This window comes from Bufo gargarizans, chromosome 6, assembly GCF_014858855.1.
Source record: "Bufo gargarizans isolate SCDJY-AF-19 chromosome 6, ASM1485885v1, whole genome shotgun sequence".
NCBI classification, from domain to species: Eukaryota; Metazoa; Chordata; class Amphibia; order Anura; family Bufonidae; genus Bufo; species Bufo gargarizans.
In genome coordinates, this window is record NC_058085.1 from 128586468 (window position 1) to 129163183 (window position 576716).

Here is a 576716-nt window from a genome sequence, read left to right on the forward strand (position 1 = left end):
CAACACCTCCCGGAAGAAGGTAGAGAGGCCCTGGGGAGAGAACTGGGTGGGCGAATCCCACCAAGCAGTTCAGGGGCCTGGGCAGGAGTTCCTCACTCCTCCCGCCGGCAGAGAAGGTAGAATCTGCCGGTTTGAGCGAGAGGACCGCTATGAGAACGAATCTGGATTTTTTATCCGACCAGCAGTTCCAGGGGCTGGGCAGGCTGGCGCTCCACACCTCGGTCACAGGGGTGGCGTGACACGCGAGGGGGGCCCCCTTTCCAACATCTCCCGGAAGAAGGTAGAGAGGCCCTGGGGAGAGAACTGGGTGGGTGAATCCCACCAAGCAGTTCAGGGGCCTGGGCAGGAGTTCCTCACTCCTCCCGCCGGCAGAGAAGGTAGAATCTGCCTGTTTTAGCGAGAGGACAGCTATGAGAACGGATTTGGATTTTTTATCCGACCAGCAGTTCCAGGGGCTGGGCAGGCCGGCGCACCACACCTCAGTCACAGGGATAGCGTGACACGCGAGGGGGCCCTCCTTTCCAACACCTCCCGGAAGAAGGTAGAGAGGCCCTGGGGAGAGAACTGGGTGGGTGAATCCCACCAAGCAGTTCAGGGGCCTGGGCAGGAGTTCCTCACTCCTCCCGCCGGCAGAGAAGGTAGAATCTGTCGGTTTGAGCGAGAGGACCGCTATGAGAACGAATCTGGATTTTTTATCCGACCAGCAGTTCCAGGGGCTGGGCAGGCTGGCGCGCCACACCTCGGTCACAGGGGTGGCGTGACACGCGAGGGGGCCCCCCTTTCCAACACCTCCCGGAAGAAGGTAGAGAGGCCCTGGGGAGAGAACTGGGTGGGTGAATCCCACCAAGCAGTTCAGGGGCCTGGGCAGGAGTTCCTCACTCCTCCCGCCGGCAGAGAAGGTAGAATCTGCCGGTTTGAGCGAGAGGACCGCTATGAGAACGAATCTGGATTTTTTATCCGACCAGCAGTTCCAGGGGCTGGGCAGGCTGGCGCGCCACACCTCGGTCACAGGGGTGGCGTGACACGCGAGGGGGGCCCCCTTTCCAACACCTCCTGGAAGAAGGTAGAGAGGCCCTGGGGAGAGAACTGGGTGGGTGAATCCCACCAAGCAGTTCAGGGGCCTGGGCAGGAGTTCCTCACTCCTCCCGCCGGCAGAGAAGGTAGAATCTGCCTGTTTTAGCGAGAGGACAGCTATGAGAACGGATTTGGATTTTTTATCCGACCAGCAGTTCCAGGGGCTGGGCAGGCCGGCGCACCACACCTCAGTCACAGGGGTAGCGTGACACGCGAGGGGGCCCTCCTTTCCAACACCTCCCGGAAGAAGGTAGAGAGGCCCTGGGGAGAGAACTGGGTGGGTGAATCCCACCAAGCAGTTCAGGGGCCTGGGCAGGAGTTCCTCACTCCTCCCGCCGGCAGAGAAGGTAGAATCTGCCGGTTTGAGCGAGAGGACCGCTATGAGAACGAATCTGGATTTTTTATCCGACCAGCAGTTCCAGGGGCTGGGCAGGCTGGCGCGCCACACCTCGGTCACAGGGGTGGCGTGACACGCGAGGGGGGCCCCCTTTCCAACATCTCCCGGAAGAAGGTAGAGAGGCCCTGGGGAGAGAACTGGGTGGGTGAATCCCACCAAGCAGTTCAGGGGCCTGGGCAGGAGTTCCTCACTCCTCCCGCCGGCAGAGAAGGTAGAATCTGCCTGTTTTAGCGAGAGGACAGCTATGAGAACGGATTTGGATTTTTTATCCGACCAGCAGTTCCAGGGGCTGGGCAGGCCGGCGCACCACACCTCAGTCACAGGGGTAGCGTGACACGCGAGGGGGCCCTCCTTTCCAACACCTCCCGGAAGAAGGTAGAGAGGCCCTGGGGAGAGAACTGGGTGGGTGAATCCCACCAAGCAGTTCAGGGGCCTGGGCAGGAGTTCCTCACTCCTCCCGCCGGCAGAGAAGGTAGAATCTGCCGGTTTGAGCGAGAGGACCGCTATGAGAACGAATCTGGATTTTTTATCCGACCAGCAGTTCCAGGGGCTGGGCAGGCTGGCGCGCCACACCTCGGTCACAGGGGTGGTGTGACACGCGAGGGGGCCCCCCTTTCCAACACCTCCCGGAAGAAGGGAGAGAGGCCTTGGGGGGTGAGCCTGGTGGGCGCATCCCACCAGCAGTTCACGGGCCTGGGCAGGATTCCCCCAGAGCAGTACTCTTACAGGCAGGAGCAGCCCTACAGCGCTTAATCCGTAATCCCACACACGGTGCTGTATGGGAGTATGGATTCTAAAGCTGGATAGACACCTAAACTACATGTGCCTATTTCACAAGGAAATAGTACACAATAAATAAATAATAAGGTATATTATAAAACTTCATTATAGGGCAGCTAGATTAGTTTTTAATAAATTTGTTTAATATTTCAAAGTTTAGGGACAATTTAATTATATAAAATGTTTTTAGATTATTTAATCCAGGTTTAGAAAATGCACTGAAATGATATTAAAGTATGTAAAAGGAAAGTAAGAGATAAGAGAGAAAAAAATCTAGGACCTAAGAATGTCAAGCATCAATTTTCAGGCCAACTGGAGAAATTTTTGATTTGCATAGAATTGATTCAGGCTCAAATGCAGCTGAATTGAACCCAAATAGAATTTTAAGCAATTTTCTCATCTTTAGTGTTGAGTTCTCCAGCAGCACCACCTACGGCGAGAGGAAAAAAAATGAAATTCCCACTAAAATAAATAAGCTATCTGTACAATACATGGACATGTAGGGACCTTTAGAATAAGAGATGTTCTTTGTAGCTACTCTGGCTAATAGAACAGTGTATTTTTCGATTTGATTGAATTTATTCAGACCCAAATTGAATTGCCAGACCAAATCAACGAATCAATTCTGAATTGAGTTTTAAGAAATCCATTTGTTGTTAGTGGTTACCTTGCAAGTCAATGTTTGACTTGTTAAACCGCGTTGAAATATGACTTGAGATATCAACCAAACCAGGATCACAGATTTGTAGAATAGAGATCTGGAGTTGTTGTTCCTCGTCAGTTAGGTTCTGGATGACCAGGTAAAATGCCTCTTCTTATGAAGATCAAGTTTTCTTCCTACTGAAGGAGAGCTATTTAGCACATTCTGTCTCGCAACAACCTGTGATCATCCTTATCACATGACATGATAGGGACTGCACTCTCTGGATGTAATATTAGTGTTTCTATTCAATGACCTTAAGCAGAAAACTTAAAAATTGCAAACAATTGATACACATAGTATATGAGTAATTGAAAAACTCCTGTATGTAACATTCATAAGCAAAATGTATTACTAAGATCTAATAAAAAAATAATAAAAATGTGTCTTACAGAGCCAATCCGAAGGTGACGTCTGATAATTGGAAGCATAAGATCTTTCTGGCTATTACATTCCTAACCATCATGTTCATAAGTGTCTTAACACATCACCATTTCACACAGGTACAGTGTCTCATGCCAGTCTACAGACATTATTAAGAAGAACATGGACCCAACCAAGATTATTTATGTGACTCTAGAGATTTCTACTTAGCAAATTGCATTAATTTACAATCTTGAATTTCTAAATATTTAAACTGTTTCAAAATATTAATAATCTTGAAGCATCAGGACACGCAGCCTATATAATGACCGCTAAAGTGTGCCCTAAATGCTAAAGGAGTATACCCCCATAACTATAGAAAATATCCCAATTAATAGCGCTAGTAGGGTATGTCCCCATTAATAGCACTAATAGAGTACTTCCTCATAAATAGTGCTAGTAGAGTATGTCTCCATTAATAGTGCTAGTAAAGTATCTTCCCATTTATAGCACTAGTACAAGAAAAATGGCAGTGTGTCTTATGGTGCGACGGCTGCCATTTTTACACTGATACACCGCCGACCGCAAGCTGCACAGCACGGGTGGCGTGTGTATCAGCGAGGATGGAGGAGGGGCTGGGGGCCGGCCTTTAGTTTTGTAATGGCAGCGGGACCCTGTACAGTCACTGTATTCTATTGCACCGGGCCCCGCTCACTGTACTAATGCTATCTACTGTAACTGCAGGCAGGCAATGGTTAACTATAGATATGTTCGATCCAGCACTGAGCAGCCTGTACTTACGATCATAGCAGGCAGGAGGCAGGAGGCAGGGTGGGCGGGCGGGAACTGGCAGCGTAACTTCCTACGTCACATGCCTGCTCCGGACACTTTATGAATGAAGCAGGCGGCGCAGGCACGTGACGTAGGAAGTTACGCTGCCAGCGCCCGCCCTGCCACCTGCCTCCAGCCTGCTATGATCGCAAGTACAGGCTGCTCAGTGCTGGATCGACCATATCTATAGTTTACCATTGCCTGCCTGCAGTTACAGTAGATAGCATTAGTACAGTGAGTGGGGCCCGGTGCAATTGAATACAATGACTGCACTGGGCCCCCGCTGCCATTTAAAAACTAGTGTAGCTGCCAGCCCCCACCCCCTCTATTGAGGGTCATTCACAGTGGCTGACACGGTTATGGGGGGGAAATGTGGATGTCAAATAGCATAAGATGCTATTTATCTGTCATCCACAGATCCCCCCGCCATAGCAGTGTCATGCCATCGACTGACACTCCCATAACAGTGCCATCGACGGACACCCCCATAACAGTGCCATCGACGGACACCCCCATAACAGTGCCATCCATGGACACCCCCATAACAGTGCCATCCACGGACACCACCATAATAGTGTCATTCACAGGTGCATAATTTCCCATGACCAGTTCTCTAGCATGATCTTAAACTCATGCAACTGCTCGGGCGTCATTGAGTCCATCAAACTGATTATGCTTAGCCCATAATGGTAGTTTGGACTGTGTTGAATCGCCGATTCCGCCCTCTCCCAGCGGCGTATCAAATCAAATCTAAACTCCTTCTGATGTTCAGCAAAACCTTCTAGAGCGTCGGAAACGACCTCTACAAGGTTCGCATAATCAGCTCGATTTGGCCTACCGGATCTCTGCCCGCTCACCAGGGCTCTCAAATTTGGGCGAAAAGCGAAGAGCCTCTGTTGAGCGGAGGGATCCGGTAGGGGACCCGGATTATCCTGAGCCGATACATGAGGGCTGGCGCTGGTGATCTGATCCGGTTCAGCCTCAGGAGGTTGTTCAGGTTCCCGAGTGCTGCTGGCACTTTTGTGGGAAAAAAATAAGGAAAGTTATGAATTGTTCTTTAAATAAAACATCCATGTTCTATGCTATGTCTACAGTATATCATAGGGGGCTGGCCAAAACAGGGGAGCCAAACGCTCCGCTGTCTCAGACAGCCCCTTACACTCAGACGGAGAGAACAGTTGTCCCTCTGACTGTAGGGGGCTGGCCAAAACAGGGGAGCCAAACACTGCGCTGTCTCAGACAGCCCCTTTACAATTTTTTTTCAACAGTTGTTAAAAATATTTACCTTCTTGGTGCCATAGCCTTTCGTAGGAACCCTAGGGCCGCCGTATAGATGTATGTGGTCCCTGAGGTTCCTCCGGAGCCACTCGGGGCCTGAACCTCCTTGTTAAAATCCCTCCTGAAGCGGTCCCGGATAGATCGCCAACGCGTTGTAATCAGTTTGACTATAGAAAAAAAACATAAAAAATAAAATCAGCATGATGAAAGGAAAAGAACAATATTAATGTATTAAAATACATATTATTTTACTTACCATATTTCTCCTGAGCCGCCGCATTTAGATCCCCCCAGGTCTCAAAAATTTTGGCACATATGTCCCTCCAGAGTCACTGGGTCCGATGATGATCAGCGTGATGGTGATGGTCCCATAATGATGGACGCGTCTCCACCATTTGGATGAGGAGCAGGTTATCTATGGTAGGAACCCCGAACTCCTCATCTTCTCGGGTGGAGCCTCTGTAACCCTGAAAAAAAGGAAATACAAAATTAAATGTAAATCCTAATACAAAATGCTAATTAAAACTACTTAATTCAAGACTTACACGTCTACGACCACCATGCTCATTCCAGCGGACTCTGGGGGCGACTGGGGGATCCTCGTTGGCGGCTCTAGGTGCAGATTGCTGAAACAAAAAATGTTTTACAGAATGTATTTAAATAATAAAATTTATTTTATATATTTATATATATATATATATATATATATATATATATACACACACTTACTTCTTGACAGCCCTGGTCTGGGCTGGGACCACCTCCTCCGGACGCTGGAGATTCCAGCACTGGAGCCCCGGCAGGTGAGCCGGCCACATCAGGAGAGCTCTCCGCTGATGAAGATGACAAAATCTATAATAAGAGCACATACTGATTAATGCAACAAATCAAATAGTACAAACTCCAAGTGTTGATTTTATACTTACCGGCCACTGAATACGCCTGCGCCTTCTGGGTGGGTTTTTCCAGTCTATTGTTGTCTTCTTTGATGACATCTGTACGCAACAGAATACCAGAAAAATGCAGATAACATTACTTTTTAAAATATAGATTGGTGCTTGCCTGTCACCGCCAGACATCTGAGAAGCTCTGACAGATGTTCTTCAGAACCTCCTGCTTGAGGTTCTTTTGTTTTGCTTTTGTTTTGTCATCTCGTTTCCCTCTCTCAGCTGTCATCTAGTTGCACTGATTGCATCCCTTTAAGTCCCCTCCCATACTGCATTACTTTGCGGTTTATACAACTTTCTGGAGTGTGTACATGCTGGATGCTACAACTGATGCTTCTACAGATAAGTCTGTTGATTTATTTCTGTTTTCCTGTTTGCTTTATCCTAGGTGACCCTGACTCCCTCCGTATTAAGTGTAGGGAGTCGGTGGTCGTGTCCCATCACTATTATAGGGTGTTCAGGTGTCATACAGTCGAGGCACGAGGGCATGCAATTTTCTATCATAGAGATCTTTGCATGGGCTGAGAAGACAGGGAGAGTTTCAGGGCTTAAATAGGGGTCACCTTTTTGTTCCTTAGTTTCGGATCAAGCCAGTCGGATCCTTATTTGTAACTTCTTGTTTTCTGTTACACCATCTGTGACATTATAAACCGCCAAAACCGTCTCAAGCATGGATCCGGTTTCACTTTTGACTGAACACATGCAGGGTCTTTCATTGGAGGTAGCAGATCTCCGTAAAACTGTATCTCAGTTTCAGGTGACCGGCTCAGCTTGCGTTCATGGAGTTTGTTCTGAGCCTAAGATCTCGCTCCCGGATACGTTCTCCGGGGGTAGTGAGAATTTTGTTTGTTTTAGAGAGGCTTGCAAACTCCATTTTCGCCTACTTCCCCATTCCTCTGGTGATGAGGAGCAGAGGGTGGGGATCATCATCTCGCTGCTCAGGGATAACGCTCAGTCTTGGGCCTTTTTGCTGCCGGTGGGGGCACGGCCCCTCCGTTCAGTGGATGATTTTTTTTTAGCCCTGGGTCAGATATATGATGATCCGGATTCGTATTGCTTTGGCTGAGTCTAAACTACGTCTTTTATGCCAGGGTAAACAGTCCGCAGAGAAATACTGTTCAGAGTTTCTGAGATGGGCAGCTGATACTGGTTGCAATGATGCTGCATTCCGAAGTCAATTTTGCCATGGTCTTTCAGAGGGATTGAAATATGCATTTGCCTTTCATGAGAGACCTACCTCCTTGGACTCTGCCATGTCTCGGGCCTTTCGTATTGACAGGCGTCTTAGAGAGAGAGGAAAGATCACTCCTTCCTGTCATACTCAGTCCAAGGACAGTGTGGCAGTCTCATTCAGTGCGCAGGGGTCTCAGTCTCTCTCAATCCCCTCTGAGCAGGAGCCCATGCAGCTGGGTTTGCTTGCCTCTTGCCTCTGAAAATAGAAGATTCAGCTCTCAGAGGAGGGTTTGTTTCTGTTGTGGAGGTATAAATCATTTGGCAAATGTTTGTCCCTCTAGGAGATTCAGGCAGTTTTTTGAGAGTAATAAAGAAACAAAAAGAAAAAAATCCTTTTAAAAACGTTCCATCTGTTACTATTGGCAAGGTTGATGCGGAAATTGAAGGTTTTCAGTTTGCTTGTAGTTCCCGTTTTTTCTAGAGAGCAAGAACATTTTTTGTGAGATTTTTGTAGATAGTGGAGCAGCTGTCAATCTCATTGATAATCAATTTGCTATAACACATGGTTTCCAGGTATGCACTTTGGGAAAGGATATACTGTTTTTGCTATTGATTCCGCTCCACTTTCTCAGAAATCGTTAAAGGGCATAGTTCACAATATCCGTTTGATTGTGAGTGATACTCATGTTGAGGATGTGTCATGTTTCGTCCTAAGCGGGATTCCTACTCCTCTAGTGTTGGGGCTACACTGGCTCACTAAACATAACCCCACCATTGATTGGCAAGTGAGGCAAATAAATGGTTGGAGTGACTTTTGCAGAGAGAATTGCCTCACGACATCTGTTTCTGAGGTTTCTACTAAGACTGTACCATCTTTTCTCTCTGAATTTTCGGATGTGTTATCTGAGAGTGGTGTTCGGGAGTTGCCCCCTCACAGGGAGTACGATTGCCCTAATCATCTCACCCCAGGCGCCAAGCTGCCTAAATCTCGTTTATACAATCTCTCCCAACCTGAAAGGGTCGCTATGTGTGCTTATAACTCTGAGAGCCTGAGAAAGGGACACATACGACCCTCGAAGTCACCTGTTGCCGCTGTTTTTGTCTTTGTTAAGAAAAAATATGGTTCTTTAAGACCATGTCTGGATTTCAGGGAGCTGAACAGTATCACAATTCGTGACCCTTATCCGCTTCCTCTGATCCCGGACCTGTTTAACCAGGTTGTTGGGGCTAAAGTTTTTCCAAGTTGGATGTAAGAGGGGCATACAACCTGGTCAGGGTCAGAGAAGGAGACAAATGGAAGACGGCCTTCAATACCCCTGAGGGCCATTTTGAGAATTTGGTTATGCCTTTTGGTTTGATGAATGCTCCAGCCGTCTTTCAGCATTTTATGAAGAGCATTTTTTTATCATTTAATGGGGAAATTTGTAGTAGTGTATCTAGATGACATTTTGATTTTTTCTCCTGATTTCAAAACTCATAAGGATTTATAAGGACCATCTACGTCAGGTCTTGCTCATCCTGCGGGAGAATAAATTGTACGCTAAACTGGAAAAATGTGTGTTTGCGGTTCCAGAAATTCAATGGGGTTTCTTCTCTCCGCTTCTGGTTTTCGCATGGACCCAGAGAAGGTCCGCGCTGTGCTTGAGTGGGAGCTTTCTGAGAATCAGAAGGCGCTGATGCGTTTTTGGGATTTTGCCAATTATTACAGGAAGTTTATTTTGAATTATTCCTCTGTTGTTAAACCACTGATATGACTAGAAAGGGGGTAGATTTTTCCTACAGGTCGGTAGAGGCGCGTAAGGCCTTTTCTAGTATCAAGGAGAGTTTTGCTTCCGCTCCCATCTTGGTACAACCTGATATCTCTCTGCCCTTCATAGTTGAGGTGGACGCTTCTGAGGTGGGTGAGGGTGCTGTCTTGTCCCAGGGTCCCTCTCCTGCCAAATGGCGACCGTATGCCTTTTTCTCGAAGAAACTCTCCTCCGCAGAGAGATATTACGATGTAGGAGATAGGGAGTTGTTGGCCATCAAGTTAGCTTTTGAGGAATGGCGCCATTGGCTAGAGGGAGCCAGACACCCTATTACCGTGTTTACCGACCATAAGAATCTGGCCTACTTGGAGTTAGAGACAGGCCAGATGGTCTTTGTTCTTTTCAAGGTTTAATTTTGTTGTCACGTTCCGCCCTGGGGTTAAGAATGTGAAGGCGGATGCCCTGTCACGTTGTTTTCCGGGAGGTGGGAATTTTGAAGACCCGGGTCCCATTTTGGCTGACGGTGTGGTGGTCTCTGCTCTTTATCCTGAATTGGAGGCAGAGGTTCAGGTAGCCCAGTCAGAGGCTCCTGATCTTTGTCCTCCTGGGAGGTTGTTTGTGCCTCTCGCTTTAAGACACAAGATTTTTTATTTTTTTTATTAAATCTCTTTTTATTGAAAGATATGTCAAAATACAAAGAATATATGACAATGTATTGAAGACAATATGATAGTCAACATATCCATTTTTCAAACAACATTAATGTATGTTAAGAAATAATGAAAATCCCATAAGTGGGAGGGGGGGGGGGTAGGAGGAAACCGGGTGGGGGGGGGAGGGGGAACCAGGGAACTCATACATGTTGTCAATGTAAAGTACAATTGTGAAGCACATGTATAAGGTTTCCGCACATCAGCTGAGATTATTGCCCATAAATACAGATGAATAAGCAATGAACATTTCATACACCACCCAAGATGATAACAGGCAAAAAATGTAAAAATCCCACACATACATATAAGTAGAATATCCCCAATAATTCACAAATTCTCTCTCTACACTCTGCACATAATAAGGGAATTAAACCACAGTGCATGGTGACATCAGTTTTAGTGTTGTTTAAATTATGTTTATGGTTCAATCATATTTATTGAAGCAAAAATGAAAAGGAGTTACAAAGTCACGCAAGTGAGGAAAAGGGCACTATGGCCTGAGCCCAATTATGAAGGAAACATGACTATCATAAATATGCCAATAAGTGTGACGAATCCGAACAAATAAGACCACGACAAGGGCTGAAAAACAGGGGGTAAGGAGATACAGGGGAGGGGGGGGGGGCGAGGGTATGTGAAGAAAAGAAACCTGAACTTCACCAGATACAACAACCAGATTCTAGCCAAGTGTGAAATCGAGGAGAGCTTCTGAATTGCAGCCAAGGGTCCCATGTTTGCGAGTATGGACGCACCTGATTGTGGGCCTCAGCTCTCAGCTCCTCCATCCGGACCAGAGTGTCCATAGCGTGGACCCAGGTAGATCTCCTCAGGCTATCTGCTGATTTCCACTGACGCGGTATGATCTGCCTTACAGCCTGCACAAACAGCCTAAGGGCACCTTTCTTAACAAGTTTAATTCTACCAGAGTAGATAGAGAGTAGAGCTATCTGAGGAGATGGTGCTATAGAGGTCCGGTACAAAGCATTATGCAGAGCAAAAACATCCTGCCACAGAGGGGCAACCCCAGGACAGTCCCACCAGATGTGGAGCATGGAGCCCACTGCATCGTGGCATCGCCAACATGTATTGGGAACAGAAGGATAAAACTGATGTAGCTTGACCGGAGTCCTATACCACCGTGTAAGGATTTTATAGTTTAACTCTTGTAGGCGGCAAGAAACCGTCAACTTATGAGTGAACAAAAGGGAGCGATTCCATTGTTCAGCGGAGATGGTAACCGCTAATTCACCCTCCCAACCAGACACAAACCCCACATCCTTCAACTGTTCGGCTAATGTGCCATCCCCTATCTCCCCGGCACCGATCAGACCGTATATCAGAGATATGCCATGACAGGGTCCTGATGCCGCTGTGCAGAGTTTTTCGAAGTTAGTCAGAGGGGCGGATAGTTGCGAACCGGGAGCCAAGGAGCTTACAAAATTGCGGAGTTGAAGGTATCTGAACCAACGACCCGGGGAGTCAGAAGAGATATGCGATAGGTCACTGAAGGGTAGAAGGGTTGAGTCCCTGAATATGTCCTTAATTAAGATCTGTGAAGGGGAGGAAATCTGAAAAGCCGGCAAGGACCTAATATAAGAAGGTAGGCCAGGATGTATGGCAATAACCGTGAGAGGGCCTGGTATTGTGGCTAGTGCGGTTTTAGAAGCAAATTTACCCCAGGAATACACCAATGTCTGAAGCAATGGTGATTGCAGGGTCTGCGTAACAGTGCCATTTGCGCCGTTAGGGAGCCAAAATATCCCAGGTAAAAGGTGAGGAGCCAGGGTATGCTCAATGTCAACCCACAACTTTGAAGCCCGGTTGTGGATTAGATCTAGTATGCAATTTGCTATGGACGCCCTGTAATAGGACTGAAAATTGGGAAGGCCTGCCCCCCCCAGTTGTTTTGTCCTAGAGAGAATTTTATAACTAATCCTAGCTCTGGGGCCGTTCCAAATAAAACGAGACGCTATGGATCGCAGTTGAGCAAAAAATCTGTTAGGAATATTGCACGGGACCGTTTGGAACAGATAAAGTAGTTTGGGTAAGGTGTCCATCTTTAGGGCGTTTATCTTACCGAACCAGGATATATGGAGAGGCGACCACTTCTGGAGGTCCGACTCAATAGACCTAAGAAGTGGTGTATAATTAAGTTTAAAAAGGTGACTAGGGTTGGAAGGAAGAGCAATACCTAAATGTCGGATTGAGTCTTTAGCAATCTTAAACGAAAACGAGTCTCGAATGTGAACCACTTCCCGTTGCTTGAGCGATATGTTCAGGATTTCAGATTTTTGGATATTTACTTTGAAGTTGCTTAACTTCCCAAATATCTCAAATTCCCGAAGGACCGAAGGGAGTCCAATCCTCGGGGAGGAGAGATAAAGGAGCAGATCGTCCGCAAAAAGGGAAAGTTTATGTTCTACTGAGCCAACAGTTACTCCTTTTATAGACGGATTATTCCTTAGAGCATTAGCAAGGGACTCCATGGTTAGGATATAAAGGAAAGGGGAGAGAGGACACCCCTGGCGCGTTCCGTTTTTTATGGCAAAGGGCTTCGACAAGAGGCCATTGACACGGACCTGAGCTGAGGGAGAAGAATATAAGGCCATGATGCGGTTGAGCATTTTGGGGCCAAGACCTATATGTTCTAAAGTCAAAGCCAGGAATCTCCAGTCGACCCTATCAAAGGCCTTCTCTGCGTCCACTGAAAGTAGACACAGAGGAGAACCAACAGACCTGGCTCTGGCTATAATGGCAATAGATTTCAGAGTACTATCTCTTGCCTCTCGGCCGGGGACAAAGCCCACCTGTTCTTGGTGGATACATTTTGGAATGTGGGGGTTTAATCGCAAGGCTATCAACTTAGCGTAAATTTTTAGATCCACATTTAAGAGGGAAATTGGTCTGTAGTTAGTACAATGGGAAAGATCCTTGCCGGGTTTAGGTACTACCGCTATGTGCGCCTGTAGGGATTGAGGCGGGAACGGAAAATCCGATGTGATGGAATTAAAAGCCTGGAGTAGGACAGGGGATAATTCTTCAATGAGAAGCTTGTAGAACCTGGCTGTCAGACCATCTGGGCCCGGGCTTTTCCCATTCATGAGATTGTTCACAACACATATGAGTTCCGACTTAGAGAAGTCTTCCTCTAAATCTGGTAGGGCCTCGGTAGGGAGACGCGTAGGGCCAAATTGATGAATATAGTCACGGGTATCTGACACCAACTGATCAGAAGCAGGGTCCCTCCCTGTGTTAAGGTGGTAGAGGGCGCCATAGTATGCTTGAAATTCAGATGAGATATCAGAGGGAGAATGTACAAGGCCTTTACTGGAGGAATTGATCGAGGGCACATGGGTCTGCGGGAGACGAGGATGGAGTGCCCTAGCTAGCCATTTCCCACTCTTATCTCCATACTCAAAAAAACCATATTTAATTTTATCCCGGAGACACAGGGTTTTCTGGTCTAGAATTTGAAGTATCTGATGGCGGAGAAGAGATATCAGCTTTCAATTGGTCTGATGGGGAGAGCTTATTCAGTGCTTCTTTATCGTCAAGAGTCAAGAGGAGGGTGGAGAGCCTTGCAGAACGTTCCTTCTTAAGCCTAGTGCCATGAGATATGAAAAGCCCCCTTAGGACACATTTTAGGGCTTCCCATTTAATCGGAGGTGGGGACGTGTCAGATTGATGGTTATTGATAAATTCCGCGACGGTGGTGCGAACGTCCGTCATGCACACCAGGTCATTTAGGAGATTGTCATTTAGCCTCCATGTGAAGGGGCGTGGGAGTGGTGGAAGGGTTCGGAGGCGGCCATAAACAGGAGAGTGGTCAGACCAAAGAAACCCGTCCATCGAGCAATGGGGATCCAGATCTAACAGATTGTGGGAAACAAAGAGATGATCTAATCTAGCATAGCTGTTGTGGGCCAGGGAATGAAAGCTAAAGTCCTTGACTCCTGGATGCAATACCCTCCAAAGATCAACTAGGCGAAGGGAGGAGAGGTCTTTTTTGAATCGGTGCTGAGATGCCGGGGAGATAGAGGACTTACCAGTCGAAGAGTCTACAGCGGGATCCATCACCATGTTGAAGTCGCCACCCAGTATGATGGAAGAGCCGTCCGCAAAGCGGGCCAGATTCCTCAGGATCTTGGAAGCGAAAGGTATCTGCCCCTGGTTGGGAAAATAGACATTAGCGATTGTGAAAATGCTTTGGCCCTCTGATAGCTTAAGAAAGATATAGCGCCCCCTAGTGTCAGTCTCTGAAGATAGGACAGTGGGGTGAAAGGCTTTATGAAAGGCTATAGACACACCACCAGCTTTCTTGTCCGGATGGGGGCTGTGGAACCAAGTGGTGTAGTACCCACGGTCACACTTAGGAACTGAGGATGCTTTGAAATGGGTTTCCTGAAACATGGCCAGCATTACACGTTTCTTGTGAAGGCGATATAGAATCTGACTACGCTTTTCAGGTTTGTTAAAGCCTCTAACATTGTAAGTGCAAAAAGACAGTGAGGCCATCTCGTGTGAGAGGTGAAACCTTTATGTGTATAAGGGATAGGGTGGAAACAAGAAGGGTAAGAACAAGAGGAAATAGGAGAGACACGGGACAAGACAAACAAACAGTTAACAAATAAACACAAGTAAACTCCGAAAGGAGAGAGCCAGAAGAGCCGGCTCAGTAGCAAACTAAAGTGTGACAACAATCACTACCGACACTAAGTGCCGTTATCCCTATGGGGGAAGTGGAGAAGTCGAGGACAAAAGCGGCAGCCTTACTGACCCCCGACCCAGAAACAGACTGAGGACAGTAGAACACACATAGCATGTAACACTTGAACAAATAAGAAAACAGTTGCTGAACGCGTATAAAAGGAGAAGATCCCGGGTAGGCTAAACAGGTTTAGGCCGTCGGTCTCGGTTGGCGTCTAGCGGATCTCTGGGGTTTCGGCGCCGTTGTCTGCCATTCTTCACGATTCACTGTGGGAGGAACCAGCAGGGGTTTGGGCCAGTCCTGGAAGATCCACATTGGGCAGATCAAACGTGCTCAGGAACTTGGGGAGATCGTCCAGTGATCTGAAGGTCGCTGACTTCCCATCCTTCCTAGCAGTGAGTTGGAAAGGAAAGCCCCATCTATACATAATGGCGTTGTCCCGTAGCATGGACAGGAGGGGTTTCAGAGCCTTCCTAAGTTGTAGAGTGCGCCTGGCGAGGTCTGGGAGGATCTGGATAGGGTTAGAGTCCATTTCAGCGCCAACTGCTTCACGAGCTGCTTTAAGGATAGATTCTTTTTCCCTATAAAAATGGATACGGCATATGACGTCCCTAGGACGGTTCGGATCCAACGACTTGGGACCAAGCGCCCGATGAATGCGATCAATTTCAATTATGTTGGAAGGATCCGTATGCAGGAGCACTGAGAAATGGGTCTGAGCCCAAGCGGCCAGGTCGACGACGGTTTCAGGTAGCCCTCTGATGCGGAGGTTATTCCGCCTGTTCCGATTTTCTATATCATCAATATGGGCTAAAATGTCCTGTAACTGCACAGCGTGAGCATTTATGATCTGGAAGTGACAGTCCAGGGAGGTGAGGATTTGTTCCTGCTTGTTTTCAATGTCCTCCACTCTCTGCCCTACATGTTTAATGTCCTGATGCAAGACTGCCATGTCCTGCTTATGAGAGGCCTCCATTCTGCTTAACAGGGCCCCCACCTCAGCAGCTGTAGGGAGAGATTTAAGGTGCTGCTTCCAGTCCCAGTCATCTAACTGGACTGACCGATGGAGAGATCTGCCAGAACATGCTGACAGAGCCGGGGAGCCACGCAGCTGCTGGTCTGGGGACTCATCAGGGCTTCTGGATAGGGGGGAGGAAGCCGCCATAGATGTTGGACTCACCGCTGCTGCATAAGAGACAGGGTGTCCTCCGGTGAAGCTGTCTCCCTGGACATGTGCGCTGGAGGCTGCCGGCGGTGCGTCGGACCCTTGAGCTGTCTCCGCCATCTTGGACACTGTTCCCGCGCCTGAGGGTACCGCCTTAGCTGCTGGGCTCACCGCTGCTGCGTAGGTGATAGGGAGTCCTCCGCTGAGTGTGTCCCCCTGAACATGCACGCTGGAGATTGCCGATTTCCCTCTGGTCACCGGCGGTGAAGCGCTGGGATCTTGCCTTGCTTCTGCCATCGCGGACGTTGCGGTTCCCGCGCTTGAGGCTCCCGGCTGGCTGGACGGACCGAAGAAGCGCGATATATCGCCCGGTTCACGTACCACAGGTGCTGGGGTGGAAGAGGGACCTCTCCTGCAGACCATGACGAGTTCAGCGTTCAGTTTATCGCTATGGTGGGGTTTATTAGGTCGGTGGTGGTCAGGAGCGCAGACCGTGTGCTGCTCACTCCGCCATCGGCAAGCTCCGCCTCTATCAGTTTTAGTGTTGAAACTTTGCTATAATGTTAGGATTAGTGAGACCATTGTCAGATGTCAATTAATTATTCTGGGAATCCCGAAACAGCTTCCACGGATGCCATAATTTATAAAACTTGGCATGTGATCTGGAAGCCCAGCTAGCTAATTCTTCCATCAGGTAAATTTGGTCAATCTTTTCATACCAACTTTTTAGTGTCGGGGGGGGGGAGGTGCTAAGCCAATTAACTGGTATCAGCAACCTAGCCGCTTGGACCAAAATGGTAGGTAAATCAGAAATCGCAGGCTTCCATGTTTTAGACGGTAACCACAGAAGAACTGAGTGTGGCAAGAATTCAATTGTGGTGCCGCAAATTACATTTACTTTTTGCTCGATCTGCTCCCAATACAATCGAATCAAGGGGCACGACCACATAATATGTCCTAATGTACCTATCCTGGACTTACACCTCCAGCAAGCATTATTTTCCATGAGGCCCATTCTAAAAAGCTTATGGGGGTCATTGTACCACCTGGTCAGTGTTTTAAAAGAATGTTCTTGCACCTTGATGCATCTGGAGAAACCATGCGATCTCAAGAAGATTAGATCAATTTCCTGAGGAGAAAAAGTTCGGTCAAGATCACTTTCCCAGGCTCTTATGAAGGCCGGAGTACTGCTGTTTTTATTCGGTATTAAACGCTTATATAGAAGCGAGACACTGTGTCTGGGGAGATCAACATGAGAAGAAAGCTGTTCAAACCAGGATGGAGCAAATGTGTTTACAAATTTGGTTAACAGAGTCTTACATACATTATTAAATTCTACGTTTGCCAAAAAATCTCCTCCTTTGATGTACTTAGTACTCATGGAATGAATACCATCTTTTTGTTTTACAACTGGTAGGAGGTCGGATAACGCCACTGAGTTAAAACTATCCCAGAATTGCGGGATGTCAGAGACTTCAGGTCTAATCAGATAAGGAATAAATTTCGCAGGTAATCGAACAGGGGGATCAGAGAGAAGATGGAATTCGGACTGAAGGTTTCGCATAGTCAAATATACACCTTTAGATAAGCCAATGGGAGTATTACTAGGAGTAGTGATTCCCCATAATCCTGCTTGTTGTTTACCGGACATAAGGTCCAGTTCTATGTCCACCCCTAATGTTTGGTAATTGGGGACACATAATTGTAACCAACGTTTAAGCTGGATCGCTTTATAATAATATTGTATATCCGGCAAACCCATTCCTCCATTTATACGGGTTCTGATTAATTTATCATGGGCTATCCTAGGTTTCTTATTCTTCCATAGGAATGAATCTAATACTTGCCTGACTTTTTTAAAATACGAGTTGGGGATATGAATAGGAACCATCTGGAGAAGGTACACCAATTTTGGGACAATATACGTTTGGAGGAGGTTTTTGCGTCCAATCCATGAAACCCAAGGCAATGTTAATGACTGGAGCTGAGTTTGAATCTTTTTCAGCAGGGGTAAATAATTTAGTCTGAATAAATCGGAGGGGTCTTTCGTGAGCTCAATCCCTAAGTAAGTGAGGGAGTGATCTGTCCATTTGAAGGGGAAGGACGTTCTAAGATATTGAACTGTTTGGGGAGACAATGCTATGCCCATCGCCACCGATTTTGAGTAATTAATTTTAAAATTAGATAGGGTGCCAAAAGTGGAGAAGAGGCCTAATATGTGGGGGAGTGCCTGTTTGGGATTTGTTACTAGTAACATCAAGTCATCAGCAAAAGCTGCACATTTATGTACGGTATTATTTAGGGACAGGCCTTGGATATTTGGGTTGTCTCTAAATGCTTGGAGTAGCGTCTCCATCACCATTATGAACAAGGTAGGTGATAAGGGGCAGCCCTGCCTAGTGCCATTGGTAATGGAAAAGGACTTAGACAGGGTACCGTTAACTCTGACTTTAGCACTTGGGTTCTGATATAGAGACATTATAGCTTTTATCAGTAAGTCAGGAATCCCGAATCTGTGCAGAGTACGCTGAGTATAAAGCCAACTGACCCGGTCAAATGCCTTCTCTGCGTTGGTGCTTAATAAAACTAATGGCTTAGAGTTTTTCCTGGCCCAGAAAATGGCATTTATAAGTCTACAAGATTGGGAATTACCTTCTCTACCCTTGACGAAACCCGCTTGCTCAACATTGATAATACAGGGTATTATGGAACTAAGCCTAGATGCAAGAATTTTGGCCCAGATTTTGACATCAATGTTGAGCAAAGATATGGGTCTATAATTGCCACAATCCCTAGTATCTTTGCCGTCTTTCGGGATAATTGTGATTATGGCTTCTAATGCTTGCTTCGGGAGGGTTCCACCTGCAGATAATGCTTGGCACCAAATAACCAGTTGTGGGGATACTATGTTCAAAAATTTCTTATAATATCCTATGGGTAGGCCATCTGGTCCTGGGGCCTTGCCTAATGGCATACTTTTAATAATGTTTCGCACTTCCAATTCCGTAATCGGTTGTAGCAATGAGGAACTGTCTACCTGACTTATTTTGGGGAGATGTAAAGAATCTAAAAAGCTATCTATCTGCTTCGCTCTCACTGAATCAGATGCAGTATCTTGTGTTGTTCCACTCTTCCCACTATCCAGATTATACAAGGCTCCATAGAAAGAGCAAAACTCCTCCGCTATAGCTTCCGTTGATAAAACCAATTTACCATTCTTGGCCTTAATCGAAGATACAAACTGGGCATCCTTTCTTTGTTTAACCTGATGTGACATAAACTTGTTTCCCTTATCCCCATGAATGTATTGTTTAAATTTTGTATATTGATAGGCCTTCGCACATTTAATATTGAGTAGCTCCTTCAATTGTCTCCTCAAAAATGCAAGCTCCTCTAGTGCAGCAGCCCTCTTAGATTTTTTCTGAATAGATTCAATCAAAGAGATTTGGTGAATAAGGGAATCAAGCCTCTTCTGTCTCTCCTTTTTAATTCTGGCACCCAATGCTATCAGTTCTCCTCGAATAAAGGCTTTATGGGCCTCCCAGATTATTGGTTGGGATGAGTCCTGAATTTTATTTTCTTTAAAGTAGTAGGAAAGTTTGAGAGTGATGTCCTCAATATGTTTATCAGAGTCTAGTAGCGTTTCATTTAAGCGCCAAACCCATTCCCTAGCCGGGAGATTAGAGAAATTTATGGAGGAAGTAACTGGGGCATGATCGGAAATGGTGATGGGGCCTATGGATGATTTTTTCAGCATGGTTAAGTGAGAATTGGACAAGAAAATATAATCAAGTCTTTGGTAAGACTGATGAACTGCCGAGTAGAAGGAATAATCTTTCACTGAGGAATTAAGCGTCCTCCATGTATCTGACAGATGCAATTCCTTTAGCAGCTTGTGGATTCCTCCCAGTGTTTTCTGAGATTTGGTGGAGGTACCTAGTGACGAGTCTAATTGGGGATTTAGGGACACATTCAGATCACCGCCAATGATTACAATCCCCTCGGCGAAATCCTTTAATTTATATAGGGTTTTCTTAAGCCAGCCGTATTGCCTAACATTAGGGGCATAAAGACATGCAAGGGTCACTACCAAGTAACCAATCTTCCCTCTGATAAATAGGAATCTGCCTTCAGGGTCCTGCTGAGCAACCGTTAAAACAAAAGGGACATTCTTACTAATTGCAATGCTAACTCCCCTAGAGGCAGACCCATATGTGCTGTGGAACCACTGTGAATATTTCAGCTTGGATAGACTGGGTATCCTGTTAGTTTTAAAATGGGTCTCCTGGAGAAAACATATGTCACTCCTATTTCTCCTCAGGAGAGTGAGAATTTGAGAACGTTTCTGTGGTGTATTGCAGCCTCTAACGTTAAATGTTGTTATGTTTATATCGGTCATAGCAAGTATAGAGGATAAAGTTGACAAGCTAGTTGAGCAGATGTGCAGAGAGATAAGACCACTATCAAAACAGATACGCCGGGTCTATTCTGGTTGGTAGGGTTGTGAATTATAATGGATGCGCAAATTGCAAATAAGCTGAGTGCGATTATTAGGGGACTTAAAAAACTAAGTGCCAATGAGGGGGGTGAACTGGGTGTATAAGAAAATGGGCAAAGGGACAGGTAACTGGTGAGGTAGTGCCACTGATATGGACCGCAATGGGACATATAGGGACCGAGATGTATCCTAACCCGAATCATCATAACCCACATTACTTTTAACATGAAAATTACCACATTTTAGCTTAGAAATACTTAAATTAATAATGCTAACAATCGATTTAGCTAAAGGAATACACACTTGTAGAGAGGCCTATCAAGCCAATTCTAATATAACAGCCTAAGAGAAGATCCGATAAGTCGCAAGCATAAAACAGGCTCATCTTAACCTAGGAACAAAACTGCGATAACCTGTGGCTCAGTTGAAAGATATCGTCTTCCGCCGGCTGAGCTGCGACATGACCTCCAAAGTCCTAATACACAGAATCTCTGAATGCAGCAGAGCTTGAGTACGTGCAGAGTCAGGTAATATCTCTTCTCTCTAGCAGTTTTCTGCTATTGGGTGACTTTGGTTTGGACGGGGTGGACCAGGCTTCTTGAATCAATAGTTGTGGAAGCTTGGGGACCGAGATGTCTACCGCAAGCCAACTGTCCATCCTAATGGGAGGAATATCCAGAATCTCCCAGGCCTGAGGTAAGTCCTGTGGAGTGCGTATGACGCAACGGCGACCATTCCTGGCGAAAGTGACTCCGAACGGGTATAGCCATTTATAAAGAAGCTTGTTGCTCCTCAAGTAATCAGTCAAGGGTTTTAGAATCCTGCGTTTCGCCAGGGTTGATGAAGCGATGTCCTGAAACAGCAGGACGGGTGAATCCCCAATTTTGAGGTCTGAGCTCTTGCGGGCAGCTTGTAAAATGGCCGCTGTGTCCCTGTAGCTTAAAAGACCACAGATCACATCTCTGGGGATTTCTCCTTCTTTAGGTATGGGACGCAGGGAGCGATGTATTCTTTCAATGGTCACCTTTGCGGCTCTGTTATCTCCCAGCAGCTCAGCGAACAGAGATTTGGCAGCAGCATCCAGAGTGTCTGGGGTGACAGATTCATCTAGCCCCTTTATCCTTATGTTTTTGCGTCGGCTCCTATTCTCTTGGTCCTCGATCATGAGGAAAGCAGAATTGAGAGAGGAGACTTGCGCTTCCATTGCCGTTATCATTCCAGCGCTATGTGACACTACTTGATCCTGTCGGGTCTCTAGCTGTTCAACCCGATTCCCCAGGGCGCGCATATCGTGTCTCAAGTCCCGAACCTCCTGCAGCAGAGGTGCCAAAGCCTGGGATAGTGTGTCCTTGAAAAAGGCTTTGGTAAGCGTGTCGCTATCTTTTTGCGCTGTCTCTTCCTCCGGTGTGTCTATATAATCAGCATCCCCGTCATCTTGTTCAGACTCCCGCACCGCTTCCTTCTCCATGCGGCGAGCCGCCATCTTAGCTGCACGAGCCGGGGATAATGCCGTCTTCTTATTAAAGAATCTGTCCATATCTCCTTGACTTTTCTTGGATCTCGGGGTGTCAGGAGCATCCCTTGATTTATCTCTGCCGATTTTGCCCATGTCAGATCAATTTGCAGTGTGCAAAAGCTATGTAATGCGGGTTTGATGGGAGAGAGCTCCTGCTCAAGCCTCCGTCTTGTTCAGTGGTTAGGCTCCGCCCCCCCAGACACAAGATTTTTAAGGAGCACCACGATACTGTCCTTGCTGGGCACCCAGGGGCAAGAGCCACAGTGGATCTCATTGCTCAGAGATTCTGGTGGCCGGCGCTTCGTAAGTCGGTTGAGGGTTTTGTGGCAGCCTGCGAGACCTGGGCTCGTGCTAAAGTCCCTCATTCACGGCCATCAGGGCCTCTCCTTCCGTTACCCATTCCTTCCCGTCCTTGGACACATCTGTCCATGGACTTCATTACGGACCTGCCTCGTTCCTCGGGGAAGACTGTGATTCTGGTGGTGGTGGACCGTTTTAGCAAAATGGTGCATTTCATTCCTTTTCCTAGCTTGCCCAATGCTAAGACGCTGGTGCAGGCATTTATTGATCACATTGTCAAATTGGATGGTATTCCTTCAGACATAGTCTCTGATAGGGGCACACAGTTTGTTTCCAGATTCTGGAAGGCTTTCTGTTCTCGCTTGGGGGTTCGGTTGTCATTCTCTTCTGCTTTCCACCCGCAGTCGAATGGTCAGACAGAGCACGTCAATCAGAATCTGGAGACATATCTGCGCTGTTTTGTGGCGGAGAATCAGGAGGATTGGTGTTCTTTTTTGTCCCTTGCTGAGTTTGCTTTAAATAACCGTCGTCAGGAGTCCTCTGATAAGTCACCATTTTTTGTTGCATATGGGTTTCATCCGCAGTTTGGGACATTCTCTGGAGAGGGGTCTTCTGGTTTACCTGATAAGGACAGATTCTCCTCGTCTTTGTCATCTATTTGGCAAAAGATTCAGGATTATCTAAAGAGCATGAGTGAGAGATATAAGCGTGTGGCGGATAAGAGACGTGTGCCTGGCCCGGACCTGAATGTTGGTGATCTGGTGTGGTTGTCTACTAAGAATATCAAATTGAAGGTTCCCTCCTGGAAGTTGGTTCCTAAGTTTATTGGGCCTTACAAAATCTTGTCCGTCATCAATCCTGTTGCCTACCGTCTTGATCTTCCTCAGACTTGGAAGATCCATAATGTTTTTCATAAGTCCTTATTAAAACCTTATGTCCAACCCATTGTACCCTCGTCTTTGCCTCCTCCTCCGATTGTGGTTGATGGTAATCTTGAATTTCAGGTCTCTAGGATTGTGGATTCTCGTGTTGTCCGCGGTTCTCTCCAGTACCTCGTTCATTGGGAGGGTTATGGTCCTGAAGAGAGGATGTGGGTCCCAGTGACGGACATTAAGGCCACTCGTCTCATCAGGGCTTTCCATAGGTCCCATCCTGAGAAGGTGGGCTCTGAGTGTCCGGAGTCCACTCGTAGAAGGAGGGGTACTGTCACCACCAGACATCTGAGAAGCTCTGACAGACGTCCTTCAGAACCTTCCTTTTGTTTTGCTTTCATTTTCTCATCTCGTTAGCCTCTCTCAGCTGTCATGTAGTAGCACTGATTGCATCCCTTTAAATCCCTTCCCATACTGCATCACTACTTCCTGGAGTGTGTGCATGCTGATGCTACTACTGAGTCTTCTACAGATAAGTTTTGTTCATTCATTTGTGTTTTCCTATTTGCTGGATCCCAGGTGACCCTGACTCCCTCTGTATCAAGTGTAGGGAGCCGGTGGTCGTGTCCCCTCACTATTTTAGGGTGTTCAGGTGTTATACAGTCGAGGTACGAGGATATGCGATCATCTACCATTGAGATTTTCGCATAGGCTGAGCAGTTAGGGAAAGAGCCAGGTCTGTTGCAGGGCTCTCCCTTTTGTTCCGCAGGGCCAGCAGCCCCCCCAGTGCCAGAAGCCCCCCATAAAGACAGCCCCCACCACCAGTGCCAGCAGCCCCCACTGTTCCAGACACACACACCCCTTCCCAAGTGCCAGCAGCCCCCCCCCCAGAAATAGAGAGATAGATAGATAGATAGAAAAAAATGAAAGACAAACAGACAAAACTTCATATACTTACCAGTCTTCATCAAGTCGATATTCCAAAATGGCCGACGGTGAGGGGAGGGACAGAAAGTTACTGGGCATGCGCAGAGACGTGAACGTTTTCTAACGGATCCGTGTCAAAGCGGAGCCAGGACAAACGGATCCGTCCCCATTGACTTCAATTTTGAGTCCGGATGGATCCGTTTGGCTCCACATCGTCAGGTGGACACCAAAACGCTGCAGGTGGACACCGCAAGCAGCGTTTTGGTTTCCGCCTCAAAAGCGGAACGGAGACCAAGCGCAGCCAAACTGATGCATTCTGAACAGATCCTTATCCGTTTAGAATCCATTGGGGCTGAACTGATCCGTTTGAAACCATTTGTGAGATCCCTTAAACGGATCTCCCAAACGGAATTCCAAACGCAAGTGTGACAGTAGCCTAAGGACCGACGTGATGCTCATTCAGGGTCAGAAGCCTGGTAGCTGCATGGCCTGTTGGCTGTGTAAAGCCTAATCTCCCTTGTTATGCTGAGAGCATAGATGAGGAAAACCCACTGTTTAGTTAGCACCCAGACAGGCAAGGACTTGTGTTTTGTGTATGTTCTGTTTATGTTCTTGAATTGAAAATAAATGGTATTAGACTTGCGACTCCTGTGAAATCTGCAGTCACTAACCCCACTTAACACACAGACTGCGACACGAAGCAGCAGGACACACACTCGAACTCCATTCAAATCAGCGCACAGGTCCACTGTTCTCGTGATCGCTGGTTGGCCCAGCGATTAGAACCAAACTGATCAAATGTTTATCCTCTATACTGTGTGCACAACCCTGTTATTTACTGGAGCTATGCTTTAGACTTTGATGACATTTGTTCTCTATTGTGGCAAATAAAAGTGGAAGTGACCCTGGAAGTGGAGATGACAAACCCTTACATATGTGCAATTCTGCCGAAGTACCAGTATCACAGTGATTATCATGGTTAATTTCTAAAGTTCTCGGGTTTTAGGCTGTTTTGCAACCTATTTGCTTAGGTGAAGGCCACCGGCAAGAGGAAAAGACCTAGTAATCTGAGTGTTATAGGAAATTCAAGGTTGCCATACTCTTAAAATTTGTCATCGCTGCATTCGGGTAATTCCTGAATTTAGCCTTGAGCTTGTTCTACCCTGAAGATTGCAGTGTGCTGGAAGCTGGTATAGGATTTGACATTGGGAGCCTGGGTGGACTGGAGGTTGGGAGTGGCTTGCCCAATGGAGCGAGTGGCAGTGGGGTTGAAGCACGGAGGAGTGCTCTGTAGAGGGTTACCTGATGCATGGGAATGAACCTCCGGAGAGCAGTGGCCTGGCTGCATCACTAAGCAAGGCTTGGTTTTCATGGTATTATATGACATACTACAACAGAAAACCCATAAATAATAATCATTAACACTGGAGATGTGGAGGTCAAAAACGGCCATGGCCTACTTTATTATCTGTAAAATGTTTAAACATACCAAAACATAACCAGAAGTCCAGTCATTGACTTAGGCTTAGCTATCAATAAATACGTAAATCTATCCAAACCTAGGATGAAGTTTACCCATAACTGAAGCTAGACCGTGCACCGAAATAACAACTTAATAACCAAGAGGGCAGGTACAAATCCAACACCTTCACAGGCTGAATGGATCAAAAAAGGCGCAACCAGCCAGCGGAGCCGTCCTAAATTATCCCTGTAGTTTGTCACATGTTAATCCTGTCATGTCATGGTTAAATGCCTATAAAGCCATACATGGGGCTCAGCTTTACAGATAGGCAATGAAAATATCATAGACCATAATAGTCTTCTATTATGGTCTATGGGGCAAGTGATCAGAAGATTGCAGATTATAGCCACTTAAGGGGGCTATTAGCTAGGCTACTTTCACACTAGAGGCACGGACCTCCGGCAGGCTGTTCCGTCGGGTGAACAGCCTGTCGGATCCGTCCTGCCGCTAGTGAATGTGTGCCCCCGGACTACTGCTTCGGCCCCATTGACTATAATGGGGGAGGGGCGAAGATCCGGCGGAGGCACGGCAGCGCACGGCAAGAGGCTGCCGGAATAAATGTCGGACATGTCGCAGTTTTATTCCTGCAGCCTCTCGCCATGCCCTGCCGTGCCTCCGGAGTGGTAGTCCGGGGGCACACGTTCACTAGCGGCAGGACGGATCCAACAGGCTGCCGGAGGTCCGTGCTGCTAGTGTGAAAGTAGCCTTGCTGACAAAAAATACATCAAAATTGAGAAAATTCTGATAAACGCCCTTTCCCAATTTTACATATAAAATATATAAACAATAAAAAAATAAACATAACAGCTATTGTGACGTCCATAACTGTCTGAACTGTTAAAATATTAAAATATTTTTCCTGCACAATGAAAGCTGTAATGAAAAAAAAACATGCAATTCTCAATTTTTTGTCACCTAGTCCTTGTGCCTACAAACAAAATTTATAATAGTTGTACATACCCCAAATGGTACCAATAAAAACTGTTTAACACACAAGCCCTCATACAAATCTGTAGACCAAAATATAAAAAAATAAAATAAAAATATTATACAAATTTGGTATTGCCGTAATCGTATTGACAATCAGAATAAGAATGTGATGTCACTTTTAGCACAGAGGGAACGTCACAGTATTAAAACCCCAAAAAACTTTGTTTGTTTTTTTCAATTGTACCCCACAAATATATTTTTTCCCATTTTCCAGTGCAATACTGTACATGGTAAATTAAACGGTGCCATTTGTTAATGCATCCCATGAGGATCCCTCCTAATTGTCCGTAATCCCACATGGGAGTAGTTGTTGAGCTAATGGAGCACCCATTTGTGAACGACTAGGGAGGGTGGTTTGCAGTGTTCTGTGTAGGATAATGCTGAAGCAGTATAGACGCACTGTGCCATTTTTATTACTAGAGTTGGCTGTGGGGGGAGTATGCTGTGGCGATAATATCAGTCTGGAGGGAGCCAGGGAGGGATGAGCGGTGCCGAGCTCAAACCCAAGAGTCCAGTCAGGGCTGTAATATTAGCCAGTTCTGCAGGGACTAGAGGGAAGCTACAGTGAGGGCCTGAGGTACAGCCTAGTGGGTTTAGTTGTGAGGTGCTCCAAACTTAACCTGGTTGTCCCTAAAAGTGGGTACTGTGAGTTGGCTTCTTGAGAGCAGGGTAAAAGGAACAGGGCTTGAGAGAATGGGACCTGTAACGCAGAGGAAAGGCTGGGCTGCAAGAAGTATCCACCTGATATTTGGTGGAAGGTGACTAGATAGTGGAGGCCTGTATGAAGTAACACTGTCCATCGGTGTGGCTCCTGTAGAGTGAACAGGAACTATGTTAGATTTTGTTTAATTCTGCAACATTTAAGCAATAGCACCACCCTGTGTCGGATTGAAATGTATATGATTCTGTGCCTTATTGAGTATTGAAAGTACTAAATGAAACTTGGCACCTTGAAAAATGCTGTGCAATATCAATATATATATATATATATATATATATATATATATATATATTAGAAAAGAGAAGTGGCGCACTGGACTGGTGCTGACACAGGAGGTGCTCTCAGTAAAAAGGATATCACCCTTCCTTTAAATAGAAAATCAATAATAAAAAGATACTGGGCACTCTCTAACTGTTGGAACCTAATAGTTTAATAAAATAAATCATATACAATTCAATACATTAAGCATAAAAATACATATACTAACAATAAAAATAATAATAAAAATAGGTTCCTCCACCTATTGGTACCAATAAAAATCTATATAGTTAAAATAGAATGAATGGCCTCTAGGTATTCGGGGTATAGATCATTCCTTGAAATATGTGTCCTTAGGGAGAATGACTTTATATAGTTCCGCAAGAACAAGTTATTGCAATCAGAAATTGGTGCAGTGATTGTATAAAGCGGCGTCCCGCTGTTACTCACTGTTGAACTACTGCGTTAAGCTCCCCTGTTGTGGAAGTCCTTTGGATCAGGGATTTCTCCGGCAGTCCGCGGTTCCCCTGCTGTTTCTCTAGCGTCGCTCCGTAGGTGAAAGAGCCGGCGCTTAGATGTTTTCACAGCCTCCTTTTCTCGCGCTACACTCGTAGTGCTGGTGAGCGTGTTTAGAATATTAAAATCCGCTCCCAGAGAGTGCGCGTCAAGACTGTGGATGCAGCAGCAGAGGTTCCGATAGTAGCAGTATAATAGTCCTAGGCGTTCAAATGTAACGGGGGTCCTGGCACCAAACGCGTTTCGGGGTCTATTGGTCACTGACCACTGAGGAAGGGGTAACAATAGACCCTGAAACGCGTTTGGTGCCAGGACCCCCGTTACATTTGAACGCCTAGGACTATTATACTGCTACTATCGGAACCTCTGCTGCTGCATCCACAGTCTTGACGCGCACTCTCTGGGAGCGGATTTTAATATTCTAAACACGCTCACCAGCACTACGAGTGTAGCGCGAGAAAAGGAGGCTGTGAAAACATCTAAGCGCCGGCTCTTTCACCTACGGAGCGACGCTAGAGAAACAGCAGGGGAACCGCGGACTGCCGGAGAAATCCCTGATCCAAAGGACTTCCACAACAGGGGAGCTTAACGCAGTAGTTCAACAGTGAGTAACAGCGGGACGCCGCTTTATACAATCACTGCACCAATTTCTGATTGCAATAACTTGTTCTTGCGGAACTATATAAAGTCATTCTTCCTAAGGACACATATTTCAAGGAATGATCTATACCCCGAATACCTAGAGGCCATTCATTCTATTTTAACTATATAGATTTTTATTGGTACCAATAGGTGGAGGAACCTATTTTTATTATTATTTTTATTGTTAGTATATGTATTTTTATGCTTAATGTATTGAATTGTATATGATGTATTTTATTAAACTATTAGGTTCCAACAGTTAGAGAGTGCCCAGTATCTTTTTATTATATATACAGGTCATTCTCAAAAAATTAGCATATTGTGATAAAGTTCATTACTTTCTGTGATGTACTGATAAACATTAGACTTTCATATATTTTAGATTCATTACACACCAACTGAAGTAGTTCAAGCCTTTTATTGTTTTAATATTGATGATTTTGGCATACAGCTCATGAAAACCCAAAATTCCAATCTAAAAAAATTAGCATATCATGAAAAGGTTCTCTAAACGAGTTATTAACCTAATCATCTGAATCAACTAATTAACTCTAAACACCTGCAAAAGATTCCTGAGGCTTTTGAAAACTCCCAGCTTGGTTCATTACTCAAAACCGCAATCATGGGTAAGACTGCCGACCTGACTGCTGTCCAGAAGGCCATCATTGACACCCTCAAGCAAGAGGGTAAGACACAGAAAGACATTTCTGAACGAATAGGCTGTTCCCAGAGTGCTGTATCAAGGCACCTCAGTGTGAAGTCTGTGGGAAGAAAAAAGTGTGGCAGAAAACGCTGCACAACGAGAAGAGGTGACCGGACCCTGAGGAAGATTGTGGAGAAGGACCGATTCCAGACCTTGGGGGACCTGCGGAAGCAGTGGACTGAGTCTGGAGTAGAAACATCCAGAGCCACCGTGTACAGGCGTGTGCAGGAAATGGGCTACAGGTGCCGCATTCCCCAGGTCAAGCCACTTTTGAACCAGAAACAGCGTCAAAAGCGCCTGACCTGGGCTACAGAGAAGCAGCACTGGACTGTTGCATGTCATTCGGAAATCAAGGTGCCAGAGTCTGGAGGAAGACTGGGGAGAGGGAAATGCCAAAATGCCTGAAGTCCAGTGTCAAGTACCCACAGTCAGTGATGGTCTGGGGTGCCATGTCAGCTGCTGGTGTTGGTCCACTGTGTTTTATCAAGGGAAGGGTCAATGCAGCTAGCTATCAGGAGATTTTGGAGCACTTCATGCTTCCATCAGCTGAAAAGCTTTATGGAGATGAAGATTTCATTTTTCAGCACGACCTGGCACCTGCTCACAGTGCCAAAACCACTGGTAAATGGTTTACTGACCATGGTATTACTGTGCTCAATTGGCCTGCCAACTCTCCTGACCTGAACCCCATAGAGAATCTGTGGGATATTGGGAAGAGAAAGTTGAGAGACGCAAGACCCAACACTCTGGATGAGCTTAAGGCCGCTATCGAAGCATCCTGGGCCTCCATAACACCTCAGCAGTGCCACAGGCTGATTGCCTCCATGCCACGCCGCATTGAAGCAGTCATTTCTGCAAAAGGATTCCCGACCAAGTATTGAGTGCAGAACTGAACATAATTATTTGAAGGGTGACTTTTTTTGTATTAAAAACACTTTTCTTTTATTGTTCGGGTGAAATATGCTAATTTTTTTAGATAGGAAATTTGGGTTTTCATGAGCTGTATGCCAAAATCATCAATATTAAAACAATAAAAGGCTTGAACTACTTCAGTTGGTGTGTAATGAATCTAAAATATATGAAAGTCTAATGTTTATCAGTACATTACAGAAAATAATGAACTTTATCACAATATGCTAATTTTTTTAGAAGGACCTGTATATATATATATATATTTATATCTTGTAATGTATTCATTTAAATCCCTGTTCACCCTGGGTGAGGAGTCCAGTGGGTAGTCCTATTTAGTGACAGCCTGAAATAAACGTAGAAGTCCAGTGAGTGTTTCTTCTCAGTGTCTGACAGCTATCTACGTCCACTGGACTCCTAATCATAGGAAGAGCAGTGATGTAAATGACCAAAGTAAAATTTTGATTAGGGTTATTTAGTTTAGAAAAAAGATGGCTGAGGGCGTTACCTAATATATAATGGGGTGACCTGATAACTCCTGTATGTATATATAAATCAAAGGTGAATACAGAGATCTCTCCCGTCATCTATTTATCTCCAGGACTGTGACGATGGGAAATCGTCTGCATCAGGAGGAAAAAAGGTTTCTACATCAACATAGAAGAGGATTCTTTACGGTAAGAGCAGTGAGACTATGGAACTCTCTGCCTGAGGAGGTGGTGATGGTGAGTACAATAAAGAAAATTTATAAAAAAATCAAATATACAATAGTATAGGTGTCCGTATAAGTGAATTTTAACCTGGAAATGGACCCTTTTAAAATATTGCTTTTATTAATTTTACTTTAAAAAGCATAAATGTATACACCCTCTGATAACCAGGTATCCAAAATAATAATAGGACAAGATGTTGCCCAGCTACCACTGTGAATTGGTGAAAAAAGAATAGATAATCAACAAGATAGTTCAGGTATGTATAAATTCCTGGGGCATTGGTGACATTTATTGGAGGTTGGGAGTTGGGTAGAGAGTGGGGCACATTACTAAGGGTATTAGGGATGGTTCTCTCCCTGTACCCGCCCTAAGATAATCCTCTGCCCAGGGATGAGCCCTGATGGTGGGATCACGCTGTCCCCGTACCTACCCTGTCTAGCCCTGTACAACCTTGTACAGTGGGAATGTATTATACAGATGATGTCAGTTTTTTACCCCGACGCGTTTCCCCACTTTTGGTTAATCAGGGGGTCGGTTAGAAGATAATAGTAGTAATAGATAACATCATGCAGGATGAAAAAAACTGATAATAATGGATATATTTACTGTGTCCTGATCGATACCATGATGGGGCAGGCCATGTAGGAGGAACTGAAGATTCACATTTATTCTCCTGAAGAAAAAGGAGATGTTACCTAGGAAAAAGATATCAAACAAGAGCCCACTGTTGATGTTTTGGCTATATGGTTAACTTGCTCATTAAAGTTTCCAATTGTTAGTGACTTACATGTTAGGTGTCCCCCTGCGGTCTGGACTGCCGCCTGCCGTGTCTGGTGGGGCAGTGAGGCATCCCTGTATTTGTGCCGTTTTTAAATAGTGGATAAAGAGGCGCCTTTCTCTGCAGGGAGCCGCGTGTCCGGTCGATGGAACGCACGCTCCGCTACTTCCGGTTCCCTGGAACGCATGCGTCGCTTCCGGTCTGCTGAACCGCAGACATCATTTCCGGAATAGCGATGCTTCAGCGCTCCAGGTCCTCCCCAGATGATACAGTTGAGGGTACGGTGCATTGGATTTTGCCACCAGATTATCCCCATATGGTTGTTCTAATTGGACACTCCTATACATCTTACAGGGGCAGGGAAGGGGGGGGGGTTGTTTTAGGGATAAAGTTTATCTGGCATATTTGATTTGAACATATTAGATGTGCCATATGAAGCAGCCAGATGGGGTCACTTTCAATATGTGACCCAAATGGCATCACCTCATTGTGTGCATCATCCCCATATCTCCACCGATGAAATAGACCCCTCTAAGCTAAAAAACAGCAAGAAAAAAACAGGACAAAGTCATTTCTGGGCTATAGCTGTTCTGATCAGTGGATAGGTATATACAATCAACGTAATCACCTGATCAGACAAAATAACGATTATTGAAATGAATAAAAGATAATTTAGCTGGGTGTGGCATGATATAGCTCAGACCCTTCTGATATATTATATTGAGTACATTATGTACACATGACCAGTTTGAAACCGTTTTTTATTTATTCAGGAAAAATAGAGGTATGGGGAAAAGAGATTCCCAGTCTATCGTAATATCCTTTTCCGAGTTATGAGGTATGAAAAAAACTGTACAAAAAACAAGTAAAGGTCAGTCGTTCATTAAGGCCAACAGGGGATTGTGAGCGGCATCTATAGATCCACTCTGCTTCTTTGTGCAGAATCTTGTTATCCCAGTCCCCTTTTCTCGGGGACATGGGTACAAGTTCCAATGCCGAGAAGCTGAGTGAATGATATTCGTGTACATGACTTGCCACTGGTGTGATTCTGTTGTTTTTAATGTCAATTACATGCTCGCCCACCCTTTTTCTTAATTCCCTAAAGGTCTTTCCAATATAGTCCTTGGGACAGGGGCAGTGACATATATAGATTACCCCTTTGCTTTTGCAATTAATAAAGTCCCGGATGGTGAACACCTTTTGGGTGGCTGAGCATGTAATCGACTTGCCTGTAGAGATATATGGGCAGATTTTACAAGTCCCGCATTTAAAAATGCCAATGGGACGGCGATCAAGCCACGTTCCCGGTTGAGATGGGGGCATGTAGTGGCTGTGTACCAATCTATCTCTAAGGCTCTGACCCCTTCGATAGGTTACGCTTGGGTGAGATGAGATGTTCTTTGCGACACTTGTGTCCATCTGTAAGATTGGCCAATATTTATTGGAAACGGCCCTTATCTCAGTGTTGGCCATGTCAAATGTAGAGATAAGACGTGTCTCTTCCCCGCTATCATCCCCACGTGTTTTGGGGATAAGTAGAGTTTCTCTATCTGTTGCTAGGGCCTGCTGAAATGCATCTCTTAGTGTACTCTTTGGGTACCCCCTGTCGGTCATTCTTTTGTAAAGTTTCCTAGATTCGCAGTGAAAGTCGTTTAAACCCGAACAATTCCTGCAAATCCTCAGATATTGTCCCCTTGGGATACCTCTTTTTTGTGGAGTGGGGTGGTGGCTTCCCCAATGTAGTATGGAGTTTGTTGCCGTCGATTTTCTGAAAATTGTGCTGACCAGTTTTTCGCCTTGTTTGTGTATTGTCACATCCAGGAAGTTAATACATTCTTCCTGTATCTCAGACGTAAATTTGAGGCCTATGTCATTGATGTTTAAGACATTTATAAAATCAGCGAATTCTCTCCTACTCCCATTCCAAAGCACAAAAATGTCATCAATATACCTCGTCCAGAAGGCCACCTTCTCACTCCACCAAGTGTGGTGGCCTGGAAAGACGATATTGTCTTCCCACCAGCCCAGGAAGAGATTGGCATATGTGGGGGCACAGGGGCATCCCATGGCCGTCCCCCTGAGCTGGTGGTAAAACCGCCCGCTGAACAGAAAAAAGTTGTGCCTTAGAATGAAATTGAGTAGGGTTAAGATGAAATGATTGTGTTCCTGGAAATGATTCCCTCTTGTGCCAAGATAGTAAGTAACCGCCAGAAGGCCCTTATCATGCGGGATGCTGCTATACAGGGACTCAACGTCAATGCTGGCTAGTAGACAAGAAGGTCCCCAGGGACTCATTTTTTTTCAGAAAATCCATGGTGTCCCTTGTATATGATGCAAGGGACACCACAAAATCTTTCAGTACCTGATCAAGATAAAGACCACAGTTTTGTGTGATGGAATTTACGCCGGATACTATCGATCGACCCTTTAAGGGGGTCATCCCCTTATGGACTTTGGGGAGTCCATAAAAGGTTGCAATCTGCGGACAACTTGATAGTAAAAAGTGGTATTCTGATTTTCCAATGACCCTATGCTCCAATCCTGTATCTAGGATTTGCTGGAGTTCTGTTAGATAAGTATCCGTCGGGTCACTGGGTAACATTCGATAACCACTTTTGTCCCTCAGGAGATCCATACACATTTTTTTATACATATCATGATTCATGATTACCAAGTTTCCCCCTTTATCAGAGGGCTTGATGACAATGGAATTGTCTTTTTCCAGTGTCCTCAAGGCCTCAAATTCACCTCTAGTCAGATTTCTGCCATGTGAATGGGGCATTTTTATTTTTTCCAGTTCTTTAGTGACCAGATGTTGGAAAATGTCGATATGTTCATAGTTAAGTGGTGGAGGCATTTTCCTACTTTTAGGGAGAAGTTTAGTGAAGGGACCTTCTCCAGGTTTTTTCGAACCCTCCTCCCATAAATCCATTAGGATTGCAAGATCTGCCAGGTCGCAGTCCTGTATCCCTAGTCTATCATGAGATTGTTGGTTTGAGATGTCAAAGTATTTCCTCCACCTGAGTTTTCTACAGAATAGATCGAGGTCTTTTATCCAAGTGAAGATCCTAAACTCAGTCGTAGGGACAAATGAAAGTCCCTTTTTCAATACTGAGATCTCTGCGTGTTTAAATCCTGCGCAGACAAATTGATGATCTGTAGGTCTTCACTGTTTTGAACCGTACTGTCTATTTGGTTCTTTCCCATAGTTGATAGGGTGGTAGACCCTGTCCTAAAAAAGGAACCGCTGTAGATGTTGTGGAAACAGCAGGGGGGTGAGATGTGTGGATGCAGTCGCCAAACCAGATGCCCCATAAGAGGATGATGCTACTGAGGGCATGGTAGTCTCCCGATAGCCTCCGCCTCTTGGGTTGTTTGTTTCCCTTCCCCATCTTCTCCATTTATTCATTGCTTCTTATTTTGGGATGCAGGGCCCTTTTTATTACCACCCTTGTCTCCTTTCCCAGTGGACTCGTTCTCTGAGAATTCAATATCAGAGGAGGAGACCTCAGAAGCAGAGGGATAGTTTGACTTTTTTACCACTTGGTAAGCCCTATTTTCCCAGAAGTCACTTAGATCTTTCACAAACTGTCTGTGCTTACGTTCCTTGATGAGATTTTGGAACCGTTCCACAGAGGTTTGAAGTGAAGATTCTCTTCTTTTAAAGTCCGGATCTGTTTCAAACTTAAAGGGATTCTGTCACCAGTTTTTGACCCCCACATTCAAAAATATGGTTATGTGCATGGAGCCCTTGTGATTCCTAATGTGGTCTTATAAGCTAAATCTGTAGGCTCATTTACTGTAAAAAACGTTTTATCTAACCTGTCATTCATCAGATTAAGGTGCCCAGGAGGACGCTCATGTCTCCAAGATGCCGCCCGCCGCCGCCGTTCGTGCCCAGCTCCTCCTTTGCTTTCATCAGCGATGTGCCCAGCTCCTCCTTTGCAGTCCTGCTCCAATGGTCTTCAATCTGCCCAAGGGGCGGCGTTTCACCTCTCTTGCGCCCAGCCAGCCTCCCCAACTGCCGCTTTGAAGCGCCGCCCAGCTCATGAATATTCAGTTTGCTGGGCGGCTTCTGCGGTCCCCGCTCTGAAGCGCTGCACTGAACAGTGCCCGGCGCATGCGCCGGATCTTGTGAAGTCCGGTACAGTAAGCGCTGCCCAGCTCATCAATATTCACTTCGCTGGGCGGCGCTTACTGTCCCCGACTTCACAAGATCCGGCGCATGCGCAGGGCACTGTTCAGCACAGCGCTTCAGAGCGGGGACCGCAGAAGCCGCCCAGCAAACTGAATATTCATGAGCTGGGCGGCGCTTCAAAGCAGCAGTTGGGGGAGGCTGGCTGGGCGCAAGAGAGGTGAAACGCCGCCCCTTGGGCAGATTGAAGACCGTTGGAGCAGGACTGCAAAGGAGGAGCTGGGCACATCGCTGATGAAAGCAAAGGAGGAGCTGGGCAAATCGATGATGAAAGCAAAGGAGGAGCTGGGCACGAACGGCGGCGGCGGTGGCGGGCGGCATCTTGGAGACATGAGCATCTGGGGGTCAAAAACTGGTGACAGAATCCCTTTAAGGACAGATCTGCCCCTGTAAGATGTATAGTAGTGTCCAATTAGAACAACCATATGGGGATAATCTGGTGCCAAAATCCGATGCACCGTACCCTCAACTGTATCATCTGGGGAGGACCTGGAGCGCTGAAGCATCGCTATTCCGGAAAAAATGTCTGCGGTTCAGCAGACCGGAAGCGACGCATGCGTTCCATGGAACCGGAAGTAGCGGAGCGTGCGTTCCATCGACCGGACACGCGGCTCCCTGCAGAGAAAGGCGCCTCTTTATCCACCATTTAAAAACGGCACAAGTACAGGGATGCCTCACTGCTAGGGATGAGCGAACCCGAACTATGTTCGGGTTCGTACCGAATTTTGGGGTGTCCGTGACACGGACCCGAACCCGGACATTTTCGTAAAAGTCCGGGTTCGGGTTCGGTGTTTGTCGCTTTCTTGGCGCTTTTTGAAAGGCTGCAAAGCAGCCAATCAACAAGCGTCATACTACTTGCCCCAAGAGGCCGTCACAGCCATGCCTACTATTGGCATGGCTGTGATTGGCCAGAGCACTATGTGACCCAGCCTCTATTTAAGCTGGAGTCACATAGCGCCGCCCGTCACTCTGCTCTGATTAGCGTAGGGAGAGGTTGCAGCTGCGACAGTAGGGCGAGATTAGGCTGATTAACTCCTCCAAAAGACTCCATCCAGTGATCGATCTGCAGCTGTGGATGATTGAACTGCTGCTATTGAATTTCTCACTGTTTTTAGGCTGCCCAGAGCGTTTTTCAGTCACTTTTTTCTGGGGTGATCGGCGGCCATTTTGTGTCTTGTGTTGCGCCAGCACAAGCTGCCACCAAGTGCATTTAACCCTCAATGGTGTGGTTGTTTTTTGGCTAAAGACTACATCAGGGTCAAGCTGTCACACCAAGTGCATTTAACCAGCAATAGTCTGTTTATTTTTTGGCCATATACTACATCAGGGGCAAGCTGCGCCTGTCACCAAGTGCATTTAACCCTCAATAGTGTGGTTGTTTTTTGGCTAAATCCTACATCAGGGTGAAGCTGTCACACCAAGTGCATTTACCAGCAATAGTCTGTTTATCTTTTGGCCATATACTACATCAGGGGCAAGCTGTCACCAAGTGAATTTAACCCTCAATGGTGTGGTTGTTTTTTGGCTAAATCCTACATCAGGGTGAAGCTGTCACACCAAGTGCATTTAACCAGCAATAGTCTGTTTATTTTTTGGCCATATACTACATCAGGGGCAAGCTGCGCCTGTCACCAAGTGCATTTAACCCTCAGTAGTGTGGTTGGTCAAGCTGTCACACCAAGTGCATTTAACCAGCAATAGTCTGTTTATTTTTTGGCCATATACTACATCAGGGGCAAGCTGCGCCTGTCACCAAGTGCATTTAACCCTCAGTAGTGTGGTTGGTCAAGCTGTCACACCAAGTGCATTTAACCATCAATAGTGTGGTTATTTTTTGGCCATATCCCAGTCTAATTCTGTCAGTAAACGTATACCTGTCACCCAGCGCCTAAATACTAGGCTTCAAGTTTATATCCAGCTAAATCTGTCGTTACTGGTGTGGCTGGTCAAGTTATTTAGTGTCCGTCAAAGCACAGTTTTTGTTCTGGGTTAAAATACAATTCCCAATTTAGCAATTTCCTAATTTAGTGGTTTCTGCTGTATCAGAGCTATTTTAAATCTATCCCTAAAAGGGTATATAATATTCAAGGTGCACATAGGGTCATTCTGAATAACTTCACACACACGCTACTGTGCATTTCCAAGTCTAATTCTGTCAGTAAACCTATACCTGTCACCCAGCGCCTAAATACTAGGCCTTAAATTTATATCCAGCTAAATCTGTCGTTACTGCTGTACTGTTGTGGCTGGGCAAGTTATTTAGTGTCCGTCAAAGCACATTTTTTATTCTGGGTTGAAATACAATTCCCAATTTAGCAATTTCCTAATTTAGTGGTTTCTGCTGTATCAGGCATACTTTAAATTTATCCCTAAAAGGGTATATCAGATTCAAGGTGCACATAGGGTCATTCTGAATAACTTCACACACACGCTACTGTGCATTTCCAAGTCTAATTCTGTCAGTAAACCTATATCTGTCACCCAGCGCCTAAATACTAGGCCTCAAATTTATATCCAGCTAAATCTGTCATTACTGGTGTGGCTGGTCAAGTTATTTAGTGTCCGTCAAAGCACAGTTTTTGTTCTGGGTTTAAATACAATTCCCAATTTAGCAATTTACTAATTTTGTGGTTTCTGCTGTATCAGGCCTACTTTAAATTTATCCCTAAAAGGGTATATCAGATTCAAGGTGCACATAGGGTCATTCTGAATAACTTCACATACACGCTACTGTGCATTTCCAAGTCTAATTCTGTCAGTAAACCTATACCTGTCACCCAGCGCCTAATAATAGGCCTCAAATTTATAGTCAGCTAAATCTGTGGATACTGCTGTGCCTGTATTAGTGTAATACGGTACCTAAATAGATAGCCAGATAGTGTTAGTTGTCTTTAAAAAAAGGCCTGAATTTGAATTCAATACATTGGGTCAAATAATATTTTTGTTGTTGTGGTGAACGATAACAATGAGGAAAACATCTAGTAAAGGACGCGGACATGGTCGTGGTGATAGTGGACCCTCTGGTGCTGGGAGAGGACGTGGCCGTTCTGCCACAGCCACACGTCCTAGTGTACCAACAACCTCAGGACCCAGTAGCCGCCATAATTAACAGCGATATTCGGTGGGGCCCAATGCCGTTCTAAGGATGGTAAGGCCTGAGAAGGTACAGGCATTAGTCAATTGGGTGGCCGACAGTGGATCCAGCACGTTCACATTATCTCCCACCCAGTCTTCTGCAGAAAGCGCACAGATGGCGCCTGAAAACCAACCCCATCAGTCTGTCACATCACCCCCATGCATACCAGGGAAACTGTCTGAGCCTCAAGTTATGCAGCAGTCTCTTATGCTGTTTGAAGACTCCGCTGGCAGGGTTTCCCAAGGGCATCCACACAGCCCTTCCCCAGCGGTGGAAGACATAGAATGCACTGACGCACAACCACTTATGTTTCCTGATGATGAGGACATGGGAATACCACCTCAGCATGTCTCTGATGATGACGAAACACAGGTGCCAACTGCTGCGTCTTTCTGCAGTGTGAAGACTGAACAGGAGGTCAGGGATCAAGACTGGGTGGAAGACGATGCAGGGGACGATGAGGTCCTAGACCCCACATGGAATGAAGGTCGTGCCACTGACTTTCACAGTTCGGAGGAAGAGGCAGTGGTGAGACCGAGCCAACAGCGTAGCAAAAGAGGGAGCAGTGAGCAAAAGCAGAACACCCGCCGCCAAGAGACTCCGCCTGCTATTGACCGCCGCCATCTGGGACCGAGCACCCCAAAGGCAGCTTCAAGGAGTTCCCTGGCATGGCACTTCTTCAAACAATGTGCTGACGACAAGACCCGAGTGGTTTGCACGCTATGCCATCAGAGCCTGAAGCGAGGCATTAACGTTCTGAACCTTAGCACAACCTGCATGACCAGGCACCTGCATGCAAAGCATGAACTGCAGTGGAGTAAACACCTTAAAACCAAAGAAGTCACTCAGGCTCCCCCTGCTACCTCTTCTGCTGCTGCCGCCTCGGCCTCTTCTGCTGCTGCCGCCTCGGCCTCTTCTGCTGCTGCCGCCTCGGCCTCTTCCTCCGCCTCTCGAGGAACGTAGGCACCTGCCGCCCAGCAAACAGGGGATGTACCACCAACACCACCACCACCTCCGTCACCAAGCATCTCAACCATGTCACACGGCAGCGTTCAGCTCTCCATCTCACAAACATTTGAGAGAAAGCGTAAATTCCCACCTAGCCACCCTCGATCCCTGGCCCTGAATGCCAGCATTTCTAAACTACTGGCCTATGAAATGCTGTCATTTAGGCTGGTGGACACAGACAGCTTCAAACAGCTCATGTCGCTTGCTGTCCCACAGTATGCTGTTCCTAGCCGGCACTACTTCTCCAAGAGAGCCGTGCCTTCCCTGCAAAACCAAGTATCCGATAATATCAAGTGTGCACTGCGCAACGCCATCTGTAGCAAGGTCCACCTAACCACAGATACGTGGACCAGTAAGCACGGCCAGGGACGCTATATCTCCCTAACTGCACACTGGGTAAATGTAGTGGCAGCTGGGCCCCAGGCGGAGAGCTGTTTGGCGCACGTCCTTCCGCCGCCAAGGATCGCAGGGCAACATTCTTTGCCTCCTGTTGCCACCTCCTCCTTCTCGGCTTCCTCCTCCTCTTCTTCCACCTGCTCATCCAGTCAGCCACACACCTTCACCACCAACTTCAGCACAGCCCGGGGTAAACGTCAGCAGGCCATTCTGAAACCCATATGTTTGGGGGACAAGCCCCACACCGCACAGGAGTTGTGGCGTGGTATAGAACAACAGACCGACGAGTGTTTGCTGCCGGTGAGCCTCAAGCCCGGCCTGGTGGTGTGCGATAATGGGCAAAATCTCGTTGCAGCTCTGGGACTAGCCGGTTTGACGCACATCCCTTGCCTGGCGCATGTGCTGAATTTGGTGGTGCAGAAGTTCATTCACAACTACCCCGACATGTCAGAGCTGCTGCATAAAGTGCGGGCCGTCTGTTCGCGCTTCCGGCGTTCACATCCTGCCGCTGCTCGCCTGTCTGCGCTACAGCGTAACTTCGGCCTTCCCGCTCACCGCCTCATATGCGACGTGCCCACCAGGTGGAACTCCACCTTGCACATGCTGGACAGACTGTGCGAGCAGCAGCAGGCCATAGTGGAGTTTCAGCTGCAGCACGCACGGGTCAGTCGCACTGCGGAACAGCACCACTTCACCACCAATGACTGGGCCTCCATGCGAGACCTGTGTGCCCTGTTGCGCTGTTTCGAGTACTCCACCAACATGGCCAGTGGCGATGACGCCGTTATCAGCGTTACAATACCACTTCTATGTCTCCTTGAGAAAACACTTAGGGCGATGATGGAAGAGGAGGTGACCCAGGAGGAGGAGGAGGAGGAGGAGGAAGAGGGGTCATTTTTAGCACTTTCAGGCCAGTCTCTTCGAAGTGACTCAGAGGGAGGTTTTTTGCAACAGCAGAGGCCAGGTACAAATGTGGCCAGCCAGGGCCCACTATTGGAGGACGAGGAGGACGAGGATGAGGAGGAGGTGGAGGAGGATGAGGATGAAGCATGGTCACAGCGGGGTGGCACCCAACGCAGCTCAGGCCCATCACTGGTGCGTGGCTGGGGGGAAAGGCAGGACGATGACGATACGCCTCCCACAGAGGACAGCTTGTCCTTACCCCTGGGCAGCCTGGCACACATGAGCGACTACATGCTGCAGTGCCTGCGCAACGACAGCAGAGTTGCCCACATTTTAACGTGTGCGGACTACTGGGTTGCCACCCTGCTGGATCCACAGTACAAAGACAATGTGCCCACCTTACTTCCTGCACTGGAGCGTGATAGGAAGATGCGCGAGTACAAGCGCACGTTGGTAGACGCGCTACTGAGAGCATTCCCAAATGTCACAGGGGAACAAGTGGAAGCCCAAGGCCAAGGCAGAGGAGGAGTAAGAGGTCGCCAAGGCAGCTGTGTCACGGCCAGCTCCTCTGAGGGCAGGGTTAGCATGGCAGAGATGTGGAAAAGTTTTGTCAACACGCCACAGCTAACTGCACCACCACCTGATACGCAACGTGTTAGCAGGAGGCAACATTTCACTAACATGGTGGAACAGTACGTGTGCACACCCCTCCTTGTACTGACTGATGGTTCGGCCCCATTCAACTTCTGGGTCTCTAAATTGTCCACGTGGCCAGAGCTAGCCTTTCATGCCTTGGAGGTGCTGGCCTGCCCGGCGGCCAGTGTTTTGTCTGAACGTGTATTCAGCACGGCAGGGGGCGTCATTACAGACAAACGCAGCCGCCTGTCTACAGCCAATGTGGACAAGCTGACGTTCATAAAAATGAACCAGGCATGGATCCCACAGGACCTGTGCATCCCTTGTGCAGATTAGACATTAACTACCTCCCCTTAACCATATATTATTGTACTCCAGAGCACTTTCTCATTCAATCCTATTTTTATTTTCATTTTACCATCATATTGCGAGGCTACCCAAAGTTGAATGAACCTCTCCTCTGTCTGGGTGCCGGGGCCTAAATATATGCCAATGGACTGTTCCAATGTTGGGTGACGTGAAGCCTGATTCTCTGCTATGACATGCAGACTGATTCTCTGCTGACATGAAGCCAGATTCTCTGTTACGGGACCTCTCTCCTCTGCCTGGGTGCTGGGCCTAAATATATGACAATGGACTGTTGCAGTGGTGGCTGACGTGAAGCCTCATTCTCTGCTATGACATGCAGACTAATTCTCTTCTGACATGAAGACAGATTCTCTGTTACGGGACCTCTCTCCTCTGCCTGTGTGCTGGGCCTAAATATATGACAATGGACTGTTGCAGTGGTGGCTGACGTAAAGCCTGATTCTCTGCTATGACATGCAGACTGATTCTCTGCTGACATGAAGCCAGATCCTCTGTTACGGGACCTCTCTCCTCTGCCTGGGTGCTGGGCCTAAATATCTGACAATGGACTGTTGCAGTGGTGGCTGACATGAAGCCTGATTCTCTGCTATGACATGCAGACTGATTCTCTGCTGACATGAAGCCAGATCCTCTGTTACGGGACCTCTCTCCTCTGCCTGGGCCTAAATATATGCCAATGGACTGTTGCAGTGGTGGCTGACGTGAAGCCTGATTCTCTGCTATGACATGCAGACTGATTCTCTGCTGACATGAAGACAGATTCTCTGTTACGGGACCTTTCTCCTCTGCCTGGGTGCCGGGGCCTAAATATCTGAGAATGGACTGTTCCAGTGGTGGGTGACGTGAAGCCAGATTCTGTGCTATGGGACCTCTCTCCAATTGATATTGGTTAATTTTTATTAATTTTATTTTTATTTTAATTAATTTCCCTATCCACATTTGTTTGCATGGGATTTACCTACATTTTGCTGCCTTTTGCAGCCCTCTAGCCCTTTCCTGGTCTGTTTTACAGCCTTCTTAGTGCCGAAAAGTTCGGATCCCCATTGACTTCAATGGGGTTCGGGTTCGGGACGAAGTTCGGATCTGGTTCGAATCCCGAACCCGAACATTTCCGCGAAGTTCGGCCGACCTTCTCGAACCCGAACATCCAGGTGTCCGCTCAACTCTACTCACTGCCCCACCAGACACGGCAGGCGGCAGTCCAGACCACAGGGGGACACCTAACATGTAAGTCACCAACAATTGAAAACTTTAATAAGCAAGTTAACCATATAGCCAAAACATCAACAGTGGGCTCTTGTATGATATCTTTTTCCTAGGTGACATCTCCTTTTTCTTCAGGAGAATAAATGTGAATCTTCAGTTCCTCCTACATGGCCTGCCCTATCATGGTATCGATCAGGACACAGTAAATATATCCATTATTATCTGTTTTTTTCATCCTGCATGATTTTATCTATTACTACTATTATCTTCTAACCGACCCCCTGATGAACCAAAAGTGGGGAAACGCGTCGGGGTAAAAAACTGACTTCATCTGTATAATAAATTCCCACTGTACAGGGTTGTACAGGGCTAGACAGTGTAGGCTCGGGGACCGGGTGATCCCACCATCAGGGCTCATCCCTGGGCAGAGGATTATCTTAGGGCGGGTACAGGGAGAGAACCATCCCTAATACCCTTAGTAATGTGCCCCACTCTCTACCCAACTCCCAACCTCCAATAAATGTCACCAATGCCCCAGGAATTTATACATACCTGAACTATCTTGTTGATTATCTATTCTTTTTTCACCAATTCACGGTGGTAGCTGGGCAACATCTTGTCCTATTATTATTTTGGATACCCGGATATCAGAGGGTGTATACATTTATGAGTACAATAAAGGAATTCAAGAGGAGCCTGGATGTATTTCTGGAGTGTAATAATATTACAGGTTATAGCTATTAGATTTCTGGAGAACGGTTGTTGATCCAGGGAGTTATTCTGATTGCTTGCCAGAAACAAATGTTTTCCCTGAAAACTGACTTTTACCCATCAGGGTTTCTTACTCTGGATCAACATTGTAGGATAATAGGGTAAGCTGGATGGATGGATGTCTTCTGCCTTACAAACTATAATAATATGCTTATGTCACAAATTATATTGAATCTTTTCACACACAACTATATATCAATCTGCTCAGCATCTCCTGCTCTATAACAGCCTGTGCAAAGTCTACTGTTCCTCTTAAAATAACTACAACCCTTAAAGAGGTATTCCATCGTTCGGATGAGAGACTTGAAATTAGGCTGAAGGGACATTGCATACAGAGCAACAGTTCAGCACCAACTAATAAGGCTGGATTCACATAAGCATAATAACTACATTTTATTTCTCCCGTGTGTTATGACCCGATTGTGATGTTAATTCTTAGGGGTCTATGATGCTGAGACGTCAGGTTAGTTAAACCCACAATCGGCTGTAACACATGAAAGTAATACAGTTAGAAAATAAGGGGGTCATTTAGGATTCTGAACTAAGCCTAAATTAGGCGTATTTCAGGTGCAGATTGCAGCGCAACAGCTAATTGTGCCGCAATAGGAGACTTTGCCCCGCTCAACGCAGGTCTAAATAAGTGGGCATGGCATTGGCAGGAAAGGGGACGGGCCGGCAGAAAATGGTCTAAATGTTAGACAGCTCGGAAGCTGTCTTACATTTACAACTGGCGCTGGATGCGCCAAAGTTATGGGGAGACCAACGCCTCTTCATAACTACGGTGGATCCACCACCAGTTTAGGGATTTATTAAAACTGGCGTCTAAAATGCTGGTCTTAATAAATGTGCCCCTATGTCCTTATTATGCTTGAGTGAATCCAGCCTAATACTACATACTAGTTAGAACAGTTATAACAATCACTTCTTTTTATCACAGTGTTGATCTCTATGTTCTCCTTCTCAGTGCAGCAAGAGTGGTCTTGTCTGCAGCTACATCCCATATGGGTAGCAGACTACAGTTACCATCATCCACTGCTGACATACCGTATATATTCTTATGGCACCTCAAGTGACAGTCTCTCCCGCTCTCTACATTTCATACTGTGCTCCCTTGCAGCTGAGCCTCTCACATTAGTTCCCAGTTACACCCTCCTATATCTCCTAGTGCTGGAACTGAGAATGCTTGACCAGTAAGCTGAAGAGGAACCCTGGGCATAAAAGTATAACCATCCCAGTGGTTGTGCCAGTGGAAGTTTTTATTTTTTGTCACTAAGCGAAATGTTATATTTTATTTTTTCTTACTAAGTCTCATATTCCACTAACTTGTAACAAAAATAAAAACTTTCATGAACTCACTATGCCCATCACGAAATACCTTGGGGTGTCTTCTTTCCAAAATGGGGTCACTTGTGGGGTAGTTACACTGCCTTGGCATTTTAGGGGCTCTAATGCGTGAGAAGTAGTTTGAAATCCAAATATGTAAAAAATTTACTGTGAAATCCTAAAGGTGCTCTTTAGAGTGCCCCTTTTGTGCCCCTTTGCCCACCTAGGCTGCAAAAAAGGGTCACACATGTGGTATCGCCGTACTCAGAAGAAGCAGGGCAACGTGTTTTGGGGTGTATTGTTACATATACCCATGCTGGGTGAGAGAAATATCTCTCTGAAAGTCAACTTTTCCCATTTTTTGTTATACAAAGTTGTCATTTTAGAGAGATATATTTCTCTCACCCAGCATGGGTATATGTAAAAAGACACCCCCAAAACACATTGCCCAACTTCTTCTGAGTATGGCGATAACACATGTGTGACACTTTTTTGCAGCCTAGGTGCGCAAAGGGCACAAATTCCTATTAGGAGGGCATTTTTAGACATTTGGATTCCAGACTTCTTCTCACGCTTTAGGGCCCCTAAAATGCCAGGGCAGTATAAATACCCCACATGTGACCCCATTTTGGAAATAAGACACCCCAAGGTATTTTGTGATGGGCATAGTGAGTTCAAGAAAGTTTTTATTTTTTGTCACAAGTTAGTGGAATATGAGACTTTGTAAGAAAAAAAAAAACATAATTTTCCGCTAACTTGTGACAAAAAATAAAAACTTCTATGAACTCACTATGCCCATCAGCGAATACCTTATGGTGTCTTCTTTCCAAAATTGGGTCATTTGTGGGGTGTTTGTACTGCCCTGGCATTTGAGGGTCTCCGCAATCATTACATGTATGGCCAGCATTAGGAGTTTCTGCTATTCTCCTTATATTGAGCATACGGGTAATGATTTTTTTTTTTTTTTCGTTCAGCCTCTGGGCTGAAAGAAAAAATGAACGACACAGATGTCTTCATTCGCATCGATCAATGTGGATTAAAAAAAAATCGCTGCCCAAAAAAAAAAAAGGAGAGGGAAAGGCGTCTGTCAGGACATAGGAGCTCCGCCCAACATCCATACCCACTCAGCTCGTATGCCCTGGCAAACCCAATTTCTCCATTCACATCAATCAATGTGGATGAATAAATCATTGCCTTTTTTTTTTTTTTATATACAAAGTGTTTGCCAAAGCATATGAACACCGCCCCTCAGCTCATAAGCCTCGGCAAACATATCTTTTTTACTGCAGAGGAGAAATCTCGTCTTGCAGCGCCGCATACACCGACTTTTGTGTAATCTGACAGCAGCACAATGCTTTTGTCAGAATGCACATCAGTGCTGCAGCTGGTTCAGCTGGTCCACCTAGAAGGTAAAAAAAAAAAAAAAGAAAAAAACTGGCCGCAACACAATAAATTTATTAACATGAACTTTATTATAACATTTGAACAGAACATTAACTTTTATGAACTTTTGGAACAGAACATTAACTTTTTTGCTTACCGGTGATTTATATTTTTTTTTTTGCTTTTTTTTACCTTTATAGGACAAACCTCTCCTTCTCCATGGGACAATGTGCAAAGCGCAAAGCGCTCAGAGATGTGGCGAAGTACATTATACACTTTGTCCCAGGTGAAAGGAGAGGTTTGCAGTAGCTGTGAGTGAAATGGCCCTAAGAGCCCTGTGTGCCTGTCCTGTGTGACGCAATCCCTATGCTAAGTGTACCTGTGTGTGGTACTTCCAGAAACACTCCCCTAAGCATAGGGCAGGGTGGTCAGGGCAGTCAGGACACAAATAGCGGGTGTCACGCCTTATTCCACTCCTGCTACAGACACAGCATTTTTTTCGGGGTGGCGGTTAGTTTGAGGTACCAGCAACGACATTGGGGAAATGTCGCTCGTGTAGACGGCTCACTACACTGGTGGTTGGGGCCACGGAACATCCTGGATACAGGAGGTTCTCGACGATCTCTTACTGAAATTTGAGGAAGGAAGCCTTGCTGTAGAGAACAATACTATTATACAGAGCCAATTGAATTAAATATACAGACACCTTCTTATACCAGCGTCTGGTTCTGCGGGAAAGTAAATAAGGAGCCAACATCTGGTCATTGAAGTCCACCCCTCCCATGAGCAAATTATAGTCGTGGACCAAGAGGGGCTTTTCAAGGACTCCGGTTGCTCGTTCAATTTGGATTGTCGTGTCTGCGTGAATGGAGGAGAGCATGTAAACGTCATGCTTGTCTCTCCATTTCACCACAAGCAGTTCTTCATTACACAAGGCAGCCCTCTCCCCCTTGCAAGACGGGTGGTAACGAGCCGTTGGGGGAAGCCGCGGCGACTAGGTTGCGCGGTGCCACAGCAGCCAATCTGTTCTAAAAACAAATGCCTGAAGAGGGGCACACTTGTGTAAAAATTGTCCACATAAAGATGGTACCCCTTGCCAAATAAGGGTGACACCAAGTCCCAGACTGTCTTCCCACTGCTCCCCAGGTAGTCAGGGCAACCGACCTGCTCCAGGGTCTGATCTTTACCCTCAGACTCGAAATTTGTGCGTATAGCCTGTGGCCCTTTCACAGAGCTTATACAATTTGACCCCATACCGGGTGCGCTTGCTTGGGATGTATTGTTTGAATCCAAGGCGCCCGGTAAAATGTATAAGGGACTCGGTAAGATGTTTTGCTCAGGGGTATACAAATCTGCAAATTTGGTGTTAAAGTGGTCTATGAGGGGCCAAATTTTGTGGAGCCGGTCAAAAGCTGGGTGGCCTCTGGGACGAGAGGTGCTGTTGTCACTAAAGTGCAGGAAACGCAGGATGGTCTCAAATCGTGTCCTGGACAAGGCAGCAGAGAACATGGGCATGTGATGAATTGGGTTCGTGGACCAATATGACTGCAATTCATGCTTTTTTGTTAGGCCCATGTTGAGGAGAAGGCCCAGGAAAGTTTTAATTTCGGAAACTTGGACGGGTTTCCACCGGAAAGACTGGGCATAAAAGCTTCCCGGGTTGGCGGCTATAAATTGAGTGGCATACCGATTTGTGCCACGACTAAGTCCAACAGCTCCGCAGTCAAGAACAGCTAAAAAAAAAACTGTGCCGATCCGATCTGAGCTGTCTCAACCCGAACTCCAGAGCGGTGAAAGGGGGAACTACTGGTGCAGCTGAAGTTGGGGGCTGCCAATCAGGGTTTGCCAGCACCTCAGGGACTCTAGGGGCCTGTCTGTGCGGTGGCTGCGACGGGGGAACTAATGCACGTGCCACTGTACCAGCTTCAACTGCCCTTCTGGTGCTCGCCACTTCACCATGTTGTACGGCAGTGCTGGTTCTAGGTCCAGGATGGGCTGAGCTGCTGGTTTATGCCTCACCACGTAATCCGACAGCGCCAACCCCACTCTGCTGCCCTTGAAGCGGATCCTGCACAACCTGTGGTCTAGCAACACAGGGGCGGGTACGCCTGGTGGTATCAGGGACCTCAACCTCCTCGTCCGAACTTTGGGTCAGACTGCCACTGCTTTCTACAGGTTCGTATTCTGACCCGCTGGATTCTTCAGATGAGGGTTCCCATTCCTCATCCGACTGGGTCAGAAGCCTGTAGGCCTCTTCAGAAGAATACCCCTTACTTGCCATTTGGTCAACTAAATTTAGGGGGTATTCCCTGAGACTACCCAAGAAAAAAAGCAAGCCTGTCTTACAAATGGGAGGCTAGAGAAGCAACGGAAGCCCCTGCGATTGATAAAAAATATCAAAACTGATTTTTTTTTATTGCCGCAGCGCTTGTAACGTGATTGTGCAGTGCTAAAAAAAAATTTTTATTTTTTTCACTGCGGCGGGGCGGGCGTGGGTGAACGCACGTGTGGGCGACCGATCAGGCCTGATCGGGCAAACACTGCGTTTTGGGTGGAGGGCGAACTAAGGTGACACTAATACTATTATAGATCTGACTGTCATCAGTTCTGATCACTTACAGATACTATAAAAGTGCCAATGCTGATTAGCGATACGCTAATCAGCGAATCAGCGACTGCGGTGCGGTGGGCTGGGCGCTAATCGACGCTAACTACCTAACAAAGGGGCCTAATCTATCCTAAAGCCTAACAGTCAATACTAGTGAAAAAAAAAAGTGACAGCTTACACTGATCACTTTTTTCCCTTTCACTAGTGATTGACAGGGGTGATCAAGGAGTTAATTGGGGTGATGGGGGGTGATCTGGGGCTAAGTGTAGTGTTTGATGTGTACTCACTGTGATGTGTGCTCCTCTGCTGGGACCAACCGACGAAAAAGACCAGCAGAGGAGCACAGAAGCCATTTAACACCTTATATTTATAAATATAAGGTGTTATATGGCTTCTGATTCGATTTTTTAAAAGTCACCAACCTGCCAGCGCTGATCATTGGCTGGCAGGCTGGTGACGAAATACTCCTTTAACGATTCCCTGCCTGCACTGCGCATGTGCAGGCCGGCTCTGCCCGAAATCTCGCGTCTCGCGAGAGAACGCATCGGCGCGTCCAGGAGGAATAACAGGGCGGTCCTGTAGTGGTTAAAGAGCATTTATTAGCAGATTTGTACCTATGAAACTGGCTGACCTGTTGCATGTGTGCTTAGCAGCTGAAGGCATCTGTGTTGGTCTTATGTTCATATGTGTAAGCATTACTGAGAAAAATTACGTTTTAATATATGCAAATGAGCCTCTAGGTGCAATGGGGAGTTGCTGTTACACCTACAGGTTCTACTCTCTCTGTAAATGCCATGCTCTGTGCACTTTGTAAACGTGATCACGCCTGGCCCTGTGACTCAAAGTGCAGTGTGGCAGTTACAGAGGAAGTGGAGCCTTTAGGTGCAACAGCAACTTCCCCGTTGCTCCTAGAGGCTCATTTGCATATATTAAAACTTCATTTTTCTCAGCAATGCAGGCACATATGAACATGGGACAAGCACAGATGCCTTCACCTACCAAGTGCACATGCAACGGGTCAGTCAGTTTCATAGGTACAAATCTGTTGACAGATGCCCTTTAAATATGTTAAGAACAAATATATGACAAGAACATGTATATCTGGTTCCTGACTACAGTCACCGGTGGATGGGCGTTATTTGTATTGAAGGCCACTGTCATATCCCATGCATCAACTGTAGCAACCGGAAGATCTTTAAAGACTTCCTTTATAATCAGGTATTGGATGTAGCCGTGAAAGTCACTGTATCTCTCCGCATCCGGGATTTCTCGGGTGTTCTCGGCTTTGATGATGACCTTTGTATCTGGACTCCTTAAGAAGAGTTGTTCCACAGCTCTATGCAAATTGAAAACTCTCCTGATGAAGAGCTGAATTGGCAATGGCCGGAAGTGTTGACCAAGTGAGAGGACAAGCACATGGTGTGGACCTCCTTCTAAGTGATCAATTTCATCACTCATGTAAAAGTTATCTTTAACAACATACGGACTTGCTGTAATAAAAGGGTGACTATGCTTCGTAAAGGACAGCAGTGTATTCCTTTTATAATTTGCTGCAAAATGCTTTAAAGACTTTCCAGCACGGTAGAGATCAAAGTTCTTAAATTCTGTCAGAGAAGAAAAAGTTGATATTATTGATAATAAATTATAATACATCATGCAATGCCAGTCTGCTGCATCAAAAGACAAGCAGATATTTTCAAGTATAAGGAGCGAGATCTTAGGCTCAGAACAAACTCCATGAACGCAAGCTGAACCATTCACTTGAAGCTGAGAAAAAGTCTTACGGAGATCAGCTACCTCCAATGAAAGACCCTGGAAGCGTTCAGCCAAAAGTGAAACCGGATCCATGCTTGAGACGGTTTTGGGCTAAAAAGGGCTAAAAAGAATTCATCCACTGAACGGAGAGGCCGTGCCCCCTCCGGCAGCGAAAAGGCCCAGGACTGAGCGTTACCTCTGAGCAGCGATATAATGATCCCCACCCTCCGTTCCTCATCACCAGAGGAATGGGGAAGAAGGCGAAAATGGAGTTTGCAAGCCTCTCTAAAACGCACAAAATTCTCACTACCCCCGGAGAACGTATCCGGGAGCGAGATCTTAGGCTCAGAACAAACTCCATGAACGCAAGCTGAACCGTTCACTTGAAGCTGAGAAAAAGTCTTACGGAGATCAGCTACCTCCAATGAAAGACCCTGGAAGCGTTCAGCCAAAAGTGAAACCGGATCCATGCTTGAGACGGTTTTGGCGGCTTATAATGTCACGGACGGTGTACAGGAAACAAGGCAAAGCAACATGCATAAATGACTCGCTGTATCCAAAAGCTAAGGAACAAAAGGGAGACCCCTGCACAAGACCTGGCACTTTCCCTGGCTGCTCAGCCTATGCAAAGATCCGAATGGTGGAGGTTTGCATAGCCACGTACCTTGACTATATAACCCCTGAGCACCCTACAATAGTGAGGGGACACGACCACCGGCTCCCTACACAAGACACGGAGGGAGTCAGGGTCACCTGGGATCCAGCAAACAGAAAATAACAGATAAATGTTCAACACTTAACTTTGTAGCAGAGAGGAGAACAAGATCAGCATGCACGCACACTCCAGGAAGAAGTATAAGCCGCCCAGAAAAGCATTCTGGGGAGGAATTTAAAGGGAAGCAATTAGTCCAACACATGACAGCTGAGAGAGACTAACGAGATGAGGAACTGAATACCACAACAAAGAAAGTCAAGGAGGAGGTTCTGAAAGGCCTCTGTCAGAGCTTCTCAGCTCTCTGGTTGTGACAGTACCCCTCCCTCTACGAGTGGACTCCGGACACTCAGAACCCACCTTCTCAGGATGGGACCTATGGAAAGCCCTGATGAGACGAGAGGCCTTAATGTCCATCACTGGGACCCACATCCTCTCCTCAGGACCATACCCCTCCCAATGAACAAGGTACTGAAGAGAACCGCGGACAAGACGAGAATCCACAATCCTAGAGACCTGAAATTCAAGATTCCCATCAACCATAATCGGAGGAGGAGGCAAAGGCGAGGGTACAATGGGTTGAACTTAAGGTTTCAATAAGGACTTATGAAAAACATTATGGATCTTCCAAGTCTGAGGAAGATCAAGACGGTATGCAACAGGATTGATGACAGACAGGATTTTGTAAGGCCCAATAAACCTAGGACCCAACTTCCAGGAGGGAACCTTCAATTTGATATTCTTGGTGGACAACCACACCAGATCACCAACATTCAGGTCCGGACCAAGCACACGTCTCTTATCTGCCACACGCTTATATCTCTCACTCATGCTCTTTAGATTATCCTGAATCTTTTGCCAAATAGATGACAAAGACGAGGAGAATCTGTCCTCATCAGGTAAACCAGAAGACCCCTCTCCCGAGAAAGTCCCAAACTGCGGATGAAACCCATATGCACCAAAAAATGGTGACTTATCAGAGGACTCCTGACGATGGTTATTTAAAGCAAACTCAGCAAGGGACAAAAAAGAACACCAATCCTCTTGATTCTCCGCCACAAAACAGCGCAGATATGTCTCCAGATTCTGATTGACGCGCTCCGTCTGGCCATTCGACTGCGGGTGGAAAGCAGAAGAGAATGACAACCGAACCCCCAAGCGAGAACAGAAAGCCTTCCAGAATCTGGAAACAAACTGCGTGCCCCTATCAGAGACTATGTCTGAAGGAATACCGTGCAATTTGACAATGTGATCAATAAATGCCTGCGCCAGCGTCTTAGCATTGGGCAAACCAGTAAAAGGGATGAAATGCACCATTTTGCTAAAACGGTCCACCACCACCAGAATCACAGTCTTCCCCGAGGAACGAGGCAGGTCCGTTATGAAGTCCATGGACAGATGTGTCCAAGGACGGGAAGGAATGGGTAAGGGAAGGAGAGGACCTGATGGCCGTGAATGAGGGACTTTGGCACGAGCGCAAGTCTCGCAGGCTGCCACAAAACCCTCAATCGACTTACGAAGCGCAGGCCACCAGAATCTCCGAGCGATGAGATCCAGTGTGGCTCTTACCCCCGGGTGCCCAGCAAGGACCGTATTGTGGTGTTCTTTAAAAATCTTGTGTCTTAAAGCGAGAGGCACAAACAACCTCCCAGGAGGACAAAGATCAGGAGCCTCTGACTGGGCTGCCTGCACCTCTGCCTCCAATTCAGGAAAAAGAGCCGAGACCACCACACCTTCAGCCAAAATGGGACCCGGGTCTTCAAAATTCCCGCCTCCCGGAAAACAACGTGACAGGGCATCTGCCTTCACATTCTTAACTCCAGGGCGGAACGTGAAAACAAAATTAAACCTAGAAAAGAACAAAGACCATCTGGCCTGTCTCGGGTTCAGACGCTTGGCTGACTCCAAGTAGGCCAGATTTTTATGGTCAGTAAATACGGTAATAGGGTGTCTGGCTCCCTCTAGCCAATGGCGCCATTCCTCAAAAGCCAACTTGATAGCCAACAATTCCCTATCTCCCACATCGTAATTTCTCTCTGCGGAGGAGAGTTTTCTTGAGAAAAAGGCACACGGTCGCCAATTGGCAGGAGAGGAACCCTGAGACAAGACCGCCCCCACACCCACCTCAGAAGCATCAACCTCAACTATGAAGGGTAAAGAAACATCAGGTTGCACCAAGATGGGAGCGGAAGCAAAACTCTCCTTGATATCAGAAAAAGCCTTACGCGCCTCTACTGACCAAGAAGAAAAATCTACCCCCTTTCTGGTCATATCAGTGAGTGGTTTAACAATAGAGGAATAATTCAAAATGAACTTCCTGCAATAATTGGCAAAGCCCAAAAAACGCATCAGCGCCTTCTGATTCTCAGGAAGCTCCCACTCAAGCACAGAGCGGACCTTCTCGGGGTCCATGCGAAAACCAGAAGCGGAGAGAAGAAACCCCAGAAATTGAATTTCTGGAACCGCAAACACACATTTTTCCAGTTTCGCATATAATTTATTCTCCCGCAGGATGAGCAAGACCTGACGTAAATGTTCCTTATGAGTTTTGAAATCGGGAGAAAAAATCAAAATGTCATCCAAATACACCAATACAAATTTTCTCATCAAATGATAAAAAATGCTGTTCACGAAATGCTGAAAAACGGCTGGGGCATTCATCAAACCAAAAGGCATAACCAAATTTTCAAAATGGCCCTCAGGGGTATTGAAGGCCGTCTTCCATTCGTCTCCTTCTCTGACCCTGACCAGGTTGTATGCCCCTCTTAGATCTAATTTGGAAAAGACTTTAGCCCCAACAACCTGGTTAAACAGGTCTGGGATCAGAGGAAGCGGATAAGGGTCACGAATTGTGATACTGTTCAGCTCCCTGAAATCCAGACAAGGTCTTAAAGAACCACCTTTTTTCTTAACAAAGAAAAAACCAGCGGCAACAGGTGACTTCGAGGGTCGTATGTGTCCTTTTCTCAGACTCTCAGAGATATAAGCACGCATAGCGATCCTCTCAGGTTGGGAAAGATTGTATAAACGAGATTTAGGCAGCTTGGCGTCTGGGATGAGATTAATAGGGCAATCGTACTCCCTGCGCGGGGGCAAATCCTGAACTCCACTCTCAGAGAAGACATCCAAAAATTCTGAGAGAAAAGATGGTACAGTCTTAGTAGCAACCTCAGAAACAGATGTCATGAGGCAATTCTCTCTGCAAAAGTCACTCCAACCATTTATTTGCCTCGCTTGCCAATCAATGGTGGGGTTATGCTTAGTGAGCCAGAGCAGCCCCAACACCAGAGGGGTAGGCAAACCGCTAAGGACGAAACATGACACATCCTCAACATGAGCATCACTCACAATTAAACGGATATTGTGAACTATGCCCTTTAATGATTTCTGAGAAAGTGGAGCGGAATCGATAGCAAAAACAGGAATATCCTTTCCCAAAGTGCGCACCTGGAAACCATGAGTTATCGCAAATTGATTATCAATGAGATTGACCACTGCTCCACTATCCACAAAAATCTCACAAAAAATGTTCTTTCTCTCTAGCGCCACCCTAGCCGGCAGGACAAAACGGGAACTACAAGCAAACGGAAAACCTTCAATTTCCGCCTCAACCCTGCCAATAGTAACAGACGGAACATTTTTAAAAGATTTTTTCCTGTTTGTTTCTTTATTACTCCCAGAAAACTGCCTGAATCTCCTAGAGGGACAAATATTTGCCAAATTATTTATACCTCCACAACAAAAACAAACCCTCCCATGCGAGCTGAATCTTCTATTGTCAGAAGCAATCAACCCCAGCTGCATGGGCTCCTGCTCAGAAGGGGCTGACAGCGACTGAGACCCCTGCGCACAGAATGGGACCGCTGCACTGTCCTGGGACTGAGTATGACAGGAAGGGGACATCTCTCCTCTCTCTCTAAGACGCCTGTCAATACGAATGGCCTGAGACATAGCAGAGTCCAAAGAAATAGGCCTCTCATGAAAGGCAAATGCATCTTTCAATCCCTCTGAAAGACCATGGCAAAATTGACTTCGGAGTGCAGCATCATTCCAACCAGTATCAACTGCCCATCTCCGAAATTCTGAGCAGTATATTTCTGCGGATTGTTTACCCTGGCATAATAGACGTAGTCTAGACTCAGCCAGAGCAATACGATCCGGATCATCATATATCTGACCCAGGGCTAAAAAGAATTCATCCACTGAACGGAGAGGCCGTGCCCCCTCCGGCAGCGAAAAGGCCCAGGACTGAGCGTTACCTCTGAGCAGCGATATAATGATCCCCACCCTCCGTTCCTCATCACCAGAGGAATGGGGAAGAAGGCAAAAATGGAGTTTGCAAGCCTCTCTAAAACGCACAAAATTCTCACTACCCCCGGAGAACGTATCCGGGAGCGAGATCTTAGGCTCAGAACAAACTCCATGAACGCAAGCTGAACCGTTCACTTGAAGCTGAGAAAAAGTCTTACGGAGATCAGCTACCTCCAATGAAAGACCCTGGAAGCGTTCAGCCAAAACTGAAACCGGATCCATGCTTGAGACGGTTTTGGCGGCTTATAATGTCACGGACGGTGTACAGGAAACAAGGCAAAGCAACATGCATAAATGACTCGCTGTATCCAAAAGCTAAGGAACAAAAGGGAGACCCCTGCACAAGACCTGACACTTTCCCTGGCTGCTCAGCCTATGCAAAGATCCGAATGGTGGAGGTTTGCATAGCCACGTACCTTGACTATATAACCCCTGAGCACCCTACAATAGTGAGGGGACACGACCACCGGCTCCCTACACAAGACACGGAGGGAGTCAGGGTCACCTGGGATCCAGCAAACAGAAAATAACAGATAAATGTTCAACACTTAACTTTGTAGCAGAGAGGAGAACAAGATTAGCATGCACACACACTCCAGGAAGAAGTATAAGCCGCCCAGAAAAGCATTCTGGGGAGGAATTTAAAGGGAAGCAATTAGTCCAACACATGACAGCTGAGAGAGACTAACGAGATGAGGAACTGAATACCACAACAAAGAAAGTCAAGGAGGAGGTTCTGAAAGGCCTCTGTCAGAGCTTCTCAGCTGTCTGGTTGTGACAGCGAGATATTTCAAGCCTTTAATTGTTATAATTTAGATGATTATGGCTTACAGCTTATGAAACCACAAAGTCACAATTTTGAGGTACCCTTTGCTCAGGGGGTATGGATTAATTAGCTGACTAGAGTGTGACACTTTGAGCCCAGAATATTGAACCTTTTCACAGAATTCTAATTTTAAGCTGCATTAATGCTTTTCCTTTTAATTTGCATTAGTGAAATAAATGCAATAAATATTCTAATTTTTCGAGTTTCACCTGTAAATCAAAAAGCTAGAGAGAGTTCAAAGAAGGGCAAACAAATTAATATGAGGCATGGGACATCTCAGTTAAGAAGATGGGTTGTCAAAATTAAAATATTCTACCCTAGAGAAGTAAAAGGCTGAGGGGTGATATATTTTGTATAAATATGTCAATAGTCCCTGTAATCATTATAATTTGTCTGTAAAGATTCTCATATGTCCAGGTCATGGTACATTAGTATAAAGAGTCAGAGCAACTGGACTCTTATTTTTTTTCCTGAAGACATTTTGCTAGTCATCCAAATGTCTTTCTCAATTAGAATGGCTTGTACAAGAAATTTCCGGCATTAAATTTGCTTAAAGGGGTATTCCCATCACAATGATCACTGTTAAATCTGTTAATGATTTCACAGTGATCATTTTTGTAAATACATTTAATTACCCAATTCCCACCCTTTTTGAGAAAATAAGACCCCTCTTACCTGATCGTTTTCTTTCGTCTCCCCTGGTTATGGCCACCTCTCCTGTCGAATCCCGCCGGGCTGCGCTTGCGCAGAAGACTGAAGATTTTCTCCCGGCCGGGCAATGTCCTGAACGAGCACCATGGCATGCGCCATGATGACTTCTTCTTGGCCAGTATAGTACAGAGCTGCAAACGCGCACGCCGGCTCTGTACTATACAGGCCAGGAATAAGTCACCATGGCGCATGCGCGTTCAGGACATTGCGCGGCCCGGCCGGGAGAAAATCTTCAGTCCTCTGGGCAAGAGAGGCCCGGCCGGGTGAAGAATCTAGGAAATGAACGTTGCGATCAACAAGGGTAAGTATAAAAAGTGAAGATGGGAATACCCCTTTAAGTCATGGAAGTAAGATGTTGATGGCATTTGCATGACTGAAGATTTTAAGTGTGATTAAAGGTGTTCTCCAGGAATTAAGAAAATTTCAATACTTAAATATTACTTTATTATAAATATATTCCCAAATACCTTTCATTACTTAGGCCCCTTTCACACAAATCAGTTCTGTGTTGCATGAAAAATGCAGCATGTTCTATATTCTGAGTTTTTCACGCAGCCCTGGCCCCATAAAAGTGAATGGGGATTTATTGAAAAATGGAAGCAAGTGCGGATGCGATGCGTTTTTCACTGATGGTTGCTAAGAGTTGTTGTTTGTAAACATTCCGTTTTTTTAACACGCGCGTGAAAAAAGCATCAAAATGCATTGCACTTGTGCGGAAAAAACGGAACAACTGAACGCAATTGCAGACAAAACTGACTGAACTTCCTTGCAAAATGGTGCGAGTTTCACTGAACGCACCCTGAACACATCTGAACCTAATCACGCTTGTGTGAAAGAGGCCTTAGAATGGCTTGTTTTGTCTGGGGAGCAAACATTAGGAGAAATAAAATGGCCACCGTCCTATTAGCACACACAAAACCTGTCCTAATCACACAGCAGGACAAGTTACTTCACAACACTGAGCTAAAGAACTGCCTCATCCTCCTCTCTGCTCTGCTTGTCAGGGATTATGCTCCTCAATACAGATGAGCTGAATCTCTGTAGGAATGGAGTTTATGAGGAGACATGAAGTACAGAGAGGAGGTGAGAATGTGGCTGATGAGCAGCAGCACTTGTATGCAGTTTCCATTACCATGGTCTGTCCTGTCCATCATCCTCTCTGTACTTGATGTCTCCTCATGAACTCCATTCCTACAGAGATTCAGCTGTATTGAGGACCATAATACCTGACAGGAGGAGGATGAGGCAGTTCTTTATCTAAGTGAGGCAAATTGTCCTCCTGTGTGATTAGTACAGGTTTTGTGTGCACTAATAGGAAGGCGGCCATTTTATTTTTCCTAATGATTGCTCCATAGACAAAATGAGCCATTATAACTAATGAAAGGTATTTGGATATATATTTATAATGAAGTAATATACAAGTATTTTCATTTTTTTTATTTCCAGAGAACCCCTTTAAATTGCCTTGAAAGAGGTGTTAGAACAGTATTGTAAGTGGCAGACAATATAAACCTTTTTACAGGAAACCTACTAATACAGACCAATATCTGTTTTTTTATTCCCACCCTCCTCTGGATCACATACTGGTGGTTATCAGAACCCTACACCAGTGAGCTGAATAAATCTGAATCAGCATAGAGTTTAAGAAAAAGGAATTCAAACACCTTGAAGGGGCCCTTAAAACTTTTGGGTAACCAGACTGGGCTTTTGGTAAAACTGAGAAAAGAATTAAAAAGAATGTCAAGAAAGTGAAGGTGCAAAGCAGGACAGATGGAAGAACTTGGTGGTGGAGGGCGTGTATATCTCGCCCAGATACCTCAGCTGGGTGAGATAAATGAAATTCAGAAAGCTGCACTTGGTTCAGCAAAGCATAGTTTGTTGGAACTCTTTTGTTTAAAGCCCAGAGAACCCATTTAAGTACAAAGGCCACTTATGTGATGACAGTGAGGTTTGCATTTTAGACACAGAGAAAGACTGGTTCAAATGAGGTGTGAAAAAGCTTTTTATGTTAAATTGGAGAAAACAAACTTAAACAGAGGTAAAACGGTGCAATATCTATTGTCTGCCACATACAATGCTGTTTTCACACCTCTCCCAAGACAGTTTAATCACACCTCATCATGCAAATGCAATCAACATCTTACCTCCATGATGGAAGCACAAGTCGCCAGTATTTAATGGTAGAAATTTCTCGTACAAGCCATTCTAATTGAGAAGGCCATTTGGATGACTGGCAAAACATCTTTAGTAAAATAAAAAAAATACAGGTTAATTTGCTCTGACTTATTACTGCTGAATGGAGGGTCACTGCTTGCAGTGAAAGGAAAAGCAATTTGGTCATTTAGTTAGAAAAAATTACTTTAGTATCCAAACCGTGCAGTTATGGAACATGTTCTCATGGGAATTAGTAATGGCTGAAATTGTGAATAGTTTTAAGAAGGGGCGAGATATCTTCTTTGTAAGGCTGCTTTAACATCTGCGTTTTCCTTTCCGGTTTTCAGATCTGGCAAAGGATCTTAAAACTGTAGGAAAACGATTCAATTTCAATAATATATCAGTTCAGAACGGACCCGGTTGTATAATATTGAAAATGAAGATGCCGGATCCAGCACTGAAACCATTGTAAGTCAATGGGCGCCGGATCAATTTTTTTCCTATCCGAAAAAACTGATCCAGCACCATTTACTTACATTGTTTTTGATGCCTGATCCGGCATGTTCAGTTTCCCATGCTGCACACAAAAACGCTGCTTGCAGCAGTTTTGTGTCCAGCATGGGAACGCAACAAACCAGAACTGAATGTATTCTGGTGCACTCCATTCCAGTTTGTTCAGTTTTGTCCCCCTGGACAATGAATGGGGACAAAACGGAAGAGTTTTCCTCCGGTTTTGAGATTCTCTGCCGGATCTCAAAACCAGAAAGTAAAATGCAGATGTGAAAGCAGCCTAAAACAGAGTCTCAAGGGTCACTGGTATTAATATCGCATATTGATCCAGGAAGCCTTCCAATTACCAGCAGAGATCAAGAAGGAATACATACAGTACATAGATGGAATGTAAAAGTATGAATTACATGCAGATTTTGCCTTGCAAATCTCTTTGTTTTGTTTGAGCGGGAATTCAGCCCCCCCCCCCCCCTTTACAAAGAAAACCGTATCCTTTACAGTAACTGCTGCTATTTAGCACTTCAGAAAATAACCAGTTAGAGCACTAAGCTTTTTTCAGAAGTGAATGGAGAGAGCCTCACATGTGCAGCCTTCTCTACATTTCTGTGGAGAGACCTTTGGAGCATGTGACTTCATTTGGATACAGTCTTTAAATGTGTTGTCCAAAATCATTTAAAATATCAGACAAGCCCCCCAACAGCCTTAAAGAGGACCTTTCATTGGTCCAAACATTGTGAACTAAGTGTCATGATCTGTACAGCGGCACGCAGGGATCTCACTGCTCTTACTATTATCCCTGGGCGTCGCTCCGTTCTTCTGCTATGTCTTCCGGTATGTTCGGTCACTTGGTTATAGTAGGAGGAGACTTAGGGGACTTGGTTATACTGGGCGGAGACTGCTCTTGTTCTCCTGGGCGTCTCCTTCTCCCAGGCTGCAGCGCTGGCCAATCGCAGCGCAGAGCTCACAGCCTGGGAGGTTTTTTTCTCCCAGGCTGTGAGCTCTGCGCTGCGATTGGCCAGCGCTACAGCCTGGGAGAAGGAGACGCCCAGGAGAACAAGGGCAGTCTCCTCCTACTATAACCAAGTGACCGAACATACCGGAGGGCATAGCAGAAGAACGGAGCGGCGCCCAGGGATAATAGTAAGAGCAGTGAGATCCCTGGGCGCCGCTGTAGAGATCATGACACTTAAGTTCACAATGTTTGGACCGATGAAAGGTCCCCTTTAACCAGCTCCGGACCACCGTACGCAGGATTGCGTCCTGCCGGCGGTCCTGCTCTTCTGGGTGGACGCATATACGCGTCGTCCCGCGAGAGCCGAGATTTCCTGTGAACGCACACAGGCGCGCGCGCTCACAGGAACGGAAGGTAAGAGAGTGGATCTCCAGCCTGCCAGCGGCGATCGCTCGCTGGCAGACTGGAGATGTTTTTTTTTTAACCCCTAACAGGTATATTAGACGCTGTTTTGATAACAGCGTCTAATATACCTGCTACCTGGTCCTCTGGTGGTCCCTTTTGTTTGGATCGACCACCAGAGGACACAGGTAGCTCAGTAAAGTAACACAAAACACTACACTACACCCCCCGCTGTCACTTATTATGAACCACTGATCACCCCATACAGACTCCCTGATCACCCCCTGTCATTGATCACCCCCCTGTCATTGATCACCCCCCTGTCAGGCTCCGTTCAGACATCCGTATGTTTTTTACGGATCCACTGATACATGGATCGGATCCGCAAAACGCATACGGACGTCTGAATGGAGCCTTACAGGTGGGTGATCAATGACAAGGGGGTGATCACCCATATAGACTTCCCGATCACCCCACTGTCATTGATCACCCCCCTGTCATTGATCACCCCCCTGTAAGGCTCCATTCAGACGTCCGTATGATTTTTACGGATCCACGGATACATGGATCGGATCCGCAAAACGCATACGGACGTCTGAATGGAGCCTTACAGGGGGGTGATCAATGACAAGGGGGTGATCACCCATATAGACTTCCCGATCACCCCCCTGTCATTAATCACCCCCCTGTCATTGATCACCCCCCTGTAAGGCTCCATTCAGACGTCCGTATGATTTTTACGGATCCACGAATACATGGATCGGATTCGCAAAACACATACGGACGTCTGAATGGAGCCTTACAGGGGGGTGATCAATGCCAAGGGGGTGATCACCTCATATACACTCCCTGATCACCCCCCTGACATTGATCACCCCCCTGTCATTGATCACCCCCCTGTCATTGATCACCCACCTGTAAGGCTCCATTCAGACGTCCGTATGTGTTTTGCGGATCAGATCCGTGTAACCGTAAAAATCATATGGACGTCTGAATAAAGCCTTTCAGAGGGGTGATCAATGACAGAGTGGTGATCAATGACAGGGGGTGATCAGGGAGTGTATATGAGGTGATCACCCCATATACACTCCCTGATCACCCCCCTGTCATTGATCATCCCCTGTAAGGCTCCATTCAGACATTTTTTTGGCCCAAGTTAGCGGAAATATTTTTTTTGTTTGTTTTTTCTTACAAAGTCTCATATTCCACTAACTTGTGTCCAAAAAATAAAATCTCACATGAACTCACCATACCCCTCACGGAATCCAAATGCGTAAAATTTTTTAGACATTTATATTCCAGGCTTCTTCTCACGCTTTAGGGCCCTAAAATGCCAGGGCAGTGTAAATACCCCACATGTGACCCCATTTCGGAAAGAAGACACCCCAAGGTATTCGCTGAGGGGCATATTGAGTCCATGAAAGATTGAAATTTTTGTCCCAAGTTAGCGGAAAGTGAGACTTTGTGAGAAAAAAATAAAATAATAATAATTTCCGCTAACTTATGCAACAAAAAAAAAATTTCTATGAACTCGCCATGCCCCTCATTGAATACCTTGGGGTGTCTTCTTTCCAAAGTGGGGTCAAATGTGGGGTATTTATACTGCCCTGGCTTTTTAGGGGCCCAAATGTGTGAGAAGTACTTTGCAATCAAAATGTGTAAAAAATGGCCTGCAAAATCCGAAAGGTGCTCTTTGGAATATGTGCCCCTTTGCCCACCTTGGCTGCAAAAAAGTGTCACACATCTGGTATCGCCGTACTCAGGAGAAGTTAGGGAATGTGTTTTGGGGTGTCATTTTACATATACCCATGCTGGGTGAGAAAAATATCTTGGTCAATGCCAACTTTGTATAAAAAAATGGGAAAGTTGTCTTTTGCCAAGATATTTCTCTCACCCAGCATGGTTATATGTAAAATGACACCCCAAAACACATTCCCCAACTTCTCCTGAGTACGACGATACCAGATGTGTGACACTTTTTTGCAGCCTAGGTGGGCAAAGAAACCCACATTCCAAAGTGCACCTTTCGGATTTCACCGGTCATTTTTTACAGATTTTGATTGCAAAGTACTTCTCACACATATGGGCCCCTAAATTGCCAGGGCAGTATAACTACGCCACAAGTGACCCCATTTTGGAAAGAAGACACCCCAAGGTATTCCGTGAGGGGCATGGCAAGTTCCTAGAATTTTTTATTTTTTGTCGCAAGTTAGTGGAATATGAGACTTTGTAAGAAAAAAATAAAAATAAATAAAATCATCATTTTCCGCTAACTTGTGACAAAAAATTAAAAATTCTAGGAACTCGCCATGCCCCTCACGGAATACCTTGGGGTGTCTTCTTTACAAAATGGGGTCACTTGTGGGGTAGTTATACTGCCCTGGCAATTTAGGGGCCCAAATGTGTGAGAAGTACTTTGCAATCAAAATGTGTAAAAAATGGCCTGCAAAATCCGAAAGGTGCTCTTTGGAATATGTGCCCCTTTGCCCACCTTGGCTGCAAAAAAGTGTCACACATCTGGTATCGCCGTACTCAGGAGAAGTTAGGGAATGTGTTTTGGGGTGTCATTTTACATATACCCATGCTGGGTGAGAAAAATATCTTGGTCAATGCCAACTTTGTATAAAAAAATGGGAAAGTTGTCTTTTGCCAAGATATTTCTCTCACCCAGCATGGTTATATGTAAAATGACACCCCAAAACACATTCCCCAACTTCTCCTGAGTACTGCGATACCAGATGTGTGACACTTTTTTGCAGCCTAGGTGGGCAAAGGGGCACACATTCCAAAGTGCACCTTTCGGATTTCGCAGGACATTTTTTACAGATTTCGATTGCAAACTACTTCTCACACATATGGGCCCCTAAATTGCCAGGGCAGTATAACTACGCCACAAGTCACCCCGTTTTGGAAAAAAGACACCCCAAGGTATTCCGTGAGGGGCATGGCGAGTTCCTAGAATTTTTAATTTTTTGTCGCAAGTTAGTGGAATATGAGACTTTGTAAGAAAAAAAAAAATATATAAAAAATCATCATTTTCCGCTAACTTGTGACAAAAAATAAAAAGTTCTATGAACTCACTATGCCCATCAGCGAATACCTTAGGGTGTCTACTTTCCGAAATGGGGTCATTTGTGGGGTTTTTCTACTGTTTGGGCATTGTAGAACCTCAGGAAACATGACAGGTGCTCAGAAAGTCAGAGCTGTTTCAAAAAGCTGAAATTCACATTTTGTACCATAGTTTGTAAACGCTATAACTTTTACCCAAACCATTTTTTTTTTGCCCAAACATTTTTTTTTTATCAAAGACATGTAGAACAATAAATTTGGCGAAAAATTTATATATGGATATCGTTACATTTTGATTAATAACAAAAAAAGTAAAAATGTCAGCAGCAATAAAATACCACCAAATGAAAGCTCTATTAGTGAGAAGAAAAGGAGGTAAAATTCATTTGGGTGGTAAGTTGCATGACCGAGCGATAAACGGTGAAAGTAGTGTAGTGCAGAAGTGTAAAAAGTGGCCTGGTCAAGAAGGGGGTTTCAGCTAGCGGGGTTGAAGTGGTTAAATAAAAAATATGAGACAAGCCCACCCAGTTCTCATGCCGCTGTTAGTTCACAAATTGCAGTAGTGATGATCCGATATACAGCATGTAACCTCTGCAGCCAATCACTGTCCTCAGCAGCCTAAGCAGAGGACAGTGGTTATCTGCAGTGTTCATGTGCCGTATATAGGCAGAGAACACCGCTGGAGAAAGGAGTGAGTATAGCATGATTTTTCATTTTAGGCTATTGAAGGGATTATCTGAGATTTTATATATCTCAGACAATCCATTTAGAGAAAAAATAAAAAGATAATCCACATCAACTGGGAAATGAATAGAACACTTACATGGTGCCCTCCTTTTAATATTTTAGTTGCAGATCCTCATATTTTCTGGCTCCCTATCCTCCCAAGCCTCCCTCCCTTCTCCACTGACATTATGGCACTTTGTTTCCAAAACGCACACAGATGCAGTCTGATCTGCTGATCATTAAGAACTTAGCCTGCAGCGTCTGTGTAGAAGATATCCCTGAGGCAGTAGTCAAAAATAAAAATGTAGCGAGAAGGCGCCTGCATGAGATATGGAAACACACTGCCCTGATGACATCAGGGGAAAGAGGAGGAAGGCTTAGGAGGTTAGGGGAGAAGCAAACATTTTCTGGCTTGGTTACTTTGTATTTGATTTGCGTACGAATACCATTTCATTTTCTGGGGTTTTACCATGTATTGCTGGCCATTGCAGGTATTTTTATCCTTTATAATACAAAACTCATAAAATAGGTACGCTCACCAGATATACCTCATCTGGGGCTCTCTACCAGAAAAAGCACCAAATCAATCACAAAAATATATAAAATGGCTGGCTCATGGCAAATAATTACATTTATTACTAAAAATACATAATTATTTTAAATAAAAATAATAATAATAAAAAAATCTCATTAACATGTATGACTTCAGTATACATAAAATAAAAAACATGATTAAGTCCAAACATAAAAACAATTGATCGGTCTTGGTCCCTTTTAATGTTCTTAACATGCGGAGCTCACACATGTGTTATTACAAATGACGACTTAACTAACTGCAGCTTATAATCTCCTTCGTAAGTATATAGTCTCCATCCAATTAAGGCTACTTTCACACTCGCGTTTGGTGCGGATCCGTCATGGATCTGCACAAACGCATCCGTTCAGATAATACAACCACATGCATCCGTTCAAAACCGATCCGTTTGTATTATCTTTAACATGGCCAAAACGGATCCGTCTTGAACGCCACTGAAAGTCAATAGGGGATGGATCCGTTTTCTATTGTGCCATATTGTGTCAGTGAAAACGGATTCGTCCCCATTGACTTATATTGTGTGTCAAGATGGATCCTTTTGGCTCAGTTTCATCAGATGGACGCCAAAACGCTGCAAGCAGCGTTTTGGTGTCCGCCTCCAAGGCGGAACGGAGCCAAACTGAGCTGAACTGATGCATTCTGAGCAGATCCTTATCCATTCAGAATGCATTAAAGTCAAAACTGATACGTTTTGGACCGCTTGTGAAATCCCTGAACGGATCTCACAAACGGAAACCAAAACACCAGTGTGAAAGTAGCCTTATAAAGTTCATAAATAGTATCAAAGTTATGAGTTCATATTTCGTAGCATTCCATCATATTAGATTTTACACTTATGCACATTGTATGCTCTTTATTGAGGCCAACAGTAAATTCTAACCACTGCGTTACTGCAGCGGTACCGCAATGTTAACAAACAATGTTCGGGTTCGGGATCTGAACTCAACCCGAACTTCGCCCCAAACCCAAACACCATTGAAGTCAATGGGGACCCAAACTTTTCGGCACTAAAAAGGCTGTAAAATAGCCCAGGAAAGGACTAGAGGGCTGCAAAAGGCAGCATAATGTAGGTAAATCCCCTGCAAACAAATGTGGATAGGAAAATTGGAGAGAGGTCCCATAGCAGAGAATCAGGCTTCATGTCACCCACCACTGGAACAGGCCTCTGTGAGATATTTAGGCCCCGACACCCAGACAGAGGAGAGAGGTCCCATAGCAGAGAATCAGGCTGCATGTCATAGCAGAGAATCAGGCTTCATGTCACCCACCACTGGACCAGGCCACTGTGAGATATTTAGGCCCCGACACCCAGACAGAGGAGAGAGGTCCCATAGCAGAGAATCAGGCTTCATGTCACCCACCACTGGAACAGGCCATTGTCAGATATTTTTAGGCCCCGGCACCCAGACAAAGGAGAGAGGTCCCATAGCAGAGACTCAGGCTTCATGTCATAGCAGAGACTCAGGCTTCATGTCATAGCAGAGAATCAGGCTTCATGTCACCCACCACTGGAACAGGCCACTGTCAGATATTTTTAGGCCCCGGCACCTACACAGAGGAGAGAGGTCCAATAGCAGAGATTCAGGCTTCATGTCATAGCAGAGAATCAGGCTTCATGTCATAGCAGAGAATCAGGCTTCATGTCACCCACCACTGGAACAGGCCACTGTGAGATATTTAGACCCCGGCACCCAGACAGAGGAGAGAGGTCCCATAGCAGAGAATCAGGCTTCATGTCACCCACCACTGAAACAGGCTATTGTCAGATATTTTTAGGCCCCGGCACCCAGACAAAGGAGAGAGGTCCCATAGCAGAGAATCAGGCTTCATGTCCCCCACCACTGGATCAGGCCACTGTAAGATACAAACCGGATTCCCAAAAAGTTGGGACACTAAACAAATTGTGAATAAAAACTGAATGCAATGATGTGGAGATGGCAAATGTCAATATTGTATTTGTAATAGAACGTAGATGACAGATCAAACGTTTAATCCGAGTAAATGTATCATTTTAAAGGAAAAATACGTTGATTCAAAATTTCACTGTGTCAACAAATCCCCAAAAAGTTGGGACAAGTAGCAATAAGAGGCTGGAAAAAGTAAATTTGAGCATAACGAAGAGCTGGAAGACCAATTAACACTAATTAGGTCAATTGGCAACATGATTGGGTATAAAAAGAGCTTCTTAGAGTGGCAGTGTCTCTCAGAAGCCAAGATGGGTAGAGGATCACCAATTCCCACAATGTTGCGCAGAAAGAAAGTGGAGTAATATCAGAAAGGTGTTACCCAGCAAAAAATTGCAAATACTTTGCATCTATCATCATCAACTGTGCATAACATCATCCGAAGATTCAGAGAATCTGGAACAATCTCTGTGCGTAAGGGTCAAGGCCGTAAAACCATACTGGATGTCTGTGATCTCCGGGCCCTTAAACGACACTGCACCACAAACAGGAATGCTACTGTAAAGGAAATCACAGAATGGGCTCAGGAATACTTCCAGAAACCATTGTCAGTGAACACAATCCACCGTGCCATCCGCCGTTGCCAGCTGAAACTCTACAGTGCAAAGAAGAAGCCATTTCTAAGCAAGATCCACAAGCTCAGGCGTTTTCACTGGGCCAGGAATCATTTAAAATGGAGTGTGGCAAAATGGAAGACTGTTCTGTGGTCAGACGAGTCACGATTCGAAGTTCTTTTTGGAAATCTGGGACGCCATGTCATCCGGACCAAAGAGGACAAGGACAACCAAAGTTGTTATCAATGCTCAGTTCAGAAGCCTGCATCTCTGATGGTATGGGGTTGCATGAGTGCGTGTGGTGTGGCATGGGCAGCTTGCATGTCTGGAAAGGCACCATCAATGCAGAAAAATATATTCAGGTTCTAGAACAACATATGCTCCCATCCAGACGTCATCTCTTTCAGGGAAGACCCTGCATTTTTCAGCAAGATAATGCCAGACCACATTCTGCATCAATCACAACATCATGGCTGCGTAGGAGAAGGATCCGGGTACTGAAATGGCCAGTCTGCAGTCCAGATCTTTCACCTATAGAGAACATTTGGCGCATCATAAAGAGGAAGGTGCAACAAAGAAGGCCCAAGACGATTGAACAGTTAGAGGCCTGTATTAGACAAGAATGGGAGAGCATTCCAATTTCTAAACTTGAGAAACTGGTCTCCTCGGTCCGCAGACGTCTGTTGAGTGTTGTAAGAAGAAGGGGAGATGCCACACAGTGGTGAAAATGGCCTTGTCCCAACTTTTTGGGGATTTGTTGACACCATGAAATTCTGATTCAACATATTTTTCCCTTAAAATGGTACATTTTCTCAGTTTAAACTTTTGTTCCGTGATTTATGTTCTATTCTGAATAAAATATTAAAAGTTGGCACCTCCACATCATTGCATTCAGTTTTTATTCACGATTTGTATAGTGTCCCAACTTTTTTGGAATCCGGTTTGTATTTAGGCCCCGGCACCCAGACAGAGGAGAGAGGTCCCATAGCAGAGAATCAGGCTTCATGTCATAGCAGAGAATCAGGCTTCATGTCACCCACCACTGGAACAGGCCACTGTCAGATATTCTTTGGCCCCGACACCCAGACAGAGGAGAGAGGTCCCATAGCAGAGAATCAGGCTTCATTTCACCCACGACTGGAACAGACCATTGGCAGATATTTTTAGGCCCCGGCACACAGACAGAGGAGAGAGATCCTATAGCAGAGAATCAGGTTTCATGTCATAGCAGAGAATCAGGTTTCATGTCATAGCAGAGAATCAAGCTTCATGTCACCCACCACTGGAACAGGCCACTGTGAGATATTTAGGCCCCGGCACCCAGACAGAGGAGAGAGGTCCCATAGCAGAGAATCAGGCTTCATGTCATAGCAGAGAATCAGGCTTCATGTCACCCAACACTGGAACAGGCCACTGTCAGATATTTTTAGGCCCCGGCACCCACACAGAGGAGAGAGGTCCAATAGCAGAGATTCAGGCTTCATGTCATAGCAGAGAATCAGGCTTCATGTTATAGCAGAGAATCAGGCTTCATGTCACCCACCACTGGAACAGGCCACTGTCAGATATTTAGGCCCCGGCACCCAGACAGAGGAGAGCGGTCCCATAGCAGAGAATCAGGCTTCATGTCACCCACCACTGAAACAGGCTATTGTCAGATATTTTTAGGCCCCGGCACCCAGACAAAGGAGAGAGGTCCCATAGCAGAGAATCAGGCTTCATGTCCCCCACCACTGGATCAGGCCACTGTGAGATACAAACCGGATTCCCAAAAAGTTGGGACACTAAACAAATTGTGAATAAAAACTGAATGCAATGATGTGGAGATGGCAAATGTCAATATTGTATTTGTAATAGAACGTAGATGACAGATCAAACGTTTAATCCGAGTAAATGTATCATTTTAAAGGAAAAATACGTTGATTCAAAATTTCACGGTGTCAACAAATCCCCAAAAAGTTGGGACAAGTAGCAATAAGAGGCTGGAAAAAGTAAATTTGAGCATAACGAAGAGCTGGAAGACCAATTAACACTAATTAGGTCAATTGGCAACATGATTGGGTATAAAAAGAGCTTCTTAGAGTGGCAGTGTCTCTCAGAAGCCAAGATGGGTAGAGGATCACCAATTCCCACAATGTTGCGCAGAAAGAAAGTGGAGTAATATCAGAAAGGTGTTACCCAGCAAAAAATTGCAAATACTTTGCATCTATCATCATCAACTGTGCATAACATCATCCGAAGATTCAGAGAATCTGGAACAATCTCTGTGCGTAAGGGTCAAGGCCGTAAAACCATACTGGATGTCCTGTGATCTCCGGGCCCTTAAACGACACTGCACCACAAACAGGAATGCTACTGTAAAGGAAATCACAGAATGGGCTCAGGAATACTTCCAGAAACCATTGTCAGTGAACACAATCCACCGTGCCATCCGCCGTTGCCAGCTGAAACTCTACAGTGCAAAGAAGAAGCAATTTCTAAGCAAGATCCACAAGCTCAGGCGTTTTCACTGGGCCAGGAATCATTTAAAATGGAGTGTGGCAAAATGGAAGACTGTTCTGTGGTCAGACGAGTCACGATTCGAAGTTCTTTTTGGAAATCTAGGACGCTATGTCATGTCATCCGGACCAAAGAGGACAAGGACAACCAAAGTTGTTATCAACGCTCAGTTCAGAAGCCTGCATCTCTGATGGTATGGGGTTGCATGAGTGCGTGTGGTGTGGCATGGGCAGCTTGCATGTCTGGAAAGGCACCATCAATGCAGAAAAATATATTCAGGTTCTAGAACAACATATGCTCCCATCCAGACGTCATCTCTTTCAGGGAAGACCCTGCATTTTTCAACAAGATAATGCCAGACCACATTCTGCATCAATCACAACATCATGGCTGCGTAGGAGAAGGATCCGGGTACTGAAATGGCCAGTCTGCAGTCCAGATCTTTCACCTATAGAGAACATTTGGCGCATCATAAAGAGGAAGGTGCAACAAAGAAGGCCCAAGACGATTGAACAGTTAGAGGCCTGTATTAGACAAGAATGGGAGAGCATTCCAATTTCTAAACTTGAGAAACTGGTCTCCTCGGTCCGCAGACGTCTGTTGAGTGTTGTAAGAAGAGATGCCACATAGTGGTGAAAATGGCCTTGTCCCAACTTTTTGGGGATTTGTTGACACCATGAAATTCTGATTCAACATATTTTTCCCTTAAAATGGTACATTTTCTCAGTTTAAACTTTTGTTCCGTGATTTATGTTCTATTCTGAATAAAATATTAAAAGTTGGCACCTCCACATCATTGCATTCAGTTTTTATTCACGATTTGTATAGTGTCCCAACTTTTTTGGAATCCGGTTTGTATTTAGGCCCCGGCACCCAGACAGAGGAGAGAGGTCCCATAGCAGAGAATCAGGCTTCATGTCATAGCAGAGAATCAGGCTTCATGTCACCCACCACTGGAACAGGCCACTGTCAGATATTCTTTGGCCCCGACACCCAGACAGAGGAGAGAGGTCCCATAGCAGAGAATCAGGCTTCATTTCACCCACGACTGGAACAGACCATTGGCAGATATTTTTAGGCCCTGGCACACAGACAGAGGAGAGAGATCCCATAGCAGAGAATCAGGTTTCATGTCATAGCAGAGAATCAGGTTTCATGTCATAGCAGAGAATCAAGCTTCATGTCACCCACCACTGGAACAGGCCACTGTGAGATATTTAGGCCCCGGCACCCAGACAGAGGAGAGAGGTCCCATAGCAGAGAATCAGGCTTCATGTCATAGCAGAGAATAAGGCTTCATGTCACCCAACACTGGAACAGGCCACTGTCAGATATTTTTAGGCCCCGGCACCCAGACAGAGGAGAGAGATCCCATAGCAGAGAATCAGGCTACATGTCATAGCAGAGAATCAGGCTTCATGGCATAGCAGAGAATCAGGCTTCACGTCACCCAACACTGGAACAGGCCATTGTCAGATATTTAGGCCCCGGCACCCAGACAGAGGAGAGAGGTCCCATAGCAGAGAATCAGGCTTCATGTCATAGCAGAGAATCAGGTTTCACGTCACCCACCACTGGAACAGGCCATTGTCAGATATTTAGGCCCTGGCACCCAGACAGAGGAGAGAGATCCCATAGCAGAGAATCAGGCTTCATGTCATAGCAGAGAATCGGGCTTCATGTCATAGCAGAGAATCAGGCTTCACGTCAGCCACCACTAGAACAGGCCATTGTCAGATATTTAGGCCCCGGCACCCAGACAGAGGAGAGAGGTCCTATTGCAGAGAATCAGGCTTCATGTCATAGCAGAGAATCAGGTTTCACGTCACCCACCACTGGGACAGGCCACTGTCAGATATTTTTAGCCCCCGGCACACAGACAGAGGAGAGAGGTCCCATAGCAGAGAATCAGGCTTCATGTCATAGCAGAGAATCAGGCTTCATGTCATAGCAGAGAATCAGGCTTCACGTCACCCACCACTGGAACAGGCCATTGTCAGATATTTAGGCCCCAACACCCAGACAGAGGAGAGAGGTCCCATAGCAGAGAATCAGGCTTCATGTCATAGCAGAGAATCAGGCTTCATGTCACCCAACACTGGAACAGGCCACTGTCAGATATTTTTAGGCCCCGGCACCCAGACAGAGGAGAGGTTCATTCAACTTTGGGTTGCCCCGCAATATAATAGTAAAATGAAAATAAAAAATGGATTGTATGAGGAAGTGCCCTGGAGTACAATAATATATGGTTAAGGGAAGGTAGTTATAAATGTCTAATCTGCACAAGGGATGGACAGGTCCTGTGGGATCCATGCTTGGTTCATTTTTATGAACGTCAGCTTGTCCACATTGGCTGTAGACAGGCGGCTGCGTTTGTCAGTAATGACGCCCCCTGCCGTGCTGAATATACGTTCAGACAAAACGCTGGCCGCCGGGGAGGCCAGCACCTCCAAGGCATAAAAGGCTAGCTCTTGCCACGTGGACAATTTGGAGACCCAGAAGTTGAATGGGGCCGAACCATCAGTCAGTACGTGGAGGGGTGTGCACTAGGGCTGCACGATAAATCGAAAAAATAATCGAATCGCGATAATCGCCAAATGCGATATGGCGATTTGGCCGACCCGAAAATGCCGCGATTATATATAAAAGGGGCCCCGCGATTATATATAAAAGGGGCCCCGCGCACATAACTGCCTTTTGCATGTAAAGTGTTTTACTAGTGTGTGTGTGGGTGAAACAATCTCTCTCCTAACAGGTCCAGCGTCTGTACTCACTATGAATGCAATGCTCTGCAGTGAGCGGCAGCGAGGTGGCCGGCCGGCGCGTGACTGACGTCACTTAGTAACACTCCTCACACTTCAGGAAGCAGGAGCGTTACTAAGTGACGTCAGTCACGCGCCGGCCGGCCACCTCGCTGCCGCTCGCTGCAGAGCATTGCATTCATAGTGAGTACAGAGGCCGGACCTCTTAGGAGAGAGATTGTTTCACCCACACACACACTAGTAAAACACTTTACACGCAAAAGGCAGTTATGTGCCCAGTTTAGGACACATTAGGAGGACCAGCATAAGATGCTATATGTCTTAAGCTGGCCCCCCTCATGGCCCTATGGGTCCTCCACTCATCCCCTATAACAGTGCCATCCACAGGTCCCCCTCAACAGCGCCCTCCACAGGTCCCCCATAACAGCGTCCTCCACAGGTCCCCCATAACAGCGCCCTCCACAGATCCCCCATAACAGCGTCCTCCACACATCCCCTATAACAGTGCCATCCACAGGTCCCCCATAAGTGTCCTCCACAGGTCCCCCATAACAGCGTCCTCCACAGATCCCCCATAACAGCGTCCTCCACAGATCCCCCATAACAGCGTCCTCCACAGGTCCCCCATAACAGCGTCCTCCACAGGTCCACCATATAACAGCGCCCTCCACAGATCCCCCATATAACAGCGTCCTCCACAGATCCCCCATATAACAGCGTCCTCCACAGATCCCCCACAACACAGCGTCCTCCACAGATCCCCCACAACACAGCGTCCTCCACAGATCCTCCACAACACAGCGTCCACCACAGATCCCCCACAACACAGCGTCCTCCACAGATCCCCCATATAACAGCACCCTCCACAGATCCCCCATATAACAACACCCTCCACAGATCCCCCACAACACAGCGTCCTCCACAGATCCCCCATATAACAGCACCCTCCACAGATCCCCCATATAACAGCACCCTCCACAGATCCCCCACAACACAGCGTCATCCACAGATCCCCCACAACACAGCGTCCTCCACAGATCCCCATAACTATATCATACCCAGCCGCGTCAGCGGCTCATATGGGAAATTCCAAGCAAATAGACCTCTAGCACAATTCCTTTAAAATATTGCATCGCATATCGTTATCGCAATTTTTAGGGCCCTAATCGCAATCGCACAAAATTCCCATATCGTGCAGCCCTAGTGTGCACATGTACTGTTCCACCATGTTAGTGAAATGTTGCCTCCTGCTAACACGTTCCGTATCAGGTGGTGGTGCAGTTAGCTGTGGAGTGGTGACAAAACTTTTCCACATCTCTGCCATGCTAACCCTGCCCTCAGAGGAGCTGGCCGTGACACAGCTGCGTTGGCGACCTCTTGTTCCTCCTCTGCCTTCGCCTTGGGCTTCCACTTGTTCCCCTGTGACATTTGGGAATGCTCTCAGTAGCGCGTCTACCAACGTGCGCTTGTACTCGCCATCTTTCTATCACGCTCCAGTGCAGGAAGTAAGGTGGGCACATTATCTTTGTACCGGGGATCCAGCAGGGTGGCAACCCAGTAGTCCGCACACGTTAAAATGTGGGCAACTCTGCTGTCGTTGCGCAGGCACTGCAGAATGTAGTCGCTCATGTGTGCCAGGCTGCCCAGAGGTAAGGACAAGCTGTCCTCTGTGGGAGGCGTATCGTCATCGTCCTGCGTTTCCCCCCAGCCACGCACCAGTGATGGGCCCGAGCTGCGTTGGGTGCCACCCCGCTGTGAACATGCTTCATCCTCATCCTCCTCCACCTCCTCCTCATCCTCGTCCTCCTCGTCCTCCAGTAGTGGGCCCTGGCTGGCCACATTTGTACCTGGCCTCTGCTGTTGCAAAAAACCTCCCTCTGAGTCACTTCTAAGAGACTGGCCTGAAAGTGCTAAAAATGACCCCTCTTCCTCCTCCTCCTCCTTCTCCTCCTCCTGGGCCACCTCCTCTTCCATCATCGCCCTAAGTGTTTTCTCAAGGAGACATAGAAGTGGTATTGTAACGCTGATAACGGCGTCATCGCAACTGGCCATGTTGGTGGAGTACTTGTCACGGACGGTGTACAGGAAACAAGACAAAGCAACATGCATATATGACTCACTGGATCCAAAGCTAAGGAACCAAAAGGGAGACCCCTGCACAAGACCTGAGACTTTCCCTGGCTGCTCAGCCTATGCAAAGATCCCAGAGGTGGATGGTTGCATATCCACGTACCTCGACTATATAACCCCTGAACACCCTACAATAGTGAGGGGACACGACTACCGGCTCCCTACACCAGACACGGAGGGAGTCAGGGTCACCTGGGATCCAGCAAACAGAAAATAACAGATAAATGTTCAGCACTTAACTTTGTAGCAGACTGGAAAACAGGATCAGCATGCACACACACTCCAGGAAGTAGTATAAGCCACCCAGTAATGCATTATGGGGAGGAATTTAAAGGGAAGCAATCAGTCCAACTACATGACAGCTGAGAGAGGCTAACGAGATGAGGAACTGAACATCACAACAAAGAAAACTCAAGGAGGAGGTTCTGAAAGGCTTCTGTCAGAGCTTCTCAGCTGTCTGGTTGTGACAGTACCCCTTCCTCTACGAGTGGACTCCGGACACTCAAAGCCCACCTTCTCAGGATGGGACCTATGGAAAGCCCTGATGAGACGAGAGGCCTTAATGTCTGTCACTGGGACCCACATCCTTTCCTCAGGACCATAACCCTCCCAATGAACAAGGTACTGAAGAGAACCGCGGACAAGACGAGAATCCACAATCCTAGAGACCTGAAATTCAAGATTCCCATCAACCTTAATCGGAGGAGGAGGCAAAGGCGAGGGTACAATGGGTTAAACATAAGGTTTCAATAAGGACTTATGAAAAACATTATGGATCTTCCAAGTCTGAGGAAGATCAAGACTGTCGGCAACAGGATTGATGACAGACAGGATTTTGTAAGGCCCAATAAACCTAGGACCCAACTTCCAGGAGGGAACCTTCAATTTGATATTCTTGGTAGGCAACCACACCAGATCACCAACATTCAGGTCCGGACCAAGCACATGTCTCTTATTTGCCACACGCTTATATCTCTCACTCATGCTCTTTAGATTATCCTGAATCTTTTGCCAAATAGATGACAAAGACGAGGAGAATCTGTCCTCATCAAGTAAACCAGAAGACCCCTCTCCCGAGAAAGTCCCAAACTGCGGATGAATCCCATATGCACCAAAAAATGGTAACTTATCAGAGGACTCCTGACTACGGTTATTTAAAGCAAACTCAGCAAGGGACAAAAAAGAACACCAATACTCTTGATTCTCCGCCACAAAACAGCGCAGATATGTCTCCAGATTCTGATTGACGCGCTCTGTCTGTCCATTCGACTGTGGGTGGAAAGCAGAAGAGAATGACAACCAAACCCCCAAGCGAGAACAGAAAGCCTTCCAGAATCTGGAAACAAACTGCATGCCCCTATCAGAGACTATGTCTGAAGGAATACCGTGCAATTTGACAATGTGATCAATAAATGCCTGCGCCAGCGTCTTAGCATTGGGCAAACCAGGAAAAGGGATGAAATGCACCATTTTGCTAAAACGGTCCACCACCACCAGAATCACAGTCTTCCCCGAGGAACGAGGCAGGTCCGTTATAAAGTCCATGGACAGATGTGTCCAAGGACGGGAAGGAATGGGTAAGGGAAGGAGAGGACCTGATGGCCGTGAATTAGGGACTTTGGCACGAGCGCAAATCTCGCAGGCTGCCACAAAACCCTCAACCGACTTACGAAGCGCAGGCCACCAGAATCTCAGAGCGATGAGATCCAGTGTGGCTCTTGCCCCCGGGTGCCCAGCAAGGACCGTATCGTGGTGTTCCTTAAAAATCTTGTGTCTTAAAGCGAGAGGCACAAACAACCTCCCAGGAGGACAAAGATCAGGAGCCTCTGACTGGGCTGCCTGCACCTCTGCCTCCAATTCAGAAAAAAAGAGCAGAGACCACCACACCTTCAGCCAAAATGGGACCCGGGTCTTTAAAATTCCCGCCTCCCGGAAAACAACGTGACAGGGCATCTGCCTTCACATTCTTAACACCAGGGCGGAACGTGACAACAAAATTAAACCTAGAAAAGAACAAAGACCATCTGGCCTGTCTCGGGTTCAGACGCTTGGCTGACTCCAAGTAGACCAGATTTTTTGGTCAGTAAATACGGTAATAGGGTGTCTGGCTCCCTCTAGCCAATGGCGCCATTCCTCAAAAGCCAACTTGATGGCCAACAATTCCCTATCTCCCACATTGTAATTTCTCCCTGCGGAGGAGAGTTTTTTCGAGAAAAGGGCACACGGTTGCCATTTGGCAGGAGAGGAACCCTGAGACAAGACCGCCCCCACACCCACCTCAGAAGCATCAACCTCAACTATGAAGGGTAAAGAAATATCAGGTTGCACCAAGATGGGAGCGGAAGCAAAACTCTCCTTGATATTAGAAAAAGTCTTACGCGCCTCTACTGACCAAGAAGAAAAATCTACCCCCTTTCTGGTCATATCAGTGAGTGGTTTAACAATAGAGGAATAATTCAAAATAAACTTCCTGTAATAATTGGCAAAGCCCAAAAAACGCATCAGCGCCTTCTGATTCTCAGGAAGCTCCCACTCAAGCACAGCGCGGACCTTCTCGGGGTCCATGCGAAAACCAGAAGCGGAGAGAAGAAACCCCAGAAATTGAATTTCTGGAACCGCAAACACACATTTTTCCAGTTTCGCATATAATTTATTCTCCCGCAGGATGAGCAAGACCTGACGTAAATGTTCCTTATGAGTTTTGAAATCAGGAGAAAAAATCAAAATATCATCCAAATACACTAATACAAATTTTCCCATCAAATGATAAAAAATGCTGTTCACGAAATGCTGAAAAACGGCTGGGGCATTCATCAAACCAAAAGGCATAACCAAATTCTCAAAATGGCCCTCAGGGGTATTGAAGGCCGTCTTCTATTCGTCTCCTTCTCTGACCCTGACCAGGTTGTATGCCCCTCTTAGATCTAATTTGGAAAAGACTTTAGCCCCAACAACCTGGTTAAACAGGTCCGGGATCAGAGGAAGCGGATAAGGGTCACGAATTGTGATACTGTTCAGCTCCCTGAAATCCAGACAAGGTCTTAAAGAACCATCTTTTTTCTTAACAAAGAAAAAACCAGCGGCAACAGGTGACTTCGAGGGTCGTATGTGTCCTTTTCTCAGACTCTCAGAGATATAAGCACGCATAGCGATCCTCTCAGGTTGGGAAAGATTGTATAAACGAGATTTAGGCAGTTTGGCGCCTGGGATGAGATTAATAGGGCAATCGTACTCCCTGTGCGGGGGCAAATCCTGAACTCCACTCTCAGAGAAGACATCCGAAAATTCTGAGAGAAAAGATGGTACAGTCTTAGTAGCAACCTCAGAAACAGATGTCGTGAGGCAATTCTCTCTGCAAAAGTCACTCCAACCATTTATTTGCCTCGCTTGCCAATCAATGGTGGGGTTATGTTTAGTGAGCCAGGGTAGCCCCAAAACTAGAGGAGTAGGCAAACCGCTAAGGATGAAACATGACACATCCTCAACATGAGCATCACTCACAATTAAACCGATATTGTGAACTATGCCCTTTAATGATTTCTGAGAAAGTGGAGCGGAATCGATAGCAAAAACAGGAATATCCTTTCCCAAAGTGCGCACCTGGAAACCATGAGTTATTGCAAATTGATTATCAATGAGATTGACAGCTGCTCCAATATCCACAAAAATCTCACAAAAAATGTTCTTGCTCTCTAGCGCCACCCTAGCCGGCAGGACAAAACAGGAACTACAAGCAAACGGAAAACCTTCAATTTCTGCCTCAACCCTGCCAATTGTAACAGACGGAACATTTTTAAAAGATTTTTTCCTGTTTGTTTCTTTATTACTCCCAGAAAACTGCCTGAATCTCCTAGAGGGACAAACATTTGCCAAATGATTTATACCTCCACAACAAAAACAAACCCCCCCATGCGAGCTGAATCTTCTATTGTCAGAAGCAATCAACCCCAGCTGCATGGGCTCCTGCTCAGCAGGGGCTGACAGCGACCGAGACCCCTGCGCACAGAATGAGACCGCTGCACTGTCCTGGGACTGAGTATGACAGGAAGGGGACATCTCTCCTCTCTCTCTAAGACGCCTGTCAATACGAACGGCCTGAGACATAGCAGAGTCCAAAGAAATAGGCCTCTCATGAAAGGCAAATGCATCTTTCAATCCCTCTGAAAGACCATGGCAAAATTGACTTCGGAGTGCAGCATCATTCCAACCAGTATCAGCTGCCCATCTCCGAAATTCTGAGCAGTATATTTCTGCGTATTGTTTACCCTGGCATAATAGACGTAGTCTAGACTCAGTCAGAGCAATACGATCCGGATCATCATATATCTGACCCAGGGCTAAAAAGAATTCATCCACTGAACGGAGAGGCCGTGCCCCCTCCGGCAGCGAAAAGGCCCAAGACTGAGCGTTACCCCTGAGCAGCGATATAATGATCCCCACCCTCCGTTCCTCATCACCAGAGGAATGGGGAAGAAGGCGAAAATGGAGTTTGCAAGCCTCTCTAAAACGCACAAAATTCTCACTACCCCCGGAGAACGTATCCGGGAGCGAGATCTTAGGCTCAGAACAAACTCCATGAACGCAAGCTGAACCGGTCACTTGAAGCTGAGAAAAAGTCTTACGGAGATCAGCTACCTCCAATGAAAGACCCTGGAAGCGTTCAGCCAAAAGTGAAACCGGATCCATGCTTGAGACGGTTTTGGCGGCTTATAATGTCACGGACGGTGTACAGGAAACAAGACAAAGCAACATGCAAATATGACTCACTGGATCCAAAGCTAAGGAACCAAAAGGGAGACCCCTGCACAAGACCTGAGACTTTCCCTGGCTGCTCAGCCTATGCAAAGATCCCAGAGGTGGATGGTTGCATATCCACGTACCTCGACTATATAACCCCTGAACACCCTACAATAGTGAGGGGACACGACTACCGGCTCCCTACACCAGACACGGAGGGAGTCAGGGTCACCTGGGATCCAGCAAACAGAAAATAACAGATAAATGTTCAGCACTTAACTTTGTAGCAGACTTGAAAACAGGATCAGCATGCACACACACTCCAGGAAGTAGTATAAGCCGCCCAAGTCCAACTACATGACAGCTGAGAGAGGCTAACGAGATGAGGAACTGAACATCACAACAAAGAAAACTCAAGGACGAGGTTCTGAAAGGCTTCTGTCAGAGCTTCTCAGCTGTCTGGTTGTGACAGTACTCGAAACAGCGAAACAGGGCACACAGGTCTCGCATGGAGGCCCAGTCATTGGTGGTGAAGTGGTGCTGTTCTGCAGTGCGACTGACCCGTGCGTGCTGCAGCTGAAACTCCACTATGGCCTGCTGCTGCTCGCACAGTCTGTCCAGCACGTGCAAGGTGGAGTTCCACCTGGTGAGCACGTCGCATATGAGGCGGTGAGCGGGAAGGCCGAAGTTACGCTGTAGCGCAGACAGACGAGCAGCGGCAGGATGTGAACACCGGAAGCGCGCACAGACGGCCCGCACTTTATGCAGCAGCTCTGACATGTCGGGGTAGTTGTGAATGAACTTCTGCACCACCAAATTCAGCACATGCGCCAGGCAAGGGATGTGCGTCAAACCGGCTAGTCCCAGAGTTGCAACGAGATTTCGCCCATTATCGCACACCACCAGGCCGGGCTTGAGGCTCACCGCGCAGCAACCACTCGTCGGTCTGTTGTTCTATACCCCGCCACAACTCCTGTGCGGTGTGGGACCTGTCCCCCAAACATATGAGTTTCAGAATGGCCTGCTGACGTTTACCCCGGGCTGTGCTGAAGTTTGTGGTGAAGGGGGGGGGGGGGGCGGAGCTAGCGCCTGAACTGAATGGAAGCATCCGGTTAGAGCTCCTGCTTTAAACCTGCTGAGGGAACGGCTATCTTTAACACAGGTCACAGCTCAAAATGGTCAAATATGGTAGCCAGAAGCAGTGTGACCAAGCTGCACAAGCTAAATCTTCGTCTGCGGTCTCGGACATGACGAAGTATCTGAAAAAGCAGCAGGCAGCCGGCCCGGCCAAAGAATCCAAGATGGCCGCGGCTCCTGGCGGCGCTCCACGAGGCCGCACTTCAAGCCTCTCTGAAGGTGAGGAAGACGCGGAGGAAGGGGGTGAGTCCCGCAACCTCCCGGTTTCACGTCGCTTCATTAAGCAAGCTTTAGAGGAAGCAATGCACCCGGTGATCTCGAAACTACAGGAGGTGGCTCAGGACATTCAACAGATAGGCCACAGAGTGGATGCGCTAGAAACTGCGCACGCAGCGACGCTTGACCACAACGCTGCAGTCACTAAATCGTTATCTGCCTGTCAGTTTCACTTTAATCAGTTATATTCCTCCCTGGAAGACCAGGAGAATAGAGGAAGGCGTAATAACCTCCGGTTTAGAGGGATCCCTGAGACGATCTCCACCTCAGACATTCCAAGCGCCATTACAAAAATAGTCACTTCCTTGCTGGGAGAATTTGATCCAGCCATGCTGATAATCGAACGGGCACACAGAGCTTTACGCCCTCGTCCTAAGGACTCTGATCCCCCCCAGGGACGTGATATGTCGTTTCCTGAACTACCAGGATAAGGAAGCAATATTGAAAGCTGCCAGAATTGCACCATCGATTCTCCTGGAGGAGTCACAGATACAGATATACCAGGACTTATCACAATCTACCCTGCAAAAAAGGCGATTTTTGAGGCCCCTTACGTCATTGCTTAAGGAAAAGAAGATCCTCTACAGATGGTCTTTTCCGTTTGGGCTGTCCTTCCTAGCTGATGGAAAAAGGATCATGATATCATCCTTCTCAGACTTATCGGAAGCTTATATAGCTTTGGACTCTCCTCCTTTGAATATTCCAGATTGGGACAAAGTTCAAGATGTTTCAGCTCTACCAGCTTTACCAGTCCCCCAGCCTTGGGAGACTACTGCAACACCGAAGAAAATGAGGTCCAAGAAGTCCAGAGATGTCTCAACGCCAAAAAAGACCCACTTCTCACAGGATAGCTCCTGAACTCTTGATGTCATTTGTCTTTGACTTTTCTTTTTCTATTCTCCTATTGTCCTGTCAGTCCCTCTCTATTTGTAGTCCGCTATACTGTCCTCAATTACTGTTATTTTAATCCAGCTTTAATGTCACCTTCCTTTTACAGATTTGATCTATACTTTTGTCTCTTATGATTTTATGCTTTATATTTTAGGCCGGTTCCCTCCCTGATGCAGGTTACTTGTGAACTTGTTTCACTCTCCCCCTACCCCACTTGATAGTTGCTGTACGTGCGACTTCACATGTTGTTGTTATACCACTTAGTGTGGTCCCCAGTTTCTGTTTATATGTTAATATGGTATAACTTAGGGCCTATAGATTCTATTATGCTCATTAAGCATAGCTATGCTCCGTATGTTATTATGGTCAAGAAATGTCTGAACTAGTAATTGTCTCTTATAATGTGAAAGGGTTAAGATCCCCCTCTAAACGCAGTCAAATCTTTTCTCTCCTCTGGAAGGAAAAAAGTGCAGTGATTTTCCTACAAGAAACTCATTTTAAGCAGGATAACTTTCCGAACCTATCATTCACTAAATACCCTACTTGGTATCATTGTGGCGCAGATGGGGCGGCATCTAGAGGGGTCAGCATTGGTTTCAGGCGTAACACCCCATTCACCTATCTGAGTCATATTCAAGACCCAGAGGGTCGTTACATTATATTAAAAGGAAAAATCGGTCAAACCTTGTACACTTTTGTTAATGCCTACGCCCCTAATGCTGACCAAACTAGATGGATTGCCAACCTTCTATCTTTAGTTGAGGAACATAGGGAAGGTATATTAATATTAGCGGGAGATTTGAATATGCCTCTTAATCCCCTTTTGGATACGTCTTCAAAAAAATCAGCTCTCCCCTCTAAGGCAATCAAAGCTACTCTGGCTAGAATGTTCAAACTTGGTTTGGTTGATGTGTGGAGATGTCTTAACCCTAATAATATTGACTACTCTTTTTTTTCTGCAGCCAACAACTCATATAGCAGAATTGATTATGTATTAATCTCCAAAGAACATTTGCAACTTTGCTCTTCGGCGAAAATAGGGTCCATGACGCTATCAGACCATTCACCAGTCTTCTGCTCCATCCGCCCTTCACAAGGTATGGGTAAGAAATCTGGTTGGAGGTTCAACGAGTCCATCTTGGAAAATGCCAAACATAAGAATAAAATACTATCTCTCCTAAAAGAATACTTCCAAATTAATCATACTTCTGACACTTACCTGAATACCTTATGGGATGCCCATAAAGCCTATATAAGGGGACAATTGATAAGCCTATGCTCTTATCTGAAGAAAGAGGCCGACAAAAAAATAGACTCCCTTCTTTCCAGGATTAATAACTTAGAGAAGACTCATAAAATTTATTTATTGCAACTTCACTTATCTGAACTTATTTTACTCAAAACAGAGCTTAAAAACTTACTAAATGAGCGCTCTGCGAAGTATTTTTTAAGCTCTCAGCAAAAAATTTTTGCTCATGGCGATAAAGCAACAAAGTTTCAGATGCAACGGATTAAACGTAGAAAACTGAATGGCTTTATACATAAAATTACCTCTCCAACAGGTTCAGTGTTGCTCAAAACAGAAGAAATAGCAGAACAGTTTAAGCTGTATTATGAGTCCCCGTATAATCTCCCCCCCCCCATCTTCCTGATCCTGGACTGGATAAAGAACAAAATATCTCTTCCTTTCTTAGCTCGCTTCATCTCCCTATTCTTACAGGTGACCAGCATGACCAGCTGGCTGCTCCGTTTACTATAGCGGACATCCAAGAAGCACTTAATTCATCCCCAGCCGGAAAATGCCCCGGACCAGACGGTTTACCTCTGTCCTATTATAAAGCTTATTCCGAAGTCCTGTTTCCCCACCTACTTCCAATATGCAATAATGCTCTGCATAACTCCCCTGTGTCATCCGATATGTCTAGAGCTACGATAACAATTATTCCCAAACCAGGTAAAGATCATTCCATCTGCTCAAATTACCGTCCTATATCTTTGCTTAACACTGACCTTAAACTACTGGCTAAAATGTTGGCTACTAGACTGCAAAAACTACTCCCCTCCCTGATCCATCCGGACCAGGTCGGATTTGTTAAGGGAAGAGAGGGTAAGGACAATGTTATGAAAGTTCTAAATGCATTGTACTTCTCCTCTTTTAAAAAAATACCCATAGTTCTCTTAGGTACCGATGCCGAGAAGGCGTTTGACAGAATAGACTGGCTATATATTAGTCTTACACTAGCCAAATTTAATATCCCTGTTCAATTCTCAAATGCAATCAGGGCTATGTATCACTCCTCCTCGGCATCGGTATTAGTCAATGATGCCCTGTCTTCCTGCTTCAGTATAAGGAATGGCACAAGACAGGGCTGTCCCCTGTCCCCGCTCATTTTCGTATTGGTTATGGAGACGCTTTTACAATCCCTGAGACAGCAAACGGATATTATAGGACTTAAAGTGGGAAGTCAGGAAATCAAATTGGCTGCATTTGCTGATGACCTCTTGATCTGCACAACCAATCCGAAAAAATCTCTTCCTGCTATCTTATCGTTGTTGGATTTATTTGGGTCACTCTCTAATTTCAAGGTAAACCCTGCTAAATCTCAGCTCATTCATAGTGGGTTCCCTCCCTCAACAATTAGAATTCTTAAGCTCCAATCTCCCTTTAACTGGTCCACACAAATGTTGACGTACCTGGGAGTGAACATATCCCCTAATACTAAAGACTTATACAAACTAAACTTTATCCCTCTTTTAAAGTCGGTTATTGACCAGATGGACTCGTTGGACCTCCCTTTCCTGTCTTGGTTTGGCAGAAAGAATATGGTATCGACATTGAGTCTACCCAAATTGACATATGTCATGCAGGTTCTGCCTATCAAAATACCGAAATCCTTCTTTAATAGATTTAACAAAGCAGTACGTCATTTTATTTGGAAGGGGCGCAGACCGAGAATTGCATTGGACACTCTCACCAAACCAAAGGAGCTAGGTGGGATCAATCTCCCAGATCCTGAAACATACATGAAAGCCATACATCTAGCCAGAGTAGTAGATTGGATTAGAGCTCCCCCCCATAAATTTTGGGTCCTGATGGAAAATAGCTTTCTCCTCTCCACTCCCAGAGCTGTTCTGCTTGCTGGGAAATCCTTTCCCCTATCTACTCAAATCCAAAATCTAAAGGTTCTCCTCTAAAGGTATAATGCTTACTACTCCTTCCTCACTTCTGACTTTGGGAGATGTCATCGATTTAGCACCCTTAGATTTAAAAGAGACTTGTAGCCCCGTGATTAGGCAGTCTAACTTACTCATATCAGATATCCTAAAAGAGCACGGTACTTCCCCCCCCCCTCCTCTCCTTCTTACCAGCTTGAAAGAATCTATGTCTCTTTCATTTGTACACAAATATATACTATCTGAAATGGCTTCGGCGGAGAGCCTTCCTAAGGTGACACCTCTGTTCCCATGGTTTGAAGGGCTAATTGGATCTAAACAAGCGCCTAATAGATTAATTTCATTCATATACAAAAGGATCAAGTCACCGGTGACTGACATTAAACCAGCCATAGTGAGAGTTTGGGAAAAAGATCTCAACCGATCCCTAACCCCCACTGAAATCAAGATTATGTTTTCTGTTCCACATAAAATTTTAAGGTGCGTGCGAGTTCAGGAAAATGGGTACAAGATTATGATGCGGTGGTACAAAACTCCAGAAAATATTGCGCAATACTCTTCCAACGTTTCCGACTCCTGTTGGAGATGCAAAACCTCCAAGGGCACTTTTTACCACATTTGGTGGGAATGCCCAACTATTCAAACATGGTGGCATTCCATAATAATTAAATGTAATAAGATTTGTGGCACTTCTTTGGTATGTTCTCCTGAACTGACTCTCCTTGGCCTGGGGCTGGATGGGATCCACAAAAAGGTCAGGTCCTTATTACTTATGCTATTAGCTGCATCTAGAATTTTAGTTGCTGCCGCCTGGCTTTCTACAGAAGCCCCAGATGAGGCTAAATGGACACAAAAGGTGGACCAACTGTATAGATTAGAGGAACTCTCTCATTGGGAAACCCGCACTAGAAGCACCTTCCTGGACATGTGGGCTCCTTGGAAGACGTTTAGGGGCCTTCCTTGATACTTACCTACTTATTTTTTCTAACTTCCTTTTCTCATTACTACCATTTCACCCTTTCTCTATTGTATAGGGCAAATAATTGACTTAGTACCGTACCCTGTTGCTGCACCATGTGAGCTATAACTTATATTTATATCTTACCTGATTTATACCATTTGTTTTGTTGATGTTTTTTCCACTTCCCTTTCCCCTTTTATGTTAATCTATGGCACTGCTTTCTGATTTGCTGTGTTATGATGTGCTGGTATGACTTAATACCGTATATTTATATTTTTGTACTTTCATATTGGCGCTACCTTCCCGCCATTGTCATCTGTCTTTTATTATTATTTGAAAAACAATAAAAATTGTTAATAAAAAAAAAAAAAGAAGTTTGTGGTGAAGGTGTGTGGCTGACTGGATGAGCAGGTGGAAGAAGAGGAGGAGGAAGCCGAGTAGGAGGAGGAGGCTACAGGAGGCAAAGAATGTTGCCCTGCGATCCTTGGCGGCGGAAGGACGTGTGCCAAACAGCTCTCCGCCTGGGGCCCAGCCGCCACTACATTTACCCAGTGTGCAGTTAGGGAGATATAGCGTCCCTGGCCGTGCTTACTGGTCCAAGTATCTGTGGTTAGGTGGACCTTGCCACAGATGGCATTGCGCAGTGCACACTTGATTGTATCGATACTTGGTTGTGCACTGTGGGACAGCAAGCGACATGAGCTGATTGAAGCTGTCTGTGTCCACCAGCCTGAATGACAGCATTTCATAGGCTAGTAGTTTAGAAATGCTGGCATTCAGGGCCAGGGATCGAGGGTGGCTAGGTGGGAATTTACGCTTTCTCTCAAATGTTTGTGAGATGGAGAGCTGAACGCTGCCGTGTGACATGGTTGAGATGCTTGGTGACAGAGGTGGTGGTGTTGGTGGTACATCCTCTGTTTGCTGGGCGGCAGGTGCCAACGTTCCTCCAGAGGCGGAGGAAGAGGCCGAGGCGGCAGCAGCAGAATAGGTAGCAGGGGGAGTCTGAGTGAGTTCCTTGTTTTTAAGGTGTTTACTCCACTGCAGTTCATGCTTTGCATGCAGGTGCCTGGTCATGCAGGTTGTGCTAAGGTTCAGAACGTTAATGCCTCGCTTCAGGCTCTGATGGCACAGCATGCAAACCACTCGGGTCTTGTCATCAGCACATTGTTTGAAGAACTGCCACGCCAGGGAACTCCTTGAAGCTGCCTTTGGGGTGCTCGGTCCCAGATGGCGTCGGTCAGTAGCAGGCGGAGTCTCTTGGTGGCGGGTGTTCTGCTTTTGCCCACTGCTCCCTCTTTTGCTACGCTGTTGGCTCGGTCTCACCACTGCCTCTTCCTCCGAACTCTGAAAGTCAGTGGCAGGACCTTCATTCCATGTGGGGTCTAGGACCTCATCGTCCCCTGCATCGTCTTCCACCCAGTCTTCCTCCCTGACCTCCTGTTCAGTCTGCACACTGCAGAAAGACGCAGCAGTTGGCACCTGTGTTTCATCATCAGAGACATGCTGAGGTGGTATTCCCATGTCCTCATCATCAGGAAACATAAGTGGTTGTGCGTCAGTGCATTCTATGTCTTCCACCGCTGGGGAAGGGCTAGGTGGATGCCCTTGGGATTCCCTGCCAGCAGAGTCTTCAAACAGCATAAGAGACTGCTGCATAACTTGAGGCTCAGACAGTTTCCCTGATATGCATGGGGGTGATGTGACAGACTGATGGGCTTGGTTTTCAGGCGCCATCTGTGAGCTTTCTGCAGAAGACTGGGTGGGAGATAATGTGAACGTGCTGGATCCACTGTCGGCCACCCAATTGACTAATGCCTTTACCTGCTCAGGCCTTACCATCCTTAGAACGGCATTGGGCCCCACCAAATATCGCTTTAAATTCTGGCGTCTACTGGGACCTGAGGTAGTTGGTACACTAGGACGTGTGGCTGTGGCAGAACGGCCATGTCCTCTCCCAGAACTAGAGGGTCCACTAACACCACCACGACCATGTCCGCGTCCCTTACTAGATGTTTTCCTCATTGTTACCGTGCACAACAATAAGAAAAAAATTATTTGGCCCAATGTATTGAATTCAAATTCAGGCCTTTTTTTACAGGTACCTAACACTATCTGGCTATCTATTTAGGTACCGTATTACACTAATACAGGCACAGCAGTAACCACAGATTTAGCTGACTATAAATTTGAGGCCTAGTATTTAGGCCCTGGATGACAGGTATACGTTTACGGACAGAATTAGACTTGGAAATGCACGGTAGCGTGTGAAGTTATTGAGGATGACCCTATCAGCACCTTCAATGTAATATACCCTTTTATGGATAGATTTAAACTTGGCCTGCTACAGCAGAAACCACTGATTTAGGGAATTGCTAAGTTGGGAATTGTATTTCAACCCAGAACAAAAACTGTGCTTTGACGGACACTAAATAACTTGACCAGCCACAGCAATAACCACAGATATATCCTTTGCCAGACAGCAGACAGTATTACAATTGGCTAGCCACAGCTGAAACACCAGATTTAAGGTACTGCTATTTTGGCAATTGTATTTCACCCCTCAATAAAATAGCAAGCACAGCCAAGCCCCTGATGTAGGATATAGCAAAAAACAAACAAACACACTATTGATGGTTAAATGGACTTGGTGGCAGCTTGTGATGGCGCACCACAAGACACAAAATGGCCGCCGATCACCACAGACAAAAGTGACAGAAAAAACGCTCTGGGCAGCCAAAAAACTGTGAGCATTTAAATAGCAGAGGTTGAATGATTCACAGCTGTAGATCGATCACTTCATTAAGTGTTTTGGAAGAGTAAATCCCTGCCTAATCTCGCCCTAACAGCAGCAGCTGCATCCTATCCCTACACTGATCAGAGCAGAGTGACGTGCGGCGCTACGTGACTCCAGCTTAAATAGAGGCTGGGTCACATGCTGCACTGGCCAATCACAGCCATGCCAATAGTAGGCATGGCTGTGATGGCCTCTTGGGGCAAGTAGTATGATGCTTGTTGATTGGCTGCTTTGCAGCCTTTCAAAAAGCGCCAAGAAAGCGTCGAACACCGAACCCGAACCCGGACTTTTACGAAAATGTTCGGCTTCGGGGTCCGTGTCACGAACACCCCAAAATTCGGTACGAACCCGAACTATACAGTTCGGGTTCGCTCATCCCTAATCAGAAGTAGTTAGTTAAGCCGTCATTTGTAATACTACATGTGTTAAGAACATTAAAAGGGATCAAGACTGATCAATTGTTTTTATGTTCATCGTGTTTTTCATTTTATCTATGCTGAAGTCATACATGTTAATGAGATTTTTTATTATTAATTTTTTTTATTTAATAGAATTTGATAATCATGTATTAATATAATGAGATAAACATGTATTTTTAGTAATAAATGAAATTATTTACCGTGAGCCAGCCATTTTCGATTCTAAAGAATTGACTCACTCATAGCTGACTTCATTGGCTTCTATGGGAGAGTTTACTAGACATGCTCTGTGATCTGTGCAGAAGTCATGAGGAAGAACATAAAGCCTATGGTGATACAGTCCTGATCAAAAGTTTAAGACCACTTGAAAAATTGCAAAAAATCATATTTAGCATGGCTGGATCTTAACAAGGTTCCAAGTAGAGCTTCAACATGCAACAAGAAGAAATGGGAGTGAGACAAAACATTTTTTGAGCATTCAATTTAATGAAAACAACAAATAAACTGAAACAGGGTGTTTTTCAGCTGATCGAAAGTTTAGGACCACACCTCCAAAAAAAAAACTAACCCCCCCCCAAAACAGAAATCCAACTTCCAAACATGAACTCAATAATGAGTAGCTCCGCCGTTATTGTTTATCACTTCCAAACTTCGTTTTGGCATGCTTGATGCATGCGTTTCCATGAGGTGAGTGGGAACATTTCTCCAAGTGGTGAAGACGGCCTCACGAAGGCCATCTACTGTCTGGAACTGTTGTCCATTTTTGTAAACTTCCCTTGCATCCATCCCTAAAGGTTCTCAATTGGATTTAGATCAGGGGAACACACGGGATGGGCCAAAAGAGTGATGTTATTCTCCTGGAAGAAGTCCCTTGTCCTGCTGGCATTGTGTACTGTAGCGTTGTCCTGTTGAAAAACTCAGTTGTTACCACACAGACGAGGGCCCTCAGTCATGAGGATGGAATGCTTTCTGCAACATCTGGACATAGCCAGTGGCCGTTTGACGCCCCTGCACTTCCTGAAGCTCCTTTGTTCCACTGAAGGAAAAAGCACCCCATGGCGCCCCCTCCACTGTGGCACGTAGAAATAGGTGTTGTCTCACTCCCATTTCTTCTTGTTGCATGTTGAAGCTCTACCTGGAACCTTGTTAAGATCCAGCCATGCTAAATATGATTTTATGAAATTTTTTCAAGTGGTCTTAAACTTTTGATCAGGACTGTATCACCTCATTGTGAATATATATATATATATATATATATATATATATATATATATTAATTGTCTGCTTGTCAGTGAAGGAGACCACTATTTACATGCAACAATCTTCTACACAGTATGGGGTAGGGAGTGATCATTAATACCATCGCTCGTCCCCATACAGAATCATTGTTTTCTGGCAGCAGACTGTGATTAGACAGCATGATCTGCTGCCAGCAAATTTTAAGTGCTCATGATGTGTGAAAGCAGCCCTGGTCAAAGTGGATTTATAATATATAATCAAAATACCTTTTAGTGTGTTTACCAAATATTCAAACCATTGTCGCACTGTTGAGTCTCCCAAAAAATAGATTAGCTTATTCTGTAAACAAGCATAAATCTTATCTTCGGTGCTAAAGTCAGGGATATTACAGAAGGCAGGTTGCCACTTATTTTGGAATGCAAACCCACTGGGAAATGGAGATTTCATCCCAATTTTACAGGTGCTTAAGTTAGATGGAGCTGGAGCTGTGGAGATGAAGAAGGTGGTGACAGGTTACATAAGTGCTTTACATTCTTCTCTATTCATCAACATATATATTACTACACAGTTAAACACTATATTTCATCATTAGATACAATGGCTTGGGAAATCAATGGTGATTAGGTGAAGGGCCCAAGTATAGCTTTCGCATTGGGGCCAAAGACCTCCAAACTACTCCTTTACCAACCAATTTATTAGGGGTGTGGAGTTGGTTCTAGTAGAAGTGTACTGACTCCAACACTAGCTTCACAATAAAATAGTACATAGTAATGATGAACAGTTAGATTTTACCATGATTTTACAGTAAATTTGTTATATCTAATTATTATACATGAACCATTTATGAAGGAGTTGAAGTTGGAGCCAGAGTTGGAGTGTGGAGAAATAGAGATGTCAGTCTGTGGTTTGGCTTATCAATTCCCCAGCACTACAGTTTATGGTTATTTCTTGATACAGGTGTTAAAGGGACTCTCTATTTTCATATAATCCCTACTTGTTAGAAAGCGCCCAAGACACTAAGGTAATCACAAAGTATTCTCCTGCTCGGATGACCAGCTGTAATCTGTGGGGAAACCTGGCAGGAAATGTTCAATTTACTCGTAGTCAAAGTGTTACCCGGAAAATGCAGAACCAGAATCCAGAATCCTGAACACAGGACACCCCCCCCCCCCCCTCCTCCATTAGCTAAAAATTTTCTATGAGGGTATATGACAATGTTCAGTTATGTTGCTTCTTAAATCCTTCCTGACATGCTCCATACATGCTCATTTTGCATAGCCCCCTGTTCATTAATTACTGCAAAACACCTGTTGTGTCAAAATATTCACTCCACCCCTTACTAAATAATTTGAGGGGTGGGCTTTCCAAAATGGGGTCACTTATAGGAGGTTTCTACTGTACAGGTAGCTCAGGCGCCCAAAAACCATTCCAGCAAAATCTGCTCTCCAAAAGTCAAATGGCAATTCTTCCCTTTTGAGACATAACATGTGGCTATACAGAAGGTTACACCCACATTTATGGCATTTCCGTACCCATTAGAACTCATCTATCAGTTCAAGTAGTGTGATGTGAGTCTCAGATAGCACCAGCTGAGCACAACACATTGGGCAATGAAATGCCATATCTGTTCTCTGTCTGCTGCACATTCATTTCTGCAAAATACCAGTGGCTTCAAAATGCTCACTCCACACCTCAATACCTTGATGGGTGTAGTTTCCAAAATGGAGTCACTTCTCCAGGGTTCCATAAAATTTTTCACCCCAGAGCCTCTACAGTTGTCAGCATAAGATGTGTAAATCACCACATAGGTCTCCAATACACATGGTGCTCTTTTAGTCCTGAGCCTTGTTATATAAGGGCAAAAGATTAGTGTGACGAACTGCGACCACCGCGGCCACAATACGTCACGGCGCCCCTAGTGGTCAATCCGCAAACAGGCCTCTCAGCCACTTTCAGCACACCGACAGTCTAACTTGAGTCCATACAGTTGATAGGCTGAAAGCGCAGGGATTGGACCGCCGATTGACCGCAAGTAAGCGTGTGAGCGACCGGACCGGAACCACACACAGGGTAGTTTAACTGCCACCACCTTGCAATTTATGGGAGCAAGTAACCCACTATCTGGATAACAGAACCGAGTAGCTTTCTCTTCGGAGAGGCTAGGGTAAGTTTTTGCATTGATTGAAAACAGGCATATGGCTAGAGAAATGAGTTGGAGGTCATTTATTATATATATATATATATATATATATATATATACAATACAAATTATCAAGATGTACAGTAATTATTAAAACAATAATCAAGGAAAGTATAGTCCAATGAACAAAAAGGGAGAAAAGAAAGAAAATACTTATTTTCCGCAGAAGAGATGTCTGTTGGTGAAATAGTCCGTTGCAGGGTAAAGTCCAAGAAACCTTTGTCCAGTGTAATAATCCGAATATGCCTACAGCCCACAGGTTCTCTGGCTGAGGCCCTCTTCAGGTGTTGTTAAAAGTGGAGAACTCCTTTAGCAGATTCTAGGTCTTTGTTATAAAGGGTCCCAGAATCAAGGCGGGGATATGAGAGTCCGCCTGCTGGGGACGGCTGTATTTCTGAGATGAATGCCAGTTCTGAAATATGGTATGTGCCATATCTCGGGATGTCTCCGCTGTACATAAGTAATGAGCACAGATTCACATTCCCCACAAAATATGGAGTCCCGGGATACCAAATATAACTATTATACCTGGTTCTATGATGGGGTAACACCATAACTTTACCTGGGCACCTCCTAGAGTTATGTTTGTCATATGTACATGTCCAGTGAGTGACATGATGATGTAATTTTTACGTCCGTAAGATGCATGGTCTCTCTTAAAAAGGTAAAAATCATATCTCAGATTCATGTGTCAATCTGGGAACCTTGGTGCCGGCCTGTCTGCATCAAGCTAGCTTACAAGCCCCTTATGGCAGCGACACCAAATGGCTCCCCCCAGTGTAGTCTTCACACCTAGCTGTGATATCTCTGCAGAAAGGGAAGCTCTTTTGTCAACCTAAGGAAGCCAGCTGTAATTGCGTTATCTGCTGGGCATCTATTTACTGGCTTAAACAAAAGGACTATTTTGTTCTCTGGGTACACAGGAGGAGATGCTCTGAGTAATCAAATTGTAGGTTCTGGGGCCTAGGGAAATAAATACTGTTTAATAGACCTACTGATCAATAAGGGAGAGTAATATTGATAATATTGGGAGGACAGTTCAATATTCTCGCGGATCATCCGTGACAATTAGGGCTACATGTAGGGTGCAATTTTCACTTTGCACCATCTGCTGTGAATTTTTTTTTGTGCAAAATACATGTGGGGTAAAAATACTTCATATACTCCGTGGGAAATTCTGTGAGGTGTGTGGCTTCTAAAATAGTGTCATTCTTTTGAGAACGGAACCCCGAAAGTGGTGGAGGGCACAATGCGCATGCGTAGCCACACTCCACACTCCAGCCACCACTGTGCAGGGCTCTGTTCCTGATGTAGGTGCAGGTCCCAGTGGAGTCATATCCTAGCCTGAGATGAGACAACCTCTTTAACCTCAGGGCCTACTGTATAAATCACTAGGCCTCAAATGCACATGGTGATCATTCCCTCTGAACTCTGCAGTGTGCCCAAACAACAGTTTATGACCACATAAATGCGTAACAAATGCGTAACAAATTGTGGTGTCCTTTTACTCCTTGGGAAAATGAAAATCTGGGGTTAAATCAACATTGAAAAAAATGTAAACCAAGTGTTTCAAAATTCTTTGAAAAGCATCTGTGTACTCACTACATGCCTCAAGTAAATTCCTTGATGGGCGTAGTTTCCACATGAAGCAACTTTTTTAGAATATCTCAGGGGCATCATTTTATCAGAAAAAAAGGAAATGTGTTATTTTCACAGCCAAGTGTTCCTAAATTCTATGAAACGCCAGTACACCCCTGGATAAATTCCTTCAGGGGTGCAGTTTCCAAAATGGGGTCACTAATTGGGGATTTCCACTGTAGGGGTACCCCAGAGTCTCTTCAAACATGACATGGTACCCAAAAACTATTCCAGTAAAATCTTCCCTCCAAAAGCCATATGGTCATATGGCAAGGAGGCAGTCCTATCAGTGATTGACAGCTATCTCTGTATGCACAGTCGTAGAGGGTAGGCTGTCAATCACTGATAGGACCACCTTCTTGACTTCAAAGCCCAGAATGAGAAGGAATTCAAGTGAATAACTTACAAGTGATGCTGAATCTTTTTCCACAAAACTATAAAAAATCGATATGCTCAGCTCTTCACACTCTATAACATGCTGCTTGCACAATACAATGCATTTTCAGGATAACAAGTTGACTTTAAGCAGCCGCAGCTCTCTGCTCTGGATAATAGAGGGTGACGTCAAGCAAGGTCTCCAACTTCATGATGTTCATAAACCCTCTCATGCAGTAGATACAATGCCACCTTCTGTTACCAAAATATAGACTCATTGCAAAGAGGGTTTCTTGCTTTGGAGGACTCCAATAAAGCATTACGTGGTCGCGCACTCATTGTAGTGGGTTCCTTTTTATTCTATAAGTCCCCTGTGGTGGTCAACTAAGTGGAAATGTGCATATGATGATGATGATATCAACCAATGAGCATGGGTTATAGATGCATTATATGGCAACAATAAAAAAGGTCTAGTTGATTAAAAAATATAAATTTGAAAAAAAATTACCTGTACATGTGGATACCTCAATGTAATCAAAATCTCCTGGAATATTAATGGCAAAATTTCCCCTAAAAAGAAGACATAAGAAAATATATTAAGCTGTATGGAAAAATGATATTTTTATGGTTGTATTTAGCAGTTTATAAAGAACTGACATGTGTGGTATAGATAGACAGACCCCTATTTCTAGTCGGCAAAGAGAAACCCATTTTCACACAGGTATATTTTTACTATTTTGAATAATTAGAATATTAGGGTAGGTCATCAAAGTTTGATTGGTCGATTTCCAACCGATACTGAAAAGGCTGTGCCAGATAAAGGCTTACATTCCTATATGGACAGTATAGTCTTTATACATGGTGGCATTTGTAATATGCTACATTATCTCTAGATGGCAGTGTTTAACAAGTGAACAGGAAAATGTATCCTCAATGCCCTAAAGACACAAAAGTTTTTGGTCCATGCCCCTATTGTTTGATTCTTCTATGGCCACAATAAGTGAACAGATTTAAAGGGTTTCTCTCACCAGAATTAACCCTATTCAACTAGCTGACATTAGCGATGTGCTATTTTTTTTTGTCCAAAACAAGGAGCAAAATAGGTCTACAATAAAGTTTGGCACATAGGAAGAGGGGCAAAAATACATTTTCTTTTAAAAAGAGTGACAAGAGAGAAAAAATAGGAGACCTCAGAGTGCAGTGTCAGAATCAATTCAGATCAGAATTCATTTGGTCAACCGGTTCATCTGAATCTAACCCAAATCAAATTTTGAGCAATTTACTCATCTCTAATAGTCTGCATTGTGTTTAACCACCTCCGGACCGCCTAACGCACATGTGCGTTCCGGAGGTGGCAGGCTGGCGCACAGTCACGCATATATGCGTCATCTCGCGAGACGCGAGATTTCCTGTGAACGCGCGCACACAGGCGCGCGCGCTCACAGGATCGGAAGGTAAGCGAGTGGATCTCCAGCATGCCAGCGGCGATCGTTCGCTGGCAGGCTGGAGATCCGAATTTTTTAACCCCTAACAGGTATATTAGACGCTGTTTTCATAACAGCGTCTAATATACCTCCTACCTGGTCCTCTGGTGGTCCCTTTTGTTAGGATCGACCACCAGAGGACTCAGGTAGGACAGTACAGTCGCACCAAACACCACACTACACTACACTACACCCCCCCCCCGTCACTTATTAACCCCTTATAAACCCCTGATCACCCATGATCACCCCATATTAAACTCCCTGATCACCCCCCTGTCATTGATCACCGCCCTGTCATTGATCACCCCCCTGTCAGGCTCCGTTCAGACGTCCGTATGATTTTTACGGATCCACGGATACATGGATCGGATCCGCAAAAAGCATACGGACGTCTGAATGGAGCCTTACAGGGGGGTTATCAATGACAGGCGGGTGATCACCCATATACACTCCCTGATCACCCCCTGTCATTGATCACCCCCTGTCATTGATCACTCCCCTGTAAGGCTCCATTCAGACGTCCGCATGATTTTTACGGATCCATGGATACATGGATCGGATCCGCAAAACACATGCGGACGTCTGAATGGAGCCTTACAGGGGGTGATCAATGACAGGCGGGTGATCACCCATATACACTCCCTGATCACCCCCTGTCATTGATAACCCCCCTGTAAGGCTCCATTCAGACGTCCGCATGCGTTTTGTGGATCCGATCCATGTATCCATGGATCCGTAAAAAATCATGCGGATGTCTGAATGGAGCCTTACAGGGGGGGTGATCAGTGACAGGGGGGTGATCACCCTGATTACCCTGATCACCCCCTGTCATTGATAACCCCCCTGTAAGGCTCCATTCAGACGTCCGCATGCGTTCTGTGGATCCGATACATGTATCCATGGATCCGTAAAAAATCATGCGGATGTCTGAATGGAGCCTTACAGGGGGGGTGATCAGTGACAGGGGGGTGATCACCCTGATTACCCTGATCACCCCCTGTCATTGATAACCCCCCTGTAAGGCTCCATTCAGACGTCCGCATGCGTTCTGTGGATCCGATACATGTATCCATGGATCCGTAAAAAATCATGCGGATGTCTGAATGGAGCCTTACAGGGGGGGTGATCAGTGACAGGGGGGTGATCACCCTGATTACCCTGATCACCCCCTGTCATTGATAACCCCCCTGTAAGGCTCCATTCAGACGTCCGCATGCGTTCTGTGGATCCGATACATGTATCCATGGATCCGTAAAAAATCATGCGGATGTCTGAATGGAGCCTTACAGGGGGGGTGATCAGTGACAGGGGGGTGATCACCCTGATTACCCTGATCACCCCCTGTCATTGATAACCCCCCTGTAAGGCTCCATTCAGACGTCCGCATGCGTTCTGTGGATCCGATACATGTATCCATGGATCCGTAAAAAATCATGCGGATGTCTGAATGGAGCCTTACAGGGGGGGTGATCAGTGACAGGGGGGTGATCACCCTGATTACCCTGATCACCCCCTGTCATTGATAACCCCCCTGTAAGGCTCCATTCAGACGTCCGCATGCGTTTTGTGGATCCGATCCATGTATCCATGGATCCGTAAAAAATCATGCGGATGTCTGAATGGAGCCTTACAGGGGGGGGTGATCAATGACAGGGGGGTGATCAGGGAGTCTATATGGGTGATCACCCCCCTGTCATTGATCACCCCCCTGTCATTGATCACCCCCCCCCCCCCCCCCTGGTAAGGCTCCATTCAGACATTTTTTTTGGCACAAGTTAGCGGAAATTTTTTGTTTGTTTTTGTTTTTGTTTTTTCTTACTAAGTCTCATATTCCACTAACTTGTGTCAAAAAATAAAATCTCACATGGACTCACCATACCCCTCACGGAATCCAAATGCGTAAACATTTTTAGACATTTATATTCCAGACTTCTTCTCACGCTTTAGGGCCCCTAAAAAGCCAGGCCAGTATAAATACCCCACATGTGACCCCATTTCGGAAAGAAGACACCCCAAGGTATTCCGTGAGGGGCATATTGAGTCCATGAAAGATTGAAATTTTTGTCCTAAGTTAGCGGAAAGTGAGACTTTGTGAGAAAAAAACAAAAAAAAAAATCAATATCCGCTAACTTATGCAAAAAAAAAAAAAATTCTAGGAACTCGCCATGCCCCTCATTGAATACCTTGGGGTGTCTTCTTTCCAAAGTGGGGTCACATGTGGGGTATTTATACTGCCCTGGCTTTTTAGGGGCCCTAAAGCGTGAGAAGAAGTCTGGGATCCAAATGTCTAAAAATGCCCTCCTAAAAGGAATTTGGGCCCCTTTGCGCATCTAGGCTGCAAAAAAGTGTCACACATCTGGTATCGCCGTACTCAGGAGAAGTTGGGGAATGTGTTTTGGGGTGTCATTTTACATATACCCATGTTGGGGAGAAAAATATCTTGGTCAAATGCCAACTTTGTATAAAAAAATGGGAAAAGTTGTCTTTTGCCAAGATATTTCTCTCATCCAGCATGGGTATATGTAAAATGACACCCCAAAACACATTGCCCAACTTCTCCTGAGTACGGCGATACCACATGTGTGACACTTTTTTGCAGCCAAGGTGGGCAAAGGGGCACATATTCCAAAGTGCACCTTTCGGATTTCGCAGGCCATTTTTTACACATTTTGATTGCAAAGTTCTTCTCACACATTTGGGCCCCTAAATTGCCAGGGCAGTATAACTACGCCACAAGTGACCCCATTTTGGAAAGAAGACACTCCAAGGTATTCCGTGAGGGGCACGGCGAGTTCCTAGAATTTTTTATTTTTTGTCACAAGTTAGCGGAAAATGATGATTTTTCTTTTTTTTTCTTTTTTCCTTACAAAGTCTCATATTCCACTAACTTGCGACAAAAAATAAAAAATTCTAGGAACTCGCCGTGCCCCTCACGGAATACCTTGGGGTGTCTTCTTTCCAAAATGGGGTCACTTGTGGCGTAGTTATACTGCCCTGGCAATTTAGGGGCCCAAATGTGTAAGAAGTACCTTGCAATCAAAATCTGTAAAAAATGGCCGGTGAAATCCAAAAGGTGCACTTTGGAATATGTGCCCCTTTGCCCACCTTGGCTGCAAAAAAGTGTCACACATCTGGTATCGCCGTACTCAGGAGAAGTTGGGGAATGTGTTTTGGGGTGCCATTTTACATATAACCATGCTGGGTGAGAGAAATATCTTGGCAAAAGACAACTTTTCCTATTTTTTTATACAAAGTTGGCATCTGACCAAGATATTTTTCTCACCCAGCATGGGTATATGTAAAATGACACCCCAAAACACATTCCCCAACTTCTCCTGAGTACGGCGATACCAGATGTGTGACACTTTTTTGCAGTCTAGATGCGCAAAGGGGCCCAAATTCCTTTTAGGAGGGCATTTTTAGACATTTGGATCCCAGACTTCTTCTCACACTTTCGGGCCCCTAAAAAGCCAGGGCAGTATAAATACCCCACATGTGACCCCACTTTGGAAAGAAGACACCCCAAGGTATTCAATGAGGGGCCTGGCGAGTTCCTAGAAATTTTTTATTTTTTGCATAAGTTAGCGGAAATTGATTTTTTTGGTTTTTTTCTCACAAAGACTCACTTTCCGCTAACTTAGGACAAAAATTTCAATCTTTCATGGACTCAATATGCCCCTCACGGAATACCTTGGGGTGTCTTCTTTCCGAAATGGGGTCACATGTGGGGTATTTATACTGCCCTGGCTTTTTAGGGGCCCTAAAGCGTGAGAAGAAGTCTGGAATATAAATGTCTAAAAATGTTTACGCATTTGGATTCCGTGAGGGGTATGGTGAGTTCATGGGAGATTTTATTTTTTGACACAAGTTAGTATAATATGAGACTTAGTAAGAAAAAACAAAAACAAAAACAAACAAAAAATTTCCGCTAACTTGTGCCAAAAAAAATGTCTGAATGGAGCCTTACAGGGGGGGGGTGATCAATGACAGGGGGGGTGATCAATGACAGGGGGGTGATCAATGACAGGGGGGGTGATCAATGACAGGGGGGTGATCAATGACAGGGGGGTGATCAATGACAGGGGGGTAATCACCCATATAAACTCCCGGATCACCCCCCTGTCATTGATCACGCCCCTGGTAAGGCTCCATTCAGACGTCCGTATAATTTTTACGGATCCATGGATCGGATCCGCAAAACACATGCGGACGTCTGAATGGAGCCTTACAGGGGGGTTATCAATGACAGGGGGTGATCAGGGTGATCAGGGTGATCACCCCCCTGTCACTGATCACCCCCCCTGTAAGGCTCCATTCAGACATCCGCATGATTTTTTACGGATCCATGGATACATGGATCGGATCCACAAAAGACATGCGGACGTCTGAAAGGAGCCTTAGGCTGGTTTCACACGGGCGTTGCGGAAAAATGTGCGGGTGCGTTGCGGAAACACCCGCGATTTTTCCGCGCGAGTGCAAAACATTGTAATGCGTTTTGCACTCGCGTGAGAAAAATCGCGCATGTTTGGTACCCAAACCCGAACTTCTTCACAGAAGTTCGGGCTTGGGATTGATGTTCTGAAGATTGTATTATTTTCCCTTATAACATGGTTATAAGGGAAAATAATAGCATTCTGAATACAGAATGCTTAGTATAATAGTGCTGGAAGGGTTAAAAATAATAAAAAAGTTAACTCACCTTATCCCCATGATCGTGTAGATCCCGGTCTGTTCTTTAGCTGTGGACTGAATGACCTTTGGTGATGTCAGATCACATGCTCCAATCACATGGTCCATCACCATGGTGATGGAGCATGTGATCTGACATCACCACAGGTCCTTTAGCCACAGCTAAAGAACAGACCGACCGGGAACTAGGCGATCATGGGGATAAGGTGAGTTAACTTTTTTTTTTTTTTTTTTAACCCTCCCAGCACTATTATACTAAGCATTCTGTAGTCAGAATGCTATTATTTTCCCTTATAACCATGTTATAAGGGAAAATAATACAGTGAATAGACTGTCACCTAGAACCCATGTGTGGAAATCGCACCGCATCCGCACTTGCTTGCGGATGCTTGCGATTTTCACGCAGCCCCATTCATTTCTATGGGGCCTGCGTTACGTGAAAAACGCTGAATATAGAACATGCTGCGATTTTCACGCAACGCATAAGTGATGCGTGAAAATCACCGCTCATGTGAACAGCCCCATAGAAATGAATGGGTCAGGATTCAGTGCGGGTGCAATGCGTTCAACTCACGCATCGCACCCGCGTGGAAATCTCGCCCGTGTGAAAGGGGCCTTACAGGGGGGTTATCAATGACAGGGGGTGATCAGGGTGATCACCCCCCTGTCACTGATCACCCCCCCTGTAAGGCTCCATTCAGACATCCGCATGATTTTTTACGGATCCATGGATACATGGATCGGATCCACAAAAGACATGCGGACGTCTGAATGGAGCCTTACAGGGGGGTTATCAATGAGAGGGGGTGATCACCCCCCTGTCACTGATCACCCCCCCTGTAAGGCTCCATTCAGACATCCGCATGATTTTTTACGGATCCATGGATACATGGATCGGATCCACAAAAGACATGCGGACGTCTGAATGGAGCCTTACAGGGGGGCTATCAATGACAGGGGGTGATCAGGGTGATCAGGGTGATCACCCCCCTGTCACTGATCACCCCCCCTGTAAGGCTCCATTCAGACATCCGCATGATTTTTTACGGATCCATGGATACATGGATCGGATCCACAAAACACATGCGGACGTCTGAATGGAGCCTTACAGGGGGGTTATCAATGACAGGGGGTGATCAGGGTGATCACCCCCCTGTCACTGATCACCCCCCCTGTAAGGCTCCATTCAGACATCCGCATGATTTTTTACGGATCCATGGATACATGGATCGGATCCACAAAACACATGCGGACGTCTGAATGGAGCCTTACAGGGGGGTTATCAATGACAGGGGGTGATCAGGGTGATCACCTCCCTGTCACTGATCACCCCCCCTGTAAGGCTCCATTCAGACATCCGCATGATTTTTAACGGATCCATGGATACATGGATCGGATCCACAAAACACATGCGGACGTCTGAATGGAGCCTTACAGGGGGGTGATCAGGGAGTGTATATGGGTGATCACCCGCCTGTCATTGATCACCCCCTGTAAGGCTCCATTCAGACGTCCGCATGTGTTTTGCGGATCCGATCCATGTATCCATGGATCCGTAAAAATCATGCGGACGTCTGAATGGAGCCTTACAGGGGGGTGATCAATGACAGGGGGGTGATCAATGACAGGGGGTGATCAGGGAGTGTATATGGGTGATCACCCGCCTGTCATTGATCACCCCCCTGTAAGGCTCCATTTAGACGTCCGTATGCGTTTTGCGGATCCGATCCATGTATCCGTGGATCCGTAAAAATCATACGGACGTCTGAACGGAGCCTGACAGGGGGGTGATCAATGACAGGGCGGTGATCAATGACAGGGGGGTGATCAGGGAGTTTATATGGGGTGATCATGGGTGATCAGGGGTTTATAAGGGGTTAATAAGTGACGGGGGGGGGTGTAGTGTAGTGTAGTGTAGTGTGGTGTTTGGTGCGACTGTACTGACCTACCTGAGTCCTCTGGTGGTCGATCCTAACAAAAGGGACCACCAGAGGACCAGGTAGGAGGTATATTAGACGCTGTTATGAAAACAGCGTCTAATATACCTGTTAGGGGTTAAAAAATTCGGATCTCCCCCCTGCCAGCGAACGATCGCCGCTGGCATGCTGGAGATCCACTCGCTTACCTTCCGTTCCTGTGAGCGCGCGCGCCTGTGTGCGCGCGTTCACAGGAAATCTCGCGTCTCGCGAGATGACGCATATATGCGTGACTGTGCGCCAGCCTGCCACCTCCGGAACGCACATGTGCGTTAGGCGGTCCGGAGGTGGTTAAGTAATGTTATCTGCTCTTCTGTAAGTTGAGTATTACTCAAATTTACTATACTCGATACGGTTTCTGTTTCTCGTGTCTGTTTCGTCTTAGAGTGTCTCCCTCTTATGATCTTCCTGAAGCGCTCCAAATTATTAATTTCAAGGTGCATTATCCAGCATTTGGAATATCGACAACGTCCGAATTAATCAATCTCGATTACAGGTGATTCGAATCCCCGCTTGGGACTTTGTTTTGAGTGCGGTATATGTTTTTTATGTTTTCTGCAATTCTAGGCTTTTATGATATGTTTTAATCTGTATGTGATATTGATACTTTTTATGTCTTATGCTCATTACTATAAAATTCAATGTGGATACTAATTTATCGTGTGCCTGATATTGAGTGACCCCCTATCCAAGTTTTACTCCAATTTTCACTTACCAGCATTTGGGAGTGCTGTGGGGTTGTGCACCTTTCCAAAGGTGGAACAGTGAGAGAGCCACCATATTTTTTCAATAGTGTGGATATAGCAGCAGCAGGAGGACACCACAGAGTGGAAAGGTGACATAGTGTGGATATGTCAGCAGCAGCAGCAGTAGCAGGAAGATACCACAGATTGGCAAGGTGACATAGTGTGGAGATGGCAGTAGCAGCAGCAACATCAGGAGACCACAGAGTGGCAAGGTGACATAGTGTGGAGATGGCAGTAGCAGCAGCAGGACCAGGAGACCACAGATGGCAAGGTGACATAGTGTGGATATGGCAGCAGCATCAGGATGCTACAGAGTGGCAAGGTGACTTTCACGGCCTCGGTGTTGTGCATGTGAGACGTTTGCCATGCATGCCGGTTGGCAGGGGCAACGCGTTGTTGTCAGCTTGTATGTGCTTTGCTCCCCTTCCCCTGGTTATTCCCCTGTCTGGTGCTTGAGGGGTTAAATTCCTGGCTGGGTGTGGCCACTAGGGTTTTATCTCCTGTGGCGTCCTGGCTGAAGTCTATGGTACTTCAGCTGTTGTTGGTGCTGGAGCTCTGCTCCAGTCCAGGGTGTTCTATTTGCCCAGGCCTTTAGGGCCACCTAGTGGGACATCGATATCTCCAGAGATGTCTGCCTTTAGTATCTTCGATGTTTCCCTACCTTACCTGTGTTGTTGTTTGGTGTGGGCTTATGTTCAGGGTGTGGTGTCTCGTCTTGTTGTTGTTACATGTCTGGTCAGTTGGTGTTTTATGTCCGGCATGTATGCAAGGCGTTACCCTGGGTGTTGTACCTCCGGAAGGGGGTTTCAAGGTTCCCCGGAGGTGGAACCTCAAGTCAAGTCAGTGAGCAGTTGCTGGAGTGCTGGTTCCTATGTGTGTAAGTATGCACTGAGTCTGGTATGGTGTTCGGATGTCAGCACTTTTGCATGGGTTCCAGTTGACCTTGGTGTGGTCTTCTGTTGTGCCGTCCAGCAGCTGCGGCAGGTAAGTTGCCATGCATTCTGGGGTTCTTGGTTCAGTGGTGATCCCCACCACTGGATACTTACCTGCCGTTCCACTTGGCTTTTCTTTCTTTCCTATATTTGCTGCTAGGTCGGTGGAGACTGCTTCAGTGCTTCAGTGTTGTGGAAGAACAGGTCGTCTCTCCCCTGCTCCTATGTGAGGGATTATTAGGGCGACTCAGGGTCCTAGGTTTCCTGGGTATGAGCCGTCCTACCATGCAGGTCTGCTCATACTTTGAGGAGTTAGTGCGTGGATTAGGGACTCTTTAAAAGGTGACCTGCTCCCTTATCCCAGTCGCTGACCTAGTCGCTATCTTATTTACCCCACATTGTACGTGGGGGGTTTCCCCCACTCCCCATCGTGACAGTCACTGTCACAATCAGTGTAGAGAAAAACACCACACTAAACACAGGAGAGAAGGGGAATAGAAACTGGGCGTGGAAATTAGGGAAGGAACAGGTCACCTCCTAAATAACCCTAATCTGAGCCCTAACTACCTATCAATATGAATAGACCTTGAAGGTAGGAATATTTATATGCTGTATACCTAGGCCCTTAAATCCCTATAAGGCCATGGAATAAGGTTAGGACCAGAGACAACTTATTCCTCCCCAGATGGACAAATGGAAGTCTCTGTCTCTGGCCCAGATACAAACAACAGGGAATATAACAAACACAATACAATAAGAAAAGACAAGACTTAGCTGATAGTAGAAAACTGGCAACTCCAGAAACACCACAGAGTACAACTGACCAGCTAGTTAGAAGGCAGGAAGAAAATCTATAAACCGCACCTCCAAGAGTGAGAAGCGGCTACTTATGCAAAAGGTAAATTACTTTAAAGAGGATAATCCTAATACATAACATTTATTAAATATGCCATTAAAATCCTAAGTCAAAAGTGCAGAGACAAACATTGGGATATAAACATAACACCACTGATCAGTTGGCCAATGGTTATCCCAAAACATAGATACAACAATATTTATAGTGCACGGCGGCACTTGAGTATCCAGCGTGTCCTACCGGTACCCAGAGACGGTCGTCAGATGCCACACCAAACGATGGATTGATAGTAGTTCATCCTATATGGATATCTGGATGAATATCAGGGTAAACTGACAGCTGGCAGTCAAACAGATGTGTGCAGGGTCCCTAAAAGGTCCCTATAACTGTCTAGCAAGTCTGCCCTATTACTAAAGATATAGTAGCAGCCTGACCACAGGGCACTCGTCCTAATAAGGACGACCCTGTCCGGAACCTGTCCCTAAATCTAAATGCTATATGTCCCTAGAAATGCATGGGCATGATCCCTACACACATGTTTCACTGCCAGGACATGGGGCAGTTCATCAGGGGAGATGAGAATCAAGCAGGTCGATCCCTAAATAAAGTAATCGGATCTGCAGACCAGAAATGACACGGTCAGTCAACTGGTCTTGAGGTACACCAAGTTAGTCGGGTCCTCTGTGGGCTACCTCATAGATGAGAGGTGAAGGAAAAATGCAGTATACAGGTAAATATCGCTGCAAATGGGACGCCAACTAACCTGGTGTTCCCTCATTCTTTAAATACAAGCCTGGTTCCCGCTGCTGCCATCCAAGCAATCAACGGCCAATGAACGCACCTGCCCGCCTGCACATAAGCGCAGCGCATGCGCACATCACAGTGTCAGAATGAGGCCTGGAGCGCAGAGAAGATGCCTGGTAAATATCGCACCTCTGCGCATGCACGATCTCGCTATAGATATCGCGAGATCGCGGAGGCTATTCGAAAATAGCCAAAATGACCTGAGGCAACGATGATATCAATTGCTTCACAATATTCGATGGTGTAGAAACGATCGGACATTCAAAAATACACCCGAATATTTTGAACCACAATCGGTTCCGATTAAAGATATTCGAGACTATTCATCCAATGTTGGATAAAATTGGCTCATGTGCAGTAGCATACATATGGAGACAGGTCAGTATGAGTGACAATAAATAATGAATTTATGTCTATGGAAAGACAGAAAAAGTGCATACCCTCTTTCAAAGTCGCTTTTAAAGAACTTAACCGACTTTATAAAGAGCACCTGTCAAGCTGGTGGGAGGTGCAAAGCCTTTATAATTACATTAAGCAAGGCATTGTACCTCAGGGACTTCTGATTTCTGTTACCCCTGTACAGAAACAACGAAGCCCGGGGTTTAATACCCGTTGAGAACAACTGGCCACAAAAAGCTCACTCCAACTGATGACATTACTGTTGGAAGAGGAAAGAATCAATTTAACTGGTCTGACTGAAAAACTTAAAACCCAAGTTGAAGTGACCAAAACTTTTTCTAGCGATCCTGAATTTCTCAAGGAGAAGCAACTCCAGGTTACTGTTGAGAAATATCAGTATTACTTACGTGAACGAAAACATAGGCAGTTCAATAAAGACTTAGCCGAGTTTAAAGAAAACAAAGCCTATTTGGTCTTAAGAGAAGTACCCCCTAAAGAAATTACCTCAGAGATCTCCACCACTGAAACTGAGTTCTCAGACAGTGATAGAGAGTCTGGGGGTGTCTCTAATCGAAATGAACAGAAGAACTATAATAGAAGAGGGAAGGGCAGGGGGAGAGGAAGAGGCTCCACCGGTGTAAATAAAGTTGTTTTTTTAGATCAGGGCGTGAATTACCCTCTGAGGAACAGTCAGAACACCCGGGATCAATCGGACCCGAAGTAATAAACCTCTCCAGCCGCACTCTCTCGAGCAGCGAAATGGCGGTATTATCTAAAGGACTATCTTTTGTCCCCACCCGTCATTACGATATGTTCACTTGGGTTAAGGATCTACATATGTTCATACGAAAGCTTAGGTGGCATAAGCATTTTAAGATCATTGATAAAAAGAAGTGTCAGTCTCTGGGTATACCAACTGATCTCCTAGCGGATGTCGAATTGTTGCATAGCCTCTCGGCGGACGCGCAGACATCACAAGGTTCTGGTCCATTCACACCCCTGCGCAATAAAAGTAACAAAATGCCGCCAGCAGGAGACATTTCATGTATAGATGTCTTCTTACAACTGGTTAGTGCCGACCTGATGGCTATGCAACACTTCCCGCAATATAATAATTGTTCATCTGAGGAACATCGTGCAATTAAGTCCTTGAAAGAGGACAAGGATATAGTTATTAAGCCATCCGACAAAGGTGGAAACACAGTGATCATGAATCGACAAGATTATCAGTCAATGTGTGAACATATCCTTAAGGATAGGAACAGCTATCAGATATTGATGTCCAATCCGACAGCACCATACTTAGTTGAGCTAAGGGAGATCCTTTTGGCAGGTACAGCAGCGAATCTTATTTCGCAAGATGAATTAGACTTTATGTACCCCAGACACCCAGTTACGGCCACGTTTTATAGTCTCCCCAAGGTCCACAAGGGCCTCAGACCACTTAAGGGGAGACCAATCGTGGCTGGTATTGGGAGTATTGGACAAAATATAGGGGTGCACATAGATCGTATCTTGATGCCATTTGTTGTTGCACTCCCTTCGTATACCCGCGATACGATGGATCTTCTAAAGCGGGTAGAAGGGATCTGCATAGAGGACAACTCACTGCTTGCCAGTGTTGATGTGGAGGCTCTTTACTCCTCCATACCACACGAGGCTGGACTGAAGGCAGTCAGCTATTATCTCAGCATGCGGGGTCAACAGTACATGGCACATAACGCTTTTGTCATACAGCTGCTTAGATTTCTGCTCACACACAACTTCTTTGTGTTTTTGACGGTCGCCTCTACCACCAGCTCAGGGGTACGGCCATGGGTTGTTCCTGTGCGCCGTCATATGCCAACCTGCTCCTGGGCTGGTGGGAGGCCACCGTCGTCTTTAGTGAGGGCGAGTCGATGACCGGGCCCATAACATTATGGGCCCGGTACAGCGACGATATCCTCATAATCTGGAATGCTACTGCTTTGGAATTTAAACAGTTTGTGCACTCTCTCAACGGCAATGGTATTGGTCTTCATTTTACCTATGAAGTCAACAATAGTTCCCTCCCCTTCCTTGATGTGTGCATTTCCCAAGAAATCTAGAGGGGAGCTCTCTACCACTATTTTTCGCAAGACAACGGCCACAAATTCAGTCTTGCATTGGCAGAGTAGCCACCCATTGCTGTTGAGGAAAGGCATACCCTATGGGCAGTACCTGCGTTTACGCAGTAACTGCTCTGACCAACAAGAATTCCTACACCAAGCAACCGACCTCCGACAGAGATTCAGGGCCAGAGGGTATCCTGACAAGGTCTTGAGAGGGGCCTTCCAGAAAGCGGCCAACACCCCTAGAGAAACACTACTTACTCCAAAGAATAAACTAGAGGGTGATAGGAAGGTACGGTTCATCACTACTTTCGATGGCGCTGCCAAGGAATCCAGAGAGATTCTGGCACGACACTGGCCTATTCTCCTTATGGACCCAGATGTCCGTGAGGTTCTGCATGAACACCCACAGGTGACGTTCAGAAGAGGCCAAAGTCTTAAGGACTTATTGGTACATAGTCACCTTGCTCCACCGGCTACACCAAATACCTGGCTGAGTCGTCGTCCTGTCGGATGTTTCAGATGCAGTGGCTGCGTGGCCTGTAATAGTATTAACCCTAGTAAGACTTTTTACAGCACGAACTTAAAGCGCAGCTTCAGCATCAGAGACTTTATTTCATGCAGGACCGTGGGGGTGATATACAAAATAACATGTGTCTGCCAAAAAGAATATATAGGCAAAACTAAGCAGGAGCTACGCAGGCGCATAGGAGAACATCTCCTGGACATAGAAAAGCGACGTGACACCGCTGTCGCCCGTCATGTTTGCGAACTGCATCAAGGGAACCCCAAAGATATCAAAGTCATAGGCATTGAGGCTCTAAGCCCCCCAAAACGAGGGGGAGATTGGGATAAGATCTTACTACAGCGTGAGTCACGGTGGATATTCCTTCTACAGACAGTCACACCAAAAGGACTAAATGAACAGCTAAATTATAGCTGTTTTCTGTAGATAAATGTCTGTTCACTGTGACCGTCACCACTAGACATTGGTACCAATAGGTCTGTAATATCCCTTTAAGTAAATAGCAAGCTGTTTTGGCCCCTCCCTCTCTGATATCTATCTGACATCGGTTTATGGTATCATTTATTTGATCCATTTTATTGGTCGGTAATAACATCATTTAGACCTTTCCATAGACATAAATTCATTATTTATTGTCACTCATACTGACCTGTCTCCATATGTATGCTACTGCACATGAGCCAATTTTATCCAACATTGGATGAATAGTCTCGAATATCTTTAATCGGAACCGATTGTGGTTCAAAATATTCGGGTGTATTTTCGAATGTCCGATCGTTTCTACACCATCGAATATTGTGAAGCAATTGATATTATCGTTGCCTCAGGTCATTTTGGCTATTTTCGAATAGCCTCCGCGATCTTGCGATATCTATAGCGAGATCGCACATGCGCAGAGGTGCGATATTTATCAGGTATCTTCTCTGAGCTCCAGGCCTCGTTCTGACACTGTGATGTGTGCATGCGCTGCGCTTATGTGCGGGCGGGCAGGTGCGTTCATTAGCCGTTGATTGCTTGGATGGCAGCAGCGGGAACCAGGCTTGTATTTAAAGGATGAGGGAACACCAGGTTAGTTGGCGTCCCATCTGCAGCGATATTTACCTGTATACTGCATTTTTCCTTCACCTCTCATATATGAGGTAGCCCACAGAGGACCCGACTAACTTGGTGTACCTTAAGACCAGTTGACTGACCGTGTCATTTCTGGTCTGCAGATCCGATTACTTTATTTAGGGATCGACCTGCTTGATTCTCATCTCCCCTAATGAACTGCCCCATGTCCTGGCAGTGAAACATGTGTGTAGGGATCATGCCCATGCATTTCTAGGGACATATAGCATTTAGATTTAGGGACAGGTTCCGGACAGGGTCGTCCTTATTAGGACGAGTGCCCTGTGGTCAGGCTGCTACTATATCTTTAGTAATAGGGCAGACTTGCTAGACAGTTATAGGGACCTTTTAGGGACCCTGCACACATCTGTTTGACTGCCAGCTGTCAGTTTACCCTGATATTCATCCAGATATCCATATAGGATGAACTACTATAAATCCATTGTTTGGTGTGGCACCTGACGACCGTCTCTGGGTACCGGTAGGACACGCTGGTTACTCAAGTGCCGCCGTGCACTATAAATATTGTATCTATGTTTTGGGATAACCATTGGCCAACTGATCAGTGGTGTTATGTTTATATCCCAATGTTTGTCTCTGCACATTTGACTTAGGATTTTAATGGCATATTTAATAAATGTTATGTATTAGGATTATCCTCTTTGAATAATGTATTTACCCCAGGTAATCCAGAGTGCAGATATTTCTCAGATCTGACCTCTCACTTCTCCCTCTTGAATTATATTGAAAAGGTAAATTACCAACAAGCAACACCTGAAGCAAGGGGTGTGGCATTCTCCAAAACATAGACACAATAGGATCCACAGGGAACTTTTCAATTTAACCCACGAGTTGCCAGTCTCTCCAATCTCATGGTACCTGCCACGGGAATGTCCGTGACAGTGACATAGTGTGGATATGGCAGCAGCAGGAGGATACCACAGAGTGGCAAGGTGACATTGTGTGGAGATGGCAGTACCAGCATCAGGAGACCACAGAGTGGAAAGGTGACATAGTGTGGATATGGCGGCAGCAGCAGGATGACACCACAGAGTGGCAAGGTGACATAGTGTGGAGATTGCAGCAGCAGCAGGAGGATACCACAGAGTGGCAAGGTGACATAGTGTGGATATGGCAGCAAGAGGATACCACAGAGTGGCAGCGTGACCTAGTGTGGAGATAGCAGTAGCAGCAGCAGCATCAGGAGACCACAGATTGGAAAGGTGACATAGTGTGAATATGGCGGCAGCAGCAGGATGACTACAACAAAGTGGCAAGGTGACATAGTGTGGAGATGGCAGCAGCAGCAAGCGGATACCACAGAGTGGCAAGGTGACAAAGTGGGGATATGGCAGCAGCAGCAGGAGGATACAACATAGTGGCAAGGTGACATAGTGTTGAGATGGCACTAGCAGCAGCAGCATCAGGAGACCACAGAGTGTCAAGGTGACATAGTGTGGAGATGGCAGCAGCAGCATCAGGAGACCAGAGTGGCAAGGTGACATAGTGTGGGGATGGCAGTAGCAGCAGCAGCATCAGGAGACCACAGAGTGGTAAGGTGACAGTGTGGAGATGGTAGTTGCTGCAGCAATAGCTGGAGAATACCACAGAGTGGCAAGGTGACATAGTTTGGAGATGGCAGTAGCATCAGCAGACCACAGAGTGGGAAGGTGACATAGTGTGGAGATGGCAGCAGCAGAAGGAGAATACCACAGAGTGGTAAGGTAAAATAGTGTGGAGCTGGCAGCAGCAGCTGCATCAGGAGACCACAAAGTGAACCATTAACAAGTGGGGCGGTGGGTGGCAATACCAGTACCCGCTGACGAAGGTGGGTGAAAGAAGGAGCACTTGGCATAAGATGTGTGGCATCAGGCGGGTTGCAGCATCAGAGTAGTGGCTGAGGCAGGTAGTCAGAAGAAACCGCATTCTGGAAACTACACCCCTCAAGGAATATTTCAAGGTGTGTAGTGAGCACTTGGGCCCATCAGACACTTCACAGAATTAGGAAACGCTTGGCTGTGAAAATGAAAAATTAAATTTTTTTCCAGGAAAAGTTGCTTTACACCCACATTTTTCACTTTCACAAGGGGAAACAGGACAAAATGCAGTTCACATTTTATTCCCCATTTCACCAGAATACGCCAAAACCTCATAGGTGCTTAAAAAATGATGTATGGGCGCAAAGCAGGCTTCATAGTGGAAGGAGCACCATATGGCATTAGGAGAGAGGATTTATCTGGAATGGTAATTGGGAGCTGTGTTGTATGTGAAGACAGTGGAAACCCCCAAAAAGTGACCCATTTCCGATAACTACACCCCTCAAGGAATATGTCAAGATGTGTAGAGAGCACTTTGACCCATCAGGCGTTTCACTGAATCAGGAAACACTTGGCTGTAAGAATGAAAAATAAAAAAAAAATCCTGAAAAAGTTGCTTTACACCCAAATTTTTCACTTTCACAAGGGGTAACAGGACAAAATGTAGCCCTAATTTTGTTCCCCATTTCCCCGAAATACGAAAACACCCCATATGTGCTCAAAAAATGATGTATGGGCGCATGGCAGGGCTCTAGAGTCAAACAACTACATATGGATTTTGCTCACCTGAATTGACAGACATAGATTTTAGGTGCAATGTCGCATTAAATAAATTCCTGAAGTCACTAAAATTGAAAAACCACAAGTGACCCCATTTAAGAAAGAGCCCCCCGTACAAACATTGTAAGTGGTGTAAATGGTACTTTTCAGCAAACAGGTGTCTCACAAAAGATAAAAAAACTTGTTAAAGCATATCAAAGCACACATTTGTAAAAATTACTAGCAGACCCCAATTTTCACTTTTACAAGGGGTAAAGGAGAAAATGCACCCCAGTATATGTTCCCCATTTCTCCCGCTTTTTGCAAACACCCCATATGTGCTTATAGCCTGCTTTATAGGTGCACAGCAGGGCTCTAGAGGCAAACTGCAAAATATGGTTTTTGCAGGCCTGAATAAACAGACATGGATTTTAGGTGCAATGTCACATTAAATAAATTCCTGAGGTCACCAGAATTGTAAAACCCCAACAAGTGACCCAATTTAAGAAAGAGCACCCCGTACAAACATTGTAAGTGGTGTAAAGGGTACTTTTCAGCAAACAGGTGTCTCACAAAAGACAGAAATACTTGTTAAAGCATATCAAAGCACACATTTGTAAAAATTACTAGCAGACCCCAATTTTCAATTTCACAAGGGGTTAAAGGAGAGAATACACCCCAGTATATGTTCCCTATTTTCTCCACTTTTTGCAAACACCCCATATGTGCTTTTAGCCTGCTATATGGGCGTACAGCAGGCAAACTGCAAAATATGAATTTTGCTGACAGGTCTGAATTGGCAGCCATGGATTTTAGGTGACATGTGGCAAAAAATAAATTACTGATGTCCCCAGAAATGAAAAACCCTATTTTGAAAAGAACACCCACCGTACGAATATTTTAAGTGGTGATAAGGGTACCGTACTTTTCAGCAATCAGGTGTCTCATAGAAGAAAGAAATAGGGTACTTGTGAAAGCATTTAAAAGCACATATCTGTAAAAATTACTAGCAAACCCCAATTTTTCACTTTCACAAGGGCTTAAAGGAAAAAATGAACACCAGTATATGTCCCCCATTTTCTCTCCTATTTGCAAACACCCCCTATGTGCTTGGAGCCTGCTGTATTGGTGCACAGCAGGGCTCTAGAGGAAAACTGCAAAATATGTTTTATACAGGCCTGAATAAACAGACATAGATTTTAGCTGCCATGTTGCATTAAATAAATTCCTGAGGTCCCCATAATTGAAATGTAGTGCCCCACTAGGTAAAGGTGGGCACTACACAAGGGTTGATGTGTTTATTGCATTTACTGTCATGTGTTGCATTTCCCTGTATTATCTGGGTGTCAGGCCTGTCAGGGTGCAGTTTAGCCTCCCAGACGCTAGAGGGAGCTGGAGAGCCCTAGTTATATATAGGACGGCCCAGACTGGGGAGAATTAGTGAATGCCGGGGGACTAGAAGTGCAACCTAGTCAGCCTGAAGCTCCTGAGGCTAAGCTTAGCTCAGTTGAGACACCCCAGTAGTAGGAGAGCACCTCCTGGGAGAAACCTGCAGCCACCTTTCCACTCCAGCAGAGAAGCCAGCTAGGAAACAAAGGTACTGTAATCTAAAGCAAGTGCCAATACTGGAGGAAGGATTATATATACCAAGGATTCAAGCCAGCAATTAGGCATCCGGGCCTTGGGATCCAGTCAGCTAGAATAGCTGAGGGGATAGAGCAGCATTGTACTGCAAAGCATTAACTGTTTACCCTCCAAGTATCTTGCAAGATTGAAACCTGCTGTGCTATCAAGTAAACCTGCTGTGCATATGTACTATAAAGGACTGCATTATACATCACTGCAACTGCTTGTATAAAGTTGGACTGCTTTCTAAAGTAAAGCAACGTTTGGTTTACCAACTGTGTACTCTATTAATCCTCCTGCAAACCGGTGTGCCACCGTTACAGGCACTGGCGTCACGATTCTTAAAGGGACCTTACCTCAGGCACTCAAAACACCTGCAACATCCAGGGCACCTCACACACCATCAGGCCTGGTCTCTATTTACCAAGTGTGCCCCAGAGGAACTTGTGTCTACCTCTCCTTCACTGTCGCATGCCTGTCCAGGGTTCTCCTCAGAAAAGTGAGTAACCCTCGATTGCCCATAACCGTGACCTCACTATCGCTATACCCTGCAGGTCTGGCGTGCTGCATAAATTGGCATCACGAACAGGATACGATCATTCCTGTGCCATTGCGGATACAAAAACTGTGTGCCGTTATTTGCCATTAAAGTTACAAGCCCTAATTGCTTTATTGAAAATTGCTGGGCCAAAGTGAACTGTAATAATTTGCGGTGTGAAGATTATATTGTCTGGACTGTTTGCCGTTTGCGTAAGCCACCACTTGCTGTCAGTGAATAGACAGTGATTTGTCCAAAAATGGCCGCTTAACCTGTCTGGATTACAAGTGCGCCTCGTGGGACCCGTTTGGCGCGAAAAAAAGGACTTTGGCGCGAAAAAGAACAAGGAGGAAGAACGCCGCCCTGTCTGAAAGAAAAGGTGCCGCCTACCTGAGTCCCGGAGCTGCGAGAGGCCACGCTTACCTGCTGACGCTGTACGCAGGACGCTCAACGCACGTAGCCACGCATCTCGCGAGATCTGTAGCGAGCATCACCGGAGTAAGTACCAACTTTAATCTTTTGCCGGCCCTTCTGATTACCTTACCGGAACATTCCCGACCCCTGCTAGGGCACCGGAGAGGGTCCCTATTAGTGACCAAAGACTTTACCTAAAAAAAAAAATTACATTGCCGCTCCGGTCCGCTACATTTAAAGGGCCATACCCGCCTATTAACGCCATGTCCGCACCTGAAGAAATCGGGCAGGTGGCCCCAGTCGTGCCTTCTGAAGTACCCACAGCTGACCCTAGGGCCCCTGCCGCCGCGGCACCGCCAAGCCTGATGCCGCTAACCATGCCGTATTATTTTGGGGCCCCCTGGTTCCCACGTTATTCAGGGGAAGCCCATAAGTTAAAGGACTTTAGTGACCAGATACTGGCCTTGTTCCGGCTTTATCCCATATCTGCCGAACAACAAATGGAGATCCTCCTAGCTCAGTTAGAAGGGGCCGCCCGCAGGGAAGTCATGTCATGGCCCCGTTCTGAGAAGAGTAGCCTGGAACAGATTTTTGATCGCTTGGGCACCACATTTGAGGCCAGAACGGTGTCAGAAGTTAAAATGCGTTTCTTCAGCAGAAAGCAGCAGCCTGGAGAGTCGCTCCGCGATTTTGCCCTGTCCTTACAAGAGACACTAAGAGCTGTGGTCCAAGTGGATCCCAAAGAGGCTGAGGACCAGGACAGGACTCTTAGAGAGCAGTTCATTGCGGGCATAAGTACTGAGCATTTAAAGGGCCAGCTGCGGATGTTGTCAGCTCAGCACCCCCACTGCACATTTTTGGATTTTAAGGAATTGGCCATCAGTATACTAGGCCAGAACCCTGCCGCAGGGCCAACAGCCTTCCTTGAACCTCAGGCTTGTCAGCCAAAGACTGTTAATATGGGGCCTGCAGGAGTCAGTCAGGCTACCCAGGCTCCAGTCACAGATGTAGTGGCAGCACTAATTGAGCAAGTGAACCAACTTACTCTAAGCTTAGAGAAAGTGTGCAAGAAAATAGAGGAGTGGGAGAGACCATTGTTACTGGAAGATGAAGGCCCTTTTCCTCCAAGACTCCCACTTGCATATAGGGATGTATATCCAAAGGAACCTGATGGGCGACCGAGTTACCAGTCCAGAAGTAGAAAGCAGCCTGTCTGCCACCATTGTAAGAAATATGGACATACTGAATCAATGTGCTGGCAGTTAAACGGGCAACCCCTGAGGCAGAGGACCGCCCCTCGGGAGGTAGAACAATAGGTCCAAAGGATCCAAGCTGGATGCCTAAGTATGTAGGATCCCGTCCAAAAATTAAAATATGTATCAACGGGATACCCTTTGAAGCCCTGTTGGACACTGGGTCACAGGTCACCACCATTCAACGGCCTGCCTTTGACAAGTTCTGGGATCCAAGTCTCCTCACCCAGCCACCAGAGTCCTGGCTAGATATCTTCGCCAGCAACGGTAAGCCAGTGAAAGTCCATGGGTATTGGGAACCCACCCTTCAGGTGGGAGAATCCACACTGCCACAGCAAGGCGTGATTGTGGTACAAGCAGGAGATAAAGGAGGACACCCTGTGATCTTAGGGACTAACGTTCTTAAAAATTGTAGCTCCGAAGTGCTTGACACATTGAATCAAACTATATCTTCAGCCTCACCTGCTTCCAGAAGAGTTATTCGAAAGACTATCAGTGTGCTGTGGAGAAATTTGTACTGTCTGGATCCGGGATAACCGGCCGGTAATTCTGCCTCCAAATTCCCAGATCATCCTGTGGTGCCGTGCTGTGTTAGGGATTCAAGGCCAGGACTATCAAGCCCTAGTGGAACCTATTCCCATTGAGAATCATCCCTTCATACGGACGGCCAAGAGCCTGGTGATCGTGTCTCAAGGTAAAGTGCCTGTCCGTTTAATTAACTTTGGTGATCACCCCGTTACTGTCCTTAAACACTGCTTTTTCAGGTGTCTTTCCAAGATGTGATCCGTCTGCCTGCCACGGAGGCGTTCCAGACCACACAGAGCAGCAGCCTCCCTACAACATCCTGGTGGGAAGAACTACATGTGGGGAACGAATCCACCCCGAAAGAGAAAATAGAGGGAGTCCTGAATCTGGTGAAGGAGCACCACCAAGCTTTCAGCAAGCACTCCACGGACTACGGAGAGGTCAGTGTAATCAAACACACCATACCCACTGGCTCTCATCCTCCTATTAAGGAGAGATACAGACCCATACCACCTACTACTTATCAGTCTGTGAAAGAGATGATACAAGAGATGAAAGACTCTAATATAATTCGGGACAGTCATAGTCCCTGGGCTGCGCTCCTAGTTCTTGTCCGGAAAGAAGATGGCAGCATAAGGTTCTGCGTGGATTACAGAAAAATTAATCAAATCACCCACAAAGATGCATATTTATTGCCACGCATTGAGGATTCCTTGACTGCCTTGGGGTCATCAGCCTATTTCTCCACCTTGGACTTAACCAGTGGGTACTGGCAAGTACCCATGGCCCCAGAAGATCTAGAAAAGACTGCTTTCACTACACCTATGGGCCTGTTTGAATTCAATTATATGCCGTTTGGACTGTGTAACGCTCTAGGAACGTTCTAGAGGCTGATGGAACGTCGTTTAGGCCATAGGAATTTTGAGACTGTTCTATTATACCTGGATGACGTCATTATATACTCCAAGACGTACGAGGACCATTTAAAACACCTGGGTGAAGTGTTTCAAGTTCTTACTAAATATGGCCTCAAAATCAAGCCATCCAAGTGCCACCTGCTGAAACCAGCGGTCAAATACCTCGGGCACGTTGTCAGTGTCGGAGGAGTACAGCCTGATCCTGATAAACTTGCTGCTGTCCACAACTGGCCTACTCCTAAGACCGTGAAAGAGGTGAGAAGCTTTCGCAGTTTTGCAGGGTATTACAGGCGTTTCATCCTGCATTTCGCACAAATTGCGGATCCCATCCAGGAACTCCTGAGGGGGCATCCAAAGAAGAGCCCAAAAACTCCTATTCCTGTTGAATGGAACGAAGAACGGGAAATTGCCTTTGAACTCCTAAAGAAGAAGTTGACTGAACCCCCTGTCCTGGGTTACCCAGATTATCAGAAGCCGTTCCACCTCTACACAGATGCCAGTAAAAGAGGCCTGGGGGCCGTGTTGGCTCAAGTGCAAGATAACAAAGAGAGGGTAATTGCCTACGCCAGCAGATCTCTGAAGGGAGCTGAGAAGAACGACCAGAACTACAGTTCCTTCAAGCTGGAGTTTCTTGCCTTAGTGTGGGCTGTGACCGAAAAGTTTAAAGACTATCTCGCTGCCACACCATTTGTTGCCTTCACGGACAATAACCCCCTGGGGCATCTGAATACAGCCAAATTAGGGGCACTGGAGCAAAGATTGGCCTCCCGCCTTACCAACTATGACTTCACTGTGAAATACCGGGCAGGCCACTCCAATGATAACGCTGATGCTCTGTCGCGGCTTCCCACTACAGAAGCCCCAGATGAATCAAAAGATGCCTGGGAAGAAGTGGAAATGCCAGCGTTCTACAATAAATTCGCTCAGCAGGATAATATCTGCACTGAAGACCTCCCTGCTGCTGATCCCCCCTCATCAGACATTCCGGAGTCCAGAGGTGACTAAGAAAGGTGGATTAAGCTCCAGTCCGAAAGTAGAGTCCTCGGTGAACTGCTCGACTTCCTTCCCAGTGGGAAAATTCCTGAGAGAATCCACAGGAAGATTGCAGACCCAGAACTAGCGAGACTGTGGAGACATCGCCACCAACTATTCCTTCAAAGAGGCCTGTTGCTCAGAAGGAGCCTGGATCCAGTGTCCTGTGATAGAATATATCAAATCCTCATACCACGTCGAGATGCCAGACTGGTGCTGGATATGTATCACAACCTGTCCGGACACTTCGGCGTGCAGAAGACTGAGGCCACTCTTCGCAGAAGATTCTATTGGATTGGGATGAGAGAAGATATTGAGAAATGGTGCCGAGAATGCGCTGCCTGTGCTGTGGGGCGAACTGAACGCCATGACCAGAGGGCGCCTCTCCATCCTATTGTAAGTAAAACTCCTTTAGAACTTGTTGCTATTGATCATGTGAAGTTGGAGCCGAGTCGCTCGGGGTATACTTATGCCATGACTATTATTAATCACTTCACTAAGTTTGTCGTAAAAGTGCCTGTGAAAGACCTGACAGCTAAGATTACAGCAGAGGCGTTCTGGAAGCATTTCCTTCTGCCTTACGGCTGCCCAGAAAGAATCCTCACCGACCAAGGGTCTGCGTTTGAGTCACAGCTGCTGTTTCAAGAGATGTGCCTGCTGCATAATTGCCAGAAAGTCCGGACCACCGCCTATCATCCGCAAGGTAACAGACTCTGTGAAAAGATGATTAAAACTCTCATTGAAATGCTGAGAGCAGTACCCCCTGAGACAAGGGGTGATTGGCCTACTCTGTTGCCACAACTCATGTACACCTATAACAACACCATTCATTGTTCCACCAGTTACACCCCGTTCTATTTGATGTTTGGCCGACAAGGGAGGTTGCCTGCGGATCACTCCCTGGGTGTGCAAGTGCCGGATGTGATTAACCCACTGCCAAGGACTGATTGGGTAGTGGAGCACCAAAGACGTCTCCTCAATGCTAAGGAGATCGTTCAGGAACACATGGAGAATGCTCGGGAACGACAACAGAAAGACTATGACCAGGCTGCCCATGCGGAACCCCTAGCTCTAGGAGACAAGGTATGGTTGAAAAACAACCACCGAACCAGCAAGTTGGACAGTAAATGGGAAAGCATTCCCTATATTATTTCTGCTATCCCTAATGCTGAAGCACATATTTACACAGTCTCTAGAGAAGGTAAAGGTTCTCAAATTGTTCATAGGAATCATTTAAAGCCTTGCATAGAAGGAGAACCGGCAGCAGAGGATATGGAGCCGGAGTCTCCTGAACTGGAATTGCCAGCTCCACCTATGGACCCTATGCAGGCTGTGGAGAACTTACTCTATGACAAAGAACCGCTCCATTGGTTTCTCACACCCTGGTTGAACTTGATGGTCCCAGCTCCAGTTCCTGTTAGCCCTCAGCCTCAGGACACCTTGCCCCAGAGAGCTCCTGAAGTAGCTCCAGAGGCGGTGTGCTCCTCTGACCTTCCTGAGTCCAGGCAGGAAGAACCCCTGCGAGTAAGGAGGTCCACCCGTTCTACCAGGGGGCACCCACCTGTGTGGTTTGGAGACTACATTATTGGCCCAGGTAGCCCCTCATGAGAAACCTCTGTTTAACTCTTTGCAAGCCTGGGTACGGACTCATGTTATCCTTTGAGCCTCCAAGGACTTATGTTTGTTTGCATTTTCTATGGACTACTACTGTTTTATTATGGACAATTTGCACTTTTATTTTTATAATGGACTATCCTGGTATTATTGATACGCTGCACCAGGTCAGCGCCCCTGTTCCCTTATATTATCCTGAGAGAAGAGAACGACGCCCCTTTTCACCACACCTTTCAGTGACACTGTCTGTCATATTTATATTGCTAAATGTGGTGATTGTTGTGCATGCCTGTTCTCTTTTTGTCTTTCAGGCTGCGTTTTCCAGTTGGGCGGACCCCTTTATGTTGCGCCGAGGACGGGCAACGTCATAGTGTGAGGGTATGTAGTGTCCCACTAGGTAAAGGTGGGCACTACACAAGGGTTGATGTGTTTATTGCATTTACTGTCATGTGTATGCATTTCCCTGTATTATCTGGGTGTCAGGCCTGTCAGGGTGCAGTTTAGCCTCCCAGACGCTAGAGGGAGCTAGAGAGCCCTAGTTATATATAGGACGGCCCAGACAGGGGAGAATTAGTGAACGCCGGGGGACTAGAAGTGCAACCTAGTCAGCCTGAAGCTCCTGAGACTAAGCTAGCTCAGTTGAGACACCCCAGTAGTAGGAGAGCACCTCCTGGGAGAAACCTTCAGCCACCTTTCCACTCCAGCAGAGAAGCCAGCTAGGAAACAAAGGTACTGTAATCTAAAGCAAGTGCCAATACTGGAGGAAGGATTATTTATACCAAGGATTCAAGCCAGTAATTAGGCATCCGGGCCTTGGGATCCAGCCAGCTAGAATAGCTGTGGGGATAGAGCAGCATTGTACTGCAAAGCATTAACTGTATACCCTCCAAGTATCTTGCAAGATTGAAACCTGCGGGGCTATCAAGTAAACCTGCTGTGCATATGTACTATAAAGGACTGCATTATACATCACTGCAACTGCTTGTATAAAGTTGGACTGTTTTCTAAAGTAAAGCAACGTTTGGTTTACCAACTGTGTACTCTATTAATCCTTACAGGCACTGGCGTCACGATTCTTAAAGGGACCTTACCTCAGGCACTCAAAACACCTGCAACATCCAGGGCACCTCACACACCATCAGGCCTGGTCTCTATTTACCAAGTGTGCCCCAGAGGAACTTGTGTCTACCTCTCGATCACTGTTGCATGCCTGCCTAGGGTTCTCCTCAGAAAAGTGAGTAACCCTCGATTGCCCATAACCGTGACCTCACTATCGCTATACCCTGCAGGTCTGGCGTGCTGCATAAACACCCCAAGAAGTCACCCTATTTCGGAAAGAGCACCCCCGTACAAACATTTTAAGTGGTGGAAAGAGTATTTTTCAGCAAACAGTTGTCTCACAGAAGATAGAAATACTTGTTAGCATTTCAAAGCACACATTTGTAAAAATGTAAAATTACTAGCAAACCACAATTTTTTTTACTTTTACAAGGGGTTAAAGGAAAAAATGTACCCCAGTATATGTTCCCCATTTTCTCAGTTTTTTTTAAACACCCTATATGTGCTTGTAGCCTGCTGTATAGGTGCGCAGCAGGGCTCTAGAGGCAAACTGCAAAATATGTTTTTTGCAGGCCTTAACCGCCTCCGGACCGCCTAACGCAGATGTGCGGTCCGGAGGCGGCAGCCCTGCGCTCAACGAAGCATATACGCGTCATCTCGCGAGGGCCGGGATTTCCTGTGAACGCGCGCACACAGGCGCGCGCGCTCACAGGAACGGAAGGTAACCGAGTGGATCTCCAGCCTGCCAGCGGCGATCGTTCGCTGGCAGGCTGGAGATCTGATTTTTTTAACCCCTAACAGGTATATTAGACGCTGTTTTGATAACAGCGTCTAATATACCTGCTACCTGGTCCTCTGGTGGTCCCTTTTGTTAGGATCGACCACCAGAGGACTCAGGTAGCTCAGTACAGTCGCACCAAACACCACACTACACTACACCCCCCCCCGTCACTTATTAACCCCTTATAAACCCCTGATCACCCATGATCACCCCATATAAACTCCCTGATCACCCTTCTGTCATTGATCACCCCCCTGTCATTGATCACCCCCCTGTCAGGCTCCGTTCAGACGTCCGTATGATTTTTACGGATCCACGGATACATAAATCGGATCCGCAAAACGCATACGGACGTCTGAATGGAGCCTTACAGGGGGGTGATCAATGACAAGTGGGTGATCACGCATATAGACTTCCTGATCACTTCCCTGTCATTGGTCACCCCTCTGTCATTGATCACCCCCCTGTAAGGCTCCATTCAGACATCCGCATGATTTTTACGGATCCACTGATACATGGATCGGATCCGCAAAACACATGCGGACCTCTGAATGGAGCCTTACAGGGGGGTGATCAATGACAAGGGGGTGATCACGCATATAGACTTCCTGATCACTTCCCTGTCATTGATCACCTCTCTGTCATTGATCACCCCCCTGTAAGGCTCCATTCAGACATCCGCATGATTTTTACGGATCCACTGATACATGGATCGGATCCGCAAAACGCATACGGACGTCTGAATGGAGCCTTACAGGGGGGTGATCAATGACAAGTGGGTGATCACGCATATAGACTTCCTGATCACTTCCCTGTCATTGATCACCCCTCTGTCATTGATCACCCCCCTGTAAGGCTCCATTCAGACGTCCGTATGATTTTTACGGATCCACGGATACATGGATCGGATCCGCAAAACGCATACGGACGTCTGAATGGAGCCTTACAGGGGGTGATCAATGACAAGTGGGTGATCACGCATATAGACTTCCTGATCACTTCCCTGTCATTGATCACCCCTCTGTCATTGATCACCCCCCTGTAAGGCTCCATTCAGACATCCGCATGATTTTTACGGATCCACTGATACATGGATCGGATCCGCAAAACACATACGGACGTCTGAATGGAGCCTTACAGGGGGGTGATCAATGACAGGCGGGTGATCACCCATATAGATTCCCTGATCACCCCCTGCATTGATCACCCCTCTGTCATTGATCACCCCCCTGTAAGGCTCCATTCAGACGTCCGCATGTGTTTTGCGGATCCGATCCATGTATCCGTGGATCCGTAAAAAATCATACGGCCGTCTGAATGGAGCCTTACAGGGGGGTGATCAGGGAGTCTATATGGGTGATCACCCCTCTGTCATTGATCACCCCCCCTGTAAGGCTCCATTCAGACGTCCGCATGTGTTTTGCGGATCCGATCCATGTATCCGTAAAAATCATACGGACGTCTGAATGGAGACTTACAGGGGGGGTGATCAGTGACAGGGGGGGTGATCACCCTGATCACCCCCTGCCATTGATAACCCCCCTGTAAGGCTCCATTCAGACGTCCGCATGTGTTTTGCGGATCCGATCCATGTATCCATGGATCCGTAAAAATCATACGGACGTCTGAATGGAGCCTTACCAGGGGTGTGATCAGTGACAGGGGGGTGATCAGGGAGTCTATATGGGTGATCACCCCCCTGTCATTGATCACCCCCCTGTCATTGATCACTCCCCCTGTAAGGCTCCATTCAGACATTTTTTTGGCCCAAGTTAGCGGTAATTTTTTGTTTGTTTTTGTTTTTGTTTTTTCTTACAAAGTCTCATATTCCACCAACTTATGTCAAAAAATAAAATCTCACATGAACTCACCATACCCCTCACGGAATCCAAATGCGTAAACATTTTTAGACATTTATATTCCAGACTTCTTCTCACGCTTTAGGGCCCCTAAAAAGCCAGGGCAGTATAAATACCCCACATGTGACCCCATTTTGGAAAGAAGACACCCCAAGGTATTCCGTGAGGGACATATTGAGTCAATGAAAGATTGAAATTTTTGTCCTAAGTTAGCGGAAAGTGAGACTTTGTGAGAAAAAAACAAAAAAAATAAATTTCCGCTAACTTATGCAAAAAAAAAATTTCTATGAACTCGCCAGGCCCCTCATTGAATACCTTGGGGTGTCTTCTTTCCAAAGTGGGGTCACATGTGGGGTATTTATACTGCCCTGGCTTTTTAGGGGCCCGAAAGTGTGAGAAGAAGTCTGAGATCCAAATGTCTAAAAATGCCCTCCTAAAAGGAATTTGGGCACCTTTGCGCATCTAGGCTGCAAAAAAGTGTCACACATCTGGTATCGCCGTATTCAGGAGAAGTTGGGCAATGTGTTTTTGGGTGTCATTTTACATATACCCATGCTGGGTGAGAAATATATCTTGGTCAAATGCCAACTTTGTATAAAAAAATGGGAAAAGTTATCTTTTGCCAAGATATTTCTCTCACCCAGCATGGGTATATGTAAAATTACACCCCAAAACACATTCCCCAACTTCTCCTGAGTACGGCGATACCAGATGTGTGACACTTTTTTGCAGCCAAGGTGGGCAAAGGGGCACATATTCCAAAGAGCACCTTTCGGATTTCACAGGCTATTTTTTACAGATTTTGATTGCAAAGTACTTCTTACACATTTGGGCCCCTAAATTGCCAGAGCAGTATAACTACGCCACAAGTGACCCCATTTTGGAAAGAAGACACTCCAAGGTATTCCATGAGGGGCATGGCGAGTTCCTAGAATTTTTTATTTTTTGTCACAAGTTAGCGGAAAATGATGATTTTTCTTTTTTTTTCTTTTTTCATTACAAAGTCTCATATTCCACTAACTTGCGACAAAAAATAAAAGATTCTAGGAACTCGCCGTGCCCCTCACGGAATACCTTGGGGTGTCTTCTTTCCAAAATGGGGTCACTTGTGGCAATTTAGGGGCCCAAATGTGTAAGAAGTACCTTGCAATCAAAATGTGTAAAAAATGGCCTGCGAAATCCGAAAGGTGCACTTTGGAATATGTGCCCCTTTGCCCACCTTGGCTGCAAAAAAGTGTCACACATCTGGTATCGCCGTACTCAGGAGAAGTTGGGGAATGTGTTTTGGGGTGTCATTTTACATATACCCATGCTGGGTGAGAAAAATATCTTGGTCAAATGCCAACTTTGTATAAAAAAATGGGCAAAGTTGTCTTTTGCCAAGATATTTCTCTCACCCAGCATGGGTATATGTAAAATGACACCCCAAAACACATTCCCCAACTTCTCCTGAGTACGGCGATACCAGATGTGTGACACTTTTTTGCTGCCAAGGTGGGCAAAGGGGCACATATTCCAAAGTGCACCTTTCGGATTTCACCGGTCATGTTTTACACATTTTGATTGCAAAGTTCTTCTCACACATTAGGGCCCCTAAATTGCCAGGGCAGTATAACTACGCCACAAGTGACCCCATTTTGGAAAGAAGACACCCCAAGGTATTCTGTGAGGGGCACGGCGAGTTCCTAGAATTTTTTATTTTTTGTCGCAAGTTAGTGGAATATGGAACTTTGTAAGAAAAAAAAAAAAAGAAAAAATCATCATCATTTTCCGCTAACTTGTGACAAAAAATAAAAAGTTCTATGAACTCACTATGCCCATCAGCGAATACCTTAGGGTGTCTACTTTCCGAAATGGGGTCATTTGTGGGGTTTTTCTACTGTTTGGGCATTGTAGATCCTCAGGAATCATGACAGGTGCTCAGAAAATCAGAGCCGTTTCAAAAAGCGGAAATTCACATTTTTGTACCATAGTGTGTAAACGCTATAACTTTTACCCAAACCATTTTTTTTTTTGCCCAAATTTTTTTTTTTATCAAAGACATGTAGAACAATAAATTTGGCAAAAAATTTATACATGGATGTCGTTTTTTTTGCAAAATTTTACAGCTGAAAGTGAAAAATGACATTTTTTTGCAAAAAAATCGTTACATTTTGATTAATAACAAAAAAAAGTAAAAATGTCAGCAGCAATAAAATACCACCAAATGAAAGCTCTATTAGTGAGAAGAAAAGTAGGTAAAATTCATTTGGGTGGTAAGTTGCATGACCGAGCGATAAACGGTGAAAGGAGTGTAGTGCCGAAGTGTAAAAAGTGCTCTGGTCATGAAGGGGGTTTCAGCTAGCGGGGCTGAAGTGGTTAATAAAAAGACATGGTTTTTAGGTGCTATATCGCATTAAATAAATTGCTGAGGTCCCCAGAAAAAAACCTCCCAAGAAGTGACTAAATTTAAAAAAGAGCACCCTCGTACAAACATTTTATGTGATGGAAAGGGTACTTTTCAGCAAACAAGTGTCTCACAGAAGACAGAAATACTTGTAAAAGCATTTCAAAGCACACATTTGTAAAAATTTTAAATTACTAGCAGACCGCAGGCTGTGTTGGAGCCCAGGCTGCCCTGCCTTTTTTCATGTTTACTCCTCCCCAACCTCTGCCTATGCCTGCCCTCCTATTCCCTTGCATCTTCCCTAGATCCGTTTCCAAATGGTGTCTGTTCGCCGGTGCATGCGCACTAGTTGAAGCGATGCAGTGCCCACAATAGGCATCACACTGCGCATGCCCCGGCAAGGCAGTGCACAGGCACGGGATCTCGGCCAGTCCTAGTGATAAACCGTTACATTCATGTATAGGTGTGCTACGGGATAATGTAAGTGCTGTATATGTTCATATTGTGGTGACAGACTTCCTTTAAATAATTTCTTGAGGTCACCAGAAATGAAAAACCCCAAGAAGTGACCCCATTTCGGAAAGAGCACCCCCGTACGAACATTTCAGTGGAGGAAAGGGTACTTTTCAGCAAACAGGTGTCTCACAGAAGACTACAAGCACACATGGGTAGAGATGTCGTGAACATAAAATTTTCCGTTCGCGAACGGCGAACACGAATTTCTACAAATGTTCGCGAACGTGCGAACCGGGCGAACCGCCATTGACTTCTATGGGCAGGCGAATTTTAAAACCCACAGGGATTCTTTCTGGCCACAATAGTGATGGAAAAGTTGTTTCAAGGGGACTAACACCTGGACTGTGGCATGCCGGAGGGGGATCCATGGCAAAACTCTCATGGAAAATTACATAGTTGACGCAGAGTTGGATTTTAATCCTTAAAGGGCATAAATCACCTAACAATCCAATTTTCTTTTGAACAACGTGGTTTAAAACATCCAGTGTGTGTATACGATCAGGTAGTGTAAGGGTTACGCCCGCTTCACAGACATTGACAGACCAAACTCCCCTTTTAATGCACCGCAAACAGTCCATTTACCCAACCACAAACTTCCCATTTGCACAAGGTTGGATACCAAGCTAGCTATGTCCCATTGATGTCATTGAAGGTTTCTTCCTCCAAGGTGATTTGAATTGATTTTTCGAACGGGGAGATGGTTAAAAAAACGCTGGCTCCCTCCCCTTTGTTTGAATCCACGGTCACTGCGTCTGTGCCATGCAATTTACTATCCCACCTGATATGAGTGTTATTTTCTATAGTTCTCTCTTCTCATCAGTTTAATCCCTGTTACGTCCCCAATCTGGGGTCTATTTATTAAATGGATTTTTCGAATGGGGAGATGGTTAAAAAAACGCTGGCTCCCTCCCCTTTGTTTGAATCCACGCCACGGTCATTGCGTCTGCGCCATGCAATTTACTGTCCCACCCGATATGAGTGCTATTTCCTGTAGTTCTCTCTTCTCATCAGTTTAATCCCTGTTACGTCCCCAATCTAGGGTCCATTTATTAAATAGATTTTTCGAACAGGGAGATGGTTAAAAAATTGCTGGCTCCCTCCCCTTTGTTTGAATCCACGCCACGGTCACTGCGTCTGCGCCGTGCAATTTACTGTCACACCCAATATGAGTGCTATTTTCTGTAGTACTATTCTCATCAGTTTAATCCCTGTTACGTGACGTCCCCAATCTGGGGTCCATTTATTAAATTGATTTTTCGAACGGGGAGATGGTTAAAAAAACGCTGTCTACCTCCCCTTTGTTTGAATCCACGCCACGGTCACTGCGTCTGCGCCGTGCAATTTACTGTCACACCCGATATGAGTGCTATTTTCTGTAGTACTATTCTCATCAGTTTAATCCCTGTTACGTGACATCCCCAATCTGGGGTCCATTTATTAAATGGATTTTTCGAAAGGGGAGATGGTTAAAAAAACGCTGGCTCCCTCTTCTTTGTTTGAATCCATACCACGGTCACTGCGTCTGCGCCGTGCAATTTACTGTCACACCCGATATGAGTGCTATTTTCTGTAGTACTATTCTCATCAGTTAAATCCCTGTTACGTCCCATATCAGGGATTGCCTTTTGTGAAAAAAAATTTAGGCCGGGTACCTTCGACTGCCTTCACAGTGACAGACCAAACTCTAATACACCAAACTGAATTGATTTTAGGAACCGGGAGATGGAAAAAGCAGCTTGGTCGGTCCTCTTACTCCCAAGTTGGGGCACTGCGCGTGCACGGAGCAATGTGCTGCAACACCCTATATGAGTGGTGTCTTAACTAGTACTATTCCTATCAGTTTAATCTCTGTTACGTCCCCTATCTGGGGATGTGTGGCAAATTGATTAACCATTGTCGAATTAACAAACCATTACGACATCCTGGAATAATTTAGTTCTGAGCTTTGTACTTGATTTGTATTGGAATTGATGGGGATTTTTTAAATTGTCTGCATTATTTCTAATAAACTACTAAGAGACTTTATTATGATTTTTTTATTTTATGTATTAAAAACCCACCCATACAACTTAAAAAAATAAATACAAAAATTTTAGGTTTTTTTATGAAAAAACATCCAGCCGTCCCGATCGCTTTTGGTCTGATCATAATGAAGCAACGGCCTTATCATCTGGGGTGTGGCAACATTGCCAACACACTCATAGAGGTGATGTTCGCTTCATTGTGATACGCAAGCCCCTTCACCAGAACAAGGTAACGATCACGAAATGGGAATTGACACTTGTATGTGCTTTTTTTTTTTGTTTTGTTTTTGCAGACACAGTGCAGCACCAGAGGCCAGAAAAATTAAGCATGTACACATGCCTGAAAAAAAATGTAATTGTTGCAGCCGCTGTTGTAGCAGCGGCCGGAAAAATTGATGTTTTCAAGGCAGAAAGGTGACTAAAACATTGCGGCTTGAACCCTAGTTTGCGGAGAATTCACGAAAGTCATCCGGTATGCAGACATTAAATGCAGCAGCGTGGGGACCATTTTGAGGCCAAGTCATGCATCAGGCCTTTTGTTAGTTAAACGTATTCCCTACTGTCAGTCCCTTCGGGATCAATGCCTCATTCATCTTAATGAAGGTGAGGTAATCAACACTTTTTTGACCGAGGCGACTTCTTTTGTCAGTGATAATGCCTCCTGCTGCACTGAAGGTCCTTTCTGACAGGACACTTGAAGCGGGGCAGACCAGAAGTTCTATCGCAAACTGGGATAGTTCAGGCCACAAGTCAAGCCTGCACACCCAGTAGTCAAGGGGTTCATCACTCCTCAGAGTGTCGATATCTGCAGTTAAGGCGAGGTAGTCTGCCACCTGTCGGTCGAGTCATTCTCTAAGGCTGGATCCCGAAGGGCTGTGGTGATGTGTAGGACTGAAAAAGCTCTGCATGTCCTCCATCAACAACACATCTGTAAAGCGTCCTGTCCTTACCGCCGTGGTCATGGTAGGAGGAGGATTACTTTCACCTCTTCCCCAGTTAGATTCCCGTTGTGCTGTGACATCCCCCTTATAATCTGTGTAAAGCATATTTTTTTGTTTGGTTTTGAACTGCTGCATCCTTTCTGACTTCCGGTAATTTGGTAACATTTCCGCCACTTTCTGCTTATACCGGGGGTCTAGTAGCGTGGCCACCCAGTACAGGTCGTTCTCCTTCATCCTTTTTATACGAGGGTCCCTCAACAGACATGACAGCATGAAAGACCCCATTTGCACAAGGTTGGATGCCGAGCTACTCATTTTCCGTTCCTCCTCCTCACTGATGTCATTGACGGTCTGTTCTTCCCCCCAGCCACGTACAACACCACGGGTCCCAGATAGGTGACAACAACGAGCACCCTGGAATGCCTGCTGTGGTTGGTTTTCCTCATCCTCAAAGCCACATTCCTCCTCTGACTCCTCTTCCTTATACTCCTCTTGCAGCATTGCCGCAAGTCCGGCAAGCGATGATGACAAGGCTGTTTCTGGTGGTGATGGTGACCACAACTCTTCCTCTTGCTCTTCACGCTCATCTATAGTCTGATCCAGCACTCTTCGCAGGGCACGCTCCAGGAAGAAAACAAATGGGATGAGGTCGCTGATGGTGCCTTCAGTGCGACTGACTAGGTTTGTCACCTCCTCAAAAGGACGCATGAGCCTACAGGCATTGCACATGAGCATCCAGTAACATGGCAAAAAAAATTCCCAGCTCTGCAGAGGCTGTCCTAGCACCCCGGTCATACAAATACTCGTTGATGGCTTTTTCTTGTTGGAGCAGGCGGTCGAACATTAGAAGTGTGTTGAATTCCAACGTGTCGGGCTGTCGCAAATCAAGTGCCTCACTGGTATGTTGTTTCGGCGCTGAGTGTCTGAAAAGTGCGCCATGGCCGTGTAGGAATGCCTGAAATCGCCACACACCTTCCTGGCCTGCTTGAGGACGTCCTGTAAGCCTGGGTACTTAGAAACAAAGCGTTGTGCGATGAGATTCAACACATGTGCCATGCACGGCACATGTGACAACTTGCCCAAATTCAATGCCGCCAACAAATTGCTTTCATTGTCACAAACCACTTTCCCGATCTCCAGTTGGTGCGGGGTCAGCCACTGATCCACTTGTGCATTCAGGGCGGACAGGAGTGCTGGTCCGGTGTGGCTCTCTGCTTTCAGGCAAGTCAACCCTAAGACAGAGTGCAACAATTGGGAGACGGCGTGATGACGTGAATACGTCGCGTCTCGTCCTCCCCCTCCACCGGTCTCCCCCTCCCAGGCTCTCGCGTCTATCCGAATAGCCGATGCCGAACAGCTGATGGCTAGTGCTGCGACTCGGCGCTATCTTCTATCTCCGTTGGAGGCTCTTACCCCGTGCTCTCTGGGTCTGGCTGCCTGGTGCGTTGCTCTGGATCGCTTGTTGGCCGGTGTGCGGTGCGACGTGCGGTGGGATTCTCTGCTCCTTACCCTGCTACTTGCTCTGTATTTCGGTCGGACCACCTAGCTCTGCTCAGGAGGCGGGCTTCGGCTGATTGATCGTCTGGACCGTGTGCTGCTGGGTCGTCTCTCTGCCTGCCGCTTGCTTGCTGCGGACTGTCTGTCGCTTCGGTCCTCACTGTCCTGCTGCCCTCTACCTTGGACTGCTGCCAACTCTCTCGTCTGTCCTCGACATTTGGATGTCAGCTGTGGAGTGCCCCACGAGCAGGACTTCCTCTCTGGATACGTGAGAAAAAAAAAAAAAAAAAATATACATATATATATATTGCCTATTTTTGACTCTCCTAAGTTTTTTCTGAGCTGTTCCATTCCCGATGTGCAGGCTTTTCTTTTTCTTTTTTTTGAAAGGAAAAGGGTAAAAGGCTATAAAGAAAAGGAATAAGGAAAGAGGGAGAGAGAGGGAAAAAGGGGAAAAAAAGAAAAGAAAAAGAGAAGAGGGGAAGGGAAAAGAAGGGGGGAGGGGGAAAAAAAAAAAAAAAAAAAAGGGAAAGGAGAGGAAAAGAGGACAAGGATAAAGGGGGAAGAAAGGAGAGGAAAAAAAAAAAAAAAAAAAAAAAAAAAAAAGGAGAATACATTCTCTTCTTATCAGAGAATGGCTCCAAAGCGACGTTCAGTCGATGCCTCTGTAATCAAGGTGGGCTCTAAAACTCCAGAAAATAGGATTGATAAATTCCTGAAATCACCTCTCCCATCTGAAAAGAATTCAGTAAAAACGAATCCCTCCGCTAATTTGAGAAAATTTGCTAAAATTCCCCAAAGAGTTGATCAGTCTGAGGACGGATTAGAGGATGCAGATCAGGAGACGGGGGAGGAAGGCCTCCTTTTACAAACACAAACTGAATACGATCCATCTCTCTTGGACAAAATCCTTGGCGCTGTGGAAAACAACGGCAGCTTAGTACAAGGGATGTCCGTTCAATTGGGGTCAATGCAGATCGATATATCCTTAATAAGAGATGACCTAGCAAAGATCCGTGACCGAGTCTTGCATATGGAAAAAACAGTTGCCTCTCTGCAAACTGACATGGACATGCTAAAATCTAAAACTACGCTTCTCGCCGCAGAAAATCAAGCACTCCAAAATAAGTTAGAGGACCTTGAAAATAGGTCAAGGCGAAATAATGTCCGAATAATTGGCTTCCCAGAAGGAGTGGAGGGTCGACTCTTAGAGGAACAACTTAAAGACGTGGTTTTGCATAGCCTAGGTAGCGATAACTTCTCATCGGGATTTCAAATCGAAAGAGCTCATCGAATCCCAGGAGGGAAACCCATTCCAGGGAGGCCCCCGCGCGCAATCATAATGAAACTATTATTGTCCTCAGACAGAGATATGATACTGAGAAGAGCAAGAGAGCTGACACCCATTGAATACCAGGGCACAAGGCTGCTCTTCTTCCCTGATTTTGCTCGGCAAACTCAGGAAAAAAGAAGAAATTTTACAGAGATAAAGAAACGCCTAGCATCCAAGGAGATTAAATATTCTCTACAGTACCCAGCGAAACTGAGAGTGATCCACAATGGGACTCCCCTTTTCTTTGAGACACCGCAACAAGTGCTAGAGTGGATAGATCAAAAGGGCATCTGACATTGTGTACTTTCATTACTGGAGAGTTGGGAGGGGGGTGGGCTAGAATGGGGGAGAACGGCCGAAGGTTAGAGGTTCGCTGAATAGACCGGGCGAATCAACGGAGAGGGGGGGGGGAGGGAAGGGGGGGATGATTACCCACTTTGCAGGCGGGGGTTTTTTTTTTTTTTTTTTCTCTTCTTCTGTAATTGATGTCTATTAGAATGGTATCTTGGAATGTTAGAGGGCTGGGGGAAAAGGTAAAAAGACAGGCCATTATGGATGCAGTAAAAAGATATCTCCCAGCAATTATCTGCATAGTAGAAACCCATTTAACTAAAGAAACCGTCTCTCGTTTGACAACGGGATGGTATTCTCAATCTTACCATTCTACTTTTAGCAGTTCTGCTAGGGGGGTTTCAGTTCTTATCCATAATTCCATAGATTTTACCCTTATAAAATCCCATGTAGATGATCAGGGCAGATTCGTCTTCCTTCATGGCGAGCTATCTGGATGCAGCTATATCCTCGCTTTTTTTTATATACCCCCGCCATTTTCAATGTATCCACTGATCCAGTTGATGCTCTTCTCTGAAGGGAGACCAGAGTCTCGGCTGATCTTGATGGGAGACTTTAATGCGGTTATGGACCCCAATAGAGATAGATTTTCATCAGACACAGAAAGGCGGAGGAATTCTTGTAACTCCCCGCTGCCTCAGTTTTGCTTGGAAGTAGGGCTGGTTGATATATGGGAACATCTTGGCGGAGGAAAGAGAGTGTATTCCTGTGTCAGCAGGGGCGGTAGAGCAATGTCTAGGATCGATTTAGCACTCACTAATGAGTGTAACTTGAGTAACATCCGCAGGGTGCGATACGGAGTAAGAACAATCTCAGACCATTCGCCCGTTTTGATTGAGGTTTGCACTGGGGAGAACAAGGATATTAGGGGGCTGGGATTTAAGCTGAATCCATACTGGCTCACTATTATGGAAAGTCATCAAGCTATTAAACTGCTGATTTCTTCCTTTTGGGAGGTGAATCTGCCCTCTGCAAATATCAATATGGTATGGGATGCCTTGAAAGCATACCTGAGGGGGACTTTTATAAGTGAGATTGCTGCATTAAAGAGAACATTTAAAAGAAAGGAGGAGGAATTGGCTAAGACTGCGGCATCTACAGCTGAGCGATTCACCAGGCAACCCACGGAGCAAAACAGGGAAGAGATGCAGAAGGCTAGCTGCCTCCTGGAGAATTGTGTAATAGAGAAGGCAAACCACAGGGTATTTTTTAAGGGGTTAAATTACTTCTCCGAGTCTGGACGACCGGGCAAGCTTCTAGCCAGAATAATCTCACAACAAGATAAGAAAAATCTATCTATTACCCTGATTCGGAATACAGAGGGGGAAATTATAACAGATTCAGAAGGAATCAGGAATAGCTTTCTGTATTACTTTGCTCAGATATATAAATCCTCCCCTGGCTTGACATCTGAACTGGCGATGCGGTTCTTGGAGAAAATTCCACTCCGCACCTTAAATGAAGCTCAAATAAAATATCTGGAAGAGGAATTGTCTCTCTCAGAGCTGCAGGAGGCCCTGGGGTCTATTTCGGGGAACTCATCGCCAGGCTTGGATGGCCTGCCATACGAGGTTTATCGTAAGTATAGTGACGTGATTCTTCCTCAATTGCTCGAGGTTTTTTCCCAAGCAACACAGGGAGGGGGACTACCAAACTCCATGATGGAGGCTCTCATTGCTTTAATCTTAAAAAAGGATAAGGACCCGGCAGAACTGAGCTCTTATAGACCAATCTCCTTATTAAACACGGATGCTAAGATACTATCCAAAGCTCTGGCTAGAAGGCTGTCGCGGGTCATATTCACCATTATCCATCCAGATCAAAATGGCTTTATGCCAAAAAGGGGTACTCAGCACAACTTGCATAGATTATTTATGAATATTCAGTCCCCGGGAGGTGGTGCCCGCTCCATCCTGTCGTTGGACGCTACCAAAGCCTTCGACAGGGTGGAGTGGACTTTTCTCTGGGAGGTAATGAAGAAAATGCGTTTTGGACCAAAATTCATGGCAATGATTCAGCTGTTATACAATTCCCCGTTTGCCAGGATTAGGATTAATGGGACAGTGACAGAGAGTTTCATCCTGGAAAGAGGTACCCGCCAAGGCTGTCCCCTCTCTCCCCTGCTATTTAATATTTACATCGAACCTTTAGCAACTAGTATAAGGCAGGACTCAAAGGTGGCCGGTTTCGGCATAAATGGGGAGTATGATCGTGTTTCACTTTATGCAGATGACATCCTGGTTTTTATGCATCAAACAGACATTACTCTCCCTCGTATAATGGAGCTGGTTGGTCTCTTCTCTGATCCATCCGGCTTGGAGATCAACTGGGATAAGACCGTCCTCCTTCCTATAGACGAGCTGCGTGGCGAACGGGATAATCAGCTGACGATCTCTGAGTCAATAAAATACCTGGGGATAACAGTTTCTGCCAAACCGCATGAATATCTACAATTAAATCTGATTCCGCTGTTAATGAAGGTGAGGGCTAAAATTAAGGTATGGCAAAAAATCTTGCTCTCTAGAGCGGATAGAATTTCATTAATAAAAATGGTAGTGCTGCCCCAGGTTCTTTATATTCTGCGCAACTCGCCTGTATGGATTGCAGATAAGTACTTCAGACTGATAGACCGAATGCTCAATGATTTAATATGGGGGAGGAAGCGGGTGAGACTAAAGGTACTCTACTTCTCTATGCCCTATGAGCGGGGAGGTCTCAACCTCCCCTATTTTAGGGGTTACTTTATGGCCTCCCAATTATGTCTTTTTAAGGACTGGGAAAATAGCCCTCTCTGCAGTAGAGTGGTGAAAGACTCAGGATTCTCGGATTTCTTCACTGTATTGGAGTCTGATTATCTAGTAAACATACTGAGTGGGTATACACTGTTCTGCAGAATGGCTATGAGGACTTGGTTGGCCATAAGGAGATGGTGTGGAGTTAAGGCTTCACTTATTTGTACCCCATTGTGGCACAACTCTAAGCTCCTTAATTTAAATGACTTAAATTGTTGCCAGTATTGGAGGAACAAAAATGTTCAGTATCTACACCAAGTGGTCAGTGAGGGACAAATATTGCCCCTCATGGAACTAAAACAAAGGGCAAATTTAGGTGAGGTGGTTTGGTTTCCATATTTCCAACTGAGGTCAGCACTATCTTGCATACCGGATAGCCAATTTTTTATTGATACCCCTTTATTTCTACACGATTTAATTTGTAAGAAAACTGTCACGAGAATTAAAATATCACATTGCTATAAACACTTAATGAATAATTTTTGTTCGGATGTTCTTTCTCCAGGACAGAGAGCCTGGTCTTTCTTACTTTCAGAGGTGGGTTCTCCAAGTTGGGAGAACATGGGGGATAGTTTAAAGTTGGTTTCACACAATTTCAATCACATTGTTGTACAATTTAATATTTTGCACAAAATTTATGTGACACCCACATGGTTATATAAAAGAGGCCTTAGGGCCTCTTCTGATTGCCCACGCTGTGGCGATCCCGGGGCAGACCATTTACATCTGTTCTGGGACTGCCCCATGGTGAGCAGATACTGGAGCCTGGTCCAAAACAATCTGGCTCACAAACTCAACATTTCTATCCCTTTGTCACCAAGGATATGGGTCCTGGGAGATTTATCGGAGCTTAATTGTCAGCCTATAAAACGCCAAATGCTGATCAAGGTTATGTTTTTAGCTAGGCTCCTGATCACTAGATTATGGTTTTCCCCTTCTGCACCAGAGTACAACAAATGGTTGGGCCTGGTCAAGAAAGTGAAAACTTATGAAAAGATTCTGCACAAACAAAGAGGATCTTACTTGAAATGGGAAAAACTCTGGAAAGATTGGAATAGGGTTAATTAATTAGAACCTTTTTCCCCCTTAGGCTCTCCATGAAGAAATCTTTTTTTTTTTTTTTTTTTCCTGCAAAGTGGGGTCGGGTGGGGGATTGGCGAAGGGAAATTAATGTCATTTAATATAATTGACGGGTTTATGAATTTTATAATATCGCAAAGTAATATTGATATAAAGTTTTGTACTATAACAATAAAGTATAATAAAAAAAAAAAAAAAAAAAAAATGCATTATGGAGGTATTCTCCACCTACAAGCAACGGCTCTCATGGATTTCACGTGGAGGCACAACATGATGAGTCGATAGTTCAAGGTCTCATTGGATTTATCCCATCTGTCCCTTGAGACCATTATCTATCATTTAAAGGATAGGGGATAAGCCTCTGATTGGCTGGAACCCATATGGATGAATCAGCAGGTCAAACGCCAATGATTTCATGTGTCAAGAGGGAACAGGAATGGGAGATCCAGGAGATGCTGGACAGAGCCTTCTGAATTATGTGTAAGTGGATTTGCTTAGAGGTTTTATTTGTGACGCAAAACATTAAAACATTAATAAAATGTCAAGGAAGTTCAATAACCCAAATGACAACATCCATTATCAAAGACCCCTGCTGTTGCCTAGTGCTGATGATATTACAGAGAAAACAGGATCATGCCGAGGAGAGATTGAGCTTCGGTGAATACTCAAAGACTTTGCATTAATGAGACACGTGGAGAAAAAAGAAATGTCATTAAAAACAAAAATAAAAAAAAAAAACAAACCCTAAGACAGAGTGACACTGTCGTATCCGGGATGTGGAATAGCCCCTGGGAAGATGGGGGGATTCAGTTGATGTGCAGCCAGACGCTGCAGCAGAAGAGGACTCAGCCGAGGAGGTTATGGAGGAGGATGGATTAGGAGAAGTAGAGGAGGTGACAGTAGGCCTTCCTGCAAGTCGTGGCGGTGTCACCAACTCCGCTGCAGAGCCACGCATTCCATGCTTGGCAGCCGTCAGCAGGTTGACCCAATGCACAGTGTAGGTGATATACCTGCCCTGACCGTGCTTTGCAGACCAGGTATCAGTGGTCAGATGGACCCTTGCCCCAACACTGTATGCCAGAGATGACATGACTTCCTTTTTAATCACTGAGTAGAGGTATGGGATTGCCATATTAGAAAAAAAAAATTGTCCGGGTACCTTCCACTGTGGTGTCCCAATAGCGACAAATTTTTTGAAGGCCTCAGACTCCACCAGCTGGTATGGTAAAAGCTGGCGGGCTAAGAGTTCCGTCAAGCCAGCTGTCAGACGCCAGGCAAGGGGGTGACTCTGTGACATTGGCTTCTTACGCTCAAACAGTTTCTTTTGGCACAGGTTGCAAATGGCATCGCTGTTGTCAGAGGCAGACACACAAAAAAAATGCCACACTGCTGAGCTTTGCAATGACTGCATTCTGGTGGTGGCAACAGCATGCATTGATTGGCATGCTGTCTGGCTGACCCCGGGTGCCGATACATGCTGTCTGACTGTGCCACTAGCTCCTTGCGACGACCTCCCCCTGCTTCAAACTCGTCTCCTCCTTCTCTCTGTCTCCCCTTCTTCTCTTCGAGCAGGCACCCACGTGGCATCCACGGACACATCGTCATCATCAACCACTTCACTTGTATCTGACACCTCAGCAAAGGAAGCAGCAGCGGGTACAACATCATCATCATCACACTGTACGTCCATGTGTGTAATGCTGCCTGACTGAGACATATCCCTGTTATCTACATCCCCTGGCAATAATGGTCGCCCATCACTAATTTCATCCAAATGATGTGTAAATAACTCCTCTGAGGGATCAAGTGAAGCGGCTGTGGTGGCTGTGGTGGTAGTGGTGGTGGCGGGCGGGAGAGTGGTAACTTGAGAGCAGGTGACCAAAGCTGGGTTGGAGGAGGATGGCGCGTCAAGGTTCTTAGCGGAAGCTGTTAAAAATTGGGTGTCTTGTGTAAGCCAGTCAACTATTTTCTCCGAATTTTTTGGGTTTAGGGTTCGTGGCCTCTGAACACTGGGCATTATTCCAGGGCCAGTGGAAATCACAGCACCACGAACACGACGGCCCCTGCGGCGTGGCCTGCCTCTGCCTGTCATTTTTTATTAGATAAGTGTTACTATGCGTGCAAGGTACTGTGTCACCCTATATAAGTGGTGGGCAGTGGGCACAGTACAGTCTGTGTGGGCCTGACACACACGGGCTTGCAAATGTGATTATATCACAGAAAAATTTTAAATAATTTTTTTTTCCTGCAAGGTATTTGAGTGAATGACACCCTGTAACGGTATGAGTGCAGGCCTAGCCACTAGCCAGTGGGCACAATACAGTATGTGTTGGCCTGACACACACGGGCTTGCAAATGTGATTAGATCACAGAACATTTTTCAATATAATTTTTTTTTCCTGCAAGGTATTTGAGTGAATGACACCCTGTAACGGTATGAGTGCAGGCCTAGCCACTAGCCAGTGGGCACAATACAGTATGTGTTGGTCTGAATCACACGGGCTTGCAAATGTGATTATGTCACAGAACATTTTTCAATATAATTATTTTTTCCTGCAAGGTATTTGAGTGAATGACATAAAGCTCTAATTATAGATAAAGCGGGTAGTCGTAGAATTATTCAATCGAAATCACTGAGGTACGACTACCTAAAATTTTACCTTTATTATGGTCAATTAAAATTCCCTGGAAGAGGAACAGCTAGTGCAACAAAACACAAAAACAGTACAACAAACACACGAGCGAGCAGGATCAGACAAGCGGATCAATATGAGAGGGAGAAAGGGGAGGAACGCATCAGGGCAATCGTGCCATGACTATTTCTGTCCCTACAATATCCCTTTATAACTCCTCCTCAGCCCGGAGATGTGTCTTGATGGTAGGCACACTCCGTCCACGTACCTATGCTGTCTATCCTTATGGTGCCCTTTATATACTATCCCATATGGATATCTGGGTAATAGTATATATAGAAAAAGATATTGGTTATATAATCACGTGTCCCGACGCGTTTCCCCCCCTCCTCTCATTGAAGGGGTTCATCAGGGGACAAAAAACCAATGTCAATCTAACACATAAAGTGTTCAAAAGATATCAATGAAGATGAATCATAAGACTGGAGGCCACAAACAGAAACAAAAACCAAATCACTGACTATAACAAAAGTCCGCACGCAGTTATGTGAAGATCAACAGACTTCAAACCAGTAAAGAATATACTTAGCTGGTCCACTGGGAAGGTGTCCAAGTCAGCGGTTCTAGGTGAACATGTTGTCAGGGCCTCCAGGGGGCAAGATGTGATGTAGCTCCCTATTTGTTAAAGGGGCCTAGAGTGAATGACACCCTGTAACGGTATGAGTGCAGGCCTAGCCACTAGCCAGTGGGCACAATACAGTATGTGTGTGCCTGACACACACGGGCTTGCAAATGTGATTAGATCACCGAAAATTTTTCAATATAATTTTTTTTTCCGGCAAGGTATTTGAGTGAATGACACCCTGTAACGGTATGAGTGCAGGCCTAGCCACTAGCCAGTGGGCACAATACAGTATGTGTTGGCCTGACACACACGGGCTTGCAAATGTGAATAGATCACAGAACATTTTTCAATATAATTTTTTTTTCCTGCAAGGTATTTGAGTGAATGACACCCTGTAACGGTATGAGTGCAGGCCTAGCCACTAGCCAGTGGGCACAATACAGTATGTGTTGGCCTGAATCACACGGGCTTGCAAATGTGATTATGTCACAGAAAAATATTAAATATATTTTTTTTTTATCTGTGAGGTATTTTCTGTCACACCCTGTATGAATGGTGTGCACTGTGCACACAGTGCTTTCTATGACTGAGCCTGCGGCCTCTCACACACGGTCAGCCAGGCAACTGCAATATATCTCTATATACAGTACAGACCAAAAGTTTGGACACACCTTCTCATTCAAAGAGTTTTCTTTATTTTCATGACTATGAAAATTGTAGATTCACACTGAAGGCATCAAAACTATGAATTAACACATGTGGAATTATATACATAACAAACAAGTGTGAAACAACTGAAAATATGTCATATTCTAGGTTCTTCAAAGTAGCCACCTTTTGCTTTGATTACTGCTTTGCACACTCTTAGCATTCTCTTGATGAGCTTCAAGAGGTAGTCACCTGAAATGGTCTTCACTTCACAGGTGTGCCCTGTCAGGTTTAATAAGTGGGATTTTTCACCTTTTAAATGGGGTTGGGACCATCAGTTGCGTTGTGGAGAAGTCAGGTGGATACACAGCTGATAGTCCTACTGAATAGACTGTTAGAATTTGTATTATGGCAAGAAAAAAGCAGCTAAGTAAAGAAAAACGAGTGGCCATCATTACTTTAAGAAAGCCGAAAAATTGGGAAAACTTTGAAAGTAAGGGCTATTTGATCATGAAGGAGTGTGATCGGGTGCTGCGCCAGATGACCTGGCCTCCACAGTCACCGGACCTGAACCCAATCGAGAGGGTTTGGGGTTAGCTGGACCACAGAGTGAAGGCAAAAGGGCCAACCAGTGCTAAGCATCTCTGGGAACTCATTCAAGACTGTTGGAAGACCATTTCAGGTGACTACCTCTTGAAGCTCATCAAGAGAATGCCAAGAGTGTGCAAAGCAGTAATCTAAGCAAAAGGTGGCTACTTTGAAAAACCTAGAATATGACATATTTTCAGTTGTTTCACACTTGTTTGTTATGTATATAATTCCAGATGTGTTAATTCATAGTTTTGATGCCTTCATAGTCATGAAAATAAAGAAAACTCTTTAAATGAGAAGGTGTGTCCAAACTTTTGGTCTGTACTGTATATATATAATAAAAAAAAAGCACACTGGTGTACCAGACCTGAAAAGGTTTTTTTGGGGTGCTGTCAGGAATCTGTCCTTACAGCAGATGAGTCTGTAGACACAAAACACTGCCCTAGCTAACGCTTTCCCTATTGAATCAGCAGCAGCTACTCTCTCCCTCCTATTACTGTGAATGTAGTTTCCGAATGAATCTAAAATGGATGCTGTCCTGGAGGTGGGAGGGTCTGTGTGGGAGGGTCTGCTGCTGATTGGCTGGAATGTGTCTGCTGACTGTGAGGTCAAAGGGTCAAAGTTTACTCAATGATGATGTATAAGGGGCGGACTGAACATTGCATATGTTCGCCCGCAGCGGCGAACGCGAACAAGCTATGTTCGCTGGGAACTATTCGCCGGCGAATAGTTCGGGACATCACTACACATGGGGTGTTTGCAAAAAGGGGTGAAAATGGGGAACACATATTCGGGTGCATTTTCTCCTTTAACCCCTTGTGAAAGTGAAAAATTGTACGGTACTGTAACACTATGTTGAGCCCCCTCCAAAAAATGATGCCATTTCTCAAAGGCCCATTTAATAGCAAGTAGTTACCAATATCATAATTTCTCTCAGTAGAAGTGAACTAATGAGAAAAGAACGTACAAGGTCTCAAGTTAGTGAGAGTTGATGAATTCTGGGAGAGTACTGCCCCTACCCTATCCTTGGTGGCATCAACTTCAACCACAAAAGGTCTTTCTTGGTCTGGTTGGACTAATACTGGGGCATTAACAAAACACCTCTTGAGTGTTTCAAAAGCCCTTATGGCCTCTGGTGACCAATTCACTAGATCCGCCCCCTTCTTGGGTAGGTCAGTGAGAGGCTTAGCAATAATCGAACATTTTTTCAAATAAACTTCCAATAATAATTTGAAAAACCAAGAAAGCGTTGTAATGCTTTAAGAGAGAAGGGTCTCACCCATTCCAAAATAGCCTGCACCTTCCCCGGATCCATCTTAAAGGATTGGGGTGTGAGGATATATCCCAAAAATGAAATTTCCTGCACTCCAAATATACATTTCTTCCCTTTAGTGAATAATCGGTTCTCTTGATGAACCTCCAGTACCTGTCTAGTGTGAATAACGTGAGAATCCTATTCAGATAAATTAATCAGAATATCATCCAAATAAACAATCACAAATTTTCTAATAAATTGCCTAAAAATTTTATTTTGGAAAATCGCTGGAGCATTACTTAAACCAAACGTCATAACCAAATATTCATAATTACCATCAGGAGTATTAAAGGTTGTTTTCCACTCATCTCCCTCCTTAATTCGAATCTGATTATTGGCCCTTCCTTAGATCAAATTTAGTGAACCAGTGAGCTATAAAAAGTTTATTAAACAGGTCTGAAATCAAAGACAAAGAGTACTGGTTCTTAACCGTAATCTTATTTAATTCTCTATAATCGATACATGGTCTCAGTCCACCGTCTTTTTTCCCAACAAAGAACCCCCCCCCTTTCAGGAGACACAGAGGGTCTAATATGTCCTTTGTGTAAGCTCTCCTTCAAATAGTCCCTCATAGACTCCCGTTCTGGACAATTTTAAATACGACCCCTAGAGTACTTAGATTCCGGAAAAAGATTGATGGCACAATCATATGGTCTATGAGAGGGAAGGAAATTAACATCGGACATGGCAAAAACATCAGCAAAGTCATCGATCTACGTGGGAAGAGTTTTCGAGTCCGCAATCATTCCAGCCTAATTAATAGGTAAACAGCAGGGGCGGGGTGCCGGCGGCGCTGCAGAGAGAGAGCGCATCGCTGTCTACCTGTTACAGGAACCATTATTTTGGAAAAAAATGCAGAATTCAGGGGCGAGGAACTTAGTATAGACCAGCACAGTGGGTCAGTGGTTAGCGCTGTGGTCCTGAGTTTGAATCCGACCACCGACATCATCTGCATGTTGGTTGCATGCTCTCCATGTGTTTGCGTGGGTTTCCTCCCACACTCCAAAACAATAGGCAATTTGGCTTCCTGAGAAATTGACCCTAGTGTGTGTTGTGAGTTGGGATTGAGCCCCTATATGACTGCCACTGACTTCCCAGGGAGTTGCCCCACCCACATAACTATCCCTGAGTTCTTGTGAGAAAAGTGCATTACAAATGTTTGTCATTATATATATTACTAGTTAATGACCCGGCATTGCTCGGGTATTTATATATTGCAATTTTATATTAAATAACAGTGACTTTCACAGTTATCACCCCTTTAACGGTGACTGCCCGTTTAACAGTGACTTTCAAAGTGGCCACCTGTTTAACGGTGACTGATGTTTAACAGTGACCTACCCTTTAACAATGATTTTCACAGTGACCGCATCTTAAACAGTGACCCACCCTTTAACAGTGAATTTCACATTGACCTCCCCTTTAACAGTGACTTTCACAGTGATCGCCCCTTTAACAGTGACTTTCACAGTGGCCGCCCCTTTAACGGTGACTTTCACAGTGGCCGCCCCTTTAACGGTGACTGTCACATTGGCCACCCCTTTAACAGTGACTGCGCCTTTAAAAGTGACTTTCACAGTGGCCGCTCCTTTAACGGTGACCACCCCTTTAACAGTGACTTTCACAATGGCCACCAATTTAATGGTTACCGATCCCTTTAACAGTGACTTTCACAATGGCCGCTTCTTTAAAAGTGACCGCCCCATTAACAGGGACATTCACAGTGACCGCCCCTGTTACAGTGACAGCCCGTTTAACAGTGACTTTCACAGTGGCCAGCCATTAACAGTGAAAGCACCTTTAACAGTGACTTTCATAGTGGCCGTCCCTTTAATGGTGACCGCCCCTTCAACAGTGACTTTTGCAGTGACCGCCCCTTTAACAGTGACTTTCACAGTAACTGCCCCTTTAACAGTGACTTTCACAGTGACCGCCTCTGTTACAGTGACCGCTCGTTTAACAGTGACTTTCACAGTGGCCGGCCATTAACAGTGAAAGCCCCTTTAACAGTGACTTTCACAGTGGCCGCCCCTTTAACAATGACTGTCCCTTTAACAGTGACTTTCACAGTAACTGCCCCTTTAACAGTGACTTTCACAGTGACCGCCCCTTTAACAGTGACTTTCACAGTGACCGCCCCTTTAACAGTGACTTTCACAGTGTCCTCCCTTTTAACAGTGACTTTCACAGTGTCCTCCCTTTTAACAGTGACTTTCACAGTGACTGCCCCTTTAACAAAGACTTTCACAGTGACCACCGCTTTAACAGTGACCGCCCGTTTAACAGTGACCTCCTCTTTAAAGGGGTATTATCATCTTAATGATCACTGTTAAATCTGTTAATGATTTAAGTGATCATTTTTCTAAATATATTTCATTAACAAATCCCCACCCCTTAGAAAAAAATTAACCTATACTTAACTGACTGTTGTCTTTCGTCTCCCCTGGTTACGGCCACCGCTCTTCTCAGGAATCGCGGTGGCCGCGCGTGCGCAGACGACTTCTTTTCTTCTCCCGGCCGGCCGCGAGCTGTACTGAACCCGCACGCCGAGTCCGCGCATGCGCCCTGGTGACTTCTTCCTGGCAAGTATACTATACTGGCCAGGAAGAAGTCACCAGGGCGCATGCGCGGACTCAGCATGCGCGTTCAGTACAGCGCGCGGCCCGGCCGGGAGAAGACATCAATCAAGATGGAGCCCGCCCCCTGCCGAGTGTCGAAACCAGGAAGTGGACGGCGCGCTGGGAGCAGGTAAGTATAAAACTGTGTGTTGAGAAATCCCCTTTAACAGTGACTTTCACAGTGACCGCCCCCTTAACAATGACCGCCCCTTTAGCAGTGACTTTCGGTAACCACTCCTTTAAAAGTGACTTTTACAGTAACCGCCTCGTTAACAATGACTTTCAAACTGACCGCCCCTTTAACAGTTACTTTTATAGTGACTGCCCCTTTAACAGTTACTTTCACAGTGACCGCCTCTTTAACAGTGACCGCCCCTTTAGCAGTGACTTTCAGTAAACACCCCTTGAAAAGTCACTTTTACAGTAACTGCCCCGTTAACAATGACTTTCAAAGTGACTACCCCTTTAACAGTTACTTTCACAGTGACTACCCCTTTAACAGTGACTTTCACAGAGACCGCCCGTTTAAACAGTGACTTTCACAGTGAACGCCCATTTAACAGTGACTGCCCGTTTAACAGCGACCTCCCCTTTAACAGTGACTTTCACAGTGACCGCATCTTAAACAGTGACTTTCGCAGTGACCACCCTTTAACAGTGACCGCCCTTCTAACAGTGACTTTCACAGTGACCACCCGTTTAACAGTGACTTTCACAGTGACCCCCCCTTAACAGTTACTTTCAAAGTGACCGCATCTTTAACAGTGACTAGCCCTTTAAAAGTGACTTTCACAGTGACTGCCCCGTTAACAATGACTTTCAAAGTGACCGCCCCTTTAACAGCGACTTTCAAAGTGACCGCCCCTTTAACAGTGACCGCCCCTTTAACATTGACTTTCACAGTGGCAACCCCTTTAACAGTGACCGCCCCATTGAGAGAAACTTTTACAGTGACCAACCTATACATAGTGACCGCCCCTTTAACAGTGACCACCCATTTAACAGTGGCCTCCACTTTAACAGTGACTTTCACAGTGACCTCCCCTTTAATAGAGATCGCCATTTTAACAGTAAATTTCACAGAGACCGCCCCTTTAACAGTGACTTTCACAGGGCCGCCCCTTTAACAACGATGGTTCCTTTAACAGTGACTTTCGAAGTCACTGCCCCTTTTACAGTAACTTTTAAAGTGACCACCCCTTTAACAGTGACTGCTCCTTTAACAGTGACTTTCACAGTGACCACCACTTTAACAGTGACCGCCCCTTTAACAGTGACCGCATCTTTAACAGTGACTGTCACAGTGACCACCCCTTTAAAAGTGACTTTCACAGTGACAGCCCCTTTAACAGTGACTTTCACAGTGACCGCCCCTTTAACAGTGACTTTCACAATGACCGCCCCATTAACAGTGGCCGCCACTTTAACAGTGACTTTCAACAGTGGCCGCCTGTCACGGCTGAGGATGGGGAGAACCCTCAGCAGTGCGATGCCCGAAGATGGTAGGTCGCTACTTGGCCAGGACCACAGAATTAGGGAGCAGGTCACCTCCTAGAGCTTCCCTAATCTGACCCTGACTCCTAGCTACATGAGCCGACCTTGAAGGTAGGAGGGCTCATTCTCGGGAACCTCGGATCCCTACTCACCCTCCGCAGATCCCTGAGCTAGGAGCTGGGTAGACAGCCTGTTCCTCCTGGACGCGGAGAAACAGGAGTCTAAAGTGGCCAAGCTGCAAGGGGATAGGAACATGAACATCCTATGGATATGGCAGGAGGATGAAAAGAACTTCCACACCTACCTGCCACAGACACACTGACTGGATCCCGTGCAATACAAACTAGTGTCCACACCCAAACATAAATGGACACAGCACACACACAAACACACAGGAACCCAGATCCATAGGTGCATAAAATATGAAAAGGAAAACAACCTCAACTAAACATCACAAACATTTATGACCACAAGGGTGGCCCTCACTGGCAGATGGTATAAAGTAGGAGGACGACTCCAGCAGACCATGGCTCAAGTACCCCTCTGACTACTGCTCTCAGCATAGGCTATATAGGCCCAAGTAGCCACACCCACACAGACACACCCAGTGCACACACACTAGGAAGGAAGTTAACCCTTCCAACACCAGGGAAGGGAAGACAGCAACTTATAGGGGAATACACACACAATAAACCCTGTGCACACCAGACAAGGAAAGTGCACACATATAAACACATGTTGCCAAGTGCAACCACATGCAGATTGCAGCAAGCTGCCTAGCAACAGCTCAGGCTACTATACTGCCAAGTACAAACATGTTGCCAGTGGCAACCACATGTGAGGCAACAATCCAGCCGCCCTCACAATGTGATTGACAAAAACCAAACCACAGGCAACTGCATGCGGATCAGGAGTCACGACCATGACCATGGTCGTGACACCGCCTCTTTAACAGTGTCCGCCCCTTTAAGAGTTACTTTCACAGTGACCGCCCCTTTAACAATGACTGTCCCTTTAACAGTGACTTTCGCAGTGACCACCAGAACGTCCATTCAGAAACTGCAGCTGCACGTAAATCGTGCAGCTGCTGACCGGTTTGCCCGTCAGTGACAGCAGGGCAACCCAGAGAGAAGGCAGGGACAGTGCCCAGGTGTCCCTGCCTTCTGAATCACTGCATACACAGTGCTCACCTCTGCTGTGTATGCAGAGCAGGAAGCGCTATGCGCTTCCTGTTCTAGCCCGGCGGTCATGTGATTGCCGGGACTGGAGAGTGCAGGAGCTGTGTGAGGTCTTTCAGAGACCTCGATCAGCCTTGCACTGAGGCTGTACAGCGCTGTATTGCGCTGTACAGCCTCTCTGGGGAGGGGGGGGGTGTATTTCTCCGGTAACTCGTGCTACTATGTCAGCCCTAGTTACAGGAGAAATCAACAGTGAAAAAAGTGAAGTAAATGTCCCCCAGAGGTCTTGTATGACCTTATGAGGGGCGAAAAGTGTAAAATAAAAAATATAAAAATAAAGTGTTTATAAAAAATAAAAGGTTTCACATGTAAAAAAAAATTATCCAAGTAAGGATTAAAAAAAAGTTAAAAATAGAAAAAATAAAATAGACATATTTGGTATTGCCGAGTCAGTGACGGTCGGCTCTATAAATATATCACATGATCGACCCAGTCCAATAAACACCATAAAAAATAAATAACTGTCAAAAAAAGCCATTTTTGTCACCATAGAGTAGAGCGAACACCTGGATGTTCGGGTTCGAGAAGTTCGGCCGAACTTCCCGGAAATGTTCGGGTTCGGGATCCGAACCCGATCCGAACTTCGTCCCGAACCCGAACCCCATTGAAGTCAATGGGGACCCGAACTTTTCGGTACTAAAAAGGCTGTAAAACAGCCCAGGAAAGGGCTAGAGGGCTGCAAAAGGCAGCAACATGTAGGTAAATCCCCTGCAAACAAATGTGGATAGGGAAATGAATTAAAATAAAAATTAAATAAATAAAAATTAACCAAAATCAATTGGAGAGAGGTCCCATAGCAGAGAATCTGGCTTCACGTCACCCACCACTGGAACAGTCCATTCTCAGATATTTAGGCCCCGGCACCCAGGCAGAGGAGAGAGGTCCCGTAACAGAGAATCTGTCTTCATGTCAGCAGAGAATCAGTCTGCATGTCATAGCAGAGAATCAGGCTTCACGTCAGCCAACAATGCAACAGTCCATTGTCAGATATTTAGGCCCAGCACCCAGGCAGAGGAGAGAGGTCCCGTAACAGACAATCTGGCTTCATGTCAGCAGAGAATCAGTCTTCATATCATAGCAGAGAATCAGGCTTCACGTCAGCCACCAATGCAACAGTCCATTGTCAGATATTTAGGCCCAGCACCCAGGCAGAGGAGAGAGGTCCCGTAACAGACAATCTGGCTTCATGTCAGCAGAGAATCAGTCTTCATATCATAGCAGAGAATCAGGCTTCACGTCACCCACCAATGCAACAGTCCATTGTCAGATATTTAGGCCCAGCACCCAGGCAGAGGAGAGAGGTCCCGTAACAGACAATCTGGCTTCATGTTAGCAGAGAATCAGTCTTCATATCATAGCAGAGAATCAGGCTTCACGTCACCCACCAATGCAACAGTCCATTGTCAGATATTTAGGCCCAGCACCCAGGCAGAGGAGACAGGTCCCGTAACAGACAATCAGGCTTCACGTCAGCCACCAGTGCAACAGTCCATTGGCATATATTTAGGCCCAGCACCCAGGCAGAGGAGAGAGGTCCCGTAACAGACAATCTGGCTTCATGTCAGCAGAGAATCAGTCATTATATCATAGCATAGAATCAGGCTTCACGTCACCCACCACTGTAAGAGTCCATTTTCATAAATTTAGGCCCAGCACCCAGGCAGAGGAGAGAGGTCCCGTAACAGACAATCTGGCTTCATGTCAGCAGAGAATCAGTGTGCATGTCATAGCAGAGAATCAGGCTTCACGTCAGCCACCACTGCAACAGTCCATTGTCATAAATTTAGGCCCAGCACCCAGGCAGAGGAGAGAGGTCCCGTAACAGACAATCTGGCTTCATGTCAGCAGAGAATCAGTCTTCATATCATAGCAGAGAATCAGGCTTCACGTCACCCACCACTGTAAGAGTCCATTTTCATAAATTTAGGCCCAGCACCCAGGCAGAGGAGAGAGGTCCCGTAACAGACAATCTGGCTTCATGTCAGCAGAGAATCAGTCTTCATGTCATAGCAGAGAATCAGGCTTCACGTCAGCCACCACTGCAACAGTCCATTGTCATAAATTTAGGCCCAGCACACAGGCAAAGGAGAGAGGTCCCGTAACAGACAATCTGGGTTCATGTCAGCAGAGAATCAGTCTTCATATCATAGCAGAGAATCAGGCTTCATGTCACCCACCACTGTAAGAGTCCATTTTCATAAATTTAGGCCCAGCACCCAGGCAGAGGAGAGAGGTCCCGTAACAGACAATCTGGCTTCATGTCAGCAGAGAATCAGTCTTCATGACATAGCAGAGAATCAGGCTTCAAGTCACCCACCACTGTAAGAGTCCATTTTCATAAATTTAGGCCCAGCACCCAGGCAGAGGAGAGAGGTCCCGTAACAGACAATCTGGCTTCATGTCAGCAGAGAATCAGTCTTCATATCATAGCAGAGAATCAGGCCTCACGTCACCCACCACTGTAAGAGTCCATTTTCATAAATTTAGGCCCAGCACCCAGGCAGAGGAGAGAGGTCCCGTAACAGACAATCTGGCTTCATGTCAGCAGAGAATCAGTCTTCATATCATAGCAGAGAATCAGGCTTCACGTCAGCCACCAATGCAACAGTCCATTGTCAGATATTTAGGCCCAGCACCCAGGCAGAGGAGAGAGGTCCCGTAACAGACAATCTGGCTTCATGTCAGCAGAGAATTAGTCTGCATGTCATAGCAGAGAATCAGGCTTCACGTCACCCAACATTGGAACAGTCCATTGGCATATATTTAGGCCCCGGCACCCAGACAGAGGAGAGGTTCATTCAAATTTGGGTAGCCTCGCAATATAATGGTAAAATGAAAATAAAAATAGGATTGAATGAGGAAGTGCCCTGGAGTACAATAATATATGGTTAAGGGGAGGTAGTTAATGTCTAATCTGGACAAGGGACGGACAGTTCCTGTGGGATCCATGCCTGGTTCATTTTTATGAACGTCAGCTTGTCCACATTGGCTGTAGACAGGCGGCTGCGTTTGTCTGTAATGACACCCCCTGCCGTGCTGAATACACGTTCAGACAAAACGCTGGCCGCCGGGCAGGCCAGCACCTCCAAGGCATAAAAGGCTAGCTCTGGCCACGTGGACAATTTAGAGACCCAGTAGTTGAATGGGGCCGAACCATCAGTCAGTACGTGGAGGGGTGTGCACACGTACTGTTCCACCATGTTAGTGAAATGTTGCCTCCTGCTGACACGTTGCGTATCAGGTGGTGGTGCAGTTAGCTGTGGCGTGTTGACAAAACTTTTCCACATCTCTGCCATGCTAACCCTGCCCTCAGAGGAGCTGGCCGTGACACAGCTGCCTTGGCGACCTCTTGCTCCTCCTCTGCCTTGGCCTTGGGCTTCCACTTGTTCCCCTGTGACATTTGGGAATTCTCTCAGTAGCGCGTCTACCAACGTGCGCTTGTACTCGCGCATCTTCCTATCACGCTCCAGTGCAGGAAGTAAGGTGGGCACATTGTCTTTGTAGCGTGGATCCAGCAGGGTGGCAACCCAGTAGTCCGCACACATTAAAATGTGGGCAACTCTGCTGTCGTTGCGCAGGCACTGCAGCATGTAGTCGCTCATGTGTGCCAGGCTGCCCAGGGGTAAGGAAAAGCTGTCCTCTGTGGGAGGCGTATCGTCATCGTCCTGCCTTTCCCCCCAGCCACGCACCAGTGATGGACCCGAGCTGCGTTGGGTGCCACCCCGCTGTGACCATGCTTCATCCTCATCCTCCTCCACCTCCTCCTCATCCTCGTCCTCCTCGTCCTCCAGTAGTGGGCCCTGGCTGGCCACATTTGTACCTGGCCTCTGCTGTTGCCAAAAACCTCCCTCTGAGTCACTTCGAAGAGACTGGCCTGAAAGTGCTAAAAATGACCCCTCTTACTCCTCCTCCTCCTCCTCCTCCTCCTCCTGGGCCACCTCCTCTTCCATCATCGCCCTAAGTGTTTTCTCAAGGAGACATAGAAGTGGTATTGTAACGCTGATAACGGCGTCATCGCCACTGGCCATGTTGGTGGAGTACTCGAAACAGCGCAACAGGGCACACAGGTCTCGCATGGAGGCCCAGTCATTGGTGGTGAAGTGGTGCTGTTCTGTAGTGCGACTGACCCGTGCGTGCTGCAGCTGAAACTCCACTATGGCCTGCTGCTGCTCGCACAGTCTGTCCAGCATGTGCAAGGTGGAGTTCCACCTGGTGGGCACGTCGCATATGAGGCGGTGAGCGGGAAGGCCGAAGTTACGCTGTAGCGCAGACAGGCGTGCAGCAGCAGGATGTGAACGCCGAAAGCGCGAACAGACAGCCCGCACTTTATGCAGCAGCTCTGACATGTCGGGGTAGTTGTGAATGAACCTCTGCACCACCAAATTCAGCACATGCGCCAAGCAAGGGATGTGCGTCAAACTGGCTAGTCCCAGAGCTGCAACGAGATTTCGCCCATTATCACACACCACCAGGCCGGGCTTGAGGCTCACCGGCAGCAACCACTCGTCGGTCTGTTGTTCTATACCCCGCCACAACTCCTGTGCGGTGTGGGGCCTGTCCCCCAAACATATGAGTTTCAGAATGGCCTGCTGACGTTTACCCCGGGCTGTGCTGAAGTTGGTGGTGAAGGTGTGTGGCTGACTAGATGAGCAGGTGGAAGAAGAGGAGGAGGAAGTCGAGTAGGAGGAGGTGGCAACAGGAGGCAAAGAATGTTGCCCTGTGATCCTTGGCGGCGGAAGGACGTGCGTCAAACAGCTCTCCGCCTGGGGCCCAGCTGCCACTACATTTACCCAGTGTGCAGTTAGGGAGATATAGCGTCCCTGGCCGTGCTTACTGGTCCACGTATCTGTGGTTAGGTGGACCTTGCCACAGATGGCGTTGCGCAGTGCACACTTGATTTTATCGGATACTTGGTTGTGCAGGGAAGGCACGGCTCTCTTGGAGAAGTAGTGCCGGCTGGGAACAACATACTGTGGGACAGCAAGCGACATGAGCTGTTTGAAGCTGTCTGTGTCCACCAGCCTAAATGACAGCATTTCATAGGCCAGTAGTTTAGAAAACTGGCATTCAGGGCCAGGGATCGAGGGTGGCTAGGTGGGAATTTACGCTTTCTCTCAAATGTTTGTGAGATGGAGAGCTGAACGCTGCCGTGTGACATGGTTGAGATGCTTGGTGACGGAGGTGGTGGTGGTGTTAGTAGTACATCCCCTGTTTGCTGGGCGGCAGGTGCCAACGTTCCTCCAGAGGCGGAGGAAGAGGCCGAGGCGGCAGCAGCAGAAGAGGCCGAGGCGGCAGCAGCAGAAGAGGCCGAGGCTGCAGCAGCAGAAGAGGTAGCAGGGGGAGCCTGAGTGACTTCCTTGGTTTTAAGGTGTTTACTCCACTGCAGTTCATGCTTTGCATGCAGGTGCCTGGTCATGCAGGTTGTGCTAAGGTTCAGAACGTTAATGCCTCGCTTCAGGCTCTGATGGCACAGCGTGCAAACCACTCGGGTCTTGTCGTCAGCACATTGTTTGAAGAAGTGCCATGCCAGGGAACTCCTTGAAGCTGCCTTTGGGGTGCTCGGTCCAAGATGGCGGCGGTCAGTAGCAGGCGGAGTCTCTTGGCGGCGGGTGTTCTGCTTTTGCCCACTGCTCCCTCTTTTGCTACGCTGTTGGCTCGGTCTCACCACTGCCTCTTCCTCCGAACTGTGAAAGTCAGTGGCACGACCTTCATTCCATGTGGGGTCTAGGACCTCATCGTCCCCTGCATCGTCTTCCACCTAGTCTTGATCCCTGACCTCCTGTTCAGTCTGCACACTGCAGAAAGACGCAGCAGTTGGCACCTGTGTTTCGTCATCATCAGAGACATGCTGAGGTGGTATTCCCATGTCCTCATCATCAGGAAACATAAGTGGTTGTGCGTCAGTGCATTCTATGTCTTTCACCGCTGTGGAAGGGCTAGGTGGATGCCCTTGGGAAACCCTGCCAGCGGAGTCTTCAAACAGCATAAGAGACTGCTGCATAACTTGTAAGAAATGAAACCTGTAAAAAATGAACAGACTATTGCTGGTTAAATGCACTTGGTTTGACAGCTTGACCAACCACACTACTGAGGGTTAAATGCACTTTGGTGACGGGCGCAGCTTGCCCCTGATGCAGTATATGGCCAAAAAATGAACAGACTATTGCTGGTTAAATGCACTTGGTGTGACAGCTTGACCAACCACACTACTGAGGGTTAAATGCACTTGGTGACGGTCGCAGCTTGCCCCTGATGTAGTATATGGCCAAAAAATGAACAGACTATTGCTGGTTAAATGCACTTGGTGTGACAGCTTGACCAACCACACTACTGAGGGTTAAATGCACTTGGTGACGGGCGCAGCTTGCCCCTGATGTAGTATATGGCCAAAAAATTAACAGACTATTGCTGGTTAAATGCACTTGGTTTGACAGCTTGACCAACCACACTACTGAGGGTTAAATGCACTTGGTGACGGGCGCACCTTGCCCCTGATGTAGTATATGGCCAAAAAATAAACAGACTATTGCTGGTTAAATGCACTTTGTGTGACAGCTTGACCAACCACACTACTGAGGGTTAAATGCACTTGGTGACAGGCGCAGCTTGCCCCTGATGTAGTATATGGCCAAAAAATAAACAGACTATTGCTGGTTAAATGCACTTTGTGTGACAGCTTCACACTGATGTAGGCTTTAGCCAAAAAACAACCACACCATTGAGGGTTAAATGCACTTGGTCGCAGCTTGTGCTGGCGCACCACAAGACACAAAATGGCCGCCGATCACCCCAGAAAAAAGTGACTGACAAACGGTCTGGGCAGCCTAAAAACAGTGAGCAATTGAGTATCAGCAGCTCAATGACCCACAGCTGCAGATCGATCAATAATCAAGTCCTTTGGAGGAGTTAATCTGCCTAATCTCGCCCTACTGTCGCAGCTGCAACCTCTCTCTACGCTAATCAGAGCAGAGTGACGGGCGGCGCTATGTGACTCCAGCTTAAATAGAGGCTGGGTCACATGGTGCTCTGGCCAATCACAGCCATGCCAATAGTAGGCATGGCTGTGACGGCCTTTTGGGGCAAGTAGTATGACGCTTGTTGATTGGCTGCTTTGCAGCCTTTCAAAAAGCGCCAAGAAAGCGTCACAAAAGCGCCAAGAAAGCGACGAACACCGAACCCGAACCCGAACCCGGCCTTTTTTTACGAAAATGTCCGGGTTCGGGTCCGTGTCTTGGACACCCCAAAATTCGGTACGAACCCGAACTATACAGTTCGAGTTCGCTCATCCCTACACCTTACATCACAAAAAGTGCAACACCAAGTGATCAAAAAGGCGTATGTCCCACAAAATGGTACCAATAAAACCGTCACCTCATCCCGCAAATAATGAGCCCCTACATAAGAAAATCTCTCAAAAAATAAAAAGAACTATAGCTCTCAAAACATGGAGACACTAAAACATAATTTTTTTGGTTTAAAAAAATGCTATTATTGTGTTAAAGTGAAATAAATATAAAAAGTATACATATTAGGTATAGCTACATCCGTAACAACCAGCTCTATAAAAATATTACATGACCTAACCCCTCGGATGAACACCGTAAAAAAAATAACAAAAATAAACTGTGTCAAAACAAGCAATTTTTGTCACCTTACATAACAAAAAGTGCAACACCAGTGATCAAAAAGGCGTATGTCCCACAAAATGGTACCAATAAAACCATCACCTCATCCCGCAAAAAATGAGCCCCTACATAAGAAAATCTCTCAAAAAATAAAAATAAAATATAGCTCTCAGAACATGGACACATTAAAACATAATCTTTTGGGTTTTAAACATGCTATTATTGTGTTAAAGTGAAATAAATAAGAAAAAGTATACATATTAGGTATTGCCACATCCGTAACGATCTGCTCTATAAAAATGTCACTTGACCGAACCCATCAGATGAACGCTGTAAAAATAAATAAAAACTGTGCTAAAACAACCAGTTTTTTGGTCACCTTGCCCCATAAAGTGTTATAATGAATGATCAAAAAAATCATATATACCCCAAAATATTACCAATAAAACTGGCATCTTATTCCCTAGTTTCCAAAATGGGGTCACTTCTTGGGAGTTTCTACTATAAGGGTGCATCAGGGGACTTCAAATGGGACATTGCATCTAAAAACCATGTGGAGTTTCTTTTCTTCTGCGCCCTGCTGTGTGCCCATACAGCGGTTTATGACCACATGTGGGGTGTTTCTGTAAACCGCAGAATCTGGGTAATAAATATTAAGTTTTGTTTGGATGTTAATCATTGATGTGTTAAAGAAATATTTGGATTAAAATGGAAAATCTGCCAAAAAAGTTAAATTTTTAAATTTGATCTCCATTTTCCTTATATTCTTGTGGAACGCCTAAAGGGTTAACAAAGTTTGTAAAATCGGTTTTAAGTAACTAGAGGGGTGTAGTTTCTACAATGGGGTAATTTATGGGGGTATCTGCTATGTAGGCTCACAAAGTGACTTCAGACCTGAACTGGTCCTTAAAAAGTGGGTTTTGGCAATTTCCTTAAAAATGTGAAGAATTGCTTCTAAACTTCTAAGCCTTCTAACGTCCTAAAAAAAAAAAATTACATTTCCAAAATGATGCCAACATAAAGAAGACATATGGGGAATGTTAATTAATAAATATTTTATGAGGTATCACTTTCTGTTTTAAAGGCAGAGAAATAGAAATTTAGAAAATTGAGAATTTTTCTCATTTTTGGTTAAATTTGGGATTTTTTCATAAATAAAGGTGAAATATATTGACTTGAGTACCGGGACAACATGCCGTACCGGTGCGTCATGTGTCTGGAAGAGGTTAACAGTGACTTACCACCCCTTTAACAGTGACTTTCACAGTGACCACCCCTTTAACAGTTACTTTCACAGTGACTGCCCCTTTAACAGTGACTTTCACAGTGACTGCCCCTTTAACAGTGACTTTCACAGTGACCGCCCCTTTAACAGTGACTTTCACAGTGACCGCCCCTTTAACAGTGAATTTTGCAGTGACTGCCCCTTTGACAGTGACTTTTACAGTGACCGCCCCTTTAACAGTGACCGCCCTTTTAACAATGACTTTCACAGTGACCACCCGTTTAACAGTGACTTTCACAGTGACCACCCCTTTAAAAGTGACCGCCCTTTTAACAGTGAACTCCACGGTGCCCGCCCCTTTAACAATGAACCCCACAGCGCCCGTCTGTTTAATAGTGGCCCCTTCCCCCCATGCATGTAGCAGTGTAGTTGTGCCATCATACGTCATATAACTGAATATTTCAGGACCTGCGAACTGCTAAAACCTATGATCAGTTGTTATGGCAACCTGGAGTAGGACCTGCAAGCTTCTATTGGCTGATAAGGGACATGTGACCATGTGTATGTCAGTTAGGATTTAAGTGAACGGCTGGCAGGCTTGTATTGGATAATGCAGGTCATTTTTGGGGAATATCGGGAACGGTACGTCCTAGAGAGCTGAGACCCCCTTAAACGGAACCTGTTACCAGTTTTATGGTGTCCTAACTACGGGCAACATAAATAAGTGACTGATTCGCTTAGCAAAATGCTGGCTCACTTTCTTTAATTGACCCAGTCAATCTGCCAACATCTTGTATTGAAAAGCTCCAGCTGATAATGATGAGTCATGAATATTCATGAGCTCCTGACTCTCCCCGCCCACCTGCTGCTGAATGACAGTGTTTCCATATGAATCAGCAGCAGGTGGGCAGGGGAGTGGCTATAGCTCTGAATTAAATATACGCTGGACTCAAAGACATCACGCCGGACTCGAATCAGCTCATTAGCATGCGGCATGCGGCATCTTTGTGTGTATTTTATGAGGTAACCATCTGTCACACCAGTAAGTGAATACATCTAAGGTACTTTTTAGTAGTTAATGATTGTATATAATTAGTTAGATTATAATCAAATATCCACATGACAGGTTCCCTTTAACTGCAGACTGTCAGCTTTAATTTGAGGGTATTTACATCCAAATCAGGTAAACGGTGTAGGAATTACAACAGTTTGCATATGTGCCCCCCACTTGTTAAGGGACCAAAAGTAATCGGACAATTGGCTTCTCAGCTGTTCCATGGCCAGGTGTGTGTTATTCCCTCATTATCCCAATTACAATGAGCAGATAAAAGGTCAAGAGTTCATTTCGAGTGTGCTATTAGCATTTGGAATCTGTTGCTGACAACTCTCAAGATGAGATCCAAAGAGCTTTCACTATCAGTGAAGCAAGCCATCATTAGGCTGAAAAAACAAAATAAACCCATCAGAGAGATAGCAAAAACATTAGGCGCGGCCAAAATAACTGTTTGGAACATTCTTAAAAAGAAGGAACTCATCGCTGAGCTCAGCAACACCGAAAGACCACGACAAACAACTGTGGTGTATGACCGAAGATTTTTTTTTACCTGATGAAGAAAACACCCTTCACAACAGTTGGCCAGATCAAGAACACTCTCCAGGAGGTAGGTGTATGTGTGTTAAAGTCAACAATCAAGAGAAGACTCCATCAGAGTGAATACAGAGGGTTCACCACAAGATGTAAACCATTGGTGAGCCTCAAAAACAGGAAGGCCAGATTAGAGTTTGCCAAACAACATCTAAAAAAGCCTTAACAGTTCTGGAACAACATCCTATGGACAGATGAGACCAAGATAAACTTGTACCAGAGTGATGTGAAGAGAAAAGTATGGAGAAGGAAAGGAACTGCTTATGATCCTAAGCATACCACCTCATCAGTGAAGCATGGTGGTGGTAGTGTCATGGCGTGGGCATGTATGGCTACCAATGGAATTGGTTCTCTTTTATTTATTGATGATGTGACTGCTGACAAAAGCAGCAGGATGAATTCGGAAGTGTTTCGGGCAATATTATCTGCTCATATTCAGCCAAATGTTTCAGAACCCATTGGACGGCGCTTTACAGTGCAGATGGACAATGACCCAAAGCATACTGCAAAAGCAACCAAAGAGTTTTTTAAGGGAAAGAAGTGGAATGTTATGCAATGGCCAAGTCAATCACCTGACCTGAATCCGATTGAGCATGCATTTCACTTGCTGAAGACAAAACTGAAGGGAAAATGCCCCAAGAACAATCAGGAACTGAAGACAGTTGCAGTAGAGGCCTGGCAGAGCATCACCAGGGATGAAACCCAGCGTCTGGTGATGTCTATGCGTTCCAGACTTCAGGCTGTAATTTACTGCAAAGGATTTGCAACCAAGTATTAAAAAGTGAAAGTTTTATTTATGATGAATATTCTGTCCCATTACTTTTGGTCCCCTAACAAGTGGGAGGCACATATGCAAACTGTTGTAATTCCTACACCGTCCACCTGATTTGGATGTAAATACCCTCAAAAAAAGCTGTCTGCAGTTAAAGCACATCTTGTTTGTTTCGTTTTATCAAATCCATTGTGGTGGTGTATAGAGCCAAAAATGTTAGAATTGTGTCGATGTTCCAATATTTATGTATATTATTGACATTATATATATATATATATATATATATATATATTTTTTTTTTTTAAAGAAACCTTTTACCTGTCAAACAATTGCTTCTCCATGTTTCTAAGGAAGCTAATGTCGCTGTTGGAAGACTGGAGAAAACTAAAAGAACCACAGTGGAAATTGTCCTGTTTGTAGCAATAAAATGACTCAGAGTCTTTTATGGATCCATATTCACATACTTCTTTTGCCGAGTCTAGCTTGAACCCACATTTACTTTTAACGGACTGGCTTCTGTTCACAAATGTTCCTAAGAAGTTTATAAAGTCATAGTTGTTGTCCCTGGCTCTCCATAAAGCTGAAACCGCCTCACTAGAATGGTAAAGTATCAAAGAAATATAGACTTTTCCTTCCCAAAATAAATTAAAGTGGATGTGATATGTTCCATTGTTAAAGTCTTCAACCACTCCTGACGCTCCGGCATTCATTTTGGAGTTAAATATTCTAGGCTTTATGAAGTCACCTCCATACGTCTTCCTATTACCCAAGTAATCAAACATATCAATTTGGATAATTAACTTGTCTCCAGTGCAGTACTTCTTTCTTGGGTTTATAATAGTGGCCTTGCTCATCTTAGCACTTGATGCAAAATCTGTATGGTTCAGGGTAACCGTATGGATCATTTGAGATACCTTGTTGAGGATAAGAAGCTCATCTTCGAATAGGGTAATAGTTTTAATGGACTTTACATCTGGTTTTGCGGTCGATTCAGATAAGCGATCTTTTGCAGGTGATACCTAAAAATGGAAAATTACAGTATAATACCGTTTTCTTTTTGTCTCCGCCTCATAAGTGCATACATATTATAGCCACTAGTAAAATAATAGGCCTATAGATAGTTGCAAAATAAAACATGCATGCATCAGTGATCACTAGTGATGAGCGGCAGGGGTCATATTCGAATTCGCGATATTTTGCGAATATTTCGTAGAATATTCGTTGAATTTTCGCGAATTTGAATATTGTAGTGTACCTCCCCCTACAGTCAGATGAGACAGAGACAGGTCCAACAACTCACTCCAATTAGCTCTTGGAGATGTCATTAGTCTAGGGGTTCACATACTTTTTCCACCTGCACTGTGAATGTTTACATGGTGTGTTTAATAAAAACATGGTAACATTTAATTATTTGTGTGTTTTTAGTTTAAGCAGACTGTGATTGTCTATTGTGACTTAGATTAAGATCAGATCACATTTTATGACCAATTTGTGCAGAAATCTATATAAATCCAAAGGGTTCACATACTTTTTCTTGCAACTGTATATCACTAAATTCTAAATATTTGCAAATTCTCAAAGTGACGATATTAGCGATAAAAATTTGCAATTTGAATATTCGTGATCAACACTAGTGACCACGCACCACCAAATAGTGAAGATATAGGCAAATGTAGGATGTACACAATTGCTAAGAGGGTGAGTTAGAGAAACAGGGATGTAGTTTAAGAGGGAGACAGATGCTGGGTCTCTTCCCCTTTATCTCCCTATATTCTAACTCAAATTAGAACCCTCACTGTATGTCCCTGGGTGTCCCTTAATTGCGGTGGAGATGATAGCCCAGCTTCATCAGAAAGCAACACACACCAGGGTACATACATGGGGTACTTAATCTAACTCGTCCCGATGCGTTTTCAAAGGCACTCAGCCAGATCATCAGGGGACATATATAACCACAAGTAGTAATGAATAGTCAGGCAGTTCTGAAATACAAGTCGCTTCCTGGTTCAATGGAGCGAACAAGCCAAAAAGATAACGATATTACATTGCATTAAGCAGATACTTAGCCCTCCATGCATTGATGTCCATGGCCCAGCTACACTCCTCTCCTGCGTGTGGCAGTGACAGAGTTGAATACCCGTGCTGGCGTTCTTTAAAGGGAATCAGTCACCAGGATTTTGTGTATAGAGCTGAGCACATGGGCTGCTAGATGGCTGCTAGCACATCCGCAATACCCAGTCCCCATAGCTCTGTGTGCTTTTATTCTGTATAAAAACTGATTTGATACATATGCAAATTAACCTGAGATGAGTCAGAGCTTGAAAATATGACTCTTCTCTGGTCACACAAGTAAGATAAGACTCTTTTATGTTAATTTGCATATGTATCAAATCGTTTTTTTGCACAATAAAGGCACACAGAGCTATGGGGATTGGGTATTGGGGATGTGCTAGCAGCCATCTAGCAACCCATGTCCTCAGCTCTATACCCAAAATCCCGGTGACAGGTTCCCTTTAAACCAGCGTGGGTTTAGGTGAATCCGCCCACCAGATCACATGACTCGTCATGCGGGTGGTGATGTCAATAGTCACATGTTCCCCGCATCACGGAGGAAGACCACGTGTTAGGAACCTCAGCGGGAGGTGTGTCTGCGCTGATTGTACCTCCCCCTACAGTCAGATGAGACAGAGACAGGTCTGACAGCGCAAGGGGGCAGAACTATGGGGAGGTGGGAGATATAGAGATGGGCCTACTCGAATCTCCCTACATCTGCCTTACTTGATAGCATTAGTAAACAAATGGTGCGTCACGTCTATGTTGTCAGAGAATGCACAACCAGGGTATTAAAACGGCAGGTTATATAGGCAATAAACCAGTAAAGAAAATGATATACAGTGAGGCTCGTTCCAACAGACAAAGTTAGATGTTCAAGTTTACAGTTATAAACCCTCCCCCCAATAAGGAGGCAAGGTGCACCTACATCCTAGTTATTTATTTATAGAGGACTGTAGGAATTTTGTCCTCATGTGTCCTACAAAGGTGTGATACCTGTTGTGCAGGAAAATTGCCTAAGATGTCCTAGGAGATGTTATTACTATCTCAAATATCCTAGGGGGATAGTATTACTGCTACTTGGGAGGACTTGAATTAACACAACCTTGTTTCCTCAATGTAGCAACCAAATGAAAGCTGCTCATTGAGGCCCCTTGGCTGTACAGTTCTTAACTCATATATCCACCATGCCTCCCTTTGCAGTATTTTCCTGTCCCAGTCCCCTCCTCTCTTGAGGGAGGGGGGGTCAATTCAATGGCCATAAATGTAATTCCCGTGAAATTACCATTATGGCTCAATTCTATGTGTTTGGCTAGGGGAGTATCCCTGCTATGTCTCATATCACCGAGATGTTCCCCAACTCGTCTCCGAAGTTCCCGGGTGGTTTTACCCACGTATTTAAGGCCACATTGACAGGTTGCCTTATAAATAACTCCCTTTGAACGACAGTTAAAAAAGCACCTAATGGTATAAGTCTTGCCCGTTACATTGCTCATAAATTCACGGCCCCTGGTGATAAAGGGACATGCAATGCAGCCACTGCAGTGAAAACAACCCATCAACGGTTTAAGCCATGATCCTGTTCTATCATTGATTTAGCTGAAGTGGCTGTGGACTGAGCGGTCTCGTAAACTACGGCCTCTACGGTAGGTGCTTTCTTAACTTTTTCTGGATCTGCGCTATGCTCACAAGTTTTCTGAAAGTGGCGTGAAAGTGGGCATATTTTCTTATGTAAATCAATCTCTATACAAATTTACTATTGAGACAATTTTAAAAAGTCGCAAAAAATGGTGCAATTTCACTCCAGTGAGGACCATGATGTCATGTTATATACAGTATATGTCCTGCGCTTATAGGCATCGAGCAGAAGACTCTTTACTTTTTTTTAATCTTTTAACCTTTAAAAATGTTGAATGTTAAATGTAAAAATGTTCATCAAAATAAATGAATTTGTTTTCATTATTTTACTAGAATTTTTACATTTTACATTTTATTAATGTATATTTAGTTAAATATATTGTAAAGTATAACATGTAGTTGTTTTTTTAGTTTTTTTTAAAGCAAGTTTTTTAGTTTCATAATAATAAAATATATTCCCAAATATTATTTTGGGTTTTGCACAGTTTAAAAAAAAAATATTGTTTTCTATAAATGTTGAAAGTCAGATGGGTATCGCAGACCACATAAAAAGTGAATGGGTCCTTTATTTGCATGCAGTGGTCCCACGAACAGACGACTAGTGATGGCCGAATATCGGCCGGGATGATTTGCAAACGCAAGTTCGCGATCAAATGTTCGCGAACCGTGCGTTCGTGGCGGGCCCCATTCACTTTAATAGCGGACGAACCTGAAAAATCTTCAGGTCATATTTGCAGCCAGCAAACACTTACTAGAAGTACACAAATAGTCCCACAACATGGACAGTGACATACCAGAGGAGGATCATTGGCAAAAATTCCCATAAAAAATATGTATTTTAACCACTTAAGGACCACAGGTTTATACCCCCCTAGTGACCAGGCCCTTTTTTACAAATCGGCACTCCACAACTTTAGCGGTTTATTGCTCGGTCATGCAACTTACCACCCAAATGAATTTTACCTCCTTTTCTTCTCACTAATAGAGCTTTCATTTGGTGGTATTTCATTGCCGCTGACATTTTTACTTTTTTTGTTATTAATCGAAATTTAACGATTTTTTTGCAAAAAAATGACATTTTTCACTTTCAGCTGTAAAATTTTGCAAAAAAAACGACATCCATATATACATTTTTTGCCAAATTTATTGTTCTACATGTCTTTGATAAAAAAAAAATGTTTGGGCAAAAAAAAAAATGGTTTGGGTAAAAGTTATAGCATTTGCAAACTATGGTACAAAAATGTGAATTTCCGCTTTTTGAAACAGCTCTGACTTTCTGAGCACCTGTCATAATTCCTGAGGTTCTACAATGCCCAAACAGTAGAAAACCCCCACAAATGACCCCATTTCGGAAAGTAGACACCCTAAGGTATTCGCTGATGGGCATAGTGAGTTCATAGAACTTTTTATTTTTTGTCACAAGTTAGCGGAAAATGATGATGATTTTATTTTTTTTATTTTTTCTTACAAAGTCTCATATTCCACTAACTTGCGACAAAAAATAAAAAATTCTAAAAACTTGCCATGCCCCTCACGGAATACCTTGGGGTGTCTTCTTTCCAAAATGGGGTCACTTGTGGGGTAGTTATACTGCCCTGGCAATTTAGTGGCCCAAATGTGTGAGAAGTACCTTGCAATCAAAATGTGTAAGAAATGACCGGTGAAATCCAAAAGGTGCACTTTGGAATATGTGCCCCTTTGCCCACCTTGGCAGCAAAAAAGTGTGACACATCTGGTATCGCCGTACTCAGGAGAAGTTGGGGAATGTGTTTTGGGGTGTCATTTTACATATACCCATGCTGGGTGACAAAAATATCTTGGTCAAATGCCAACTTTGTATAAAAAAATGGGAAAAGTTGTCTTTTGCCAAGATATTTCTCTCACCCAGCATGGGTATATGTAAAATGACACCCCAAAACACATTCCCCAACTTCTCCTGAGTACGGCGATACCACATGTGTGACACTTTTTTGCTGCCAAGGTGGGCAAAGGGGCACATATTCCAAAGTGCACCTTTCAGATTTTGCAGGCCATTTTTTACACATTTTGATTGCAAGGTACTTCTCACACATTTGGGCCCCTAAATTGCCAGGGCAGTATAACTACACCACAAGTGACCCCATTTTGGAAAGAAGACACCCCAAGGTATTCCGTGAGGGGCATGGCGAGTTCCTAGAATTTTTTATTTTTTGTCACAAGTTAGCGGAAAATGATGATTTTTTATTTTTTATCTTTTTTCCTTACAAAGTCTCATATTCCACTAACTTGCGACAAAAAATAAAAAATTCTAGGAACTCGCCATGCCCCTCACGGAATACCTTGGGGTGTCTTCTTTCCAAAATGGGGTCACTTGTGGCGTAGTTATACTGCCCTGGCAATTTAGGGGCCCAAATGTGTGAGAAGTACTTTGCAATCAAAATGTGTAAAAAATGGCCGGTGAAATCCGAAAGGTGCACTTTGGAATATGTGCCCCTTTGCCCACCTTGGCATCAAAAAAGTGTCACACATCTGGTATCGCCGTACTCAGGAGAAGTTGGGGAATGTGTTTTGGGGTATCATTTTACATATACCCGTGCTGGGTGAGAGAAATATCTTGGCAAAAGACAACTTTTCCCATTTTTTTATACAAAGTTGGCATTTGACCAAGATATTTTTGTCACCCAGCATGGGTATATGTAAAATGACACCCCAAAACACATTCCCCAACTTCTCCTGAGTACGGCGATACCAGATGTGTCACACTTTTTTGCTGCCAAGGTGGGCAAAGGGGCACATATTCCAAAGTGCACCTTTCGGATTTTGCAGGGCATTTTTTACACATTTTGATTGCAAAGTTCTTCTCACATATTTGGGCCCCTAAATTGCCAGGGCAGTATAACTACGCCACAAGTGACCCCATTTTGGAAAGAAGACACCCCAAGGTATTCCGTGAGGGGCATGGCGAGTTCCTAGAATTTTTTATTTTTTGTCGCAAGTTAGTGGAATATGAGACTTTGTAAGGAAAAAAGAAAAAAAAAGAAAAATCATCATTTTCCGCTAACTTGTGACAAAAAAAAAAAAATTCTAGGAACTCGCCGTGCCCCTCACGGAATACCTTGGGGTGTCTTCTTTCCAAAATGGGGTCACTTGTGGCGTAGTTATACTGCCCTGGCAATTTAGGGGCCCAAATGTGTAAGAAGTACCTTGCAATCAAAATGTGTAAAAAAATGGCCGGTGAAATCCGAAAGGTGCACTTTGGAATATGCGCCCCTTTGCCCACCTTGGCATCAAAAAAGTGTGACACATCTGGTATCGCCGTACTCAGGAGAAGTTGGGGAATGTGTTTTGGGGTGTCATTTTACATATACCCATGCTGGGTGAGAGAAATATCTTGGCAAAAGACAACTTTTCCCATTTGTTTTATACAAAGTTGGCATTTGACCAAGATATTTATCTCACCCAGCATGGGTATATGTGAAATGACACCCCAAAACACATTCCCCAACTTCTTCTGAGTACGGCGATACCACATGTGTGACACTTTTTTGCAGCCTAGATGCGCAAAGCGGCCCAAATTCCTTTTAGGAGGGCATTTTTAGACATTTGGATCCCAGACTTCTTCTGGCTCTTTAGGGCCCCTAAAAAGCCAGGGCAGTATAAATACCCCACATGTGACCCCACTTTGGAAAGAAGACACCCCAAGGTATTCAATGAGGGGCCTGGCGAGTTCATAGAAATTTTTTTTTGGCCATAATTTAGCAAAAAAAAAATTTTTGGGGTTTTTTTCTCACAAAGTGTCACTTTCCGCTAACTTAGGACAAAAATTTAAATCTTTCATAGACTCAATATGCCCCTCAGCAAATACCTTGGGGTGTCTTCTTTCCAAAATGGGGTGAGTTGTGGGGTGTTTGTACTGCCCTTGCATTTGAGGGTCTCCGCAATCATTACATGTATAGCCAGCATTAGGAGTTTCTGCTATTCTCCTTATATTGAGCATACAGGTAATGAGATTTTTTTTTCCGTTCAGCCTCTGGGCTGAAAGAAAAAAATGAACGGCACAGATTTCTTCATTCGCATCGATCAATGTGGATGAAAAAATCTCTGCCCAAAAAAAAAAAGGAGGGGAAAGGCGTCTGCCAGGACATAGGAGCTCCGCCCTACATCCATACCCACTTAGCTCGTATGCCCTGGCAAACCAGATTTCTCCATTCGCATCAATCGATGTGGATGAATAAATCATTGCCGGGATTATTATTTTTTTACATACAAAGTGTTTGCCAAAGCATAGGAACGCCGCCTCCTCCTCAGCTCGTATGCCTCGGCAAACGTATCTGTTACTGCAGAGTAGAAATCTCGTCTTGCAGCGCCGCATACACCGACTTGCGTGTAATCTGACAGCAGCGCAATGCTTCTGTCAGAATGCACATCAGTGCTGCAGCTGCTTGATCGCTTGGTCCACCTGGAAGGTAAAAAAACAAAAAAACAAAAAAGAAAAAACCAGGCCGCAACGCAATAATTTTATTAACATTAACTTTAGAGAACATTAACTTTTCTAAACTTTTGAAACAGAACAATAACTTTTTTGCTTACCGGTGATTTTTTCTTTTCTTTTTTTTTTCTTTTTTTACCTTTATTGGACAAACCTCTCCTTCCCCATGGGACAATGTGCAAAGCGCAAATCGCCCAAACATGTGGCGAAGTGCATTATGCACTTTGTCCCAGGTGAAAGGAGAGGTTTGTGGCAGCTCTGTGTGAAAGGGCCCTAAGACCCCTGTGTGCCTGTCCTGTGTACGCAATCCCTATGCTAATAGTGTACCTGAGTGTGGAACTTGCGGAAACACTCCCCTATGCATAGGGCAGGCTGGTCAGGACAGTCAGGACAAAAAAAGGTGGTGTCACGCCTTATTCCACCCCTGCTACAGACACGACATCTTTTTCTTGTGGAACGTTGAGTTGGGGTACCAGGATAGACAGACGGGAAGTGTCTGCCATGTAGCCGGCTCACTACATCAGGGCCTTGGGGCACGGACCCTCCTGGATACAGGATTTCCGAAATGATCTCTTCCTGGAATTTTAGGAAGGATCCTGTTCTCCCAGCCTTACTGTAGAGAACAAAACTATTGTACATCGCCAATTGGATCAAATAAACAGACACCTTCTTATACCAGCGTCTGGTGCGTCGGGACACTAAATAGGGAGCCAACATCTGGTCATTGAAGTCCACCCCTCCCATCTGAAGGTTATAGTCGTGGACAGAGAGGGGTTTCACAATGACTCCAGTTGCCCGTTCAATTTGGACAGTCGTGTCTGCGTGAATGGTGGACAGAAGGTAAACGTCCCTCTTGTCCCTCCACTTCACCGCGAGCAGTTCTTGGTCACACAAGGCAGCCCTCTCCCCCCGTGCAAGTCGGGTACTAACGAGCCGTTGGGGGAAGCCCCGGCGACTAGGTCGCGCGGTACCACAGCATTGAATTCCGACTATATGTAAGTCCCGAAAGAGGGCCACGCTTGAGTAAAAATTGTCCACGTATAAGTGGTACCCCTTGTGGAATAAGGGTGACACCAAGTCCCAGACAATCTTGCCACTGCTCCCCAGGTAGTCAGGACATCCGACCGGCTCCAGTTTTGAGTCTTTTCCCTCATAGACCCTAAAACGATATGTATAGCCTGTGGCCCTTTCACAGAGCTTATACAGTTTGACCCCATACCGGGCGCGCTTGCTGGGGATGTACTGTTTTATGCCAAGGCGCCCGGTAAAATGTACTAGGGACTCGTCTATGCAGATGTTTTGATTAGGGGTATACGCATCTGCAAATCTGGATGACAAATGGTCTATGAGGGGCCGAATTTTGTGGAGCCGGTCATAAGCAGGGTGGCCTCTTGGATGACAGGTGCTATTGTCCGCAAAATGCATAAAGCACATGATGACCTCAAAACGTGCCCTAGACATTGCAGCAGAGAACATGGGCATGTAATGTATTGGGTCTTTAGACCAATATGACCGCAATACATTTTTTTTTGTTAGACCCATGCTGAGGATAAGGCCCAAAAAAATTTTAAACTCGGAAACAGTGACTGGTTTCCACCGGAAAGGCTGGGCATAGTAGCTTTCCGGATTGGCGGTAATAAACTGTGTGGCGTAGCGGTTGGTTTCAGCCACAACTAGGTCATAGAGATCCGCGGTGAAGAACAGCTCAAAAAACTGAAGGGCCGATCCTAAATGAGCCGTCTCCACGCGAACTCCAGACTGGGCGGTGAAAGGGGGCAATACGGGTGCGGCGGAATCAGGGGATTGCCAATTAGGATTTGCCAGCACCTCTGGGAGACTAAGGGTTCTACGGGCCTGTGAACGCGGTGGCTGCGACGGGGGAGTTATTGCACGTGCCACCGTACCAGCTGGAACTGCCCTTCTGGTGCTCGCCACTTCACCAGGGACTACGGCAGTGCTGGTAGAAGGTCCAGGCTGTGCTGCGCTGCTGGTGTATGCCGCACCATAAACAAGATCAGCGCTAGCACCACTCTGCTGCAAATGAGGATCATCATGCAGGGTAGGCAGAACTCTTACATGGGATCGGGTACGTCTGGCCGTAGCAGGGACCTCTACCTCGTCATCCTCACTAGCCGTTAGAGTGCCACTGCTGTCTACAGGTTCATATTCTGAACCACTGGATTCAGCGGATAAGGCGTCCCCATCGCTTTCATCCATCACGGTCAGAATCCTGTAGGCCTCTTCAGCGGAATACCCCTTGTTTGACATTTTGGGTTCACTAAATTTAGGGGGTATTCCTCTGAGACTACCCAGGAAAAAGAGCAAACCTGCTTAGTAAAAAGGAGTGCTTGCGAAGTAAAGCTGCGATCGCTAATAAAGATCCAAAAAGCTCAAAAGTGATCTTTTATAGCGGCGCAGCGATTTTACGGTTTTTGCAGTGATCAGAAAAAAAAAATTCTGTCACTGCGGTGGGGCGGACTGAACGCAAGTGTGCGCACAAGATCAGGCCTGATCGGGCGAACACTGCGTTTTTTGTAGAACCTAAGGTGACCCTAATGTACTTATATAGATCTGATTGCGATCAGTATTGATCACTTACAGATACTATATAGTACTAGTGCTGATTAGCGACAGCGATGACGCTAATCAGCGACTAATCGGTGACTGCGGTGCGGTGCGGAGGGCGCTAACTACCTAACAAGTAGCTAACTACCTGGCGGTGATAAGGGACCCTAACAGGGGGGTGATCAATGACAGGGGGGTGGATAAGGGGGTGATCAGGGTGTCTAATATGGGTGATCAGGAGCTAAATAAGGGGTTAAATAAATGACAGGGAAATATCTAATGTGTAGTGTGGTGTTTGGTGCTACTTACTGAGCTGCCTGTATCCTCTGGTGGTCGATCCAAGCAAAAGGGACCACCAGAGGACCAGGCAGGAGTTATATCAGACGCTATTTTCAAAATAGCGTCTGACATAACCATTTCATTGGCCGATTCAAAAATCCACAGCCTGCCAGCCAATGATCGCGGCCGGCAGGCTGCAGATGAACTTGTGAACTGCGGAATCCTGTGAACGCACGCTCCTGTGAGCGCGCGTTCACAGGAAATCTCGGCTCACGCGAGATGACGCCAATCGGCGTTAGTGTGACCTGGCAGCGCCGCAGCATTGACGCCTTTCGGCGTTAGTGTGACGGGAGAAGGTTAATCAAGGGAAACTAAAAATGTGCCCTGCTGGAGCCTAGGCATTTTTTATTTCCTATTGGTTTGATGTATGCAAATGTGCAGCACTTGTTTTTGTATCCTGCAGAGTCCATTAAAAAAATGCATACGTAACATAATTTCTTTTTTCTACCATGGAACTGTAGGGTGAACGAACACCACTGTACGGCATCAGTCTGAGGCATCTGTTAATGCATACATTTTTGTTATGCATTAAATGGATGGCAAAAATAGTATGTGAACCGAGCCCTAGTGTCAGAATATGCACCAGTACACAGCAGAGCAGCGTGGCGAAGAGGGGAGTCTGCCATGTACAGACAGAGAGCTACCTCAACCTGGTGGTCAGGGATGAGGACTGTGCTTCCCAATGATAATTTTCTACTTGTAAATACAGGGCACAGTATAATACACTAGAATATATATATATAATATAGAGATATTAGCCCTACTCCCGAATAATAATACAATTAGGTGGTCATTTATTATATAGAAATACATCTATGTTAGGCGTATTTCTGATACAAATTGTGACACAAAGGTCCTTAGCACCGCAATCTGCATATTTTTCCCGCTCATGCCAGGTCAAAAAAAAGGATGGCGTGGGCAGGGAAAGGGATACAGTTATGGCCATCCAGTTATTGGATACCACCTCCATACATTGACCGGATAACACCTCTGTACAGTGACCGGATAACACCGCCATACTGTGACCGGATAAAAGGGTATAAGAGGGCACTGTACAGGTAATGACAAAGGACACTGCACAGGGTGTGGTAAGAGGGCACAATGCAGAGTATAAGGGGGCACAGTATGAGGTGAGGGGCACAGTACAGGGTGGCGGCACAGTCACATGACCCTGTGACATTAGAAGGTCCTTATGGTGAATGCAATTCATACGCCATAATGAGAGGCAGAGGAGTGAGACAGGGGTGTGATTAGGTGGCTAGAGATAAAAAAATTAACTGTCGGCTAGTACAGGCCCCAAAAATTTGGCAATAGGCATTCACCTGACAGCAAAGAACTTTGGATTCTGTGGCTGGAGGTACATTAGGCGGTCACAGGACAAAAATGTAACTGTCAGCCAGTTCAGGCCCCAAAAATTAGGCAATAGGCATTCATCTGACAGAAAAGAACTTTGGATTCTGTGGCTGGAGGTACATTAGGCGGTCACAGGATAAAAATGTAACTGTCGGCCAGCACAGGACCCAAAAATTAGGCAATAGGCATTCATCTGACAGCAAAGATCTCTGGATTCTGTGGCTGGAGATACATTAGGTGGTCACAGGATAAAAATTTAACTGTCGGCCAATACAGGCCCTGAAAATTAGGCTATAAGCATTCACCTGACAGCGAAGAACTTTGGATTCTGTGGCTGGAGGTACTTTAGGCGGTCACAGGATAAATATGTAACTGTCGGCCAGTGCAGACGCCAAAAATTAGGCAATAGGCATTCACCTGACAGCACAGAACTTTGGATTCTGTGGCTGGAGGTACATTAGGCAGTCACAGGATAAATATGTAGCCGTCGGCCAGTACAGGCCCCAAAAATTAGGTATTCACCTGACATAAAAGTCAAGGACCATTCTTTGTTCTGGTTGGTGGCGGATATGTGTGGGCTGGCATGAGGAAATTTAATTACACGTGGTCATCACATGTGTTGAATTCCTACGAGATCCATGCCTCATTCATTTTTTTAAATTTGAGGTAGTCTACAGTGTCGTGAGCTCGGCGAGTGCGCTTATCAGTCACGATCCCCCCTGCTGTGCTGAACGTCCTTTCGGACAGGACACTCGACGAGGGGCAAGCCAAGAGTTCCATGGCAAATTGTGCCAGCTTTGGCCACAGGTTGAGCCTGCACACCCAGTAGTCAAGGGGTTCCTCGCTTCTCAGAGCATCCACATCGGTCGTTAACCCGATGTAGTCGGACACCTGTCGGTCTAGGCGTTCCCTGAGGCTGGATCCGGAGGGCAGCTCTCGATGAGTTGACTGCAAGAATGACCAACACATCTTCAAACTGCCTTTTTGCAGCTGTTTTGCTGTGGGTGGAAATTCCTCTGCCAGTGCCCGCAACAGCAGCATCTTTCGCAGCAAGGCCTGGAAATACTGCATTCTACCAACCCTCTTTGATGCTGGTAACATGTTCGCCATTTTGTGTTGTACCGAAGGTCTAAGTACGTTGCCACCCAGTGCAGGTCCTTGTCCTTTATGCTTTTTATACTGGGGTCCCTCTACAAACACTGGAGCATGAAGGCCCCCATCATTTGCACTAAATTGGAAGCTGTGAAGTGCCTTGGCTTCTGCTCATCGCCCCAGGAGAATGTCGTCCTCGTTCTCCTCCCCCCAGCCACGGACAACACCAGGGATCCCCGAAAAGTTTAAAGCCTGCTCTTCTTGCTCCTCCTCCTTTCCCCAGCCACCATCCTCCTCCTCCTCCTTTTTCAGACTCCTGCTAACTTTTCTCAGATGTGGGAATTCATTCAGCATTGCTACTTCCTCATCTTCCACCTCCTGCTCCTCGATGGCTTGATCAATGACACGACACAATGCACACTCCAGAAAGAAGGCATAAGGTAAGATGTCACTGATGGCCCCCTGGCTGTGACTGACCAGTTTGTTGATCTCATCAAATGGCCACAGATGTCTGCATGCGTTGCGCATGAGCAGCCACTGCGCGGTGAAAAGAAACCAAGCTCCCCAGAATCTGTCCTGCCGCAGAGTTCGTACAGGTAGTCGTTAACTGCAAGTTTTTGCTGGAGCAGCCTATCAAGCATAAGCAAGGTGGAGTTCCAGCGCGTCGGGCAGTCACAAATCAGACGTCTGATGGGCAAGTGGTGTCGCCGCTGAACGTCAGCAAGGCGAGCCATGGCCGTGTAAGATCTTAAATGGCCAGATATTTTCCTGGCCTGCCGCAAGATGTCCTGGACCCCTGGGTATTTGGCAACGAATTGCTGCACGTCTAAGTTCAGGACATGCACAGCACATGTGTCCTTTTGCCCTGTTTCAGAGCACTCAGCAGATTGGCACCATTGTCGCACACCGCTTTACCAACTGTGAAATTGAGCGGGGGTTAGCCACTTATCGGCCTGTGACCACAGAGCTGAAAGCAGGGCAGGACCGGTGTGGCTCTTGGCTTCCAGGCACAGCAGCTGCAGCACAGCATGGCAACGTCTCACCTGGCATGTAAAATAGGTTCTGGGGAGCTTGGGGGGTGCAGCGGAAGAAGCGGTAGCAGTGGAAAAAGTGGATTCAGCAGAGGAGGAGACGGAGGACGGCCTGCATGCAATCTGTGGCGGTAACACCAAATCCACACGAGTCACCATGGGTTACATGCTTGATGGCCATCAGAAGGTTCACCCAGTGGGCAGAAAAAGCCATGTACCTTACCTGCCCGTGTTTGCTAGACCACGTTTCTGTGGTCAGATGTATCTTGGCACCGACACTATGTGCCAGAGATATATTAACTTGTCGCTGAATGCAGCCATATAGTTCAAGGATGCCCTTCTGGCCCTTGCGGTGTGCCAATGGCCACAAATTTTCTAAAGGCCTCCGAGTCCACCAATTTACATGGCAGTAGTTGGCAGGCTTGCAGTTTCGACAAGCAAGAGGTCAGCAGTTGGGCAAGAGGATTATCTGGTATCATAATTTTTTTACACTCGAACATTTGGGCCATGGAAGCCTGCCTTGTGCCAGATGAACGTGACGACGGAACGGTGGAAGGTGGAGTGGAGGACAAATGGGAGGAGAGAGGAAAAGAAGAAGGAAAAGAGGCAGGACATGGAGCGCCGTTAGTGTGGCTTTGTGGGTTCTGACGGCGTTGCTCCAACTGGGCTCGGTGATGGGATGCCAGGTGCCTTCTTAAGGCGGTCGTCCCTAGGTAAGTGTTGGGCTTACCGCGACTTATGCGTTGACAGCACAGGCTGAAGATGACAACACTATTGTCAGTAGCTGACACGTTAAAAAAAGCCCACACTGAGGAGCCATGTGGCGGTGTCCTGGGAGCACAAAATGTAACCGTGCATGGTGGATGGCTCGCTCCAGATACATTTGCAGTATACATTTTTGCCTCCTGTGCACTGCAAGTTCTGCCTGTTTCTCCTCCTCCCTCTCTGCTGCTCCGTCTCTCCCTCTCAACTCCCCTCCTCTTCCTCACTTGTGGGCACTCACTTGACGTCCATCGACACGTCATCATCGTCGCCTTCACCACCACTGACATTAGAGATCTCGGAGTAGGCAGCAACAGCAGGGACCAACCTCCTTGGGCTGATCTGGGTACTGTCGTCAGACCACTGGGTGGCAGCCGTTACTCACTTCCTCATCCAATGCCAAGAATGGCTGCGCATCGGTAAGGTCTGGGAATGGATGGGAAAATAATTCCTCTGACTCAAGTGGAGGGGCTATGGTGGTGGTGGTGTCCTTGGGGGTGCACACAGCAGAGAGTGAGGAGGGTGCAGATACAGAGGATGAGGAGGGTGCAGAAGCAGATGGCTGAGTGAGCCACTCAACCAACTCTGGTATGCCTCTTCCTCTGCCTGTCATTTTAAAAATGACCCTATGCCAAACTCGCTAGATAAGAGCAGTATTTGTGTAAGCTGATATATGGCAGGCCTCAATCAGTTGTTAGTTGAAGCTGGTATATCACCCTCAAGCAGTAATTTTGGGTGTGGAGAACTTCTATCACTATTTTGTGTAAGCTGATATATGGCAGGCCTCAATCAGTTGTTAGTTGAAGCTGGTATATCACCCTCAAGCAGTAATATTGCGGACACAGCCCGTAGGTATATGGAAAACCTCTGTCACTATTTTGTGGAAGCTGATATATGGCAGGCCTCAATCAGTTGTTAATTGAAGCAGGTATATCAAAACCTGCAATCCGTATTTTGTGGACGCAGGTATATGGAAACCTCTATCACTATTTTGTGGAAGCTGATATTTGGCAGGCCTCAATCAGTTGTTAGATGTAGCAGTTATATCAAAACCCGCAATCTGTATTTTGTGGACGCAGGTAAATGAAAAACCTCTATCACTATTTTGTGGAAGCTGATATATGGCAGGCCTCAATCAGTTGTTAGTTGAAGCTGGTATATCACCCTCAAGCAGTAATTTTGTGTATGCAGGTATATGGAGAACCTCTATCACTATTTTGTGGAAGCTGATATATGGAAGGCCTCAATCAGTTGTTAATTGAAGCAGGTATATCAAAACCTGAAATCCGTATTTTGTGGACGCAGGTATATGGAAAACCTCTGTCACTATTTTGTGGAAGCTGATATTTGGCAGGCCTCAATCAGTTGTTAGATGTAGCAGTAATATCAAAACCCCCAATCTGTATTTTGTGGACGCAGGTATATGAAAAACCTCTATCACTATTTTGTGTAAGCTGATATATGGCAGGCCTCAATCAGTTGTTAGTTGAAGCTGGTATATCACCCTCAAGCAGTAATTTTGTGGATGCAGGTATATGAAAAACCTCTATCACTATTTTGTGGAAGCTGATATTTGGCAGGCCTCAATCAGTTGTTAGATGTAGCAGGTATATCAAAACCCGCAATCTGTATTTTGTGGACGCAGGTATATGGAAAACCTCTATCACTATTTTGTGGAAGCTGATATATGGCAGGCCTCAATCAGTTGTTAGTTGAAGCTGGTATATCACCCTCAAGCAGTAATTTTGTGGACTCAGGCATATGGAAAACCTCTATCACTATTCAGAGCCGTCTTTAATATTGATTGGAACCTGGGCAAGAATTTACTTGGGCCCCCTGGATCCCGCCTTCCCACACCCTAGCATGCAATCACGCTGTCCACCACAACACACACACACACACACACACAAAAAAATAATAATCCACACACCTAGTAGAGTAGTAAACTTTAATAACGATTAGTTACCACTAGAGGTATTCCTTGGCAGCAATGTAAATACTGCCTTTTTTTCTGAAAAGGCAGTGTTTACATTAAAAAGCTTGCAGAGACATGCTATAGACACCAGAACTACTATGTTTAGCTGTTGTGGTTCTGGTGACTATAGTGTCCCTAAATATAGAGAGAAAAAAAAGAATCACCATAAAAGTATCACAAAAGTATCAAATAAAATGGCTGTATCATTATTCTAAAAGTTAAAAAAGCACAACTTCTGACACAAATATTTTGCAGATTATTATTATTTTCTACAATGTCCAGATATTACTGTACTACTAACCCCTACATCCACCACCACATACCTCTTACATGCAGTGACGTCTCTTTGATGTAGATGTTCTCTTTTCTCATCTTCTCCTTTCAGACCTTCAGACCAGACCACCATTTTTCAGCCATTTCTCGTCTCTGTAGTTTGACAAACAAAATCTTAGTTTACTACTTTTTCATCATCCTCCCATCTTCTGGACAAATCTGCTCTGCTAGAGCACACGGTAGTAATAGTGCTTCTACAGTGCCCCCAACATGTGCCCACTGTGCCCCAGAAGTAATAATGCTCCCATTGTGCCCATACTAGTAATCATGTTCCCCATAGACCCCCAGTAGTAATAAAGCCCATCATAATGCCCCCGGTAGTAATAATTCTCCTTATAATGTGCCAGTGCAAAAAATACCCCCTTTTAATGCCCCCACAGTGCCCCCATAATGTGCCAGCATAAAATACCCCTATATAGTACCCCCAGTAAATTCCCCATACTGCTCCTCTCCCCCCTTCTTCCTAGTGCCCCAATACTGTACCAGTATAAAATGCCCCATATAGTGCCCCAGTAGATGCCCTCAGTGTCCCCCATAATTTGCAAGTATAAAATACCCCTTCTTAGTGCCCCTATAGATGAGCCCATAGTACTCCTCTCTCCCCTTTCCCATAGCACCCACTATAATGTGCCCCAGTATAAAATACCCCTTTACAGATTTCCCTATAAAAAATGCCCCTTCTTTGTGGCCTCAGTAGAAGCCTCCAAAGTGTTCCTCTCACCCTTCCCCCATATAAAATACCCCTTCTTTGTGGCCTCAGTAGATGCCCCCATAGTGCCCCAATAATGTGCCAGTAAGAAGTGCCCCCATAGATGCCCCCACAGTGCCACTCAATAATGTGCCACCAATAATGTGCCAGTGATAAGTGTCCCCATAGATACCCCCACAGTGCCCCCCAATAATGTGCCAGTAAGATGTGCCCCCATATATGCCCCCCAATTATGTGCCAGTAACAAGTGCCCCCATAGATGCCCCCCAATCATGTGCCAGTAGTAGTGCTATATAAAAAAATAAAAAAATAAACACTTATACTTACCTCCATCAGGCTGGCAGTGATGCGATGCAGGCCTCTTCCGGCCTGTGTCCCGCGCTGTACAGCTCAGGCGGCACAATGACGTCATCGCGCACCTGCAACGGCCTCTGATAGTGTCTAGTGCCTTCAGTCTATCAGAGCAACAGGGAAGGGAGATGCTTCTCCCTTACAGGCCAGGGCTCCATAGGAAATACTATGCAGCAGCCTCCTGTCATTCACAAAGACAGAGGCTGCTGCACACATGCTCCGGCTCCTCCGATTGCCACATGGGGGAGCCGGAGCATCACCGGAAGCACAAGCTTCTGGTGTATCGCGCGCTCAGATGCAGTGGTCAGGATTGGCCACGGCATCTGAGGAGTTAAATGTCTGTGATCGGCATTATTGCTGGTTGCGGACATGAGCCGCAGGTGTCTGCTAGAAGAAGCAGACGGCCACCCGTGGCTATCTTTAAAGACCCGGCCTTCGCCGTACTATTATGGCACTGGTCAGGAAAGGGTTAAAGATATCACCCATTCAGGAGTCGAGGAAGCACAGTAGACACTGAATGCCTGCTGTTTCACACAGCAGATACCCGGGTGAACATGTAATTAATTGGAGTCTCTAAGAAAAATTATATTATGATCACATGTTCATGTTCACGTTCCCTAGGAGAACTTTTAAAATGTGTAAAAAAAAATATATTTTTTTTTAAGTATAAAAAAATATTTTAATATAAAAATTTTAATCATCTCCCCTTTTCCCATAATATTAATAAACAATAAAAATAGACATGATGGGCATCTCTGCACCCCAGAAAGGCCATAATATTAACCCCTTAAAGGATAACTGTCAAATTTAGACCCTAATTTCAATTTTCACATATGTAGTTACTAATAACATGATATTCCAGAATCAGTTACTATTAGACTGACTTACCCCATATTTAATAAGATTCAGCCCTTAGCAACCAGTCTGCATAAAACTGCAATTTCACTATTTAGTTAAGATGGCCGCCACTGTCCTCACCCTGAGGCTAATCCTGCCTGCCCTCACTAGCCAGTAACAATAGCCCCCCAAAAGTGTCAGTAACCAGAGCTCTCCCCCCTAAAGGGTTAATCTCCTGCAGCACAAAGGGGTCCTCTTACCACATATAGCTTTCATTTATACACTGAGCAGACGGAAGATTTCCCTTCTCCCTGGTCTGCGCTGCTCCAACTCTGCATTCTCCAGCTCTGCTGAGTGAGGGAGCGTCTGCCAAGTGCAGGGACAGGGAGAAGTGCACACAGCCCAGGCACTGTTATCAGCTGCTGTGGAGGACCTGGCTTTAATCATTTACTTACAGTCCCTGGCTGTCAGCAATCTGACCTTGCACGCAGCATGCTTCTGCGACCTCTGTCCTTCAACATAGATGGACCATGCCTAGCAACCCTATTTTAAGCACAGGTAAAAGTAGGCAGTACAGGGAACAAAAATGTGGAATTAAGGGGTAATTTAATACACAGTGAAAAGTTGAAATAGGGCCTGTGAAAAAGTTGAAATGAGATATTAATCACCACAATCCAATATAAAAAAATAAAATAAAAATACGACAGTTATACTTTAAGTAGCGGGCCCATTTTTGGTTTTGCATTTAATTTTTTTCCTCCCCACGTTCCAATAGCCATAACTTAATTTTCCATTCATATAGCAATATAAGGGCTTTTTTTTTTACGGGATAAGTTATATTTCTTAAGGGCACTATTTTTTTTTACCATTGTTTTTGGTTTTTATAGGTCCCATATGTATGACTTTTTGATCACTGCTATAAAAAAAAAAAATTGGGGGGGGGGAGAGGTGACTAAAAAATGGCGTGTAGATAAAAAAAAATTTTTCCTTATGGCGTTCACCACACAGGAATTTGGCAATATCTGATGTTAATTTTTTTATAGTTAATATATTCTTATATGTAAAATTGGGAAAGTGGAGGTGATTTAAACTTTTTACTTTTATAGTAATAACTTTTAACCCCCTTAGGGAGCGCAAATCCAGGATCAAAAGATCCCTTGTCCGATTCACCCTTTGTGCACAGCTTAGGCTACTTTCACACTAGCGTTCGGGGCTCTGCTTGCGAGTTCCGTTTAAAGGCTCTCACAAGCGGCCCTGAACGCATCCGTACTGCCCCAATGCATTCTGAGTGGATGCGGATCCGCTCCGAATGCCTGTCTGGCACCGTTTGGCCTCCGCTCCGCTCAGCAGGCGGACACCCGAACGCTGCTTGCAGCGTTCGGGTGTCCGCCAGGCCGTGCGGAGGCAAACGGATCCGTCCAGACTTACAATGTAAGGCCTCATGCACACGACCGTTGTGTGCACCCGTGGCCGTTGTTCCGTTTTCCGTGATTTTCTTTCAATGGGTCGGTTGAAAACTCGGAAAATGCACCGTTTGTCATCTGCCTCCGTGATCTGTGTATCCTGTATCAGGTGCGGCACCTGAGGGGTTAATTGTGCAGATCACAGCCCCCTGTAAGAGATCGGGTGCTGCCAGGCAGCAGGGGGCAGTCATGTACACACTTCTTAGTATATTCTAACTTGAAGCGTCCCCATCACCATGGGAACGCCTCTGTGTTAGAATATACTGTCGGATATGAGTTTTCACGATGTAACTCAAATCCGATGGTATATTTTAACATAGAGGTGTTCCCATGGTGATGGGGACGCTTCAAGTTAAAATATAGTATCGGATTTGAGAAAACTCCCATCCGATGGTATAATAGGGACTCCTGACTTTACATTGAAAGTCAATGTGGGACGGATCCGTTTGCAATTGCACCATATTGTGTCAACGTCAAACGGATCCGTCCCTATTGACTTGCATTGTAAGTCAGGATGGATCCGTTTGGCTCCGCACGGCCAGGCGGACACCAAAACGACTTTTTCCTTCATGTCCGTGGATCCTCCAAAAATCAAGGAAAACCCACGGAAGGAAAAACAGACATGGATCACGGAACTACGGAACCCGTTTTTGCGGACCGCAAAAAAAAACGGTCGTGTGCATGAGGCCTAAGTCAATGGGGACGGATCCGTTTGAAGTTGACACAATATGGCTCAATTTCAAACGGATCCGTCCCCCATTGACTTTTAATGTAAAGTCTGGACGGATCCGTCTGAGCTACTTTCACACTTAGAATTTTTTCTGAAATATAATGCAGAATGATCCGTTCTGAACGGATCTGTCTGTGCAGACACCAGACATATCCGCTCCGAACGCAAGTGTAATAGTAGCCTAAGCAGGGAGCTTCAAAAGTATCAAAAGTATCCACGCCTAACTCCACAGATGTTGCGATCGGTGATGATCGTGGCATCTGATAGGTCAAGGGTCGGCAACCTTTCGCACTCCAGCTGTTGTGAAACTACAGTTCCCAGCATTGTCCATTAATTTCTATGAGAGTTCTGAGAAGAGCAGAGCAAGTATGCATGCTGGGAGTTGTAGGTTTCACAACACCTGGAGTGCTAAAGGTTGCCTATCCCTGTGGTAGGTTAAATGACGGGGTTTGGCGTAATTGCTATTCATAGTTATTGCAGCCGGGTACCTGCTGTATGATACAGCCAACACCAGCCATGTACGGAGCGCGCTCACTGCAGCAGCCCCCTCCATACATACCCTAAACCACTGTGACATACCGGTATTTCATGGTGGTTGAAGGGGTTAAAATATTTGTAATAAAATATATGTTCCATGAATAAAGGAAAAAAATCAAAATGGCCAAGTTGCCATTTTATGGTCACTTCACCTCCCCAAACAATTTAATAAAAAGTGATCAAAAAGTCATACATAGCCCAAAATTGTATGATGAGTACGGATTGCCCCGAAACATAGCTCCATAGATATAAAAGTAAAAAAGTTATGGAGTTCAGAATATGGTGATGGAAAAAATGGAAGGAAAAAAGTTTTTTTTTTTTTTTAAAGTATCAAAACTAGAGTTGAGCGAACACCTGGATGTTCGGGTTCGAGAAGTTCGGCCGAACATCCCGGAAATGTTTGGGTTCGGGATCCGAACCCGATCCGAACTTCGTCCCGAACCCGAACCCCATTGAAGTCAATGGGGACCCGAACTTTTCGGCACTAAAAAGGCTGTAAAACAGCCCAGGAAAGAGCTAGACGGCTGCAAAAGGCAGCAACATGTAGGTAAATCCCCTGCAAACAAATGTGGATAGGGAAATGAATTAAAATAAAAATTAAATAAATAAAAATTAACCAAAATCAATTGGAGAGAGGTCCCATAGCAGAGAATCTGGCTTCACGTCACCCACCACTGTAAGAGTCCATTTTCATAAATTTAGGCCCAGCACCCAGGCAGAGGAGAGAGGTCCCGTAACAGAGAATCTGGCTTCATGTCAGCAGAGAATTAGTCTGCATGTCATAGCAGAGAATGAGGCTTCACGTCAGCCACCACTGCAACAGTCCATTGGCATATATTTAGGCCCAGCACCCAGGCAGAGGAGGGAGGTCCCGTAACAGAGAATCTGTCTTCATGTCACCAGAGAATCAGTCTGCATGTCATAGCAGAGAATGAGGCTTCACATCAGCCACCACTGCAACAGTCCATTGGCATATATTTAGGCCCAGCACCCAGGCAGAGGAGGGAGGTCCCGTAACAGAGAATCTGTCTTCATGTCAGCAGAGAATCAGTCTGCATGTCATAGCAGAGAATGAGGCTTCACGTCAGCCACCACTGCAACAGTCCATTGGCATATATTTAGGCCCAGCACCCAGGCAGAGGAGGGAGGTCCCGTAACAGAGAATCTGTCTTCATGTCAGCAGAGAATTAGTCTGCATGTCATAGCAGAGAATGAGGCTTCACGTCAGCCACCACTGCAACAGTCCATTGGCATATATTTAGGCCCAGCACCCAGGCAGAGGAGGGAGGTCCCGTAACAGAGAATCTGGCTTCATGTCAGCAGAGAATCAGTCTGCATGTCATAGCAGAGAATGAGGCTTCACGTCAGCCACCACTGCAACAGTCCATTGGCATATATTTAGGCCCAGCACCCAGGCAGAGGAGGGAGGTCCCGTAACAGAGAATCTGGCTTCATGTCAGCAGAGAATCAGTCTGCATGTCATAGCAGAGAATGAGGCTTCACGTCAGCCACCACTGCAACAGTCCATTGGCATATATTTAGGCCCAGCACACACACAGGCAGAGGAGAGAGGTCCCGTAACAGAGAATCTGTCTTCATGTCAGCAGAGAATTAGTCTGCATGTCATAGCAGAGAATGAGGCTTCACGTCAGCCACCACTGCAACAGTCCATTGGCATATATTTAGGCCCAGCACCCAGGCAGAGGAGGGAGGTCCCGTAACAGAGAATCTGGCTTCATGTCAGCAGAGAATCAGTCTGCATGTCATAGCAGAGAATGAGGCTTCACGTCAGCCACCACTGCAACAGTCCATTGGCATATATTTAGGCCCAGCACCCAGGCAGAGGAGGGAGGTCCCGTAACAGAGAATCTGGCTTCATGTCAGCAGAGAATCAGTCTGCATGTCATAGCAGAGAATGAGGCTTCACGTCAGCCACCACTGCAACAGTCCATTGGCATATATTTAGGCCCAGCACACAGGCAGAGGAGAGAGGTCCCGTAACAGAGAATCTGTCTTCATGTCAGCAGAGAATTAGTCTGCATGTCATAGCAGAGAATGAGGCTTCACGTCAGCCACCACTGCAACAGTCCATTGGCATATATTTAGGCCCAGCACACACACAGGCAGAGGAGAGAGGTCCCGTAACAGAGAATCTGTCTTCATGTCAGCAGAGAATTAGTCTGCATGTCATAGCAGAGAATGAGGCTTCACGTCAGCCACCACTGCAACAGTCCATTGGCATATATTTAGGCCCAGCACACACACAGGCAGAGGAGAGAGGTCCCGTAACAGAGAATCTGGCTTCATGTCAGCAGAGAATCAGTCTGCATGTCATAGCAGAGAATGAGGCTTCACGTCAGCCAGCACTGCAACAGTCCATTGGCATATATTTAGGCCCAGCACACACACAGGCAGAGGAGAGAGGTCCCGTAACAGAGAATCTGTCTTCATGTCAGCAGAGAATTAGTCTGCATGTCATAGCAGAGAATGAGGCTTCACGTCAGCCACCACTGCAACAGTCCATTGGCATATATTTAGGCCCAGCACCCAGGCAGAGGAGGGAGGTCCCGTAACAGAGAATCTGGCTTCATGTCAGCAGAGAATCAGTCTGCATGTCATAGCAGAGAATGAGGCTTCACGTCAGCCACCACTGCAACAGTCCATTGGCATATATTTAGGCCCAGCACACACACAGGCAGAGGAGAGAGGTCCCGTAACAGAGAATCTGTCTTCATGTCAGCAGAGAATTAGTCTGCATGTCATAGCAGAGAATGAGGCTTCACGTCAGCCACCACTGCAACAGTCCATTGGCATATATTTAGGCCCAGCACACACACAGGCAGAGGAGAGAGGTCCCGTAACAGAGAATCTGGCTTCATGTCAGCAGAGAATCAGTCTGCATGTCATAGCAGAGAATGAGGCTTCACGTCAGCCACCACTGCAACAGTCCATTGGCATATATTTAGGCCCAGCACACACACAGGCAGAGGAGAGATGTCCCGTAACAGAGAATCTGTCTTCATGTCAGCAGAGAATTAGTCTGCATGTCATAGCAGAGAATGAGGCTTCACGTCAGCCACAACTGCAACAGTCCATTGGCATATATTTAGGCCCAGCACACACACAGGCAGAGGAGAGAGGTCCCGTAACAGAGAATCTGGCTTCATGTCAGCAGAGAATCAGTCTGCATGTCATAGCAGAGAATGAGGCTTCACGTCAGCCACCACTGCAACAGTCCATTGGCATATATTTAGGCCCAGCACCCAGGCAGAGGAGGGAGGTCCCGTAACAGAGAATCTGGCTTCATGTCAGCAGAGAATCAGTCTGCATGTCATAGCAGAGAATGAGGCTTCACGTCAGCCACCACTGCAACAGTCCATTGGCATATATTTAGGCCCAGCACCCAGGCAGAGGAGGGAGGTCCCGTAACAGAGAATCTGGCTTCATGTCAGCAGAGAATCAGTCTGCATGTCATAGCAGAGAATGAGGCTTCACGTCAGCCACCACTGCAACAGTCCATTGGCATATATTTAGGCCCAGCACACACACAGGCAGAGGAGAGAGGTCCCGTAACAGAGAATCTGTCTTCATGTCAGCAGAGAATTAGTCTGCATGTCATAGCAGAGAATGAGGCTTCACGTCAGCCACCACTGCAACAGTCCATTGGCATATATTTAGGCCCAGCACACAGGCAGAGGAGAGAGGTCCCGTAACAGACAATCTGGCTTCATGTCAGCAGAGAATTAGTCTGCATGTCATAGCAGAGAATGAGGCTTCACGTCAGCCACCACTGCAACAGTCCATTGGCATATATTTAGGCCCAGCACACACACAGGCAGAGGAGAGAGGTCCCGTAACAGAGAATCTGGCTTCATGTCAGCAGAGAATCAGTCTGCATGTCATAGCAGAGAATGAGGCTTCACGTCAGCCACCACTGCAACAGTCCATTGGCATATATTTAGGCCCAGCACCCAGGCAGAGGAGGGAGGTCTCGTAACAGAGAATCTGGCTTCATGTCAGCAGAGAATCAGTCTGCATGTCATAGCAGAGAATGAGGCTTCATGTCAGCCACCACTGCAACAGTCCATTGGCATATATTTAGGCCCAGCACACAGGCAGAGGAGAGAGGTCCCGTAACAGACAATCTGGCTTCATGTCAGCAGAGAATTAGTCTGCATGTCATAGCAGAGAATGAGGCTTCACGTCAGCCACCACTGCAACAGTCCATTGGCATATATTTAGGCCCAGCACACAGGCAGAGGAGAGAGGTCCCGTAACAGACAATCTGGCTTCATGTCAGCAGAGAATCATTCTGCATGTCATAGCAGAGAATCAGGCTTCACGTCACCCAACATTGGAACAGTCCATTGGCATATATTTAGGCCCCGGCACCCAGACACAGGAGAGGTTCATTCAACTTTGGGTAGCCTCGCAATATAATGGTAAAATGAAAATAAAAATAGGATTGAATGAGGAAGTGCCCTGGAGTCCAATAATATATGGTTAAGGGGAGGTAGTTAATGTCTAATCTGGACAAGGGACGGACAGGTCCTGTGGGATCCATGCCTGGTTCATTTTTATGAACGTCAGCTTGTCCACATTGGCTGTAGACAGGCGGCTACGTTTGTCTGTAATGACGCCCCCTGCCGTGCTGAATACACGTTCAGACAAAACGCTGGCCGCCGGGCAGGCCAGCACCTCCAAGGCATAAAAGGCTAGCTCTGGCCACGTGGACAATTTAGAGTCCCAGAAGTTGAATGGGGCCGAACCATCAGTCAGTACGTGGAGGGGTGTGCACACGTACTGTTCCACCATGTTAGTGAAATGTTGCCTCCTGCTAACACGTTGCGTATCAGGTGGTGGTGCAGTTAGCTGTGGCGTGTTGACAAAAGTTTTCCACATCTCTGCCATGCTAACCCTGCCCTCAAAGGAGCTGGCATTGACACAGCTGCCTTGGCGACCTCTTGCTCCTCCTCTGCCTTGGCCTTGGGCTTTTACTTGTTCCCCTGTGACATTTGGGAATGCTCTCAGTAGCGCGTCTACCAACGTGCGCTTGTACTCGCGCATCTTCCTATCACGCTCCAGTGCAGGAAGTAAGGTGGGCACATTGTCTTTGTAGCGTGGATCCAGCAGGGTGGCAACCCAGTAGTCCGCACAGGTTAAAATGTGGGCAACTCTGCTGTCGTTGCGCAGGCACTGCAGCATGTAGTCGCTCATGTGTGCCAGGCTGCCCAGGGGTAAGGACAAGCTGTCCTCTGTGGGAGGCGTATCGTCATCGTCCTGCCTTTCCCCCCAGCCACGCACCAGTGATGGACCCGAGCTGCGTTGGGTGCCACCCCGCTGTGACCATGCTTCATCCTCATCCTCCTCCACCTCCTCCTCATCCTCGTCCTCCTCGTCCTCCAGTAGTGGGCCCTGTCTGGCCACATTTGTACCTGGCCTCTGCTGTTGCCAAAAACCTCCCTCTGAGTCACTTCGAAGAGACTGGCCTGAAAGTGCTAAAAATGACCCCTCTTCCTCCTCCTCCTCCTCCTCCTCCTCCTCCTGGGCCACCTCCTCTTGCATCATCGCCCTAAGTGTTTTCTCAAGGAGACATAGAAGTGGTATTGTAACGCTGATAACGGCGTCATCACCACTGGCCATGTTGGTGGAGTACTCGAAACAGCGCAACAGGGCACACAGGTCTCGCATGGAGGCCCAGTCATTGGTGGTGAAGTGGTGCTGTTCTGTAGTGCGACTGACCCGTGCGTGCTGCAGCTGAAACTCCACTATGGCCTGCTGCTGCTCGCACAGTCTGTCCAGCATGTGCAAGGTGGAGTTCCACCTGGTGGGCACGTCGCATATGAGGCGGTGAGCGGGAAGGCCGAAGTTACGCTGTAGCGCAGACAGGCGAGCAGCAGCAGGATGTGAACGCCGGAAGCGCGAACAGACGGCCCGCACTTTATGCAGCAGCTCTGACATGTCGGGGTAGTTGTGAATGAACTTCTGCACCACCAAATTCAGCACATGCGCCAAGCAAGGGATGTGCGTCAAATTGGCTAGTCCCAGAGCTGCAACGAGATTTCGCCCATTATCGCACACCACCAGGCCGGGCTTGAGGCTCACCGGCAGCAACCACTCGTCGGTCTGTTGTTCTATACCCCGCCACAACTCCTGTGCGGTGTGGGGCCTGTCCCCCAAACATATGAGTTTCAGAATGGCCTGCTGACGTTTACCCCGGGCTGTGCTGAAGTTGGTGGTGAAGGTGTGTGGCTGACTGGATGAGCAGGTGGAAGAAGAGGAGGAGGAAGCCGAGAAGGAGGAGGTGGCAACAGGAGGCAAAGAATGTTGCCCTGCGATCCTTGGCGGCGGAAGGACGTGCGCCAAACAGCTCTCCGCCTGGGGCCCAGCTGCCACTACATTTACCCAGTGTGCAGTTAGGGAGATATAGCGTCCCTGGCCGTGCTTACTGGTCCACGTATCTGTGGTTAGGTGGACCTTGCCACAGATGGCGTTGCGCAGTGCACACTTGATTTTATCGGATACTTGGTTGTGCAGGGAAGGCACGGCTCTCTTGGAGAAGTAGTGGCGGCTGGGAACAACATACTGTGGGACAGCAAGCGACATGAGCTGTTTGAAGCTGTCTGTGTCCACCAGCCTAAATGACAGCATTTCATAGGCCAGTAGTTTAGAAATGCTGGCATTCAGGGCCAGGGATCGAGGGTGGCTAGGTGGGAATTTACGCTTTCTCTCAAATGTTTGTGAGATGGAGAGCTGAACGCTGCCGTGTGACATGGTTGAGACGCTTGGTGACGGAGGTGGTGGTGGTGGTGTTGGTGGTACATCCCCTGTTTGCTGGGCGGCAGGTGCCAACGTTCCTCCAGAGGCGGAGGAAGAGGCCGAGGCGGCAGCAGCAGAAGAGGCCGAGGCGGCAGCAGCAGAAGAGGTAGCAGGGGGAACCTGAGTGACTTCCTTGGTTTTAAGGTGTTTACTCCACTGCAGTTCATGCTTTGCATGCAGGTGCCTGGTCATGCAGGTTGTGCTCAGGTTCAGAACGTTAATGCCTCGCTTAAGGCTCTGATGGCACAGCGTGCAAACCATTCGGGTCTTGTCGTCAGCACATTGTTTGAAGAAGTGCCATGCCAGGGAACTCCTTGAAGCTGCCTTTGGGGTGCTCGGTCCCAGATGGCGGCGGGCAGTAGCAGGCGGAGTCTCTTGGCGGCGGGTGTTCTGCTTTTGCCCACTGCTCCCTCTTTTGCTACGCTGTTGGCTCGGTCTCACCACTGCCTCTTCCTCCGAACTGTGAAAGTCAGTGGCACGACCTTCATTCCATGTGGGGTCTAGGACCTCATCATCCCCTGCATCGTCTTCCACCCAGTCTTGATCCCTGACCTCCTGTTCAGTCTGCACACTGCAGAAAGACGCAGCAGTTGGCACCTGTGTTTCGTCATCATCAGAGACATGCTGAGGTGGTATTCCCATGTCCTCATCATCAGGAAACATAAGTGGTTGTGCGTCAGTGCATTCTATATCTTTCACCGCTGGGGAAGGGCTAGGTGGATGCCCTTGGGAAACCCTGCCAGCGGAGTCTTCAAACAGCATAAGAGACTGCTGCATAACTTGAGGCTGAGACAGTTTCCCTGGTATGCATGGGGGTGATGTGACAGACTGATGGGGTTGGTTTTCAGGCGCCATCTGTGCGCTTTCTGCAGAAGACTGGGTGGGAGATAATGTGAACGTGCTGGATCCACTGTCGGCCACCCAATTGACTAATGCCTGTACCTGCTCAGGCCTTACCATCCTTAGAACGGCATTGGGCCCCACCATATATCGCTGTAAATTCTGGCGGCTACTGGGACCTGAGGTAGTTGGTACACTAGGACGTGTGGATGTGGCAGAACGGCCACGTCCTCTCCCAGCACCAGAGGGTCCACTAACACCACCACGACCATGTCCACGTCCGCGTCCCTTACTAGATGTTTTTCTCATTGTTATGGTTCACCACAACAACAAAAATATTATTTGGCCCAATGTATTGTATTCAAATTCAGCGGGATATAAATTTGAGGCCTAGTATTTAGGCGCTGGGTGACCGGTATGGATTTACTAACAGAATTAGACTTGGAAATGCACAGTAGCGTGTGTGTGAAGTTATTCTGAATGACCCTATGTGCACCTTGAATATTATATACCCTTTTAGGGATAGATTTCAAATAGCTCTGATATAGCAGAAACCACTAAATTATGAAATTGCTAAATTGGGAATTGTATTTCAACCCAGAACAAAAAATGTGCTTTGACGGACACTAAATAACTTTCCCAGCCACAACAGGACAGCGGTAACGAGAGATTTAGCGGGATATAAATTTGAGGCCTAGTATTTAGGCGCTGGGTGACCGGTATGGATTTAGTGACAGAATTAGACTTGGAAATGCACAGTAGCGTGTGTGTGAAGTTATTCTGAATGACCCTATGTGCACCTTGAATATTATATACCCTTTTAGGGATAGATTTCAAATAGCTCTGATATAGCAGGAACCACTGAATTATGAAATTGCTAAATTGGGTATTGTACTTCAACCCAGAACAAAAAATGTGCTTTGACGGACACTAAATAACTTTCCCAGCCACAACAGTACAGCGGTAACTAGAGATTTAGCGGGATATAAATTTGAGGCCTAGTATTTAGGCGCTGGGTGACCGGTATGGATTTAGCGACAGAATTAGACTTGGAAATGCACAGTAGCGTGTGTGTGAAGTTATTCTGAATGACCCTATGTGCACCTTGAATATTATATACCCTTTTAGGGATAGATTTCAAATAGCTCTGATATAGCAGGAACCACTAAATTATGAAATTGCTAAATTGGGAATTGTACTTCAACCCAGAACAAAAAATGTGCTTTGACGGACACTAAATAACTTTCCCAGCCACAACAGGACAGCGGTAACAAGAGATTTAGCGGGATATAAATTTGAGGCCTAGTATTTAGGCGCTGGGTGACCGGTATGGATTTAGCGACAGAATTAGACTTGGAAATGCACAGTAGCGTGTGTGTGAAGTTATTCTGAATGACCCTATGTGCACCTTGAATATTATATACCCTTTTAGGGATAGATTTCAAATAGCTCTGATATAGCAGGAACCACTAAATTATGAAATTGCTAAATTGGGAATTGTACTTCAACCCAGAACAAAAAATGTGCTTTGACGGACACTAAATAACTTTCCCAGCCACAACAGGACAGCGGTAACGAGAGATTTAGCGGGATATAAATTTGAGGCCTAGTATTTAGGCGCTGGGTGACCGGTATGGATTTAGTGACAGAATTAGACTTGGAAATGCACAGTAGCGTGTGTGTGAAGTTATTCTGAATGACCCTATGTGCACCTTGAATATTATATACCCTTTTAGGGATAGATTTCAAATAGCTCTGATATAGCAGGAACCACTAAATTATGAAATTGCTAAATTGGGAATTGTACTTCAACCCAGAACAAAAAATGTGCTTTGACGGACACTAAATAACTTTCCCAGCCACAACAGGACAGCGGTAACGAGAGATTTAGCGGGATATAAATTTGAGGCCTAGTATTTAGGCGCTGGGTGACCGGTATGGATTTAGTGACAGAATTTGACTTGGAAATGCACAGTAGCGTGTGTGTGAAGTTATTCTGAATGACCCTATGTGCACCTTGAATATTATATACCCTTTTAGGGATAGATTTCAAATAGCTCTGATATAGCAGGAACCACTAAATTATGAAATTGCTAAATTGGGAATTGTACTTCAACCCAGAACAAAAAATGTGCTTTGACGGACACTAAATAACTTTCCCAGCCACAACAGGACAGCGGTAACGAGAGATTTAGCGGGATATAAATTTGAGACCTAGTATTTAGGCGCTGGGTGACCGGTATGGATTTAGTGACAGAATTTGACTTGGAAATGCACAGTAGCGTGTGTGTGAAGTTATTCTGAATGACCCTATGTGCACCTTGAATATTATATACCCTTTTAGGGATAGATTTCAAATAGCTCTGATATAGTAGAAACCACTAAATTATGAAATTGCTAAATTGGGAATTGTATTTCAACCCAGAACAAAAAATGTGCTTTGACGGACACTAAATAACTTTCCCAGCCACAACAGGACAGCGGTAATGAGAGATTTAGCGGGATATAAATTTGAGGCCTAGTATTTAGGCGCTGGGTGACCGGTATGGATTTAGTGACAGAATTAGACTTGGAAATGCACAGTAGCGTGTGTGTGAAGTTATTCTGAATGACCCTATGTGCACCTTGAATATTATATACCCTTTTAGGGATAGATTTCAAATAGCTCTGATATAGCAGGAACCACTAAATTATGAAATTGCTAAATTGGGAATTGTACTTCAACCCAGAACAAAAAATGTGCTTTGACGGACACTAAATAACTTTCCCAGCCACAACAGGACAGCGGTAACGAGAGATTTAGCGGGATATAAATTTGAGGCCTAGTATTTAGGCGCTGGGTGACCGGTATGGATTTAGTGACAGAATTAGACTTGGAAATGCATAGTAGCGTGTGTGTGAAGTTATTCTGAATGACCCTATGTGCACCTTGAATATTATATACCCTTTTAGGGATAGATTTCAAATAGCTCTGATATAGCAGAAACCACTAAATTATGAAATTGCTAAATTGGGAATTGTATTTCAACCCAGAACAAAAAATGTGCTTTGACGGACACTAAAAAACTTTCCCAGCCACAACAGGACAGCGGTAACGAGAGATTTAGCGGGATATAAATTTGAGGCCTAGTATTTAGGCGCTGGGTGACCGGTATGGATTTAGCGACAGAATTAGACTTGGAAATGCACAGTAGCGTGTGTGTGAAGTTATTCTGAATGACCCTATGTGCACCTTGAATATTATATACCCTTTTAGGGATAGATTTCAAATATCTCTGATATAGCAGGAACCACTAAATTATGAAATTGCTAAATTGGGAATTGTACTTATACCCAGAACAAAAAATGTGCTTTGACGGACACTAAATAACTTTCCCAGCCACAACAGGACAGCGGTAACGAGAGATTTAGCGGGATATAAATTTGAGGCCTAGTATTTAGGCGCTGGGTGACCGGTATGGATTTAGTGACAGAATTAGACTGGGATATGGCCAAAAAATAACCACACTATTGCTGGTTAAATGCACTTGGTGATGGGCGCAGCTTGCCCCTGATGTAGTATATGGCCAAAAAATGAACAGACTATTGCTGGTTAAATGCACTTGGTGTCACAGCTTGACGAACCACACTACTGAGGGTTAAATGCACTTGGTGACGGGCGCAGCTTGCCCCTGATGTAGTATATGGCCAAAAAATGAACAGACTATTGCTGGTTAAATGCACTTGGTGACGGGCGCAGCTTGCCCCTGATTTAGTATATGGCCAAAAAATGAACAGACTATTGCTGGTTAAATGCACTTGGTGTGATAGCTTGACCAACCACACTACTGAGGGTTAAATGCACTTGGTGACGGGCGCAGCTTGCCCCTGATGTAGTATATGGCCAAAAAATGAACAGACTATTGCTGGTTAAATGCACTTGGTGACGGGCGCAGCTTGCCCCTGATTTAGTATATGGCCAAAAAATGAACAGACTATTGCTGGTTAAATGCACTTGGTGTGATAGCTTGACCAACCACACTACTGAGGGTTAAATGCACTTGGTGACGGGCGCAGCTTGCCCCTGATGTAGTATATGGCCAAAAAATGAACAGACTATTGCTGGTTAAATGCACTTGGTGTCACAGCTTGACGAACCACACTACTGAGGGTTAAATGCACTTGGTGACGGGCGCAGCTTGCCCCTGATGTAGTATATGGCCAAAAAATAAACAGACTATTGCTGGTTAAATGCACTTGGTGTGACAGCTTCACCCTGATGTAGGCTTTAGCCAAAAAACAACCACACCATTGAGGGTTAAATGCACTTGGTGACAGGCGCAGCTTGCCCCTGATTTAGTATATGGCCAAAAAATGAACAGACTATTGCTGGTTAAATGCACTTGGTGTGACAGCTTCACCCTGATGTAGGCTTTAGCCAAAAAACAACAACACCATTGAGGGTTAAATGCACTTGGTCGCAGCTTGGATGCACTTGGTCGCAGCACCGCACAAAGACACAAAATGGCCGCCGATCACCCCAGAAAAAAGTGACTGACAAACGGTCTGGGCAGCCTAAAAACAGTGAGTGAGCATTTGAATTTCAGCAGCTCAATGATGCACAGCTGCAGATCGATCGATTAATCAAGTGAAGTCCTTTGGAGGAGTTAATCTGCCTAATCTCGCCCTACTGTCGCATCCGCAACCTCTCCCTACGCTAATCAGAGCAGAGTGATGGGCGGCGCTATTTGACTCCAGCTTAAATAGAGGCTGGGTCACATGGTGCTCTGGCCAATCACAGCCATGCCAATAGTAGGCATGGCTGTGACGGCCTCTTGGGGCAAGTAGTATGACGCTTGTTGATTGGCTGCTTTGCAGCCTTTCAAAAAGTGCCAAGAAAGCGTCACAAAAGCGCCAAGAAAGCGACGAACACCGAACCCGAACCCGGACTTTTACGAAAATGTCCGGGTTCGGGTCCGTGTCACGGACACCCCAAAATTCGGTACGAACCCGAACTATACAGTTCGAGTTCGCTCATCCCTAATCAAAACACAAGAAAAACTATACAAATGTGGTATCTCTGAAATCGTACTGACCCAAACAGTGAAGGGCACAGGTCAGGTTTACTGCACAGGGAATGCAATAAAAACAAAACCCATAAAACTGGCAGAATTGAGTTTTATTCTACCCAATTTGGATTTTTTTTCCAGCTTCCCACTGCATCATATGTAAAATAAGATGGTGCCATTAGAAACTACAACTTATACTGCTAAAAACAAACCCTCATATGCCTATGTACATAGAAAAATAAAAAAAAGTAATGGCTCTGGGAAAAATGAAAAGCAAAAGTGGAAAATGGAAAATAGCCATGCCCTCAAAGGGTTAAAGACTGAAAAGCTGAAAAGCTAGGGGTACATATGTGTTCACCCCTTTGCTATGAAACCCATAAATAAGGTTAAGTCCAGCCAATCAACTTTAGAAGTCATTAGAGATGGAAGTATCTGGGCATAGGATCACCATAAACTGGACACTCCTCACACTTTATAGAAGAGTGGTCGGAAAAAAAAGTAATTGCTTAAAAAAAAAGATAAGAAAACACATTTGGACTTCACCAAACCACATGTGGTTGTGCAGTGCCCCAGTACATGGGGTATCTGTAAATTGTTTGTAATGTTATTTACCCCAGTACGGCCTGGTATGATTGGCTTGGACAGGGTTAATCACTTTGTTCCACAACCCCTCAGGAGGGGCAGGAGGTGAATAATCTGACTAGAGAGAAAGTGTAGACTAATGTGTGAGGAAGATGGAAGCAAATCTTTATGCTCCTTCTCCTTAGGCCTCTGGATGCATCGGCTACAGCAAAAAAGAGAGAAAGAAACAAGAACTCAGAATCTGCATGGCCAAGCATAGGAGTCAGCAAGGTTACCTGTGACTACAGCTGCCTCTGAGGGATTACAGTTAAGACACCCGTCACACTTAGTAACGTCCTGCCCAGACATGATTCTAAAACCTGTATCCCGCAGTGAACACTACAGCCATATTTGGCCGATTACAGTTACCATCCAGAGATTCTAGAGAGAGAGAGAGAGAGAGAGACACTTTATCAAGATAGAATATCAAAAGGAAATTTGGAAGGCACTGTAGATATTATATGAGTTCTCATCATACTCAAGTGTCCATATCATGCATAGAATACATAGGCTTTATTATATCTGGGATTGCAATTTTGATAATTCATCATCTTCTGTATTAATCACCATTCCAGACATATTCAGACACATTTACACATAGATCATAGGCTTGTCTAATCAAGCCTGCTGGCCAGCGAATACTAATGAAGCGCTTCCATTTTGGAAGCGCTCATTAGTAACGGAGGACCAGGAAGCGGTGAACGCTATATACTTACTGCTTCCTGGTCCTCGGCTGTGCAGGGCTGCGCACAGCGTGAGGCGCTTTGAGACACCACGCTGTGCGCGCCAGTTCACAGCACAGCCGACAGCAGGAGGAAGAGGATTGCAGGCGGTGAGGAGCATCGTCGTCCCGGAGCAGAGAAGTAAGTGTTTTTTTATTTTATCAATAACGAGGCTTCTGGAGGCATAATGGGGGCTAATGAGGCATAAGGGATGATAATGGGGGCCAATGAGGCATAAGGGATGATAATGGGGGTTAATGAGGCACAAAGCCTGATGATGGGGGCTAATGAGGCATAAGGGCTGATGATGGGGCAAATGAGGCATAATGGGGGCTAATGAGGCATAATGGGGGCTAATGAGAGGCATAATGGGGCTAATGAGGCATAAGGGCTGATAATGGGGTCTAATGGCATAAAGGCTATACATATATATATATATATATATATATATATTACGCAAAAACACAAATGCAATCGCACTCTGCAACCAGCACTCTGCCCTGCCTCTATGCTGGATGTTGAATAAGGCATTGGTGTACATTTTGGACAAAGCATAATAAGCCACTTACCACGTCAAGGTCGCCTTCATGAGTGGTCCCTAACACTAATTCCTACCTGTTATGGGCCATGACAGCCACACAAAGTCCAGGGAGTGTAGGTACAGCATGCACGCCAAGCACACTCTGCTTTTAACCCCGTCCAGTGCCATTACAGCTTTCATCGGATCCAGGGATGCAAGTACCAACATGCATGCTGAGCCCACTATATACTTCTCCTGGAGCCAAATGGCTACTGGTAGGTGCTATATAAACAGACTCAGTTTTATACTGACTTTAAAACCAGCCTCCAGGGCAGACTAACTGGTCAGGGGTGCATGGCTGCTTAGAGATCGCCACGCCTCCAATATATACTTCCAATATATGTACCTACACTCCCTGGACTTTGTGTGGCTGTCATGGCCCATAACAGGTAGGAATTAGTGTTAGGGACCACTCATGAAGGCGACCTTGACGTGGTGAGTGGCTTATTACGCTTTGGCCAAAATGTTCACCAATGCCTTATTCAACATCCAGCATAGAGGCAGAGCAGAGTGCTGGTTGCAGAGTGCAATTGCATTTGTGTTTTTGCGTTTGTATCTGTATTTCGCCATAGCAATCTGCACCTGCTAGGGGTTGTGCGGGCTGAATCCCCCATATTTTTTCTTTGTAGTATATATTGGAGGCGTGGCGATCTCCAAGCAGTCATGCACCCCTGACCAGTTAGTATGCCCTGGAGGCTGGTTTTAAAGTCAGTATAAAACTGAGTCTGTTTATATAGCACCTACCAGTAGCCATTTGGCTCCAGGAGAAGTATATAGTGGGCTCAGCATGCATGTTGGTACTTGCATCCCTGGATCCGATGAAAGCTGTAATGGCACTGGAAGGGGTTAAAAGCAGAGTGTGCTTGGCGTGCATGCTGTACCTACACTCCCTGGACTTTGTGTGGCTGTCATGGCCCATAACAGGTAGGAATTAGTGTTAGGGACCACTCATTAAGGTGACCTTGACGTGGTGAGTGGCTTATTACGCTTTGGCCAAAATTCACACCAATATATATATATATACCTTCATACACGCACGTGCAGTGTGTGTGTTTGTGCTTTAGGGTGCACACCCTAATTCAATAGGCTGTGCACACCTATGTATTTTTTATTTCTAATTCAAAAGTCTGGGGCAACACTTATAATGGAATATATAATTAGAACTGCCATACTAGTAGTGTTAAACTGGGGTAAAGACTAATTTTGCTTCCTTTGTATTTAATCTATACAGGTGAAATTCAAAAAATTTGAATATTGTGCAAAGTTCATTTATTTCAGTAATGCAACTTGAAAGGTGAAACTAATATATAAGATAGACTCATTACATGCAAAGCGAGATATTTTAAGCCTTTTTTTATATATAATTTGGATGATTATGGCTTACAGCTTATGAAACCCCAAAGTCACAATTTTGAGGTCCCCTTTGCTCAGGGGTATGGATTAATTAGCTGACTAGAGTGTGACACTTTGAGCCTAGAATATTGACCCTTTTCACAAAATTCAAATTTTAAGCTGCACTAATGCAATTCCTTTTCATTTGCATTAGGGTCCATTCACACGTCCGTTGTTTCTTTCCTGATCTGTTCCGTTTTTTGCGGAACAGATCTGGACCAGTTCTGTACCCATTCATTTTTAATGGGTCCTGAAAAAAAATCTGACAATGAGCTGTCCGATTTTTTTCAGGACCTATTGAAAATGAATGGGTACAGAACTGGTCCAGATCTGTTCCGCAAAAAACGGAACAGATCAGGAAAGAAACAACGGACGTGTGACTGGACCCTTACTGAAATAAATTGACTTTTGCACAATATTCTAATTTTTCGAGTTTCACCTGTCAAGTGTCTTGTTGGTGTCCAATGGCACCCAGGACCCGAAGAAGCGTCTGCCAGCCTCTCTAGTTGCATGTCTGGAAATTTGCTGTAAAGTAATAAATATGTGACTCTGATTTAAAGCCTGGTTAGAGTACTTTCACACTTGTGGCAGAGGATTCCGGCAGGCAGTTCCGTCACCGGATCCGTCAAAACGTATATGCAAACTGATGGCATTTGTCAGGCGGATCAAGATCCTGATCCATCTGACAAATGCATTGAAATGCCGGATCCGTCTCTCCGGTGTCATCTGAAAAAACGGATCTGGCATTCATTTTGTTTCACATTTTTTTCAGTCTGAGCATGCGCAGACCGCAAAAACTGATCCATTTTGCTGGAACACTTGGGGCTGTATCCGGCATTAAAGCATTTCAATGGGAAAAAATGCCGGATCCGGCATTCGGGCAAGTGTTCCGGAATTTTGGACGGAGATAAAACCGCAGCATGCTGTGGTATTATGTCTGTCCTGAAATGGCAAAAAGACTGAACTGAAGACATCCTGATGCATCCTGATTGCTCTCCATTCAGAATGCATTAGGATAAAACTGATTAGTTATTTTCCGGTATTAAGTTCAATGCCGGAAAAGAATAACGCTAGTTTGAAAGTACCCTAACATTATACTTTACTAGAAGTATTAATTAAGACATACTCTTGATGAGGATGTCACTATTGATGGGGACATGCCCTGGATGGGGATGTCACTATTGACGGGGACATACTCTTGATGGGGATGTCACTATTGACGGGGACATACTCTTGATGGGGATGTCACTATTGACGGTGACATACTCTTGATGGGGATGTCACTATTGATGGGGACATACTCTACTGGTGCTATTAATGGGGGCATACTCTACTGCCGCTATTAATGGGGGCATACTCTAATAGTGCCAGTAGAGTATGCCCCCTTTAATAGTGCCAGTAGAGTATGCCCCCTTTAATAGTGCCAGTAAAGGGGGCATACTCTACTGGCACTATTAAAGGGGGCATACTCTACTGGCACTATTAAAGGGGGCATACTCTACTGGTGCTATTAAAGGGGGCATACTCTACTGGTGCTATTAATGGGGACATACTCTATTGGCGCTATTAATGGGCACATACTCTACTGGCGCTATTAATGGGGACATACTCTACTGGCGCTATTAATGGGGACATACTCTACTGGCGCTATTAATGGGGACATACTCTACTGGCGCTATTAATGGGGGCATACTCTACTGGCGCTATTAATAGGGACATACTCTACTGGCGCTATTAATGGGGACATACTCTACTGGCGCTTTTAATGGGGACACACTCCACTAGTGCTATTAATGGGGATATACTCACTAGTGCTATTATTAAGGACACACTCTACCAGCAGTATTAATGGAGACATACTCTACCAGCAGTATTAATGGGGACATACTCTACCAGCAGTATTAATTAGGACATACACTACTAGTGCCATAACTAAGGACATACTCTGCTAGTACTATTAATGGGCATACACTTTACTAGTTCTATTAATCTGGATATACTTTACTAATTCTATTAATGGGGACATACTTCAATAATGCTATTAATGGGGACATACTCTCCTCACACTATTAATAAGGACATACTCTACTAGCACTTTTCATGAAGAAATACTCCACTATGGCTATTATTAAGTTTACACTCTACTAGCGCTATTAATGGGGACATACTCTACCAGGACTATTAATGGGAATGTGCTTTACTAGTTCTATTATTAAGGACATACTCTAATAGTGCTATTAATGGGGACATACTCTACTATCGCTTTTAATGGGGATGCATTCTACTAGTGCTATAAATGGGGATGTACTCTTCTAGTGCTAATAAGGACATATTCTACTATCTATATTTATGAGGAAATACTGTACTAGAGCTATTGATGGGGACATACTCAACTAGTACTATGAATGGTGACATACTCCACTAATGCTATTAATGGAAACATACTCTACTAGACTATTAATGGGGATGCACTCTACTAGAAATATGAATGGGTCATGCGGTACTAGTGCTATTTATTGGGTCCTTCTCTACTAGTGCTAATAATGGGGACATACTCTACTAGTGCTAATAATGGGGACATACTCTACTAGTGCTAATAATGGGGACATACTCTACTAGTGCTAGGAATGGCATCATACTCTACTAGTATTATTAATAGGGACATACTCTACTAGACTATTAATGGGGACATAATCTACTAGCACTATTATTGAAGACATATTTTACCAGCAATATAATTGAGAGCATACTCTATTAGCACTGTTAATGTGGGTGTACTCTTCTAGCATTATTAACCAAGATATACCTCAGGGGTCAGCATTGGGCCCTATTCACTTCAATATATTTATTAATGATCTCGTAGAAGGCATGCACAGGAAAATATAAATTTTGCTAAAGACACTAAGGCTTCTTTCACACTTGCGTTTACATTTTCCGGTATTGAGATCTGGCAGAAGATCGCAATACTGGAGAAAAACTTCTTCCAATTTGTCCCAATTTCTTGTCAATGGGGACAAAACGGGACTGAACAGAACAGAATGCTCCAAAATGCTTTCCGTTCCATTTGGCTGTGTTCCCATACCGGAGAGGTTTTCTTTCCGTCATGGGATCGCAAGCAAAATGGATCCAGCATGACCCTGAATGCAAGTCAATGGGGATCTGTTTTCTTTGACACAAAAATAATAATAAAAATAGAGAAATAGGACCACTGAGGAAGGGGCAAGTGTAGGCTCCGAAACGCGTTAGGTGCAATTCAAGTATACCAAATATTATAACAATAGAATGAAACAAAATATGTTTGAACAGTTTTTAGCGGAGCGCTCGGGAAGTTCCAATAGAGCTAGCTACAGTGAAAGAGACTGCAGCGTGAGAGACCGCAACTATCCGACCAAACACGTGGGACGTTGTAAAACCACGGGGATCGGCTAACCCAAGTTAACCCAGTGTGGGTGAGTGGAACAACCCAGTATAGTACAGGGAACTCCACCATATCCATGTGGGACGCTGAACCTGAGTAAGCTGATAAGCACATCTACGGCTGACTACACACGGATCGGGGCTCAGGTAAGTCTGTTCTTCCTTCCACATGGGACGCCACAATTGGAGACAGACAAACAGTCAGTAAATTATTCTTATCTTATTTAAGATGAAAGAATAGAGGGTGTGCTCCGGATCAAGATGAAGCGCAACAAGTGGGACAGTCAAAACTATCTCCATTTCCATCTGTCTAGATATTAACGGTATATGAAATAGCGGTGCTCGCTGTTAAAGGGACCACTATAATTCCCTCTCTGCAGGACTATAAAAATATTTTTTTCTTGCAAACAATTTTTCTTGCAGGATTATATGTTTCTAAATTACTTCCATTTCCACATGTTTGGACATTGATGATACATGAGAAAGTGGTTATTGCTGTTATAAGGACTACTGTAATTTCTCTTCTTGTAGGATTATACGTTATATGCTGCTAGAAGGACCACTGAAATTTCCCTTTTGCAGGACTATATGATTTATGATGAAGTAATAGATTTTTCATAAAAACTATCAGCTATTGGGAAAAGGTATTAAATAAGAAGGCTGCAATACATGAATTTTTAGACATATCAATATCTACAAGGAATACAGTGGAGACCTTTACGATATTCCTGCAAATTGCACTTTTTATCTTTTACACTTTTTATCCTGTACATCCAGTTTTTTATCCAGTTTTATTTTATTATCTCATTTCATATGTATTTTGTCATTATAATAAATTGATATCCGCAATTCCATAGATTGTGTGCCTGTCCCCTATTTATCATATACAAAGATACACAACCGGACCGTTCATAATGGATGCAGATGGTTGTATTATCAGTAACGGAAGCGTTATTGCTGATATCTGCCGAATCAGGCAAAAACACAAGTGTAAAAGTAGCCTAAACTGTGTAAAGTAATTAACACAGAAGAGGACAGTACACTGGTACAGAGGGGTTTGGATAGATTGGAGGCTTTGGCAGAGAAGCAGCAGATGAGGTTTAACACTGACAAATGTAAAGTTTTGCACATGGGAAGGAATAATGCAAGTCACACGTACATACTAAATAGTAAAAAACTGGGTAACACTGACATGGAAAAGGACTTAGGAATTTTAGTGAACAGCAAATTAAGCTGTAGAAACCAGTGTCAGGCAGCGGCTGCCAAGGCCAATAATTGTCACAACCAGAGAGCTGAGAAGCTCTGACAGAAGCCTTTCAGAACCTCCTCCTTGAGTTTCTTTGTTGTGATGTTCAGTTCCTCATCTCGTTACCCTCTCTCAGCTGTCATGTAGTTGGACTGATTGCATCCCTTTAAATTCCGCCCCATAATGCATTACTGGGCAGCTTATACTACTTCCTGGAGTGTGTGTGCATGCTGATCTTGTTTTCCAGTCTGCTACATAGTTAAGTGCTGAACATTTATCTGTTATTTTCTGTTTGCTGGATCCCAGGTGACCCTGACTCCCTCCGTGTCTGGTGTAGGGAGCCGGTGGTCGTGTCCCCTCACTATTGTAGGGTGTTCAGGGGTTATATAGTCGAGGTACGTGGATATGCAACCATCCACCTCTGGGATCTTTGCATAGGCTGAGCAGCCAGGGAAAGTCTCAGGTCTTGTGCAGGGGTCTCCCTTTGGTTCCTTAGCTTTGGATCCAGTGAGTCATAAATGCATGTTGCTTTGTCTTGTTTCCTGTACACCGTCCGTGACATTATAAGCCGCCAAAACCGTCTCAAGCATGGATCCGGTTTCACTTTTGGCTGAACGCTTCCAGGGTCTTTCATTGGAGGTAGCTGATCTCCGTAAGACTTTTTCTCAGCTTCAAGTGACCGGTTCAGCTGGCGTTCATGGAGTTTGTTCTGAGCCAAAGATCTCACTCCCGGATACGTTCTCCGGGGGTAGTGAGAATTTTGTGCGTTTTAGAGAGGCTTGCAAACTCCATTTTCGCCTTCTTCCCCATTCCTCTGGTGATGAGGAACGGAGGGTGGGGATCATTATATCGCTGCTCAGGGGTAACGCTCAGTCTTGGGCCTTTTCGCTGCCGGAGGGGGCACGGCCTCTCCGTTCAGTGGATGAATTCTTTTTAGCCCTGGGTCAGAAATATGATGATCCGGATCGTATTGCTCTGGCTGAGTCTAGACTACGTCTATTATGCCAGGGTAAACAATCCACAGAAATATACTGATCAGAATTTCGGAGATGGGCAGCTGATACTGATTGGAATGATGCTGCACTCCGAAGTCAATTTTGCCATGGTCTTTCAGAGGGATTGAAAGATGCATTTGCCTTTCCTGAGAGGCCTATTTCTTTGGACTCTGCTATGTCTCAGGCCGTTCGTATTGACAGGCGTCTTAGAGAGAGAGGAGAGATCTCTCCTTCCTGTCATACTCAGTCCCAGGAAAGTGCAGCAGTCTCATTCTGTGCGCAGGGGTCTCGGTCACTGTCAGCTCCTTCTGAGCAGGAGCCCATGCAGCTGGGGTTGATTGCTTCTGACAATAGAAGATTCAGCTCGCATGGGAGGGTTTGTTTTTGTTGTGGAGGTATAAATCATTTGGCAAATGTTTGTCCTTCTAGGAGATTCAGGCAGTTTTCTGGGAGTAATAAAGAAACAAAATGGAAAAAATCTTTTAAAAATGTTCCGTCTGTTACTATTGGCAGGGTTGAGGCGGAGATTGAAGGTTTTCCGTTTGCTTGTAGTTCCCGTTTTGTCCTGCCGGCTAGGGTGGCGCTAGAGAGCAAGATCATTTTTTGTGAGATTTTTGTGGATAGTGGAGCAGCTGTCAATCTCATTGATAATCAATTTGCAATAACTCATGGTTTCCAGGTGCGCACTTTGGGAAAAGATATTCCTGTTTTTGCTATTGATTCCGCTCCACTTTCTCAGAAATCATTAAAGGGCATAGTTCACAATATCCGTTTAATTGTGAGTGATGCTCATGTTGAGGATGTGTCATGTTTCGTCCTTAGCGGTTTGCCTACTCCTCTAGTGTTTCGGCTACCCTGGCTCACTAAACATAACCCCACCATTGATTGGCAAGCGAGGCAAATAAATGGTTGGAGTGACTTTTGCAGAGAGAATTGCCTCACGACATCTGTTTCTGAGGTTGCTACCAAGACTGTACCATCTTTTCTCTCTGAATTTTCGGATGTCTTCTCTGAGAGTGGAGTTCAGGATTTGCCCCCGCACAGGGAGTACGATTGCCCTATTAATCTCATCCGAGGCGCCAAACTGCCTAAATCTCATTTATACAATCTTTCCCAACCTGAGAGGATCGCTATACGTGCTTATATCTCTGAGTGTCTGAGAAAAGTACACATACGACCCTCGAAGTCACCTGTTGCCGCTGGTTTTTTCTTTGTTAAGAAAAAAGATGGTTCTTTAAGACCTTGTCTGGATTTCAGGGAGCTGAACAATATCACTATTCGTGACCCTTATCCGCTTCCTCTGATACCGGACCTGTTTAACCAGGTTGTTGGGGCTAAAGTCTTTTCCAAATTAGATCTAAGAGGGGCATACAACCTGGTCAGAGAAGGAGACGAATGGAAGACGGCCTTCAATACCCCTGAGGGCCATTTTGAGAATTTGGTTATGCCTTTTGGTTTGATGAATGCCCCAGGCGTTTTTCAGCATTTCGTGAACAGCATTTTTTTATCATTTGATGGGAAAATTTGTATTAGTGTATTTGGATGACATTTTGATTTTTTCTCCTGATTTCAAAACTCATAAGGAACATTTACGTCAGGTCTTGCTCATCCTGCGGGAGAATAAATTATATGGAAAAATGTGTGTTTGCGGTTCCAGAAATTCAATTTCTGGGGTTTCTTCTCTCCGCTTCTGGTTTTCGCATGGACCCCGAGAAGGTCCGCGCTGTGCTTGAGTGGGAGCTTCCTGAGAATCAGAAGGCGCTGATGCGTTTTTTGGGCTTTGCCAATTATTACAGGAAGTTTATTTTGAATTATTCCTCTATTGTTAAACCACTCACTGATATGAAAAGAAAGTGGGTAGATTTTTCTTCTTGGTCAGTAGAGGCGCGTAAGGCTTTTTCTAATATCAAGGAGAGTTTTGCTTCCGCTCCCATCTTGGTGCAACCTGATATTTCTTTACCCTTCATAGTTGAGGTTGATGCTTCTGAGGTGGGTGTGGGGGCGGTCTTGTCTCAGGGTTCCTCTCCTGCCAAATGGCGACCGTGTGCCTTTTTATCGAAAAAAACTCTCCTCCGCAGAGAGAAATTACGATGTGGGAGATAGGGAATTGTTGGCCATCAAGTTGGCTTTTGAGGAATGGCGCCATTGGCTAGAGGTAGCCAGACACCCTATTACCGTATTTACTGACCATAAAAATCTGGCCTACTTGGAGTCAGCCAAGCGTCTGAACCCGAGACAGGCCAGATGGTCTTTGTTCTTTTCTAGGTTTAATTTTGTTGTCACGTTCCGCCCTGGAGTTAAGAATGTGAAGGCAGATGCCCTGTCACGTTGTTTTACGGGAGGCGGGAATTTTGAAGACCCGGGTCCCATTTTGGCTGAAGGTGTGGTGGTCTCTGCTCTTTTTTCTGAATTGGAGGCAGAGGTGCAGGCAGCCCAGTCAGAGGCTCCTGATCTTTGTCCTCCTGGGAGGTTGTTTGTGCCTATCGCTTTAAGACACAAGATTTTTAAGGAACACCACGATACGGTCCTTGCTGGGCACCCGGGGGCAAGAGCCACAGTGGATCTCATCGCTCGGAGATTCTGGTGGCCTGCGCTTCGTAAGTCGGTTGAGGGTTTTGTGGCAGCCTGCGAGACTTGCGCTCGTGCCAAAGTCCCTCATTCACGGCCATCAGGTCCTCTCCTTCCCTTACCCATTCCTTCCCGTCCTTGGACACATCTGTCCATGAACTTCATAACGGACCTGCCTCGTTCCTCAGGGAAGACTGTGATTCTGGTGGTGGTGGACCGTTTTAGCAAAATGGTGCATTTCATCCCTTTTCCTGGTTTGCCCAATGCTAAGACGCTGGCGCAGGCATTTATTGATCACATTGTCAAATTGCACGGTATTCCTTCAGACATAGTCTCTGATAGGGGCACGCAGTTTGTTTCCAGATTCTGGAAGGCTTTCTGTTCTCGCTTGGGGGTTCGGTTGTCATTCTCTTCTGCTTTCCACCCGCAGTCGAATGGCCAGACAGAGCGCATCAATCAGAATCTGGAGACATATCTGCGCTGTTTTGTGGCGGAGAATCAAGAGGATTGGTGTTCTTTTTTGTCCCTTGCTGAGTTTGCTTTAAATAACCGTCGTCAGGAGTCCTCTGATAGGTCACCATTTTTTGGTGCATATGAGTTTCATCCGCAGTTTGGGACTTTCTCGGGAGAGGGGTCTTCTGGTTTACCTGATGAGGACAGATTCTCCTCATCTTTGTTATCTATTTGGCAAAAGATTCAGGATAATCTAAAGAGCATGAGTGAGAGATATAAGCGTGTGGCAGATAAGAGACGTGTGCTTGGTCCGCACCTGAATGTTGGTGATCTGGTGTGGTTGTCTACCAAGAATATCAAATTGAAGGTTCCCTCCTGGAAGTTGGGTCCTAGGTTTATTGGGCCTTACAAAATCCTGTCTGTCATCAATCCTGTTGCCTACCGTCTTGATCTTCCTCAGACTTGGAAGATTCATAATGTTTTTCATAAGTCCTTATTGAAACCTTATGTTCAACCCATTGTACCCTCGCCTTTGCCTCCTCCTCCGATTATGGTTGATGGGAATCTTGAATTTCAGGTCTCTAGGATTGTGGATTCTCGGCTTGTCCGCGGTTCTCTCCAGTACCTTGTTCATTGGGAGGGTTATGGTCCTGAGGAGAGGATGTGGGTCCCAGTGACGGACATTAAGGCCTCTCGTCTCATCAGGGCTTTCCATAGGTCCCATCCTGAGAAGGTGGGCTCTGAGTGTCCTGAGTCCACTCGTAGAGGGAGGGGTACTGTCACAATCAGACAGCTGAGAAGCTCTGACAGAAGCCTTTCAGAACCTCCTCCTTGAGTTTCTTTGTTGTGATGTTCAGTTCCTCATCTCGTTAGCCTCTCTCAGCTGTCATGTAGTTGGACTGATTACATTTCTTAAAATTCCGCCCCATAATGCATTACTGGTCGGCTTATACTACTTCCTGGAGTGTGTGTGCATGCTGATCTTGTTTTCCAGTCTGCTACAAAGTTAAGTGCTGAACATTTATCTGTTATTTTCTGTTTGCTGGATCCCAGGTGACCCTGACTCCCTCCGTGTCTGGTGTAGGGAGCCGGTGGTCGTGTCCCCTCACTATTGTAGGGTGTTCAGGGGTTATATAGTCGAGGTACGTGGATATGCAACCATCCACCTCTGGGATCTTTGCATAGGCTGAGCAGCCAGGGAAAGTCTCAGGTCTTGTGCAGGGGTCTCCCTTTGGTTCCTTAGCTTTGGATCCAGTGAGTCATGTATGCATGTTGCTTTGTCTTGTTTCCTGTACACCGTCCGTGACAATAATATAATGGGTTGCATCAAGAGGAGCATAGATACATGTGATTAGAACATAGTCCTACCACTTTACAAATCACTCCACATATGGAGTACTTTGTACAGTTCTGGGCTCCTGTGAACAAGCAGATATAGCAGATCTGGAAAGTGTTCAGAGGAGGGCAACTAAAGTAATAACTGGAATGGGTGGACTACAGGTCCCAGAAAGATTATCAAAATTAGGGTTATTCACTTTAGAAAAAAGACGACTGAGGGCAGATCTAATAACTATGTATAAATATATCAGGGATCAGTACAGAGATCTATCCCATCATCTATTTATCCCCAGGACTGTGACTGTGACAAGGGGACATCCTTTGCATCTGGAGGAAAGAAGGTTTCTACACAAACATAGAAGAGGATTCTTTACGGTAAGAGCAGCGAGACTATGGAACTCTCTGCCTGAGAAGGTGGTGATGGGGAGTGCACTAAAGGAATTCAAGAGGGGCCTGGATGTATTTCTGGAGTGTAATAATATTACAGGCTATAGCTACTAGAGATGGGTCGTTGATCCAGGGAGTTATTCTGATTGCCTGATTGGAGTCGTGAAGGAATTTATTTTCCCTAAAGTGAGGAAACTTTGCTTCTTCCTCACAGGTTTCTTTTTGCCTTCCTTTGGATCAACTTGCAGGATAACTGGATGGGCAGATGTCTGTTTTCAGCCTTATACACTATGTTACTATAATCTACTACTACTATTAATAGTAGCATACTCTACCAGCACTATTAATGGAGACATACTCTACCAGCACTATTAATGGAGACATACTCTACCAGCACTATTAATGGGGACATACTCTACTAGCACTATTAATGGAGACATACTCTACCAGCACTATTAATGGAGACATACTCTACCAGCACTATTAATGGAGACATACTCTACCAGCACTATTAATGGAGACATACTCTACCAGCACTATTAATGGTGACATACGGTAGTAGTGATTTTTTTTGGGACATACTCTACTAGCACTAGTAATGGGCACATACTCTACTACAGGGAGTGCAGAATCATTAGGCAAATGAGTATTTTGACCACATCATCCTCTTTATGCATGTTGTCTTACTCCAAGCTGCATAGGCTCAAAAGCCTACTACCAATTAAGCATATTAGGTGATGTGCATCTCTGTAATGAGAAGGGGTGTGGTCTAATGACATCAACACCCTATATCAGGTGTGCATAATTATTAGGCAACTTCCTTTCCTTTGGCAAAATGGGTCAAAAGAAGGACTTGACAGGCTCAGAAAAGTCAAAAATAGTGAGATATCTTGCAGAGGGATGCAGCACTCTTAAAATTGCAAAGCTTCTGAAGCGTGATCGAACAATCAAGCGTTTCATTCAAAATAGTCAACAGGGTCGCAGGAAGCGTGTGGAAAAACCAAGGCGCAAAATAACTGCCCATGAACTGAGAAAAGTCAAGCGTGCAGCTGCCAAGATGCCACTTGCCACCAGTTTGGCCATATTTCAGAGCTGCAACATCACTGGAGTGCCCAAAAGCACAAGGTGTGCAATACTCAGAGACATGGCCAAGGTAAGAAAGGCTGAAAGACGACCACCACTGAACAAGACACACAAGTTGAAACGTCAAGACTGGGCCAAGAAATATCTCAAGACTGATTATTCTAAGGTTTTATGGACTGATGAAATGAGAGTGAGTCTTGATGGGCCAGATGGATGGGCACGTGGCTGAATTGGTAAAGGGCAGAGAGCTCCAGTCCGACTCAGACGCCAGCAAGGTTGAGGTGGAGTACTGGTTTGGGCTGGTATCATCAAAGATGAGCTTGTGGGGCCTTTTCGGGTTGAGGATGGAGTCAAGCTCAACTCCCAGTCCTACTGCCAGTTTCTGGAAGACACCTTCTTCAAGCAGTGGTACAGGAAGAAGTCTGCATCCTTCAAGAAAAACATGATTTTCATGCAGGACAATGCTCCATCACACGCGTCCAAGTACTCCACAGCGTGGCTGGCAAGAAAGGGTATAAAAGAAGAAAATATAATGACATGGCCTCCTTGTTCACCTGATCTGAACCCCATTGAGAACCTGTGGTCCATCATCAAATGTGAGATTTACAAGGAAGGAAAACAGTACACCTCTCTGAACAGTGTCTGGGAGGCTGTGGTTGCTGCTGCACGCAATGTTGATGGTGAACAGATCAAAACACTGACAGAATCCATGGATGGCAGGCTTTTGAGTGTCCTTGCAAAGAAAGGTGGCTATATTGGTCACTGATTTGTTTTTGTATGTCAGAAATGTATATTTGTGAATGTTGAGATGTTATATTGGTTTCACTGGTAAAAATAAATAATTGAAATGGGTATATATTTGTTTTTTGTTAAGTTGCCTAATAATTATGCACAGTAATAGTCACCTGCACACACAGATATCCCCCTAAAATAGCTAAAACTAAAAACAAACTAAAAACTACTTCCAAAAATATTCAGCTTTGATATTAATGAGTTTTTTGGGTTCATTGAGAACATGGTTGTTCAATAATAAAATGAATCCTTAAAAATACAACTTGCCTAATAATTCTGCACTCCCTGTAGTGCTATTCATGAGGACATGCTATACTAGCACTATTAATGGGGACATACTCCACTAAGGCCTTTATTAAGGACACACTCTACTAGCGCTGTTAAAGGAACATACTCTACCAGCAGCATTAATGGGCACATGCTTTACTAGTACTATTATTAAGGACATACTCTACCAGCACTATTAATGGGGACATACTTTACTAACATTATTAATGGTGATATACTCTGCTAGAACTATTAATGGTGATATACTCTACTAGAACTATTAATGGGGACATACTATGCTAGCAGTATTAATAAGGACATACTCTGCTAGCAGTATTAATAAGGACATATACCACTACGGCTATTATTAAGGACACACTACTTGCACTATTAATGGAGACAAAGTTTTATCAGCACTATTAATGGGATGTACTCTTCTAGTGCTATTAATGAGAACATTGTTACAGGGCTAAGATTCAGTCCTGTTTTGATATTTAAATTGGACACATGGTTGAGTGAGTAACATCACGTTGCCATGTGGTTCCATAGTCTTGACCCCGCCCCTTCCTGGGCTTACATGACAGGTACAAGGCATTTGGGGTAGGCAGGTGTTAATATAGTAGCAATACACCTAGCCACTGGGGCATTCTGGAGCAGACCAGCTTCCTGTGAGGTCTTAGATGGGACCACCTTACATTCTAAGGCTAAGTATCTTTTGTCTATATTATTAGACTATAGGCCAGTTACATGATGGATGTATACTGATATGTCCATGATATTGAAAGTATTTGTATATGTTGTAGTACATCGTAGTTAAGTAAAGGTGTCTTTTATGTTATATCTGCAAGAGTTGTGTGTTATTCCTGGTGATACCAAAGCATTATACTGTAGCTGTGGTATAGACTGAGAACAATCCCACAAGCTAGGGGGAAAAGGGTGATATTGACCGGTATCATCTGCTAATTGGTAATATTTCACCCTTTTCATACCAGTAACCCCAGATATTGCTGTTGATAACAATTATTGATATTATAAGCAATATCTATCCCTTTTCAAACACACTCTACTAGCACTATTAATGAGAACATACTTTACTAGTGCTATCATTATAGGGGTTATGTCACTTCAGCAAATGGCATTTATTATGCAGAGAAAGTGAATATTTTGTGATTGTCCATTGTGCTTCCTTCACTGGCTGGATTCATTTTTCCATCACATTATATACTGCTTATTTCCATGGTCACGACCACCTTGCAATCCAGCAGCAGTGGTCGAGCTTGCATACTATAGGAAAAAGCACCAGCTTATGTGTCTCGGCCATCAAAGAAGCCGGCAATTTTTCCTACAAAGCGCATGTGCGGCCACTGCTGTTAGATTGCAGGGTGGTCGTATCTAGCATTGAGCAAATCGAGCTCCGTTTCCTAGTTTCAAAGTTGTTTCCTTATAAACTTTGTTTGAATGCTGTACGGAGATTCGTCTACATACAGCATTTAAATGTATGGGCTCCGGCAGACAAATTCGTTATCACTGAAGTCTTGATTCGATTTTTAAACTTTAAAACCATTTTAAAACATGGATGCGAAGTTGGCTTCAGTACCGAGGTACCAGCCCATACCAAAGCTAACTTCGGATACATGTTTTAAAATGGTTTAAAGTTTAAAAATCGATGGCCGAAGTTATTCTCCAAAGTCTCACGAGACTTATGCGATAACTCTTCTCCTTGCCAGAGCCCATAAACTTTAATGCTGTACAGAGATGTGTCTCCTTACAGCATTAAAACGAAGATTGGAGTGAATCGACTTTGGATCTAGTCATAACCATGGAAACTAGCAATGTATAATTTGATAAAAAAATGAATCCAGCCAGCGAATGAAGTAATATGGACAATCACAATACATTAGTAAGTGCCTTTTATTAACTACATGATAAATTCCACTTGCTAGAGTGATACAACACCTTTAAGGACATACTCCAAGCTCCTCCGCTTCAGCTGAAGCCGACTAGGCTGCCACCTCCTGGTTTAGCAACATGACGGCGCATGCGCAGTATGCATCTTCGCTCACCTGGAAGCGCGATCAGAGTACAAAAGTAACCTCAGTAATTAGGATTGCACACTGCCACTCCTGATCTCACAATGTACAGTAGCAACATCATGCATCTCTAGAGCTGTCAACCTAGGGGGAGGAGGTGTGTGCTTTGAAGGAAAGGGAAGTCAGCATGGAGCACCATATTCTATTAGCACTTTTAATAGGGACATACTGTACTAGTGCTATTAATGGGGACATAGTCTACTAGTGCCATTAAGGGGATATACTGTAATGACACTATCAATGGGGACATACTCTACTAGCACAACTAATGGGGACATACTCTACTAGCACAACTAATGGGGACATACTCACCTAGCGCTATTAATGGAGACATACTAAACTTGCACTATTAATGGGGACATACTCTACTAGTGCTATTAATGGGGGCATACTATACTGGCGCTATTAATGAGGACATACTCTACCAGCACTATTAATCTATACATAATCTTCTACGACTAATATTGCGCTAAAAATAGATATTGCTGCCACACACAGCAATAGTCCTTAAAAAGACTTTTGGGTCTGTAAAGTTTAAGCAATTTAGCGCAGGTTGCGCTAAAAATATATACTGCTAGTTCTGCGAGACCTTTTGGGTCTCTGAAAAGTTTTTCTAATAAAAATATTCCTATATAATCACTCCCTACACTGTCTGTCCCTTCCTCAGCACAGCTCTCCCTAAGACTGAGCCAAACTCAACTGGCTGTCATGGTCTTACCTTCTCACTGTTCTCCTTAGTTTGACATGTGCTGGCGGCCATCTTGGTTTCTGGGTTTCTTGTAGCCTCCCACCCTGCGGCTCCTCCTTCCCACTGGGAGGAGCTGGATGCCTAGCTCATATATATAGAAGGTCTGTGGCTTCAGTTCCTTGCTTGGTCCTCCTGTGTGCACATGCTTCAAAGACTGCTGCTGCTTCTGGTTCCTGATCCTGGCCTCGTCTGACTACCCCGTTGGTTCCCGATCCTGCCTTCGTCTGACTACCCCGTTGGTTCCTGATCCTGGCTACGTCTGACTACCCTCCTGGTTCCTGACCTCCGTCTACGCAAGACCCTGCTTCAGTTTAGCCATCCGTTTGGACTTTAGCTACGGCTTGATTTTCAATAAAGCCTTCTTATTCCACCTATCTCTGTTGTACGTCTGGTTCATGGTTCCATGACATTAGGACCAAGCCATGAATTCTGACGGTACAGGGCCATCCTCGCTACCTACGCTGGTTGCCAGACTTGATCAGCAGGATCACCTGTTGGGTCGGTTCGCTGTGGCGTTACAAACCCTGCTTGAACGCACGGCTCATTTAGCTTCCGTTGCCGATGGGTCGGTTGTCGCTCCTGGGCCCGCTCCTACTGCCGCTCCGGTTGTTGCGCCAGAGTCTACCCCGACACCTGTTGCTGCACCTGCGGTGTTTCGGGGTATGACCGGTTCTGCCCCCCTTCCACAGCGCTTTGGGGGAGAGCCAACTCAGTGCCGAGGTTTCCTTAACCAGGCGGCCATTTATTTCGAGTTGCTGCCACATGCCTTTCCTACTGAGAGATCAAAGGTGGGCTTCTTGATCTCGCTGCTCTCGGACAAGGCCTTGGCCTGGGCCAGCCCTTTATGGGAGAACAACAATCCGGTGGTTGCCGAGTTTTCCGGTTTTGTTGCTTCTCTTCGGAAGGTATTCGATGTGCCGGCTCGTGCTGCCTCTGCTGCGAAGCTCCTTATGTCCATCAGACAGGGTTCACGATCCGTAGCTGAATACGCCATTGAGTTTCGTACCCTGGCAGCAGAGGTGGGCTGGAATAATGAGGCTCTGGTCGCTGCTTTCTCTCATGGTCTCTCGGATGCCTTGAAGGATGAGATTGCAGCCAAGGACCTACCAGTGGAGCTCGAGTCCCTTATTTCTTTCCTGATTTTGATTGACACCAGACTCAGGGAGAGACCTTCCTTTAAGGAGAGCCTGCGGAGGCCTTCTAACAGATTGGCGCCTACGTTTGCTGTCCCACCCGTGCCTCCCTCTCCTCCCACGCCTCCTGGGGATGACTGGTCTGGGGGTCAACCCATGCAGCTGGGGGTTGCTCGCCTGTCCGAGGGGGAGAGGGTACTCCGGAGACGCGAGGGCCGATGCATGTACTGTGGTCTCGGTGGGCATTTTCGGTTGGCATGCCCGAACCGTCCGGGAAACGCTCGCACCTGAGATCCTGTCGGGGGCAGATCTTGGGTGGAGTCTCCTCGTCCCCGGTTTCCCGTGTTGACAAACCACTGATTACTGTTGTCCTCTCCTGGGTCGGGGGCTCGGTGACGACCCAGGCGTTGGTGGACTCTGGTGCTGGTGGCTTGTTCATTGATAGTGTGTTCGCCGCTGCCAATTCCATTCCTCTGCAGCCTCGAGGTTCCCCACTGGCTCTTGAGGCGATAGACGGCAGACCCCTTCTGCCGCCACACGTGACTCAGGAGACCCTTCCAGTGGGGATGGCCATTGGTGCCGTTCACAGAGAGTCGGTCTGTCTCCAGGTTATTTCGTCTCCACACTACTCGGTGGTCTTGGGGTACCCCTGGCTCCAGAAGCATAATCCGACTTTCGATTGGAGATCGGCCGAGATCCTCTCGTGGTCACCGCAGTGTGGGGCTAGTTGCATCCATGGGCCTGTCAAGTTGCTGTGTACTTCCTCGGACTCTCTGTTGCCTCCTGAATACGAGGAGTACCGGGATGTATTCGATAAGGTGCGTGCGGTTGCCCTACCTCCGCACCGCCCATACGATTGTGCCATAGAGTTACAATCTGGTGCCGTTCCTCCTCGTGGCAAAGTCTATCCACTGTCTGTAGCGGAGAATGAGGCCATGGAGGAGTACGTGAGGGAGGCGCTTTCACGCGGACACATTCGCAAATCCTCGTCCCCGGCAGGGGCTGGATTTTTCTTTGTGAAAAAGAAGGGCGGTGAGTTGAGGCCTTGCATCGACTACAGGGGTCTCAATCGCATCACGATCAAGAACGCTTACCCGATACCCTTGATTTCCGAGCTGTTCGATCGCCTCAAAGGGGCCACGGTCTTTACCAAACTCGACCTGAGGGCGGCATATAACCTGGTAAGGATCAAGGCGGGCGATGAGTGGAAGACCGCGTTTAACACCAGGACCGGTCATTATGAATCCTTGGTTATGCCCTTTGGGTTGTGCAATGCGCCCGCAGTCTTCCAGGAATTCATCAACGATGTTTTCCGTGACCTGTTGCAGCAGTGTGTGGTGGTCTATTTGGATGACATCTTGGTATATTCTGCATCCATGGAGGCCCACATTCTGGATGTCAGACGAGTGTTGCAACGCTTACGAGAGAACAAGCTGTTCGGTAAGCTTGAGAAATGCGAATTTCACCGATCCCAGGTAACCTTCTTAGGTTACATCATTTCCGCTGAGGGGTTCTCCATGGATCCTGAGAAGGTTTCGGCTGTCTTACAGTGGCCCCAGCCCAGTGGGCTTCGTGCCCTGCAGCGCTTTTTGGGCTTCGCCAATTATTATCGGAAGTTCATCAGGGACTTTTCCATGCTAGCCAAGCCTCTCACGGATCTGACCAGGAAGGGCAGTAATCCTCAGGTCTGGCCGCTCGAGGCCATCCGAGCTTTTGAGGCTCTAAAGTCCGCCTTTGTGTCGGCTCCGATTCTGTCGCATCCCAACCCTGGGTTGCCTTTTGTCCTCGAGGTGGACGCGTCTGAGACGGGAGTAGGCGTCCTCCTGTCTCAGCGTAGAACACCAGAGGGTCCTCTGCTTCCTTGTGGGTTTTACTCCCGGAAACTGTCTTCCGCGGAGTGCAACTATCAGATTGGTGACAGGGAGTTATTGGCCATCGTGCAGGCCCTTAAAGAATGGAGGCACTTGCTCGAGGGCTCGGTGGTTCCGGTTCTCATCCTGACGGACCACAAGAATCTGACCTACCTCTCTGAGGCCAAGAGATTGACACCACGTCAGGCCAGATGGGCTCTGTTCTTGTCACGTTTTAATTACGTGGTCTCCTACCTACCCGGCTCCAAGAACATCAGAGCGGATGCCTTATCACGGCAGTACTCCGAGCTGTCCGGGGAGGAGTCGATTTCGACTACGGTCATACCCCCGAATCAGATCCTGGCTGCTATTCGCACCAGCCTGACCTCTCCTCTGGGTGAGCAGATTTTGGCGGCTCAATCTGGTGCTCCCTCTGGGAGACCCAACGGCAGATGTTTTGTGCCTGAGGAGTTGCGCACTCGGTTGTTGCGAACCTACCATAACTCCAAGGCCGCGGGGCATCCTGGAAAGAATCAGCTGTCCTGGGCGGTTTCACGTCTGTTCTGGTGGCCTTCTCTACGTTCCGACATCGCCGCATATGTAGCGGCATGCTCCGTTTGTGCCCAGAGTAAGTCCCCTCGGCACCTTCCGTTGGGCCTTTTGCAACCCATAGCCACCGGGGAGCGTCCATGGTCACACCTGGGGATGGATTTCATTGTGGACCTTCCTGCATCCCGAGGCCATACGGTCATTCTCATGATTGTGGATCGGTTTTCCAAAATGTGCCACTGTGTTCCTCTCAAGAAGTTACCCTCTGCACAAGAGTTGGCCTCGATTTTTGCCAGGGAGGTCTTCCGGTTGCACGGTTTGCCCAAGGAGATTGTGTCGGATCGGGGGAGTCAGTTTGTGTCCAGGTTCTGGCGCGCCTTTTGCTCCCAGTTGGGGATTCATCTCTCTTTCTCCTCGGCCTACCACCCTCAGTCCAATGGGGCCGCAGAACGATCCAATCAGGCCTTGGAGAAATTCCTTCGTTGCTATGTCTCCGATCACCAAGACAATTGGGTTGACCTCCTGCCTTGGGCTGAGTTTGCCAGGAACACGGCGGTGAACTCTTCCTCTGGGACGTCTCCCTTCATGGCCAATTATGGGTTCCAACCTGCCGTGTTACCGGAGGTATTCTCTCCCCAGGATACTCCGGCTGTGGAGGATCACCTTTCCGTCCTACGTACTTCTTGGGTACAGATCCAGAGGTCCCTTGAGGTCTCTGCGCAACGCCAGAGACTCCAGGCTAATCGCAGACGAGCGCCCGCTCCTTCCTACCAGGTCGGAGACCGTGTATGGTTGTCCACCCGCAACCTCAACCTTCGAGTGCCCACTCCCAAGCTGGCGCCTCGCTTTGTTGGTCCCTTCCGAGTGCTTCACAGGGTAAACCCGGTAGCCTATGCCCTTGCGCTTCCTCCTGGCATGCGGATCTCCAACGTGTTTCATGTCTCCCTGTTGAAGCCATTGGTGTGTAATCGTTTCACTTCCTCGGTTCCTCGGCCCCGTCCGGTCCAAGTGGGCAATCGTGAGGAATATGAGGTGAGCAATATCCTGGACTCACGCCTGGTCCGCGGTCGGTTGCAGTTTTTGGTCCATTGGCGTGGTTATGGTCCAGAGGAGCGTTCCTGGGTTCCCTCCACAGATGTCCATGCTCCTGCGTTGCTCCGAGCCTTCCACGCACGCTTCCCTCTGAAACCGTTCCTTACTCCGCGGAGAAGGGGCCCTTGAGGGGGAGGTACTGTCATGGTCTTACCTTCTCACTGTTCTCCTTAGTTTGACATGTGCTGGCGGCCATCTTGGTTTCTGGGTTTCTTGTAGCCTCCCACCCTGCGGCTCCTCCTTCCCACTGGGAGGAGCTGGATGCCTAGCTCATATATATAGAAGGTCTGTGGCTTCAGTTCCTTGCTTGGTCCTCCTGTGTGCACATGCTTCAAAGACTGCTGCTGCTTCTGGTTCCTGATCCTGGCCTCGTCTGACTACCCCGTTGGTTCCCGATCCTGCCTTCGTCTGACTACCCCGTTGGTTCCTGATCCTGGCTACGTCTGACTACCCTCCTGGTTCCTGACCTCCGTCTACGCAAGACCCTGCTTCAGTTTAGCCATCCGTTTGGACTTTAGCTACGGCTTGATTTTCAATAAAGCCTTCTTATTCCACCTATCTCTGTTGTACGTCTGGTTCATGGTTCCATGACACTGGCGTTCAGCCAGAACGCTCGATCAACACTAACTCTACCAGGATTGGTTATGGGGGGTATACTCCTGTTGCATTTAGGGCATGCTGCTTACTCCATCCTCACTCTTATGGTGCTTTTAAGTCCTGATGCTTGTCAATATTTTAAAACCGGTTTAAATATTTATAAATTCATGATTATAAATTAATGTCATTTGCCAAGTAGAAATGTGGAATCACGTAAATAATCTTGGCTGGGTTCATGTTCTTCTTAATATTGTCTGTAGACTGGCATGAGACACTGTACCTGAGTGAAATGGCGATGTGTTAAGACACTTATGAACATGATGGTTAGGAATGTAATAGCCAGAAAGATCTTATGCTTCCAATTATTGGACGTCACCTTCGGATTGGCTCTGTAAGACATATTTTTAGTCTTATGTTATTAGATCTTAATAATACATTTTGCTTATGAATGTTACATACAGGATTTTTCCAATTACTTATATACTGTGTGTATCAATTGCTTGCAATTTTTAAGTCCTCTGCTTACGGTCATTGAATAGAAACACTAATATTACATCCAGAGAGTGCAGTCCCTATCATATCATGTGATAGGGATGAACACAGGTTGTTGCAAGACAGAATGTGCTAAATAGCTCTCCTTCAGTAGGAAGAAAACTTGATCTTCATAAGAAGAGGCATTTTACCTGGCCATCCAGAGCCTAACTGACGAGGAACAACAACTCCAGATCTCTATTCTACAAATCGGTGATCCTGGTTTGGTTGATATCTCAAGTCATATTTCAAGACTGTTTAACCAATCAGACACTGACTTACATGGTAACCAATAGTGATGAGTAAATTTCTTGAAATTCGATTTGGATTTAATTAGTTAATTTGGTCTGGTGATTCAATTTGGGTCCGAATAAATTAAACACAAATCAAAAATGACCCTGTTCTTTTAGCCAGAGTAGCTATAAAGAGCATCTCTTATTCTGAGATCCTGCTTGTCCATGTATTGTACAGATAGCCCATTGATTTTAGTGGGAACTGCATAATGTGTCATCTCACCATAGGTGGTGCTGCTCAACACTAAAGAAGAGTAAATCGCTTACAATTCTATTCAGTTTCAATCCGGCTGAATTTGAGCCTGAATCAATTGTATGCAAATCGAAATGGCTCCAGTTGGCCTGAAAATTTGTGCATGACACCCTTAGGTCTACTAGATTTTTTCTTTTGACATACTTTATTATTTCAGTACATTTAGAAAATCTGGATGAAATAACCTAATACAATTTTTATATATTTAACCCCTTAAGGACTCAGCTCTATTTCACCTTAAGGACTTGGCCATTTTTTTGCAAATCTGACCAGTGTCACTTTAAGTGGTGATAACTTTAAAACGCTTTGACTTATCCAAGCCATTCTGAGACCGTTTTTTCGTCACATATTGTACTTCATGACACTGGTAAAATGAAGTCAAAAAAATTTTTTTTTTTGCATAAAAAAATACCCAATTTACCCAAAATTTTGAAAAATTTGCAAATTTCAAAGTTTCAGTTTCTCTACTTCTGTAATACATAGTAATACCCCCCAAAATTGTGATGAATTTACATTTCCCATATGTCTACTTCATGTTTGAATTATTTTGGGAATGATATTTTATTTTTTGGGGATGTTACAAGGCTTAGAAGTTTAAAAGCAAATCTTGAAATTTTTCAGAAATTTACAAAAAACCAAATTTTTAGGGACCAGTTCAGGTCTGAAGTCACTTTGCGAGGCTTACATAATAGAAACCACCCAAAAATGACCCCATCTAAGAAACTACACCCCTCAAGGTATTCAAAACTGATTTTACATACGTTGTTAACCCTTTAGGTGTTGCACAAGAGTTATTGGCAAATGGGAATGAAATTTGAGAATTTCATTTTTTTGTCTAATTTTTCATTTTAACCCATTTTTTCCACTAACAAAGCAAGGGTTAACAGCCAAACAAGACTGTATCTATATTGCCCTGACTCTGCCGTTTACAGAAACACCCCATATGTGGCCGTAAACTACTGTACGGCCACACAGCGGGGCGTAGAGTGAAAGGTGTGCCATTTGGTTTTTGGAAGGCAGATTTTGCTGGACTGGTTTATTTACACCATGTCCCATTTGAAGCCCCCTGATGCACCCCTATCGTAGAAACTCCCTAAAAGTGACCCCATCTAAGAAACTACACCCCTCAAGGTATTCAAAACAGATTTTACAAACTTTGTTAACCCTTTAGGTGTTGCACAAGATGTAATGAAAAATAGAGATACAATTTCAAAATTTCACTTTTTTGGCAAATTTTCCATTTTAATATTTTTTTTCAAGTAGCAAAGCAAAGGGTTAACAGCCAAACAAAACTCATTATTTATGGCCCTGATTCTGTAGTTTACATAAACACCTCATATGTGGTCGTAAACTGCTGTACGTGCACACGGCAGGGCGCAGAAAGAAAGGAATGCCATACGGTTTTTGGAAGGCAGATTTTGCTGGACTGTTTTTTTTTGACACCATGTCCCATTTGAAGCCCCCCTGATGCACCCCTAGAGTAGAAACTCCAAGAAAGTTTTAGAAACTACGGGATAGGGTGGCAGTTTTGTTGGTACTAGTTTAGGGTACATATGATTTTTGGTTGCTCTATATTACACTTTTTGTGCATCAAGGTAACAAGAAATAGCTTATTTGGCACCGTTTTTTTTTGTTATTTGCAACATTCATCTGAAAGGTTAGATCATGTGGTAATGTTATAGAGCAGGTTGTCACGGACGCGGCTATACCTAATATGTATACAATTTTTTTTATTTATGTAAGTTTTACACAATGATTTCATTTTTAAAACAAAAAAAGTTTTAGTGTCTCCATAGCCTAAGAGCCATAGTTTTTTCAGTTTTTGGGAGATTATCTTAAGTAGGATCTCATTTTTTGCGGGATGAGATGGCTGTTTTATTGGCACTATTTTGGGGTGCATATGACTTTTTGATCGCTTGCTATTGCACTTTTTGTGACGTAAGATGACAAAAAAATGGCTTTTTTAAACCGTTTTTATTTTTATTTTTTTACGGTGGTCATCTGAGGGGTTAACTCATGTGATATTTTTATAGAGCCGGTCAATACGGACACGGCGATACCCAATATGTTTTCCTTTTTTTTTATTTATGTAAGTTTTACACAATGATTTAATCTTTAAAACAAAAAAAAATCATGTTTTAGTGTTTCCATAGTCTAAGAGCCATAGTTTTTTCAGTTTTTGGGCGATTATCTTGGGTAGGGTCTCATTTTTTGCAGGATGAGATGACGGTTTGATTGGTACTATTTTGGCGTACATGCAAGCTTTCACTGTGCGGGGAAAGTAACATGACTGTTTTATAGATCAGGTCGTTACGGACGCGGTGATACCAAACATGTGTAGGGAATTTTATTTTTTTCATTTTTAATCAGTGATAAATGTGTTTTTTGATTTTTACTTTTTTTCACTTTTTTTCACTTTTTTTTTACCCAGACCCACTTGGTTTTTGAAGATCCAGTGGGTCTGATGTCTGTATAATACAGTACAGTACAATATATATTGTACTGTATTTTACTTACACTTTGTCTGAACAGATCTATGCCTTTAGCATAGATCTGTTCAGCACCATGGACAGCAGGACGCCTGAGAAGGCGTCCTGTTGCCATGGGAACCTTCCCCGTCTGTGAAGTTGTGGCCACAACTTCGCAGACGGGGAAGGGTAAGGACTGGGGCTTCGGGGGGCTGTCTGGGGGCTCTCTCCCTCTCCCATCGGGGGGCTGCAAAGACACAGCAGCCCCCCGATGGGAGAGGGAGGGAGCCGCATCTTACTTTTAACTCTTTCCATACAGTGGTCCGTACGGACCGCTGTATGGAAAGGGTTAAACGGCTGACATCCATTCACAGATGTCAGCCGTTTATACCAGGGTGTCAGCAATGTGCTGACACCCTGGTATACCCACTAGAAGCCAACGATTATTCGGCGGGAGGCAGATCGCGATCCCGCCTGCTGCACCGCCCGCCTCCCGCACCGCCTGCAACACTCCCCCTGCACCTCCCACCGGGCTAAAATCATTCAGGCGTGCAGGGGGGGTAATAACTATATATTTTCAGCACACTAAAGTTTCTGATAGCCGCGGTCAGGGACCGCGGCGATCAAAAACTGCAGAAATCGCAACAAACCGCAGGTCTGAATTGACCTGCGGTTTGCTGCGATCGCCGATACACTCCCCCCCAGCGTTGTGACAGGATGCCGGCTGAATGATTTCAGCCGGCATCCTGTGCGGATTAACCCCTGGGGCGCCACAATCTAACTTTAAACTCATGACGTACCGGTACGTCATGGGTCCTTAAGGACTCGGGACCCATGCCGTACCAATACGTCATGGGTCCCTAAGGGGTTAAAGTGTTCCTAAATCTTAGAATATATTTCATTTAAAACGAATCTAACTGCCCTAAAATTAAGTTTTGTATTATTTATATATACCGTATAAATGTCAGGTTTCTGTGATGCAAAAAAATCAGACAAAGATAAATAATTTCAGAACTTTATCCACCTTTAATGTGACCTATAAACTGTACAACTCAATTGAAAAACAAACTGAAATCTTTTAGGTAGAGAGAAGAGAAAATATAAAAATAAAATAAGGTTGCATAAGTGTGCACACCCTTAAACTAATACTTTGTTGAAGCACCTTTAGATTTTATTACAGCACTCTTTAGGTATGAGTCTATCAGCATGGCACATTTTGACTTGGCAAGGTTTGCCTACTCTTTGCAAAAACACTCCAAATCTGTCAGATTGCGAGGGCATCTCCTGTGCACAGCCCTCTTCAGATCACCCCACAGATTTTCAATCAGATTCAGGTCTGGGCTCTGGCTGGGCCATTCCAAAACTTTAATCTTCTGCTGGTCAAGCCATTCCTTTGTTGATTTGGATGTATGCTTTGGGTTGTTGTTAGCTGAAAGATGACGTTCCTCTTCATGTTCAGCTTTCTAGCAGAAGCCTTAAGGTTTTGTGCCAATATTGACTGGTATTTGGAACTGTTCATAATTCCCTCTAGCTTAACTAAGGCCCCAGTTCCAGCTGAAGAAAAACAGCCCCAAAGCATGATGCTGCCACCACCATTTTTCACTGTGGGTATGGTGTTCTTTTGGTGATGTGCAGTGTTGTTTTTGCGCCAAACATATGTTTTGGAATTATGGCCAAATAGTTTAACCTTGTTTTCTTCAGACCATAACACTTTTTCACACATGCTTTTGGGAGACTTCAGATGTGTTTTTGCAAAATGTAGCCTGGCTTGGATGTTTTTCTTCGTAAGAAAAGGCTTTCGTCTTGCCACTCTACCCAATAGCCCAGACATATGAAGAATACGGAAGATTGTTGTCACATGCACCACACAGCCAGTACTTGCCAGATATTCCTGCAGCTCTTTAAATGTTGCTGTAGGCCTCTTGGTAGACTCCCAGACCAGTTTTCTTCTCGTCTTTTCATCAATTTTGGAGGGACGTCCAGTTCTTGGTAATGTCACTGTTGTGCCACATTTTCTCCACTTGATGATGACTGTCTTCACTGTGTTCCATGGTATATCTAATGACTTGTACAAATTTTTGTACTCTTCTCCTGACTGATACCTTTTAACAATGAGATCCCTCTGATGCTTTGTAAGCTCTCTGTGGACCATGGCTTTTGCTGTGGGATGCGACTAAGCAAATTTCAGGAAAGACCAACTAGAGCAGCTGAACTTTATTTGGGGTTAATCAGAGGCCCTTTAAATGATGGCAGGTGTATGCTTACTCCTATTTAACATGATTTTAAATGTGATTGCTTAATTCTGAACACAGCTACATCCCCAGGTATAAGAGGGTGTGTACACTTATGCAACCACATTAGTTTAGTTTTTTTTTGTTTCCTTCCCTCCACCTAAAAGATTTCAGTTTATTTTTCAATTGAGTGGTACAGTTTATAGGTCACATTAAAGGTGGAAAAAGTTCTGAAATGATTTATCTTTGTCTCTTTTTTTTACAGCACAGAAACCTGACATTTTAAACAGGGGTGTGTAGACTTTTTATATCCACTGTGTATATATATATATATATATATATATATATACACACATACACACACACACACACACACACACCGTATATATTATTTTTACTAATTCCTTGTGAAATAGGCACCTGAAGTTTAGGTGTCTATCGAGCTATAGAATCCATACTCCTATACAGCACTGTGTATGGGAGTACAGATTCCCCTTTGGACACAGTGAGCTCTGTAGGGATCAGAGCATCACTGCTGTATGACAGTACGGATTCTAAAGCATGACAGGCAACAGAACTTCAGGTGCCACTGCCTATTTCACAAGGAAATTATAAAAAAAAAATATAGTATATTACAAATTAATTTAAGGGCAGTTGGATAAGTTTTTAATGAAGTATATTCTAAAGTTTAGATATACTTGAAATGTTTTTCCGAAATCAACATTTATCACCTATTTATTCATATAGGCTATATTTGTCAGTCCCATAGACTTTGAATGAAGTGCCAGCGCTTATGCTCGACTGCCACTCCATTGAATCCCCTCCTGGCTTCGACCATGCAGTAAAGTGGAACAGCGGATGCAGGGCTCCTGTTCTTGTATTTGGTGGGGGTCTCAATGGTGGAGCCCTCTACCCTGTGGATAGGAAATAAATGTCGAGTCCAGGAAAACTCTTTTAATTTTATCACTATATAAACAACATAGAAAAAGACGAACATGAAGTGATAAAAAGGCTCTTACGTCATATTTGAAGAATTCTGGCCCACAGCAAAGTTTCAGCTCATCAATGATTGGAAGATGACATTAATGTGCAGTTTTCTACACAGTCCTACTTTTTTTGGAGTGTTTCTTTATCTCTATTTAATAAAAAGACATCTTTGTGAACTTTGCTTGTATAATTGGCATGTAGCTCTAGAAAAAGAGGTAAGAGTTAACAAGGTTATGAAAATAGGAAATGATCTTTTTCTTCTAATTTGGGAAAAACAAAATAGACAACCAAATGCTGTGGAAATGGGCCCATATAACTATTGCTTAGTTACAAGCTCTGAACAAGGACAGGTCCATCCCCTTGGCTTGTTCTCTTACTTGAGACAGTCTAGTATTAGAGTCTGAGCAGTCAGCAGCTCTGCAGGAACCAAAACTAAATGGAAATACAGCCAAGTAATTGGGGCATAAGGAAACTCCCAGCACGCTTGGCTATTTTCAGTCCCAGAGAAGGGATATAAAGTTCACCACACATGTTCGGCCATGTCTCCATTCACCTCCATAGGACTACTGGAAATAGCAGAGCCAATTGTCAGCTATTTTCAGAACTCCCATAGTGGTGAATGGAGGGTGGCTGTGCTTACATGGTCTTCTCTCCCTCACTTCAGGCGGCCCAATCTGGAGACAGGTTTGGATCCCAGAGGTGGGAGATTATTACATGATTCCAAAAACATATATAACATACATGATTAAAAAGAGGTATAAGTGCAGGGAAAGAGCGACATCATCTGGAGGAAGGACAGTGCAATCGTGTCACATAACAATCAATTGGAAAAAGAACAATGACCCATTCTGTGCTCCCTCCAGGATGGCGCCAGCACAGACACACATTTCGGCGAACCTTCGCCTGGGGGTGAAGGTTCGCCGAAACGCGTGTTTGTGAATTTATGCATTTGAGTATATGGACATATAAATGAACTCTGTATCCGTTGTGTCCTTCCTCCAGATGATGTCGCTCTTTCCCTGCACTTATACCCCTTTTTAATCATGTATATTATATATGTTTTTGGAATTATGTAATAAATTGATATTGATTTAAATGTGGTGTAGGAAGGAATGTGTGTCCACCCCCTTAGGGTTGAACAAAGGGGGGAGGTATGTAGGAAGTAACAAGGGGCCATCATTGATGGTCGGTACATCTAACCGAGGTTCCTGGCCTCGGTGAGGTAAGAGCCGTTAATTTTTTCCTGAAGTTTTATTATTGCAGATTGCAGTCTTACACTTCAGCTGTTTAGTATGGCTGTAAGGGTCCATTCACATGTCCGTTTTAACACTCCGGTTCCGTTCCGATTTAAATCGGAAAGTTTTTTCGGATCCATTAATTTCAATTGCCTCTGCAAAAATGCGGACACCAATCATAGTGCTGTCCGAATCACGAATCCATTCCGTTTTCCTATTTTCGAGTGTGCAGATCCTGAAAAAAAATTAAGCTTGTCCTACTTTCTGTCCGTTTTTCGGGTCCGTTGTCGATTCAAGTCAATGGATCTGCATAAATGCGAATGACATGCACAAAACCATCCAAATGTCATCCGATTTTGCGGATCCGTTGACAGGAAAATGGATGAAAAAACAAACAAAAATAAAATGGAATAACGGAAACACGGAACGGATTCGGAAGCACTTTAGTAAAAAAACTGAAGGTTGTACTGAAAAATCGATCCGCAAAAAAAAAAAAGGAACGTTTATCTGGAAAGGTAAAAATACTGACGTGTTAATGGACCCTAAAGCTGATCCGGGACAGCTTTTACTGGGAGTAGCCAAACTGCTGGCAGTTTTAAAAGCAGTCAGCACTGTCAGGTGGTGTGGATTACCTCCCTCTGACAGTGGAGCTGTGGAGATCTTTGCGCTGAGGTCTGTAGACCGTGTGTCAGGCAAGCAGGCCACCTTACAGCCTGCAAGTGGACTTTCTGAGGCTGAGCAGGTAAACGTTATTTGTTTTTTCTGTGTGTGAACAAGCACCAAGCCTGAAAAGGGACTGTTGTGTTATGTGTAAGAAGGAACAAGGAGCCGTCATTGACGGAAGATACGTGTCACCGAGGTTCCTGGCCTCGGTGAGGTAAGAACCGGATTTTCTTCCTGAAGTGTCAGTTCTGTAGTGCAGTCTGACACTTCAGCTGTCAGAATGGCTGTAAAGCCAATCCGGGCCGGTTCTTATTGGGAGCAGCCAAAGAGCAGGGTGGGTGGCTGTTCCCCACGGTTCCAGGCCGGGTTTTGGCTGGAATATAAAAACCCAGCCAGCATGTTCAGGTGTGTGGATTATCCTCCATCTGCTAGTGGAGTGCTGGCAGTCTGGGTGTTGGAGCGTGAGGGTTTGGGCCTGGACTAAGCCTGCTACATTGTTTATGGACAGAAGCACATGGACTAAGCCTGCCACATTGTTTATGGACTTATGTGCTGCAGTCTGGTGTGAACTAACACCAGACTCAAGGTGACTGTTTTTCTTGAAATTATTATTTTGTCACTTTACGTCTGTGTGAATAAAACAGTGCACTAGTTAAGTTAAAGACGTTGTCATTGCCTCTGTACTGCGTCCGCAAGCCTGTCTACCAGAGCAAATCCCCACATTTGGTGTCGGATGCGGGCAGACGCAGTGAGGCAGGCCTGAAGGCCGAAAAGTTTTTGTTTATCCGGGCACAAGTGCATGTCCTACATTAAGCCGGCAAGGTTACGACCCGTATCCCCTGACAAAATGGAGGCGGTCGTGAAGGCCCTCGTGGAGGCTAACTTGCAGCAGCGGGAGGCTAACAAGCAGCAACAAGAAACGAACCAGCTGCTATTGCAACATGTGATGGCGTTGCAGGCGTCAGGAGCGTCCCAGAATGTCCACGATGCCCAGAAAGCTGTCCGCGCGGCGATTCCGAAGATGACCCCCTCGGATGACGTCGAGATCTATCTGGCGGTCTTCGAAAAAGTGGCCGTGAGGGAAAAGTTACCCCGAGACCAGTGGGCTGAGGTCGTTGCTCCATTCCTAGCGTCCGGTCCCCAGCAAGTATTGTTTGATCTCCCCGATGATCAGGCGGCCGACTACCCGACAGTAAAAGGTGAGATCCTGGCGAGACTCGGGGTGAATGTATTGGTCCGGGCCCAGAGGGTGCATCGGTAGGAATTTAACCCGGCTGAACCCGCTAGACCACAATATTATGATCTGCTGCACCGTTTGCAAAAATGGCTGCAGCCGGACATGTTGACTCCCACTGCTATGTTGGATCGGCTGTTGGCGGATGTGTTTTGGAGGGCTTTGCCGTACCCTCTCCAGCACTGGATCGGCCAGGTGTCTCCGAATAATGCCCTGGAGATGGTCGACCTGGTGGAGCACTATGAGGCCACCAGAAATCTACAGGGGGGTTCTTTTGGGAGGGGGCCAGTCAAACCCCGGAAAACTCCGCCCCAGACCCGGCGGCCGGTGCCAGCTAGACCCGCCCGGGATGTACCCCCTGCCGACCTGAACCCGGTGGTCTGCTGGCGTTGTCAGGAGCCTGGACACATAAGGGCGGACTGTCCACATCGGGGGGAACCCATGGACACCAACTATGGCTTCCGCCACTCATTATATGCCAGGATGTTGTGTGCCACAGGAACTTCAGAGACTATGGACAATAGCCACCTGTGCCAGGTGGAAGTGGGGGGCACTCTGGCGGTGGCTCTGCTGGATTCAGGGAGCCTGGTGTCCCTGGTAAGAGCTGCCCTGGTGCGGCCGGCTGAGTATACTGGCCGAAAAGTCGGTGTTGTTTGCATACATGGGGACTTAAAGGAGTATCCCACCGCCCGGGTCTCTCTGTCAATGGTGGCCGGCAGGTGGATGCATGAGGTGGCCGTCGCCACAAAGCTACCATATGAATTGATCATTGGGAGAGACTTCCCCGGGTTCCCGGCACTCTGGCCGGATACGAAAGTTACCCGGGAGACAGATGTACCCCTAGCAGAGTGGCCTGACTCAGGGGGGAGGCCAGAGCCTTGGGAACCGGAGTCAGAAGGACCAGCTGTAGGGGTGACCGCCACTTCGGTGGAAGAGGGGGAGACAACCCCGTTAAGTGTGATGGTGGGAGACGTAGAGGATTTGCCGCCGGGTCCTGAGCTGGCAGACCTCAATGTCTCTAGGGATAATTTCGGTACAGCACAACACCAGGATCCGACTCTATCTCGAGCCTGGGAAAATGTGGTAGTAGTTGAGGGTGAGCCGCAACAACCGGGGGCCGAATCTATGTTCCCCCGTTTTGTGGTTCAACAGGAGATGCTGTACCGGGTAAATAAACTACGGGGTGAACATATTGAACAGCTGGTGGTGCCCCAGGCATATCGCAAGCTCGTGTTGAAATTAGCCCACCAACATGTTCTTGGGGGACACCTGGGCCAGCAGAAAACGCAGGACCGGATTTTTCAGCGGTTTTACTGGCCCAGTGTGTTCAGAGAGGTAGAAGAGTTTTGCAAGTCTTGCCCAACCTGCCAGATAACCAGCCCCCAGCCACATTTCCGTAGTCCTCTGGTCCCTCTCCCGATTATTGAGGTTCCCTTCGAGCGGATCGCTATGGATCTTATAGGCCCAGTACCGAAGTCAGCTAGAGGGCACCAGCACATCCTGGTCATCCTCGACTACGCCACGCGGTACCCGGAGGCGGTGCCATTGCGTCATACGTCAGCCAAACTCATAGCTAAGGAGTTAATGGAAATGTTTTCTAGAGTGGGTCTGCCTACGGAGGTTCTAACTGACCAAGGGACCCCATTTATGTCCAAGGTCATGAGGGAACTCTGTAAGTTGCTCCAAATAAAACAGTTACGGACATCCGTGTATCATCCGCAAACGGATGGCCTGGTAGAGAGGTTTAACCAGACGTTAAAAAATATGCTGAAAAGAGTGGTGTCTAAGGATGGGAGGGACTGGGACCTTCTTCTGCCCTATCTCATGTTCGCAGTGCGAGAAGTGCCCAGGCCTCTACTGGGTTCTCGCCCTTCAAACTACTATACGGCAGACACCCTCGTGGTTTGTTAGACGTCGCCAAAGAGGCGTGGGAACAACAAACCACACCGCACAAAAGTGTAGTTGAGTATGTCACCCAGATGCAGAGACGGATGGAAACAGTGTTACCTCTGGTTAGGGAGCATATGGAGGCAGCGCAGCGAGTCCAGAGTAGGGTCTATAATCGGCAAGCTCGGGTCCGAAACTTTAACCCGGGTGATCAGGTGTTGGTTCTGGTACCAACGGTAGATAGTAAGTTCCTAGCTAGGTGGCAGGGGCCCTACGAGGTACTAGAAAAAGTTGGACCAGTAGATTACAAAGTACACCAGCCAGGGAGGCGAAAGCCGGAGCAGGTGTACAGTGTGAATCTGCTCAAGCCGTGGAAGAAAAGGGAAACCTGTACGGAAGACAGCCCACGACCAGGGTTCCTAGGGGAAGCGGTTTTGGCCCCTCAGTCTGAAGCAGGGGAAGCGGCTGTCACAGTGAAAATTGCTGACAGCCTCTCCTCTAAACAGGCTCAGGAAGCCAGGGAGTTCATTAGTCGGAATACGGATGTGTTCTCAGACCTCCCTGGACGCACGTCCGTAATCCGGCATGACATTGTCACTGAGCCTCAGGCGAAAGTCCGGTTAAAACCTTACCGGGTACCCGAGGCTAGGCGACAAGCCATCACGGAGGAAGTGCAGCTAATGCTCCAGCTGGGTGTCATCGAGGAGTCAAAAAGTGAGTGGGCCATTCCGATAGTATTAATACCCAAGCCAGACGGGACGTTGCGGTTCTGTAATGACTTCCGCAAACTTAATGAGGTGTCCAAGTTTGACGCGTATCCCATGCCCCGAGTGGATGAGCTTATTGAAAAGTTGGGCCAAGCCCGGTATTTTTCTGTGTTGGACCTCACCAAAGGGTACTGGCAGGTACCCTTGACGGAGGCTGCCAAAGAAAAAACGGCTTTCGTCACGCCAGAGGGGCTGTATCAGTACAAGGTATTACCCTTTGGTCTACATGGCGCTCCCGCCACGTTTCAAAGGTTAATGGACATTGTACTCCGTCCACATCGTCGGTACGCTTCGGCGTACCTGGACGATATCGTTGTCCATAGCACCGACTGGGAAAGTCACTTACCTAAAGTACAGGCTGTAGTGGACTCCCTTAGGAAAGCTGGCTTAACCGCTAACCCGAAAAAGTGCTCAATAGGGTTAGAAGAGACCAAGTACCTGGGGTATGTCATTGGGCGCGGAATGATCAAACCTCAGGTGAACAAAATTGAGGCAATTAGGAATTGGCCCCGACCTGTCACTACTCGGCAAGTAAAGTCGTTCCTGGGTATGGTGGGGTACTATATGAGGTTTGTCCCCAATTTTGCTACAGTCGCTGCACCATTGACAGGCCTTTTGAAGGGACGCAAGTCAGTGACGGTCCACTGGAATGAGCAGGCGGAAAAGGCTTTCTCCGCTTTGAAGTCGGCCCTGTGTGGGTCCCCGGTTTTGGTGACACCCGACTTCAAAAGGGAGTTTATAGTGCAGACCGATGCCTCAGAGGTAGGACTCGGTGCTGTACTATCTCAAGATATTGACGGGGAGGAGCATCCCGTTGTCTTCCTCAGCCGGAAGCTCACCCCAGCTGAGACTAGGTACAGTATAGGGGAGAGAGAGTGCCTGGCCATCAAGTGGGCACTCGAGTCTCTCCGCTACTACCTTTTGGGGAGAAGGTTCCGTCTGGTGACCGACCACTCCCCCTTGAAATGGATGAGCCAGGCCAAGGAGAGGAATGCTCGAGTCACCAGGTGGTTCTTATCTTTGCAAAATTTTAAGTTTTCCGTGGAACACAGGGCAGGCAGGTTACAAGGAAACGCGGATGCCCTGTCCCGCGTACACTGTCTGGCAAGTGTTCACCCCCTCAGGGTTGAACAAAGGGGGGAGGTATGTAAGAAGGAACAAGGAGCCGTCATTGACGGAAGATACGTGTCACCGAGGTTCCTGGCCTCGGTGAGGTAAGAACCGGATTTTCTTCCTGAAGTGTCAGTTCTGTAGTGCAGTCTGACACTTCAGCTGTCAGAATGGCTGTAAAGCCAATCCGGGCCGGTTCTTATTGGGAGCAGCCAAAGAGCAGGGTGGGTGGCTGTTCCCCACGGTTCCAGGCCGGGTTTTGGCTGGAATATAAAAACCCAGCCAGCATGTTCAAGTGTGTGGATTATCCTCCATCTGCTAGTGGAGTGCTGGCAGTCTGGGTGTTGGAGCGTGAGGGTTTGGGCCTGGACTAAGCCTGCTACATTGTTTATGGACAGAAGCACATGGACTAAGCCTGCTACATTGTTTATGGACTTATGTGCTGCAGTCTGGTGTGAACTAACACCAGACTCAAGGTGACTGTTTTTCTTGAAATTATTATTTTGTCACTTTACGTCTGTGTGAATAAAACAGTGCACTAGTTAAGTTAAAGACGTTGTCATTGCCTCTGTACTGCGTCCGCAAGCCTGTCTACCAGAGCAAATCCCCACATTTGTTATGAGTGTAAATAAACACCGAAGATTGATTTAAAACTTGGTCTGTTGCCTTTATACTGCGTCCGCTAACCTGCCTACCAGAGCGAATACCCACAGCGGTCTGGTAGTCATTGATGAGTTTTATTTGTTGGTTTTTACCATAGGCTTATGTGTGTAGTCCTACCTATGAGAGTAACTAGTTAAGGAACATAAAATCCTGCAGTTGGGGCAAAAAATTGGTTCTGATAGGGAACTTAGATTGTGAGCCCCATTGGGGACAGCATGATGCTAATGTCTGTAAAGTGCTGAAGAATATGTCAGCTCTATATAAGTGCGCAAAATAAATAAATAGATAGTCTATAGGTCGAAGTGACTTTTTAACCTCCTCCCGACCGCCTAACGCAGGGATGCGTCCTGTGGGTGGCTGGGTTATTCCTCCTAGACGCATTGATGCGTCATCTCGCGAGAGGCGAGTGACGCGCACCTGAGAAGTTGATCTACAGCCTGCCAGCAGCGATCATTCGCTGGCAGGCTGTAGATGCGATTTTTTTTTTTAACCCAAAAAATGTATATTAGACGCTGTTTTGTTAACAGCGTCTAATATACCTGCTACCTGGTCCTCTGGTGGTCCCTTTTGATTGGATCGACCACCAGAGGACACAGGCAGCTCTGTAAGTAGCAACAATCACCACACTACACTACACCCCCCGCTGTCACTTATTAACCCCTTATTAACCCCTGATCACCCCATATAGACTCCCTGATCACCCCACTGTTATTGATCACCCCCCTGTAAGGCTCCATTCAGACATCCGTATGAGTTTTGCGGATCAGCAGATCCACGGATCCGCAAAACACGGACACCGGCAATGTGCTTTCCGCATTTTGCGGATACGCACATTGCCAGAACTACATAGAAAATGCCTTTTCTTGTCCGCAATTGTGGACAAGAATAGGACATGTTCTATAGGCTCTACAAAAAACGCAGTGTTCGCCTGATCTAGTGCGCACACTTGTGTTCAGTGACAGAATTGTTTTTTTCTGATCACTACAAAAACACTGTAAAATCGCTGCGGCGCTATAAAGATCACTTTTGAGGGGCATGGCGAATTCATAGAACATTATTTTTTGGGCACAAGTTAGCGGAATTTTTATTTTTTTTCTTTCTTACAAAGTCTCATATTCCACTAACTTGTGACAAAAAATAAAATCTTACATGAACTCACCATACCCCTCATGGAATCCAAATGCGTAAAAATGCCCTGTGAAATCCTAAAGGTACTCATTGGAATTTGGGCCCCTTTGCGCATCTTGGTTGCAAAAAAGTGTCACACATGTGGTATTGCCGTACTCAGGAGAAGTAGGGCAATGTGTTTTGGGGTGTATTTTTACATATACCCATGCTGGGTGAGAGAAATATCTCAGTAAATTTACAACTTTGTATTAAATTTTTTTTTAAAGTTGTCATTTACAGAGATATTTCTCACACACAGTATGGGTATATGCAAAAATATACCCCAAAACACATTGCCCTACTTCTCCTGAGTACGGCGATACCACATGTGTGACACTTTTTTGCAGCCAAGGTGGGCAAAGGGGCCCAAATTCCAATGAGTACCTTTTAGGAGGGCATTTTCAAGCATTTGGATTCCAAACTACTTCTCACGCTTTAGGGCCCCTAAAATGCCAGGGCAGTATAAATACCCCACATGTGACTCCATTTTGGAAAGAAGACACCCCAAGGTATTCCGTGAGCTGCATGGTGAGTTCATGTAAAAAAAAAAATTGTCACAAGTTAGTGGAATATGAGACTTTGTAAGAAAAAAATAAATAATAATTTTTCTGCAAACTTGTGCAAAAAAATAAAAAATTCTATGAACTCGCCATGCCCCTCACAGAATACCTTGGGGTGTCTTCTTTCCAAAATGGGGTCACTTGTGTGGTATTTATACTGCCCTGGCATTTTAGGGGGCCCTAAAGCATGAGAAGTCGTTTGGAATCCAAATGCCTAAAAATGCCCTCCTAAAAGGTACTCATTGGAATTTGGGCCCCTTTGCGCACCTAGGCTGCAAAATGTGTCACACATGTGGTATCGCCGTACTCAGGAGAAGTAGCGCAATGTGGTTTAGGGTATATATTTACATATACCCATGCTGGGTGAGAGAAATATCTCTGTAAAATGACAACTTTGTATAAAAAAATGGGAAAAGTTGTCTTTTACAGAGATATTTATCTCACCCAGCATGGGTATATGTAAAAATACACCACCAAAACACATTGCCCTACTTCTTCTGAGCACGGCGATACCACATGTGTGACACTTTTTTGCAGCCTAGGTGTGCAAAGGGGCCCAAATTCCAATGAGTACCTTTACAATTTCACAGGGCATTTTTTACGCATTTGGATTCCAAACTACTTCTCACGCTTTAGGTCCCCTAAAATGCCAGAGGAGTATAAATACCCCACAAGTGACCCCATTTTTGAAAGAAGACACCCCAAGGTATTTCGTGAGGGGCATGGCGAGTTTATGTAAAATTTTATTTTTTGTCACAAGTTAGTGGAATATGAGACTTTGTAATAAAAAAATAAAAAATTCTATTTCCGCTAACTTGTGACAAAAAATTAAAACTTCCATGAATTCACTATGCCCATCAGCGAATACCTTAGGGTGTCTACTTTCCGAAATGGGGTCATTTGTGGGGTGTTTCTACTGTCTGGGCATTGTAGAACCTCAGGAAACATGACAGGTACTCAGAAAGTCAAAGTGCGTAAATTAATTTTTTGGCACCATAGTTTGTAAACGCTATAACCTTTACCCAAACCAATAAATATACACTTATTGCATTTTTTTTTTAATCAAAGACATGTAGAACAATTGAGAAAAAAATGTATATAGAAATGTAGTTTTATTTGAAAAATTTTACAACAGAAAGTGAAAAATGACATTTTTTTGCAAAAATTTCGGTCATTTTTGATTAATATAAAAAAAAGTAAAAATGTCAGCAGCAATGAACCACCAAATGAAAGCTTTATTAGTGAGAAGAAAAGGAGGTAAAATTAATTTAGGTGGTAAGTTGTATGACCGAGCAATAAACCGTGAAAGTAGTGTAGTGCAGAATTGTAAAAAGTGGTCTGGTCATTAAGGGGGTTTAAGCTAAGGGGGCTGAGGTGGTTAATATAGTCTTCCTTACTCTGCACTTCTCTAGCTGATGTGTACACATAAGCATCCAGGCTTGGGGTGTAATACTTATTTTGATGCAATGCAGCCACAGGAATGTTCCCCTGAACGTCAGGTAAAAACTGATCCTTTTTTTTTCTTTCCTTGGCATGTGGAGATTCTTATATAGGTGATCACATACCCACATTTACACTCAAGCAGCCCCCCTAATATGAACATCGGAGCATTTCAAAGGAAAGAGTTTTTTAGGAGATCCAGTGACGTACTGGACTCTCCATAGGGACTGCTAGGTGGAGGCTTCTGCCAGTAGTGAGCTCGGTGACAACACCGGCACTAATGGTCAGCTTTTAGACAACTTTCACATTAGCGTTTTCAATTCCGCTATTGAGATCAGTCATAGGATCTCAATAGTTGGTGAAAACGCTTCAGTTTTGTCCTCATTCATTGTCAATGGGGACAAAACTAAACTGAACGAAACGGAATGCAACAAAATGCATTCCGTTCCGTTTGGTTGCGCTCTCATCGTGGACAGAATACTGCTGCAAGCAGCGTTTTTCTGTCTGCATTGTGGTGCGGAGCAAGACTCTGACAAGATTGTTTTTTCTGACAAAATAGAAAACGGATCCGTCCCCCATTGACTTTCAGTAGTGTTCATGACGGATCCGTCATGGCTATCGAATACAACCGGATCCATTCATGACAGAAACATGACAGGTGCTCAGAAAGTCAAAGTGCGTAAATAAATTTTTTTGCACCATAGTTTGTAAACGCTATAACTTTTACCCAAACCAATAAATATACACTTATTGCATTTTTTTGTAGACATGTAGTTTTATTTGAAAAATTTTACAACAGAAAGTGAAAAATGTCATTTTTTTTGCAAAGATTTCGGTCATTTTCGATTAATATCAAAAAAAGTAAAAATGTCAGCAGCAATGAAATACCATCAAATGAAAGCTTTATTAGTGAGAAGAAAAGGAGGTAAAATTAATTTGTGTGGTAAGTTGCATGACCGAGCAGTTGTATTATGGTAACGGAAGCGTTTTTGCAGATCTATGACGGATCATTAAAAAAAAACGAATGTGGAAGTAGCCTTAGTGCTACCCTCACCTGTAAAATGGCTATGGCAGTGCAAAAGCCTGCCCATCAGAGCCAGTGAATTTACCGGCAACACTGTTGGACGGAAGCCTCCGTCTAGTAGTGTAAAAACAAACAAAAAAGCCCTTGCCCTGTGCTATCCAGTGCAGGGCAAGGGAGAGCACCGGAGTATGAAATGCTCCAATGCTCATGTCAGGGGAGCCGGAGTGGTGAAAATGGAAAAATGTCTGGGTTCAACTCTGAACCTGGACAGCCCCTATAAGTGCTTATTAAGGCACCAGAGGCAAACTCCTGAACATATGTGCCAATAAGAGTCAATAAGTCCTTTTGGACAGGTTATCCAGACTGGATTTTCTCTACAGTTCTCGCTCATATCTGGCCTGCTTCTTTAGTTGTTCTGGCCTCTACTTGGCTGGTACCTTGGTCCAGGGAATGGCTGAAGAATCAGCTGTACATTTTTTGCATCTGAACTATTTGCTGCTAAAACTGAACTGACTAAAATGTTCTTTATTCTTGTCTCATTTCAGTAAATCACATTCATCATGTAGAGAAAGTAAATACAAGGCAGTTACTAATATATTGTGATTGTACACATTGCCTTTATTGCTGACTGAATTAATTTTTGTTTCACATTATACAGTGCTAGTTTTCATGGTTACGACCACCTGCAGTCCATCAGTGGTGACTGTGCTTGCACATCATGCTTTTTACTAGTGATGAGCGGCAGGGGTCATATTCGAATTCGCAATATTTCGCGAATATTTTTTAGAATATTCAAAAATTCAAAAATTTTTACTAGAAAAATCGGCAAAGTAATGATTGTGTAATATGCGAATTTTAGTAATTCGAATTTTCGTATTCGAATTTTTATTGCAAATTTTTCAACTTACAACTATTAGACAAAGAAGATTATAGCACTATATTAGCTAAATTGCTCTATATTCGATTTTTTTTTTCGAATATTCGCTATATTGCTATTACTTCGTATTTTAGAATATATGTAATATTCTAAAACAAGAATATATAGCAATATAGCGAATATTCGGAAAAAAACAAATATAGAGCAATTTAGCTAATATAGTGCTATAATCTTTGTCTAATAGTTGTAATTTTTTTCTCATCTGAAGTTCAGACTGGAAAAAAATTGCAACTATAAAAAAAAGATTATAGCACTATATTAGCTAAATTGCTCTATATTAGTTTTTTTTCGAATATTCGCTATATTGCTATAACTTGGTTTTTTCGAATATTCGTAATATTCTAAAACAAGAATATATAGAAATATAGCGAATATTCGAAAAAACGAATATAGAGCAAAATTCGCAAAAACTACTACTCCTAAAGTCAAGTATATTGCAGCCTTCTTATTGGCCCACAAGCTAGAAGCAGGGAGGGATCATGTGTACTGATTTAAAAAAATATATAAAAAAAAATTGAATATTCGAAATTACGAATATATATAACTATATTCAAAATATTCCCGAATTTTCGAATTACCTATATTCGCGATAAAAATTCGAAATTCGAATATTCGTGATCAACACTACTTTTTACTATAGTGTACAAGCACGGCCACTGCTGATGGATTGCAGGGTGGTCGTAACCCCTGGAAACAAGCTGTGTATAATGTGATGAAAAATTAATCAAGCCAGCAAAGTAAGCAATATGGACAATCACAATACATTAGTGCCTTGTATTCATTATTTACATGATAAATAACATTTGCTGAAGTGAGATAACCCCTTTTAGCATGCAAGCATACAATGCATCATTTGTTTCTTCTTTGTCCATCAAAGGATAGGTATAATAAATCACAGCAAATTAACATAGGACACTAGTGATGGACGAATATTGCCTGGGACGATTCGCGAACGCGTGTTCTCGATCAAATGTTCGCTAACCGCCCATTTGCGGCGGGCCCTATTCCCAGTCATTTTTGCAGCGAGCAAACACTTACTACAAGTACACAAATAGTCCCACAACATGGACAGCGATATACTAGATGTCATTGGCAAAAATGCCCACAAAAAAATATGTATTTTAATCAGGGGCCCTTTTTCATGCATCTTAAAGGGAAACTCAAAAAAATGCGCCCTGCTGGAGCCTAGAACATTTTTATTTTCTATCGGTTTGATGTATACAACTGTGCAGCACTCCAAGTTTTTTTATCCTTCAGAGTCCATTAAAAAAATGCATACGTTAACGTAATTTCTTTTTTCTACCACGGAACTGTATGGTGAACGGACGCCACTGTACGGCATCAGTCTGAGGCATCTGTTAACACATACATTTTTGGTATGCATTAAATGGATGGCAAAAATAGGATGTGAACCCAGCCCTAGTGTAGGAATAAGCACCAGTACACAGCGGAGCAGTGTGGCAGAGAGGGGAGGCCACCATGTACTGACAGAGCGCTACCTGGACCTGGTGGTCAGTGATGAGTGTAGCTGGCCAGCTAAGACCTGTCCTAAGTTTCTAACATAGCTTACAGTCCCTGACAAAAGTCTTGTCACTTCTCTATTTTGTAGTAACTCCTGCTATTAACCTGACTTTTAATTAATCAATTGGTGTTAGAAATAGCTCATATGGAAAGCTAAAGCCCTCCCAAATGATGTTTAATGCACTGAAATAAATTAGTTTCACTGAAAAAAGATTTATCATTTAATCAAGACAGAAAGTTCAAATTTTGGCAAGACAAAAGTTTTGTTACCTATACAGAAATTGAACAACTTTACTGCAAATCCAAAAATATGTCAGCAAATTAAGTAGTGGTGCTGTGAGATCCAAATGTAATATCTTGTATGATTTCCATGAGCTTGAAGGACAGCATCCAAGCGGTTTGGCAAGGATTCATACAATTTATTGATGAAGTCATCAGGAATTGCAAAGAAAACAGTCATGCATGCCTCCCAGAGTTCATCAATATTCTTTGGTTTCGTCTTCCATGCTTCCTCTTTCATCCTACACCACATATGCTCAATGATGTTCATGTCTGGTGACTGGGCTGGCCAATCCTGGAGCATCTTGATCTTCTTCGGGTTAAGGAACTTTGATGTGGAGATGGAAGTATGCGATGGAGCACCATCCTGCTGCAGAATTTAGCCTTTTTTATGGTTGGGAATATAAGAGGTAGCTAAGATTTCTTGGTATTTTAGACTATTGATGTTGCCTTCCACAATACAGATCCCTCGCACACCCCCATAATGGATGTAACCCCAGACCATGATTTTGCCTCCACCAAACTTCACTGTTTTCTGGGTAAATCTCGGCTCCATGCGGGTTCCAGTAGGTCTCCTGCAATATTTGCGGCGACTGTGGTGTAATTCAACAGAAGATTCATCTGAAAAATCCACCTTCTGCCACTTTTCCAGCGTCTATCCTTTTAGCAGGCTGTGGGCCTTGGCAAATGTCACACGGTTTTTCAATTGTCATTTGTTTAGTGCTGGCTTATGGGCACTGATTCGACCATGGAGGCCATTTCGAGACAGAATTCGACAAACTGTTCTGGTTGACACAGGGACTTCAGGTGACCAGGTCTCGTGGAGCTCTGCTGCAGTGGAAAATGGTCTGGCCTTGGATTTTCAAGCCAACAAACGGTCCTCTCGAGCAGTTGTATGGCGGGGTCGGCCTGACCTGGCCTTGTCCAAAACGTCTCCAGTCTCTTCAAATCTTTTTTTTATCCTCTGAACTTGACGCTGAGACACATTGAAGGTGTCTGCCACAACAGCAGTGGATCTGGTCTTCAGCCTCTTGATAATCAAAGTCTCCGGTAGTGATGTCCTGAACTATTCGCAGGCGAATAGTTCCCGGTGAACATAGCTTGTTCGCATTCGCCGCTGCGGGCGAACATATGTTCGGTCCGTCCCCTATATATCATCATTGAGTAAACTTTGACCCTGTACCTCACAGTCAGCAGACACATTCCAGCCAATCAGCAGCAGACCCTCCCTCCCAGACCCTTCCACCTCCTGGACAGCATCCATTTTAGATTCATTCGGAAGCTGTATTCACAGAGAGAGGAGGGAGAGTGTTGCTGCTGCTGATTCAATAGGGAAAGCGTTAGCTAGGGCATTGTTCTGTGTCCACACAGACTCATCTGCTGTAAGGACAGCGTCCTGACAGCACCCCAAAAAGCCCATTTCAGGGCTGGTACATCAGAGTGTTTTTTTTTTGTTATATATATATATATTGCAGTTGCCTGGCTGCCCGTGTGTGAGAGGCTGCAGGCTCAGTCATAGACAGCACTGTGTGCACAGTGCACACCATTCATACAGGGTGTGACAGAAAATACCTTGCAGATAAAAAAAAATCTATTTAATATTTTTCTGCGACATAATCACATTTGCAAACCCGTGTGTGTCAGGCCCACACATACTGTATACTGCTAGTGGCTAGGCTTGCACTCATACCGTTACAGTGTGTCATTCACTCAAATACCTTGCAGGAAAAAAAAAATCTATTTAACATTTTTCTGTGATCTAATCACATTTACAAGCCCGTGTGTGTCAGGCCCACACATACTGTATTGTGCCCACTGGCTAGTGGCTAGGCCTGCACTCATTCCATTACAGGGTGTCATTCACTCAAATACCTTTGCCATTGGGACACCACAGTGGAAGGTACCCGGATGACATTTTTTTTCTAATAAGGCAATCCCAAACCTCTACTCAGTGATTGAAAAGGAAGTCATGGCATCTCTGGCATACAGTGTTGGGGCAAGGGTCCATCTGACCACTGATACCTGGTCTGCAAAGCACGGTCAGGGCAGGTATATCACCTACACTGCGCATTGGGTCAACCTGCTGACGGCTGCCAAGCATGGAATGCGTGGCTCTGCAGCAGAGTTGGTGACACCGCCACGACTTGCAGGCAGGCCTACTGCCACCTCCTACTCCTCCCCAGGGGCTATTCCACATCCCGGATACGACAGTGTCACGCTGTCTTGGGGTTGACTTGCCTGAAAGCAGAGAGCCACACCGGACCAGCGCTCCTGTCCGCCCTGAACGCACAGGTGGATTAGTGGCTGACCCCGGACGAACTGGAGATCGGGATAGTGGTTTGTGACAATGGAAGCAATTTGTTGGCGGCATTGAATTTGGGCAAGTTGTCACATGTGCTGTGCATGGCACATGTGTTGAATCTCATCATACAATGCTTTGTGTCTAAGTACCCAGGCTTACAGGACGTCCTCAAGCAGGCCAGGAAGGTGTGTGGCCATTTCAGGCGTTCCTACACGGCCATGGTTCACTTTTCAGACATTCAGCGCCGAGACAACATGTCAGTGAGGCGCTTGATTTGCGACAGCCCGACACGTTGGAATTCAACACTCCTAATGTTCGACCCCCTGCTCCAACAAGAAAAAGCCGTCAGAGTATTTGTATGACCGGGGTGCTAGGACAGCCTCTGCGGAGCTGGTATTTTTTTTGCCACGTTACTGGACGCTCATGCGCAATGCCTGTAGGCTCATGCGTCCTTTTGAGGAGGTGACAAACCTAGTCAGTCGCACCGAAGGCACCATCAGTGACCTCATCCCATTTGTTTTCTTCCTGGAGCGTGCCCTGCGAAGAGTGCTGGATCAGGCTGTAGATGAGCGTGAAGAGGAAGAGTTGTGGTCACCATCACCACCAGAAATAGCCTTTTCATCATCGCTTGCCGGACCTGCGGCAACGCTGCAAGAGGAGTATGAGGAAAAGGAGTCAGAGGAGGAATGTGGCTTTGAGGAGGAAGACCAACCACAGCAGGCATCCCAGGGTGCTCGTTGTTGTCACCTATCTGGGACCCGTGGTGTTGTACGTGGCTGGGGCGAAGAACAGACCGTCAATGACATCAGTGAGGAGGAGGAACGGGAAATGTGTAACTCGGCATCCAACCTTGTGCAAATGGGGTCTTTCATGCTGTCATGTCTGTTGAGGGACCCTCGTATAAAAAGGATGAAGGAGAACGACCTGTACTGGGTGGCCACGCTACTAGACCCCCGGTATAAGCAGAAAGTAGCGGAAATGTTACCAAATTACCGGAAGTCAGAAAAGATGCAGCAGTTCAAAACCAAACTAAAAAATATGCTTTACACAGCTTATAAGGGGGATGTCACAGCACAACGGGAATCTAACTGGGGAAGAGGTGAAAGTAATCCTCCTCCTACCACGACCACGGCGGCAAGGACAGGACGCTTTACAGATGTGTTGTTGATGGAGGACATGCAGAGCTTTTTCAGTCCTACACATCGCCACTAGTGATGAGCGGGAGGTGCCATATTCGATTTCGCGATATTTCGCGAATATTCGAATGAATATTCGTGTTATATTCGTCGAAATCGAATATTCGTAATTATTCCAATTATCGCGAATAATATACGAATAAAAATTTTCGCGTATTGCGATTATTTATCTTGATAGTATAAGGCAACGTTCCTATGCTAATTGACAATGGCTAGGCTAATATGTGCATTTTACGAAATTTCGTAATATTGCTCTAACTTCGTCTTTTCGAAATTTCGTAATATTGCTCTAACTTCGTCTTTTAGAATATTCGTAATATTCTAATAGACGAAGTTAGAGCAATATTAAGAACATTTGCAAAAGCCGAAATTGCGATGCGAGTAATATAATACGAAATAATCGCATGAAGATTTCAATTTAGCACTGCTATATTCCATATTCTAGCCTAATATGGAATATAGCTGTGCTAAGTTAGCACTGCTACATTCCATACTAGGCTAGAATATGGAATATAGCAGTGCTAAAGTTGAAATCTTCATGCGATTATTTCGTATTATATTATTCGCATCGCAATTTCGACTTATTCAAATGTTCTTATTATTGCTCTAACTTCGTCTTTTCGAAATTTCGTAATATTCTGAAAGACGAAGTTAAAGCAATATTACGAAATTTCGAAAAGACGAAGTTAGAGCAATATTACGAAATTTCGTAAAATACACATAGATTGTATTTAAGCTAATATACTGCTATAGTAATATTTTTTAATAGTGTACATATTTTACAAAACTTAAGTTCAGAAGAGGCAAAAAAAAACTTAGAGGAAAAAAAAGGGATTATAGCACTATATAAGCTAAATTACAATCTATATGTGTATTTTACGAAATTTCGTAATATTGCTCTAACTTCGTCTTTTAGAATATTCGTAATATTGCTTTAACTTCGTCTTTCAGAATATTACGAAATTTCGAAAAGACGAAGTTAGAGCAATAATAAGAACATTTGAATAAGTCGAAATTGCGATGCGAATAATATAATACGAAATAATCGCATGAAGATTTCAACTTTAGCACTGCTATATTCCATATTCTAGCCTAGTATGGAATGTAGCAGTGCTAACTTAGCACAGCTATATTCCATATTAGGCTAGAATATGGAATATAGCAGTGCTAAATTGAAATCTTCATGCGATTATTTCGTATTATATTACTCGCATCGCAATTTCGGCTTTTGCAAATGTTCTTAATATTGCTCTAACTTCGTCTATTAGAATATTACGAATATTCTAAAAGACGAAGTTAGAGCAATATTACGAAATTTCGAAAAGACGAAGTTAGAGCAATATTACGAAATTTCGTAAAATGCACATATTAGCCTAGCCATTGTCAATTAGCATAGGAACGTTGCCTTATACTATCAAGATAAATAATCGCAATACGCGAAAATTTTTATTCGTATATTATTCGCGATAATTGGAATAATTACGAATATTCGATTTCGACGAATATAACACGAATATTCATTCGAATATTCGCGAAATATCGCGAAATCGAATATGGCACCTCCCGCTCATCACTACTGCTATATTCCATATTCTAGCCTAGTATGGAATGTAGCAGTGCTAACTTAGCACAGCTATATTCCATATTAGGCTAGAATATGGAATATAGCAGTGCTAAATTGAAATCTTCATGCGATTATTTCGTATTATATTACTCGCATCGCAATTTCGGCTTTTGCGAAATTTCGTAAAATACACATATAGATTAGATTGTAATTTAGCTAATATTGAATATAGCAGTAAGTTGAAAACGCCACTGACTGGAGCAGCCAGGAAGCCAGGAATCCAAAGGACAGGTAAGAACAACTTTAGGGAAGTGGGAAAGGAAAAAATTATAATAATAAAAAAAAAAAAAAAAGACGAATATTCGAATTCGCGAATATATAGAACGATATTCTAAATATTCGCGAAATCTCGAAATTGCGATATTCGAGAAAAAAATTCGCGATTCGAATATTCGCGCTCAACACTAATCGCCACAGCCCTTCGGAATCTAGCCTTAGAGAACGACTCGACTGACAGGTGGCAGACTACCTCGCCTTAACTCCAGATATCGACACTCTGAGGAGCGATGAACCCCTTAACTACTGGGTGTGCAGGCTTGACCTGTGGCCTGAGCTATCCCAGTTTGCGATAGAACTTATGGCCTGCCCCGCTTCAAGTGTCCTGTCAGAAAAAAACCTTCAGTGCAGCAGGAGGCATTGTCACTGACAAAAGAAGTTGCCTCGGTCAAAAAAGTGTTGATTACCTCATCTTTATTAAGATGAATGAGGCATGGATCCCGAAGGGACTGACAGTAGGGGATACGTTTAACTAACAAAAGGCCTGATGACATGCCTTGGCCTCAAAATGGTCCCCACGCTGCTGTATTTAATGTCTGCATATAGGATGACTTTCGTGAATTCTCCGCCACAAACTAGGGTTCAAGCCGCAATGTTTTAGTCACCTTTCTGCCTTGAAAACATCGATTTTTCCGGCCGCTGCTACAACAGCGGCTGCAACAATGACATTTTTTTTCAGGCATGTGTACATGCCTAATTTTTCTGGCCTCTGGAGCTGCACTGTGGCTGCAAAAACAAAACCAAAAAAAAAGGCACATACAAGTGTCAATTCCCCTTTCGTGATCGTTACCTTGTTGTGGTGAAGGGGCTTGCGTATCACAATGAAGCGATCATCACCTCTATGAGTGTGTTGGCAATGTTGCCACACCCCAGATAAGGCCGTTGCTTCATTATGATCAGACCAAAAGCGATCAGGTGGATGTTTTTTCATAGAATTTTTATTTTATTTTTTTATTTATTTTTTTAAGTTGTATGGGTGGGTTTTTAATACATAAAATAAAAAATAATAATAAAGTCTCTTAATAGATTATTAGAAATAATGCAGACAATTTAAAATATCCCCATCAATTCCAAATCAAATCAAGTACAATGCTCAGAACTAAATTATTCCAGGATGTCGTAATGGTTCGTTAATTCGACAATGGTTAATCAATTCGACACACGTGCCCGGATAGGGGACGTAACAGGGATTAAACTGATAGGAATAGTACTAGTTAAGACACCACTTATATAGGGTGTCACAGCACATTGCTCCGTGCACGCGCAGTGCCCCAACTTGGGAGTAAGAGGACCGACCAAGCTGCTTTTTCCATCTCCCGGTTCCTAAAATCAATTCAGTTTGGTGTATCAGAGTTTGGTCTGTCACTGTGAAGGCAGTCGAAGATACCCGGCCTAAATTGTTTTTTCACAAAAGGCAATCCCACCCTGATATGGGACGTAACAGGGATTAAACTGATGAGAATAGTACTACAGAAAATAGCACTCATATCGGGTGTGACAGTAAATTGCACGGCGCAGACGCAGTGACCGTGGTGTGGATTCAAACAAAGGGGAGGAAGCCAGCGTTTTTTAACCATCTCCCCGTTCGAAAAATCCATTTAATAAATGGACCCCAGATTGGGGACGTAACATGGATTAAACTGATGAGAAGAGAGAACTATAGAAAATAGCACTCATATCGGGTGGGACAGTAAATTGCACGGCACAGACGCAGTGACCGTGGATTCAAACAAAGGGGAAGGAGCCAGCGTTTTTTGACCATCTCCCCATTCGAAAAATCTATTCAATTCACCTTTCCGGGACCCTTGGTGTTGTACGTGGCTGGGTGGAGGAAGAAACCTTCAATGACATCAACGGGACATGGCTAGCTTGGTATCCAACCTTGTGCAAATGGGAAGTTTGCAGTTGGGCAAATGGACTGTTTGCGGTTGTTTGTGGTGCATTAAAAGGTTTGGTCTGTCAATGTCTGTGAAGCGGGCGTAACCCTTACACTACCTGATTGATACAACATCATACCTGATTGTATACACACACTGGATGTTTTAAACCACGTTGTTCAAAAAAAATTGGTTTGTTAGGTGATTTATGCCCTTTATGGATTAAAATCCAACTCTGCGTCAACTATGTCATTTTCCATGGGAGTTTTGCCATGGATCCCCCTCATGCATGCCACAGTCCAGGTGTTAGTCCCCTTGAAACAACTTTTCCATCACTATTGTGGCCAGAAAGAGTCCCTGCGGGTTTTAAAATTCACTTGCCTATAGAAGTCAATGGCGGTTCGCCCGGTTCGCACGTTCGCGAACATTTTTAGAAATTCACGTTCGCCGTTCGCGAATGGAAATTTTTATGTTCGCGGCATCTCTAGTCTCCGGCTGAATCTTAGGCATGTTTGCAGAGGTCTAGTTGCAGTTGATGTGAAGGTCTAGTGTACTGGTGTTCTTTTTATACACACCTGAGACCTAATTGATCCATTATTAGTCACAGGTGAAGCTCATATGACAAGGCGACAACACTTATCTCTTGGCAAAAATGGACTCAATGGTCTTTACCAAGGTGTGAATATTAGAATACTTTTTGTCAGTTTCGTTTAGCACTGAAACATTATTACAAAAGCTGTGTTCTGGGATTAAAATGACCCATTTCTTGTAACAAAATCTTAATTAGAAATATATTTTAGCGGCACTTCAGGTAAATTTGTACACAAGCGACAAGACTTTTGTCAGGGACTGTATATGTTTATACAGCTAGACCTGCCAATAACCTTAATACAGTTCCTATGTTTGTGTGTTAAAGACAAAAGCAGAGTTATTTACAGTGACTTCATGACTGGATGTCATAACAACTGTTATATATATTGTGTTCACAGAAGTAGAAAAGATAATATGCCTTTTAGATTCATTATATAATGTAAGGTAAGCTCAATGACACAGCAGAAACGACAGAAAGCATAGAGTTAAAGCATAACTGTCACACTTAGACCCTAATTTCAATTTTCATATATGTAGTTACTAATAACATGATATTCCAGAATCAGTTACTATTAGACTGACTTACCCCATAATTAATAAGATTTAGCCCTTAGCAACCAGTTTGCATAAAACTGCAATTTCACTATTCAGTTAAGATGGCCGCCACTTCCCTCACCCTGAGGCTAATCCCGCCTGCCCCCACTAGCCAGTAACAATAGCCCCCCAAAAGTGTCAGTAACTAGAGCCCTCACCCCTAAAGGGTTAATATCCTGCAGCACAAAGGGGTCCTCTTACCACATGTTGCTTTCATTTATACACTGAGCAGATGGCAGATCCCCCTTCCCTGGTCTGCGCTGGTTCAACTCTACTTCTTCAGCTCTGCTGAGTGAGGAAGCGTCTGCCAAGAACAGGGACAGGGAGAAGTGCACACAGCCCAGGCACTGTTATCAGCTGCTGGTGAGGACCTGGCTTTAATCATTTACTTACAGTCCCTGGCTGTCAGTATTGTGACCTTGCACGCTGCGTGCTTCTGCGTCCTCCGTCCTTCAACAGAGAGACGGACCATGCCTAGCAACCCTATTTTAAGCACAGGTAAAAGTAGGCAGTACAGGGAACAAAACTGTGGAATTAAGGGGTAATTGAATACACAGTGAAAAGTTTAAATAGGGCCACCAAGGAGATATTAATCACCACCATCCAATACAAAAAAAAAAAAATTCATACAACAGTTATACTTTAAAGTGTTGTTGCTGGGCAGGAGTCTTGACCAATCACAGCCAGCCTCACACACAGCAAGAGTTTTGACCAATCACAGCCAGCCTCACACACTGCCTGTGTGGGAAATTCCCCTATCAGGAGCTGCTAGAATCATTACACCAGAGGAGAGAAGCTGAACAGATATTTACTCCACTAAGAGCTGTGTTTTATGGAAGCAGAGAGGCCAAAATAGTTCCACCAATTGCAAACTACAAAGTTCACAATTGCAACCATTCAAATTCCATATTGCAATCCAAATTGCATACAACCATACCAGATCATACTCAACCAATTTGCAAATAGTTACTGCTAACTGCATACTGTAGATTGGTAGATTGTGCCCAAATTCAGCAAGTAGAACTATTAGTTAGACCACAGATATACCTCTCAGAGAGATCATAAAGTGCTTAAATAACTTAAAGTGAGAGTACAGGTAATCAAGAGAGAAATATATCCACCATTTTATGTTGAATGACAAGATTGAACAGTTGAACCACCATCTTATGCATACTGCCATTTCGTGATATCTTTTCAACACATGTTATGTACATGGACTATCTGCTGCAGAGGCGGCAGTGTTATATATGAAGAATAGTTGAAGGTAATAAAGAAGTTATTTCAAGCATTTGGTGTGCTCTTTAACCACCTCAGCTTCCCTAGCTTAAACACCCTTAATGACCAGACCACTTTTTACAATTCTGCACTACACTACTATCACGGTTTATTGCTCGGTCATGCAACTTACCACCAAAATTAATTTTACCTCCTTTTCTTCTCACTAATAGAGCTTTCATTTGGAGGTATTTCATTGCTGCTGACATTTTTACTTTTTTTGTTATTAATCGAAATTTACCAACATTTTTGCAAAAAAATGACATTTTTCACTTTAAGTTGTAATTTTTTTTTCAAAACGACATTTCTATATAAATTTTTCTCTAAATTTATTGTTCTACATGTCTTTGATAAAAAAAAATGTTTGGGTAAAAAAAAATGGTTTGGGTAAAAGTTATAGCGTTTACAAACTATGGTACAAAAATGTGAATTTCCGCTTTTTGCTCTGACTTTCTGAGCACCCGTCATGTTTCCTGAGGTTCTACAATGCCCAGACAGTAGAAAAACCCCATTTCGGAAAGTAGACACCCTAAGGTATTCTATTAAAAAATTTATTTTTTGTCACAAATTTGCGGAAAATGATTTTTTTTTTTATTATTTTTTTCCGTACAAAGTCTCATATTTCACTAACTTGTGACAAAAAATAAAAACTTCCATGAACTCAATATACCCATCCCAAAATACCTTGGGGTGTCTTCTTTCCAAAATGGGGTCACTTGTGGGGTAGTTATACTGCCCTGGCATTTTAGGGGCCCTAATGCGTGAGAAGTAGTTTGAAATCCAAATGTGTTAAAAATGCTCTGTGAAATCCTAAAGGTGCTCTTTGGAATGTGGGCCCCTTTGCCCACCTAGGTTGCAAAAAAGGGTCACACATGTGGTATCGCCGTACTCAGAAGAAGTAGGGAAATGTGTTTTGGGGTGTATTTTTAGACATCATCACCCCCCTGTAAGGCTCCATTCAGAGGTCCGTATGTGTTTTGCGGATCCACGGATCCATGGATCGGATCCGCAAAACACATACGGACGTCTGAATGGAGCCTTACAGGGGGGTGATCAATGACAGGGGGGTGATCAGGGAGTTTATATGGGGTGATCACCCCCCTGTAAGGCTCCATTCAGAAGTCTGTATGTGTTTTGCGGATCCGATCCATGGATCCGTGGATATGTAAAACACATACGGACCTCTGAATGGAGCCTTACAGGGGGGGTGATCAATGACAGGGGGTGATCAATGACAGGGGGTTTATCAGGGAGTCTATATGGGGTGATCAGGGGTTAATTTGGGGTTAATAAGTAACGGGGGGGGGTGTAGTGTAGGGTGGTGCTTGGTGCTACTTATTACAGAGCTGCCTGTGTCCTCTGGTGGTCGATCCAAGCAAAAGGGACCACCAGAGGACCAGGTAGCAGGTATATTAGACGCTGTTATCAAAAAACAGCGTCTAATATACCTGTTAGGGGTAAAAAATAAAAAAGCATCTACAGCCGGCCAGCGAACGATCGCCGCTGGCAGGCTGTAGATCCACTCGCTTACCTGCAGTTCCCGTGTGCGCACGTTCACAGGAAATCTCGCGTTTCGCGAGATGACGCATAGATGCGTGACTCTGCCTGAGACAGCCGCCTCCAGAAAGCGATCCTGCAGTAGGCGGTCCGGAGGCAGTTAAACCTACAATTTTTATAGACCGGTGCTAGAGGAATTACAGAGTAATAGACAGTCTGGTTAGACTAGAAGTCAGAGATATAAAAATTCTTCTAATGCCACAGCGCAAAAGGCACTTCATAGTGCTGCGCCTGTCACAGTGGAACTATTACCCTCAGAGGGCGAAGTGATAACGCTTCTCAACTTTCACAGTAAAGAACGCATTAGAGGAGCAGAGCGCCAGCATATTCTGCTGCGCAGCAACTGTTCTCTGAGTGAGCAAACAAAGACACCTTAGCGGAGATACCATAGAGGCCATAGAACGTGTGCATTAGTCAAACTGCAGCCGACTCAAAATGTCAGAACGGCAAAGTCAAAATAGTCAGGGAAAGAGTGCCAACCCTCCTACGATCCCTAGAGAGAGAAAGAGACACATGGTGGAGGCCAAAGTCCAGAGCTAGAGTGCCCACACCGTTATCCACGAAGAGGCCATGTACTGCAGACAGCTAGTTTCCTGTCACTAGGCCCAAAGCCTTCGTATCCATGCCAGCGCATCGCAAGTCTGCACAGAGCATCACAAGTCATCACAGAGCATCACAAGTCTGCACAGAGCATCACAAGTCTACACAGAGCATGGTAAGTCAGCGCAGAGCATCGCATCACAGCAAGAAAAGACACTTCTATTACAAGACTGACATTTGTTCCTGCTCTTCAGAATAAGGTCAGAGCTTTCCTCTTAATACTTATCATTGCACATAGGTTTTGGCATAAAGAGACATTTTTGTGTTCAGGAATAAAAGACAAAGAACAGTTTGTAATACACGGACTCTATTGCATTAAAAGTGAAAGTCATTTATTGCCTCCATCTATTGCTATTGCATTTAAAGTCATTTATTTCTGCATTTATCAATATTGCATTTAAAATGAAAGTTCCTTTCATATTCATATTGATTATTATAGCATTTAAAGTAAAATGTATGAGCCTAGAATTACCATGCCACTGTTAGAGGTAACAAAGATAGATAGAGTAGAAATTGAAGAGCAAAGGAACCTGTCTGAGGTAGAAGAGTCTGATGCAGCATTAGTTTTGTCTCAAACAAATATAGCCCAAACAGATGAACTAAGACGTTCATCACGTGCCAGAAAACCGACCTCAAAGATGCTGGAAAATTTGGAGCAAGAAGCAGCATTAAAAGAGAAAAAGTTCACCTGGATGCATGATAGGTGGAAATCATACATAGTGATGGCCTTGCGGTTCGCCCGGCTCGCGGCGAACTTTGCTCATTCGCGATTCTCCGAACATGCAAACATATGGCGATATTCGCGCCCGCCATATTCTTTTACATTGTGAAGAACTTTGACCCATGACACATCCATCAGGTGGTACAGGACAGCCAATTGAAAAGTTTCAGCACAGGGACATACCCCCTGCTTTATAAATAGACCCGATCTGGCCGCTATTTTACATTCAGTCTGTTGTCAGTGTAGGGAAAGGTTGCTGTTTGGAGCAGGGAAGACTATTAGGGACAAAAACGCTATCAAATAGGCCCACAAAAGTCAGTTTAAGGACTGGTTTAGATGTGCTATTGATAGGTGTGCAGTACATAGGGTTTTAATACACTTATAATATACTTTCTAACATAGAAAGCATATTATAGTGGATTTATATTGTGCAGCAGTGGTGAGCGGTTCTACAGCTACACAGAGTGACAAACGCAATTAGAAAAAATAATTATAACTGTTGTGATATACCAGTCGCCCCCCCAAAAAAACTGATAGAAGAGGGTTGTTATATACCAATAATATACTTTCTATATAGTGCATTTGGGTACAGCAGCATTTGTTTGCAGTTTTGCTGCGTTCCCTCTGCTACACACAGTGAGAAACGGTATCGGAAAAAATAATTATAACTGGTGTGCGCATGCGCGTACACGAAAATTATATTGCCGATATTTCGCATTTAAAAAACTAATGAATGGAGATCGCAAATTTGAATAGTACATCTGGTATATCACTGTCCATGTTGTGGAACTTTTTGTGCACTTCTAGTAATTATTTCTTGGCTGCAAATATGAGCGGAAGGTTTTTCAGGTTCGCCTGCCATTAAAATAAATGGGACCTGCCTCGAACTTGCGGTTCGCGAACATTTGATCGCGAACCGTCCCGGCAGATGTTCGTTTATCACTAATCATACATTAAAGACATTCGTAGAAAGCTAAAGCAAGAAAATATATAAAGAAACTTGAGTGATATGGTAGAGACGTTAAAAGAATCTGAATCGGAGCCTATGGCAGCATATATGTCAACCTGCAGTCGTTTACGACACCTTCCTAGGATATTGTAAGGAATATGGACACATGTACTGGGGTCACTAAAGATTTGGTAACACTCATGAGAGAACTATGCTCTGCAGAAAACTATAATGAAGTTAAAGCAAGAAGTAGAATGAATGAGCTTTTTATGAGAGACTATGCTAGGTCCTTAGGGGGTACCACAATCTCAAGTGTGACTTCCTTCGCTAGCAGAAGTGCCGCCCACATATCAGAGCCCTCAAATACTTCAGCCAAAAGAAAGGAATTAGCTCAACAACTTGCTGTTAAGAGAACAGAAATTGAAATGGAAGCTGCCATCGAGGCGCAGTGCCGACAGATGGCTGAAAAGGAAGCTGAAAAGGATGCACAACGCCATCAGATGGAAGCTGAAATGGAAGCACAGTGCCAACAGATGAAAAGTCTGGAAAGGCAGAAAGAAGTTAAGATAATAGAAGCCAGACTCAGAGTACACGAGGAGGATATGAGTCACAGTCATAGGTTCAAATTGGTACTAAGTGAAGAAACAGACTCCTTCATACGCCCAGGAGAAGGAAAGGAAATCTCCAGCACTTAGTGAGTAAATAAGTCATTATCCTTCCATCCCTGCACAGAAAGACAAAGAGAGGACTAGTCCAGTGTTAGAATGTAAGTTCACACACCTTTTTCCTATCTCTAACTGAAAAAATGAAGAAGGGGACTGGCCTAATTCAGAACTAAGTGAGAAAATAGAACTGGATGATACTATTCCTAGATGTCACTGCAACAGTCAGGAGAATGTTACAGCCATTGACCCACCAAGACAACAGGGAACAGTCCTCGCTAGACTTCCCATTCCGGAAACTACTGTATTTTTGGGAGACGAACTGAAGTTCATAGAGTGGAAGTTTTGAGATGATCATTGAGCATCATTGCTTCAGTCCAGTTGACAAGTTATTCTACCTTCAGAGATATGTTGGTGGAGAAGCCAAGGAAGTTATTGAAGGTAACTTCTATAGAAAAGGCGAAGAAGTCTACAAGCAAGCTTGGAGAAAATTTTATGCAAGATATAGTCATCCTTTCTTAGTACAAAGAGCCTTTAGAGAGAAACTGAATAACTGGCCCAAAATAGGTCCTAAAGAACACTTCAAACTCCAAAAGTATGGTGACTTCCTGCAAAAATGCAGCAATGTCATCCTACATGTACGAGGACTAGAAGTACTGAACGATTATCTAGAAAACCACAGGATGCTAACTAAGCTACCTGAATAAGTGGCTTCTAGATGGAATCGCTATGCGACCGAACAGTTAGATCTAGGTAAGGACTTTCCAAGTTCTAAAGAGTAGGGATGAGCGAACTCGAACTGTATAGTTCGGGTTCGTACCGAATTTTGGGGTGTCCGTGACACGGACCCGAACCCGGACATTTTCGTAAAAGTTCGGGTTCGGGTTCGGTGTCCGTCGCTTTCTTGGCGCTTTTGTGATGCTTTCTTGGCGCTTTTTGAAAGGCTGCAAAGCAGCCAATCAACAAGCGTCATACTACTTGCCCCAAGAGGCCGTCACAGCCATGCCTACTATTGGCATGGCTGTGATTGGCCAGAGCACCATGTGACCCAGCCTCTATTTAAGCTGGAGTCACATAGCGCCGCCCGTCACTCTGCTCTGATTAGCGTAGGGAGAGGTTGCGGCTGCGACAGTAGGGCGAGATTAGGCAGATTAACTCCTCCAAAGGACTTGATTAATCGATCGATCTGCAGCTGTGCATCATTGAGCTGCTGAAATTCAATTGCTCACTGTTTTTAGGCTGCCCAGACCGTTTGTCAGTCACTTTTTTCTGGGGTGATCGGCGGCCATTTTGTGTCTTGTGGTGCGCCAGCACAAGCTGCGACCAAGTGCATTTAACCCTCAATGGTGTGGTTGTTTTTTGGCTAAAGCCTACATCAGGGTGAAGCTGTAACACCAAGTGCATTTAACCAGCAATAGTCTGTTAATTTTTTGGCCATATACTACATCAGGGGCAAGCTGCGCCCGTCACCAAGTGCATTTAACCCTCAGTAGTGTGGTTGGTCAAGCTGTCACACCAAGTGCATTTAACCAGCAATAGTCTGTTCATTTTTTGGCCATATACTACATCAGGGGCAAGCTGCGCCTGTCACCAAGTGCATTTAACCCTCAGTAGTGTGGTTGGTCAAGCTGTCACACCAAGTGCATTTAACCAGCAATAGTGTGGTTATTTTTTGGCCATATCCCAGTCTAATTCTGTCAGTAAATCCATACCGGTCACCCAGCGCCTAAATACTAGGCCTCAAATTTATATCCCGCTAAATCTCTCGTTACCGCTGTACTGTTCTGGCTGGGCAAGTTATTTAGTGTCCGTCAAAGCACATTTTTTGTTCTGGGTTGAAATACAATTCCCAATTTAGCAATTTCATAATTTAGTGGTTTCTGCTATATCAGAGCTATTTGAAATCTATCCCTAAAAGGGTATATAATATTCAAGGTGCACATAGGGTCATTCAGAATAACTTCACACACACGCTACTGTGCATTTCCAAGTCTAATTCTGTCAGTAAATCCATACCGGTCACCCAGCGCCCAAATACTAGGCCTCAAATTTATATCCCGCTAAATCTGTTGTTACCGCTGTACTGTTCTGGCTGGGCAAGTTATTTAGTGTCCGTCAAAGCACATTTTTTGTTCTGGGTTGAAATACAATTCACAATTTAGCAATTTCATAATTTAGTGGTTTCTGCTGTATCAGAGCTATTTGAAATCTATCCCTAAAAGGGTATATGATATTCAAGGTGCACATAGGGTCATTCAGAATAACTTCACACACACGCTACTGTGCATTTCCAAGTCTAATTCTGTCAGTAAATCTATACCGGTCACCCAGCGCCTAAATACTAGGCCTCAAATTTATATCCCGCTGAATTTGAATACAATACATTGGGCCAAATTATATTTTTGTTGTTGTGGTGAACGATAACAATGAGGAAAACATCTAGTAAGGGACGCGGACGTGGACGTGGACATGGTCGTGGTGGTGTTAGTGGACCCTCTGGTGCTGGGAGAGGACGTGGCCGTTCTGCCACATCCACACGTCCTAGTGTACCAACTACCTCAGGTCCCAGTAGCCGCCAGAATTTACAGCGATATATGGTGTGGCCCAATGCCGTTCTAAGGATGGTAAGGCCTGAGCAGGTACAGGCATTAGTCAATTGGGTGGCCGACAGTGGATCCAGCACGTTCACATTATCTCCCACCCAGTCTTCTGCAGAAAGCGCACAGATGGCGCCTGAAAACCAACCCCATCAGTCTGTCACATCAACCCCATGCATACCAGAGAAACTGTCTCAGCCTCAAGTTATGCAGCAGTCTCTTATGCTGTTTGAAGACTCCGCTGTCAGGGTTTCCCAAGGGCATCCACCTAGCCCTTCCCCAGCGGTGAAAGACATAGAATGCACTGACGCACAACCACTTATGTTTCCTGATGATGAGGACATGGGAAAACCACCTCAGCAAGTCTCTGATGATGACGAAACACAGGTGCCAACTGCTGCGTCTTTCTGCAGTGTGCAGACTGAACAGGAGGTCAGGGATCAAGACTGGGTGGAAGACGATGCAGGGGACGATGAGGTCCTAGACCCCACATGGAATGAAGGTCGTGCCACTGACTTTCACAGTTCGGAGGAAGAGGCAGTGGTGAGACCGAGCCAACAGCGTAGCAAAAGAGGGAGCAGTGGGCAAAAGCAGAACACCCGCCGCCAAGAGACTCCGCCTGCTACTGACCGCCGCCATCTTGGACCGAGCACCCTAAAGGCAGCTTCAAGGAGTTCCCTGGCATGGCACTTCTTCAAACAATGTGCTGACGACAAGACCCGAGTGGTTTGCACGCTGTGCCATCAGAGCCTGAAGCGAGGCATTAACGTTCTAAACCTTAGCACAACCTGCATGACCAGGCACCTGCATGCAAAGCATGAACTGCAGTGGAGTAAACACCTTAAAACCAAGGAAGTCACACAGGCTCCCTTTGCTACCTCTTCTGCTGCTGCCGCCTCGGCCTCTTCTGCTGCTGCCGCCTCGGCCTCTTCTGCTGCTGCCGCCTCGGCCTCTTCCTCCGCCTCTGGAGGAACGTTGGCACCTGCCGCCCAGCAAACAGGGGATGTACCACCAACACCACCACCACCTCCGTCACCAAGCATCTCAACCATGTCACACGGCAGCGTTCAGCTCTCCATCTCACAAACATTTGAGAGAAAGCGTAAATTCCCACCTAGCCACCCTCGATCCCTGGCCCTGAATGCCAGCATTTCTAAACTACTGGCCTATGAAATGCTGTCATTTAGGCTGGTGGTCACAGACTGCTTCAAACAGCTCAGGTCGCTTGCTGTCCCACATTATGTTGTTCCCAGCCGCCACTACTTCTCCAAGAGAGCCGTGCTTTCCCTGCACAACCAAGTATCCGATAAAATCAAGTGTGCACTGCGCAACGCCATCTGTGGCAAGGTCCACCTAACCACAGATACGTGGACCAGTAAGCACGGCCAGGGACGCTATATCTCCCTAACTGCACACTGGGTAAATGTAGTGGCAGCTGGGCCCCAGGCGGAGAGCTGTTTGGCGCACGTCCTTCCGCCGCCAAGGATCACAGGGCAACATTCTTTGCCTCCTGTTGCCACCTCCTCCTACTCGACTTCCTCCTCCTCTTCTTCCACCTGCTCATCTAGTCAGCCACACACCTTCACCACCAACTTCAGCACAGCCCGGGGTAAACGTCAGCAGGCCATTCTGAAACTCATATGTTTGGGGGACAGGCCCCACACCGCACAGGAGTTGTGGCGGGGTATAGAACAACAGACCGACAAGTGGTTGCTGCCGGTGAGCCTCAAGCCCGGCCTGGTGGTGTGTGATAATGGGCGAAATCTCGTTGCAGCTCTGGGACTAGCCAGTTTGACGCACATCCCTTGCTTGGAGCATGTGCTGAATTTGGTGGTGCAGAAGTTCATTCACAACTACCCCGACATGTCAGAGCTGCTGCATAAAGTGCGGGCCGTCTGTTCGCGCTTTCGGCGTTCACATCCTGCTGCTGCTCGCCTGTCTGCGTTACAGCGAAACTTCGGCCTTCCCGCTCACCGCCTCATATGCGACGTGCCCACCAGGTGGAACTCCACCTTGCACATGCTGGACAGACTGTGCGAGCAGCAGCAGGCCATAGTGGAGTTTCAGCTGCAGCACGCACGGGTCAGTCGCACTACAGAACAGCACCACTTCACCACCAATGACTGGGCCTCCATGCGAGACCTGTGTGCCCTGTTGCGCTGTTTCGAGTACTCCACCAACATGCCCAGTGGCGATGACGCCGTTATCAGCGTTACAATACCACTTCTATGTCTCCTTGAGAAAACACTTAGGGCGATGATGGAAGAGGAGGTGGCCCAGGAGGAGGAGGAGGAGGAGGAGGAGGAAGAGGGGTCATTTTTAGCACTTTCAGGCCAGTCTCTTCGAAGTGACTCAGAGGGAGGTATTTGGAAACAGCAGAGGCCAGGTACAAATGTGGCCAGCCAGGGCCCACTACTGGAGGACGAGGATGAGGAGGAGGTGGAGGAGGATGAGGATGAAGCATGGTCACAGCGGGGTGGCACCCATCGCAGCTCAGGTCCATCACTGGTGCGTGGCTGGGGGGAAAGGCAGGACGATGACGATACGCCTCCCACAGAGGACAGCTTGTCCTTACCCCTGGGCAGCCTGGCACATATGAGCGACTACATGCTGCAGTGCCTGCGCAACGACAGCAGAGTTGCCCACATTTTAACCTGTGCGGACTACTGGGTTGCCACCCTGCTGGATCCACGCTACAAAGACAATGTGCCCACCTTACTTCCTGCACTGGAGCGTGATAGGAAGATGCGCGAGTACAAGCGCACGTTAGTAGACGCGCTACTGAGAGCATTCCCAAATGTCACAGGGGAACAAGTGGAAGCCCAAGGCCAAGGCAGAGGAGGAGCAAGAGGTCGCCAAGGCAGCTGTGTCAATGCCAGCTCCTCTGAGGGCAGGGTTAGCATGGCAGAGATGTGGAAAACTTTTGTCAACACGCCACAGCTAACTGCACCACCACCTGATATGCAACGTGTTAGCAGGAGGCAACATTTCACTAACATGGTGGAACAGTACATGTGCACACCCCTCCACGTACTGACTGATGGTTCGGCCCCATTCAACTTCTGGGTCTCTAAATTGTCCACGTGGCCAGAGCTAGCCTTTTATGCCTTGGAGGTGCTGGCCTGCCCGGCGGCCAGCGTTTTGTCTGAAGGTGTATTCAGCACGGCAGGGGGCGTCATTACAGACAAACGCAGCCGCCTGTCTACAGCCAACGTGGACAAGCTGACGTTCATAAAAATGAACCAGGCATGGATCCCACAGGATCTGTCCGTCCCTTGTCCAGATTAGACATTAACTACCTCCCCTTAACCATATATTATTGGACTCCAGGGCACTTCCTCATTCAATCCTATTTTTATTTTCATTTTACCATTATATTGCGAGGCTACCCAAAGTTGAATGAACCTCTCCTCTGTCTGGGTGCCGGGGCCTAAATATATGCCAATGGACTGTTCCAATGTTGGGTGACGTGAAGCCTGATTCTCTGCTATGACATGCAGACTGATTCTCTGCTGACATGAAGCCAGATCCTCTGTTACGGGACCTCTCTCCTCTGCCTGGGTGCTGGGCCTAAAATTATGAAAATGGACTCTTACAGTGGTGGGTGACGTGAAGCCTGATTCTCTGCTATGATATGAAGACTGATTCTCTGCTGACATGAAGCCAGATTGTCTGTTACGGGACCTCTCTCCTCTGCCTGGGTGCTGGGCCTAAATATATGCCAATGGACTGTTGCAGTGGTGGCTAACGTGAAGCCTCATTCTCTGCTATGACATGCAGACTAATTCTCTGCTGACATGAAGCCAGATCCTCTGTTACGGGACCTCTCTCCTCTGTCTGGGTGACGGGGCCTAAATATATGCAAATGGACTGTTCCAATGTTGGGTGACGTGAAGCCTGATTCTCTGCTTTGACATGCAGACTGATTCTCTGCTGACATGAAGCCAGATTCTCTGTTACGGGACCTCTCTCCTCTGCCTGGGTGCTGGGCCTAAATATATGCCAATGGACTGTTGCAGTGGTGGCTGACGTGAAGCCTCATTCTCTGCTATGACATGCAGACTAATTCTCTGCTGACATGAAGCCAGATTGTCTGTTACGGGACCTCTCTCCTCTGCCTGTGTGCTGGGCCTAAACTTATGAAAATGGACTCTTACAGTGGTGGGTGACGTGAAGCCTCATTCTCTGCTATGACATGCAGACTAATTCTCTGTTGACATGAAGCCAGATTGTCTGTTACGGGACCTCTCTCCTCTGCCTGGGTGCTGGGCCTAAATTTATGACAATGGACTGTTGCAGTGGTGGGTGACGTGAAGCCTGATTCTCTGCTATGACATGCAGACTGATTCTCTGCTGACATGAAGCCAGATTGTCTGTTACGGGACCTCTCTCCTCTGCCTGTGTGCTGCGCCTAAATATATGCCAATGGACTGTTGCAGTGGTGGCTGACGTGAAGCCTCATTCTCTGCTATGACATGCAGACTAATTCTCTGCTGACATGAAGCCAGATCCTCTGTTACGGGACCTCTCTCCTCTGCCTGGGTGCTGGGCCTAAATTTATGACAATGGACTGTTGCAGTGGTGGCTGACGTGAAGCCTGATTCTCTGCTATGACATGAAGACTGATTCTCTGCTGACATGAAGCCAGATTGTCTGTTACGGGACCTCTCTCCTCTGCCTGCGTGCTGGGCCTAAATATATGCCAATGGACTGTTGCAGTGGTGGCTGACGTGAAGCCTGATTCTCTGCTATGACATGCAGACTGATTCTCTGCTGACATGAAGCCAGATTCTCTGTTACGGGACCTCTCTCCTCTGCCTGTGTGCTGGGCCTAAATATATGCCAATGGACTGTTGCAGTGGTGGCTGACGTGAAGCCTGATTCTCTGCTATGACATGCAGACTAATTCTCTGCTGACATGAAGACAGATTCTCTGTTACGGGACCTCTCTCCTCTGCCTGTGTGCTGGGCCTAAATATATGCCAATGGACTGTTGCAGTGGTGGCTGACGTGAAGCCTCATTCTCTGCTATGACATGCAGACTAATTCTCTGCTGACATGAAGCCAGATCCTCTGTTACGGGACCTCTCTCCTCTGCCTGGGTGCTGGGCCTAAATTTATGAAAATGGACTCTTACAGTGGTGGGTGACGTGAAGCCTGATTCTCTGCTATGACATGAAGACTGATTCTCTGCTGACATGAAGCCAGATTGTCTGTTACGGGACCTCTCTCCTCTGCCTGGGTGCTGGGCCTAAATATATGCCAATGGACTGTTGCAGTGGTGGCTGACATGAAGCCTCATTCTCTGCTATGACATGCAGACTAATTCTCTGCTGACATGAAGCCAGATTGTCTGTTACGGGACCTCTCTCCTCTGTCTGGGTGACGGGGCCTAAATATATGCCAATGGACTGTTCCAATGTTGGGTGTCGTGAAGCCTGATTCTCTGCTTTGACATGCAGACTGATTCTCTGCTGACATGAAGCCAGATTCTCTGTTACGGGACCTCTCTCCTCTGCCTGGGTGCTGGGCCTAAATATATGCCAATGGACTGTTGCAGTGGTGGCTGACGTGAAGCCTCATTCTCTGCTATGACATGCAGACTAATTCTCTGCTGACATGAAGCCAGATTGTCTGTTACGGGACCTCTCTCCTCTGCCTGTGTGCTGGGCCTAAACTTATGAAAATGGACTCTTACAGTGGTGGGTGACGTGAAGCCTCATTCTCTGCTATGACATGCATACTAATTCTCTGCTGACATGAAGCCAGATTGTCTGTTACGGGACCTCTCTCCTCTGCCTGGGTGCTGGGCCTAAATTTATGACAATGGACTGTTGCAGTGGTGGGTGACGTGAAGCCTGATTCTCTGCTATGACATGCAGACTGATTCTCTGCTGACATGAAGCCAGATTGTCTGTTACGGGACCTCTCTCCTCTGCCTGTGTGCTGCGCCTAAATATATGCCAATGGACTGTTGCAGTGGTGGCTGACGTGAAGCCTCATTCTCTGCTATGACATGCAGACTAATTCTCTGCTGACATGAAGCCAGATCCTCTGTTACGGGACCTCTCTCCTCTGCCTGGGTGCTGGGCCTAAATTTATGACAATGGACTGTTGCAGTGGTGGCTGACGTGAAGCCTGATTCTCTGCTATGACATGAAGACTGATTCTCTGCTGACATGAAGCCAGATTGTCTGTTACGGGACCTCTCTCCTCTGCCTGGGTGCTGGGCCTAAATATATGCCAATGGACTGTTGCAGTGGTGGCTGACGTGAAGCCTGATTCTCTGCTATGACATGCAGACTGATTCTCTGCTGACATGAAGCCAGATTCTCTGTTACGGGACCTCTCTCCTCTGCCTGTGTGCTGGGCCTAAATATATGCCAATGGACTGTTGCAGTGGTGGCTGACGTGAAGCCTCATTCTCTGCTATGACATGCAGACTAATTCTCTGCTGACATGAAGCCAGATCCTCTGTTACGGGACCTCTCTCCTCTGCCTGGGTGCTGGGCCTAAATTTATGAAAATGGACTCTTACAGTGGTGGGTGACGTGAAGCCTGATTCTCTGCTATGACATGAAGACTGATTCTCTGCTGACATGAAGCCAGATTGTCTTTTACGGGACCTCTCTCCTCTGCCTGGGTGCTGGGCCTAAATATATGCCAATGGACTGTTGCAGTGGTGGCTGACGTGAAGCCTCATTCTCTGCTATGACATGCAGACTAATTCTCTGCTGACATGAAGCCAGATTCTCTGTTACGGGACCTCTCTCCTCTGCCTGGGTTCCGGGGCCTAAATATCTGAGAATGGACTGTTCCAGTGGTGGGTGACGGGAAGCCAGATTCTCTGCTATGGGACCTCTCTCCAATTGATTTTGGTTAATTTTTATTTATTAAATTTTTATTTTAATTCATTTCCCTATCCACATTTGTTTGCAGGGGATTTACCTACATGTTGCTGCCTTTTGCAGCCCTCTAGCCCTTTCCTGGGCTGTTTTACAGCCTTTTTAGTGCCGAAAAGTTCGGGTCCCCATTGACTTCAATGGGGTTCGGGTTCGGGACGAAGTTCGGATCGGGTTCGGATCCCGAACCCGAACATTTTCGGGAAGTTCGGCTGAACTTCTCGAACCCGAACATCCAGGTGTTCGCTCAACTCTATACGTGTTATAACTTTTTTACCATGATGAACTGCAACTTTTTTCCCATGAAGAACTACCACTAATGTTACTACAATGTTCAAGTGTTATAAAAAAGATGTTTACATTTTTTTTTAATCCTTTAACTTTTTAACTATTTATTAAGTTTTTTAATACTAGTGTTTGTATGATGTCCACATAGTATTTTATGTAATACAACTCCAGGAGATTTATTGTGAAGGGATTTGATAGACGCAAGTATATTGCCAAGGGTTCCAGTCTGGATTTTGGATGTGAATCATCAATAAGGTTGATTGATAGGCAACAGCCTATAAAAAATCCGAACTAATGCTCACTACTGATATCCACTGAATATCCACGCTTTTGGTCCCAGCTAGTGAGCTACTTCCATTGATGTATACCTAAAGACCATAATTCATAACTTAAAACGACAGGCCTGTTCGTGAATGACTACAGTTAAATCCGGACACTAGGACCCCAACCATTACCAGCACTACCAACATACCGGCGACTAACTCCCCTCCGGGTCACGTGAGATGCCGCGCTGATGCCCGTAACACCACGTGGGACGCCTCGTAAATGGTGAGGCGCACAACAGCGGGGAACGCTGTGCATCGGGAGGCTGGTAAGAGACGCGCTAGTTACTTCTCCGGATAACCAGCATATTATACGGCCGCCAGGTTGGTGTAACCCAGTGCTTCTCAATTATTTTCTGTCATGCCCCCCCTAGGAAGAAGAAAACATTTTGCGCCCCCCGCGCGACTGTAAATAGTGCAGTACACCTCTGCATAACACTGTATCCTTATTAACGTATAAGAGAATAAAAAAAGAAAGAAATGTGGATCAATTTACAACAAAGAATAGCTTTATTAACTGTAGCAGAAAAGATTTAAAGGAGCACAGGATTTGCACCTTCCCCCTCCTCCTTTTGATCCAGGGTACTGCCTTCTAGTTCGTATACTTTTTCCTCCTCCATCCCCTGGTTACTATTTATTTTCCCCTTTTCAGTTTTATTATCAGATTTTGTGTTTGTCCTACCTCCTCTCCTTGACCCCTGCTCTTTATGTTCTTTCTGTGCTTCAGCTCTTGTTTTCCCACCTGGTGATGCTGCGGATCTTTGCGACTCTGCCTTGATGACATGCCGGCGTCCTGCTCTTTCTCCTCTGTGAGTGGCACTAGGAACCGGCGTATTGATTCCTGTATGTCTCCACGGGTCCTCTGCATGTGTCACGTGCGTTGGCGGTCACGTGGTCCTCCGCGTCGGGCTGCTACTGGGGCTGCGCTGGGACAATCTCCAGTGATCGCGCCGCGCTGCTCCCTCTCTCCAGCCGTAGAGTTGCTAGGCAACCGACGCCGTGTGGGACGCCGCTTGGGAGTGAGTCGGATAATCCGATCTGGACATCCAATATGACAGTGTTTGCCGAGGTCAAACGAGCCCCCCTTAATGGAGCAGTATTGAGCAGTATTCTCTGGCTACAAACTACAATGACCGGACTGTTCATTTAAACTAATTACTGCAATTGGACTAGAGTGTCTGGACTGCACATTGCATCTTTGCACCATTGCACTTTACAAATCCATTGGAACCAAGAATACTGGAAAGTACACTGTGGAACTGTATTGAAACATACGATCTAGAGGAGTAGATAGATCCATTGGACCACTTTAGAGGACTGCTCCCATTGCTAGTGGTTTATATCATTTTATTATTTTCCTTTAGTGAATATTTGATAACAAGTGCATTTTATGTTATTTAATGAAATTGTATTTTAGAGTCATTAGTAGTACTTCCCTAATAAACTATATTACCCTTTATCTGGGTCTATCAAACTCTTAATATGTTCCCCTATGTAGAAAGTGCCCCTCCTATCTCTCTTTTTCTTCATATACTGTCACACAGGCCTAGGGTGAGGCCTATAGAGGTGAGCACCTCATATCTATAGCCGATTGGTGGGTGTAGCCGCTGTTCTCCTTTTTTGCATCTAAAGATAAGTCCTTTTCCCTTCTGTGTCTGTTTTTACCAGGCCCCTAGAGTGACGCTAGCTCCTTCGGTGGTTGAAGGAGCTGGTAGTCTCTTTCCCTTTTCCCTACTGCTGAGGGTTTGGTCCAGTGTGTTTCAGCTTAGGTACGTGGGCATATGCACATCTACCATCGAGATATGTACATGGGCATAGCAGCGTAGGGAAAGTCTTTTAGGGATTGCTAGGAGGTGATGTCACGACCATGTTTATGGCCATGACTCCTTGGGAGACGCATACAGTTGCCCGCGGTCTGGTGTTGTGTCGATTGCAGCTGGGGGCACTTTGCTGCTTGCCTCAAGTGCGGTTGCCGCGGACAACAGGTATGTGTGCGGTTGCCTTTGGTTTGTGTGGGTGTTTGTATGCACTCTGTATGTCTGGTGTGCACTGTGTTTTATGTTTTGTATGCACTCTGACAGCTTCCGTTCACCTGTGGTTGTCCGTGGCAACGTGTGGTGTTTGTACATGTGGTGGCAGTGTCTCGGCCTTTTAGCCGGCTCCCAGGACACGTTTGCCACGCATGTCGTTGTTGACGGAAACAGCCGCAGTGAGAGTTTGTTTGTTTATTCCCCTTTATGTGGTTTCACTACACTCCCTGGTTAAGGAAGGGTTAACTCCCTCAGTGTGTGTGCACTGGGTGTGTGTGGGTGTGGCCACTTTGGGCTATAAAGTCTCTGTGGAGACCTGAAGCTGAGGGGTTCTTCAGCCATGCAGTGCTGGAGACATCCTCCTGGTTATTTACCATCTGCCAGTGAGGGCCACCCTGGTGGTCATAAACTTTATGTCTGGTGTTAGATGATGTCTTTATGGTTTATCTGTTTATTGCAACTATGTCCTGGTTACCTGTGTGATATGTTATATGTGTGCTGTGTCCCTTAGTGTTTTGTGGACATCAGTAGTCATGCATGGGTTCCAGTCAGCGTGGCTGTGGCAGGTAGGTTTGGAACTGCTTTAGTTCTCCTGTCATATCTATATGTTGTATTTGTTCCCCCATTCCTTGCAGCTTGGCCAGTGAGACTCCTGTTCCTCCGTATCCAGAAGGAACAGGTTGTCTTCCCAGCTCCTAGTCCAGGGCCACCCTGAGGGCTAGCAGGGACTATTAGGTTCCGGTGTATGAGCCCTCCTACCATCAGGGTTGGCTCATACGGTTAGGAGTTTAGGGTCAGATTAGGGACGCAATAGGAGGTGACCTGCTCCCTAATTCTCTGTCCTGGCCTTGCAGCGACGTCATCTCATGGCATCACATGGCTGAGGGTTTTCTCCATCCTCAGCCGTGACAGTATGAAGTATGACCACCAGAGTGGCCCTCACTGGCAGATGGTAAAAAACCAGGAGTATGTCTCCAGCACTGCATGGCTGAAGAACCCCTCAGCTTCAGGTCTCCACAGAGACTTTATAGCCCAAAGTGGCCACACCCACACACAGACACACCCAGTGCACACACACTGAGGGAGTTAACCCCTCCTTAACCAGGGAGTTTAGTGAAACCACATAAAGGGGAATAAACAAACAAACTCTCACTGCGGCTGTTTCCGTCGACAACGACATGCATGGCAAATGTGTCCTGGGAGCCGGCCTAAAGGCCGAGACACTGCCACCACATGTACAAACACCACACATTGCCACGGACAACCACAGGCGAACGGAAGCTGTCAGAGTGCATACAAAACATAAAACACAGTGCACACCAGACATACAGAGTGCATACAAACACCTATACAAACCAAAGGCAACCACACACATACCTGTTGTCCGCGGCAACCGCACTTGAGGCAAACAGCAAAGTGCCCCCAGCTGCGGTCGACACAACACCAGACCGCGGGCAACTGTATGCGGCTCCCAAGGAGTCACGGCCATAAACATGGTCGTGACAGGTGACCCCTTTGTTCCCTAGCTTTTGGGGCCTAGTCAGTTGTTTTGTTTGCTTTGCCGTTTCCTGTTTCCTTCCCTTATCTTACCTACCGTGACATTATAACCCGCCCTACTGTCATTTACAGGGATTGTCTTTGGAGGTAGCTGACCTCCCCAATTCGGTTGCACAGTGTCAGAGTACTTTGGCGTCTGGTGCCACCGGAGGAAACCAGGTCTGCCTGGAACCTAAGGTCGCTCTCCCTGATAGTTTTTCCGGGGGAAGTGATAACTTTGTCCGGTTCAAGGAGTCCTGTAAATTGTATTTTTGTCTGCGTCCGATTTTCATCTGGAGACGAAAACCTGAGAGTTGGGATTATTATTTCTCTGCTAAAAGGTGACGCTCAGTCCTGGGATTTTTCTTTGCCGACCAGTTCACAGTCCCTTCGGTCGGTGGATTAATTTTTGAGAGCCCTGGGCCTGATTTATGATGACCCTGACTGGGTCTCCATGGCTGAATCTAAGTTGCGCAGCTTGTGCCAGGGAGAACGCACTGCTGTGTCGTATTGTGCTGAATTTAGAAGATGGGCGACTGACTCGGAGTGGAATGATCCTGCACTCCGTAGTCAGTTCTGTCAGGGGCTATCTGAGAAATTAAAAGATGCCCTTGCATTTCATGAAAAACCTGATTCTTTGGAGTCGGCCATGTCTTTGGCCGTACGGATTGATAGACGTCTTAGGGAGAGATGCAGGGTTCCCTTCGGACAGGGGATGCTGTCTGGTGGGGAATCAGTCTCTGTCCCTCGGGGTACTTTGACACATAAATTAGGGGCTGGAGAGGAGCCTATGTAATTGGGTCAGGTTACTGCTTGCTCTGGTAATAGGAATTTTAGCAAGCTGAATCGACTGTGTTACTTCTGTGGTAATTTCATTAATGTATGCCCGTTTATTAAACCGCTAATTGCAATGAATAAAAAATTAGGGGGTTCATTTAAAGGAAAATAAAACCTCCCTTACGCTCGGTAGCGTGAATTGGGAGTCAAATCAGGCATATTTGTATCCTACCTGCAGTACCCGATTTCTCCTGCCTGCCATGCTAGACTCTGGAAATCTTGAGTTAAAGGTATTTGTGTTCAGTACGGCTATCCAAGTGAATACATTTCCTAATAACAGCAGTGGAGGTGTGGCGGGACTGCTATCTGTTAGGGCAGCCTAAAGTGGGCCAACCTAGGTATAAAAGTTTTCAGAAAAATAAGAAAAATTAAAAGGGGTATGGGTGGGTGGGTATCACGAATGCCGTAGGGCCGTGCGTATTGGGAGAGGAGGTGGCCCGCAGCTCTTATATAGCCCGTATGGGCGCCTCCCCTCTCACAAATACCGCAAATTACATTTGCTTCTCACTTGTGTTTAGTACGGCTATCCGAGCGAATACATTTCTTAATAACAGCAGTGGAGGTGTGGCGGGACTGCTATCTGTTAGGGCCGCCTAAAGTGGGCCAAAAAGACAGACAAATAAGTGCAAAATATTCGTATGTGTTTGATACGTTATCTTCAATATAACAATTGCTGAAAAGCCTGAGACATTTCTACACAAGGATCGGGAATATATCTGGCATAGCATGAAGATTTCCATCTACCAAATCTCTTGATAATGTGGACAGGTATATTTTTCTTGGATCCCGTGGAAGCAGCCCCTATTCTAATAGAATGACCAGTTATTGTCAAGGGGTCGACCCCGAGTGATGACAGTAGAGTGCAGACGTATTTAAGAAAGGATTGGATTTTTGGGTTTGAAGTGGTATGTTGAAGGCCCTTTAATATTGCCTTGACGGGATATGCAGAGAACAAGGACGGCTTATCGGGATATAGAAGATACCAATGATGCCTGCTAAGTATACTTTAATGGTATTGTATGATAGCTTAAGATCAGTGTGGCAAAAAGCAACAAATGCAAGTATATAAGAAATGTCCCCTAAATCAGATCTAGGGTATGTTTCCTTGAATTTGATGAACCTAGCCCAGGCTGTGTTGTAATTTCTCAATGTATTAATCAACAGAGATTTGTTGATCAGTGACCTGGCAGTTCCCAAGTGTGCCATCAGTCCATGAACAGCAGTTTGTGGTGTGGCGTTGGTGTCTGCAGTTGATCTGCTTCGGGGGAGATCTGGAAAAAAAGTTTAAGGTTAAGCCTGGACAAGGCGTCTGCTGCTGTATTTAGTTTGCCAGATATGTGTGCACACTCGAAATGGACGTTACACTGTAATCCTATCCATACTAGTCTCCTTACTAAGGACATTACTTCGCTGGAGGTGGATCTGCCTTTGTTAAGTAGGACTGCGGTGACTGCATTATCCGTTAAGAACAGTACTGTTTGATTCTGCCATGACTTACCCCATGCCACTGCTGCTGCAACTATAGGGTAAACTTCGAACAAGGGAGAAGAGTGAGAGAAGCCTGTAATGTCTGCTACTTCAGACGGCCAAGAACTAGCCAACCAGTGACTCCCATATATAGCTGCGAATCCCACTGACGCCGAGGCGTCTGTATGAATAATAATGGACTTGCTGGACACCAGAGGGACAAAAAAATGACACTCCGTTCCAGTGGGTTAAAAATGTGTCCCACATGGCTAAATCTGCGAGTGCTGGTTTATCTAATTGCATGATGCTGTCATGGCCTGGGGTTGAATGCAGTAAACTAAGCAATCTGGAAATAAAAGATCATTCCTAGAAGACTCTGAAGTTGGGCCCTAGTGGTAATTGGGCCCTAGTGGTAATTTTACAATGGGCTGACCTGTGCACTGCTTTCTTAGGCTACTTTCACACTTGCGTTTGGGGTTCCGCTTGTGAGATCCGTTTGAAGTCTCTCACAAGCGGCCCGGAACGGATCCGAACATCCCCAATGCATTCTGAATGGATAAGGATCCGTTCAGAATGCATCAGTTTGGCTTCGTTCCGCCTACATTCCGCTCTGGAGGCGGACACCAAAACGCAGCTTGCAGCGTTTTGGTGTCCGCCTGGCCGTGCGGAGCCAAGCGGATCCGTCCTGACTTACAATGCAAGTCAATGGGGACGGATACGTTTGACGTTGACACAATATGGTGCAATTGCAAACGGATCCGTCCCCCATTAAATTTCAATGTAAAGTCAGGAGTCCCTATTAATATACCATCAGATGGGAGTTTTCTCCAATCCGATGGTATATTTTAACTTGTAGCGTCCCCATCACCATGGGAATGCCTCTATGTTAGAATATATCATCAGATTTGAGTTAGATCGTGAAAACTCAGATCCGAGAGTATATTCTAACACAGAGGCGTTCCCATAGTTAGAATATACTAAGAACTGTGTACATAACTGTCCCCTGCTGCCTGGCAGCACCCGATCTCTTACAGGGGGCTGTGATCCGCACAATTAACCCCTCAGGTGCCGCACCTGAGGGGTTAATTGTGCGTATCATAGCCCCCTGTAATAGATCAGGTGCTGCCAGGCAGCAGGGGCCAGACCCCCCTCCCTCCCCAGTATTAAATTCATTGGTGGGCAGTGCAGCCCCCCTCCCTCCCCAGTATTAAATTCATTGGTGGCCAGTGCGGCCCCCCTCCCTCCCTAGTATTAACCTCTTCCGGACATAGGGCGTACCTGTACGCCCTGTGTATTTTCGATCACCGCCACGCGGCGGGCGGCGGGCGGAACCCTGTGCCTGCTCAAATCATTGAGCAGGCACCTGGGGCAAATGCGCCGGGGAGTCCTGTGAACCCCCCCCCCCCCCCCATGTATGCGATTGCAGAAAACTGCAGGTCAATTCAGACCTGCGGTTTTCAGCGTTTCTGGGTTATTTGGGTCTCTGAAGACCCGATAACCCGGGACAGGATGGTAATGGTGGTGTGATTTCACTCCACCAATCACCATCCAGCGATCCTGAGAGGTGATGGTGACATCACCTCTCAGGATCGCCTCTGATTGGTTGGTGGGCGCAAAATTCAAATGATGCAAGCGCTCCTCTCCTCCTCCTTTTGTGTTCCGGAGCCGGAGGAGAGAGGAGCTGCCTGCACTTGTCTCGTTGATCGCTGCCAGCAGCACCCAATCTGTGCCCCCAGGACCCGATCTGTGCCCCAGCACCCCCCATCAGGTACATAGGGAAAGCATAGGGAAAGTTTGGGTTAGGCAGGGAAAATAAAGGGAAAGTTAGTTTGGTAAACTTTTATTGCATCACCCCAAGTTAGGGTGTCTGGGGTCCACAGTGTGACCCTAGACCCCCCAGGGGTGCTGCCGCTTGCCCCCCCTGCCCCCCTCCCCAACTTTTTTTGGGTGCAGGATTTTTAACCCCTTAAGGACTCAGCCCAATTTCACCTTAAGGACTTGGCCATTTTTTTCAAATCTGACCAGTGTCACTTTAAGTGCTCATAACTTTAAAACACTTTGACTTATCCAGGCCATTCTGAGATTGTTTTTTCGTCGCATATTGTACTTCATGACACTGGTAAAATGAAGTAAAAAATAATAATTTTTTTGCATAAAAAAAATACCTAATTTACCAAAAATTTTGAAAAGTTTGCAAATTTCAAAGTTTCAGTTTCTCTACTTCTGTAATACATCGTAATACCCCCCAAAAAATTGATGACTTTACATTCCCCATATGTCTACTTCATGTTTGAAATATTTTGGGAATGATATTTTAATTTTTGGGGATGTTACAAGGCTTAGAAGTTTAGAATCAAATCTTGAAATTTTTCAGAAATTTACAAAAACCTAATTTTTAGGGACCACTACAGGTCTGAAGTCACTTTGCGAGGCTTACATAATAGAAACTGCCCAAAAATGACCCCAATCTATAAACTACACCCCTCAAGGTATTCAAAACTGATTTTACAAACTTTGTTAACCCTTTAGGTGTTGCACAAGAGTTATTGGCAAATGGGGATGAAATTTGAGAATTTCATTTTTTTGCCTAATTTTCCATTTTAACCATTTTTTTCCACTAACAAAGCAAGGGTTAAAAGCCAAACAAGACTGTATCTTTATTGCCCTGACTCTGCCGTTTACAGAAACACCCCATATGTGGCCGTAAACTACTGTACGGCCACACTGCATGGCAGAGAGTGAAAGGTGCGCCGTATGGTTTTTGGAAGCCAGATTTTGCTGGACTGGTTTTTTGACACCATCTCCCATTTGAAGCCCTCTGATGCACCCCTAGAGTAGAAACTCCATAGAAGTGACCCCATCTAAGAAACTACACCCCTCAAGGTATTCAAAACTGATTTTACAAACTTTGTTAACCCTTTAGGTGTTGCACAAGATTTAATGGAATATAGAGATACAATTTCAAAATTTCACTTTTTGGGCAGATTTTCCATTTTAATATTTTTTTTTCCAGTTACAAAGCAAGGGTTAACAGCCAAACACAACTCATTATTTATGTCCCTAATTCTGTAGTTTACATAAACACCCCATATGTGGTCGTAAACCGCTGTACGGCCACACGGCAGGGCGCAGAAGGAAAAAGGAATGCCATGCGGTTTTTGAAAGGCAGATTTTGCTGGACAGTTTTTTTTGACACCATGTCCCATTTGAAGCCCCCCTGATGCACCCCTAGAGTAGAAACTCCAAAAAAGTAACCCCATTTTAGAAACTACGGGATAGGGTGGCAGTTTTTTTGGTACTAGTTTAGGGTACATATGATTTTCGGTTGCTCTATATTACACTTTTAGTGCGGCAAGGTAACAAGAAATAGCTTTTTTGGCACGTTTTTTGTTGTTGTTATTTACAACATTCATCTGACAGGTTACATCATGTGGTAATTTTATAGAGCAGGTTGTCATGGACGCGGTGATACCTAATATGTATACAATTTTTTTTATTTATGTAAGTTTTGTACAATGACTTAATTTTTAAAACCCAAAAAATGTTTTAGTGTCTCCATAGTCTAAGAGCCATAGTTTGTTCAGTTTTTGGGCGATTATTTTTAGTAGGGTCTCATTTTTTGCGGGATGAGATGACGGTTTGATTGGCACTATTTTGGGGTGCATTTGACTTTTTGATCGCTTGCTATTACACTTTTTGTGACGTAAGATGACAAAAAATTGCTTTTTTTACACTGTTTTTATTTTTATTTTTTTACGGTGGTCACCTGAGGGGTTAAGTCATGTGATATTTTTATAGAGCCGGTCGATACGGACACGGCGATACCCAATATGCATACTTTATTTTTATTTATGTAAGTTTTACACAATGATTTCATTTTTGAAACAAAAAAAAAATCATGTTTTAGTGTTTCCATAGTCTAAGAGCCATAGTTTTTTCAGTTTTTCGGCGATTATCTTGGGTAGGGTATGATTTTTGTGGGATGAGATGACGGTTTGATTGGTACTATTTTGGCGTACATGCGACTTTTTTGATCACTTTTATTACCTTTTTTGGGAAGTAAGGTGGGCAAAATTTCAATTTTCTCATAGTTTTTATTTTTTTATTTTTATGGCGTTCACCGTGCGGGGAAAGTAATATGACCGTTCTATAGATCAGGTCGTTATGGACGCGGCGATACCTAATATGTGTAGTGTATTATTTTTTTTTCATTCAGTGACAAATGTTTTTTGTTTTTTTTTAACTTTTTTTTTTACACTTTTTTTGACCCAGACCCACTTGGTTCTTGAAGATCCAGTGGGTCTGATGTCTGTATAATACAGTACAGAACACTACAGGTCCTTCTAAAAAAATTAGCATATTGTGATAAAGTTCATTATTTTCTGTAATGTACTGATAAACATTAGACTTTCATATATTTTAGATTCATTACACACCAACTGAAGTAGTTCAAGCCTTTTATTGTTTTAATATTGATGATTTTGGCATACAGCTCATGAAAACCCCAAATTCCTATCTAAAAAAATTAGCATATCATGAAAAGGTTCTCTAAACGAGCTATTAACCTAATCATCTGAATCAACTAATTAACTCTAAACACCTGCAAAAGATTCCTGAGGCTTTTAAAAACTCCCAGCCTGGTTCATTACTCAAAACCGCAATCATGGGTAAGACTGCCGACCTGACTGCTGTCCAGAAGGCCATCATTGACACCCTCAAGCAAGAGGGTAAGACACAGAAAGAAATTTCTGAACGAATAGGCTGTTCCCAGAGTGCTGTATCAAGGCACCTCAGTGGGAAGTCTGTGGGAAGGAAAAAGTGTGGCAGAAAACGCTGCACAACGAGACCGGACCCTGAGGAAGATTGTGGAGAAGGACTGATTCCAGACCTTGGGGGACCTGCGGAAGCAGTGGACTAAGTCTGGAGTAGAAACATCCAGAGCCACCGTGTACAGGCGTGTGCAGGAAATGGGCTACAGGTGCCGCATTTCCCAGGTCAAGCCACTTTTGAACCAGAAACAGCGGCAGAAGCACCTGACCTGGGCTACAGAGAAGCAGCACTAGACTGTTGCTCAGTGGTCCAAAGTACTTTTTTCGGATGGAATCAAATTTTGCATGTCATTCGGAAATCAAGGTGCCAGAGTCTGGAGGAAGACTGGGGAGAAGGAAATGCCAAAATGCCTGAAGTCCAGTGTCAAGTACCCACAGTCAGTGATGGTCTGGGGTGCCATGTCAGCTGCTGGTGTTGGTCCACTGTGTTTTATCAAGGGCAGGGTCAATGCAGCTAGCTATCAGGAGATTTTGGAGCACTTGCTCATGCTTCCATCTGCTGAAAAGCTTTATGGAGATGAAGATTTCATTTTTCACCACGACCTGGCACCTGCTCACAGTGCCAAAACCACTGGTAAATGGTTTACTGACCATGGTATTACTGTGCTCAATTGGCCTGCCAACTCTCCTGACCTGAACCCCATAGAGAATCTGTGGGATATTGGGAAGAGAAAGTTGAGAGACACAAGACCCAACACTCTGGATGAGCTTAAGGCCGCTATCGAAGCATCCTGGGCCTCCATAAAACCTTAGCAGTGCCACAGGCTGATTGCCTCCATGCCACGCCGCATTGAAGCAGCCATTTCTGCAAAAGGATTCCCGACCAAGTATTGAGTGCATAACTGAACATAATTGTTTGAAGGTTGACTTTTTTTGTATTAAAAACACTTTTCTTTTATTGGTCGGATGAAATATGCTAATTTTTTTAGATAGGAATTTTGAGTTTTCATGAGCTGTATGCCAAAATCATCAATATTAAAACAATAAAAGGCTTGAACGACTTAAGTTGTGTGTAATGAATCTAAAATATATGAAAGTCTAATGTTTATCAGTACATTACAGAAAATAATGAACTTTAATCACAATATGCTAATTTTTTTAGAAGTACCTGTATATAGGGTTCTGTACTGTATTTTACTTACACTGAACAGATCTATGCTTTTAGCATAGATCTGTTCAGCACCATGGACAGCAGGACGCCTGAGAAGGCGTCCTGTTGCCATGGGAACCTTCCCCATCTGCCACAACTTCGCAGACGGGGAAGGGTGAGCACGGGGCTGCGGGGGGCTGTCGGGGGGCTTTCTCCCTCTCCATCGGGGGGATGCAAAGGCACAGCAGCCCCCCGATGGAGAGGGAGGGAGCTCCCTGACCGATGACAGTTAACCTTTTCCATCCGTACGGACCGCGGTATGGAAAGGGTTAAACGGCTGACATCTGCACAGATGTCAGCCGTTTATACCAGGGTGTCAGCAATGTGCTGACACCCTGGTATAACCACTAGAAGCCAACAAATTTTCAAAAGGAGGCAGGCCACACCGCCCGCCTCCCGCGACACCCCCCCCCCCTGCACCACCCGCCCACATACATCATGCAGGGGGGTTCAAATCGGCATTTTGGGCATTTTAAAAGTTTCTGATCCCCGGGGTCAGGGACTGCGGGGATCAGAAACTGCAGAAATCGCAGCAGACCGCAGGTCTTAATTGACCTGCGGTTTGCGGCGATCGCCGATACGGGGCGGTCACATGACCCCCCCCTGGCGTTGTGACAGGATGCCGGCTGAATGTCGTCATCCACGTCTTCCTCATCATCTAGCGATGATGATGAGTTCCCAAGGCGGCGGAGACACCACCAGGCGGAGCAAGGGGACCGCCATATTAGGGACCCTGTGGCCCAGCCTAGTACGAGCAGCTCTGGGGCTCGTACTGGTTTCCCGGCCCACCAGCTAAATCCACCGGAGCACCCTGCCGGTGAACTAGTCTGGTGTAACCCAGAGCGATACGAGCCCGTGATTCCTGATTTTGTAGGCCAATCAGGAATCCAGATTTCCACAGTGGGCTACACTGAATATGACTTTTTTTGTCATTTTTTCAGTGACCCACTGGTAAATCTGATGGAGCAGACGAACTAGTACGCCCAACAGTTTGTCGCTCAACACCCGGGCTCCTTTTTGGCCAGGCCCGGTGGCTGGACACCGGTCAGTGCACCTGAAATGAGGACATTTTGGGGCCTCGTGCTGCATATGGGCCTGGTCAAGAAACCCAGTGTCAGGCTGTACTGGAGCGGGGACGTCCTATACCAGACCCCACTTTACAATAAGGCCATGACACGCTTCCGGTTTGAGGCCATCCAGAAATGTCTGCATTATTCAGATAATGCAGCATGTCCCCCCCGAGGTGATCCTGCCCATGACCGTCTGTATAAGATACGGCCGGTCATCGATCACTTTGGGGCCAAATTCATGGAGGCCTATGTACCTGGAAGGGAGGTCGCGGTTGATGAGTCTCTCATTGCGTTAAAGGAGAGAATAATTTTCCGCCAGTATGTGCCCTCCAAGCGGGCGAGGTATGGCGTGAAGCTATACAAAATTTGTGAGTGTACCTCAGGGTACACTTACAAATTTTGTGTATACGAGGGGCGAGAATCCCGGATTCAACCCCCAGAATGTCCCCCCACTCTGGGTGTTACCGGGAAACTTGTGTGGGACCTTATGTACCCACTGCTGGATAAGGGTTACCACCTGTACGTGGATAACTTTTATACCAGTATCCCCTTGTTCCAGTCCCTTGCCGCCAGATCCACGTCCGCTTGTGAGACCGTGCAGAAAAATCAACGCGGCCTCCCTGCCCTCCCCCTCCAGGTACCTATCCCCAGGGGTAAGACCCGTGCCCTTATACCTGACCAGCAACAGGTTTCCAGTGGTAAGGACAAGAGGGATGTCCTTATGCTGTCCACAATTCATGGTAACGGCATTACCCCTGTCCCTGTGCGAGGTACCGCGGCAACGGTCCTCAAGCCCGATTGTATCGTCAACTACAATCGGTATATGGGAGGAGTTGATCTCTCTGATAAAGTCCTCAAGCCATATAACGCCATGCGCAAAACCCGGGCATGGTACAAAAAAGTTGCGGTCTACTTGGTACAGGTTGCCATGTACAACTCTTTTGTGCTGTCCCGGAGCGCTGGCAACACAGGGACATTCCTCCAGTTATATGAGGCAGTCCTCAAGACCCTGATCTTTTCGGATAAGGAAAGAGCAGGCCGGAGTACCAGGGGAACTGTAGGCGCCCGGCTCGTCCCTGGCCAACACTTTCCAGGTGTGGTCCCCCATACTGGAAAGAAGGGACGAACCCAAAAAAAGTGCAGTGTGTCGCAGGAGGGGGATACGGAAGGACACCACTACTCAGTGCGACACGTGCCCCGATCATCCGGGCCTCTGCATTGACGGTTGCTTCAGGAAGTATCACACTTCCATGGAGTACTAAATTTATATCCCAATTTAGCACTGACATCGGATAAAAAAAACTGGTTCTCAGACTTGAGACACCCAAAAAAACTAAAATAATTTATTAAAAGTAGACATATTAGGTATCTCCGCGTCGGTAATAATCTCCTTTATAAAAATACCCCATGACCTAACCGCCCAGATTAACACGGTCCAGGAAAAAAAAACAAAAAAAAAACGGACTCTTAGACTTTAGAGATACAAAAATGTTTTGGGGGTAGCAAAAAAGGATAATATAGTCTAAAGCCTAAATAAATGTAAAAAAGTAGACTTATTAGGTATCGCCGCATCCGTAAGAATCTCCTCTATAAAAATACCCCATGACCCAACCCCCCAGATTAACACGGTCCAAAAAAAAAGTGCAAAAGAATTTTTTGTCACCTTACATAACAAAAAGTTTAATAGCAAGCGATCAAAAAGTCATATAGCCCTCAAAATAATGCCAATAAAACCGTCCGCTCATCCCGCAAAAAATGAGCCCCCACATAAGATAATCGGATAAAAAAATATGACACTTAGACTTTAGAGATACAAAATAAAATAATTTTTGTATCAAATAGGAAAATATAGTCAAAAACCTAAATAATTGTAAAAAAAAGACTTATTAGGTATCGCCGCGTCCGTAAGAATCTCCTCTATAAAAATATCCCATTACCTAGACCCCCAGATTAACACGGTCCAAAAAAAAAAAAAGTGCCAAAACCGCTATTTTTGGGCACTTTTCCATTTCAATCCGTTTTTTTCTGGTAACAAAACAAGGGTTAACAACCAAACAAAAGTATATATTTATTACCCTGATACTGCAGTTTACAGAAATGCCACATTTGTGGTTGTAAACTGCTGTATCAGTAGAAGGCAGGGCGCAAAAGGAAAGGACCGACATGGTTTCTGGAAGGCTGATTTTGATGGCCTTTTTTATTGACACCATGTCCCTTTTGAAGCCCCCCTGATGCCCCCTAGAGTAAAAACTCCCTAAAAGTGACTCCATCTAAGAAACTACACCCCTCAAGGTATTCAAAACTGATTATACAAACTTTATTAACCCTTTAGGTGTTCAACAGTTAATGGCAAATGGAGATGAAATTTCAGAATTTCGATTTTTGGTAACCTTGCCTCACAAAAATGTAATATAGAGCAACCAAAGATCATATGTACCCTAAAAATAGTCCCCCGAAAAATGCCACTTTATCCCGTTGTTTCCAAAATGGGGTCACTTTTAGGGAGTTTCTACTCTAGGGGTGCATCAGGGGGGCTTCAAATGGGACATGGTGTAAATAAACCAGTCCTGCAAAATCTGCCGTCCAAAAACCAAACGCCGAACCTTTCACTCTACGCCCCGCTGTGTGGCCGTACAGTAGTTTACGGCCACATATTGGGTGTTTCTATAAACGGCAGAGTCAGGGCAATAAAGATACAGTCTTGTTTGGCTGTTAACCCTTGCTTTGTTAGTGGAAAAAAGGGGTTAAAATGGAAAATTAGGCAAAAAAATGAAATTCTCAAATTTCATCCCCATTTGCCAATAACTCTTGTGCAACACCTAAAGGGGTAACAACGTATGTAAAATCAGTTTTGAATACCTTGAGGGGTGTAGTTTCTTAGATGGGGTCATTTTTGGGTGGTTTCTATTGTGTAAGCCTCGCAAAGTGACTTCAGACCTGTAGTGGTCCCTAAAAATTAGGTTTTTGTAAATTTCAGAAAAATTTCAAGATTTGCTTCTAAACTTCTAAGCCTTGTAACATCCCCAAAAAATAAAATATCATTCCCAAAATATTTCAAACACGAAGTAGACATATGGGGAATGTAAAGTCATCACAATTTTGGGTGGTATTACTATGTATTACAGTATTAGTAGAGAAATTGAAACTTGGAAATTTGCTAATTTTTCAAAATTTTTGGTAAATTAGGTATTTTTTATGCTAAAAAAATTAATAAAAATTGACTTCATTTTACCAGTGTCATGAAGTACAATATGTGACGAAAAAACAATCTCAGATTGGCCTGGATAAGTCAAAGCGTTTTAAAGTTATCAGCACTTAGAGTGACACTGGTCAGATTTGCAAAAAATGGCCTGGTCCTTAAAGGTGAAATAAGGCTATGTCCCTAAGGGGTTAAATTTATTGGTGGCCAGTGTGGCCCCCCTCCCTCCCCAGTATTAAATTGATTGGTGGCCAGTGTGGCGCTCCCTCCCTCCCTCCCCAGTAATAAAATCCCCCCCCCATCATTAGTGGCAGCGGAGAGTTCTGATCGGAGTCCCAGTTTAATCGCTGGGGCTCCGATCGGTTACCATGGCAGCCAGGACGCTACTGCAGTCCTGGCTGCCATGGTTACTTAGCAATTTTAGAAGCATTATACTTACCTGCGCTGTCTGTGGCCGGCTGGGCGCTCCTCCTACTGGTAAGTGACAGATCTGTGCTATAAGCAATGCGCCGCACAGACCTTTCACTTAACAGTAAGAGGAGCGACCGGCCGGCCACAGACAGCGCAGGTAAGTATAATGCTTCTAAAATTGCTAAGTAACCATGGCAGCCAGGACTGCAGTAGCGTCCTGGCTGCCATGGTAACCAATCGGAGCCCCAGCGATTAAACTGGGGCTCCAATCGCAACTCTCCGCTGCCACCAATGATGGGGGGGTGGGATTTTAATACTGGGGAGGGAGGGGGCCCGCACTGGCCACCAATGAATTTAATACTGGGGAGGGAGGGGGGCCGTAATGGCCACCAATGAATTTAATACTGGGGAGGGAGGGGGGCCGCACTGGCCACCAATGAATTTAATACTGGGGAAGGAGGGGGGGCCGCACTGGCCACCAATGAATTTAATACTGGGGAAGGAGGGGGGGCCGCACTGGCCACCAATGAATTTAAAACTGGGGAGGTAGGGGGGTCTGGCCCCCTGCTGCCTATCAGCACCTGATCTCTTACAGGGGGCTATGATACGCACAATTAACCCCTCAGGTATGGCATCTGAGGGGTTAATTGTGCGGATCACAGCCCCCTGTAAGAGATCGGGTGCTGCCAGGCAGCAGTTATGTACACAGTTCTTAGTATATTCTAACTTGAAGCGAAGGGACGGCTATCTGACCTCTATGAAACCCGGAACTGAAACCTTCTATGATGAACTTAACCCATTCTGGCTCGGGGTGACCTGACAAATAAATGGCGAGCAATTCTCTATTAACCTGGCCTAGTCATGCTGGATTGGATCCTCTGTGGGCATGCTGTTCTAGGGTGTGTCCTGAAGCAAATAGCGCAAAGATGTAGTAGTCTGCACTGACTATAAAAACATCCTAAAGCATTAAAATTATTGCGTATTTGGGACTTTCCCAAATATTTGATAGGCCGTCTTAGTTTGTCTAACCCTGAGACCATCTTCCCTAGAGTAATGTCGGGCGTGTTTCTAGGTTGTATACTGGTTAACAGTAGGCTTTTAGCAGCACACCAGGTGTCGCCATGAAGTTTACTCATAGCGTATAAGTTTAGCTTCTAAACTTATTACTTATTCCACGTGCAGTAGGAGGATGATAACCATGGAGCCCAAACTAGGAGGTATTTGTGGTGAGACCTGGATGATCTGCTGCACATCTCTTCGAATCTACATATTTGTCCTACTTTCTCTAACCATTGATCTGTCGTGGGGGGTGAGGTATCTAGCCATCTCAGCGGGATCAAGGACCTGGCCGCCATCAACATATGAGTTGTTAAATTTGAGGAAGAAGGTCTATAACTTTCCGAGACACAATCTAACAGAGCTATAGAAGGGGTTAAAGTCAAGTGTTTATCTCTGAATTCATTTATCACTCGTTCCACTTTGCTCCAAAAGGGTCTAATCCCAGAGCAAGACCACTATATATGGGTGAGTGTGCCAATCTGTGTCTTGCACCTCCAGAATAAATTTGTGGGCGACAAACCGTGTGTATAAAGAAACTCAGGGGTCTTATACCATCTTGAGATAACTTTATACTGAGTCTCTTGCAATCGAACACACCTGGAGTAACCATGTGAGTTTTGAAGTATATGGTTTTTATCTGCATTTGAGAGCATGATGTTTAATTCCTTTTCCCAAGAAGCGATAAACCCTGGAACGCCAGTGTCCATCGCCTCTCTGCATATGCGTAATAGTTTTAACAACTTCCTCTCATGGTTTTCAAATCTGGATATGGATAGCTCAAAATTTGTCTTTTCCCTTAAAGGGAAGAAATGACCAATAAATTCTTTGCAACAGCTATTGAAATGAGCAATATGCAAGAATGTGAGTGAAAAGTTTGGTAGGTATTCCTTTAGATTCGCCAGGTCAGGAACAACCCTGCCCGCAAGGAACTCCTCGACCGGCACGTGACTTAAATGTTCCCACATTGGCTCGAAGGATGGTGAGTCTCTCCCCACAACCACAGGTATCAGGCTTGCCAGAAGTAATGGAGAAAGGGAAGGGGCTATATGTGGGGCAAGTGAGTTCCAGGTTTGTGAGGACCCTCTAATCAGCAAGTCATCTTCAGATTTGTTATTCCGGTTGTGATGTTTAGGGGGGGAAACATAGGTCTTTGAGTGAGCGCCCTTTCAGAGTGTCTGACAACCCTGCTTTGTTTGGGTTGTATTCCTGAGGGAAGGCCATAGTCAACCATCGCCCCAGTTGTATAGCTTTATATGTGGTCTGGACATCCGGCAGTCCAAGTCCACCTCTGTCCTTTGTTTTGATTAATAGCGAGTGAGCTAAACGCGGCTTCTTCAGTTTCCACAGGTATTTCGAGAAGGTAGTTTTCACAGCCTTGAAAAAGGACTGTGGGAGAGCAATTGGGAGCATCTGTAGCTTGTAGGTTATCTTTGGGATTACATATGTTGGTATGACGTTTTTCCTTCCTATCCAGAATATTAGAGGGATGTCATAATCTGCCAAAGTTGATTTTATTTCCTCTAGTAGGGGCTTAAAATTGTTGTCATATAATTTAGATAACTTGGATGGGATGTGGACCCCTAGGTATTTAATAGTGGACGTAGCCCACGCAAACGGGGAGCTATTTTTGAGTAGATCTACACGTCGTTTGTCAAGCGTTAAGTTTAAAATCTCCGATTTTGACACATTCACCTTGAAGTTTGAAGCATCACTAAAGCTATCAAATATCTGCACTAACTCCGGGAGACCCTTCGAGGAGTCAGATAGGAGAAATAGTAGGTCATCCGCGAACGCTAACATCTTAACCTCACCCTTGCGTGTAGGGATTCCACTGATGGGGTTTTGTCTTACGCTTTGTAACAAAGCTTCCATCGCCATTATGAAAAGTGAAGGAGATAGTGGGCACCCTTGGCGTGTGCCATTAGTGATAAAGAAGGGGGCAGAAAGGTGTTAATTTACTATTATGGAGGCCGATGGTTGGGAGTACAAAGTAAATATCGCTTCCAAGAAAGGAATTGGGAAGCCCACCTTGAGAAGGACGGATTTCAGGAACGCCCAGCTCACCCTATCAAACGCCTTCTCGGCGTCTACACCGAGAAGAACCATCGGGACATTCGACAGGTGGGCATGTTGTATTGCTGTAAGAAGTTTAGCAGTGTTAGCCCTGCCCTCCCTGCCAGGAACAAATCCGACTGCTCCCCCCCCCCCCCGATCAGATGCGGAAGAAGCACTTTAATCCGAATTGAGAGGAGTTTTGCCCATATTTTGATATCTAGGTTGAGGAGTGAGATAAGCCTATAACTTCTGCACTCCACAGGGTTCTTACCCTCCTTAGCATTAAGCGTGATGTGTGCCTCTTGCGACTGCTTTGGCAGGGGTTCTCCTCTCAACAGGGATTCACATAATTTGGTGAGCTGGGGTATCAAGATTGTATTGAACTTTTTGTAATAAAGCAAAGGCAGACCATCAGGTCCTGGGCTCTTACCCGGGGGGAAGGATGAAACAACCGTTCGGACTTCCTCCTCGGTTACTGGGGATAAAAGAGAACCAGCCATTGCCTGGTCCAAGCCTGGCATGTTCAAGTTCTTCAAGAAGCTATCAATTAATTCTTGCTTTGAGGGGGTCTCGTCTGGTGGAGACTCTTTTTCTAAGTTATATAAAGCTGAGTAATATTGACGGAACGCCTCTGCCATCTCTAAGGGGGATGAGGTCATTGACCCTGAGGTATTCTTAATTTCATGAATGTGTTGTTTCACTCTTTCCTTTTTTAGGAGAGAGGACATGAGTTTCCTACCTTTATTCCCATGCGCATACAACTTATATCTATAGTGAAGGTATGCCTTTGCTGACTTATTCTGAAGGGCCGAAATAAGTTTTTCTCTCAGCGTTTTTAGTTCAGATTGGGTACTAAGTAATCTGGTACGTTTGTGTTCCTTCTCTAACTCGGCTATCTGGTTTAACAAGGTGTCTACTTCTTTTTGCCTATCCTTTTTCAGTTTTGAACCCCAGGAGATAAAGATACCCCTTATGAAAGCTTTGTGGGCCTCCCACACATACGGTATTGAAGGGCCTGAGTCAATATTATGTCTAAAGAAGTCTGCTAACTGGGATTCAACATCTGCAGAGGCAGCAGCGTTCTCTAGAATACATTCATTGAGTCTCCATCGGCACACTTTTTTCGGTAGATCTGTTAAGTCGAGGGACAAATGCACTGGGGCATGATCTGAGATGGAGATAACCGAGATACCTGTGGTTGTAATACACGGAAGGAGCGACTTATGTACCAGTAAATAGTCAAGTCGTTGGTGAGAATTGTGCACCTGCGAGAAGAAGGAGTAGTCAAGGGCGGAGGGGTTCCAGGTACGCCAGGCATCTACAAGAGAGAGATCAGACAATTTAGAGCGTAATTTAGCCAAAGCTGTCGTGGAGATAGACGATCTGTTAGTAGAGGAGTCTAGCAAAGGGTTGAGTAGTGTGTTGAGATCTCCACCTAGAATGATTGGTTCTTCTGCAAAGAGCTGAAGTGCATCTAACGCCTTCAGCAGCCAAGGTACTTGGTCTTGGTTGGGAGCATATAAGTTTGCTAATGTGATTTTCTTTATGTATATCTGAGCCCTTAAAAATAGTAGATGGCCTTCGGAGTCAGTGTACTGACCTGTAATCTTCAGCAGCACAGATTTGTGTATGGCAATTGACACGCCTTTGGAGGTGGAGGAGGGGTGACATGAGTGATAAAAACTATTGAACAATTTCGTAGGCAATTTGGGTATTTTAGTTTGCTTAAAATGTGTCTCCTGTAGGAAAATTATAGAGGCCTTCAATTTCTTAGCAATATCTAGGACATGGTACCGCTTGTTAGGAGTATTCAATCCTCTAACGTTAAAGGAGACTATTCCCAGGCCACTCATGATCTTTCAGCCCGGATTCCCCTGAGATGGCAGATAATGTCAACAAGTGCGTGATTATGCTTCGTAAGGGGGGGGGGGGATCAGCTACCTGCCACTACAGGTGCACCTGGTTTTTAGAGGAGCAACCCAACTTGTTGCTTCCCAACACGTATTGCAAAGACCACCCAATGAGGTGCTGGGCGAGTGGGAGAGAGGGATGAAGGGAGGTGCTAGGTAAGGTGATATAAGGAGGAAAATGAAAAAAAAAATGAAAGAAAAGGAGAGGAAAAGGGTTTACAAAGAGAGGACAGAAAACGAGAGTTAGCAATCAGCTAACTGTAAATTGACCTAGGGAGGTCAGATAGGAGTTGCGTATATCGTGTACCGGTGTATTTGGTCAGAAATAAAGGGGGGGGGGGTCGTTCAAATTTAATTGATGTACCTTGACCTGTGGCACACACTCATATAGCGCTACATCTAGGGGCCAAATCCCTAGAAGATGGGTTCAGTACCATATGTGGCTTAAGGAAAAAGGGGATATCTTAAAAATTTAAGTAACACTTCTGGCAATCACTTGTAGACTACTCTTGCTCCACCTGTCAGTCTAACTGGACCTAGTGTACAGGCGAACACATTACCCCTAAATTGGCATTTGTCACTCAACTAATACAGCTGGGCTATAGTTTGAGGGATCTCATCAGACATCATCTATCTAATCATATACAGACTTTGAAGAACATTTCTGCACATTTAATTTGTCAAACAAGTACCCACCAATAAGTGCCAAACATTAAAATCTCTGTTGTGTTTCCACTGGATATCATCAGGGCCCTTATATTAGGGCAGCTGGTGAGATTCAGCGTAGGGGTTGCACCCACTGGTAGAGAGAGAGGCAGTTTTTATGGGATACATAAAGGTAAGCCTACTCAGTAAACATTTCTGGAGCGTAAACTGCCGCCCGTCAACCAATCAGCAGCAATGAGAAAGAAAAAAACAGTTTATAAAATTAACCAGCATGTAACTACCAGGAGACATTCACTGCAGGATATTATCTGTCAATGTATTAGAGCCATCTGCTCCACCCAAAATTGTCTACAGCAGGGTAAAGAGGGTGGGTGGGAGGGTGTGGGGAGGGGAGTTGGAGGCAAGATCAAAGTTGCATTTCAATCTATCATTTGTAATCAGGTGTCTGATAGGAACCACTTAGGAAAGGGTATTGTTTGCTAATTTACAGAACCCTATACTCCACCTAATATGAGCCACCTTAGTGGGAAAGAGGAGGGGGCGGGGGAGGAGGGGGGGGGGGTGAAGACAAGGTAAGAATTGCATTTCAGCATAACATTTATAATACTGTACGTGATCCAGCACTGTAAGGGTGAGTGACTCTATGCCTTCCTTAGGCAACCTGCAGGTTAAGCGTCCTCCTGGGAACAATTTAAACCACTTCTTGGTTAACTTCTTGAGTGTTCATTACAAGAGTGGAAAAAGAGAGAGAGGAATAACTCATCATCACTCCTTTCAACTATGTGGTGCAGATGTAGCTCCTCTGTAGGCTTGGGTCTCTGGGGCTTAGGACGAGTCACGGCGGTCCACTCATCTCTTGTTGGCAAGGGGGGTAAGGCCGCCACATCCATTTCAAGCGACCAAGAAGGTATGTCGATCGGATCCATCTCCAGCTTCTGCCAGGCTTCTTCCAGATCTGAGGGAGTCTTTATAATAATGCGCTTATTATCTTTAAGGATCGACAATCCGAAAGGAAATAGCCAGGAGTACTGCAAGTCTCTTGCTCTAAGTTGGTCTAGCAGCGGTTTTAATATTCTGCGTTTCCGCAGTGTGGATGGTGCTATGTCCTGGTAAAGAGCAACCTCTGCTTCTCCATAGAGTATTGGGGCTTGTTCCCTTGCACTTTGTAGTATAAGTGCAGTGTCCACATAAGATAGCAGACCACAGATAACATCTCTGGGAGCCTCATTCTGTCTGGGCTTAGGACGGAGAGATCTATGAATGCGCTCTATGGTAATTTTGTCTGCGTGCTCTGGGCCTAGCAGGCCGGCAAATATTTCTAACGCCACCTTGGGGAGAGCGTCTCTTGCCCAGGATTCAGGGAGCCCTTTGAATCTTATATTTCTCCTGCGGCTTCTGTTCTCCTGATCTTCTATCAGGGTGAGGGCAGTGTTTACATGTACCACTAGTTGAGTCGTTCTGGCAGCTAGGGTCTCTGCATGAGAGGTGAGGCTGAGGCATTTATTTTCCAAGGCCTCTGTATGGGTGCCTATGGCTTGGATATCAGCTTTAATGTCAGCGAGATCATCTCTCACCGGCTGAACTGCCTGCCGCAGTGTCTCTTTCAAAACCGCTGCTGTGAGTACTTGTTCTCTGTTCAAGTCCTCATCGTCATTTGAGGCTCTCTCCTCTTCCCGCTCTGGCTGCGCCATCTTGGAGGGAGACGCGGGGATATGTTTGTGGCGTTTTTCAAAGAAATCAGCAACACCCCTCTGATTCGCAGACGATTTACCAGGAGCTCTGCTTTCCCCCTGCTGATATCGTCCAACTTTGCCCATCTTCAAGCAAAAAATAAGGTATTCCAGGCTATATAAGTGTGTGTAAGGCGGGAGAGCACAGACTCACGCAGCCATTCCAGTCCGCGGCCAGGCTCCCCAACCTCCGTATTTGTGACCTAGATCAACTACTTTATATATCCATCGGAAGTTACAGTTGCAGGACAGAGGGAGCCCAGTCTCCATTCCCCAACGGCAGGCTGAGTTACAGGGGGCAGAGGTAGTTGTTCCTGCCCCCCAGCAGCAGAGTGATATGTCGGGAAGGCAGTGTGAAATGCAGGGAGAGGAGAGCACCGTCCTCCATCCCCAGCGGCAGGCTGAGTTACAGGGGGCAGAGGTAGTTGTTCCTGCCCCCCAGCAGCAGCATGATTTGTTGGGAACTGGGAGCCTAGTCTCCATTCCCCAGCGGCAGCTTAACGCACCAGGGGGAGACAGTAAGCCCCACAACTGTGCAGATGGGACCGTGGTCTCTGCACTCACAGCACAGGGGGTAGGGACAGTCGGTCCTGTCCCCCAGCAACAGGGCTGTTTAGCCAAAAAGGAGACAGTCGGTCTCCCCCTCAAACAACCAGATCCCCAGCCATCTCTGCAGGGATACCAGGAGGAGGAGGTAAGCGAGCCCTCCCCTTCCCAGCTACTTCCCAACCGAGTTCTGGGGGCAGGGGATGAGCCTGCAATACCCACTGATCCCTTCCCAGCGGAAGAGCTGGCATCAGGGCAGAGAGCCGCTAGCCTCTGCTCCACCGACCCCCTTGTTACAGGACTGGCTTGTACCCCCCTCACCCCAGCGGAAGAGCTGGCATCTGGGCAGAGCGCAGTCGGCCTCTGCCCACCAAGTACCTACAGCTCCAAGCTGGAGAACCACAAAGCAAGGAGTAGCAGATGCACACTCAACAGCTGGGGACCTACAGAACAGAGCCAGGCCCCAAAATTCAACAGGTCCAGTATTTTGTTGTGGGTGGCCTGCCAGACTAACTCAGGTACCGACCGGCGTGAGGTCAGGTATCTGGTTAGTCTTCCCTGGGGGGGTGAGATGTGTGGCGAAACCAACCTCGCCACTGGGTTTTGGAGGGGGCTGTTTAAAAGCCTCTTGCCTCAGGATTATGGCCCCTACTAACTTTTAAACCCCTGAACCTATTCCAGGGAATTTTGGATAGGTTTTTCCCCCAAGTTATACTGTTTAAATTGATGTAAGTTATATGTATGGACAATGTAACCTCACAAAGTTGTAACAATTTATAAAAGGTGTAACTTGTCAGCTTGGGAGGAATATGCTGGGTGTGGTTCTATTGTCCCATTGTCCCATTGTGTGTTTAAATGGTGATGTCTGTCCTGTTGTCTCCACATGTGTATTGGTGACCTCCCTTTGTCCTGAGAGATAATTGGATTGCCCTCGGTTGTCTCCCAGGCAGAGAGGAGGAAACCATGATGCATTGTGGGGATGTGTTGCATCTGTTCTGTGTCGCAGTCTCCCTTCTGGTCCTCTAGGAGGCGGGAACTATTGGTTGCTGTACTTGCATTGTGTGTTGTAAGATATTGATTGGTTGAATTTCAAAACCCCGTGGGCAGTACTATATTTGTTTTTTATGAATAAAAGGGGCTGTACCTGAAGTACAGTCAGACCACTGCTGACCCTCAAGACGGAGCCTTGTCTCGTTATTGGGGGGATTCCCTATATGCTGTTAGAGACTGATTGCCAGGAGTGTAAGCTGACTGTATGCTTTTCCTGTTCGTCTGCTGACAGCTATTTGCGAGGTTCCAGTTTGGAGTGCTATTTTGTATCCAGTTCGGGAGGTTGGTGTTCTGCAGTAGCTGTGCCTGTCTCTCAGAAAGGGGCATATCGCCTAAACAGATTTTAACTCCTTATCTGCTGAAACGGTCCGTTACAAATATAAATCAAGTTCCTCTCTACGATTGGGAGCTACCGAGCATACAACGTCCCTATATAGACTAAAAGCAAGAACAAATTCTGTGATACTGAGCTTCCTATTTAATCTGGCGTCCCTGGATTTCAAGATCACAGAAACTTCACTTCAAGCAATATAGTTTTATTATCCGGCACTTCATGGGTGGCAATAAGTAAAGAAGCCAGATTAATGTCTTTACCATCTAATATATCTTTCCTTATATTGGCTGGAATAAAGTGCGAAGGAGCTATATTCGGATAGCTAATAGAATAACTTGTACTGTTGAATACAGGGGTTACTGGGACAGTCGGTTGTTGAGTACCTGCACTGGAAGTAGAGGCCCTACTCTCAACCGTCTCCAGTCTAGTCTGGAAACTAGACATGGAAGACGCAATGCTGTTAATTGCAGCGTGGAGTTGGGTTAAAGGGAACCTGTCACCGGGTTTTTGGGTATAGAGCTGAGGACATGAGTTGCTAGATGGCCGCTAGCATATCCGCAATATCCAATCCCCATAGCTCTGTGTGCTTTTATTGTGCAAAAAACCTGATTTGATACATATGCAAATTAACATAAAAGAGTCATATCTTACTTTTGTGACCAGAGAAGAGTCATATTTTCAAGCTCTGACTCATCTCAGGTTAATTTGCATATGTATCAAATCGGTTTTTATGCACAATAAAATCACACAGAGCTATTGGGACTGGGTATTGCGGATGTGCTAGCGGCCATCTAGCAGCCCATGTCCTCAGCTCTATACCCAAAATCCAGGTGACAGGTTCCCTTTAAAGAGGTCTGAATAGTGCACATTGAGACTGATTCTGAGTTAGGGCCTGCAGTCTAAGTTAAGGAGACGGAATAGTTCAGCCTTCCGGGCTGATGCTGGGTATGGTATCCCCCTCTTTGACAACTCTGCTGTGAGTCTGGGCACCATCCACGATCTCAGGGAAGGGGCAGTCTCTCTTTCAGATTGCAGGTCCACACTTCCTTGTCATGGTGCTGAACCTTGAGGATTGCCGTCCTGAGAGGGTTCCATCTAAAAGTGACAAGTGGTTTGTCAACTGACCCCTGGAAAATAACATGGTGAACCACTAACCCAATGTAGATGTGAATGCAATATCGTGGGGAATTTTAATTAGTGTTCCGACCTGAAACTCACCCAACCGTGACCACCACCGTTATGATTACAACTGCGTTAAGAATGGGAACTAAAATTGAGCTGATGATAGGTCATGCGTCCTGAAACGTGTGTGTCTTGGTGAGATGGAATCTATGTATGTACTAGATTGTCACAACCAGACAGCTGAGAAGCTCTGACAGAGGCCTTTCAGAACCTCCTCCTTGAGTTCTCTTTGTTGTGCAGTTCAGTTCCTCATCTCGTTAGCCTCTCTCAGCTGTCATGGAGTTAAACTGATTGCTTCCCTTTAAATTCCTCCCCATGGTGCATTACTGGGCGGCTTATACTTCTTCCTGGAGTGTGTGTGCATGCTGATCTTGTTTTCCAGTCTGCTACAAAGTTAAGTGCTGAACATTTATCTGTTATTTTCTGTTTGCTGGATCCCAGGTGACCCTGACTCCCTCCGTGTCTGGTGTAGGGAGCCGGTGGTCGTGTCCCCTCACTATTTTAGGGTGTTCAGGGGTTATATAGTCGAGGTACGTGGATATGCAACCTTCCACCTTTCGGATCTTTGCATAGGCTGAGCAGCCAGGGAAAGTCTCAGGTCTTGTGCAGGGGTCTCCCTTTTGGTTCCTTAGCTTTGGATCCACTCAGTCATATATGCATGTTGCTTTGTCTTGTTTCCTGTACACCGTCTGTGACATAGATTTGCTAAATTATTATTATTTTTTTTAATACAGACGTACTTGCATGCCCGAAGTCGTTACAGGACTTACATCGAGTCTGTAGACGTGACAGACGACCATGCATGCCTGAAGTCGTGACAGGACTTACATCGAGTCTGTAGACGTGACAGACGTTAAAAATAAAATAAAAAAAATTGCCTTTTTTTACATTTTTATTATTCCCTAACATGGTAACCCAGGTATAGTCATGATACCTCATGCCAAGTGCTGTAAATACCTACCTACAACACCGTCTATGTACCTGTATATACGCTGTTGAAGCACACTTTAATGAATCGTCCGAATTGAATAATTCTGAGATTCGTTGAAAACCTGTTGCAATGATTATTAAAACTTAAATGACCTTTTATATCCACATATAAATCCTTTAACTAATAATAAGCCATGCAGGCCCCAACATGACCACTGGGTGTCGCTGTGGTACAAGAATTGTCCTACTCACAATGCCCATGAAACAGTGAGCCTGCCAATGCGCTGAATCATCACTGGGTGTCGCTGCTTAAGTAGAAAGGACATTTTTCAGGCCTAACGAGATGAGTTGTGACTTTTGGTTCACGAGCTGCCTAAACTGAATAAAAATAGATGCTTTGCGAATGGAAAGTGAAGAGAGTTCTCTTACCCGAGGTGCGTACCCTACCCCCCGATCGCCACCGCGCCGATTCAAACATAATACCTCCAAAATTACCCCGCCGGTATTTTTGAAAATGCCGCGCTGGGTACCACTTGTAACGTCACTTCCACCGCAGCTCCGGATACCACGAATGCCGTAGGACCGTGCGTATCGGGAGAGGAGGTTTCAAAACTAGCGCTTTAAGCAAAGAGATACCAGTGTTTGCTATAGATTCCGCCCCTCTCTCGCAAAGAAGACTAACTCATATAGTTCAGGATATTCATTTGAGGGTGGGTGATTCTCATGCTGAGTTTATTTCTTGTTTTGTTATGAAAGGATTGCCCGCTCCGATGGTTCTGGGTTTACCATGGTTGATAAAACTTAACCCTACTATTGACTGGCAAACTAGACAAATTTGTAATTGGAGTGAATTTTGTATGAACAACTGTCTTAATGCCTCTATTTCTGGGGTATCCACTACGGTCTTGCCTCAGTTTCTTTCCAATTTTTTGGACGTATTCTCGGAGGGTGGAGCTGAGGAGTTGCCCCCTCACCGAGAGTATGATTGTCTGGTCAACCTTAACCCCTGAGCTAAATTGCCTATGTCTCGGCTATATAATGTTTCTCAACCCGAAAGAGTAGCTATGCGGGAGTATATTACCGAGAGTTTGGCAAACTGCAATATTAGACCATCTAAGTCTCCTATGGCCGCTGGCTTCTTTTTTGTAAAGAAGAAAGATGGATCCCTTAGACCTTGCCTATATTTCCGGGAAATGAATCTCATTACTGTCCTTATCCCCTTACCTTGATTCCGGATCTATTTGATCAGATTGTTGATACCAAGATGTTTTCTAAGTTGGATTTAAGAGGAGCTTATAATCTGATCAGAATCAGGGAAGGGGATGAATGGAAGATGGCCTTCAATACCCCTGAGGGACACTTTGAGAATTTAGTCATGCCCTATGGTCAGTAACGTAGCTAGAAATGACTGGGCCCCACAGCAAATTTTTGAATGGGGCCCCCCTCCCCCAGTAATTTTTTCGCAACCCCTTTCTTTTATGCTGCCCCCATTCCTGTGGCTAGTAAAGATAGCTCTTTCATACGAGGCCTGGCAGCTGTTCCCTCCGTTTTCTACACTGTCTATACTGTCACTGTATATAATTTCATTGTGTAATACTGTTATGGGGGCCCTGACAAAATCTTTTAGTCCTTCTAATCCTGGATGGGCCCCCTTCTGGGTCAGGGCCCCAAAGCAGCCGCATCCCCTGCTTCCACTATAGTTACGCCTCTGCCTTTGGTTTAACTAATGCCCCTGCAGTCTTTCAACGCTCCATCAATGACATTTTCTTTATTTGGTGGGGAGGTTTGTGGTTATTTACCTCAATGACATACTTATTTATTCTCCCGATATGAAGACCCATCAGGATCATTTGAGACAAGTGTCATTGATCCTTTGGGAGAATAGATTGTATGCTAAGTTGGAAAAATGGGTGTTTGCTGTTCAAGAGCTGCAGTTTTTGCAGTACTTGCTTTCTGCCTCCAGTTTTCGTATGGATCCCGAAAAGGTCCGTGCGGTACTGGAATGGGATCGGCTGGAGAATCAGAAAGCCCGGATGCATTTTTTGGGATTTATGAATTACTACAGAAAATTCATCCTGAATTATTCCATCATTGTCAAACCTCTGACAGATATTACTAGGAAGGGCGCTGACTTCTCTGTCTGGTCAGAGGAGGCATTGCAGGCCTTTTCTGCTATTGATAAATGTTTTGCTTCTGCTCCCATTCTGATGCAGCCTGATGTGTCTCAACCCTTCATTGTGGAGGTTGATTCATCAGAAGTAGGTGTCGGAGCAGTCTTATCGCAGGGTCCCTCTCCCACTAAATGGCGTCCGTGTGCTGTTTTCTCTAAGAAACTCTCGGCCGCCGAAAGAAATTATGATGTGGGGAATAGAGAGTTGTTGGCCATCAAACTGGCCTTTAAAGAATGGCATCATTGGCTGGAAGGGGCTACTCATCCGATTACGGTATTTATCGACCATAAGAATCTGGCTTACCTGCAATCTGCTAAGCGTTTAAATCCTAGGCAGGCTAGATGGTCATTATTTTTTACCAGGTTCAATTTTGTGGTCACCTATCGCCCTGGGGTTAAAAACGTCAAGGCGGATGCGTTGTGACATAGCTTTCCTGGGGGGGGGGGGGGGATTCATAGGATCCCTCTCCAATTTTGGCTGATGGGGTGGTGGTTTCCGCCCTTTACCCCGACAGAAGTGTTGGGGGCCCAAGAGGAGGCACCTGATTTTTGTCCTCCAGGCAAGTTGTTTGTTCCCTCTGAACTGCGATACAAAGTGTTCAAGAAACATCATGATACTGTTCTTGCGGGACATCCTGGAAGTAAATCCACGGTACAGTCGTGGCCAAAAGTTTTGAGAATTACATAAATATTGGAAATTGGAAAAGTTGCTGCTTAAGTTTTTATAATAGCAATTTGCATATACTCCAGAATGTTATGAAGAGTGATCAGATGAATTGCATAGTCGTTCTTTGCCATGAAAATTAACTTAATCCCAAAAAAACCTTTACACTGCATTTCATTGCTGTCATTAAAGGACCTGCTGAGATCATTTCAGTAATCGTCTTGTTAACTCAGGTGAGAATGTTGACGAGCACAAGGCTGGAGATCATTATGTCAGGTTGATTGGGTTAAAATGGCAGACTTGACCTGTTAAAAGGAGGGTGATGCTTGAAATCATTGTTCTTCTATTGTTAACCATGGTGACCTGCAAAGAAACACGTGCAGCCATCATTGCGTTGCATAAAAATGGCTTCACAGGCAAGGATATTGTGGCTACTAAGATTGCACCTCAATCAACAATTTATAGGATCATCAAGAACTTCAAGGAAAGAGGTTCAATTCTTGTTGAGAAGGCTTCAGGGCGTCCATGAAAGTCCAGCAAGCGCCAGGATCATCTCCTAAAAAGGATTCAGCTGCGGGATCGGAGTGCCACCAGTGCAGAGCTTTCTTAGGAAGACTTTTGGAAGATGGTCTGGTGTCAAGAAGGGCAGCAAATAAGCCACTTCTCTCAACAAAAAAAAACATCAGGACAGATTGATCTTCTGCAGAAAATATGGTGAATGGACTGCTGAGGACTGGGGCAAAGTCATATTCTCCAATGAAGCTTCTTTCCGATTGATTGGGGCATCAGGAAAAAGGCTTGTCCAGAGAAGAAAAGGTGAGCGCTACCATCAGTCCTGTGTCATGCCAACAGTAAAGCATCCTGATACCATTCATGTGTGGGGTTGCTTCTCATCCAAGGGAGTGGGCTCACTCACAATTTTGCCCAAAAACACAGCCATGAATAAAGAATGGTACCAAAACACCCTCCAACAGCAACTTCTTCCAACAATCCAACAACAGTTTGGTGAAGAACAATACATTCTCCAGCACGATAAGGCAAAAGTTATAACTAAGTGGCTCGGGGACCAAAACGTTGACATTTTGGGTCCATGGCCTGGAAACTCCCCAGACCTTAATCTCATTGAGAACTTGTAGTCAATCCTCAAGAGGCGGGTGGATAAACAAAAACCCACTAATTCTGACAAACTCCAAGAAGTGATTATGAAAGAATGGGTTGCTATCAGTCAGGAATTGGCCCAGAAGTTGATTGAGAGCATGCCCAGTCGAATTGCAGAGGTCCTGAAAAAGAAGGGCCAACACTGCAAATACTGACTCTTTGCATAAATGTCATGTAATTGTCGATAAAAGCCTTTGAAACGTATAAAGTGCGTGTAATTATATTTCACTACATCACAGAAACAACTGAAACAAAGATCTAAAAGTAGTTTAGCAGCAAACTTTGTGAAAACTAATATTTGTGTCATTCTCAAAACTTTTGGCCACGACTGTAGATCTTATTTCTCTGAGATTTTGGTGGCTTGGGTTGCGTAAAGATGTTGAAGGTTATGTAGCAGCTTGTGAGACCTGTGCTCGCGCAAAGGTGACTCACATGTGGCCATCGGAATCTCTTCTTCCTTTGTCCATCCCGTCTCGTCCTTGGACGAGTTTGTCCATGGACTTTATTACTGATTTGCCGAGTTCTTCTGGGAAAACGGATTTTGTGGTAGTGGACCGCTTTAGCAAGATGGCTCACTTTGTACCATTATCAGGTTTGCCCAATGCTAAAAACCCTTGCTCAGGTTTTTATTGATAACATTGTGAAACTACATGGTGTTCCCTCTGATGTGGTGTCTGATAGGGGGATGCAATTTGAGAATCAGGATGAGTGGTCATCGTTCTTGTCTTTAGCGGAGTTTGCCTTGAATAATCGCAGGCAGGAGTCAACTGATAAGTCGCCATTTTTTGGCGCATATGGTTTTCACCCTCAGTTTGGTACTTTTTCTGGGACCATATCTTCTGGGATACCGGAGGAGGATAGGTTCTCTTCCTCTTTGTCATCTATCTGGCGGAAGATTCAAGTCAATTTAAAAAAGATGGATTAAAGATATAAAAGGATGGCTGACAGAAGACGTATGACTGGTCCGGACCTGTGTGTGGGTGATTTGGTGTGGATGTCCACTAAGAATATTAAGCTGAAGGTACCCTTTTGGAAATTGGGTCCAAGATTTATTGGTCCATACAAAATCGCGGCCATTGTCAATCCAGTGGCATTTAGTCTGGAACTTTCGCAGGCCTGGAAGATCCATGATGTATTTTACAGGTCCTTGTTCAAAAAGTATGTAGAACATGCGGAACTATCTCCTTTGCCTCCTCCTTCTGTTTTGGTTGATGGTAATCTGGAATTTCAGATCTCTAGGATTCTCAACTCTCGTGTTCTTCGGGAGTTCACTTCAGTACCTGGTGCATTGGAGGGGATATGGAAAGAATGTGGGTCCTGGCTACCGATGTTAACGCTAGCCGCCTTGTGAACGCCTTTCACAGGGCACACCCAGATAGAGTTGGGCCAGGGTGTCCAGAGGTCATTCGTAGAAGGGAGGGTACTGTCACGCCCTGCCCTGTGGGTGGTTTGAGGAGATCTGTCAAAATTGCTGCACGTGACTCGACCTAATAGTTTGTTTGTTTGTTATGGGTTTTAGCACAGTTCGACCTTCTCCCAGGTGGTGTTCTTTTGGTGATTAGTGAAGCTATTTGTACCTCCCTTTTTCCCTATAGCCTTTGCAGGTTATAGTTCTACCTTGTGTGAGCTTTGGATGCTTGGTGGATCGTCTGCTCCTTCTCGTATCAGATAAGTCTTTTCCATTCTCTTTTCCCTTTTGGTTTCCGTTTTGTCTAGGCCTCTTGTGGGGAGGCTAGTGCCTCCGGTGGTAGAAGGCGCTGGGTGTCTATTACCCTTTTCCCCTATTGCTGAGGGTGTGTTATAGTCTTAGGCACGGGGACATATGTATATCTACCATTGAGGTATGCACATGGGCTTAGCAGCCTAGGGAAAGTTTGTCAGGGATTGCTAGGAGGGGACCTTGTTTTCCCTAGCTTGTGGGTCCTAGTCCATTGTTTAGTTTGCCTTTCAGTTGGCTGTTCCCTTCCCTACCTATCGTGACAACATAACTTTTACTGCCCACTGGATAAACCTTCTGACAGCCATCAATAATGTAACCCGTGGCACCCGTGTAGATTTGGTGTTACCGCCACGGATTGCTTGCAGGCCGGCCTCCTCTTCTCCTCCCCCTACTCCATACTCTGTCTCCTACTCGGCTGACTCCACCTTTTCCACTGCTACCGCCTCTTCCACTGCACCCCTCAAGCTTCCCAGAACCTATTCGACGTGCCAGGTGAGACGTTGCCATGCTGTGCTGCGGCTGTGCCTAGAAGTCAAGAGCCACACCGGTCCAGCACTCCTTTTAGCTCTGCCGATCAGTGGCTAACCCTGCTCAATTTGACAGTTGGTGAAGTGGTGTGCGACCACAATGCCAATCTGTTGAGCATGCTCAAACAGGGCGAAATGACACATGTGCCGTGCATGGCACACGTCCTGAACTTAGTTGTGCAGCAATTCGTTGCCAAATCTCTGCCCATTTTAGAAGATCTTACACGGCCATGGCTCGCCTTGCTGACGTTCAGCGGTGACACCTCATCTGATTTGTGACTGACTGAACCACTGGAACTCTACCTTGTATATGCTTGATAGGCGTCTCCAGCAGGAACGTGCCGTTAACGACTACCTGTATGAACTCTGCAGGTTCTGGGGAGCTTGGTTTCTTTTCACCATGCAGACTTCTGCTGCCATTTGATGAGATCACCAAACTGGTCAGTCGTAGCCAGGGTGCCATCAGTGACATCGTACCTTACACCTTCTTTCTGGAGCGTGCATTGCATCGTGCAATTGATCAAGCCGTCGAGGAGCAGGAGCTGGAAGATGAGGAAGTTGCAATGCTGAATGAATTCCCAGGTGGGGCTACTCCATCTGAGACAAGTCAGGAGGAGGAGGAGAAGGAGGAGCAAGAAGATCAGGCTTTAACTTTTCTGGGATCCCTGGTGTTGTCCGTGGATGGGGGGGAGGAGAGAGAAGACGACATTCTCCTGGGGGATGAGCAGGAGCCAGGGAACACTAGCGCTTCCAATTTAGTGCAAATGGGGTGCCTTCATGCTCCAATGTTTGAAAAGGGGACCCCCGTATAAAAATTATAAAGGTCAAGGACCTGTACTGGGTGGCAACGTACTTAGACCCCCGGTAGAAACACAAAATGGCGGACATGTTACCAGCATCACAGAGGGCTGTCAGAATGCAGCATTTCCAGCCCTTGCTGTGAGAGATGATGCATTCTGTTGTTGCGGGCACTGGCAGAGTAATTTCCACCCAAAGCTAAACAAGTGCGGGTAACAATCCTACTGCGCCTGCAAAAAGAGGGCGGTTTGAAGATGTGTTGGTCACTTCAGATATGAGATCATTCTTACAACCAACCCATCGTCAGCCGCCCTTTGAATCCAGCCTCAGGGAACCCCTAGACCAACAGGTGTCTGACTACATCGGGTTAACGACCAATGTGGATGCTCTGAGAAGCGAGGAACCTCTTGACTACTGGGTGTGCAGGCTTGACCTGTGGCAAGAGCTAGCAAAATTTGCCATGGAACTCCTCGAGTGTCCTGTCCGGAAGGACATTCAGTGCAGCAGGGGGGATCGTGACCGATAAGAGAACTCGCCTAGCTCACAACAGTGTGGACTACCACACATTTTTTTAAATGAATGAGGCATGGATCTCGGAGGAATTCAACACCTGTGATGACCACGTGTAATTGAATTTCCTCATGCCAGCCCACACTATCCGCCACCATCCAGAACAAACAATGGTCCTTGCCTTATGCATAAACAGTGGAATAAAAGGCCTTTTATGTCAGGTGAATGCCTAATTTTTGGGGCCTGTACTGGCCGACAGTTACATATTTATCCTGTGACCGCCTAATGTACCTCCAGCCACAGAATACAAAGGTCTGTGCTGTTAGGAGAATGCATATTGGCTAATTTATGGGGCCTGTACTGGCCAACAGGTACATTTTTATCCTGTGACCGCCTAATATACTTCCAGCCCCAGAATCCAAAGTTCTTTGTTGTCAGGTGAATGCCTATTGCCAAATTTTTGGGGCCTGTACATTTTTTATCTCTAGCCACATAATCACACCCTTGTCTCACTTCTCTGCCTCTTATTATGGTGGTGTATGAACCGCATTTACAATAAGGACCTTCTAATGTCACAGGGTCATGTGACTGTGCCCCCCACCCTGTACTGTGCTTCTCACCCCATACTGTGCTTCCTTATACCCTGCATTTTGCCCTCTTACCACATGTTGTGCAGTGCCTCTAGTTATTCCCTGTACTGTGCCCTCTTATACCCTTTTATCCGGACACTGTACAGAGGTGTTATCCGGTCAATGTATGGCGGTGGTATCCAATAACTGGATGGCCATAACTCTATCCCTTTCCCTACCCATGCCATCCTTTTTTAGACCTGGCATGAGAGGGAAAAATATGCAGATTGTGGTGTTAAGGACCTTTGCTCCACAATCTGTGTCAGAAATACGCCTAACATAGATGTATTTCCATTTAATAAATGACCACCTGATTATATTATTAATCGGGGGTAGGGCTAATATCTTTATATTATATAGATTCTAGTGTATTATAACTGTGCCCTGTATTTCCAAGTAGAAAATGATCCTTGGGAACACAGTCCTCATCCCTGAACACCAGGACCAGGTAGCGCTCTGTCAGTACATGGCGGCCTCCCCTCTCCACCACACTGCTCCGCTGTGTCCTGGTGCTTATTCTGAAACTAGGGCTGGGTTCACATCCCATTTTTGCCATCCATTTAATGCATACCAAAAATGTATGCGTTAACAGATGCCTCAGACTCATAACGTACAGTTGCGTCCGTTCACCATACAGTTCCATGGTATAAAAAAAATTACGTTAACGTATGAATATTTTTTTTTATGGACTCTGCAGGATACAAAAACGTGGAGTGCTGCACATTTGTATACATCAAACCTATAGGAAATAAAAAATTTCTAGGCTCCAGCAGGGCACCTTTTTGAGAATTTCCCTTTAAGATGCATTAAAATGGCCCCTGATTAAAATACATATTTTTTGCCAATGATGCCCCTCTGGTATGTCACTGTCCATGTGTGGGACTATTTGTGCATTCATAGTTTGTATTTGGTGGCTTCAAAATTGACCTGAAGGTTTTTTAGCTTCGCCTGCTATTAAAGTAAATAGACGCGATGCGAACGCGCGGTTTGCGAACGTGCTTTTGCGAATCGGCCCGGCCGATGTTTGGCCATCACTACTGTTGGAAACTGGTCGCAGAAACACAAGACTTCTTGAGATGACTTCCTTTTGAGAAGATTCTTTCATTTACACAGAGACAAGAGCAGCAAGACAGCATTGAAATAAACATAAAAATCAGTGCAGCATATGAGGTAGATGAAAGCGTGAAGCAGCAGTGGAAAAAAAAAAGCAGTGCTTCCTTTATGTCCCCAAACACGGTCTTTTATCCCCCAGAATTTTTTTTTATAATTAGTATTATAATTAGGGGTGAGCGAATTGAGCTTCAGATCCAAGATCCAAAGTCAATTTGTTTCTAAACTTCATTTCAAGGCTGTATATAGACCTGTGTCCGTACAGCATTAAAATGTATGTGCTGCGGCGACACAAAATTCGTTAAGTCTGAAGTCATGCAAGACTTTGGTGAATAACTTGGGACTTTGATTCGAGAACTTTAAAATTGTTTTAAAACGGGAATCCGAAGTCTGCTTCTGTATCAGCCGGTACCGAAGCCGACTTCCGATTCCAGTTCCTGGAGTACGTAAAATGAAATGTCTTGAGAAGGAAGACTGATGAAAGACGTCTTGGAGCTTGATTATAGCCAGATAATGCTATTATTTTATATTAAGGCCTTATGCATACGACGTGTGCATTCCGTATTTTGCGTAACTGAACAGCTGGCCCCTAATAGAACAGTACTATCCTTGTCTGTTATGCGGACAATAGGACATGTTCTATTTTTTTGCAGAACGGAAATACGGACACACGGAAACAGAATGCACACGGAGTAACTTCTGTTTTTTTTTTAAACCCATTGAAATGAATGCTTCCGTATACGGTCCGCAAAAAAAACCCGAACAGACATGGAAAGAAAATACATTCGTGTAAATGAGGCCTAAGTCAAAGATAGAAGCAGATAAGTAGTTGAGCTGATTATTTCCATTTATAGGATAGTGGATGAATTCCAGTTATATGTTAGATATTTAGGTTTAGATGCCACCACCTGTAGTAGACAATGGAACCCCCTCTCTTGTGAGACCCATTATGTAGTTTTAACATAAAGGAATTGTGCAGACCATAACCACACATAAAGGTACACTGACATAATTTGGATATCTGTAATGGATTTTGCTGAAGATCTGCAGCATATTCCACCTACTAACATTGCAAAGGACAAAATCTGCAGTGTTAACTGACCTAGCCCACACCACTGGTCAATTTACACTGAAGACTTTTTTTTTCTGCAGTGATTGATATATTTTGCTGGCTCTGTAAAACACTGTGGACCTCTGCAAACAAATAAGGGCAACAGCTCTGCAGCATTTCAGTCTCATGTACCCATAGACCCAAATTGGGTCTTAAATATTGACAACAAAAATTGTAGCCATCTCACCCTTCCTTGTGCTCCCATGTAAATGTGAAAAGCTAAAGTAGAAAACAGTTCAATATCTCAAAGTCCATAAATCAACGTAATTCAAGAAATTCCATTCATAACCAGTAGTTGTAAAAATATCCAAACAGTGCCTATGCATTTCGGACAGGTTCCGTGTCCATACTCTTGGCCATGTCACCCGATTCCCTCCTCATTCCGTATACATGTTTGGTTTGACCAAATGTGTATATGAATTCAATGGGATGAGAGGTGAAAGCCGCTGCCCTACACCTTTGGTGGCAGCTTATCTCCTGGGAAAACAAAAGAATCAGACGAAAAAATAGATTTAGAGTGATTCTTCTCTCCCCAACATCATCTTTCAGGGGAGAGTCACAGGCTTCCCTTACACATTAGCATGTTGGCAGAACCCATGTTCTTGACCGGTTTGCCCAACAATACACTAAGGTATATGGAGGCCTTAAATGGTCACTGTAAAGTAATGTAAGGGTATTTTGAAGAACTCATTGGTTCTGTCCCCTTTAATTGTGTCTCTATTATATTACCTTTAATATTCTGTGTAATAAAGTCTTCCTTGTAATGTAGTGGGTTAGAGATAGTTAGTAAGCATTCCCCATTGTGCTGATAAGACCACATTCCTTAGTGATCACAGAGATGAGCATGATTCACACTGGATGAGGGGCTGATGGGAATAACTCTTGTTTGCACAGACAATTAGTGGGCACTCCATTGAACACTTCATTCTAGGTGGGATGTAAGTACTGATTTGCCCTATCTCTTGTAGACCCTTGGGTGTCGTCCATGTGCTACGACATGGTGACTGGAGTCCTACCCAATGAAGTGATGATTAGAGTTGAGCGAACCCGAACTGTAAAGTTCGGGTTCGTACCGAACTTTAGGGTTTTCTGCACCCGGATCCGAACATTTACGTAAAAGTTCAGGTTCGGGGGTTCAGCGATCTTTATGCCGCTTTTTAAAAGGCTGCAAAGCAGCCAATCAACAAGCATCATACTACTTTCCCCAAAAGGCCATCACAGCCATGCCTACTATTGGCATGGCTGTGATTGGCAAACTGCAGCATGTGACCCAGCCTCTATTTAATCTGGAGTCACGTAGCAGCGCCCGTCACTCTGCTCGGATTAGTGTAGGGAGAGGCTGAAGCTGCTGTGAGGGAGAGATCAGGAAGAAATCTCATCAATAACTGGTTTATGTACTCAGTGATCTACAGAAAAAGTGTTTTGTGGGTGCAGAGCACAATTTTTTTAATCTTGCCCTGAGCCAACTACTGCTGAAAACAAAACTTTTTTTTCTTCAGTTAGTCAATATCAATACATGATCGGCAGCCATTTTATGCAACGCACCAGCATAGGCTATCTGCAAGTCCAGAAATACAGCTTTGGCATACTGGGGTGAAAAAACCCTCTAATATACTGCACATCTGGGATTAGACAAGCATAAGTGACTGTCACATTTAGGACAGAAATACAGCTTTTTGGTTAGGGTGAAAAAAAAACCTCTAATTTACTGTACATCTGTGATTACATGTGCATAAGTCACTGTCACATTTAGGACAGAAATACAGTTTTTTGGTTACTGGGGTGAAAAAACCCTCTAATATACTGCACATCTGTGATTAGAACATGCATAAGTCACTGTCACATTTAGGACAGAAATACAGTTTTTTGGTTACTGGGGTGAAAAAACCCTCTAATATACTGCACATCTGTGATTAGAACATGCATAAGTCACTGTCACATTTAGGACAGAAATACAGCTTTTTGGTTACTGGGGTGAAAAAAGCCTCTAATATACTGCACATCTGTGATTAGAACATGCATAAGTCACTGTCACATTTAAAACAAAAATACAGCTTTTTGGTTAGGGCGAAAAAAGCCTCTAATATAGTGCACATCTGGGATAAGACGTGCATAAGTGAGAGTCACATTTAGGCCACAAATACCGCTGTTATATAGAGTTAAAAAATAATAATAATTTAGTGCAATACCCTACATCAGGGTTTACATTGGCGATAAATTATTTTTAACTTACTTAACCACTTTTTACTTTGCTTTGTGAACGCTAACTATGAGGCAAACATCTAATAAGGGACGTGGTCATGGCCGTGGTGGTGGTGTTGGTGGAGCCTCTGCTGCAGGGGGAGGACGTGGCCGTTCTGCCACAGCTACACGTCCTACTGAACCTAATACCTCAGGTCCCAGTAGCCGAATCTACAGCGATATTTGGTAGGGCCTAATGCCGTTCTAAGGATGGTAAGGCCTGAGCAAGTACAGGCGCTAGTCAATTGGGTGGCCGACAGTGGATCCAGCACGTTCACATTATCTCCCACCCAGTCTTCTGCAGAAAGCGCACATGTGGCGCCTGAAACCCATGCCCATCAGTCTGTCATGTCACCCCCGTGCATATCGGGGAACCTGTCTGAGCCTCAAGTCATGCAGCATCTCTTATGCTGTTTGAAGACTGCAGGCAGTGTTTCCCAAGGGCATCCACCTAGCCCTTCCCCAGGGGTGGAAGACATAGAATGCACTGACGCACAACCACTTATGTTTCCTGATGAGGACATGGGAATACCATCTCAGCACGTCTCTGATGATGACGAAACACAGGTGCCAACTGCTGTGTCTTTCTGCAGTGTGCAGACCGAAAAGGAGGTCAGGGAGGAAGACTGGGTGGAAGACGATGCAGGGGACGATAAGGTCTTAGACCCCACATGGAAGGTTGTGCCACTGACTTTCAGAGTTCAGTGAAAGAGGCAGTGATGAGACCGAGCCAACAGCGTAGCAAAAGCGGGAGCAGGGTGCAAAAGCAGAGCAGCCACCGCCAAAACAGTTTGCCTGCTACAGGCCACCGTCAACAGGGACCGAGCACACCAAAGGCAGCTTCAAGGAGTTCCCTCACATGGCACTTCTTCACACAATGTGCTGACGACAAGACGCGAGTGGTTTGCACGCTGTGCCATCAGAGCCTGAAGTGAGGCATTAACGTTCTGAACCTTAGCACAACCTGCAAGACCAGGCATCTACATGCGAGACACAAGCTGCAGTGGAGTAAGCACCTTCAAAACCAAGAAAGGGCTCAGGCCCCTCCAGCTCCCTCTTCTGCTGCTGCCTCGGCCTCTTCCTCCACCTTCCTCCCCACGTTGGCACCTGCCGCCCAGCAAACAGAGGATGTGCCACCAACAACACCACCTCCATCACCAAGCATCTCCACCATGTCACACGGAAGCGTTCAGCTCTCCATCTCACAAACCTTTGAGAGAAAGTGTAAATTCCAACCTAGCCACCTTAGATCCCTTGCCCTGAATGCCAGCATTTCTAAACTGCTGGCCTTTGAAATGCTGTCATTCAGGCTGGTGGAGATGGACAGCTTCAAACAGCTCATGTAGCTTGCTGTCCCACAGTATGTCGTTCCCAGCCACCACTACTTCTCCAGGAGAGCCGTGCCCTCCCTGTGCAATGAGCAGGACCGTGGTACGGTGGCCAACTATGCAGTGGGTCAGGATAGGTGTGTATAAGTCTATGGTTTGTTTGTGACGCCAATTGCAATGTGCGCAGGGTACTGTTGCAGGGCCCTTTAAGATGTAATAACTCACGTACCAGGTGAGGAATTCCAGAGGGGGATAATGTCTCTGTATAGCAGTAGGTATAGTGTCAACGGTGTTTCCTACCTGGGTACGGCTGGAGTGTTGCTAGTAGGAGTAACTGAGGAACTTTGGTAGTAAGGAATGAGGGAATGAGATCCAGACTGGTGATATAATCCAACTTGTCTTTACTTAATGCAGCATAAATCCATACGAGTTACAGCATAAGTCTTTCGGGTCCCAGCAGGTATTGGCAATATGTTACAGGGATCAATATCTCTTCTGCTTCTGATCATATGCCTGGAGAATATGGCAGGTATCTATCTTCTGCTCTGTCTATCTTCTGCTTCGTATGGGCCTGACTAGCTGAGGAGGAATTTGGGCTTTTCCTGGTCTCTGGATATGTACTCACAGCTTGGCTCACAGGGAATGATTGTTCCTGGAGGCTGGAGGTGGCTGCTTCTCTTGTCAACCAGCTGAGGCTGATGGTTCAGGCTGGGAATGTTCTCTGGTCTCAACCGAGACAGGGTCCTGATTTGGGATCCCTATTTTCTAGGAGCTCCAACTAACACAACCTTCCCCAAGCAGGGGTGGCTGGTACACTCACTAACTTCCTTCTCCTCCCCATGAGACAGGACATGGGACCTGCCCACTTCTGCTCACAGAGGGGGGGAAACTAAACTGGAATGAACTCTTCCAGTCTAGCAATACTAAACTGGCTATGGTCCTGCTACATACTGCTGCCATCTGCTGGTGCACATAGAAATTACAGCAAATACATAAAACAGGCCTAGAATACATATAATGACAATAATGACAATATAATTACACTTAGCATATGGTAGCAGGGTAAAAGAGTTTGGAAACATAACTTCGGGATATTACATTGCCCCTTACTTTTAGTTAAGCTGTCCTCGGCTTACGTTTAGGAGGGTAAAGGAATCAGCTCTGGGTACCCAATAAATACAAAGTTCTGCGTGAAATACACATAATGGCATACATAGACAAAACATAAAACGGCTTTCCCCAGGTTCCTGCCCGCTAGAGTAAGGTGTCCAACACACAGTTTTCTTCTCTTGGTATAACCAGGTAACCAAAATACTGCACAAAGCAAAACATCACTGACTGACTTTGTATGTCTTAAGCGCTGTAAACATCAAAGAAAGCATGGGGGTGTCTTTACTCCGTAATACCACCATTGTGCAATGAAATGCCCGCAAATGGAAGGGTGTATTCCCTTCCCTGCACCATAGCCTGAGAAATGTGGCTTGTAGCACGATCACTATGATGGAGAAGCTAAAATATGGCTCTAAGGCTTGAGGTACCATACCTTAGGCAAAAGCTCAGAAGGGGAGGTATTTATTGTCTCCGTATACTTCTGGCAATGTCACAGGAGGAGGGTAGCATAATCCCGTCACTCTCCTGGAAATGAGACACTTGAGGATGGGAACAATCCTGAACATTAAACTAGCGGGAAGGAGGAGTCTAGGACTTCTAACAATTCCTGAAGCAGCGGGGGTACCTGTGTAGTTACTGGATTTGCCTGGACTTACCACTTGGTCCTACCTTGGGTACCTATGGGTATGCATCACCGGGTGTAGGCCATTAGTATACAATGTCCACATGAAGACAGTCCGTATAAAGAGGGGAGAGACCAAGAGCTGTCAAGTAAAGGCATACCTAAGTAAGTTGCTACATTTTTGTTAAGTGCCATGGTTAAGTGCAATTATCATAAACAGTGCATAAATTCACATTGTGGCACTTAGGAGAAGAATACACACAATGGGCATGTTATCTTGAACGTTAGATAACATGTAACTGGCACAATAAGTGCAAAAATATTAAATAGCATGAAAATCACAAAGAGCTCAGGTATCACGTTTGAGTCTTTTCTTTGGGTGCAAGCTTTTATGTTGCAATAATATATTTTATAAAATTAGTGCAAATTTTAATGCAAAATGAGGCTCAACAATAACTTTTTCCTGGAAGTGCTTAAAGTTGTAGACTCCTCTGGAAACAGATAAAAGTCAATTTGTGATCCGCAGGGATAAAAGTTAATTGTAATCCAAAAGGTATAAAATGTCTAAGAGCAAAAGGCAATCAAGTAGCCTGAGAAAGGGGATAAAACTATGAACTTGGACATGAGGGGGTTAAATACTGATGGTCATGCTCTGTTAGGATTCCCCCCATCAGGGTGAGGACTAACCAGGGCAACCTGAAACATAAAACGTTAAAAACACACAAGGCCAACAGGTTCTCACCCGTCAGGAATCAGTCCACGGCGTGGCTCCCAAATATATGTATATAAGTCTATGGTTTGTTTGTGACGCCAATTGCAATGTGCGCAGTGTACTGTTGCAGGGCCCTTTTAAGATGTAATAACTCACGTACCAGGAGAGGAATGCCAGAGGGGGATAATGTCTCTGTATAGCAGTAGGTATAGTGTCAATGGTGTATCCTACCTGGGTACAGCTAGACTCCTGGATCCTGGCTCACGTGCAATAAATTGAGTGTTGCTAGTAGAAGTAACTGAGGAACTTTGGTAGTAGGGAATGAGATCCAGACTGGTGATATAATCCAACTTGTCTTTACTTAATGCAGCATAAATCCATACGAGTTACAGCATAAGTCTTTCGTGTCCCAGCAGGTATTGGCAATATGTGGCATGGATCAATATCTCTTCTGCTTCTGATCATATGCCTGGAGAATATGGCAGGTATCTATCTTCTGCTCTGTCCATCTTCTGCTTCGTATGGGCCTGACTAGCTGAGGAGGAATTTGGGCTTCTCCTGGTCTCTGGATATGTACTCAGCTTGGCTCACAAGGAATGCTACTTCCTGGAGGTTGGAGGTGGCTGCTTCTCTTGTCAACCAGCTGAGGCTGATGGCTCTGGCTGGGAATGTTCTCTGGTCTCAACAGAGACAGGGTCCTGATTTGGGATCCCCATTTTCTAGGAGCTCCAACTAACACAACCTTCCCCAAGCAGGGGTGGCTGGTAGACTCACTACTTTCCTTCTCCTCCCCATGAGACAGGACATGGGACCTGCCCACTTCTGCTCACAGAGGGGGGAAGGGGGGGGGGAACTAAACTGGAATGAACTCTTCCAGTCTAGCAATACTAAACTGGCTATGGTCCTGCTACATACTGCTGCCACCAGCTGAGGCTGATGGTTCAGGCTGGGAATGTTCTCTGGTCTCAACCGAGACAGGGTCCTGATTTGGGATCCCCATTTTCTAGGAGCTCCAACTAACACAACCTTCCCCAAGCAGGGGTGGCTGGTAGACTCACTACTTTCCTTCTCCTCCCCATGAGACAGGACATGGGACCTGCCCACTTCTGCTCACAGAGGGGGGAAGGGGGGGGGAACTAAACTGGAATGAACTCTTCCAGTCTAGCAATACTAAACTGGCTATGGTCCTGCTACATACTGCTGCCACCTGCTGGTGCACATAGAAATTACAGCAAATACATAAAACAGGCCTAGAAAATACATATGACAAAAATGACAATATAATTACACTTAACATATGGTAGCAGGGAAAAAGAGTTTGGTAACATAACTTCGGGATGTTACACCTGCACAACCAAGTATTGGATAAAATCAAGTGTGCACTGCGCAACGCCATCTGTGGCAAGGTCCACCTAACCACAGGTATGTGGACCAGTAAGCATGGCCAGGGACGCTGTATCTCCCTAACTGCACACTGGGTAAATGTAGTGGCGGCTGGGCCCCAGGCGGAGAGCTGTTTGGATATAACCGATTATAAGGAGTGAGATGAGTATAATGCAATTAGTTCAAATAATACTACAATAGTCCAAAAATCACATAATTTATTTGAAAATCACAAAAAAGACACATGATCAGCACTGGTCACAAATAGAACAATAGACACCGGTTACAATACACATTAAAAACCAAGGGGACCGATGGTGAACTGCCGATATATATATATAGATATAAAGTGCAGGTGCATGAATGTTACCAATTGGTCATCAATTAAAGGACATATAGTATCCACACGCTATGGCTCATAACTACCAAAAAAATATCTACATGCATTGTTTATCAGAATTTGCCACAAAGTTAGTGTGATAATACACACCACGTTTGTCAAAACTGAAGCAGTAGAGATAATTGGAGTTAAAATCAGCACATAATAAAAAATACTGACCACTTGATTTAAATATATCGTGCAGCAACACCACCGGTCCACTCCCCAACGCACGTTTCGCGTTCAGCTTTTTCAAGGGGTACTGGTTGGCAGAAGGAAAGGCCATTCTAAATAGGTCAGGTGGATGCATTTCATTGGTTCTTGGACTAATATTCAATTAAGTTCCACAGGCTCACCTGAGCATTACCGCATGGCGATTGTTAGCAACGTCCGGTCCCCCACACAGGCCACCGCACATCCGGCGACGCCGCGCCAGTCCGGAGGAGGGCGGCCACGCATTTCCTGCGCGACAATCGTCATTCCGGAGAGGCCGGCGGCACCCGAGCGCGGCGCATGCGCAGATCGCCGGACATGCCACAGCCGCCATGTCAAGTAGGGGCACATGGATAAATCATAATAACATGTATAACAGAGTCGACTCGATTTACATGGAATGGTGGTGGTTCTCACATATGAACAACATACACAGATCTTACATTTCAAAGCACAGTTTTTGTTACAAAGGCATAAATATGTATTCTAACAGCCTAAATAAGATGTTCATCAGTCATCAAAAGGGATATATATATATATATATATATATATATATATATATATATATATATATAAACCCTCTCCTCATTTGTCTAAAGTTAACTCTAATGTATATACATATATGTATATGTTTATAAAGTGCAGGAATCTGAAGTGCAACTGCACTCTACAGATGCCATGCACTTCATAGAAATAGTAGTCATGCACACCGGATTGCGCAGCAATTCCGTGTAACATGCTACAATAATGACGCATGCGCAGGAGGGAAATATAGGCCAAACCTATTCCAATATAAGTGCTGTGAAGAAAATTGCAAAATTAGATGCCTACAACTAAACCCACATTACCATAATACATGATTAGCAATGTGCACAGTGCCATAAAACCGTGACCACAAATAATTATTACCCAAACTAATTGGGGAACTTTTGATTACATACTATGAGGGCATTCAACATTGCTATTACTGTCATCCCCCTGTCACACACAATTTGTTACGGCAGGGATCAGAAATTTGGAGCCTCTTGTCTCCCAAACCCCCAATGTGAGCAGCAAACATACTTATTACAAAATAAAGTGTTAAAAGAAGAGATTGTTAAATTTTTCAGAGAAAGAGTGAATGAATAACAGTATAAATTACATTAGTTGTACATAATTAATTGTGTCTAAAACAACAAAATTAAATATAGTTTCTTATACATAGGCCGTGAAACACGACCATGAATATAAGTGTCACGATCCCTCAAAAAGAGAGGGAATATATACACCTCTACCATGTGAGATTTTCGCGTCCTCCCCTGCACAAACGTCAACCCCCTCCAGTCCATTACCACCATTGCACGCACTGTCCACATCCAAAATCACACATAGACCCATCACACGGCCCCTCTTCATACCTCGATCCTCTGTGTACATTAATGAGCCCCCCACCCTATCCACAGCCTACTTTAGAGTAACCTTTCAATCAACGCCATACACATAAACATAGAGAAACCTGGACAGAGCACGGAGATCCAAGGAGGAAGCATTCACAAGAACGATGCAAAAGGCACCTTATCATTCAACCCATATGGTACTTGGGTTTGAAGTTTAATTATCCATTTACTTTCAACCTGTTCAAGTCATCTAAAGAGGTCACCCCCCCGAGAGCCCAAATTCACCTTGTCAATGCCACGTACCCTCAGGTCCTGCCATCGATTGTTATGTTTCAACCGAAAGTGTCGCGCGGTTTAAGCTTCAATATTCGTTCCCTATCATCAGCTCCCACTTTTGACGCCATACGTATATCACTCTGATATTCCTGAACGCGTATACGCAATTCTCGTGTCGTCATGCCAATGTAGATTAATCCACATGGGCATGTTGCATAGTAGATGACGCCACAGGTGCTACAATTGATAAAATGCACAATCTTATAAGCATTTTTACCAGACGAATCACTGAAGGAGACACTTTTCACCATGACTTTACAAACACTGCAATGTCCGCACGATGTCGAGCCCCACTTTGGTCCCCTAGACTGAAACAGGAATTCCTGATTACTTGGTGGGACATAATGGCTTGATACCAAAATGTCACTGAGATTCCTGCTGCGTCTGGAGACCAGAGTGGGGGCCGAGGTGAGAACCGAGTTTAAAACATGGTCAGTCTGCAAGACAGGCCAGTATTTCACAAACGTTTTTCTGATGTTATTCCATTGTGGACTATAATCAGTAATCATACAGACTGGTCGGGCTTCATCCACCGCCATATTCAGGACTTTCTTAGGCTTTGTTGTAAGGAGGGTCTGTCGGGGTGTATTGACAGCTCGCTGATACCCACGTTCAATAACCACAGGATGATATCCTCTTTGTCCAAAGCGTTGTCGAAGCAAGGTCGATTCTTTTTCAAAGTCCTCTGTTGTAGTGCATAATCTTTTAGCTCTTAAAAACTGTCCGATCGGTATGGACCGTTTTTGGTGTTGAGGATGAAAGGACGATGCATGCAACAAAGCATTTACAGCGGTATCCTTACGGTGAATTCCAGTCGATAAGGTGCCATCCGTAGCCGTCTTGATATTAATATCCAAAAAGGTCATTTGACATTGAGAGATGGTCTGGGTCAATCTGATGTTCCAATCATTCGCGTTTAGTTGTACCAAAAATAAATCAAGTGCTGTCCTGGATCCCTGCCAAACAAACAGAATGTTGTCTATAAAGCGGATCCAGGATATAACCTGTCCATTTGCACCATCCATGACTTGTTGTACACATTCACGTTCCCAAAGGCCCAAAAATAGGTTGGCGTATGACGGCGCACAAGTCGACCCCATCGCCACACCTCGCAATTGGAGGTAATATCGATCTTTAAATAGGAAGTGATTGTGTGTTAGGACAAAGTCCAACAAAATTAGTATGAACTCCACCAGTTCTGGCGACAAGTTCCTTGTCCGCAAGAAGAAACTGGAGGTCCTCAAACCAAGTTCATGCTGGATACAGGTATAAAGCGACTCGACATTGTTTGGCACACGGCCTTCGGCCGCCAAGGATCACAGGGCATCATTCTTTGACTCCTGTTGCCTCCTTATCCTACTCGGCTTACTCCTCCTCTTCTACCACCTCCTCATCCGGTCAGCGACAGACCTCCACCACCAACTTCAGCACATCCAGGGGTAAACGTCAGCAGGCTGTTCTGAAACGAATGTGTTTGGGGGACAGGCCCCACACTGCGCAGGAGTTGTGGCGGGGTATAGAACAACAGACCGACGAGTGGTTGCTGCCAGTGGGCCTCAAGCCCGGCCTGGTGGTGTGCGATAATGGGCGAAATCTTGTTGCAGCTCTGGGACTAGCCTTTTTGACGCACATCCCTTGCCTGGCGCATGTGCTGAATTTGGTGGTGCATAAATTCTTTCACAACTACCCCGACATGTCTGAGCTGCTGCATAAAGTGCGGGCCATCTGTGCGCGCTTCCAGCGTTCTCATCCTGCCGCCGCTCGGCTGTCTGCTCTACAGCGTAACTTCGGCCTTCCCGCTCACCGCCTCATATGCGATGTGCCCACCAGGTGGAACTCCACCTTGCACATGCTGGAGAGACTGTGCAAGCAGCAGCAGGCCATAGTGAAGTTTCAGCTGCAGCACGCACGGGTGAGTCGCACTGCGGAACCCCATCACTTCACCACCAATGACTGGGCCTCCATGCGAGACCTGTGTGCCCTGTTTCGAGTACTCCACCAACATGGCCATTGGCGATGACGCCGTTATCAGCGTTACAAGACCACTTCTATGTCTCCTTGAGAAAACACTTAGGGCGATGATGGAAGAGGATGTGGCCCAGGACGAGGAGGAGGAAGAGGGGTCATCTCTAACACTTTCAGGCCAGTCTTTTAGAAGTGACTCAGAAAGAGGATTTTTGCAACAGCAGAGGCCAGGTACAAACTTGGCCAGCCAGGGACCACTACTGGAGAACGAGGAGGATGAGGAAGAGGATGGGGATGAAGCATGTTCACAGCGGGGTGGTATCCAACGCAGCTCGGGCCCATCACTGGTGCGTGGGGAGATACTGAGGAAGCAGAGGATACGCCTCCCACAGAGGACAGCTTGTCCTTACCTCTGGGCAGCCTGGCACACATGAGCGACTAAATGCTGCAGTGCCTGTGCAACGACTGCAGAGTTCCCCACATTTTAATGTGTGCTGACTACTGGATGGCCATCCTGCTGGATCCCTGTTACAAAGACAATGTGCCGTCCTTGATTTCCTCACTGGAGCTTGATCGGAAGATGCGCGACTACAGGGGCACGCTGGTAGATGCTCTCCTGAGAGCATTCCCGACTGACTCCGGGGGACAAGTGGAAGCACAAGGCAAAGGCAGAGGAGGAGGAAGAGGTCGTCAACGCAGCTGTGTCAGCGCCAGCACCTCAGAAGGCAGGGTTAGCATGGCCGACATGTGGAAAAGCTTTGTCACCTCGCCGCAACAACCGGCCCCAACTGCTCATATGGAGCGTGTTAGCAGGAGGCAGCATTTGAACAACATAGTGGAACAGTACCTGTGCACACGACTACACGTACTAACTGATGGTTCTGCCCCATTCAACTTCTGGGTCTCCAAATTGTCCACATGGCTAGAGCTTGCCCTGTATGCCTTGGAGGTCCTGGCCTGCCCTGCAGCCAGTGTACTCTCTGAACGTGTATTTTGCACGGCAGGAGGCGTCATTACAGACAGACGCAGCCGCCTGTCCACAGCCAACGTGGACAAGCTCACGTTCATTAACATGAACCAGGCTTGGATCCCACAAGACTTTTCTGTACCTTGTGCAGAATAGACATTTATACCACCATCAAACATATATTCTTGTACTCAAGTCAAGTGCAAGGATTCTTTGTTTTCTTTTTTCTTATTTGTCCCAATATTTTGGGGGCTACCTACTCCAATAAAAAAATATTTTAAAAAAACATTGTTGGCTACCTGTTTCTCCTCCATTGCTGCCTCCACCTACAACACCACATTCACCGCCTCCTCAACCTCCGACTCCATATCCACCTCCTTCTCCGAGTTGCAAGTTAATAATTTGCAATTTTTAGTTATTTTATTTCATTTTAAGTTATTTCCCTATCCACATTTGTTTGCAGAGCAGTTGCCATGCTCTTAAGCACATTTTACTGCCTTTTACATCCCTCTAGCCTTTTCAATGACTATTTTAGAGCCATTTTAATTGAAAAAAATGCCAATTTTAGTGCCCCAAATTGAAAAAATTTCTTATTTTCAATTGTCGGATGACATTTTACAATTTTTGGCGTATACAAACCCCTGCTGTGCATTGCTGACAGGGGCCTAAATCTCTCAAAATCCTCTGTTGTATTGCTGGGTGACATGAACCCCCTTCTGCCGTGAATGAACCCCTGCTGTGCCTGGGTGACTGGGGCCTAAATCTCTCAAAATCCTCTGTTGTATTGCTGGGTGACATGAACCCCCTTTTGCCGTGAATGAACCCCTGCTCTGCATTGCTGACTGGGGCCTAAATCTCTCAAAATCCTCTGTTGTATTGCTGGGTGACATGAACCCCCTTTTGCCGTGAATGAACCCCTGCTCTGCATTGCTGACTGGGGCCTAAATCTCTCAAAATCCTCTGTTGTATTGGTGGGTGACATGAACCCCCTTTTGCTGTGAATGAACCCCTGCTCTGCATTGCTGACAGGGAAGTAAATTTTGTGAAAACATCTGTTACTGATCGGAAGATGTGCGACTACAAGCCCACGCTGATAAATAATAGCATTCCCACCTGACAGCGGGGGCACAGTGGAAGCACAAGGCGAAGCCAGAGGAGGAGGAAGAGGTCGCCAACGCAGCTGGGGCACCACCAGCACCTGAGAAGGCAGGGTTAGCATGGCCAAAATGTGCAAAAGCTTTGTCAGCCTTGGAGGTGCTGACCTGCCCTGCAGCCAGTGTATAGTGTGAATGTGTGTTTAGTACGGCAGAGAGCATTATCACAGGCCGCAGCCAATGTGGACAAGCTTACATTTATTAAAATGAACCAGGCATGGATCCCACAGGGCTTGTCCGTACCTTGTGCAGAATAGACATTCATACCAGCCTCAACCATCCATTCTTGTACTCAAGTGCACTTATTCTTAGTTTTATTTTGTTATATGTCCCAATATTTTGGGGGATAAATAAAAAAAAATAATAACAAATCAGTGTTGGCTACCTATTCCTCCTTCACCACCGCTTTTACCTACACTGCCACGTCAACCTACACTGCCACATCCACCCATCCACCGCCTCCTCAACCTCCTACTCCTAGATCCAGATTGTTATTTTTTTTTTTTCTGTATTTTATGTTATTTTAAGTCATTTCCCTATCCACATTTGTTTGCAGAACAGTTGTCATGCTTTCAAGCACATTTTGATGCCATTTGCAGCCCTCAAGCCCTTTCCACGACTATTTTAGAGCCATTTTAGTGCCCAAAAATGTCCGAACCTGAACATCCAGGTGTCCGCTCAACTTTAGTGATGATTATTTACTTTTTACTATTCTGTATGTGATTTGTCTGTTTTACCTTATATTTAATCACACTTAGTAAATATATTTATTCACTTAGCCTGTGTAAGCTTATTCATCAAATCTTTTGAATTCACGTTTTGAAACAGTACTTTCACACAACTTATGTTTATCTGATGAACTAGATGGTAAAAATATAAATCAGTTTATTTAACAAAAATGCTGTCTTCTAAAAACAACCTAAATTGCTGGCCAATTGGGGGTCCCTTTCTTGCCAAGTTGCTGTTTACTGCTGGTTGTTATGTGAAGTTAGTCTCTAGCAGCAGAGATGGGTTTTAGGAACTGGGGGTGAGTCGTTTGTGTTCCTGCATTACACAGAGCTCATAGACCATGTTGTGCCTGCCTTCTCCTGCACACACAGCCTATGCGCAATAAATAGACTATGGTTGTTTTCTCTTTGGACATACTTTAATCTAGTAACGCACACAGGCATGACAGAAGGGGCCTCATTCTTTGGGAATTAATCTGATAGGAAGACAGTACAGGAAGTCTCAGCATGTGTTGTGCTGGCAGACTTCAGAGCTGTGGATTTGCTGCCAGAACTCCGGTGAACTGCTTGTGAGGATACTGCATTAGCAGGTTCGCATTAACATCTTTTTCATTTTTTCCATCGTCACCTTTCTAAAGCTATACATTTTTATTTTTACATTTATGTAGTCATATTGGGGCTTGTTTTTTGTTGGACAAATTTTAGTTTTTAATGTTGTCATTTTGGGTCACACATAATTTACTGATTAACTTTTATTAACTCTTTCTGGGAGGGGGATAGGAAAAAACTGCAATACTGCCACTGGAAAAAAATGTACTTTTTATTGGAATTTTTAAAATTTAGAAATCTTTTTTACTTTTGTTTAACCATTTAATGGGCCCTCAAGGGACTATAATAGGCAATCTTTAGATTGCTTCTAAAATACTGACATTGACTAACAGGCTGCGCCAGGGAGATGCAGCCTGCTGGTAAACACTTCAACTGCTTACATGTGGCGAGCACCATTGCCTGTGGCATGTAAAGGGTACATGGCCCAGATCGGCGCTCATGCTGGTCCAGGCTATTAAAGCAGGAGCGTGTTAGAGCAGGAGACCCTTGTTGTGCTTAGACAGGGCCGCTTTAAAAAGGCAGCGGCCCAGCCTATGGCTCCTCAGTGACCCCCATAAAAAGTGTATTGGTGGTCACTAAGACTACTTTCACACCCTTGTTCGGTGTGGATCTGTCTTGTATCTGCACAGACGGATCTGCACCGATAATACAAACGCTTGTATCCGTTCAGAACGGATCCGTTTGCATTATTTATTCTTTTTTAAAAAAAGTCTAAGTCAAAACTGATCCGTTCCCCATTAACTTTCAATATAAGTCAGGACGGATCCGTTTTCAATTGCACCATATTGTGTCAGTGAAAACGGATCCATCCCCATTGACTTACATTGTAAGTCAGGACGGATCCATTTGGTTCCGCATCGTCAGGCAGACACCAAACCGTATGTTGGTACTGTGAAAATGGAAAGAATTGAGGATTCAAGCAGCTACTTTTCTATTGCTGGTCCTGTGGCACTGTCTGCCAGTACAGATGTTGCACAGTGCCAACACATTAAAGTGACTTTTTTATGTTTTTCCCCCTAAGGTATTAATCTTGAGGAAATTTGGGCTTTACTTGTTTTTTATAATATGTATTTGTATATTTTATGCAGAACCCCCTCCCCTGTAAATTAATATAGCAAAAATAATTACCTATAATTTTGTTTTATGAACGATAAGGTGGGGGAAAAATGTTTGCAAGTGTGTATGTAGTGCTAACGTTGTGCTATACTAATACTAGTAACTATAAAACTTTTATTTTCTTTATTTCACTTTTAGATTTATGAATTTTTTTAAAATAATTTTTTATATATATATTTTTTTAATGCTTTTTTAATTAAATAAAGTAAATGATTAATTGGTTAATTCAGAGACTGCAGGTTCACAATTAAATTTACAGCCAGCAGGGGATGCTCTCACATCAAGAAAAGTGCTCCCCTGCCGACTTTTTCACTTTACACTGCATTGGATCGTTGGATAAGTTTTATGAATGTCTAGTAACATACTGTTAATCTATAGTAATGTTTTAATAAGGCTAGTCTTTGTCTGGCTGATTCCCTACATATTTGCTGGGTTGTAGCAGGATCTCTGCCGGTCCCTATTATAGTTAGTGGGGCTGGATGGCATTCACGTTGCTTAAAGCAATGCCAGGTCCAGAGAGACCGTGTGGCAGGCGCAGCACTATGAAGTGACTTTTGCACTGTAGCATTAGAAGAACTTTGATATCTCTGACTTTAGTCTAACCATTATATGGAAACAGTAGGTTTAAAGAGCACACCAAATACTTGAAATAACTTCTTTATTAATATTAAATTTTTCTTGATATATAGCACTGCCGCCTCCGCAGCAGATAGTCCATGTACAAAACACGTGTTTAATAAAGTATCATAACATGGCGGTATGCATAAGATGGTGGTTCAACTGTTCAATCTTGTCATTCAACATAAAATGGATATATTTCTCTCTTGAGTATTTGTACTCTCACTTTAAGTTATTTAAGCACTTTATAATCTCTCTGATCTGAGGTTAACCAATAGTTCACTTGCTCTACTTGGTTTGCAGTTTGCTCTATTCAATTGCTTATGATCTGGTATGAGCAGTTTTCATTTGTATGCAATTTGTTTGGATTGTATGATTGTATGGCTCAGTAGTTCGTTTGTATGCAATTTGCTATTTGTATGGTGAAACTGTAAGTAAACATACATATAACCAGTTCAGTAAACAGTTCTAATCACTATAATAACAGTAGTAACATTATATAACTGTTTTAAATACCTATTTTGGCCTTTCTGCTTCCATAAAACATAGCTATTAGTGGAGTGAATGTCTGTTTAGCTTCTCTCCTCTGGTGTAATAATTCTAGCAGCTCCTGCTAGGGAAATTTCCCACACAGGGTGTGTGAGGCTGGCTGTAATTGGTCAAGACTCCTGCCCAGCAACAACAGTTTTAACTGTATGCTTTCTGTTGTTTCTGCTGTGTTACTGAGCTTACCTCACATCCATATAATAAATCTTAAAGGCATATTATCTTTTCTGCTTTTGTGAACACAATATATAACAGTTATATGACATCCAAACATTGAGTCACTATAAATAACTTTGCTTTTGTCTTTAACATACAAACATAGGAACTGTATTAAGGTTATTGGCAGGTCTAGCTATATAAACATATAAGCCACTAGCAGAGGGACCCGGCTTCGCCCAGGTATATTTCATCTATTTCATTTTATGTTTCCGTGTGTTGTAAAAAGATATCAACATTATCCCCCATAACAGTGACCTCTACAGTACTCGACCCTTTAACAATGACCTCCACAGTGCCCGCCCCTTTAACATTGGCCTCCACAGTGGCTGCCCCTTTAACAATAGCCTCCACAGTGCCTGCCCCTTTAAAAGCGACCTCTACAGAGCTCGCCCTTTTAACAGTGACCTCCACTGTGCCCGCCCCTTTAACATTGACCGTCCCTTTAAACAGTGACCTCCACAGTGACCTCCACATTGCCATTTAAAACCCATTTAAAGTGACCTCCACAGTGGCCACCCCTTTAACAGTGACCTCCACAGTGGCCGCCCCCTTAGCAGTGACCTCCACAGTGGCCGCCCCCTTAACAGTGACCTCCACAGTGGCCGCCCCCTTAACAGTGACCTCCACAGTGGCCGCCCCCTTAACAGTGACCTCCACAGTGGCCGCCCCCTTAACAGTGACCTCCACAGTGGCCGCCCCCTTAACAGTGACCTCCACAGTGGCCGCCCCCTTAACAGTGACCTCCACAGTGGCCGCCCCCTTAACAGTGACCTCCACAGTGGCCGCCCCCTTAACAGTGACCTCCACAGTGGCCGCCCCTTTAACAGTGACCTCCACAGTGGCCGCCCCTTTAACAGTGACCTCCACAGTGGCCGCCCCTTTAACAGTGACCTCCACAGTGGCCGCCCCTTTAACAGTGACCTCCACAGTGGCCGCCCCTTTAACAGTGACCTCCACAGTGGCCGCCCCTTTAACAGTGACCTCCACAGTGGCCGCCCCTTTAACAGTGACCTCCACAGTGGCCGCCCCTTTAACAGTGACCTCCACAGTGGCCGCCCCTTTAACAGAGACCTCCACATTGCCCGCCCCCTTAACAGTGATCTCCATAGTGCCTGCCCCTTTAACATTGACCTCCACAGTGGCAGCCCCTTTAACAGTGAACTCCAAAGTGCCCGTTAACAGTGACCACATATTTCGTAGGCACCTCCACAGTGCCCTCCCCTTTAACAGTGACCTCCACAGTGCCTGCCCTTTAACAGTGACTTCCACAGTGCCCTCCCCTTTAACAGTGACCTCCACAGTGCCTGCCCTTTAACAGTGACTTCCACAGTGCCCTCCCCTTTAACAGTGACCTCCACAGTGCCTGCCCTTTAACAGTGACTTCCACAGTGCCCTCTCCTTTAACATTGACAACCCCTTTAACATTGACCTTCACAGTACCCGTCCCTTTAACAGTGACTTCCACAGTGCCCGCCCCTTTAACATTGACCTCCACAGTGCTCACTTTTTTAACAGTGACCTCCACATTGCCCGTCCCTTTAATAGTGACCACCTCTTTAACAGTGACCTCCACAGTGCCCGTCCCTTTAATAGTGACCTCCACAGTGTCTGCCCCATTAACAGTGACCTCCACAGGGCCCTCCCCTTTAATAGTGACTTCCACAGTTCCCGCCTCTTTAACATTGACCACCCCTTTAACAGTGACCTTCATAGTGGTCGCCCCTTTAACAGTGACTTCCACAGTGTACATCTTTTTAACAGAGACCACCACAGTGCCCGCTCCTTTAACAGTGACCTCCACAGTGCCTGCCCCTTTAACAGTGCCCGCCCCTTTAACAGTGACCTCCACATTGCCCATTTCTTTAATATTGCCCGCCCCTGTAACAGTGTTCTCCACAGTGCTTGCCCCTTTAACAGTGATCTACACAGTGCCCGCCCCTTTAACAGTGACCTCCATAGTCCCCGCCCTTTTAACAGTGACCTCCACAGTATCCGTCCCTTTAACAGTGACCTCCATTGTGCCCGCCCCTTCAACATTGACCACCCCTTTAACAGTGACCTCCACAGTGCCCACCCATTTTACAGTGACCTTCATAGTAGCCGGCCATTTAAAAGTGACTTCCACAGTGCCCGCCCCTTTAACATTGACCACCCTTTTAACAGTGACCTTCATGGTGGCCGCTCTTTTACCAGTAACCTCCACAGTACGAGCCCCTTTTACAGTGACCTCCGCAGTGCCTACCCTTTTAACAGTGACCTCCACAGTGCTCGTCCCTTTAACAGTGAACTCCACAGTCCCCATCCGTTTAATAGTGGCCCCGGCCCCTCATGCTTGTAGCAGGGTAGTTGTGCCATCATACGTCATATGACTTAATATTTAAGGACCTGCGAACTGATAAAACCTATGATCAGTTGTTATGGCAACCTGGAGTAGGACCTGTGAGCTTCTATTGGCTAATAAGGGACACGTGACTGTGTAAATAGCAGTCCGGATTTAAGTGAAATGCTTGCTGGCTTTTATTGGCTAATGCAGGTCATTTTTGGGGAATCTCAGGAACGGTATGTCCTAGAGCAGTGATGGCTAACCTTGGCACTCCAGCTGTGGTGAAACTACGACTCCCAGCATGCTCCATTATTTCTACAGGGTTCTGAGAGCAGCCAAGCAAGGGGGGCATCTTGGGAGTTGTAGTTTTACCACAGCTGGAGTACCAAGGTTAGCCATCACTATTCTAGAGAGCCAAGGTCTAAAACTTTCCCAGACACCTGATATACCTGTGTGCCAAATTTGGTGAAGATCGGTCCAGTCATTTGGTCGCGCAAAAAGAACGTCTAGACAGACAGACACTCATTATATATATACAGGGAGTGCAGAATTATTAGGCAAGTTGTATTTTTGAGGATTAATTTTATTATTGAACAACAACCATGTTCTCAATGAACCCAAAAAACTCATTAATATCAAAGCTGAATATTTTTGGAAGTAGTTTTTAGTTTGTTTTTAGTTTTAGCTATTTTAGGGGGATATCTGTGTGTGCAGGTGACTATTACTGTGCATAATTATTAGGCAACTTAACAAAAAACAAATATATACCCATTTCAATTATTTATTTTTACCAGTGAAACCAATATAACATCTCAACATTCACAAATATACATTTCTGACATTCAAAAACAAAACAAAAACAAATCAGTGACCAATATAGCCACCTTTCTTTGCAAGGACACTCAAAAGCCTGCCATCCATGGATTCTGTCAGTGTTTTGATCTGTTCACCATCAACATTGTGTGCAGCAGCAACCACAGCCTCCCAGACACTGTTCAGAGAGGTGTACTGTTTTCCCTCCTTGTAAATCTCACATTTGATGATGGACCACAGGTTCTCAATGGGGTTCAGATCAGGTGAACAAGGAGGCCATGTTATTAGATTTTCTTCTTTTATACCCTTTCTTGCCAGCCACGCTGTGGAGTACTTGGACGCGTGTGATGGAGCATTGTCCTGCATGAAAATCATGTTTTTCTTGAAGGATGCAGACTTCTTCCTGTACCACTGCTTGAAGAAGGTGTCTTCCAGAAACTGGCAGTAGGACTGGGAGTTGAGCTTGACTCTATCCTCAACCCGAAAAGGCCCCACAAGCTCATCTTTGATGATACCAGCCCAAACCAGTACTCCACCTCCACCTTGCTGGCGTCTGAGTCGGACTGGAGCTCTCTGCCCTTTACCAATCCAGCCACAGGCCCATCCATCTGGCCCATCAAGACTCACTCTCATTTCATCAGTCCATAAAACCTTAGAAAAATCAGTCTTGAGATATTTCTTGGCCCAGTCTTGACGTTTCAGCTTGTGTGTTTTGTTCAGTGGTGGTCGTCTTTCAGCCTTTCTTACATTGGCCATGTCTCTGAGTATTGCAGACCTTGTGCTTTTGGGCACTCCAGTGATGTTGCAGCTCTGAAATATGGCCAAATTGGTGGCAAGTGGCATCTTGGCAGCTGCACGCTTGACTTTTCTCAGTTCATGGGCAGTTATTTTGCGCCTTGGTTTTTCCACACGCTTCTTGCGACCCTGTTGACTATTTTGAATGAAACGCTTGATTGTTCGATGATCACGCTTCAGAAGCTTTGCAATTTTAAGAGTGCTGCATCCCTCTGCAAGAGATCTCACTATTTTTGACTTTTCTGAGCCTGTCAAGTCCTTCTTTTGACCCATTTTGCCAAAGGAAAGGAAGTTGCCTAAAAATTATGCACACCTGATATAGGGTGTTGATGTCATTAGACCACACCCCTTCTCATTACAGAGATGCACATCACCTAATATGCTTAATTGGTAGTAGGCTTTCGAGCCTATACAGCTTGGAGTAAGACAACATGCATAAAGAGGATGATGTGGTCAAAATACTAATTTGCCTAATAATTCTGCACTCCCTGTATATATATATATATATATATATATATATATCTCTAAGATGCCCCTTTAACAGAGCCCTCCACAGTTCCCGCCCCTTTAACACTGACCTCCATATTGCCTGCCCCTTTAACAGTGATCTCCATAGTGCCCGTCCCTTTAACATTGACCTCCACAGTAGCCGCCCTTTTAACATGGACCTCTAAAGTTGCCGCCCCTTTAACAGTGAACTCCAAAGTTCCCGCCCCTTTAACAGTGAGCGCATATTTAACAGTGACCTCCACAGTGCCCACTCCTTTAACAGTTACCTTCCACAATGGCCGCCCCTTTAACAGTGACGCCCACAGTGCCCGCCCATTTAACAGTGACTTCCACAGTGCCCTCTCCTTTAACACTGACAACCCCTTTAAAGGGAGTCTGTCAGCAGATTTACCCCTTTTTAACAGTTGCCATTATGCTGTAGCCGCAAAACAGACGATTAACACGGTACCTTTAAACGCTTTGGTGGACTTTTAAATCTGCAAAAAACGAACTTTGATGAGGGCTCGCAAGTGCCCAGGGCGGAGTCCACCGTGTTGGAGCCCAGGCAGCTCTGCCTCTTCGGCTCTTATCCCCGCCCAGCCTCCTCCTCTGCTCGCCTATCTGTTGTCTCTCCCCCTCAGCGAGATCCCGCGCCGACGCGATGACTTCCTTGGTCGGGGCATGCGCATAAGCTACTGCGATGCCGTGTCAGCAATGGGCATGGCAGTGCGCATGCCCCGGCCAAGGAAGTTATCGCGTCGGCGCGGGATCTCGCTGAGGGGGAGAGACAACAGATAGGCGAGCAGAGGAGGAGGCTGGGCGGGGATAAGAGCCGAAGAGGCAGAGCTGCCTGGGCTCCAACACGGTGGACTCCGCCCTGGGCACTTGCGAGCCCTCATCAAAGTTCGTTTTTTGCAGATTTAAAAGTCCACCAAAGCGTTTAAAGGTACCGTGTTAATCGTCTGTTTTGCGGCTACAGCATAATGGCAACTGTTAAAAAGGGGTAAATCTGCTGACAGACTCCCTTTAACATTGACCTTCATAGTATCCGCCCCTTTAACAGTAACCTCCACAGTGCCCGCCTCTTTACCATTGACCACCTCTTTAACAGTGACCTTCATAGTGCCTGCCCCTTTAACATTGACTTCCACATTGCCCATCCTTTTAATAGTGGCCGCCCTTTAACAATGATCTTTACAGTGACTGCCCCTTAAACAGTGACTTCCACATTACCTGCACCTTTAACAGTGACCTCCACAGTGTCCGCCCCTTTAACATTGACCACCCCTTTAACAGTGACTCATAGTGGACACCCCTTTACCAGTGACCTCCGCAGTGCCTGCCCCTTTAACAGTGACATCCACAGTGCCCGCCCCGTTAACAGTGACCTCCACATTGCCCGCTCCGTTAACAGTGACCTCCACAGCATCCGTCCGTTTAATAGTGGCCTCTGCCCCCCATGCATGTAGCTTTGTAGTTGTGTTATCATACGTCATATGACTGAATATTTAAGGACCTGTGAACTGCTAAAACCTGTGATCAATTGTTATGGCAATTTGGAGTAGGACCTGCGAGCTTCTATTGGCTAATAAGGAACATGTGACCGTGTAAATAGCAGTTCAGATTTAAAGGGAATCTGTCACTGGGATTTTGTGTATAGAGCTGATGACATGGGTTGCTAGATGGCCGCTAGCACATTTGCAATACCCAGTCCCCATAGCTCTGTGTGCTTTTATTGTGTAAAAAACAAACGATTTGATACATATGCAAATTAACATAAAAGAGTCATATCTTACTTGTTTGACCAGAGAAGAGTCATATTTTCAAGCTCTGGCTCATTTTAGGTTAATTTGCATATATGCATACGTTTTTTATACACAATAAAAGCACACAGAGCTATGGGGACTGGGTATTGCGGATGTGCTAGTGGCCATCTAGCAAAAACCTATGTCCTCAGCTCTATACCCCAAATCCTGGTGACAGGTTCCCTTTAAGTGAAAGGTTTGCTGGCTTCTATTGGCTAATGCAGGTCATTTTAAGAGATATTAGCAACCTAGGACAGGTCTTTGCTGGCTAGCCACAGACCCAGCAGGCTTTTCCTGTCATATCTCCCGAATGCTAGTGTGAAACTAGCCTAACAGAATAAGGCCTCATGCACACGGCCGTGTTTCCGCGGCCGAGAGCGGACCGTGGAAACCCGACCGGGATTCCTGCTGACAGCATGAGCGCACGGCGCCGTTGGTTGCTATGACGCCGTTCGCTTCATGCAGCCTGGGCATGGTACAAAAAAGTTGCGGTCTACTTGGTACAGGTTGCCATGTACAACTCTTTTGTACTAACCCGAAGCGCTGGCAGCACAGGGACATTCCTCCAGTTCTATGAGGCAGTCCTCAAGGCCCTGATCTTTTTGGACCGGGAAAGAGCAGGCCGGAGTACCTCGGGAACTGTAGGCGCCCGGATCGTCCCTGGCCAACACTTTCCAGGTGTGGTCCCCCATACTGGAAAGAAGGGACGAACCCAAAAAAGGTGCAGAGTGTGTCACAGGAGGGGGATACGGAAGGACACCACTACTCAATGTGACACGTGCCCCGATCATCCGGGCCTCTGCATTATTGGTTGCTTCAGGGAGTATCACACTTCCATGGAGTACTAAATTTATATCCCAATTTAGCATTGACATCGGATAAAAAAAACTGGTTCTCAGACTTGAGACACCCAGAAAAACTAAAATAATTTATCGAAAGTAGACATATTAGGTATCGCCGCGTCGGTAATAATCTCCCTCTATAAAAATACCCCATGACCTAACCCCCCAGATTAACACATAAAAAAAATAATAAAGGTGCAAAAAAAGTTTTTTTTTTGTCACCTTACATATCAAAATGTTTTATAGCAAGCGATCAAAAAGTCATATAGCCCCCAAAATAGTGCCAATAAAACCGTCCGCTCGTCCCGCAAAAAATGAGCCCCCACATAGGATAATCGAATAAAAAAAAATGACACTTAGAATTTAGAGATACAAAAAATTTATTTTTGTATCAAAAAGGATAATAGTCAAAAACCTAAATAATTGTAAAAAAAAAAAGGTATCACCGTCCGTCCGTATTAGGTATCACCGCGTCCGTAAGAATCTCCTCTATAAAAATATCCCATGACCTAACCCCCCAGATTAACACGGTTAAAAAAAAAAAGTGCCAAAAAAGCAATTTTTGGCACTTTTCCATTTCAATCAGTTTTTTCCAGTAACAAAACAAGGGTTAACAACCAAACAAAACTTTATATTTATTACCCTGATACTGCAGTTTACAGAAATGCCACATTTATGGTCGTAAACTGCTGTATCAGTAAAAGGGAGGCCGCAAAAGGAAAGGACCGACATGGTTTCTGGAAGGCTGATTTTGATGGCCTTTTTTATTGACACCATGTCCCTTTTGAAGCCCCCCTGATGCCCCCCTAGAGTAAAAACTCCCTAAAAGTGACCCCATCTAAGAAACTACACCCCTCAAGGTATTTAAAACTGATTATACAAACTTTATTAACCCTTTAGGTGTTCCTCAACAGTTAATGGCAAATGGAGATGAAATTTCAGAATTTCAATTTTTGGTAACCTTGCCTCACAAAAATGTAATATGGAGCAACCAAAAATCATATTTAACCTAAAAATAGTCCCCCAAAAAATGCCACCTTATCCCATAGTTTCCAAAATGGGGTCACTTTTAGGGAGTTTCTACTCCAGGGGTGCATCAGGGGGTTTAAAACAGGACACGGTGTAAGTAAACCGGTCCATAAAAATCAGCCCTCCAAAAACCAAACGGCGCACCTTTCACTCTACACCCCGCTGTGTGGCCGTACAGTAGTTTACGGCCACATATTCGGTGTTTCTGTAAACGGCAGAGTCAGGGCAATAAAGATACAGTCTTGTTTGGCTGTTAACCCTTGCTTTGTTAGTGGAAAAAATGGGTTAAAATGGAAAATTAGACAAAAAAATGAAATGCTCAAATTTCATCCCCATTTGCCAATAACTCTTGTGCAACACCTAAAGGGTTAACAACGTATGTAAAAATCAGTTTTGAATACCTTGAGGGATGTACTTTCTTAGATGGGGTCATTTTTGGGTGGTTTCTATTATGTAAGCCTCGCAAAGTGACTTCAGACCCGAACTGGTCCCTAAAAATTGTTTTTTTTGTAAAATTCAGAAAAATTTCAAGATTTGCTTCTAAACTTCTAAGCCTTGTAACATTCCCAAAAATAAAATATCATTCCCAAAATAATTCAAACATGAAGTATACATATGGGAAATGTAAAGTCATCACAATTTTTGGGGGTATTACTATGTATTACAGAAGTAGAGAAACTGAAACTTTGAAATCTGCAAATTTTTCAAATCTTTTGGTAAATTAGGTATTATTTTGTGCAAAAATAAAATAAAAATTTTGACTTCATTTTACCAGTGTTATGAAGTACAATATGTGACGAAAAAACAATCTCAGAACGGCCTGGATAAGTCAAAGCGTTTTAAAGTTATCAGCACTTAAAATGACAGTGACAGTGGTCATCAGATTTGCAAAAAATGGCCTGGTCCTTAAGGTGAAATAAGGCTGTGTCCCTATGGGGTTAAACCCCCTAAAACAAGCATGCAAAATGGTAAATAAGACGGGCCTGCCGGACCGTCCCCTTCCCCGCCCACACCATGTCCACCTTTTTAGACTTGGCGTGAGCGGGGAAAAGTCGCAGATTGCTTTGCAATTATAGGGTTGTGGTCCTGGTCAAGACAATCTCCTGAACTCCAAACTGAATGTCAGAATGGGAAAGAAAGGTGATTTAAGCAATTTTGAGCGTGGCATGGTTGTTGGTGCCAGACGGGCCAGTCTGAGTATTTCACAATCTGCTCAGTTACTGGGATTTTCACGCACAACCATTTCTAGGGTTTACAAAGAATGGTGTGAAAAGGGAAAAACATCCAGTATGCGGCAGTCCTGTGGGTGAAAATGCCTTGTTGATGCTAGAGGTCAGAGGAGAATGGGCCGACTGATTCAAGCTGATAGAAGAGCAACGCTGACTGAAATAACCACTCGTTACAACCGAGGTATGCAGCAAAGCATTTGTGAAGCCACAACACGCACAACCTTGAGGCGGATGGGCTACAACAGCAGAAGACCCCACCGGGTACCACTGATCTCCAATACAAATAGGAAAAAGAGGCTACAATTTGCACGAGCTCACCAAAATTGGACTATTGAAGACTGGAAAAATGTTGCCTGGTTTGATGAGTCTCGATTTCTGTTGAGACATTCAAATGGTAGAGTCCGAATTTGGCGTAAACAGAATGAGAACATGTATCCATCATGCCTTGTTACCACTGTGCAGGCTGGTGGTGGTGGTGTAATGGGATGGGGGATGTTTTCTGGGCACACTTTAGGCCCCTTAGTGCCAATTGGCCATCGTTTAAATGCCACGGGCTACCTGAGCATTGTTTCTGACCATGTCCATCCCATCATGACCACCATGTACCCATCCTCTGATGGCTACTTCCAGCAGGATAATGCACCATGTCACAAAGCTCGAATCATTTCAAATTGGTTTCTTGAACATGACAATGAGTTCACTGTACTAAAATGGCCCCCACAGTCACCAGATCTCAACCCAATAGAGCATCTTTGGGATGTGGTGGAACGGGAGCTTCGTGCCCTGGATGTGCATCCCTCAAATCTCCATCAACTGCAAGATGCTATCCTATCAATATGGGCCAACATTTCTAAAGAATGCTATCAGCACCTTGTTGAATCAATGTCACGTAGAATTAAGGCAGTTCTGAAGGCAAAAGGGGGTCCAACACCGTATTAGTATGGTGTTCCTAATAATTCTTTAGGTGAGTGTATATAATATATATATATATATATATATATATATATATTTGGTTCTGTACTACCCACCTACTTCTGTTGTCCCACCTTCAGTCAATTTGGACTGCATACAACAGGGATGGCCAACCTGAGGCTCTCCAGCTGTTGCAAAACTACAAATCCCAGCATGCCCAGGCTACCTACAGCTATCAGCCTACAGCAGGGCATGGTGGGAGTTGTAGTTTTACAACAGCTGGAGAGCCGCAGGTTAGCCATGCCTGGCATACAACATGGGGCCACTTTTCGTTTTTTTTCCAGGCCTACTTTAAGTTCCCAGTCCCTGCAGCTCCCCGGTCCTCCTGTACTAATGAATAGAGTTGAGCGAACACCTGGATGTTCGGGTTCGAGAAGTTCGGCCGAACATCCCGGAAATGTTCGGGTTCGGGATCCGAACCCGATCCGAACTTCGTCCCGAACCCGAACCCCATTGAAGTCAATGGGGACCCGAACTTTTCGGCACTAAAACGGCTGTAAAACAGCCCAGGAAAGGGCTAGAGGGCTGCAAAAGGCAGCAACATGTAGGTAAATCCCCTGCAAACAAATGTGGATAGGGAAATGAATTAAAATAAAAATTAAATAAATAAAAATTAACCAAAATCAATTGGAGAGAGGTTCCATAGCAGAGAATCTGGCTTCCCGTCACCCACCACTGGAACAGTCCATTCTCAGATATTTAGGCCCCGGCACCCAGGCAGAGGAGAGAGGTCCCGTAACAGACAATCTGGCTTCATGTCAGCAGAGAATCAGTCTTCATATCATAGCAGAGAATCAGGCTTCACGTCAGCCACCACTGCAACAGTCCATTGTCATAAATTCAGGCCCAGCACCCAGGCAGAGGAGAGAGGTCCCGTAACAGACAATCTGGCTTCATGTCAGCAGAGAATCAGTCTGCATGTCATAGCAGAGAATGAGGCTTCACGTCACCCACCACTGCAACAGTCCATTTTCATAAATTTAGGCCCAGCACCCAGGCAGAGGAGAGAGGTCCCGTAACAGAGGATCTGGCTTCATGTCAGCAGAGAATCAGTCTGCATGTCATAGCAGAGAATCAGGCTTCACGTCAGCCACCACTGCAACAGTCCATTGTCATAAATTCAGGCCCAGCACCCAGGCAGAGGAGAGAGGTCCCGTAACAGACAATCTGGCTTCATGTCACCAGAGAATCAGTCTGCATGTCATAGCAGAGAATGAGGCTTCACGTCAGCCACCACTGCAACAATCCATTGGCATATATTTAGGCCTAGCACACAGGCAGAGGAGAGGTTCATTCAACTTTGGGTAGCCTTGCAACATAATGGTAAAATGAAAATAAAAATAGGATTGAATGAGGAAGTGCCCTGGAGTCCAATAATATATGGTTATGGGGAGGTAGTTAATGTCTAATCTGGACAAGGGACGGACAGGTCCTGTGGGATCCATGCCTGGTTCATTTTTATGAACGTCAGCTTGTCCACATTGGCTGTAGACAGGCGGCTGCGTTTGTCTGTAATGACGCCCCCTGCCGTGCTGAATACACGTTCAGACAAAACGCTGGCTGCCGGGCAGGCCAGCACCTCCAAGGCATAAAAGGCTAGCTCTGGCCACGTGGACAATTTAGAGACCCAGAAGTTGAATGGGGCCGAACCATCAGTCAGTACGTGGAGGGGTGTGCACACGTACTGTTCCACCATGTTAGTGAAATGTTGCCTCCTGCTAACACGTTGCGTATCAGGTGGTGGTGCAGTTAGCTGTGGCGTGTTGACAAAAGTTTTCCACATCTCTGCCATGCTAACCCTGCCCTCAGAGGAGCTGGCCGTGACACAGCTGCCTTGGCGACCTCTTGCTCCTCCTCTGCCTTGGCCTTGGGCTTCCACTTGTTCCCCTGTGACATTTGGGAATGCTCTCAGTAGCGCGTCTACCAACGTGCGCTTGTACTCGCGCATCTTCCTATCACGCTCCAGTGCAGGAAGTAAGGTGGGCACATTGTCTTTGTAGCGTGGATCCAGCAGGGTGGCAACCCAGTAGTCCGCACAGGTTAAAATGTGGGCAACTCTGCTGTCGTTGCGCAGGCACTGCAGCATGTAGTCGCTCATGTGTGCCAGGCTGCCCAGGGGTAAGGACAAGCTGTCCTCTGTGGGAGGCGTATCGTCATCGTCCTGCCTTTCCCCCCAGCCACGCACCAGTGATGGACCCGAGCTGCGTTGGGTGCCACCCCGCTGTGACCATGCTTCATCCTCATCCTCCTCCACCTCCTCCTCATCCTCGTCCTCCTCGTCCTCCAGTAGTGGGCCCTGGCTGGCCACATTTGTACCTGGCCTCTGCTGTTGCCAAAAACCTCCCTCTGAGTCACTTCGAAGAGACTGGCCTGAAAGTGCTAAAAATGACCCCTCTTCCTCCTCCTCCTCCTCCTCCTCCTCCTGGGCCACCTCCTCTTCCATCATCGCCCTAAGTGTTTTCTCAAGGAGACATAGAAGTGGTATTGTAACGCTGATAACGGTGTCATCGCCACTGGCCATGTTGGTGGAGTACTCGAAACAGCGCAACAGGGCACACAGGTCTCGCATGGAGGCCCAGTCATTGGTGGTGAAGTGGTGCTGTTCTGTAGTGCGACTGACCCGTGCGTGCTGCAGCTGAAACTCCACTATGGCCTGCTGCTGCTCGCACAGTCTGTCCAGCATGTGCAAGGTGGAGTTCCACCTGGTGGGCACGTCGCATATGAGGCGGTGAGCGGGAAGGCCGAAGTTACGCTGCAGCGCAGACAGGCGAGCAGCGGCAGGATGTGAACGCCGGAAGCGCGAACAGACGGCCCGCACTTTATGCAGCAGCTCTGACATGTCGGGGTAGTTGTGAATGAACTTCTGCACCACCAAATTCAGCACATGCGCCAAGCAAGGGATGTGCGTCAAATTGGCTAGTCCCAGAGCTGCAACGAGATTTCGCCCATTATCACACACCACCAGGCCGGGCTTGAGGCTCACCGGCAGCAACCACTCGTCGGTCTGTTGTTCAATACCCCGCCACAACTCCTGTGCGGTGTGGGGCCTGTCCCCCAAACATATGAGTTTCAGAATGGCCTGCTGACGTTTACCCCGGGCTGTGCTGAAGTTGGTGGTGAAGGTGTGTGGCTGACTGGATGAGCAGGTGGAAGAAGAGGAGGAGGAAGCCGAGAAGGAGGAGGTGGCAACAGGAGGCAAAGAATGTTGCCCTGCGATCCTTGGCGGCGGAAGGACGTGCGCCAAACAGCTCTCCGCCTGGGGCCCAGCTGCCACTACATTTACCCAGTGTGCAGTTAGGGAGATATAGCGTCCCTGGCCGTGCTTACTGGTCCACGTATCTGTGGTTAGGTGGACCTTGCTACAGATGGCGTTGCGCAGTGCACACTTGATTTTATCGGATACTTGGTTGTGCAGGGAAGGCACGGCTCTCTTGGAGAAGTAGTGCCGGCTGGGAACAACATACTGTGGGACAGCAAGCGACATGAGCTGTTTGAAGCTGTCTGTGTCCACCAGCCTAAATGACAGCATTTCATAGGCCAGTAGTTTAGAAATGCTGGCATTCAGGGCCAGGGATCGAGGGTGGCTAGGTGGGAATTTACGCTTTCTATCAAATGTTTGTGAGATGGAGAGCTGAACGCTGGCGTGTGACATGGTTGAGACGCTTGGTGACGGAGGTGGTGGTGGTGGTGTTGGTGGTACATCCCCTGTTTGCTGGGCGGCAGGTGCCAACGTTCCTCCAGAGGCGGAGGAAGAGGCCGAGGCGGCAGCAGCAGAATAGGCCGAGGCGGCAGCAGCAGAAGAGGTAGCAGGGGGAGCCTGAGTGACTTCCTTGGTTTTAAGGTGTTTACTCCACTGCAGTTCATGCTTTGCATGCAGGTGCCTGGTCATGCAGGTTGTGCTCAGGTTCAGAACGTTAATGCCTCGCTTCAGGCTCTGATGGCACAGCGTGCAAACCACTCGGGTCTTGTCGTCAGCACATTGTTTGAAGAAGTGCCATGCCAGGGAACTCCTTGAAGCTGCCTTTGGGGTGCTCGGTCCCAGATGGCGGCGGTCAGTAGCAGGCGGAGTCTCTTGGCGGCGGGTGTTCTGCTTTTGCCCACTGCTCCCTCTTTTGCTACGCTGTTGGCTCGGTCTCACCACTGCCTCTTCCTCCGAACTGTGAAAGTCAGTGGCACGACCTTCATTCCATGTGGGGTCTAGGACCTCATCGTCCCCTGCATCGTCTTCCACCCAGTCTTGATCCCTGACCTCCTGTTCAGTCTGCACACTGCAGAAAGACGCAGCAGTTGGCACCTGTGTTTCGTCATCATCAGAGACATGCTGAGGTGGTATTCCCATGTCCTCATCATCAGGAAACATAAGTGGTTGTGCGTCAGTGCATTCTATGTCTTTCACCGCTGGGGAAGGGCTAGGTGGATGCCCTTGGGAAACCCTGCCAGCGGAGTCTTCAAACAGCATAAGAGACTGCTGCATAACTTGAGGCTGAGACAGTTTCCCTGGTATGCATGGGGGTGATGTGACAGACTGATGGGGTTGGTTTTCAGGCGCCATCTGTGCGCTTTCTGCAGAAGACTGGGTGGGAGATAATGTGAACGTGCTGGATCCACTGTCGGCCACCCAATTGACTAATGCCTGTACCTGCTCAGGCCTTACCATCCTTAGAACGGCATTGGGCCCCACCATATATCGCTGTAAATTCTGGCGGCTACTGGGACCTGAGGTAGTTGGTACACTAGGACGTGTGGATGTGGCAGAACGGCCACGTCCTCTCCCAGCACCAGAGGGTCCACTAACACCACCACGACCATGTCCACGTCCGCGTCCCTTACTAGATGTTTTTCTCATTGTTATGGTTCACCACAACAACAAATATATTATTTGGCCCAATGTATTGTATTCAAATTCAGCGGGATATAAATTTGAGGCCTAGTATTTAGGCGCTGGGTGACCGGTATGGATTTAGTGACAGAATTAGACTTGGAAATGCACAGAAGCGTGTGTGTGAAGTTATTCTGAATGACCCTATGTGCACCTTGAATATTATATACCCTTTTTGGGATAGATTTCAAATAGCTCTGATATAGCAGAAACCACTAAATTATGAAATTGCTAAATTGGGAATTGTATTTCAACCCAGAACAAAAAATGTGCTTTGACGGACACTAAATATCTTGCCCAGCAACAACAGTACAGCGGTAACGAGAGATTTAGCAGGATATAAATTTGAGGCCTAGTATTTAGGCGCTGGGTGACAGGTATGGGTTTAGTGACAGAATTAGACTTGGAAATACACAGTAGAGGGTGTGTGTGAAGTTATTCTGAATGACCCTATGTGCACCTTGAATATTATATACCCTTTTTGGGATAGATTTCAAATAGCTCTGATATAGCAGGAACCACTAAATTATGAAATTGCTAAATTGGGAATTGTATTTCAACCCAGAACAAAAAATGTGCTTTGACGGACACTAAATATCTTGCCCAGCAACAACAGTACAGCGGTAACGAGAGATTTAGCAGGATATAAATTTGAGGCCTAGTATTTAGGCGCTGGGTGACAGGTATGGGTTTAGTGACAGAATTAGACTTGAAAATACACAGTAGCGGGTGTGTGTGAAGTTATTCTGAATGACCCAATGTGCACCTTGAATATTATATACCCTTTTAGGGATAGATTTCAAATAGCTCTGATATAGCAGAAACCACTAAATTATGAAATTGCTAAATTGGGAATTGTACTTCAACCCAGAACAAAAAATGTGCTTTGACGGACACTAAATATCTTTCCAAGCAACAACAGTACAGCGGTAACGAGAGATTTAGCAGGATATAAATTTGAGGCCTAGTATTTAGGCGCTGGGTGACAGGTATGGGTTTAGTGACAGAATTAGACTTGGAAATACACAGTAGCGGGTGTGTGTGAAGTTATTCTGAATGACCCAATGTGCACCTTGAATATTATATACCCTTTTAGGGATAGATTTCAAATAGCTCTGATATAGCAGAAACCACTAAATTATGAAATTGCTAAATTGGGAATTGTATTTCAACCCAGAACAAAAAATGTGCTTTGACGGACACTAAATATCTTGCCCAGCAACAACAGTACAGCGGTAACGAGAGATTTAGCAGGATATAAATTTGAGGCCTAGTATTTAGGCGCTGGGTGACAGGTATGGGTTTAGTGACAGAATTAGACTTGGAAATACACAGTAGCGGGTGTGTGTGAAGTTATTCTGAATGACCCAATGTGCACCTTGAATATTATATACCCTTTTAGGGATAGATTTCAAATAGCTCTGATATAGCAGAAACCACTAAATTATGAAATTGCTAAATTGGGAATTGTACTTCAACCCAGAACAAAAAATGTGCTTTGACGGACACTAAATAACTTTCCCAGCTACAACAGGACAGCGGTAACGAGAGATTTAGCGGGATATAAATTTGAGGCCTAGTATTTAGGCGCTGGGTGACAGGTATGGGTTTAGTGACAGAATTAGACTTGGAAATACACAGTAGCGGGTGTGTGTGAAGTTATTCTGAATGACCCTATGTGCACCTTCAATATGATCTACCCTTTTAGGGATAGATTTCAAATAGCTCTGATATAGCAGAAACCACTAAATTATGAAATTGCTAAATTGGGAATTGTATTTCAACCCAGAACAAAAAATGTGCTTTGACGGACACTAAATAACTTTCCCAGCTACAACAGGACAGCGGTAACGAGAGATTTAGCAGGATATAAATTTGAGGCCTAGTATTTAGGCGCTGGGTGACAGGTATGGGTTTAGTGACAGAATTAGACTTGAAAATACACAGTAGCGGGTGTGTGTGAAGTTATTCTGAATGACCCAATGTGCACCTTGAATATTATATACCCTTTTAGGGATAGATTTCTAATAGCTCTGATATAGCAGAAACCACTAAATTATGAAATTGCTAAATTGGGAATTGTACTTCAACCCAGAACAAAAAATGTGCTTTGACGGACACTAAATAACTTTCCCAGCTACAACAGGACAGCGGTAACGAGAGATTTAGCAGGATATAAATTTGAGGCCTAGTATTTAGGCGCTGGGTGACAGGTATGGGTTTAGTGACAGAATTAGACTTGAAAATACACAGTAGCGGGTGTGTGTGAAGTTATTCTGAATGACCCAATGTGCACCTTGAATATTATATACCCTTTTAGGGATAGATTTCAAATAGCTCTGATATAGCAGAAACCACTACATTATGAAATTGCTAAATTGGGAATTGTACTTCAACCCAGAACAAAAAATGTGCTTTGACGGACACTAAATAACTTTCCCAGCTACAACAGGACAGCGGTAACGAGAGATTTAGCGGGATATAAATTTGAGGCCTAGTATTTAGGCGCTGGGTGACCGGTATGGATTTAGTGACAGAATTAGACTGGGATATGGCCAAAAAATAACCACACTATTGCTGGTTAAATGCACTTGGTGACGGGCGCAGCTTGCCCCTGATGTAGTATATGGCCAAAAAATGAACAGACTATTGCTGGTTAAATGCACTTGGTGTCACAGCTTGACCAACCACACTACTGAGGGTTAAATGCACTTGGTGACGGGCGCAGCTTGCCCCTGATGTAGTATATGGCCAAAAAATAAACAGACTATTGCTGGTTAAATGCACTTGGTGTGACAGCTTCACCCTGATGTAGGCTTTAGCCAGAAAACAACCACACCATTGAGGGTTAAATGCACTTGGTGACAGGCGCAGCTTGCCCCTGATTTTGTATATGGCCAAAAAATGAACAGACTATTGCTGGTTAAATGCACTTGGTGTGACAGCTTCACCCTGATGTAGGCTTTAGCCAAAAAACAACCACACCATTGAGGGTTAAATGCACTTGGTGACAGGCGCAGCTTGCCCCTGATTTTGTATATGGCCAAAAAATGAACAGACTATTGCTGGTTAAATGCACTTGGTGTGACAGCTTCACCCTGATGTAGGCTTTAGCCAAAAAACAACCACACCATTGAGGGTTAAATGCACTTGGTGACAGGCGCAGCTTGCCCCTGATTTTGTATATGGCCAAAAAATGAACAGACTATTGCTGGTTAAATGCACTTGGTGTGACAGCTTCACCCTGATGTAGGCTTTAGCCAAAAAACAACCACACCATTGAGGGTTAAATGCACTTGGTGACAGGCGCAGCTTGCCCCTGATTTTGTATATGGCCAAAAAATGAACAGACTATTGCTGGTTAAATGCACTTGGTGTGACAGCTTCACCCTGATGTAGGCTTTAGCCAAAAAACAACCACACCATTGAGGGTTAAATGCACTTGGTCGCAGCTTGTGCTGGCGCACCACAAGACACAAAATGGCCGCCGATCACCCCAGAAAAATGTGACTGACAAACGGTCTGGGCAGCCTAAAAACAGTGAGCAATTGAGGATCAGCAGCTCAATGATCCACAGCTGCAGATCGATCAGTTAATCAAGTCCTTTGGAGGAGTTAATCTGCCTAATCTCGCCCTACTGTCGCAGCCGCAACCTCTCCCTACGCTAATCAGAGCAGAGTGACGGGCGGCGCTATGTGACTCCAGCTTAAATAGAGGCTGGGTCACATGGTGCTCTGGCCAATCACAGCCATGCCAATAGTAGGCATGGCTGTGATGGCCTCTTGGGGCAAGTAGTATGACGCTTGTTGATTGGCTGCTTTGCAGCCTTTCAAAAAGCGCCAAGAAAGCGTCACAAAAGCGCCAAGAAAGCGACGAACACCGAACCCGAACCCGGACTTTTACGAAAATGTCCGGGTTCGGGTCCGTGTCACGGACACCCCAAAATTCGGTACGAACCCGAACTATACAGTTCGAGTTCGCTCATCCCTACTAATGAACGCTTCTGTAATTGAAGCTCTCATTAGTAATTGCCCCATATGACTGACATTTCCACCCCACTTTGGGGGGGGGAGGGGAATTATTACATATTAAGTGATACAGTATTCATTTAAATTGTATTTATAGGGGTTCTACAGTTATTTTAAACTGATGATCTATCCTCTGGACAGATAACCAGCATCTGATCAGCGGGGGTCCGACACCCGGGACCCCCGCCGATCAGCTGTTTGAGAAGGCAGCAGCGCTGGCAGTAGCGCCGCGGCCTTCTCACTGTTTACCGTAGGCCCAGTGACGTCACGACTAGTATCACTGGCCTGGGGCTAAGCTCTGTTCTCATAACAGCTGATCGGCGGGGGTGCCAGGTGTCGGACCCCCGCCAATCAGATGCTGACGATCTATCCAGAGGATAGATCATCAGTTTAACCACCTCAGCCCTCTAGCTTAAACACCCTTAATGACCAGACCACTTTTTACAATTCTGCACTACAGTACTTTCACCGTTTATTGCTCGGTCATGCAACTTACCACCCAAATTAATTTTACCTCCTTTTTTTCCTCACTAATAGAGCTTTCATTTGGTGGTATTTCATTGCTGCTGACATTTTAACTTTTTTTTTTATTAATCGAAATGTACCGAAAATTTTGCAAAAAAAATGAAATTTTTCACTTTCAGTTGTAAAATTTTTTTAAAAAACCGACATCTATGTATACATTTTTCTCTAAATGTATTATTCTACATGTCTTTGATAAAAAAAAATGTTTGGGTAAAAGTTATAGCATTTACAAACTATGGTGCAAAAATGTGAATTTCCGCATTTTGAAGCAGCTCTGACTTTCTAAGCACCTGTCATGTTTCCTGAGGTTCTACAATGCCCAGACAGTAGAAAAACCCCACAAATGACCCAATTTCGGAAAATAGACACCCTAAGGTATTCGCTGATGGGCATAGTGAGTTCATGGAAGTTTTTATTTTTTGTCACAAGTTAGCGGAAAAATGATGATTTTTTTATATTTTTTATTTTTCTTACAAAGTCTCATATTCCACTAACTTGTGACAAAAAATAAAAACTTCCATGAACTCACTATGCAGATCACGAAAAACCTTGTGGTGTCTTCTTTCCAAAATGGGGTCACTTGTGTGGTAGTTATACTGCCCTGGCATTTTAGGGGCCCTAATGCGTAAGAAGTAGTTTGAAATCAAAATGTGTAAAAAATGCCCTGTGAAATCCTAAAGGTGCTCTTTGGAATGTGGGCCCCTTTGCCCACCTAGGCGGCAAAAAAGTGTCACACATATGGTACCGCCGTACTCAGAAGAAGTAGGGCAATGTGTTTTGGGCCGTCTTTTTACATATACCCATGCTGGGTGAGAGAAATATCTCGGCAAAAGACAACTTTTCCCATTTTTTTTTATACAAAGTTGGCATTTGACCAAGATATTTATCTCACCCAGCATGGGTATATGTAAAATGACACCCCAAAACACATTGACCAACTTCTCCTGAGTACAGCGATACCGCATGTATGACACTTATTTGCAGCCTAGATGCACAAAGGGGCCCAAATTCCTTTTAGGAGGGCATTTTTAGACATTTGGATCCCAGACTTCTTCTCACGCTTTAGGGCCCCTAAAATGCCAGGGCAGTATGAATACCCCACATGTGACCCCATTTTGTAAAGAAGACACCCCAAGGTATTCAATGAGGGGCATGGCGAGTTCATAGAAGATTATTTTTTGGGCACAAGTTAGCGGAAATAGATTTTTTTTGTTTTTTCTCACAAAGTCTCCCATTCCGCTAACTTGAGACAAAAAGTTAAATCTTTCATGGACTCAATATGCCCCTCAGCGAATACTTTGGAGTGTCTTCTTCCCAAAATGGGGTCACATGTGGGGTATTTATACTGCCCTGGCATTTTAGGGGCCCTAAAGCGTGGGAAGAAGCCTGGAATATAAATGTCTAAAAAAATTTACGCATTTGGATTCCGTGAGGGGTATGGTGAGTTCATGTGAGATTTTATTTTTTGACACAAGTTAGTGGAATATGAGACTTTGTAAGAAAAAAAATAAAAAATTTAATAAAATTCTGCTAACTTGTGCCCAAAAAAATGTCTGAATGGAGCCTTACAGGGGGGTGATCAATGACAGGGGAGTGATCAGGGAGTCTATATGGGGTGATCACCACCCTGTCATTGATCACCCCCCTTTAAGGCTCCATTCAGACGTCCGTATGTGTTTTACGTATCGGATCCGCAAAACACATACAGACGTCTGAATGGAGCCTTACAGGGGGGTGATCACCCCATATAAACTCCTGATCACCCCCCTGTAAGGCTCCATTCAGACGTCCGTATGTGTTTTGCGGATCCGTATGTGTTTTCCATGGATCCGTAAAACACATACGGACGTCTGAATGGAGCCTTACAGGGGATGATCAATGACAGGGGGGTGATCAGGGAGTCTATATGGGGTGATCAGGGGTTAATAAGTGACAGGGGGGGGTGTAGTGTAGTGTGGTGATTGGTGCTACTTATCACTGAGCTGCCTGTGTCCTCTGGTGGTCGATCCAAGCAAAAGGGACCACCAGAGGACCAGGTAGCAGGTATATTAGATGCTGTTATCAAAACAGCGTCTAATATACCTGTTAGGGGGTTTAAAAAATAAAAAATAAAATCGCATCTACAGCCTGCCAGCAAACGATCGCCGCTGGCAGGCTTTAGATCCACTCGCTCACCTTCCGATCCTGTGAACACGCGCGCCTGTGTGCACGCGTTCACAGGAAGTCTCGCGAGATGACGCATAGATGCATGACTGCCTGAGACAGCCGCCTCCGGAACGCGATCCTGCGTTAGGCGGTCAGGAGGCGGTTAAACAAAGTGCGCAACCCCTTTAATGTAAAAGATTCTTTACACTACACACTGACATCATCTATATTAATACATAAGGGGGATGGAAGGTCTGAATGGGTACTTCAAGACCTATATTTAAATCTTTCCATATATGACGAAGGTAAAAGCACATACGGTACATGTGTAAAACACACCTATATCTATGCTATAAATGGCTCACAGGGACAGACAAGGTGGGGTCTCTCTCTCTTTTAATTTCTGTTGAAGGTTAATGCTGGAAAGAGATTACAAGACACAATACATAGAAGCCTGACAAGGAGTCTCTGCCCTCCAGCATGATATTTTCACGACATTGATATTCACACATGGTCAATAGACTGTAAGACATTTTTCCCTATAATTTCTGTAATCAATCAGCTTTTAAGAAGAGTGAAAATAAATCTCATTATTATTTTCATACAAATCTTGTTGAATCCTCCTGTGTTCCTTGTGCTAAATAATGCACACACTACATTTGGAGATAACAGGTATGTATTTTTTTCATTTACAACATTTTTTTTTTACAAGCAGCCATCCTGGGACCGCAGGACAAAAGCTGAATTTCAGGACTGCCCAGCTGGATCCAGGACAGTTGAGAGGCATGGCAGTATCTGTGGATAGCTTTGGTTTTGGAAGAAATCAGCCATTTTTTTCTAATCCCCTAATCCTGTACAATCCCTTAAACCCAAGAATTTTGGGGCAAGCAATATCCTAGTCCTCCTCTCCCAGTTGGTTATGGGAATGGTTGTGTTAACCAGAACCAACAGAATGTCCTATTTCTAATGCTTGTAGATGGATAAGATGTATGGAAACACTAGCCCAACCATCACTTTGAACTTCACAGACATTCCCACAAATGTGTTCCCCAAGAAGGTTAGTTTAGTTGTGTTGTCCCTTTTAAGGACAGATTCACATATCCTGATTCCAGTGGACCGGAGCACACAAATAATCCAAGGAATACCATATCACACAGCAGGAGAACAATAAAAGGTAGCAACAGGCAATGTATTTGTTCCAATTACATAGTGTTCTTCTGTAAATTAAGTATTGAGATTTACCTGTTGTGTAGGTCTGTAGAACTCATGTACAGGAATGTTTGCAGTTGATCTCAAAGGGATTGCACTGGTTATGAGTGAAATACACCTCTCTATACTCAGGAGAAGGAAGTGCCTCTAGACTCTTATGGGAGGAGAGTCATACATGAACGCTCAACATAATTTTAGGTATTGCTCTCTCAAGCAGGGCGGTGGTGACAGATTCCTTTGCAGACAACAGACATTGATGCTTTAATTTATGACAGTCCGGCAATTTACAGGCAAACCCAATCATTATTCACTAGGTATGGTGAAGTTCCAGCACCACAAAACATAAATCAAACGAAATGAACTACTTCCCCCGGAGCACTAACTAATACAGATTTGTTTCTAGCTCACCTATTGAGCGCAGGACACACACAGGAAATCCAGAGTCTCCAGCCAGCAAGGCAGCCAGCTTCCTAGACTTTTCCAGGCACAACTCTCTCAGACTGACAGCCTGGGATGTGCTTTTATTTCCCCCTAACGATGTCAGCTGGCTGCACCTGGGCATTCTTCAGTCTAGGGGAAAATCTGCCCTGGAAAGGGGTGGATGGGGAGGTCCCACTACTAAACCTACCTTCCCAGTCCAAATTAAATCCAGCCTTTGAACCTTTAACAAAACTGTCTCAGCAACTTACACTTTGCTGAAACCACTTTAGCTTTTCTGGATTTTACTTACCTCACCCAATTGTGGAACCTGGGTGAGATATACACCCCTTCCAAGACTTTACCACAATAATGTGACAATTCTTACATGTGTGATGATATTTTTACTGATAGTAACCTCATTAGTATAATTTGGGTGAATGACAATGATACAACTAAACACAGCAAATGCATAAAACACAGCAGAGCCCTGTCAAGCTACATTACCTCTCCTGACAAGTGTAATCCCATTTGAATGCATGAAATTATAAAACAAACCACTAAACTAATACACTCATACAAAATAACACGTTAGATTGAAGGTAATTGACTATGGCCATCTTTAAGGGGTTGTCGATCTTTGGGAGCCTTTCAGTCAGACCCTGACATGCTGCTGGACCTGCGGAGGGAAGAATACTTGCCTGCTCCCTGACGCTGGGTTTTGGCTTCTTCATTCCCCCTGCACCCTAGTCCCCACTCGTAAGCTTCCTGTTTGACGGGGGTTACATGGCACACTGGGTACATTTTACTACTTTAAAAGGGTTTTAAATTTTGCATCAGCATCCTATAAAATAATTTTCTAATGCATTTCTTTTATCTTTATTTCTCCTATCTTCCGTACTGTGGTCACATGAGAATGTCAATGCAGCTCCTTCTTATGTTATGTTAGCTCCATGTAATCTGTAGTAAAGTGAGGAACTGCACTCAGTTCAAAAGGTGTCACCGGTGCCAATCAAAGCCTGTTAGGCCGTTTATCAAAGTAATAAAAAATATTGAGGCACTTAGGTTGAAAGTTTTGCAATTCAAGTGAGGTTTATTTCATAATCTCTGCATGATCCATTTGTCCGTGGTATATATGAATCAATACCAAAATATTTCTGACCAGATGTTTCGGTCACGGTGGACCTTCATCAGTGGTCATGTTATCTGGAATAATATTAAATACATGTTCAAATGGGTTGTTGTTCGGATGGCAGAGCATGAAGTCAAATATCATAATCATAAATAAATAATAGATAATGTACAAGCAAAATATGATAGTTATAGCAGCAGGGCAAAAATGGTGCTCAGAGGTAGATAAATACATACAAATACATATGAGTATACAATACAATGAGTATAAATACGACGGGTCCGTTACATATGATTTACAAAATTTATGGTGGTGCAACAATATAATGGTTTAGGGAACATGATTGTATAGATCTGGATGTATGCGTACCGTAGGGAGAAAACGTATAGTGGACATAATGCACATGATTATATGGTTATAACGGGATTCAATTTTGAGACATGATTATGCATAACATAGTCATGCCATCTGTGTTGAATACTGCAGAGTACTACTTATGTATGCCAAATCAGGAACCACTTGCAACATGCGTCTACATGTAAGGACATTGTATGTGTTTGTCTCGTCTCAGTTACATATGAAACCATTAATACGAATAGCTTGTATCTTGTACATATATGTGAAGGCTCAGGGGTCTGGTATAGAGGAATCGTTTGCATCAATACATTTAGTTAACCCCAAGTGCTATTCCTATAATGGATATCTTGTATACAGATGGAGGCATAAAGTGATGAAGGCATGCAATAAATTTCCATGGTCAGTCAAAGTAATATAATGATGGAGCTTCATATCCTATCTGTGGAAAAAAAAAGGATTAAGGTCAATCATATACCTGAGTGGTGGGTAGCGGTATTCCTGGGGCACTGGATGCAGGTATGACCAGTGTTTAGCCGCCGTTTAAATAGTGTGTTGAAATCGCGATTCCAATCATGCGACCGGAAGTGACGAGGTATGTGGAGCGTATGCTTGCGTACCATAGGGCGGAAGTACCAGTAAGCACTGTGTGGAGCGCAGGTACCGGTCACCTGACCGGATGTGAAGGGGTATGTGGAGAGCAGGTATACGTTCCATGCACCATCACATGATAGTCAGTGCATACCGGAAGTAGATCATGCATGTCTATATCTCAAACAATGTTATTATTCCCACATATACTGTAGTTTGATTTAGTTTATATTAAATATTGTTGAATACTAGATGTTTGGATGAGCAGCTAGAAGCAATTTATCGATGGGGGGGCGAGTGTAATAAATAGTGGCACTAATGGGGAGGCGGGGGAAGGTTGTTGGCCTTAGGGGTTATGGAAATAAGTAACAGAAGTATGGCTGCAGGGATAATCTTTATGAGAAATTGTAAAATTCCTTGAATATACCTTAAATACAGGAAAGATATTAGACAAGTGGGCGGTATACCGTTTTAAATTTGTATGTTAGGATCCGTTTGTTAGGGATGATTGTGTCATAAGGGGCTTTGTCATTTTGTTAGTGTATATATGTAGGACGATTTAGTCCTATATGTATATGGGGGAACGGACATCTCTATCAAACAGGGATGCATGTCTGGTCGAGGGAGGGGAAGGAAGTGAAGGGGGGGAGAAGGGGCAAAGGGGGGGGGGAAGGAAAGGGGGTAGGGGTCGGGGAAGAGGGAGGAAGGAGGGAAGGGAGAAGCTAATACCTCACCCTCGCCCGCTTGTGGACAATTCAATAAATCTGTAGAAAGAAGGAAAGATACATATGTCAATATACGTCAATGATATCACAGGTTTATTAAAAAATCACATTCGCGATTCAAGCCGTGTGGTGCTAATGTTCCCAATTTATGTATCCAGAAGGCCTCCCTCTGTTTTAGGAGAAGCGTCCCGTTACCACCTCTCCTTGGTTGATCAGTTTGCTCCAGGATTTGAAAACGAAGCTTGGAAATTTGATTTTTCTCAAGAAAATGTTGAGGAATCGGTAAAAAATGACAGAAATTCATACGAGACGCTGAAGACTACAGACTAGAGAGAGTTTACCGCTGGGAAGGAAACCAACAGCAACAGTACTACCGAGGATACAGACACCCACATTACTCTGGCTCTTCGGCATCAGACAGCAATAGATTCGAACATTACGAACCACATTTTTTAGGCAACGCCCCAAGGAGGGGCAGATCAAGACGCGGAGGATCAGGAGGGACGGGAGGAAATCAAGAAGGACGTATACAGACACGCTCTCAGGTAAGGAGGACAACTTAGTCATTAATATCTCGTCCACTAACCTATCACCGACACAGATCACACTCCTACAGAAGGGTCTATCATTTTGTCCCACACCAACACTCAATACGTTCTCACTAGAACAGGAATTACAGAAATTTTACCGGACTGTAAGACTTAAAGCTCACTTCCAGGAAATAACACCGGAACAACCCATTTCTATTACCGCACCAGGACCCCTATCCATTAAAAACCTGGGACTCAGGAACAAAAGTTCCTTTATGCCCCCTAAAAATAAACACCCCATAGAAACATATATCTCCCTTTCCCAAAAGCTAATAGGTGATATTCTTATGGCGAACACTGGGGGCCATTTTAAACATACCAACAATCTGTCCCAGGAAGAGAAAATAGCTCTCAATTCACTACAACTAAATAAGGACATAACTATCAAACCTGCGGACAAAGGTGGAGCTTTTGTCGTCATGGACAAGGGGAACTATCTGGCGGAAATTATTAGGCAACTCTCCGACACAGAAACATACGAAACATTACCAAGAGACCCTACTCTACGGATACAAGAATTAATTTCCCATACCATTAACGCATACTCAGTACTAAGCATCATAGACCCTAAAACTGCTAGCTTTCTTATCAAAAGGGACCCCATCACACCGGTATTCTACACCCTACCCAAAATCCACAAAACCCCCAGGGCGTCCTATTGTTGCATCTACCAAGTCCATTTTTCCCCCCCTAGCCATTTACCTAGAGAAAATTTTGACCCCTCTAATAAAAACATCCAGATCCTTTATACTCGACACCTCCGACTTTTTGAAAAAATTGTGAAATATTAATACACTGATGGATTGTAACTAGAGTTGAGCGAACACCTGGATGTTCGGGTTCGAGAAGTTCGGCCGAACATCCCGGAAATGTTCGGGTTCGGGATCCGAACCCGATCCGAACTTCGTCCCGAACCCGAACCCCATTGAAGTCAATGGGGACCCGAACTTTTCGGCACTAAAAAGGCTGTAAAACAGCCCAGGAAAGAGCTAGAGGGCTGCAAAAGGCAGCAACATGTAGGTAAATCCCCTGCAAACAAATGTGGATAGGGAAATGAATTAAAATAAAAATTAAATAAATAAAAATTAACCAAAATCAATTGGAGAGAGGTTCCATAGCAGAGAATCTGGCTTCCCGTCACCCACCACTGGAACAGTCCATTCTCAGATATTTAGGCCCCGGCACCCAGGCAGAGGAGAGAGGTCCCGTAACAGAGAATCTGTCTTCATGTCAGCAGAGAATTAGTCTGCATGTCATAGCAGAGAATGAGGCTTCACGTCAGCCACCACTGCAACAGTCCATTGGCATATATTTAGGCCCAGCACACACACAGGCAGAGGAGAGAGGTCCCGTAACAGAGAATCTGGCTTCATGTCAGCAGAGAATCAGTCTGCATGTCATAGCAGAGAATCAGGCTTCACGTCAGCCACCACTGCAACAGTCCATTGTCATAAATTTAGGCCCAGCACCCAGGCAGAGGAGAGAGGTCCCGTAACAGAGAATCTGGCTTCATGTCAGCAGAGAATCAGTCTTCATATCATAGCAGAGAATCAGGCTTCACGTCACCCACCACTGTAAGAGTCAATTTTCATAAATTTAGGCCCAGAACCCAGGCAGAGGAGAAAGGTCCCGTAACAGACAATCTGGCTTCATGTCAGCAGAGAATCAGTCTTCATATCATAGCAGAGAATCAGGCTTCACGTCACCCACCACTGTAAGAGTCAATTTTCATAAATTTAGGCCCAGAACCCAGGCAGAGGAGAAAGGTCCCGTAACAGAAAATCTGGCTTCATGTCAGCAGAGAATCAGTCTTCATATCATAGCAGAGAATCAGGCTTCACGTCACCCACCACTGTAAGAGTCAATTTTCATAAATTTAGGCCCAGAACCCAGGCAGAGGAGAAAGGTCCCGTAACAGACAATCTGGCTTCATGTCAGCAGAGAATCAGTCTTCATATCATAGCAGAGAATCAGGCTTCACGTCACCCACCACTGTAAGAGTCAATTTTCATAAATTTAGGCCCAGAACCCAGGCAGAGGAGAAAGGTCCCGTAACAGACAATCTGGCTTCATGTCAGCAGAGAATCAGTCTTCATATCATAGCAGAGAATCAGGCTTCACGTCACCCACCACTGTAAGAGTCAATTTTCATAAATTTAGGCCCAGAACCCAGGTAGAGGAGAAAGGTCCCGTAACAGACAATCTGGCTTCATGACAGCAGAGAATCAGTCTGCATGTCATAGCAGAGAATCAGGCTTCACGTCAGCCACCACTGCAACAGTCCATTGTCATAAATTTAGGCCCAGCACCCAGGCAGAGGAGAGAGGTCCCGTAACAGAGGATCTGGCTTCATGTCAGCAGAGAATCAGTCTGCATGTCATAGCAGAGAATGAGGCTTCACGTCAGCCACCACTGCAACAGTCCATTGGCATATATTTAGGCCCAGCACACACACAGGCAGAGGAGAGAGGTCCCGTAACAGACAATCTGGCTTCATGTCAGCAGAGAATTAGTCTGCATGTCATAGCAGAGAATGAGGCTTCACGTCACCCACCACTGCAACAGTCCATTGGCATATATTCAGGCCCAGCACCCAGGCAGAGGAGAGAGGTCCCGTAACAGAGGATCTGGCTTCATGTCAGCAGAGAATCAGTCTGCATGTCATAGCAGAGAATCAGGCTTCACGTCAGCCACCACTGCAACAGTCCATTGTCATAAATTTAGGCCCAGCACCCAGGCAGAGGAGAGAGGTCCCGTAACAGAGGATCTGGCTTCATGTCAGCAGAGAATCAGTCTGCATGTCATAGCAGAGAATCAGGCTTCACGTCAGCCACCACTGCAACAGTCCATTGTCATAAATTTAGGCCCAGCACCCAGGCAGAGGAGAGAGGTCCCGTAACAGACAATCTGGCTTCATGTCAGCAGAGAATTAGTCTGCATGTCATAGCAGAGAATCAGGCTTCATGTCAGCCACCACTGCAACAGTCCATTGGCATATATTTAGGCCTAGCACACAGGCAGAGGAGAGGTTCATTCAACTTTGGGTAGCATCGCAATATAATGGTAAAATGAAAATAAAAATAGGATTGAATGAGGAAGTGCCCTGGAGTCCAATAATATATGGTTATGGGGAGGTAGTTAATGTCTAATCTGGACAAGGGACGGACAGGTCCTGTGGGATCCATGCCTGGTTCATTTTTATGAACGTCAGCTTGTCCACATTGGCTGTAGACAGGCGGCTGCGTTTGTCTGTAATGACGCCCCCTGCCGTGCTGAATACACGTTCAGACAAAACGCTGGCTGCCGGGCAGGCCAGCACCTCCAAGGCATAAAAGGCTAGCTCTGGCCACGTGGACAATTTAGAGACCCAGAAGTTGAATGGGGCCGAACCATCAGTCAGTACGTGGAGGGGTGTGCACACGTACTGTTCCACCATGTTAGTGAAATGTTGCCTCCTGCTAACACGTTGCGTATCAGGTGGTGGTGCAGTTAGCTGTGGCGTGTTGACAAAAGTTTTCCACATCTCTGCCATGCTAACCCTGCCCTCAGAGGAGCTGGCCGTGACACAGCTGCCTTGGCGACCTCTTGCTCCTCCTCTGCCTTGGCCTTGGGCTTCCACTTGTTCCCCTGTGACATTTGGGAATGCTCTCAGTAGCGCGTCTACCAACGTGCGCTTGTACTCGCGCATCTTCCTATCACGCTCCAGTGCAGGAAGTAAGGTGGGCACATTGTCTTTGTAGCGTGGATCCAGCAGGGTGGCAACCCAGTAGTCCGCACAGGTTAAAATGTGGGCAACTCTGCTGTCGTTGCGCAGGCACTGCAGCATGTAGTCGCTCATGTGTGCCAGGCTGCCCAGGGGTAAGGACAAGCTGTCCTCTGTGGGAGGCGTATCGTCATCGTCCTGCCTTTCCCCCCAGCCACGCACCAGTGATGGACCCGAGCTGCGTTGGGTGCCACCCCGCTGTGACCATGCTTCATCCTCATCCTCCTCCACCTCCTCCTCATCCTCGTCCTCCTCGTCCTCCAGTAGTGGGCCCTGGCTGGCCACATTTGTACCTGGCCTCTGCTGTTGCAAAAAACCTCCCTCTGAGTCACTTCGAAGAGACTGGCCTGAAAGTGCTAAAAATGACCCCTCTTCCTCATCCTCCTCCTCCTCCTCCTGGGCCACCTCCTGTTCCATCATCGCCCTAAGTGTTTTCTCAAGGAGACATAGAAGTGGTATTGTAACGCTGATAACGGTGTCATCGCCACTGGCCATGTTGGTGGAGTACTCGAAACAGCGCAACAGGGCACACAGGTCTCGCATGGAGGCCCAGTCATTGGTGGTGAAGTGGTGCTGTTCTGTAGTGCGACTGACCCGTGCGTGCTGCAGCTGAAACTCCACTATGGCCTGCTGCTGCTCGCACAGTCTGTCCAGCATGTGCAAGGTGGAGTTCCACCTGGTGGGCACGTCGCATATGAGGCGGTGAGCGGGAAGGCCGAAGTTACGCTGTAGCGCAGACAGGCGAGCAGCGGCAGGATGTGAACGCCGGAAGCGCGAACAGACGGCCCGCACTTTATGCAGCAGCTCTGACATGTCGGGGTAGTTGTGAATGAACTTCTGCACCACCAAATTCAGCACATGCGCCAAGCAAGGGATGTGCGTCAAATTGGCTAGTCCCAGAGCTGCAACGAGATTTCGCCCATTATCACACACCACCAGGCCGGGCTTGAGGCTCACCGGCAGCAACCACTCGTCGGTCTGTTGTTCAATACCCCGCCACAACTCCTGTGCGGTGTGGGGCCTGTCCCCCAAACATATGAGTTTCAGAATGGCCTGCTGACGTTTACCCCGGGCTGTGCTGAAGTTGGTGGTGAAGGTGCGTGGCTGACTGGATGAGCAGGTGGAAGAAGAGGAGGAGGAAGCCGAGAAGGAGGAGGTGGCAACAGGAGGCAAAGAATGTTGCCCTGCGATCCTTGGCGGCGGAAGGACGTGCGCCAAACAGCTCTCCGCCTGGGGCCCAGCTGCCACTACATTTACCCAGTGTGCAGTTAGGGAGATATAGCGTCCCTGGCCGTGCTTACTGGTCCACGTATCTGTGGTTAGGTGGACCTTGCTACAGATGGCGTTGCGCAGTGCACACTTGATTTTATCGGATACTTGGTTGTGCAGGGAAGGCACGGCTCTCTTGGAGAAGTAGTGCCGGCTGGGAACAACATACTGTGGGACAGCAAGCGACATGAGCTGTTTGAAGCTGTCTGTGTCCACCAGCCTAAATGACAGCATTTCATAGGCCAGTAGTTTAGAAATGCTGGCATTCAGGGCCAGGGATCGAGGGTGGCTAGGTGGGAATTTACGCTTTCTATCAAATGTTTGTGAGATGGAGAGCTGAACGCTGGCGTGTGACATGGTTGAGACGCTTGGTGACGGAGGTGGTGGTGGTGGTGTTGGTGGTACATCCCCTGTTTGCTGGGCGGCAGGTGCCAACGTTCCTCCAGAGGCGGAGGAAGAGGCCGAGGCGGCAGCAGCAGAATAGGCCGAGGCGGCAGCAGCAGAAGAGGTAGCAGGGGGAGCCTGAGTGACTTCCTTGGTTTTAAGGTGTTTACTCCACTGCAGTTCATGCTTTGCATGCAGGTGCCTGGTCATGCAGGTTGTGCTCAGGTTCAGAACGTTAATGCCTCGCTTCAGGCTCTGATGGCACAGCGTGCAAACCACTCGGGTCTTGTCGTCAGCACATTGTTTGAAGAAGTGCCATGCCAGGGAACTCCTTGAAGCTGCCTTTGGGGTGCTCGGTCCCAGATGGCGGCGGTCAGTAGCAGGCGGAGTCTCTTGGCGGCGGGTGTTCTGCTTTTGCCCACTGCTCCCTCTTTTGCTACGCTGTTGGCTCGGTCTCACCACTGCCTCTTCCTCCGAACTGTGAAAGTCAGTGGCACGACCTTCATTCCATGTGGGGTCTAGGACCTCATCGTCCCCTGCATCGTCTTCCACCCAGTCTTGATCCCTGACCTCCTGTTCAGTCTGCACACTGCAGAAAGACGCAGCAGTTGGCACCTGTGTTTCGTCATCATCAGAGACATGCTGAGGTGGTATTCCCATGTCCTCATCATCAGGAAACATAAGTGGTTGTGCGTCAGTGCATTCTATGTCTTTCACCGCTGGGGAAGGGCTAGGTGGATGCCCTTGGGAAACCCTGCCAGCGGAGTCTTCAAACAGCATAAGAGACTGCTGCATAACTTGAGGCTGAGACAGTTTCCCTGGTATGCATGGGGGTGATGTGACAGACTGATGGGGTTGGTTTTCAGGCGCCATCTGTGCGCTTTCTGCAGAAGACTGGGTGGGAGATAATGTGAACGTGCTGGATCCACTGTCGGCCACCCAATTGACTAATGCCTGTACCTGCTCAGGCCTTACCATCCTTAGAACGGCATTGGGCCCCACCATATATCGCTGTAAATTCTGGCGGCTACTGGGACCTGAGGTAGTTGGTACACTAGGACGTGTGGATGTGGCAGAACGGCCACGTCCTCTCCCAGCACCAGAGGGTCCACTAACACCACCACGACCATGTCCACGTCCGCGTCCCTTACTAGATGTTTTTCTCATTGTTATGGTTCACCACAACAACAAATATATTATTTGGCCCAATGTATTGTATTCAAATTCAGCGGGATATAAATTTGAGGCCTAGTATTTAGGCGCTGGGTGACCGGTATGGATTTAGTGACAGAATTAGACTTGGAAATGCACAGAAGCGTGTGTGTGAAGTTATTCTGAATGACCCAATGTGCACCTTGAATATTATATACCCTTTTTGGGATAGATTTCAAATAGCTCTGATATAGCAGGAACCACTAAATTATGAAATTGCTAAATTGGGAATTGTACTTCAACCCAGAACAAAAAATGTGCTTTGACGGGCACTAAATAACTTTCCCAGCTACAACAGGACAGCGGTAACGAGAGATTTAGAGGGATTTAAATTTGAGGCCTAATATTTAGGCGCTGGGTGACAGGTATGGGTTTAGTGACAGAATTAGACTTGGAAATACACAGTAGCGGGTGTGTGTGAAGTTATTCTGAATGACCCAATGTGCACCTTCAATATTATATACCCTTTTTGGGATAGATTTCAAATAGCTCTGATATAGCAGGAACCACTAAATTATGAAATTGCTAAATTGGGAATTGTACTTCAACCCAGAACAAAAAATGTGCTTTGACGGACACTAAATAACTTTCCCAGCTACAACAGGACAGCGGTAACGAGAGATTTAGAGGGATTTAAATTTGAGGCCTAGTATTTAGGCGCTGGGTGACAGGTATGGGTTTAGTGACAGAATTAGACTTGGAAATGCACAGAAGCGTGTGTGTGAAGTTATTCTGAATGACCCTATGTGCACCTTCAATATTATATACCCTTTTAGGGATAGATTTCAAATAGCTCTGATATAGCAGAAACCACTAAATTATGAAATTGCTAAATTGGGAATTGTACTTCAACCCAGAACAAAAAATGTGCTTTGACGGACACTAAATATCTTGCCCAGCAACAACAGTACAGCGGTGGGTAACGAGAGATTTAGAGGGATTTAAATTTGAGGCCTAGTATTTAGGCGCTGGGTCACCGGTATGGATTTAGTGACAGAATTAGACTTGGAAATGCACAGAAGCGTGTGTGTGAAGTTATTCTGAATGACCCTATGTGCACCTTCAATATTATATACCCTTTTAGGGATAGATTTCAAATAGCTCTGATATAGCAGAAACCACTAAATTATGAAATTGCTAAATTGGGAATTGTACTTCAACCCAGAACAAAAAATGTGCTTTGACGGACACTAAATATCTTGCCCAGCAACAACAGTACAGCGGTGGGTAACGAGAGATTTAGAGGGATTTAAATTTGAGGCCTAGTATTTAGGCGCTGGGTCACCGGTATGGATTTAGTGACAGAATTAGACTTGGAAATGCACAGAAGCGTGTGTGTGAAGTTATTCTGAATGACCCTATGTGCACCTTCAATATTATATACCCTTTTAGGGATAGATTTCAAATAGCTCTGATATAGCAGAAACCACTAAATTATGAAATTGCTAAATTGGGAATTGTACTTCAACCCAGAACAAAAAATGTGCTTTGACGGACACTAAATATCTTGCCCAGCAACAACAGTACAGCGGTGGGTAACGAGAGATTTAGAGGGATTTAAATTTGAGGCCTAGTATTTAGGCGCTGGGTCACCGGTATGGATTTAGTGACAGAATTAGACTTGGAAATGCACAGAAGCGTGTGTGTGAAGTTATTCTGAATGACCCTATGTGCACCTTCAATATTATATACCCTTTTAGGGATAGATTTCAAATAGCTCTGATATAGCAGAAACCACTAAATTATGAAATTGCTAAATTGGGAATTGTACTTCAACCCAGAACAAAAAATGTGCTTTGACGGACACTAAATATCTTGCCCAGCAACAACAGTACAGCGGTGGGTAACGAGAGATTTAGAGGGATTTAAATTTGAGGCCTAGTATTTAGGCGCTGGGTCACCGGTATGGATTTAGTGACAGAATTAGACTTGGAAATGCACAGAAGCGTGTGTGTGAAGTTATTCTGAATGACCCTATGTGCACCTTCAATATTATATACCCTTTTAGGGATAGATTTCAAATAGCTCTGATATAGCAGAAACCACTAAATTATGAAATTGCTAAATTGGGAATTGTACTTCAACCCAGAACAAAAAATGTGCTTTGACGGACACTAAATATCTTGCCCAGCAACAACAGTACAGCGGTGGGTAACGAGAGATTTAGAGGGATTTAAATTTGAGGCCTAGTATTTAGGCGCTGGGTCACCGGTATGGATTTAGTGACAGAATTAGACTTGGAAATGCACAGAAGCGTGTGTGTGAAGTTATTCTGAATGACCCTATGTGCACCTTCAATATTATATACCCTTTTAGGGATAGATTTCAAATAGCTCTGATATAGCAGAAACCACTAAATTATGAAATTGCTAAATTGGGAATTGTACTTCAACCCAGAACAAAAAATGTGCTTTGACGGACACTAAATATCTTGCCCAGCAACAACAGTACAGCGGTAACGAGAGATTTAGAGGGATTTAAATTTGAGGCCTAGTATTTAGGCGCTGGGTGACAGGTATGGGTTTAGTGACAGAATTAGACTTGGAAATACACAGTAGCGGGTGTGTGTGAAGTTATTCTGAATGACCCAATGTGCACCTTCAATATTATATACCCTTTTAGGGATAGATTCCAAATAGCTCTGATATAGCAGGAACCACTAAATTATGAAATTGCTAAATTGGGAATTGTACTTCAACCCAGAACAAAAAATGTGCTTTGACGGACACTAAATATCTTGCCCAGCAACAACAGTACAGCGGTAACGAGAGATTTAGAGGGATTTAAATTTGAGGCCTAGTATTTAGGCGCTGGGTGACAGGTATGGGTTTAGTGACAGAATTAGACTTGGAAATACACAGTAGCGGGTGTGTGTGAAGTTATTCTGAATGACCCAATGTGCACCTTCAATATTATATACCCTTTTAGGGATAGATTCCAAATAGCTCTGATATAGCAGGAACCACTAAATTATGAAATTGCTAAATTGGGAATTGTACTTCAACCCAGAACAAAAAATGTGCTTTGACGGACACTAAATATCTTGCCCAGCAACAACAGTACAGCGGTAACGAGAGATTTAGAGGGATTTAAATTTGAGGCCTAGTATTTAGGCGCTGGGTGACAGGTATGGGTTTAGTGACAGAATTAGACTTGGAAATACACAGTAGCGGGTGTGTGTGAAGTTATTCTGAATGACCCAATGTGCACCTTCAATATTATATACCCTTTTTGGGATAGATTTCAAATAGCTCTGATATAGCAGGAACCACTAAATTATGAAATTGCTAAATTGGGAATTGTATTTCAACCCAGAACAAGAAATGTGCTTGAACGGACACTAAATAACTCGCCCAGCTACAGCACTAGGGACAGATTTAGCTGGATATAAATTTGAGGCCTAGTATTTAGGCGCTGGGTGACCGGTATGGATTTAGTGACAGAATTAGACTGGGATATGGCCAAAAAATAAACAGACTATTGCTGGTTAAATGCACTTGGTGTGACAGCTTCACCCTGATGTAGGCTTTAGCCAAAAAACAACCACACCATTGAGGGTTAAATGCACTTGGTGACAGGCGCAGCTTGCCCCTGATTTTGTATATGGCCAAAAAATGAACAGACTATTGCTGGTTAAATGCACTTGGTGTGACAGCTTCACCCTGATGTAGGCTTTAGCCAAAAAACAACCACACCATTGAGGGTTAAATGCACTTGGTGACAGGCGCAGCTTGCCCCTGATTTTGTATATGGCCAAAAAATGAACAGACTATTGCTGGTTAAATGCACTTGGTGTCACAGCTTCACCCTGATGTAGGCTTTAGCCAAAAAACAACCACACCATTGAGGGTTAAATGCACTTGGTGACAGGCGCAGCTTGCCCCTGATTTTGTATATGGCCAAAAAATGAACAGACTATTGCTGGTTAAATGCACTTGGTGTGACAGCTTCACCCTGATGTAGGCTTTAGCCAAAAAACAACCACACCATTGAGGGTTAAATGCACTTGGTCGCAGCTTGTGCTGGCGCACCACAAGACACAAAATGGCCGCCGATCACCCCAGAAAAATGAGACTGACAAACGGTCTGTGCAGCCTAAAAACAGTGAGCAATTGAGGATCAGCAGCTCAATGATCCACAGCTGCAGATCGATCAGTTAATCAAGTCCTTTGGAGGAGTTAATCTGCCTAATCTCGCCCTACTGTCGCAGCCGCAACCTCTCCCTACGCTAATCAGAGCAGAGTGACGGGCGGCGCTATGTGACTCCAGCTTAAATAGAGGCTGGGTCACATGGTGCTCTGGCCAATCACAGCCATGCCAATAGTAGGCATGGCTGTGATGGCCTCTTGGGGCAAGTAGTATGACGCTTGTTGATTGGCTGCTTTGCAGCCTTTCAAAAAGCGCCAAGAAAGCGTCACAAAAGCGCCAAGAAAGCGACGAACACCGAACCCGAACCCGGACTTTTACGAAAATGTCCGGGTTCGGGTCCGTGTCACGGACACCCCAAAATTCGGTACGAACCCGAACTATACAGTTCGAGTTCGCTCATCCCTAATTGTAACTTGTTGACATTGGATGTCAACAGTTTATCTACATCTATCACACATGAGAAGGGTATACAAGCCACGGCAAAACTCCTTAATGAACAATCCAGCCTCAGCAACCAACAACAGGAATGTTGCCTTAAATTGCTAGAAATTATACTCACAAAAAACTTTTTCTTATTTGGGGACACCTATTATGGTCAGAAGAGAGGTACCGCTATGGGGTCCAATGTGGCCCCACCCTACGCTAACACGTTTATGATAAAATTTAAGGAAGACCACATCTATACACATCCCCTGTTCCAACAACTCGACCACATATGGCTTTGTTTTATTGACGATATCTTCTGTTTTTGGAAAGGCCCAACATCAACCATAGACGATTTCATTACAGACCTCAAGTATATATAGCGAACTGGGATTTACCTCACATATTAGCCAAAAGGAAATCAGCTTCCTAGATACCCTGGTCAAGATTGACCAAGCAGGATCACTACACATAGATTTATATCACAAACCCACGGACCGGAACAGTCTCCTTCTTTTTAATAGCTGTCACCCTAGAGCCACAAAAAAATCACTATCACGCTCTCAATACACACGAGTCGACCGAATCGTTACAGACACCACCATTAAAAACACGAGATTTGACAATACGACCGACAGATTTATACAAAGGGGTTACCCAAAGGCCATCTTAAGTAAAGCCCTCCAGGATCTAAAAAATGGAGCTGGAGGAGGATGGTGCGTCAAGGTTCTTAGCGGAATCTGTTGAAGATTGGGTGTCCTGTGTAAGCCAGTCAACTTTTTTCTCCGAATTTTTTGGGTTCAGGGTACGTGGCATTATTCCAGGGCCAGTGGAAATCACAGCACCACGAACACGACGGCCCCTGCGGCGTGGCCTGCCTCAGCCTGTCATTTTTTATTAGATAAGTGTTACTATGCGTGCAAGGTACTGTGCCACCCTATATAAATGGTGGGCAGTGGGCACAGTACATTCTGTGTGGGCCTGACACACATGGGCTTGCAAATGTGATTATATCACAGAAAATTTTTCAACAGAATTTTTTTATCTGCAAGGTATTTGAGTGAATGACACCCTGTAACGGTATGAGTGCAGGCCTAGCCACTAGCCAGTGGGCACAATACAGTATGTGTGGGCCTGACACACACGAGCTTGCAAATGTGATTATGCCACAGAAAAATATTATATAGAATTTTTTTTTTATCTGCAAGGTATTCTCTGTCACACCCTGCATGAATGGTGTGCACTGTGCACACAGTGCTGTCTATGACTTAGCCTGCAGCCTCTCACACACGGGCAGCCATGCAACTGCAATATATAAAAAATTTAAAAAAAGCACACTGATGTACCAGCCCTGAAAAGGGCTTTTTGGGTTGCTGTCCTTACAGCAGATGAGTCTGTGGACACAGAACAATGCCCTAGCTAATGCTTTCCCTATTGAAACAGCAGCAGCTATACTCTCTCTCCTCTCACTGTGAATGCAGTTTGCGAATGAATCTAAAATGGATGCTGTCCAGGAGGTTGGAGGGTCTGGGAGGGAGGGTCTGCCGCTGATTGGCTGGAATGTGTCTGCTGACTGTGAGGTACAGGGTCAAAGTTTACTCAATGATGAAGTATAGGGGGCGGACCGAACATCGCATATGTTCGCCCGCAGCGGCGAACGCGAACAAGCTATGTTTGCCGGTAACTATTTGCCGGCGAATAGTTCGGGACATCACTATACATAAGTAGTACTCTGCAGTATTCAACACAGATGGGGTGACTATGTTATGCATAATCATGTCTCAAAATTGAATCCCGTTATAACCATATAATCATGTGCATTATGTCCACTATACGTTTTCTCCCTATGGTACGCATACATCCAGATCTATACAATCATGTTCCCTAAACCATTATATTGTTACATATATCCAGATCTATGCAATCATATTCCCTTAACCAGTATGTTGTTGCACCACCATCAATTTTGTAAATCATATGTCACAAACCCGTCGAATTTATACTCATTGGTAGAGATGTCATGAACATAAAATTTCTGCGAATGTTCGCAAAAGGGCGAACCGCCATAGACTTCAATAGGCAGGCAAATTTTAAAACCCATAGGGACTCTTTCTGGCCACAATAGTGATGGAAAAGTGAACTAACACCTGGACTGTGGCATGCCGGAGGGGGATCCATGACAAAACTCCCATGGAAAATTACGTAGTTGACGCAGAGTCGGGTTTTAATCCATAAAGAGCATAAATCACCTAACATTCCTAAATTGTTTGGAATAACGTGCTTTAAAACATCAGGTATGATGTTGTATCGATCAGGTAGTGTAAGGGTTACGCCCGCTTCACAGACCAAACTATGACAGACCAAACTCCCCGTTTAACACACCGCAAACAACCATTTGCACAACCGCAAACTCCCCATTTGCACAAGGTTGGATACCAAGCTAGCCATGTCCCGTTCCTTGTCCTCACTGACGTCATTGAAGGTCTCTTCCTCCACCCAGCCACGTACAACACCAAGGGTCCCCGAAAGGTGACAACAAGCCCCCTGGGACGCCTGCTGTGGTTGGTCTTACACCTCCTCAAAGCCACCTTCCTCCTCTGACTCCTCTTCTCCATACTCCTCTCTCTCTCTGCATTGCTGCAGGTCCAGCAATCGACTACGACAAGGCTTCTTCTGGTGGTAATAGTGACTACAACTCTTTCTCTTCATGCTCATCTACGGCCTGATCCAGCACTCTTCGCAGGGCATGATCCAGAAAAAACGCATATGGGATGAGGTCGTTGATGTTGCCTTGGGTTTGACTGACCAGGTTTGTCACCTCCGCAAAAGGATGCATGAGCCTACAGCCATTGTGCATGAGCGTTCAGTAACACGGCCAAAAAATACCCAGATCCGCAGAGGCAGTTTAATCTCTGTTTTGTCCCCTATCAGGGGCCGGTGTATGGAATAGATTTTAGGAATCGGGAGATGGAAAAAGATGCTTGGTTGGTCCTCTTACTTCCAATTAGGGGCACTGCGCGTGCGCCGTGCAATGTACTGTGCTACCCGATCTGAGTGATATGTTAAGTAGTACTATTCCTATCAGTTTAATCCCTGTTACGTCCCCTATCAGGGGCCGGTGCATGGAATAGATTTTAGGAACCGGGAGATGGAAAAAGATGCTTGGTCGGTCCTCCTACTTCCAATTTTGGGGCACTGCGCATGTGCCGTGCAATGTACTGTGCTACCCGATCTGAGTGATATGTTAAGTAGTACTATTCCTATCAGTTTAATCCCTGTTACGTCCCCTATCAGGGGACATGTATTGAATAGATTTTAGAGAACCCCAAAGAGTTGTCAATAGTTGACACACTCATGACATAAATTTTATTCCTCTATGCGTAACATAGTAACATAGTACATAAGGCCGAAAAAAGACATTTGTCCATCCAGTTCGGCCTGTTATCCTGCAAGTTGATCCAGAGGAAGGCAAAAAAAATACCTGTGAGGTAGAAGCCAATTTTCCCCACTTTAGGGAAATAAAAAATTCCTTCCCGACCCCTCTCTAGAAGTTATAGCTTGTAATATTATTACGCTCCAGAAATACATCCAGGCCCCTCTTGAATTCCTTTATTGTACTCACCATCATCACCTCCTCAGGCAGAGAGTTCTATAGTCTCACTGCTCTTACCTTAAAGAATCCTTTTCTATGTTTGTGTACAAACCTTCTTTCCTCCTGGCGCAGAGGATGTCCCCTCGTAACAGTCACAGTCCTGGGGATAAATAGATGATGGGATAGATCTCTGTACTGACCCCTGATATATTTATACATATTAATTAGATCTCCCCTCAGTTGTCTTTTTTCTAAAGTGAATAACCCTAATTTTGATAATCTTTCAGGGTACTGTAGTTGCCTCATTCAAGTTATTACTTTAGTTGCCCTCCTCTGGACCCTCTCCAGCTCTGCTGTCTGCCTTCTTTACAGGAGCCCAGAACTGTACACAGTACTCCATGTGTGGTCTGACTAGCGATTTGTAAAGTGGTAGGACTATGTTCTTATCACGGGCATCTATGCCCCTTCTAATGCAACCCATTATCTTATTGGCCTTGGCAGCAGCTGCCTGACACTGGTTTTTGCAGCTTAGTTTGCTGTTTATTAAAATTCCTAGATCCTTTTCCATGTCAGTGTTACTGAGTGTTTTACCATTTAGTATGTACGGGTGACTTGCATTATTCCTTCCCATGTGCATAACTTTACATTTGTCAGTGTTAAACCTCATCTGCCACTTCTCTGCCCAAGCCTCCAATCTATCCAGATCCCTCTGTAGTAGTATACTGTCCTCATCAGTGTAAATTACTTTACACAGTTTAGTGTCATCTGCGAAAAATTGACACTTTACTATGCAAGCCTTCTACAAGATCATTAATAAATATATTGAAGAGAATAGGGCCCAATACTGACCCCTGAGGTACCCCACTAGTGACAGTGACCCAATCTGAGTGTGTACTGTTAATAACCACCCTCTGTTTTCTATCATTGAGCCAGTTACTTACCCACATACAGACGTTTTCTCCCAGTCCGAGCATTCTCATTTTATATACTAACCTTTTATGTGGTACAGTGTCAAATGCTTTGGAGAAGTCCAGATATACGACATCCATTGATTCGCCGCTGTCAAGTCTAGAACTTACCTCCTCATAGAAACTGATTAAATTAGTCAATCTTGGTGTAGTGATGACTGTGCTTGTGCACACGTTTGGGAGATTGCAGGCAATGGCGGTTTTTCAAAGCCTATGGTCGTGATGAGGTAGTTCAGTGACAGTTAAGTGACCCAGAAAACAATGATTCTGCAGTGTGGGCCCTTTGTTGGCCTAGTAGGCTTTAATGATCCCCTTAGATGATCACAAAGAAAATTAATGTTTTTTCTATGAAAAATTATCCAGCCGATCGCTTTTGGTCTGTTCACAATGAAGCAACGACCTTATCATCTGGGGTGTGCCAACATTGCCAACACACTCATAGAGGTGATCGCTTCATTGTGATACGCAAGCCCCTTCACCACAACAAGGTAACGATCAGGAAGGGGAATTGACACATGTATGTGCCTTTTTTTTTGTTTTGTTTTTTGCAGCCACAGTGCAGCACCAGAGGCCAGAAAAATTATGCATGTACACATTCCTGAAAAATTAGGTATTGTTGCAGCCGCTGTAGCAGCGGCCAGAAAAATTGATGTTTTCCAGGCAAGAAGTGCTCTAAAACAATGCGGCTTGAACCCTAGTTGGTGGCGGAGAAGTCACGCAAGTCATCCAGCATGCAGAGATTAAATACAGCAGCGTGTGGACCATTTTTAGCCCAAGGCAGCTCATCTCATCAGGACTTTATTAGTCAAATGTATCGCCCACTGTCAGTCCCTTCGGGATCCATGCCTCATTCATCTTAATAAAGGTGAGGTAATCTAGACTTTTTTTTACCTAGGCAACTTCTCTTCTCAGTGACAATACCTCCTGCTGCTCTGAAGGTCCTTTCTGACAGGACACTTGAAGCGGGGCAGGCCAGAAGTTCTATCGCAAATTGGGATAGCTCAGGCCACAGGTCAAGCCTGCACACCCAGTAGTCAAGGGGTTCATCGCTCCTCAGAGTGTCGATATCTGCAGTTAAGGCGAGGTAGTCTGCTACCCGTCGGTCGAGTCGTTCTCTGAGGGTGGAACCTGAAGGGCTGTGGCGATGCGTAGGACTTAAAAAGCTCTGCATGTCCTCCATCAACAACACGTCAGTAAAGCGTCCTGTCCTTGCCGGTGTGGTCGTGGTAGGAGGAGGATTACTTTCACCTCTTCCCCTGTTATATTCCCGTTGTGCTGTGACATCACCCTTATACGCTGTGTAAAGCATACTTTTTAACTTGTTTTGGAACTGCTGCATCCTTTCCGACTTCCGGTAATTCAATAACCATTTCAGCCACTTTCTGCTTATACGGGGGGTCTAGTAGCGTGGCCACCCAGTACAGTTCAGCCTTTTTATAGGAGGGTCTCTCAACAGGCATGACAGCATGAAAGACCCCATTTGCACAAGGTTGGATGCCGAGCTACTCATGTCCCGTTCCTCGTCCTCACTGAAAGTCTGTTCTTCCCCCCAGCCACGTACAACACCACGGGTCCCAGATAGGTGACAATGAGCACCCTGGGATGCCTGCTGTGGTTGGTCTTCCTCCTCCTCAAAGCCACATTCCTCCTCTGACTCCTCGTCCTCAAACTCCTCTTCCAGCGTTGCCGCAGGTCCAGCAAGCGATGCTGATAAGGCGTTTTTTCTGGTGGTGATGGTGACCACAACTCTTCCTCTTCACGCTCATCTACGGCCTGATACAGCACTCTTCGCAGGTCACGCTCCAGGAAGAAAACAAATGTGATGATGTCGCTGATGGTGCCTTTGGTGCGACTGACTAGGTTTGTCACCTCCTCAAAAGGACGCATGAGCCTACAGGCATTGCGCATGAGCGTCCAGTAACGTGGCAAAAAAAATTAACCAGCTCTGCAGAGGCTGTCCTAGCACCCCGGTCATACAAATGCTCGTTGACGGCTTTTTCTTGTTGGAGCAGGCGGTCGCAAATCAAGAGCCTCACTGGCATGTTGTTTCGTCGCTGAATATCTGAAAAGTGCGCCATGGCCATGTAGGAACGCCTGAAATGGCCACACACCTTCCTGACCTGCTTAGGGACGTCCTGTAAGCCTGGGTACTTATGCACAAAGCGTTGTACTATCAGATTCAACATATGTGCCATGCACGGCACATGTGTCAACTTGGCCAAATTCAATGCCGCCAACAAATTGCTTCCGTTGTCACACACCACTTTGCCGATCTCCAGTTGGTGCGGAGTCAGCCACTGATCCACCTGTGCATTCAGGAGTGCTGGTCCGGTATGACTCTCTGCTTTCAGGCAAGTCAACTCCAAGACAGAGTGACACTGTCGTATCCGGGATGTGGAATAGCCCCTGGGGAGCTGGGGGGGTGCAGTTGATGTGGAGCAAGAAGACGCAGGAGCAGAAGAGGACTCAGCCGATGAGGTTAGCGAAGAGGATGGAGTAGGAGGAGTAGAGGAGGTGGCTGCAGGCCTGCCTGCAAGTCGTGGTGGTGTGACCAACTCCTCTGCAGAGCCACGCATTCCATGCGTGGCAGCCATCAGCAGGTTTACCCAATACGCAGTGTACGTGATATACCTGCCCTGACCATGCTTTGCAGACCAGGTATCAGTGGTCAGATAGACCCTTGCCCCAACACTGTGTGCCAGACATGGCAGGACTTCCTTTTCCACAATAGAGTACAGGTTGGGGATTGCCTTTTGTGAAAAAAAAATTAGTCCGGGTACCTTCCACTGTGATGTCCCAATAGCTACAAATTTTTTGAAGGCCTCAGACTCCACCAGCTTGTATGGTAAAAGCTGGCGGGCTAAGAGTCCTGATAAGCCAGCTGTCAGACGCCGGGCAAGGGGATGACTCTGTGACATTGGCTTCTTACGCTCAAACATTTCCTTGACAGATACCTGATTGTGGGCAGATGAGCAGGAACTGCTCAAGGTGAGAGGCGGAGTGGCGGGTGGTTGAGAGGGGGCAAGGAGGACAGCAGTGGTTGACGTGGTTGTAGATGCTGGACCAGGAGGAGGATGCTGGCTTTGAGTTTGTGTGCTGCTTGTACTCGTCATCATGTGTTGATCCCATAGGCGTTTGTGATGTGAGATCATGTGCCTTCGCAAAGCAGTTGTACCTAGGTGGGTGTTGGACTTCACATGACTCTTTCTTTTGGCACAGGTTGCAAATGGCATCTCTGTTAGAGGCAGACACACAAAAAAAATGCCACACTGCTGAGCTTTACAATGACGGCATTCTGGTGGTGGCAACAGCATGCGTTGATTGGCGTGCTGTCTGGCTGACCCCGGGTGCCGATACATGCTGTCTGACTGTGCCACTAGCTCCTTGCGACGACCTCCCCCTGCTTCCAACTTCTCTCTCCCCCCATCTGAACTTTCCCCCTGTTCTTCTTCTCTTCGAGCGGGCACCCACGTGACATCCACGGACACATCGTCATCATCAACCGCTTCACTTGTTTTTGACAACTCAGCAAAGGAAGCAGCAGCAGGTACAACATCATCATCATCACACCGTACGTCCATGTGTGTAATGCTGCCTGACTGAGACGTATCCCTGTTATCTACATCCTCTGGCAATAATGGTTGGGCATCACTCATTTCTTCCAACTGATGTGTAAATAACTCCTCTGACAGATCAAGTGAAGCAGCTGTGGTGCTAGTGTTGGTGGTGGCGGAAGGCGGGCGAGTGGTAACTTGAGAGGTGCCCGAAGCTGAGCTGGAAGAGGATGGTGCGTCAAGGTTCCGAGCGGAAGCTGTAGAAGATTGGGTGTACTGTGTTAGCCAGTCAACTATGTCCTCAGAACTTTTCGAGTTCAGGGTACGTGGCCTCTGAACACTGGGCATTATTCTAGGGCCAAAGGAAATCACAGCACCATGACCACGACGACCCCTGCGGGGTGGCCTGCCTCTGCCTGTCATTTTTTTTTAGATTATTGGTACTATGGGTGCAAGCTACTGTGACACCAGATATAAGTGGTGGGCACTGGCAGTGGGCACAGTACACTCTGTGAGCCTGACACACGCTAGCAGGCAACTGCAATTATATTACAGAGATTTTTTTTTTTTACTGTTTTAAATGCAAGCTACTGTGACACCAGATATGAGTGGTGGGCACTGGCAGTAGTGGGCACAGTACATGCTGTGGGCCTGACACACGCTGGCAGGCAACTGCAATTATATTACAGAGATTTTTTTTTTTTACTGTTTTAAATGCAAGCTACTGTGACACCAGATATGAGTGGTGGGCACTGGCAGTAGTGGGCACAGTACATGCTGTGGGCCTGACACACGCTGGCAGGCAACTGCAATTATATTACAGAGACAAAATGGTTTTACTGTTTTAAATGCATTCTACTGTGACACCAGATATGAGTGGTGGCACTGGCAGTGGGCACAGTACACTTTGTGGTCCTGACACACGCTGGCAGGCAACTGCAATTATATTACAGAGAAAGAAAAAAAAAAAAAAAGCAGACTGATGTACTAGCCCTAAAAAGGGCTTTTTGGGGTGCTGTCAGGACGCTGTCCTTACAGCAGATCAGATGAGTCTTTGAGGACTGGAGTGGACACAGAACACTGGCCTAGCTAACGATTTCCCTATTCATTCAGCAGCAGCAGCCGCAGCATTCTCCCTGCTCTCACTAACACTGCAGCTTCAAAATGAATCTAAGATGGATGCTGTCCTTGCTTTTTGATAGGAGATGGGAGGGTCTGGGAGGGAGGGTATGCTGCTGATTGGCTGGAATGTGTCTACTTACTGTGAGGTACAGGGTCAAAGTTTGCTCAATGATGACAAATAGGGGGCGGACCGAAATATCGCATATGTTCGCCCGCCACGGCGAACGCGAACAAGCGATGTTCGCCGGGAACTGTTCACCGGCAAATAGTTCGGGACATCGCTACTCATTGGTACTTTATGTATTTGTATGTATTTATCTACCTCTGGGCACCATTTTTGCCCTGCTGCTATAACTATATCAAATCTTGCTTGTACATTATCTATTATTTATTTATTATTATAATTATGATATTTGACTTCATGCTCTGCCATCCGAACAACAACCCATTTGAACATGTATTTAATATTATTCCAGATAACATGACCACTGATGAAGGTCCACCGTGACCAAAATGTCTGGTCAGAAATATTTTGTTATTGATTCATATATACCACGGGCAAATGGATGATGCAGAGATTATGAAATAAACCTCAATTGATTTGCAAAACTTTCAACCTGAGTGCCTCAATATTTTATTACTATGTTATCTCCATGGGCCTGTCAGTGCAGCAACAGGGGCAGTGATAGGTGAGGGTCTATGTAACTCGCTGGGTGAGAGGAGCTATAAACTAGCTGGGTGTTGTTAGGGGTGGGCCTGGATCTGTGACAAAGAATGGAGACATGCATCATGGGTTTGGCTGGATAGAGCAATAGGAAGTGCTACATACAGAATGGAAAGAAACCAGAGGGATCTGTGTACAGTAAATGGTAGAAAAAGGACAGTAGAGTTCAACATTAAAAAAGAAAAAGCATGGGGAAGATGTACATAAGGAATACAATGACATGTGCATATATGTTAAAAACTACTGTATAATAATCCCCAAATTCCTATCAGAAGTGAGCTGTTTTGGGATCAGTAGAAAGGGAGGTCTGTATTGGGCATTTGGTCTGGGCTCTGTCTTTCTGTAGGGCATCTGTATTTATATGGTGGGTCCAGGGCCTCCATCAGGGCAGTACTGGCATTAGAGGCCCCGTCACTTTGGGTCTTTAACATTGACAGCCTCATTAATGGGCTTTGCCACTTTTTATGGCTAGTTGTGACCAATAGATGGCATTTACTAATATAGCCTTTGTTGATATTCTGTGACATTTGCCATATTTCAAAAGGTATGTCCCCTTGTTAGGAAATACTTCTCTGCTGTCCACACATAGGTCATTTCTGTAGAATGGCTGTTGATGGAGGGTCGTGTGACCAGACACATCACTCATCCTCCTTTATTCAAATGCACTACACCTGAACTAAACTTTACTTACATCTGATGTCTCCTCCATATAAATACATTTACAGTGTATTTGAATGGAGGAGACATCAGATGGAGGTGATTTTCCTGGTCACATGACCCACCATTAGCAGCCATTTTATAGACAAATTTGCGCTATTTTTACTTACACTGTTTACCAATCACCATAAATAACGTGTTCGCCATATTGTACAAGTTATCATGATTACAGGGATACTAAATAGAGTTTTGTGATATGTTAAATAAACACATTTATTGTAATGTATTAAATATTTTATAAATATAAAAGTTCCATTTCTCTGCTATAACTTTTCACATAGAAGTTATTTCATAGGTATTGTAAGGGGCTACACTCTCAGGTAGGGCGGCGATGACAGATTCTCTTGCAGACCGCAGGGTTAAAGTCCAAATGTTGCTTTATTTATCACACTCCAGCAATACAGGTAACCCCAGTTATAATTAACTGGGTAAGCTGAAGGTCCAGCACCACAAAACATAAACCAAAATAAACACCTGCCCATCTGGGCTCTGGCTAATACAATGAAGTTCCTAACTCACCTATTGAACACAATTCACACAGAGAACTCGGCTTCTCTAGCCAGCAGGGCAGCCAGCTTCCCAGACTTTCTCCAGGCCTCACTCTCCTAGACTGACAGCCTGGACTATGCTCTATTTCCCCTTGACGATCCCAGCTGGCATCAGCTGGGGATCCCTCAGGCTAGGGAAAACCTGTCACGGAATAGGGTGGACTGGGGAGGTCCCTCTACCAATCCTACCTTCTCCCAGTCCAATAAAATCCAGCTCATAAACTTAACAAAACTGTGTAAGCAACCTACACATTGCTGAGACCATTTTAACCTTCTGGATTTTATTTACCTCACCCAGTTGAGGAAGCTGGCTGGGATATACACCCCTTCCAGGACTCTACCATACACTTTTCTGTTCAACTTACCACATATCCCCCCCCCCCCCCCTCTTCTCCAGACCTGAGGTCTGGATATTTTTAGCCAACAAGCAGTGTATCCTGGACAAAGCATCTGCGTTCCCCTGTAAATTCCCCGGCCAATGTTCAACCTTGAAATTAAAATTTTGCAGGGAGAGAAACCACCTGGTCACTCTTGCGTTTTTCTCCCTGTTTTGTTTCATCCAAGTTAAAGAAGCGTGATCTGTTACCAACTGAAATTTCCTACCCAGCAGGTAATATTTAAGTGACTCCATAGCCCATTTAATGGCTAGACACTCTCATTCCACTATGGCATAATTTTTCTCTGCCGGGGTCAACTTCCTACTTAGGTACATCACTGGGTGCGCCTCACCATTTATCACTTGTGACAGGACCGCTCCCAAGCCTGTCTCAGATGCATCAGTCTGAACCAGAAACTCTTTTCTGAAATCTGGGGAAATGAGCACTGGCTGTTGACAGAGAGTGGACTTTAGGCTTTGAAAGGCCTTTTCTGCCTCTGGTATCCTGTAGGGCTTTAGATTCACCTTACTGTGGGGTTCAGTTCTCACGGAATGTTTTATCAGGTGGGTAAGGCCTGGTAGGTCTGAAAATCTTTCTCTATTTTTCTACAGAAACTCCTTTACTTCTTGTTTCTGAGGTACTGACAGTGCCTCACTAATTTTTACCGGAGGAATTGATGGTGACACCTCCTTACTCATGGTCTGTGACTCCCGATCTTTCCATGGCTTGATCAGATTTACATGGTAAATCTGGTAGGGTCTTCTCCTTCCTGGTTGGTGCACCTTGTAGTTCACCTCGCCCACTTTTTCCACAACCTCGTAGGGACCCTGCCACTTTGCCAGAAACTTACTTTCTACAGTGGGAACTAGAATCAGAACCCTGTCTCCGGGATTAAAGTCCCTTACCTTGGCAGACCTGTTATAAATTCTGCTTTGAGACTCCTGAGCTCTTTGCAGATGTTCTTTAACCGCCTCCGGACCGCCTAACGCAGGATCGCGGTCCGGAAGCGGCTGTCCCAGGCACAGTGACGCATATACGCGTCATCTCGCGAGAAGCGAGATTTCCTGTGAACGCGCGCACACAGGCGTGCGCGTTCACAGGATCGGAAGGTAAGAGAGTGGATCTACAGCCTGCCAGCGGCGATCGTTCGCTGGCAGGCTGTAGATGTGATTTTTTTAACCCCTAGCAGGTATATTAGATGCTGTTTTGATAACAGCTTCTAATATACCTGCTACCTGGTCCTCTGGTGGTACCTTTTGTATGGATCGACCACAAGAGGAAAAAGGCAGCTCAGTAAAGTAGCACCAAGCACCACACTACACTACACTACACCCCCCCCTGTCACTTATTAACCCCTGATCACCCCATATAGACTCCCTGATCACCCCCCTGTCATTGATCACCCCCCTGTTAGGCTCCATTCAGATGTCCGTATGTGTTTTACAGATCCATGGATCGGATCTGCAAAACACATACGGACCTCTGAATGGAGCCTTACAGGGGGGTGATCAATGACAGAGGAGTGATCACCCCATATAGACTCCCTGATCACCCCCTGTCATTGATCACCCCCCCTGTAGGGCTGTATGTGTTTTACGGATCCACGCATCCATGGATCGGATCCGCAAAAACACATACGGACGTCTGAATGGAGCCTTACAGGGGGGTGATCAGGGAGTCTATATGGGATGATCATTCCCCTGTAAGGCTCCATTTAGAGGGCTGTATGTGTTTTACGGATCCACGCATCCATGGATCGGATCCACAAAACACATACAGACGTCTGAATGGAGCCTTACAGGGGGGTGATCAATGACAGGGGGGTGATCACCCCATATAGACTCTCTGATCACCCCCCTGTCATTGATGACCCCCCTGTAAGGTTCCATTTAGACATTTTTTTGCCACAAGTTAGCGGAAATTTATATTTTTTTTTTCTTACAAAGTCTCATATTCCACTAACTTATGTCAAAAAATAGAATCTCACATGAACTCACCATACCCCTCACGGAATCCAAATGCGTAAAATTTTTTAGACATTTATATTCCAGACTTCTTCTCACGCTTTAGGGCCCCTAAAATGCCAGGGCAGTATAAATACCCCACATTTGACCCCATTTCGGAAAGAAGACACCCCAAGGTATTCGCTGAGGGGCATATTGAGTCCATGAAAGATTTAACTTTTTGTCCCAAGTTAGCGGAAAGAGAGACTTTGTGAGAAAAAAAAAAAAAAAAAAAATCTATTTCCGCTAACTTGTGCCCAAAAAAAAAAATCATCTATGAACTCGCCATGCCCCTCATTGAATACCTTGGGGTGTATTTTTTCCAAAATGGGGTCACATGTGGGGTATTTTTACTGCCCTGGCATTTTAGAGGGGCCCTAAAGCGTGAGAAGAAGTCTGGAATCCAAATGTCTAAAAATGCCCTCCTAAAAGGAATTTGGGCCCCTTTGCGCATGTAGGCTGCAAAAAAGTGTCACACATGTGGTATCGCCGTACTCAGGAGAAGTTGGGCAATGTGTTTTGGGGTGTCTTTTTACATATACCCATGCTGGGTGAGATAAATATCTTGGTCAAATGCCAACTTTGTATAAAAAAAAAGGGAAAGTTTGTCTTTTGCCGAGATATTTCTCTCACCCAGCATGGGTATATGTAAAATGACACCCCAAAACACATTGCCCTATTTCTCCTGAGTACGGCGATACCACATGTGTGACACTTTTTTGCAGCCTAGGTGGGCAAAGGGGCCCACATTCCAAAGAGCACCTTTAGGATTTCACAGGGCTTTTTTTTTTTACACATTTTGATTTCAAACTACTTCTCACGCATTAGGGCCCCTAAAATGCCAGGGCAGTATAACTACCCCACAAGTGACCCCATTTTGGAAAGAAGACACCCCAAGGTGTTTCGTGATGGGCATAGTGAGTTCATGGAAGTTTTTATTTTTTGTCACAAGTTAGTGGAATATGAGACTTTGTAAGAAAAAAAAAAATCATCATTTTCAGCTAACTTGTGACAAAAAATAAAAAGTTCTATGAACTCACTATGCCCATCAGCGAATAACTTAGGGTGTCTACTTTCCGAAATGGGGTCATTTGTGGGTTTTTTCTACTGTCTGGGCATTGTAGAACCTCAGGAAACATGACAGGTGCTCAGAAAGTCAGAGCTGCTTCAAAAAGCGGAAATTCACATTTTTGTACCATAGTTTGTAAACGCTATAACTTTTACCCAAACATTTTTTTAATCAAAGACATGTAGAACAATAAATTTAGAGAAAAATGTATATATAGATGTCGTTTTTTTTAAAAAAAAATTACAACTGAAAGTGAAAAATGTCTTTTTTTGCAAAAATTTCGTTAAATAATAAATAAAAGTAAAAATGTCAGCAGCAATAAAATACCACCAAATGAAAGCTCTATTAGTGAGAAGAAAAGGAGGTAAAATTCATTTGGGTGGTAAGTTGCATGACTGAGCAATAAACTGTGAAAGTAGTGTAGTGCAGAATTGTAAAAAGTGGTCTGGTCATTAAGGGTGTTTAAGCTAGGGGGGCTGAGGTGGTTAAAAATGAGCATCACTGTCACTATCCTGTCTTGCATATCTGCCACATGTTCAATGGACGCTCTTATAGGGAGTAGCCTCAGCCTCCCTGGTCTCTTTAGCTACATCTAGTAAACCCCTCGGGTGACGGCCATATAGTAACTTAAATGGTGAGTACCCTGTAGAAGCCTGAGGCACCTCCCTAACAGAGAACATAAGGTAGGGTAGGAGGCAGTCCCAGTCCCGACCATCCTTTTCGACCACTTTTTTTAACATCTGTTTCAGCGTCTTGTTAAACCTCTTGACCAACCCATCTGTCTGTGTGTGGTACACCGAGGTACGTATCTGGGTGATTTTGAACAACTTGCACAACTTTTTCATGACCTTCCACATAAAGGTGGTACCCTGGTCCGTGAGAATTTCTTTATGGATCCCCGTGTGGAGAACATGAAAAAGAAGGGTACTGCTTCCGGGTATCGTGTGGCATAGTTCAACACAACCAAGATATACTGGTGTCCCCTAGCGGACTTAACAATGGGACACACCAAGTCCATGGCAATTCTTTCAAAAGGTACCTCAATAATGGGAAGAGGCACCAAGGGACTCCGGAAATGTGAGGTCGGGGCACTTATCTGGCAGATTGGGCAGGACTCGCAGTATATTTCCAATTCCTTGCATACTCCAGGCCAGAAAATTCTCTGTAGTACCCTCTCCTGTGTTTTGCTAACACCCAAATGACCCCCAAGTACATGGTTATGTGCGAGATCTAGTACCATACGTCTATAAGATTTTGGCACCAGAAGCTGCTCCACAATTTCATTGCTGCATTTATTAACTCGATGCAGCAGGTTTTCATTCATGGCAAAATGCGGAAATTTCTGGTCAGCTTCTGGTACCTGTGGTACACCATCTATCACAGTAACATTTCCGCCGGCACTCATGAGAGTGGGGTCTCTCAATTGCTCTGTACCAAAGTTACCCTGAGACACCCTATATCAAACACATTTTCCCCAGTTGGGGAAGCTTTATCTTTGCCAGCTAAAACCTGCAATGGAATATTGTCATCATCAGGTACGTCACATAACCCCACATTTATGGACATTTCAGTCCTCAATGGTCTCTTCCATTAAACTATTGCATTCAATGGGCCACTCATAGCAATGATTATTTAAAGGAGACGGCACAGATTCTGCAGGAGTTTTTCTCCTCTCCCACAACTTCCAAAACAAGGGGAAGTCCCGGTGCAATATCATATCATGCATGTCTTTTGACGACTCCAACTTCATAGGATACAGTCCCAGCTGGAGTCTCCACCTTAACGCAAGCCACCGGGTAGGATTTTGCATCCCCATGGATGCACAACACATTAACTCTTTTGTCTGGCACATAATTCCCAGCCACGAAGCTGGCATGCACTAAGGTGACCAGACTACCAACAGAGCCCTGACGGAGCAGTCATTTATCACCAGGGTACACATCTGCGGCTCAGTCTCTAGTCTTGGGGAGGCCGCACAGACTGGCACCGCATACAGCGACTGTCTCCGGCTCCCGGCACACCCCATGGGCTCTGAGGTCAGAGGGCAATAGGCAGCAACGTGTCCCCACACGGCACCTCGAGCACTGGGGCGCCCCGGGTCTCCTAGGTGAGAAGACCTCTCCGGGTCCGAACTGCCCAGGAGACTCTGCCTTATGCCCACACCTAACCTCTAGAGCCTTATTCCCTCTTGCACCCTTCCACACACCCCCAACATACGGAACTCTCTTACCCACAGAGGACACTGGTCTGGCACTCCGGGGAGGTGTTGGTGCGGTAGAGACATCACGGAGGTAGTCCTCAGTCGACAGGAACCTTTCCATCAGGTTTACGAGCCGATCCGCAGTTTTGGGGTCTCCATGACCGACCCACCGTTGCAGCTCCGCTGGGAGGGCTCTAAAGTAGTGATCCACCATTACTTCTCCACAATCTGGTCTGGTGTAGAAGTCTCAGGTTCCAGCCTGATGGAGGAGGTCAAACATCTGAGATCGGGCAGGCTTGTCCATGGTGTAGCTCCACGTGTGGACCCTCTGGGCACGAACCGCTGGTGTAAAGTCCAAACGAGCCAGGATCTCCATTTTTAATTTGACATAGTCCCGGACATCCTGCTCCCTGAGGTCATAGTAAGCCTTTTGTGGTTCGCCAGACAAAAAGGGCGCAAGGACCTCTGCCCACTCTGCTACTGGCAGCCTTTCACTTTCCGCCACCCTCTCAAATACGGTCAGGTAGGCCTCGATATCATCATCAAGTGTCAGTTTTTGTAAGGCCCGCTGCACAGCCCTCCTCACATTTAAAGTCTCTGGGGGCTTACCTCCACACACAGGGTTGGAGCTACAACAGTCTCTCTCAATACACCAATCTGCTCCATCAGTAAACGATTGGTTTCCTCGTGTCTCTTTTTATCCTCAGCATGTCTTTTTCTTTCCTCCAGATTGGCCTGTAAAAACATCTTCATCATTTCCTCCATGGTATTTGGTGAACTTTGCAAAGCTGCAGCAGCTTTCACCCAGGACATTAAATCATCAACTGTCACGCCGTTGCCCTTAGCAACCTGCTATTGCCTTTTTCAGCAGGTATGCCTGCCCGCATCAGACATCAATTGTAAGGGGTTACACTCTCAGGTAGGGCGGCGATGACAGATTCTCTTGCAGACCGCAGGGTTAAAGTCCAAATGTTGCTTTATTTATCACACTCCGGCAATACAGGTAACCCCAGTTATAATTAACTGGGTAAGCTGAAGGTTCAGCACCACAAAACATAAACCAAAATAAACACCTGCCCATCTGGGCTCTGGCTAATACAGTGAAGTTCCTAACTCACCTATTGAACACAGTTTACACAGAGAACTCGGCTTCTCTAGCCAGCAGGGCAGCCAGCTTCCCAGACTTTCTCCAGGCCTCACTCTCCTAGACTGACAGCCTGGACTATGCTTTATTTCCCCTTGATGATCCCAGCTGGCATCAGCTGGGGATCCCTCAGGCTAGGGAAAACCTGTCCCGGAATAGGGTGGACTTAGGAGGTCCCTCTACCAATCCTACCTTCTCCCAGTCCAATAATATCCATCCCATAAACATAACAAAACTGTCTAAGCAACTTTTTTAACCTTCTGGATTTTTTTTTTTACCTCACCCAGTTGAGGAAGCTGGGGTGGGATATACACCCCTTCCAGGACTCTACCATACACTTTTCTATTTGCCTTACCGCAGTATGTACTGGGAACTGAACCTAGAACCTTCAGAACAGGCTTAACCACTTCTGTACAGAAACACCCTACCTAATTAGTGTTACTGTTTTCCTCACAGGCAAAATACGACAAAATAGTAATTTTATGAAGAAGCTTCTAGGCACAGAAAATTCCATTCTAATATCAGAAGATCAGATGAATGTCAGAAGGGCCGTTGAGGGGCACACGGTTTGCCTGTTTGGGGCCCTGACATTTCTGATGGCAGCCTTGAGTTCGTCTGATCTGGTGTCCTACTTCATGGTCTTCTGGGGTATTTATTTAGGGGGTCAGATCTGGTTTATATATGGGGGTCTGGTCTGGTACTGGGCACTGTTGCACTAGAAATAGTAGTCTATCATTCTGCCAGTATGTCCAACCAATAACAAAGAAATCACTCAGATTCTAGAATTAAACATACATTAGATCGCATGGACAAAAAATGCTGATATTGATGACCTATTCTTTGGTACAGAGTTACATGCCTCTCCATGGCAACTCAGCTGATCCTATAGTTTTTCAATTTGATTCAGGTCTGTAGAAAGTGCAGGCCATTCTATTTGAGGTACCCTAGTCTCCAGCAGCCGTTCCCTTATGATATCACCTAAATTAGATCGCGCATTGTCGTCCATGAAGATGAAATCTGGTCTGTGTTGTTGCAGTACGCCAGTCCTTCAGGGTGAGCGAGTGTGAGATCACTGGGGTCAGTAGACAGACTGAGGGTTGCTCTTAGTACTCACAGTTTGTAGTATACCCTGGGCAGGCGTACAGTCAGTGATGAAGAGGCTGGCACGTAGATCCTCTGGAGCACTCTCTAGATATAGGGACCAGGCCGGGTGATAGGTGAGGTGCCCTGGGTGTTGAAGGTTTAGCGTGCCTGTGGCAAGATCCCTTACAGTTTGTGATGCCAGTGCCGGTAACGGTGGCACACCGATTGTTAGGAGGAATAATGGAGGTACACACGATTGCAGTGAACTAGAATTCTTCTTTACTGAACAGTTCAAACTATGTACAAACTCCAAACAGTTCCATATGAAGAATATTAGTAACAAGCAGGCTTTACATAGGTGGCAGGTAGAATCCTAGCAAGGTGACTCAGAGGGAATTAAAACTCACAGATCAGGATGTACTTTCTGAAGATCCTGTCTGGCATTCTCCAAGGCTCGTATGCCTAATAGCTGGCTTTATCCTTGGGTAGGGAAACCTCCTCTGGCATTAATTCTCTTGCTGACAATAAACTTCTGCCTCTCAGCTTTCCACTTGGCTGGATAGGATAGCGCTGGACTCTGCAGGGTGTGGGATAACTCCGGAGGAAACTCCTCTCCTGGATTAACCTCTAAGCTTCACTTACTCAGGACTTCAGGCAGGCTAGACTGAACTTGCTTAGCCTCCTGGACTACTCTCTGTCTGGGCCTAACTATATTTACCAGGGGGTTCCGTAGCTCCCTCTACAGCTCCGGAGGAGAAACTACACCCCTAGCAGGCCTGGTACACAGGAAATAACAGGGAAATATGCAGTCATACAATATAAAATACAATATGCAATCTCCCACAGGAGGTGGGGAACAACATGACCCAATTGACCCTTAGTAGTGCCCAACTTTACATAGTGGGACACTACATTGTTCATGCAGAGAAACAATCACTGAACTAATTATGGTTTTCAAGCATTATGGGCTTGTCACTATACCATTTACAAAGTGTATAACAGCTCTGTTTTGACTAGACACAGCTGCCCACACTGTAACACCACCACCACCAAAGGCTCTCCTTGACATCTCCAACATCGTTGGTGGCCATCATTTCAGCTCAGTGTGAATCCACTTTCATCAGCAAACAGCACAGAGACCCACTGGTCTCTCATCCAGAATAGATGCTCCCTGGCCCATGCAAGACAATGACGCCTGTGCCTGTTGGTGTGGTCAGGCAACCTTGCAGGTCATCTAGCACCTGCAAGGTTTTAAATGGTCTTACATGACACTTGAGTGCTTCTCATCTTCCTTATATATTCCTGGAGTTGTGTGGCATTCATCATCTGGTTCCGCAGGGCATTGTTCACAATGAAGCGATCATCAGTGTGGGATGTAGCCAAAGGACAGCCACTTCTATGCCCTTCTGTAATTCTTCCAGTCTCTGCGTTAGGACTGCTAGCTCACCTGCGTGGGAGGGCACCGGGCAGTGTACTGGGTGGAGTCCAGTAGCGGGAGACCGCAAGGAGAGAGGCGGGGTGGAGGCATCCGGGTCGACAGCAGAGAGGTAGACGGTAGTAGAGGATCAGGCAAGAGAGTAGTCAGGGACGATTCCGAGGTTGGCAGCAGTCGAGTTGGTAGTAGTAGCAACAGAGGAACAGCAGTAGATACAGCAGGATCAAGTTCAGAAGAACAATAACCAGCAGAGGTCAGGTGCAAGAGGCTGGGCTTATAAAGAGGAAGTAGCAGGTGCAAGGAATCACAGAGATTAACAAGGCAAGGCTGGAACAAGGTAGATCAAAGAGTTCAGCAGAAGGAAAAGTCCAGTAGAAGGAAAAGTCAAGAAGGGTTGGTAGCCTAGTGGCTAGAGCTACCGCCTGGGACATGGCCAGTCACGGGTTCGAATCCCGACAGTACTCCCCGCCCCTCCAAGGCCTCTGTGCACCGCAGATGACGGTTTATCAGGATGTCTCTGGTGGAAAGCTTTTACCAGTCTGGGGTATGGACATTTTCCTCTGGCTCCCAGGAGTTATCCTTTGGGGAATAGCCCTTCCAGCCAACTAGATATTGCAGCCTTCCACGGTGGAGTCTGGAGTCAAGGATCTCGGCCATAGTGTATTCCTCCTTGTCTTGTACTCTTAACGGAGGAGGAGGAGGGGGGTGGCGGCCTGGGAAGGTGTTCTCAACATGTGGTTTCAGGAGAGAGCAGTGGAAAACCGGGTGCACTCGGATGGAGTCGGGAAGGTCGAGTCGGAAGATGACTTTGTTGATTCGAGCCGTGATCCGGAAAGGACCCATGTATTTTTGGCCCAACTTCCGGGAGGGAACCTTTGTGCTTAGGTTTCTGGTGGAGAGCTACACACCTTGTCTCCTACCTGGAATTCAGGAGTGGGTTTGCGGCGTTTATCCGCTGCCTGCTTGAAGTGGCTCTGGGCTTGATGTAAATTGTCCCGAATATTTTCCTGTGCCTGTTGTAGACTTGCAAGATGTTCGGCCACGGCTGGGACTGTGGTGGAAATGGGCAAGTAAGGGATGAAGGTTGGGTGTAGGCCAGTGTTAGCGTAGAACAGGCTGTATTGAGTGGAACTGTGCTCCGCATTGTTATAGGCAAACTCCGCCGTAGAGAGGTGGTCCAGCCAGTCGTCCTGCAGATGGGTGACGAAACAGTGCAAATACTGCTCGAGGATTTGATTCGCTCTCTCGGTCTGCCCATTGGATTGGGGGGGGAAAGCAGAAGACAGGTTCACCTTGATCCCAAGGGCTTGACAGAAGTTTCTCCAGAACCTGGAAGTAAACTGTACTCCCCGATCCAAAACCACATCGTCCGGGGCCCCATGTAGCCTAAAAACCTCCCGGAGTACGACATCGGCCGTTTGTTTGGCGGTGGGTAGGCCCTTGCAGGGGATGAAGTGGGCCATTTTGGTGAGACGGTCGACGACAACCAGGACGGTGTTCATGCCCTTGGAGGGAGGAAGGTCCACAATAAAGTCCATGGAGATTGAACCCCAGGGGCGGGAAGGAACCGGGAGCGAACATAGCAAGCCCACAGGGGAGGAGCGGGGGGTTTTGTTGCAGGTGCACGTCGTGCACGTGGAGACAAACCTCTATGTATCTTTTCTGTAAGTTGGCCACCAGAAGAAATGGGAGAGGAGCTCCTGGGTCCTTCTGATACCCAGATGGCCAGCCGGTTTGGAATTGTGGTTGAGTTTAAGTACGTCAAGTTGTGCAGATTCTGGTACGTACAACTGCTGATCCCAGTACAACCAGTAGCCACCCTTGAGAGTAAGGTTTACATCTCCAGGTGGGTAGGTGAGGAGGTGATCATTCTCATACCCTTCCTTGAGGGAACCCAGGAGTTCCCTTGAGTAGGTGGCTCCTTGGATGCTTCTGTCAGGAAGGATACCGGCCGTCGCCTCATTGATCTGAGAGGGTTCAGAGAACATCCTTGAGAGAGCATCCGCTTTGCCGTTCTTAGACCCAGGGCGATAGGAGATAACAAAATTGAATCTGGAGAAAAACAGACTCCACCTGGCCTGTCTGGCGGTGAGTCTCTTGGCACTGCGGACAAACTCTAGGTTCCGGTGGTCGATGTATACAGAGATGGGATGGTGGGCCCCTTCCAGCAAGTGTCTCGACTTGGTGAAAGCGTCCTTGATTGCCAGCAGTTCCTTATTTCCGATGTCGTAATTCCGTTCAGCGGGGGACATCTGGCGGGAGAAGAAAGCGCAAGGGTGTAGGAGCATCTTTTCTCCTGAACGTTGAGACAGAATTGCGCCCACCGCAGCGTCGGAGGCGTCCACCTCGACCGTAAATGGTAATTCAGGGTTTGGATGGGCCAGGATCTGGGCAGAGGTGAAGAGGGACTTTAGTTTAGCAAAGGCCTCCTGTGCCTCCGGAGTCCACACGAAGGGGACAGTCTTTTTTGTTAGTTGAGTGATTGGGGCGATTATTTTCGAAAAATTCCGGATGAACTTCCGATAAAAGTTTGCAAAACCTACAAACCTCTGGACCTCTTTTTCGTTCTTTGGGGCGGGCCACTCAGTCACCGCCTGGATCTTCCGGGGATCCATACTTAAGCCCTTCGGGGAAATAATATAGCCGAGGAATTGGGTGGAAGTCTGTTCAAATTCACACTTCTCCAATTTAATATAGAGAAACTGTTCACAGAGTTTCTGAGGCACCCTGTGGACATGCCCACGATGTTGTTCAAGGTCTTCTGAGAAAATCTAAATATCGTCCAGATATGCTACCACAAATTGGTCAAGCATGTCCCTGAGGACTTCGTTGATAAAATGTTGGAAGGTAGCAGGGGCACTGCAGAGGCCGAAAGGCATGACCAGATACTTGAAGTGACCGTAGCGGGTTTGGAAGGAGATTTTCCACTCGTCCCCCAGGCGAATTCAGACCAGGTTGTAGGCTCCTCTGAGATCGAGCTTAGTGAAGACTTTTGCCGCCCGAAGTCTCTCGAGGAGTTCAGAAATCAGGGGGAGAGGGTACCGATTCTTCACAGTAACGTTGTTGAGCTTTCGATAATCTATGCAAGGGCATAGAGAAGAGTCTTTTTTCTCCACGAAAAAGAAGGAGGCTCCTGCAGGAGATGTGGAAGGTCGGATATAACCCTTTTTTAGATTTTTGTCTAAGTACTTCTTCAGGGCCTTGAGTTCCGGCTCGGAGAGGGAGCATATACTGCCGAAGGGTATTTCAGCTCCAGGTAGCAGCTCAATCGGGCAGTCATAAGGCCGATGTGGGGGCAGTTTGTCTGCATTTCTCTTGTCACAGACATCCTGGAACTCCCGATATTGAGGGGGTAAAAGTTCCTTGGTAGATAGTCCGAATATGGTAGGTTCTTCGGGCGGAGGAGGGACGGATTCACGTAAACAGTTCTGAGAACAAAAGTCAGAGCGGAACCATATACAGCGGGCATCCCAGTCCACCGAGGGGTTGTGGGTGGCCAACCAAGGGATGCCTAGGAACAGCGGAAACTTAGGGGAGGCGATCGGGGAGAAGTGAATGGTCTCCTGATGATTGGGTTTGATGAGGAGTTGAAGGTGAGCAGTCTGGTGCGTAACCGGCCCAGAAGAGAGCGGGGTCCCATCAACGGTTTCTAGATCGATGGGGGCTGTCCTGGTTACCAGTGGTATGTTGTTCTCATGGGCGAAGGTCAAGTCCATGAAATTTCCGCTGGCCCCCAAGTCAAGCATTGCAGAGCAGGGAAGCTGTCATTCCCCAATGGTGGTAAGGATGGATATAATGAAGTGGGACCTGGTACCTGTAGTGTCCATGGTTTCAGAGGCCAAAGGTGAGATTGTGGCTTGTTGTAATTCCCGCAATTTAGTGACAGCAATGGTTCGGCAAGTCTTTATGGGGCACCTAATAGCGAAGTGCCCTGGCTGGCCACAGTAAAGGCAGAGGCCTGCAGCCAGTCGTCTCTCCTTTTCAGCAGCCGATAAAGTCTTGCGCAGTGCGTTGACCTTCATCGGCTCAGTGGAGGGTTAATGAGCCGGCTGAGTCATTGGAGTAAAAGGGTACATGGGCCTGTTATCTAAGGGCCAGAGTCTTTCTCTCCTTCTTTCCGCGAGTCTCCGGTCAATACGGATGCACAAAAATCATCCAGATCGTCTGGGGCGTCTACCCTGGCGAGCTGATCCTTTATAAGTTCGGAGAGTCCGCGGCGAAATAGAATTTTCTGGGCAGCTGGGTTCCAGGTGGTGTCGGTGACCCAGCGGTGGAACTCGGAGGTATACTCGGCTACAGAGCGTCTTCCCTGCCGTAGACTGTGCAGCCTAGCCTCGGCAGTCGCGCAGCGGTTAGGGTCATCGAAGACTTGGCTCATGGCTGCGGTGAAGTTGTCTAGGTTATTCAATAAGGGACTGTGGGATTCCACATATGGGGATACCCATGCCAGGGCCTCGTCAGTTAGAAGGTTGATGATAAACAGGATCTTCTTTCTGTCCGAGGAAAAGGAGCCCGGCTGCATCTGAAAGTAGATACGGCACTGGTTGAGGAACCCCCGAAATTGGCGCTGATCGCCATTAAACTTTGACTGGAGAGGCATGCGGGTGTCTGTGACCGTGCCGCATTCGTCCAGTAGTTGATGCTGCAAGTCGATAATTTCCATCTGTTGGCTCTGGATTGTGCCTTGAAGTTGAGCCATTTCCTTTTGGGCAGTGGCGCCAAACTCCTGAAGTTCAGAGATTTGTTTGTGCAGGGTGGCCATCGCGGACTTCATTTTAAGGGATGGTTATTCTGTTAGGGGTGCTAGCTCACCTGCGTGGGAGGGCACCGGGCAGTGTACCGGGTGGAGTCCAGTAGCGGGAGACCGCAAGGAGAGAGGCAGGGTGGAGTCGTCTGGGTCGACAGCAGAGAGGTAGATGGTAGTAGAGGATCAGGCAAGAGAGTAGTCAGGGACGATTCCGAGGTTGGCAGCAGTCAAGTTGGTAGTAGTAGCAATAGAGGAACAGCGGTAGATACAGCAGGATCAAGTTCAGAAGAACAATAACCAGCAGGGTCAGGTGCAAGAGGCTGGGCTTATAAAGAGGAAGTAGCAGGTGCAAGGAATCACAGAGATTAACAAGGCAAGGCTGGAACAAGGTAGATCAAAGAGTTCAGTAGAAGGAAAAGTCCAGAAGGGTTGGTAGCCTAGTGGCTAGAGCTACCGCCTGGGACATGGCCGGTCACGGGTTTGAATCCCGACACTCTGTGTATCTGCTGATAACTAGAGTTGAGCGAACACCTGGATGTTTGGGTTCGAGAAGTTTGGCCGAACTTCCTGGAAATGTTTGGGTTCGGGATCCGAACTTGACCTGAACTTTGCCCCGAACCCCATTGAAGTTTGGGGACCCAAACTTTTCGGCACTAAAAAGGCTGTAAAACAACCCAGGAAAGGGCTGCAAAAGGCAGCAAAATGTAGATAAATCCCCTGCAAATCCCCTGCAAAAACAAATGTGGATTGGGAAATGAATAAAAATAAAAACTAACCAATATCAATTGGAGAGAGGTCCCATAGCAGAGAATCAGGCTTCACGTCACCCACCACTGGAACAAGCCATTGTCAGATATTTAGGCCCCGGCACCCAGACAGAGGAGAGGTTCATTCAACTTTGGGTTGCCCCGCAATATAATGGTAAAATTAAAAAAAGAGGATTGAATGAAGTGCCCTGGAGTACAATAATATATGGTTAAGGGGAGGTAGTTAATGTCTAATCTGCACAAGGGATGGACAGGTCCTGTGGGATCCATGCCTGGTTCATTTTTATGAACGTCAGCTTGTCCACATTGGCTGTGGATAGGCGGCTGCGTTTGTCTGTAATGACGCCCCCTGCCGTGCTGAATACACGTTCAGACAAAACGCTGGCCGCCGGGCAGGCCAGCACCTCCAAGGCATAAAAGGCTAGCTCTGGCCACGTGGACAATTTGGAGACCCAAAGTTGAATGGGCCGAACCATCAGTCAGTACTTGGAGGGGTGTGCACACGTACTGTTCCACCATGTTAGTGAAATGCTGCCTCCTGCTAACACGTTCCGTATCAGGTGGTGGTGCAGTTAGCTGTGGCGTGGTGACAAAACTTTTCCACATCTATGCCATGCTAACCCTGCCCTCAGAGGAGCTGGCCGTGACACAGCTGCGTTGGCGACCTCTTGCTCCTCCTCTGCCTTCGCCTTGGGCTTCCACTTGTTCCCCTGTTACATTTGGGAATGCTCTCAGTAGCGCGTCTACCAATGTGCGCTTGTACTTGCGCATCTTCCTATCATGATCCAGTGCAGGAAGTAAGGTGGGCACATTGTCTTTGCTCCTCCTCTGCCTTCGCCTTGGGCTTCCACTTGTTCCCCTGTTACATTTGGGAATGCTCTCAGTAGCGCGTCTACCAATGTGCGCTTGTACTCGCGCATCTTCCTATCATGATCCAGTGCAGGAAGTAAGGTGGGCACATTGTCTTTGTACCGGGGATCCAGCAGGGTGGCAACCCAGTAGTCCGCACACGTTAAAATGTGGGCAACTCTGCTGTCGTTGCGCAAGCACTGCAGCATGTAGTCGCTCATGTGTGCCAGGCTGCCCAGAGGTAAGGTCAAGCTGTCCTCTGTGGGAGGCGTATCGTCATCGTCCTCCGTTTCCCCCCAGCCACGCACCAGTGATGGGCCCGAGCTGCGTTGGGTGCCACCCCGCTGTGAACATGCTTCATCCTCATCCTCCTCCACCTCCTCCTCATCTTCGTCCTCCTCGTCCTCCAGTAGTGGGCCCTGTCTGGCCACATTTGTACCTGGCCTCTGCTGTTGCAAAAAACCTCCCTCTGAGTCACTTCGAATAGACTGGCCTGAAAGTGCTAAAAATGACCCCTCTTCCTCCTCCTCCTCCTCCTCCTCCTCCTCCTCCTCCTCCTCCTGGGCCACCTCCTCTTCCATCATCTCCCTAAGTGTTTTCTCAAGGAGACATAGAAGTGGTATTGTAACGCTGATAACGGCTTTATCGCCACTGGCCATGTTGGTGGAGTACTCAAAACAGCGCAACAGGGCACACAGGTCTCGCATGGAGACGCAGTCATTGGTGGTGAAGTGGTGCTGTTCCGCAGTACGACTGACCCGTGCGTGCTGCAGCTGAAACTCCACTATGGCCTGCTGCTGCTCGCACAGTCTGTCCAGCATGTGCAAGGTGGAGTTCCACCTGGTGGGCACGTTGCATATGAGGCGGTGAGCGGGAAGGCTGAAGTTACGCTGTAGCGCAGACAGGCGAGCAGCGGCAGGATGTGTACACCAGAAGCGCGCACAGACGGTCCACACTTTATGCAGCAGCTCTGACATGTCGGGGTAATTGTGAATGAACTTCTGCACCACCAAATTCAGCACATACGCCAGGCAAGGGATGTGCGTCAAACTGGCTAGTCCCAGAGCTGCAACGAGATTTCGCCCATTATCGCACACCACCAGGCCGGGCTTGAGGCTCACCGGCAGCAACCACTCGTCGGTCTGTTGTTCAATACCCTGCCGCATGTCAGGTATCCCTTTTACGGACAGAATTAGACTTGGAAATGTATGGTAGCGTGTGAAGTTATTGAGAATGACCCTATCAGCACCTTCAATGTAATATACCCTTTTATGGATAGATTTAAACTTGGCCTGCTACAGCAGAAACCACAGATTTAGGGAATTGTATTTCAACCCAGAAAAAAAATATATCCTTTGCCAGACAGCAGACAGTATTACAATTGGCTAGCCACAGCTGAAACACGAGATTTAGGGTACTGCTATTTTGGCAATTGTATTTCACCCCTCAATAAAATTGCAAGCACAGCCAAGCCCCTGATGTAGGATATAGCAAAAAAAAACACACTGTTGATGGTTAAATGTACTTGGTGGCAGCTTGTGCTGGCGCACCACAAGACACAAAATGGCCACCGATCACCCCAGAAAAAAGTGACAGAAAAACGCTCCGGGTAGCCTAAAAACAGTGAGCAATTAAATAGCAGAGGTTGAATGATTCACAGCTGTAGATCGATCACTTCAGTAATTGTTTTTGAAGAGTAAATCACTGCCTAATCTGGCCCTAACAGCAGCAGCTGCATCCTATCCCTACACTGATCAGAGCAGAGTGACATGCGGCGCTACGTGACTTCAGCTTAAATAGAGGCTGGGTAACATGCTGCACTGGCCAATCACAGCCATGCCAATAGTAGGCATGGCTGTGATGGCTTCTTGGGGCAAGTAGTATGACGCTTGTTGATTGGCTGCTTTGCAGCCTTTCAAAAAGCGCCAAAGAAAGCGCCGAACACCGAACCCAAACCCAGACTTTTACGAAAATGTTCGGGTTCGGGTCCGTGTCACGAACACCCCAACTATACAGTTCGGGTTCGCTCATCCCTACTGATAACACTTTGTGACACTCTAAGCTCAGTGGCTACTTCTGTCCAATAATATCCTGCTTGAATAATAATAATAATAATCTTTATTTATATACCGCCAACATATTCTGCAGCACTTTACAGTTCATATTTGCAAACAGTCATAAATAACATAGCAACAGACAAGTCAATAACTACAACAAGATGAATTAGGACCCTGCAATCTATGAAGAGATAGGGGTGACACAAAAGGAAAAAGTGCTTGTTTTGTACAATGGTCCAGCCATGTTGGGATATAAAGCTGTATGAGCCAGTCACTACCCAATATATGAAGTGCTTCTGGGTGCATGGGTGCGGTGGAGAGTTTGGTGGAGGAGCACGTTCAGGAAATGATAGGTCTATATATGGAGAGGAGTTAGATCAGGGGATATTATAGTCCACCCTAAAAAGGAGCACCTAAAACTGTGTATATTGTGGTTTAACCTAAATTCTTGGGTAGGACATTCCAGAGAACTGGTGCACCTTGGGAAAAGTCTTGGAGTCGGGAGTGAGAGGTTTGGATTATGGTGGAATCAGTCATTGGCTGAACAGAGAGCACAAGTAGGGTGGTAGGTAGTTTTCATTGACATAATTTTGGGTGTGAAGCAATTAAAAAACGGTGTTGTTCTGCCCATATTGGTATAGAAAATGTATGAGGGGAAAGATTGATGGACATCGGCTGCAGGTGCCAACTCTGATCTTTCAGCAGGAGACTGGGTGTGAGACAATGTAAAGGAACTGGAGGCACTGTCAGCAACCCAATCTACTATCGCCTGTACTTGTTCTGGCCTCACCATTCGTAGAGCCACATTAGGCCCGACCAAATACCACTGAAGGTTCTGTCGCCTACTCGCACCTGAGGAAGGTGTGTGTAGCTGGCACAGATCGACCACGTCCTCTCCCTGCAACAGGAGCTCCACCAGCAGCACCACGACCGGGGCCATGTCCCTTATTTGACGCTTTTCTTATATTTCTCAAATTTAGGCTCTTGCCCAAAATGAGTGTTTTTTTTTATAACAGAATAGAACACCACTATCTAACGAGTGTATCTGACACTGACAGATGCAGCCAAGGCCGCAAATTTAGTATTTTGCCCAAAATGGGTATTTTTTTATTTATACCAGAATAGAACACCACTATCCAACACGTGTATCTTACACTGACAGATTTTTTTGCCCAAAATAGGTGTTTTTTTAATTACAAAATATGATAGCAGTAGCTAACGCTTGTATTTCACACTGACAGATGCAACCAGGGTGGTAAAATTTAGTATTTTGCCCAAAATGGGCGTTTTTTTTAATAACAGAATATGACAGCAGTATCTAACGCCTGTATTTCACACTGAAAGATGCAACAAGGGCTGTAAAATGTAGCATTTTGCCCAAAAAGGGTGTTTTTTTAAACCCAGAAAATTATTGCTGTATTTCAAACTTGTATTTAACAATGCCAGATGCAGCCAAGGCCGCAAATTTAGTATTTTGCCCTAAATGGGTGTTTTTTTAATAACAGAATATGACAGTAGTATCTAACGCTTGTATTTCACACTGACAGATGCAACAAGGGCTGTAAAATGTATTCTTTTGCCCAAAAAGGGTGTTTTTTAAAACCTAGAAAATTATTGCAGTATTTCAAGCTTAACTTGCACACTGACTTATGCTGCATAGGCCCCAGATGGAGGGTATTCCTAAAAATGGGTGTTTTTTAAAACCCAGAAAATTATTGAAGTATTTCAAGCTTGTATTTAACAATGACAGATGCAGCAAACACCGTAAGATTAGGATTTTGCCCTAAATGGGTGATTTTTTAATAACAGAATATGACAGCAGTATATAACGCTTGAATTTCACACTGACAGATGCAGCAAGGGTTGTAAAATTTTGTATTTTGCTCAAAAAGGATGTTTTTTAAAACCTTGGAAATTATTGCTGTATTTGAAGTTTAAATTGCACACTTACTAATGCGGCATAGGCCCCAGATGGAGGGTAGTGCCAAAAATTGGTGTTTTTTAAAACAAAGAAAATGATTGCAGAATTTCAAGCTTAAATTGCACACTGACAAAACCTGCATAAGCCGCAGATGGAGGGTATTGCCAAAAATGGGTGCTTTTTTAAAACCAGAAAATTATTGCTGTATTTCAAGCTTCTATTTGACTGTCACAAATGCACATATGCTGTGCTGGTGCACAGAACTTGTATAAAATGGCCGCCGCCGCCCACCTAACTAACAGACGGATAAAAGTTATTTTTCTGGGTCACTGGGCTCAGGGCAGGCTAAAAAGAATGTGCACTGCACCCACAAAACAAAATCTAGGTAGAGAGCCGAGTTAACAAGCACTTCAGATTAAAGATTCTGTCCTATTCTTTCCATCACAGCAGCAGCATCCTATCCCTACACTAATCAGAGCAGAGTGATGCCACTCACAAGGGGGGTGCCATACGGCCGCTGGGCCGCCTGTCTTTAAAAAAAATATATATTTTTTTTATTCTTCAGGGCCGCACCGCCGATCGCCACAGGCGGCGCGGCCCTGGATGTAATTGCGGCCGGGCTGTGTGCTGTGGGGCAGGGGAGGGAGAGGCGTGTTCCTCCCCTGTTCTTCTGATAGGCCGCAGGCACTAATGCCTGCAGCCTATCAGAGGCCGGCTCAGGCAGCGCGATGATGTCATTATCATCGCGATGCCTGAGCCCGGCAGCACACAGCAGGGACACAGGCCGGAAAAGGCTTGCATCGCTGCTGAGCTGATGGAGGTAAGTATTAGTTTTGTTTTTTTTTTCCTTTTTGCGGGGGGGGGGGGGGGGCTGGCACTATGGGGGGGAGATCTGGCACTATGGGGGGGAGAACTAGCACTATGGAGGGGCACTATGGGGGAACTAGCACTATGGGGGGGCACTATAGGGGGGGCTGGCACTATAGGGGGGGCTGGCACTATAGGGGGGAGATCTGGCACTGGGGGGAGATCTGGCACTGGGGGGAGATCTGGCACTATGGGGGGAGATCTGGCACTATGGGGGAGCTGGCACTATGGGGCAGCTGGCACTATAGGGGGAGCTGACACTATAGAGGGAGCTGGCACTATAGGGGGGCTGGCACTATAGAGGGGGCTGGCACTATGGGGGGGGAGCTGGCACTATGGGGGGGAGCTGGCACTATGGGGGGGATCTGGCACTATGGGGGAACTAGCACTATGGGGGGGCACTATAGGGACAGCTGGCACTATAGGGGGAGCTGACACTATAGGGGGGGCTGGCACTATGGGGGAGATCTGGCACTATGGGGGGGGGCTGGCACTATGGGGGAACTAGCACTAGGGGGAGCTGGCACTATAGGGGGAGCTGGCACTATAGGGGGGCTGGCACTATGGGGGAGATCTGGCACTATAGGGGGGCTGGCACTATGGGGGGGAGCTGGCACTATGGGGGCATTTCTTACTGGCACATTATGGGGGGGCACCATGGGGGAGAGGAGCACTATGAGGGTATCTGGGGGCTTTTTTTTTTAATTATTGGCACATTCTGGGGGGCACTATAGGGGAGAGCAGCACTATGGGGCATCTGGTGTTACTATAGGGGCATTATTTGGGGGCACTATGGGGAAGTGGGGGCTCTAAAGTGGTCTTTTGTATTGGAACATTATGGGGGGCACTATGGCATTTGGTGGCACTAAGGGGGCATTTTTTACTGGCACATTATGGGAGGCACTATAGGGGAGAGCGGCACTATGGGGGAGTGGAGCACTATTGAGGCATATGGTGGCACTAAGAAGGGGCATTTTTTTACTGGCACATTGTGGGGGAGGAGCACTATAGGGGCATCTGCTGGGGGCACTAAGGGGCATTTTTTTACTGGCATATTATGGGGGACACTATGGGGAAGGGGGAGAGGAGCAGTATGAGGGCATTTACTGGGGCACTATATAGGGGTATTTTATACTGGCATACATTATGGGGACATTAGCTCAACTGCGGGCACTAAGCGGGGGTATTTCATGTACTGTCATATTATAGGGAAAATTAGTACTACTAGGGGGTATTATGGGGAGCTTTACTACTACTGGGGGCTATGAGGAACATGATTACTAGGGCACTATAGGGGCATTATTACTACTAAGTGTGCTCTGGCAGAGAATTATTTCTATTGGTGGGATTTTGGGGAGCACTGTTACTTTGGGGGCACACTGGCATAGTATCAGCTTAGAACAATTATTTTTGGAGGACATTATCTTTATACTATTAGTGTCTGGGCGCAGTTATTTTTATTTTTTAGAGCACTGTGTGCCAATAATTGTTTAAGGGGCACTATCTGTGTGGTAGCAGTATTCCCAGGGGTACTGTTTCTGCAGTATAGTATTGGGGGCACTATCTGTGTGGTAGTAGTATTTCCAGGGGGACTGTTTCTGCAGTATAGTATTGGGGGTGGCAGGAAACTAATGTCTGTTTCTCAATCTCTGCAGAGACGGGAGATGGCAGAAAAATCATCATGGCGGTCTGGTCTGAATGGAGAAGATGAGGAAAGAGAACGTCTACATCAAAGGTGACATCACTGGATGTAAGAGGTATGTGGCGCTATGTAGGAGAGGAGATGCCCCTTATGAACCACTGATCACCCCTGATCACCCCATATAGACTCCCTGATTACCCCCCTGTCATTGATCACCCCCCTGTCATTGATCACCCCCCTGTAAGGCTCCATTCAGAGGTCCGTATGATTTTTACGGATCCACTGATACATGGATCGGATCCGCAAAACACATGCGGATGTCTGAATGGAGCCTTACAGGGGGGTGATCAATGACAGAGGGGTGATCACCCATATAGACTCCCTGATCACCTCCGTCATTGATCACCCCCCTGTAAGGCTCCATTCAGATGTCCGTATGATTTTTGCGGATCCACTGATACATGGATCGGATCCGCAAAACACATGCGGATGTCTGAATGTTTTGTAATAAATATTATTGAAAACATTGAAAAAAGTTTGTGCCTGTTTTCTTAACTTTTTTAGGGGGGGAGGGGGGGTGTGCCAAATAAAGGGTTCGCCCCGGGTGCCAAATGCTCTAGGTACGCCCCTGACTCCAGCTTATATAGAGGCTGGGTCACATGCTGCACTGGCCAATCACAGCCATGCCATAAGTAGGCATGGCTGTGATGGCTTCTAAGGGCACAGAGTTAAACGCGTGCTTATTGGCTGCTCTGCAGCCTTTCAAAAAGCACCATTAACTCACCGAACCCGAACTTTCACTGAAAGGTTCGGGTCCGGGGTCTAAAAATCCTAAAGTTCGGTACGAACCCGAACTTTACAGTTTGGGTTAGCTCAACCCTAGTCATTACACATGTAAAATACAGGGTAATGAAATAAAGTTTGCATCTAATCAGAAGTGCAAGGAGCAGCAAGTCCAATAAAAACAAGTTATATACAGTGTGAGGATTTGCTCTGGTAGGCAGGGTAAGCGGACACAGTACAGAGGAAAAACAAGTTCATAAATCAAAATGTCAGTGTTTATTCACACAATGAAAAGTCCATAGAACAGACACATCACCTTTCTAGCCGTTTTATCCCCAGCAGTTCACAGCAGGCTTTAGGGTTTCCCAGGGTGCAGCCCTCATGCGGCTCTCAGCCTTCCAGCATATCACCATGCTTTAGATCCCAAAACAGAGACCCAGATTTTGAGCCCAGCTGCCTATTTAAAGGACAGGCCAGGTGCTGCCAAAACTCAGACCGACACTTAAACTCCGGTCCGGTATTTGATCTCACCTGGCTGGAAATCAGCCCAGCCGTTCATGTTGGGAGGAAAATACCTGCCTTCCCAAACAAAACTCCTTGCTATTAGGGATGAGCGAACTCGAACTGTATAGTTCGGGTTCGTACCGAATTTTGGGGTGTCCGTGACACGGACCCGAACCCGGACATTTTCGTAAAAGTCCGGGTTCGGGTTCGGTGTTCGTCGCTTTCTTGGCGCTTTTGTGACGCTTTCTTGGCGCTTTTTGAAAGGCTGCAAAGCAGCCAATCAACAAGCGTCATACTACTTGCCCCAAGAGGCCATCACAGCCATGCCTACTATTGGCATGGCTGTGATTGGCCAGAGCACCATGTGACCCAGCCTCTATTTAAGCTGGAGTCACATAGCGCCGCCCGTCACTCTGCTCTGATTAGCGTAGGGAGAGGTTGCGGCTGCGACAGTAGGGCGAGATTAGGCAGATTAACTCCTCCAAAGGACTTGATTAACTGATCGATCTGCAGCTGTGGATCATTGAGCTGCTGATCCTCAATTGCTCACTGTTTTTAGGCTGCCCAGACCGTTTGTCAGTCTCATTTTTCTGGGGTGATCGGCGGCCATTTTGTGTCTTGTGGTGCGCCAGCACAAGCTGCGACCAAGTGCATTTAACCCTCAATGGTGTGGTTGTTTTTTGGCTAAAGCCTACATCAGGGTGAAGCTGTCACACCAAGTGCATTTAACCAGCAATAGTCTGTTCATTTTTTGGCCATATACAAAATCAGGGGCAAGCTGCGCCTGTCACCAAGTGCATTTAACCCTCAATGGTGTGGTTGTTTTTTGGCTAAAGCCTACATCAGGGTGAAGCTGTGACACCAAGTGCATTTAACCAGCAATAGTCTGTTCATTTTTTGGCCATATACAAAATCAGGGGCAAGCTGCGCCTGTCACCAAGTGCATTTAACCCTCAATGGTGTGGTTGTTTTTTGGCTAAAGCCTACATCAGGGTGAAGCTGTCACACCAAGTGCATTTAACCAGCAATAGTCTGTTCATTTTTTGGCCATATACAAAATCAGGGGCAAGCTGCGCCTGTCACCAAGTGCATTTAACCCTCAATGGTGTGGTTGTTTTTTGGCTAAAGCCTACATCAGGGTGAAGCTGTCACACCAAGTGCATTTAACCAGCAATAGTCTGTTTATTTTTTGGCCATATCCCAGTCTAATTCTGTCACTAAATCCATACCGGTCACCCAGCGCCTAAATACTAGGCCTCAAATTTATATCCAGCTAAATCTGTCCCTAGTGCTGTAGCTGGGCGAGTTATTTAGTGTCCGTTCAAGCACATTTCTTGTTCTGGGTTGAAATACAATTCCCAATTTAGCAATTTCATAATTTAGTGGTTCCTGCTATATCAGAGCTATTTGAAATCTATCCCAAAAAGGGTATATAATATTGAAGGTGCACATTGGGTCATTCAGAATAACTTCACACACACCCGCTACTGTGTATTTCCAAGTCTAATTCTGTCACTAAACCCATACCTGTCACCCAGCGCCTAAATACTAGGCCTCAAATTTAAATCCCTCTAAATCTCTCGTTACCGCTGTACTGTTGTTGCTGGGCAAGATATTTAGTGTCCGTCAAAGCACATTTTTTGTTCTGGGTTGAAGTACAATTCCCAATTTAGCAATTTCATAATTTAGTGGTTTCTGCTATATCAGAGCTATTTGAAATCTATCCCTAAAAGGGTATATAATATTGAAGGTGCACATTGGGTCATTCAGAATAACTTCACACACACGCTTCTGTGCATTTCCAAGTCTAATTCTGTCACTAAATCCATACCGGTGACCCAGCGCCTAAATACTAGGCCTCAAATTTAAATCCCTCTAAATCTCTCGTTACCCACCGCTGTACTGTTGTTGCTGGGCAAGATATTTAGTGTCCGTCAAAGCACATTTTTTGTTCTGGGTTGAAGTACAATTCCCAATTTAGCAATTTCATAATTTAGTGGTTTCTGCTATATCAGAGCTATTTGAAATCTATCCCTAAAAGGGTATATAATATTGAAGGTGCACATAGGGTCATTCAGAATAACTTCACACACACCCGCTACTGTGTATTTCCAAGTCTAATTCTGTCACTAAACCCATACCTGTCACCCAGCGCCTAAATACTAGGCCTCAAATTTAAATCCCTCTAAATCTCTCGTTACCGCTGTACTGTTGTTGCTGGGCAAGATATTTAGTGTCCGTCAAAGCACATTTTTTGTTCTGGGTTGAAGTACAATTCCCAATTTAGCAATTTCATAATTTAGTGGTTTCTGCTATATCAGAGCTATTTGAAATCTATCCCTAAAAGGGTACATAATATTGAAGGTGCACATTGGGTCATTCAGAATAACTTCACACACACGCTTCTGTGCATTTCCAAGTCTAATTCTGTCACTAAATCCATACCGGTGACCCAGCGCCTAAATACTAGGCCTCAAATTTAAATCCCTCTAAATCTCTCGTTACCCACCGCTGTACTGTTGTTGCTGGGCAAGATATTTAGTGTCCGTCAAAGCACATTTTTTGTTCTGGGTTGAAGTACAATTCCCAATTTAGCAATTTCATAATTTAGTGGTTTCTGCTATATCAGAGCTATTTGAAATCTATCCCTAAAAGGGTATATAATATTGAAGGTGCACATAGGGTCATTCAGAATAACTTCACACACACGCTTCTGTGCATTTCCAAGTCTAATTCTGTCACTAAATCCATACCGGTGACCCAGCGCCTAAATACTAGGCCTCAAATTTAAATCCCTCTAAATCTCTCGTTACCCACCGCTGTACTGTTGTTGCTGGGCAAGATATTTAGTGTCCGTCAAAGCACATTTTTTGTTCTGGGTTGAAGTACAATTCCCAATTTAGCAATTTCATAATTTAGTGGTTTCTGCTATATCAGAGCTATTTGAAATCTATCCCTAAAAGGGTATATAATATTGAAGGTGCACATAGGGTCATTCAGAATAACTTCACACACACGCTTCTGTGCATTTCCAAGTCTAATTCTGTCACTAAATCCATACCGGTGACCCAGCGCCTAAATACTAGGCCTCAAATTTAAATCCCTCTAAATCTCTCGTTACCCACCGCTGTACTGTTGTTGCTGGGCAAGATATTTAGTGTCCGTCAAAGCACATTTTTTGTTCTGGGTTGAAGTACAATTCCCAATTTAGCAATTTCATAATTTAGTGGTTTCTGCTATATCAGAGCTATTTGAAATCTATCCCTAAAAGGGTATATAATATTGAAGGTGCACATAGGGTCATTCAGAATAACTTCACACACACGCTTCTGTGCATTTCCAAGTCTAATTCTGTCACTAAATCCATACCGGTGACCCAGCGCCTAAATACTAGGCCTCAAATTTATATCCCGCTAAATCTCTCGTTACCGCTGTACTGTTGTTGCTGGGCAAGATATTTAGTGTCCGTCAAAGCACATTTTTTGTTCTGGGTTGAAGTACAATTCCCAATTTAGCAATTTCATAATTTAGTGGTTTCTGCTATATCAGAGCTATTTGAAATCTATCCCTAAAAGGGTATATAATATTGAAGGTGCACATTGGGTCATTCAGAATAACTTCACACACACGCTTCTGTGCATTTCCAAGTCTAATTCTGTCACTAAATCCATACCGGTGACCCAGCGCCTAAATACTAGGCCTCAAATTTAAATCCCTCTAAATCTCTCGTTACCCACCGCTGTACTGTTGTTGCTGGGCAAGATATTTAGTGTCCGTCAAAGCACATTTTTTGTTCTGGGTTGAAGTACAATTCCCAATTTAGCAATTTCATAATTTAGTGGTTTCTGCTATATCAGAGCTATTTGAAATCTATCCCTAAAAGGGTATATAATATTGAAGGTGCACATAGGGTCATTCAGAATAACTTCACACACACGCTTCTGTGCATTTCCAAGTCTAATTCTGTCACTAAATCCATACCGGTGACCCAGCGCCTAAATACTAGGCCTCAAATTTATATCCCGCTAAATCTCTCGTTACCGCTGTACTGTTGTTGCTGGGCAAGATATTTAGTGTCCGTCAAAGCACATTTTTTGTTCTGGGTTGAAGTACAATTCCCAATTTAGCAATTTCATAATTTAGTGGTTCCTGCTATATCAGAGCTATTTGAAATCTATCCCAAAAAGGGTATATAATATTCAAGGTGCACATTGGGTCATTCAGAATAACTTCACACACACGCTTCTGTGCATTTCCAAGTCTAATTCTGTCACTAAATCCATACCGGTCACCCAGCGCCTAAATACTAGGCCTCAAATTTATATCCCGCTGAATTTGAATACAATACATTGGGCCAAATAATATATTTGTTGTTGTGGTGAACCATAACAATGAGAAAAACATCTAGTAAGGGACGCGGACGTGGACATGGTCGTGGTGGTGTTAGTGGACCCTCTGGTGCTGGGAGAGGACGTGGCCGTTCTGCCACATCCACACGTCCTAGTGTACCAACTACCTCAGGTCCCAGTAGCCGCCAGAATTTACAGCGATATATGGTGGGGCCCAATGCCGTTCTAAGGATGGTAAGGCCTGAGCAGGTACAGGCATTAGTCAATTGGGTGGCCGACAGTGGATCCAGCACGTTCACATTATCTCCCACCCAGTCTTCTGCAGAAAGCGCACAGATGGCGCCTGAAAACCAACCCCATCAGTCTGTCACATCACCCCCATGCATACCAGGGAAACTGTCTCAGCCTCAAGTTATGCAGCAGTCTCTTATGCTGTTTGAAGACTCCGCTGGCAGGGTTTCCCAAGGGCATCCACCTAGCCCTTCCCCAGCGGTGAAAGACATAGAATGCACTGACGCACAACCACTTATGTTTCCTGATGATGAGGACATGGGAATACCACCTCAGTATGTCTCTGATGATGACGAAACACAGGTGCCAACTGCTGCGTCTTTCTGCAGTGTGCAGACTGAACAGGAGGTCAGGGATCAAGACTGGGTGGAAGACGATGCAGGGGACGATGAGGTCCTAGACCCCACATGGAATGAAGGTCGTGCCACTGACTTTCACAGTTCGGAGGAAGAGGCAGTGGTGAGACCGAGCCAACAGCGTAGCAAAAGAGGGAGCAGTGGGCAAAAGCAGAACACCCGCCGCCAAGAGACTCCGCCTGCTACTGACCGCCGCCATCTGGGACCGAGCACCCCAAAGGCAGCTTCAAGGAGTTCCCTGGCATGGCACTTCTTCAAACAATGTGCTGACGACAAGACCCGAGTGGTTTGCACGCTGTGCCATCAGAGCCTGAAGCGAGGCATTAACGTTCTGAACCTGAGCACAACCTGCATGACCAGGCACCTGCATGCAAAGCATGAACTGCAGTGGAGTAAACACCTTAAAACCAAGGAAGTCACTCAGGCTCCCCCTGCTACCTCTTCTGCTGCTGCCGCCTCGGCCTATTCTGCTGCTGCCGCCTCGGCCTCTTCCTCCGCCTCTGGAGGAACGTTGGCACCTGCCGCCCAGCAAACAGGGGATGTACCACCAACACCACCACCACCACCTCCGTCACCAAGCGTCTCAACCATGTCACACGCCAGCGTTCAGCTCTCCATCTCACAAACATTTGATAGAAAGCGTAAATTCCCACCTAGCCACCCTCGATCCCTGGCCCTGAATGCCAGCATTTCTAAACTACTGGCCTATGAAATGCTGTCATTTAGGCTGGTGGACACAGACAGCTTCAAACAGCTCATGTCGCTTGCTGTCCCACAGTATGTTGTTCCCAGCCGGCACTACTTCTCCAAGAGAGCCGTGCCTTCCCTGCACAACCAAGTATCCGATAAAATCAAGTGTGCACTGCGCAACGCCATCTGTAGCAAGGTCCACCTAACCACAGATACGTGGACCAGTAAGCACGGCCAGGGACGCTATATCTCCCTAACTGCACACTGGGTAAATGTAGTGGCAGCTGGGCCCCAGGCGGAGAGCTGTTTGGCGCACGTCCTGCCGCCGCCAAGGATCGCAGGGCAACATTCTTTGCCTCCTGTTGCCACCTCCTCCTTCTCGGCTTCCTCCTCCTCTTCTTCCACCTGCTCATCCAGTCAGCCACACACCTTCACCACCAACTTCAGCACAGCCCGGGGTAAACGTCAGCAGGCCATTCTGAAACTCATATGTTTGGGGGACAGGCCCCACACCGCACAGGAGTTGTGGCGGGGTATTGAACAACAGACCGACGAGTGGTTGCTGCCGGTGAGCCTCAAGCCCGGCCTGGTGGTGTGTGATAATGGGCGAAATCTCGTTGCAGCTCTGGGACTAGCCAATTTGACGCACATCCCTTGCTTGGCGCATGTGCTGAATTTGGTGGTGCAGAAGTTCATTCACAACTACCCCGACATGTCAGAGCTGCTGCATAAAGTGCGGGCCGTCTGTTCGCGCTTCCGGCGTTCACATCCTGCCGCTGCTCGCCTGTCTGCGCTACAGCGTAACTTCGGCCTTCCCGCTCACCGCCTCATATGCGACGTGCCCACCAGGTGGAACTCCACCTTGCACATGCTGGACAGACTGTGCGAGCAGCAGCAGGCCATAGTGGAGTTTCAGCTGCAGCACGCACGGGTCAGTCGCACTACAGAACAGCACCACTTCACCACCAATGACTGGGCCTCCATGCGAGACCTGTGTGCCCTGTTGCGCTGTTTCGAGTACTCCACCAACATGGCCAGTGGCGATGACACCGTTATCAGCGTTACAATACCACTTCTATGTCTCCTTGAGAAAACACTTAGGGCGATGATGGAACAGGAGGTGGCCCAGGAGGAGGAGGAGGAGGATGAGGAAGAGGGGTCATTTTTAGCACTTTCAGGCCAGTCTCTTCGAAGTGACTCAGAGGGAGGTTTTTTGCAACAGCAGAGGCCAGGTACAAATGTGGCCAGCCAGGGCCCACTACTGGAGGACGAGGAGGACGAGGATGAGGAGGAGGTGGAGGAGGATGAGGATGAAGCATGGTCACAGCGGGGTGGCACCCAACGCAGCTCGGGTCCATCACTGGTGCGTGGCTGGGGGGAAAGGCAGGACGATGACGATACGCCTCCCACAGAGGACAGCTTGTCCTTACCCCTGGGCAGCCTGGCACACATGAGCGACTACATGCTGCAGTGCCTGCACAACGACAGCAGAGTTGCCCACATTTTAACCTGTGCGGACTACTGGGTTGCCACCCTGCTGGATCCACGCTACAAAGACAATGTGCCCACCTTACTTCCTGCACTGGAGCGTGATAGGAAGATGCGCGAGTACAAGCGCACGTTGGTAGACGCGCTACTGAGAGCATTCCCAAATGTCACAGGGGAACAAGTGGAAGCCCAAGGCCAAAGCAGAGGAGGAGCAAGAGGTCGCCAAGGCAGCTGTGTCACGGCCAGCTCCTCTGAGGGCAGGGTTAGCATGGCAGAGATGTGGAAAACTTTTGTCAACACGCCACAGCTAACTGCACCACAACCTGATACGCAACGTGTTAGCAGGAGGCAACATTTCACTAACATGGTGGAACAGTACGTGTGCACACCCCTCCACGTACTGACTGATGGTTCGGCCCCATTCAACTTCTGGGTCTCTAAATTGTCCATGTGGCCAGAGCTAGCCTTTTATGCCTTGGAGGTGCTGGCCTGCCCGGCGGCCAGCGTTTTGTCTGAACGTGTATTCAGCACGGCAGGGGGCGTCATTACAGACAAACGCAGCCGCCTGTCTACAGCCAATGTGGACAAGCTGACGTTCATAAAAATGAACCAGGCATGGATCCCACAGGACCTGTCCATCCCTTGTGCAGATTAGACATTAACTACCTCCCCTTAACCATATATTATTGGACTCCAGGGCACTTCCTCATTCAATCCTATTTTTATTTTCATTTTACCATTATATTGCGAGGCTACCTAAAGTTGAATGAACCTCTCCTCTGTCTGGGTGCCGGGGCCTAAATATATGCCAATGGACTGTTCCAATGTTGGGTGACGTGAAGCCTGATTCTCTGCTATGACATGCAGACTAATTCTCTGCTGACATGAAGCCAGATCCTCTCTTACGGGACCTCTCTCCTCTGCCTGTGTGCTGGGCCTAAATATATGCCAATGGACTGTTGCAGTGGTGGCTGACGTGAAGCCTCTTTCTCTGCTATGACATGCAGACTAATTCTCTGCTGACATGAAGCCAGATTGTCTGTTACGGGACCTCTCTCCTCTGCCTGGGTGCTGGGCCTAAATATCTGACAATGGACTGTTGCATTGGTGGCTGACGTGAAGCCTGATTCTCTGCTATGACATGCAGACTAATTCTCTGCTGACATGAAGCCAGATTGTCTGTTACGGGACCTCTCTCCTCTGCCTGGGTGCTGGGCCCAAATTTATGAAAATGGACTGTTGCAGTGGTGGGTGACGTGAAGCCTGATTCTCTGCTATGACATGAAGACTGATTCTCTGCTGACATGAAGCCAGATCCTCTGTTACGGGACCTCTCTCCTCTGCCTGGGTGCTGGGCCTAAATTTATGAAAATGGACTGTTGCAGTGGTGGGTGACGTGAAGCCTAATTGTCTGCTATGATATGAAGACTGATTCTCTGCTGACATGAAGCCAGATCCTCTGTTACGGGACCTCTCTCCTCTGCCTGGGTGCTGGGCCTAAATATCTGCCAATGGACTGTTGCATTGGTGGCTGACGTGAAGCCTGATTCTCTGCTATGACATGCAGACTAATTCTCTGCTGACATGAAGCCAGATTGTCTGTTACGGGACCTCTCTCCTCTGCCTGGGTGCTGGGCCTAAATTTATGACAATGGACTGTTGCAGTGGTGGCTGACGTAAAGCCTGATTCTCTGCTATGACATGCAGACTGATTCTCTGCTGACATGAAGCCAGATCCTCTGTTACGGGACCTCTCTCCTCTGCCTGGGTGCTGGGCCTAAATTTATGAAAATGGACTGTTGCAGTGGTGGGTGACGTGAAGCCTGATTCTCTGCTATGATATGAAGACTGATTCTCTGCTGACATGAAGCCAGATTCTCTGTTACGGGACCTCTCTCCTCTGCCTGGGTGCTGGGCCTAAATATCTGACAATGGACTGTTGCATTGGTGGCTGACGTGAAGCCTGATTCTCTGCTATGACATGCAGACTAATTCTCTGCTGACATGAAGCCAGATTGTCTGTTACGGGACCTCTCTCCTCTGCCTGGGTGCTGGGCCTAAATTTATGAAAATGGACTGTTGCAGTGGTGGGTGACGTGAAGCCTGATTCTCTGCTATGACATGAAGACTGATTCTCTGCTGACATGAAGCCAGATTGTCTGTTACGGGACCTCTCTCCTCTGCCTGGGTGCCGGGGCCTAAATATCTGAGAATGGACTGTTCTAGTGGTGGGTGACGGGAAGCCAGATTCTCTGCTATGGGACCTCTCTCCAATTGATTTTGGTTAATTTTTATTTATTTAATTTTTATTTTAATTCATTTCCCTATCCACATTTGTTTGCAGGGGATTTACCTACATGTTGCTGCCTTTTGCAGCCCTCTAGCCCTTTCCTGGGCTGTTTTACAGCCGTTTTAGTGCCGAAAAGTTCGGGTCCCCATTGACTTCAATGGGGTTCGGGTTCGGGACGAAGTTCGGATCGGGTTCGGATCCCGAACCCGAACATTTTCGGGAAGTTCGGCCGAACTTCTCGAACCCGAACATCCAGGTGTTCGCTCAACTCTAGTTAGGAGCAGATATTAAGAAAAAAGGCCAGACACATGGCTGAAGGAATACGTACCTAGGGGCAACCGCAAATGTGGGAATTGTTCATTCTGCAGATACAATCCTCAGCATAGGATAGTATGTTTCAGAAGCTTGCAGCATAGGGTCAACCATCTTATTATATGCCGAAGCAGGTTTCTGGTGTACTTGATAATGTGTCCCTGTGGTTGCTTCTATATTGGTAAAACTCAGACCAATATTTGAAAGAATAAGAGAGCATTTTAATTCGGTGACATCTGGTAAAGGATGTCCATGGCTAATTAAACATGTCAGAGAGACACATGGGGGGGACCCCAGGGTTCTAACATTCTAAGACCTGGAAATAGTCCCCTTTTTACCAACAGGGGGCAATAGACATACTCAATTATTACGTAAGGAAGCTAGTTGGATCATTAAAGCTAATGCTATGGGCCCATTAGGTCTGAATGACCATAATGACTTAAAGTATAACTGTCATATTTTTTATTTTTTGGAGTATTGGATTGTGGTGATTAATATCTCCTTGGTGGCCCTATTTCAACTTTTCACTGTGTACTCAATTACCTCTTAATTCCAGTTTTGTTCCCTGTACTGCCTACTTTTACCTGTGCTTAAAATCAGGTTGCTATGCAGGGTCCGTCTATGTGTTGAAGGATGGAGAACTCAGAAGTGCAAGGTCAGATTACAGACAGCCAGGGACTGTAAGTAAATGATTAAAGCCAGGTCCTCCCCAGCAGCTGATAACAGTGCCTGGGCTGTGTGCACTTCTCCCTGTCCCTGCGCTTGGCAGACGCTCCCTCACTCAGCAGAGCTAGAGAATGCAGAGTTGGAGCAGCGCAGACCAGGGAAGGGAGATCTGTCATCTGCTCAGTGTATAAATGAAAGCAACATGTGGTAAGAGGACCCCTTTGTGCTGCAGGAGATTAACCCTTTAGGGGGAGGGCTCTGGTTACTGACACTTTTGGGGGGCTATTGTTACTGGCTAGTGAGGGCAGGCGGGATTAGCCTCAGGGAGAGGGCAGTGGCGGCCATCTTAACTGAATAGTGAAATTGCAGTTTTATGCAGACTGGTTGCTAAGGGCTGAATCTTATTAAATATGGGGTAAGTCAGTCTAATAGTAACTGATTTAGGAATATCATGTTATTAGTAACTACATATATGAAAATTTAAATTAGGGTCTAAGTGTGACAGTTATCCTTTAAGTGTCTTTTTATAGGCACTGTTGTATTTTTGCACCTTATTGTTAGGTTTATGTTTTTATGTATTTTATATATTACTGGTAGCGCTGCTTGTGTGCATGTCTGTCTTGGCAGCGCTGATGCATAAAAGTGACGTATTTACGTCACTACGTTAGGAGGTCCGAGGAAGCATGAGCTATGCGAAACTGCAGTTGCCTCATGGTGCCTGTGTGGCGTCCTGCACCCCCATCGTCTGCCTGTATGTTTCTGTGTCTATGTGAAACAATAAAGTAAGACTTGGACTTTTATTGGTGAGTGCCGTCTTTCATCTTCATATTTCATTTCCACCCACCAATGCTTGATTCATCAGACTAGATCATCCATGGTGCCACACCAACACTTTGACATAAAAGACCGGTTTCTTCTGGCTACCCGCTACTATTCTGATGCTGCCACCCGCCTGATGCCACACATCTGATGCCAAGTGCTCCTTCTTTCGTTCACCATCTTCAGCTGGTACTGGTATTGCCACCCACCTCCACACTATGTCACCTTGCCACTCTGTGGTCTCCTGATGCTGCCGCCACCTCCACACTATGTCACTTTGCCACTCTGTGGCCTCCTCATGCTGCTGCCACCTCCACACTATGTCATTGTGCCACTCTGTGGCCTCCTGATGCTGCCGCCACCTCCATACTGTCATTGTGCCACTCTGTGGTCTCTTCATGCTGGTTCCACCTCACCACTATGTCACTATGTCACTCTGCCACTCTGTGGCCTCCTGATGCTGCCGCCACCTCCATACTGTCATTGTGCCACTCTGTGGTCTCTTCATGCTGGTTCCACCTCACCACTATGTCATAGGTCCACTCTGTGGACTTCTCATACTGTTCCCACCCTCCCCACTTCATGACTGCGCCACTATTTAGAATTCTCAGCTAGGACAATTACCCGTCAAAGGGTGTAATCATTGAGGTAATATAATTATCAAAATTCACAGACTATCCCTCATAAAACATAACTTTTATTAGGATCCATAACATATAAAACGCCCCAAAATAACAACTTAAGGTTTTATTACGGTCAAATGCGATTTGGTCCACCGTCTTGTCGGCAAGGGTATAGATAATGTAGATCTTGGGCAGTGTCCCTATATCTGACCTTAAGACTATAGACCCTGCCTACAATGACGGAATAGCCACCCCGATAGGGGCGATCCCATTTCAGGAACCTCCTGATTTCCCTCGGACAGCCCTGATTCGGGATGCAACCTATTACGGAGATGACCTATCGCTAAATGAATGATCAAACTACCATAAGTACATAAAAATAATAAACAATAATGTGCATTGTGAGAAACCAAAATGTGAAAACACAGACAATATATACAAAAATATAAATATACGTAACTCAAGACCTATTGGCACAACCACATAATCTCAGTTGTCCGTACATCTATGGTTGTGATGGTTGTTGGTAAACGATATAAATATACCGTAGTTAATTCAGATACAAAATCTCTAGGTATCTGGTCCCAAGGCCCAACGCATTTCGCCCTGCTCAATCTAGGGCTCCTCAGGGGACAATGAAGCAGTACACCTCAATCAGTGTCACCAACACAAAATCAACACAGGCCTAGTACGTGATTAATTATGTACCAGATGTCATAACATTGACAAAATAAACTGGATACACACTGAATATATATCTAGGTCCAACTAGTTGACCATATAGGTTAAATGTGTGCTGAACAGTGATGAGCGAGCATGCTCAGCCAAATACCTGTTCGGCTCGAGAATAGCTATGCTCAACACATGGCGGTACTCGGCCAAGTACCACATTTGCTCGAGCGCCATGCATGTAAGTACTGCCATCACTGTAATGCCAGTAGCCATGTTGGCTAGTGGCATTACAGTGATTGGCTGGCCGGAACGCGTCATCGGGTGCTAAATAGCACCCGATGACGCTGGTTCGGCTCATTGCAAGTCAGGGAGAACTGTATCTGCCTCTTCTTTGATATGTGTATATATGTATATATATATGGGCCCCTTTATATGGCCAATAGGGATATATATTTCCAGTATGGCATGTATATATTGGCCCTGTATGGCAAGTGGGGACATATGTATGTTCCCTGTATGTGATGCCCCAGGTATATGCGAGTGTGTTTGTAATATATAGATATGTGTGTATGTATTTGCACACATGTCTGTATATACACTTATGTCAGCATGACAGTATGTATGTGGGCTTATTGCTGCCCATTCATACCCCCGGTTTTGTATGTATGTGTATATGTTTATAGATGTGCCCCAAGCATCTGTGGATATATATATATATATATATATATATATATGTAGAGGGAAGTGGTATAATTGAGCATATGTGTGTATATGTATACAGTATATATGTCTAGTGTATGGCCAGAGGGGGGAAGGTCATAGTGTTATGTGTATATATGTGGATATGTCTGTATGCCCCTGTATTTACACACATGTCCATATATACTTACATTAGAGTTGGGTATATATAATATATGTAGATATGCCCCAATTGTCCTATATGTACTTATACATGTGGCCAGTTATGTCCCCCAGTCACGGCGCCCCCCGCCTCCTCCTGCATACCTGCGGGTGATGGCACCAGATGGCTAAATTGTCCAGCTTCTGGTCACTTCAGAAGATCAATAGATCCTTTTGAAACATCCCCAGCAGGGCTCCCCCACCTTCTGTTTAGGGACTGTTTATGACGTGTGTGTGTGTGTGTGGTGCCATGGTGTCTTTGGCTGTACAGATTGTGAGCCTCAGGGGGCCAGCCAGTTGTCTGCTGCAGTCTGAGTGCATGCATTCCGTCACACACACACGATGATGTCATTTCCCTGCACCTTGGATGGGGGAAGGGGGGGGGGGGGGGGAGTCAGAGTGACTTATATATCAGTCGAAGACAAAGGGAAGTGCTCTAGGAACTGGACTACAAGGAGAGACACATGGGAGAGAGCAGCTTCATGACGTGCCCCTGGAGAAGGCCTAGTAACCCTGGAAGGGCAAAGTACATCTCTGCAGCAGTAACCCCTTCACTGCTGCCCTGATTAACCCCTACCTGTCTAGTCCCATATATGAGCATTCTACATTCAACTACTGAGGAAGGAACAACGTTCCGAAACGCGTCTAGTGTGTATTAGTGTGTATTAGACCAAGGCTACTGGTGCGGTTTTTATCCTGCGAAAAAAAGGACTTTTTCAGCCATTGAAAGAAACCCTATGCCATCATCTATCTGTCCGTTTGTATATCAACGCTACAGAACAGAAACAAACTAACTACAAAGTAAACTCTGCTACATCAAGCTCCGGTAACCTGACGGGCTCAAGCAAGTAACACCGTAGCTGTATCAGCTTCCGCCAACCCTACGGCTCCAAGCACCTACGTCATCAACCAGCGACTTGCCATCCAGCTGGACACGTGGGACGCTGAGAGGACGGGTTGGAAGCCGGCTCCCAAAGTGGAGAGAGAGCGAACGCTGCAATTTGAAAAGCAGTTTAACCATCACCGTCAAAAGGTACCTAAATACAGAGTTTACTGGTATAAGGACAACTTTTGAACCTGTTCGGTTCCAACAAACTGTTAAATTGATATATAAGTTCGTGGACATTCTTAGTGGTTTCAACTGAAAGTTTGCAGGTCCAGTATAGCCATAGGGTTTATCTATTTGTTAGGAGTACTCCGGTCTGTATAGGTTAGTGCGTGAGCTCCGCACTGTCTATATCTATACAATATACACGTATATGTATTTGTGCTGATATGTTGATATCTACGTAGTTGCATTTATATTAATAAATATTTTATTTGATGCAAAAATACTGTGAGCCAGCCTATATTATTATTTGATTTAGTCCCATATATCCCCAAAAATAGTAACCCCTTCCTTGCCACCAACACATAAATCCCTATCCCTGCAGGCCCTGTCCTACATTACCCCTTTTACAGCATTAACCTCAGCCCTGTCTGCCTCTGCCCATATGCTTAACTCCTGCATTCCCGGTGTGCAGCCCCAGCATACCCTTGCTGGCCTGTAATATCATGGTCCCCTGCAATAGCCCCAATACCCCTGACCCAGGTAACCCTGGGTTTACCCCTTTATGTCCATCATCACCTGCACTGTGATTATCCCTACATTGCAGTGAGTGTCTGGTTTACAGCGCCGCTTTAACCCTTGCATTGCTGGGCTGTATTAACCATGTATTGCCTGAACCTGTACCCCTGCCTGTATTTACCCTTACAACCCTGTGTCTGTGGCCTGCATTCACCCCTGCAGTGCCACCGTTCCCTGTAGGGATAGTTTTTAGTCCAGGTTGGGTGGGCTGCTAATGTATGTGTGTGTGTACTGTATAGTAGTTTGTGGGTGGAACTTGGGATTGAATAGTGTATTTAGTGCTGTATTTTTGGTGCTGTATTGTGTGTATTGTGCATTGTAGGTTGATAATAAATATCCTGTATTATACCTATCGTGCTACGTGTGGTTATTAGCGGTAGCTAGCTCAGTTAGGCGCTTGCAGCTAGTTTAGTGATTAGCGTAAGGCAAAGTGAAAGTGTTATCTTTATTTAAGGTATAAATAGAAGTCATCGGTAGACAGCTCCTCCTATTTATGAATGTTAATTATTGATATTTGCATAAATATTGGTAATTAATATTTCCCCTTTACACAGTGATTGGCTGACCAGAACGCGTCATCGGGTGCTATATAGCACCCGATGACACGGGTTCGGCTCATTGCAAGTCAGGGAGAGCTGCGCTTAGGAAGGGACAGATAGTGTAGGGGGATTGTGATTGCAATATATTCCAGTGAATAACGTTCCAAAGACCCAAAAGTATTTTTAAGGACTATTGTGTGTGGTGGCAGCAATTTCATTGTGCAAAGTAGTATTCGATTCTTTTTTTTATACTTTTCGAAATAGTGATTATTTTGCTATATAGAAGGTGTCTGCAGTGACTTGTGACATCTGTGCAGCAATACCTTCTGTGTGTCGGGGCAGAGATATGAAGAATATTTAGTGAAAACAATAATTTTCCCATGAAGAGGGCATTGGCTATTTGCTCGGTCTTCCCAAATTACCTAACACCTTACTCTAAGCCCCTCCCCCCCAAACCCAAAGAAATAAACACACCACACCACTGCTTGGATTTAATCGGCCACAGCAGCCGTTTATTGAAATAAATACAAATTAAATAACATAAGTTAACCAATGACGAGGGAGGTCCTAGAAGCCCCAATAACTTAATAACACTGGAACACCTACGTCACCATCTTACCCCCAGCCGTTGAACCCAGCTCGGAGGCAGCAACTGATGGACGCGTAATTAGTTCCTACCAGCTCCTCAATGAGAGTCCAGCCCCTCCCGCGGGGCCCTCCCATCCTCAGGTACCACCATATTCCTCCACTTCAAGGACCTCCCCCGCCTCCAAAAACGCGCAGCTTGACCACCTCAAACCTGCGCGTCCCCCCACATACGTAACGCTATTTCCACCCCACTCTGGAGCCCCAGAGACCACAAATCCGTCCCCACCGCATTCAGGTGCACGCCATCAGCCCTCCAAAATGCACCCTCCCCTTTCTCCAGTACCTCATGACGCACCACCACCCCGCCATTCCGCGCCATGAACCGGCCCACCGCCCTATTCACCTTGATCCGCGCCTTATTAAGACTCTCCACTGACCTCGCACCCCTCCAAGCCTTCCGCGGAACAATATCAGACCAGACCGTGATCAACCCCGGAAACAAAGCCCAGATCCTAAGCAAGTCAAACTTAACATCGCGAACCAATTCCCTAAAAGGACGCTTGCCCATATCATTCCACCCCATGTGCAAAACCAACACGTCCGGGGGCCGGTCCAGCCGCACAAAATGATGCACCTCCCTCATAACCCCGCCCCACAACATACCTCTCACACCTAACCACCTGACCGTAGCCAACTCCGGACTGAAACCCAACTGTCGCCCACTCGGCCGCACATCCGCTCTGATCGCACCCCAAAACACATAAGAGTGCCCCAGAATCCACACCAAAGCCGCCGCCGTACGACCTGTGAACACAAAAGAACAAAATTAACACCAAACCACCACCCACAGGACCATTACAACAAAGCAGGCCGCACATAGGATTTAAACCGCACCGACTCCCATCGCCCAATCCTCCTAATCACCTCTTCACTGGTGCCCAGCCTGGCGGCCTCAGTCGCCGCACCAATTCTGAATGAATGACCAGAATAATCCTTGACCGGCACCCCCAACACCTTCAAACATTTCCTAAAGACCGCCAGAAACTGGAACCTAGACAAAAAGGAACCATCCTCATGCCTAAGGAAAGGAACCCCATCCCTCTCCAGGCCCGCCCCATAAGACCGCACACACCGCACCGGGCACATACTACACCCCGGCACCGAAAACAACATGAAACGGCGCCCCCTGCCCTCCTGATCCGTTTTTGACCTCCGAATCCGGACAGACAACCTATCCCCCATCAACTCGATGTCCTCACTCCTAAGCCCCCCCGCTCGACGAACACTGTCACACACCAACTCCTCCAAGCGGAAGGCGCCAAAAAACGCCAACGCAAAAGCAGCCCTAAACAGCCCCAACTCCCACCCGGAACTGCAAATCCCACTCAACTGGTCACCCATTCGCCCCAACAACTCAAAAGACACCGGCCTCCGACAATCCGGCGCCCTGCCCGCAACCCTCCGCCAACCCTTCAAAACCTGCCGTACAAAAAATTCCTTAGTCAAATCCCGCAGCCCCCGCAGCCGAAAACCGAACGCGACCCCCGCAATAAAATGGTTCACCTTCGACACCGACCACCCTTCAGCTGCCCCAACAACATCAACAAACTCACATCCCCGTCACCGCCCCCAGCCCCCCAAGTCCCATTCCAAGACTCCCAGATCGCCCACGCCTTACCATATTCCCTCCACGTACCCGGACTCAACGAATCCCTCAACATCCCCATTACTTCTCCTCCAGGATCCCCCACAGCCACGACGGACACTCCAAGCCCTCCGCCTCCGCTTCTGGCGCTAGAAGCCAGAACCGCTCCCACTGCGAACGAGAAAGAGAATCCGCCACTGAATTAGACACTCCAGCAACATGCTCCGCCACCACCCACACATTAATCGACAAGCAGCGCAACACCAAAAACTGCAACAGCCTAACCACCGGCGGAGAAGATGCGGACAAACTGTTGATAGCCTGAACCACCCCCAAATTGTCGCAATGAAAGCGCACCTTCCTGTTTCCCAATATCTCCCCCCACAACACCACCGGAAGCTCTAACAAAGCCACATTCCTCACCCACCCCCGACTGACCCACGACTCCGGCCACACGCCCGCGCACCATTGACCCTGGCAATAAGCCCCAAAACCCACCCCCCCCCGACTCGTCAGTATATAACTCCAACTCCACACTATCACACAATTCCTCCATCACCAACGACCTACCATTGTACTGACCTAAAAACTCCGCCCACACCCGCAAATCCCCTTTCAACTCCTTACGCAACCTGATAAAATGATGCGGCGCCGGCACCCCCGCCGTAGCCGCGGCCAACCTTCTACAAAAAATCCCTCCCATTGGCATAATTTGACAAGCAAAATTCAATTTACCCAACAATGACTGCAACTCCCGCAGCCTAATCTTCTCCCCCCCTATGGCCCCCTATGGCCCTGTCAAAATCCACCAACTTATCCTGGGGAAGTCTACATTCCATCCTCTCCGTATCTATAACAATCCCCAAAAAACACAATTCCGTCACCGGACCAACCGTCTTCTCCCGCGCCAACGGTACCCCAAAACGCGCAAAAACTGACTGCACCGTGTGCAGCAACAAAGAACACACCCGTGAATTCGCCGCCCCCAAACACAAAAAATCATCCAAATAATGGATAACGGATGAACAACCGGAAACTTCCACCACCACCCATTCCAGAAACGAGCTAAAAGTCTCAAAATATGCACATGAGAGAGAGCACCCCATCGGCAAGCACCTATCCACAAAATACTCCCCATCCCAAAAACAACCCAACAAACCCATGCTCTCCACGTGCATCGGCAGCAAACGAAACGCCGCCTCCACATCAACCTTAGCCATCAATGTCCCCCGCCCCAACCGCCTCACCCATTTTACAGCCGCATCAAAGGACGTGTAGACCACCGAACAAAGTTCAGGATCTATACCATCATTGACCGACGCCCCTTTCGGGTAAGACAAGTGATGAATGAGCCGAAACTTATTCGGCTCCTTCTTCGGCACCACTCCCAGCGGAGACACCCTCAACCCCGGGATCGGCGCTTCCTTGAACGGACCCGCCATCCGCCCCAACTCCACCTCCTTCCTCAACTTCTCCGTCACCACATCCGCATGAACAAGCGCAGACCTAACAACAGACGGAATCCGAAAACCAAAACCAAAACCATCCCCCAACAAAACAGCCGCAACCCGATCCGGGTACCTATCTAGAAACCCCTGCATCTCTTCCAACCGCACCGGCGTCCGTCCCTTTTCCAGCACTATCCCCCCCCTATTCCTGCCCCCTTTGAAGCAACGGTTAGCTCCATGGGCTCCCCCACACCCCGTGCACTCGTGCTTAAATTTGCACTTGGCCCCAAATCTGCAATTTCCCTCGTTAAATAGGAAACACAACCCCTTTGCCGATGCCGCTGCCAAGGCACCCGGGGATGACCCCCCGGACTCCCCCCGAAAGGACTGCCCAGCCCTAGGAGGCGCCGTCACCCTCAACCACAACCCAATGTCCTTATGTTCCCACCGGATATCGGGCCTCACCGATTTCCGCTGCCGGAACTGCTCATCATACCGGAGCCAACCCATACCCCCATAAACACGATACGCCTCCCCAATAGCGTCCTGATAGCAAAACAGCGCCGAACAACAATCCGGCGACCGTTCCCCAATGACACTCGCCAATATGGCAAACGCCTGCAGCCAATTAGTAAAAGTACGCGGGATCAATCGATGCCGCCGCTTATCCTCATCCTCCTTCTTCCCCTCGTCCTTCTTACCCCTATCCAGGTTAAACCGTTCCAACGGAAGCAGCGAGAATATCTCCACATACTCCCCCTTCCAGATCTTCTCCCTAACCTCCTGCTTCAAATGACCCCCCAACGGCCCCTCAAAGCAGACGTACACCTCACCTCGCGCCCTATCATCCAACCTCTGCACCTCCTCCTCACCCCCTGCCTGCGTTTCCACCGACACCGACCCCGCCACAACCCCCGGCTACCCCGCCACGACCCCCGGTACCACCCCCCACCCTGGCAACGGAGACCCAGCACCCGCCCCCATACCCGACAACCATCCCGCCAATCCCCCCAACAACTGCCCCAAACCCCTACCAACCCTGCGCTAACATGGAGCCCCACGCAATCTCACCAGGCACCATGGGCGCTGTGACTCCCGCTGCCGCAGATCCTGACTCCTGCCGCCCGGACACTTCACCGTCATAGCTCCTGGACGTCGACGGCTGTTCATCCCGGACCACCTGCACGACCCTCTGCACCACGCTGGACGGGCCCCGGGCCGAGACCTCGGCGCCCACCACGGCAAGGGGATCCTCCTCCACGCTGCTCACATCTTCTCTGGACCTGCGCCGGCATCCGTCTCCACCCAGCGCAGCCCGAGGAACCACGACGTCATCCCGAAGCCGAGCGGACCGCCCGCTGAAGGAGGGACTGGGCCGATCCGCCGTTCCCGGTCCGGACTCCACCAGCACTGCCGCAGGGAGAGGGGGAAGGGGCCCCGCCGCGTGACGGGATTCCTCCCGCGACGAGAGCCACTCGCAGAAGGCCGAGCGGCCGCTCTCCGCCGCGGAGGGTCCACAGAGGGGCTCCCTACTCGGCGCCGGGCCCGTGGGGTGACTTCAGGGCTTAGGCGCGCTGGCGGAACACCACGCCGCGGCCGGGCAGCCCGAACAGTGGGGGTGATCTCAGGAGCAGGTGACACTAAACAGGCACCCACCTGCTCCTGCAGCCAGCCAGGCCCCCGCACCACCGCCTCACGCCGCAACCACTCAAGCATGGCTTCCACAGATAGGACAGGCGCAGACATCATGCCGTCCGTTTCGGTCCCCTGGCCGCACTGCGCTCCGATCCGCCCACTTCCTCCTTCCCTGCTCTGGCCGCACCCCCCGCTGCCTCGGCAACTCGCGCCTCCACCCGATTCCGCCCCCCGCACCTATTAACCCTTTCCTTTACCTGTCCCTCGCCGCCAAGCCTCCTCATGCGCGTCCTCCCCCACCGCTGCGCTCCTGTCCGGCCTGACTTAATATACATTTTTGCTTTTAACTGTGTAATCCTTGAATTGTGTGATCTGCGCTTCAATGCCTCGTGTGGTTGTCAGGCCAAGATATTGGGAAAAAATTATAATACAGAAAACACTTTTTTATTTCCCATAATCTATCCACATTTTTGCTGTCAACTGTGTAATCCGTGAATTGCGTGATCTGTGCTTCAACACCTTGTGTGGTTGTCAGGCCCAGATATAGGGAAAAAATTATAATGCAGAAAATATTTTTTTGCCCATAATCTATCCACATTTTTGCTGTCAACGGTGTTATCTGTGATCTGTGCTTAAACACCTTGTGTGGTTGTCAGGCCCAGATATAGTAAAAAAATATATAAATATAAACTACATCAGAAAACAATGTCTCTACTGCAGATTCCAATAATTTGGGCCTAAAATAGTGTCCATATTATGCGGTGTTCTGTGACATATACTGTCCTGTATCCGAAAAAGGTGTCTTTAGCATACAGTAAAAAAATCTGCGCCACATCTAGTGACAAAACCATTAATATGAAGAAAAAACATTAATATGAAGAAGGCGAGCACTAAAGGACGGGGAAGTGGGTGTGATGCTGATGGTGCACGCAGAGGCAGTGGTCCTGGGCGCAATGATACTGTGCCTGCTGCCAGTGCACCAGAAAAAAAAAATCCACGGTACCCAGCTTCATGTTCAACTTAGCTGGGCGGTGCAGGACAACACTGTCCAAGTCGGACCAGTGCGAACAGTTAGTCGGTTGAATTGCTGAAGATAATGCTTCCAGTCGGTTAATCATCACCCTCTCTTCCACCAAGTCCAGTCTCTGTAGCCAAGAGTCTGGTCAACAGAATCCTCACTCTGATCATCCTTCCTCCCACTATGGAGAGGCTTGCCAAACGAGTGATCCCACACTCTGACATTCCGAGGAGCTCTTTCCTGCACCACTATTACATTTGCCCCTCGCGCCAAGCACGCTTGAAGAGGGACTTGCTATATTGTGCCCTTATTCACAACCTCTTGAGCCTTCACAGTCTCAAGAAGATGACGGTGGTGAGCAGCAATCATTTGTTCACGAAGTGGATGATGATGAGACACAGTTGTCAATCACTGAGGTTGTGGTTAGGTCAAGTCAGGAGGATGAGCAGAGTGAGGAAGTGGAAGAAAAGGTGGTTGACGATGAGGTCACTGACCGAACATGGGAAGGTGAAAAGCCGAGTGAGGACAGCAGTACAGAGGGGGAAGGATCCGCAGCACGGCAACAGGCTGGAAGAGGCAGTGGGGTTGCAAAAGGGAGAAGTCGGCCCACACCAAAAAGGCCCGCAACTGTTACACCGAGCACCCCTATGCGTAAATCTACCTTGCCAAGGGGTAGGTGTTCCGCAGTATGGCGCTTTTTTGAGGAAAGTGCGGACGACAAAAGAATATTAGTTTGCAACCTGTGCCACACCAAAATGAGCCGGGGTGTGACTAGCAACCTCTAGCAACCTCACCACAACAAGCATGATCCGTCACATGGCATCCAAGCACCGTAATAAGTGGGACGAACTCCTGGGTCCACAATCTGTGTCTGCAGGTCAAACCACTGCCTCCTCTTCTCCTATGGTACGTGCTGGCCAATCGCCTGTCGAAGGCGCAGGCAAGGATGCCTCCCGCCCTGCACCTGGACCTTCGCATGAACCATCAGCAACAACATCCACTTCCCTGTCCAAGCGCAGCGTCTAAATGTCCATAGCACAGTCATTTGTACGCAAGTGCAAATTCCCACCCACCCACAAGCCATAGCACTAAATGCGGAACTTTCAAAATTACTGGCCCTTGAAATGTTGCCATTTAGGCTTGTGGACACCTTCTGCATCCTGATGTCGGCGGCCGTCCCTTGGTACGCATTCCCCAGTCACCACTAATTTTTAACCGTGTGCCGTGCCCGCCTTACACCAGCATGTGTCCCAGAACATCACCCGTACCCTGACCAACTGGGAAGGTCCACTTAACCACGGACACATGGACAAGTGCTGGTGGCCAGGGACGCTACATTTCCCTGACCGCACACTGGGTGAATGTTGTGGAGGCTGGGAGTGAGTCATATCCTGGGATGGCATGGGTGCTACCCACACCCAGGATTTAGGGCCCTACCTCTATCAGGGTCTCCGTCTACCTCCATCAGGCTCCAACCCCCACTTCTCCTCTGCCGCTGCCTCCTCCTTCACTTCCACCTTCAGCAGCAGTCAGCCATCAATCGCTAGCTGGAAGCAGTGTAGCACTGCTGTGGGAAAGCATCAACAGGCCGTGCTGAAGCTGATCTGCTTAGGGGACAAACAGCACACTGTCGCAGAGCTGTGGCAGGGTATAAGGGACCAGACAGAGCTGTGGCTCTCACCACTCAACCTACAACCAGGCATCGTTGTGTCTGACAATGGCCGTGACTTGGTGGCGGCTTTGGAGCTCGGCAACCTGACACACATCCCATGCCTAGCCCACGTCGTAAACTTAGTGGTTCACCGGTTTATCAAAACCTACTCCAATTTGCCAGAGCTACTAGTGAAGGTGCACCGTGTGTGTGCCCATTTACGCAAGTCGTCCACAGCTTCAGCTGGTCTCCCATCGCTGCAGGAGCACTTGCGGCTTCCAGCTCACCGACTGTTGTGTGACGTGAGCACGCGCTGGAACTGTACATTCCACATGTTGGCCAGGCTTTGTGAGCAGCAGAGGGCAGTTGTGGAATACCAGCTGCAACATGGTCGTAGCCTTTAGAGTCAACTGCCACAAGCGAGGAGTGGGCATTGATGTCAGACCTCTGTGAGGTTTTATAAAACTTTGATGAATCCACACAGATGGTTAGTGGCGATAACGCTATTATCAGCGTAACCATCCCACTGCTGTGTCTACTCAAATGATCACTGCTCACAATTAAGGATGACGCTCTGAATGTGGCAGATGAGGAAATGGGGAGGACATTTCACAAGGTGATAGCCAGACCACCCACAGTTAGTCTTCTCAGCGCTAATTGGACCATGAAGAGGAGGAGACTGAGGAGCTGAAGACAGTTGCCTCTGCTACAGAGGGTAGTACCCATGGAATTTTAGACTGCCTTTCCAGCGACCCTCGCGTTATACGCATTTTAGGTAACACAGATTACTGGGTGTTCACCCTTCTTGACCCCCGCTACAAAGAGAAATTCTCATCTCTCATTCCTGTGGTGGAGAGGACGAGTAAAACGGTGCAATACCAGAAGGTACTTGTTGAGAGATTGCTCCAAAATTTTTCATCTGACTCTGGCGGCAGAGTCCGTACTTCCTTGGGCAACCGAGGAAGTTAATAGGGCAGACATCCAAATGGATCGTCGTCGTCACGGAGATGTGCGATCGCCTAGAAGTTATCTAGAGTCAACAAAGTGGCAGCAGGCCTTCACCTACAAGTCCAGTCTCAGTAGCCAAGAGTCTGGTCAACACAATCCTCACCATGATGGCATACTGGGTAAACATTGTGGAGGCCGGGAGCAAGTTGGCTGCTGGCACCAAACTTGCCCTCCAATAGATCATCGTAAACGGAAAGGGCACTCATTCCAATAACAGGGCCGCTTAGGAGTGCTGTATTGTTATTTATCATCACTACCTCCCCGAGTCAGGAGTGGGTAATTTCTGCACACCTGCTGCCTTCCTTGGATTCTTGTACTTTAATAACTTGACCCACCCTCTCTAGGTGGTTCACAATTAGGAAAAAAAAAGTGGCAAGGCAACAACAGCCAATCAGATTTCAGCCATTGACCTCCCTTGGATGTGGTATCCCTTTCCCAAGCTCACTCTCCGGCATCGAACCCTAATTCCCCGTTAACCGTGATCACCATGGTAGGCGCCGAAAAGAATATTGAAAGTTAATAGGGCAGACATCCAAATGGATCTTCGCCGTCACGGGGACGTGCAATCGCCCAGAGGTTATCTAGAGTCACCAATGCGGCAGCAGGTCCTTGCCCCTGGGGTTTTAGATGGTCAGATCAGCAGGCCCTTGCTCCAAATGTTTTTGAGGGTCAGCAGCAGGCCATCAATCATAATTTTACAAGGGTGTGTATGATGCCTTCCTTTATGTGTAACAAAGGGTGTTTTGGAGTGCCGATTCCTTGTAATTTTTGGAAAGAATGTTTCCGAACCATTTTTTATGTAAAATAGATCTTTTTTTTTTGGGGGGGGGGGGGGGGGGGGGGGGTTTGTGCGTATTTTTCTCAGTCTGTAAAAGTGGTGTACAACTCGGACAGCATAGTTCCCAGCAGCGACCTGGGAGTCCAAGATGCTTCCAGACATCGTCTCCGTGGTGTTGCCGATCCATTTCGGTGGTGTTTCTGTCACTTTCTGACCTTTTCCAATGGACCAGGCACCCTCCCCTCTTCAGAGCAGGGGGTGCCTGGTTGTCTCCCATTGACTTCCATTATACTTAGGTGCTCAGCCGAGCACACGAATATAGCAATGCTTTCTGGCCGAACACCCGAATACTTTGGTGCTCGATCATCACTAGTGCTGAATACAAATCTAGGTCAAACTGAGATTGAATTATGTATATAAGCTAGTTACATGCTGATTACATATTCTATTAGCTGAATGCATGCTAACATCTCAAAGTCAGCCTGATGCAATTTTTATCACGACTAGGGATGAGCGAACCCGAACTGTATAGTTCAGGTTCGTACCGAATTTTGGGGTGTTCGTGACACGGACCCGAACATTTTCGTAAAAGTCCGGGTTCAGTGTTCGACGCTTTCTTGGCGCTTTTTGAAAGGCTGCAAAGCAGCCAATCAACAAGCGTCATACTACTTGCCCCAAGAGGCCATCACAGTCATGCCTACTATTGGCATGGCTGTGATTGGCCAGTGCAGCATGTGACCCAGCCTCTATTTAAGTTGGAGTCACATAGCGCCGCACGTCACTCTGCTCTGATCAGTGTAGGGATAGGATGCAGCTGCTGCTGTTAGGGCGAGATTAGGCAGGGATTTACTCTTCCAAAACACTTAATGAAGTGATCGATTAACAGCTGTGAATCATTCAACCTCTGCTATTTAAATGCTCACTGTTTTTAGGCTGCCAAGAGCGTTTTTCTGTCACTTCTTTCTGGGGTGATCGGCGGCCATTTTGTGTCTTGTGGTGCGCCAGCACAAGCTGCCACCAAGTACATTTAACCAATAGTGTTTTTTTTTTTTTTTTTTTTTTTTTTTTTGCTATATCCTATATCAGGGGCTTGGCTGTGCTTACTATTTTATTGAGGGGTGAAATACAATTGCCAAAATAGCAGTACCCTAAATCTGGTGTTTCAGCTGTGGCTAGCCAATTGTAATACTGTCTGCAGTCTGGCAAAGGATATATTTTTTTCTGGGTTGAAATACAATTCCCAAATTAGCAATTCCCTAAAACAGTGGTTTCCCGCTGTAGCAGGCCAAGTTTAAAACTATCCATAAAAGGGTATATTACATTGAAGGTGCTGATAGGGTCATCCTCAATAACTTCACACGCTACCGTGCATTTCCAAGTCTAATTCTGTCAGAAAAAGGGATACCTGTCATCCAGGGCCTAAATACTAGGCCTACAATTTATATTCAGCTAAATCTGTGGTTATTGCTGTGGCTGGTCAAGTTATTTGGTGTCCGCCAAAGCACAGTTTTTTTTCTGGGTTGAAATACAATTCCCAACTTAGCAATTCCCTAAATCAGTGGTTTCTGCTGTATCAGGCCAAGTTTAAATCTATCCATAAAAGGGTATATTACATTGAAGGTGCTGATAGAGTCATCCTAAATAACTTCACACGCTACCGTGCATTTCCAAGTCTAATTCTGTCCGGAAAAGGAATACCTGTCATCCAGGGCCTAAATACTAGGCCTACAATTTATATTCAGCTAAATCTGTGGTTATTGCTGTGGCTGGTCAAGTTATTTGGTGTCCGCCAAAGCACAGTTTTTTTTCTGGGTTGAAATACTATTCCCAACTTAGCAATTCCCTAAATCAGTGGTTTCTGCTGTATCAGGCCAAGTTTAAATCTATCCATAAAAGGGTATATTACATTGAAGGTGCTGATAGGGTCATCCTAAATAACTTCACACGCTACCGTGCATTTCCAAGTCTAATTCTGTCCGTAAACGTATACCTGTCATCCAGGGCCTAAATACTAGGCCTACAATTTATATTCAGCTAAATCTGTCGTTACTGTTGTGCCTGTATTAGAGTAATACGGTACTTAAATAGATAGCCAGATAGTGTTAGGTGCCTGTAAAAAAGGCCTGAATTTGAATTCAATACATTGGGCCAAATAATTTTTTTCTTATTGTTGTGAACGGTAACAATGAGGAAAACATCTAGTAAGGGACGCGGACGCGGACATGGTCGTGGTGGTGTTAGTGGACCCTCTGGTGCTGGGAGAGGACATGGCCGTTCTGCCACAGCCACACGTCCTAGTGTACCAACTACCTCAGGTCCCAGTAGCCGCCAGAACTTACAGCGATATTTGGTGGTGCCCAATGCCGTTCTAAGGATGGTAAGGCCTGAGCAGGTACAGGCATTAGTCAATTGGGTGGCCGACAGTGGATCCAGCACGTTCACATTATCTCCCACCCAGTCTTCTGCAGAAAGCGCACAGATGGCGCCTGAAAACCAAGCCCATCAGTCTGTCACATCACCCCCATGCATATCAGGGAAACTGTCTGAGCCTCAAAATATGCAGCAGTCTCTTATGTTGTTTGAAGACTCTGCTGGCAGGGTTTCCCAAGGACATCCACCTAGCCATTCCCCAGCGGTAAAAGACATAGAATGCACTGACACACAACCACTTATGTTTCCTGATGATGAGGACATGGGAATACCACCTCAGCACGTCTCTGATGATGACGAAACACAGGTGCCAACTGCTGCTTCTTTCTGCAGTGTGCAGACTGAACAGGAGGTCAGGGAGGAAGACTGGGTGGAAGACGATGCAGGGGACGATGAGGTCCTAGACCCCACATGGAATGAAGGTCGTGCCACTGACTTTCACAGTTCGGAGGAAGAGGCAGTGGTGAGACCGAGCCAACAGCGTAGCAAAAGAGGGAGCAGTGGGCAAAAGCAGAACACCCGCCGCCAAGAGACTCCTCCTGCTACTGACCGCCGCCATCTGGGACCGAGCACCCCAAAGGCAGCTTCAAGGAGTTCCCTGGCGTGGCAGTTCTTCAAACAATGTGCTGATGACAAGACCCGAGTGGTTTGCACGCTGTGCCATCAGAGCCTGAAGCAAGGCATTAACGTTCTGAACCTTAGCACAACCTGCATGACCAGGCACCTGCATGCAAAGCATGAACTGCACTGGAGTAAACACATTAAAAACAAGGAACTCACTCAGGCTCCCCCTGCTACCTCTTCTGCTGCTGCCGCCTCGGCCTCTTCCTCTGCCTCTGGAGGAACGTTGGCACCTGCCGCCCAGCAAAAAGAGGATGAACCACCAACACCACCACCTCTGTCACCAAGCATCTCAACCATGTCACACGGCAGCATTCAGCTCTCCATCTCACAAACATTTGAGAGAAAGCGTAAATTCCCACCTAGCCACCCTCGATCCCTGGCCCTGAATGCCAGCATTTCTAAACTACTGGCCTATGAAATGCTGTCATTCAGGCTGGTGGACACAGACAGCTTCAAACAGCTCATGTCGCTTGCTGTCCCACAGTATGTTGTTCCCAGCCGCCACTACTTCTCCAAGAGAGCTGTGCCTTCCCTGCACAACCAAGCATCCGATAAAATCAAGTGTGCACTGTGCAACGCCATCTGTGGCAAGGTCCACCTAAGCACAGATACGTGGACCAGTAAGCACGGCCAGGGACGCTATATCTCCCTAACTGCACACTGGGTAAATGTAGTGGCGGCTGGGCCCCAGGCGGAGAGCTGTTTGGCGCACGTCCTTTCGCCGCCAAGGATCGCAGGGCAACATTCTTAGCCTCCTGTAGCCTCCTCCTCCTACTCGGCTTCCTCCTCCTCTTCTTCCACCTGCTCATCCAGTCAGCCACACACCTTCACCACCAACTTCAGCACAGCCCGGGGTAAACGTCAGCAGACCATTCTGAAACTCATATGTTTGGGGGACAAGCCCCACACCGCACAGGAGTTGTGGCGGGGTATTGAACAACAGACCGACGAGTGGTTGCTGCCGGTGAGCCTCAAGCCCGGCCTGGTGGTGTGCGATAATGGGCGAAATCTCGTTGCAGCTCTGGGACTAGCCGGTTTGACGCACATCCCTTGCCTGGCGCATGTGCTGAATTTGGTGGTGCAGAAGTTCATTCACAACTACCCCGACATGTCAGAGCTGCTGCATAAAGTGTGGGCCGCCTGTGCGTGCTTTCGGCATTCACATCCTGCCGCTGCTCGCCTGTCTGCGCTACAGCATAACTTCGGCCTTCCCGCTCACCGCCTCATATGCAATGTGCCCACCAGGTGGAACTCCACCTTGCACATTCTGGACAGACTGTGCGAGCAGCAGCAGGCCATAGCGGAGTTTCAGCTGCAGCGCGCACGGGTCAGTCGCACTGCGGAACAGCACCACTTCACCACCAATGACTGGGCCTCCATGCGAGACCTGTGTGCCCTGTTGCGCTGTTTCGAGTTCTCCACCAACATGGCCAGTGGCGATGACGCCGTTATCAGCGTTACAATACCACTTATATGTCTCCTTGAGAAAACACATAGGGCTATGATGAAAGAGGAGGTGGCCCAGGAGGAGGAAGAGGGGTCATTTTTAGCACTTTCAGGCCAGTCTCTTAGAAGTGACTCAGAGGGAGGTTTTTTGCAACAGCAGAGGCCAGTTACAAATGTGGCCAGCCAGGGCCCACTACTGGAGGACGAGGAGGACGAAGATGAGGAGGAGGTGGGGGAGGATGAGGATGAAGCATGTTCACAGCGGGGTGGCACCCAACGCAGCTCGGGCCCATTACTGGTGCGTGGCTGGGGGGAAACGCAGGACGATGACGATACGCCTCCCACAGAGGACAGCTTGTCCTTACCTCTGGGCAGCCTGTTACACATGAGCGACTACATGCTGCAGTGCCTGCGCAACGACAGCAGAGTTGCCCACATTTTAAACGTGTGCGGACTACTGGGTTGCCACCCTGCTGGATCCACGGTACAAAGACAATGTGCCCACCTTACTTCCTGCACTGGAGCGTGACAGGAAGATGCGCGAGTACAAGCGCACGTTGGTAGACGTGCTACTGAGAGCATTCCCAAATGTCACAGGGGAACAAGTGGAAGCCCAAGGCCAAGGCAGAGGAGGAGCAAGAGGTCGCCAACGCAGCTGTGTCACGGCCAGCTCCTCTGAGGGCAGGGTTAGCATGGCAGAGATGTGGAAAAGTTTTGTCACCACGCCACAGCTAACTGCACCACCACCTGATACGAAACGTGTTAGCAGGAGGCAACATTTCACTAACATGGTGGAACAGTACGTGTGCACACCCCTCCACGTACTGACTGATGGTTCGGCCCCATTCAACTTCTGGATCTCCAAATTGTCCACGTGGCCAGAGCTAGCCTTTTATGCCTTGCAGGTGCTGGCCTGCCCGGCGGCCAGCGTTTTGTCTGAACGTGTATTCAGCACGGCAGGGGGCGTCATTACAGACAAACGCAGCCGCCTGTCTAAATCTGACATTCATAAAAATTAACTAAGCATGAATCCCACAGGACCTGTCCATCCCTTGTGCAGATTAGACATTTATAACTACCTCCCTTTAACCATATATTATTGTACTCCAGGGCACTTCCTCATTCAATCCTTTTTTTATTTTCATTTTACCATTATATTGCGGGGCAACCCAAAGTTGAATGAACCTCTCCTCTGTCTGGGTGCCGGGGCCTAAAAATATCTGACAGTGGCCTGTTTCAGTGTTGGGTGACATGAAGCCTGATTTTCTGCTATGACATGAAGCCTGAATCTCTGCTATGGGACCTCTCTCCTCTGTCTAGGTGCCGGGGCCTAAATATCTGACAATGGCCTGTTCCAGTGGTGGGTGACGTGAAGCCTGGTTCTCTGCTATGACATGAAGCCTGATTCTCTGCTATGACATGAAGCCTGAATCTCTGCTATGGGACCTCTCTCCTCTGTCTGTGTGCCGGGGCCTAAAAATATCTGACAGTGGCCTGTTCCAGTGGTGGGTGACATGAAGCATGATTCTCTGCAATGGGACCTGTAATGGACCTTTTCAGCAGACAAGGGGTTAAAATCCGTTTAGGCGATATGCCCCTTTCTGAGAGACAGGCACAGCTACTGCAGAACACCAAACTCCCGAACTGGATACAAAATAGCACTCCAAACTGGAACCTCACGAATAGCTGCCAGCAGACGAACAGGAACCGGGGGATCTGGGTGAACCACATATCCAAAATTCACCCCCATCCGTTCAGTAGTTTGGAAGATACAGTTACACTGGAAATATACAAGTTATACAGAAAATAGTCACTAATAAATGTGTCCCCTGTTTGGTAGTTTCAAACTACTGAATGATGTCTCTGTGCACCAAATACAGGCAAGATAGCACCGTGTTGAAAAGTCGGAACAGTGTCTGTGAGTTAAAATGGCCGCTATCTATTGTTCTCACCATGTGCTTCATCCATTGTTCTCACCATATGCTTCATCCAAGCAAGTAAGGCAAATGATGCAATCCAGGGACAGAGGGCTCCGTCCCAAGTGCCTTAAGACCCAATAACTTAAGGGACCATAATCCCAGGGCAGGAGGCTGGCAAACAGCCCCCTTCAAAACACCGTGTCGAGGTTGGTTTCGCCACAGGACCTCTCTCCTCTGTCTGGGTGCCGGGGCCTAAATATCTGACAGTGGCCTGTTCCATTGTTTGGTGACGTGAAGCCTGATTCTCTGCTATGACATGAAGCCTGAATCTCTGCTATGGGACCTCTCTCCTCTGTCTGGGTGCCGGGGCCTAAATATCTGACAGTGGCCTGTTCCAGTGGTGGGTGACATGAAGCCTGATTCTCTGCCATGAGACCTCTCTCCAATTGATATTGGTTAATTTTAATTTATTTTATTTTTATTAATTTCCCTTCCCTATTTGTTTGCAGGGGGTTTACCTACATTTTGCTGCCTTTTGCAGCCCTCTAGCCCTTTCCTGGGCTATTTTACTGCCTTTTTAGTGCCGAAAAGTTCGGGTCCCCATTGACTTCAATGGGGTTCGGGTTCGGGGCGAAGTTCGGGTCGAGTTCGGATCCCGAACCTGAACATTTCCGGGAAGTTCGGCCGAACTTCTCGAACCCGAACATCCGGGTGTTCGCTCAACTCTAATCACGACCTACACCAAATGTCTTCACAATAGCCTGACTGATTACTAAGTTACAAAGATAAAGCTGACTTCAACTCCACTCCCTAAGATCAAAAATATATGATTCCCACTCCAATGTGCTCAAATATGTGACTGGTCGAAACCCAGAGCTGATTACATGCTGATTATTAATATCAAGCTGGTCACATAAATATCGTACCTCCTCAAATTGAAGGAATCTGGGCCAGGTCTAGTAATAATCCGATAGAAACATAGGGCTAATGCCAAAAATCAATAGATGATGCACAGAATGTAAGTGTCATGGGATGTTTCCCCACAATACACAGCGTCCCACAACTACCACACAATTATGGCACACACGGCGTTAAAGTGTAGATGCATGTTATAGTTAGATGCAGTTCCCCATGCAAGTGTCATACTGCAAAAAGCGATCCACAATGTGAATATACAATATAATAATTGAATACGCCCAAACTATGATCGATGTTTGAGAGAAACCGTTATTTATATAACGCCCATGCCATTAAGCAAATAGATGATGCTAGTCTCAGCCATCACGGCCGGTTATATGAGTGCCGCCAGGGATGAATAGTTGTTGTTCCAGCGGGAGACCTTAACAGCAGATGTCCATCAAGGTATAGTGATGACGCGATAGTACCGGCGTGCGAAAATAGAGTGGAGGGCGGGTCGGATTATGAGTAAGCTATTTAAATCTTGTGCCGGTGCACAAATAGAGGTCACGTGACTCGTTCATAATCGAGCCAAGTAGCGCGAGACCTTCTGATCTGGTGATCAAAAGCCACAAGATCAAGCTCCAGATCACATGACCGGAGAAATAGCGTCATGGAAACCATGACACCTTACTAGATATATAACACCCAGTAGAGATCATGCTGTTACAGGGCGAATCAGACAAGGAGGAGAATTATAGCAACCTGCACATCTTTTATATATTAACAATACGGTAGTCAGATGTAAGGCCTGTATGGTCCCATCAGAATTGGCTTGTGATTTGGTAGCCAAAAGCAGGAGTGGGTACCAAACAGAGAAGACATGCAAATATTCCATTCACGTGTCATCTCTGTTTTGGATCCACTCCTGTTTTGTTTGGCATTAGCAATATTGATGGATTACTGACCAAATGCTGACTCTGTGCGAATGCTCCACAGACAGAGTCTGTTTTTTGCGGGTTATTGTTCTGACGGATGAGAGGAAGGGCCAAAAAATCAGTGACGTCAACACAAGCTTACTAATGACACCCTCTCCACTCTGTCAGGGGGCTCTACTTGTATAAGCGTTTAATAGAACAGGTTCTGTAGACATCTATGTGGAATCAGCTGATGACGGTAAAAGGAGTGCGCTTCTTCTTGGCGCTTACATCGACCTATAAGGCTAAGTTCATACTTTAGTTATTTGGTCAGTTTAGGCCCCCTGAATGCCCAAATAAGTGAAGTGTGCAGTGATTCTAAGAGCAACGCCTGTCATCTGAATGTCATACTGACTCACAGTATTATTTCACTACCAAAGCAGACTCGTAGCGTGGCCTGCCGAGCATGTAGTGAAGACGTCTCCAGCCTGAGCTCCCCTGGCATCCTGCAGTTATCCTGCTTTCTGGACAGAACAAACCCTGGCCGAGAGCCATACTATCAGTGGGAAGACTCCTACCCTCACCCCAGACCGTTGACAGGTGATCAGAGACTTCTCTCCTTCACCAGTGGCTCCAGTGAGCTGTGCTCCTTTCTCCATCTGAGCGGGCGGCCATCTTCCCTGCCGGGAGCAGATGAGTCGGCAGGGTATCACGAACACCGCGAGAATTACAGAGCGCTCCCCACTACAGCCTCGGTCTCCCCAGTTGCGCTGCCGGAAGCCTGAAAGGGACACCCCTAGAGGAGCATCCTGATCACAGGGCAGGAAAACTTTTGTTATGGCTACCATAGAAAGCAGGCGGCCGTCTTGCCCGCATGTGGCGCTCAGCCACGTGTAACAGATAGGAGAGAGCTTTCAGTGAAGCCGTGGAGGAGGTTGATGACCCACCTTCTTGCCCAAGTCCTAGTAGAGGTGAGGTGGGGGCCACAGCCTAGCCGAGTGACCCTGGTCTCATTTTTGGCAGAGTTACACTCTGCAGCCCCCTCTCCCACTGGAATCTATCTCTCTATCTTGGGAACCCCTGTTTATTCATCATTGCTGGATACTGGAGATCTGTGCTCTTTAAATCTGAGGGCATGCTATCCTCAAGCTGCTGAATACTATTACTGTGGGATCACTAAGATATCAAACCCACACGGAGGGCAACTTAACAAATCACAATTTGAACTGTCTCTGGTTCTCATGCTTTTCCTCCCCAGGGGACATTGTTGCTACTAAACATATTTCCTTTTAAGGAGAACCTGCAACGCACATCATACCTGAAACATACCTATGGGACGCAAAACCAAATCTTCTACTGCAGCTACACCACAGAAAGCACTGGTGGACAATATGAGTCAGACTGACTTTGAACCTGAACAAGGTGCCTCCATGAATACTGAGCCACAAGCTGAGAAGATAATGTCCGCTATAGCAGCATGTCTACAAATTGACATTAACCGTCTACGCCATGACACAGACAAAATGAGAGACCACACAAAGAAGGTTGAGCGTCGCCTGAGTGATGTGGAAGATTCAGTATCTACTACCACTGAAATTACCAGAACTTTGCTAAATCAGATGAAAACCCTGCAGGCCAGAGTGGAGGATGCGAAATTCTGGGACTACCTGAAAGAGTGGAGGGCTCCACCCCTGAGATCTATGCGGAACAATTGATTTGAACCCTCCTTGGACCCATAGAGTTATCGCCAAGCTTTGTTGTGGAGAGAACCCATAGGATTCCTACAAGACCTCTTCCTCCAGGTACCGCACCAAGGCCCTTCATTATGAAAATTTTTAAATTATAGAGACCAGGATGCCATTTTAACAACAGCCAGGAAAAAAGAAGGACATTCATTATGAAAATGTAAATTTCTCCTTTTATCCAGACTTCACAATTGAAGTCCAGAAATAACGCAGGCAATATACAAACGTCTGGGCTCGACTCCGTGAGTGTGGCATGCGCAGTATTATGAAGTGCCTTTTACACTGTGGCATTAAAAGAATTTTGATATCTCTGACTTTTAGTCTAACCAGACTGTCTATTACTCTGTAATTCCTCTACCGCCGTTCTATGAAAATAGTAGGTTTAAAGAGCACACCAAATGCTTGAAATAACTTCTTTATTAACTTCAACTTTTCTTCATATATAACACTGCCGCCTCCGCAGCAGATAGTCTATGTACAAAACATGTGTTGAAAAGATATCACAAAATGGCGGTATGCATAATGTGGTGGTTCAACTGTTCAATCTTGTAATTCAACATAAAATGGTGGATATATTTCTCTCTTGAGTATCTGTACTCTCACTTTAAGTTATTTAAGCACTTTATAATTTCTCTAAGAGGTATATCTGTGGTCTAATAGTTCACTTGCTGAGTATGATCTGGTATGATTGTATGCAATTTGGATTGCAATATGGAATTTGAATTTGTATGTGAACTTTGTAGTTTAAAATTGGTGGAACTGTAGGTAAACACACATATAACTGGTTCAGTATACAGTTCTAATCACTATATTAAACAGTAGGAACATTATATAACTGATTTAAATACTTATTTTGGCCTATCTGCTTCCTTAAAACACAGCTCTTAGTGGAGTGAATGTCTGTTCAGCTTCTCTCCTCTGGTGTAATGATTCGAGCAGCTCCTGCAAGGGGAATTTCCCACACAGGCTGTGTGTGAGGCTGGCTGTGATTGATCAAAACTCCTGCCCAGCAACAACAGTTTAATTCTATGCATTCTGTTGTTTATGCTGTGTCATTGAGCTTACCTTACATTATATAATGAATCTTAAAGGCATATTATCGTTTCTGCTTCTGTGGACACAAAATATAACTATCACATGACATCCTAACATGAAGTCACTATAAATAACTCTGCTTTTGTCTTTAACACACAAACATAGGAACTGTATTAATTTTTTTGGCAGGCTTAGCTGTATAAACATGTAAGCTATAGTAGTAACCTAGGACAGGTCTTAGCTGGCCAGCTACAGTGAGTTATGGATCAAGTATGCGATGATGTCCAAGCTGCAGATCCAGGATGATGATCGAGCCAGATTCTTCCAGATTCAAGAAGAAGTATCAGACTGGATTGAGCGACAGCAGTAGGGCATGGTCAAAAATACCTGCAGTGTAAGTGAACTTACACTGCTCACTTCTTTTTCTCCTTTTCTGGGGTTTGAGGGAACGCCGCTGCCCCTCGGGGTGTTCTTGTTTTATTAGATAGTTGTGGTGCTTTCCTCTTGAAAGTAGGATAACTTCTAACTAATTTGCAGTTTAATTATTGATAGGGGTTAGGCTCCGTCTTTAGTCCGCTCCTAGCTTCATTTATCTGAGAGGGCCCTGTTCAATATCCCTCTATGTTCCATTTAGTTAGGCAGATAGCTTCTCAATAAGTTCTAACTACGAAAGTTAAGAAAAATTAGGCTCAGACGTGTTGGGGATGTTTGGGCAGGGTGGGGTTGTGGTAGGGAGTTCCAGTGTTTTCCTACTTTGGTGTGAATGTGTGTGTGAATGGACGGACGCCGGGTGTGGTGGCACCTCCCTTCTGAATACCCATGGCGACATGTAAGCTGATCTCCTGGAATGCCCAGGGGTTAAATGATAAGGTAAAGAGGTCTCTAGTGTTCAATTATATAAAGAAATAAAACCCAGATGTTCTTATCTTTCAGGAAACTCACCTCCGCGGTCAAAAAGTATTGGCGCTTAAAAGACCATGGGTAGGATATGTGTACCATGCAACCTATTCTAACTATGTCAGAGGTGTATCCATACTGGTTAGTAAAATATTGCAGTTTCAGTTGATTTCCATGCCCATTGATCCGTCTGGGAAGTACATACTGCTGCAGGCCACTATTAGAGGTTGTGCTCTTTTGGTTGCAGGGATGTATGTCCCCCTACCTTTTTTTTTTTTTATTAAATTTTTTTTATTTTCAATTGAAGAAAACAAAACATGGTACATATTTATGAAGCGAGGCGTCCAACATGACGCTATCATAGGAGCACATACAATACATAGGTAATGCATACTTATATCATTCAGAGGGATCCAAACCATGTCATACAGCAAGGAGTTCCACGTAATTAAGCGTGCAGTGTTGAAAACTACTTAGTAAGTGAAATCATGACCGATATATCACAATTTATGAACTCCCACCACCTACCTAATAAAGTCAGGTATTCAGAGAAGATGTATTATGTCTTGGCCCGGTTTAATAGGGGAATGGTTACTAGTGAACCTGAATTCCCTCCACCTTTGCCATTGTTTAACACATTTCTGATGGTTCCTAGCTTCCCATGCTGAAAGTTCCTCAAAACTATAGAGTTGGTCTACTTTCAGTTTCCACTGTTCAATAGAAGGAAGATCAGTAGATAACCAATATTTTGGGACCAACAGACGAGCTGCAATAAGCAATTGTCTGAAAAGCAGGGGGGGGAGGGGGGGATCATTTGACTCCTTTGAGTCATAAAAGCTCAGTAGAGCTATGAGAGGTGACATTGGTACTGAAGTATGGCATATTAAATTACTTAGGCGAAATATTTCCTTCCACCATTCCTTTACTAAGGGGCAGTCCCACCAGATATGGAAGAAGGTACCCCTGTCACTTAGGCACCTCCAGCAATTATCTGATGATGAGTCAGAGAAAAGGCTGATGGTATCTGGAGTTTTATACCATCTGGTCAATAACTTATATCCATTTTCTTGAATGCGGACACATCTGGATGCGATGTGGGGGGCTAGAAAGATGTCAGGTAAGCTAGGTTTGACCCAAATCCCTCTCCCAATGGCAAATATAAGCGGGCTTGGCAAGCATAAAAGGTGAGTTTAGTCTGTGGAACAGTTGAGAAATAATCTTTTTTGGCAAGGGCCGAAAAAAGTCACCTCCAGAGGTGTGTTGAGACATACAGGGAGTGCAGAATTATTAGGCAAGTTGTATTTTTGAGGATTAATTTTATTATTGAACAACAACCATGTTCTCAATGAACCCAAAAAACTTATTTATATCAAAGCTGAATATTTTTGGAAGTAGTTTTTAGTTTGTTTTTAGTTTTAGCTATTTTAGGGGGATATCTGTGTGTGCAGGTGACTATTACTGTACATAATTATTAGGCAACTTAACAAAAAACAAATATATACCCATTTCAATTATTTATTTTTACCAGTGAAACCAATATAACATCTCAACATTCACAAATATACATTTCTGACATTCAAAAACAAAACAAAAACAAATCAGTGACCAATATAGCCACCTTTCTTTGCAAGGACACTCAAAAGCCTGCCATCCATAGATTCTGTCAGTGTTTTGATCTGTTCACCATCAACATTGCGTGCAGCAGCAACCAGAGCCTCCCAGACACTGTTCAGAGAGGTGTACTGTTTTCCCTCCTTGTAAATCTCACATTTGATGATGGACCACAGGTTCTCAATGGGGTTCAGATCAGGTGAACAAGGAGGCCATGTCATTAGATTTTCTTCTTTTATACCCTTTCTTGCCAGCCACGTTGTGGAGTACTTGGACGCCTGTGATGGAGCATTGTCCTGCATGAAAATCATGTTTTTCTTACCTTGCAGACTTCTTCCTGTACCACTGCTTGAAGAAGGTGTCTTCCAGAAACTGGCAGTAGGACTGGGAGTTGAGCTTGACTCCATCCTCAACCCAAAAAGGCCCCACAAGCTCATCTTTGATGATACCAGCCCAAACCAGTACTCCACCTCCACCTTGCTGGCGTCTGAGTCGGACTGGAGCTCTCTGCCCTTTACCAATCCAGCCATCTGGCCCATCAAGACTCACTCTCATTTCATCAGTCCATAAAACCTTAGAAAAATCAGTCTTGAGATATTTCTTGGCCCAGTCTTGACGTTTCAGCTTGTGTGTCTTGTTCAGTGGTGGTCGTCTTTCAGCCTTTCTTACCTTGGCCATGTCTCTGAGTATTGCACACCTTGTGCTTTTGGGCACTCCAGTGATGTTGCAGCTCTGAAATATGGCCAAACTGGTGGCAAGTGGCATCTTGGCAGCTGCACGCTTGACTTTTCTCAGTTCATGGGCAGTTATTTTGCGCCTTGGTTTTTCCACACGCTTCTTGCGACCCTGTTGACTATTTTGAATGAAACGCTTGATTGTTCGATGATCACGCTTCAGAAGCTTTGCAATTTTAAGAGTGCTGCATCCCTCTGCAAGATATCTCACTATTTTTGACTTTTCTGAGCCTGTCAAGTCCTTCTTTTGACCCATTTTGCCAAAGGAAAGGAAAAGAAAGTTGCCTAATAATTATGCACACCTGATATAGGGTGTTGATGCCATTAGACCACACCCCTTCTCATTACAGAGATGCACATCACCTAATTTGCTTAATTGGTAGTAGGCTTTCGAGCCTATACAGCTTGGAGTAAGACAACATGCATAAAGAGGATGATGTGGTCAAAATACTCATTTGCCTAATAATTCTGCGCGTAGTGTATGAGTGGAGATATGATAATGGAGACATGTGTTGATGGTGTGGAGTGAGCAGTTTCCGAAGCTCCGAGATCGGTAGCACCTGTCCTTCCGAGTTAAAGAGAGTGGAGACTGGTATGTCCGAATCTCTCAGGGACCTAGGGGTACACTCAGATACCATAGGGAGAGCTGTGCCCAAAACGTCTCTCAAAGAGAGAAGGGGAGACGGGAAGGGAACTGAGCAATGGGTGGTTTGGAACCATTTCCATGCCTTAAGAGTGGCCTGGATAATAGGGTATGGTGAAGAGGGTAAATAAATTTGGCAGGAATTGCCTAATACTGACCGTGGTGGTTTCCCCAAAAGTTCCTGCTCCATAGCCACCCATGGTTTGGGGTTGGTGGTTCGAAGCCATTCTACTACCCTAGACATCAGGACCGCCTTACCATAAAGTTCGGGGTCGGGGAGAGCCATTCCTCCAGATCTTTTGGGGCGGGATAGTGTGTCATATGATATTCTGGGGGTTTTTTCGTGCCAAAGAAACTTTCGAAACAATTTCTTAAGGGAGGTGTAGTATGTTTTGGGTACATGTATGGGCAGGACCTGCTGCAAATAAGTGAGACGTGGGATGACTAGGGACATTAGGAGGTTCTTCCTACCAAACCAAGATAATATGTGGGTATTTAAGCTATCTAGACTTGAGGAAATGGATTGTAAAAGAGGTAAGTAATTTAGAGTGAAAAGGTCGGCTGTATTGGGGCTTATCTTAATTCCTAAGTATGTGAGGTACGGTGATGACCAATCGAAAGCTGAGTTGACTTTTAAGCGAGTTTGCATTTTCTGGGGAATGCTGAAGCATATAATAAGTGATTTTTGTTTATTAATTTTAAAATTGGAGAGGTCCCCCTACCTTTTGATAGGGAGGTTTTAGACCAGATTATAGCCAGGGTAGCCGTACTCCCACACCAGGCACATCATCTCACTGAGATATGGAGGGGGCTTTACCCTGATAACAGACAATTCTCATGCAACTCAGCCTCCGTTCATTCACGGACTTCCATGGGTAAAGGCAGCTGAATATCTGCCTTGTGGTATTTTTGACCATGCCCCACTCCAGGTTATGCTTACATAGCCATTAGCCCATCCACTCACTAATTGGCACCTGAACCCTACTTGGCTCATGCCAGTGGAGCAGAAATGTAGGAAAGAGCTATCAGAGTTTAGCGAAATTAACACAGGTTCCTCCAAACCATTGAAAGAATGGGACACATACAAGGCAGTTATGAGGGGGTACTGATAGCTGCGATAGCAACACATAGGGCTGACCTTCTCTCCAAAACTGGAAAAGAAGTTGGTAATTGCAGAGGAAGTTTTCATTGCAAATCCCACAACAAAACATGAGGCAGCATGGCACTCCGCTCAGAGAATATACACTTTACATTTGACTGACTACATGCAGAAACGCCTGTTAGCACAGAATCAGTCTATTTTTTCCGAGGGCGATGGGAGCGGTAAAGCTTTGGCGTATTTGGCAAGGACAGAAACCTTGCAGACTGTGGTGGCAGCAATCAGGAATGACTTGGGTGAGATGATTACAACCCCAGAGCTACAGTGGGATGCGAAAGTTTGGGCAACCTTGTTAATCGTCATGATTTTCCTGTATAAATCGTTGGTTGTTACGATAAAAAATGTCAGTTAAATATATCATATAGGACAGCGGTCCCCAACCGCCAGGCCGCGGCCCAGGACCGGGCCCTGGATGAGACTATGCCGGGCCGCAGAGGAACGCAGTGGAACTGGAAGCGCATGCGCGCCCGACGCATAATAAAAAAAAAAGTAAGTCAGCGGAGAAGGAGGGAGGGACGGAGGCTTGGGGATCCCTCCCTCCCATGACGCGGCCGCCGCAGAGCCCAATACAATGAGCTGGCTCTGAGGCGCCGCACCACTGCCACCAATGAATAGGTGTAATGACCGGCAACACGCACAGTGAGGAAAAAGGGAAAGTCCTGCCCAAGGGAGAGGGAAAGGTGGTGACCCCTAACTCTCCTTGCGGCTGGCACCTGACTGCCCTGACGTCCCTAGACGGGTTCCTCACCCGTGCGGCGATCACGTGCCTAAACCCTGGCTTTCCCTGAAATGAACCCTAGATAATGAACGGGCCGGTGGGATCGCTAGTCCGCACCACTGCACTAAGAGGGAAACACCAGGGAGAGGACAGACAAACACAGACAAACACAAACACCCAGGTGGACGACAACAACTGTCCACAAAGGTCCAACAGGGATCCGGAGGGTAGCGTTCTGGATCAACTACCAGAGAACGCAGCAACACAGCTCCAGTGGGTCAGAATAGATGTCCAGGCAGGAAGCTCTATATCTGGCAACCAGAGAAGTGTGAGAGGGGAATATAAGGAGGATTGGGAGTGCTGGACAAGGAACAGCTGAGAGAAGGAGCTACGGATCCCTGAGTGAGCCAAAAGGGTTTGCAAAGCAAACCCAGAAAGCTACAATAAGGAAACATCCCTATCTTACATAGAGCGTGCAGCCAACCGCTGCGACCTCCTGACCCCGGGTACAACGGAGTCAGGCGTGGCTCTTGACACCCTCGTGACAATAGGTCTAATATTAAAGTAGGGGGGGGGGGGCTTACTGCTGCTTACCGAACTGCAGCCTCTTCTTCTGGTCTGTCAGTCAGTGTCTGCCCTAACGGTGTGCGCGCGCTCTTCTCCCGCCCGTTTTCTTATACTGTGAATAAGCGCCGTGCGGCCGGCCAGTACAGGGTATCTGACAGTGCAGCGACAGGAGACCACGCTGTGTCAGGTGTGCTGGACTCTGGAGACATTGGGGGGTGCACTGGCTGCTGGTGGTACGGTATTTGGGGGGGGGTGAGCGCGGGACCCTCCTTCAATAATAGACTTGCCTGGATGTGGGACTGGCAATGTGAAGCCGCCCTGAGAACCATGAGGGCGCAGGTGGCTGCCGACCGCGTCACTTGTGCTATTCTCACAGTGTCCGTTAAAAATGAAAATGGTAACCGAGTTGCTAAAGTCAACGCCAGATGTGAACAGAAAAACATGCTGCTAAAACTGCATGAATTAAATGCAGATTTGACGTGGTTTTAAAATCCACCCACAGGTCAATTTTTGTGCGGACCCCAACCCCATCCCAAATTCCTGATTTTGGCTGAGGTTTGAGGTACTGCAGATTTCCCCTCCGCAGACAAATCCTTTGCTAGGGCCATATGCACATGGTGCGTACTGCAGTTATTTTGCGCATCAGTTAGGTCTCATTCACATGTCAGTTTCAGTGTGCAGTGTCCCACTCGGTGAAGGTCGTGGGCACTTCAAACTGTTGTATATGCCTATCTAAGGGTACTTTCACACTAGCGTTGTTTGAATCCAGCGGGAAATTCCATCGCCGGAACTGCCCGCTGATCTGGAAAAACGTGTGAAAACGGATTACATTTGAATCCTGATCACAGTGAAAAAATGCATTGGAAAAAACCGATCCGCCATTTATGGACTTTTTTTCACATTTTTCGGGTTTAACATGCAAAAGTGGGATCACACGGCACTAATGCAAGTCAATGGGGAAAATGCCGGATCCGGCGTTCAATCAAAGTGTTCCGGATTTTTGGCCGGAGGTAAAAATACAACATGCTACAGTTTTCTGAAAAGCCCGATCAGTAAAAAAAAAAGACTGAACTGGATACATCCTGAACGGATTGCTCTCCATTCAGAATGCATGGGGATAAAACTGATCAGTTCTTTTCTGGATTTGAGCCCCTAGGACGGATTCTATGCCGGAAAGAAAAACACTAGTGTGAAAGTACCCTTATCTTTTACCTGATCAGTCAAAAAGACTGAACTGAAGACATCCTGATGCATCCTGAACGGATTACTCTCCATTCAGAATGCATGGGGATAATCCTGATCTGTTCTTTTCCGCCATAGAGTTCCGTCCTAGGGGCTAAATGCCGGTGTTCTGCCACTTTTCTATACCCGGACAAAAGTCTATACCCGGAAGTGATGTAGCTGCATCGGAAGTCACGTGGACGCGTTGGAATCAGCTGGAGGAGGGGGTGTGCGCGCTGCGCAAGTGCATTCGGCTAAAAGTATAGTAATCTGGCAGAACGCTGCGAGCCCGTAATCTACATTAATTTGTACCCTCGTGGGCTCGCTTCTCTGGCCACGCATCAGGCTCGGCCTTGCTGCGCTCGGCATTTGCTAAAACGAACTCTATGCCACCATTGATAGTAAAGAAATGGAGGGCTGGGAAAATGCAGGGGCGTTCTGCCAGATTAACATACTTTAGCCGAATGCGCTTGCGCAGCGCGCACACCCCCTCCTCCAGCTGATTCCAATGCGTCCACGTGAATTCCGGTGCAGCTACATCATTTCCGGGTATAGACTTTTGTCCAGGTATAGAAAAGTGGCAGAACACCGGCATTGAGCCCCTAGGACGGAACTCTATGCCGGAAAAGAAAAACGCAAGTGTGAAAGTACCCTAATGCGGCGGTCCCCTACCGCCGGGCCGCGGCCCAGGACCGGCGGTCAGAATAAAACTAGAACATGTCCCGTTTACTTTTACTGCACATAGGGTGGCGGAGCTGGAGCGGTGGCATAGCCGTGCGAGGTGAGCCAGGACAGGAGAGGGAGTAGTCCCGTCTGGGAGGCAGAGGAAGAAAGAAGAGCCTGCCTGAAGATACTGAGTGCCGTCCCGCGTGCCTGCTAAGTTAGGTGAGGGTGGTGGTGCCATCATGACCAATGCTGCTCCCTATTGTGAAGTTGACCACGTGCCCCCAGACTGCTGCTCTGTCCCCATTGACTATAATGAGGGCAGAGTTCCAGCGAGGCACAGCAAAAGGCTGTCAGAATAAAACTAGAACATGTCCCGTTTACTGTACATAGGGTGGCGGAGCTGGAGCGGTGGCATAGCCGTGCGACGTGAGCCAGGACAGGAGAGGGAGTAGTCCCGTCTGGGAGGCAGAGGAAGAAAGAAGAGCCTGCCTGGAGATACTGAGTGCCACCTCGTGTGCCTGCTAAGTTAGGTGAGGGTGGTGGTGTCATCATGACCAACTGCTGCTCCCTATTGTAAAGTTGACCGCGTGGCCCTAGACTGCTGCTCTGTCCCCATTGACTATAATGAGGGCAGAGTTCCAGCGAGGCACGGCAAAAGGCTGTCAGAATAAAACTAGAACATGTCCCGTTTACTGTACATAGGGTGGCGGAGCTGGAGCAGTGGCATAGCCGTGCGACGTGAGCCAGGACAGGAGAGGGAGTAGTCCCGTCTGGGAGGCAGAGGAAGAAAGAAGAGCCTGCCTGAAGATACTGAGTGCCATCTCGCGTGCCTGCTAAGTTAGGTGAGGGTGGTGGTGTCATCATGGCCAATAATAAGCTCTAAGTAGCCAGATACAAAGGGCCACAGAACATCCAGCATTCAGGCAAACTGCATTAAACAGCATGCAAGTGAAGCTTATTGTCTGCATCCCTGGTGGAGTAAGGCAGTCACAGGGTTAATATATATATATATATATATATATATATATATATTTTCCAAATAAATGTAACGCAGCACTCCTTCTTAGATAAAAAGTGAAAAAATACAAAATTTATTCAACACATGTTGATACAGGCAACGTTTCAGCTCTCTCTCAGAGCCATTATCAAGCCAAGTGCTCTGAGAGAGAGCTGAAACGTTGCTTGTATCAACATGTGTTGAATAAATTTGGTATTTTTTCACTTTTTATCTAAGGAGTGCTGCGTTACATTTATTTGGATTTTTTTGGACCCCAGGACCCAGGGGAAAACGCTGGCACCTTAATCATTTGCATCACTTGAAGTGAGGAGTGCTGCCCTGCCATCTTTTTGATATATATGTATTGAAGGCTGCTTGCAGCCTGTATTTGTGGGAGGGGCGCGCTTACCTCATTTAAACCCCCTCCCACAAGCAGTAAGGGCGCCCGGCTTCTTGCTTCTGCAGTTTCCAGCGCCTTGACGTCACTTCCGGTCGCGGCTCTGTCGGTTCGTCGTCCCGTTCGTGCGTCCCCATCATCACCTCCGAAGTGCATCGTGAGTATCACCGCTGCGGCCCGGCCAGATACGCCTTGCCACCGGCACCTCGTTCATCAGCAGCCGTCTCACCCGGCGCATCGGGGGGGGGGGAATGAACGGACAGTGCGGCGGTTGCCGGTTCCGGCCTGGCGGCTGCGGCAGAGCCGCCTGAGCACCACGCGGCACGCCAGGGGAAGATGTTATGTGTGGGGTTGTGGGGGGGGGGGGGGCGGGGGAGGCTCACGACGCAGCGGCGGCCCGGTATCTTCCTGCGGCGGCGGTGTGTGTGTCAGGGGGATCAGAGATTGAGGCAGTAGGCCTGGTCTCCCTGAGTCTCACACCTCGGGCCGCAAGCTAATTAAAGGGGTAGTGTCTGTAACAAGGAACATCAGACAGGATCAAGGTGCCACTTCATAAGCATATGCATGTAAACCCGAGCAATGGTGCTGGGGCAGGCTGCCACACTTAAGCAGACCAGGTTATGATAAGGGTGACACATGCAGGTGGCTGCCAAGAACAGTCACAGTATCTCTGTCTCAAATCCCAGGACTAGGATGGCAGAACATGTAGAAACGGGAATGCAACATCCGTCTTGTTCAAGCATGGGTCAAAAAAAAAAAAAAAAAAATCACCCAGACGTGTCTTCCAAAAAAAAATAATAAATAAATAAAACCGCTCAGGCACATATGTCCCGAATCACGCGGTCGCCAATGTCTCCCGGATTCGCTCAGGCGCAAGGTCTTCACCGGAAGCGCTCAGGCGCAATGTGCTTCCCTGCATCACCCAGGCGCATATCTTCCCTGTACCACTCAGGCGCCGTGTCTGCCCTGAATCGCTCAGGGACAATGCCTTCAGGTACCACCCGGGGAGGTGCCTTCCATTCACCCATGTGCAATGTTCCTGTTCACTGATATGCAATGTTTCTTGTTTCTTGTGCAATGGCAGAGTCGCTCAGGGGCAATGATTCCCTGGATCGCTCAGGGGCAACGGTTCCCTGAATCGCTCAGGCGCAATGGTTCCCTGAATCGCTCAGGCGCGATGGTTCCCTGAATCGCTCAGGCGCAATGGTTCCCCACATCGCTCTGGTGCAATGGTTCCCTGAATTGCTCAGGTGCAATGGTTCCCTGAATCGCTCAGGTGCAATGATTCCCTGAATCGCTCAGGTGCAATGGTTCCCTGAATCGCTCAGGTGCAATGGTTCCCTGAATCGCTCAGGTGCAATGGTTCCCTGAATCGCTCAGGTGCAATGGTTCCCTGAATCGCTCAGGTGCAATGGTTCCCTGAATCGCTCAGGTGCAATGGTTCCCTGAATCGCTCAGGTGCAATGGTTCCCTGAATCGCTCAGGTGCAATGGTTCCCTGAATCGCTCAGGTGCAATGGTTCCCTGAATCGCTCAGGTGCAAGGATTCCCGGGATCACTCAGGTGCAATGGTTCCCTGAATCACTCAGGTGCAATGGTTCCCTGAATCGCTCAGGTGCAATGGTTCCCTGAATCGCTCAGGTGCAATGGTTCCCTGAATTCGCTCAGGTGCAATGGTTCCCTGAATTCGCTCAGGTGCAATGGTTCCCTGAATTCGCTCAGGTGCAATGGTTCCCTGAATTCGCTCAGGTGCAATGGTTCCCTGAATTCGCTCAGGTGCAATGGTTCCCTGAATTCGCTCAGGTGCAATGGTTCCCTGAATCGCTCAGGTGCATGGTTCCCTGAATCGCTCAAGTGCAATGGTTCCCTGAATCGCTCAGGTGCAATGGTTCCCTGAATCGCTCAGGTGCAATGGTTCCCTGAATCGCTCAGGTGCAATGGTTCCCTGAATCGCTCAGGTGCAATGGTTCCCTGAATCGCTCAGGTGCAATGGTTCCCTGAATCGCTCAGGTGCAATGGTTCCCTGAATCGCTCAGGTGCAATGGTTCCCTGAATCGCTCAGGTGCAATGGTTCCCTGAATCGCTCAGGTGCAAGGGTTCCCTGAATCGCTCAGGTGCAATAGTTCCCGGAATCGCTCAGGGGCAACGGGTCCCTGAATCGCTCAGGTTTGGTTGGTTCACTGACCAGCAGGTCGCGGCCCTCACCGTGCAACGGTAAGCACGGCTTATGTTATTTATTTTTGTCATAAGCAGGGCCGCACCCACCGGAGCTTCTAGCAAACCACGGTCGTTGCGCCTATTTTCCCGGTTCAGGTAAGATACAACCGCAAAGCGGTGCTACGACCTGTTTCCGCATTTAGCTATTCGTGGTCATAAGCTCCCGTTCATAGGTCTGCCCATACAGAAGTCTGTAGCGTGGTTCCTTTCGGTCAAGGTAAGTAGCAGGCAACGCCATTTGGTCAGGAGAACTAGTTCCCCTGTAGCTCTCGGTCGGGCTCCCGGGGGGGGGGAAAGGAAGTCTCATATGTCACCTTCATACCTCCTCCATGCAGCTTGAAGATGTCGCAGGTCCCTGAGTCGGAGGAGAATCTGTCCTTGGCCGGAACCTCCGTGTCAGGCCACGCCAGCAACCCCTCCCTGAGGAGCTGGACCGTTCCAAAATTGATAGCGGAGCTCAGACGCAGAGGGATTCACCATCCGGCCACCGCAAGGAAAGCGGAGCTGTACCGGCTCCTGATGACGGCTCCATCAGGGTCAGGCGAGGAGCCTTCTCCCTCATCGATCCAGCTGACCCTCCTGCAGCTGCAGGCCACCATCGCCAGTCTGGCAGGTTCGGTGGCAGATATCCAGACTAGGATGGGGGAGTGGGAGTCCCGGCCTCCTCCAGCCCTGCCTTCTCCAGCACGTCCGGTCTTGCCATCCACATCCCAAGAGTTGACGCCAGGTACGGTCCGTGTCAGACCCCAGATTGCCCCCTCACATTACATTCCGGAAAACCTTAAAAAGGACATCCTGGCGGGGAGGGACGTCAACCTGGCGTCCATTCTCATTGCATCACAAGACGTGTCCGAGAATAAAGTCATCAACTGCGGGGAGGTCTCGGTGGTCATGCGGGCCAAGGATTCCCGCCTGAACCGGAAACTGTCGGTTCCCGAGTTCGTCCTGGCTTTCAGCCTCTACCGAGATACCGTCTGCAGCGTCCAGCCACACAGACGTGAGGAGCTGGACTCCTACCTGTACCAAGTCACCGACTTAGGGTACAAATACGGGGGAAAGAACTTCTACGATTATCACAGGTCTTTTTCAGCCAAAGCGGCAGCCGCCCTCGCCCAGTTCCAGTTCACCACGGACTGGGCGAGCTTGGACATGGAGCTATTCTGCCGTCATTTTGCTGGGTTGCAGGCCCCCATGTGCGCTTCATGCCAATCCATCCAGCACACGGCCGACTGGTGCCCTAATCTTCCCACCCCGGCCCGGGAAAGCCCCCAGCCAGGCCCATCTGGCGCGCAACGGTCTCAGGGTTCCACCGACAAGCTGGGCAGGCCCATCACCTTCTTAGGCCAGAGTCAGGTCTGCAACAACTTTAATGCCGGGGGCTGTGGTTTCAACAGTTGTAGAGCTCTGCATGTGTGTTCTCTCTGCTTCAGGGCCCACCCCCGCTCCAGCTGCCCGAAGAGGCAACGTAAGGCCCTATGACTATCCGACATCAACGTTGAGCTCTTGGGCATCCTGTTACGGGATCACCCGGATCGCCAGTCAGTGGAGTTCCTCATCACCGGTTTCGAGAAGGGTTTCAACACAGGACTCATTACCCTCCCGCAAAGTTCCTGGGAAGGAGGGAACCTGCAGTCAGCCTTACAGGATCCAGAGGCGGTGGCCACTCTGTTGCGGGACGAGGTCCGCAAAGGGTTCCTGCTAGGCCCGTTTGAAGCCATTCCCTTTTCCGAGTGGAGGATCAACCCCATTGGTCTAGTCTCCAAACAAGCATCAAATAAAAAGCGTCTGATATACGACCTGTCTGCTCCACACATGTCGCCGATCCCCAGTCTCAACTCCCTGATCCCATCGGGGGAGTTCTCAATGTCCTATTCGTCCATTGACGAGGCCATTCAGTTCATCCTGCTGGCCGGGGAGGGGGCTTGGTTGGCCAAGGCCGACATCGCGGATGCCTTCAAGCTACTCCCCATCCTTCCTCGGTTATGGCAGTACTACGGGTTGCAGTGGGCAGACAGGTTTTATTTTGCCAACCGCCTTACGTTTGGGTCTAAAAGCAGCCCGTGGTTGTTCAACAAGTTTGCCGGTGCATTACATTGGATCCTTGTCCATCATGGGGGGATGGAAATGGTCATTCATTACTTAGATGACTTCCTAATCATCGAGAGGCCCCAGAGCCCCCCATCAGGCTTGGGGAGCTTGCTCCAGCTATTCGCCAGGCTCAAGGTCCCGGTGGCAGCCGCTAAGACAGAGGGTCCAGGCACGGGGGTTACCTTCTTGGGCATTACTCTGGACTCGGTCCGCATGGAGGCCAGCCTCCCCGCAGCCAAGTTGGCCAAGATCAAGTCCGCCGTGGCCTCCGCGGCCTCTTCTGGAGTTTTGTCCAGGCAGGAGCTCCAGTCCCTGTTAGGATTCCTCACATGTACCTTCAAAATCATGCCACAGGGGAGGTCCTTCATCTCACGGCTCCTCAATCTCCTCCCGGCTGCTCCTGATCAGGACTCCACCGTCCGGCTGGACGGTCCCGCCATGGCGGATCTTAGGATGTGGCGAACCTTCCTGACCGGGTGGAACGGCATTTCTTTGTTCGTACCATCCCCAAATGCGGCTTCCCCCACGGTTTACACAGACGCCGCGGGCTCCCGTGGGTTCGCGGCAATCTTCTATCCGCACTGGTTGGTCGGCGGCTGGCCGGTGGAGCTCCTGTCCGAGGCGGGGGCCATGAGGTCCTCGCCACTATTGGAGCTATACCCCATTGTGGCGGCAGCCCACGTCTGGGGTCCGCTCTGGGCAAACAAATCGGTTATCTTGAGAACGGACAGTCAGGTTCTGGTGGAAGTGATCTCCAAGGGGAGGGCCAAAAATCTCAGGATTATGTCTATGTTGCGCAGGCTTGTCTGGCTATCCCTGAAGTGTAACTTCCACATCTTCGCGGTCCATATTCAGGGAGCGCAGAATGTGGCAGCTGACGCCCTGTCCCACTTTAATCTCAATACTTTCTTCCAGGAACTCCCAGAGGCGGATCCCGTCGGCGTTCCAGCTCCACCTTACAGCGCCCTCCTGTTGGACTAGAGCCCCTGGTCGCAACAGCGCAGTCATTGATCCGGCGGTCGCTAGCCACCAGCACCGCCAGGAATTATGATACCGGGTTCAGCATGTTTAGACGCTTTGCTGACACTCACCCGCAGGGGAACGTAGATGAGGTCACCTTCATCATGGCGTTCATAGCCCATTGCCACTCCCACCGCCACCTCTCATACAATACCATCAGGCTGTATTTGGCAGGCATCCAGCACCACCGGATGCTCAGCGACCCCTCTGCCAGGTCCATCTTCTCGAATCAGGCCATCAAAGCCACCCTCAGGGGCGTTCAGAAGGCCAGCACGGCAGTCCAGGTGCGCAGGCAGCCGGTCTCAGGTGAGCTTTTCCGCAGGTTATCCATAGCCCTGGATGGGCTTCCTTTTGGCCAGATTGCAAGCATCGTCACGAAGGCAGCCATGTATCTCGGGTTTTATGGGTTCCTCAGGCCCGGGGAATTCACCTGCAACACCATCTCCCGAACGACCCTGCTAAGACGGCATCTCGCATGGCACTCCGACCACTTTGTCTTGTCCATTCCGTTCTCCAAGACCAGTCAAACCGGTCCCCCCACGGAGGTGGAATTTTACCCCACGTCTAACTGTTGGTGTCCTATCAAGGTGCTCCAGGAGCTCCTGGCCTCACTTCAATCTCCCGCTTTGGACGGCCTGTTACTTCCAGTTCTCGGGAAGCCCCTGTCTTCCACCTTGTTCATCGCCAATATCCGCACCCTGGCCGCAGGTTTGGGTTACAACCCTAGCGCAATATCCGGGCATTCATTTCGTATAGGGGCGGCGTCGGCAGCATCCAGTCACCAGGTACCAGCACACATCATCCGTAAGATGGGTCGATGGAGATCATCCTGCTTTTCAAGGTACATCCCAAATCCACGGACGGAAGTATCCCGAGCCTTCTGTTCTTTGGCATTATAGGCCGCACAATGCTTCAATAAATACTTCATACCCTGCACTTGCCGGTTCTCTTGCCCACTTATTCAGGCCTTACCTCGTCACTGGCATCGGGCACACTCCAGCCAGTCGGGTAGGGACAGGGACGGTCCATAGGCATGCCTATCCTGGCCCAAGCAGCTCCTCCCACAAGTATTGAAGGCTGCTTGCAGCCTGTATTTGTGGGAGGGGCGCGCTTACCTCATTTAAACCCCCTCCCACAAGCAGTAAGGGCGCCCGGCTTCTTGCCCTCCCTCCCTTCCCTTTCTTAAATACCTTCCTCTTGGGTGGCCCACTTATTCAGGCCTTACCTCGTCACTGGCATCGGGCACACTCCAGCCAGTCGGGTAGGGACAGGGACGGTCCATAGGCATGCCTATCCTGGCCCAAGCAGCTCCTCCCACAAATATATATATATATATATATTGCAAAAATCCACAGCACTCCTTAAAAGTAAAAAAATGTGCTATTTATTCACACATGTCATACAGCAACGTTTCGGTTCTCTCTCAGAACCTTTTTCAAGCCTTCAACACTTGGCTTGAAAAAGGTTCTGAGAGAGAACCAAAACGTTGCTGTATGACATGTGTGAATAAATAGCACATTTTTTCACTTTTTAGGAGGGCTGTGGATTTTTGCAATTTGTCTACCACCCAGAATTGAGGGGCTAATATCAGTTTTCCTGGTGGTCCTGCTTGCATCTGTGACCCTGCTAGCTATACCACTATGCTGTATTAATACGGCGCAGTTTAATTGCATTTTGCAGTAACATATTGCGTTGATTTGCTTCCTTAAGTTAAGACACCCCATGTTCACATTATAGGGCACCTGAATACGTGAGAGGACGTCCCTGACCAGAGTGAATCAGCAGGACCTTCATGTGAGCAGCTACAACATCTGGGCTGGCAGTACGGTGCCAGAAAACCAGCAATAGTCCTTCAAAATCCGTGACCTATAAGTAGAAGTTATAATACAGTAGTACGCACTACGCATATAAAGTACCTGCACCTCTTCTCAGCTCAGTTATATTACCCCACTGTATAATGTACCCTACTCCTCAGTTATATAACTGAGGAGTATCAGGGTACATTATACAGTGGTAATATAACTGAGGAGTATCAGGGTACATTATACAGTGGTAATATAACTGAGGAGTATCAGGGTACATTATACAGTGGTAATATAACTGAGGAGTATCAGGGTACATTATACAGTGGTAATATAACTGAGGGATATCAGGGGACATTATACTGGGGTTAATATAGCTGAGGGGTATCAAGGTACATTATACAGTGGTAATATAACTGAGGGATATCAGGGGACATTATACTGGGGTTAATATAGCTGAGGGGTATCAGGGTACATTATACAGTGGTAATATAACTGAGGGATATCAGGGGACATTATACTGTCATAATATAACTTATATATTACCCCTGTAAAATGTCCCCTGATAGCCCTTCTCAGTTATATTACCCCTTGTATAATTTACCCTGATACCCCTCAGTTATATTATCCCCTGTATATGTATAATGTTCCCTGATACCCCTCCTCAGTTATAATACGCCCTGTAATATACCCTGATAGTCCTTAGTTATAGACAGAGCATTTCTTCTGCTCACACAGGTTAAATAAAATAGTCTGTTCTATAAGCACCACATTATTTTCTGTCCGCCGCCACAAAACAATATGGAAGTGCCCATCCCGAGACCACGCTCTGGATCCGCCACTGTCCAGTCCCCAGCCATTAGTGATCTGAATAGCGGAGGTACCCACACACTGTCCCACAGATGGGGTCACCTATTATTAATCTGAGGTACATGGTGTTATTACATTAGTATTCCCATGTACCTCAGATTAAAAGTAAGTGGCCTCCAATCACCTCATCAAATAATGGGCAACATTGGGTTAACCATTAATGTGAGGTACACATAATGAGGTTACTTAGTGTTAATGTGAGGCACATGCAGGTCCAACTTGATAAAGCAATGTGCCTCATATTAACAGCAAGTTACTCCAGCATGTACCTGATGCCATTAACCCCATGTTGTCCATTATGTTAAGCGGGGTACTACTTGACGAGGTTGCTATTAATATGTGGCACATGGTTTCATTAATTTAGACTCCATGTGTCTCACATTAATAGCCAGTAACCTTATCATACTGTAGTACCCAACACCAACCCACACATTAACCCCATGCTGTCAGGAAGTACTTGCTGGTGTTACTATTAATATGAGGCTTTATCCATTTAGACCTCTATCTGCTTCACATTAATAGTAAGTGACCCCATCAAGTACATCCTCGCACAATGGTCAATTGATAATTTGCAAAAGGTAAAAATAAAAAAATACTCACACGTTTTCCCCATGCAACATGTGGTTAACGTGTCAGTATTTTTTATTTTTTTTGCATGTTAAATTGGTGTTGTAATACTTTTTTTGGTATCAAACTCAAAATTCTGGTATTAGAGAAGACTTCATCCCTGCTCAGTGGCCGTTGTATTCGCTCTAGCTGAGATGCCGTACAATTGCTGGGGACCTCTTCAAAGCCAGTGAGAAGATGAGCTGTTCTTGCAGGAATGACCTAGTCTCGCAAGAACAGCTCATCTTCTCCCTGGCTGTGAAGAGGTCCGCAGCAATTGTACGGTGTCTCAGCTAGAGCGAATTCAACATCCACTGAAAAGGGATGAAGTATCTTCCTCCCTGAACCTAGAATTACAGATTTTTCAATATACCTATACTATGCTACACTACATGCCAATCACAGCTTGACAAAGGGCGTATTCACTGTTGCCCAAAATGTTACAGCAGTATGTGAATATCCATATGTGGCGGTTCTCCAATAAAATAAATTCTTAATTGCAAGATTTATTAGGGCCATGCGACAAATAGGAGAACAAGAATAGTGCCGTTGAACTTGTGTATAAGTCAAGTGAATACATACTAGGCGTGAAATAGAAACATCTATATTCAGGGGAAGAACAGTAACAAGTGGACAGAATAGATTTAATTTCTCACTTGTGCACTCCACTCACAGATAAAATAAAGCCACAAGCTATTAACCCTTATAAAATGAGTAAAAAGCAAACATTGCTGCAGAGTTTCTTTAAAAAAAGGGAGAAAGATCCAATGATGAGACAGCAGATGAGACAGCAGCAAAAAAAAAGAAAGCTGCATTTAAAAGAAAATACCAAGAGTCCTACTTAAATGATTGGTTCATCGCAACAGGTGATTCACATGCCCCAAACCCACTGTGTGTAATATGTGGCGAACGACTATCCAACGAGGCCATGAAGCCTTCAAAACTGCTTCGCCACTTAGAGACCAAGCACCCTGCATCAAAAGACAAGCCTTTGGAGTTTTTTGAAAGAAAAAAACATGAATATGAAAGAACAGAAGCAATTACTGAAGACCACCTCATCATTAAATGTGTCTGCACTGAAAGCATCATTCATAGTGGCTAACCGCATTGCCAAGGCTAAGAAGCCCTTTACTATTGGTGAAGAGTTGATCCTGCCTGCCGCTAAAGACATCTGCCGTGAGCTTTTAGGAGAGGCTGCAGTTAAAAAGATAGCACAGGTTCCTCTTTCGGCGAGCACCATAACTGGATGAAATTATGAAATAGCAGAGGACATTGAGGTACAATTGTTAGAGAGGATTAATGAGTCACCGTGGTACGCAATTCAAGTTGATGAGTCTACTGACGTTGATAACAAGGCAATAATGCTTGTCTTTGTGCGATATATATTTCAGGAGGATGTGCATGAGGATATGTTATGTGCATTATTGTTGACAACCAACACCACAGCTGCTGAGCTATTCAAGTCCTTGGATGATTACATAACAGGAAAACTAAACTGGTCATTTTGTGTCGGTGTTTGCACAGATGGAGCCGCTGCCATGACTGGACGGCTTTCTGGTTTAACTACTCGGGTCAAGGAGGTTGCGCCTGAATGTGAGTCTACGCACTGTGTCATCCATAGAGAAATGCTGGCTAGCTGAAAAATGTCACCCGAACTTGACAGCGTTTTGAAAGATGTGATTAAAGTAATAAATTACATCAAAGTACATGCCCTTAACTCTCGTCTGTTCGAGCAGCTCTGTGAGGAGATGGACACTGAGCACAAACGTCTTTTGTTACATACAGAAGTGAGGTGGCTTTCTAGAGGTAGATCTCTGGCAAGAGTTTTTGAGTTACGAGAGCCGCTTCATAGATTTCTTTTAGAAAAAGAATCACCACTTGCTGCACATTTCAGCAGTAAAGAATGGGTTTTAAAACTTGCTTACTTGTTTGACATATTCAACTTGCTCAATGACCTCAATCTGTCACTTCAGGGGAGAATGACAACTGTCTTCAAGTTGGCAGATAAAGTGGCTGCATTCAAAGCGAAACTGGAATTGTGGGGACGGCGAGTCAAAATAGGGATATTTGACATGTTTCAAACATTAGCAGGGATTTTGGAAGAGACCGAGCCTGTACCTTCATTCTCCCAATTGCTGCATGCTCACCTATCTCAGCTTTTAAAAGAGTTTGAGCGTTATTTTCCAACCACACAAGACCCTCGAACCAGGAAGGAATGGATCCGTGACCCATTTGTGAACAAGCCTGGTGAGGCAACCTTGTCCGTGCTAGAAGAAGACCAACTGCTTCAGATTGCAAATGATGGCGGCCTGAAAAGTATGTTTGAGACGTCAAATCTCGCAACGTTCTGGATTAAAGTCAAGGCAGAACATCCTGAGATCTCCACAAAAGCACTGAAGACTCTGCTGCCATTTCCAACATCCTATCTTTGTGAAGCAGGGTTTTCTGCAGTAACAGCAACCAAAACAAGATTACGGAGTAGACTGGAAATAAGGAACACACTTCGGGTTTAATTGTCGCCCATCACCCCTAGATGGAACTGTCTTGTTGCACGGAAGCAAGCCCAGTGCTCCCACTGATTCAGCATTATGGTGAGTTGAGTCACATTTAAATAATAAGTGTATTCGTTACATAGTGTTATATATTTTAACATGCACCTTGTGTTTTGTCATGCACGTGAATCAGTCAACCCCGCCCACCCCTAAGCCCCGCCCCAGAACCCACCCGGTCCCCGGGAAAATTGACTTGTATGAAACTGGTCCTTGGTGCAAAAAAGGTTGGGGACCACTGATATAGGAGACACACACAGTGATATTTGGGAAGTGAAATGAAGTTTATTGGATTTACAGAAAGTGTGCTATAATTGTTTAAACAAAATTAGGCAGGTGCATAAATTTGGGCACCACAAAAAAGAAATGAAATCAATATTTAGTAGATCCTCCTTTTGCATAAATTACAGCCTCTAAACGCCTCCTGTAGGTTCCAATGAGAGTCTGGATTCTGGCTGAAGGTATTTTGGACCATTCCTCTTTACAAAACATCTTTAGTTCATTCAGGTTTGATGGCTTCCGAGCATGGACAGCTCTCTTTAAGTCACACCACAGATTTTCAATTATATTCAGATCTGGGGACTGAGATGGCCATTCCAGAACGTTGTACTTGTTCCTCTGCATAAATGCCTTAGTGGATTTTGAGCAGTGTTTAGGGTCGTTGTCTTGTTGAAAGATCCAGCCTCGGCGCAGCTTCACCTTTGTCACTGATTCCTGGACATTGGTCTCCAGAATCTGCTGATACTGAGTGGAATCCATGCGTCCCTCAACTTTGACAAGATTCCCAGTCCCTGCACTGGCCACACAGCCCCACAGCATTATGGAACCACCACCATATTTTACTGTAGGTAGCAGGTGTTTTTCTTGGAATGCTGTGTTCTTTTTCCTCCAACGCCCCTTGTTATGGCCAAATAACTCAATTTTAGTTTCATCAGTCCACAGCACCTTATTCCAAAATGAAGCTGGCTTGTCCAAATGTGCTTTAGCCCACCTCAAGCGGCACTTTTTGTGCTGTGGGTGGAGAAAAGGCTTCCTCTGCATCACTCTCGCATACAGCATCTCCTTGAGTAAAGTGCGCCGAATGGTTGAACGATGCACAGTGACTCCATCTGCAGCAAGATGGTGTAGGTCTTTGGTGCTGGTCTGTGGGTTGACTCTGACTGTTCTCACCATTCGTCGCTTCTGCCTATCCGAGATTTTTCTTTGTTTGCCACTTCGAGCCTTAACTTGAACTGAGCCTGTGGTCTTCCATTTCCTCAATATGTTCCTAACTGTGGAAACAGACAGCTGAAATCTCTGAGACAGCTTTCTGTATCCTTCCTCTAAACCATGATGGTGAACAATCTTTGTCTTCAGGTCATTTAAGAGTTGTTTTGAGACCCCTATGTTGCTACTCTTCAGAGAAAATTAAAAGAGCAGTGAAACTTACAATTGATCCCCTTAAATACTCTTCCTCATAGTTGGATACTCCTGTGTATGTAGGTCAGGGGTCACTGAGCTTACCAAGCCAATTTGAGTTCCAATAACTAGTTCTAAAGGTATTGGAACCAATAAAATGAAAACAGTGCCCAAATTTATGCACCTGTCTAATTTTGTTTAAACAATTATAGCACACTTTCTGTAAATCCAATAAACAAAATTTCACTTCTCAAATATCACTGTGTGTGTCTCCAATATGATATATTTAACTGACATTTTCTATCGTAACAACCAACGATTTATACAGGAAAATCATGACGATTAACAAGGTTGCCCAAACTTTCGCATCCCACTGTATATGTGAGCGATTTGTGAATTACTACTCTGCTCTTTACTCCTCCAAAATGTTGAGGCCATTGGAAGAACTAAAACGCTTCCTAGAGAACAACACTTCCCTTCCCTCTTTATCTCAGGTGGAGAGATAAGTATTGAATGCCCCTATTACTCCAATAGAAATCCAAACGGCCATTCTCTCCATGGCGAAGGGGAAGAGCCCCGGACCGTATGGCTTTCCGGCTGGGTGGTATAATTTTCAGATAGAGGAAGTCAGTCAACAGCTGAGTAAGGTATTCGCATACGCATTGGAGCACATGTCATTACCTGCGTCTTTTCATGAAGCAACAATAGTTGTGATCCGCAAGGCTGGGAAGCCACCGGACCAATGCAGTTCTTATCACCCCATTTCGCTGATAAATACAAATGCTAAACTTCTAGCTAAAGTTTTGGCACTTCGGCTATCTTCAGTCATCTTATCTATTGTGGGTACTGACCAGTCAGGATTTATGCCAGGGAAAACCACAGATATAAACCTGAGGCGTCTATTCACTAATCTACAGGGCCATGACAATGGGGCAGCAGGGCAATTGCCTCACTAGATAACGAGAAGGCATTCGACTTGGTCGAGGGGAGTTTCATGTGGGAAGTATTAAAGAAACTGGGGGTTCCCTAGAACTTCATCAAAGGCTACATTTTTACTAGCTGCAGCTGACAGCCTGGGTGAGAGTAAATGGGTATTTGTCCAAATGGAGCCATCATCTGAGCTTATAACGGGAACTGCAAGAATACAAGGTTGGGATATCGCTGACCTTTCTGAGAAAATATTGCTATATGCGGACATGTTAAATTACCTGGAAGATGTGGGCCATTTGGTCAACGAGTATGGTTCATACTCGGGCTGAGGGTTAATTGTGGTAAATCAGTACTATACCTGGTGGATGATATCAAATTCACAATTAGAGTTCAGCGGACACCTGGATGTTCCAGTTCGATGGGTTCAGCCGAACTTCACAAAAAAAAGTTAGAGTTCGGGACTTTTGAGCACTAAAATGGCTGTAAAAATGTCATGGAAAGGGCTAGAGGGCTGCAAATGCCAGCAAAATGTGGTTAAGAGCATGTCAAGTGCTCTGCAAACAAAAGTAGATAGGGAAATGACTTTAAATAACATAAAATATGTAAAAAAAATAAATAATAATCTTGATCTAGGAGGACTAGGTACATATGGAGTAGGAGGTTGAGGAGGCGTTGGACGTGGCGGTGTAGGTGGAAGCGGCGGTGGAGGAGGAGGAGGTAGCCTACAGTTTTTGGGTTTTACATTATTATTATTTTTTTATTAGGGTACACCCCAAAACATTGGGAAATATAACCTGTGATAACGCCCCCTGCCGTGCTAAACACACGTTCAGATAATACACTGGCCGCAGGGCAGGCCAGCACCTCTAAGCGTAAAGGGCAAGCTCAGGCCATGTGCCCCATTTGGAGACCCAGAAGTTGAAGGGGCAGACCCATCATTCAGTACGTGTAGGTGTGTGCACACATACTGCTCCACCATGTTGGTGAAATGCTGCCTCCTGCCAAGACGTTCCATATCAGCTGGTGGTGCTGGTTGTTGTGGCGTGCTGACAAAGCTTTTCCACATTTTGGCCATTTTGGCCATGCTAACCCTGCCTTCTGAGGTGCTGGCGGTGCCCCAGCTGCGTTGGTGACCTCTTCCTCATCCTCTGCCTTCGTCTTGTGCTTGCACTGTGCCCCCGCTGTCAGGTGGGAATGCCACCAGCAGCTCGTCTACCAGCGTGTATATTGTCCTTGTAACGGGGATCCAGCAGCGTGGCCACCCAGTAATCAGCACAATTTAGAATGTGGGCATCGCAGCGGTCGTAGAGGAGACACTGTAGTATTTAATCTCTCATGTGTGCCAGGCTGCCCAGAGGCAACGAAAAGCTGTCCTCTGTGGGAGGTGTATTAGCTGTGTCCTCTGTATCCCCCCCAGCCACGCACCAGTGATGGCCATGAGCTGGTCTGGGTGCCACCCTGCTGTGAACATGGTTCCTCCTCCTCCATCTCCTCATCCTCCACCTAGTCATCCTCCAGAACTGTGCCCTGGCTGGACAACAGTGTACCTGGCGTTTGTGGGTGCAGGAACCCACCCTCAGAGCCACTTGTGAATGACTGCACGGAAACCCTACAAAATGATCCCTCTTCCTCCTCCTCCTCCTGTGCCACATCCTCTTCCTTCATCGCCAGCAGCATTTTTTCAAGGAGGCATAGAAGTGGGATAGTAACGCTGAGAACTGCGTTATCGGCACTGGCTATGTTGGTGGCGTACTCAAAACAGCGCAACAAGGAACACAGGTCTAGCATGGAGGCCCAGTCATTGGTGGTGAAGTTGTACTGTTCCGCAGAGCGACTCACACGTGCGTGCTGCAGCTGAAACTCCACTATCGCCTGCTGCTGCTCGCACAGTCTGGCCAGCATGTGGAGGTGGAGTTCCACCTTGTGGGCATGTCACATATGAGGCGGTGAGCGGGAAGGCCGAAGTTACGCTGCAGCGCTGACAGGCGAGCAGCAGCAGGGTGAGAACGCCGAAAGCACGCACAGATGGCCCGCACTTTATGCAGCAGCTCTGACATATCGGGGTAATTTTTAAGGAATCTCTACACCACCAAATTCAGCACATGCGCCAGGCAAGGGATGTGCGTCAAACCGGCTAGTCCCAGAGCTGCTACGAGATTTCGCCCATTATCGCACACCACTAGGCCGGGCTTGAGGCTCACTGGCACCAACCACTCATTGGTCTGTTGTTCAAGGCCCATCCACAGCTCCTGCTCAGTGTGGGGTTTGTCCCCCAAACAGATAAGTTTTAAAACTGCCTGCTGTCGTTTACCCCTGGCTGTGCTGAAGTTGGTGGTGAAGGTGTTACACTGACCGGATGAGGAGCCGGTAGAGGATGAGGAAGCAGAGTAGGAGGAGGAAGCAACAGGAGGCAACTGAAGCGCCCTGCAATCCTCAGTGGTGGAAGGACATGCGCCAAACTGCTATCCGCCTCAGGCCCAGCCGCCACTGCATTTACCCAGTGTGCTGTTATGGAGATATAACAGCCCTGACCGTGCTTACTGGTCGACGTATCCGTAGTCAGGTGCACCTTGCCACAGATGGCGTTGCGTAGTGCAGACCTGATTTTGTCCCCCACTTGGTTGTGTAGGGAAGGGATGACTCGCCTGGAAAAGTAATGGCTGCTGGGCACGATGTACTGTGGGACAGCCACTGCCATAAGGCCTTTAAAACTATCCGTCTCCACCAGACGGAATGACAGCCTTTCAAATGCCAGTAATTTAGAAATGCTGGCATTCAGGGCTAGGGATCACGGGTGGGTAGGGGGGTACTTCCTCTTCCTTTTCAGTGTTTGGGAGATGGAGAGCTGAACGCTTCCGTGGGACATTGTTGAGATGCTTGGTAACCCAGGTGGTGGTGTTGCTGGCAGATCCTACGTTTGCGGGGTGGCAGGTGGCACTATCACTCCAGAGGTGGATGAAGAGGCCGAGACTGCAGCAGAAGAGGAAGCAGGAGGAGCCAGAGACCTTTCTTGGTTTTTGAGGTGTGTACTCCACTGCAGCTCGTTCTTTGCACTTAAATGCCTGGTCATGCAGGTTGTGCTAAGGTTGAGAACGTTTATGCCTCGCTTCAGGCTCTGATTGCACAGCGTGCAAACCACTCGTGTTTTGTCGTCAGCACATTGTCTGAAGAACTGCCACGCCAGGGAACTCCTTAGAGCTGGCTTTGGTGTGCTGTTTAGGTGACGGCCGCTCCGCTTTTGCACCCTGCTCCCTCTTCTGCTGTGCTCGTGGCTCTGTGCGACTATATCCTCTTCCTCCGAACTACACAGGTCACTCGCATGACCTTGATTCCATGTGGGGTCAAGGACCTCATCGTCCTCCACATCATTTTCCACCCAGTCTTCACCCCTGCCCTCCTTGTCAGTCTGCACACTTTCGAAAGCCCCAGCAGTTGGCACATGTGTTTCGTCATCATCTGAGACGTGCTGCGATGGTCCTCCTATGTACTCATCTTGAAACATAAGTGGGTGGGCATCAGTGCACTCAATTTCTTCCACTTCTGGGGCAGGGATAGGTGGATGGCCCTGGGAAACCCTGCTAACAGAGTCATCAAAAAGCAGAAGAGACTGCTGCATGACTTGGGGCTCAGACTGCTTGGCTGATTTGCAAGGGGTGAGGTGAAAGACTGATGGACATTGGCTGCAGGTGCCAACTCTGATCTTTCAGCAGGAGACTGGGTGGGAGACAATGTGAAGGAACTGGAGGCACTGTCAGCAAACCAATCTACTATGGCCTGTACTTGTTCTGGCCTCACCATTTGTAGAGCCACATTAGGCCCGACCAAATACTGCTGCAGGTTCTGTCGCCTACTCGCACCTGAGGAAGGACTTTTTATTTTAAATCATAACAAAACAATACAAGAACCATTTCCAATAAAAGACTTAACCCGGCCAGTCTCCCACCCCACACCCCCTTCTACACTCATAGTACCCATTCATGCACATCCATACTCTATTTACATATTTACATATAAACATATTTACATAGCTAAGTAGGACAAAACTAAAATAATAAATAAATTAAAAGACAACAACATATACAATATATACAGGACCTATCCTTAACTGCTAACCCTAAATCTAACTTCTAACCCATCACACGTCTCCACATAACACACCAAACCGTTCTCCCACAGAAGTTCAAAGAGGACAACCCCAAGCTTCTCCATAGTTCATCACCAGTTGGACTGGGGCTGACCGGTTTGTGAAATGATTATTATTTTTTTATAATTTTTTTAAAAAAAAATGTTTTTTTAAATATACACATATATATATAAAGAAAAATGGCGGCACTAGCTCGAGAAAAGAAATACGGGTGCACGTCTCAAGAGGAATAGACTTGTAGCCTCAATCAATGGATCCGGGAAAAAGAGCGGCACTCCAATGAGTAAAAGCAAGTGAACCCTTTATTCACCCAAGTGGTGCAACTTTTCGGCTCCAATGAGCCTTCTTCAAGCCAATATATATAATCCCCCTCCCCCAAAACCCCCTCCCAACCTGACTAACCCCAAAACATTAAGTCCCTATATCATAAACTTATACATATACATATCATATAATTCTTAGACAATACATGACTCAAAATCCAACTTTTCAGCTATGATTCAGTGCCTGTGAACCAAACCATCCTGCTTCATCATAAAACAAAACAAAAATCTAATAGTGTCCTGCCAGCCCACCACCAGGGCTGAGAGTTACTCGGTTAATAAGCCCTTCCACAGATGGGAGACCTTAGGGCCACCCAACCTTTCGTTCTCAAGAGAGCGCACTTTATCCAGGTCACCCATGATGTTCCTATATACCGTCTCCACTGGGAGGACTTTACAACCCGTCGACACTAGACACCTTGCGCACCAAATGTGATACCTGACCACTGCACTAACTAGGAATAAAGTGCAACGGTCCCGTCCACCCAGATTTTTGAACGCACCATAGGCCCACTCTGCATAGGATAGGGCAGCCAGCCTAGGCCAGCCGGTGGAAGTCCCCACCCTTTTGCAGACCTCTATATTAAAAGGACAGTGAAGCAAGAAATGGTCCATGCTTTCCAGCACAGCACTCCTCCCGGGGACAACCCCTTTCCTCAGAGTTTCTACACTTCACATTATCCCTTACATATAGCTTACCATGGAAGCAGCCCCAAGCCACATCCCAAACTTCACCAATCTATTAAAAAGTTTTTTTGCCAGGATCTTTCTGTCCGTATTGAGAAGCGATATGGGTCTCCAATTCTCAATACGGGATGGATATTTACCCTTTGACAGAATAATCAGGGCTGACTTACCCATTGACTTTAGTAAAGAGCCCGAGGAAAGACACTCGTTAAAGACCTCAGTCAATGGAGGAACTGTTCCTTGAAAGTCCTGTACCACTCAGATGTTAAGCCATCTGGACCTGGCGATTTTTTGGGCCTAAGCCCTTCAATGGCCAGTCTCACTTCCTCTTCCCTGATTGGTTCAGACAAAACGACAAGAGAGGGGTCAATTCCTGCCTTGGGAAAAGCTTCAGCCCAGAAAGCTGAAAACTTGTCCCGATCTAGTTCTTTCCTACCCAAGAGGTGAGAGTAGAAAGACCTGACAACCTCCAGGATCCCGGATTTAGATTTAGACCTGTCAGAGATCCTGTACTATCAATCAGGCCTATCACCAACTTACTTCTTACTGACATCTTATAGTTGCCATAAGGGTCGGGCGAGCAGTATTTCCCGAAATCCCGCTCAGCAACCAAAGATGCGTACCTATCGTACTGACACCTCTTAAAGGGTTTCTATCACTTCGCTGCACATATTTAGCTGTCAGACACTAGCGATCCGCTAGTGTCTGCTCTACCCAACCATCCTAATATAATTTCTTTTGGGGCAGCCGTTTTGCTAAAAAAATAACTTTTATTAATATGCTAATGAGCCTCTAGGTGCTATGGGGGCATCATTAGCACCTAGAGGCTCCGTCTACCTTCAGAAACTGCCGCCGCCCAGCGCGTACCTCCAGCCCGCCCATCTCCTCCTGAATGCGATCCTCCTTGTGAGCGTATGTATTCTGCGCATGCGCAGTGAATGTCTGACCGCTTCCTTGCTCAGACATCTCCACTGCGCCTGCGCGATGACGCCATAGTGCTCCGAGGAACAGGCGCAGTGGAGATGTCTGAGCAGGGAAGCTGTCAGACATTCACTGCGCATGCGCCGAATACAGGCGCTCACAAGGAGGATCGCATTCAGGAGGAGATGGGCGGGCTGGAGGGACGCGCTGGGCGGCGGCAGTTTCTGAAGGTAGACGGAGCCTCTAGGTGCTAATGATGCCCCCATAGCACCTAGAGGCTCATTAGCATATTAATAAAAGTTATTTTTTTAGCAAAACGGCTGCCCCAAAAGAAATTATATTAGGATGGTTGGGTAGAGCAGACACTAGCGGATCGCTAGTGTCTGACAGCTAAATATGTGCAGCGAAGTGGTAGAAACCCTTTAAGCAAGGACTTCACACGAGAGAAATCCTCATGGCTACCTCCCATCGAACCAAGATTTTCAAGTTTCTTCCTCAGTTCCTGGTACGAGAGCTCTCGGAAGAACCTTGCCATCTTTGTTTTAAACATCTCCCACCACTCTGACTTACTGTTGCAGACAGGGCCGGCCTTAGGTGTTCAGGCGCCCTGTGCGAGCTAACCTTGTGGCGCCCCCCCCCCTCAAAAGAAATATTGTGTGGCACAGTGTATGCTATATGTGTATAACAAACATATTTCACATGAAAACTTACAGTTACTTCCGGTTCCGGCGCAGGCATATAGAGACGCTGGAGACAGATGCTCCGCTTCACCGCCGAAAATATCAGCTAGTCCTGCTTCTCTGAGCGCAGTCGGAGCGCCATTGCTGCTACAGCGAGGCTTTGGAGTTTGTATGGAGCGATATCTGTTGAGAAGTGGGCAGAAATCTACGACCCAGGCAGTTACTAACTCAGTAAGTGCGGACGGGCCCTGTCCTAAGATGGCGCCGTTTCCTCCCTCCTCGCCAAGACACGCGTCGGCAGACGATCAGGATGCCCCAGCTATTAACACACAGCTGGATCTATTTGAAACATCGGGCAAAACGGTGGATGTCAAGATGCTAGCCATTGAAGTGGCGAAACAGTTAGCACCTGACATTATCGCCTCGTTGTCTACCACCCTGCATGCAGCGCTTAACAAATTGCAAGAGGAGGTGGAATTGCAAGACCACAGGGTATCCGAAGTGGAGCAACGGGTGGCCTGTATTGAGGAGGAGGCTACTGATAATGCACAGAAGATGCGGGACTTATTTCAACTGGCTGAGAAGCTTAATGATCGGGTTGAGGACCTTGAAAACCGGTCCCGGCGCAGTAACTTACGCTTGGTTGGAATACCTGAATCGGTGTCAGTAGCGGAGTTACGCCATGTTTTTGAAGTTGCCCTACCGCAGGCTCTGGGTCTCCAGGGAGGAAGAAGAAAAGTGGAGAGAGCTCATAGAGTGGGGCCCTGGAGGGATCAAAAGTCACCTACCAATGGCAGAGCAGATCAGAGGCCAAGACAGGCAATCTGTAAGTACCTGGACTACTCCGATAAGGAGGACATTTTGCGGGCTTACCGTGCAAGAAGGGAGCCGTTGATTCTTAATGTTGTTAAGGTACTGCTGTTTGCCGATTATTCAGCGGAAGTGGCGCGAAAGCGGAGGGCCTTTGGGGCAGTCTGCACTAACCTCTTTAAGGCCGGGAACAGATTTCAACTAGCATACCCTGCTGTATTGAGGATACAGTTACCCGATGGAGGCTCCAAGCATTTTACTGATCCTATGGAGGCGGAGGAGTTCGTACGGCTTCAAATGGGTAGCAGACAGGGATTTGCTGATGTGGAGGAAAACCGTAGAGATGCCGATGCACGAGATGGAGGCAATGGATGGAATCGGGTGTCTCAGAATTCTTCATCTCTTCCACAGAGGATGTCCAAGTTCCAGAAGTCTTCGGGAATCAAATTCATGAGAAAGACGGGAGGACTGTGATTCTATTGTCAGGTTCAGTCATGGTCAATTAGACCTATTCTGCTAATCTTGTGTTATTACAGTTTGCCATGAATGTTTACAGGGACATTACATAATTTCTGGGGACTTTCGGCTATAACATCTAGTCGGCGGTGATGGGACGCGTCTATTGCCTGAAAAATGAAAGTTCTTGAACTAATTGTGGTGTTTACTAACTGGTTTTTACTTTTGTTAGAGTTCTTTGCTTCTCTTAGTCATGATTCTAATATGGCTGGGGTCTTTCTTCTTTGTTTTCTTTTTCTGTTCTGGGGCACTATATGAGCGATCAATGTGTAATGATAACTGGAGTGCTGTCGTGCTGGGAGGCAGTGCTTTGATGGATGCTATTCATGTAATGACGGAAAGGTGGGGAGGGGTTTCCTGTCGACAGGTGGGTCTTGGGTTAGTGACAAATTTATGAGAATAATCTCGTGAAATGTGAAAGGTTTGAGGTCTCCTAACAAGCGCACGCAGGTCCTGAGACAATTACGTAGGATGAAGGCAGATATTGCCTTGTTGCAGGAGACCCACCTGTCGACAGCAGACTTCCATAGGATGAAGAAGTTATGGGTGGGAGAGGTGTATGGTTCTGCAGCGGTACATAGGAAGGCAGGAGTCTTGGTTCTTATAGGTCGCCATTTATCACATATAGTTCACTCTGAAGAAGCAGATGACGAGGGGAGGGTGTTGCATCTTCACATCTCGGGTCCTTTCGGTGACTTTAGTTTATATAATATTTATGCTCCAAATCAGGGCCAAAAAGCTTTCTTTGACTCTATGGGTACCCAAATCTTGCAAGATACGCACAGTGCAAAAGTAGTGGGAGGGGATTTCAATGCAGTGATGAATCAGAATGAGGATAGGAGGTCAGCTGGTGGACATAGTCATCAATACTCTCTGGGGGACTTTGCTGAGTCGTTGTCTCTCAGGGATGTTTGGAGCTACTCTAACCCTCAAGGGAGGGAATTTACCCACTACTCGCATGCGCACAAGAGTTGGTCCAGAATTGACTATTTATTCTTGTCCTCAACAATGTTGCACAGAGTGGCGGACATTGCCATAGGTGACATGGTAATTTCGGATCACTCTCCTATTCTTATAGATATTAGAGAAATGTATACTGGGGGAGTGATTTCATTTGGCGGTTCCCCAATTATCTGGTAAAGGATGATGAGTTTTTGAAATTAATGAAGGGGTGGTGGATGGAATTTGTTGATGACAATAGGGAGCATGTGAATGATCCGGTATTATTTTGGGAAACGGCTAAAGCTGTCTTGAGAGGTAGGTTGCTAGCTTATGTCTCCTCTATTAAGAAGGTTGCTAGGACGCAGTATGAAACAGCAAGTGCATGTTTACGAGACGCATACAGTAACTTTCTCTTGGCTCAGACCCAGACCGCCAAAGACCGCTGGGTTTTGGCTAAGAGAGACTTTGAAGCACGGGCAGAGAAACTAGAACTATCAAAAAGTCTCAGTTAGAAGCTAGTTTGCACAGGTTTGGGAACAAATCTGGAAAGCTGTTGGCCTCATTGGCCAAAGGTAGGCGCCCATTGAATCATATTCAGGTGGTGAGGAAAAGTGATGGGACCAGGGAGCACAGACCACAACAGATTAATAAGTTGTTTGGACGTTTTATGGAGGCGTTCTATCAGAATGCTAGGGATAGGGTGGAAGAGGGGAAGGCTTTTTTGGAGCGAATCTCTCTGCCAACTCTGACAGATGAGCAGCTGGGCATTTTGAACGCACCATTAACGGCAGCGGAAATACAGGCTACTATAAAATCTTTTCCCTCTGGAAAGGCCCCAGCCCCGGATGGGTATACGTCAGATTTTTACAAAGTGATGGATATGCAGGTGGTTCCGTATTTGTTGTCGCTTTATTCCTTTTTGGTTGCGGGGGGGGGGGGGGGGTATTGCCAGAGCGTATGAATACGGCCCACATAACATTGCTTCATAAATCTGGAAAGGACCCGGAGAGCATGGCGTCTTATAGGCCAATATCCCTAATAAATCATGATCTTAAAATTCTATCGAAATTGCTTGCTAAAAGGTTGGCAGGTGTTCTCCCCTCTTTGATCTCTCCTGCGCAAGTAGGATTCGTTAAGGGTAGGGCGGCTGTCACCAATTTAAGGAAGGTGCTGCTGGCTCTGTCAGTGGCAGGGAAGGCGGAATATCTTGGGGAGGACTCAGCCATTCTCACTTTAGATGCAGAAAAGGCTTTTGATAGTATCAATTGGAAATGGCTGGGTCTTGCCCTGGATTCGGTAGGTATTAATGGAATGTTTTGTACGCTCCTAGATAGGTTATATTTAGGCGCGAGGGTATGTACAGGAGGTTATTTGTCTGATTCATTCCTATTGCAGAGAGGAACCAGACAAGGCTGTCCTTTATCTCCCCTTTTGTTTGACTTGGCGATAGAGCCATTGTCGAGATGGCTGAACTCAGAGGATTTGTTTGAGGGTTTGAGGGTAGGTAAACAGCAGATGCGCTCGGCTTTATTTGCTGATGACATTTTGCTTTTTCTGTCTAACCCTGTTAGAGATATTGGGAGGATTACTGATGCGTTGGAGGAATTTGGTTCTCTTTCTGGGTTAAAAATTAATAGATGAAAGAGCGAGTTCCTATTTTTGAAGGGTGGGGGGGGGTGACTTGAGGGGTATACCAATTGCACGTTCTCACATAACTTATTTGGGGATTAAGGTTGGGGCCACTCCCGAGTCCATATATAGACTTAATTATGACCTGTTGATACATAAAATAGTTAAGGAACTACATAGATGGCATGATCTTCCGTTGTCGTTACTGGGGCGTAATCATCTAATTAAGATGATGTCGGTTTCCAAGCTGCTTTATCCCATGCAGACTACCCCCATTCTGTTAAAACATAGAGATATCACTAAAATTGTTAAAGCATTCAAGAATTTCTTATGGCATTGCAAGAGGCCTAGGATTCCAATGAGCTCCTTAATAAAGGGGATAGAACAGGGAGGGATTGCTTTTCCTGATATTAGGAGATACAATTTGGCTTGCATGGCGAGGCATGTTTGCGACTGGATAAATGGATCCGGTTTCTACTCAGCCTTGCCGTTAGAAAAGGAATTCTGTGCTCCCTGGTCTCTCGTGGCGTTGCTACACTCAAGGTTGCCGGTAATTCCGGTGTGGATTAAGAAGTCTTTATTGTTCAAAGATACGATAGCTGCGTGGAGGATTCTTCGAAGAAGTATTGGTTGCCTTACAGGATCTCCAAACACCTTCCTTTATGGAATAATCCTGAATTTGTACAAGGAAATAAGAATAAACTATTTGAGGAGTGGAGGAGGAAAGGGATTGTAACTGTGAAACATCTATTGCATGACACTGAACCTAGATGGTTAACATGTGTAGAATTGATTGCAAAGTTCTCGCTGTCGCCCTTCCAAATTATTCAATGGTCTCAGGTGAGGGAGGCTGTGATAAATCAACTAGGGTTGGTGCAGAAGGAAATTCGCAGGAATATTCTTGATAGAATCTTGGATCTGGGCGGTGGGAAGGTCTCGATTTCCACAATCTACGCTGATATGAGAAAGGAAGATGGGATTGGAGATAGGAGTATCAGGTTTGGGAAATGGGCCGAGCAACTGGAAGATGAGGATATGGCACAAAAGATGGTGAAAGGTTGGGAAGTGGTTAGGAGGCATGTTGTTAATGAGTCATGAAGGGATACGCAGTTTCGACTTATGTATCGTGCTATCTATGGCTTTAATATCCCCCCGCATCCAGCAAAACCGGATAGGATAACCAGTTGCTCGAAGTGTGGAGTTGGTTTCACGGATCTATTTCATGGAATCTGGATGTGCCCACAGAGTAAGAGGCTGTGGGAGGAAGTAGGGACCTTAGTCAAGAGGATCTGGGGAAGGGAGTTTCCATTGTCCCCCCAACTATATTTGTTTCATTATGAGGAGGGAGAGGTGGGTCAAGGGGGGTTACCTCATTTGTTTCATACGATATGTATGGTGGTTAAGCGGAGTATTCTGCAAAAATGGCTGCAAGCTGATGCACCGGGGGTACAATGTATAATAGAACAGTTAAAAAAGGTGTTTTATTTGGAGAGATTGAATTCCCTCGCGGGAAAAGAATGACAAGCTAAGGGGTTGTTCCAGAAATGGAAACCGTTTATTGCTCACTGTATGTCTGACGAGGAGATAAGATTAATAATGAGACCGTTCACACTAACGGAATGGTACCTTGTGGGTCAACTAAAGGGGACCTTGGGTCGTCTATTGCGCCGATCTGCTAATCCGTCTTAGATCTATGAGAGTAAGGCTTACATGTGTCATTGATTATTGATTGCTTGTACTGACTATATTGTATTCATAACTACTGAATGCCCCAATGTATGTTATGTAATTGCTTATTGCACTTGCAGTGCTGTTTTGTGTCCAGGAATGTACATTCTGGATATATTGTTTGTCTTATTGATAAAATAATAAAGAATTGATTTAAAAAAAAAAAAACTTACAGTTACTTGGCTTGGCCCTTAGGGATCTCGGACGCCACTTCACCACATTGGCCGGGGGCTCGGTGGAGCTGATGAGGTGTTTTATCCTAATGAGAAAGATTTCATAATAAGTATTTGGAGAAGGGGCAGAGGGATAGCAGAGCAGAGAGAGGCCGGTGCTGCTACTAGGGGGTCATACCATGGGGGAGTAATAAAGCCCACCATAATGCCCCCCCCCCCCCCCGTAGTAATAATTCTCTTTATAATGTGACAGTGCAAAAAATGCCCCCTTGTAATGCCCCCATTTGAGCTAATGTCCTCGTAGTGCTCTCATAATGTGCCAGTATAAAATACCCCTATATAGTGCCCCTAGTAAATGACCCCATAGTGCTCCACCCCCTCCTTCCTCCTAGTGCCCCCCATAATGTACCAGTATAAAATGCTCCAGTAGATGCCCTCAGTGTCCCCCATAATTTGCAAGTATAAAATACCCCTTCTTAGTGCCCCCCGTAGATGACCCCATAGTACTCCTCTCCCCCCTTCCCCATAGTACCCACCATGTGTCCCAGTATAAAATTGTACTGTACAGAGAGCCCATATAAAATACCCCTTCTTTGTGGCCTCAGTAGATACCCCTATAGTGCCCCCAATCATGTGCCAATATTAACAGCCCCCCCGTGCCAGTAATAATAGCCCCCTATGCCAGTAATAGCAGCCCCCCTGTGCCAGTAAAAGCAGCCCCCAGTAATAACAGCCCCCCTGTGCCAGTAAAAGCAGCCCCCAGTAATAACAGCCCCCCCGTGCCAGTAATAAAAGCCCCCAGTAATAACAGCCCCCAGTAATAAGAGCCCCTCTGTGTCAGTAATAACAGCCCCCAGTAATAACAGCCCCTCTGTGCCAGTAATAACAGCCCCCCCTTTGCCAGTAATAACAGCCCCCCCTTTGCCAGTAATAACAAACATCCCCCCCTTTGCCAGTAATAACAGCCACCGCCAGTAAAAGAATTGTACATAATAAAAAAAAATAAAAAAAACACATACTTACCTCCATGTCAGTGATGCGATGCAGGCCTCTCCTGGCCTGTGTCCTACGCTGTATGGCTCAGGCGGCGCGATGACGTCATCGCGCCACCTGCGCCGGCCTCTGATAGGTTGCAGGCACTAGGCCGGCAGCCTATCAGAGGAAGGAAAAAGGGACAAGCCTCTCCCTCCCCTACCGCAGCACAGGCAGGCATCTGTATCGCTGTCCTGAGGACGGCGATACAGATGACTGGAGATGAGCGCTTCCACAATGGAAGCGCTCATCTCCCTGTGCCCAGCCGCCGCCTCGCCTGCCGCATATTACACTGCGAGCTGTCGGCCGCCCCGGCGCCCCTGTTGCTATGGCGCCCTGTGCGGCCGCACAGCCCGCACACCCCAAAGGCCGGCCCTGGTTGCAGAGGTCCACTAACGGTTCCTGGTCCTGAAAGAACTCCTCAAAGGATTGTCTTATATATTTCTTTTTACTCGTTTTATTGAAAAAGAGTAACAAGGCACATACATGGCATAGACATATGCATACAAGATAATTGTCACAACCAGACAGCTGAGAAGCTCTGACAGAGGCCTTTCAGAACCTCCTCCTTGAGTTTCTGTGTGGTGGTAATCAGTTCCTCCTCTCGTTAGCCTCTCTCAGCTGTCATGTGTTGGACTAATTGCTTCCCTTTAAATTCCTCCCCAAAATGCTTTTCTGGGCGGCTTATACTACTTCCTGGAGTGTGTGTGCATGCTGACTTTGTTCTCCTGTTTGCTACAAAGCTAAGTGTTGTAACTTTATCTGTTATTTTCTGTTTGCTGGATCCCAGGTGACCCTGACTCCCTCCGTATCTTGTGTAGGGAGCCGGTGGTCGTGTCCCCTCACTATTGTAGGGTGCTCAGGGCTTTATAGTCAAGGTTCCTGGATATGCAAACCTCCACCATTAGGATCTTTGCATAGGCTGAGCAGCCAGGGAAAGTGCCAGGTCTTCTGCAGGGGTCTCCCTTGGTTCCTTAGCTTTTGGATCCAGCGAGTCATTTATACATGTTGCTTTGCCTTGTTTCCTGTACACCGTCCGTGACATTATAAGCCGCCATAACCGTCTCAAGCATGGATCCGGTTTCACTTTTGGCTGAACGCTTCCAGGGTCTTTCATTGGAGGTAGCTGATCTCCGTAAGACTTTTTCTCAGCTTCAAGTGACCGGTTCAGCTTGCGTTCATGGAGTTTGTTCTGAGCCTAAGATCTCGCTCCCGGATACGTTCTCCGGGGGTAGTGAGAATTTTGTGCGTTTTAGAGAGGCTTGCAAACTCCATTTTCGCCTTCTTCCCCACTCCTCTGGTGATGAGGAACGGAGGGTGGGGAACATTATATCGCTGCTCAGGGGTAACGCTCAGTCCTGGGCCTTTTCGCTGCCGGAGGGGGCACGGCCTATCCGTTCAGTGGAAGAATTATTTTTAGCCCTGGGTCAGATATATGATGATCCGGATCGTATTGCTCTTGCTGAGTCTAAACTACGTCTATTATGCCAGGGTAAACAATCCGGAGAAATATACTGTTCAGAATTTCGGAGATGGGCAGTTGATATTGGTTGGAATGATGCTGCGCTCCGAAGTCAATTTTGCCATGGTCTTTCAGAGGGATTGAAAGATGCATTTGCCTTTCATGAGAGGCCTATTTCTTTGGACTCTGATATGTCTCAGGCCGTTCGTATTGACAGGCGTCTTAGAGAGAGAGGAGAGATGTCCCCTTCCTGTCATACTCAGTCCCAGGACAGTGCAGCGGTCCCATTCTGTGCGCAGGGGTCTCAGTCGCCGTCAGCCCCTTCTGAGCAGGAGCCCATGCAGCTGGGGTTGATTGCTTCTTACAATAGAAGATTCAGCCCGCATGGGAGGGTTTGCTTTTGTTGTGGAGGTATAAATCATTTGGCAAATATTTGTCGCTCTAGGAGATTCAGGCAGTTTTCTGGGAGTAATAAAGAAACAAACAGGAAAAAATCTTTTAAAAACGTTCCGTCTGTTACTATTGGCAGGGTTGAGGCGGAAATTGAAGGTTTTCCATTTGCTTGTAGTTCCCGTTTTGTCCTGCCTGCTAGGGTGGCGCTAGAGAGCAAGAACATTTTTTGTGAGATTTTTGTGGATAGTGGAGCACCGGTCAATCTCATTGATAATCAATTTGCAATAACTCATGGTTTCCAGGTGCGCACTTTGGGAAAGGATATTCCTGTTTTTGCTATCGATTCCGCTCCACTTTCTCAAAAATCATTAAAGGGCATAGTTCACAATATCCGTTTAATTGTGAGTGATGCTCATGTTGAGGATGTGTCATGTTTCGTTCTTAGCGGTTTACCTACCCCTCTGGTGTTGGGGCTGCCCTGGCTCACTAAGCATAACCCCACCATTGATTGGCAAGCGAGGCAAATTAATGGTTGGAGTGACTTTTGCAGAGAGAATTGCCTCATGACATCTGTTTCTGAGGTTGCTACTAAGACTGTACCATCTTTTCTCTCTGAATTTTCGGATGTCTTCTCTGAGAGTGGAGTTCAGGATTTGCCCCCGCACAGGGAGTACGATTGCCCTATTAATCTCATCCCAGACGCCAAGCTGCCTAAATCTCGTTTATACAATCTTTCCCAACCTGAGAGGATCGCTATGCGTGCTTATATCTCTGAGAGTCTGAGAAAAGGACACATACGACCCTCGAAGTCATCTGTTGCCGCTGGTTTTTTCTTTGTTAAGAAAAAAGATGGTTCTTTAAGACCTTGTCTGGATTTCAGGGAGCTGAACAATATCACAATTCGTGACCCTTATCCGCTTCCTCTGATCCCGGACCTGTTTAACCAGGTTGTTGGGGCTAAAGTCTTTTCCAAATTAGATCTAAGAGGGGCATACAACCTGGTCAGGGTCAGAGTAGGGGACGAATGGAAGACGGCCTTCAATACCCCTGAGGGCCATTTTGAAAATTTGGTTATGCCTTTTGGTTTGATGAATGCCCCAGCCGTTTTTCAGCATTTCGTGAACAGCATTTTTTATCATTTGATGAGAAAATTTGTATTGGTGTATTTGGATGACATTTTGATTTTTTCTCCCGATTTCAAAACTCATAAGGAACATTTACGTCAGGTCTTGCTCATCCTGCGGGAGAATAAATTATATGCGAAACTGGAAAAATGTGTGTTTGCGGTTCCAGAAATTCAATTTCTGGGGTTTCTTCTCTCCACTTCTGGTTTTTGCATGGACCCCGAGAAGGTCCCCGCTGTGCTTGAGTGGGAGCTTCCTGAGAATCAGAAGGCGCTGATGCGTTTTTTGGGCTTTGCCAATTATTACAGGAAGTTCATTTTGAATTATTCTTCTATTGTTAAACCACTCACTGATATGACCAGAAAGGGGGTAGATTTTTCTTCTTGGTCAGTAGAGGCGCGTAAGGCTTTTTCTGATATCAAGGAGAGTTTTGCTTCCGCTCCCATCTTGGTGCAACCTGATGTTTCTTTACCCTTCATAGTTGAGGTTGATGCTTCTGAGGTGGGTGTGGGGGCGGTCTTGTTTCAGGGTTCCTCTCCTGCCAATTGGCGACCGTGTGCCTTTTTCTCAAGAAAACTCTCCTCCGCAGAGAGAAATTACGATGTGGGAGATAGGGAATTGTTGGCCATCAAGTTGGCTTTTGAGGAATGGCGCCATTGGCTAGAGGGAGCCAGACACCCTATTACCGTATTTACTGACCATAAAAATCTGGCCTACTTGGAGTCAGCCAAGCGTCTGAACCCGAGACAGGCCAGATGGTCTTTGTTCTTTTCTAGGTTTAATTTTGTTGTCACGTTCCGCCCTGGGGTTAAGAATGTGAAGGCAGATGCCCTGTCACGTTGTTTTCCGGGAGGCGGGAATTTTGAAGACCCGGGTCCCATTTTGGCTGAAGGTGTGGTGGTCTCTGCTCTTTTTCCTGAATTGGAGGCAGAGGTGCAGGCAGCCCAGTCAGAGGCTCCTGATCTTTGTCCTCCTGGGAGGTTGTTTGTGCCTCTCGCTTTAAGACACAAGATTTTTAAAGAACACCGCGATACGGTCCTTGCTGGGCACCCGGGGGTAAGAGCCACACTGGATCTCATCGCTCGGAGATTCTGGTGGCCTGCGCTTCGTAAGTCGGTTGAGGGTTTTGTGGCAGCCTGCGAGACTTGCGCTCGTGCCAAAGTCCCTCATTCACGGCCATCAGGTCCTCTCCTTCCCTTACCCATTCCTTCCCGTCCTTGGACACATCTGTCCATGGACTTCATAACGGACCTGCCTCGTTCCTCGGGGAAGACTGTGATTCTGGTGGTGGTGGACCGTTTTAGCAAAATGGTGCATTTCATCCCTTTTCCTGGTTTGCCCAATGCTAAGACGCTGGCGCAGGCATTTATTGATCACATTGTCAAATTGCACGGTATTCCTTCAGACATAGTCTCTGATAGGGGCACGCAGTTTGTTTCCAGATTCTGGAAGGCTTTCTGTTCTCGCTTAGGGGGTTCGGTTGTCATTCTCTTCTGCTTTCCACCCGCAGTCGAATGGCCAGACAGAGCGCGTCAATTAGAATCTGGAGACATATCTGCGCTGTTTTGTGGCGGAGAATCAAGAGGATTGGTGTTCTTTTTTGTCCCTTGCTGAGTTTGCTTTAAATAACCGTCGTCAGGAGTCCTCTGATAAGTCACCATTTTTTGGTGCATATGGGTTTCATCCGCAGTTTGGGACTTTCTCGGGAGAGGGGTCTTCTGGTTTACCTGATGAGGACAGATTCTCCTCCTCTTTGTCATCTATTTGGCAAAAGATTCAGGATAATCTAAAGAGCATGAGTGAGAGATATAAGCGTGTGGCAGATAAGAGACGTGTGCTTGGTCCGGACCTGAATGTTGGTGATCTGGTGTGGTTGTCTACCAAGAATATCAAATTGAAGGTTCCCTCCTGGAAGTTGGGTCCTAGGTTTATTGGGCCTTACAAAATCCTGTCTGTCATCAATCCTGTTGCATACCGTCTTGATCTTCCTCAGACTTGGAAGATCCATAATGTTTTTCATAAGTCCTTATTGAAACCTTATGTTCAACCCATTGTACCCTCGCCTTTGCCTCCTCCTCCGATTATGGTTGATGGGAATCTTGAATTTCAGGTCTCTAGGATTGTGGATTCTCGTCTTGTCCGCGGTTCTCTTCAGTACCTTGTTCATTGGGAGGGGTATGGTCCTGAGGAGAGGATGTGGGTCCCAGTGACGGACATTAAGGCCTCTCGTCTCATCAGGGCTTTCCATAGGTCCCATCCTGAGAAGGTGGGTTCTGAGTGTCCGGAGTCCACTCGTAGAGGGAGGGGTACTGTCACAACCAGACAGCTGAGAAGCTCTGACAGAGGCCTTTCAGAACCTCCTCCTTGAGTTTCTGTGTTGTGGTATTCAGTTCCTCCTCTCGTTAGCCTCTCTCAGCTGTCATGTGTTGGACTAATTGCTTCCCTTTAAATTCCTCCCCAAAATGCTTTTCTGGGCGGCTTATACTACTTCCTGGAGTGTGTGTGCATGCTGACTTTGTTCTCCTGTTTGCTAGAAAGCAAAGTGTTGTACCTTTATCTGTTATTTTCTGTTTGCTGGATCCCAGGTGACCCTGACTCCCTCCGTATCTTGTGTAGGGAGCCGGTGGTCGGGTCCCCTCACTATTGTAGGGTGCTCAGGGCTGTATAGTCAAGGTTCCTGGATATGCAAACCTCCACCATTAAGATCTTTGCATAGGCTGAGCAGCCAGGGAAAGTGCCAGGTCTTCTGCAGGGGTCTCCCTTGGTTCCTTAGCTTTTGGATCCAGCGAGTCATTTATACATGTTGCTTTGCCTTGTTTCCTGTACACCGTCCGTGACAATAATCCATTACAGCAGACAATAACATACATGACTAGATCTTCCCTGATTGTAAGACAGTACATTACAATAAAGTAAAATTACAGAAATGCTCTCACCAATCCTTTCACAAGTGAAGTGTGGACAATCAGAGCATTAAATGGAGTTGAGAAAACCATGAGGAGTGTATAAAGTTCTATTGCTACACCATTCTCAAGGATTAACAGACCTCACAGAGCCGGACGAGGTAGTCTGAATAGAATCACACCATAATCCCAAAACTTTCTTAAATTTTTCAGGGCACTTTCTATTCACATATAGTACCTTTTCAAATGGGATGATCTGGTTCACTAAATTCTTCCATATTCCCACTGTGGGAAGTTCCTCCGCCATCCACTTGAGGGCTATTACTTTACGGGCCATAAACAGGGATTCGCTAAGAAGTATTCTATTATAGTGCTTCCACCCGTCATTATCTAAAATGCCTAACAGACATATCTTGGGACATAATGGTATTGGGCCCAAACCCAATGATGATAATACTCTGAGTACATCCCTCCAATATGATTTGATATGAGAGCATTCCCACATCATGTGCCAGAAGTCAGCATTATTGTAGGAACACCTAAGGCAAGTAGTCTGAGACATCCTTCCCATCTTATGCAGTCTGGTAGGAGTTAAATAACTACGGTGCATCATATACAATTGTATGAGTCTGTTATTAACCGAGGGGGACACACAAGTGACAGCCTCCAACGCATCCGTCCATTCCTCTGCAGTAAGATGGGGGATGTTACTCTTCCATCTGGCTTCGGCTAGAATGGGTTGTGAGGACATCCGCAATCCCAACAGGGTATGCTCTAAGCCAAATTTCTCTTGAATTTGGGAAAAGGAACATAGAATACCATTCTGATATAAGTCTCGCAGCGCAGTTACCCCTAAAGATACCCAGATCTGAGTTCTCTCAATGGTCTGCAAATGGGGGAGTAATGGATTATCCCACAAGGGCATATCATCTGCCCAATCCTGGTAGCGACACAATTTGGAGTCTCTCCAAACCTGATGTGCCAGCCTGTGAATCTGTAATAATTTCCCATACAGCGATTCAGACCCTTCCAGCACTGGCCATAGACTGGACAGCTCCAAATATAGTTGCAGATAATATTCCATGTTCATAAGGGGCTGCCCATTTACCCACCTAGAAATTTCAACTGACCTGCAAGAAAGTATAAATGGAAATCTGGTAGCTCCGCGCCACCTAGCATCTTGAAACGCTGTAGTGTATGTAAGGCTAGTTTATGTCTGGCTTTGCCCCAGATAAATTGGACCATTAAGGAGTGAAGGCGATCGAAAAACTTCTAGGTATTGGAGTGCAGGCATGTTCCAACAGATATAACCCCTTGGGTAAAAGGATCATTTTTATCAGGTTGATCCGTCCCATAATGGATATAGGCAAGGTTTTCCAAACTTTGAACTTGCTAGAAAAAATAGATTCTAAAGGGGCAATATTTTTGGTATCGTCCTCTCGGCTCTCTAGTGATAAAAATCCCTAGGTACTTAAAATTGTCCACTATCCTAAGGTTATGGTAATCAGTGGGCCAATCAGAGTTCCATAATGGCATTAGGGCCGATTTGGTCCAGTTGATATGTAGCCCTGAAAACTGTCCAAATATTTCTATAATATCAATCGCCCGCGGCAGAGATACATCCAACCTACTGATAAACAATATGAGGTCATCTAGGTACAGGCCTACTCTGTCCTCTCTCCCCCAGCTCAACACCCGTATATATTCGATCTCGACGAATACGGAGAGCCAGATGTTCGATGGCAATTGCAAACAAGAGAGGGGAGAGAGGACATAGAAACATAGAAACATAGAATGTGTCGGCAGATAAGAACTATTTGGCCCATCCAGTCTGCCCAATATATCTGAATCCTATGAATAGTCCCTGGCCCTATCTTATATGAAGGATAGCCTTATGCCTATCCCATGCATGCTTAAACTCCTTCACTGTATTTGCAGCTACCACTTCTGCAGGAAGGCTATTCCATGCATCCACTACTTTCTCAGTAAAGTAATACTTCCTTATATTACTTTTAAACCTTTGCCCCTCTAATTTAAAACGGTGTCCTCTTGTGGTAGTTTTTCTTCTTTTAAATATGCTCTCCTCCGTTACCGAGTTGATTCCCTTTATGTATTTAAAAGTTTCTATCATATCCCCTCTGTCTCTTCTTTCTTCCAAGCTATACATATTAAGGTCTTTTAACCTTTCCTGGTAAGTTTTATCCTGCAATCCATGTACTAGTTTAGTAGCTCTTCTCTGAACTCTCTCTAGAGTATCTATATCCTTCTGGAGATATGGCCTCCAGTACTGCGCACAATACTCCAAGTGAGGTCTCACCAGTGTTCTGTACAGCGGCATAAGCACTTCACTCTTTCTACTGCTTATACCTCTCCCTATACATCCAAGCATTCTGCTGGCATTTCGTGCTGCTCTATTACATTGTCTTCCCACCTTTAAGTCTTCTGAAATAATTACTCCTAAATCCCTTTCCTCAGATACTGAGGTCAGGACTGTGTCAAATATTCTATATTCTGCCCTTGGGTTTTTACGCCCCAGGTGCATTATCTTGCACTTATCCACATTAAATTTCAGTTGCCAGAGTTCTGACCATTCTTCTAGTTTTCCTAAATCCTTTTCCATTTGGCGTTTCCTTCCAGGAACATCAACCCTGTTACATATCTTTGTGTCATCAGCAAAAAGACAAACCTTACCATCGAGGCCTTTTGCAATATCACTTATGAAGATATTAAACAAAATTGGTCCCAGTACAGATCCCTGTGGAACCCCACTGGTAACATGACCTTGTTTTGAATGTTCTCCATTGACTACAACCCTCTGTTGTCTGTCACTCAGCCACTGCCTAATCCACTCAACAATATGGGAGTCCATGCTCAATGACTGCAGTTTATTGATAAGTCTTCTATGTGGGACAGTGTCAAAAGCCTTACTAAAATCTAGATATGCGATGTCTACTGCACCTCCACCGTCTATTATTTTAGTCACCCAGTCAAAAAAATCTATAAGATTTGTTTGACATGATCTCCCTGAAGTAAACCCATGTTGTTTTTCATCTTGCAATCCATGGGATTTTAGATGTTCCACAATCCTATCCTATAATAGGGTTTCCATTAATTTGCCTACTATTGATGTCACTCACTGGTCTATAGTTGCTCGATTCCTCCCTACTACCTTTCTTGTGAATGGGCACGACATTTGCCAATTTCCAATCTTCCGGGACGACTCCTGTTACTAATGATTGGTTAAATAAATCTGTTAACGGTTTTGCCAGCTCACCACTAAGCTCTTTTAATAATTTTGGGTGTATCTCATCAGGCCCCTGTGACTTATTTGTCTTCACTTTAGACAGCAAACTTAGAACATCTTCCTCTGTAAAGACACATGCATCAAACGATTTATTAGTCATCCTTTCTAGTGGAGGTCCTTCTCCTTCTTTTTCTTTTGTAAAAACTGAACTGAAGTATTCATTAAGGCAGTCGGCTAGCCCTTTATTCTCTTCTACATACCTTCCGTCCTTTGTTTTTAATTAAGTTATTCCTTGTTTTAATTTCCTTTTTTCATTTATATATCTGAAGAATGTCTTATCCCCTTTTTTCATAGACTGAGCTAGTTTTTCTTCTGCCTGAGCTTTAGAAGTTCTTATAACTTGCTTGGCCTCTTTCTGCCTAATCTTGTAGATTTCCTTATCTTCATTGCTCAGTTTTTTTTTTTAATTACAAAATGCTAGCTATAATTACAAAATGCTAGGACATCCCTGCCTCGTACCCCTCTGCAAATTAAAATAAGCTGAGGTCGTGCCATTCACCAAAACACTGGCCCTGGGGCATTTATAAAGTATCCGGATCCATTGCATGAATCTAGGTCCAAAGCCAAATTTCCCCATCACTTTCATTAGATACGGCCACTCCAATGAATCAAAGGCCTAGGCCGTATCCAATGAGGCCAAAGCCCATTGCCTGTCATGTTTGGTACCAATTTGGGCTATGACTTGTGTTCCGCCTATTTTGCATTATAATGTGCTGTAAAGATTGTACTGAAATATTATGTTTGACGTTGCTGCCATCTAGTGGTCAAAGTTAGTTTCTTCTTCGCCAGAACTTTACAGGAAGTGTATTGTTCTCTGAGTCAGAGGCAGTAACCTTTAACCTGGAACTGTATTTCCTCCATTTCATCACTGCTCCTGGATCTTGCAGGCTGCATGCAGAGGAGCTCTTGATTTATTCCTGGACTAATGGTGGAATTGTCTGTGAGTACTCTCACTGATGAAGTGAGGCTGCTGTATTATATGTAATGTACTGATACATATGTTTTGTTTATGTTTATATTGTAGTTTTACAAAGTTATTCAGAAAAGAGAATACAAACAGATCTGATGTCTCACGTTTCTTGACTTCTGAATTATTGTTAAGCTGTCTGACTAGTGTTATACAACAGTCAATAACGCGAAGCAGAACAGTAAAAAGACAACCCACGTGGCGGTCTGGAATAAACTGAGACGCCATTACTGCAGCATGAGTCTAAGATCAGGAACAAAGTACCAGGCTGATGTCACGCTACCGCCGACACAGCAAGGCAGGGAGAACATTCCCAGTGCCCAGCAAGACGATGCAAAGTCTTATGTGTCCAGAACTTCACGGGCTAGCAAGATGTCCTCAGCAAGTTCCTCAGCAGTTAGAGCTTGTGCCAAGGCAGAAGCTGCCCGCGTCCAGCTACAGTACGCAGAAAAAGAAGCCATGATGATGCAGGAGTTAGCAGCAAAGAAAGCTGCCGTAGCACAAGAGACAGCAGCTAGAGAAGCTGCCCTAGCACAAGAGAGAGCTAGGGAAGCTGCCATAGCACAAGAAAGAGCAGCTAGGGAAGCTGCCATAGCACAAGAAAGAGCAGCTAGGGAAGCTGCCATAGCACAAGAAGAAGCGGTTTTAGAATCAAAATTGCTCATCCTGCAGCGACAGACTGCAGCTGCTGCTGCTGAAGCAATAGAAAAACCTCTATTCTCTGCAGATCGTACAAATGAGTACCTCCAGAACCTTACTGATGCGCATACAAAGGAACAGTCTCTTAAACCTGAAGCAAAGGAATTCAGGCCGAGATCAACATACCCCCTGAGCAGGCCCAATCAACCTCATGAGGTCAGCGACTGCCAGCAAACCAAGAAGGAAGCACCAGAAACCCCTAAGAACAAAAAACAAGTGTTCCCATCACCTCAACCTACAGATTACATGCGCGAACAACAATGTGCAGTGGATGTCACCAAATATCTCATCCGCAAAGAAATGGTTAGCTCAGGCTTTCTCCAATTTGATGACTGTCCTGAAAACTATTGGGCGTGGAAATCTTCCTTTCTGAATGTCACTGAAGGTCTGAACTTATCACCAGCTGAAATGATTAATTTAATGATAAAATGGCTTGGCACCGAGTCAGCAGAGCACGCTAAGAGGATGAGAAGAGCAAACCTGTTTAACCCTGCAGCAGGACTCAACATGACCTGGAAAAGACTAGAAGAAACGTATGGATCCCCAGAGGTAATACAGACGTGGACAAAATTGTTGGTACCCTTTGGTCAATGAAAGAAAAAGTCACAATGGTCACAGAAATAACTTTAATCTGACAAAAGTAATAATAAATTAAAATTCTATAAATGTTAACCAATGAAAGTCAGACATTGTTTTTCAACCATGCTTCAACAGAATTATGTAAAAAAATAAACTCATGAAACAGGCATGGACAAAAATGATGGTACCCCTAGAAAACACAGAACATAATGTGACCAAAGGGACATGTTAATTCAAGGTGTGTCCACTAATTAGCATCACAGGTGTCTACAACCTTGTAATCAGCCATTGGGCCTATATATATGGCTCCAGGTAATCACTGTGTTGTTTGGTGATATGGTGTGTACCACACTCGACATGGACCAGAGGAAGCAAAGGAAAGAGCTGTCTCAAGAGATCAGAAAGAAAATTATAGACAAGCATGTTAAAGGTAAAGGCTATAAGACCATCTCCAAGCAACTAGATGTTCCTGTGAGTACAGTTGCACATATTATTCATAAGTTTAAGATCCATGGGACTGTAGCCAACCTCCCTGGACGTGGCCGCAGGAGGAAAATTGATGACAAATCTAAGAGACGGATAATCCGAATGGTAACAAAAGAGCCTAGAAAGACTTCTAAAGAGATTCAAGGTGAACTTCATGCTCAAGGAACATCAGTGTCAGATCGCACCATCCGTCGTTGTTTGAGCCAAAGTGGACTACATGGGAGACGACCAAGGAGGACACCATTGTTGAAAACGAATCATAAAAAAGCAAGACTGGAATATGCCAAACTACATGTTGACAAGCCACAAAGCTTCTGGGAGAATGTCCTGTGGACAGATGAGACAAAAATCGAAGTTTTTGCCAAGGCACATCAGCTGTATGTTCACAGACGAAAAAATGAAGCATATCAAGAAAAGAACACTGTCCCTACTGTGAAACATGGAGGAGGCTCTGTTATGTTCTGGGGCTGCTTTGCTGCGTCTGGCACAGGGTGTCTTGAATCTGTGCAGGGTACAATGAAATCTCAAGACTATCAAGGAATTCTAGAGAGAAATGTACTAGCCAGTGTCAGAAAGCTTGGTCTCAGTCGCAGGTCATGGGTCTTGCAACAGGACAATGACCCAAAACACACCGCTAAAAACACCCAAGAATGGCTAAGAGGAAAAAATTGGACTATTCTAAAGTGGCCTTCTATGAGCCCTGACCTCAATCCTATTGAGCATCTTTGGAAGGAGCTGAAACATGCAGTCTGGAAAAGGCACCCTTCAAACCGGACACAACTGGAGCAGTTTGCTCATGAGGAGTGGGCCAAAATACCTGCTGAGAGGTGCAGATGTCTCATTGACAGTTACAGGAAGCGTTTGATTGCAGTGATTGCCTCAAAAGGTTGCGCAACAAAATATTAAGTTAGGGGTACCATCATTTTTGTCCATGCCTGTTTCATGAGTTTATTTTTTTACATAATTCTGTTGAAGCATGGTTGAAAAACAATGTCTGACTTTCATTGGTTAACATTTATAGAATTTTAATTTATTATTACTTTTGTCAGATTAAAGTTATTTCTGTGACCATTGTGACTTTTTCTTTCATTGACCAAAGGGTACCAACAATTTTGTCCACGTCTGTAGAAGGAGCACTGTTGAATAAACTTGAAGTCTTTCCCAAGGTGGGCTACAGAGACAACGTGCTGCTACAAGAACTAAGTGATCTTCTACTAGAGATAGAATATGCCAAAGAGGATGGCTACTTGCAAGGACTTTCGTATCTAGATACAGCTAGAGGCACTAATCCCATAGTAGAGAAGCTACCTTCAAATCTGCAAGACAAGTGGATGTCTGTGGGAGGTAAATTCAAAGAAGATTATGGAGTCTCTTTTCCCCCTTTCTCTGTGTTTTCTAGGTTTGTCCGACAGCAAGCGAAAATCCGAAGTGATCCCAGTTTCGCCTTCACCACCAGCGGCAATCAATCACACAGACCAGAGAGACCTCACAGACCTCACGGTAGGACCTATGTATCCACACACAAAACAGCTGTACCTTCAGAAGTCACAGACTACCAAAGCACCCACAAGGTACACACCATAGAAAACCCTGATAGACATTGTCCAATACACAAAAAACCACATCCACTAAAGAAATGCAAAGGCTTTAGAAGCAAACCCATCGCAGAGCGGATGTCCTTCCTTAAACAAAACGGCATCTGTTTCAAGTGCTGCGGATCTACTTATCACATTGCCAAAGACTGCAAAATACCAGTAGAATGTACAGAATGTGGCAGTGAGAGACATATTGCAGCTTTGCACCCCGGCCCTGCTCCTGCCCCACTAGAGACTGTAGAACCCAGGAAAGATCAGGGCAGGGAGCAACAAGAGACCTCACTCTCCTCTGTAATGTCCAATTGCACCCAAGTATGTGGACAAGGCAAGAGTGCACGATCATGCTCTAAAATCTGTTTAGTGACTGTGTATCCCACTGGCAAGAGAGAAAGGGCGGTGAAAATGTATGCAGTGCTAGATGAACAGAGTAACAGATCCCTTGCAAAGTCAGATTTCTTTGATATCTTTAACCTTAAGGCAAGTGCAGTTCCATACACTCTAAGGACATGTGCAGGGACAATTGAAACCACAGGGAGAAGAGCTACTGACTTTACCATTGAATCCTTCAATAAGAAAGTGCAGTTCCCACTTCCTACCCTAATAGAGTGTGGCCTGATACCTGACGACAAAACTGAGATTCCATCTCCAGAAGTAGCTCATCACCACCCCCACCTCCGCTCAATTGCTCACCTAATCCCAGCTGTTGAGCCAGATGTTTCTATCCTTCTACTTCTTGGAAGAGATATCCTTCAGGTACACAAGGTACGCCAGCAAATCAATGGACCTTATAATGCCCCTTATGCACAGAGACTGGACCTGGGGTGGGTCATTGTAGGAGAAGTTTGCCTGGGGACAGTGCACCAGCCTGACAACGTTAGCGCTTCAAAGACGTCTGTGTTAACAAATGGACGCACATCCCTTCTCAGTCCCTGTCACAACAACTTCATTGTCAAGGAAAGCTTTGGCAGGTCAACACAACACTGTGACTTTTCTACACTATATGGTAAAGAAGAAGTCAACTCCAACATTGAGACAGACAATCTAGGGATAACAGTATTTCAGAGAACTAAAGATGATGATAAACAGGCCCTCTCTATAGAAGATCAGATCTTCTTGCAGATTATGGATAAAGAAGCTTACCAAGATGACAATCACAGTTGGGTGGCTCCTCTCCCCTTTCGCACACCCAGACGTGTTTTGCCTAGTAACAGGGAGCAAGCCATGAAGCGTTTGCATTCACTCAGCAAAACACTGCAGAGAAAGCCAGAAGTGAAAAGAGATTTCACTGAATTCATTAAGGGGATGCTAGACAATAATCACGCTGAAGTTGCAGGACCACTTGAGACAGACAGGGAACACTGGTATCTACCAATGTTTGGTGTTTACCATCCACACAAACCTAACCAAATCAGAATAGTTTTTGATTCCAGTGCAGAGTATAAAGGAGTGTCTTTAAATGACGTACTGTTGAGTGGCCCTGACCTAAACAATACTTTGATAGGTGTCCTCATGCGCTTCAGGAAAGAGCCCGTTGCTTTCACAGCAGATGTGCAACAAATGTTTTATTGCTTTCTTGTCAGAGAAGACCACAGAGACTTTTCTCTGGTACAAAGACAATGACATAGACAAAGAAATTGTCGAGTACAGAATGAAAGTGCATGTATTTGGCAATAGCCCCTCTCCTGCCGTCGCTATATACTGCATGCAAAAGGCTGCCCAGAAAAATGCAGAGTGCTATGGACAAGAAGCCAAACACTTTGTATTGAGACATTTCTATGTAGATGATGGACTCGCTTCTGCTAGCACACCTGAAGATGCAATATCCATCCTTATCAAAGCAAAACAAATGCTGGCAGAATCCAATCTGCGTCTTCATAAAATCGCTTCCAACAGCCAAAAAGTAATGGAAGCCTTCCCTGTAGCAGACAGAGCTAAGGACCTTAAAGATCTTTGCCTAGGTACAGACGCTCTTCCCTTGCAGAAAAGCCTAGGCCTAAGTTGGGATCTAGAAAATGATAGTTTTGTTTTCAGAGTTTCTTCAGAAGAAAAGCCTTTTACACGTAGAGGCATTCTATCCACGGTAAATAGCCTCTATGATCCCCTAGGGTTTGTATCACCTGTGACAATAAGAGGTAAGGCCTTAGTTCGTGAACTGTCATCTGGGAAAAATGAATGGGATGCATTGCTTCCACAAGAGAGACTAAGTGAGTGGGTTCAATGGACAGAATCCTTGCAAGCGTTAGAGCAGCTAAAGATAGACAGATGCTATGTGCCCATATCTCTATCATCAGCTTGCAGGAAAGAACTATGCATCTTCTCAGACGCATCCACTACAGCTATAGGTGCAGTAGCTTACTTGAAAGTAATTGATGCAGAAAATGTGTGTCGTGTTGGATTTGTCATGGGAAAGTCCAAATTAAGCCCAAAACCAGCCCACACTATTCCTCGTTTAGAGTTGTGTGCTGCTGTACTTGCAGTCGAAATGTCTGAGCTAATCACAGATCAACTAGACACTGATTTTGATGCTGTGAAATTCTTCACTGATAGCAAGACTGTCCTAGGGTACATTTGCAACACCACTAGGAGGTTCTATCTGTATGTCTCCAACAGAGTGAATAGAATCAGGCAGTCTACACATCCAGATCAGTGGTCCTATGTATCTACAGATCAAAACCCTGCAGATTATGCCACTAGGCCTACTCAAGCAGCATGCCTTCAGAACTCTATTTGGTTCTCAGGCCTAACATTTCTGCACCAACCACACTGTGAGGATATAGACACTGCTTTTCCACTCATAGAGCCTGAAGCTGACCCTGAAATCAGATTTGAAATTACAAGCTTCAGTACCAGAGCTTCTGAAGCCACACTTCACTCACATTGCTTTGATAGATTTTCTTGCTGGAAGATATTAGTTAAGACCCTAGCCAGACTCATCCATGTTGCTAAAACCTTCCAGAGGGAAACCAGCAGCAATCAGGTCAGAAGGTGGGAAAGTTTCCATGAACAAGTCAATCTAGAAGAACTTGCTCAGGCAAAGTCTGTTATAATCTCTTCTGTTCAAAGCAAACATTTCCAGAAGGAAATTGACTGCATCAAAAAACAAAAGACATTCCCAAAACAAAGCCGTCTTAGGAAGCTTAGCCCCTTTTTAGACAAAAATGGGTTGTTGAGAGTAGGTGGACGTTTGTCTCTTGCAGAACTTTCAGAGGAAGAGAAACAGCCTGTCATTATACCTTATAATCACCACATTGCAACACTGCTTGTTAGGTACTATCATGAACAAGTAGTTCACCAAGGGCGACACATCACAGAGGGTGCAATTAGAACCGCAGGTTTCTGGATTCTTGGTGGCAAACGCTTGGTATCAGCTGTTATACACAAATGTGTCATCTGCCGCAAGCTGCGAGGAAGGTTACAAAGTCAAAAGATGGCAGAGCTACCAGAGGACAGAGTAATTGCTCAACCACCTTTCACCAATGTGGGCTTAGATGTATTTGGTCCGTGGTCTGTCTTAACCCGCCGCACTAGAGGAGGCAGCGCAGACAGTAAACGATGGGCAGTCCTTTTCACTTGTTTGTCCACCCGAGCTGTACACATAGAGCTACTTGAAACCATGTCAACATCAAGCTTTATTAATGCTTTGAGGAGATTCTTCTCAATTCGTGGCCCAGTAAAACTGCTCCGTTCTGACAGAGGAACAAACTTTGTAGGAGCCTGCAAGGAACTTAACATTTGTGCCAGCGAATCACAATTGCAAAACTTTCTCCAAGACAGAGGATGTACATGGGTCTTTAATCCTCCACACTCTTCACACATGGGTGGTGTCTGGGAGAGACTTATAGGTATTGCCAGGCGAATCTTGGACGCTATGTTGCTACAAACTAAAACTGCTCACTTGACCCATGAGACTTTAAGCACCTTTATGGCAGAAGTTACAGCTATTATGAATGCCAGGCCTATAGTTCCTGTGTCCTCAGACCCAGATACACCTATGGTCCTTACCCCAGCAATGTTGTTGACTCAAAAGGTGAACTCTTTGTCTGCTCCATCCGCAACCATAAGTACAACACAAGTTCATGCTAAACAATGGAAGCAAGTACAATGCTTGGCAGACACCTTTTGGAAAAGATGGAAGAGGGAGTATCTGTCGAATCTGCAACGCCGTAGGAAATGGACTGAGGATCGCCCAAATGTAAAAGTGGGTGATGTTGTTCTGTTGAAGGACAGCCAAGAGAGCAGGAACGAGTGGCCTGTAGGACTTATTGTCAATGCTCTACCAAGCAGGGATGGCAATGTTAGGAAGGTAGAGGTCAAGATTGCAAAGAATGGGACTTCCAAAATGTATCTTAGACCTATAACTGACGTAATAGTTTTGGTTTCAGATTAGCTAGGATTCCATTTCCTGTTTATATGTTTTTTCTGCATAGCAGTAGTTATTTAGGTAGTGACATAATAATTATGCCAGACAGGGAGTGTTCCGCCTATTTTGCATTATAATGTGCTGTAAAGATTGTACTGAAATATTATGTTTGACGTTGCTGCCATCTAGTGGTCAAAGTTAGTTTCTTCTTCGCCAGAACTTTACAGGAAATGTATTGTTCTCTGAGTCAGAGGCAGTAACCTTTAACCTGGAACTGTATTTCCTCCATTTCATCACTGCTCCTGGATCTTGCAGGCTGCATGCAGAGGAGCTCTTGATTTATTCCTGGACTAATGGTGGAATTGTCTGTGAGTACTCTCACTGATGAAGTGAGGCTGCTGTATTATATGTAATGTACTGATACATATGTTTTGTTTATGTTTATATTGTAGTTTTACAAAGTTATTCAGAAAAGAGAATACAAACAGATCTGATGTCTCACGTTTCTTGACTTCTGAATTATTGTTAAGCTGTCTGACTAGTGTTATACAACAGTCAATAACGCGAAGCAGAACAACTTGTGTCCTACGATTATTAGAGGTCGAGCGTCCAGGTATAAACCCAGTTTGGTCACTATGTATTATGCTAGCAATCATCTTGTTCAACCTATTGGCAAAGATCTTTGTCAGAATCTTATAATCCAAGTTTAACAAAGATATCGGCCGATAGGAAGCACAGTCCACTGGATCCTTATCCGGTTTTAAGAGTACCACTATGGTTGCTTCATACAGGGAGTCAGGTAACCTGCCCAACCTCCAAGCCTCCTGGAACATCACTTTGAGTTGAGGCCCGAGGACATCTACATATTTAGCGTATATCTCTAATGGCAGGCCATCAGGACCAGGGGTTTTCACATTCGCCAGGTCTTCTATAGCCTCCTGTATCTCTTCTATGGTTATATCCTCCTCTAACTTATTGCTGTCCTCCATCGATAAGGTCGGATGTTCTATCTCATCTAGGTAGTGCTCAAGTTCTAAATCTGAGTGATCCGCCCGTGATCGGTGTAAGTCACGATAGAAGTCGGCTAAGCTCGATAGGATGTCCAATACAGAATCCCTAATCTCGCCATTTGGGGCCTGTATTCGCAGAACTGGCGGGGCTGATGAGTTCTTATGTACAATATGAGCCAGTACTCGCCCTGCCCTATCTCCCACCTCGAAGGCCTGTTGTTTATAAAATAATTGCTTACGATTGCTTTTCTCATGCAAGTGGACTTTATAAATACATCCTGCCTTTCTGCAACCAATCTTGCCTGTTTGCCTCAGAGGGATCTAATACAAATCTTGCCTCAGCCTCCTTAACACAGGTATTGAGAGAATCCTCCCTTCTCCTGGTGTCTCTCTTAACAAAAGATATAGATGACTTAAGACATCCCCTAAGATAAGCTTTAAGAGTGTCCCATAATAGCAGGGGGTTTGTGTCCACTTCCTGCACCTCCAAAAATACTCACAGCTGGTCAGGAGCTCTATCTTGATCTCTCAGGAGGGTGAGCCAGAAAGGATGAATTCTCAGCTTCATCCCGGACCTCCTCTCCTGCGTATCATTGAGCCGTACTATCAACGTGCATGATCGGAAACACTCTGGGGGCCATTTGAGATATCTGACAGTTCCAGGAATACTTCAGTGGACCCAAATACATAATCAATCCTAGACATTGCACCTGAAGAGGGAGTAAAACAGGAATACTCTATGGATTCTGGATGTTTCTCCCTCCATAGATCCAGCCATCCCATCTCCTCGATCCAGGCCGCCATCAAACTGGGTGTGCTAGAAATCGGGGAAACTGGATTAGCATGAAAACGGTCCATCCGCGGGTTCATGACCATATTCAAATCTCCCAGACATAACAGCCTAGCATTCAGGTATTGAGCTGCAAAGGTGGCCGCGGTCTGGAGAATAGTGATGTCCCGAATAGTTTGCCGGCGAATAGTTCCCGGCGAACATAGCTTGTTCGCGTTTGCCGCTGCGGGCGAACATATGCGATGTTCGGTCCGCCCCCTATTCATCATCATTGAGTAAACTTTGATCCTCTACCTCACAGTCAGCAGACACATTCCAGCCAATCAGCAGCAGACCCTCCCACCTCCTGGACAGCATCCATCTTAGATTCATACGGAAACTGCATTCACAGAGAGAGGAGGGACAGTACTGCTGCTGCTGATTCAATAAGGAAAGCATTAGCTAGGGCATTGTTCTGTGTCCACAGACTCATCTGCTGTAAGGACAGCGTCCTGACAGCACCCCAAAAAGCCCTTTTCAGGGCTGGTACATCAGTGTGCTTTTTTTTCATATATATATATATATATATATACTGCAGTTGCCTGGCTGCCCGTGTGCGAGAGGCTGCAGGCTCAGTCATAGACAGCACTGTGTGCACAGTGCACACCATTCATACAGGGTGTGACAGAAAATACCTTGCAGATAAAAAACATATTCTATTTAATATTTTTCTGTGATCTAATCACATTTGCAAGCCCGTGTGTGTCAGGCCCCCACACATGCTGTATTGTGTCCACTGGCTAGTGGCTGGATAGGCCTGCACTCATACCGTTACAGGGTGTCATTCATGCAAATACCTTTTAGAAAAAACTGTTTAACTGTGATCTAATCACATTTGCAAGCCCGTGTGTGTCAGGCGCCCACACATAATGTATTGTGGCCACTGGCTAATGGCTAAGCCTGCACTCATACCGTTACAGGGTGTCACTCACTCAAATACCTTTCAGAAATAAACAATTTGTTTTAAAATGTTTCTGTGATCTAAATCACATTTGCAAGCCCGTGTGTGTCAGGCCAACACATACTGTATTGTGCCCACTGGCTAGTGGCTAGGCCTGCACTCATACCATTACACGGTGTCATTCACCCAAATACCTTTCACAAATAAACAATTTGTTTAAAAAAAATTCTGTGAAATAATCACATTTACAAGCCCGCGTGTGTCAGGCCCACACAGACTGTACTGTGCCCACTGCCCACCTCTTATATAGGGCGGCACAGTACCTTGCACGCATAGTAACACTTATCTAATAAAAAATAACAGGCAGAGGCAGGCCACGGCGCATGGGCCGTCGTGTTTGTGGTGCTGTGATTTCCACTGGCCCTGGAATAATGCCCAGTGTTCAGAGGCCACGTACCCTGAACCCAAAAAATTCTGAGAAAATAGTTGACTGGCTTACACAGGACACCCAATCTTCAACAGCCTCTGCTAAGAACCTTGACACACCATCTTCCTCCAGCTCAGCTTTGGTCACCACTCTCCCGCCCGCCGCCACCACCACCACTACCACCACAGCCACTTCACTTGATCCCTCAGAGGAGATCTTTACACATCAGTTGTATTAAATTAGTGATGCGCAACCATTATTGCCAGGGGATGTAGATAACAGGGATATGTCTCAGTCAGGCAGCATTACACACATGGACGTACAGTGTGATGATGATGATGATGATGTTGTACCCGCTGCTGCTTCCTTTGCTGAGGTGTCAGATACAAGTGAAGTGGTTGATGATGATGTGTCCGTGGATGCCACGTGGGTGCCTGCTCGAAGAGAATAAGAAGACGGGGAAAGTTCAGAAGGGGAGACAGAGAGAAGGAGGAGACAAGTCGGAAGCAGGGGGAGGTCGTCGCAAGGAGCTAGTGGCACAGTCAGGCAGCATGTATCGGCACCCGGGGTCAGCCAGACAGCACGCCAATCAACGCATGGTGTTGCCACCACCAGAATGCCATCATTGCAAAGCTCAGCAGTGTGGCATTTTTTTTGTGTGTCTGCCTCTGACAACAGCGATGCCATTTGCAACCTGTGCCAAAAGAAACTGAGTCGTGGGAAATCAAACACCCACCTAGGTACAACTGCTTTGCAAAGGCACATGATCGCACATCACAAATGCCTATGGGATCAACACATGATGACGGAGTAGAAGCAGCAGACAAGCCCAAAGCCACCATCCTCCTCCTGGTCCAGCATCTTCAGCCACGTCAACCACTGCTGTCCTCCTTGCCCCCCCTCAACCACCCGCCACTCCGCCTCTCACCTTGAGGAAATGTTTGAGCGTAAGAAGCCAATGTCACAGAGTCACCCCCTTTCCCGGCGTCTGACAGCTGGCTTGACGGAACTCTTAGCCTGCCAGCTTTTACCATACCAGCTGGTGGAGTCTGAGGCCTTCAAAAAATTTGTCGCTATAAGGACACCACAGTGGAAGGTACCCGGATGAATTTTTTTTTCTAATAAGGCAATCCCAAACCTCTACTCGGTGATTGAAAAGGAAGTCATGGCATCTCTGGCATACAGTGTTGGGGCAAGGGTCCATCTGACCACTGATACCTGGTCTGCAAAGTACGGTCAGGGCAAGTATATCACCTACATTGCACATTGGGTCAACCTTATGAAGGCTGCCAAGCATGGAATGTGTGGCTCTGCAGCGGAGTTGGTGACACCGCCACGACTTGCAGGCAGGCCTACTGCCATCTCCTCTACACCTCCTACTCCATCCTCTTCCATAACCTCCTCGGCTGAGTCCTCTTCTGCTGCGGCGTCTGGCTGCACATCAACTGAATCCCCCCAGCTCCCCAGGGGCTATTCAACATCCCGGATACGACAGTGTCATGCTGTCTTGGGGTTGACTTGCCTGAAAGCAGAGAGCCACACCGGACCAGCACTCCTGTCCGCCCTGAACGCTCAGGTGGATCAGTGGCTGACCCCGCACCAACTGAAGATCGGCAAAGTGGTGTGTGACAATGGAAGCAATTTGTTGGCGGCACTGAAATTGGGCAAGTTGTCACATGTGCCGTGCATGGCACATGTGTTGAATCTCATCGTACAACGCTTTGTGTCTAAGTACCCAGGTTTACAGGACGTTTCTCAAGCAGGCCAGGAAGGTGTGTGGCCATTTCAGGCGTTCCTACACGGCCATGGCGCACTTTGCAGACATTCAGCGCCGAAACAACATGCCAGTGAGGCGCTTGATTTGCGACAGCCCGACACGTTGTTATTCAACACTCCTAATGTTCGACCGCCTGCTCCAACAAGAAAAAGCCGTCAACGAGTATTTGTATGAACGGGGTGCTAGGACAGCCTCTGCGGAGCTGGGAATTTTTTTGCCATGTTACTGGACGCTCATGCGCAATGCCTGTAGGCTCATGCGTCCTTTTGAGGAGGTGACAAACCTAGTCAGTCGCACCGAAGGCACCATCAGCGACCTCCTCCCATTTGTTTTCTTCCTGGAGCGTGCCCTGCGAAGAGTGCTGTAGATGGGCTGTAGAGGGCTGTAGATGAGCGTGAAGAGGAAGAGGAAGAGTTGTGGTCACCATCACCACCAGAAACAGCCTTGTCATCATTGCTTGCCGGACCTGCGGCAACGCTGCAAGAGGAGTATGAGGAAGAGGAGTCAGAGGAGGAATGTGGCTTTGAGGAGTAGGAAGACCAACCACAGCAGGCATCCCAGGGTGCTCGTTGTTGTCACCTATCTGGGACCCGTGGTTTTGTACGTGGCTGGGGGGAAGAACAGACCGTCAATGACATCAGTGAGGAGGAGGAAAGGGGAATGAGTAGCTCGGCATCCAACCTTGTGCAAATGGGGTCTTTCATGCTGTCATGTCTGTTGAGGGACCCTCGTATAAAAAGGATGAAGGAGAACGACCTGTACTGGGTGGCCACGCTACTAGACCCCCGGTATAAGCAGAAAGTGGCGGAAATGTTACCAAATTACCGGAAGTCAGAAAGGATGCAGCAGTTCAAAACCAAACTAAAAAATATGCTTTACACAGCTTATAAGAGGGATGTCACAGCACAACGGGAATCTAACTGGGGTAGAGGTCAAAGTAATCCTCCTCCTACCATGACCACGGCGGCAAGGACAGGACCCTTTACAGATGTGTTGTTGATGGAGGACATGCAGAGCTTTTTCAGTCCTACACATCGCCACAGCCCTTCGAGATCCAGCCTTAGAGAATGACTCGACCGACAGGTGGCAGACTACCACGCCTTAACTGCAGATATCGACACTCTGAGGAGCGATGAACCCCTTGACTACTAGGTGTGCAGGCTTGACCTGAGGCCTGAGCTATCCCAGTTTGCGATAGAACTTCTGGCCTGCCCCGCTTCAAGTGTCCTGTCAGAAAGGACCTTCAGAGCAGCAGGAGGCATTGTCACTGACAAAAGAAGTCGCCTCAGTCAAAAAAGTGTTGAATACTAGAGTTGAGCGAACACCTCTACGGCAGGAAGACAGGGCTGGCGGCATGACGTAGGAAGTGTGCGTGCAGCGGTCCTCCCCGCCCCCCAGCGCCGGCCCCGGCACCAGCCCTGGACGCGGCACGGGTAATGCCGCTTTGGGCTCCCTGAGACGCCGCTCCGATACTGCCACACTCACTGTTTGAAGGTACGCCGGCCTCTTGGGAACAGGATCAGCCCTCTGTTACTCTGGGCTCTGCCGCTCCTCCCGAGACGCTGACCTAGATGCTGATGCCTCTGCTGCTGGGCTCTGTGGATCAGCCCTCCGTCATCAAGTGCCGTTCTGCCTGAAGTTTGAAGCTGGCTGTCCGCGGCCCATCTATGCCTGCTCCAGGCTGTTCATGCTGGAGCTCCATTCGCCCCTCATTTTAACTCTGGAACCGCATGGTGAGTGGACTCTGTGCTCCCCCTCAGTTCACCTTTTTCGCCTGGCTGACGGGGTCATGCTGAAGCTGTTGCTCTGAAGAAGGGAGGGGGGTCGTTGGATCAGGGAAGTGGCATCTGGCCTCTACCACCGTTTCCACCTTATGTTCCCACCTATGTCTCACCCTATGCCTCCCCATCCGCCTGCGGCTCTATTTGATTAATACGTGGAGTTGTCTGGATAGCTGTGGGCTTTGTGCAGCTGCGGGCATAGCCTTGGATACTGCTTCAGCAGTGTTAGCCAGAATTGGCACTGCCTCTGTTTGGACATTGTGGTTTTGCTTAAATGCTTAACTTTGTTTCTGTGTCCTTTTGGGCTAAAGCCCCCTGAGTCCGTAGCTTCAGGCATCTGCCGCGGTCCATTTCTTAGCGAGTGGATGATCACCGCCGAATAACGTCGGTAGGGGGAAGTGTGACTGAGCGGTGAAGGGGGATCGTGCTGAGAACATCAAGAGACCCCTACTACGAGCCTCCTCCAAATTCAGGAAATTCGGGACTTAAGAAGGAAGAAGAAGAGCGAGGATACGTAAGACTCTTTGGCTGTTATTCTGTGTTACAGGAAATTTATGATATTTAATTTAGAAACACACAGATTTCAATAATAGTATTACCTTCCAAATCAGTTCCATACGAGGAAGAAAAAGAGGAGAGACAAAGTAAGAAAAGGACAGGAGGGGGGGAAAGAGAGGGGAAAAAAAAAGAGGAAAAGGAAAAAAGGGGAGGAAAAAAAGGGGAAAAAATAAATAAAAATGGCCCCTAAATTACCTAACAGAAAGTCCACTGGTACATCTTCACCTAAAGGGGGCACTGCAAGGACACAGTTAGATAAATATCTTAAATCTCCACCTCCATCGGCTAAAACAAGGAGTAATCAGAAACCAATATCACAAATGGAGGATTGTGAAGAGAATGAAAACCTTGTAAATAGGGCAAGAGAGAACCCGTCATCGGAAGCAGATAATCAGATGAGCAATATCGATCGTAAATTAGCGGGTATACTGGAGGCAGTCGGAACAACCAATCAATCACTAAGTACACTGACAACCACAGTAGCAGCAGTGCAGACTGATATATCATTAATTCGAGACGAACTAAACAAAATGAGGCAACGTGTCAAAGAGTATGAAACGCTAACCACAGAACTGCAAAAAGAATCTAGGCAGATGAAAAAAAGGTTAGAAACAGTAGAAAGTGATAATAAAGCACTAAAAGAAAAAATGGCAGACCTGGAAGACAGATCCCGGAGAGATAATCTCAAATTAGTGGGCTTCCCGGAAGGAGCAGAAAAAGACGACCCCATAGGCTTTATCCAAAAATGGCTGACAAACAACGTTAAAATTGCAGAGGCAGTTACAACACCTATAGTGGAGAGAGCGCACCGTATTCCAACAAGAAAACCTCCACCGGGGTCAGTACCAAGGCCAATGTTAATTAAAATGACTTCCTCAAGAGATCGGGACTATATTCTTAGATGGAAAAGAGAGATACAAACTGTGAAATACAATGACGTTAATATTGAGATATACCCGGACTTTTCCAAAGTTACGCAAGATAAAAGGAGAGAATATAAGGACGTAAAAAAGAGACTGATACAAGCACAACTAAAATACTCCATGATGTACCCTGCGAAATTACGGGTTATATATAAAGAAACTGTCCAATTTTTCTCTAATCCAAAGGATGCGGCTGATTGGTTGGACTCTAGGGGCATTTAGTAATTTGCCCGTGGCGCTGCCAGGCGGAGCCGGGGGGGTCAACGATGGAGGGGAAGGGGGTGGATAGTCTACAGTTAGAGACCTATGAGTCACAATTTGCGACTCGCAGGTCATGAGGGGAATGGGAGCTTTGGGAGGGTGGGAGGGAGGGTGTTTGTGTTTTTTATTTTTATTTTTTTATTTTTTTTTCCTTTTTCTCTCTCCGCGGGGAACTGTCGAGGTATGGAGGGTGCATTACTGGGGGTGCCCCTGCCCTTCCGCCCAGTGTTGCCTCAAAGGTATTGAGGACCAATCACACCAAAAAAAAAAAAAAAATTATAATAATAATGGATGTCTAGAATATTGACCTGGAATATCCGCGGTTTTGCAGATAAAATAAAGAGGTGTGTAGTGTTTGACCTGGTCTCCAGACATCTTCCAGCAATAGTGGCCCTGTTAGAAACACATCTTACAGATGAGAAAGTGGCGGCGCTCGGCGGAAGGAGATGGGCCTCCCATGAATATCATTCTTGCTATTCCACATATTCTCGTGGAATTAGCGTCTATGTGCACAGACAGGTAGATTATGATCCACTAGAACAGCTAATTGATCAAGAGGGCTGGTACATTTTTCTTCATTGCTATTGGCAGGGGCAAAGGAGAATAATTGCCTTTATATATATACCACCCCCCTTTACGACAACGGTACTATGTAAATTGATGAACTACATCTCGGTACGAGAGGAGTGCCCGGTGCTGGTGATGGGCGACTTCAACTCGGTCATGGATACTAGAAAGGACCGGACCTCTACCATAATTAATTATGAGTTGAGTTCCGGCTCAAGTACTTTACTCTCTAGAATGTGTAAAGAAATGGCATTGGTCGATATATGGCGGTCTCTCTATGGAGACAAGCAAGTATTCTCATGTTTTAGCAATACATATAGGTCCATGTCACGAGTGGATCTGGCCCTCGCCAGCCCCGGGCTCATTAATAAGGTTAAAAAAATGAACTACGAACGCCATGGCGTATCTGATCATAGCCCCGTCATGGTAATACTGCAGAACCAGAGTAAAAAAAATCAAAATAAAATGTTTAAACTTAATCCGCACTGGATGACATTAATAAAGGACCTGGACCAGATTGATGAAGAAATAAAGCTCTTTTGGAGCGATAACGTTAACTCAACCCACATCCATATGGTCTGGGACTCGCTTAAGGCATTCCTTCGAGGTACATATTCATATCAAATTAGAAAACAGAAAAAGGTCTTTGCAGAAACGCAAAAAGAAATAGAAGACCTGCTTGGTCAGGCAACGAAAGAGATTATCCATGTTAATACCCTAGAAAAACAACATCAATTAAAAAAATTACAAGATGAATATAAACAATTTTTATATAAAAAAGCGCAGAACAAAATGTTCTTCTCGGGGTTGAGAACTTTTAGTGAGTCCGGGAAACCAAGTAGACTGGTATCTATGATAGTAGAAAATCAAAGGGGGAGTAATAATATAACGGGAATTAAAACGGAGGTGGGGACCATTCTACGAGATCCCGACGATATTCTAAAGGAGTTTACCCGATATTTCTCGAAGCTATATGAAGCTGGGTCCCAAAATCAGAGAGGGAAAATAGATCAATATTTAGATAATATCAAGATCCCTGAATTTGAACAACAAGATATCGATTGGCTGAATAGACCCATTCAACTGACCGAGTTACAAACAACATTGCAATCCATTAAGGGCAATACCTCCCCGGGGGTGGACGGCTTCCCATTCGAAATATATCGAAAACATGGGGGAACTATCCTGCCCCAAATGCTGGAGGTACTTAATCAATCTTGGATAATGGGTTCTCTTCCCCCCTCATGGATGGAAGCAACCATTACATTAATTCTCAAAAAAGGGAAAGATCCGTTGTCAGTCACGTCTTACCGCCCCATCTCTCTGCTGAACACAGATTATAAAATCTTGGCCAAACTGCTAGCGAACAGATTAAAAACAGTTATCCACAAAGTTGTCCATGTGGACCAAACCGGGTTCATCCCGAAAAGGAATATACAGGACAATATAAGGAGGGCCTTCCTCAATGTTCAGATTGGGGATGGGGAGGACTGCTCCATCCTGTCTCTAGATGCCGCTAAGGCCTTTGACAGGGTGGAGTGGCCCTTCCTTTGGGGAGTGATGTCTCGGGTCAAAATTGGTGAATACTTCTCTAGATGGGTGCGCATTCTGTATCAAAATCCAGTATCTAGGGTTCGAATTAACGGTGTACACTCTGCCCCTTTCCCCTTGACACGCGGAACACGCCAGGGCTGCCCCCTTTCACCCTTGCTCTTCTCGCTGTTCCTGGAGCCAATGGCGTGTAAGATCCGAGCAGATGGGGAAATATCGGGATTTGGGTGTGAGGGAGAGGATGATAAAATCAGTCTCTATGCGGACGATATGTTACTATTCCTGGGGAGAGGATATATGAACCTGCCTAGGGTTATGGATAGTCTGGATGAATTCGGGTGCCTTTCTGGATATGAGATCAACTGGGAGAAATCTAAATTCCTTCCATTAAAACGTCCGGTTCCGCCCGGTCATAATCTCCGAGTCAGTATACTGACCCCAGCCGACTCCCTAACATATCTGGGTATCCAGATAGGGACTAAATTGGAATACTATACGAAACTGAACATACTCCCAATAATAGATAGAGTTAAGGAAAAAATTAGAACATGGCTTAAACTTCCCCTGTCACAAATTAACCGCATAGCCCTTATTAAAATGACGTTGCTTCCAATGTTACTATATGTACTTAATCCTAGCCCAATAACGATAGAAGACAAATTCTTCAATAAGCTAGAGTCTCTCTTCAATGAATTAATATGGGGGCGCAAACGAGTCAGAATTAAGTTACAATATTTGTACAAAGATGAGGGTGGACTCTCTATCCCTTTTTTAAAAGGATACTATACAGCCGCCCAACTAAGATGGTGCGTGAGGAACCGAAAGAATAAATGCATTCGGCTTATTTACGGGGAGCACTGCAGACCCTGGGAGGATCTTTTTCACATCCTCGAAACCGGCACGATGGAGAAGAAAATAATAATGAACCCTTTTGGTAGGATGCTCGGGTATATTTGGCAGCAAATTAGATATATAGCTGGAGTAACCCAGGCAGTTCAGTACACCCCATTGTGGGGAAATGCACATTTACCACAAGTTAGGCTACTGGGTGATGTGGGATATTGGGAAAAATATGGGATATGTTTTATTGCACAAGTTTTTCATAAAGGACAGCTTAAGTCATTAAATAAAATCCTTCCAGACACGACATTAGGATTTATTGATAAATTTAGATATGAACAATTACGACACGCTATTCACTACACGGAGAATAAGAATTATTTAAAAATTGTAAGGAACACTTTTTTAGATTTTTGTTATGATACGACTGTTAACACCTCTATATCACACATTTATGCCAAACTAAAATATGAATATACTAAAACAATCATATTTAGAAGTGAGGCTAAATGGGAAAGAGACCTGCGGACTGGGGAATCTATCCCGTGGAACTCCGTTTACAGAAATATTAAAAGATCGACGGTCTCCCCTGCCCATGCATGGATCCTTTTGAAAATTACACATCGTCTCTATTATACACCAGCTCTTTTACATATTATTTACAACAATAGGAAACAGAACTGTTACAAATGTAGTAAAGATAGAGGAGACTATATACATCTACTGTGGGAATGCCCAGGGATTAAAGAGTACTGGACTAAAATATTCCGGAAATTGCGGGACAGCTCACCCATGAAATATGAGGCCTGCATTAATTATGCTGTCCTTGGTGCATTCCCAGAGATAGACCAAAATAAAACTGAGCAGATACTCTGGCTTCGGGGAATTGCACTGGCCAAAATATTAATTATTAAATACTGGGTTACTCCAGAATACCCTAATTTTCAGGAGTGGATGGAACGGATGAAAAGGGTTAAGCAATACGAACACATTCTCGCTCAGACAGCTGGAAAAAAGGCAACCTGGATGCGGATATGGGGCAACCTGAAATGATAATATTAGGTGTAAAGACGGTAGCTCCGCGGAGAGAGAAAAAGGGAGGGAAGGAGGAAGGAAAAAAAGGGGGTTGTAGGGAGGGAAGGGGGGGTTTGAAGATAAAAAGGGAAATTTAGTATATGATGTTATTATGTATCACTGTATTATTGTCTTGTGACACCAAAATCTATCACTGTAGATTTTCTCTTGGTAAAATAAAATTATTATTAATAAAAAAAAAAAAGAGTTGAGCGAACACCTGGATGTTCGGGTTCGAGAAGTTGGGCCGAACTTCCCGGAAATGTTCAGGTTCGGGATCCGAACCCGACCCGAACTTCGTCCCGAACCCCATTGAAGTCAATGGGGACCCGAACTTTTCGGCACTAAAAAGGCTGTAAAACAGCCCAGGAAAGGGCTAGAGGGCTGCAAAAGGCAGCAAAATGTAGTTAAATCCCCTGCAAACAAATGTGGATAGGGAAATGAATTAAAATAAAATAAATAAAAGTTAACCAATATCAATTGGAGAGAGGTCCCATAGCAGAGAATCAGGCTTCATGCTACCCACCACTGGAACAGGCCACTGTCAGATATTTAGACCCCGGCACCCAGACAGAGGAGAGAGGTCCCATAGCAGAGAATCAGGCTTCATGTCATAGCAGAGAATCAGGCTTCACGTCACCCACCACTGGAACAGGCCATTGTCAGATATTTTGGCCCTGGCACCCAGACAGAGGAGAGAGGTCCCATAGCAGAGATTCAGGCTTCATGTCATAGCAGAGAAACATGCTTCATGTCACCCAACACTGGAACAGACCACTGTCAGATATTTTTAGGCCCCGGCACCCAGACAGAGGAGAGGTTCATTCAACTTTGGGTTGCCCCGCAATATAAAGGTAAAATGAAATTAAAATAGGATTGAATGAGGAAGTGCCCTGGAGTACAATAATATATGGTTAAGGGGAGGTCGTTATAAAGGTCTAATCTGCACAAGGGATGGACAGGTCCTGTGGGATCCATGCCTGGTTAATTTCTATGAACGTCAGCTTGTCCACATTGGATGTAGACAGGCGGCTGCGTTTGTCTGTAATGACGCCCCCTGCCATGCTGAATACACGTTCAGACAAAACGCTGGTCGCCGGGCAGGCCAGAACCTGCAAGGCATAAAAGGCTAGCTCTGGCCACGTGGACAATTTGGAGACCCAGAAGTTGAATGGGGCTGAACCATCAGTCAGTACGTGGAGGGGTGTGCACACGTACTGTTCCACCATGTTAGTTAAATGTTGCCTCCTGCTAACACGTTCCGTATCAGGTGGTGGTGCAGTTAGCTGTGACGTGTTGACAAAACTTTTCCACATCTCTGCCATGCTAACCCTGCCCTCAGAGGAGCTGGCCGTGACACAGCTGCGTTGGCGACCTCTTGCTCCTCCTCTGCCTTCGCCTTGGGCTTCCACTTGTTTCCCTGTGACATTTGGGAATGCTCTCAGTAGCGCGTCTACCAATGTGCGCTTGTACTCGCGCATCTTCCTATCACGCTCCAGTGCAGGAAGTAAGGTGGGCACATTGTCTTTGTACCGTGGATCCAGCAGGGTGGCAACCCAGTAGTCCGCACACGCTAAAATGTGGGCAACTCTGCTGTCGTTGCGCAGGCACTGCAGCATGTAGTCGCTCATGTGTGCCAGGCTGCCCAGAGATGGGAGGCGTATCGTCATCTTCCTGCGTTTCCCCCCAGCCACGCACCAGTGATGGGCCCGAGCTGCGTTGGGTGCCACCCCGCTGTGACCATGCTTCATCCTCATCCTCCTCCTCCTCCTCATCCTCCTCGTCCTCCAGTAGTGGGCCCTGGCTGGCCACATTTGTACCTGGCCTCTGCTGTTGCCAAAAACCTCCCTCTGAGTCACTTCGAAGAGACTGGCCTGAAAGTGCTAAAAATGACCCCTCTTCCTCCTCCTCCTCCTCCTCCTGGGCCACCTCCTCTTCCATCATCGCCCTAAGTGTTTTCTCAAGGAGACATAGAAGTGGTATTGTTCCGCTGATAACGGCGTCATCGCCACTGGCCATGTTGGTGGAGTACTCGAAACAGCGCAACAGGGCACACAGGTCTCGCATGGAGGCCCAGTCATTGGTGGTGAAGTGGTGCTGTTCCGTAGTGCGACTGACCCGTGCGTGCTGCAGCTGAAACTCCACTATGGCCTGCTGCTGCTCGCACATTCTGTCCAGCATGTGCAAGGCGGAGTTCCACCTGGTGGGCACGTCGCACATGAGGCGGTGAGCGGGAAGGCCGAAGTTACGCTGTAGCCCAGACAGGCGAGCAGCGGCAGGATGTGAACGCCGGATGCGCGAACAGACGGACCGCACTTTATGCAGCAGCTCTGACATGTCGGGGTAGTTGTGAATGAACTTCTGCACCACCAAATTCAGCACATGCCCCAGGCAAGGGATTTGCAACAAACAGGCTAGTCCCAGAGCTGCAACGAGATTTCGCCCATTATCGCACACCACCAGGCCGGGCTTGAGGCTCACCGGCAGCAACCACTCGTCGGTCTGTTGTTCTATACCCCGCCACAACTCCTGTGCGGTGTGGGGCTTGTCCCCCAAACATATGAGTTTCAGAATGGCCTGCTGACGTTTACCCCGGGCTGTGCTGAAGTTGGTGGTGAAGGTGTGTGGCTGACTGGATGAGCAGGTGGAAGAGAAGGAGGAGGAAGCATAGTAGGAGGAGGAGGCAACAGGAGGCAAAGAATGCTGCCCTGCGATCCTTGGCGACGGAAGGACGTGCGCCAAACAGCTCTCCGCCTGGGGCCCAGCCGCCACTACATTTACCCAGTGTGCAGTTAGAGAGATATAGCGTCCCTGGCCGTGCTTACTGGTCCACTTATCTGTGGTTAGGTGGACCTTGCCACAGATGGCGTTGCGCAGTGCACACTTGATTTTATCGGATACTTGGTTGTGCAGGGAAGGCACGGCTCTCTTGGAGAAGTTGTGGCGGCTGGGAACAACATACTGTGGGACAGCAAGCGACATGAGCTGTTTGAAGCGGTCTGTGTCCACCAGCCTGAATGACAGCATTTCATAGGCCAGTAGTTTAGAAATGCTGGCATTCAGGGCCAGGGATCGAGGGTGGCTAGGTGGGAATTTACGCTTTCTCTCAAATGTTTGTGAGATGGAGAGCTGAACGCTGCCGTGTGACATGGTTGAGATGCTTGGTGACGGAGGTGGTGGTGTTGGTGGTACATCCCCTGTTTGCTGGGCGGCAGGTGCCAATGTTCCTCCAGAGGCGGAGGAAGAGGCCGAGGCGGCAGCAGCAGAAGAGGCCGAGGCGGCAGCAGCAGCAGCAGAAGAGGTAGCAGGGGGAGCCTGAGTGAGTTCCTTGTTTTTAAGGTGTTTACTCCACTGCAGTTCATGCTTTGCATGCAGGTGCCTGGTCATGCAGGTTGTGCTAAGGTTCAGAACGTTAATGCCTCGCTTCAGGCTCTGATGGCACAGCATGCAAACCACTTTGCTACTCTGTTGGCTTGGTCTCACCACTGCCTCTTCCTCCGAACTGTGAAAGTCAGTGGCACGACCTTCATTCCATGTGGGGTCTAGGACCTCATCGTCCCCTGCATCGTCTGCCACCCAGTCTTCCTCCCTGACCTCCTGTTTAGTCTGCACACTGCAGAAAGAAGCAGCAGTTGGCACCTGTGTTTCGTCATCATCAGAGACGTGCTGAGGTGGTATTCCCATGTCCTCATCATCAGGAAACATAAGTGGTTGTGCGTCAGTGCATTCTATGTCTTTCACCGCTGGGGAAGGGCTAGGTGGATGCCCTTGGGAAACCCTGCCAGCAGAGTCTTCAAACAGCATAAGAGACTGCTGCATAACTTGAGGCTCAGACAGTTTCCCTGATATAAATGGGGGTGATGTGACAGACTGATGGGCTTGGTTTTCAGGTGCCATCTGTGCGATTTCTGCAGAAGACTGGGTGGGAGATAATGTGAACATGCTGGATCCACTGTCGGCCACCCAATTGACTAATGTCTGTACCTGCTCAGGCCTTACCATCCTTAGAACGGCATTGGGCCCCACCAAATATCGCTGTAAATTCTGGTGGCTACTGGGACCTGAGGTAGTTGGTACACTAGGACGTGTGGCTGTGGCAGAACGGCCACGTCCTCTCCCAGCACCAGAGGGTCCACTAACATCACCACGACCATGTCCGCGTCCCTTACTACATGTTTTCCTCATTGTTACCGTTCACCACAATGAGAAAAAAATTGGGCCCAATGTATTGAATTCAAATTCAGGCCTTTTTTTTTTACAGACACCTAACCCTATCTGGCTATCTATTTAGGTTCCGTATTACACTAATACAGGCACAGCAATAACGACAGATTTAGCTGAATATAAATTGTAGGCCTAGTATTTAGGCGCTCAATGACAGGTTTACGGACAGAATTAGACTTGGAAATGCACGGTAGCGTGTGAAGTTATTGTGGATGACCCTTTCAGCACCTTCAATCTAATATACCCTTTTATGGATCGATTTATTGTAGGCCTGATACAGCAGAAACCACTGTTTTAGGGAATTGCTAAGTTGGGAATTGTATTTCAACCCAGAACAAAAACTGTGTTTTGGCGGACACTAAATGAATTGACCAGCCACAGCAATAACCACAGATTTAGCTGAATATAAATTTTAGGCCTATTATTTAGGCGCTGGGTGACAGGTATACGTTTACGGACAGAATTAAACTTGGAAATGCACGGTAGCGTGTGAAGTTATTGAGGATGACACTATCCGCACCTTCAATCTAATATACCCTTTTATGGATCGATTTAAACTTGGCCTGATACAGCAGAAACCACTGATTTAGGGAATTGCTAAGTTGGGAATTGTATTTCAACCCAGAACAAAAATATATCCTTTGCCAGACAGCAGACGGTATTACAATTGGCTAGCCACAGCTGAAACACCAGATTTAGGGTACTGCTATTTTGGCAATTGTATTTCACCCCTCAATAAAATAGCAAGCACAGCCAAGCCTCTGATGTAGGATATAGCAAAAAAAAAAAAAAAAACACACACACTATTGATGGTTAAATGGACTTGGTGGCAGCTTGTGCTGGCGCACCACAAGACACAAAATGGCCGCCGATCACCCCAGAAAAAAGTGACAGAAAAACGCCCTGGGCAGCCTAAAAACAGTGAGCAGCAATTGAATTGCAGAAGATGAATGATTCACAGCTGTAGATCGATCACTTCATTAAGTGTTTTTGCTGAGTAAATCCCTGTCTAGTGCCTAATCTCGCCCTAACAGCAGCAGCTGCATCCTCTCCCTACACTGATCAGAGCAGAGTGACGTGCGGCGCTACGTGACTCCAGCTTAAATAGAGGCTGGGTCACGTGCTGCACTGGCCAATCACAGCCATGCCAATAGTAGGCATGGCTGTGATGGCCTCTTGGGGCAAGTAGTATGACGCTTGTTGATTGGCTGCTTTGCAGCCTTTCAAAAAGCGCCAAGAAAGCGCCGAACACCGAACCTGGACTTTTACGAAAATGTTCGGGTTCGCTCATCCCTATTGATTACCTCACCTTCATTAAGATGAATGAGGCATGGATCCCGAAGGGACTGACAGTAGGGGATACGTTTAACTAACAAAAGGCCTGACATGCCTTGGCCTCAAAATGGTCCCCACGCTGCTGTATTTAATGTCTGCATACCGGATGACTTTCGTGAATTCTCCGCCATCAACTTGGGTTCAAGCCGCAATGTTTTAGTCACCTTTCTGCCTTGAAAACATCAATTTTTCCGGCCGCTGCTACAACAGCGGCTGCAACAATAACATTGTTTTTCAGGCATGTGTACATGCCAAATTTTTCGGGCCTTTGGTGCTGTACTGTGGCTGCAAAAAAAAACAAAAAAAAGGCACATACAAGTGTCAATTCCCCTTTTGTGATCGTTTCCTTGTTGTGGTGAAGGGGCTTGTGTATCACAATGAAGCGATCATGAGTGTGTTGGCAATGTTGCCACACCCCAGATAAGGCCGTTGCTTCATTAAGATCAGACCAAAAGCGACCGGGACGGCTGGATGTTTTTTCATAGAAAAAACTTAAATTTTTTTTCTTTTATTTTTTAAGTTGTATGAAATCCCCAACAATTCCAATACAAATCAAGTACAAAGCTCAGAACTAAATTATTCCAGGATGTCGTAATGGTTCGTTAATTCGACAATGGTTAATCAATTCGACACACGTCGCTGGATAGGGGACGTAACAGGGATTAAACTGATAGGAATAGTACTAGTTAAGACACCACTCATATAGGGTGTCACAGCACATTGCTCCATGCACGCGCAGTGCCCCAACTTGGGAGTAAGAGGACCAACCAAGCTGCTTTTTCCATCTCCCGGTTCCTAAAATCAATTCAGTTTGGTGTATCAGAGTTTGGTCTGTCACTGTGAAGGCAGTCGAAGGTACCCAGCCTAAATTTTCACAAAAGGCAATCCCACCCTGATATGGGACGTAACAGGGATTAAACTGATGAGAATAGTACTACAGAAAATAGCACTCATATCGGGTGTGACAGTAAATTGCACGGCGCAGACGCAGTGACCGTGGTATGGATTCAAACAAAGGGGAGGGAGCCAGCGTTTTTTTAACCATCTCCCCGTTCGAAAAATCAATTTAATAAATGGACCCCAGATTGGGGATGCCACGTAACAGGAATTAAACTGATGAGAATAGTACTACTACAGAAAATAGCACTCATATCGGGTGTGACAGTAAATTGCACGGCGCAGACGCAGTGACCGTGGCGTGGATTCAAACAAAGGGGAGGAAGCCAGCGTTTTTTTTAACCAGCTCCCCGTTCGAAAAATCCATTTAATAAATGGACCTCAGATTGGGGACGTAACAGGGATTAAACTGATGAGAAGAGAGAACTATAGAAAATAGCACTCATATCGGGTGGGACAGTAAATTGCACGGCGCAGACGCAGTGACCGTGGATTCAAACAAAGAGGAGGGAGCCAGCGAATTTTTTAACCATCTCCCCATTCGAAAAATCAATTCAATTCACCTTTCTGGGACCCTTGGTGTTGTATGTGGCTGGGTGGAGGAAGAAACCTTCAATGACAGCAACGGGACATGGCTAGCTTGGTATCCAACCTTGTGCAAATGGGAAGTTTGCGGTTGGGCAAATGGACTGTTTGCGGTTGTTTGCGGTGCATTAAAAGGGGAGTGTGGTCTGTCAATGTCTGTGAAGCGGGCGTAACCCTTACACTACCTGATCGATACAACATCATACCTGATCGTATACACACACTGGATGTTTTAAACCACGTTGTTCAAAAAAAAATTGGATTGTTAGGTGATTTATGCCCTTTATGGATTAAAATCCAACTCTGCGTCAACTATGTAATTTTTCATGGGAGTTTTGCCATGGATCCCCCTCCGGCATGCCACAGTCCAGGTGTTAGTCCCCTTGAAACAACTTTTCCATCACTATTGTGGCCAGAAAGAGTCCCTGTGGGTTTTAAAATTCGGCTGCCTATAGAAGTCAATGGCGGTTCGCACGTTCGCGAACATTTGTAGAAATTCGCGTTCGCCGTCCGCGAACGGAAAATTTTATGTTCGCAACATCTCTACTGGAGAATAGACATATTAGCAGGAGGGGGACAGTAGATGGTCAAAATCACAAATGGAATATTATTCACATGCGCATGTACAAAAATATACCTGCCGTCCGTGTCAGTCTCAACCGTGTGTGGTTCCCATCTAATGGAGCGGTTAATAAGAAGAGACACTCCATTAGAATGGGAAGTACCAAATGTGTGACTGGACCATTGTACCCAAGGTTTTTGTAATCTAGCCGCCGTTTCAGCCGTGAGGTGGGTCTCTTGTAAGCAAAGTAAGTGCAGGTTATATCTACGGAAAAACAGAAATTCTCTTACCCAGATCCCCTAAGCCCCTCACATTCCATGCCATTAACAATATGGCCGCCATTTTCCCTGTATCAGTAAGCAATGGATAGGGCTGTCAACACTCCAGGTACTCCTGTGCGTATATCTCCTCATCACATCTAATATATACATTCTGCCGCCTATTAACTGTGTTATACCATATAGTGCCCATACATAATACAAAAACATAAATCTGAACCAACTATGCCGTAAACCAGCATTGAAAAACATATTATGATACCAAAAATCGGGTAATACTTCCTTGCGATTAAGTAATCAGGGACCAGCATATTACTAGATGTAACACAGAACATGCCGGTATCTGACTAACTCCCTCGGCACAATATAAGTCGTGCCTGCAGCTAACTTCTGTAAGCATTGTAAATAGCAAAACTCACACTGAAAGCATATTGCCAGTCCGGTGACCGCTGCGAGTTAGTAAGCAATACCCATATTAGCAACAAAGCGTCCCGACCATTAAGGTTCTTTAGGAAAAATAAAAGTGGGTTTCTGACATAATACTGTACTTCAAGGAGGTGGCGGTAATCTTCGCATCTTCCTTACAACCCATTCATCCGCCTCCTTGGGATCCATGAAAAAGTGCGACCTCTCGCCATCCACCACTCGCAGCCTGGCGGGGTATGCCATGGAATACGGTAAGTTCATGTCCCGGATTCTCTATTTTACAGCAACAAACGTCGCCTGCCTCTTCTAAAGTTCAGCGGAGAAATCAGGGAACAAAGATACCTTGGCATTTTCATGCATGATGGTCTGCATCTTCCTAGCTTGAGTAAGAATTAAGTCACGGTCCTTCCAATTCAGCATGCGGGCCAGGAGGGCCTGGGTGGGGATCCCGGAGGTGGCGGATGAGCCGGAACCCTATGGGCCCACTCCACTGCATATGCCATAGAAAACGACGCCTCTGGGAAAGTGGACTTAAACCAGGCCTCCAGAAATGCTGCAGGATCCTGCCCCTCTGTTCTCTCAGGTAGGCCCAGAATGCGCACGTTATTCCTCCTGGCCTTGTTTTCCAGGTCGTCGCATTTCTGCTGCCATAAGGAGATAGAACCTTCCAGGGCTTGTATCTTAGCAGGTATGGGTCGTGTGAGGTCTTCCAGCTCGGAGATTCTTTCCTCCGTTCCCCGCACCCTGTCTCTGAGTTGTTGAACATCGTGCCTGAAGAGGCCCACATCCACGCGTACTTCCTCTATCTTTGTGGTGAGGGAAGTTTGGCAGACCAGTATCGCTGACATCAGCTGCTCGTGTGCCTCTTTCAGGGTAAGTTCAGCCGCCTCAGGCTCGTCAGCAGCTGCTTGCTGTGCCGCTTGACCGCGGGTGTGCTGAGTACGAGGTGTCCCGGCTACTGCAGCGCCATGTTGGTTTTGATGGCGCGCAAATTCCTTCAGCCGTTCAGCAGCGGCTTGGGCTTTACTGGGTCCCATCACCGTTTGCCGTGAAGATTTGAGCTGCTGTACACCTTTGATCGATCCAAGAAGCTGCGTTAGCACTCAGAATTGCTCAGGATTATAGTCGGGAGCCAGAGCTCAGATTAGGTGCGACTGTCCATGCTGGCCGTTAGCCACGCCCCAGTCAAGGATTGTCTTATTGACTCATCTTCCAGGAGAGATTAATTCAACTTCCACAAACCTCTGCCAATACAGGGGGTCTCTGCAACATTCAAAGAAAAACGAATTAAACAGTGATCGGAGAAAACCACTTCCTCAGTTTTTAAGACTGAAAAAACAGCTTCCCCCTTTAAATAAAACCTATCTATCCTAGACCTGGCTACCTGGATGAAAGGTGAAGTCCATGTGGTCTGGCTTATCCTTTAAATGAGCATCCACCAGACTAGCTTCCTCAACTATCTTACTCAATACAACGCTATCAGTATCCAGCCTGACTCTGGAGCCTCCCCTATCACAGACTCTTGTTACATTGTTGAAGTCTAGAAGAAAAGAAAGTTCAGCAGCTCTCACCTGCCCCACCTTCACCTGTGAGCACGGAGGACCCATGTCAGGCCCGGGTAACGTATTGCAATATGGTTGAAAAAATCCAGCTCCACTTCGGTAAAGAAAAAATGTATTTTGCTTGCGGTAAAATCACATCCAGTTACAGTTACAAAGTTGTTGTCTACATGTTTCGGGCTACTGAAGACAAGTCGCACCCTTACTCATGACACAATACAACATTAAAAAGTAACATAGTAACATAGTACATAAGGCCGAAAAAAGACATTTGTCCATCCAGTTCGGCCTGTTATCCTGCAAAACTCCAATCAGGCAATCAGAATAACTCCCTGGATCAACGACCCCTCTCTAGTAGCTATATCCTGTAATATTATTACACTCCAGAAATACATCCAGGCCCCTCTTGAATTCCTTTATTGTACTCACCATCACCACCTCCTCAGGCAGAGAGTTCCATAGTCTCACTGCTATTACCATAAAGAATCTATTTCTATGTTTGTGTACAAACCTTCTTTCCTCCAGACGCAGAGGATGTCCCCTCGTCACAGTCCTGGGGATAAATAGCTGATGGGATAGATCTCTGTACTGACCACTGATATATTTATACATAGCTATTAGATCTCCCCTCAGTCGTCTTTTTTCTAAAGTGAATAGCCCTAATTTTAATAATCTTTCAGGGTACTGTAGTTGCCCCATTCCAGTTATTACTTTAGATGCCCTCCTCTGGACCTTCTCCAGCTCTGCTATGTCTGCCTTCTTTACAGGAGCCCAGAACTGTACACAGTACTCCATGTGTGGTCTGACTAGCGATTTGTAAAGTGGTAGGACTATGTTCTTATCACGGGAATCTATGCCCCTTCTGATGCAACCCATTATCTTATTGGCCTTGGCAGCAGCTGCCTGACACTGGTTTTTGCAGCTTAGTTTGATGTTTATTAAAATTCCTAGATCCTTTTCCATGTCAGTGTTACCGAGTGTTTTACCATTTAGTATGTACAGGTGACTTGCATTATTCCTTCCCATGGGCATAACTTTACATTTATCAGTGTTAAACCTCATCTGCCACTTATCTGCCCAAGCCTCCAATCTATCCACATCCCTCTGTAGTAGTATACTGTCCTCATCAGTGTAAATTACTTTACACAGTTTAGTGTCATCTGCGAAAATTGATACTTTACTATGCAAGCCTTCTACAAGATCATTAATAAATATATTGAAGAGAATAGGGCCCAATACTGACCCCTGAGGTACCCCACTAGTGACAGTGACCCAATCTGAGTGTGTACCGTTAATAACCACCCTCTGTTTTCTATCACTGAGACAGTTACTTACCCACATACAGACGTTTTCTCCCAGTCCGAGATTTTTCATTTTATATGCTAACCTTTTATGTGGTACAGTGTCAAATGCTGCCTTTTAAGTCCAGATATACGACATCCATTGATTCGCAGCTGTCAAGTCTAGAACTTACCTCCTCATAGAAACTGATTAAAATAGTTTGACATGACCGATCCCTCACGAAGCCATGCTGATATGGCGTTATTTGCTTATTTCCGTTGAGATGCTCTAATATAGCATCTCTCAGAAAACCTTCAAACAAACCTTCAAAAGTTTACCCACAACATATGTTAAACTTACCGGCCTATAGTTTCCAGGCTCTGTTTTTGGACCCTTTTTGAATATTGGCACCACATTTGCCATGCGCCAATCCTGTGGGACATTCCTTGTCAGTATAGAGTCTGCAAATATCAGAAATAAGGGTCTGGCTATGACATTACATAATTCCTTTAGGATACGGGGTGTATGCCATCCGGTCCTGGCGATTTGTCTATTTTAATCTTTTTAAGTCGCTGATGTACTTCTTCCTGGGTCAGACAGGACACTTTAAATGGGGAATTTATTTTTGCATTCTACATGTCATCTGACATTATTTTCCTCAGTGAATACATTGGAGAAAAAAATATTTAACAGCTTTGCCTTCTCCTCATCGCTCTCTGTGACTTCCCCGTCATTACTCTTTAAAGGGCCGACACCTTCAGATGTATACTTTTTAACATTTATATAATTGAAGAACATCTTAGGGTTAATTTTACTCTCTTTGGCAATTAATCTCTCGGTCTCTAGTTTGGCCGCTTTTATTTGTTTTTTACATGTTCTATTTTTTTCCTTATAGTTTTTCAGTGCTTCCGTGCTACCCTCCTGTTTCAGTGTTTTATATGCTTCCTTTTTGTCATTTATTGCTTTCTTTACAGTTCTATTTATCCACATTGGTTTCTTTTTGTTCCTTAACCTCTTATTCCCATACGGTATGTACAAACCGGATTCCAAAAAAGTTGGGACACTAAACAAATTGTGAATAAAAACTGAATGCAATGATGTGGAGATGGCAAATGTCAATATTTTATTTGTAATAGAACGTGGATGACAGATCAAACATTTAATCCGAGTAAATGTATCGTTTTAAAGGAAAAATACGTTGATTCAAATTTTCACGGTGTCAACAAATCCCAAAAAAGTTGGGACAAGTAGCAATAAGAGGCTGGAAAAAGTAAATTTGAGCATAACGAAGAGCTGGAAGACCAAATAACACTAATTAGGTCAATTGGCAACATGATTGGGTATAAAAAGAGCTTCTCAGAGTGGCAGTGTCTCTCAGAAGCCAAGATGGGTAGAGGATCACCAATTCCCACAATGTTGCGCAGAAAGATAGTGGAGCAATATCAGAAAGGTGTTACCCAGCGAAAAATTGCAAAGACTTTGCATCTATCATCATCAACTGTGCATAACATCATCCGAAGATTCAGAGAATCTGGAACAATCTCTGTGCGTAAGGGTCAAGGCCGTAAAACCATACTGGATGCCCGTGATCTCCGGGCCCTTAAACGACACTTCACCATAAACAGGAATGCTACTGTAAAGGAAATCACAGAATGGGCTCAGGAATACTTCCAGAAACCATTGTCAGTGAACACAATCCACCGTGCAATCCGCCGTTGCCAGCTGAAACTCTACAGTGCAAAGAAGAAGCCATTTCTAAGCAAGATCCACAAGCTCAGGCATTTTCACTGGGCCAGGTATCATTTAAAATGGAGTGTGGCAAAATGGAAGACTGTTCTGTGGTCAGACGAGTCACGATTCAAAGTTCTTTTTGGAAATCTGGGACGCCATGTCATCCGGACCAAAGAGGACAAGGACAACCCAAGTTGTTATCAACGCTCAGTTCAGAAGCCTGCATCTCTGATGGTATGGGGTTGCATGAGTGCATGTGGCATGGGCAGCTTGCATGTCTGGAAAGGCACCATCAATGCAGAAAAATATATTCAGGTTCTAGAACAACATATGCTCCCATCCAGACGTCATCTCTTTCAGGGAAGACCCTGCATTTTTCAACAAGATAATGCCAGACCACATTCTGCATCAATCACAACATCATGGCTGCGTAGGAGAAGGATCCGGGTACTGAAATGGCCAGTCTGCAGTCCAGATCTTTCACCTATAGAGAACATTTGGCGCATCATAAAGAGGAAGGTGCAACAAAGAAGGCCCAAGACGATTGAACAGTTAGTGGCCTGTATTAGACAAGAATGGGAGAGCATTCCTATTTCTAAACTTGAGAAACTGGTCTCCTCGGTCCCCAGACGTCTGTTGAGTGTTGTAAGAAGAAGGGAAGATGCCACACAGTGATGAAAATGGCCTTGTCCCAACTTTTTGGGGATTTGTTGACACCATGAAATTCTGATTCAACATATTTTTCCCTTAAAATGTGACATTTTCTCAGTTTAAACTTTTGTTCCGTGATTTATGTTCTATTCTGAATAAAATATTAGAAGTTGGCACCTCCACATCATTGCATTCAGTTTTTATTCATGATTTGTATTGTGTCCCAACTTTTTTGGAATCCGGTTTGTACCTCTCACAATGAGATTTTAGGATGTATTTAAAGATATCCCATTTTGTGGCTGTATTTTTATTTTTGAGGACTTTGTCCCAGTTAGTCCGGCCAATGGCCTCTCTTAGTTGGCTAAATTTAGCTTTTTTGAAGTTTGGTATTTTTGTTCCTCCCTGTAGAAACGCTCTTTTGAATGATAATTGGAAGGTTATTACTTTATGGTCACTATTTCCCAGGTGTCCCCCAACCTGCACGTCTGTTGTTCTGTTAGGCCTATTGGTTAATACTAAGTCCAGTATGGCCGTCCCTCTAGTCGGGTCCTGAACCAGTTGGGAGAGGTAATTGGCTTTGGTTATTGCCAAGAAGCTATTTCTCTTATGAGATATACAAGTTTCAGTTTCCCAGTCTATATCCGGGTAGTTGAAGTCCCCCATAATAACCACCTCATTATGATTTGCCGCCTTGTCCATCTCGTTTAGCAGTAGATTTTCTGTGGACTCTGGTATATTAGGTGGTTTATAGTAAACTCGTATTAGTAATTTATTGTTGTTTTTAGCTCCATGTATCTCTACCCACAGTGACTCCACATGTTCATGTGCCTCACTTATATCTTTGCTGAGTGTGGGCTTTAGACAAGACTTTACATAGAGGCAAACCCCTTCCCCTCTCCAGTTTTGATGATCCTTTCTAAACAGACTGTAACCTTTTACATTAACTGCCCAGTCATAGCTATCATCCAGCCATGTCCCAGTTATTCCCACTATGTCATAGTTCTCCTCACACATCAGTAATTCCAGCTCCCCAGTTTTATTAGTCAGGCTTCTGGCATTAGTATACATACATTTGAGAGGTTTATGTATATTTTTTACCCTACACCTTTCCTTCTGAACTGTTCTAGTCCCTCCTTCCATTCCTCCCCCAGTCCCACTACCTTGCCCCCGGTCTCTATCTGCACTATCTTCCCCTCCTATAATGTAATTTTCCTCCCCCCCCAGTCCCTAGTTTAAACACTCCTCCAACCTTCTAGCCATCTTTCTCCCCAGCACAGCTGCCCCTTCCCCATTGAGGTGCAGCCCGTCCCTACGATAGAGCCTGTAGCCGATAGAAAAATCGTCCCAGTTCTCCAGGAACCCAAACCCCTCCTTCCTACACCAGTTCTTAAGCCACTTGTTAATCTCCCAAATCTCCCGTTGCCTTTCTTGTGTGGCTCGTGGTACAGGCAGTATTTCGGAAAATACTACCTTAGAGGTCCTTTCCCTCAGCTTTTGACCTAAATCCCTGAAATCATTTTTAAGGACTCTCCACCTACCTCTAACTTTGTCATTGGTTCCGATATGGACCATGACCACTGGATCGTCTCCAGCCCCTCCCAGTAATCGGTCAACCCGATCCACGATGTGTCGAACTCTAGCGCCAGGAAGACAGCACACTGTTCGGTGATCACGGTCTTTGTGACAGATTTCCCTATCTGTTCCCCTTATAATGGAGTCTCCCACTACCAGAACCTGTCTGGCCTGCCCTGCTCTCCTGGTTCCCTGCTTACTGGAGCTGAAATTCCCCTGACTGGCAGAGGAAGTGTCCGGCTGCAGCAGTGCCGTCCCTGGACTGACATCCCCCTCATCTGCCAACGTGCAAACTTAGGGCTAGCCTCCCTGGCACTCTTCCCTCTACCCCGCTTTCTAACTGTTACCCAGCTAGCTAACTCACTTTCCTCAGCCTCCTCTCTGTAACCCTCCCCCTCATCTACCCCAAAGAGTGCTTGCTCGGTGAGAAGCAAACTCTTTTGCAAATTGTCAATGCCTCTCAGTTTTGCAACTTGCCCGTTTAGAGACTCGATTTGAGATTCCAAACGGGTAATTTGCTCACATCTTGAACAAAGATATACACCCTGGAACGGCAGTTCCAGGACTGCATACATCATGCAAGATGTGCACTGGACTGCGTTGTCAATTGTGCAACACATACTAAATGGGGATTACAACCGTAAAAAAGCAAAACAGTATATATGATTTAGAATTAGACCCTGTCTGCTGTAGTTGAAGGACTACATAAAATTAAGCCAACAACACACACGGAAATTATATCCAACCTTAGTTTCCAACTCCTTTTCTTAAACTCCTTGTTTTTTAACTCCACTTAACCTCCTCACGACCGCCGTACGCAGGATTGCGTCTTCTCGGCGGTCGTGCTCTTCTGGGTGGACGCGCCGGTGCGTCCTCTCGCGAGACGCGAGATTTCCGGGAATGCCGGCCCGCGCATGCGCATCGCGGGCCGGCAAAATTCAAAGAAGAAGTTCGTCATCAACCTGCCGGCCACGATCATTGGCTGGCAGGTTGATGATTTTCAAAAAATCCAATCAGCAGCCATTTAACCCCACATATTAGTAAATATGATGGGGTTATATGGCTGCTGTGCTCCTCTGCTCCTTCTTTTGGTCGGTTGGTTCCAGCAGAGGAGCAGAGGAGCACACATTACTGTAAGTACCCACTACACTACACTTAGCCCCCAGATCACCCCAATTAACCCTTTGATCACCCCTTCTTGCCCCTGTCAATCACTAGTGAAAAGGAAAAAAGTGATCAGTGCAAACTGTCACTTTTTTTTTTTCACTGGTATTGACCGTTAGGTTTTAGGTATAGTTTAGGTCCCTTGGTTAGGTAGTTAGCGATCAGTTAGCGCCCAGCCCACCGCACCGCAGTCCGTTATTCGCTGATTAGCGTATCGCTAATCAGCATTTGTACTTTTATAGTATCTGAAAGTGATCAAAACTGATCACGGTCAGATCTATAATTGTATTAGTGTCACTTTAGTTCGCCCTCCACCCAAAACGCAGTGTTTGCCCGATCAGGCCTGATCGGTCGCCCACACGTGCGTTCGCCCACGCCCGCCCCACCGCAGTGACAAAAAAATTATTATTTTTTGATCACTGCACATTCACTTTACACGCACTGCGGCGATAAAAAAATCAGTTTTGATATTTTTTATCAACCGCAGCGGCCTCCGGTACTTCGCTAGCCTCCCCTTTGTAAGACAGGCTTGCTTTTTTTTTCTTGGGTAGTCTCAGGGAATACCCCTAAATTTAGTTGCCCAAATGTCTAACAGGGGGTATTCTTCTGAAGAGGCCTACAGGCTTCTGACCCAGTCGGATGAGGAGTGGGAACCCTCATCTGATGAATCCAGCGGGTCAGAATACGAACCTGTAGAAAGCAGTGGCTCTCTGACCCAAAGTTCGGACGAGGAGGCTGAGGTCCCTGATAGCAGCAGGCGTACCCGGCCCCGTGTCGCTAGACCGCAGGTTGCGCAGGATCCGCTTCAAGAGCAGCAGAGTGGGGCTGGTGCTGTCGGATTACGTGGTGAGGCATACACCAGCAGCCCAGCCCTTCCTGGACCTAGTACCAGCACTGCCGTACAACCTGGTGAAGTAGCGAGCACCAGAAGGGCAGTTGAAGCTGGTACGGTGGCACGTGCAGTAGTGACCCCGTCGCAGCCACCGCAAAGACGTGCCCGTAGAGCCCCTAGAATCCCAGAGGTGCTGGCAAACCCTGATTGGCAGTCCCCAACTTCACCTGTAGTTTTCCCTTTCACTGCCCAGTCTGGAGTTCGGGTTGAGACAGCTCAGATCGGTTCGGCCCTGGGATTTTTTGAGCTGTTCTTGACTGCGGAGCTCTTAGACTTAGTTGTGGCCGAAACAAACAGATATGCCACACAATTTATAACCGCTAACCCGGGAAGCTCTTATGCCCAGTCTTTCCGGTGGAAACCAGTCCAAGTTTCCGAAATTAAAACTTTTCTGGGCCTCCTCCTCAACATGGGCCTGACAAAAAAGCATGAATTGCGGTCATATTGGTCCATGAACCCAATTCATCACATGCCCATGTTCTCTGCTGCTATGTCCAGGACACGATTTGAGACCATCCTGCGTTTCCTGCACTTTAGTGATAACAGCACCTCCCGTCCCAGAGGCCAACCTGCTTTTGACCGGCTCCACAAAATTCGGCCCCTCATAGACCATTTCAACCTGAAATTTGCAGATTTGTATACCCCTGAGCAAAACATCTGCATAGACGAGTCCCTGATACATTTTAACGGGCGCCTTGGCTTCAAACAATACATCCCAAGCAAGCGCGCCCGGTATGGGGTCAAATTGTATAAGCTCTGTGAAAGGGCCACAGGCTATACCCACAAATTTCGGATCTATGAGGGAAAAGATCAGACCCTGGAGCCGGTCGGTTGCCCTGACTACCTGGGGAGCAGTGGGAAGACAGTTTGGGACTTGGTGTCACCCTTATTCGGCAAGGGGTACCATCTTTATGTGGACAATTTTTACACAAGTGTGGCCCTCTTTAGGCATTTGTTTCTAGAATGGATTGGCGCCTGTGGTACCGAACTAGTCGCTCGGGCTTCCCCCAACGGCTCGTTACCACCCGTCTTGCAAGGGGGCAGAGGGCCGCACTGTGTAACGAAGAACTGCTCGCGGTGAAATGGAGAGACAAGCGTGACGTTTACATGCTCTCCTCCATTCACGCAGACACGACAATCCAAATTGAGCGAGCAACCCGTGTCATTGAAAAGCCCCTTTCAGTCCACGACTATAACCTTCACATGGGAGGGGTGGACTTCAATGACCAGATGTTGGCTCCGTATTTAGTGTCCCGCAGAACCAGACGCTAATATAAGAAGGTGTCTGTATATTTAATTCAATTGGCTCTGTACAATAGTTTTGTTCTCTACAGTAAGGCTGGGAGAACTGGATCCTTCCTCAAATTTCAGGAAGAGATCATCGCGAACCTCCTGTACCCAGGAGGTTCCGTGGCCCCATCCACCAGTGTAGTTAGCCGTCTACACGAGCGACATTTCCCCAGTGTCGTTCCTGGTACCTCAAACCGACCGCCACCCCGAAAAAAATGTTGTGTCTGTAGCAGGAGTGGAATAAGGCGTGACACCCGCTATTTCTGTCCTGACTGTCCTGACCACCCTGCCCTATGCTTTGGAGAGTGTTTCCGGAAGTACCACTCACAGGTACACTATTAGCATAGGGATCATCTCACCAGGACAGGCACACAGGGCTATTAGGGCCCATTCACTCACAGCTGCTGCAAACGTCTCCTTTCACATGGGACAAAGTGCATAACGCACTTCGCCACATCTTTGGGCGATTTGCGCTTTGCACATTGACCCATGGGGAAGGAGAGGTTTGTTCTATAAAGGTAAAAAAAAAAAAAAAAAAAAAAAAAAAAACACCAGTAAGCAAACACGTTAATGTTTAGTTCAAAAAGTTAAAGTTTACATGTTCTGTTCCAAAATTAATAAAATTATTGCGTTGTGGCCTGGTTTTTTTTTTTTTTTGTTTTTTTACCTTCCAGGTGGACCAACCGATCTACTAGCTGCAGCACCAATGTGCATTCTGACAGAAGCATTGCGCTGCTGTCAGATTACACGCAAGTCGGTGTATGCGGCGCTGCAAGAAGGGATTTTCTCCTCTGCAGTGACAGATACGTTTGCCAAGGCATACGAGCTGAGGAGGAGGCGGCGTTCCTATGCTTTGGCAAACACTTTGTATATATATATATATAAAAAATATATAAAAAATCCCGGCAATGATTTATTCATCCACATCGATTGATGCGAATGGAGAAATCTGGTTTGCCAGGGCATACGAGCTAAGTGGGTATGGATGTAGGGCGGAGCTCCTATGTCCTGGCAGACGCCTTTCCCCTCCATTTTTTTTTTGGGCAGAGATTTTTTCATCCACATTGATCAATGCGAATGAAGAAATCTGTGAGGCTGAACGGAAAAAAAAAATCTCATTACCTGTATGCTCAATATAAGGAGAATAGCAGAAACTCCTAATGCTGGCCATACATGTAATGATTGCGGAGACCCTCAAATGCCAGGGCAGTACAAACACCCCACAACTGACCCCATTTTGGAAAGAAGACACCCCAAGGTATTTGCTGAGGGGCATATTGAGTCCATGAAAGATTTAAATTTTTGTCCTAAGTTAGCGGAAAGTGAGACTTTGTGAGAAAAAAAAAAAAAAAACTATTTCCGCTAACTTATGCGAAAAAAAAAAAATTCGATGAACTTGCCAGGCCCCTCATTGGATACCTTGGGGTGTCTTCTTTTCAAAGTGGGGTCACATGTGGGGTATTTATACTGCCCTGGCTTTTTAGGGGCCCTAAAGCGTGAGAAGAAGTCTGGGATCCAAATGTCTAAAAATGCCCTCCTAAAAGGAATTTGGGCACCTTTGCGCATCTAGGCTGCAAAAAAGTGTCACACATCTGGTATCGCCGTACTCAGGAGAAGTTGGGGAATGTGTTTTGGGGTGTCATTTTACATATACCCATGCTGGGTGAGATAAACATCTTGATCAAATGCCAACTTTGTATAGAAAAATGGGAAAAGTTGTCTTTTGCCAAGATATTTCTCTCACCCAGCATGGGTATATGTAAAATGACACCCCAAAACACATTCCCCAACTTCTCCTGAGTACGGCGATACCAGATGTGTGACACTTTTTTGATGCCAAGGTGGGCAAAGGGGCACATATTCCAAAGTGCACCTTTCGGATTTCGCAGGCCATTTTTTACACATTTTGATTGCAAAGTACTTCTCACACATTTGGGCCCCTAAATTGCCAGGGCAATATAACTACGCCACAAGTGACCCCATTTTGGGGAGAGTTTTTTTAAGTTTTTTACCTTTTTTAAGGGACGGCTGTGAAGAGCAGGAACAATGACATAATGAGTTTATTGTTGCAAGATTAGGTCTAGACGCCTGTTCAGACCATCAGGTTGCCGCGTGTTCAATGTGAAAATCCAAAAGGACTCTATTTAATAATTTTCTTTTGTAATCCCCTCCTCTTTTTAGCAAAAAAATAACCTTTCTATACCCTGTACCACTAGATCCGATGTATCACCACCATGGCAGACAGCAAAATGCAGACTAGCTGCAGATATATTGCGACTGCCATGGTGGGGCACTTCGGAAATGTGCCTGCGTATTCTGTTTTTTATGGCCTTAGTGGTGCAACCTACATATTGTAATTTGCATTTTCTGCATGTGATTAAATAAACAGCAAAGGTTGTGTTGCAATTAAGATATGTTTTCATTTGAAAAATCCTGCCAGTTGAAGCTGAAACAAAAGTATTAGATATCAACATGTGGGTGCAACATATGCACCTATAATGTCCACATCTATAGCTTCCTTTGGTCGTGAGCCAGACAGGCTGTGATTTTTTTCTTGTCCTGATACAAGCTAGAAAGAAAAAATATGGGGGATTCAGCCGGCACAACCCTATGCAGGTGCACATTGCTATGGCGAAATACAGATACAAAACGCAAAAACACAAATGCAATCACACTCTGCAAACCAGCACTCTGCCCTGCCTTTATGCTGGATGTTGAATAAGGCATTGGTGTACATTTTGGCCAAAGCGTAATAAGCCACTCACCACGTCAAGGTCGCCTTCATGAGTGGTCCCTAACACTAGTTCCTACCTGTTATGGGCCATGACAGCCACACAAAGTCGATTGCAGCACGGAGTTCACTACCCCTAGACACACTCTCCTGCTCTGGATGAACCAGAGACCCTCTTTCAGTTTCAGACACCTGCCGTATTACATCCTCAACCTGACATCTGGCATAAGCTCTCTTGTGTAATCTATGGGCGATAATTTCGGCTTCATGCATGAAGCTATCATCATCTGTGCAGTTTCTCCTTGCATGTATTATCTCGCCCCTCGGTATGTTCGCTATGACATGTTTCGGATGACAGGATGTGGCGTGCAGGGTGGTATTTCCTGCTAAGGGCTTTCTATAGGTACATGTATGGATTTTTCCGGTGGAGGGGTCCCCCCTCAGGTGCAAATCCAAAAAAGAAATGTCCTGCATGTCATGGTGGACACTAAATGAAATAGTGTCCACACAGGAATTGATATAGCAACCAAAAGCTGGTATGGCCGCCACATCACCCGTCCAAACCAGGATCAGGTCATCAATGTAACGGCCATACCACCTGATGCAATGCCAAAAAGGATGGGTGTCGATGAGGAGAAAGCTCCTCTCCCACCATGCCATAAAAATATTAGCTATGGAGGGAGAGAACTTAGCCCCCATCGACACCCCTGATACTTGCAGAAAAAAACGTATTGTTGAACATGAAGAAATTGCGCCTGAGGAGGAAATCCACCACCTGAAGTACATATTCCTGCAACCCTGCGGTAATATTACCATAGGTTCTGAGGAACCAGGCTAATGATTTAATAGCCAGTTCATGTGAAATATTAGTGTATAAAGACACAACGTCCGCTGTCATCCATGTATAATTTGATGACCATTCAATGTTCTCAATTATTTGTAAAATGGACGCTGTGTCTTTAAGAAAACCTGGTATGAGCGGTATTAGCGGTTGAAGTATAGAATCGACCCACTGGGAGATTCGTTCTGAAAATGAACTAATACCTGCTACAATAGGCCTAAGAGGAGGTGGAAAGGTGTTTTTGTGTGTCTTAGGGAGCGCATGAAAAACCCGGATGACGGGAGATAAAACATATATATATGTATTCAGATTCCCTGTTAGTCAAAAAATCTGATTTAAGCCCCAAATCCAAAATATTTTTCAATTCCCTCTGAAAAAAGGGGAGGGGGTTATCGCTAAGGGTGACTTACACAGTGGTGTCACTTAGCATAGATTTAATTTGGGTCTTGTATAGACCACTATCTAATACGACAACTCCAGCCCCTTGGCAGATTTTTTGATAACAATGTCAACCCTCAATTTCATGTCCTGCAAGGCCTTCATTTCATTTTTTTATTTTTAGTACTAGCCTTTTTCAATTTGATCATGCAATAGGACTAGATCTCACTCTACCAACTCTTGGTACCGATCCGGTGCTGGGGATCTGGATTGAATGGGATAAAAATCCAGATTTTTGGTGTGGAAATACAAAGACCTATTATTCAAATCCAGATCACCCAGGACGGTGTTAGATTCCTGTAACTCACATGCATGCATCAATTCAAGAAAACTCATATTGCCTGTATTGTGAGAACTAGTGTTATCATAAACAATAGAATCGCTCATGGGTGCCACAGGGTGATCCGCGATCCCCATCTCCGCAACACAACCATCCTGATCACCCACCTGGAAATGTCGCCGGAGAGTGAGAGCGCATGACAGCCTGTTGACATCCAGGACCGTCCTGTACAAATCAAATTGGCGGGTGGGAGAAAAAGTTAAACCTCTTTTAAGCACATTAATGTCATCTGATGATAAAATAGAAGCGGACAAGTTGATCACTTAAAGTTCATCTTGTTCTTTTTGTATCTCACCGGATACCGGCGGTTTTTGATGTTTCCAACCCGCCCTCTGTTTTTTTTAAACCGCTTTGTGTGAATCAGTCTCTTTCACTTGGGAAGTATGTGCAGGTGAAGAGGTAGGTTCCTGCTCTGAATCAATAGAATCCAGATCCGTCGAACTAAATGAAACCCTCTGGGAGTTTTTTCTGTTCTTTTTATTATGCAACCTTTTCAAAATCGAACGGGGTGTATGTTGTTTAAAAACGTCCATGTATATACTTGGTTCAACTTAAAGTCAAGCAGATCTCGATTATATTTCATCTGTTTAAACTTTATAAGGTCATCCTGCATTTTTTGCAGATCTTCCTTTAGTTTGTTATCCAGTTTGATGAATTCAGGATTATTTATATATGCACATAGAGTTTCTTGTGTTTTCTTAATATTATCTCTGAACTCCATCAGCGTTTGACTTTCATTACGTATAATTAAGTCCATTAATTTTAAAGAACATTCAGATAGGATTGCCTCCCACTCCTTTAAAAAAGCATCCCAATATACGGTAGTTGTTTTTTTCTTGAGTCTGAGCCCTCTAGGAATCATCCCTTTATCTGTGTACTTTTTCAGTGAGGTAAGATCCCACCATGTACGGAGCTCTCTAGACATTAATTTCTCAAGCGAAGACATTGACACAGTTAGTTGTAAATTCTCCTGGATGGATTTATCAGGTGTATCATAAATGGCATTCATTCGCTCTAGTCTGTCCTCATCATCCTCTAGAGGACGCAGTGAAACATGTGCCATGAAGTACCCTTATGAAAAAAACGCTTATGCAGACAGGGGCAAGGAATGCTTGCAATGCTGACAGATTCAATAGAAGAAAAGAATGTTCAGCAGCTCTCACCTGCTCCACCTTCACCTGTGAAAAATCCATACATGTACCTATAGAAAGCCCTTAGCAGGAAATACGACCCTGCACGCCACATCCTGTCATCTGAAACATGTCATAGCGAACATACCGAGAGGCGAGATAATACGTGCAAGAAGGAACTGCACGGATGATGATTGCTTCATAACTGAAGCCGAAAATATCGCCCATAGATTACACAAGTGAGCTTATGCCAGAAGTCAGGTTGAGGATGTAATACGGCAGGTGTCTGAAATTGAAAGAGGGTCTCTCGTGCATCCAGAGCAGGAGAGTGTGTCTAAGGGTAGTGAACTCAGTGCTTTGGTTGCCAACAGAAAGAAAACTAAAAATAAAAACTTAATGGAATAATGGAAACAACAAAAGAAATCTGTTTGTTACACAGTACAGCACGGAGTTCACACAGATCTGCCATATTGTAAAAAGGCATTTTCCTGTCCTGGCATATGATAGAGAATGGACGGATATAGTTGAGATGGGGTTAAATGTGCAGCCAGAAGAGCACCCACTATAACTATGTCAGTCCTAGCTTGTATCAGGACAAGAAAAAAATCGCAGCCTGTCTGGCTCACGACCAAAGGAAGCTATAGATGCGGACATTATAGGTGCATATGTTGCACCCACATGTCGTTATCTAATACTTTTTTTTTCAGCTTCAACTGGCAGGATTTTTCAAATGAAAACATATCTTAATTGCAACACAACCTTTGTAGTTTATTTAATCACATGCAGAAAATGCAAACTGCAATATGTAGGTTGCACCACTAAGGCCATAAAAACTAGAATGCACAGGCACATTTCCGATGTGCCCCACCATTGCACAATATATCTGCAGCTAGTCTGCATTTTGCTGTCTGCCATGGTGGTGATACATCGGATCTAGTGGTACAGGGTATAGAAAGTTTTTTTTTGCCAAAAAGAGGAGGGGATTACAAAAGAAAATTATTAAATAGAGAGTCCTTTTGGATTTTCGCATTGAACACGCGGCAACCTGATGGTCTGAACAGGCGTCTAGACCTAATCTTGCAACAATAAACTCATTATTTGATTGTTCCTGCACTTCACAGCCATCCCTTAAAAAAGGTAAAAAACTCAAAAAACTCTCTCCCTTAATTTTGTTTCCTATAGCTAGTGCATATGTTGCACATTTTTGTATAGGTTTTTTTCTGTTTATTGTTGAAGTCTCCACCAAAGATCACCTGGCGGCTGGAAAAAAGGTAAGGTTTAATCCTCATGAGAAGACATTTACGGTCCCACATAGTTTGTGGACCATAGATGTTAATGAGCCTCAGCTCTTGTCCTCCCATGAGCACATCCAGGATCAGGCACCTTTCCATTTCTAGTTCAATTACTTTCCTGCATTCCACTCTTGCAGCGGTTTTAAAAAGTACCGCCACTCCGCTACCTGGCTCTGCCGCAAGAGACCAGAAGGATGGACTATGCCTCCACTTTCTCTTCGCTTTCTCTATTAACTCCGTGGAAGTCAACCAGGTCTCTTGCAAAAATAAAACATCAGCATCAAGATGGCTGAAAAAATCAAGGGCCACATAACGAGCCATGTCTGACTTAATGCTAGCAACATTAATGCTTGCTAGCGTCAACAGGGTGAGTTCCACCATCATAAGTGATTGAACTAGATAGCTTTCTTCTTAACCCCACCGCCACCACAACCCTCTGACTCTGCACTTTCTTTCTGCCTTTTCAGGCATTCTCTTTGCCCATGGGATCTGACTTGGCCCCACTTCCAGAAGGTTTCCCCTCTGAAGGGCAGGGCCCTTCTCACCCTCCGGCACTGCATCCCCCGCCCCCCCTGCCATGCTCCATTCCCAGACATTTCCCCCCTGAATACCTTTGGCGGCACTTTCACCACCGCTTGACTTGCAGCTTTGGTAGTAACCACACTTCTGAGTGCTGCTTGCTCAGCAATAACCTTGTTCTCCTTACAAAGTCTCATATTCCACTAACTTGTGACAAAAAATAAAAACTTCCATGAACTCACTATACCCATCACAAAATACCTTGGGGTGTCTTCTTTCCAAAATGGGGTCACTTGTGGGGTAGTTATACTGCCCTGGCATTTTAGGGGCCCTAATGTGTGAGAAGTAGTTTGAAATCAAAATGTGTAAAAAATGCCCTGTGAAATCCTAAAGGTGCTCTTCGGAATGTGGGCCCCTTTGCCCACCTAGGCTGCAAAAAAAGTGTCACACATGTGGTATCGCCGTACTCAGGAGAAGTTGGGCAATGTGTTTTGGGGTGTCATTTTACATATACCCGTGCTGGGTGAGAGAAATATCTTGGTCAAATGCCAACTTTGTATAAAGAAAAATGGGAAAAGTTGTCATTTGCCGAGATATTTCTCTCACCCAGCATGGGTATATGTAAAATGACACCCCAAAACACATTGCCCAACTTCTCCTGAGTAAGGCGATACCACATGTGTGACACTTTTTTGCAGCCTAGGTGGGCAAAGGGGTCCACATTCCAAAGAGCACCTTTAGGATTTCACAGGGCATTTTTTACACATTTTGATTTCAAACTACACACATGTGGTATTGCCGTACTCATAAGAAGTAGGGCAATGTGTTTTGGGGTGTCTTTTTACATATACCCATGCTGGGTGAGAGAAATAGCTCGGCAAAAGACAACTTTTCCCATTTTTTTTTATACAAAGATATTTATCTCACCCAGCATGGGTATATGTAAAATAACACCCCAAGAAACATTGCCCAACTTCTTCTGAGTACGGCGATACCACATGTGTGACACTTTTTTGCAGCCTAGTTGCGCAAAGGGGCCCAAATTCCTTTTAGGAGGACATTTTTAGACATTAGGATCCCAGACTTCTTCTCACGCTTTAGGGCCCCTAAAATGCCAGGGCAGTATAAATACCCCACATGTGACCCCATTTTGGAAAGAAGACACCCCAAGGTATTCAATTAGGGGCATGGCGAGTTCATAGAATTTTTTTTTTCTCACAAAGTCTCCCTTTCCGCTAACTTTGGACAAAAATTTCAATCTTTCATGGACTCAATATGCCCCTCAGCAAATACCTTGGGGTGTCTTCTTTCCAAAATGGGGTCATTTGTGGGGTGTTTGTACTGCCCAGGCATTTGAGGGTCTCCGCAATCATTACATGTATGGCCAGCATTAGGAGTTTCTGCTATTCTCCTTATATTGAGCATACAGGTAATGAGATTTGAGCGGCACAGATTTCTTCATTCGCATCGATCAATGTGGATGAAAAAATATCTGCCCAAAAAAAAAAAAAAGGAGGGGAAAGGCGTCTGCCAGGACATAGGAGCTCCGCCCAACATCCAAACCCACTTAGCTCGTATGCCCTGGCAAACCCGATTTCTCCATTCACATCAATCGATGTGGATGAATAAATCATTGCCGGGATTTATTTTTATTTTTTTATATACAAAGTGTTTGCCAAAGCATATAAACACCGCCGCCCCGTCAGCTCATATGCCTCGGCAAACGTATCTTTTACTGCAGATGAGAAATCTCATCTTGCAGCGTCGCATACACTGACTTTTGTGTAATTTAACAGCAGCGCAATGCTTCTGTCAGAATGCACATCAGTGCTGCAGCTAGTCGATCGGTTGGTCCACCTGGAAGGTAAAAAAAACAAAATAAAAAATAAAAAACCAGGCCGCAACATAATAACATTTGAACTTTGAACGGAACATATAAACTTTATTTAACTTTTTGAACAGAACGTTAACTTTTTTGCTTACCGGTGATTTTTTATTTATTTTTTACCTTTATAGGATAAACCTCTCCTTCCCCATGGGACAATGTGCAAAGCGCAAATCGCCCAGAGATGTGGCGAAGTACATTATGCACTTTGTCCCAGGTGAAAGGAGACGTTTGCAGCAGCTGTGTGTGAAAGGGCCCTAATAGCTCTGTGTGCCTGTCCTGTGAGATGCAATCCCTATGCTAAGTGTACCTGTGTGTGGTACTTCCGGAAACACTCCCCTAAGCATAAGGCAGGGTGGTCAGGGAAGTCAGGACAGAAATAGCGGGTGTCACGCCTTATTCCACTCCTGCTACAGACACGACATTTTTTTCGGGGTGGTGGTTGGTTTGAGCTACCGGCAACGACACTGGGGAAATGTCGCTCGTGTAGACTGCTCACTACACTGGTGGTTGGGGCCATGGAACCTCTTGGATACAGGAGGTTCTCGATGATCTCTTCCTGAAATTTGAAACTTGTGTTCCCAGCCTTACTGTAGAGAACAAAACAATTATATACAGCCAATTGAATCAAATATACAGACACCTTCTTATACCAGCGTCTGGTTCTGCGGGAAAGTAAATAGGGATCCAACATCTGGTCATTGAAGTCCAACCCTCCCATGAGTAGAGTTGAGCGAACACCTGGATGTTCGGGTTCGAGAAGTTCGGCCGAACTTCCAGGAAATGTTCGGGATCCGAACCCGACCCGAACCCGAACCCCATTGAAGTCAATGGGGACCCGAACTTTTCGGCACTAAAAAGGCTGTAAAACAGCACAGGAAAGGGCTAGAGGGCTGCAAAAGGCAGCAACATGTAGGTAAATCTCCTGCAAACAAATGTGGATAGGGAAATGAATAAAAATAAGAATAAAATAAATAAAAATTAACCAATATCAATTGGAGAGAGGTCCCATAGCAGAGAATCTGGCTTCACGTCACCCACCACTGTAACAGTCCATTGTCATATATTTAGGCCCCGGCACCCAGGCAGAGGAGAGAGGTCCCATAACAGAGAATCTGGCTTCATGTCAGCAGAGAATCAGTCTTCATGTCATAGCAGAGAATCAGGCTTTACGTCACCCACCACTGGAACAGTCCATTGTCATATATTTAGGCCCCGGCACCCAGGCAGAGGAGAGAGGTCCCATAACAGAGAATCTGGCTTCATGTCAGCAGAGAATCAGTCTTCATGTCATAGCAGAGAATCATGCTTCACGTCACCCACCACTGTAACAGTCCATTGTCAGATATTTAGGCCCTGGCATCCAGGCAGAGGAGAGAGGTCCCGTAACAGAGAATATGGCTTCATGTCAGCAGAGAATCAGTCTTCATGTCATAGCAGAGAATCATGCTTCACGTCACCCAACACTGGAACAGTCCATTGTCAGATATTTAGGCCCAGGCATCCAGGCAGAGGAGAGAGGTCCCATAACAGAGATTCAGGCTTCATGTCAGCAGAGAATCAGTCTTCATGTCATAGCAGAGAATCAGGCTTCACGTCACCCAACACTGGAACAGTCCATTGTCAGATATTTAGGCCCTGGTACCCAGGCAGAGGAGAGAGGTCCCATAACAGAGATTCAGGCTTCATGTCAGCAGAGAATCAGTCTTCATGTCATAGCAGAGAATCAGGCTTCACGTCACCCAACACTGGAACAGTCCATTGTCAGATATTTAGGCCCTGGCACCCAGGCAGAGGAGAGAGCTCCCATAACAGAGATTCAGGCTTCATGTCAGCAGAGAATCAGTCTTCATGTCATAGCAGAGAATCATGCTTCACGTCACCCACCACTGTAACAGTCCATTGTCATATATTTAGGCCCCGGCACCCAGACAGAGGAGAGGTTCATTCAACTTTGGGTTGCCCCGCAATATAATGGTAAAATGAAAATAAAAATAGGATTGAATGAGGAAGTGCCCTGGAGTACAATAATATATGGTTTAGGGGAGGTAGTTAATGTCTAATCTGCACAAGGGATGGACAGGTCCTGTGGGATCCATGCCTGGTTAATTTTTATGAACGTCAGCTTGTCCACATTGGATGTAGACAGGCGGCTGCGTTTGTCTGTAATGACGCCCCCTGCCGTGCTGAATACACGTTCAGACAAAACGCTGGCCGCCGGGCAGGTCAGCACCTCCAAGGCATAAAAGGCTAGCTCTGGCCACGTGGACAATTTAGAGACCCAGAAGTTGAATGGGGCCGAACCATCAGTCAGTACGTGGAGGGGTGTGCACACGTACTGTTCCACCATGTTAGTGAAATGTTGCCTCCTGCTAACACGTTGCGTATCAGGTGGTGGTGCAGTTAGCTGTGGCGTGTTGACAAAACTTTTTCACATCTCTGCCATGCTAACCCTGCCCTCAGAGGAGCTGGCCGTGACACAGCTGCCTTGGCGACCTCTTGCTCCTCCTCTGCCTTGGCCTTGGGCTTCCACTAGTTCCCCTGTGACATTTGGGAACGCTCTCAGTAGCGCGTCTACCAACGTGCGCTTGTACTCTCGCATCTTCCTATCACGCTCCAGTGCAGGAAGTAAGGTGGGCACATTGTCTTTGTACCGTGGATCCAGCAGGGTGGCAACCCAGTAGTCCGCACACGTTAAAATGTGGGCAACTCTGCTGTCGTTGCGCAGGCACTGCAGCATGTAGTCGCTCATGTGTGCCAGGCTGCCCAGAGGTAAGGACAAGCTGTCCTCTGTGGGAGGCGTATCGTCATCGTCCTGCGCTTCCCCCCAGCCACGCACCAGTGATGGGCCCAAGCTGCGTTGGGTGCCACCCCGCTGTGACCATGCTTCATCCTCATCCTCCTCCACCTCCTCCTCATCCTCGTCCTCCTCGTCCTCCAGTAGTGGGCCCTGGCTGGCCACATTTGTACCTGGCCTCTGCTGTTGCAAAAAACCTCCCTCTGAGTCACTTCGAAGAGACTGGCCTGAAAGTGCTAAAAATGACCCCTCTTCCTCCTCCTCCTCCTCCTGGGCCACCTCCTCTTTCATCATAGCCCTATGTGTTTTCTCAAGGAGACATATAAGTGGTATTGTAACGCTGATAACGGCGTCATCGCCACTGGCCATGTTGGTGGAGAACTCGAAACAGCGCAACAGGGCACACAGGTCTCGCATGGAGGCCCAGTCATTGGTGGTGAAGTGGTGCTGTTCCACAGTGCGACTGACCCGTGCGTGCTGCAGCGGAAACTCCACTATGGCCTGCTGCTGCTCGCACAGTCTGTCCAGCATGTGCAAGGTGGAGTTCCACCAGGTGGGCACGTCGCATATGAGGCGGTGAGCGGGAAGGCCGAAGTTACGCTGTAGCGCAAACAGGCGAGCAGCGGCAGGATGTGAACGCCGGAAGCGCGAACAGACGGCCCTCACTTTATGCAGCAGCTCTGACATGTCGGGGTAGTTGTGAATGAACTTCTGCACCACCAAATTCAGCACATGCACCAGGCAAGAGATGTGCGTCAAACCGGCTAGTACCAGAGCTGCAACGAGATTTCGCCCATTATCGCACACCACCAGGCCGGGCTTGAGGCTCATCGGCAGCAACCACTCGTTGGTCTGTTGTTCTATACCCCGCCACAACTCCTGTGCGGTGTGGGGCCTGTCCCCCAAACATATGAGTTTCAGAATGGCCTGCTGACGTTTACCCCGGGCTGTGCTGAAGTTGGTGGTGAAGGTGTGTGGCTGACTGGATGAGCAGGTGGAAGAAGAGGAGGAGGAAGCCGAGTAGGAGGAGGAGGCAACAGGAGGCAAAGAATGTTGCTCTGCGATCCTTGGAGGCGGAAGGACGTGCGCCAAACAGCTCTCCGCCTGGGGCCCAGCCGCCACTACATTTACCCAGTGTGCAATTAGGGAGATATAGCGTCCCTGGCCATGCTTACTGGTCCACGTATCTGTGGTTAGGTGGACCTTGCCACAGATGGCGTTGCGCAGTGCACACTTGATTTTATCGGATACTTGGTTGTGCAGGGAAGGCACGGCTCTCTTGGAGAAGTAGTGCCGGCTGGGAACAACATACTGTGGGACTGCAAGCGACATGAGCTGTTTGAAGCTGTCTGTGTCCACCAGCCTAAATGACAGCATTTCATAGGTTAGTAGTTTAGAAATGCTAGAATTCAGGGCCAGGGATCGAGGGTGGCTAGGTGGGAATTTACGCTTTCTCTCAAATGTTTGTGAGATGGAGAGCTGAACGCTGCCGTGTGACAAGGTTGAGATGCTTGGTGACGGAGGTGGTGGTGTTGGTGGTGTTACATCCCCTGTTTGCTGGGCGGCAGGTGCCAACGTTCCTCCAGAGGCAGAGGAAGAGGCCGAGGCGGCAGCAGCAGAAGAGGCCGAGGCGGCAGCAGCAGGAGAGGTAGCAGGGGGAGCCTGAGTGACTTCCTTGTTTTTAAAGGTGTTTACTCCACTGCAGTTCATGCTTTGCATGCAGGTGCCTGGTCATGCAGGTTGTGCTAAGGTTCAGAACGTTAATGCCTCGCTTCAGGCTCTGATGGCACAGCGTGCAAACCACTCGGGTCTTGTCGTCAGCACATTGTTTGAAGAAGTGCCATGCCAGGGAACTCCTTGAAGCTGCCTTTGGGGTGCTCGGTCCCAGATGGCGGCAATCAGTAGCAGGCGGGGTCTCTTGGCGGCGGGTGTTCTGCTTTTGCCCACTGCTCCCTCTTTTGCTACGCTGTTGGCTCGGTCTCACCACTGCCTCTTCCTCCGAACTGTGAAAGTCAGTGGCACGACCTTCATTCCATGTGGGGTCTAGGACCTCATCGTCCCCTGCATAGTCTTCCACCCAGTCTTGATCCCTGACCTCCTGTTCAGTCTGCACACTGCAGAAAGACGCAGCAGTTGGCACTTGTGTTTCGTCATCTTCAGAGACGTGCTGAGGTGATATTCCCATGTCCTCATCATCAGGAAACATAAGTGGTTGTGCGTCAGTGCATTCTATGTCTTCCACCGCTGGGGAAGGGCTAGGTGGATGCCCGTGGGAAACCCTGCCAGCGGAGTCTTCAATCAGCATAAGAGACTGCTGCATAACTTGAGGCTCAGACAGTTTCCCTGGTATGCATGGGGGTGATGTGACAGACTGATGGGCTTGGTTTTCAGGCGCCATCTGTGCGCTTTCTGCAGAAGACTGGGTGGGAGATAATGAACGTGCTGGAACCACTGTCGGCAACCCAATTGACTGATGCCTGTACCTGCTCAGGCCTTACCATCCTTAGAACGGCATTGGGCCCCACCAAATATCGCTGTAAATTATGGCGGCTACTGGGACCTGAGGTAGTTGGTACACTAGGATGTGTGGCTGTGGCAGAACGTCCACGTCCTCTCCCAGCACCAGAGGGTCCACTAACACCACCTTGACCATGTCCGCGTCCGCGTCCCTTACTAGATGTTCTCCTCATTGTTACCGTTCACCACAATAAGAAAAATATTATTTGGCCCAATGTATTGAATTCAAATTCAGGCCTTTTTTTTTTTACAGACACCTAACACTATCTGGCTATCTATTTAGGTACCGTATTACACTAATAAAGGCACAGCAGTAACGACAGATTTAGCTGAATATAAATTTGAGGCCTAGTATTTAGGCGCTGGATGACAGGTATACGTTTACGGACAGAATTAGACTTGGAAATGCACGGTAGCGTGTGAAGTTATTGTGGATGACCCTATCAGCACCTTGAATCTAATATACCCTTTTAGGGATAAATTTTAAGTAGGTCTGATACAGCAGAAACCACTAATTTAGGGAATTGCTAAATTGGGAATTGTATTTCAACCCAGAACAAAAACTGTGCTTTGACGGACACTAAATAACTTGACCAGCCACAGCAATAACCACAGATTTAGATGGATGTAAATTTGAGGCCTATTATTTAGGCGCTGGGTGAAAGGTATACGTTTACAGACAGAATTAGACTTGGAAATGCACAGTAGCGTGTGTGTAAAGTTATTGAGAATGACCCTATATGCACCTTGTATCTAATATACCCTTTTAGGGATAGATTTAAAGTAGGTCTGATACAGCAGAAACCACTAATTTAGGAAATTGCTAAATTGGGAATTGTATTTCAACCCTGAACAAAAATATATCCTTTGCCAGACAGCAGACAGTATTACAATTGGCTGGCCACAGCTGAAACACCAGATTTAGAGTACTGCTATTTTGGCAATTGTATTTCAACCCTCAATAAAATAGCAAGCACAGCCAAGCCCCTGATGTAGGATATAGCCAAAAAATAACCACACTATTGATGGTTAAATGCACTTGGTGACAGCTTGCCCCTGATGTAGGATATAGCCAAAAAATAACCACACTATTGATGGTTAAATGCACTTGGTGACAGCTTGCCCCTGATGTGGGATATAGCCAAAAATAACCACACTATTGATGGTTAAATGCACTTGGTGACAGCTTGCCGCTTATGTGAGATATAGCCAAAAAATAACCACACTATTGATGGTTAAATGCATATGGTGACAGCTTGCCCCTGATGTGGGATATAGCCAAAAAATAACCACACTATTGATGGTTAAATGTACTTGGTGGCAGCTTGTGCTGGCGCACCACAAGACACAAAATGGCCGCCGATCACCCCAGAAAAAAAGTGACTGAAAAACGCTCTGGGCAGCCTAAAAACAGTGAGCAATTGAATAGCAGCAGTTCAATGATCCACAGCTGTAGATCGATCACTGACTTAAGTGTTTTTGATGAGTAAACCCCTGCCTAGTGCCTAATCTCGCCCTAACAGTCGCAGCTGCAACCTCTCCCTACACTGTTCAGAGCAGAGTGACGTGCGGCGCTACGTGACTCCAGCTTAAATAGAGGCTGGGTCACATGCTGCACTGGCCAATCACAGCCATGCCAATAGTAGGCATGGCTGTGATGGTCTCCTGGGGCAAGTAGTATGACGCTTGTTGATTGGCTGCTTTGCAGCCTTTCAAAAAGCGCCAAGAAAGCGACGAACCCCGAACCCGGACTTTTACGAAAATGTTCGGGTTCGGGTCCGTGTCACAGACACCCCAAAATTCGGTACGAACCCGAACTAAACAGTTCGGGTTCGCTCATCCCTACCCATGAGCGAATTATAGTCGTGGACACAGAGGGGCTTTTAAATGACACTTGTTGCTCGTTCAATTTGGATTGTCGTGTCTGCGTGAATGGAGGAGAGCATGTAAATGTCACGCTTGTTTCTCCATTTCACCGCGAGCAGTTCTTGGTTACACAAGGCAGCCCTCTCCCCCCTTGCAAAATGGGTGGTAACGAGCCATTGGGGGAAGCCCCGGCGACTAGGTCGCGCGGTGCCACAGCAGCCAATCTGTTCTAGGAACAAATCCCTGAAGAGGGCCACACTTGTGTAGAAATTGTCCACATAAAGATGGTACCCCTTGCTAAATAAGAGTGACACCAAGTCCCAGACTGTCTTCCCACTGCTCCCCAGGTAGTCAGGGCAACCGACTGCCTCCAGGGTCTGATCTTTACCCTCATAGATCCGAAATTTGTGGGTATAGCCTGTGGCCCTTTCACAGAGCTTATACAATTTGACCCCATACCGGGCACGCTTGCTTGGGATGTATTGTTTGAAGCCAAGGCGCCCGTTAAAATGTATAAGGGACTCGTCTACGCAGATGTTTTGCTCAGGGGTATACAAATCTGCAAATTTGTTGTTGAAGTGGTCTATGAGGGGCCGAATTTTGTGGAGCCGGTCAAAAGCTGGGTGGCCTCTGGGAGGGGAGGTGGTGTTGTCACTAAAGTGCAGGAAACGCAGGATGGTCTCAAATCGTGTCCTGGACATGGCAGCAGAGAACATGGGCATGTAATGAATTGGGTTCGTGGACCAATATGACCGCAATTCATGCTTTTTTGTCAGGCCCATGTTCAGGAGAAGGCCCAGAAAAGTTTAAATTTCGGAAACTTGGACGGGTTTCCACCAGAAAGACTGGGCATAAAAGCTTCCCGGGTTGGCGGCTATAAATTGAGTGGCATATTGATTTGTTTCTGCCACAACTAAGTCCAACAGCTCCGCAGTAAAGAACAGCTCAAAAAACCCCAGTGCCGAACCTGAGCTGTCTCAACCCGAACTCCAGACTGGGCGGTGAAGGGGGAACTACTGGTGCGGCTGAAGTTGGGGGCTGCCAATCTGGGTATGCCAACACCTCAGGGACTCTAGGGGCTCTACGGGCCTGTCTGTGCGGTGGCTGCGACGGGGGAACTACTGCACGTGCCACCGTACCAGCTTCAACTGCCCTTCTGGTGCTCGCCACTTCACCATGTTGTACGGCAGTGCTGGTACTACAGTAGGTCCAAGATGGGCTGTGCTGCTGGTGTATGCCTCACCACGTAATCCAACAGAGCCAGCCCCACTCTGCTGCCCATGAAGCGGATCCTGCGCAACCTGTGGTCTAGCAACACGGGCCGGGTACGCCTGGTGGTATCAGGGACCTCAACCTCCTCGTCCGAACTTTGGGTCAGACTGCCACTGCTTTCTACAGGTTTATATTCTGACCCGCTGGATTCGTCAGATGAGGGTTCCTATTCCTCATCCGACTGGGTAAGAAGCCTGTAGGCCTCTTCAGAAGAATACCCTTTATTTGCCATTTGGAAATTTAGGGGGTATTCCCTGAGACTACCCAAGAAAAAAAAGCAAGCCTGTCTTACAAATGGGAGGCTAGTGAAGTACCGGAGGCCGCTGCGATTGATAAAAAATATCAAAACTGATTTTTTTTTATCGCCGCAGCGCTTGTAAAGTGATTGTGCAGTGATAAAAAAATAATAATTTTTTTGTCACTGCAGCGGGGCGGGCGTGGGTGAACGCACGTATGCGCGACCGATCAGGCCTGATCGGGCAAACACTGCGTTTTGGGTGGAGGGCGAGCTAAGGTGACAATAATACTATTATAGATCTGACTGTGATCAGTTCTGATCACTTACAGATACTATAAAAGTACCAATGCTGATTAGCGATATGCGGTGGGCTGGGTGCTAAACGATCACTAACTACCTAACCAAGGGGCCTAAACTGACAGTTTACACTGATCACTTTTTTCCCTTTCACTAGGTGATTGACAGGGGCGATCAAGGGGTTAATTGAGGTGATGGGGGGTGATCTGGGGGCTAAGTGTTGTGTCTTGTGTACTCACTGTGATCTGTGCTCCTCTGCTGAAACCAACCAACGAAAAGGACCAGCAGAGGAGCACAGCAGCCATTTAACACATTTTATTTATAAATATCAGCCTGCCAGCCACGATCATTAGCTGGCAGGCTGATGACGAAAATGTGATTTAACTTTTGCCAGTCCGCGATGCGCATGCGCGGGCCGGCTCTGACCGCAATCTCGCGTCTCGCGAGATGACACGCCGGAGCGTCTAGGAAGAATTACAGGGCCGCCGCAAAGACGCATCCCTGCGTGAGGAGGTCCTGAGGAGGTTAATAACAGAATATGACAGCAGTATATAAACCTTGACTTTCACACGTTCAGATGCAGAGAGCTGTAAAATTGTGCATTTTTCCCAAAAAGTGTGTTTTATTAATAGAAGAATATAACCACAGTGTTTAAAGGGTGTATCTCACACGTCCTGATCCAGACTAGGCCGCAATGAGTTTTTTGCCCAAAATGGATGTTTTTCAAATAACTGAATAGAACCACAGTATCTAAAGGGTGTATCTCACACGTACTAATCCAGACTAGGCCGGAATTTAAAGGGACACTGACAGGCCCAATAAGCATATTTAGCTATATATATATATGACTGCACAGGTCTTCTAATGTGTATTAAAAACATATAAGTATAACCCCTGTCCAGCTAATAAATACAGTAAACTGATGTTTTATAACCTGATAGAATCGTCTTCTTTCTGCCCAAGGGGCAGCGTTTCAGCTTCACTTGCGCCCAGCCAGCCTCGCCCCAACCGCCGTTTTGAAGCGCCGCCCAGCTCAATATTCACTTCGCTGGGCAGCTTCTGCTGTCCCCGACGTTCCGAGATCCCGCGCATGCCCAGAAGAAAGCTATGGGCATCGGACTGAATTTCAGCTTCTGCGCATGCGCCCGGCTTTCTCTCTCGCCGGGATCACATCGCACCTGCGTCCCCCCTGATTCTTTGAGGCCGATTCTGCCTCTCCATTCTGCGCCTGCGCCGGGCACTCTTCTGATCAAACACATCTGAAGAGGTTAATGCGATTGCACCCGACCTCCAACTCTTCCCTCCGCCCTCATTGTCTGTGTGTACACAGTGCAGACAAAGAAGAGAGGCGGAGGAAGAGTTTGAGGTCCGAGATCGTCAAGTGACAATTACTGGGCTACCCATTATTTTCCAAAAAAACGGTAAATAATGTTCCCCCCCTTCATTTCTGTTATACATCTAGTTACATGAAATGGTTAATAAAATAAAAAAAATATCATTTTGTCACCCAAATTACATTTGTACAAGTTTAATTGGATCTATGCGACAGAACCCACCTCCACCCCTATAATTGTATAATAATTAAATGATATCTATCTAAATATTGAACCGTACAATCTATATGAGCCACATATATATTTTAACAATGCTTTATTTTTATTTTATTTATTTTTTTGCTTGCTATTGCAAATTTATAGATTGTTGTACGTTAGTGGCACAAAATTACACATATTATAGTGGGATCTAAAGTAGTTGTACATAGACCGGACAAAAATGCTTACGGGCCATTTAACCTAGGATATGGCGGTGGTACATAGACATGGATAATTGTGTGCTGGCCAATTGCCCTTGGATATGGCGGTGGTACATAAACAGGACTAATTGTGTGATGGCCATGTTCCCTGGGATATGGCGGTGGTACCTAGACAAGAATAATTGTGTGATGGCCATGTTCCCTGAAATATGGCGGTGGTACATAGACAAGAATAATTGCTTGCTGGCCAATTGCCCATGGATATGGTGGTGGTACATAGACAGGAATAAACGTGTGATGGTCATGTTCCCTGGGATATGGCGGTGGTACATAGACAAGAAAATTGTGTGATGGCCATGTTCCCTGGGATATGGCGGTGGTACATAGACAAGAAAATTGTGTGATGGCCATGTTCCCTGGGATATGGCGGTGGTACATAGACATGGATAATTGTGTGATGGCCAATTGCCCTGGGATATGGCGGTGGTACATAGACAAGAATAATTGTGTGATGGCCAACTGCCCTGGGATATGGCGGTGGTACATAGACAAGAATAATTGTGTGATAGCCATGTTCCCTGGGATATGGCGATGGTACAAAGACTGGAATAAATGTGTGCATGCCATGTTTTAAAAAAAATATATATATATATATATATTTTATCTTTGACTTTTCTTGTGCGTTATGAATAAAAAAAAATTACATTTTAATTTTAATTTTCCAAACTATTCAGTGTGTATTAGAAAAAAATGTCAAATATAGAGGAAGTACAGAAAAAAACGCTTCGATCAACCTAGACTCGTGAGTTGAATTATCAAATATATTTTTTTTTATAGCATCATACTAACATTATTTTTTTAGTTTATTTTTTTAAGATGGAAGGTGGAATTACCTTACAGCATGAAGATCTTGAAGTAATAATTAGCTCTGATAGCTCTTCTATGATTGTGAACACTAATTATGACATTTTGGCTTGCTATGTGCAGGATGATAGTTGAGAATTATCGGTAATTTTTTTTTTGTAAATTTAAATTTCAAAAAAATAATTTAGTTAAATGGATGGCCCAAAATATGATTTTTTTAATCCGGCATAGAGCCCCAATGTTACACAAACCATTAATAAAGTATTTACTATAAGTATTTATATCTTGTATAACAAGATTTAATGAATATTTTATTTATTTTTTCATTTTTAAAAGCAACTTTTTGAGAGTGCTGACCTCAATTCAAATAGTAGTACTACAGTGCCCTCAAACGTCATAGACACTGGAATGGTTGAATTGCATGAAAAGGAAAATGATGAGGAGGTACTCAATATTATAAAAAAAAAATGTTCATTTTTCATAACCTAATTTTTCAGTTGTTGGATTCTTTATTTAGTTTAGAAAATGTACTAATAATTTTTATTTACTTTTTAAGATGCTGATATTAATAGAAGAATTAAACCAAAAATACGCTGGGGATACTTCACAATTAGAATGTTTTTCAACAAACCCACTATTGAGTCAAAATTCTAAATACAGAATATTTATTGAGAACGAAAAAGAGCAGAGAATTGGTGTATTCAGGGCCGGTGCAAGGATTTTTGCCAACACAAGCGAAGCTACATTTTGGCGACCCCCCACATCCGGCCCTGGCCCCATCCCATGATCACCCCCTATTGTGTCACATTTCCCCCTCCCCCCCCGGCCTATTGACAATAGGGGGTAATGATATGATCATGGATGGGGCCAGGGCCATCCGGGCGGGGGAATGATGTGCCATGGGGGGGGGGGGGAATGTGACACTGCCATTGGCTGACAGGAGTAAGCCTCCTGCCCATGGGAGAGTTCATAAAAATCTGTGCACAAGGACAGAGGAGAGAGACCCATAGAACATCAACAGACACTTAATTGGACATTGACGGCATATCCCTGTATCAGAAGAACTTTGAGGGTCTCCCCTGATACATACTGAACGGGGTTTGCAAGGATTCAAAAAAGGACATATGAACGACCATCTGAAACCCTCCAGAGAAACTAAGTATTCTTTCATCTTTTTCCCTTTCATTTGAACTGTCGTGATTATTTATATTGTTATTATTATTCTGTAGATTTATAGTCATTTTCATTAGACTTGTATGCACTGCTTTTTACCTCTTATTAAAGATTATAAAATCTAAATGGCCAAGTCTTCCATATTCTAAGCTGCCGAACAACGTACCTTGCCTTTGAAGAGATGTTACCAGGTAGTTAGTTAAATTGCATTTAGGAATTGTAGCTGGGGGGGATTGACTGCGGTTGGTCAGTAAGTGATATCCGGTTCATCCACTGATCTGTGTGATAGTGAATGACCCGGATAGTCGGCTCGTGGACCGGGAACCCACGTGGTGGCAGTTACCGAAGTGTAGTGGGGGGTGTTAGCCGAATGGTAATACCCCGGTCACGTGAGGTCTCTGTGTGTGCGCAGACTCCGTCACAGACCACTACGTCACAGCTGTGGGATCCGGAGCGATCGGATCCATAGTTCGTGACACTCTGCATTATGGTTACAAGTTTTTATGCACCACCAAAAGTGTAGTGTGATTTTTATCAACCCATGGAGTTATTTCCTTGCAGAACTTTAGTTTGCTGGCGTTTAGAAGCTTCTTCTTTAGTGATTTTGCATAGTGCCAAACATCAAATTGATGGTTTATCATCGAGTAGTCAGTACGCATTTTTTTCTGTATACTGACATGACGATCAGATGCAAATATTTTAATTTTTGATCCTTGTGCTATTATTCTGTTCATCACAGTTTTAAAACAGAGTTTTTCCATGGCAAATGAGGATGCACATTGTGTTTTTTTAATTACTTCAAAGTCCAAGATTTTTGTCGTTCACAGTATTCATCAATGTATAAATACAATACTTGGCACTATGCCCTGGGCTATCGCACTGGCCATCTCCAGCAATACACAAAGGTTTATTTAGAAAATCATCTTTTATTTCCTCTTTATTTGATTGCCAAGCCTTGTCTATAGCTGGAAAAAGAAAGAGACTCTGATATCGGTAATAGTTTTTTCAGCGATGCTTTGAAGTCCCAAAATATTTAAAAATTCTTTAGTTTTAACAAAATTTTGTCTACTAAACAGAATTGCCGCCGCTATAAGAATATTTCCAGAACAATATCGACCAACTCTGGGTTGACTTTCAAAGATTTTAAAATAATGTCCTTGATAACATTTTCCTGTAATCCTACAGTAGCTTCCTTCAATTCTCTTATTGAATGTTTGAACCATGTAATCGCAATCTTCACTGTATTGACATTTAACTTTGCATACAAGATTATCAAGACAAGATTCAAAAACTAAAAACTTTCTTTCATTTACTATTTAGTGTTCGTTTTTTGGTATAAAAAGTAAAGGTGGGAGTTTCTTTTAATTCTGGAAAGAGACTTGCACACTCATTTAGGTCTGAAGTAGCCATTGAGGGGATTTCGCGGGTGTAGCGTTCGTCTGCATCATGTGTTTTAGAGATGGAAAATTAATTTGATATATCTACAGAATCTTCTATTTGATGAGATCTTATGGGAGAAATTGGTTCAATCCCTTCAATAGTTATTTCTTCATGTTGAGAAGTAACTCCAATAATTACACAAGGTCTTTTCTTCACTGGTGAATCGAAATAGGAAAATGTATCAACACTTGCTGGTAACCTCTTTTCCATAAGTGTGGACTGTAGAGGTTCAGTATTCGACTTTGCTGGAGTAGTATTTTCTTCCACCCTTTCTGTAATGATTACAGGTCCCTCATTATATGTAATATCCACATTTAGTAGTGTTAGGTCCGTTTGGCAACCGACATCCAGACATTTTGTTATTATATTTTGTTCACCAACGAGCTGTAAACACTTTCTTCTATATCGGGAACATCTTTAGTTCTTTCTCTCGTACGTTTGCGGGTCACTACTCTTTTTTTTTTGGTAGTCTTCCTCTATTATTTTTTAACCTTCTTCTAGAGTAGGAAATATAGTTGGGATAGCGTTTGGCCTAAGTTTTGTGCCCTCAAATATTCTCTGAGCCAAACAAGCAAGGTCTTCAATGGATTGATTCATACCCTGCAACCACAAGGTGATCCGATCGATGTCTTTAGGTAATCGATGTAATATAATATCCTCTGCTTGACCCTTTTTGCCCGACTCGCTGCAACATTTATTTATAATGCACAGCGGCATTTTTGGCCTATAACAGATTTTTAGAATCTGACATTAATATTTTTTATTGACAATCAAAATAATTAATTAAAAAAATTTTTTTTTATATATTAGTAAAAAAATAATAATCTTACAATGTGTAAACTGTAAAAAGTCATTTGGAGTTAAAACGCTGACCTAACAAACAGCAGTTGACAACTGTGTACTTGAAAGTTTGACACTATATATTATATATGTTTGGCTGACACATGTAAAATTAGAATATATAACAGATAGTTAGCATTATATCTATTTACCAAGACCTTATCTAATCTAAAATAAACAATTTGCAGTGAGTCTGATATAAGTAAGACAGCCATATCCAAGGTCAATAGGCTATCACATAATTATTCGTGTCTATGTATTACCGTTATATCCAAGGTCAATAGGCTATCACACAATTATCCATGTCTATGTACCACCGCCATATCCCAGGGAACATGGCTATCACACAATTATCCATGTCTATGTACAAACCGGATTACAAAAAAGTTGGGACACTAAACAAATTGTGAATAAAAACTAAATGCAATGATGTGGAGATGGCAAATGTCAATATTTTATTTGTAATAGAACATAGATGACAGATCAAACGTTTAATCCGAGTAAATGTATCATTTTAAAGGAAAAATACGTTGATTCAAATTTTCACGGTATCAACAAATCCCAAAAAAGTTGGGACAAGTAGCAATAAGAGGCTGGAAAAAGTAAATTTGAACATAACGAAGAGCTGGAAGACCAATTAACACTAATTAGGTCAATTGGCAACATGATCGGGTATAAAAAGAGCTTCTCAGAGTGGCAGTGTCTCTCAGAAGCCAAGATGGGTAGAGGATCACCAATTCCCACAATGTTGCGCAGAAAGATAGTGGAGCAATATCAGAAAGGTGTTACCCAGCGAAAAATTGCAAAGACTTTGCATCTATCATCATCAAGTGTGCATAACATCATCCGAAGATTCAGAGAATCTGGAACAATCTCTGTGCGTAAGGGTCAAGGCTGTAAAACCATACTGGATGCCCGTGATCTCCGGGACCATAAACGACACTGCACCACAAACAGGAATGCTACTGTAAAGGAAATCACAGAATGGGCTCAGGAATACTTCCAGAAACCATTGTCAGTGAACACAATCCACCGTGCCACCCGCTGTTGCCAGCTGAAACTCTACAGTGCAAAGAGGAAGCCATTTCTAAGCAAGATCCACAAGCTCAGGCGTTTTCACTGGGCCAGGGATCATTTAAAATGGAAGACTGTTCTGTGGCCAGACGAGTCACGATTTGAAGTTCTTTTTGGAAATCTGGGACGCCATGTCATCCGGACCAAAGAGGACAAGGACAACCCAAGTTGTTATCAATGCTCAGTTCTGAAGCCTGCATCTCTGATGGTATGGGGTTGCATGAGTGCGTGTGGCATGGGCAGCTTGCATGTCTGGAAAGGCACCATCAATGCAGAAAAATATATTCAGGTTCTAGAACAACATATGCTCCCATCCAGACGCCATCTCTTTCAGGGAAGACCCTGCATTTTTCAACAAGATAATGCCAGACCACATTCTGCATCAATCACAACATCATGGCTGCGTAGGAGAAGGATCCGGGTACTAAAATGGCCAGTCTGCAGTCCAGATCTTTCACCTATAGAGAACATTTGGCGCATCATAAAGAGGAAGGTGCAACAAAGAAGGCCCAAGATGATTGAACAGTTAGAGGCCTGTATTAGACAAGAATGGGAGAGCATTCCTATTTCTAAACTTGAGAAACTGGTCTCCTCGGTCCCCAGACGCCTGTTGAGTGTTGTAAGAAGAAGGGGAGATGCCACACAGTGGTGAAAATGGCCTTGTCCCAACTTTTTGGGGATTTGTTGACACCATGAAATTCTGATTCAACATATTTTTCCCTTAAAATGGTACATTTTCTCAGTTTAAACTTTTGTTCCGTGATTTATGTTCTATTCTGAATAAAATATTAGAAGTTGGAACCTCCACATCATTGCATTCAGTTTTTATTCACGATTTGTATAGTGTCCCAACTTTTTGGGAATCCGGTTTGTACCACTGCCATATCCCAGGGAACATGGCGATCACACAATTATTCTTGTCCATGTACCACCGCCATATCCCAGGGCAATTGGCCAGCAAGCAATTATTCTTGTCTATGTACCACCGCCATATCCCAGGGCAATTGGCCAGCAAGCAATTATTCTTGTCTATGTACCACCGCCATATCCCAGGGAACATGGCTATCACACAATTATTCCTGTCTATGTACCACCGCCATATCCCAGGGAACATGGCCATCACACAATTTTCTTGTCTATGTACCACCGCCATATCCCAGGGAACATGGCCATCACACAATTTTCTTGTCTATCTACCACCTCCATATCCCAGGGAAAATGGCCATCACACGTTTATTCCTGTCTATGTACCACCGCCATATCCAAGGGCAATTGGCCAGCAAGCAATTATTCTTGTCTATGTACCACCGCCATATCCAAGGGAACATGGCCATCACACAATTATTCCTGTCTATGTATCACCGCCATATCCAAGGGCAATTGGCCAGGACACAATTATCCATGTCTATGTACCACTGCCATATCCTAGGTTAAATGGCCGTAAGCATTTTTGTCCGGTCTATGTACAACTACTTTAGATCCCACTATAATATGTGTAATTTTGTGCCACTAAGGTACAACAATCTATAAATTTGCAATAGCAAGCAAAAAAATAAAATAAAAATAAAAATAAAGCATTGTTAAAATATATATGTGGCTCATATAGATTGTACGGTTCAATATTTAGATAGATATCATTTAATTATTATACAATTATAGGGGTGGAGGTGGGTTCTGTCACATAGATCCAATTAAACTTGTACAAATGTAATTTGGGTGCCAAAATGATATTTTTTTAATTTTATTAACCATTTCATGTTACTAGATGTATAACAGAAATGAAGGGGGGGGACATTATTTACAGTTTTTTGGAAAATAATGGGTAGCCCAGTAATTGCCACTTGACGATCTCGGACCTCAAACTCTTCCTCCGCCTCTCTTCTTTGTCTGCACTGTGTACACACAGACAATGAGGGCGGAGGGAAGAGTTGGAGGTTGGGCGCAATCGCATTAACCTCTTCAGATATGTTTGAGAGCAGCGCTCTGAAGCGCTGCTCAGAAGAGTGCCCGGCGCAGGCGCAGAACAGAGAGGCTGAAGCGGCCTCATAGAAGCAGAGGGGACGCAGGTGCGATGTGATCCCGGCGAGTGAGAAAGCCGGGCGCATGCGCAGAGGCTGAAATTGAGTCCCATGCCCATAGCTTTCTTCTGGGCATGCGCGGTATCTCGGAACGTTGGGGACAGCAGAAGCCGCCCAGCGAAGTGAACATTGATGAGCTGGGCGGCGCTTCAAAACGGATGTTGGGGCGAGGCTGGCTGGGCGCAAGTGAAGCTGAAACGCTGCCCCTTGGGCAGAAAGAAGAGCGATTCTATCAGGTTATAAAACATCAGTTTACTGTATTTATAAGCTGGACAGGGGTTATACTTATATGTTTTTATTACACATTAGAAGACCTGTGCAGTCATATATATATATAGCTAAATATAGACTGAAGAGTAGAGGGGCACTCCTTAAATGGGAACAGAAGACGGCAGTCAGGATAAAATATTATCTAATTGATAATTTTAATAAGAATCACCCGCAACAGATATACCATTAAATAAAAAACCACATCATTTCATTCAATAAAACAGCATAAAATGAACCTGAAGGTCCTAGTAAAACATAAGAGTTCCGGGATTCATGGGACACTGCCCACAGTAGCAATCAGTCTCAATATATCCTCAAACACCTGGAAGCGGTATAAGGGATGTGTAGTTGGATGAAATCAGTAGGAGTAGTATTGCCACACAATGTCCAACTTCAGACCTCCAGAGCAGGGAAGTCGATGATACAATCAAGTCCTGGAGAAAATGGCAATAGGTACTTCTTACCGTAAGCCTGTAGCAGTCTCGCTGTGATCGAGAGGAATGTCAGCCTAGCACAGCTGAACGCGGCGTCCCACGTGGTACAGAGTCAAAGCGTGACGTCTCACGTGACTCACCAGCTGAAGCTATTGTAGCTGTAGTAACGTCTCTCTTTAGGTTTCTGAACACCACCTCAGATGCGAGATTAGTTCTCCGAATCGCCCCGACCGGCGTTGTCACTGCTCGGTCACTTGTAGTATCGGGGAAAAGAAGACTCACTGTCCCAACTTGCCCAAACGCGTTTCAGGGTATACACCCCTTCCTCAGTGGTAGAGACAGTGAGTTCTGGACAGCTTTTTATATCGTCCCAGGAAATTCATCACAGGTGATATTGTCCTAATTAGGACCTTAGGCACTCCCAATGTGGGAATCAATAAAAGTTCAACACAACATCAAAAAATAAAATGTTCATAACATCGATGCGGTGGGCATATTACAATCTAAAATAACATGCGAAAATTTCCACATCCATCATCAAATAAAAATGTTTAATATACATAGAATATCCCATAAATTATTGTCCGGCTCAAAAAATAACAATATAGATACCATCACAATCTTAATAATGAAAAAAACGCACAAGAAACGCACATATAATCCATTGCGCTTTCGGTGCGTCTCTGATGCGCTTTCTCCAAAAGACCAAAAAGACGCATATCTCTGATCTTGCAATCCACACTGAACCTTCATGTGTGTTTTCGCACACACCTATCTATACGGGTATCCATATAAAGATCTAATAAAAAGATCTCTACATTCCTGAAGCCGAAGGTATTTAATATGCATAAAATAACCCATAAATTGTTAAAACTGGAAAGATATAAATGTGGATATGATCACAATATTAATTCCAATAAAAACGCACAAAAAACGCACATGCAGTAAGGTGCGTTTTCGGTGCGTTTTTGATGCGTTTTCTTCAAAAAATGATAAAAAGAATAAAAATGGTAAATTTACCAATATGCAGTTAAAAAATAAACTTACTAGAAGGTAGATATCTCTATATGAAACTCACTGAAGTATATATTAAAGAGGAGGCAATCAAATCAGTAGAATTCACATGAAGATATATTTTCACGTGAAAATAGATCTTCATGTGAATTCTACTGATTTGATTGCCTCCTCTTTAATATATACTTCAGTGAGTTTCATATAGAGATATCTACCTTCTAGTAAGTTTATTTTTTAACTGCATATTGGTAAATTTACCATTTTTATTCTTTTTATCATTTTTTGAAGAAAACGCATCAAAAACGCACCGAAAACGCACCTTACTGCATGTGCGTTTTTTGTGCGTTTTTATTGGAATTAATATTGTGATCATATCCACATTTATATCTTTCAAGTTTTAACAATTTATGGGTTATTTTATGCATATTAAATACCTTCTGCTTCAGGAATGTAGAGATCTTTTTATTAGATCTTTATATGGATACCCGTATAGATAGGTGTGTGCGAAAACACACATGAAGGTTCAGTGTGGATTGCAAGATCAGAGATATGCGTCTTTTTGGTCTTTTGGAGAAAGCGCATCAGAGACGCACCGAAAGCGCAATGGATTATATGTGCGTTTCTTGTGCGTTTTTTTCATTATTAAGATTGTGATGGTATCTATATTGTTATTTTTTGAGCCGGACAATAATTTATGGGATATTCTATGTATATTAAACATTTTTATTTGATGATGGATGTGGAAATTTTCGCATGTTATTTTAGATTGTAATATGCCCACCGCATCGATGTTATGAACATTTTATTTTTTGATGTTGTGTTGAACTTTTATTGATTCCCACATTGGGAGTGCCTGAGGTCCTAATTAGGACAATATCACCTGTGATGAATTTCCTGGGACGATATAAAAAGCTGTCCAGAACTCACTGTCTCTACCACTGAGGAAGGGGTGTATACCCTGAAACGCGTTTGGGCAAGTTGGGACAGTGAGTCTTCTTTTCCCCGATACTACAAGTGACCGAGCAGTGACAACGCCGGTCGGGGCGATTCGGAGAACTAATCTCGCATCTGAGGTGGTGTTCAGAAACCTAAAGAGACGTTACTACAGCTACAATAGCTTCAGCTGGTGAGTCACGTGAGACGTCACGCTTTGACTCTGTACCACGTGGGACGCCGCGTTCAGCTGTGCTAGGCTGACATTCCTCTCGATCACAGCGAGACTGCTACAGGCTTATGGTAAGAAGTACCTATTGCCATTTTCTCCAGGACTTGATTGTATCATCGACTTCCCTGCTCTGGAGGTCTGAAGTTGGACATTGTGTGGCAATACTACTCCTACTGATTTCATCCAACTACACATCCCTCATACCGCTTCCAGGTGTTTGAGGATATATTGAGACTGATTGCTACTGTGGGCAGTGTCCCATGAATCCCGGAACTCTTATGTTTTACTAGGACCTTCAGGTTCATTTTATGTTGTTTTATTGAATGAAATGATGTGGTTTTTTATTTAATGGTATATCTGTTGCGGGTGATTCTTATTAAATATCAATTAGATAATATTTTATCCTGACTGCCGTCTTCTGTTCCCATTTAAGGAGTGCCCCTCTACTCTTCAGTCTATATTTTTTATCTATTATACGGTCTGGGTGGACCGAGAGGTGAGCACCCATTTCCATCAGGGTCTATAGGTTGAGCCGCCGGTCTCCAATTTTCGTCAATTAATATAGCTAAATATGCTTATTGAGCCTGTCAGTGTCCCTTTAAGATTTGTGCACAAAATGGCAGTTTTTCAAATAACTGACTAGAACCACAGTATCTAAAGGGTGTATCTCACACGTACTGATCCAGACTAGGCCGCAATTAAAGTTTTTTGCACAAAATGGCTGTTTTGCAAATAACTGAAAAGAACCACAGTATCTAAAGTGTGTATCTCACAATGACATATACAGCAAAGGCTGCAAAATTAAGTTTTTGGGCCAAATCGGGTGTTTGTTTAATAACAGAATATGACAGCAGTATAAAAACCTTGAATTTCACACGTTCAGATGCAGCAAAGGCTGTAAAATTGTGCATTTTGCCAAAAAAGGATGTTTTATTCATAGAAGAATAGAACCACAGTATCTAAAGGTTGTATCTCACACGTCCTGATCCAGACTAGGCCGCAATTAATTTTTTTTTTTCCCAAAATGGTTGTTTTTCAAATATCTGAATAGAACCAGAGTATCTAAAGGGTGTATCTCACAATGACATATGCAACAAAGGCTGCAAAATGTTGTTTTTGGCCCAAAATGGCTGTTTTTCAAATAACAGAATATAACCACAGTAAAAGGTTGTATCTCACACGTTCTGATCCAGACTAGGCCCGAATTTAAGTTTTGTGCACAAAATGGCTGTTTTCCAAATAACTGAATATAACCACAGTATCTAAAGTGTGTATCTCACAATGACATATGCAGGAAAGGGCTGCAAAATTAGTTTTTTTTGCCCAAAACGGGTGTTTGTTTAATAATTGAATATGACAGCAGTATATAACGATTGCATTTCACACGTGCAGATGCAGCTAGGGCTGTAAAATAGCGTATTTTGCACAAAAAGGGTGTTTTTAAAGACCCAGAAAATTATGGCTGTATTTCTAGCTTAAATTGCACACTGACTAATCCTGCAAAGGAACCAGATGTTGGATATTGCCCAAAAAGTAAATTTTTTTTACTAACAGAATATAAATGCTGTATCTTGGTAACATCGTCCCTTATCAAAGCCACATCTATCTGGATTGCCCCAAGCTGTGTTAGAATGGTTCTGTATTACATTGCTGCGCGGTGGCGTGATGACGTGAGCTACACGTCTCGCTCTCCCTTTCCGCAAGCCTCCTCCCTCCATGCTCCTCATGCTCCTGTGCCGAACAGCTGATGCCTTAATGCGGTGATGCCGTGACTCGCTGCGGCTCACCTTCCTCTCTGCTGGCTCTGCCGTCGTCCGCTCTCTCTGCTGCTGTCGAGGTGCGCCTGGTTTTCTTCTCCGACGGTCTCTGCCTCTCTGCTCCGGTGTGTGGCGTTGTCGGCGCCTGCCTCGAGTTGGCTGCTCCTTGGTGTGCCTGCTCTCTACTGGTGACTTGCGGGACTTCACCCCTTCATCTTTCCTGCTGCTTTCTCCCTGCTGGCCCGGGTTTTTGCTCTGTGGCTGGAGACAGGTATCTGGATTTTTGGATTTTTTGGCCCATTGGCTATCAGAGTGACCAGCAACTTGCTATCTGTGTGACCAGCAGGAGATTCCTTGCCTCCTTTTGCTCGGCTGGCCCTGGACTTTCTGCCTGGCTTGCGGCGTATACTAGGACTGTGAGCGCACTGGACACTTGAGAACATTGTTATCTGTTATCTGTGACTTTAATTCTGTTATATTGAGCCCCCTGCTAAATTGGAGCTGAAATTTTTCTGGTCCTGCCCCCTTTCTTTTGTACAGTTTGGAAACGAGGGGATAGAGGGCTGATAAAGAAAGGGAAGGGGGAAGGGAAAAAAAAAAGGGGACAAGAGGAGAGGGGAAAGGAAAGAAAGAAAGAAGATAGAAAGGGAAGGGGAAAAAGGGGAAGAAAAAAGAGAGATAAGGGGAGGAAAGGGAAGAGGGGGAAAGAGAAAAAAGAAAAAAAAGGGAAGAAAATGGCCCCAAAACGACGGTCGGTGGATTCTGCTGCTGCAAAGATGGTGTCTAAGATGGTGTTTTTGAGATCACCCCTTCCAAACGATAAGAATACAGTTAAAACAAAATTGTCTGCTAATCAGAAGAAACCCGCGAAAATTCCCCAAACTGAGGAATTATCTGATGATGAATCAGTAGCGGCAGGCCAGGGGGCAGGCGGGGAAAGTCCCTCTGCACAAATGCAAGCTGCACAAATGCGAACGGAATACGACCCCTCAGTTTTGAATAAAATCTTGTGTGCCGTGGAAAATAACGGCACCTTAGTGCAAGGGATGTCTACTCAGCTGGGTTCAGTGCAGAGCGATATTGCCCTAATAAGAGAGGATCTAGTGAATATCCGGGACCGAGTTCAGAATGTGGAAAAAATAGTTGACTTTTTGCAAATTGATATAAATACTCTAAAATCTAAAACCGCGTTGCTAGCCTCAGAAAATCAATCATTACAAAATAAGCTGGAGGATCTGGAAAACAGGGCAAGGCGAAATAATGTTCGTGTAATTGGTTTTCCAGAAGGAGTCGAAGGCCGACAGCTAGAGGAACAACTTAAAGATGTGGTCTTGAAAGAATTTGGCAGTGATTACTTTTCCTCCATGTTTCAAATATAAAGAGCCCACCGAATACCAGGAGGAAAACCTATCCCAGGGAGGCCGCCGCGAGCCATTCTAATGAAATTATTATTGTCTGTCGATAGAGACATGGTATTGAGAAGAGCAAGAGAGTGTACACCTATTGAATATCAGGGCACCAAACTGCTTTTTTTTCCAGACTTTGCCCGGCAGACTCAGGAAAAAAGAAGAAACTTCATAGAGATAAAGAAACGCTTGGCGTCTAAGGACACTAAATATTCTTTACAATATCCAGCAAAATTAAGAGTGATTTACAATGGGACTTCCCAATTTTTTGAAAAACCACAACAAGTGCTAGATTGGATGGAGCAAATGGGCATATGAAATTGTGTAATACTATTATGGAGGGGAGGTGGGGCTAGGGTAAGGGAGAATGGCCGGAGGTTAGAGGTTCGCTGACTAGATCGGGCGGACCAACGGAGAGGGGAGGGGGGAACCCACCTTGCAGGTATGGTTTTTTTTTCTTCTTTTTGCAGTGAAGGATGTCCACTAGAATTGTAACTTGGAATATTAGAGGGATGGGGGAAAGGGTTAAAAGACAAGCTATTATGGATGCATTAAAAAGATATCTTCCAGCAATTATTTGCATGGTAGAAACTCATCTCACCAAAGAAACTGTGTTCCGCTTGACAACGGGATGGCATTCCCAATCCTATCACTCTACCTTTAGCAGCTCCTCTAGGGGTGTCTCAGTCCTGATTCATAATTCTGTGGACTTTACCCTCATAGAATCTTATATAGATGACCAGGGTAGGTTTATTTTTTTGTATGGTAAGCTGCATGGGTGCAGCTATATTCTCGCTTTTTTTTATATACCTCCGCCTTTCTCAATGTACCCACTGATCCAGCTAACAAGCTTCTCTGAAGGGAGATCAGAATGTCGGCTAGTTCTGATGGGGGACTTTAATGCGGTTATGGACCCTAATAAAGACAGATTCATACTAGATGCAGAACGGGTGAGGAATGTATGTAATTCCCCGCTGGCACAGTTCTGTTCGGAGGTTGGACTGGTGGATATATGGGAATATCTAGGCGGAGGAAAGAGAGTATACTCTTGTGTTAGTAGGGGTGGTAGAGCAATGTCCAGGATCGATTTAGCATTTACCAATGAGAGCAATTTGAGCAATATCCGGAAGATACGATATGGGGTAAGGACAGTTTCGGACCATTCACCCGTACTGGTTGAGGTTTGCATTGGGAAGAATAAGGATAATAGGGGGTTAGGATTTAGGCTGAATCCATACTGGTTTACTATTATGGATAATCTTCAGTCCATTAAATCCCTGATGTCCTCCTTTTGGGAGGTGAATCTTCCCTCTGCTAACATAAATGTAGTATGGGATGCCCAGAAAGCATACTTGAGGGGGGTCTTTATAAGCGAGATTGCTGCAGCAAAGAGAACATTTAAAAAAAAAGAGGAGGAACTGGCCAAGGTTGCTGCAGGCACAACCGAGCGATTCACCAGCCAACCTACTGAGCATAACAGGGAAGAAATGCAGAAGGCCAGCTGCTCCTTGAAGAACTATATAATAGAGAAAGCAAATCATAGAGTATTCTTTAGGGGCTTAAAATATTTTTCGGAATCTGGACGTCCTGGTAGGCTTTTAGCTAGGATAATCACACAACAAGACAAGAAAAATCAATCTATTGTCTCGATCCGCAATACAGTGGGGGAAATTATAACGGACCCAGAAGGAATCAGGGACACTTTTTTACAATACTTTACTCAGATATATAGTCCCTCTTCTAGCTTGTCACCCGACCTGGCGACGCGGTTCCTGGAGAGGATTCCTCTTTCTACCTTAAATGAAGCCCAAATAGAATATCTGGAAGAGGAGTTATCTCTTTCGGAGCTCCAGGAGGCTTTGGGATCTGTCTCGGGGAACTCGTCGCCTGGGATGGATGGCTTTCCATATGAGGTTTACCGCAAGTATAGCAATGTGATTCTTCCTCAGCTGTTAGAGGTTTTCTCCCAGGCAGTACAGGGAGGGAGCCTACCATGCTCTATGATGGAGGCTCTGATTGTTCTAATCCCTAAAAAGGACAAAGACCCGATAGAAATGAGTTCTTATAGACCAATCTCGTTATTGAATACAGACGCTAAGTTACTATCCAAAGTTTTGGCTAGGAGGCTTTCACGGGTCATAGCCACTATTATTTACCCAGACCAAAATGGCTTTATGCCAAAAAGGGGTACCCATCATAACTTGCATAGGCTATTTATGAATATCCAGTCCCCGGGATGTGGTACCCGCTCCATCCTGTCGTTGGATGCTACTAAAGCCTTCGACAGGGTGGAGTGGACCTTTCTTTGGGAGGTGATGAAAAAAATGGGTTTTGGCCCAAAATTTATGGCGATGGTTCAGCTATTATATAGCTCCCCAGTTGCTAGGATTAGGATTAACGACACGATCACAGAGAGTTTTACCTTAGGAAGAGGTACCCGTCAAGGCTGCCCTCTTTCCCCTCTTTTGTTCAATATTTATATTGAACCTTTAGCAGCTAGCATAAGGCAAGATCCGCAGGTGGCTGGCTTCGGCATAATGGGGAAGCATGATCGGGTATCCCTTTATGCAGATGATATCTTGGTTTTTGTTCATCAAACAGAAACCACTCTCCCTCGTATAATGGATTTGGTTGGTTCTTTCTCAGTGCCGTCTGGTCTAGAGATCAATTGGGGGAAGACTGTTCTCCTTCCTATAGACGAGCTGCGAGGTGACTGGGATAACCAGTTAACAGTTTCTGACTCAATAAAATACCTGGGGATTTCAGTTTCTGCTAAACCTCAGGAATATCTACAACTTAATCTGATCCCCCTGCTGACAAAACTGAGGGCTAAAATCAAGATATGGCAAAAAATTGTATATGCAAGAGCGGACAGAATCTCGTTAATAAAAATGGTAGTACTGCCCCAGGTCCTCTATGTCCTGCGCAACTCGCCCGTATGGATTACAGACAAGTATTTTAGATTGATAGAGCGGATGTTGAATGATCTACTATGGGGGCGGAAGCGGGTGAGATTGAAGGCACTCTATTTTTCTATGCCCTACAATCGGGGAGGTCTTAACCTCCCCTATTTTAGGGGTTACTTTATGGCCTCCCAACTTTGCTTTTTCAATGACTGGGAAAATAGCCATTTCTGCAACAGGGTGGTGAAAGACTCAGGTTTTACGGACTTCTTTACTGTATTGGAGTCCGATTATTTATTAAATATACAGACTGGGTACACACTTTTTTGCAGAATGGCTATAAAGACCTGGCGGGCTATTAGGAGTTGGTGTGGAGTTAAGACATCACTTATTTGTACCCCACTATGGCATAATCCAAAGCTTTTGAATCTGAGGGATTTGAATTGTTGCCAGTATTGGAGGACTAAGAATGTTCAGTACCTACATCAGGTAGTTAGCGGTGGACAAATTTTGCCCCCGATGGAGCTAGGGCAAAGAGCAAATTTGGGCGAGGTGGCTTGGTATGCATATTTCCAACTGAGGTCAGCACTCTCTAGCACGTTGAATAGTCACCTTCTTCTTATAGATACTCCTGAATTTCTACATGATTTAATTACTAAGAAAGCTGTCACGAAAATTTAAATATCACATTGTTATAGACACTTAATGAAAAAATTTTTTACGGGTCTTCTTTCTCCAGGACAGAAATCCTGGTCCTTGACACTCTTAGAGGTGGGTCCCCCAGAATGGGAGAACATTGGGGAAAGCTTAAAACTTGTTTCACAGAATTTTAATCACATTGTTGTACAATTCAATATTTTGCACAAAATATATGTGACACCTAGGTGGTTATATAGGAGAGGACTTAGAGCCTCCTCTGACTGCCCACGCTGTGGCGACTCCGAGGCAGATCATTTACATCTGTTTTGGGGCTGCCCAATGGTGGTGTCATGGAACCATGAACCAGACGTACAACAAGAGATAAGTGGAAAATAAGAAGGTTTTATTGAAGAGCAAGCCGTAAGCAAAGTCCGAACGGATGGCTAAACCGAAGCAGGGTCTTGCGGAGACAGAGGTCAGGAACCAGAAGGGTAGTCAGACGAAGCCAGGAACAGGAACCAACGGGGTAGTCAGACGAAGCCGGAATCAGGAACCAACGGGGTAGTCAGACGAAGCCGGAATCAGGAACCAACGGGGTAGTCAGACGAAGCCGGAATCAGGAACCAACGGGGTAGTCAGACGAGGCCAGGATCAGGAACCAGAAGCAGCAGCAGTCTTGGAAGCATGTGAACACAGGAGGACCAAGCAAGGAACTGAAGCCACAGACCTCCTATATATATGAGCTGGGCATCCAGCTCCTCCCAGTGGGAAGGAGGAGCCGCAGGGTGGGAGGCTACAAGAAAACCCAGAAACCAAGATGGCCGCCAGCACATGTCAAACGAAGGGAACAGCAAGGAGGTAAGACCATGACAGTACCTCCCCCTCAAGGGCCCCTCCTCCGCGGAGTAAGGAACGGTTTCTGAGGGAAGCGTGCGTGGAAGGCTCGGAGCAAAGCAGGAGCATGGACATCTGCGGAGGGAACCCAGGAACGCTCCTCTGGACCATAACCACGCCAATGGACCAAAAACTGCACCCGGCCGCGGACCAGGCGTGAGTCCAGGATATTGCTCCCCTCATACTCCTCACGATTGCCCACTTGGACCGGACGAGGCCGAGGAATCGAGGAAGTGAAACGATTACACACCAGTGGCTTCAACAGGGAGACATGAAACACGTTGGAGATCCGCATGCCAGGAGGAAGCGCAAGGGCATAGGCTACCGGGTTTACCCTGCGAAGCACTCGGAAGGGACCAACAAAGCGAGGCGCCAGCTTGGGAGTGGGCACTCGAAGGTTGAGGTTGCGGGTGGACAACCATACGCGGTCTCCGACCTGGTAGGAAGGAGCGGGCGCTCGTCTGCGATCAGCCTGGAGTTTCTGGCGCTGCGCAGAGACCTCAAGGGACCTCTGGATCTGTACCCAAGAAGCACGTAGGACGGAAAGGTGATCCTCCACAGCCGGAATATCCTGGGGAGAGAATACCTCCGGTAACACGGCAGGTTGGAACCCATAATTGGCCATGAAGGGAGACGTCCCAGAGGAAGAGTTCACTGCCGTGTTCCTGGCAAACTCAGCCCAAGGCAGGAGGTCAACCCAATTGTCTTGGTGATCGGAGACATAGCAACGAAGGAATTGCTCCAAGGCCTGATTGGATCGTTCTGCGGCCCCATTGGACTGAGGGTGGTAGGCCGAGGAGAAAGAGAGATGAATCCCCAACTGGGAGCAAAAGGCGCGCCAGAACCTGGACACAAACTGACTCCCCCGATCCGACACAATCTCCTTGGGCAAACCGTGCAACCGGAAGACCTCCCTGGCAAAAATCGAGGCCAACTCTTGTGCAGAGGGTAACTTCTTGAGAGGAACACAGTGGCACATTTTGGAAAACCGATCCACAATCATGAGAATGACCGTATGGCCTCGGGATGCAGGGAGGTCCACAATGAAATCCATCCCCAGGTGTGACCATGGACGCTCCCCGGTGGCTATGGGTTGCAAAAGGCCCAACGGAAGGTGCCGAGGGGACTTACTCTGGGCACAAACGGAGCATGCCGCTACATATGCGGCGATGTCGGAACGTAGAGAAGGCCACCAGAACAGACGTGAAACCGCCCAGGACAGCTGATTCTTTCCAGGGTGCCCCGCGGCCTTGGAGTTATGGTAGGTTCGCAACAACCGAGTGCGCAACTCCTCAGGCACAAAACATCTGCCGTTGGGTCTCCCAGAGGGAGCACCAGATTGAGCCGCCAAAATCTGCTCACCCAGAGGAGAAGTCAGGCTGGTGCGAATAGCGGCCAGGATCTGATTCGGGGGTATGACCGTAGTCGGAATCGACTCCTCCCCGGACAGCTCGGAGTACTGCCGTGATAAGGCATCCGCTCTGATGTTCTTGGAGCCGGGTAGGTAGGAGACCACGTAATTAAAACGTGACAAGAACAGAGCCCATCTGGCCTGACGTGGTGTCAATCTCTTGGCCTCAGAGAGGTAGGTCAGATTCTTGTGGTCCGTCAGGATGAGAACCGGAACCACCGAGCCCTCGAGCAAGTGCCTCCATTCTTTAAGGGCCTGCACGATGGCCAATAACTCCCTGTCACCAATCTGATAGTTGCACTCCGCGGAAGACAGTTTCCGGGAGTAAAACCCACAAGGAAGCAGAGGACCCTCTGGTGTTCTACGCTGAGACAGGAGGGCGCCTACTCCCGTCTCAGACGCGTCCACCTCGAGGACAAAAGGCAACCCAGGGTTGGGATGCGACAGAATCGGAGCCGACACAAAGGCGGACTTTAGAGCCTCAAAAGCTCGGATGGCCTCGAGCGGCCAGACCTGAGGATTACTGCCCTTCCTGGTCAGATCCGTGAGAGGCTTGGCTACCATGGAAAAGTCCCTGATGAACTTCCGATAATAATTGGCGAAGCCCAAAAAGCGCTGCAGGGCACGAAGCCCACTGGGCTGGGGCCACTGTAAGACAGCCGAAACCTTCTCAGGATCCATGGAGAACCCCTCAGCGGAAATGATGTAACCTAAGAAGGTTACCTGGGATCGGTGAAATTCGCATTTCTCAAGCTTACCGAACAGCTTGTTCTCTCGTAAGCGTTGCAACACTCGTCTGACATCCAGAATGTGGGCCTCCATGGATGCAGAATATACCAAGATGTCATCCAAATAGACCACCACACACTGCTGCAACAGGTCACGGAAAACATCGTTGATGAATTCCTGGAAGACTGCGGGCGCATTGCACAACCCAAAGGGCATAACCAAGGATTCATAATGACCGGTCCTGGTGTTAAACGCGGTCTTCCACTCATCGCCCGCCTTGATCCTTACCAGGTTATATGCCGCCCTCAGGTCGAGTTTGGTAAAGACCGTGGCCCCTTTGAGGCGATCGAACAGCTCGGAAATCAAGGGTATCGGGTAAGCGTTCTTGATCGTGATGCGATTGAGACCCCTGTAATCGATGCAAGGCCTCAACTCGCCGCCCTTCTTTTTCACAAAGAAAAATCCAGCCCCTGCCGGGGACGAGGATTTGCGAATGTGTCCGCGTGAAAGCGCCTCCCTCACGTACTCCTCCATGGCCTCATTCTCCGCTACCGACAGTGGATAGACTTTGCCACGAGGAGGAACGGCACCGGATTGTAACTCTATGGCACAATCGTATGGGCGGTGCGGAGGTAGGGCAACCGCGCGCACCTTATCGAATACATCCCGGTACTCTTCGTATTCAGGAGGCAACAGAGAGTCCGAGGAAGTACACAGCAACTTGACAGGCCCATGGATGCAACTAGCCCCACACTGCGGTGACCACGAGAGGATCTCGACCGATCTCCAATCGAAAGTCGGATTATGCTTCTGGAGCCAGGGGTACCCCAAGACCACCGAGTAGTGTGGAGACGAAATAACCTGGAGACAGACCGACTCTCTGTGAACGGCACCAATGGCTATCCCCACTGGAAGGGTCTCATGAGTCACGTGTGGCGGCAGAAGGGGTCTGCCGTCTATCGCCTCAAGAGCCAGTGGGGAACCTCGAGGCTGCAGAGGAATGGAATTGGCGGCAACGAACACTCTATCAATGAACAAACCACCAGCACCAGAGTCCACCAACGCCTGGGTCGTCACCGAGCCCCCGACCCAGGAGAGGACAACCGTGATCAGTGGTTTGTCAACACGGGAAACCGGGGACGAGGAGACTCCACCCAAGATCTGCCCCCGACAGGACCTCAGGTGCGAGCGTTCTCCCGGACGGTTCGGACATGCCAACCGAAAATGCCCACCGAGACCACAGTACATGCATCGGCCCTCGCGTCTCCGGAGTACCCTCTCCCCCTCAGACAGGCGAGCAAACCCCCGCTGCATGGGTTCACCCCCAGACAAGTCATCCCCAGGAGGCGTGGGAGGAGAGGGAGGCACGGGTGGGACAGCAAACGTAGGCGCCAATCTGTTAGGAGACCTCCGCAGGCTCTCCTTAACCCCTTAAGGACCAGGCTCATTTTCACCTTAAGGACCAGGCCATTTTTTGCAAATCTGACCAGTGTCACTTTAAGTGCTGATAACTTTAAAACGCTTTTACTTATACAGGCCATTCTGAGATTGTTTTTTCGTCACATATTGTACTTCATGACACTGGTAAAATAAAGTCAAAAAAATGAATTTTTTTGCATAATAAAATACCTAATTTACCAAAAATTTGGAAAAATTAGCAAATTTCAAAGTTTCAGTTTCTCTACTTCTGTAATACATAGTAATACCCCCAAAAATTGTGATGACTTAACATTCCCCATATGTCTACTTCATGTTTGAATTATTTTGGGAATAATATTTTATTTTTTGGGGATGTTACAAGGCTTAGAAGTTTAGAAGCAAATCTTGAAATTTTTCAGAAATTTACAAAAACCCAATTTTTAGGGACCACTACAGCTCTGAAGTCACTTTGCAAGGCTTACATAATAGAAACCGCTCAAAAATGACCCCATTCTATAAACTACACCCCTCAAGGTATTCAAAACTGATTTTACAAACTCTGTTAACCCTTTAGGTGTTGCACAAGAGTTATTGGCAAATGGGGATGAAATTTGAGAATTTCATTTTTTTGCCTAATTTTCAATTTTAACCAATTTTTTCCACTAACAAAGCAAGGGTTAACAGCCAAACAAGACTGTATCTTTATTGCCCTGACTCTGCCGTTTACAGAAACACCCCATATGTGGCCGTAAACTACTGTACGGCCACACAGCGGGGCGTAGAGTGAAAGGTGCGCCGGATGGTTTTTGGAAGCCAGATTTTGCTGGACAGTTTTTTTGACACCATGTCCCATTTGAAGCCCCCTGATGCACCCCTAGAGTAGAAACTCCATAAAAGTGACCCCATCTAAGAAATTACACCCCTCAAGGTATTCAAAACTGATTTTACAAACTTCGTTAACCCTTTAGGTGTTGCACAAGAGTTATTGGCAAATGGGGATGAAATTTGAGAATTTCATTTTTTTGCCTAATTTTCAATTCTAACCCATTTTTTCCACTAACAAAGCAAGGGTTAACAGCCAAACAAGACTGTATCTTTATTGCCCTGACTCTGCTGTTTACAGAAACACCCCATATGTGGCCGTAAACTACTGTACGGCCACACAGCGGGGCGTAGAGTGAAAGGTACGCTGTATGGTTTTTGGAAGCCAGATTTTGCTGGACAGTTTTTTTGACACCATGTCCCATTTGAAGCCCCCTGATGCACCCCTAGAGTAGAAACTCCATAAAAGTGACCCCATCTAAGAAACTACACCCCTCAAGGTATTCAAAACTGATTTTACAAACTTTGTTAACCTTTTAGGTGTTGCACAAGATTTAATGGAAAATAGAGATACAATTTCAAAATTTCACTTTTTTGGCAGATTTTCCATTTTAATATTTTTTTTCCAGTTACAAAGCAAGAGTTAACAGCCAAACAAAACTCATTATTTATGGCCCTGATTCTGTAGTTTACAGAAACACCTCATATGTGGCTGTAGACCGCTGTATGGGCACACGGCAGGGCGCAGAAGGAAAGGAATGCCATACGGTTTTTGGAAGGCAGATTTTGCTGGACTGGTTTTTTGACACCATGTCCCATTTGAAGCCCCCTGATGCACCCCTAGAGTAGAAACTCCATAAATGTGACCCCATCTAAGAAACTACACCCCCTCAAGGTATTCAAACTGATTTTACAAACTTTGTTAACCCTTTAGGTGTTGCACAAGATTTAATGGAAAATAGAGATACAATTTCAAAATTTCACTTTTTTGGAAGATTTTCCATTTTAATATTTTTTTTCCAGTTACAAAGCAAGGGTTAACAGCCAAACAAAACTCATTATTTATGGCCCCGATTCTGTAGTTTACAGAAACACCTCATATGTGGTTGTAGACCGCTGTATGGGCACACGGCAGGGCGCAGAAGGAAAGGAATGCCATACGGTTTTTGGAAGGCAGATTTTGCTGGACTGGTTTTTTGACACCATGTCCCATTTGAAGCCCCCTGATGCACCCCTAGAGTAGAAACTCCATAAATGTGACCCCATCTAAGAAACTACACCCCCTCAAGGTATTCAAACTGATTTTACAAACTTTGTTAACCCTTTAGGTGTTGCACAAGATTTAATGGAAAATAGAGATACAATTTCAAAATTTCACTTTTTTGGAAGATTTTCCATTTTAATATTTTTTTTCCAGTTACAAAGCAAGGGTTAACAGCCAAACAAAACTCATTATTTATGGCCCTGATTCTGTAGTTTACAGAAACACCTCATATGTGGTTGTAGACCGCTGTATGGGCACACGGCAGGGCGCAGAAGGAAAGGAATGCCATACGGTTTTTGGAAGGCAGATTTTGCTGGACTGGTTTTTTGACACCATGTCCCATTTGAAGCCCCCTGATGCACCCCTAGAGTAGAAACTCCATAAATGTGACCCCATCTAAGAAACTACACCCCCTCAAGGTATTCAAACTGATTTTACAAACTTTGTTAACCCTTTAGGTGTTGCACAAGATTTAATGGAAAATAGAGATACAATTTCAAAATTTCACTTTTTTGGAAGATTTTCCATTTTAATATTTTTTTTCCAGTTACAAAGCAAGGGTTAACAGCCAAACAAAACTCATTATTTATGGCCCCGATTCTGTAGTTTACAGAAACACCTCATATGTGGTTGTAGACCGCTGTATGGGCACACGGCAGGGCGCAGAAGGAAAGGAATGCCATACGGTTTTTGGAAGGCAGATTTTGCTGGACTGGTTTTTTGACACCATGTCCCATTTGAAGCCCCCTGATGCACCCCTAGAGTAGAAACTCCATAAATGTGACCCCATCTAAGAAACTACACCCCCTCAAGGTATTCAAACTGATTTTACAAACTTTGTTAACCCTTTAGGTGTTGCACAAGATTTAATGGAAAATAGAGATACAATTTCAAAATTTCACTTTTTTGGAAGATTTTCCATTTTAATATTTTTTTTCCAGTTACAAAGCAAGGGTTAACAGCCAAACAAAACTCATTATTTATGGCCCCGATTCTGTAGTTTACAGAAACACCTCATATGTGGTTGTAGACCGCTGTATGGGCACACGGCAGGGCGCAGAAGGAAAGGAATGCCATACGGTTTTTGGAAGGCAGATTTTGCTGGACTGGTTTTTTTGACACCATGTCCCATTTGAAGCCCCCCTGATGCACCCCTAGAGTAGAAACTCCAAAAAAGTGACCCCATTTTAGAAAGTACGGAATAGGGTGGCAGTATTGTTGGTACTAGTTCAGGGTAGATATGATTTTTGGTTGCTCTATATTACACTTTTTGTGCGGCAAGGTAACAAGAAATAGCTTTTTTGGCACGTTTTTTTTTTTGTTATTTACAACATTCATCTGACAGGTTAGATCACATGGTAATTTTATAGAGCAGGTTGTCACGGACGCAGCGATACCTAATATGTATACAATTTTTTTTATTTATGTAAGTTTTATACAATAACTTCATTTTTAAAACCCAAAAATTGTTTAGTGTCTCCATAGTCTGAGAGCCATAGTTTTTTCAGTTTTTGGGCGATTATCTTGAGTAGGGTCTAATTTTTTGCGGGATGAGATGACAGTTTGATTGGCACTATTTTGGGGTGCATATGACTTTTTGATCGCTTGCTATTACACTTTTTGTGACATAAGATGGCAAAAAATTGCTTTTTTTGCACAATTTATTATTTTTATTTTTTATGGTGGTCACCTGAGGGGTTAGGTCATGTGATATTTATATAGAGCTGGTCGATACGGACGCGGCAATACCTAATATGTATACTTTATTTTTATTTATGTAGGTTTTACACAATGATTTTATTTTTGAAACAAAAAAAATGATGTTTTAGTGTTTCCATAGTCTAAGAGCCATAGTTTTTTCAATTTTTGGGCGATTATCTTGAGTAGGGTCTCATTTTTTGCGGGATGAGATGACGGTTTGATTGGTACTATTTTGGCGTACATGCGACTTTTTTGATCACTTTTATTACCTTTTTTGGGAAGTAAGGTGGGCAAAATTTCAATTTTCTCATAGTTTTTATTTTTTTATTTTTATGGCGTTCACTGTGCGGGGAAAGTAACATGGCCGTTTTATAGATCAGGTCGTTACGGACGCGGCGATACCTAATATGTGTAGTTTATTTTATTTTTTTAATTTTTATTCAGTGATAAATGTTTTTTTTTTTTCTCTTAACTTTTTTCACTTATTCTTTTTATTTTTTGACCCAGACCCACTTGGTTCTTGAAGATCCAGTGGGTCTGATGTCTGTATAATACAGTACAGAACCTATATAGGGTTCTGCACTGTATTTTACTTACACTGAACAGATCTATGCTTTCAGCACAGATCTGTTCAGCACCATGGACAGCAGGACGCCTGAGCAGGCGTCCTGTTGCCATGGGAACCTTCCCCGTCTGCTCAGTGATGGTCAGAACTTCGCAGACGGGGAAGGGTGAGGACGGGGCTTCGGGGGGCTGTCTGGGGGCTCTCTCCCTCTCCCATCGGGGGGCTGCAAAGGCACAGCAGCCCCCCGATCGGAGAGGGAGGGAGCTCCTTGCGCTGTTAACCTTTTCCATACAGCGGTCCATACGGACCGCTGTATGGAAAGGGTTAAACGGCTGACATCGCATCAACGATGTCAGCCGTTTATACCAGGGTGCCAGCAATGTGCTGGCACCCTGGTATACCCACTGTACACCAACGATTATGCAATGGGAGGCGGGCGGGGGATCGCGATCCCGCCTGCCGCACCGCCCGCCTCCCGCAACGCCCCCACTGCCTGCGACACCCTCCCTGCACCTCCCGCCGCCATCAAATCATACAGGGGTGCAGGGGGGGGTGCGCAATATTGATTTTAGGCACTCAGAAGTTTCTGATCCCCGCGGTCAGGGACCGCGGGGATCAGAAACTGCAAAAAGCGCAGCAAACCGCAGGTCTGAATTGACCTGCGGTTTGCTGCGATCGCCGACACGGGGGGGTCAAATGACCCCCCCCTGCGTTGTTACGGGATGCCGGCTGAATGATTTCAGCCGGCGTCCCGTTCCGATTAACCCCTGCGGCGCCGGAATGCAGATTTTAAGTCAGGACGTACCGGTACGTCCTCGGTCCTTAAGGACTCGGGAAATAGGGCGTACCGGTACGTCCTCGGTCCTTAAGGGGTTAAAGGAAGGTCTCTCCCTGAGTCTGGTGTCAATCAAAATCAGGAAAGAAATAAGAGACTCGAGCTCCACTGGTAGGTCCTTAGCTGCAACCTCATCCTTCAAGGCATCCGAGAGACCATGAGAGAAAGCAGCGACCAGAGCCTCATTATTCCAGCCCACCTCTGCTGCCAGGGTACGAAACTCAATGGCGTATTCAGCTACGGATCGTGAACCCTGTCTGATGGACATAAGGAGCTTCGCAGCAGAGGCAGCACGAGCCGGCACATCGAATACCTTCCGAAGAGAAGCAACAAAACCGGAAAACTCGGCAACCACCGGATTGTTGTTCTCCCATAAAGGGCTGGCCCAGGCCAAGGCCTTGTCCGAGAGCAGCGAGATCAAGAAGCCCACCCTTGATCTCTCAGTAGGAAAGGCATGTGGCAGCAACTCGAAGTAAATGCCCACCTGGTTAAGGAAACCTCGGCACTGAGTTGGCTCTCCCCCAAAGCGCTGTGGAAGGGGGGCAGAACCGGTCATACCCTGAAACACCACAGGCGCAGCAACAGGTGTCAGGGTAGACTCTGGCGCAACAACCGGAGCGGCAGTAGGAGCGGGCCCAGGAGCGACAACCGACCCATCGGCAACGGAAGCTAAATGAGCCGTGCGTTCAAGCAGGGTTTGCAACGCCACAGCGAACCGACCCAACAGGTGATCCTGCTGATCAAGTCTGGCAACCAGCGTAGGTAGCGAGGGTGGCCCTGTACCGTCAGAATTCATGGCTTGGTCCTAATGTCATGGAACCATGAACCAGACGTACAACAAGAGATAAGTGGAAAATAAGAAGGTTTTATTGAAGAGCAAGCCGTAAGCAAAGTCCGAACGGATGGCTAAACCGAAGCAGGGTCTTGCGGAGACAGAGGTCAGGAACCAGAAGGGTAGTCAGACGAAGCCAGGAACAGGAACCAACGGGGTAGTCAGACGAAGCCGGAATCAGGAACCAACGGGGTAGTCAGACGAAGCCGGAATCAGGAACCAACGGGGTAGTCAGACGAAGCCGGAATCAGGAACCAACGGGGGTAGTCAGACGAGGCCAGGATCAGGAACCAGAAGCAGCAGCAGTCTTGGAAGCATGTGAACACAGGAGGACCAAGCAAGGAACTGAAGCCACAGACCTCCTATATATATGAGCTGGGCATCCAGCTCCTCCCAGTGGGAAGGAGGAGCCGCAGGGTGGGAGGCTACAAGAAAACCCAGAAACCAAGATGGCCGCCAGCACATGTCAAACGAAGGGAACAGCAAGGAGGTAAGACCATGACAGGTGGGTAGCTATTGGCGATCGGTCCAAACCACCTTGGCTCGTAAATTTAATATTGATGTTCCCTTGTCCCCCAGTATATGGGTCCTGGGAGACCTATCGGAGGTTAACTACCAGCCCATAAAATGCCAATTATTGATTAAGGTTATGTTCTTGGCCAGGCTCTTGAGGATCCTACTCAAAGTGGGGTAAACTGTGGGAAGATTGGGACATGGTCAAGTAATTAATCTGGAACTGCCCCTTTTTTTTTTTTTTTCTTTCCCTGCAAGTTGGGGGGGGGGGACGGACAAGGGGGGCTGGGATGGGGATGATCTTATTAGTCCGGCTTTTCTGTATGTATTGTAATTGGTGAAAGATGTGAAGTCTCACCTGAGTATTGGAGCATCTCTGGGGAGCTGGAGGATGGCGGGATTCTCCGGCATTGAACAATGGCTAAAGTTTTTGTCAAATTAGGGCACTGTGCGCCTTATGAGCGGGGATCCGGGGCTCGGGGCCCTAGGCGGCCGGGTTTTTTTTTTGTTTACATTCTGTTTAATTGCCGGCGATTGTCGGGCGATATTCGACCTGAGTCCCCTTGCACCTGAGATACTGGTGTGATAAGTTGGGCATTAATTTTCAATCTTAAACTACCTGGGGATGAGGCAGTAAAACATGCATGTGGTTTTTTTCTCCACCGCGGTAGAAGACTGCTGGACCCCCCAGGTTGCCTCAAGAAATGTGAGCACCAGGTGAATGGATCTAAGACTGTTAATCCTGCCGTTTCTTTAACCCATATTCGGGAGGGGACGCGTGGGGTGCGCGCTCGCTCCCTTGTGGCCGCCCGGGCCGCGGGCCCCCGATCTCTGCTCTTTATAGATATTAACATGGTAAGTTGGATGCTGTATGTGCTTTCCGACTGGGCTGGCGATGCCGGGTGAGCCCCGCTCTCCTCTCATCAAGTGAGATCTCCGCTTTGATTTGTATTATCCCCATAAATATGGGTACTTGTACGAAAGTATTATTAACCACGTTTATAAATCAGAAACTCACAGACTTTAGGATTTTATAAAATGTTATATGGATATGTATTTTTGTATTACAAATAAAATATTTAAATTAAAAAAAACGAATGGTTCTGTATTAGATCTTCAATTTAGTTTCACCAGAATCAAAGATTTCTTTTAATGGGCAAGGCTCGCCCATGGATGACTCATTCAGCTCTTCCCTGCCAGGGCCGGCCTTTGGGGTGTGCGGGCTGTGCGGCCGCACAGGGCGCCATAGCAACAGGGGCGCCGGGCGGCCAACAGCTCGCAGTGTAATTGCGGCGGCGGCTGGGCACAGGGAGATGAGCGCTTCCATTGTGGAAGCGCTCATCTCCAGTCATCTGTATCGCCGTCCTCAGGACAGCGATACAGATGCCTGCCTGTGCTGCGGTAGGGGAGGGAGAGGCATGTCCCTTTCCCTTCCTCTGATAGGCTGCCGGCCTAGTGCCTGCAACCTATCAGAGGCCGGCGCAGGCGGCGCGATGACGTCATCGCACTGCCTGAGCCATACAGCGTGGGACACAGGCCAGAAGAGGCCTGCATCGCATCACTGACATGGAGGTAAGTATGTGTTTTTTTTTTGTTTTGTTTTTATTATGTACAATACTTTTACTGGCGGGGGCTGTTATTACTGGCAAAGGGGGGGCTGTTTGTTATTACTGGCAAAGGGGGGGCTGTTATTACTGGCGGGGTCTGTTATTACTGGCAAAGGGGGGCCTGTTATTACTGGCAAAGGGGGGCTGTTATTACTGGCAAAGGGGGGGCTGTTATTACTGGGGGCTGTTATTACTGGTTATTACTGGCACAGAGGGGCTCTTATTACTGGGGGCTGTTATTACTGGCACAGAGGGGCTCTTATTACTGGGGGCTGTTATTACTGGCACAGAGGGGCTCTTATTACTGGGGGCTGTTATTACTGGCACAGAGGGGCTCTTATTACTGGGGGCTGTTATTACTGGCACAGAGGGGCTCTTATTACTGGGGGCTGTTATTATCGGGGGCTGTTATTACTGGGGGCTGTTATTACTGGCACAGGGGGGCTGCTATTACTGGCACAGGGGGGCTATTATTACTGGCACGGGGGGCTATTATTACTGGCACATGATTGGGGGCACTATAGGGGCATCTACTGAGGCCACAAAGAAGGGGTATTTTATATGGGCTCTCTGTACAGTACAATTTTATACTGGGACACATGGTGGGTACTATAGGGAAGGGGGGAGAGGAGTTCTATGGGGTCATCTACGGGGGGCACTAAAAAGGGGTATTTTATACTTGCAAATTATGGGGGACACTGAGGGCATCTACTGGAGCATTTTATACTGGTACATTAGGGGGGGCACTAGGAGGAAGGAGGGTGTGGAGCACTATGGGGTCATTTACTAGGGGCACTATATAGGGGTATTTTATACTGGCACATTATGGGGGCACTATGAGGACATTAGCTCAAATGGGGGCATTACAAGAGGGTATTTTTTGCACTGTCACATTATAAGGAGAATTATTACTACTGGGGGGGGCATTATGGTGGGCTTTATTACTCCCCCATGGTATGACCCCCTAGTAGCAGCACCAGCCTCTCCCTGCTCTGCTATCCCTCTGCCCCTTCTACAAATACTTATTATGAAATCTTTCTCATTAGGATAAAACACCTCATCAGCTCCACCGAGCCCCCGGCCAAAGTGTGGAAGTGGCGTCCGAGATCCCCAAGGGCCAAGCCAAGTAACTGTAAGTTTTCATGTGAAATATGTTTGTTATACACATATAGCATACACTGTGCCACACAATATTTTATTTTTTATTTTTTTGAGGGGGGGGGGGGGGGGGGCGCCACAAGGTTAGCTCGCACAGGGCGCCTGAACACCTAAGGCCGGCCCTGTTCCCTGCTATCCTCCTCATTCTGAAAGTCCTCCTCCATTACCTCACCCACTTTAAGTCCAGCATTTTTTTTAACCATTCAAATCAGTCATCCTTTTTTTTTTTGTTCTGCTCTTGTAATTATATTTGGTCTATTTTATCAGATTACAGTTTTCTGCACCCTTTTTTGAGACGAATGTTCCGCTGAACGTCTGGTTTGCTTAGGGGCCATTTCCTTTCCCCTTCCCTCTCTTTTTTTTTATGTATAAGAATTTCCTCCCCCCACCTTTCCTTTTTCTCCTTTCCCCTTCCCCTGTTTTCCCTCCCTTTTCCCCCTTTAAATGAGATTAGTAACCAAAACATAAGGAATAAAAAAAACATAAAAGCCAAAAAAAGTCCTACAAAATAATCTCAATATAGACCATTCCCAATGATTTTTCCAGATATATTCAAAACGTTCATCAGCAATTCATCCAAATCAGTCCCAGTTAATCAATAAAACAATCCTGGAAAAATCTCAAACAAAACACACCATAAACCCTCATGCGCATTTGACGGGAAATGACATAGGTGTCTCCCAAAAGATAATAAGACGATGTACAAGAGCCATTATTGTGGGGGAAAAATAATTCTCAGCTTTTATTTACATTTGAGCAAAAAGTGTCCAGTCCAAAATTATTCATACCCTTCTCAATAATCAATAGAAAAGCCTTTATTGGCTATTACAGCAATCAAATGCTTCCTATAATTGAAGACCAGCTTTTTGCATGTCTCCACAGGTATTTTTGCCCATTCATCTTTAGCAATAAGCTCCAAATCTTTCAGGTTGGAGGGTCTTTTTGCCATCACCCTGATCTTTAGCTTCCTCCACAGATTCTCAATTGGATTCAAGTCTGGACTCGTGCTGAGCCACTCCAAAACGTTAATGTTGTTGCCTGCTAACCATTTCTTCACCACTTTTGATGTGTGTTTTGGTTGAGTGTCATGCTGAAATGTCCACTGGTGCCCAAGGCCAAGTTTCTCTGCAGACTGCCTGATGTCATTGAGAATCCTCATGTATTGCTCTTTTTTCATGGTGCCGTTTACTGTGATTAGGTTCCCTGGTCCATTGGCTGAAAAACACCCCTAAAGCATTAGGTTCCCACCACCATGTTTGACAGTGGGGATGGTGTTCTTTGGGTTGAAGGCTTTTCCTTTTTTACGCCAAATGAATGAAACATCATTGTGACCAAACAATTCAATTTTTGTTTCATCTGACCATAACACAGAAGACCAGAAGTATTCTTCTTTGTCCAGATGAGCTTTTGCAAAGGCCAAGCGAGCTTTTGTGTGCCTTATCTGGAGAAATGGCATCCTCCTTGGTCTGCATCCGTGGAACCCAGCAGTGTGCAGTGTCCTTTGGATTGTCTGCCTTGAAACATTGCCACCAGCAGAGCCCAGATTCACCAGGATGGCCTTTGTGGTTATCCTTGGATTCTTTTTCACCTCTCTAACTATCCTCATGGCCAGCACAGGTGTCACTTTTGGCTTCCTACCACGTCCTCTGAGATTTTCTACAGTGCGGAACATCTTGTATTTTTTGCTCAATGGCAATACTGCTCAGCCAGAGACAGATAAGGAAGGTAGGAGCAAAACACCAAGTCCCAATCTTTTTGGTGATGGAATAGAGGAGGTAGGAAAGAGCACAGAGCAGGCCCTCAAGCCAGAGAGCGTACGCTCAGAGTGCCTAACCCCTCAGATGAACACCGTAAAAAATAAATAAAAAAAATGTCAAAAAAGCCATCACAAAAAGTGTAATACCAAGCGATCAAAAAGTCATATGCATCCTAAAATAGTACCAATCCAACCTTCATCTCATACCGAAAAAATGAGCCCCTACAGTCGCCCAAAAAAAAAACTAAAAAAAACCTATGCTTTCAGAATATGGAGACACTAAAAAAATAACAAAAAATTTAAACTGTGCCAAAACAGCTATTTTTTTGTTACCTTGCCTTACAAAAAGTGTAATATAGACCAAAAAAAAAATCATGCGTAGCCTAAAGTAGTACCAACAAAACTGCCACCTTATCCCATAGTTTCCAAAATGGGGTCAAGGCAACTTAAAACAATCTCAGTGAAACCTGCCTTCTAAAAATCAGAAGTAAAGGAACTTTCCTTCTGCGCCCTGCTGTGTGCCCGTACAGCAGTTTACGACCACATAAGGGGTGTTTCTGTAAACTACAGAATCAGGGTAATAAATTACTTCTACGCTCGATTTGATAAGGACAATAAGGAAAAGTTTGCCAAAACCCTACCCTCTGATGACTGCCATACCTTCACTCTCGCCATCATAGATGTCCATAATGCACTGAGCAGTATCAATGCTCGCAAGGCTGCTGTCCCTGACGGCATTCCTGGACGTGTGCTTCTAGCATGTGCTGCGCAGCTTGCAGGGGTCTTTACTGACATCTTCAACCTGTCGCTTGCCCAGGCAGTAGTACCAGCGTGCTTCAAGACCATTTCTATTGTGCCAGTGCCGAAACACTCATCACCAATGTGCCTGAACAACTATCGCACTGTAGCACTCACGCCTACAGTTATGAAGTGCTTTGAGGGACTGGTCCTGAAACACCTAAAGTTATGCTTGCCCCCCACAATGTATCCTCACTAATTTGCCTATCGAAGTAATAGGAGTACAGAGGATGCTGTATCTACAGCGCTTCTCTGTGTTCTCTCACACCTGGACAACAAGAATGCTTATGCAGGAATGCTGTTTGTTGATTTCAGCTCAGCATTCAATGCAGTCATTCCCTCCAAGTTGATCACTAAAATTGTGGATCTTGGAATCGGCAACCCTATCTGTAAGTGGATCATAGACTTTCTGACCAACAGACCACAGCATGTTAGGTCAGGAAATAACTGTTCCACCACCATCACACTTAACATTGGCACTCCACAGGGCTGTGTGCTGAGCCCGTTCCTCTACTCCATTTTATCTATGACCACGGTGATTGGTCTCATCACTGACAACGATGACTCTGATTATAGGGAAGAGGTAAAGCACCTAGCTGCGTGGTGCGCTGACAATAACCTGCTCCTGAATACCAGCAAAACAAAAGAGCTAATTGTGGACTTCAGGAAGGAGAAGAGAGACACCCATGACCCCATCCACATAAATGGCACGGCTGTTGAACGGATTTCCAACTTTAAGTTCCTGGGGACCTACATCTCTGAGAATCTGTCATGGTCAACCAACATCTCTAGTCTGGTCAAGAAGGCACATCAGCACCTCTTTTTTTTTAGGACACTGAAGATAAACCACCTGTCTGCTGACATACTTGGTAACTTCTATCGCTGTGCAATAGAGAGCACCCTGACCAAATGTGTTACAGTCTGGTATGGTAATTGCTCTGATGCTGACCGTAAGGTGAAAAACGTCCAACGCATCACAGGGACTCCAATCCTTGCTATTGAGGATGTTCACAATAAGAGATGTCTACGTCGGGCACACATCATTTCTAGGGACTCCTCTCATCCTGCCAATAAACCCTTCCAGCTCCTTCCTTCCATAAGGCGCTACAGGACCCTTCAGACTAAAACCAGGAGGTTTAGGAACAGTTTCTTCCCCACAGCTGTCACTCTACTGAACAAAGTCCCCCACTGAACTTTTTCATCCACAATCAATCCTCTACACTCCTCCTCCCCTCCATCCCTCCCAATGACCATGATCATGACTGTCATTCCTTCTCAACATTCACAGTATGTTCATATTAGTTACTGCTATAGTTGGGACACGGTCATAGCATAAGTCTCTGCTATAGTACGTACTTACACTTACACTGTTCACTATTATAGTCTGTTCATAGCGCTACTCTTCCACTTCTGGAGCTATATTCATAGCATTCTGCAAATCTGTTTACTATACATCTGTAAATTTGTATATACATAGTACATCTGTATACTCGTTCATAGTACATTTGTATATTTGCCATCTGTATAGCAATATAGAACAGTTCATCTGTATATCTGTATATGTATACATCAGCACATCTGTATATATGTATACATCACTGTATATTTGTCCATAGTACATCTGTATATTTGCTCTCTATATAGCAATATAAACACCTGTAGACTTAACTTATCTGTACATAATCTGTTCAGAACGATTCCTACTTTCTACACTAATATCACTGAACAAAATGAATTCCCCTTTTAAAACATAAAGTTTAATTATTGTCTATTAATAAAAATCCCACTTAAATTAATTCCTATAACAAGGAAAGAGTATGTATATATATATATATATATATATATATATATATATTTGTGGTCAGGGCGACGGCCCTTGAACGTACCACTCAGGGCTTACCGAAGGCTGGTTAATGCCGGGAGCCCGGAGCGAGGGTAGGCCTAAAAGGGGGCCTACCCCAACAGACCTGAAGAGAAAAGGGGAGGGAGGGAGCGGTACCTGGCTGCACGTCCCGTCTGTCACTCCCGCCGAGGCTTATAAAGGCAGAGGGGGCGCGGCCTCAGCCCCTCCCACAAATACAGGCTGCCCGGCAGCCTTAACCACTTGTGGTCAGGGCAACGGCCCTTGAACGTACCACTCAGGGCTTACCGAAGGCTGGTTAATGCCGGGAGCCCGGAGCGAGGGTAGGCCTAAAAGGGGCCAAAAAGGAGACATAACATACTGTCAAACACTTTACTGTAGCATTACAGGGCTAGAGAACAGAACGCATCACGAATCTCGTATTGAGGATTTGGTACATATCTGGAGAAAAAAAGACAACCTCCACCGCCCCATACTCCTGATGACATGCGGTGATACTTTGAGCCTAGAAGCGGCTGAGGCCGCCCCAATGCGAAAGGAGTGGCCCGAGATGGCCTTGGGGTCCTGACCCAACCCTGCAACCAAGGAGCGGACATGGGACATGAACTGAGAGGTGGACAATGGACCCCCCTTAAAGGGAAGTAAAGGACTATCTGGCGCCGCCGCCTGCAGCCCTGAAGACAATTGCTGCAGCGCCTTGACCGGGCACCAGTCGTTGTGCGAGGGGTAAATCCTCACCAGAGTAGGAGGTCCTGTCTGGGCGGTTTTGGTAGCCAGGATGCTTAGTATGAAATGATCGTGATGCCAGGTCAAGTGCTGCTTCTGGAGATGACGGACGTTCCGGACGGAGGCGGTGAATTCCCCCGGACGAAGGAACCCGTAACACCCTAGGTAAAGGGCGGCTTTAATGATGGTGCTAACCAAGGGCCCAAAAAAGATCACCATCCAGAGCCAAGGACAACTGCCTGAACAAGGAGCCGGACGTGAGTTGCCGGACCACCGGCCTACTTGCACCGGCTTTCTCCATGCCCCGGAGCTTGGCCTTGATGGCCTGCGATGTAAAGAAAGAGATCCGGGCCGGATTGTCCAACGTGAACTGATGTTGCACCCCAGCCAAATACAGGCGGATGGCATTGTGAGCGAGTCCGAGGTTGGCATGCAATGCGCGATGAAGGCCCTAATGAATGACACGTCATCCACGTTGCCCTGTGGATGCCTCTCGGCAACTTTTCTATACAGATTCCAGCTCGTACGATAGTTCCTGACTGTATTTTCAGACAGGCTCTGGTGCGACAGGTCCTTTGCTCTGCTGATCAATGATGTTAGTCCCACCCCAGGTCGCTGTATGCCGGAATGCCTGCCCCCGCTACGTCTGCGAGTGGCATGTTCAGAAAGAAGATATCAACGTTAAACCGGGACAGCGCATCATCAGCAGTATTCTTGGAACCCTGAATGTGGGAGGAACACCACACCTGAGCAAAACAGGAACACCACACCAGAGCGAATCAGGAAACACAACACCTGTGTCATGGTCTTACCTTCTCACTGTTCTCCTTCGTTTGACATGTGCTGGCGGCCATCTTGGTTTCTGGGTTTCTTGTAGCCTCCCACACTGCGGCTTCTCCTTCCCACTGGGAGGAGCTGGATGCCTAGCTCATATATATAGGAGGTCTGTGGCTTCAGTTCCTTGCTTGGTCCTCCTGTGTTCACATGCTTCTAAGACTGCTGCTGCTTCTGGTTCCTGATCCTGGCCTCGTCTGACTACCCCGTTGGTTCCTGATCCTGGCTTCGTCTGACTACCCTGCTGGTTCCTGATCCAGGCTTCGTCTGACTACCCTCCTGGTTCCTGACCTCTGTCTACGCAAGACCCTGCTTCGGTTTAGCCATCCGTTTGGACTTTTGCTTACAGCTTGATTTTCAATAAAGCCTTCTTATTTCCACTTATCTCTTGTTGTACGTCTGGTTCATGGTTCCATGACAACCTGAGCGACTCAGGGAACACACCAGACCTGAGCGATCCAGGGAACACACCAGACCTGAGCTATCCAGGGAACACACCAGACCTGAGCTATCCAGGGAACACACCAGACCTGAGCGATTCAGGGAACACACCAGACCTGAGCGATTCAGGGAACACACCAGACCTGAGCGATTCAGGGAACACACCTATCACGATCGGCGTGACTATCGCATACGTGACACAGAGGGAGGGAAAGAGGAAGGCCCTGCCCAAGTGAGAGGGAAGGTGGTGACCCCTGACTCACCTTGCGGCTGGCACCTGGCTGCCCTGACGTCCCTAGATGGGTTCCTCACCCGTACGCCGATCACGTGCCTAAAACCCTGGCTTTCCCTAAGATGAGCCCTAGATAGTGAACAGGGCGGTGGGAACACTAGTCCGCACCACTAGCTCTAAAGGAAAACACCAAGGGGAGGACAGACAATACAGACTAAACATATAATCCCAGGTGGGCGACAACAGGAGACAACAAAAAGCCCAACAGGGATCCGGAGGGAAGCACTCTGGAACAACAACCAGGATTCACAGCTCCAGTGGGTCAGTATAGATGTCCAGGCAGGAAGCTCTATAACTGGCAACTAGAGAAGTGTGAGAGGAGAATATAAGGAGGTTGGGAGTGGCAGACAAGAAACAGCTGAGGAGGAGAAGCTACGGATCCCTGAGTGAGACAAAAAGGATTGCAAGGCAAACACAGAAAACAATCACTAAGAAACAACGTGATCTTTAGACATAGAGCGCGCAGCCACCCGCTGCGACTTCCTGACCCCGGGTATAACGGAGTCAGACGTGGCTCTTGACACCCTCGTGACAGTACCCCCCCTTTCACGAGGGGCCTCCGGACACTCAGGACCAGGTCTCTCAGGATGAGAGGCATGGAAATCCTGAATTAACCTGTTGGCGTTTACCTCTGACGCTGGAACCCACATTCTTTCCTCTGGACCGTAACCCCTCCAATGCACCAGATACTGAAGAGAGCGGCGGACCCGACGAGAATCAACAATTCTGGATATTTGAAACTCCAGATTACCATCCACAATAACAGGAGGAGGTGGCAGCGGTGATGGTTCTAGAGGTGGAACATACTTCTTGAGTAACGACTTATGGAAGACGTTATGGATCTTAAAAGTCTGAGGTAGCTCCAGGCGAAAAGCCACAGGGTTAATGACGGCTACTATTTTATAAGGACCAATGAACCTAGGACCCAGTTTCCAAGAGGGAACCTTCAACTTAATATTCCTAGTAGACAACCACACATAGTCATTCACTCCTAGGTCCGGACCTGGCGACCGTTTCTTATCAGCCATGCATTTATATTTACCACTCATATTTTTCAAGTTAGCTTGCACCTTCTGCCATACCGATGAAAGAGATGAAGAAAACCGTTCCTCTTCGGGAACCCCAGAAGACCCCCCCTCTTTGAAAGTACAAAATTGGGGATGAAAACCGTATGCACCAAGAAATGGTGACTTGCCAGTGGATTCCTGACAGCGATTATTTATGGCAAACTTGGCTAACGGTAAATATGATGACCACACCTCTTGGTTTTCAGACACAAAACACCTTAAATATGTTTCTAGGTTTTGGTTGGTACGCTCAGTCTGTCCATTCGACTGAGGATGGAAAGCTGAGGAAAAGGACAAGTGTACCCCCAAACGGGAACAAAAAGCTTTCCAAAACTTAGAAATAAACTGGGTTCCCCGATCCGAAACCACATCGGAAGGGACCCTGTGAAGCTTCACGATTTCACTGATAAACACCTGAGCAAGAGTCTTAGCATTAGGAAGTGCGGGTAGCGCAATAAAGTGTACCATTTTGCTAAACCTGTCTACTACTACCAAGATAACTGTTTTACCCGCAGACAAAGGTAAGTCAGTGATGAAATCCATTGATAGATGTGTCCATGGCCTATTGGGGATGAAAAGTGGCAATAAAGACCCTGCTGGACGTGTATGAGAGACTTTCGCGCGTGCACAAGTAGAACAAGTAGACACGAAATCCATTACATCCTGACGCAACCTTGGCCACCAAAAACGACGAGACAATAGCTCCAAGGTTGCTTTACTACCCGGGTGCCCAGCAAGTGCCGAATTATGATGTTCCTTTAATAGTTCAAGACGCAGGTTTAACGGTACAAACAATTTCTCTGAGGGGCAAGAGGCCGGGGCGTCCCCCTGGGCCTCTAACACCTTTCCCTCTAGAACAGAGTGTACAGCAGAGACAACCACTCCTCTTTGTAAAATAGGTACCGGATCACTAACATTACCCCCTCCAGGGAAACTACGAGATAATGCGTCTGCCTTGGTATTTTTTGCCCCAGGACGATAGGTGATTACAAAGTTAAATCTGGTAAAGAATAGCGACCACCTAGCTTGTCTAGGGGTGAGACGCTTAGCCGATTCCAGGTACAGAAGGTTTTTGTGATCCGTAATCACCGTGACGGGGTGGATTGCTCCCACTAAGAAGTGACGCCACTCTTCAAACGCCAGTTTAATCGCCAACAGTTCCCTATTTCCAATATCATAGTTCTTTTCTGCTGTAGATAACTTTTTGGAAAAGAAAGCGCAAGGACGCCATTTGCCAGGAGACGGACCCTGAGACAATAGAGCCCCCACTCCCACCTCTGACGCATCTACTTCAACAATAAAAGGCTGGGAGACATCAGGTTGAATTAGAACAGGTGCCGAGGTAAATCTCTCTTATAGAGAGGAAAATGCAATTTTAGCGGCGTCAGACCATTTAGAAAAATCAGTCCCCTTCCTAGTCATGTCAGTAAGGGGTTTAACGATCACTGAATAATTTTTAATGAACTTTCTATAGAAATTTGCGAAACCCAAAAACCGTTGTAGAGCTTTAAGGTTCTCAGGAAGATCCCAATCTAAAATTGCCTGGACCTTCCTAGGATCCATATGGAAACCTGAAGCGGATAATAGATATCCCAGGAACTGTATTTCCTGAACGGGGAAGACACATTTTTCAATTTTCGCATATAATTTATTTGTCCGTAGGACCTGCAGTACTTGCCTGACATGTACTTCATGTGTTTTCAGATCAGCCGAATAAATTAAGATATCATCTAGGTATATGACTACAAACCTGCCGATGAGATGACTAAAAATATCATTAACGAAATGTTGGAAG

At 45.9% G+C, this 576716-nt stretch overlaps 1 protein-coding gene across 5 annotated transcripts; it reads right to left on the reverse strand.

Annotated features, from left to right (window-relative positions):
* Positions 1-50729: 50729 nt before the first annotated feature.
* LOC122940189 (NXPE family member 1-like) lies at positions 50730-345362 on the reverse strand. 5 transcript variants are annotated; one of them, XM_044296625.1, is made up of 7 exons: positions 345252-345362; positions 226962-227132; positions 220447-220555; positions 161623-162323; positions 96658-96719; positions 92203-92421; positions 50730-51280 (listed from the first exon to the last, which is right to left on the reverse strand). In XM_044296625.1, the coding sequence occupies exons 2-7, from the start codon at positions 226964-226966 to the stop codon at positions 50745-50747; spliced, it is 1632 nt and encodes a 543-aa protein (XP_044152560.1). In that variant the 5' UTR covers positions 226967-227132; positions 345252-345362; the 3' UTR covers positions 50730-50744. The 5 variants fall into 5 exon arrangements, with proteins under 5 accessions (XP_044152560.1, XP_044152562.1, XP_044152564.1 ...); XM_044296627.1 differs by having other exon boundaries at positions 226962-227077; positions 345252-345361; XM_044296629.1 differs by lacking the exon at positions 345252-345362 and adding an exon at positions 344877-344930 and having other exon boundaries at positions 226962-227077.
* Positions 345363-576716: the final 231354 nt, after the last annotated feature.

Excerpts from the sequence above, each read along its gene's own strand:
- LOC122940189 (XM_044296625.1), bottom strand. Across the intron at positions 162,324-220,446 it reads CACATCGCCATTTCACTCAG|GTATCACCTGCAAAAGATCG; the intron begins GTACAGTGTCTC and ends TTCCATTTTTAG. Across the intron at positions 51,281-92,202 it reads TTTGGTAAACACACTAAAAG|AATTTAAGAACTTTGATCTC; the intron begins GTATTTTGATTA and ends CTTCTCTGACAG.